We start from the raw sequence: 576,716 nt of genomic DNA on the forward strand, positions 1-576,716 counted from the left end.
TTCAAAAGAACTATAAATAATGAAGAAGTGGATCAAACTGACACTGCATTACAGCAATATGTTGACTTTAATTTGGGACTCTTTTTCTTTGTTGGTGTGGCTTTGAACAGTAGGACCCGTGTAGTAGAAGCTGTGACTAATCAAACAGCAATGGCTCTTGGAAATATTACAGAAGAACTCCAAATTACGAGAATTGTGACTTTGCAAAATAGAATGGCTCTAGATGTAATCTTAGCTGATCGTGGTGGAGCATGTCGCATTATCGGGAGTAGCTGTTGCATGTTCAACCCCGACCACGCCCCTTCTGTTTATGATGCCATTACCAAAATGCATAAAATAGCCACCGAGATACATCAAGACTCGGGAACATGGACTTGGACTAGATGGTTCTGGAGCATATTTTCTGTATGGGGTCTGAAAGCATTGTCGGCTTTATTCATAATTATTGCAATTCTCTTCTCTTGTTGTTTATGTATTCAATGTGGGCCAATGCTCTGTTCCCTCTGTATTTCCACTTGTACTACTTGTGTACCGTCTAAAACGAAAGTCCAAAATGCAAATGCCCGTTTAGCAATGGAACAAGAAATTTGTGAAATTATGTTAATTGACATTCATGATGTGTATCGTACCCATTTGAAGAAATAAGAAAATGTCTTAGCTTATGCTAAAAGGGTCGTCTGTGGAAACGTGTAATATTTTCATTAGCATAAGCAACAGCCATTTTGTCTGTGGTGTCCATTTTCTTTCCTTCGTAATTCTTTCGTCCTCTGCTGTTTGCCTTTTCACTCTGCTTGTATCATCTATTTTAGTTGACCTCCTGACATGGCTAAGCAATGTACGTGCTGTGGGTTTGTAGCTGCCGGTGCACCTGGTCTTAGATGTTATCTATTGACTGTTTACTGCTGCCATAAGCATTCCTGCTCCCCTCCCTATTCGCTGACCACGTAGTCATCCATCTGCCCTTGTTTGCTGATAGTTATTTCTAAACTTGTTTTTTCCATTTCTGTCCACATGCTTACATTGCAACAAAACTGTATAAAAGGACGATTGTTTGTGAATCCAGTGTATCTCCTACAACACTCGAGAGTGTTGTGTGGACATGGTCCAGCTCATGAGGGATTAATAAACTTGTTATTTTATTTCAACTCCAGTGCCGATCTCTCTTTTTGTTAGTCTTTGGATCCGTGGACGAGAGGGTGACCCTGCACCAGTGTGCTTACTTTTGGATACATTTCCACACCACCACCGTTTATACTTACCGCATCTTTTGTCCTTTGTTGCTTACTCCCTCTGCAAGCCTCCGGGGACCCCTCCAGCATACCAGAACACCTGAAAGAAACCAGAAAGAAGGGATTAAGTGAAGAAGCAAGAAAGAAGGGATTAAACAAAGCAACAATTTTTTTTTTCACCTCAATGGGACAGAACTGAAACTTCTCAGACGTACAAAAGATTTTGTCTCATTGTTCTATCTTTTTGAAAAGAATTCAACCATTTGGACAATAAAAACGCCTCACTATTATGCATATCCGGCCTCCTCGCTTCTGTTTCCACCCATCCCTCCCACACAATTATAACTTTAAATGGTCCATCCAAGGAATCCCACCTAAAAATAATAAAGTACCCCCAAACACTTGTCAAAAATATTTTTTCATTAATGAAGAATTCAAATATGCAATAATACAAAGGTGCTCACAAGGTTACACAAACATATCACTAACAAAGTACAAACTTAGGTGTAAACAAAAATAATGGCAAGAGACAATAATATGTACAACAAGGAAGGCATCGACTGCGTTTCGACCTTATTGATTTGACAGGTCATCATCAGGACATAACATATAGATAGCAACCATCAATTGTTCAAGCTAGAAATAGAATAAATTACTTTATGTAAAAAGGGTGCTAAAAAACTGTTTCTTGGTTGTAATCAATACATTGAGTATTAATCATGCTTATCATGCTCTAAAAGCAAAACCCCAAAAGTGGTAAAGACGAATCCTACACCAATGCTAAATTAAAAAACTTTTTACCCAAAAGTGGGCGTTGGTGGGGTATTAAAGGATATATTTAAAATAAGCAACATAAATAAATATGCCCTAAGGAAATAATAATAAATAAAATAAAAACGCCCACCACATGAGAGTAAATCTGCATGCATGATTCATAGAGCAAGTATTTAGCAGAGCTAATTCAATCCCAAGTGTCAAGTAGGTGCAAGTCCTGCACTACAATCAATCCCGAGTATCTACAACAGGATACCATAATTAAATAATTTTGTCTAATGCTTTGTATTTAGAATCTACTAAGACACAAAAACTCCTTAGCCTCTTACAATTCTCACAAAACCAAGAGAGGTTTAGCGTGGCATGAGGACTACCGAAGTCTAAATTGCATAATGCCGCCCGAATCCAATCCGTATATGTAATTTAAATTACTGTCAAGAAAAAGAAGAAAATTCAAAGTATCAGCCAAAAAACAAAGTGATAGTATATCCGAACAACACAGCTTAACAAAAAATGGTTAAAAACGAAACAAGAAATTGAAAATACCTTTAATCACAGTCCACTCCTCTCATCAATGCATTCCGAAATATGTGAATGCCGGCACTGAATACTGCGCATTCAAATCAGCACTACTCCTAAAAAGGGGTTTAAACCTTCAATTCAAGGAAAATGTTTAAATTTACGCATCCAATTTCCGTGCTCACATAGAAAAGGAAGAATTATATCTCAACTCCAAATAGATAAACATTAAACCCAATCCAAAAGCAAAAGAAACTAATTCCAAAATGTAGTGATTATGGTAATGTCTCTAATGCGCATGCGCACAAATAGAAACAGTAATCCGCGCTATCACCAAAGTTTTCACCCGTGTGCATCAATCATAATTGTATCGCATCCACAGCCCCTAATATACTTTGCTGCTGCCAAGAAACATTAAATGGCACCGGGGAACTAAAATCTCTGAATTGTCCCATAACTTTACATCCATTGAGGACCAAGTTCAACCTCACGACAAGCCTCCATGAATTGCAAGGGCACCTTCTTTTTAGAGTCTTGCTAATGTGGTTAAAAAAGGCTTACTACTGGGCGTGATCAGATAAAACTTCAAGATACATAAATAACAAGAGCATTATTTACCAAAGAGAAATTGTGCAGGAAAAATAAAAAGAATTATTTGTAGTGAATTTGATTTGAGTATAATCAAAAAAGGTGTTATCTCCCAATCATTGGAAAGGCTAAAAATGTAAACCTATCAAATAAATCAAGTCGATCTTAAATTAAGGGACTCTATTTTTGTATTTAGATCAAAGCAATCCGCTCACACAATAGCTAGAGCAATTCCGGATATCCGAGGCAGTACACATCTCTCACAAATTGTATAGGCTTCTTATACAGTAACAGTTTTCAAAAAGTCCAAATAAAATCCCAATAGGGGAACAATGATGTAATATAGTGACACAGTGAATCAGAAAATACACAGTTAGTTAAAGATAATAGAGTTATATTCTTCCAATGTATTCAAGCCTCTACTGATACTGTCACATTTTAGGATACAACGACATTCTGCTCGATTTAGTAGCATTTGCATGTTGCCTCCTCTTACAGGTTTTTTTTACATGTTCAATGACCTACAATTTAATCTCATCCTCGTTGTTGCAGGGATTCTGCTCATGCACAGAACTATGCGCAGGAAACCAGGACCTCAGTGTATTTTGGTGTACCAAAAACCCACCTCAGTGCCCAGAACCCCAATCCAACTAGATGCAGTGTCTCATTTGTTCTCCGTGCTACAGCGAAGCTACCAATGATTAGACAACCCAGAACAAGCGACTTAGTGAACTCTCAGGAATAGTGGGAATCAAGAACACTCTTTCGGTTTAATACTTATAACAGTCCACAACATGAGTAATCAGAGACACGATATAGTTTAAAATATTTATTTTAAGTACGTGCTCTAAGATGCAGTATTTTCGCCAATACGAGTAAAAAGATGCATAAAAGTAATACAATCAGTATTGTTACAATTCCATAAAACACAAAAGGAGAACTCATATTTTAATGATAGTAGAACCAGGACTATAGCGCTGAGTACCACCCTCCCCAGGCTAGGAGCTAGTTTACATAATAATAGAAGATCTCTGGGTTTAAACGGGGAACCCCATACCTCCAAGATCAGATGAAGGGAATCACATCCCAGGACAAGCACAGCTCTCTGTAGATGGAAAGGTTTTCTCCAAGTGCTCCCTACATGCATGCAATGCAATATTTAAAGCACCCGAGTTTCAGTTATTTGCAGCTGTGTTCGTGTTACGTTAAGTCAGTGGAACTGATCAACATGAATTAACAGCATACATTGTTATTCGACTTTGAACACTCTGTGAAGACCGAGGTTGCAGTGTAACCCTGTACTTGTGAAAAACAGGAAGAAAAGCAAGCAGTTTTATTTATGAGAACAGAAGCATGAAGTGTCGTGTGCAAAAGCGGCAATATGGTGTTTAAGCATATAGTTCACTCATGCTAACATAGCAATGTCTGCAGGCAGTATCCTCACTACACCCTCCCCTGATCGGGCCAACGAACAAAGGTCTTAATAGGAATGCAGAGTTCAAGTTCGAATGAGCAAGAAATAAGTTCATCCATGTCAAAAGGGTCAATTTGAAAGTGGGGAGAAAAAAAATCAAAAAAGAAAAAAACAGAAGGACAAAATATGAAACTGGGGAGTCAACCAGCCAAAGATAAAGAAAATCATAACAAATACGCAACTGAGGATAGAAGGCTGCCAATTTAATCCATCAGTGTATACGCCCAATATGTTGCAACAGCCTCCAAGAGGAAGTCATTGTTATTGTCAGAAAAGAGATTCGCCATCCAATCGAGTAAAGTAAATGAACATACACGTTCTTCGATAACTGGAGCCGCTAGCGCCATCAGAGGACACTTTGCGTGTTCTTCAAGATAACTTTGTTCCAAGAAGTCATGTGCAGCCGCACAGACATCCCACGGAGCCAAAAGTCTGTACGCAGCCGTGCAAGCCATAATCGCAACACCAGAACAGTCCAGCTCATGTGCCACTAAGGGACTCATTAGCCGATCATAATCCGGGGCAGGAGATACCGTATTGGAGAGGCAGAGATCTAGTGCCCAATCAAAGGAGCAATCCAGGCAATGGAACACAGGTTGCACGCCAGTGAAATATGCAAATTGGAAAGACAATCCATAAGCCATGCTTAGAGTGGCCAGCGGTAGCGTTCCATAGTATTCAAGCATACGTCCACGAAGCTCTATCAGCTGCGGTCGGCTGTCTTGTGACACAGACAGTGCAGCCATTCCAGAGCAAGCAAATCAACAGCAGCACACTGGCAGCCAAGGCGAGAATTAGTGGGAAATCACAGAAGATGTTGGAAAAAATCAAATGAAAAAATGCCGGTATCACACCAAATATAGTTTGGAGTGAGGTTACAAGGCTGGAGCCCACAAGTTTAAAAAAATGGGCCAAGCCTGTTGTAGTAGAGGCATTGAAAATAGTGTGAATCAAGGCGCCGAAATGAAGTGGGAGATCAGCATTTAAAAGCGCCGTACCTCTGTACGGGTGTTGGCCACGTGAAGGACAAATGTTTCTCGGGAAGAAGTAAGAGCTACTTCTTTTTGGGACAATAGTGCTCTTATTCTGCTCAACGTATTGAACTCTGCCTTCAAGGTCAGAATGGAAGGCCAAATCGAGATGTCGAGCCTCCCATGCGGGGTCGGAAAAAGCACATTTTTACAGCAAACTACACGTTGTGAGACAGTTACAATGTAAGAGATCCCAGCCAGCATACCACAGCAAACTTCATTATTTAAAAGTAAATAACTACTGTTAGCAAGCAATGTGAAAGTTGGTGTGATAGCTGGCACTGGAATACCCTTTAAAATGGAAGCCAAATTTGGTGCCTGTAGATCACAGGCGCTGTGCAATTGTATATTCTTACACACAAGCGAGTGATGAGGCGTGGAATTACAATCTTCCCCAGTCAAGTAAACCTCGTTGTCATCTCTCAGACATCTGTATGTGAATGGCAAAGACCACACTTCATGGAGAAAAGCACTACCTAGGGGTTCATATCTTCCTAGTGCATAATGTTTCATACACAAACTAAATTTAAACAAGGAAAATGGGGAGTTATAACCCCATGGATGAGCCATACAGCAGAATTAGATTCGACTACCGAAAATGGTAATGGTTCTAATTTCTCAATATGTAAAAGAGAGTATGTTGCATCCTTTATGGACATGAACTGTTGTCTTTCTGTTAAATTAAAAGGTATAAACAAAGACGAAGTGTTCCTGTAGTCCCATGGGACTTTACCAGCCTTCAATGTTTGTAAAGTCCAAGCAAACTGCATGATAGAACGCAATGGAGTTTGACCATGGTACAAAAGAGATACCTCATCATGTACAAGGTCCACAACAGATGAAACAATATAATCTAATGTGCAAATTCGAGAGGATAGAGTGTTAATGCTATTATCAACGACAGCAAGAACTTTCTCTAAATTTGCTTGGTCTATTGCCCTTAAACGTGAAGCTGCTTTGACCTGTGACAGTTTCCAAAATTCATTGTATATAGCATAGATATATCTTTTGGACCTGCCACCTAGGGTGGAGTGTTTCAGCCAATTTTGACATAATTGTCCTACTGAATAGGTAGTAACTGAATGGGAGTTTTCAAAATGGGGGTCCGGTCTATCTTGTGTGTAGCCAGTGGCCTTGCCCAGAAAACGATGTTGGCATGAATCAGTACTGGTTTGCCAAACTAACCAACCCATAGGGTCCAGACTAGAAACATTAAATGACGAATTAGCAATTAATGACTGCAATTCATCAAGGGACATATCTGTGTGATTATTCCATTTATGATAAGCATACAGATTTGGACTTTTCGGGGCATTCAACTGTTTCGAAGTAGCCAATCCAAAACAGGTCATTTGATAAATAGAGTTATTCAGAAACAACATGTGGCTTGGGGAAAGGCACGCACGATGTAAAGCTTCTGTGCCTTGTACCTGCCAGGGTTTAGAACCCCAAACAGATTTAAGATCAACAGTATCCTTCTATAGCTCATTGCCACCTATAGCTAACTGGTCAATAAAGGATTTTGAATACAGCAACGTAGTGTGGGTGAGTCTAACTTTAGAAGTAGACTTAGATGTCAATTTAAAATAAAAGGAGTCAGGATTTGATTGATTAAAATAAGTGAAGTAGAGGATCCTAGCGCGCAACCAAGATGGCCGCGTAGGTGCGAGGCTACCGAGGACCTCCGCAACCTCCTACGTTTATCCTGACTTCATCCTGCATCGGTTGAGGGAACTGTGTCGGTGAGCCTGAGCCGAGGTGGTACCCGTTTCCCTTTTTCGAATCGGACCTCGGGTGCCGGAGTGAGCACCGATTGAAGTTTGCGGCCTACTTCTCTCCTGACCCCGGATTCGCGTTTGGGGGCGACCCGGTGGCAAAGTGAACAACAACGGCGGGCTGGGCCTGGCGAGTCGCGTACCCCGCACTTTCACTTTCACTTTCGCGCCCCCTTGCTGTCTTTGCAAGTGGGATCGCGGCGCTCTTGGTGTTGGGGTGGCCTCGCTGGGGGACCCTGCCTGCCTGCCTGCTGTGGCCCGCTACGCCGTCCTGGGGTGGCCCCCCGGAGCTCGTGGCCTTGATTGCTCGCTTTTTACTGCGTGGCTGGTGAGGGTGTGAGACCCGCGACGATGGCCACTAAACAAGATGGAGATCGGTTGAAGGCCAAGTCGACCCGGCGTGGCCAACATCATGGACCGCTACACCCTCCCGAAGGGATCTCCCGGTGGACCGCACAAGTCCTCTGAGTGCCCCCCGGATGCCCCGGATTTGCCCACAGATCTGACTCTGCAAGACGTCATGGGCGCCATTGCTGAGATGAAGTCCTCGGTGGGCCAGCGGTTTGACACGTTAGCGCATAAAATCGACGCGGTCCTCGTTGATGTCAGCCTGGTGAGAGCTGATCTCTCGAAGACCAACGACCGGGTCGATTCTTTGGCCCACACCGCGTCGGGCCTCACGACTGAGGTGGCGGCCCTTCAGACGGAGGTACACCGGCTTCGTCAGGCGAGTGCGCTCATGGATCGGCGCCTGGAGGATTCCGAGAGCCGGGCCCAGAGGAATAATATCCGCATCATCGGAATACCTGAGGGATGGGAGGAGTCGGCGGCGGATCTTTTTGTGGAGGACCTGATCACTACCCATCTCCAGCCTCGGGGACTGAGTAAATTTTTTGCTGTGGAGAGGGCTCATAGAGGTCCCGGGGGAAGGCCGAAGGTCGGAGCCCCTCCGCGGCCTCTTATTGCCCGTATCTTTAATTTTCGGGACAGGGATGCGATTCTGCAAGCCTCCAGACTGCAAGGGCCGATTAAGTTGGAGAACATGGAGGTGAACTTTTATCCTGACTTCACCCAAGCGGTCCAGAAGCAGAGACTGAGCTTCTTGGGCGTCAAGCGGTGGCTTCGGGACATGAACTTAAAATACGCCATGCTCTTCCCGGCCAGGCTGCGGGTGGAGGTGGATGGTCGCACTCACTTTTTTGACCGCCCTGAAACGGTCGGGGACTGGCTGGACACTTTGTCTGCGGGTAGGGTACGGGATGGCGGGGGGGGGCTGCGGGAGGAGAAGGCCCACTGGACCGGGACTGAGGTGCTGATACTGGGACTCACTCTGGACGAAGATGCTGCCGCTTTCGGCCAAGCTTAGGGTCTCTCGTTTTTTGTACTCGTTCTCCCTCCTTTGTAGGTGGTGCGGGGTCTCGAAGGGGTACTCTTTCCTCCTCTAGGGGGTTTACCTAGTTTCAACTATATAGGGGCGACAGGCACACTGCAAGTTGGGGGGGCTGTTTGGGCTCATGCAGGGGTGCAGGGAGGGGGGAGTTTTGTTGGGGCGGTTGGGTTGGGGTGGGGTGTTGTTCATTTGTACCACAATGCAAAAGTATCGTCGTGCTATTCCCAAAGTGCTCTCGGGGGGACGAGTGATTGCTTTCGTTTATGATGGGGGGTAGGGGACTGAGTCTTCTGTCCTGGAACGTTAATGGACTGGGGGACAGGATAAAACGAGGTGTGGTCCTGCAGTTCCTGAAACGAATTTCACCTGACATAGTTTTTCTGCAGGAGACGCACCTCATTGGCAACTCCTTTCGTGCTATGAACCGACGGGGCTACCGCCTTCTGGCCCATTCGGGCTTCACGTCGGGTTCAAGGGGTGTGGGCATCATGGCCAAGACCTCGCTCCTGTTGGAAGTTGATGAGGTACTCCATGATGACAGGGGACGTTACACGGTTCTGGTGGGTAGAATGGAGGGCAGAGTGATTATTTTTGTTTCTGTCTATGTCCCGCCAGGGTTGCAGATGACCACCTTTGCGGATCTGGGGCGCCTCCTCCTTGGCCTTCCGGAGGGGATTCTGGTGGTTGGGGGGGATTTTAACGCTGTGGTTTCCGGAACTGAGGACCGTCACCCCCCTAGGGATCTCCCCCGTGCCCAAGCGTGGTTGTCTGGCCTATTGGATGCCTTGGGGCTGGTGGATTGTTGGCGTTTGAAACATCCTACGCAGAAACAGTACACTTTTCATTCCGGGGCCCATGGCAGTCTATCAAGACTAGACTATGTCCTGGTGCCGGCGGCGCATGCGGGGAGGATCGGGGAGGTGCGCCATTTGGCGCGGGGTATTTCAGACCACTCCCCGCTCTTATTGCACTTCGATATTCTCCCGAGGGGAGAGGGTAGGGTGGCCCCGATTAATCCCTGGTACCTGCGTGACCCCACCATTCGCGCAGAGTTGGTTAAGTCCCTTAAGCGATATTTTGAGGATAATGTGGGGTCGGTGTCATCTGCGGTCTCGCTATGGGAGGCATTTAAGACGGTGATTCGGGGGGATGCCCTGTCCCTTATTTCCCATTCCCGGAGGCGCGAGCGGGAGGAGGTGACCCGTGTTGAAACTGAAATAACTGAGCTGGAGGGCGACCTCGAATGTGGGGTGACGGATGACAAATTACATGTTCTCCGACTCAAGCAGGCGGCCTATAAGGCCCTCGTCACGGAGGCGGCCAGGGGCCTCAGTAGAGAGCAACAGGGGAGACTGTATGATGTGGGTGATAAGGCTGGGAAATTGATTGCGTGGCTGGATAAAAAGGAGAGAGCAAGTCGAGTTGTCCCGTCGATTGAGAAACTGGATGGTGTGTGTGTCACGGAACCGGAAGAAATAGTCGATTGCTTTGCAGAATATTTCCGTGGGGTGTATTCCCCGGTGTCCTCCCGCTCGGAAGAGGATTCCCATGCCCTGCTTAGGGATATCGCGCTGCCTTCCCTTTCGGAGGAGGACAGAGTGTCGTTGGACGCCGCCCCAACCTCTGAAGAAATTGCCCTCGCCATACGCTGGGTCGCTTCCGGCAAGGCCATGGGTCCTAATGGTCTTCCCATCGAATTGTACAAGCTGCGACCGGATACGCTGGCGCCGCATCTCCGTGCGATGTTCCTCGCGGCCCGTTCGGCGGGTTCCCTCCCGCTAGACCAGCGTCTGGCTACTATCGTGGTCATTCACAAGGAGGGGAGGCCGCGGGACCGGGTCACGTCCTACCGGCCTATTTCGCTGCTGAATGCGGAGCCCAAAATTCTCGCCAAGGTGTTGGCCAATTGGCTGGTTGGCGTGGTGTGTGATTTGATTCACCAGGATCAGTCCGGCTTTATCCCCCATTGCAACACTGCGCTTAACCTGCGGCGTTTGCATGGGGTGCTCGCGCGTGTCCCGTTTATACGGGAACCGGCCATTTTGGCATCCCTGGACGCCACTATGGCGTTTGACACACTTGAGTGGCCATATATCTGGCCGACACTGGCGAAGTTTGGGTTTGGCCCGGGATTCATCGGTTGGGTGAAATTGTTGTACTCGGGACCGCTGGCGCAGGTGGTTGTGAACGGTAGAGTGTCGGCTCCGTTTGAGCTGGGCAGGGGCACGCGGCAGGGCTGCCCATTATCACCGCTCCTCTTCGCGCTTGCCCTGGAGCCCCTGGCGGAGTGGCTGCGGTGGGAACCTTCTATTCGTGGTCTCCGATGGACCCCCTAGTATGAGGACCGCGTATCTCTTTACGCTGATGATATTCTTCTGTACCTGGCTTCCCCACGTAAATCACTGATAGTACTGGTTGATGTATTGCACTCATTTGGCCTCAACTCCGGCCTGGTCATCAACTGGACTAAATCGTGTGTGTATGTCCTCTCTGGGGAGGATCCTATCCTTCCGCGGGGTTGTCCTATCCGGATCGCCCCGCGGGGATTTAGGTACCTGGGTGTCTTCATTACCCTGGACGCGGAGGCCCGATATAACCAGAACTTGCTTCCCCCCCTCCAGCGCCTGAAGGAGGACGTCGCGCGTTGGAGGCGCTTGCCGCTCTCGCCGCTCGGCCGGGCGGCATTGTTTAAGATGATGTCGCTGCCACGTTTCCTGTATGCTTTGCAGAATACAATGGACGTTGTCCCGGCGCGCTACTTTCGCGAGGTGGAGAGTTTGCAGCTCCGACTGTTCTGGGAGGGTAGGCCGCGTATCGCCCTGGCGAAGCTGACGCTCCCGTGGTACGACGGGGGGGTTGCCCTCCCAGATATCAAGCGATATTACTGGGCCTCCCAGCTGGCTGCGATCAATCACGGCCTTTACGGGCCCGCCCTAAACCCAGCCTTTGAGATGAATAAAATGTTACTGCCGGGTGGTGACTATAATCGGGCGCTTTATTCTAGCTCACATGACGCGCGGCTGACGGGCCCCACGAGGGTCATGGTACGGGTGTGGCACACGGCTAACGTGGCGATGGGGTGGAAGGATCGCTTGACCCGGGCGACGCCACTATACGCATCTGAGCGGCTGGGCTCCCTGTGGACCTCGAAGGGCTTTGAGAAGTGGGACATGATAGGCATCAGCAGGGTGGGCGATCTCTGGACGAGGGGGGGATTCAAAACGTTCGATGTGCTGCAGACAGAATTCCAGCTGCAGGACAGGGAGTACTTTCGTTATATGCAAATCCGTCATGCGTTGTGCTCCGTATTTCCGGACGTTGCCTCCATCCCGGAGTACTCCCCTCTGGAGGATAGAGTGCTAGATGGGCATGTCCCGGACGGCACGATTTCATTAATTTACAAAAAGCTCATCAATGACCGTTCGGGACTGCTGACCGGCCTTCGTGAGGCGTGGGGGACTGATGGATTGGAGCTGGATGATGAGGACTGGGTGTCTGCGGTGGCCTCCCCGAAAGAGGTGGCCATACCGGCCCGCCTTCGCTTCGTCCAGCTCAAGATACTCCATAGGGTCTATGTTACGGGGCCGAGGCTGATGCGTATGGGCTATGCTGTGGACGGGTTGTGTAAGCGTGGGTGTGGTTCTTTGGGGACCTTTCTCCATATTCTGTGGGAATGCCCGGAGGTGGTGCGATTCTGGCGTGGTGTGCATGAGGTTTTGCAGGTAGTTACGCGTGTGCCGCTGTTGCCTGAGGCGAGGAGATGTCTTTTGAATGTATGGGAGCCAACCGACTACTCAGTGCCGCAGACGTGGTGGGCGACTCTGGGATATATGGTGGCCAAACGTGACATTGCGCAACTGTGGGGTTCCCAGAGGTCGCCGACTGTCTCGGCGTGGAAGGACAACATGGATTGGTGTATGTTTCGGGAAAAGGTGGTGTATGTTGCGAGAGGTAAGCCTGGGACATGGGTGAAAGTATGGGGCCCCTGGAACGCTTACCGTGGGGGAATCTGTACCCCGCCGCTACTGCCTGATCCGTCACCGGCCCCGTCTCCTTAGCCTGTTTGTCTTCCCGGTTCTGGGCAATGAGTTTACTTAGTCCCCGTCCTGACCTATTCCCCCCCTCGATATTCCTATGAATCGGTGGGGTCCCCCCCCTAGGGGAGCACATGCTGTTGTTTCCGACTGTGGGTTGCCTTGTGGACTTGTTTTTTGTTGTTATTTATATAAAAATGAAACCGTCGTGTGGGGTCCGGATGGGGTGGCTGCCAACGCCTCTTTCAACTCCTGTGAATTCCCTTTTGCCGCAGCGTGCGTTTTATTGTCTGTATTACATGCTCCTTCTGTTTGCTAGCGGCCGGCCTGAAGGTTGTAGGCCCATCTTTGTATATTTTTTGGATTCTGTAATAAACGGTTTTAAACAAAAAAAAAATAAAAAAATAAAAAAATAAGTGAAGTATGTAAATTTGTTCAAAATGGTTTTTGAGCTGCCTTCAATGGGAGCTGGGCAATGTTCCCATTGTGTATAATTAACCACATTTTTAAATGTATTAGCTTTATGCAGGAAATGATGACCATAATGCTGATAACAAAATAATTCTGCATAATTGGCAGAATTTAAATACAAGTCTTCAGCATCAAATGCAGCATAATATTTCAAATCAGAAAACAGAGTTTCGACGGCTTGGACGTCCCAATCATCGGAGCGTATGTTTTGTTTCACAACATCCCCCATTGAAACACAAAGTATATTTGGGACATTAACCACCTCGGTGGGACCATGAATTTGAAACTTAACAGCATCCCACACAATTCAATCCAACACTGGCCAGGCAGTGATGTTGACAAAAGTCTGGTCTCGCTTCATGATGTGTGAAGAAGAGTGTGGTGCCAAAGTTCCATCAATTACCTTCACAGCAGAGCGTTCAGTAAGATAATTAGTCGGAAAAAACTGTGTCAAATCCAATCGACATGAATAGAAATATGGCGATGAGGACCAACCAGATGTAAGTCCAAGGTGGAATCAAAAAATTTTTTTATACCATGTAACAAAACTAGACAATTTCGATGGGATACTCAATGTCGTGGAGTTAGTGTCAAATGAAAGACGAGACTGGTTGTTCGCATTTGTTTGGACACTAGGTAATGACATGTCTGAGGGGTACGGATACTCTGTATCTTCATTAGGACTGCAAGCTGGAGGGTTCAGTAATGGATTAGTAACAGTGTGCATCTCCATGGCCACCTCAGGCCTGATGGTGTTTGACAAGGCCATGACAGAATTCCTTATCTTTGCTGGGTAGGAAACTGCTGGAGTCATACTATGAAGAATCGGCCATTCGTTTGACATTGTCAATGGAGATGTACCTGTTATCTTTGCGACCAGGAAATGGTGGTAAAATGACTGTTCGAGTACCCCTGCATGCCATGCACTGGAACCGGTGCACAATAAGAGGGGTCAAACTCCTTCTTGTTCTCCACCTTCTCACGGACCAGGTCACCGACTCGAGGTAGCCAGCCCACTACCGGAATATGTAGTGCAGCATCAGTTGTGGAGGGCAAATGTTCCTTTGCAGGACTATCACGAGTCTCTTGTAGGTTCTGTAATACAGCAGAATGATTATCTACGTCAAAGGGTGCGGCTGTCGCCGCCATGTCTAGACCATATAGGTCCGGGACAAACATTTTGAGGCCAAAGAGCATTCCCTATGGGGTCCGCCCACCCAGAGATCTTCTCAGGAGATTATCAAGTGCACGTTGTACGCCAAATAAATGGGCAAAACTCTAGCTGTCAAGAATTGCTTTAAGTCACAGTTCATTCGCTCCGCAACAGAATTGCCATTGGGCCGGTATGGAGACGAAAATTTGGCTTGCACCCCCAAAGATCTCATGGCTTCCTTGTACGCCATAGAGGCGAACGCTGGACCCTGGTCAGAATGGAAGGTGCCACATGCAAAAAATTCCCACAAAGACACGCATATCTCTGATGACAGTTCGTGCGTCAGCACTGCATTGTGGCCAAACCCATAGAAACTGTGTGCACGAATCCACTGCAACTAAGATAAACTTATACCCAGTATCGGATGAAAAAGGACCGCAGTGATCTAAATAAACACAACCTAATGGTTTATTAGATATGCACAGCGGTGTTTGAGGCGGTCGTGCAGCAGTAGAAGGTTTAATCTGCTGACAAATGTCACAAGAAAGGACATAATCACGAGTTTGTTTATACAACCCACGCCACTAGTAATGTTGCTGTAAGATAGAAACAGTCGCAGAAAACGCCTGCATGTGACGAGGCCATGCCTTCGTATGCAGCTGTAATCAAGGAAAGTCTGCCGTCCGCGTTGGGAATCAACCTGTGACCAACATCATTAATTCTCACATAGGGAACTTTATCGGGACTTAACTGATAAGAGTATTTAGAAGGGAAACCTTTAGGGTAATTACCACCCTTCTCTGTAGCAGCGATAGCTGCCAAGATGTCATCATCAATCTTACTCTTGGACATTGTAACTGCTGCTACTAAGTATGTGGCTAATGCTGTTTTTGCTGCTTCGTCAGCTAAACTGTTGTCAACAGCGTGTACTCCTACGTGCTGATGACCAAGAGTGTGAATTACATTTACGAGAGGCAGACATTCTTTAAGTTCTGTGACCCGAACCCAAAGCATTTTATGCTTAATTGTGTTACCTTTGGAATCACGGTAGTCATTCTGAGTACAAAAGAATAAATTGTCGTTGAAGGATTGAACACAGTAGTAAGAGTTACTTACGATCAAATCACATGTGGATCAGCAAACTCCAGTGCAAGCACTAGAGCACGTAGCTCTGCCAACTGGGCGGTACATTCCCCTAATGCCTGCGTGTGCACGACATAAGACTTGAATTCTACATTCACCATGCAACCAGCCACTATTGCGCAGGCAGCTGAATACGAATGTTTAGATTCCGTTGCCGGCTGCACCGAACCGTCTGTGTAAATGATACAATGGTAATCCTCAAGCGGGCGCATGGACAGAGGAGCAGGATGAACAAATTCATACTGTAAAACTCCTGTGTTTGCAGTGAGGAGTCAAAGATAAATGTGACATCAGGAGATGTCAGCGAAGTAGCAGATTGTATCCAACGAGGATGTAAAGCTTTAGAATTTGGTACACTGGCTTTCGTCACTGCCTCAAAGGCAGGATACGGTGCAACAACCAGCATGCGTTTTCCCTGTGATAGCGCCCGTTCTTTTAGAATCGCCATCTGCACTGCCATCAAAACTTTTTCAACAGTCGAAAAGCGCATTTCAGCTGATGTGTACAAGTGTGACTTGTAAGCAATGGGTACTGTGTCCCCTTCATTAAACGTCAAGTAAGTGAAACCCACCGCTCCTGGCACAATTCTTATTACCAGGTTTGTGTGGTTGTCCCTTGTCAATAGGTATTTAGATTCAAGAAGATCAGTCTGCAAAGATTGCAGTATAGCAGAATGTTCCGGAAGGCAGCAGGCTTTGGTAAAAGTAGGTTGTATCAAGGCATAAAGCGTCTTGATACGCTGGGCATAATCGGGAATGTAAGTTCGACCGAAATTTAAAAAACCCAGCTAAGATTGTAATTTTTTCTGAGTCATAGGAGAAAGCAGAGTTGAGCATTTCTCCAGGAAGTGAGGTGCTAGACCTTGACCTTCATTGTTGAGCTCATAGCCCAGAAACAACACTGTGTAATGTGTGACTTTGCAAAGTTAAATTTGTAACCGTAGTCTGCAAACAAAACAATGATGCGGTCCACGCGACAGAGATGCGGCCATAATTCGGCCTCTGTGAGAAAAATATCATCAACGTGCGAGTACACATCAGGGCCTATGCTGTTCAACAAAGAGAAAACACGTGCGTCAAAAATGCCCTGGCTGTTTTTGTAGCACATGGCCAATCTTTTGAACGGTTTTTGTTTGCCACCAGAAGTAAAGGCTGTCCACGGACTACTAATAGAGGACAGATTATGATTAACAAAAACATTAGAAATGTTGAGCGTGGTTTTAAATCTTTTTCTCACTAGACTGTATACGAGGGCAGAACTATGGGTATTCTGTACCGCACATGTCCGACAATGAGAGTTCAAATGCCGATAATCCAAAACTAGGCGGTACGACCCATCCGGTTTAGTGACAGTAAAAAGAGGGTTATTCATGGGTGACATAAATGTCTCAATCACACCTTGATATTCTAATTTGTCAAGAATTTCAGCAACATGAGCTTTCGCCTCCCGCCGGCAAGGATATTGGGGTTGTGGCTGTGGCATAGACCGCAATGGTATCTCATGTGGGGGCAAAAATGTATCCCATCCTACCTGAGTACGGTACAAATCCGGTGCAAGCACCAGAGCCCAATTTTCTGCAAAATTCTGCACCTGCTCCTTGGGCACGGTGTGTGAAAACTAGGGAGGATTACATCCTCCCCCCTCGGAGCGGCCAAAACGAAGGGCGAGGGCCAATCTACCTCAGCTAACAAAATGTCATAAGAAGAAGTCAGATTTTCCCCAAAATCCCTTTAATTACGTATTTTATGTCACCTTCAATTAAAAATACTATATCATATAGTCTGTCAGGGGGAACCATACAGGTGTCAGCAGTTTCAACTGTGATGAAAGCGTCAGTTGCTGTCGCCTTCAGAAATGGACGCAGTGCTTGTTGCACTATTGTATCCTCCGCTGCGCTGTCTAGCAGCGTTACTGCCCATGTTAGTTTCCGAAGTTGGGTTCTCACCGTCTGTGGCATACCTTGCTGTTAATGCAGCAACTTTCTTTTTCTGAAACAGAGGGCGTTGATGTGGAAAATCGTCCTGTTTGCCTTTACCGTCAGTCGGACGAGGCTGCCAACGTCCTTGCAGGCCACCTCGACCTCTGCCGCATTCTCCGCCACCGGCTTATGAGCCCGATGTTTCCTGTGAAGAATGAGGAGAACGTTGATCAGGAACCTGAAATCAATCAGGAGACCTAATTCTGGTGCGGTCGCGCAAATCATAAGTGCACTCAGTTGTCTCAGGTATCGGTGACGCAGGACGTGACTCCTGTTTCTGTTGTTGCTTTCCCTGTTTTTTATTTTTCCAATTCTTTTTAGAAGAAACTGGACAGTCATCCTTATTAGATTGCGCGGTCTGTGTTTGCGGTTGTGCTGCTGATTTAGCAAAAGGCTTAACACCCAAACTATTGCGGCCAATGGTCTTATAAGCCTCCGCAATAATTTTCGGTAACTCATGGGGTTTCTCGGCATTTGGGACAAGGCACAAAGCATTAGACACCTGAAAGTTAACCGCATCTCCCTTTACATTCGCAAGGATGAGATCAGCAACGACGTGAAACACTCCGACAAGCCCACACCTGGAGATTGCGAGAAACTTATTGGACTAGAGCCCGATGTACCCCAATTAAGGAGGTATGTAGTAAACGTAGATCGTAGAACTGTAGATAACATGCATGTGGTATAAACCCAGCCAAGTGGCCCCAGGTATAGGCAAAGGGCCTAACCGGACCAGAGTCATGGTGTGGGGGAGGGTGCTATTAAACCAAATACGGTGTTGCCATGCTGAAATCGGAACTTCTTGTGTCGCATATGGCCTATAATTCAGAGGTGTTGCAGTGGGAGTATATGAGTGGAACAAGTCGTCATCCCCATCTACTGCCCCAAAAGTAACCCAAGAGTAGAAAATCTCAAAGGGAAACTCTGCGTTCGTGTCAAGAATTCCTGTCATACAAGGGAAACACGCCCTTATGTAAACAGGAGAGCTGTTACATAACTCAAGGGAAACACGCCCTTATGTAAACAGGAGAGCTGTTACATAACTCAAGGGAAACACGCCCTTATGTAAACAGGAGAGCTGTTACATAACTCAAGGGAAACACGCCCTTATGTAAACAGGAGAGCTGTTACATAACTCAAGGAAAACACGCCCTATAAAGGGAGGAACCGGGAGGTACAAGGCTGTCGGATATTGTGTTTACACCGACGTACCTGCTTCGTGAAGAGCAGTGTTCCGGAGTGGTGCTCCAGTAAGGCAAGAACGGAGGTAGGTCGAGTCGTTACTCCCTGGGCCGTGTCTTGCCCCATCGTCACCTGTGAAGGACCCGGAAGCTCTACCGGTCAACCATTGAGCTTCGCTTTTTGACTCGGCTGAGTCCAAGCGCAGTGGCGCTTTTGCTGGTTGGAGTCGTAACTCCCAGCCCGACCAGAGACACAGGGACTGCCAGCTGTAACGCACACCAGGAGGTTTTTGCCGCGTTACAGACTCGGAAGTCCACAGGATCGATCGAGCGGCTGCTCTCGGTTCAGTCTTCTTGCTTGTGATTGGGGTATCGGTGACGCATCACCAGGAGGTGACTCCGCGTCCCGGTGCAGTCTGAGGAAGAGGTTGAGCGGCTGCTCCCTTCAGGTAGAGACCCCGGCTGGGTGTTTCCCTGACTCCTCGATTCTCCCCAACACTCTTCGTGCCCCTCACAGCCTACCGATTGGCATTGTCGGCCATTTCATTTCTGCCCTCTGTTGGCATACGCCGGGATCGGCGTATATGCAGAGGACGGTTAGGACCATCCGTGCTGTGGGCTGGTAACGTACTTAGCCTGGAGGATTCCAGTGACTATAACTTTTGTTTGTTCTTTGTATTTTATTTGCCTTCATTAAAAGAACTAACCCTTCACAAGTGGTTGCGTCCTCATTGTCGTGTCTGTTAAACGATCCTGAGACGTTCAGGGCGTTACAAAATATCCGACCCTAATAACACTAACTGTCTCCCGGTCGATAACAGACATGGCAACACTTGATGATGTGCTGGCTGCTTTAGCGGCCATGCAAGTTGAAGTGGCTGCCTCTAGGCAAGAAACAGCCGATGTAAAAGCCAGACTGGATGCTATCCAATTGGACCCGCTCACGCCCAGCACCTCCCTCACGAACCAGACCCCTGCGGTAGTAGTGGAAATGCCGGTAGCCATCCCCTTGGCAACACCAGAGAGGTACAGTGGGGATCCTAACACAGTGCAGGTATTCCTCACACAAGTGGCGCTACATTTATCGTGCAAACCAAAGGCGTTCCCCACGAGTCAGGCTCGTGTGGCTTTCCTTATATCCTATTTGGCTGGAAACGCGGCACAATGGGCCGTACCTCTGGTGAGCAGGGACGACCCCCTCTCATGTGATTGGGGTGCTTTTCGCGAGGAATTCCTGAAGGTATTCGACAGAAGGGCTGACTCGTACACGGCGGACCGTGAAATGCTTGAGTTGAGACAGGGATCCAACGACCTGGTGCAGTATCTCAACGCGTTCCGAAGGCTGGTTGCGGAAACCAAGTGGCCTGTTGCTAAACAGACGGCGCTCTTCCATCAAGGGCTGTGCGATGAGCTCAAGGACGCCGTGGCTCATATTGACCCTCAACCCAAGACATGTGAGGGCCTTATCAACCTGGTATTACGGCTGGAACATAGGCTAAGTGAAAGAAAGGGGGATCATGGGAGAAAAGGAAAATCCCTTCCATCCTATGTGACGGTGGGAAGTCCTGAAACTTCCACCGCATCCAAGGGAGAACCCATGGACATCAGCGCAATGCGAGCGAGCCTCACAGCCACGGAGAAAGAGTCACGCTGGAAACAAGGATTGTGCCTATATTGTGGCAAAAAAGGCCACTACGTACGTGAATGCCCTGCCAAACCGAAGACGTCACGTTATCGGGCCAACCGGTCGGTAACAGCCGTGGTGGACATACCGGCGGAAAACTGGAGGACTCCAAGACCAGAGAAGGGGCATCTCGGAGTCACTCATCCATCCCTTCACTTTCCAACTCGGTCACTAAGGGACAACGACACCTGTTTATCACGGTGCACGTGGGAGTGCATGACCAGTGGATACCCGTTGTGGCCATGGTGGATTCAGGGGCCACTGGCATGTTTATGGACCACAACGAGGCATGCAGGCTAGGGCTAGTGCTTCTTCCCAAAGCAGTACCCGAAGACGTCTATGCGGTAGACGGAAGGCGATTGGTGACGGGGCCCATCGGACAGCACACGGGGGTCCTTCCGATGAGATATGGGAGGAACCATTTGGAACAAATCGATTTTAACATCATCCGAGCGCCCCAATATGGCGTCATATTGGGATTGCCGTGGCTACAGAAACACAACCCCTTTGTGGATTGACCAACACATCGCATCGAAATGACGTCACCGTATTGCATCCTGCATTGTGGAATAAGAACGGAATCCCTTGACGCAGATGAGAGCGGGAGTCAGACGGTGGCTACAGCGGCAGAAAAAGATGTGGCTCTCCCCCAGGCTTATCACAGTTTTGAGGATGTATTTGATGAGGTGAAGGCGGAAGTGCTACCACCACATAGACAGTTTGACTGCCAGATCGACCTGGTGCCAGGGGCCAGCGTTCCCAGCGGCAGGCTGTATGCCCTGACGGAGCCTGAAAACGTGCATCTCCGGGGGTACCTGGATAAACTCCTCAAGCTAGGATTCATCCGCCCGTCCAAGTCTCCGGCCGCCTCGCCACTCTTCTTCATCCCGAAGGCTAATGGGGAGCTGAGAGCCTGTGTGGACTTTAGGGCATTGAATGCGATAACCATAAAAAATCGGTACCCCTTGCCTCTCATCAGTGTACTTCTGGAACAGGTCAAGAAAGCTCGTATCTACACCAAGTTGGATTTGAAAGGGGCATACCATCTGGTGCGCATGAGGGACGGAGACGAGTGGAAGACCGCCTTTAAGACCAGGTTCGGCCTTTTTGAGTACCTCGTCATGCCGTTCGGTCTGTGCAACGCCCCGGCAGCCTTTCAGTACTTTTTGAATGAGGTATTCAGAGAGGAGTTGGATATCTACGTGGTCGTATATATCGACGACATCCTCATCTATTCGTCCAGTGTGGAGGAGCACGTACACCACGTCAAAGCTGTGCTCCAAAAGCTGAGGGAAAACATGCTGTTTTGTAAACTCAGCAAGTGTGACTTCCACGTCACATCCGTGGAATTCCTCGGAGTGATGCTGAGTCCAGAGGGACAGGAGATGGCAGAACGAAAGATCAAGGCGGTGAAAGAATGGCCGGTGCCCCAAAGCGTGAAGGACGTCCAAAGTTTCATTGGCTTCGCCAACTTTTACAGGCGGTTTATAGATGGATTTTCAGGAGTGGTGGCCCCAATCACACAGCTACTGAGGAAGTCCAAGGAGTTTGTCTGGTCCCCTGAAGCGAACAAAGCCTTTGAGGCCCTGAAAAGCGCCTTTGGTAAGGCGCCGGTGTTGGCTCACCCCGATCCGGATCTCCCCTACGTGGTGGAAGCGGACGCGTCGGATGTGGCGCTGGGGGCTATCTTGTCCCAACGCAACCACGACACAGGGGTGCTTCATCCCGTTGCGTACATGTCCCGCAAACTCAACGACGCCGAACGCAACTACCATATTGCGGAGAAGGAGCTTCTCGCAATCAAGGACGCCTTCACCGAATGGAGGCATTGGTTGATGGGGGCAAGACATGTGGTATCGGTGTACACGGACCATCGGAACCTACAGTTCATGACGGCCACTAGACACCTTTCTCCCAGGCAGCTGCGGTGGATGATCTTCTTTGCGGGGTTCAACTTCCGCATCACATATCGGCCGGGGACGGAAAACCGGAAGGCGGACGCCCTGTCCCGTCAATCTGCAGTTAAGGAACCATTGCCTGCAACCGAGCGTTCCATCATTTCCCCGAGGATGGTATTGGGGGTTATCCAACCGGATACTTTCCTGAGGGGAATAAAGAGAGGGATCAGGTCATTCGCATGGCGGAGGTGGCTCCTCAGTCACAGAGAATGGCAGCTGAAGGACGGGATACCCCTGAAGGGCAGGTGCCTATTGATACCCACGCCTAGGCTAAGGAAACAAGCATTCATCTGGTGCCATGACTCTCCATGCGCAGGTCATTTGGGCTTTGAAAAAACGGTGGCTAGCATGGGACGGCATTTCTGGTGGCCAACCATGAGAGTGGATGTCAGGAGGTGGGGACAGGAGTGTCCTACGTGTGCTACCATGAAGGCCGACCATGGCCGAACCCAAGGGCTCTTACATCCACTTCCGACCCCGGATAGACCATGGGATAGCATATCACTGGACTTCGTGGTGGGCCTACCGGTAGACCAGGGGATGACGGCAATACTGGTGGTGGTGGATTACTTGACGAAAATGGGGCACTTCATCCCCTGCAAGAGAGTCCCTACGGCCGGGGAATTGGCGTCACTACTCCTAAAGAATGTGGTACGACTGCATGGATTACCTGGGGTGATCGTGTCGGACCGGGGGTCGCAGTTTACTGCGCAATTCTGGAAGACTTGGTGCACTGCGCTGCATGTTAAGACCGCCCTGTCCACCAGCTACCACCCTCAAACGGACGGCCAAACCGAGCGCCTGAACCAAACGCTCAAACAGTATCTGCGATGTTTTGTGGACCAGGGCAGGGAAGAATGGGTCGACTTGCTATGGGTTGCAGAGATAGCCTATAACAACGCCACTCACAGCTCCACACAGGCATCTCCGTTCTATAGCAACTATGGCCAACATCCCAGGTTCTTGCCATTTCTACATCCTTTCAGAGAGGACAGGATTCCCGCCACAGCGGACAGGGTGGCACACATAAAAGACACGTTGATGCGCTCAAGGGCTGTCCTAATAGAGGCCAAGAGAAGATACAAGGCTGCGGCAGACAGGAAGAGAAGGCCCGGGCCACTGTACCGCACTGGAGACTACGTCTGGATATCCACAAGAAACATGAGGTTTCGAAAGAACAGTGTGTTCCATCCCAAGTACATGGGCCCCTATCGAATTACGAAGTGTATGGGTCCCGTGAACGTGAAGGTGTGCTTGCCCCAGTCATTGCGGATACACCCTGTCTTTCATGTATCATTGCTCAAACCAGCACCCTCCAAGCCGTCTGGGACACCTAGGCCGGTATGCGTGGAGTCGGAGGTGGAGTATGAAGTGTCGGGCATACGGGCGTCCAAATGGCGCAGGGGGAAGCTGTGGTACCTGGTTGCGTGGAAAGGCTATGGCCCGGAGGAGCATTCATGGGAACCGGCTGAAGGGGTTCATGCTCCGCGCTTGGTCTCCTTGTTCCATCGGCGTTTTCCTGCCAGCGCTGGATCCGTGGGGAGCCGCTGAGAGGGAGGATGTACTGTCAAGAATTCCTGTCATACAAGGGAAACACGCCCTTATGTAAACAGGAGAGCTGTTACATAACTCAAGGGAAACACGCCCTTATGTAAACAGGAGAGCTGTTACATAACTCAAGGGAAACACGCCCTTATGTAAACAGGAGAGCTGTTACATAACTCAAGGAAAACACGCCCTATAAAGGGAGGAACCGGGAGGTACAAGGCTGTCGGATATTGTGTTTACACCGACGTACCTGCTTCGTGAAGAGCAGTGTTCCGGAGTGGTGCTCCAGTAAGGCAAGAACGGAGGTAGGTCGAGTCGTTACTCCCTGGGCCGTGTCTTGCCCCATCGTCACCTGTGAAGGACCCGGAAGCTCTACCGGTCAACCATTGAGCTTCGCTTTTTGACTCGGCTGAGTCCAAGCGCAGTGGCGCTTTTGCTGGTTGGAGTCGTAACTCCCAGCCCGACTAGAGACACAGGGACTGCCAGCTGTAACGCACACCAGGAGGTTTTTGCCGCGTTACAGACTCGGAAGTCCACAGGATCGATCGAGCGGCTGCTCTCGGTTCAGTCTTCTTGCTTGTGATTGGGGTATCGGTGACGCATCACCAGGAGGTGACTCCGCGTCCCGGTGCAGTCTGAGGAAGAGGTTGAGCGGCTGCTCCCTTCAGGTAGAGACCCCGGCTGGGTGTTTCCCTGACTCCTCGATTCTCCCCAACACTCTTCGTGCCCCTCACAGCCTACCGATTGGCATTGTCGGCCATTTCATTTCTGCCCTCTGTTGGCATACGCCGGGATCGGCGTATATGCAGAGGACGGTTAGGACCATCCGTGCTGTGGGCTGGTAACGTACTTAGCCTGGAGGATTCCAGTGACTATAACTTTTGTTTGTTCTTTGTATTTTATTTGCCTTCATTAAAAGAACTAACCCTTCACAAGTGGTTGCGTCCTCATTGTCGTGTCTGTTAAACGATCCTGAGACGTTCAGGGCGTTACAGTTCCCACCAACCACAAAGATAAGCCCCATACCTAACCTGCGTTAGGCACTCCGTATTGCGTTAAATGACACCGGAGCGCTGGATGACTATGCGGAGCAATGTCGATCGCAGCCATAAGGACACAGAAGAGGAAAACAATTTATATAAATTGTAGCACAAAAAGGGTTAGTAATTCAACATATAGACCTTTCTACAATATCAAGCTTGAATGAACCTATAATATAACTATATAGGTAGGTTATGCCGTCACAACTGGTGTCTGGAAACAGGAGTGAGGGTATTGTGGACAAGTATAAGCACTACTAAAGTGTCTAGAAAATAGGGGTGGGTGGAATTTGCAAAATTGCCTTTTGCAAAATTTTGCGAAACGGCAAAAAATTTCTGCGAACACGCAAAATTTCGCATGCTCGCAAAGATTTTGCGCTGATTAATGCCTTACTGAATTTGACCTTCAACTCAGGCACCTGCTTTATTTATATCTGTAAGTGCTTTCTGTTGAGGTTTAATTGTTGTGACAGGAGCATTGTGCCAGAATGAATACTGCCCTGCATATTTACCCAAGGGGATGCCACCGTTTTGTGCAATACCTCTACTCAACTGGAGTACTTTTTTACTGGCTAATCAGTAAGTGCTACCTCGTTGGGTAAATGTATAGTGCTTTTCCTACACTACAGCTGCGTAAAGGGCCAGAAGAGTTGTCTCCCGTGACCATGTGTGTCTGTAACTTTGCCACCACACCGACGGGCGCCGGGGTCCCTCGAGTGAGCTGTCCATCATAGTGGGGAAAGGGCGGGAAGACGTTGCACATCACTGGTTTGTGGGCTGGGGCCAAACAGGCGGAGCTTCCATGCAGTTCACATGCCTCTTGTTTATAAAGGGCCAGAGACCGATCAGAGCAGCAGATGAGGAGACAGAACCTCCTGGTGTCAGGAACTACACTGGGATTGCGTTTGAGAAACTCATGGGTGCACGCACAGAGCTCCATCAAGGATTACAGCAAATTGTTCACGGTACATATGGGGAGAAAGCACACCTGCATAGCCTCCACCGTGCTCACGAATCTTTTGTGCTGATTAACGCGTTACTGAATTTGACCTTCAACTCGGGCACCTGCTTTATTTATATCTGTAAGTGCTTCCTGTTCAGGTTTAATTTTTGTGACAGGAGCATCGTGCCAGAAGGAATCCTGCCCTGCACATTTATCCAAGAAGATGCCACCGTTTTGTGCAATACCTCTACTCAACTGGAGTACTTTCTACTGGCTAATCAGTAAGTGCTACCTCGGTGGGTAAATGTATAATGCTTTTCCTACACTACAGCTGCGTAAAGGGCCAGAAGAGTTGTCTCCAGCGGCCATGTGTGTCTGTAACTTTTGCCACCGCGCCGATGGGCGCCGGGGTCCCTCGAGTGAGCTGTCCATCATAGTGGGGAAAGGGCGGGAAGACGCTGCACACCGCTAGTGTGTGGGCTGGGGCCAAACGGGCGGGGCTTCTATGCAGTTCACATGCCTCTTGTTTATAAAGGGTCAGAGTCCGACTAGAGGAGCAGATGAGGAGACAGAACCTCCTGGTGTGAGGAACTACACGGGGATTGCGCTCGAGAAACTCATGGATGCACAGACCTCCATCAAGGGTTACAGCAAATTGTTGACGGTAGATATGGGGAGAAAGCACACCTGTCTAGCCTCCACTGTGCTCACGAATCTTGTGTGCTGATTAATGCCTTACTAACTTTGACCTTCAACTCGGGCACCTGCTTTATTTATATCTGTAAGTGCTTCCTGTTGAGGTTTAATGACAGGAGCATCGTGCCAGAATGAATCCTGCCCTGCATATTTCCGTTCCGCCGCGGATCGCGGAAGTTTCGACATTTTCACGAAAATGTCGAAATTTCGCAAATTTCTGCAAGCGGAACGGAAATTGTCACCCACCCTTACTAAAAAATAAGACCAAATGTTAGGTGCGCCATGTTGCAGGGATTCTACTCATGCACAGAACTATGCGCAGGAAAACAGGACCTCGGTGTATTGTGGTGTACCAAAAACCCACCTCAGTGCCCAGAACCCCAATCCGACTAGCATCAGTGTCTCATTCGTTCTCCGTGCTACAGCAAAGCTACTAATAATTAGACAACCCAGAACAAGCGACTTAGTGAACTCTCAGGAATAGTGGGAATCAAGAACACTCTTTCGGTTTAGTACTTATAACAGTCAGAGGTCACAGTGTAAGCCTGTACTTGTGAAAAACAGACCGTTCCCATGTGAAGAAAAGCAAGCAGTTTTATTTATGAGAACAGAAACAAGAAGTGTCGTGTGCAAAAGCGGCAAGATGGTGTTTAAGCATATTGTTCACTCATGCTAACATAGCAATGTCTGCAGGCAATATCGTATCCTCACTACATCGTGATGATTAAATTTAAGGATATGAGACGCTAATGGGGCATTCAGAGTGTGACATTGAATGCAGCTCTTGTGTTGTGATACTCTAGTTTTAACCTTTTGAGATGTCTGGCCCACATAAATTAGGTCACAAGGACACCAGATGGCATAAATCATGTTTTATGAAATGCAATTTGTGTGATCCCTCAAATTATGAACGGTGCTAGCATGTGAAAAATGTTTGGTATTTGTTGTAGACTCAGAAACAATACAGTTCCCACATTTGAAGTGTCCAACAATCTTGTTTAGCCCCATGCAGATGCTAAATCAGGGGAACGTGTTCTTGGTGTGGCCGCACGTAGCAAATGGTCCTGTATATTGCGACCTCTCTTAAAGGAAAATAATGGCAACTCATTCGAAATACCACTTGACTTAACCAAAGGGCTATGCTTCTTAACAATTCCGCTAGGAGCATTACTCTGAGTACAGAACGTAGTAACACAAACAACACTTTCAACAGTTTTTTTAGGGCGCAGAGTGAGTAAAACCCGATGGTTGTACCATGCTCCCTTTGGCGACTACTTAATTTAGCGTAAGGAATAACCACAGACCTTCAATTTTTTGCCAAAAATGTTGGCTTCCTGAAAGTAGTCATTTCTGAATTTTACAATTTCTTTGGATTCGAAGAAACTGTCCAAAAGGCAAACCATCCTTCAAACCTTTGGGATGGTTGCTTTGATATTGGAGCAGACTGTTCTGAGCAGTTGGTTTGGTATACAGTTTGGTTGCCAATTTTCCATCATAAGACATATTGGTGAGGCCCAAAAAATCAATGGATTCATTGTCATTGGCAGTAAACTTTAGATCAATTGAACATGGGTTCAACCATTCAATAAAATCCAATAAAGATGTCTCATTACCTTTCCAAATGAAAACAATATCGTTGATATAACATCGCCAATGGCGTATGTTATAGAAAAAAGGGTTAACAGAAATATCGTAGATATACTTCCTTTCGCAGTCATGTACAAACATAAGAAGCCCCCATTAAAGTCCCCTTTATTTGTAGATAATATAGACAGTCTAACTCAAAATAGTTTTTGGTCAAAAAGATTCGAACAAGTTATTTCTTTTGGTAATTAGTAATTTTCTGTCTTTTATATTTTGCTACATGAGAAGTGATGGAGCGTGATGGTGCTCAGTTATTTGTAGGGGTGCATTATAATCGTGGATAGTCCGTACCCGCATGGATTCCTTTGTTTTGTTAACATTTGATCATTAGAAAGTGTTCGGTAATAACACGTGAAAGTGTAAATGGTAGGAAAAGTGTCGTGCCATGGACAGAGACAACGTAGTATTCATATTTTAATGTCGTAATCCATAGTATTTGATGTCATTCGCCTAACGAAATTGCTTATATGTGATGTGATGCTTATGATTTAAACATGCACCATATTAAAGTTGCACCCAGGAGAGACTAATTGCATTAAATGTGTAGGATTTCATAAATTAATTGCAATAGAAACGCAGTGATGAGCTTTTGTAATGTGATGATGTAAAAAGGCCTAAATGAGATGTTCACTCATGTGTGTATTTGAGAGGCCTATGTATTTCACTCTTATGTTGGCCGAATTCTGTAGGCCTGAAAGCTATTTTCCCTGGGGGCTCGGGAACAGGGCTGCTAGAAATTTCATGTGCATGTTGAATTTGTTCTGTTCTCACATTTCTGTTGCAGGTGTAGAAAGTCGTCTTTGTTAGTTAGAATAACGTCTTTTGTTTAGGAGAGTTAGGCTCAAGAGGACGTGATACAAATGAGTGAGGAGAACTGATAAATGGGAGCTGGTGTTCTTTCTCATTGAGGGTGGCTTGGGAATCAAGGTCAATGAGACAGGAGCTGGGAGCACCGAGACTACGTGGAAAATCACCTATGAGAAGTGTCCAGCAGAATGAGGTGATCAGTGGGCGTGTTTTACGTTCCTGTGTTTTGTATTAGGGATAGTGTCCCGGGGTGGAGTCAGGAGAAAAGTTGAGAAGATCGAAGGAAAAAGAAGGAGCATCTTAGAAAGAGCTCTGTAGCTTTGGCTACTTGACCCGTACAACATGAGTGCACTTCTTAGGAAGTCTTCACGCGCCAACACTTTTTCCTGATCTTGCCTGGGAAATGCTAAGTAGGGATGTCACAGTAGTGATGGTGTAGGAACAGGCTAATGCTTTACATTCATTCACCACAGATGAAAGCCGAACTTGATGTAGGGACAATCGTTGCCTGCATTCTGCTTCTGGTAATCGTCATTCTCTTTTTGATTCATTGCATAAAACTAGCCCGTAGGTTTGGATTTGTATTAGTTCCCATGTACTTTTATAACCTTGTGATGAGGTGCTTGTACATACAGTTGTTCTTGGCTTTGTAATAAATTCACTAACTTGGAATCTGGGAGTCTGTAAATCTTCAGAGTCATGTTCTCATAAATTGGAGTTGTTTTGATGATTTATTTCTCCCCTCTACACTTCTCAGCATGTAACAAAAGGTCCATTGACCTGGAGTTACAAAGTAAACTTGTAGGGAGGAACTCGACGATATCAATTGGTAGCAAGAGGAAGGTTACCTCTGCAGTGAGGGGAGAAGTTAGGAAGATTAGGTAAAGTCAGTTGTAGAGCCCAAAAGCCCAGAAGATGAAAGCTCAGAGGATTGAAGGTGGAGGACGATGGACTTTGGCAGAGACTGACGGAGAGTGCAGTGCGGAAGGAACAGCAGTTCACGTGGAGTGAGTATGAATAGGGATGTGTGTGCTAGATTACGGTGATGATTTGATTGTGTGATGTCTTGCGGAGTTGGGTGGAGAGACGAGTGATTGTGGTTTCGGCCCGAACGTGCGTGGTCCATGTGATACGATTTGTTTTGTTTTGATGTCAGGCTTGACGAGTAGCCTAAGATACCAGGAGAGATTTGTGGTGTAGAAGACACCAGAGCTGTAATTGTCTGACCAGTGATTGTGGGAGTCATGAGGTGTCATCGACAAACCCACTGGGAGATAGGGAACATGTGTGAGAGAGCTTGAGAGAGTCGTGTGGGAAGCTAGTGCACAAGGGCGGACCACAACGATTCGAGTGGCCAACACAGGTCATGGGTCACTGTGTGTGAATGATTTTGAGCGAGTGGATCCTATTGATTAGTTATATGACTGTCCGGCGGTTCGTGGGCAGATGGTCTGAGGTGACTGTCCGGTCATTTCACAGATAGACGTTTGCCAGAGGTGAGGCAGACAATTACTTGTGAGACTGTCTGGTTGTTTCGTGGAAAGACAGTCGGTTATGTGACTGTTCGGTTGTATGGTGGACAGACAGTTACTTGTTTCGATGAATGAGGTGCATGAATGTGTAAGTAAAAGATTGGGAAGGAGGGTGAACTTCTGAGCTGAGTGAGGAGCGGAGGGACGTTGGAGTGCCACGCTGCGATAGGTCGGTCTGTGTAAAGCCATGCTGGGATTGGTGGATTGGCATCAGGAAGTAAGGACGAAAACATCTTGTAGGGCAAAGGAGTTGGTTTAAACATGCAATGCTTTAGGGTGGTACGTGATCTTTGTAGAGATAGAGGAGTAGTAACTCGAGTGGGTACACCAGCACATTATATGGCCACAAATGTAGGACTCCATACCATAGTTTGGCTTCAAAATTGGCATAAAGTTACTGAGAAAGAGGGAGATCTGGTTTTTCCACATTATGGGTCATTTAGGTTGAATATATTGTATCAGTTGAGGGCAGTGATGGCTTCATTGCGACCTCCACCCAGATTTACACAGTTTGAGGCTTTGGATGCATGGATAAGAGCAGCACGTGCGAGGAAGATGGACCGAAGTCAGGAAAGAGTGAAAAAGTCGATAAGGGCATTTCAGTATGCACGATGGGATGCATTGGCGAAAAGATGGAGAGGGGGAAAGACTATTCCCGATGTTGGTGAAAGTAGGAGATGCCCAAAAGAGGAAGGAAGAAGAAGATGATAGTGGCACAGATGACAGCTTGTTAGAATGGTTGCTAGCAAAGCGTCCACCTCCGTATAACCCAACATCAGAGGAGGGAAGACAAACGCTTATAGAAGGAACAAGAGAAGCACAGATGAGTCCTAATCGAGAGTAGTGGGGAAGATTTCAACAGGAGTGGAGGGAAAAGGAATACAGCAATTGTGAGGTACAGAGACGAGTGGAGCTAATGCTGTGACACAATTACCGGATGTCCTTATGGTGCCGGTCACCATTGGTCCCATAGTGTCAGTGTACGATCCAGGTCAAGTAGAAAACGGTAGTCAAACACAATTACCAGCAGCAGGAGAAAATGTCAGTGCTGGAGGAAATGGTACAGTGAGTGGAATTGGTCCTCTTCTGCGACCTTTAGAGGCAAGTACTCCATTGCCAACCACTGCAGACTCTTCCAGAGGTCATACTGTGTCTAGAGCAATAAAATCGGTGTCGATGGCAGACTCATGTTCTGACTTGAGGATGTGGGAACCCCCAGTTAGAGGTCCCATGGGGAGAAGAGCAGGAGGAGGAACGGATCAAGGAATCACTGGGAGTCAAAGTATATCATGGTCCATTGTTGAAAAAACCAAAGCAGTGAAAGTGGAGAGCAAAGCAGCAAATCATGTCATGGTACAATCAGAGTTGCCATGAGGGCCAAAGTGCTAGATGTGGTGAGGTTGAAGGCAGAAGCGGATGAAATTATAAGCGGAAATTTGCCTTTGGAAAGGTTGGAGCTTTATTACCAAGATGAGCAGCTGTTTGTGGCGAAGGATGTGACCCGTAGGGCAAGAAAACCCCATAAGAAGCTGACTGACTAGTACGAAGATACAATGTTGATTTGTCCAAAACAAAGATGTTGCAGGGAAGTCACAGGCTAAATTATAGTGATCAGGAATTGGAAGAGAAAAGAGTCATAGGGTGTAAAACACACATCCAAGAATTGGTTATAGGTATACGTGCATGGAGCATGCTTGACAAGTGGGAAGAGAGGTGGTCCAAAAAGAAGAGTGTTAAGATGGGTATAGGCGACACACCGCCTCCGGGAGGAGGAACAGTAGGTGTAGAGGCTTACTCATTGTGAGAGGTACCGAGTGGAGAGTATGTGCATGTGCCTTGGAGCAGAGGTGATTTGGCAGCATTCACAAATGATTTTCGTCGGCTGAGGGAAAAGCCTGTTGAGTGGTACAAGCAAGTCAATCCCTTTGTTAAAATCTCAAAGGTTTTGTGGATTGATTTGAATACATTGTTTGACATTGTAGTACCATGTGATTTGAGGTCCGCTTGTAAAATCGCTGTTAAATGGCCAGCGTCAGAACCAGAACGAGATCCTATTACCCATGGTCCTTCACCCGTGGTTATGAAAAAGTTTGAGCAGGTAATCACATGGTTGCAGTCAAACATTTCGCCACAAGATATTGATTGGGTTAAGATAGATTGAAAAACACAAGAACCCAAAGATTCAGCTCATGCTTATTATGAGAGGCTCTTGCAGGCTTTTAAGCACTACAGTGGACTAGACACCTTAGATTCTAAAGATATGGGACAGTTCGTCTCCAAGTTCATATCAGGACTAAGACCAGAGATTAGCATCATGATTCAGCAACATTTGATCTGCTGCAGATGAGATGAGATTCTGCGGTATGCAAAGATACTGTAGTGATGAAGTAGATTCAAAGCATAAGAAGCTTAAGAATAAGTTGATGCTGGTCCAAATGAGAAATGCAGAAAGGATAGATCAGGCAGAACCATATGGAGGGACACTGGAACAAAGACAGGGGAATGGCCAAAAGGTAGCCCAAAACATGTCAGGGCAAGGGAGAGGGAAACCTGTAGACCCAAAGATAGGAGTAGATGTTGGTACTCTGAAGAAGACTACTGCATGTCATTATTGTCACAAAATCGGGCATTGGAAGCGCGAGTGCAGGTTAAATCCTGCTAACCAGGTCCAAGATGAGGGGACAGTACAGGTGCCTGAGACGGTAAATACTGTAATAAGACCCAGGTCTGTGCAAGGGGGAAGCTTGGGACCACAAGTGCAAGTTCCCCAACCGCTGATAATTCCATAAGCAAGCAGAGTGTACCAGCAGATGCCACTGAAGGAAATGATACGATTAGGGCCAACCGGGTCACTCACGACCACCTATCAGCCTTCCCAATAAATGAAGGGTCGGTCAGACAGTAGAGAATACAAACCAAAGGTATTTTATTAGAGGTACACTCGAGCTGAGTCTGGTCTGACCAGTCTCCTTAGATTGCTGCAGAGAAACTGACCTCTGCCAACGTGGTATCACATAATGTACATCTTCGGAATCACTAAGATACGCCCAGACTGGAAATTTCCAGTTAGTAGCTGGTGAACAAAGGAGATACAGAGGGATGAGTTGTAATCCCAGGACCGGGTACATGCTATCTCAACATCAAGGTTACTCTGCCTGTGCCCGCCACTCTAGGAGTGGGAGCTGGCCGATCTATAGAGAAAGGTATGTGATGACAAAACAGTCTATTCATTAGTACAGCAAAGCTCAACCTTGGAGAAATACAAAGAAAATATCGCAGCTGCTTTTTGCTGAGGCGAACAGAGTGAGACAGAAGTTAGTTTCGATCATGGCTCAAAATGGCGGCTGAATACAAAATGGTGCAGTGAATGCTAAATTAAGACATGCAATGCATAAAGAATCCGGCTAAAACATTTCTATTTCAACACCACTCATTGAGACTTTCGATGAGTTCGACCCAGACCGGTTACAATGACGGTGCCTGAGGGGGGGAGGAAGACTGTACCCTTGGAGCAGTCTTGGAGGTAGACCAGGGAGGACAGTATGTAAAGGCGGATGATGATGGTCACCCCATTACCTTTCTGATTGATACTGGTGCTACCCGTTCTACTGTAAAATCTGCAGTAGGCCCAAACCTACCCCTCTCGGGACAATCGATCCAAGTTGTAGGAGTTGTGAACAAGAGAATGACCAACTCCTTGACAGATGAGGTGCCTGTGAGAATAGGAATATTTCACGATCTACACCAATTTGTGGTGTGCGATTCAAGTCCAGTCTGTTTGTTGGGTCATGATCTTTTGTGTAAATTGAACTGCATCATCTATTGCACGCCCAAAGGAGTGGAGTTGTAGACTAATAAAGAGGACATTGCATTCAAACTGGCGAACCAGAATCTCTGCATAGAGATGTTCCCTGTGTTAACCTTCGAGGACTTGCCATTTGATTTGAGGGATTCTGTCTCTTTGGAGGTATGGGATTTCACAGGGAAAGAGATAGGATTGATCAAGGGAGTTGAGCCAGTTAAGATCCAGGTCAAGCCAAACGCTGAGTTCCCAAGAATGCCTCAATACAATTTGACGCTGGAAACGGTGGTAGGAGTTAATCCTGTAATTGAGTCCATGATTGAGCAGGGATTCTTAGAGATAATGGGGAGCCCATGTAATTCCCCTATAATTGGACTGCAGAAGCTGAGTGGGAAGTTTAGAATCATGCAGGACCTGCAAAAGATCAACACGATTCTAGTTCCGTGCTGTCCTGTGGTACCAAATCCATTAGTGATCCTATTTCAGATACCCTGTGAAGCTGAGTGGTTCACAGTGAATGATTTATGCCAAGCATTTTTCTCGATACCTTTGCACGAGGAAAGCAAATTTGTATTCGCTTTCCGTCTGGAAGATCGTGTGTTAACATGGTGTCGTATCCCACAAGGATACACAGAGAGTCCATCGATTTTCAATCAGATTTTGAAGAAATATCTTGAGTCTTGTACTGCAACAGAATTCAGTTCTCATGCATTATATTGATGACCTCTTGATTGCGTCTGAAACAGAAGATGCTTGCAGGATTGATACTGTCGCTTTGTTAAATAATCTAGCAGAGAATGGACACAAGGTGTCTCCGAGTAAGCTGCAGTGCTGTCTGATTGAGGATCTGAAGGCAAGAGGAAGGTTTCACCAGATCGTGTTGAGGCAATCATGAACATGATTGCACCTACAACACAAAATGAAGTCAGGATGTTCCTGGAAATGGTCGGGTACTGTCGTCAATGGAGCAGCGTTTGCTGTATGTACTATTTCTGGAGTTGTGAAAGCTGCTTGTTTACAGTGAATATACTCCTCACAAGTGGTTGAGATCATTGCCCTGACACATTCCTGCTTGGTTGCCGAGCACATCCAAGTGACCATCTACACTGATCGCCAGTATGGTTTTGGTGTGGTTCATGACTTCTGACAGCTATGGTGACAGAGAGGATTTTTGACGTCATCAGGATCTCCGATTAGAAATAGGGAATATGTGAGGCAGTTATTTGTTGGCCTTGCAACATCCAAGAGAGATTGCTGTGGTTAAATGTGCTGCCTATGGGATGGGGCAGGACTTTGTCACCCTTGGGAATATGTATGCAGATGAAGTTGGATGTTTTAGCATTGAACAGGGATGCATATTCACAGGAGAACATACTGGAGACAGCTCAGAAAGAACCGAGTTCAGCATGATGTTAGCCATAGCAGACACTTGAGACGAGCTGACAAGCCACCGCAACTCCGGAGAGTTGCGGCCAACGCGGTACGTGACACGGGAAGGGGGAGGGATAAGCGGGTTTAGCTAAGAGATCACCGGGGTATACAAATGTATGGAATCCTGTGGTGAGAACGGTTGTCCGAGCACGCACCTCCCTTTGTATACCTTCACAACCCAGCCGCGTTAGGAGGAGTACTGACCCGCTTGTTTTGACCCCTTTGCCCTTATCCTCGGTAGAGCGTATATTCCAACCTTATTTTTTTTTTTTGTCTCTTTTATGGCATATATACCCTTGGATTTTCACATACCTCCCTTCTTTCAGCATCCCGGCTCTTTTATTTTGATAGACACCCGACTCCCTTCTCCCCGTCCTATGCCTAACAGCACACCCGTATTTCTTTTGTCGTGCCTCACAACGGGTGCTTCTTTCATCACTGGTGAAGGGTTCGTATCAGAAAAGCCTGAACCACAAAACTGATCGCCTTCTCTCCTTTCACTTTCCGAGGCAACCTGGGAAGGAGTCCGACCACGACAGGAACCCATCACCAGCCGGAAGACAACGCGGAAGGATCACAACTAGAGAAGACCATCCTACCATCCTAAACCTGTTTTGTGGAACGATTATTTTTATTTGATTAAAATCCAATCACAATTGCTCAACTAATTCGGCCTCCTCGCTTTTGCTTTCGACCCTCCCTCTCACACGTGGTGTCAGAAGTGGGATCAGAAAGGATGGAGGCCGCAATACAGAAAATGGCGGAAGGTCAGGAAAAGCTAGGTTGTATCATGGAACGCTTCCTAGCCTTAACCGAAGAGGACAGAGAGAAACACCATAAAACCATGTTGGAGCAGAGCCAATCCCAGGAAGCCATTTTCAACCGACTTGCAGACACAATGGGTCAGCAAAGAAACCAAACCACCCTACCATCAGTGGTCCTCCAGAAGTATGAACATGGGGAGGACCCGGATTTCTTTTTTTCTAATTTCGTAAAGAATGGCTCGAACAGCAGGGTGGACTGCAGACAAATGGGGTCAGTATTTAGGACCGCTATTGACCGGGGATCTGCAGGCCGCCTATCAGGCTGCTAACCCCTTAGGCCTTACACCGTATGACGACGTAAAGAAAGCAATGCTGGAAAGGTTGGGGATCGACGATGAGACCTATAGACTACGTCTTAGACAAGTAAAAGAAGGTCTCCAGGAAATCCCCAGAGCCCTCTCCTTTCGGATCCGGGATCTAGCCGACCGGTGGTTGAAACCCTTAACTGCCACTAAGGAAGACATCATGGAAAAGATATATCTCGAAGAGTTTTTATCCTCCTTACATCCCCCCGTACAGAAATGGGTGCTGCAACACACAGGACTGACTTTTGACAGGGCTGTAGAAATCGCTGGGGCATATAACCGCGCCCAGGACTTTCAAAGAGGGAAGGACGAACATACCTGGAAACGGCCTAGTGGAGGAACCGCCAAGACAGTGAGACCAACGGTTCCAAGGAGATCGGACACAGTCACCCTACCACCCGGTCCCCTGCCTATCCCCCTTCGGTCCTCTCCCTCCCCAGGACCCCAGTGTTTTTCGTGTGGAGGTTTCGGTCATATAGCCCGAGTATGCCCCCAAAAAGAAGAGCCCATGGAAATCGGGCTCACGCGTTCCTATTATTGTAATCCCGGGGGACAGAAACCTCCCTATCACCACACCGTAAGGGTCAATGGACAAGAACGACAAGCCTTGATGGACACCGGATGTTTACAGAGTGTCATACAGCCTTCTGCAATCCCGGGAGGGGTTACCCAAACCACGGGGACAGTAAACATACAGTGTGTACATGGAGACAACAGGAGGTATCCTGCCACCACTGTCCAAATTCAACACAGTCCTGCTTATGCTCCAGTGCCAGTGAGAGTAGGGTTGATACCTCAGCTACCCGAACCTCTAGTTCTGGGTTCTGACTACCCCTATCTCTCCAAGGTTGCTCCAGAAAACCCCACAGACCGGGATGAGTGGTATTCAACTGCCCCTTTTTCCACGGAGCCTCATCTCACTCCACTCCAGGAGAAACCCCAGAAAAGTAGAAACCAAAAGAAAAGAGAAAAAAGGGACTGGAACCGCGTAGCCCTAACCCAGACCAAGGAGGAAGCCATGTGGCAGTACGACCAAGGTTTCTTTGCCGCACAACGAGAGGACGATACGTTGAGGGAAGCCTGGAACAAGGCCACAGAGGAGGAAGACCCTAATCAAGTAGGTCCCCAGTTCCTAGTAAGGAAGGGGTTGCTATATAGAAAGGGGGGGCGTAACCAACCCCTACAACTATTAGTCCCAGTCACCTATAGAGAGAAGGTGATGTTCCTTGCTCACAGCCATCTCCTAGGGGGACACTTTGGGGAAGAAAAAACAGAAAAGGAGATTCTAAAACAGTTCTTTTGTCCAGGTATATACCATCAAATCCGCAGATACTGTAAGGAGTGCGCCATTTGCCAAAAAACCAACAGGCGGGTTTTCCCTAGAGTCCCCTTGCGACCTCTACCCGTCATTAGCGAACCCTTTGCTCATGTAGGGATGGACATAATAGGCCCCTTGCTTCCCTCTCGAAGTGGCTGTAGATTTGTGTTGGTCCTCGTTGACTATGCCACTCGATATCCTGAGACAGTGGCGTTGCGACATCCAAACGCCCAGCATATAACTAAAGCCATGGTTAACATTTTCTCCCGAGTAGGCTTTCCACGAGAGATAATAACGGACCAGGGGACACCGTTTGTCTCCAAACTCATAAAACAGGTCTGTACACAGTTACACATCAAGCAGATCCGAACATCAGCATACCATCCCCAAACCGACGGGTTGGTGGAAAGATATAACGCTACCCTTAAAACCACACTAAAACAACTGCTTGAGTTGGAAACCCGTCGTTGGGAGGACATGTTGCCTCTTGCTCTTTTTGCTATCCGATGTAAACCCCAGAGAAGTACCGGATACTCACCGTTCGAACTATTGTACGGCAGACCCCCACGCACCCTACTAGACATGGCAAGGGAGGAATGGGAAGAAATACCCGAGGGAACTAAACCCCTACATGAATATGTGTTGAAGCTAAAGACTCACCTCCACGAAATACGTAGTATCTGTAAGACCCACTTGGAACAGGCCCAAGAAGCCCAGAAACAGTACTACGATAAGGGAACCAAAAATAGATCCCTGACTGTGGGTGATTTTGCTTTACTTATGATGCCCTCTTCCGACCACAAACTCCTGGGGCAATGGCAAGGTCCATTCCGAGTCATAGAGGCCGTCACTCCCGTGACTTATCGCCTGGAAATGGACCCCACAAAACCAACTAACACCCAAATCTTCCACATAAATTTACTAAAGAAATGGGAAGGACAGGTACCCCAGTTGGTAGCCGCAACCAAGGACCCCCCCCCCTTTTTCCGTGAGCCTAGACCCTGACTTGACAGAGAGACAGAAAGAGAGCCTGCATGACAGGCTACAGCCTTTTCAGGACATTTTCACTACCCTCCCAGGACACACCGTATTAACCGAGCACGCCATTAACACTCTGCCCGGGAGGAGAGTGAAATGACGTCCTTATCGTATACCGGAAGCCCGCAGAGTGGCGGTAGAGAGCGAGGTACAACAGATGCTCCATATGGGAGTGATCGAACCTTCAACTAGTGAGTGGAATTCTCCAATAGTTTTAGTGCGGAAACCCGACGGATCCATTCGATTCTGTATCGATTTCCGCGAGGTTAACAAAATATCTCAGTTCGATTCATACCCATTACCCCGGGTTGATGAAATGATTGAGAAGCTTGGTAACGCCCAGTATATTAGTACCCTAGACTTAAGTAAAGGATACTGGCAGGTTCCCCTACGAAAACAGGACAGGGAAAAAAACGCCTTTTCAACCCCGGAAGGTCTGTATCACTTTACTGTTTTACCCTTTGGGTTACACGGGGCCCCAGCTACTTTTCAAAGGTTAATGAACACAGTACTGAAACCCTGTGCTGCCTACGCCGCCGCCTACATTGACGATATTGTCATATTTAGTGACACCTGGGAACAACATCTGGATCATCTGGTAGCGGTAGTGCAGGCCCTGAAAACCAGCGGTTTAACCATCTATCCTGCTAAAAGTAAGTTAACAGCTAGGTCGGTTAAATATCTAGGGTATCTCTTGGGGGAGGGACTCATAAAAGCCCAAAACGAAAAAGTGACCGCAATCGCCAATATACCTTTTCCCCAAACGAAAAAGGAGTTACGAGCATTTCTTGGTATCCTAGGATGTTATAGAAGGTTCATTCCAGATTTTTCACAAACAGCCGCCCCATTGACCGACCTCCTGCAAAAGAACATCAACACCGAGAAAGTGCTACAATCCCCCTCAACCAAACAGCTAGCGGCCTTTCAGACCTTAAAAACAGCCATAACCTCGAAGCCAGTGCTGATCAAGGACTGGGTGCTGTCCTATCCCAAACCGACGCTCAGAACCAGGAAAGACCTGTATTATACCTCAGCAGGAAATTGTTTCCTAGGGAAACCAAATATGCTGTCATTGAGAAGGAAGCATTGGCCATAAAATGGGCCATAGAGACCCTCCGTTACTATCTGGAAGGAAGAGAATTCACTCTGTATACAGACCATGCTCCCTTACAATGGCCTTCTCGCAACAAAGGGCATAATGACAGAATCATGAGATGGTTTTTAGCCCTACAGCCTTTTAGGTTTACTACTCTGCACCGAAAAGGGAAAGAACATTCCAATGCCGATTTTATATCTCGCTATCCCCTTGATTCTTTCCTTGCCAGCAAGAAAGTTAGGGAAGGGGGATGTGAGGAGGTGGCCTCCATAGCCGTATACCCTTCCCAACATCACTTGTACAACAGAATGACAATGGTACGAGACGGCTGGGAGGGAATGAGTTAATCCTTTCCACTGACTCTTGTGTGCAGGGAGGAGCTCCATCACCCGGGTTGAGCAGGAACCAATGGAATGCGAGAGAGGCGGGACCCGCCGAGTATGAAGGGAACCCGGAAGAACGTCAACGGTGTGTGGAAACGGCGGAGCAAGGAATACAGCCACACCGAGAGGAAGAGAAGAGCGAAGAAGAACACTCGACCAACAGCCTAGGAGACGAGGAACCGAGGCCGACCGTTGACTCGGAAGAAGCACCCGACTCCGGAGAGAGCGAGACCTGGTCAGAGGAGTGGTGGACACCCCCAGGAGGACGCTGATAAGCCGCCGCAACTCCGGAGAGTTGCGGCCAACGCGGTACGTGACACGGGAAGGGGGAGGGATAAGCGGGGTTTAGCTAAGAGATCACCGGGGTATACAAATGTATGGAATCCTGTGGTGAGAACGGTTGTCCGAGCACGCACCTCCCTTTGTATACCTTCACAACCCAGCCGCGTTAGGAGGAGTACTGACCCGCTTGTTTTGACCCCTTTGCCCTTATCATCGGTAGAGCGTATATTCCAACCTTATTTTTTTTGGTCTCTTTTATGGCATATATACCCTTGGATTCTCACATACCTCCCTTCTTTCAGCATCCCGGTTCTTTTATTTTGATAGACACCCGACTCCCTTCTCCCCGTCCTATGCCTAACAGCACACCCGTATTTCTTTTGTCGTGCCTCACAACGGGTGCTTCTTTCATCACTGGTGAAGGGTTCGTATCAGAAAAGCCTGAACCACAAAACTGATCGCCTTCTCTCCTTTCACTTTCCGAGGCAACCTGGGGAGGAGTCCGACCACGACAGGAACCCATCACCAGCCGGAAGACAACGCGGAAGGACCACAACTAGAGAAGACCATCCTACCATCCTAAACCTGTTTTGTGGAACGATTATTTTTATTTGATTAAAATCCAATCACAATTGCTCAACTAATTCGGCCTCCTCGCTTTTCCTTTCGACCCTCCCTCTCACAGTCATCAAATGAATGCTGGGAAAAAGACTGTGGTTGCATTGAGTCACATTGGGGGGTCAGGTGGACCCTTTAATAGGGTACAGATTGACTTCATTGAGATGCCTCAGTGCAATGGACTGAGGTACATCTTGGTTGTGGTGTGTGTCCTCTCACGTTGGGTGGAAGCTTATCCAACAAGGAGGTGTGATACTCTCCAAGTAGCAAAGTTGTTGCTTAGGGAGCTTATACCACGTTTCAGATTTCCAACCTTATTGGTGTCAAATGGAAGGACGTACTTCCATAGTGAGATCATGAGGATGCTTTCCGCTGCCTTAAAAGCTGATCAGAGACTGCAGTGTAGCTACAGGCGAGCATCTGGAATTGTGGAACAAATCAATGGAACTCTCAAGATGCGAATGGCGAAGGTTTGTTCATCCACATCTTTGAAATGGCCTGATGCATTGCCTTTGGTGTTGATGAGTATCCGTAGCATTCCCAACAGAAGGACAGGTCTCTCGCCTCTGGAGATCCTGATGGGGAGGGCGATGCGCTTGCCAGCAGTGCTAGCTACAGCTTTGATAAACATAACAGATGATTTGATACTTGATTATTGCAAAGGACTGGCTGATGTAGTCCGTTCTGTGTCTTGCCAGGTCGATCCTGCGACAGCCCAGACCTCGAAGGACCTGTGCCATGATTTGTGTCCGGGTGACTGGGCGCTCGTTCGCAAGCATGTGAGGAAGAGTTGCCTTGACGGCCACTGGAAGGGTCCATATCAAGTGATTCTAGTGACAAATACAGCTGTGAAGTGCGAGGGCTTGCCGAACTGGATACATGCCTCCCGCACCCGCAGAGTTTCAGGACCCTTAGAAGAACCAGCTCCTCTCTAAGAAGAAAATCCAGCTGTGGTTGTGAGGTCATAGGAGAGGGCAAGCCATGCTGTGGGGGTTACAGATGAAGCTGGTTGCCCACCAGAGCAAGCTGAGGAGGGTCATGCTACACAAGGCCCAGGTATTGACTCTGAGGGAGATGGTAATGTTACGAGTGATATAGAGTCAGACTCAGCCGAAGGAACTGGTGCACAAGGTGGTCGTGCAGAGAGGAAGGGCGGAGCTTGCAGAGGAAACGTGTCCTGGGAAACAAAGGAGGTTAAACCTGAGGTTGGCACCTGAACGAGAGCTTGCTCCTGTGTCTGAAACATCTGAATTCGAGTTGAGTGATGCAGAACAAGCACAGGGGAATCGGAGAAGGTCAAGAACAGTGAGGGTGCCTTGTCAGAGATACGCCACCCCAGAGTGGACTTATCTGGCTTCTGATGCTGGGAGCAGTGGGGACCGGAAGGCTGAGGTCTTCAAGAGTAGTCAGCAGGGCCCCCAACCTGAAAATTGATCTCAAACTTATAGTTCCTGGTTTGGAAATAGAGGGGGTGTTGACAGTGACAGTACCAAGATCTCCGATTTTGAGCAATGTGCAAGTGACTTGTCGTTCCCAACTTTTGGATATCAGCCACCAGCTCAGGAAATTACAGCTGTTCGCCTTCAAATTTTGCAACGTGTCATAATTGAAATTGGTTCTGAGCTCATTAGAGACTGCTGATTGAACTGCGAACTGTAAATAAGCTTGCTTTAGGGAAGATAGCTTAGGCCTGAGTGGAAGAAGAATACATTTAGGGATCTTTCCGTAGAAGAAGAAAGAGGGCTAAGGAAGTCTTTTGAACTGTGTGAATAAAAAAAAAAGAACAACCTGTGAATTTATTTCCAGAACTTCAGAATATTGTGTTGAACTGGATTGCAGCAATAAGAGCCGGAGAAAAGACTTTGTACTAATACTCTTGCTGTGTCAAACCGACAGCTGAAGATGGAGTCTGGAAATTCGAATCGTAGGTCTAAGTGAGTGATAGGAACACTCGTAGTAGGAGTGATAATATTAATAGCGATAGTTATTATTGTTTCTGTAAAGATTTCACATGATACAGAAGTTAAAGGGGTTGAAGTGAAGGGGATAACCACACCAGTTACTTCCAGCACAAAAGAGAGTATTGTAGGAGCTGAAAAGTCTATGCTAGATCAGACTAGTCATATGTTACACGTAGATTCATCTGAAGGTGATAACACGCTTAACGCTTATGCCAAGTTGTTATATAAATATTTTAATATGATGGATGTGAGAGATTGCTATGTGTGTATGCAATTGCTTGCGTCTGTGGAGGAAGGTATTCATTACCGTCATCTTCCGTTGACTTATGGTATTACGTGTAGCTTGTTGCTTAGTATGTTTTATGGTAAGGGCCATTATGAATATTACTTTTCCAACTATGATGCAGTGCGTTCAGAGGTTCCAGCTTATAAGCACCTAAACAAGTATGACTATTACAAGCAGGAAGATAGAGTGGGAAAGTTTTCATTCCTACTGTCACTTTAGATACAGCTTATGCACATCGTCATAATTTGACATGTTGTTAACTGACATAGAAAAGAAATGTGTAGATCAAGTAGTAGATAGACATAGACAATTGTCCGTGAAGGCTAATAGTAGAGAGGGAAAACTGCATGGACCAAGGAGGAATTAGCTCACAAGTAGAGGGGGAGTTCTGATCCAATAGCTTTGGATTTTGAACAGAGGGGAAAGCTGTGTATTAGACAGGTACAGACATACTATAATAGCATCTATGTGGTATCGTGTATGTGATCATATCTTCACAATCGAAGCAACTGCTAAGACGTTTTTGCAGGAGAAGGTGCAAGTGGTACCAAATGTGTATTTGGTGTGTAGGAAAAATGCCTATGTGTGATTGCCATTGAATTGGTATGGTACATGTTATGTGGCTGTGGTGTTCCCCAAGATATACCACGCTGAAGATATAGGACCCTTGGAGGGTGGAATACACCGAAGGGAGAAACGAGGAACAAGTGCAGGAAAGATAGTTGGAGATGTATTTGGGGCGATGATACCAAGTGTAGGAGTGGTTCTCAATGACGTTAAGATTAGAAGGTTGTCAACCATTGTGGATAAGTTGTCAGTGAATACAGCTCAGTCTTTGTTGCTCGTATATGGAGAGATGGTGTCGATAAGAGGTATGGTAATGCAGAACAGCCTTGCTTTAGATGTTTATTAGCAAAAGAGGGCGGAGTCTGTAAAATGCTGAGGGTTCAACAGTGTTGTACGTATATACCTGATAACAGCAAGGATCTGAAGAAGTATATAAGTAACATCACTGAGATACATCATGAGGTGCATGATTTGTCCAAAGAGGATGTTTGGGACAAGGTTGGAAAGGGCTTTACAAAGGTAGGATGTTGGTTTGCCAACCTTGGAAAGGGAATACTTGGTGACATCTTGAGGCCCATCATTGTAGTTGTGGTTTGTGTGATAATTTTGTGGGGATTGGTGAAAGCCTATAAATGGCATAAGGCAAGCCAGGCTGAGAGATCTCTTAGGGAACGAGAAAGGAGGACAGAGAGACTGCAGGACAGTCATTATGAAAATCTCGAGAGCCTAGAGAAGTTCCCAAAGGAAAGACAGGCTACAACTTCTGTTTAGGTCGGTCCTTTCTCCAGGGAATTATGGTTGTTGTGATGACACTTATCATCAGGGGGGGGGGCTGCCGGAGCGCGATGGTGCTCTGTTATTTGTAGGGGTGCATTATAATCATGGATAGTCCGCACCAGCATATATTCCTTTGTTGTGTTAACATTTGACCATTAGAAAGTGTTCGGTAATAACACGTGAAAGTGTAAATGGTAGGAAAAGTGTTGTACCATGTACAGAGACAACATAGCATTCATATTTTAAAGTTGTAATCCATAGTATTCGATGTCATTCGCCTAACAAAATTGCTTATATGTGATGTGATGCTTATGATTTAAACGTGCACCATGTTAAAGTTGCACCTAGGAGAGACTAATTACATTCAATGTGTAGGATTTCATACGTTAATTGCAATAGAAATGCATTGATGTGCTTTGTAATATGATTATGTAAAAAGGCCTAAATGAGATGTTCATGTGTGTGTATTTGAGAGGCCTTTGTATTTCACTCTTATGTTGGCCGATTTCTGTAGGCCTGAAATGTATTTTCCCTGGGGGCTCGGGAACAGGGCTGCTAGAAATTTCATGTGCATGTTGAATTTGTTCTGTTCTGACATTTCTGCTGCAGGTGGAGAAAGTCGTCTTTGTTATTTAGAATAACGTCTTTTGTTTAGGATAGTTAGGCTCGAGAGGATGTGATACAAATGAGAGAGGAGGACTGATAATTGTGGAGAAGTGTGGCTCAATGGTTAGAGCGGCAGACCCTGATGCAGAGGTCTGGCCTGGGACCAGGGTTCAATTCCCGCCTCGGCGGGTCTTGGTGGGTCTTGGGCTCATAATTCCTCGGACCTGATTTCTCGCCTCGGTGCCTATTCTAATCATGGGTCCCACGCTGCAACTCTGGGCAATAGCTTGCTTAATCTCCACAACAGCCCCAACAGCGCTGGGATGCCTGGCTTCACCCTGGAGATGCCCAGGAGTGGACATTTCACAGGGAAAAACCAGGAAAGGTTCCCTAGTGGTATGAGTACAGCGCTGGGAAACCCCAAAATGGGGTAGCTGTGCGCTATACAAGTACAAACACACACACATAATTGGGAGTCTGTGTTCTTTCTCATTGAGGGAGGCTTGGGAATCAAGGTCATCGAGACAGGAGCTGGGAGCACCGAGACCACATGAAAATCACCTATGAGAGGTGTCCTGCAGGATGAGGTGATCAGTGGGCGTCATTTACGTTCCTGTATTTTGTATTAGGAATAGTGTCCCAGGGTGGAGTCCGGAGAAGAGCTGAGGAGACAGAAGGAGCATTTTAGAACGAGCTCTGTACCTTTGGCTACTTGACCAGTACAACATGAGTGCACTTCTTAGGAAGTCTTCACTCGCTGACACCTTTTTCCTGATCTTGCCTGGGAAAGTAGGGATGTCACAGTAGTGATAATTTAGGGACAGGCTAATGTTTTACATTCATTCACCACAGATGAAAGCCGAACTTGACGTGGGGGCAATCGTCGCCTGCGTTCTTCTTCTGGAAATTGCCATTCTCTTTATTATTCATTGCATAAAACTAGCCCGTAGGTTTGGTACATTAAGACGCAAAGTTAATTTGTTTTAAGGTGTGTGTGTTTGCAGCTCTGAATATTATTTCAAGGTCATTACATACCTTTTGCTTTTATGATGCACTGTTATGCAGTTTCTGAACTGGAACTCGGTTGGTCGTGTGTGCAAAAGATTGCGGTGCTCTGACTCTTAAGAGCCAGGAATAAATCCCTCTGACACGTAACGCAGTAAAATAAACATAGCTTTTAACTGTGTTGATGATTATAGCATGGTTTAAATATGTCATTTGTATGTTAGTAAGCTATTTTGTTTGATTTTTCAGTTATCACCTGGAAGCAAACTCCATTTACATCTATACTCTGATGATACAGCAATATCTTAAAATGTCACGATGCAAAGATATTATACGCAATAAATCATGAACGTAAGAGATGAATGTCAAACATCTATTTTCAACTTAATCCCACAAACAATGTTGTCATCCTGAGGGCAACCCATTCCTAAAATAGAGTCACAACTCAAGTCCATGAATGTAGAATGTTTCTTCCCCATCTCCCTGCGCCAAATTCCATGCTTCTATGGCAACCTCCAACTTCAAAACCCATCTTATAATAATAACAAGGGCCAAACTGCATTGTATTAGCACTGTCTCCTTTATAAAATGAGGTTCTCCTAAAACAACTTTGTCATGTCCCAAGCTTTTGTCTTGAGTGTGCTGTTGTGCTGGACGTAGCATGCAGTAGTGAGGAACAATTCACAAAAGGCAGGTTAACGTCTACTATTACTTCTTTATATCTGCCACTACTATTTCCTCTCTAGTACTTACTCTTATACAAATGGGAGAGCTAGTCTTTACCCATGCACCCTTGATGAAATCCTGCCTCAAGGTGATGTGCCTCTGTCCTTTGTCTATGGCCACTTCTTGCCCTTTCACCTTCCAAAAATTGTCATGATGGACTTGCCTCTTTCTGCAGAGTCATCCCCAAACCTTTTGCATTCACCCTCCTGTTTTCTGAAACCATTTTTGTTGGCTTTTAGATCTTGGTGCAACTTTCCAGTGGTAAAGTGCTTGTGCTCTCTCCTTTAAACATGATAACGTTGTCTTAACCCTAATTTATATATAAATCCCTAGTAAAGTGGTCCTACAGATACACATGGCCTGTAAATTAAATGCTAGTAGTAGGCCTATAACACTGATTATGCCACCCACTTAAATAGACTTTTAAACATGTCTTCGGTCCGCCACTGCATCCTGAATGCAGTTTTAAACTGGCAATTCGACTTGACAATATAACTTCCTTGCCCAGCCTTAAACTCCCCTTTTTTGCATATAAGTCACCCTTAAGGTAGGCCCTAGGTAGCGCGAAGGGCGGGGTGCATTGTAATTAAAAGGTTGGACATGTACTTTTAAGTTTTCCATGTCCTGCTAGTGAAACTGATGTGAGGGCTACTTCTCCCATAGGATAACATTGGGTTACCTTATTACATTTAATAAGTGCTAACTTTTGATTGGGATTATATTGGCATCTGATAAATTGTAATTGAAAATCATGTTTAATTGTAAAGTTGGATTTTATGTTACAATTGGCATTTTCCTGCCCTAAATTATTTGGTGCCTGTATCCTGTCCTACGTCACATGATTTGGTGTAGTTGGCAGTTAGGCTTAGTTTATTCCTCCCAGACAGCCACTCAAAATCGGGATTAGGTGTGCCTGGTTGGGCCATCAACTGGCAAGATAGGGTACACAATGTATAAAAAAGGGACTCTCAGACCTACTCTACTGTACACCTCTGGACCTGTTGGAACTACAAAAGGACTGCTAGGCTGCTTTGCTGCAAGAAAGGCTGCCACTCTGCTGCCCTGTTAATCTACTGCCCTGTTTGACTGGACTTGCAGCCTATATCCCAGGCTAAAGTATCTCCAAGGGTGAGTTGAGTGACTTCCTGTTTTCAGCTACAGGGAAATAACAAGCTCCAGAGGTTCCCTACAACTGCCCAGCTGCCTGGACCCACAACTGCATCTGCCTGCGGCCTCTGCTTGAATGAGTTGCTGACTTCCAAGAGGTGCCCCTGGGCCCTTGATGTGTCATCAGTTGAGCTCCTCCACAAAGAAAAGGAGAAATCCTGAAGTTTTGGACTCTTCACAACTGCAAACGGGTTTGTTCACACAAAGATCTTGACATCCGCCAATATGAAACTCCTGTGAACCAGAATCTTCATGCCAGAGCGACCGCCAGCAATGCCTGGCCACGCAAGATCTGCATTTCGCACTCCTACATCGACAGCTCACGGTGACCAACAATGTGAAGCTCTAGCAATGACTGTTCACAATGGCAGACAGGATCTTCACACTACAGTGATGACCGTTCGCGACACCCAGGTTATTCTTTGCGCTACATCGACGACCATCTGCGATGCTCTCTCTGCTCCTCATGGTCCCCTCCACTGAGAACGGAACCCTTTGCGCCGGACTTGTGAAGGTAATTCATTCAGCAGGACTAATCTGCACCTGTATCTGGCCCATGATCCATCACAATTGGCCTGAACTTGAAGCTTTCACTCGATCTTGCACGACCAGACACCCACAAGTGGCACTTTGTGCTTTTAGGTGCTTTACTTGAAATTGCATGTCTCCAGTCTTACTGTTTGGATTTTTGTCATTTTAGTCTCAAATTATATATTACGTTTGACTCTATTTTTTAAAATTGTATGGGATTTTTCTTATTTTGTGTTGTATAAATACTTTACACACTGCTTGTAAGTTAAGCCTGAGTGCTTTTGTACCAAGCTATCAGAGGGTTAAGCACAGAATGATTTGGGGTTTGCTTGAGTCTTCACCCTGACAGGAATTGTGGTGCCTGCTTGAGTAGGGTTTCACCTCCCCTCAATCAGTAACCCAATTTTCAACAGGTCACTTGCAGTGATGTCGGATGACTTCCATCCACTGGACTCCTTTTCAAGGAGCACCACACAGGACTCTCCTTCCCCCCCTAACAACCAAGGCAATAGTCCGCTTAACTGCCGGTCTCATACAAGAGCATCTGATATGCAACTAACTGTGCAACTTTACCCTAGTTTTCGTTCTCAAATTACAACGTGAAGCCTCTACAAATATGCTGAGATGTGGTATGTAATCCACAAAGCCTTGACACTCAAACAGTCTCGCTACCTTTCCTGCAAGCTTAAATTTAGGAGCTTCCTACTTGACCTGAGAAAGTAATGCTAACAAACTGTATCCAGCTATACCTCGGACACGGGATCATCCCTTTACTGCTCTTCGGGCAGCGCCTACTGGGCAAAAAATATGAGCACCTACAAGCCTTAGTCTTCTTAAAGAGAGTTTTAAAATCTCAAGAGAAGGAGCCCCTGGGGTTAACCTACATAGTTTTTTGCTATTAGGACGCTGTAATTTTTGCATTCTTCTTCAATGTAAAGGTACTGGAAAGCATTCAGTAAGGTGTAAACTATTTTATTAAGTCACTGATACCCAACAAACTGTCCACCCTCATCGCTGCATTTTCTTACCAAGCTTTGTCAGAATATTCATCAATTGTTTACTGAAGTTAGGATTGTGTATCATGTAAGCTCTAAATCAAACTAACACCATTGGTTTTACAGGAGACAGGCCTTTCTATTTCATTGTATGTAAAAGGTCAAGCTTAGATTGCCACATAGGTAGATGTTTTACATTTTTGGAAAATGCAAAGGTATTTTGAGTGGTGTGATGATGCAATGATGCAGGATATGCTTTCCAGGACTCAGCCAAAGGGAAAGTAGGAAGACTGCCAAAAATGAGGGACTCTTGTCAGGCCGGTTCTTCAGAGTGTGTGAGACTCAAATAACAGTTAGCCAATCCTTGCTTCTGTCTTTGGAATCACAAAGACCATGCACTATTGGGAGCTCAATAAATTCCTCAGTACTCCCTCTTTAGACTCTCACTTTCAGGTGGTAGCAAAGTAGGCCTGGGCGGAATTTAAATTATGCTGCCCTACAGGGCCGGCGTTAGCGCTGGTGGCGCCGGTTGCGACAATCTTTTGTGGCTCCCCCGGTGACCTCCTTCTCCACAGATTATCTCACTACCATGCTTCACCTGTGCCCCTCATCTCTCCTTGGCCCCTCACTCACATGCATTTCATTTGATTTATAGTGCTACTCGCGCCAGTGTAGGGTATCAGAGCACTTTACATCACACACGCATTATACCGATACAATGAATCATTTGTGGATAAATAAGGCCATAGGAAATGGTACATAAAACAGTGGGGATTACAAGGTGTAGCAATCACATCAATGATACTGGTAGGCAGCATATTTTAAGAGTGTTTGGTTTGAAGAAGTACAAACTCATGATTTAAAACGTATCACAGTGGTTGGGGTTTAATTTACAAATAAGAATGTATTCTATCCAAATGAACCCTTTTAAGTAACTTTAGGATAATGAAAGACTGGAGATAAAACAATGTTCTAACCTATACCATGCAGTTTCCATGCAGCTCTTTAACAGTTCGTAGGTAACTGTGCTATATTAGGAATGTAACTTATGAACTGCAAGTCACAAAAGGATCTCTGTGACAAAAGCAGTAACCCACTGAGCTATCCACATAAAATATGGTTTTGTGATCTTCATGGCACACATTCTTGGCAGCACGTATATTGACCCTCTGCGCTACTTTACGATGCGTCAAAGCTGCCACTAGACAAAACTCTGATCTCCCTCCAGTCGGAACATTAATCACCAGTATTATCTTGACATATGTTTATTGTTGCCTGAAAACTAGGGGGACACAGCATGTGCTTTTAAACTCATAAGTTATTTCAAAACTCAGCCTCCCCACCTCACCCCCAGGTGCGTCTGCACCGGTCGCACTGCCATAAAAATGGCCTTTCTGGCAAAATTTGTGTAATTTTTTGTAAACTTCATGTTACGAAATTGCCAAAATTACGCTTTTACATTGAATTACGCACCATTGCCATTCGTGGTGAAATTATAGCGGGGAAAACACAAAAAACATCAAGAACGTTGTTAACAGAAACTACAATTTTCCAAGTAAATTTTCTGCGCAAAATGTGCCCTTGAGTAAAAAAAATCCACCCAAGGACTCATTTCATGTTAAAATATAGGGTTAAATGATAGATATCCATTTCATGCAATTAGCCAAAAGTTAGGCTTGCCCTTAATGGGCACGTAGGTCTACAGCGGAATCAGTCCTATGACAGCTGTCTCTGAATGGCTTGTAGAAAATGTTTTCATTATGCATACCTAGTCAGTCATTCGTTTGCCCATAACTCGCAGAGCGTCCAGCCTTCCCCATCGCTAAGCACTCATATGATTCTCTCTCGAGTGTTGGTACTAGTATATAAACGTTTTAGATGCAAGTGCATTCCTTGGTTACATTTTTTGTGAGTATTCTGCAAACATTTTACATCAGTAACTCAAGATCATTTTGCATGCAAGTGTACACTTTGCCTAGTCTTCCTCACAAGTGACCCAATATAAATAAAACTTGCATAAAACGCTTGGGAAAGTTCAAATTTTCACGCAGAAGCACCCCTAGTACCGAACTATTGATATGTGATGACTCCTTGGGGCACCGCCAAACATTTGGGAGAAAGCGCTTTATGACAGAGGTTTACATGGGGAGCAATCATTCTGGCAGGGATATGGTATCCTACCCTGGGATCCAGAGTCCTTATAGTTGAAGACTTTCTACTAGGGATGTTCCCTTTTCTACGCTCTTAGTCTTGTCTCATTCAAGGCCTCACTGTTCCCAGACGGAAGCAGTCCACACATCTTGTGGCTTATCAAGCTTGGCCCCCCTAGCCTGCTGGTCTAGCTCTACACAGTGAACCAAAGGGTGTTTTTCCTATGGTAGATTATCCCCTTCCTCTGATTCGCAACTTCTATCTGATGGTTGTTCGACAGGGGTGGAGGAACCTTCGTATTGGTGAAAAAGACTGCTAGCCACACCTGTGTATGGATCTTTATTTCCTTCTGGACTGCCTCCGTTTTCCTGGCAAAGACCTGTTATGGCATAAAAAACAAGGGAACTTGGATGTCCATGATCCTTATGGTGCAAGAAAGAACCACAAAACTGAGTATGTTGTGAGGGTGCTTCAGGTGGAGAGAGAGATCAGTCCCAAACCACCTATTACACACTGCCACTGCACCTGCATGAGCCAACAGGGCCCTCTGGTGTTCTACAGTGAGTGGAAATGTCAGAAGTCCAAGCATGCTCCTGCAGTGGCCCATTCTCAAAAGGCCTAGGATGCTGCCAGGAGTCCACGGAAATTGAATGCTACAGAAATATTGTCTCGAAAATACTGACAACCAAAACTTTGGAGGTTACTATCTATATACTATGTGTATCTCTTCATCTATGTACCTTGAAGAGATATATCACCAAGGTGCACACATGTGGCTGTAAATATAGCAAGACTTTACCTACATATACACATATAGCCTTCTCGATATTTTTGCAGCAAGATATTTAAAACTCAATAATCTGGTAAAATACTTCTTTAGTTGACAGAAGGCTGGTCATTAGCGGAATATGGGGTGCAAGCCATTATTGGGGGCTATGCTGACTTCAAAATCACAGGCCTGACCTCAGTAGCACACAGTGACAATTTCACAGACACATCGCTTTGGGCAAATTATTTCTGGGAGAATTTGGGGCTCTCTGGCTCACTTGCTGTAAAGTAATTGTTTGTAGAGTGTGTGATACGAAAATCGTAAACACAAATAAATGTACTCAAAAATACAAGATCGGAATGTTCTTCCTCAAGGACAGCCTGCACCTATGATCCGATCTGAGAAGCGTCTTTATGGAGAGAAACAGGCTCGGCTGAAGACACGGAGGCGGTAATGCTGAAAAATTCAGAATTTGTATCATCTGCCTCATTCAGGAGTACACTGGGAGGTGAAAGCCCCCGTGCTAAATGTTGCCCTACCAGGGCCATACCGTACTAGCAAGTATGTATGTAGGGCTGCCAACTGAAGCCATAGGAAGGAGGTTTGGGGTGATTGCACCCTAAGAATTTCACTTCTAACATGACGCTAGGCAAAGTTATTTACAGCATACTTTTCTAAATGTATAGGCAATAAACCTATCGGTTTTACAGGCAGCCCTGACGAAAAAAGTGTATTACTCCAATACTACAGTGGCAAGCACAGAAGGCAGCATCATTTCTCTGCAGCAGCCAAACACCATCAATGTGTGTGTCCTATATACAGACCTCGGTGTGCTGCTCCCTCTATATGGCAAGATAGACTGAGTCCTGAGAAAGGTAGGCAGCCTCAAGCGCCCTCGGGGCAAATCCCCGGTCTCACAAGGCCAGGCTGGCCCTGGACACTTTCAATTTCGCAAACCCAGACCCTGAAGGAGTCGCAGTTGCATGCAAATTCGTCCAATTGAAATCTCCAGATCACGCAGATTTATTTTTATTGCCATTAGCAATGCGGGAGTGTGGTGAGGGTTCGAAAATGAAAAGTCGAAACGTAAAATCTGAATTTTATATCCCAAAAAATTTGGAAACATTTTGACATTCAAACTTGTACATTTCTGGGTTTCTCGCCCCTGCTAGAGGTGTCTCAAAATGTGCGCCTTCCCTCCGAACAGGGTGAACACTCGCACCTCCAATACAGCTAGTCTTGGACAGTTCATGTCTGTTCACTACAAAGCCAAGGACTAGGGGCACGAAGACCACCCCCTTCCCGCTTGGGGCTGCAGAGCATCTGCACTCAGATGATGCGCTCTTTTGTGGGAACTGACTTCAATATACTGATGGGTGGTGCCTCCTTCCACCACCAGGACTGACCGGACTGTGTGAGTGAGGCTGCTCCAACCAACCGAGGGGGCATTTCAAGGTAGTCGCAGACTCGGGGTGATCCTCAGCCATTATGCAGGGTTTCCAAGGCTGGCTAAAGCCTCTACATATGCTGTGGCTCCCTAGCTGCCATCAAGCCCCAAACTACTGTCAGGGGCAATCAGCTGAAGCCACCGTGCCTTAGGTGTGGAGACGCAGCGGTGAGCCTGGCGTATTTTGGCCAGCCTCTTAAAGAGGCCAATGGGCCAAAGAGACAAAAGTCCTCTTTGCTCAGTCCTTCATCCCTAACAATCACAAACAATAAGCATTCTGGAATGCTGCTTTGTTTGATGATGTCCACTGAGCTTTTTAGAGATACTGTGACATCATTAAGTGGATGCCCCCTTGCACCAAAGCTGACTGTGGATGGTGTTTTATGGAAACGCCCTGTACCTTGGGAACCAAAATACTTGCCCCACAGACTTCAACTTGCTCAAAATGCTGCAGCTATCTCTTGTTGGGATTCCCCCGAACCCTTTTATATCTTGTCACATATATACCCTATATTGCACCCCGATATGAAGGATCACATTAAAAAGCATCAGCATTTGGTACTTGGATTACATCAACAAGGCCGGCGCTTTAGAAGTAATTAAAGTTTGCTGCGGACAGTGTTCCACTTCTTCAGAACCCCAGCAGCAAACCATCTTCCGCCACTTGTTCACTTAGTAAACAAATAAAAATGTCGGGGCGGGTTCCAACGGAAGTCTGGCATTGCCCATGCTTGAAAAGCAAAGGGGCAGTTTTGGCCGGAGCTGCCCACTGCAGTGTCCAGGCGTGTGTGGAGTCTAAGCCTGACCAGGTGACTCGCCTCCCTGGACCACACTGAATCACAAGGGGAACCACCAGGCACTGCTCCCCCAAAGGTAGGCTAGGGAATAGCTATCTAATTACACCCCTCTGAGGAAGCGGGCAGGTTGGTCCTGCACCCCAAGACACCCATGTGAACACTTAGACCCTTATTCCTCTTGCTGTGCAATCCCGATTATGACTGGAGCAATAACAGGCCATGTGGTGGCTGTTTAGTTTCCCTGTACAAACTTTGCCGGGCAATACGGAGGAAGGCGGGGCCAGCATCGGCCCCGCCGCCATTATGGTGGTCGGCCGTGCCCCCCGAATCGTGCCCACTCATTGGCCCCGCCTACGCTAGGGGCCGTGCCCCGGAAGCGATTGAATCGCTTCTGGGTCATTGGAGGCTCCCCCGCGCCCCGGAAGTGATCGGATCGTTTCCGGGGCGTGGGAGACCCTCGGGGAGCGCAAAGGACGATCTCTTGCTCCCCTCGGCAGCACACCCGTTGCGTGTGTCTCCTCCCTCGGGAGGACCTCTAATCCTTTTTTCTTTCTTACAGTGTCCTTTGGCGGAGGTCTTGTGGAGGATTATCGTGAAGCGGGCGAGATTTTCACGAACAGCGCGCTGAACACGGAGGTCGCGTCTGGTGCATCCTCCCTCGGGGGGGGGTTTCACGGGCAATTGTTTGCTTTGTTTCCTGTAGCTCGACGGAGAGGAACACCGCCATCATCGCGAGTGCGGCTGGATTTCCCTGGTGTTGCAGTCGATCGCCGGAGCATCGCGGAGGCCGCCATCGGAGCCCGGGCGTTACGAGGGGAAAGCGCGGCAACATTTGTCACTGCCAGCAGAGAGCGTTGCTTTATCGCCTTGTTGTTAGGACGACGCGTGTCTCCCAGCTTACTCGTGAGGGGGGATTCCAGCGGTTGGGAAGTACTTTCCCATCTGGGGCAGCAGCAGTGCACGAGGTCTTGCGGGGGTAGTCTTTGCAGCAGCGCTGGTGCTGCCATTGGGCAGACATTGTTCTTCACTTTGTTTGGGGGGGTTTTTCCTGGGTACTGTGATTGCCAGAGTATCGCGACAGAGCGCGGCCGTTAGCACGAGCGCTGCGTGTTAGGGGGGGGAGATCCCTGCAGTGTTCGTATTTACACGAGGCGGAGTATTAATTTTCACTTTTCTTTTAGCAGCACCGATAGCGGGGGCCAGTCCAGCATTGCAAGGGCGCCTACTGATCTGGAGTGTCGGCTGAGACCAGGAGCAGTGCACGGGGACGTGGGGAGTCTGCGCAGAGGGTGCCTGAGGACACAGACAGGGGCCTGCATCCCGGCGCTGCTGGGAGCCAAGCGGGTTAGAGCCTGTTGCTCACCTGCCTTGCTGGGTTAGCCAGTAGTGAGGCTCCGGTAGCGTGGGTGCTGTGGCCGGTCGTGTTTCCTCCATCAATACAACGGTAACAGTGGGAACAGGTGGCAGGGTAGTCATGCCCCCTAAGGCTAAGTGTGGCGAGCGGCGCCCGGATATGGCAACTGTTTTGGACGCGCTGATGAAAAAGATTGGGGAAATGGATAGCACCATGGCGCAGCTGGCAGAGAGGCTGGATGCGCAGGAGGGGCCATCTGGGAGGTCACGCAGTGACGCTTTACCCCCAAGAGAGGCTTTTCCCCCCTTGCCAAAAAAGAGTAGGGCAAAGAAAGGGCCGCAGGTTGTCCCTGAGAATGGTGGGGCCCCAATTTTGCCTGTCGTACCCGCGTCTCCTAACGCACCGGGGGGGCGAGCCTTCTCCTGTAAACCCGGTAGGTGGGCCTGTGCCCTTGGTCCCTGCGACGCCCGTTATCCCGCCACCAGCACCTGCAAATCCTATCCCCACACCAGCGGTGCCAGTGTCAGGGGTGCCTAATCTTTCGTTACCTGTTCCCCCCGCACCCGGGGGGGTACCAACACTTCCTCCCAATTTTGTCTCCAGCTTAGCAGCCGTGCTTCCCTGGCTTGGGGGCATGGGGTTGAATGTGAGTGCAGCGGGTATTGTCGGGGCAGACGCATTGGAAAAGGCGAAACAGCTTATCGATCTAGCCAAGCCTAAGGACGTGCCGGCCGTCAGGGCCCCCAAGGAAACCGCAGGACCTTCGCATGGTAAGCCACAGACGTTGCCATTGTTTGGCATTGGCGAGGCACGTACCTCTTATGAATCTCTCTCACGCCACTTGTCGCAGGAGGTTAAGGAGAGAATTTGGAAAGGGACATACATTGACATTTTTTCACTCTTGATAGATGAGGTTGAGAGGGAAGAGATGAAGAGGAAGAAGGATTATATGCCCGCGCGTGAGTGGGCGAACGAAATGTTAAAGTACAGGGTTGAGGAGAACATCAGGCATTGGATGCTTGCCTACAATATTTACATGGCGGTGATGACGGAGCGTTTCCCTGAGGAAGCGCCCGCGATGGCTTGTTATATGTCTAGGATCAGCACGGCGCAGGCAACGAAAGGGGGCTCAGGGTGGTTGGAGTATGACAAAAAATTCAGGCGCATCAGGGCATCTGATCCTACGTTAAAGTGGAATCAGGTGGAGGGGATATCCTGGTTGGATCATGTGGGCGGCCTTTCAGCTGAGGCTGCCAGTGACCCGCCTAAATCACAGCCCTTTCGGGCGTTCCCCCCCGCTGCACAAGGCAGGGGGCGGGGAAGAAGGGATGCTGCTGTGATTACAACAGGCGCTCCTGCGTTAGGGCCCCAGGAACATGCAGATTTAGGCACGCGTGCAGTTTCTGTGGCAACTCAGGGCATGGTGAGGCAAAGTGCCTTAAAAAACAGAAGGATAGGGGGGCCAAAAAATCAGAAGGAAGGGGTTTCCAGCAGAGCTAGGTCACCCATCCTCCTCCACGCCATGATTCCCTGGTTAAACAGATATAAGTGCGCGACCTCAGCAAGGACCCTAATAGGGGGTTTCAGAGACGGGTTTAGAATTCCCGTGGCGGATTTTGTGGGTCCCTCGTTTTGCAGGAATCAAGTATCGGTCACCCAGAACGCTGGGGTGGCAGCAGCCAAGATTGAAAAATAATGTAGGTTGGGTAGAGTGGCGGGGCCCTTTGACAAGATTCCTGTGCATAATTTTGTTTGTTCCCCCCTGGGGGTAGTCCCAAAAAAGGAACCAGGAGAGTTTAGGCTAATTCACAATTTATCAGCGCCAAGGAGGCAGTCGGTGAATGACTCCATTGATGAGGATTTCTGCTCTGTGCGTTATGCTTCTATTGATCAGGCAATTGAAATGTTGAGGGGACTGGGGCCGGGGGCTATGATGGCAAAATCTGACATAGAATCTGCCTTCAGGCTTCTACCCGTGCACCTGAGCGATTTTCACCTCCTGGGCTTTCAGTTTGAGGGCAAGTTTTTCATGGACATGTGCATGCCAATGGGGTGTTCGGTGTCGTGCGCCTACTTTGAAATGTTTAGTACGTTCTTAGAGTGGGCTTTCAGACAAGTGACAGGGCATAGGCATGTGCTGCATTACCTAGATGACTTTCTCTTTCTGGGACCACCAGGGGGCGCGGGGTGCAGGCAGGCGCTGGAGCATTTCTGTGCATTAATGAAGAGTTTTGGGGTACCCTTAGCGCAAGGAAAAACCGTGGGCCCTTCCCCGGTTATAGAGTTCTTAGGGATCGAACTGGACTCAGTCGCGGGGTGCTCACGGCTTCTCGCTGACAAAGTGACTAGGTTTGGGGAGACACTGAGGCAATGTCTGGAAGCTAAAAGGGTAACGTTGCACCAGCTACAGCAGTTGGTAGGGAAATTAAATTTTGCATTACGCATTATACCAATGGCTCGTCCCTTTTCAAGGTCCATTGCACAGGCAGGGCCTCATGTAGGTAGCTAAATACCGGTCGGTAACGGACGAAATTCGGTAAAAAACTCGTTACCGACCGGTATTTAGATAGTTGAGATGTAGGAGGCCAAAAACCCATATTCGGTAAATATGAATCGGTAAATACCGATTCATATTTACCGAATTCTAAAATACCGCTTCAAATTTACAGAATACATATTTTCCGATTCGGTAAATATGAAGTGGTAAATATGAAGTGGTAATACGGAAAAAGATATGTAGGTAAATTCGGTAATTAAGAAATCCTTGAAAATCGGTAAATAAGAGTCGGTAATTAACACTGATAGAAAGCAGGTGGTAATCATCAACAGTGCATATAAGCAATCCCAAAATGCAACAGCATGGACAACATGGCCGCTCTGTATGTCATTGCAAGGCGGCTACGTCTACAGGCAGCAGGACTGAGGATATGGAGACGGGAGGAACGCATCTACAGACAGCGCATCACACTCTTCCAACTGACTGACGCAGAGATACATGAAAGGTACAGGCTACACCCCCAAACCATCATGGACCTGATAAGGGACCTGCACCCACTCCTGGACCAGCCAACAAGAAGGGCGCATGCCATACCACCACATGTGCAGGTTCTCTGCAGCCTACACCTACTTGCATCTGGCAGTTACCAGGGGGTGATAGCTGCGGTGGGCGGTGTATCCCAGAGTTGCCTGTCCCGTTTCTTCAGGAAGTTCCTGGATGCCATGATGCAGAGAATGCACCACTACATCAGCTTCCCAAACACACAGGCTGAACTGCAGAAAACTAAAACTGACTTTTATCACATGGCACAGTTCCCCCATGTCATTGGCTGTATAGATGGCACACACATCCCAATCTGCCCACCAGCTGCCACTGAGCACATCTACAGGAACAGAAAGTCCACCCACTCCATCAATGTGCAGGTAATCTGCGATGCAGGGAACATCATCCCTGGGAGCACCCATGACTCCTACATCTTCCAGAACAGTGGGATCTACACACGACTGCTTGCGGGAGAATTTGGAGAAGGATACCTGCTAGGTAAGTAACAGTGACGCTCCATAGTACTCAGTGCAAATCATAGTGTATTGAGGCATGTGACTGATGTCTCCCTTCTACTCACCTAGGGGACAGTGCATATGCCGTGCGGTCATTCATCCTCACTCCCTACCTACACCCATCAACCCAGAGTGAGAGACGATATAATGTGGCACACAAATCTACACGCAATGTGGTGGAGCGCACGTTTGGACTACTGAAGAGCAGGTTTCGCTGCCTCCATAAGAGTGGAGGTGCACGCCAGTACACACCCATCCTCTGCTGCAAGATTATTGCCACTTGTGCAATGCTGCACAACCTTGCCACAAAGAGAGGCACAGAGGTCGAAATGACATATATTGAGGACAATGATGATGAGTCTGCACAGGCAGAGGCCAACGCAGCAGGAGTGCCAACAGCAACAGATGGAAGAGTGAGACGGGCAGAGATCACATGCAACTATTTCTGAATGAGTAAGGGGACACAGCCAGTAGTTGGATGCCATAACGTAGTTTAATCATGCAGCACTACGCCACGACACAAAGGAAAACGTATTCCAACAACAATAAGAAATAAAATTTTGTTAGTTAAGGGTTACTTCACCCAATTGTGTCATTGTTTTGCCTGACGCTTTAATGTTTGCGCCCACGCGCACCAGTGCGTGATGGAATTGAGGGGGCGTCCTCACTGGCTGGGGTACCAGTGGCACCACGTTGACGCCTGTTGCTCCGACGAGTGTCTGGGACAGGGGGGGTTATGCTGCTCCTGCTGGTCGTGTCTTCTGTGTCACCAGCATCCAAAGCGCCAGTTGTTGCAGACTGGCTGGTGAGCAGCACTTCTAGTGCACTCGTGACCCTAACCATCCCCCTGGACACATCTGTGCTGCAGTGTGCAAGGCCCTCCTGCATCGCCACAGAGCGCCTGCAGAGCAGCGATGTGGCAGTCGCCAGCCGGTTCACCGCCCTCGAGGTCAGATCCTTTCTCTGATGTCCCCTGCGCCGTGCTGCCCTGTCCTCATCGTACTTTGAGCACAGCAGCATGATGGATTGGGACATGTCCCGCATGCCCACTGCCATATCAGCCATGCCCCCTGCCATGGTGCTGATGCCCTTTTCAATGTTTCCAAAGGTATGGTTGAGGCCACGCATTTGTCGCTGTACGGACACCATTGCCCTTGCCTGGATGCGTTGTATTTTTACCATGGTGCCCTCAAGACCTGAAAACACTCCATGGCCCTGCCCAAGGGGAGGTGGACTCTGCGGCCGAGCCCTGTGGCGCCGTCGGCCAACTGTGTGTTCTCCCTCAGAGTCGGAAGGCACACTGGCATGGGTTACATCCTGGGGTACAGTGGACGTTTCCGGCCCCCTCGAGTCTTCGGACGATGAGTCGGTCACATCCAACCTGGCTGCAGGACGCCTACTCAACCTGTGCAATGCAGGTGGTGAAGATGGTGGTGACACCTGCAGGACTGGGGATGCTGGCAGGAGCGGCGATGCTGGCTGGGGTGGTGTAACTGCCTGTGGTGCCGTTCCCTGGGCAGTACTGGTGGTGGCCTTCTCTGTGCTGGGTTTGTGGTGTGCCCTCTCTTCCTTGTCATGGCCAGTTCTGTGCGCAGTAGTGCCTATGGACAGAAAAGCAACATCAGCTAAGTGTACCTGAAGCATTGTCTTGATGACATGACAATACATTTTCTGTACAGTATCTCAATGTCCTCTGCCTGCTTCTCGCTACTGTGTGTCTCATGCCCTGTTATTCTGTGCTAATCGTATCCTGTTTGGGCTTTCAGGGACTACATCTCCCATGATGCATTGCAGGCATGCACTAATACCTGTACTGGATTGGGATTCTCATAGCACATTTGGGGAGTTGGGATAGGGTAAGGGGGGGGCACATTGCTGTGCAAGCGTCTTACCTTGTTTGGAGGTGCCTCTGGCGGAGCTGTCAGCGTCCCCAATCCCCACGATGCTTTCTGGCTCAATCGTTGTCTCCACTAGCTCCTCCAGTTCTGTCAGGGCTGGTGCCCTGTTGCGTCCACCTCCTGTCTGGCTGGCCTCTTTTTTTAATTCTGCCACCTTCCTCTTCGTGATGATACGGATGTCGTACCTACGCTTCTTCAGAACATCGATGTCCCGGTGGGTCACTCCCATGGCATTCACCTGTGCCTGGATTCCAAGCCAGATCTTTCGTTTCTCTGACTCAGGCACTTGCTGTGACAGTTTGCCCAAAAAGTTTCTGGTGCTGCTTCACGACCTCCTCCACCAGTACTTGGAGCTCCTTTTGGCTGAATTTCAGCTTTCGCTTCCTCTCCCCTCCTTCCCTCTCTGTGTCCTGGCTGGCCATTCTTGCAGTCTCCAGGGCTGAAACAGGCAGTTGCTCTCTTCCTCTCCTCAGCACTCCCAGCCTCTCCAGAGTCTGCTGATTGTGTGCACCTGCCTGGGTGTGGCCACTCCCTGGTTGGGTGGGGTTTAGGTAACACAGGATTGGCTGATTCAAGTCATGTGTTTTTGAACTACCGATTCGGTATTTACCGATTCGGTATTTACCGAATCGGAAAATACCACTTCGGTATTTACCGATTCGGTAAATTCCGATTCATGTTTACCGAATTTTACCGAATCGGTAATGTTTACCGATTGTTGACCTACATATAACTTACCGATTCTTAAATACCGATTCGGTAAAATTCGGTATTTAAGAATCGGTAAAAATTATTTACCTACATATGGCCCGCAATGTCAGGCCTTAAACAGAAACACCACCACACCAGATTGAGCAGTGAGGTCAAGCAGGACATGCGGATTTGGTTGGCATTCCTGCTGGACTTCAATGGCTCTGTCCTGTGGCCCGGCCCAGTCACTTCTTGCGCAGAGTTGGGTTTAATGACAGACTCCGCGGGCAGTGAGGGGTTTGGCGCCATTCTGGGCATTCAGTGGGTGGCACAGCGTTGGCCAGCATGGTGGGTGGACAATGGACTCACCGCTAACATTGGCTTCTTGGAACTATTCCCCATTTTGGTGGCATTGTGGGTCTGGCCGGAGCAACTGCGCAACAAAGCAGTGGTGTTCTGGTCTGATAACATGGCAGTGGTGGAATGCATAAATAACCAGTCAGCAAAATGTAAAATGATCTTGCGTTTGATTAAGGAGATAGTATTGAGATGCCTACAGTTGAATCTTCAGTTTAGGGCGAAGCATGTCCCGGGGGTATTGAACCACGCTGCTGACGCTCTATCTCGTTTCAAGATGCAGGTTTTCAGAGCTCATCTCCCGGGAGCAGCACCATGCCCAACGCCTTTCCCCGAACAGCTCTGGCAGATTGGTACCCTCACTTACCGGACTTGGTGGCAGCGAGCCTAGCGCCAGGAACAAGAAAGGCATATGAAGGGGCGTTTGGGGCATATTGTAATTTCTTGACAGATCAGGGTGGGACACATTGGGCTGATTCGGCCGGGGTGTGCCGTTACTTGCAAGCCCTGCGGGACGAGGGGAAGTCAGTGGGGTCGGCTAGGAGACACATGGCAGCCATTTCATTTTTTGCACAGATGGGCGGCAGGCGGGATCCTACTCAGGCATTCGTAGTGCGCAAGGCATTGAAGGGTTGGCAGCGGCTACAGGGGTCGGCGCACGATACTAGACGCCCGATAGGTTTGACTACCTTGGCATCAGTCATGGCGGCACTAGACCAGACTTGCGACAATGTCACAGAATGCTTATTATTCAGGGCAGCCTTTACTCTGGCTTTCTATGGGGCCTTTCGAATAGGGGAATTGGAGGCTAAGAACAAAAGGGACCTGGGGGGTGGCTTACAGCTGGGTGACATTCACTTCCACAACGGGGCATTGCAGGTTACAATCCGGCGTTCAAAGACGGATCAGCAGGGAAAGGGCCAAGTGGTGTTTCTCAGACGGGCACCGGGTAATCCCTGCTGCCCGGTTTTTCATGTGGAGGCTTTCCTGCCATACAGACCGAGTGATAGGGGGGGACATTACTAATGCACGCTGGGGGGGGATCCACTGACAAAGTTTCAATTTAAACGGGTTTTAGATAGGGCAATAGGCAGGGCGGGGCTGGACCCCAGTAGTTTCGGCACTCATTCCTTCAGAATAGGAGCCGCCACCGAGGCGGTCGCGCGGGGGCTTGGGGAAGAGGATGTGCGGAGGATTGGGCGGTGGGCCTCCAACTGTTTTAGGCGCTATGTGCGAGTTGATATGCTATGGCTTGTTGCGGCAATAGTACTGATGGCACAATTTTTTCTCATTCTACCGCCAGTTCCCTCGGCCTCTCACGCAGGAAGAGAGACAGCGACGCCCCTCCAAGAGCAGGACACAGTCAAGACAACAGTGCTTTCTCCGGATGCAAGGACGGAACGTCATGTGTGTGTGTTTGGTCATTCATATGTTTCTCGGTTAGGGAGTTTCTTCAGGGCAGGTAATGGGGCAGCACGCGCAGAACAATTGGGTGCCAGGGTTTCCTTTTTTGGCCATGGGAAACCCTGGCACGCATAGGTCGCATGCTGGCGTCCTTGGACACTCCTCCCGATGCTATAATCCTACATCTGGGGGGTAACGACTTGGTGCACTTGAATAGGAGGGTCCTACTGGAAACGGTGCTGTCAGAGTCAGCATGGCTGGCCAGGCGCTGCCCTGGGACGGTTATTGTGTGGTCACACATGATTCCAAGGCTTCAGTGGCGGGGAGGGGTATCGGTGAAGGCTCTCAATCACTCGGCCCAGAGGATCAATAATAAGATAGACAAGCTGTTTAGGACCCCCAGATTGCAGGTAATTGCCCATGGGTGCATTAAAGGAGACGTATGCTATGTGCAAGATGGGGTGCACCTGTCACGTTTGGGCAATGAGATATTCTTGGGCAACATTTTGGCGTGGCTCGAGCGAGCTCACTGGTAAGTATGACCTTGGGTTTTGGGGGGGTCTGATAGTCGGTCTATTATACAGGCCTGTGCGGTAAGGTCATAGGTTGGACAGACTAAATTGACTCATCTTTTGGGGCGCCTTATTAAGTGGGGCGCCCAGAGGGGAGGGACATGTGGCTCTCACCAGACTCCAGGGGCAGTTACAACCGGTTGGTTGGAACGGTGCGGGGACAAAGGGGGGGTTACGCTTTCCATTGGCTGGTTGGCCACCCCGCACGCGGGCTTAAGTAAGCTGCGCTGTCTGCATGGCCCCTTTATGGAGTAAGTCTTGAACGTATGGGGGTTGCCTGGGGTAAGTACTTCCGGTTGGGGTGCGCGGGACAATTCGGTAAAAGGGGGAGGGACCAGCGTTTTGACCTTGCCGTAGGACTAGAGGAATACGCAGAAATGTGATCAGCAATGTGTTTAGACTAGGAAAGGAACATTTATGTATTAGAGCTTTGTTAAAGCTAGGAATGAAGCAAATGTACCGAATCCTGTCTTGGCATTTCTGCGTTATTGTATATATGAATATAACTTGTGTTTTGTTTGTTAATAAATACGATCGGGGGTCAACGACCCCCTATTCCAAACAAAAGGTTATATTGGTTTTTTGTCGCAGTCAGGGGAGGAGGGGGCGGTAGGCCGTACCGGACCATATCACTAATCCAGCAGGCAAGCACCACACCTTCTACTAATGAACACCACAAATGGATGAAAATCAGAGGGCATTGTCCTGTTATTCCCCATTACGAGGGCCCCTGCCCAGGGTGGGGTGGAGAATTCTCTCTTAACTGATGGCATAAAGAAACTGACCTTTCAGGACAGGGGGAGATTTAAGACAAAGACCGAAATCAACCTTCTGCGCACTACAACTGGCAGATGTATAAGGTGGTTATTATAACTAAAGCAAACAATTTTAGCAGAAAGTAGGGATCATAGCTCTCAAATTGCCTGACAGTCGTAGTTCTTGGCAGGGGCACATGGTGGGCGCGGTGGACCACTCACTTCAAAGGCCCGGAGCAGGGTCTGGCCTCAATTTAACACCTCCCGCCAGCCACCTCCCCAAGCACAGGCCTTGCTTGCTGGGGCCCCGCGTGCTGCCCGCCACAAAGTTATCATGGAAGGAGCCGTTCTGCCACAGACCTCCAGGAGCCCCGCCCTGAAAGAGCCCCCACCCGCCCCTTGAATCGAAATAACAGGCCTGAGCTGTGGTGAGGCGGGGAGAAGGGCCACCAGCGCGCAGCCAGGAGGCTCTATTTACGGATCTGAGGGACGGAATCCCTTCATCTCTAGCAAGGAGGACTTTGAAGTGGGACTTCGGCACATACATGACGTCCATTTACGGGCAGTGTGCATGATGGACTGTATAAATAAATAATCTTATACGAAAGGAGAGAGGCGCAGTGCGCACAAAAGAGGGGGGTTGTACAGGGAGAAACGGGGATATTGAGAGAAATAAACAAGGTGACTGCAACGGATGTTCATGTGCATACATCCAGGATGCAGAAGGAAGAATCGGTGATGAAGAGGAGGATGAACAGCAGACAAGGAGCTGGGACCAGATAGACACATTAGCAGAGACGGAGAGTAAAAGCGTGACCGCAGGCGGGAGAAGACGACATCCGAATACTGTGCACCGTGAGCTCACTGCAGACTGCATTGTTTATAGTGCCAATATCGGCAACCGTTATCATAGCATACATCAGTACATAATCATAATAAAACACATGACACTGAATGTAAGTGGAGAAATATTGCTGCAGGTTTATTAGCATAATAAATATGCAAACACGGTGGGTTATCTTACGGGCGATCCCAGGGCAGGCCAGCCCCATGCCGCCTGCCCGTCTGATAAGCCTAGAGTCACCATGGCAACGCCAATTGGTGACCACCAAATGTTGGGAGGGTCCACCCCTCCCATCCGTGGACCTCCAGTCCACATGCTTCACCACGCCCCCCCGTGATGGGTGGGCGGAGCATACATGGCAGCCCCCGGTTGCTCAGACCCACAACCGCCTGTCGGTTAGCGGGGCGCCGTAGGTCTTCCAGTGGACACGCTAAAAGATCCCTGGGTATCCTGGCTTAGCACCACACGGTGCTGCTGCATGCTATACCCCTTGGTATGTGCAGACCCTGGATCGCCCTGTAACTCCTCCTGCAACACAAAAGTGAAAGTTGTTAGAAAAACCTTCCCCCCCCTTCTTGTCCCTCCTGATGCCGGGTAAGCGGATGGGCGGGCAAGGCAAACGAGCGGACAAGAGGGCGAGGAGGGGGCGGGGACCGAATATGTACCCCCCCCCTTGGCTCCTCCCCGCCGGAAGCAGCTACCTGACTGGGGTCTCCCTAGGTCAAGCCCAGGGACACGACCTCCCACCCCTGTGCCTTCCTGTGGCACTAAGGCGGCCGCCCTCAAGGGGGCGGGCCGCTGCGCAACCCCCACCCCCGGGCAGCCTTACATAGTGCCAATATCGGCAACCGTTATCATAGCATACATCAGTACATAATCATAATAAAACACATGACACTGAATGTAAGTGGAGAAATATTGCTGCAGGTTTATTAGCATAATAAATATGCAAACACGGTGGGTTATCTTACGGGCGATCCCAGGGCAGGCCAGCCCCATGCCGCCTGCCCGTCTGATAAGCCTAGAGTCACCATGGCAACGCCAATTGGTGACCACCAAATGTTGGGAGGGTCCACCCCTCCCATCCGTGGACCTCCAGTCCACATGCTTCACCACGCCCCCCCGTGATGGGTGGGCGGAGCATACATGGCAGCCCCCGGTTGCTCAGACCCACAACCGCCTGTCGGTTAGCGGGGCGCCGTAGGTCTTCCAGTGGACACGCTAAAAGATCCCTGGGTATCCTGGCTTAGCACCACACGGTGCTGCTGCATGCTATACCCCTTGGTATGTGCAGACCCTGGATCGCCCTGTAACTCCTCCACAGCCTTGGGAGTGGCCACCGTCACTACCAGGGCCCCCCACCAAGGTAGACCTATTTCCTTACAACCTGCTGCAGCCAAAGCTTCCCCTAGGCCCAGTAGGACCAGTCTATTCGCAACCCGCAGCTGCCAAGGCTTCACCACGGTCAAGTAAAATTAAATTCATGCCTAGCGTGGAGAGGTGCACCCCATCACCCTCCAGACACCCTTGTGATTTGGCGTGTAAAAGGCCATGCCTGATGAAGCCAAAGCCTCTTAGCTCAGTGAACTTGCACATGGCGCTATTAACTTTTCTCCTTGACACCTCAATGGCTTCTCCTGAGCGGGCTCCTAGCCAAGGTAGCCTATTACTAACAGCCTGCTGCAGCCAAAGGTTCCCCTAGGTCCAGTAGGAAAAGAACCGTGCCTAAACTAGGGAGGTGCACCCCATCTCCCTCCCGGCACCCTGTGGACTTGGCGTGTATAAGACCATGCCTGATGAAGCCAAGACCTCTTTGCTCTGCGCAACTGCGCATGGCTCCTGGTAGGCCATCATACCTACAGCATACTGATACCGGGCATCTCCCAGGTCCAGTCAAAACAAGTCTACGCCCAACCGGGCCGGCGGCCAGCGTGCACCATCAGGACAGGTTCCCCCAACCTTTCTAAACTCCTCCGTGGATTTGACTGAAATGACCTTAAACCTAAATAGGCTATGGTCCAAAGTTGCCTGTGCATGGCTAAATAACAATCCCTTTGCCAAGACACTCCTGCCTGGCAGTGCCCAGACTGCCTTCCTTCCTCTTTCACTCCGTTGGAGTATGCCCATCGTATTCCATCAGTCACCACCAAATGTAAAGCCTTGCCCTCCCAAAGTTCTGCTAGTATACCAGGGAGAGACAGGTCAGAGTGACCACAGAGGAGAACAACGTGTAAAATGCTTCTCTATTTGAATACTGGACAAGCCAATTGGTCTCCAACAGATTTATAGCTTAAAGAGTTCCCCCGGTGCTTCCCTTAATCATATGGACCATAGGCCCCTGTTGGAAGGCCACTTCCACAACCTGCATAGCTGCCAGCCAGTGCTGTAGGGCGGGCGAAGTTACCCGGTACTGATGCTCGCAAAGGTACCTGTTTCGCCAAACTCAAGGGCGTGCTACCGAATGAGCAACCAGACTCTGCCCTAGTACCCAGAGGTCAAACCCAAGCCACTCCAAGTTCTGCTGCTTCACCTGCCTGTTAACACGAATCCCAGGGCAGACCACCGGCCTATAACCCATGCTTGGCCATGCCTGAGCTAAAATACCTCTGAACAGCCTGACAACAGGCTAACCACCAGCATTGCGTTCTGAATGTTTCTGACACTGCCAAGAAACATGCGCATAACTAAAGCAACTGGCACCATGCCATAAAAGTAACAGTTCAGCCTTCTATGAAACAAACGTGCCCTTGTGGCGATCAGAGTAGTGCTCCCTCCAAGCCAGCAGCCCTAACAGGCAACCCGCACCCTCTTGGCACTGGCACACCCCCGCCACAGCTGCCCTCGAGTGCCTGGTCGTGTGAGGCCATAACCTATGTTTCATCACTGCGTCATACCGGGGTATGATGACCCATCTAACTCTACTGCTGAGTGCCCATTGCCCCATCGCAAGTATGCCTTTGCCTGCTCAGAGTCTGGCTGTAAAGTTGGAAGACCACCGGTCTATAACCCATGCTTGGCCATGCCTGAGCTAAAACACCTTGAACAGCATGACAACAGGCTAACCACCAGCATTGCGTTCTGAATGTTTCTGGCACTGCCAAGAAACATGCGCATAACTAAAGCAACTGACACCATGCCATAAAAGTATCCATTCAGCCTCCTATGAGTGGCAAATGTGCTCTTGTGGCGATCCGTATTAGTGTTCCCTCCAAACCAGCCGCCCTAACCAGGCAACTCGCACCCTCTTGGCACTGGCACACTCCCGCCCCAGCTGCCCTAGAGTGCCTGGTCGTTTCCTAGCAGAATGTTGACAAATCTATGTTCTGCAATGGCACTACGTTGCAGCCTGGACCATTCTGCCAGCTTCCGAAAGACCTTTGTCCTGCTGCCTGGCCTAAGCAATCTTGCCCTGTTCTAGAAGCGCCCGCTTCAGCCCTACAGCTAACAATTCACCAGTAACCCCAAACTGGCCCTGATGCGAAACAAAACATGCCAAGGCACACAGGTGTGTGTAATAACTAATCGCAGGTCTAACAGCGTCAACAGGCATCCTCATCTAACAATAAGCATGAAGGAGTAAGGGTTTCCAGTGGGAATGAGATGACAGTAAATACAGCGGGAGGAGCGGCCAATGACCTGCCCAAAGACTCTTTGAAATCCTCCTACCGAATGATGTGGGAGCCCGCCACCAACCTCTGTCCAAGCCTGCCAACCCCACAAGTATTTGGACCCCTATTGCACCAAGGATTGGAGGGGCGGGGGAGGGGCAGTCCAGTCTGAGGAAGTGTGTGATGGAGGACCTGCGCCCTAGAGTACCTATAGTTGGGTTCCACGAGTACCTGATGTGTTAATACTAATAGCGTGGTAGCAACTCAATCAGCACAGGGCAGATGCCCAACTGTCTTACAACCGTGTGAGACACACAGGGAGATAACGGAAGGCTAACCCCAGTCCGACACAGAACAAACCCCCCATGTGACTGTGCTCAAAGAAAACTCCATCCCACATCAAACTGAACCAGTGCTGTGCCTGAAAATTACAACCGATATTAGAACCGATGCTACCTCCCTGCTTGCGGAAGCATAACAGAGGGGCCTAAGAACCAAATCACCAGCCGTTCGCTACACGCCTGGTATTACCCCTAGCAGCACTTCTCAAGCAGTAACCATTCTGTATTATACAGCGGCGCGCCGACCCCCCACAGCCATCGCCCAGAGGGGTTAGGGAACAACGCTTGCCACTGCATGATTATGTTACCCCAAGTGCGTAGAGCCTCGTTTAAACATGAGCAGCTGCAAAAGTATTCCTAGCTGAAACTAAGTGACAACAGAGGGACTCGGACCAATGTATTCAGAAGCTGAAGATGTAACGCCTATCGAACATACCTCCTCACCTTTGCACAAGAGGAGAGCGGCGCAACCTCGCTGCCCGCCCCACATCTCTGCATGTTCGACCCCCAGTCCTAGTCGCCCGGTGATGGCATGTGCTGACATAATATCTGTTTGCTCCAGGCCCTCTGCTACGCCCTGGAGGATGTGGCTGTGAGGGACAATAATGCAGCTGGGTCGAGTAAAACCGCACCAAGCAAAGGCAAACTATGTGGCACAATACAGCCATCTTGTAATGGTATACTTCATTCTTTTCACATTTTATTAAACTTGGTACACTTTCTGGGTACAGGTTGCACTTCATTAGTACCAGCCTAATACCTAATTACCGCAATAAGCTGAAGAAAGGTGACCAGTGCAGCTTTGCAGGGCTTTCCACTGCTTGGCAGCACGCAAACAAGGTGGGTGGATGAAAGAATCTATTACAAGTGTGCGGGGACATCTTTCTCTGAGAAGACTACGGAAAAAACTCTGATAACCGAAACAAGGACATAAGCTGAATCGTTTTGTGCCATAACTGGCGAACCACTGAGGTAGCACTAAATACCACTGCCGGTGAGATACCGTTTGTGTACCGTGGCAGTATAACGGGGGACTCTCCTGAAAATTTCAAAACAACCCATAACTTCTAGATGCCCCGCATACTGCACGCTCCCTCCGGGCACAACCCAGCTCCTCCGCTTAGCGGCCGAGGGGCCCCTAAATTTGTGTCGAAAACACACTAAATAACAGATTGTTCCTGATGCCCAACTCAATTGTACTCATTTAACGACCTCAAGTGGCTGACACGCTGAGCCATTGGTTAGCCTGGTACTAAATATCAGATGCCACTAGTTACCCAGCTCAAAGGTACTCATCTTATCGAGCTCATGTGGATGAAAGGCCGAGCAGAAGGTGACTGGGCACTTAATAGCAGATGGTTCTAGCGACCCAACTCAATGGAACGCAGTTAATCAACCTCAGCTGGAAGAAAGGCTGAGCAATCGAAACAGTGACCCAGAGTTCAGACACCGGTCCCTGTAGGGGGGGGGGGGGGGGGGGGGGATTAGCTCACTGCGCCACCCGACCCGGTCCTATTACCACCCAAAAGACCACTTTCTAGAAGAAACCGATAATACTTCATACCGTGCTGCGTTGCAAATCCTATAAGAATAATGGAATTATTAAATGCTGGAACATTAATTTTCCCTCTGTCACTCAAGCATGTTACAAGTGGATTAGTAAAAACTTCCGCCTCTGAGTTTGACTCCTGCGCATGTGCAGGGGGCTTCCCCACCCTTGCTGAAGCCTGTCTCGAGACTAGGGAATCTATTAAAACATTTCCTTGAAATGCAAATCATAACTGCGTAAAAATGCCGTTTTTTGACAACAAATTGCCCTTTTGTGCCTTCTGCCACGAACTTCCTTGTTCAAGAGTGACAGCCTTATCAAAACCAGCGAGAAGATAAGAGATCTGCCTAGGATGTCGGTAAGTGTAAACTCGACCTAAGGCTCGGTCCCTGGTCTCCTGCGCCAAGGTCAGCAGCCTGATCCTCGGCGGACGTGCAACCCGACGCTCCACCCCCCAACTACCGAGCAATGCCCCACCCTCCGGGAGACAAGGCAACCAAGGGACGCCGAGGGAGCGCCCGCGCAATCCACAGCCATGCTGACCTGTCCTGGCCCGGCAACCTAGTTTAAAGATTACTTTAAAATGACTCCGCAGTGGAGGGAGCGGGAAGCGTTGCGATAAGAACGCGAACTCGGCCCGAAGGATAGGAGCGCTGGCGTGCGCACCGAGTAACTACATATTCCAGTCACAGCGATAGTGAATGTTATGCCCCAGGAATACAGGATGCGGACGCGACTCCGAGGCTCGATCCCTGGTTTCCTACCCAAGCCAGCAGCTTGTGCCTCGGACCACTGCGCAAACCGGCGCTCCAACCCCCCACTGCCATGCATGGCACCTCCACCCCGCGATGCCTGGCGACCACGAGAAGCCGGAGTAGGCGCCGCCCCGCAATGCACCGTGAGGTCTGGAGGCGCAGGGAGAAGTGAGTGGTGCTACCTGCAGAAGGGGTCCTCAGAGATTGGGCCCGTGTACTTTATATTTTATACACTAAGAGCTAGTGTAAAGTAAATTAAAACCTATGTCTGCCCAAAAGTGACCGTCTGTCCCCTGAACAGAGCCGTTCCATGCTAGGTGAACCCAGTTTAAACTGAAGCTGTTCTCGTACTGTTGAAGGCGCGGTATGTACGTTTGTAATCACGCAACACATACAGCACCACCTCGTAGCACGCGTGCTTGTGTAATTTATGACTTGTCCAGGGTGTAAGTCTGACTTCCACCTGTAAACACTCTTTTTACATCGCCCTACAGTACACGGCGCTGCTCACAGGCCACTCCCTGGATCAGCTGCTGGACAGGTTGCGGCCACATTCCAACACACGGAGTGAAAACACACAAACACGGAATTGACAGGAGGCCACTTTTCCGTTTCTTTCTCCTTGTCTGCAGAAAATTGCTCGTGATCCCGTGCAGCATTTTCTTCGATTGGTATCTCTGGGGTTTACATCTCTGCCTTCAAATTATCTCATGCTCGCTGCCAGCCTGCCATCATTCTTTTGGTGGGTTTTGTAACGCACTCCGCGCCCCCATACCCCCTTGACGCTGAAGGTTCCTTTCGAGATTTGAACTCTTTCCTGTCTCCCCTTCTGTTCGACCCGGTAGTGTATTCACAGACCGGCAGTGCTGGTTGTTTTGCTTTGCGCGGTGCCCAGCAGGATTCCTGCCAGGCCAGCTTGCCTGGAATTTGCAGCTTTTGCCCCTGATGCCCTTACGCCACATCCTTTTCTAATCGCGGGCCCGACCAAGCAGCTTTCTTGCGCACTGCAGAAAGCCTGCTAGAAGGGTCCCTTCTTTTGGTGCGGTGCAGTAGAAAGGGGGGGGGGGGGGCCGCGGCCCTCGTAGCCCCCCCAGCACACAACCTCCGGCCCATGCTGGCCGAAACCCTGCTACCGGCTCTGCCGTATTGATCAGAAACGAAAGGGGAGCAGCGGGGCAACAAGGGGAGGGGCCTTAACCCCAGAGGAGGGGGAGGGTTGCTGAACCAAGAAACTCCGGCCCGATGCGAGCTACCTCTCGCCCCCAGATTGCCGACCGCTGCCCTGACCAGGGGAGAGGTGCCGCTCCCTCTGCACCCCAGGAGCTGCCCCCCACCCAAGGGAGCCCGCAGCCAAGGCAATGGCCGGGCTTTGCCGCCTTACATAGGGGTAAGGGGGGGCGGTCAAATCAGTCACCGGAGGACAGCTCCTGGCGTGGTACTGCAAGGTATAAATTGCAAGTAACAAAGGATGCCTCTTTTGCAAAAAAGTAAGCAGCTAACCTATTTACATCATACGCACTCTGAAATCTGTTTGGCACTCGTTCTGTGCAGCAGGCATATTAACCCTCTGCACGGACATCACGCAAGTCGAAACCACAACTATACAGAGACGCAGCATCCGGTGCTTCAACTAGCATGATAAGCTTCCAAACCCGGTCTCATCGCCCTAAATCCGGCCCAGCCGGGGCCTCCCACAAGCAATCCAATAGCTCTACGCTCCACCAAGGCTCTCGGAGGAGTCCGAAGGACCCAGGCTCACCGTCAGAAAATTACTAAACACCGACAGTGTTTCCGACCCGGCAAATGGCGCGACGCTGAACCATGGGTCAGCCTGTGTACGGCCAACCCACTCCACCATGTTTGTGGCAAACACATGGCAGCTCGAGGCCTCCTACGCCCCTGAACTAGCTGCCTCGGCCTCAGGGACGCCGTGAAAGAAATCGGACATTTGGAGCCAGAAGCAACCTCACAGTTGTCGGGCACTGAGACCTGGTCCGGGCTTTCCCAGTAACGCTACAACCCCGGTAATGCATAATTATATAGCGCGACTCGACCCGAAGGTATTGCAACGCTATACACGAGCACCTTATCTACATTCGGCAGGAGATTAAGTGATTTGCCCAAATCACAGGCTGTGGACGCGACCACGAGGCTCGAACCCAAGGTCTGCAGTCTCGCACCCGGACCACATCCCGTCCCCAGGGACCCCAGGCCCAATGAGAGCCCCTCCCAGGGCAAATAACCAAGGCTAAGGGAAGCCGCCGACTGGGGCACGTCTAACCGCCGGCTTTCAACGTACACATTTTTATATCGCCCACCTCAAGCAGACTCACCGCGACAGGCGGACGTTCTGGGCCGCTGACGATCGTACCAGGCGAGCGATCGATCGAAGTGTGACTCTATCTCTCCAAGAGAACACCACCGACGCGGAACCAGTAGCCAAGGCAAACGAGCGGACAAGAGGGCGAGGAGGGGGCGGGGACCGAATATGTACCCCCCCCCCTTGGCTCCTCCCCGCCGGAAGCAGCTACCTGACTGGGGTCTCCCTAGGTCAAGCCCAGGGACACGACCTCCCACCCCTGTGCCTTCCTGTGGCACTAAGGCGGCCGCCCTCAAGGGGGCGGGCCGCTGCGCAACCCCCACCCCCGGGCAGCCTTACAATGACCTGTTACTGAAAAGCTCGCAGAGCCGTGCCGGCTGCCATGATTTCAATAAGTTAGATGACAGCAAGCGACAGAACAGGGGTTCGGGAAGAAGCTGCCCCAGCCGCCGCAGAAGAACAAGATCTCATTCTAGGCGCATCATATGGTATCCACCCAACACCCAGGGCTTTAAGTGGGATGAAAAAACTGGGGGTCTCTCAAAGGAGCGCGGCCAATGTAATTAAGGGCGTGGCTTCAAAACACGTAAGCTAAAAATCTGTGCTTAGCATAGTGTTCCCCCCCGACTTGTATTTTGTTGTTTCTGTCATTGCATCCAGATATATGATACAATACTAATATCATACCTACAATAAATGTAAATTTAAATGTAAATTTGATACTTGTATAGCACACTACTCACCCGCAAGGGTCTCAAGGCGCTTGTACGAATACCGCTGTGGAACCCATCCTGGCTTTCTCTGTGAGGCGTCCACTCCTGGGCACCCCCAAGGTGGAGGCCAGGCATCCTTAGCGTTGTGGGGGCCGTTGTGTCGATTAAGCAAGCTATTGCCCAGAGTTGCAGAGTGGGACTCCATGATTGAAATAGGCTCCGAGGCGAGAATTATCAGGTCCGTGGAATTTCCGCCGAGGCGGGGAATTGAACCCTGGTCCCGGGCTAGACCTCTGCATCAGGGTCTGCCGCTCTAATCATTGAGCCACACTTCTCCAATACGTCAGGACTATTGCCTTTGTCAATGGTTGTTAGTTGCTAGGATAAATAAGCAGCAACTATGGCTTGTATATAATATTGAAAAAGCTTCCACTTAAAGTCCTGGTGACACCACGACAACGTTGCTGCTCCTGGGTTTCAAAAAGAGAAGGGAAATCTAGAGAGAAAATGACTCTCTCTAAAGGATTTCCCTTCCCCTACAACGCTCACCTGGCATGACGTCATGCGGTAACTTCTCCACTAGTGAGAAGTGAGCAGCGTGAGCACGCGCACAGGATGTGCCTGCTGTCACTGTAGTCCGGAAAAAAGCGGACCGCCTGTGCCAGGGCACAAAACAGAGCCCGATAGAGACCCGTTTTGAGGCCCCCTTTAAAAAACTGCCGGGGCTCAGCATCGGTGAGACCCGGCCCCCTTAAAGCCCTGGCAAAATCCAACATGTTTCTCCACCACCTTAAATCAATGGCACACGTGATCGGCACTAATGGGCTGAACTAAGCCTGCCAGGAGCCCAACTTGTGACCAGGCATTAGACACAAATATTTGTGCAAAGCCCCAACCCACCAAGCTATTCTAACACCTTTATAGTCTATGCTTGAAAACATACGTAGCTGGAAAGACACCAGGAATGGATATAACATGATTTACAATGAGACAAGTACTTTTGACTCTATTCACAGAATCATCACAAAATAAAATTATGGATGCGGTGTTGTAACTTTTCAAACACTCACTCCCAGTCACAGATCTGGGTTTATCCATCGTTATTTTTCTCACCACGACACCCCAGTTAGGACCCAACCATATGCAAATCAGCCTTGACCCTGCCCCCATGGGAACAGTCCAGCCCGAACTGCCAGGTCAGGTTCTTCCTAGACTGGAAATAAGCCTCCTGGGACCAGTTTCGTGGTATCACCCCTCGTCAGCCAGGCTTGCTTGAATCCAGTGGTGTAGTGAGCAAAGGACCCACGTCTGGTCATACCCGTAGCCACTTAGGGTGCACATTGCAAAATCACAAGATCTCTGTACTGGGGTGAATATTTGACATTGTTTCATTATTCCGTCCATCAAGTGTTCTTTTTGCAATTGTTGCCCTAAGTGGGAAGGGTAAGTAAGCCCAGACGTGGGTACCTGTGCTCACCATGCCACTGGAGGGAAGCTGGCCTGAGTGATGAGGGGTGATACCCTGACCCCGGGCCCAGGATGCTTGTTTCTGATCCAGGGAGGACCTGGCCTGGCCGTTCCAGCTAGACTGTTCTGTAGGGTCAAGACTGATTTGCATATCAATCAATCAGGAGTTTGTATAGTGTGTCTACTCACCAGTGAGGGTCTCAAGGAACGGGGGGTGCAGATCCGTCTGGGCATGGAGGTTCAGCTGAAGAGCCAGGTCTTGAGATCCTTCCAGAATTGGGTCAGCGACGGGGATTGCCTGAAGTTGAGGGGCAGGGTATTCCAGGTCTTGGCAGGAGGTAGGATAAGGCTCTTCTTCCGCTTCTGGTCTTGTGAATCTGTGGGGCGGTGGCCAGGGCAAGTTGGCTGGAGCGAAGTTGTCTGGCAGGTACGTGGAATAAGAGGCGGTGGTTTAGATTCGCTGGTCATGCATGGTGGAGAGCTTTGTAGGCATGTGTGTATGACTGGGTCTAAAGTCATTGAAAGAGAGCAACAGATAGACATTGCATTAGTCGCAGGTTGGTGTCATGTCTTGTGGTTACAGATGCTACGACACAGGCTATTCTTTCATGGACAGCTTTTTTGCTTGCTTCATGCCCGGTTCCCGTCCCTACTCTAACTGCCCTTTCCTCGTGTCTCTCCTCCTCTTCCTGTCCCCCCTGACTCCGCCCACAGAACAACTACACCGCTCATATTCTACATCTTCCCCTTTTTTAACAAAATGAAATGACTGACTTGTTTATAGTTCTTCAATTAGTCTTTTCGGTCTGTGCAGATCCTGTCGAGGTCGGAGAGACATGGTCCCTGCTCCAGACTCCAATTCTCCCAGAGTATCAGGATGTTGACCCTCGCTCGCCGCTGCCTGTTGTTCTCTCCCTTCACTTCCAGGTTGCCCCAACATCTTCTGGAGCGACTCTCTCATGACTGGAGTGCACTTTTGAAAATGTGATACGTTCCTGGTGACCCTCCGGCTGTCGGATTCAGCAGTCACCATGGTACCCTTTTTCTGAGTGATTGTCAGAGGCTCCGCTCTAAAGTTGCAGTCCGTTTTCGTATGCTGTTCCTGCTTGACTATTACGCAGTCCCCTTCATGAATGGATGGTGATCTTGCTCTCCTTCGGGCGTCTGCATATGACTTAATTTTGTCCTTCCCACTACGGTCGGCTGATATGACTTCTTTATGAATACGAGCAGGTGAGACCGCTCTCAGAGCTCCTTCCCAGGTGGGTATCCGGGTCCTGATTGGCCGACCTAGCATCAACGTGGCAGGGCACCTTCCTGTGGTGGCATGTGGTGTTGCTCTATAGGCCCTCAGGACTTCGTTAAGAGCCACTTGAAGATCCTTTCTTTCAACTGTCGCCTGTTGAAAAGTCTTTTTAAGAGTGGCCATGAATCTTTCAATTGTCCCATTAGCCTGCGGCCATAAGGGCGTGACTTTCCGATGCTTGAAATTCAGATGCCTCGCGAATTCACCAAACTCATGTCCATTAAACGGAGGGCCATTGTCTGTCTTAAGTTCTTTGGGGATGCCCCATGCCGCAAACACTTCATCTAACACTGCGATGGTGCTCGAGGCACTGGTGGATGATACAAATTGGGCGAGTGGAAACCTTGAATATTCAGCCATAATTGCCAGGACATACTTTCCTGATGAGAGAGGTCCATAAAAGTCCATGGCCAGTTCTCGCCACACGCCACTGGGCAATCTTGTCATTTGCAGAGGAGCTGGGGAGGCTCCTTGACTAACCAGTTGACATTGGGGACAGTCTTTGAGAGTGAGTTCCACCATCTGATCCAACAGCGGGAACCACACCCGCTCCCTAAGAGCTCTCTTAGTTGCAACCACTCCTTGATGACCTTCATGAGCGAGGTTGATGATGCCCTGTCGTAGTTGTGTCGGAATGACAATCCTCTGGTCCCTCAGCAACAGACCTTCCGAGGTGGCAGAGAGCTCTTCACTTACATGCCTGAAGGCTTGCATTTCTTGTCTTACTGCAGGATCATTCCCTTCTTCCTCACTGTTGTGCCTCCACCTATTGGTCTGCAGTCGGCGGAGTACTTTTTGCAGAATGGCATCTTGCGCAGTAGCCTCCTGAATGGCTTCCAGGGGAACCGCTGGTTGTTGAGCATGACCCACCACAAAGTGGATGTATTCTTCGGCCATCGACGATCCTGCTGCCATCGATGATTGAGGGTGTCGGGACATATAGTCAGCCGGATTTGCTGATTTTCCCGGCTTGTGCAATATTGTGTATGTATACTCCTGTAGATGCAAACCCCATCGCTCAATCCGAGGCGGCATCTTCGATCTGGGATTACCGAAAATGGTAACAAGCGCTTGATGATCAGTCACCATCATAAAATGTTTGCCATAGATGAACACATGGAAGTGCTCGCAGGCCTACACAACCGCCAGACTCTCTTTCTCTGGTTGAGAATAGGCCTTCTCCGTGTCCGACAGGCTGCGACTCGCGTAAGCTACAATATGGCGCTGATCCCTGTCATTGTCATACTGAGCCAAAATCGCACCCAGGCCCACCGGGCTAGCATCCACAGTTATTTCCGTCTTCCTCTTGGGGTTGAAATATGCTAAGTTGTCGGCCGACTCAATGGCACGTTTGATGTCTTGAAACGCCCACTCACACTGAGGGGTCCAGTTAAACGGTTGTCCTTGCTTCGTAAGTGTTTTGAGGGGATGACTAAGTGTGGCATAGTCTTTGATGTATCTGGCGCAATAACTGGCCATACCCAGAAATGATCGAATGTCACTAACATCTTGGGGACTCTTGGTGTCATTTAGGGCCACCACTTTTTCAGGGTCGGGTTTCATTCCCGCTCCAGAGAACACATGGCCGAAGAATTTGAGAGCGGATTGATGGAATTCACACTTGTCCTTGTTTAGGGTCAAATTAGCTTCCAGGAGGGCGTGGCACACCCGATCTAGGGCCTTATCATGTTCCTGCACACTCGACCCATACACAAGAATATCGTCGCTATAATTCAGGGTGTTGGGTATGTGATGTATGGTCTGACGGATGGCCTCTTGAAAAATCTCCGCCGCCGAGGAAATACCAAAACGTAGTCGTTTGTATCGAAACAAACCTAGGTGAGTTGCAAACGTTGTTATATACCTTGATTTTTCATGCAACTCCAGCTGATGGTATCCCTTGTTTAGGTCAAGTTTCGAAAATACCATGGCACCATTTAACGCAGAGATCATATCGCTCAAGTGAGGCCCAGGATGACGTTCTCTTTCAATCGCCGTGTTGGGAAGTCGCATGTCAACACATAAACGCACCTTCCCAGAAGTGCCTCTTTTGGGTACAATGACCACTGGCGACACCCATGGAGTGGGGCCGTCGGTCCACTCAATAATGTCAGCTGCTAAGAGTTCTTAGAGTTCATCCTCCACCGCTTGTTGAAGGTGGAAAGGCACTCGCCTGGGATGTTGTGCTATAGGCCTTATTTGGTCATTGATTTGGAGCCGAACTTGCCGTTTGTTCATCTTTCCCAGCCCGGTGAACAGCTTGGGGAATTTATGAAGAATGTCCTGGTCATCACTAACCCTGTATAGAATCTCGACCAAACGAAGGCGCTCCGCTGTTGGTAAGCTGAGAAGGCAGTCAGCTTCCGGGCCATCAATCACATGTATAACTGCCGCCACAGGCATTTTCCGGTGTCGAAGAGTTGTTGAGAATTTTCCTAGACAGGGAAGTGGCTTCCTGGACATCCACGTAAATACCTTGACGTACGCTGGACTCAAAGACGGCTGGGGCTTCATTTTTTTGTACTCGGTTACCGGGATGTAATTCAGTGACGCTCCACTGTCCAGAACAAACTTCGTGGCGTGATTTCCTACACTTATGTTCAGTCTCGGGTACTTTTTGAGTTGGTCCGGATCTGCGACCATACTTGCATATTCAATAGAGTATGCCGATCCACTTGACTCTGATCGAGAGTCCCGGGATGGATGACTTCCTCGACCATTGAGACCTCCTTGACTCTCTGCTAGAGTGTGAGGAACTAGATGATGAGTGTGGTCGATCTTGTACAGCTTTCACGTGATGTCGTCTAGTGTCAGAGCGAGTTGCCCTTGTTCCTTCATTCTTTCTCTCCTTGCGATAGTCTCCACACATTGCTTCAAAATGATTTGTTCGTCCACATTTGCGACATTGTTGGCCCATGGCCGGACATGCCTCTCTGTGTGGGAAATCATACCCGCACCGATAACATTTCCGTCCGCTGTCATGTCTCTTGTCTCTCCTGCCCGACTCATGTCTTCTATGCTCTGTGCGTTGCTGGCGAGAGGACGGTCGGGATGGGTGCCGTTGGTCCTTCGAATATCTGCGACTGTGACTGGTTTGCACTCGGCATACCTGCTCCCGTCGCTCAGAGCGCCCAGTCTCCATGCTCTTAGCTTGCTCCTCTGCCTGATCATAAACTCGGGTCATTTCCTCAATCTCCTCCAAGTTGTGACTCTTCCTTAATAGTCTCCTTCTCAGTGTCTCGGACTGGCAGCCATCGATTATTTGTGACCTGATGGCATCATCCGTTGAGAACGCGTTGAATTCACAATACCGGGACAGTCGACGTAGTCTCGTGATGAATGTGCCCATTACTTCGTCTTTCCCTTGACGGGCTTGATGAAAAGCATATCGTTCATAATCCACATTGCTTTTAGGTAGAAACTTCTTGTTTAGAGCTTCTATTACTTTATCATATGTCCCTGTGTCTGCCAGTGGCAATTCTTTAATCAATTTGCTAATTTCTTTGCCCACCAGATTACGCAGTGCGATTACTTTGTCTTCATCCTCTGTCACCTTTGATCCCTTGATGTAATCCTCAAAGTCCTCGAGCCATTCCTGCCATCTGGGGCCCATGCTCCCTCCAGTCGTCAGCGTTAACGGTTCTGGTGGGCGCAGATGCGATACCCCTGTCATAATTGGTTTGACTTCATTTCTCTGCGGAGAATTATGGTTCGACATTTTGGCAGCACACTCCTATTTCTTCTTGTCTTTCCACGTGCTTGTTCATTTTTTTATTTATTTGCATTAACTGGTGTTTGTTTATTGTTTTAAGTCTTTTCACCCTGTCTTTCTTTCCCACTTTTTTTTTCCAATGCTTATTTGCTGGGCCTTGCCTGACCTTAAGATGGCCGCCCCAGTACCTTCACGTGGATGTCCTCCAAAACCAGCCTGACTTTAAAATGGCCGTTCCACAGGCACTCTCACTCCCATGAGGTCGTGGCTGCAGTCCTTACCAGCCTCTCCACACGTCACACGGCACTCCCGCAGTCACTTCCACAGGTATCAGCACGTTAGCAGTGCTTCACGCCCACTTCTGGGTACTTCTTCTGGGTATTTCCTCTGACCAGACCAGCTCCGAGCAAGCTACCGGCTTCTCCTTCGCGTGCGTGCCGTTTCCCACTCATCGGGGGTGAGCTTTCCGTTTGAGCTTTCGTTTTGAGTGCGCACCAGCGCTCCTTCTTTCAGGCACTTCAGCGAGGCTTCACACCAACCTCAGATGCCTTCCAAACACCAGCACAGCCAGTAGAGAGTCGGGGTGGGCTCCCGATCTCCTCTCATCACTCGCGAGTCGATGCTCACACATCCGGGGTGACTCATGATTCGGCGCGAACCAGCGCTCTCATTCAACACGCATGGTTTCCTTGACGCCGGAGCGGGACAGGGACACTACTCCGGACGTTTCAAGTTGCTGGGCTGCAGCATCCCAATCCTTCGTCGCCAGTTGTCATGTCTTGTGGTTACAGATGCTACGACACAGGCTATTCTTTCATGGACAGCTTTATTGCTTGCTTCATGCCCGGTCCCCGTCCCTACTCTAACTGACCTTTCCTCGTGTCTCTCCTCCTCTTCCTGTCCCCCCTGACTCCGCCCACAGAACAACTACACCGCTCATATTCTACAGTTGGTACTCAAGCACAGTGGTGGATGGGAGGCTACATACTGCAGAGACATGGTGATATGTGAGCAAGGCAATGAAAATAGACAGAGGGATACCCATGGAATACACAGAAAAAATGTTTACATAGGCTTCTTGTGTATTGACACAAATTGCTGAGTTAAAGAATATAGCCTCCATGCACAGAATCAAACAATTGCCAAGAGCGTACTTCTAGAAGACACAACCGAGGGAGCAATAGAAATGGCTGCCAAAACAAGGTGATGGATGGAATGCCTGAATTAATCTCAGCGACTGGCAGTCGCTCAGGCCTCACTCCAGTCCATCGTATTTCACCCGCCATTCCTCCTCAGTATTGACTCAGCCATACACAAGTCAGTCTTGACCCTGCTCCAATTGGAACAGTTTCAGCCCGAACTGCCAGGCTAAGTCCTCCCTGAACCGGAACACAAGCAACACAAGACTGGTTTCGCCCCCCCCACAAGAGGTAGCAACATTTTTCCTTCATTCTCAAAATTAATACATCTCAAACTGCACCACAGGGGCAAGGAGAGAAGAAACAGGAGGCCCACCTGTTGTATCTGCGCACACTATGCCCTTGCTGTTGGCTATAAAATCTTTCAACATACAGTAAACAAACTGCTAGTCACCGATTATTTTCACAAGTATGTCAAGAACAGATTCAAAATATGTTAGCTCTAAGATAGAATCAAATGTGAGGGCTCCTTGTCACAAGTATGTGGCATACCAGGTCTCGATTCTGTGGATTGTATTAGAATATTGGAACGTTGGGGGCTCCACTGAAGACAATGAAGTCGCCTAAGGCGTATTGTGATTGGTTATGGCTTCAGCTCCAGCATTCCAATGTTTATCTTTCTGTTCTGATCTTTTTAAGTTAGAACCTTCTACCCTATGTGAGTGGAATGTTCCAATAGCCTTAAAGCCCTGTTGCCTCAGGCTATACCATTTGCTAAAGGCCCTCTCCTTCGCTGTTAAGCTGGTTCAAGGCCTTTAAAAACCGGTATAGCCCCCGGCAGCAGGTTATGTGTCCCTTTTCCGTGGTGAGGTGCTTGTGATCTGATCTGGCTATGGCTCCAATTACTTCAAGTCTGTGATAATGCCAGGGGTCTTCTTATTTTACATCTAGGACAGGGGGTGGCTGCTGTCACTCACAGCGAAATGCTGGGGGCTAGAAGATGTGTGATGTTGTTACAGTAAATATTAGGCTTTCCACATAATGTTCTGCTTGAAAAGGTTACGCTCTAGAGGTGCTACAAGGGAAGATGGAGAGTTCTTCTGGAAGTTTCCACCAAATCTCTTGGATCCACACAAATAATAATGATCTGATAAATATATATTGAAGTGCTGTTTTATACAAACAATGTGTCAAAAGAAAGATTTACAACTCTCTGGCACTTAAAGTGTTATGTCAAAGTGTGACTGCTTTGATACATGTTCATTTTTGATACAAGTTCATTTTTACAAAGCAAACAGTATCAGTGTAGAGATATTGTAGACATTTCGTACAGATAGTATTTGCAAGTCTTGGAGATCAATTTCCCAAATGATTTTAAAACCACAGAAGTAATTACAGTGCATCTGATTGCACAGACTCAGTTTGTCACTTACATAAGGTTTTAAGTGGGGTGGGCCCCTCCGGGTGTCAGCCTTGGCGGTAATTAAAAATGACCTTGAAAAGGGTCCCTATCAAGCCCTGTGGTGATGCCCTAGCCCTGCAGCGGGGGCACTGGCCGATTGCTGGAATCCATGTCAGCAACCTAGTTCCTGTTCACATGTCACATTTTCCTTAATCTTGCACTCTCCGAATGTTTGCTTTTTCCAGGATATTGTGCTCGCTTTCATGCAGGATATTACTCTTGCATTGTGCATACTGTGGGCGGAGTCTCCTCTAGGTGTCTGTGTCAGTTGAGGTGGTGGGTGTTTTTAATAAGCCATGATTGAGAGAGTGAAGTCGAGGCTGAAGGCAGTGAGAGTTTCTCACAGTGCCAGTCAGTGGGTCATGATATTTTCAGAATGCACCCATCCATTCTTTGGCCTCTCTTTATATCGCACACAGAGCAAAACCGTGTGTGCCAACTGTAACTGTGATTTTTATGCTTAAGTGTGTGAAGAAGGTGGACAGCTGTTGCAGTATAGACAAGGCGCAAGCAGAAGAAAATTCAGTGGTTAAGGGCAAAGGGGTGCGTTGAGGTGTAGCAGAGATAGTGAAGGAGACAAAGAATTACATGAAGGAGACAATGAAAAGAGTGCTGAAGACGAAAGAAGTGTGAAATATGCAGCTGGAGAATTTCAGAAAAATGCGGGGAGACAAGGTCATAGGCATCCTGCAGAGAAGCTGCTGAAGAAAGCAAGAAAGGAAAAGAGGGACTGAGGCTCCGAAGACTGCTACCCTTTCCACTCGCCTCAGTAACGCTTCAATCACAGTCTCGTATTTTCAAAAGTTGAAACTTTCCAGTTCTAATTATTCACATCTAAATCGTTGTTGTTGGTTAATCTATTGATATTGCTAACAAGGTTTGGTTTGAGTTAGTTGCATGGCTGTTACTGCACATGTCTGATAGCAGAGAGTTCACATACAGAAAGGCACCAAGACACTAGTCGGATGGTACGATCTGCAGACAGGACGGAAGCAGAGGACTTACGTTTAGATGTTTAAAGCCACACCCTTCAATGCATAGGCCACGGCTCTTGGAAAGGTTCCTGCTTATGTATGTTTCTAAGACCACACCACTTTAAAAGCCCCCCCCCCTCCCTCACACATTTTTAGGTCTCGCCTGACCCAGCGCATGCGCTGGTCTGGCGAGACTTATTGAGAGGGCTCCAAAAAGTGCTACCAGGCCAGGCTAGAGCTACAGTGCATGTGCGGGGGCGCGCGCTGCGTTTTACCGCGATTACTTTCACTTTCGCGGCCACACGGCCGCTTTGCATAGCCAATAGGTCTCGCTTTTGGGACCTTATAAGTATTTAGTTATGCAACTGTTGCATGGCTAAACACTTATAAGGTCCCAAAGGCGAGACCTATTGGCTATGCCAATGCTTGTTTCATTTACTTCAAGCCCTGCTCTGACAGGTTTGCTTGACCAACCACTGCAGCCACTCATGCAGACGGAGAAGGCGCTAGCTTCGCTGCACTATGCCACTGGGGCGTGTGGGCCAGCATAGGAGGCTGGCAAACATGCACTGACCGAATCTAGCGCGTCACCCTCTTTGTCTTGTTGTATACACACTCCTGGGGCGCCCGTTGTTTTTTAAGCTAACACAAGGTCGTGCACAAGCTGACAAGGTACGCCACCTTTTTGATGGGGACCACTTTCTATCCTTTGAAATCATAAAACGTGAGCTGGGAGTTCTAGTCGCAGGTCCTCCGGCATAGCCCTACCACATCTGAGGTCTTAGAGCTGGCAGGATGCGAAGGTCGTCCCGGCAGAATGAGAGGGTCGTCCAAACTTATTTTGATGTTTCTAAAAATAGGGCGACCACCTCTGCCCGTCCGGGTTAATACGGCCATTAGCTCCGCTCCTGAGCTATCGTTTAATTACACAATGCATGGGTGTTAGTCTAACACACCCGAATACAATGAAAAATTGTCTAGCAAGCGCGACAAAGAATTTTCAATTCTATTAAGGACACGGAGGCGAGGATTATGCTTCTCTTTGCTTTACTGCAAACAAACAGCAGCCAATAAAACAACTTTAAACATCAGCATACCCCGGAAGTACAACCCCCTCCAGTAGTATGCCCCAATCACTGTCCACACTATCACATATAAGGTCCAAATTACGCCATCACTTCCTCTTTCTTTGCATGACAAAAAAAAAAAAAAAACTTTTCAACACAGTCCACCAATTTGACCGTCGAACACTGGACCACCGATTGCTCCATCGACGTGCGTCCAACCTTGAACTTTGAATATCCTCTCCGGAAAAGACGACAACTGTCCTCTGTCCAGATGAATTGACCCCCGATGAATCGAATCATCCTTGCCGATGCCAGACGTCCTGACCCTCAAGATTGTTTGGTCTGTTCTCCTGAAATGGAAACTGACATCGTGACACCCGTACAAAACAACTATGAAGTCACTGTACAGGATTATCGGGTGGGTACAACATCATAATAATTACATCAGTATGCCAACATGCCAACTGCTTGGGTGGGATAATCCTCGCCTCCGTGTCCTTAATAGAATTGAAAATTCTTTGTCGCGCTTGCTAGACAATTTTTCATTCTATGTCAGTCCACGGAGGCTCAGATTATGCTAGTTTAAAGTTGATTTACCACCTCCGAAGCGACATCCACAATAGGTTTATGATAAAACGTTTTAAATGTGGAATCAGTCGACCAGTCCGCCACAGTCATGATGTCTTGCAACCGGGAACCCGCCCCCAAAGACTTAGAGGCCATAGCTCCCCTAACAGAGTGAGCTCCAAATATGGAAACATCCACCCCCGCAAGGCCCAGTAACCAAGTGACCCACCTGGCCAGGGTTGCAGATGAGACCGGGCGAAAAGGTCGCTGAAGGGCAATTAACAATTGTCCCGAAACATCAGATCGAAATTCCCTAGTGCAATCTTCATAAACCTTTAAACACTTTACAACACACAGCTTGCTATGATGAGGGAAGGCAGGGTACGTAATACACTGAGAGTGCGTCTTAGTACGTCTGGAAATCGTAAAGGAAACTCCCGAAGGAGTAAATACTCTACCTGCCAAATCCAGTGCTCGCACATCCGATACCCGTCTACATGAAATTAAGCACAGTAGGACTGTTAATTTTGCCGATAATTGTTTCCTAGAAAGTGCCTCATTATTTGGCCAATTCCTCAAAAAACGCAAAACCACCGACACATCCCAAAGTGCGGTGTACCGGGGTTGAGGAGGGTTCACCAAACGAATCCCTCGCACTACCTTGCAGACCAAGGGGTGTTCCCCCACTGGCCTGCCCTCCACATGCGGATGACTCGCTGAAATAGCCGATCGAAAATTATTTACCGTCCGGTACGCCAAACCGGACTTGGCCAATTCCGACAAGAAATTCACTATTAAATGAATATCGGATCCCACGGGATCACACTGTCGCTCACCACACCAACTAACCCACCGTCTCCAAGCTGATTCGTATCGCTTGTGTGTGGATGGAGCCCCAAGCCTGGGACAAGAAAAAGAGAGTGTCTTGCGAAACTCCCGGCACCTGCCAACGACGCCTGAAAGTCTCCAGGCCATGAGGCCCAGTTGGTTCTGCAACACCAACGGGTGGCGCAGTCCCTGAGGATCCGTGAGGATGTCCGGAAACGACCGAAGCCGCACCGGAGGCGCACAAGCCAAGTTCAAGGCGGTTGGAAACCATGCCTGCGCCTTCCAACAAGGAGTAACCAGGACTACCTCTGCTCTCTGTCTGCGCACATGCGCCAACACTCTCGGAATCATGACAAATGGTGGAAAGGCATATAGAGTGCCCGTCGTCCACGAGTGAAGAAAGGCGTCCGATCCGACCGCTAGAGGGTCCGGCCGCCAACTGTAGAACCGCGGAAGTTGAGTGTTGAGTCTGGACGCAAACAGGTCCAGCAGACAGGGTCCCCACTTGAGATTCAGCGCTTTGAAACAGTTGGGATGCAGTTTCCAGTCGCTGCTGTCCCGCAAATGCCGTGAATTCCAATCGGCAATCACGTTGGACGACCCGGGAATATATTCCGCCGTCACCACTAGACGATGGTCCAGGCAATAATGCCAAAAGTCCTTGGTTATCTCCGCCAAGAGGCGAGAGCGGGTCCCTCCGAGGCGATTGATGTACCTCACCGCGGACACATTGTCCATACGTAGAAGAATGCAACAAGACACCTTCTGCGGGGCCAGAGTTCGAATCGCGAACGCTCCCGCTAGGAGTTCCAAGCAGTTGATATGCAACTTCAGTTCCTCCTGAGACCAACGACCCCCTGTCTCCATGGTCCCGCACCGCGCTCCCCAGCCCCAGCGACTCGCATCTGACTCTATCACGACATCCGGGCTGGAGGAGAAAATGGCCCTGCCGTTCCAGGCCTCCATATGGTCTAACCACCAATGGATCTCCGTACGAGCCTCCGGTGAGAGGGCTATCTGTTGCGCATAGGAGAGACCCTTGCGTAGATGCAAAATTTTCAGTCTCTGCAGGGCCCTGTAATGCAAGGGCCCCGGAAAAATCGCCTGAATGGACGCCGCCAGCAACCCTACTAGGCGAGCCAACGTCCGTAACGAGATTGTCGGAGAGGCAAGCGCTTTCCTCAATTCCTTCCTGATCACTACCCTCTTCTTCAAAGGAAGGAGCAACTGGCACGTGAGGGAGTTGATCTGAAAACCCAAGAATTCCATCGATTGCGATGGAAGCAGGACTGATTTCTCCAGATTCACAAGGAAACCCAACTCCTGTAGCAGTTGGAGAGTCCACGTAAGATGTCTCAACAAGAGTTCCTGTGATTGTGCCATAATTAGAATGTCGTCGAGGTAAATGATCAGGCGGACCCCTCGTTCTCTCAACCATTGGACCACCGGTCTCATTAATTTGGTGAAACACCAAGGGGCGGAAGACAGACCAAAGGGCATCGCGGAAAACTCGAACCATTGGTCGCGCCAGAGAAACTGGAGGAACCTCCTGTGTGGTGGGAAAATCGGGACCGCCAAGTAGGCGTCCTTTAGATCTAAACGAACGAGCCAGTCCTCCTCTAAGAGGATGTCCCTCAACAAATGGATGCCCTCCATCTTGAAATGTCGGTACACCACCCAAGCGTTGAATTCTCTTAAATTCAGCACCAAACGGAACCCTTTGTCCTTCTTCGGGACTAGGAAAATCGTGCTTACAAAACCCCGAGGATGGGGAATAGACCTCACTATTGCACCCTTCTGGAGTAGTGCCTCCACCTCCCTGTCGATGAAACTCTGTTCTTGTAGGGAAAAATGTAGGGCGCCCGGTACCCGACTCTGAGTCGGAGTGCTGTAGAATTCTATGTGGAAACCCTGGACAGTTTGTAACACCCAGGGATCGGTCGTAATCTCCTGCCACCTGTGAAGGAACAACGCAATACGACCTCCCACCATGCATTCTGAGGCATTCAACATCGTTACCTGAATAGGAGCTATCTCCGGAGTTCTGCTGTCCTCGATAGGATCCTCTGTGGCCTCGACCTCGGCCACCTCTATTGCGGGAGGGGTAAAACTGCGACCTCTGACCTCCTCTGCCTCTTTGTTCCGCCCCTCGGGAGGTCTGGTTGTAACCACGGCCGGACCCTCGACCTCTAGCGCGTCCGGCCCTATCAAAAACACCAGTGTGGAACACTTTCTTGATGTTAGCCTGCGCCTTGTCTAAAGCTGAAAAGGTGGCCACGTACTTGCCCATCTCCTTGACGAATTTGTCGCCAAACAACATGCCATTGGCCAAAGAACCCGGTTCGGTCGTGGCCATCTCCGCCAATTGAGAATCTATTCTCATCAAGAACGAGCGCCTCCTTTCGGTAGATAGCGCCACATTTGCATTTCCTAGAAAGCACAGGGCCCGCTGGGCCCACTCCATAATCTCAGAGGTGTCCAAAGACACATTCTGATTTTTGGCGTTGACCGCCGCGTCTAGAATTTTAGTGAGGGGACCTGAAACATCCAACAGCTTATCCTGGCATCCCCGCCAGGCTCTATCTAAGCCCTTTTTCGGGTCTTTAGCGAATTTCCGCATGAATGTGGCCATATTAGGATCTAATTCCGGCGTGTCCGCCACCTTGCCAGTCAGGGATGGTCTCGGGCATTCTGAGCGCAATGTGGCCCGCACTTCCTTCTCGAAACCCTGTCGCAAGTTCACCCCTACATAATGTGCCACCTCAGGACAGGGAACCCATTCCGAAGACCGTGGATGAATAAGGCTCTGCGGGTCAAACAGCAGATTTTTAGGAGCCTGGCTGTCATCAGGCATGTAAGCAGTATGCTTCACCTTATGAGATTTCTTTTTGGGTCTCACCGACTCGTCATCTGAGTCCGACGTGGTAGTAGTAGCTGGCAACGAATCATCCGTGTCATACGCAGCCATGGAACCATGGTCCCTCATTACATTCTTTGCCATTCGTGCCAAAACTTTGGCCGAGGAACGAGAAGTGCCTGCATCACTGTGTTTAGCCTTCATTTTCCTCTTGCCATATTTAAGGAGGGGCTTAGTAAAAGGCTTGAGGGCTTTGATTAAGGCCACATTAACTGAACCCTGGACGTGGGTATCCAGGGCTTCCACCAAATTCTCTTCCAAGTGTTCCGGTTCCTCATAGTCCTCATAATTGCCACATTCAACCCACTGGTCCTCCTCTTCGGCGTAGTACGCCATTGCTACAAGCTCAGAGGAGTTGGAAGAGATTCACGGGGGGGAGCAGCCCAGGGGTCTGACAGAACCTGCTCTCAACAAGGAGCACCAAAGAAAAAAACTAAACTAAAGGTTCCGCCTAGGATCAAGGTGGAAGGAGCAACCCCAATACACTCCCCTAGAGCAGTGCTCTAATCCGGTCACACGCTCCGGTAAGCGTTCAGAACTTGAGGCCAGAGATGTATGCAGTCATGTGGAACTGAGCGCGAGGAGCCGTTCGTTCAAAATGAGTGAAGAACGAGTTCGCGCGCTCAGCCAGAGCGTCCTGCTAACGACGCGACCGCTCTCTGTGCACGAGCGAGTCGCGTCTGCCTCCTCCTTCTCCACCGCCCCCTAACGCCCGCAGCAGGCTATCGACGCGCGCGCGCGCGCTGCGAGGCGCCACAACCTCAGCGAAAACGGAGCCGGGAACAGGCGTTCCGGAGCCGCGTCGCAGTCAATAACCAAGTTCTAACAACCATGAATACAGGTAAAAATCGATAATATTAACCAACACACAATATCCCCACACTCTACCAAATATTGATAAAAGTAAGGGAAAAGCACTTATCTGCTGCTGCAGCAGCAAAGAAAGAGGAAGTGATGGCGTAATTTGGACCTTATATGTGATAGTGTGGACAGTGATTGGGGCATACTACTGGAGGGGGTTGTACTTCCGGGGTATGCTGATGTTTAAAGTTGTTTTATTGGCTGCTGTTTGTTTGCAGTAAAGCAAAGAGAAGCATAATCTGAGCCTCCGTGGACTGACATAGAATGATTTGTAGGTGAAAATGTCCAGACAGTGTCCATAATGACCTGATGTTAGGTGGTTATGTAACAGGCATTGGCAAAGTCAATAGGGGTTGCCTCTGTAAAATCTATTAGTTTTGTCATGTTTCTTTAAGACATGTTGAACAGCGGTACTGACTACTGGCGAACATGCCCGATTACTTTCTAATATCCGTAGTCCCGCACACTGAAGTGGTAAAAAAGACAAACTACAATTGTGAAAAAAAACTCACAAGCGTGCTACTCGCGCCAGACATGGGACTGGTCTCAAAAGTCCTTGAGCCCTCGTGGGCGAGTAAAAAATGTCTGCCTACCACAATTCCAGTGAACTTGCTTGCCACCAATGAAAGCAGAGGGCGTGGGCGGCTAGATTTTTACTTGGGTGTGTGGGGAGAAATGTGACTTGTTAGTCTAAACGCAACTTGGAGTGCAGGTTCGGTTGAAAAGTGAGCTCGCCGGCGCCGGAGCGCGCCCTGGGCAGCACACACAAGGCGCACGGGGCCCCTCCCACTCCAGCCCTGTCATTTTTGTAAAGCTTCAGTAATTGAAGCGAAAAAAAGCAGAGACAGCCAGAGCGAGAGGAGGGAGGAGAGTGGAGGGGGAGCGAGAGGGCTGGTTCCTGCTCCTGTGGTTTGCTCTGCGAGTCACAGGGCTCTCACATCCTGTAGCTGTTATTTCGAGCTGCCTGCCGGGCGGAGGGCTGCTTTCCTGCCGGGGTCTGGGTGTTCGGTCGCCCGTCCGCCAAGATGCTGCAGACGGTCCAGGACTGGTTCTGGTGGGACCGGCTCTGGCTGCCAGCTAACTACACCTGGGCCGACTTGGAAGACGATGAGGAACTGGTGCTGCCCAAGGCCTCGCACTTTTATATCACCATGCCCGGCGCGCTGCTCTTCATGATCGTCCGATACTTCTTCGAGAGGTGAGAAAAAGCGCCAAGCGAGCGTTTTTGAGGGAAATGGGCGAGGCTCGGGGATGCCTGCGTGGCCATCGCGGATATCTCGAGCTGTCTGTCCCACGTGGGGCGTGGAGACTCGGTTTTAACTCTGCCTTCTGGTGCTTGTCGTTCTCTGTTGAGAAACTCTTGTAAGTGTGCTGACATGACACCTATACAGTGCCAGGGACCTCCGAGTCACAGATCTAGCGTGAGTACGAAATGCTAACTGCGTCGTTCTTTGCTTTCTGATGCTCGTATTTACCTGGATGTTTGAAACAAGCGTGGAAAGTGCATTCTGGGACACGTAGTCCCTGAGATCTCGCGCGTGTAATAAAGTATTTAGTGTCTGTAGATTCTGTTAATAAGCAGTGTTTTTTTTTCTGTGACGTGTAATATCAGAGACCATAAGCAGAGTGGTGCCCCGTGACTTTTAGAACCACTCACTCCCTGCTAACTTTACAAAGCTGAGATGGACTCTGGGACCGCAGTGTCAGTGGGTGTGTTTTTAAAGTAATGAGCCGGCAGCCGTAAGGGCGGAGATCGGAATGGAAGGAGCAGAGGGGTGGCGCGGGGTGCGCGCTCCTCTTTCAGGGTGCATGCTCGCGCTCCTCTTTCAGGGTGCATGCTTGCGTTAGTGCTGGGTAAGCGAGCCTACGGCAGAGCCAGGCCTGCGAGCAAAGAGCAGTCCGGAAATGACAACCTCCACTCACTCGCCCGCCTCCCGCCTCCCGCTACCCCATGGCTCCGTCTAACTTCGGGTGCAGCGTTTTCTTGAGTGTTTATTACATTCCTCTGAATGTGGCGTGCTCACCCGTCTGGCCGTCAGTCCCAAAACAGCACTTATTTCTTGAACTTGTATGTACAGTGGTGTGCGCAGGCGCAGCTTCGTCGTGGCAGATCTGAATTCGTTGCAGTTTAATCCTTTTGGAGTCTGACTCTGCCCTCCACCCCCGCCCTGACAGTTATAACAGAAACAGGTCCTAACCTTTGCTAAACACCCCACCTTCTCACTGTACCCACTAGGCGAGAGTAGTGCGGTTTATGGCAGGTACACAGGCTTCCCCCCCCCAGCCGACTGTGAAAGTGTGTAGTGAGTGAACTCGAAGTGTGCAACATATGAGAGGGAAGCAGCCAGGAGGGGGCAGGGGTGTGCCGATAGATGTCTGTATCCCGGATATTGTATTGCTCCTGTCTAGGTGCTTTAGAAACTGATGATGGAGTGACCTCCAGGAGCTGACAGTCTGGGATGTGTTGACAGATGCTGGGTGATTGGTTGTGGTGTGCGAGGGCTCAGTCTATCCTCCCTTGTGGGGACGTTGTGCTCCCAGCTATGCATCTGGAGCTCAGAAAAGTGAGTCATAGGGTTTCTATGGAGTGTTGTTGAACTTCCGGTGTGGTGATTTCTGAGGATTGGTTCTGATGAGTGATTCAGTTGTATGGCATGTTGTTTTGTTTATAACATATGAACGTATATGGTTATGTACGTCGATGTACCAACATGGCAGGGTTAGTGGAAGGGACACTGTACACCAATTGAACTCTGACATCACATCACGTCACTTCAAGGAAGGGATATCATAAGAAGTTGACCTAGACGAGAGCACATAATTGAATATAGGAACCCAATAAAACGTGCATGATTACGATAACACCACAACAGTTATGTCTGCTTTAGATACCACCTATAGTTTAAGTAGGGTGGCGGCGTGATATGCCAGGAGAGGCAAAATTACTAATTATGCTGTTTGTTAAATGAGCAATTGTGTTTCTTTCAAGAGGAGGATACATACAGTGCTACAAAATACCACGAACTATCGTGATTTGATGATTCACCAGTGTCTACCTGAAAGAGAAAGGCATTCATTAATTAGTGAGATGCCACAAAAGAGAGATTTAAAAAAGCAATGGAAGTCGTGTATTAATTCATATGAATCCTACATTGAATATGAACTGTTTTTGGATTAAATAATTCATCATTGCGAATACATTTTAGCCACGTGAAAGGCACCATCGCTTGGACAGAGGACAATTTAGTTCAAAAATCCTTTTTCATGTATATTGAAACACAGCAAGTTTGTACTTTATTTATTTCATTGTTTTTATTTTCTCAGATGGGAGTTTATTGGATAACTAAACGTAAGCATTTTACATTGAACGTAGCTATGGTATGTGTAAAGTGCACCATCACCCGCGAGGATATTCTGGCGCTGACACTGTTTACATTCTGTTTCTGGTAGTCTGAGGCTTTGGGTCACAAAGGTAATGCCAGGGTTACAACGCTAAGTCAGGGGTTTCAGCTGCTACCTCATTCAACCCCCCCCGCCCCCATATATGACGCCCTTAATTGTAGTGATTATGAACTTAAGGTTTAAACTAAACCAACCAGCCGATAAATTGAATCATTAACCAGAGAAATCCATCAGAGTAATCCGTTTCATAATCTGGAACTCCCCACAGTACATGCTCACTGCACCACTGGATTCAAGCTAGCCTGGCTGATGATGGGTGATGCTCCAAAACCGGTCCTAGGATGCTTGTTTCTGGTCCAGGGATGATCTGGCTTGGCAGTTCGGGCTGGACTGTCCCCATGAGGAGCAGGGTCGAGACTGATTAGCATATGGCTGGTTCCAACCTGGGGTGGTGTTATGGGCCAAAAAACGATGGATTAAATCCCGATCTGTTGACTGGGGGTGAATGTTTGCATTGTTCAGCATCCCATCGATTATTTGTTCTTCTTGCTTTTGATTCCCCACAGCACTCCCACCCTAGAGACCAAGACCTTTAGTTTATGCTGCAGCAGCATCAGCAGGGCTGGCAGACACTTCTAATTGAATGCATCCTAGCTGTCCTCTGCCTCACATATGCCTGGTTCAACACTCTCCCAAGGGCCATCATGGTCTCCCACCTTGTCTCAGGGTCTTGTTATCATCCTCCAACAGGAAAGGGCAAGGCACTGGGCTGTTACATGTGATGCATATAAACAAGGTATATTGCAAACTAATACTCCATTGATCCCTGGGAATGCCTTGTGGCTGCAGTAAAAATCTAACCATCAAACTATCCAAGGGCAACTCCCATATACAGCCTTCAGAAGGTGGAGAGGTGGGGGAGGAAGCAGAGTGCTGGAGAGAATAATCTGATATCTCTCTTGGTCACCTTCAGCGACTCGCACAAGAAATTGAAATAACCTTGCCGACCGAGAGGGACGACAATCTGTGTTGGATACATTAAAAAAGATGGACCTGACAAGTCTTGTTGCATTGCACAATCGTAACTTGTCCTAATAGAGGACGCAGAGTGCACAAATGTACTACTGCCTCTTATCACACAGATTAAGAGTCCCACCACACAACAGACATCCACAGCATGGTGGTCTGGGGCTGTGAACACTGAGGAGCAGGTGCTCACTTCAGCAGACGTTTGTTGACAGAACCTCTTCCAAAGCAACCTGACGCAACTGAAAAAAGCCAAAAAGAAGAGCACCAAAAACATATTAAGCATTAAAGAAGTGTTTTCAACCTGTGAGTGAGAGAACTGGAAAATCAAACCAGACTTCTGTGACTCCCTTACTCCTAATGTGGTCCGAATTTTAATCTATAACATGCCTACTGGAATTCTTCACCGACCTGTCTCGCCCTCCCCCCCCCCACCCCCTCCCCCCATCCCCCACCCTACCAGTAATTTGAAGCACTCAAATAATCAAATGCCACTCTTGAACCATCTAGATGCATAGGCAACTTCTTAACCCATAACTTATGTAAAATTTCCAAAACTTAGGCCAGTGTTAATTCCAAATCATAAATGCTCCTTTATCGCTAGAGCACACTCCCAGTTTAAAGATAGGGCAGTTTAGCCCACTCTAAAAAAAATTTTTTAAAAATGCTAAAAAGTAGACTGGCAACCACACTAGCCCCAACTGCTACCAACCCACCTTTTGGGTGCTCATTCTCACCAAAAACCATTGAGGTGCATGAGCTCACAACTGAAGCCATTCCTTTCTAGAACAACTTACAAGAGCTGGGCCAGTCATGCTTCATGTTGGGTTGTATCACTAAAATTCAGATGTTTCCTGGTAATTGAGGATGGTCTCCTCATCCACAGCAAAGACGCGGCATACCAGCTCATCCTCTCTGCCTTCTTAGCAACATTTGGTACTGATGGCCGCTGGACTCCTATATGCATCATAAACTCCCAATTTGGCATCGATGATGCCTTTTTAGGTCTCGTGCCTAGCGTTGCAGTGCGTAGCACTGCTCGCGCAGCAAGAGACCTCTTGTAGGGGGTTTGAAGACTAACCTAGAAATCGCACACGCTCATGCGTGTGCTTTTCCTTTTGGACCACGCTATTGGCCTTTGCATGCGTCTTTTTAACAAAGGTTGCATTTCCCTTCACGGGATATGTCCCTCCATGCGCACTGCCATTAATGCCAAGTTCATAAGTTCAAAAGGTAATCCATAAAAGTTTGAATGGTTCAAATCAAAGGTTTATTATTCGTTGTATGACGACATATACTCATTGTATTCATGAGATAATGATGTATTTTCTTCAATCCATTAAAGGGTTATACTTGATGCTGAAAGAACATCTAGATGAAAGCCCCTGTGCATTTCGGGCAGATATCCTGCCCTTTGTCAGGGAGTAAATTCCTGGAGAAAGCAGAGATAGGCGAAAATCAGGCGACCTGAGTGTCTCTGGTATGAATATCATTTTATGGTGAGGGTGAATAAATCGCCACGTGCCTGAGGAAGTTAATTAACCGGTAAATACGGTGACCCAGTGATCACACTATGTGATGTTAACGGGGTGCTAGCTGTATTTCAAGAGTTCCAGTGGAAAAAATGTGACAAAAAGGGTACGGGAGTGAGATCACGGTTAAAAAAAAAATGGCTAAAGAGAGAGTCTCGTGTGAGTAAGTGTAGTTAACATGGAAGTTTGACGTGAAATAAGGAAATCGGTGTACCCATGGCGAGTTTGTAAACTACCATGGGTATTCGTAATTATACGATAAAGAAAAGAAAAAGCTGCAAAGAAACCCTCATGCAAGTGGATGAGAATGTTGTGAGTTGTTATGAAGTGACACTCATAGAAATGCTCCCGGTGTTCGCGTGACGAAATTACTTTAAAAACATCGGTGCTCAAAGTGAAAGGTCCGAATCTAACCAGGACATGAACGCGAGTGCTGTGAGCACATGTGGTGTTACCTTATTCCGATAGTATAATTCGTAGCATAACGGCCGCGGTTGGTTTGCACGGCGTGTGTTTGTCTGCCAAATGTAACCCAAGAGTTAGAAAGTGAAAAAGTACTACCGAAAAGGGTCTGTGTGGTTAACCTAGAAAGCGGTACAACAAAAACTGTGGCGGCTATGTTGGAAAAGTGAAGTCTGGTTTGTCTGCAGAAAAAATGAAATGGCTTGAAATGTGAGTGTGTTATCCAAGTTATGGAGAGAGGTATTAAAACCACAGTAAAGACAAGGGGGGAATAGCAGAAAATAAAAGGAGTGAAATAAAAGGATTGTATGAAGGAGTGTAGAAAAGAGACGGAATGTTGAAAAATTAGAGAAATTGAAAAGAGTTCTGGAAACAGTGCAAAGGTCAATCCAATCATTCATAGAAAACAACTGTATTCAATACGATCATTAAGGCTATGCGGCACCAATGAATGCATTTTTTTGATCCAGAAAGTTTCTCGTTGTAATAAGAACCTTTTGTTGTCTCTTCCTTCTTTCATGTCCACTACTTCACATACTGATGTGGTTGTGATTGATAATGTGCAGCCACAACCGATTTCAGGTTTTTATTTCGTACATTGCTCTTATGCTCATTGAGTCTGGTTTTTATTTTCCTCTCGGTTTTGCCAATATATATCAGCCCACAAGGGCATTTCAGTAGATATACGAAATTTTTAGAATCCCATGTTGCCGTGGTATATAATCTGATGTTGTGACCCAGGGTAGGGTGGCGGGTAGTATTTCCACTGATGATGTTATTGCAGTTGCCACAATTATGGCAAGGTATGGTACCTTTTGTATGATGTGTTTGCTTCAACGATTTTGCGTGGTCTAAGGAGTTCAATTAAGTTCTTGCTTCTCTCATACACAAACAAAGGTTTTATAGAAAAAATGTTTCTAAAGTTTGGTTCGACTTGAAGCATATGCCAATGTTTCAGTATAGTTATTTTTTTTTTATTTATTTTTTTTTTAAAGCTTCTGCTTTCAGTTGAGAACTTGGTCACAATTACCACTCAACAAAGACAGCACGCAATTGGCCAAAGGCTGGTGCATTACTCCGCCCATGGCCTATTGGTGTCGGTTACCCGCAGGCCCGACATCTGTTTGCGATTATCGTGCACAGAGGTGTGCGCGATAATAGGAAACAGATGTCTCGGTGTGCGCGCGCACCATTCGCGGGCTTGTTGCTTTGTTTTTTACTGCCGCAGGTTCTTTCACAATCTTAGTCAGGCTCCTAATGGAAGCAAGATTATTGACTTTGTCAACGCTTGTTTTTGGTAGACTGAAATGTGCTCTGTTATTTGGTGTCAGGTGCCACACACTTCAGCGAAAACAGCCCCTGGTGGAAGGCAGACTTAACCCGGCGGCTAGCACTGTGCACTGGACCCAAAGAGAAGTCAACATACTGTATCTGGTAGTTAGTACTATGGTAACTGTCACCGCGTGCTGCACTTGTTAGATGGTAACGTGACTGCACTGAGCAGACACAGGCCGACAGACAACAAAGCATCTGCCTCTGACCTTTGTACCGTGGAGCAGGTACCGCTCACTGCATTCAGCCGTACAGAGTGTGTCTAGCTCCAGGTCTCATGCCAGGTATCCGCTACAAGGCACGGTGCCGGGCGGCTGGTACCGTACACTTCACAGAGCAGCGGGTATGATTATGCCCTGTGGATGACAGTGCGCAGCGAACACGTGGCTGGCATTGCTTTGTGAAGGTGGTAGGGCACACTGTGACCACTGGCTGGCACTGCCTAGTGAAATCCAAGGCTGGCACTGTACACAGGACGTAGCAGAAAGGATTAGATTTGTTGCTGGTAGAAGGCACTGCACCCGGATCTGAGCCACTTCTTCGCACTGCAGCTAGCTGCTGGTGCCGGGCACTGTACCAAAAACCAATGTGCTGTGCCACTGCCTGCTGGCTGTGTGTACTGTCCCAGGGGCTGCTAATGTGCACCACGTTTCCTGCTGGTACTGTGTGCACTGGGGCCGTTGGTGTGCACTGTGGTAGGCTCCTGGTACTAGGCAAGGCCCCTTGGCTGCTGCTGTGCACTGCAGCCATCTGCTGGTTCTCCTCTCCACTGTACCTGGGGCTCCTCTGCACCGTCGCTGCATGCGGGAACTGTGCACTACAGCTCCTGTTGGGACGGTGCGCACTGCACCCAGGACATTTTGTGTGCACCACAGTTGGTGGCCAGCACTGCGCTCGCGGCTGTCTGCTCTCGTGCCCTGCGTCCATTGCATATGTGCAGACCACTGTTTGCCAGTCGAAGGGCTGGCATTGTGTACTCTCGGAGCGGACACCACGCAGCGACGGGTAGTGCAACGCTCTAGGATTCATATCCGACAGTACTTGGTACCTAGCATTCACACTGTACCCAGGGCCTGTGCCCGAGCACTGTGCCACCTGCCTGTAAGGTGGAAGGCGCAGCAAGCGCCGCTAGGGGTATGATCGCCGGCCTCGGCCTGTAGGTGGTGAATGTCGTGGGTTGCAATCTACGCATTTTCTACTTCCGTCGTTTTTTGGTGAGCGGGGCCTCTCCTCTCGATGCACCGGTGCTGCATTGCATCCAATATAGAAAGGCACAATTCGTGGCGCTAAGGATCACTCCACACCAGGCCCGGTTCTAGAGGGTTGGCCGGGTGGGCCAGGCCCACCCAAATATGAGCCTTGGCCCTGGCAGTGACATTAGCAAGGCCAACAGAAAATGGTCACTGCAATTTAAAACGTTCTCTGAACGTTATTTTTCTTCTTTCCTTAGGAGTTGCGTGATTGGGCCTCGGCTTGCATCTCCTATTAGAAAGTTGGGCATTCGTGCAGGTACAATAGGGGCATGGCGAAGGTGACAAATCCTTTCGTTGGCATTGGATTTGTGTACCGTCCTGCTGCGTGGATATTTCATTATTTTCAGCTAGTGAAGAGGAGTTTGTTTTTTGCCGATTCATTTTCCTGACCTTCCTGACCCCTTGAGCTGTTTTTTAGATCGGGCTGTGATAAAGTTGGTAAGGAGTGGGTAAGAGAATGTATGGCTATTGTTGCGTTTTTTTAAATCTGTGAGCAAGACGCATACTTTGTGTGCTGTGTATATTTTATTTAAATCGTTTGTTTAAATCGATTGTATCATCATCATGAATGGTTCTGCCAAGGATGCACGACAACTATTAAAATGTCTAGATAAATTTAGGGATTAATAATCCTGCTGGAGAGCAATCTTTTATCTGTTTGTAGTTTTTAAATGTAGATAAACTGTAGTTAACGTGGATAGCTCAGTGGGTTACTGCCTTTGTCACAGAGATCCTTTGATTACTTGCAGTTCAGAAGTTACAATCCTAACATAGGACAGTGACCTATGGACTGTATGGACATGCTCTGTGTACACACAGAAGCAATCCATTGTATCATGCTGCCTGTTTGCAAGTACATATGATGTAATCCGGGTTTGTAGGCTACCTCCAGAAGGGACAAATTGGGCCCGCAGTGGCCCACCAGAATGAGCCCTTGGCCCACCCAAATAAAAATTCCTAGAGCCGGGCCTGCTCCACACACACACACACACTCTCTCTGCGGGGGGAGCTCGACACTGGGAAGGGGTTGGGCTGATTTCAGCACTCTTATGCTCTATAATACATGCAGTGCATAAAACAGATTATGCTCACGAGGTAGCATCACAGCCCCATCCACCTCACACACAGACACACCCCCTGGGAATACAGCGCAGATTATTCGCTGCCTTCATGTACACGGCGTGGCTGTAACAGACCCTCTGCTCTTACTGTAGGGTGGGGGTGCTGACCATTCACTTCCATGAGGGTGGCGAGGGGGTGTAATCTCGGCTCGATGTTTACACCGTCGCATTAGCAGTCATCAGGGGATCAGCTGTCACGTGGCGGGAGAGCTCCTCTACCCTCACGGGCGGGGGCACATCCTTTGCTTTCAGGGACGGGTGGGGGTACGCATCCTTTGCTCTAGGGGAGGGTGGGGGCTGCACTGCCCCCTCTTCCATCACCATCGTAGACTCGCCGTGGTGTTTGCAGGGCACCCTCCCGGGCTCCGAGGCTGCCTCTCAGAAAGGGTACTGTCCGATGGATAAGCCCTGCACTCCGACAAATCCTTGCGCCGGGCACGGGAAGGGTTCCTCGGGGTCTTCGTGGCACTGCGCAGTGTAGAGAAATGGGATAACAGAATGACTGGACAGCAGTAAAACATTAAAACAAGCTTTTGCAATGCAATAGGTCTCGCATTTTTAGAAACTTTGACATTGGTATTGTAAGTGATAATGCCTTTTATTATTGCAGGTTTTCTTAAACACATACATAAAAGGCATTGTCATTTACAATGCCGGTAGCTCAAAATCTCGCAATTGCGAGACCTATTGCATTGCAAATGCTTGTTCAAATTGTTAACCTCCTTTTCCCATGACCGTAAGCAAACCGTGATCTTAAACTTGCGCTTTTACACCCTGGTCCATTTGGCTCTATCCGCTCACCACCACCATATACATGGTATCCATAGGTGAACGCATCGTAGACGTGAGTCGAATCGTCCAGCAATATGCTGATTCTCAGTTTTCCCTCCAGGTGAAAGTGTATCAAGATGGGCCAACTTGCTGACTTTCTAGGTAACATCCAACACAAGCTGGTTAATCATTATGAAAACCTGAAAAATCAAGAGCCGGAATTTTGTACTCCTTTCCACATCACCACCTAATTACATACATTGGATTTTGGCTCTTTCAGACATTGCCGCGCTCAGCTCTAGTCACTTTTCTTTTTAATTGGCATGCATTTAGCAATTTGGAAGCCCATTTTACAAGAAGTGCTTCACAGTTAAGATACATAGAGCAAGGTTGCAACTGAGGCTACGTGTTCTGAGTACGTGGAAAAACCAGGACCGGTTTATTCAGAAGAAATAAATTCGATTTCGAAAGTCATTAAAAGAACTGGTCTTATTGCAATAACCATCTGTATCTAGGCGCAAAGACTGAAAGAACTCCGTAAGCCTCCAATGGGGATGTACTTGGGTACTGACAAGTGAAGCCAGGCGGTCAAGTCGGATCCAGGGAAGAAAAAATGTGAATTGCATAAGCTAATTTTATAGATGATTTTTTAAAAATAGTTTTAAGCTAATGTATTTTGTGGTTACCTTCTTTTGTAATGATTGTAATTAATCATATTCAAATTACATTGAATTCTTGCAATTTATGTTGCGAGTTAGACAAGGATGCAGATAAGACGACAAATAACACTTTATATAAAAAGAGAAATTTACATAAATACACATGTATATATTCAACATGGTGGAGGGAGGTGATTCACTAGGTTTTGTTCCGGAGAGGAGGTTACAACTTGACTCCCACCCTAAAAAAACGTGGTAAGTGACACCTAGTTCTAGCTTTATCTGTTGAGAAACAGTAGCTATATAATCCCGGATACAGACTGGGATACAGAGTTTCGGAAATAGTTCAGTTGCAGATAGATTAAATCAAGGAAATGCACTGTGTGAAATTACCGAAAATGCTCCTCCTAACCGAAGTCTGTACACCTCGCACAGCTTGCTTTAACTCCATCACCCACCACCTAGAAACACTGGTCTCCTCCTCTTCTTCCCGCATCCATTTCCTATTGTAGCTCGGTGTGCTTTTGGGAAGATCAGTCAGACCCTGTCTACATTTTCTGAAACACCATTGCCAGTTTTGAAATGAGGAAGAGCTCTCTGCACCAGTGAGTTCTGGCGCCTGAATATCCCCAAACCCAAGAAGCTTCAGACATCAGTCACTTCGTTTTCAGGTGGCACCGCCAGGATCTGGAATTCTCTCTCTTCCTGAACTGCATTGTCCATTCCCTGCTCTAGTTTGGAAAAGGTCAATATGTTGCTCTTCCAGAAATGCCTCCAGCCAGAGATTTAACCCCGTCTGCTTCACAGCCATTTCATTGGGCCTACATATATATTTTTTAAAACTTTGAAATCATCTTCATAAGTAATCTGAACAGTCTACCCAAATCACCACACACTCCATGGCTCAGAAATGCGACGGAGAGAGAAAAGTAAACAAGCATTGAAAATGCAATAGGTCTCGCCTTTGATTAAGTTGAAGCCATTTGCTTTGCTAATGGTATTGTATAGGCAAGCAAATGGCTTTAACTTAATGAAAGGCAGAGACCTATCACATTTTTACTCGACCCGAAGGTATTGGAGCGATTTACACGAGCACCGTATTTGCATTGCACATTCAGGGACGGGGAGATTAAGTGATTTGCCCAGAATCCCAGGATGTGGACGTGACCCTGAGGCTCGAACTCTGGTTTCCAGCACCAAAGTCGGCAGTCTAGCCGACGGACCACATCCCCTCCTCTGTCCTGCGCGCGTCCTACACCTACACTGCTAGGGAGAGATCGGGTGTCTACAAGCATCTATAGGCGGTACACGGGCAGACACAAAGGCAATGCAATCCCCGGTATAATACAAACTGTGCAACTGATATTATTTCCATCACTGGTGGTAAAGGGCACGAGGCAGTGCTGTGTACTAGAGACTGGCATGACGGCTATACAGTGCATGGAAATGAGCTCACAGTATACATGCGGTGCACACCTCACACGCTTAGATGGGTGCCAGAGATCTGGAATGGGACGGAAGCCCCGGCTACCGTCAGATAGGAGGTGCACCGTGTACGCGGACAGGTAGGGGAAAACACACACACACACATACCCCCCCCACACCGTGGGGAGAATGTACCTGGGCAAGTGGTGTGCTCAGCGCAGGAATCTGTACAGAAGAGGGCAGTGCGGCACTGGCACGCATAAGTACTGGTTGGCCAGAGACTTGACAGGTAGAGACATCAGATGCAGAGATACAGAAGGACGGCACGGGCACCGTGCTGGTCACTCACATGACACTGATGGCAGGCAGTGCTGGACAAACTTGCATACTACATTCCAACACGGGCAGCTCCCACGGATAAAGCGGCAATGCAGACGTGTCGGAGGACTGCAAGTCTATCTCCGCTATGTGCAACTAGGATGCAAAGCCACTCCTAACTGGTCTGGGCACCCCCACCGCCATGTGCACCATGATGAACTTTTAGGTGGCAGCAGAGCGCGTCATAGCAGAAGGGATACTCCTAACAGATCTAAACCACATACACAGGAGTTCCCTGTTACTGCCACGAAGGGGCCCCAAAACACTGCTGAAGTATGTGAACAAGAGCGCCTCTTGTTTGCAGGTGGTGGGCGTTCGCACTCACTGTGGAGCCTGTGACTTGTTCATCACCACACTTTGACCCACAGCAAGAGAGAAAGAGAGAGGCAGAAAAGGGAAAGACGGGAAAGCAGTGACACAAGGATAGAAGGGGTGAAAAAGAACCCACAAAAGTGAAATAGGAAGGCAGAGCGTGAGGTCGTGCAAGGTGGAATCAAACGCTAGGCTGCGGCCTGTTATTCGGCAAACCCATCATTGGGCACGGCCGGCGGGGGCTCCACGAAACTCTTCTGGACCCGACTTTCCTTCATTTATACACATGAAGAACTGTCTTTTGGCACTTTCGAACTTAGAATAGTCCGTTTTTAGACACAGTAAATGAAGCCGGGTTTCAGCTTCTCCCTGGGAGCTCCCAACTTTACTAAACAAGCAATGGCATAGCCAATAGGTCTTGCATTTGGGACCTGATCAGTATTTAGTTATGCAGCACAATATCCTTGGTGCAACAACATCAACTGTTGCATGGCTAAACACTTCTAAGGTCCCAAAGGCGAGACCTATTGGCTATGCCAATGCTTATTACTTATTTCTTTTTATGCACCGATCCGGTCAAAAGGGCACCTCAACTCTATTCAGAAAAAAAATAGGAAATGCATTTTTATATATACCACGGTTTGCTGCAGCAAAAACAAACATTTACATACATGGGGAAAGAATGTTCAGTGCCTGGAGTGAAGAAATGTGCAACATTACAATTATGGCCATAGTAAAAAGTAATTATTTATTTAAAAAAAATAAGAGGGGGGGGTTGGGTGAGGGGTTGTGATATTTCTTTACAGTAACTTTTGGACGTGTGTAACTTAATTAAAGGATCAACTATGGAATGGAGTGTTGAAAAGGTCATGAAATTGCTTTGGACAGGCTTGTTATAGTCTAAACATTCACCCTTGGTAACTATATATGATCCATCATATAGAGCAACCTTCATTGGTGTGAGGTGCGTTTTCGGGAGTCCTTGAGAATCTGGTTTGTTCTCTAGAACAGAGAAAGCAAGTTCCCAAGATTGGATGGTAAACTGACCTGTGATGAGGGGATCCTTGCCCCTGAAGTCCTTGAGCACATTGAAAAGGCACTGACTGACCCGCCAATTGGAGTGCTTTCACGAGCAGTTGCACAAGAACACACTGTGCAGGGTTTGGTCTGTGCTGTTAGTGGTGGGACGCTCCTCCAATGGTTAGCGGAAGAACAATGAGCATATGGAGATGGATTCATTTATTATCTTCTCAATCCCTTAGTCACGTGCGAGCAGAGTGCCTGCCACGTGGACGACATCGGTGTCAACTGGCGAATGTGTAAACCGGTTATCTATTGCACTCCTTTCTCTGTACACAATGCACGTGGACTGCACAGTGGTCTTCATAAGAGCTGTTTCTATTGTTCCAGTACAAGACCACCTCATGGAAAGCACGCTGCGCATCAAAACCCTCCGCTTTCCTCCTGTCCAAATTAATTTCCACTTTTCCAGAGCCAACAGCACGCCTCGTACAGTGATTCCTAATTTCGGGGGATGCAAGGAATAAGGTCTCTCTCAAAAAAATGTATGTGGCTCTACACTGGCATGCTGCACAGCTGTTTCTTTGGGCAAAGGTGTTATAGGCAGGTTACCCCCCCCCCCCCGGAAGTGGGAGGAGCAAAGGAAGTCTACAAACTGCGCGTGGAGAACTGAGGAGCCTCATCTCAGGTGCACGCGCGTCTCACCATGAATTAAGTTGATAAAGTCTCCATATACAAGGACGAGCCGGTAATTGGGCCTCGTTTCCCCACCCAAATGCGTTGCCGGACTACAATAAAAAATAAACCAGTCCCAGGAAACATGCCTAATATAAATTAAAAGTACGAGTCGTGTGTGCGCACGCTGTACGGGGAATAAAACGGCTGAAGGCGATGCCGCTACGCTCTCTTCCTTCTTAAAGACTGGCGCGCCCAGCACATTTATTGATCTTTAATTTGTGTGGACGGGCCGTGGGGAGTGTGCGGGGCGAATGCTGCACCTAAAGCCCCTGCAGGGCGTGAGGTTTGCACCGCACGTCGCGGAAAAGCTCACAGGTTGCAGAATTGCCGCTCTTTCGTCTGGCTGGGCATGTTTGTGGAGAAGGTTATGGAAGGTCCGCTGTTAACACCAGCGGAATTAGGATACACGACACTAGAGACATAGGGTGACCAGCTTCTCAAAACAACAAGTGGGAGGGGTGGGGGCTAAGAGTGCAGAGGACGAAAGTGACGCCCTAGGAATGCTTCCTAACGGCTAATATTCCCTAAAGTGGTAGATGAAAGCCCGGAGTGGGGGGGTGCACACTCCTCCATTCTGACCCTTGCTCCGAGGAGCCAACGAAGAAGCAAGGGAGGGTCTCCCCCCGAGAAAGGGACAAGAGGGCAAAAACCCATCATGGAAAAGTGAGAAAACCGGAGGCCAGAAAGAGGACAACAGCAAGCGATAGGGACGCGGGTGGATGAGGTGGGTAGTGAGATAGAGAAAGCTGGGCAGGGAAGGAGGCACGGGGATCAAAAAAGGCTGTGGAGGTGGAGAGCGAAGGTAGAGGCACAATGAAGCGAAGCAGTGTTGGAATACAGACCTGCGGCCGCGGGACACGCTCTGTGGTGGGGGTGGACTAAAACAAGACGCGCGGCCGTGAGACGCGCTCTGTGGCGGGGAGGGGCTGTTAACTGAGAGGGGGAGCAGGAGGTGAGCCTGCGAGTGGTGCGCGCGGCAAAGGAAAGCCATAAAGGAAAGCCAGATGGCGCCTGATCGGGCGTTGAAAGCTGGCGGCTGCACGCATAACCAGTAGGCCAGCAGAAGCGTGTGGCAGCACTTTTAAAAGCCACTTACTAAATGTCTCGCAGAGCAGCGCATGCGCTGGCTCGGGTGAGACCTAAAAATGGTGCAACTTAGCTCATGTTGCCTCTCCTGTAGCAGATAGCAAAAATATACCTATAATGTGTTCATGCTTACTCAGTTTAGAACTGGTAGTTACAGCCACTTGCTTATTACCCTAAGGGGGAAATCAGTGGGGCACTGGGAAGGGGAATAAATGGGTGGAAAGAAGTCACATGGGTGTAAGGAAAGTTGGGAGCGGGAGGAGGGGAAATGCTTGAAGCTAAGGAGTTAGGAGTTGGCCGCAACACAATTTCCCTGGATCACCCTTGTAGACTTCCATTAAAATATTCAAAGCGCTCCCCTGCTTGCCTATGCCTAACATTTCTCTCTCTGACATTTTCATGATGATAATATCAGGGTAGGGTATCCCGAGTGCGATGATGATGTTGGTTGATGTTGGGGTCCATGGTGTGAGGTCTTGGTCCGGGCTGTAATGGGGTCATAAGGGGAAGTGATTACAGGCAAAGGGGGATGATGAGTGGTTATGGAGTTGGATGAAGTGGTCACAAAGTGCAGTGAATGATATCAGCTGATGTTGTCGGGACATGTGTGATTATGATTTTGGTAGAAAGATGATAATCTCCAGGGTCGGTGATGATTATGTATGTGGTGTTTGTATGGCATGAATCTAGTGGAGACACAGCTGAGCACTGTATAATGTCAAAGGCAAAGTAGCTGTGTGATTGTGTGCGTAACTGGTTTCTAAGAGTGTAAGTGCCCGTCACTGTACTGAGATATACAGTGTTTTTAAAGAGGTGTGTCTGCAGCTCTTATCTAAATTGGAGTAGGGTAGGGACGGCTCTGATGGATATGTGGATGCCATTATGAAGATGGCGGTTAGGGTAACATAAGAATAATGCAGGTTGTGGATTTATCTGGTTGTCCTGACAAGGTCTGAAGTATGGTGTCAAAGATAGTTGGGGGTGCGGGGAGGTGGAGACATGCGGAATCTGGTGATAGTTAAGATGTTACGCTAATATCCGAGGTGTGGTGCTAATATTCAAGGTGTGATTACTGTCTTTGGGATTTGATCATGTTTATGGTGGTGCAATGATTTGCGTATTCTAATGTTGCAGTGGGTATGATTGTGATGCCCAGTGTGTTTTAAAGCGTCAAAGAGCTTATTTTAATTTTTTTTAACTCCACTCTTTTGCATTTCGGTGGATATTACACGATGAGCAAAAGCCCAGCTTTGAACAATGATTTGGATTTATGCAAACTAATAGTGAACGGCATTTCTCTGCGACTATCCAGCACACCTGTGGGCCCACCAGTTGAAACCATTTCTTGAGTGTCCTCTTCAGGCACTTACTCGCTTTTTTTTAGCTTTGAGCGTGTTCGATTATGATGCACTTAGTACAATACTTGGAATACCTTTGGTGAAATGAGAGTACCAGCAGGGAGAGTGCTGGTCTGTTAAGAGTAGGCAGGCTGTAGGGGTCCTACCTGTAGGGTGGCCAGCTGACCGCTATGGCATCGTTTTCTCATTCACTAAGAATAGGTTCTCAAAAGAAGGTAGCATCAGCAACACAGATCTTCCTTCATCATCGCACAGTATGGTCTTCATCGCTTTTAGCAATCGTTGGAGACTGCCTTCTGCAGTGGATTCTGACATTGCTATTGTGTTGCGTCTGTGAGGAACAGACGGACACATTTGGTGCAGACACTGTACCCTATAATCTCCCTAATGACTCAACATCTGGCCTACTACTAGTTAGTATGCACCTTGGCCATCTGTCCTTAGTCGTTAGGAGAGTTAAGGGCCTCAGATATCCAAGTACTCGCCTACCTTCTGCTTGTGGGTGTGTACTATGAGCCACAAGCTGGGTGCCCTGTCGTTCGCTTATGAATCACTTCTCCCTACTCGATGAAATGGCAAAGTCCCATTTTATTTATAAGATGTTATGATCAACTAATTTTTCTTGACATCATTTGACATCTGTTGTAATAGGGATTTTTATACTTCGTACTGTGCATTTCCGTGACTGTTATTGTGTGTGCTTTTCAAGTGAAAACCGCTAACGGTTTGCATTTGAGCCATGAAATGAGCTGTGCTCTGCATGACGTCTTATATGGGAGTGACCAATTTTCCCATGACTAGGGTAAATAGCACAGGTGTGTCACCAATGTTTGTGCCATTTTCCTCCACAGCCAAACCACATCTGCAGATGTATTTTGGAGGCAGTGGTATGTCTTTTCTCATCCGCATATTCTTCCATTTTGCTCTTGGTCTGTCACTCTCCTAGTATGGTGGTGTTGCACACTTTCACTTTTTCCAAGGGAAAGTTGCATCTGTTGTCCTAAAATTGACTCCATGGGATGTAAGCCAATGAGTCTCTGTGGGGTGTTTTTGTAGTTTCTCATAAGTTAGCATATTCCCTGATTTATGAAGATTCTGATGGCTGCATTTCTGTGATCCATTCCATTTGGTTGAGGCTACAGCAGCATTATGTGTTCGTGCATCAGTGACAGATATCTGTTGGCTTCAGTATATCGATAATCCCATTCACTGATGATGCTTCATTCGGTGCAAAACTCTGCCTCGGACATGAGTGCTGGCGCCTGGGTCACTAATGGATATATAGAAGTCCTCGTTGTTGACTAGAAAGGAGTCCCTAAGAAGGTTTCTTTCTCGGTCTGCCCTCCTGCATATGGTAATTTAGATCTTTAGTGGCTCCTGGACTACATGGTTCCTAAACGTTGGCATTTATGGCATACTTTTCTGATGCACTCTACCAAGTTTTATATCGGAAATTGGTCTTTCTCTGAAAGATTTCTTGAGTCAACTGCTGGCATGTTTTCATCTCTTGTTATATCATCACTTGAGGCTTTTAAAAGAGTAGGGTATCTGTCATCCGTCTTGCAATCTGCTTCAACATAAAACGTATCGGAGTTGACTGCGGTGCCACAAAGTTAATGTAGTCTCCTGAACGGGAAGAAAGCAGCCTTTTCCTAGGTAGGGGATAGCTCGATTTTGCAGCGAGCATGAATTTACCCCCTGCTAGGTTTGTTAATAAGTTTGAAATCGTACTCCTACTAACCATATCCCCTACCTTTCGTTGCAGGGTGGCATCTTGGCTGTCGGGTATTCACAGCTCATGAGCAAAGCAATGCAACCCTCACAGTGGTGACCGGCTTGTAGTAAAAGCACATGTGATGTTCACTGGCCCACACCACCACCAGGCTTTCTCTTCCAAGCTGAGAATGTGCGTGTTCCACCTCATTAGGGCCCTATTAGCAAATGTTATCACCTAACCTACTAACTCTCGGTCTAGTTTGTGTTGTGGAAGTCTGGTGCCAGCCTCACTGGCTTGGCATCTACCATGCTCTTGATATGTAATTAGGGTTGAGGTATAACGTGCGACTTTTCTTTTGCCGCATCTCATGTAATCTTCTAAAACGCTGACCGGTCAGAATCAACTCGAGCGTCTTCCATTCTTTCATTAGTTCTCTAAGACATGCTTCTTGCAACAAAGTCCATAATGCAACACGTTTCTTTGGGGTCCTGGATACCATATTCTTTTCATGGCCTTGTTTGTCAGCACAGCCTATGTGTGTGACAACCATTGTGAGCCCCCTCAGCAAAGATGTCCTGGTCAAGAAGACTCTTGTAATCTGCTCTCATTTGAGGCAACCGATGAAAGGGCATTTTGAGATGGTTTTTCAATATGGGACATAGCATCCCTAACAATTGAAAAAGAGTGTTGGAAACTACATGGCTAGCAAGCAAGTGTGGTCACTTTCTGAGTAGATTGTAGGTTGATTCCTCACACCTCAATACATGAACCTTTTCTCAAAGGAGTGTAGATTTGAGTGTATAGTTTACTTCTATTTTCTCAGATTGGCTACTGGAGTCATGACGCTGAAATGAGGCTTCACTAAATGGAGTTAGTTGAGTCTTTACTGTTCTTTTTATACTCTGGCATGCTCATGATGCTGCGCGTTGTGCTACAGTGTAGTGCAAATGTCATGTCCCCATATACTGTCTTGTGGCCAAATTCCCCCCACCCCAATAGTATATTCTTTTTTGCCTCTTTATAGCCAGGCCCCTTCGAAATACAACTGAATCACAAGAGGAAAACCTCCTGGCCTTGTAACATCGCTATTTAAATCCCTTTGTCCATTCCACGTTTTGAAGATGAGCCATCTGACAACCTTTTTTCCTCGTTTGCGGCACCTTTCATGGGTGCGATTGTGATTTTTGGACTTATTGTCTCGTATGCTTGACCGCTGAAAATTTCATGCGACTGGCTGTGTTTGCTTTATAGAGTTTCACAGAGTGGTTTTCTCAATCAGTCTGAGCACTTGTGGGCCAACGCTGGTCAAGAACCATTGTGAGAGAGGGACCGTCCACAGCGATGGCACATCTTTCTACTCCAGCCTATTCCTTGCCTTTTCTGCTCCATCTTGCGCCTCCGTCAGCATTACATGTTTGCACTTCTTGCATCATCCATCCTCCGTTTTTATGGCATGAGCATCTTCCCTGGTATCCTTTCTGGCCAGGGCCAAAAGTTCCTATAGTCGTTTAGCTTTGGCGTGGTTGAATGCATGGAAATCGCAACATGTCACTCATTCACGAAGTCCTGTGGTGCAGGCATTCATTGGCACACTGAGGATCGGATGAGCTGCATTAAATATTTAGCATTCATAATGTTCTGCTGCAGCTCAAATGTTTCATTGGTACATTCACTGATTGTGTTTTCTTGTATTCCAATTTTTTTAATTTTATTTTGTTTGAGGTAATAGAATTAATACGTCCTAGCCATCATCTCCCACTGGGCTGACACATAAGTTCACAAAAACGTCACTCAAGTATTTTTTTTCTGGGGGGGGTAATAAACTTTTAAAGTAATTTCTCTGAGCACTACTCAAGTGTCTGTGTGTTAAGCATAGCAACATGTGTAGGCCTTCGGAACATGATAGAACTTCTTGATGTCTGACATAGTTGTATCCTGCGACAAACTTGTCTGTGTGTGCCCAAGGTAAGCGTGAAAATAATTGCGGTCAGTCGTGGATGCTGGACTTTGGTGCAGTATGTGTCGCACAGCCTGTTTTTCTCAGTGCCATGCTTCTGTTTGCAGAGAGTGGTCACTGGAAGCGGGCCCTTGTGGGGTGATGCAGGGCGGTTAATGATTACATTTCAGTTTCATGCAGTGGTGCTGTGGTAGCTTTTGTGCACCCAGCTTTCCATACATTTGCCCGTAGAGTTAAATCGCATGCCTTGTTAGTGTCCGTATTTCTGGAATTCAGGCTTACAGGAGCTGTGTTTGCATCCTTGCTGACTGGCAGAATAAGCGTGCAGCTCATGCAAAAACAACAGGGCCCAGACCGTGAGCTTTTACATAGCTGACCTGGCCCTGATCCAAAGATGGCTGCATGAATTCATACACCAAGCTCCTGCCTTTCAAAGGGTCACAGGTGGTGGATACTGAGAAGCACTGGCAGATATCACCGGCTGCCTGTGTACAAGTTATTCTATAAGTGGCCTCCAGATCGGTGCCACGAGAAATCCAGCAAAACTTCTACATGTGGCATAACTGCAAAGTCAGGAGCTGCCCATAATGCCCCTAGGAACCCCAGAGCAAGGATTGAATACATCCACCCTGGATCATAGATGGTAGGAGGTATTACCAGGTTGATCTCGTCCTCCTCCTTCTGGTCTACTAAGCATGCACCCTCAGCAGACAGCAACCCTTGCTGTGCAGGCACCACTTTGCTTAAGATAGCGGATGAACGCACTGTCCCTGAATAAGTGAGTGTGCTTTTGAGATTCTCTGCACCCAGTGAGCGCTACACCACAGCACGCTTGCTGGCTCCTGTTCCTGCAGGACTCATTTCAGGATGCTGAGTATGTGTTCGTTCTCAAATATAAGTGGTAGAAGAACACCTGGAATTGTAAATGCCCCGGTTTCCAGAGAGCCCTATCATCTAGTCTCTGCATAGGCATCGGGAGTGCATGTGTGTCTCAGAAAACTCACTTCCGGGACCTACACATGTCCATAGAAAGAGAGCGTGCGGGCCAGAGTGTCATATTTCCTTCATGCTGACCCAAACACTGCTGTTTGGTTTCTAAAGCTCTAAAAACCTCTGGAGGCCTCAGGCCAGGTGCTTGTCCTAACCGAAGGTTTTTGTAGAATTCATGCAACCAAGGCTCCCATAGGTCAGGTGTTCCTCCTGACGCTGCACAGTCATCCCAAACCAAACCTTTAAGGTTATGGCAAAGAAAGGTGGCGTGAGGCAACCCAAGTTTTGGGATCTCGTTTGAGGTGAGAGCCCTCAAGTGATGCATTCGTCAGTGTGCTGCGGGTTCTACCAGTCCCAGCCTCCGCGTGCTGGCTGGACCCAAAGGTCTCGAGTGCAAGGCCCCGAAAGTGCCCAGAGGCGCAGCTGGGAGTGACCATCTTACAGCCAGCCGGTTGTATTCACAGACCCGCGGAGGGCCACGGAGCCAGACTCTGATTTCACGTCTAAACCCGCATTTGAGACCTTCGCATTGAATACTAAAAGATGTTGGAAACCTCGTGTACTTTAAAGAATTTGTAATAACTAATACAAATAAGCCTTGTCCCGTAATCAATAAATACACTCCCTCAAGTTTGTGGTAGTGAGCGGCAGCTTTCCAGTGCTGGAGAGCCCAACAAAATACAAAAATATGGCAGTCCTCCATCTGTTTAGTGTGCCTTTGGGGGGGGGCTTTGAATGTGGCTTCCCTTGGCAGGCTCGGTTCGAAGCCTCGACTCTCGGGACAAACGGAGAATCGGCAGCAAGGAACGGGCTGCAACTTGCAAAACTCCGCGACTCCACGCGCCACCGCCTCAGCCTGCACAACTCCTTTTTTTCCAGTAAAACGGATTTATTGTTTTTGTTTGGGTGTTTTTTTTACGTCGTCCATTGCAGAACCCCGCAGCTTGTGCGCTGGTGCATACAGGCCTCTTTCTCTATGGCCGAGAAAAACGTCAGCGGCGGGAGCAGCAAACAAAACGGGTCTAGTACAGCCCACCCGCCCCTGCACCACCCGGGCCACAGCCCAGCTACACAGAACGACCTCCCACCTGGCAGCCGCGAGACACGCGAGGCGAAGTCCAACACCGCCCAAAACTTGACTCATGCAGTGGCCTGCGCAGGGCCGAAGCCACGGGGTGGGGCATTGAGGGCCGGCCCAGCTCATATTAATCTTTGCACCCCGCCCCCCACCACCGTGTCAGCTGGAAAAAACTCAGTTTAGTGGAGACTGACTGCAAAGTGAGGATTTAGTAAAGTGAGCTTTGTGACAATCTCGCTGGGGTACATGCAGGGCCAGTGAAATAATTCAGAAATTATGCGAGAGGCCCAAATTATTCGTCAAGGTTGACAAAATTATGCAGCAAGCAAACCCAAATTAGGTGCTTTAATGCAACACATTTTTGATAGCGTTACTTGAAATATTTCGTCATTTTTGCACGTTGAGGGTTAAAGATAAACTTCATTAGTATCAAATCTACATCCAAATGCAGATATAAGTAACTGAAAGGTAACTAGTTAACCTACCACTGTGTGGCGGCACGTGATGCAGTGTTTTTAGTAACTTTCCATCTGTTTGAGGTACAATTTTCTTTACTTTTTTATTTTTTAATCTGCAGATGAATTATGGGCAGCAAATTCATAATTCTGCCGAAAACGTGGCAGCAGAATCGCATAATTCCAGTGCCTCTTGGAAGTGTGAAAAGAATGACTGTAGGATGGCAATTTATTTCGAAAACATTAAAATATGTAAATACCTGTAAATAAACTGTACAATTCAACATAAATCAGCAGTTATGAGAGCTCAAATGAAGCATGTTTCGTAATTCTGAAGTTTAATAGAAACAAATTTTGATAGGATCTAAACAAACTTGGTGATGCACAAATGATAAATACTATATTGTGTTACAGCCTTTGGGTAGAGTTTACTACCCCATGTGTGGAACTGAAATGCTTACATACATGGGCAGCAAAGTACGCCATGTAGGGTTGCATGTGTGGAAGGGTGTTGTCTTGGGATCATAAAACAATGTGGGAAGTGTTTTCATATTCTGTGTGATTACATCCAAGGTGCGGTTCTCATGTTAGCGGATGCATCGCGTAGCAGTGATGTGTTTGAGACACAGACGCAGTTTGTTTTTTCAGTACACTAGCAGCTTTGAACTGCTCTGCAGGTCCCTTTATGGTATTTTTTATGATATTATAGTCTGCTAAATTGGCCTGAGTTGGCATGGTTGAAGGGAGAGAGAGAAGTGGAGGAATTGGTTGGGATGTGCACTGTTACTATCATTCCATATCGAAGTGTCACTGTGAGATGTAAACAAGAGTCCATAATGTATAGATATTGGGGACCTGCTGTATCAGACTAGATTTAAGTCCTCTGATTGACCCGCAGTGTGTGACAGGTCTCTTGAGTTATTTTGTGCCTGTTCATTTAGTGATAGCTGGTTTATTGTCTACACTGTACTGGTGATGAACAGCACTTGTAGGAGGTATGTCTTCTGTGGATGTAAGAAGTGTAAGTTACAGTTGGCTGCCGGCATCTGAGCATTATGGTATTAGTAGTTGTGTTGGCCAGAAATGTTCTATCTGAAATTATCTAAGTATATATTACCCTGGCGAACCATAGGTCAGCCCTCCTTAACTTACCTGCCTATTGAAAGTAGTTTGTTGGTTGGGTTATTTCCTATCTGTGGATTGTAATCTAAAGATTGAGTTTGAAGGTCTTTCTGGGTTCTGCTTTCGGAATGTGTGGTGGTGTAGTTGTCTTGCAAATAGGCATGTTTTCATCTGTCTTCTGAAGTGGATATGCGAAAGGATCCTTTGAATGCTGCCTGGTAGTGAGTTCCAGAACTTGGAGGCTTGTACTGATAAAACCGCACCCCCTATGGATTTTTTAATGGTACGGTGGTATGATAAGCGATGCAAGCCTGGAGTGTGGTGTCCTATTTTCTTTGTAGTTCTCGACTTCAGCTTGTAAATGTAGTGGCCATTTTCCTTGTTGGGCCTGTGAACAATGCAGAATGTCTTGAACATTAACACTCTTGTAATAGGTAGCCAGTGGAGTGATTGCAAGACTGGAGCCATCGGTTCTCTTGGATGAAGGAACAGCATTTTGGGTGAGTTGTATTTTGCCTATGATAAATGCGGGTGCATTAAGGATAGCCTTTTTGGCGTAGTCCAGTTTGGAGATTGAGTGCGAGGATAGCTTGCAGTTTCTATTGTATCCAAGGTATGGGAAGATGCAATATAGTGGCTTTTATTGTGTGCAACCTATTTGACATTATTAACATGTATAAATAAAGATCTGATTCTGTGCTGACCCTTCTGTTTCTCACTCCTCTTGATATTGTTGGAGGGGCCTCGTGTGCGTTAGACCCAGTAGGCTGGTATTTTTGACATTGTCCAAAGGTCATAATCTCTATTTGTGTTTGTGGTATTTAGCTTTAGATGGTTATTAATCATCCATGTGTTTATGGCAAGAAGGCAGTGCTCACATGTTAAATTGTTGGGGTCTTCCAGACCATCCATTTAAAAAATGATTTGGGTGTCATCTGCATAGTTGTAACAGGTGAAGTTGAATGATTTAATCAGATTTGGTAAGGAGGTTAGGTAGATGTTGAATAATAGAAGGGGGTATAATAGACCCTTTAGGGGCACCACAGTGTTGTGTGTGAGAAGCTGATGTGAAAGGTGGTACCAATACTAGTTTACAGTCACAGCTGAAAGGTCAAGAATTTTATGGGCAGTAGCTGAACTCACTTTCCACCTTTTGACATATGTCAAGCAGGAATTTGCTTTATGAAAAGATTGCACGACTGTACAGGACCTTGAGTCATGTTCTTAAACCAGCAACTTTCATGGCCTTTCCTAATCCTGATGCATAAGTGGGTGTCACTACCTAGACTTACCAGTCATTCAGATGCAATATCCAATCAGAAAACTTGAGATTGCAATATGGCATAGTGCTTTGATTAGCCTATTGTGCTGAGGCAGAGTCATCACAAATCAGGTGCGACTTATATTTCACGGACATTGCTCCTGCAGAAAGCCTTTCTAGGGGCACTGGCCTGTTGTGAAATATTGCCTTGCGAAATAATATATCTGCTCTAGAGATCTTTATTTTGTTTACAAGAGCCAGATAGTTTGTTTAGGTAGTGAGCCTACTGGCTGAGAAGTCCAGCAATTAAGGAGGTGATTTGGCTTTCTAGTGTACATTTAACTATGGCAGTCTCTTAACTGTTTAGAAACATGAAGCTTGACTTTTATCTGCACCAGTAGTAATGCTGAACAGTCCTTCTGCAAGTAAGTTTTTCCTTTTGTATTGCACATGACATGCATTTATTCTTTCTATATTCACCTTTTAGTAAAGTGCATGCTAGTCCAAGCAGTGTTAGCCACATAGAGAGTGGCACCTTCAGGATTCTTTGCAAGGAATCTGCTGCATGGGAAAGAGTGGAGAAAGACAATAATTCTGAAAATAGAGGATTCAGTTTCGTCTAAATGGGGGGGGGGGAGGGGTACCATGCAAGTAGGATCGGAGAGAGATGTTATCACAGCGCAGGATCCTAGAGGTAGTGCTGCTGCATGCCCATAACTGGAGATGGAACAAGTGCCCTAAGCCAGGCCACAGGCCCTAAATCCCGGGCTCGCAAAGTCGCCTATCTTTTACCATGCCTACCTGTCATGTTGGTCATTGTCTAACGAAGGTCTACTTTTCTACAATACCATTTGCAAAATTGGCCTCTAACTATGAGCTGTGTATGCCAATGTCGGAGCCTACTTCAAGTACATGCAGCTTTGACTTGTGCTTTTGATCAAATATAATTAAACTAGCCTTTATTTATTTTTTTTTTTTTTTTTCTCCTCATAGTGAAATTAATTGTGGGACCATCTCCACTTCCCCTCTAAAATGACATCTACATTCTTTCTAGTTTTCACCATTGTTGCAGTCATAAATGTTTAAAACCCACTGTTCACCACTAATTTCCCAACATGTATTTCATTCATATGCCCCAGGCTCTCTGTAAAGTTATCTTAAATTTGTAATGAGTTAAATTAAAACTTCACTTTATGAAGTTGGGCGAAATTAGGCAACTCCACACTTTTATGAAGCTGAGGAAGTTTTCTAACTTTACGTGAGGTAAGCTTTACCTATTGGGCCTTCCAGGTGTAAAAATCCCTGTTGCAGAATGTCCCCGGTAGGTCATCCTCCAGCAAAGTAATGTTGAGAGTGGAGCTAGACATCCACAACCTGAGGTAAGAGGGGACGGGGAGATGATGCCAGCCTTTTTTTTTTTTTTTTTTAAAGAACTACATAAACTTTACATTTTACAAAGCTTGAACAGTTTAGAGAATACACAAAACTGCAAGTCAGCCTACTTTATAACTGTACACTCCTCTACTTTAAATCTGATCTAATTGATAGGACGTAAAGCTGAATTGCGGAAAGTTGAATGAGTGTGCATTTAATATGTAACTTAAACAAAACAAAAAAAAAATCCCTGTATTGCTTCACATAGAATGCACCCTGAATTAAAATAAAAAAAAAAAGAATATTGAGGACAGAATATCGAATCCAAGATATTGACAGGAAAGTTAATATTGATTATCTATACCTTACTGTACCTATTCAATATATACATATTCAACATGTGTAGCTGTGGAGTTAGGGATAGTAAATCCATACTTCCCTGCATGCACTTACATTTTGATATTCTTCTGTCCTCGATGTTCTTGTACCATTATATTCTGGGTGTTGATATTTAGTAGTGCAACCATCTTTTGGGAAAGAATGCACCTATAGAGCACAGCTTTAATGTTTGGTCACAGCTGCAGGCCATGTCGCCTCAAAATAAACTTCTGGCTACGGGTCTGGACCTGCAACCAGCCCCGTGTCATGTCCTGCAGGGCTACATCAGCAACTTTTTTTTTACCCCTACTGGCAACACTTGAAGTATGGTTTTTAGGCGCTTGATTATGAGACATACAGTTCCACTTTTCATGAAACAATCATTCAATCAATAAACTTTATTTCGGCCAATTTGACCATAAAAGTATATATACAATAACCTACATTTCAATGAAAAATAAAACAATGAAGGGAAATCCATTCATGTGTAGCAGTGCATGTATAACACGTAGATATAACATACAGACAATCTATATTACGGTCAGTTCAATCCCGCTGACTTCATTAAAGTGCATGTGCAATATACAATGCCGGGCATAGTAAGCCCAAGCCCAAGCTCTAGCCCACTTGCCATCCATTACAATAGCTTTTTGTAAAGTGCTTGTGTCTGTGAATTAAAAACTGTAAACATGAGCATACGCCCGAGCGCCACCATTCAGCTTGTTGGCGGTCTTGCGGACATGTACAATATTCATAAAACCAAATGTACATCAATAGTATGATGAAAATAACTCAGTCATTGTTTCATGAAAAGTGGAACTGCATGTCTCATTATGCTACGACTGTCTGTTGTTTCAAATAGTGTGGAGCCACCCAGTGGCGCTGGAACAGTTTTCAGTGGGGGTAACTGGCCATCGACATCACCTGACCTCACTTGCTCTGTTGTGCTTCCAATCAAGGAGTGTAGTTATCAGTAGTGCACATCTGCAGTGTCAGCAAGGCCTAGAGCTACGAGGGGTCCTCTACAACCAATGTTCGCCACCAAACCATGGTATGGGGGCCCTTTTTCCTGCTTCCATCAGGGCCTCTGGCACTCTTGCTACAACACTATTCTAAGTAGCTGACTATATATTTTGAGATGTTTATTCTCCAGCACAAATATTTATGTATTCGAAAACCTCAGGCATACTTTCATCTTCCCCTCAGCAAGAGAGCCATTGGTTAGAATTATAAAATGCCTTAAAACCACAATCTGAGAGAGGATCAGTAAACCGCTCTCCACGAGAGTCAGCAGCACGTTGTCAAACAGTTGTTTGTCATGTGACAGTCTTTGCTTAAACGCACATTAATTTCTCGCAGACAATTAAATAAGTCCTTCTTCATTGTTAATGCTCCACATGAACTCCATCAAGGACATCTGGCGGTGCTTATTCTTCTAGTTTCGAGGGACCCAGCTGTCCATTGTGATACCAGGACCTGAACTAGCACTGTTGAGGGCCTACTAGCAGGACCATCATTTAGCGAGGAATGCCCATCGTTCTTGTCTAGGGTCCATCACACCGCAGCAGGGCCAACACGTCCTAGCAGGGCCAAGAGTCCCACAAACCAAAGCAAGGTGGTCATACTACACACCTAAACTCACTGCTTCCCAAGCTGTGCTCTGCACCAAGTGCTCTGAGGTCGCACAGAGAAACGTAAGTTTCCTGTGTGTGTTATGTAATTATGTATCCGAAGGTAATGTGAGATTACGTAGTTTATTTAAAAATTCAGTAGTGTCTTTTAAGTAATTTGGGAGTCCGTTGTATTAATGGTTGCAAAACGTTTTCAGTATGCCTCCCAATAGGTTCATGGATTGACCCACACCCAGAGACGATTGGGCTGAATGGAGGGTCTTGAACATTCTTGTGAACCTTGGGAAGCATGTATATCCGAGGCCGGCATGGGAAAGTGGTTGTCAAGAAATCTTAGTGTTAGACATTTTCTACCAGGATGTAAAATAAATGAGTCTATTGAAATTCCTTCGTAGAATCCTGATCAAGTTCCAAATATGTGGAGCGATCATTTACATGTTCATCCACTTAACATATATAATATGTTGTGTCTACAACTACCAATGCACCTCATTTTTACCCAGTTAGGATGGTTAGCTCCTGCTTTTTTGCTAGGGCTGTAATGGTATTTGTCGTTTTTTTTTTTTTGTTTTTTTTTTTTTGGGGTCGAAATTGCCAAGTATTTTGCGGGATGCTGTTGCTAGTTGTGTCCTTTTTGAATTCCTTGTATTCGCGTTGAACACAGGACCCACATCTGGCCATACACGTCTCTATTTTATTATATTACAAAGCCCCTTCTGACCCAATAGTTTATAGTGTGTGTTACAGGAAGTGTGCACAGGCAGTCTTGCTTTCTGTGGAACCCTTTATTGCTCTTGCACTCAGCAGAAAACAGGCCTGCATGTGAACTTCTCATGTATAAGAGGTAAGCCTCTTTCATTCTGCTTATCCTATTTATGTTTTGGAGATTGCTTTCAGTTTTGGATTTGCTTCTTGTCTACCCTTGAGCCCTTAGAAGTGTCTTGCCTTTATGTCAAGCAGGAATTTGCTTTATGAAAAGATTGCACGACTGTACAGGACCTTGAGTCATGTTCTTAAACCAGCAACTTTCATGGCCTTTCCTAATCCTGATACATAAGTGGGTGTCACTACCTAGACTTACCAGTCATTCAGATGCAATATCCAATCAGAAAACTTGAGATTGCAATATGGCATAGTGCTTTGATTAGCCTATTGTGCTGAGGCAGAGTCATCACAAATCAGGTGCGACTTATATTTCACGGACATTGCTCCTGCAGAAAGCCTTTCTAGGGGCACTGGCCTGTTGTGAAATATTGCCTTGCGAAATAATATATCTGCTCTAGAGATCTTTATTTTGTTTACAAGAGCCAGATAGTTTGTTTAGGTAGTGAGCCTACTGGCTGAGAAGTCCAGCAATTAAGGAGGTGATTTGGCTTTCTAGTGTACATTTAACTATGGCAGTCTCTTAACTGTTTAGAAACATGAAGCTTGACTTTTATCTGCACCAGTAGTAATGCTGAACAGTCCTTCTGCAAGTAAGTTTTTCCTTTTGTATTGCACATGACATGCATTTATTCTTTCTATATTCACCTTTTAGTAAAGTGCATGCTAGTCCAAGCAGTGTTAGCCACATAGAGAGTGGCACCTTCAGGATTCTTTGCAAGGAATCTGCTGCATGGGAAAGAGTGGAGAAAGACAATAATTCTGAAAATAGAGGATTCAGTTTCGTCTAAATGGGGGGGGGGGGAGGGGTACCATGCAAGTAGGATCGGAGAGAGATGTTATCACAGCGCAGGATCCTAGAGGTAGTGCTGCTGCATGCCCATAACTGGAGATGGAACAAGTGCCCTAAGCCAGGCCACAGGCCCTAAATCCCGGGCTCGCAAAGTCGCCTATCTTTTACCATGCCTACCTGTCATGTTGGTCATTGTCTAACGAAGGTCTACTTTTCTACAATACCATTTGCAAAATTGGCCTCTAACTATGAGCTGTGTATGCCAATGTCGGAGCCTACTTCAAGTACATGCAGCTTTGACTTGTACTTTTGATCAAATATAATTAAACTAGCCTTTATTTATTTATTTTTTTTTTTTCCTCCTCATAGTGAAATTAATTGTGGGACCATCTCCACTTCCCCTCTAAAATGACATCTACATTCTTTCTAGTTTTCACCATTGTTGCAGTCATAAATGTTTAAAACCCACTGTTCACCACTAATTTCCCAACATGTATTTCATTCATATGCCCCAGGCTCTCTGTAAAGTTATCTTAAATTTGTAATGAGTTAAATTAAAACTTCACTTTATGAAGTTGGGCGAAATTAGGCAACTCCACACTTTTATGAAGCTGAGGAAGTTTTCTAACTTTACGTGAGGTAAGCTTTACCTATTGGGCCTTCCAGGTGTAAAAATCCCTGTTGCAGAATGTCCCCGGTAGGTCATCCTCCAGCAAAGTAATGTTGAGAGTGGAGCTAGACATCCACAACCTGAGGTAAGAGGGGACGGGGAGATGATGCCAGCCTTTTTTTTTTTTTTTTTTTTTAAAGAACTACATAAACTTTACATTTTACAAAGCTTGAACAGTTTAGAGAATACACAAAACTGCAAGTCAGCCTACTTTATAACTGTACACTCCTCTACTTTAAATCTGATCTAATTGATAGGACGTAAAGCTGAATTGCGGAAAGTTGAATGAGTGTGCATTTAATATGTAACTTAAACAAAACAAAAAAAAAATCCCTGTATTGCTTCACATAGAATGCACCCTGAATTAAAATAAAAAAAAAAGAATATTGAGGACAGAATATCGAATCCAAGATATTGACAGGAAAGTTAATATTGATTATCTATACCTTACTGTACCTATTCAATATATACATATTCAACATGTGTAGCTGTGGAGTTAGGGATAGTAAATCCATACTTCCCTGCATGCACTTACATTTTGATATTCTTCTGTCCTCGATGTTCTTGTACCATTATATTCTGGGTGTTGATATTTAGTAGTGCAACCATCTTTTGGGAAAGAATGCACCTATAGAGCACAGCTTTAATGTTTGGTCACAGCTGCAGGCCATGTCGCCTCAAAATAAACTTCTGGCTACGGGTCTGGACCTGCAACCAGCCCCGTGTCATGTCCTGCAGGGCTACATCAGCAACTTTTTTTTTACCCCTACTGGCAACACTTGAAGTATGGTTTTTAGGCGCTTGATTATGAGACATACAGTTCCACTTTTCATGAAACAATCATTCAATCAATAAACTTTATTTCGGCCAATTTGACCATAAAAGTATATATACAATAACCTACATTTCAATGAAAAATAAAACAATGAAGGGAAATCCATTCATGTGTAGCAGTGCATGTATAACACGTAGATATAACATACAGACAATCTATATTACGGTCAGTTCAATCCCGCTGACTTCATTAAAGTGCATGTGCAATATACAATGCCGGGCATAGTAAGCCCAAGCCCAAGCTCTAGCCCACTTGCCATCCATTACAATAGCTTTTTGTAAAGTGCTTGTGTCTGTGAATTAAAAACTGTAAACATGAGCATACGCCCGAGCGCCACCATTCAGCTTGTTGGCGGTCTTGCGGACATGTACAATATTCATAAAACCAAATGTACATCAATAGTATGATGAAAATAACTCAGTCATTGTTTCATGAAAAGTGGAACTGCATGTCTCATTATGCTACGACTGTCTGTTGTTTCAAATAGTGTGGAGCCACCCAGTGGCGCTGGAACAGTTTTCAGTGGGGGTAACTGGCCATCGACATCACCTGACCTCACTTGCTCTGTTGTGCTTCCAATCAAGGAGTGTAGTTATCAGTAGTGCACATCTGCAGTGTCAGCAAGGCCTAGAGCTACGAGGGGTCCTCTACAACCAATGTTCGCCACCAAACCATGGTATGGGGGCCCTTTTTCCTGCTTCCATCAGGGCCTCTGGCACTCTTGCTACAACACTATTCTAAGTAGCTGACTATATATTTTGAGATGTTTATTCTCCAGCACAAATATTTATGTATTCGAAAACCTCAGGCATACTTTCATCTTCCCCTCAGCAAGAGAGCCATTGGTTAGAATTATAAAATGCCTTAAAACCACAATCTGAGAGAGGATCAGTAAACCGCTCTCCACGAGAGTCAGCAGCACGTTGTCAAACAGTTGTTTGTCATGTGACAGTCTTTGCTTAAACGCACATTAATTTCTCGCAGACAATTAAATAAGTCCTTCTTCATTGTTAATGCTCCACATGAACTCCATCAAGGACATCTGGCGGTGCTTATTCTTCTAGTTTCGAGGGACCCAGCTGTCCATTGTGATACCAGGACCTGAACTAGCACTGTTGAGGGCCTACTAGCAGGACCATCATTTAGCGAGGAATGCCCATCGTTCTTGTCTAGGGTCCATCACACCGCAGCAGGGCCAACACGTCCTAGCAGGGCCAAGAGTCCCACAAACCAAAGCAAGGTGGTCATACTACACACCTAAACTCACTGCTTCCCAAGCTGTGCTCTGCACCAAGTGCTCTGAGGTCGCACAGAGAAACGTAAGTTTCCTGTGTGTGTTATGTAATTATGTATCCGAAGGTAATGTGAGATTACGTAGTTTATTTAAAAATTCAGTAGTGTCTTTTAAGTAATTTGGGAGTCCGTTGTATTAATGGTTGCAAAACGTTTTCAGTATGCCTCCCAATAGGTTCATGGATTGACCCACACCCAGAGACGATTGGGCTGAATGGAGGGTCTTGAACATTCTTGTGAACCTTGGGAAGCATGTATATCCGAGGCCGGCATGGGAAAGTGGTTGTCAAGAAATCTTAGTGTTAGACATTTTCTACCAGGATGTAAAATAAATGAGTCTATTGAAATTCCTTCGTAGAATCCTGATCAAGTTCCAAATATGTGGAGCGATCATTTACATGTTCATCCACTTAACATATATAATATGTTGTGTCTACAACTACCAATGCACCTCATTTTTACCCAGTTAGGATGGTTAGCTCCTGCTTTTTTGCTAGGGCTGTAATGGTATTTGTCGTTTATTTTTTTTTGTTTTTTTTTTGTTGGGGTCGAAATTGCCAAGTATTTTGCGGGATGCTGTTGCTAGTTGTGTCCTTTTTGAATTCCTTGTATTCGCGTTGAACACAGGACCCACATCTGGCCATACACGTCTCTATTTTATTATATTACAAAGCCCCTTCTGACCCAATAGTTTATAGTGTGTGTTACAGGAAGTGTGCACAGGCAGTCTTGCTTTCTGTGGAACCCTTTATTGCTCTTGCACTCAGCAGAAAACAGGCCTGCATGTGAACTTCTCATGTATAAGAGGTAAGCCTCTTTCATTCTGCTTATCCTATTTATGTTTTGGAGATTGCTTTCAGTTTTGGATTTGCTTCTTGTCTACCCTTGAGCCCTTAGAAGTGTCTTGCCTTTAAGAGGGAGATCTGTAGAATAGTATTGCACTTACTTGTTTTTACTAAGTGTAATGATTATGTGTCACAAGGAGACACCGTATGATTCAAGAACATGAGACCTTAACATGTGAAGTAAAATATTTGGGATTTTTCTGCAGTCTGGCTACTCTTAAAATAACTGATGCTCTGATGACATGGTTTCCAAAGAAATATGTCTTTGTAAGTATAAATAAATGCATTTAAATATGCAAGATGTTTCCATGATGCAGAAAATAACTCTTCATCAGGCCATCTACTGACCACATCAAGACCGTCTGGTAACAATTTCCGTGATTAACAACTGAAAGGTTACCAGTTAACTATTACGGGGTGCTTGTCAGTGCATGTTTCTGTTTTTGTCGTTTGATCTGCTAGAGGGAGAAATATTATTTTTCCTGAAATACAAATTATGGAAGGTAGAGTAACATCAAAAATTAAGCTGGAATATACTGCAGCCCCATAATTGTCGGGACTTGGATTATGTGCATATAGCCTCGTGCAGTTTTGAAGGTCACAGGTTCAGATATGAACTGTGGAAAACTTAATGTTTTCATTATTTGTTTTTACATTATATTTTAGTTTTCAATGTCAGCTCGTTTTTCATAACCGAACCAAAATAGGTCGTACACCATAATCCTAGTTAGCGGACAATGGTGGTTTGCTTTTTGGGAGTATAAAAGACTGCAGCAAATTTCCCAAGTAAAAAGGTATCGGAGAGAGTTTAGAGATTGCAACAAATGAGTAATAACATCGAGAGAGAAGACGAAGAAGAAACGGAGTAGCAGCTGAGATACAGTAAATTTGTTTTTTGCCTAGCACAGCTTAGAACAACAGATAATTCCTCTACACTTAAGGGTCTTCCAAGCAAACCATCATGCAACAAGTCTTCAAGGACTTTGAAAAGTATTCTGTATTTGAGTTTGTGCTAGCTCTTCAGTTTGGTAAATCTTCAGTTGTGTTCTTCATCGCAGCTTCACTGGTACCCTTTTCATAGACACCTTATAACCTGTTGAGTGTGCCTCAAACAAAGCTGGATAGCTCTGTCGAGATGCTGGCACGGTGCCCATCATCTGCCTTTGCCTGATCTTAGCCTTAGCTCTTGCAGCATGTATGCATATTGTTATGTAGTAGTGCCCACTTTTCACCTGTGGTTATTGGCCCAAATTGCTGAGTGCTTTTTATTTCATATAGCATGATATGTGTGTTGGATATGCATGCCCATAAGGTGCTTCACCAGGTACTTAGGTGGTCCAATGGAAAAAACGCGAGTCGCGCACAGATTATTTAAAGCTAATGTGCCTGTATTTATGTAGGCATACGGGCAATTCATGCCAGGGAAGACAAATCGGGTAAGTATATGAACAGGGACCAGAAGAAGTATGAATGAAACACATTTATTGAAACAATATATAAGTAATAGTTCAGGTGCTCACACAAAGTGACAGCAAGCGTGTAGTGACAGGTGAAGGTGATTATTAAAATATGTACATTGCATTGACAACAAAAAGAAGAAACTCCTAAGTACCAATTTTATACAATAATGGGGTTTTTATGTTGTGGGAAGTAGACGGCGTTTCGATCTCATCTATTAGAGATCATCATCAGGACAGTGGGAGTGTGAGCAAGCGGAATTAAGGCAACTAGCTGGGGTAATCAAACCGTGATTAGTCCGCAGCGTTTGGTGCTGTATTATATCTTTGAGACGTGGGAGCTTTGGAGGGGAGCAGAGTTATGAAGAGAACGTGAAGCCTGAAGTTGGGGTCGGTGAGGAATTAGACAGGCCAACGGCGTGGGAGCAGGTTTAATAGCCTTAACCACAAGCGACAATGTAAGTATGATGGCGTGAAATGAATGTGAACGGTCCGGTCCGACCTGTGGACAAGTAATATCTGTAAATTAGGCAACGTTTGCCTGGCTTGGAGAAAAAGCCCCCTTAGTTGGCTATGAACGCGAACCGCATTAGTCAGATTAATGGACAAACAACGACGGAGACAAACTCGTGTTTGTCTGGATAGAATGAGTGTGTGTGACTCATGATGCATATTGATTTTCGCGGTATTGTTTTTTGTCTTTTGTATTAATCAAATATAATATAAATATAAATAACTATATATATATTGGTGAACAAGCCTGCAGGACAGGCTAAACGCGTCCAGCAGCTGATTATTAAAATCGTTTGTTGCGGCAAGACACGGCGTCGTCATCCTTTACCTTGGTAACGGCAGTTTAGAGAATTCATACGGATCGAGCTTGGATGATCCGGGCGGACGACGCGCCCTTTGATTTGGAGTTGCGGTGGTTGTGACCAAGCGTCAGTGGTTGTTATATATATTTCCTATTTACTGGTTTGTATTCCATATGGGAGGACAATTGGTTTGTAGGACCGAGTTTTTCTTACCGGTGACTTACCAGCACCAGATCAAGGTAACTTTGGGCAGAGTGGTGTTTCTCTGTATTGCTAGTAGTTTCATTCCCCTGCTCCCTCTGCCAGCCATCTGTTTCAGGGGCCCCCTTTTGTGTGGGGGATCTACAGGATATTCAATTGTTGCTGCTTATATAAAAGAAATTGATTTCCCTCTCTCATCTGGCCTCTGCACTGTCGACCATAACATTCAAAGATGAAAGTTGCACACTCTGATAGTATTATTGAGCACAGCTTTAGCCCTTCACCTTTTAGACAGCTAACTAAAGCACAGAATACATCTTTCAGCATTATCATGGTACAGAATAACAGAAGAATCCAAATTGAAGGCAACCTAGGGAAATATGAACCAGTTCAGGAATTTATCTGATTTGTGGCTTGGGATCTATTGCAGTTCCTCTAACATTTGCTGACCGATGGGATAGTTTCTGCCTAGAAATTGTGACTTCTTCACCTTTCTAAAACTAAAAGTAGCTATTTCTAAATTCAGCAATCTTTATGCTCTCTCACTTCCCATACTTCTAGAGAAAATCAGTCCGGTTGGCCTCACTACTTCTAAGGTATACCGTCTTCTCACATCAGCCACCTGCAGTTTTTTTTTTGATTTCAAAAGAATTTATTTTTTAAAAGATTAGCTACAAACATAATATACAGGCAAGAATGATACAATTGATACCAGCTAAAATATATAAAATGTTAGGTTGATAATAACCAATAAAAATATATCTAAACATTCATTATTCTGAAAGTATCAGAGACATACGTCAATTGAGGAGGAAGCAATGAAAAACCGGGAGAAGTAATTATCAAAAGTATCATCATTAGATATTAAACTGGGGATAAGAGGAAAGAAAGGAAAAAAGCAAAGATAGAAAAGAGACAGGATAGAGAAGAGGAGATACAAGACAGAGGGAGAGAAAAGAGAGGGATTTCCAAAGGATTCACCGAACACTCAAGACAACATTAAATAGACAAATCAAAGGGATATTGATCCACCAACCCCTCTGAGGCCAATTGCATGTACGTATCTAGCGCCAACCACACACCAGAAGATATAGACGGAGAAAGATGAGCATGCTCAACTGAAGTATGAGCACTACGTAGGAAAGAAACCCATGCCCACCAAGTATGATAAGAGACTGAAGAAAAAGATTTCCACTCCATGAGAATTACTTTGACTGCAACGGTTAGTAAAAGATCCAACAGTTGTACCTCCATGGAGTCTAGAGGCAATGGGACCGAGGCTGCCAACGGGCCTAAAAGGACTAACGGAAATGAAAGTTGAAACTTAATATTAAAGATAAGCATGAGGTGTTTATGAATTAAACCCCAAAAGGGTTGGAGAAGAGAACAATCAAAGAACATATGCTGAAAATCGCCTGGTGCAAGACCACAACTCCAACATAAATTATCTTCCTTAAGATTTAACGAATACAAACGAGTGGGAGTCCAGTGAAGGAGATTAATAGAGAAAAACTTAGACTGCATTAAAGAAGGGGCAATTTTATTACGAAGAGAAAGCCTACCAATATCCTGCCAAGTGTCTGAAGAGATATGATCGGTAACATCATGTTCAAAATGATGAAGCCATTTTTGCTGTGTAACAGTTTGAGAGGGAAGTGTCGAGGACGATAAAAATTTATAAATCCTAGATGCTACATGACCAGATCTAACCCATAACTGAAAAAGCGTAATCGTAGGGGAAGAAGGATGCAGATGTACTTTAGCAAGTGCTACTTTTATCTTAAGGAAGGTATAGAAATCTATATTAGATAAAGAGAAAAGTTGAGCCAGGGAAGAGAAAGGGAGAGGATCATTGTTGGAATCATATAAATGTTTAACAAGTGAGATACCTTTCCCCGACCAATAAGACACCAAGTCTGGATCGATAGTAATTTTAATTTTGGAATTCCGCCAAATAGATGACCATCTAGTTTTATGTAATGGAATCACCACTCTCTTATCAACCTTGCGAACCGCAGCAATAGTGTCTAGAATAATAGATCTAGAAAATGGAATAGAAAGGGTATTTGTGGTTAAGAAAGAGGCAGTCGGAAGAGGAGAGGCCAATTCCTGTTCTATTAGCAACCAAGCCGGAACATGCATAGAGGGAGAGGAAAACCAGAGCGCCCCCTGGGAGGCCAAAAAAGCAGACTGATATTTCCCCCAATCAGGAAGATTACAACCTCCCATATCATAGGATTTTCTCAAGAATTTATAGGCAATTCTAGCCCTTTTGTCATTCCATAAGAATTTGGAAGTGATTAAATCAAGTTCATGAAAGAAGGCATCAGAGAGCTGAACTGGAAGCATAGAGGAAACAAAATTAATAATAGGTGTTATCATCATTTTAAGAGTTTGGAGTCGGCCCCACCAAGAAATATGTTTCGGAGACCAATTTTCTAGAAGATGTCGTACCTTAAGAATAGTTTGAGATTCATTATATGTAGCAGTGGCATAAAGAGTGGAACAAAAATAAATACCCAAATATTTTAATTGCTTAGATTGCCACTTAAAACCAGCCGAACCCATATGAGAGGAGAAACAATAAGCATTTAATGGGAACATCTCTGTCTTATCCTTGTTAAGGGTATACCCTGAAACCGTTGAGAAAATAGAAATTGTATCAGAAATAGCCGGGATGGCGCGTGCAATATCTTCTGAAAAAATGAGAACGTCATCAGCATAAGCAGCTGTTTTAATCTGATGAGATCCAAAAGAAAAACCCCTAATGTCTGGATGAACATCAATCATTCTGAGAAGAGGATCAATGGACAGCAAAAATAAAAGAGGGGACAAAGGGCAACCTTGTCTCGTACCCTGACGGAGGTTAAAAAAGGATGACGTAGCTCCATTCACTCTTATGTTAGCTCGAGGCCTGGAATACAGAGACATAACCATACGGATAAAGGAATCACCAAGGTTGTGCGCACATAAAACGGCACGTAAAAAAGGCCACGAAACCTTATCAAAGGCCTTTTCAGCATCAAGAGCCAAGGCCGCTGCTGGAAGATTAGATCGCTTGGCGGCCCCGAGAATGTGACAGAAAGTACGAATATTATCACGTGCAAGACGGCCCTTCACAAAACCTGTCTGAGAAGGATGAACCAATTGAGGGATAAAGGATTCTAAGCGTTTAGCCAAAATTTTAGCAAAAATCTTAGCTTCCATGTTAAGAAGGGAAATAGGGCGAAAATTTTTGGGGTCTGAATGATCTTTCCCTTCTTTGGGGATTACTACAATAGTAGCATCAGCAGCAGAACTAGACACCGAGCCATCCTTAATAAAAGCATCAAAGACCAGTTGAAGTTTCGGAACAAGCACGGAGAGAAAAGTCTTATAAAACAAAATAGGATAGCCATCAGGGCCCGGAGCCTTACCAGAACGAGTAGCTTTAATCGCGGAAATGATCTCATCAGAGGTAATCGGGCAATTCAAAGAATTATTATCTTCCTCCGAAACAGCTTTCAAAGGAACCGTCTTCAAGAATTCCTGACAACGTTCAAAAGAAGCCTGAGTAGAGGGCGTATATAAATTATTATAGAAGTCGCGAAAGACCTCAAGAATTTCTGCAGTCTGGAATTTTTTCGTACCAAGATGGTCAGTAATAGAAGAGATTTGGGAGGATTTATAAGAAGATTCCTGGAACTTCAATGTAGCTGCAAGAATCTTACCCGCACGATTTTTTAACAACAACTTCTTAGATTTTTGAGCCTGAAGGCCAATATGAGCTCTCTTAGTAACTATGGTATTGTACGTGTATTTTAAGTTTTTAATAGATTGTAAATATGACTTATCTTTAGAATTGCGAAAAAGAGATTCCTGACGTTTAATCTCATCTGCTAAATCCGTGAGTTCCTTCTTAATGGCAGCATTCCTCCTTGACATACATTGAATAACCTGACCACGGAAAGTGCATTTGAAAGAATCCCAGAGAACCACAGGAGAACTAACTGATCCAACATTCTCAAGGAAAAACGTCTCAATCTCATTAGAAAATTCTCGAATCAGGGAGTCATCATGTAAAATTTCTGTATTTAGTCTCCAAGATCGAGACCTTGCTCTGGGGGCAAAAGACATAAGCGTGAACGTCACCGCAGCATGGTCTGAAACTAAAATGGGATGGATAAGCGGGGAAGAGGCAGATTGAACAAGCGAGGAGTGAACCAAAAGGTAATCAATGCGTGAAAAGGACGAATGAGGAGACGAAAAAAAGGAGAAATCACTGCCAGTGGGATTATGAAGACGCCACACGTCCTGGAGATGTGTCAGAGAGCACATATTAATCAGTTGTTTATGTGCTTGAGGGGGACGAAAGGTAAAGGCAGAATTCCTATCCAAAATAGGATCCATTGGTAAATTAAAGTCTCCCCCTACAACAAGATTGCCAGAGTGAGGAGTATTATTTAGCTTTTTGGAGATTACTTTCCAAAAAGACGGATCATCTTTGTTAGGGGCATAAATGTTCATAACAAAAAGAACAGCATTACCATCGGATATCTTAGAAAGTAGCCAACGACCCTCTGTATCCTGTTCAGAGGAAACAATAGATAATCCAGATCGTTTAGAAACTAAAGTAATTACCCCATTACGTTTACCACACGCATCTGAACACGCAACATCAGAAACCCATTCTTTCTTTAGAAACGACGCCTCCTTGACAGAGACCTTTTGTCTCTTGAAAAAGGACAATATCCGAAGACAGGGATTTGCAGTAGTCTAAAATTTTTGACCTCTTGACTGGGTGATTTAATCCTTTAACATTAAGGGAGAGTATATTCAAACCAGACATAGAGCTAGCCTCAGGAAACAAGGATATGGCATATATAATATATGAAGTACAACTTCCAAAAAGACACGCCTCCAGACACTAGACAACAACACGAAACAAGGAGAATCCAAGAAGGAAATCCGAAAAGAAAAGGAAAAAGAAGAGGAAAAAGAAAGCAAGAAAATAGATAAAGCAGGAGAGATAAGAGCCCAAAAGGAAGGTCTGAAAAAGACCAAATTCATATCAGGGGGAACATGGGAAAAAGAGCAAGGGAACCAACAGGAGGAATAAAACTCATCAGCATATATAACCCCAGACCAATACATAGCTGATTATGTGTAATTAAAAAGAGGAACCATCTAAAGGAGATAAACAGCACTTCATAATAATAAACTAAAAATACAATTCAATAAGAGCTAGTGAAAAATGAATCAAAACAACACTATAATTATAACCAAGCCAGAGTAGACATCATCAAGAGCAGAAAAGAAAAAAGAAAAAGAAATACAATACAAAGAATATTATATGGTACTTTATGAAAGGAAGATAAAAAAGAGAAAAGTGAAACATAGTAGAGAACGGAATGTAGTAAAGATAAGTATAACAGTCAATGAAGCTCTATGGCAAATAATTAAGATAAACGAGATTATATATCAGTATGTAAACTCTATAAATAAGCTTGTAAATAACTGACCACTGAAACATAGAATCCGTTACAACTAATGTAACTAAGAAAGGCGATAATGTTGTAGATATATGAGCATGAAAATAAAGAAGCATGAGCCCAGCCAACACAGTGCAACGCTATACCTCCAATCTAGTGGAAGAAGACAATTAATAATAATTCTTAAACAGTCAATGATATAACAATAAGAAATATATAGACACTAATTATACAGAAAGAAAGATTATCTCTAATAACAGCAATTAATACTTATCTAAAAAGAATACTATGACTCAAATACATAACCAAACAATATACCAAAACACTAATAAACAATGGCGTACTCCAGATAAACGAGACAACCGAAGACGAAGATCAGACAGAAAGACCATAAACGAAAAAAAAGAAGACCAAATCATACACACAAATTTGAAGAAAATTAAGAAGCCCTACAATGGGCGCAGAAACGGACCCGGACCAATATAGAAATGCACATTGGGGATGAGAAGAGTAATAAGGACGACAAGTGAACATAAGTGAAATAGAACCATCAAGAAATACTACCACGAAAAATTGGACGAATCATACCGTAGGACTGACGACAATAAAAGGCCACTACATTATAACGATAGGAATGAAAAACATAAGACAACAACAGCACGTCCAGAACATTGGACATTAGGACCACCACGCAGATCTAAGAGAGGGTAAACCTAATAGACCTGGCAAAGACAAAAACTCATTGCATTATGTATAGTCATATCAGGTGCCAGAGGAGCCAGGATCCAGCGAGGCCTCCATTTGAAGTTCCATCTGCGATTCCAACTGATTATCCAGAAACGAGGCCAAATCAGCAGGTTCATCAAAAATTCTGGAGCGCCCTTTGAAAGTAATACAGAATTTTGAAGGGCCAGCAAAAGAGAAGGGAATATTCATCTCGGCTAAACGCTTCCGGAGATTAAGAAAGCCCTTTCTCCTAATGACCGTGTCTCTGGCAAAGTCTTGAGAAATTGAAATGCGATGGCCATTCCAAGAGACAACTCTAACCTTCCGCATATGAGCCAGAATTTGCTCAGTGTGTTGATGGCGCAGTGGCTTGAAAATGATCGCTCTAGGTTGCGTAGCAGACTTAGGACGAAATGTGGGAACACGGTGTGCACGTTCCAGTTCAAAATCCCTTTGGAAAGAAATTTGCAGTGTGGAAGGAATCCATTGATAAAGGAAATCAATCATAGAAGATGCATCTTTCTCAACATCCTCCGGAAGACCAAAAATGCGCAGATTAGACCTGCGGTTACGATCTTCTTGCTCAGTAAGGTCTTTCCGCAAAGCTGCCATTGAACGCTCGAACTGTGAGAGAGATCTAGATTGCTTTTGCATGGAGTCCTCTGCGCCACTAATACGTGCTTCTGTGTCCGAAACACGAAGAGAAAGGGCCTTGAAGTCATTCCTGATGGCTAGCACCTCTACTTGCAGTAAATCTGTGTTAGTCTTGGTAGATTGCGCAATTTCATAGACCTCATTAAGGCGCGTCAGGATAGACTCAAGAGTGGCGCTAGGGTCCTTTTGCGCAGATTCAGGTGTAGGGGATAACTGTTTGGACCTTTTAAGAGACGCTTTAGAGTCTTTTGCGTCCTTAGCATTTGGTGACGGGCCCATATTCGCAGCCAAAGAGCACACCACCTCAGCAGGAGCAAAAAAAAGGAAACAAGCAAAAATAGAGAGCGCGCTCACATCAAGAGAACGATAATAATGGCTTCTTCCAGGGCAGAGAAAGGAACCACCTCACAAAAATATCATGCCCTACAGATATCAAAAACGGCACCTTCCAACAACCAGAAACAGCCACGAAGTATGGAAATATCAGTCAACGAGACCTCCTAAGAGGGCGATGGCAGTGCGCTGACTAGAAATATGACAGTAGGAAACCAAACAATATGGTCATAACAGGCAGCAAAGCAGCAGGAGGAAATAATAAAAAAACAGTATAAATGTAGGAAATGTGAGCAACTTCACCAGTTCTTGTCAGTCCTTATTCATGGCAAATCCGTAGAAGTGACGGCGTCGTGCTGAGGAGAGAAAACATCCCACTCTTGAGAGAGACAAAATGGCGGCCGCTCGCAAAAACACCGAGCGCCACCTAAAAACGCCCGAAATATGGTCACCGGCCGCCTCAAAGATCAGGAAACGTCTCATTACATGCTTGGCAGCTTCATATCCATGAGGTCACCTTCACAAATGACCGGGGTAATCCGAGGCGACAGCAAACCTCCGTCGGCGCTTGCTCCAGCGCAGAGCTCAAGCACAAACCGCCATCTCGCAGCGGCGTGCAAGCCACGCCCCCCCAGCCACCTGCAGTTTTAACCTAAAATACTAAACAAATTGAACACACTACGCTTCTTCTCAGACATATCCACTATTGAGATGGAAACATGGGGTGGCATCTGGAAATCCCTTTACCTGTCCAAATCATCCCTGATCTTGGTGCAATGTAGATTCTGGACCCTAGTCAAAATGCACACCATGGGCATAATCGATTCAGAACTGTGGTAAGCTGCAAGGCGACCTATTGCACATGATAGTCTCTTGTAAACTAGTCCGCCCACTTTGGGAGACTATTCCAATGTACATTGAAAAGATCCTTCATGCACACATACCCTCACACTCATTAACAATCGCTGCTGAAACTTTAGTTACGATCTCTCTCCATCTTTGCTGAAGTGACATGCTTCTTATGGATCTTTTGTTAAGAATGAGTCTTAAAACTATATTTTGTGACTGGAAGAACACCAGAGTTCTACCAGACTGCACATGGTCGGTTTGGGTCTGTTTTATGAGAGGAGCAAACAATCCATCAATAAAGAACACAATTAAGACTGTTCCCCCAACAAACTTTGGTTGAAACCAACAGTTTTTGCAACAGAACGACATTAGACAGGTACACAATTATACTGTATGACCTTAAACAACTTGGGTTACATCTAGATTTATGACCTCTCATTGTGTACATAGTGGACATATTAGGTTGGGCTGCAACCTGATGCTTTCCAATTGGACCCTGTTGGACATGGCCCTTCTTAAGGGATTTCCCTATATTTATTTTTTATTTTTTCCCTCTTGGTATTTTCTGATTCTCTTTTCGTGGCCTTTAGGACTCTGGGCACTTTCCCACCATAATGCAGTGTGAAAGCTTGCACGCCCTTCAAATGTATATGCTAGTAAGTGGTGCTTACTTGATTTAGGTGTTGTACCTGTGAGTGCTCCGTAAAAAGGTACAACACATACCTAGGGCAGGTACTATCCTGGCTAATATTGGGATGAAGCACTGATTGTGCCACGCACCAGAATAGGCTGTCAAACATGTATTGGGCCTCCCATTGGTAGGCTAGTGGGTGCGCAGTTGTGCTTATGCTCTGGTTGGTATTTCATACTAATTAGCCAACCCTGAGTGGGCCTTCCTCTACCACTAGAGCCCCTTCTAGGGTAAGCCCCGAGGGGCGAAGCAAGTGATAGGTGAAAGGCAGGACAGGTACACATAGGTGTTCCATGCCCAGGTAGTTAGGAACCCCCATGTGGGTTTTTCCCTATCTAGGAAGTAGTCTTTTTCCCACGGGACCCCACTGGTGTTTTGCTGATTCCCTACTTGTGTCCTTGGGGCTCTGGGCTCTTTACTGCTGTAAAAGCAGTGTAAAAGTGTGTGCACCCTTCCTTCACATGTTAGGAAGTGGTATTTACCTGATGTTTTAAACATCCCTCAAATCCTTCCTTTGCAGGCCCGTGTGTACGCATTTGCACCTATGATGGCGTTGCAGCTCAAAGCGCTACTCGCTGGGCGAGAGATATTGTAAGAGAGTAGATTTAAGAAGGGGACTTGAAGCCCCGCCCCTCATTTCCATTGGCTTGCGTCACCGTTTATGCTAAACGGTGGCCTGCATTGGAAATGGGGTTTTGTAGCCGCTGCCCTTTCTCCTTTTCGTCCGGCCGATCCGGACAGGTTTGTCTGCTTTGCTGCTGTCGCAAAGCATTTTCTTATCTTTTGGGTGGGCCATCTGTTACTTGTCTTGCCATCTGTTTTCACTCAGCCACGTGTTTATTTTTGCATTGCGCTTTCACTTTTCACAATACAAATATAAACAAGTGGCTGACTGAAAACAGAAGGGGTGCGCTTGTTCTTGTTTCTCTTTATTTTCTCCCGTTGCGCCGTTTTCCCTCCTTCGCTTTCCCCGTTAATCGCTCGTTTTTCTTCCTCTTTCCAGCTCAGTGGCTCCTTGCGTTTCTCCCTCTTCCTCATTGTGCCCCTCCCTCCCTCCTCTTTTTAGAGCTCTCCTTCACCCTCACCCTGAGGGCAGCCTTATCTTTCTCTCTGGCTGGCATGAGAAAGTCAAGTTCAGAGTCGCCTGCGGCAGGCGAGTACCAGGAGTTGAGTTCCTGGAGGTGGATAGGACCGGGCCGACACCTGCCACTGCCCCCCCCCCCCCCCCCCCCAAACCTCCCAGGCAGTGTGTACTGTCAGGATCTCTCCACGCCCCTCTTCAACTGCCCCTCCTTCTGGACACAGTCCTTACCCGACAAAAGCGCACGCACCCGGAGGACTGCTGATTTAGTGAGGGCGGGGACCGCTGTCCTGGGACTGTCAGTGCTTGGAGGAAGAGGCAGTGAGGACTCGCTATCTGAGGCAGTGCAGGGGCAGTGAGGTCTCGCTATCTGAGACCGCGCAGGGGCATTGAGGACTCATTTATTGGGAAGTGCCGCGCTGAATAAGGTACTGTCAAGGCAGTGCAGCGCACGGGGTATCGTTCGCAAGGCTTTGCACAAGGGTCACCACCGGCTCCCCTCATCCCTGCAGCATCTGTACTCTTCCACTCTCACGGGGCCGAAGCCTACCGGGTCTCTGCCCGCCAGAGGGGTCTGCACTTTCTCTTCAGGATCTGAGCACTTTCTGGAACTGGGTGCTCCTGGGATGCTTGCGCTCGCCAGGTCTCAGCCTTCCCTTGGATCCTTGCTCTGTCGTTTCTCCACCCCCCAGGAATACACCTCTCCTCATGTGATCTGCTCCCCCACCCACCAGGAAGACTCCTCACTTCCAATAGCCATCTGGTCTTTCAAACCTAGGAAGACCCCTTATATCGCTGGATCTAGTCTTTCATGGATGGGAAAACTTGCCATATTCCTGGGATCTGCTTTTCCACCTCAGGAAAAAAAACATAGTTTCCCTGGGGATCTGATCTCCTGCTAGAGGAAGACACCTCGACTCTGGGGTCTGATCACGCACTACCAGAAGATCGCTCTTAGTGGGATCTGGTCTCCAACCTGAGAAACACTCCTCACTTATCTGGGATCTGGTTTCCTATGTCAGTTAGACACCTCATATCTTTGGGATCTGGTCTCTGGCTGCAGGCAGACACCTACATTTTCTCGGGTTCGCGCTCCCACTCTACAGGACTTCCAGGCATTGGCTGTCCAACACCGCAGGACGTCTTAGTGTCTGCTCTGCCACCTCCCCAGAGAGACTGATGGTTTCCAGCTCTGGTTTACTACTGGCCAGGGAGCCCCCCTCATCTCTGGATCTGTGGTGCCCCTCTTAGAGGAAGAGGTGGGGGGGGCTTCCACCAACCGGCCGCGGCATGGATTATAGGGGTGTCTCCTTGCCTGTTACCCCCACTTACGACTTTCATGGGGCTGGTCAGTGAAAAGCGGTGAGTGCGACACATACTCTGCTATGTAATATGACTTATTCAACATGTAATATGTGCATACAGCTCCCAGTGCAATCATATGTAAAGAAACAACCCAGACTCATACATCTAATGTTGTACGAGATAGAAATCAATAAGCAAATCGATATTCAGATGTCTCCGGGGGCAATGGCACGTGCTGAACATGGAAGAATAGGTACAGGTGATATGGGTCAGCACTCAAGGACAGACCCACTGCAACAAGCAGACTGGGGACTCCCTATGCAGTCACTAGGGCCAAGTGGGAGTAGACAGACCGACGAGTAAAGTGGCAGAATCCCAGCTGATGACAGGGCCGGAGCAGAGTCCGTCACTTATAGGGCAGACTGCCACAGAGTCTCCATATCCTGTACCCTACTTCCATGTACCATGATGGTGTGGTAACTCATTCATTTATTAGTCGAATAAAGTCGCTTTGGAGTTGGAACATGTTGTCAGTCTCTTGAGGTTCGTGTAAAGCTCTAACAATCCTGAATAATGCATGTTTAAAAACAATTTAAATGATTGTGCTGTCCCCCATGCGCTCACGGTTCGCATTTAGAGTAAAATGTTACCTGTTGCAAAGTTTCCCAGTGGCTTGATATGTGGAATAATACAAATACTCCCACGTGCAGGCAAGAGCTTCAATAAGCGCTGTATTCACGGACACCGCGCTATGCAATGCAATAGGTGTTGCTTTTGGTATTGTAAATAGCAATGCCTTTTAATTTTTTTAAAGGCATTGCCATTTATAATGTCAATAGCTCAAAATAATGTAATTACGCGAGACCTATTGCTTTGCAAATGCTTGTTTAAAATGTCTCAAGCTTGCCATTGCAGGCCTGTGTGTGCACATTTGCACTTATGCTCAGGTTGGCCTTGCTAAACCACTAGCCAATCATAAAGGATCTCTGACTACCACAAGGGCACCCCTGGGGTAAATCTTAAGGGGTGAACCAATTGGTAGGTGAAAGTCAGGGCAAGTACACATGTTTGCTCTTCCCATTGGTTAACATCGGGGAATGGTTGAAATTACTTCAGGCTGCAATAGTGGTTTGTAGTGGAGCAGCCTCATAATGTTTCTTGTGGAGGTCTCGGGACTTCAAAGACCTCCCCCGAGGGACCCACACTGTCTACTTGTGACACCCTCTTAAGTGCGCATATCGTCTGCTGGATCCCAACTGGTAGTACCACATGAGCTTGGAACTAAACATTGTGCCTGGAAACCGGATTGCCTTGCTCGGAGCCCCAAAAGTATTGCCAGCATCCAAGGAGTGTGGCTCCTGCATTGTGGGGGCTTCAACACGGAAATGTTTCTTGTTGGTGGTGAGCGGATTAACTAGTTGCAGGATCCAGCATGGTCTGCTTCGTTGATTGTGCCCGATCGCTCTCTCATGCGACATGCATTCTCATTGCGTGCAGTGTCCAATTCACAGGTTGCAACCTGTAGTAGTGCCTCATGCTACCTCGTGCAGAACTGCTTAACTTGCACCTGTGTGTGTATGTGTGTGACCGGAATTGTCTGGTGTGACTCGTATCACCGTACACCAGGTCTTGTGCCATATTTCTAGAGAGGTACGGAATTTGCAACTCTTCATTGTGTGTGACTGGAATTGTTTGTTGTGACCAGTATCAACGCGCATCATGCGTTGGGCCTCATTTCGAGGTAGGTACGGAATTTGCAAATCTTCGTTTAGTGTGACTAGAACTGTCTGGTGCGATTCAGACCAACATGCACCAGGCATTGTGCCTCATTTCTAGGGAGGTACTGAGTTTGCGACTCTTGTGTGTGACCTGAACTGTCTGGTGTGTCTTGTATCAACGCACACCAAACGTTGTGCCTCATTTCCAGAGAGGTGCGTAGGAGCAGATTTGTATTCCGTTCTGCCCAGATTGCCTGGGTACTTCTTTGATCAATGTGTATCTTACAGGGTGCCTCCTTCTTTTGAGAGGCAACCCTGCTTCATCCCCCATACATGAATTGTTCCTTTTGTGCCCTCAGCGTGGCTGTTCAACTGCCCTCTCCTCACCTGGCTCTAATGACTCAGTACTGCTAGGTAGTAGTGCTCTGATCAGGTCCGATTGGTGAGAGGAATTGACTGTGCTGAGGAACGCTTAAGAGAGCGATACGAAGCAAGCCAAGAGATTGCGTGACCCCCTCTGTGTTTCGCAGAACTGGGCTGCGGACAGAAGGCCAATTGTGGAACCCTTTGATTGAACAACTATCGCCCTCAGCTCGCTTCTGATCCGCATACTGTGGGGGAACTTTCCGAGTGGTGGCCAAATCCTTATTTGTTGACTTCTGCCTAAATAGCTCTGCTACCTAACCCCACCTTCTTCCCTGGGACCCTAACTTATTGTGACTGTGGCTGCAATCGGCCTAGTATTAGGGGGAGTTTTTTTTATCTCCAACCTGTGGGTGTAGGGTTGTGCGGGGTTAGCTAAAAGGTGGAGGAGGGCTTGGGCCATGGGGTCCACATTTGTATTATCAACTGACCTGCCAGATATCAATTACACCGCATTACGGTGCTGTGTGTGAGAGTGCGCTTCATATGGACCTGCCTGATAGCTGTTGCACTGCTTCGTGGGGCTGAGTTTGTGTGTGGGAGTGCCTGCATGAGGACCACCTGTTGTTAATTACACCTCACGGTGGTGTTGCTTTCCACTTTGATTCCTTGCCAAAAGAATACTGCTCTTGACATTGGTTTTCACCCGTGCAGCCTTTGCCCATGGAGATGTTTAAAAGTGTTATAATTATCTATGTGTACACATTTCTGATATTATTGTGATCTGGGGTGCACCCTATAACTGTGTGGTATTGAATTGTAGTAATTGCCTGGGTGGGCCTAGTTTTGACAGTGTTTCACACTGCATAAGGGTGCTAGGGGCTAAAGTAGCATCTTTCCCAAGTGTGCATACTACTGATGTTATTTTAACCTGGTTGGGCCTAGTACTGCCAGTAATATTTTCAAATGTTGTTTATGCCTAGAAATACATGATGTTCATGTTGTGTTTAATTAATGTGTGTCTTGAATATAATCTTTATTTACATACACCTCGTGTGAAGTCTCTTTTGTGATGCTCAGTGTATTTATTGTGTGGGAATGCTGTGCCAATGCTTTACACATCGCCTCGGTGATAACCCTGACTGCTAAGTGCCAGGCTACTGAAGGGTGAGTTTAGGCTATGCAGTGAGTGTAATCACCCACCCCTTACGGGTGTGGTTTGTTCTGCCTGGCACGACCTCACCCAACCAGTGCCAGTTCTGACATATTTGCCCCACCCAAGCCTCATTAGGCCCTGGGGCCCCCAGGGCCTTCAGTATTGTAAGTATTGTAAAGGGAGGGACCCACATATCCCTCTCCCGAGCCTCTTGGGGCCCTGGGGACTCATCCCCCAGGGCTTTTTTTTCAATAAAGCAGAGGGGGGTACATGCCCCCCACTCCCCAAGCCTCATTACGCCCTGAGGCTCCCAGGGCTTTAGGTATTGTAAAGGGGAGGAGGGAGTAACGTGCCACCCCTCTTCCCGTGTCGCTTTAGGCCCTGGGGACCTCTGTCTCCCCCCCCCCCCCCCCCCCCCCGCCCCTCCTACCCGAGCCATAATTATTTAAAAGGGGAATGGACCACGTGGCACGCCTCCCCCAGCCTCATTACCCCTTGGGGCCCTCTTCCCCAAGCCTTTTTAGACCCTGGGGACTCCATCCCCAAAGGCCATTTTTTATGTAAAGGGGAGGGGGCCACTTACATCTCCTTCCCAAACCTCATTAGGCCTGGGGACCCCATGCCCCAGGGCCCTGTGTTTTTTAAAGGGAACTAGGGCAAAGTGGCCTCCCTCCCCGAGCCTTATTGGGCCGTGTGAACCCCACCCCTCAGGGATGTATTTTTTTTTGTTTTTTTAAGGGGGGGTCATACAGCCCTACTCCTTGAGCTATTGGGCTGCGGGAGAGAGGGGGGAAGCAAAGGCCCCCTGTCTCCAGCTATCTCCCCTGCATGCTGCAGCAGCCGGCATTGCTTCTTCTTACAGGTAGCAACCTGTATTTATACTTTGTCACGTTTTGGCCTGCAGGTGAGTTCATCGGGGTGTAAAATAGCTCTGTGCTGGGTGGGTGGGGCACACTCCTCCTCCCCATAAATAAGAATGCAGCCCGTGGGTGGGTTCCCCAGGGCCCTTAATTGAAGAATGTGGCACTGGGTGCCATTTTATTTTGCCTGATCACATGGGGGGGGGGTGTATAACCTGCCTCCTTTATAATACTGTAAAAAAATATATATTTTAAATTCAGGACAGGGGACTAGGTCCCTGAGTCCTGCAATGTCTGCCCGCATCATTTTTCTGATGCCAATCAGAGGGCACGCTCCTGCAGGAGTCTGACTCCAATGGGAGCGAATGGGCCTACGCTAAACAAAGCTCCCTAGGCCAATCTGAACGCTCTATTTTAAAACTGATTTTAAGTTTAGATTTTTTTTTTTTAATTAGTGCTCCCACGAGAATCTCTCGAACCTCCCACAGACCCACCCGCCCAGATAAAAAAACTTTTGTTTCTCAAACTACTGAACGGATTTACACCAAATCGTAAAAAGGACAATCTGTGGACCAAAATCTAGCTTCCTGACAAAGTTTGTGTAATTCCGCTCATCAGTTTTTGTGGTAGTACTTCTTAAAAACGTCTATTGAAAATGCATAGGGATTTTGCGTTTTCATCACTTCAAATTTCTGCTCTTCTATTCTATTCTTAAAAACGTTGATAGAAAAGCAGACATTTGAGGAGAGCAAATTTAGAGTGTTTCTGGTGTTTTTCGGTACTCCACACAGGAGCTGCTCTCCACCTAAACTTGGGAACTATCCAGAGTTCTCCTTCTTTTTTGCATCATTTGTGTGACACTCTACCTGAAAGGGTATTGTTTTGATATATGTATATATAGTATATATAATGTATATGTGTGTGTTTTAGGGGGCAACTACCTGTTTTCCTGCTTTATGTAGCAAGCTGGCATACGGGGGAGCAAAGGAAATCTACTGGGTGTTGCCAAGATTGGCTTGGCTATGCAACACTCAAGCCTATAGAGCAAGATGGCTCATTGTATTAGAAGTGAGTGAGGTGCCCCCCCACACTATTTACTTGGTTGTCTTTTGTCCTGCTATCCGCTCATTGTTTGTGTTATCAGCATGAAGACTGCAAGCAGTGGGTGATTTAATTTAGAATGGGATGAGAGGACCATATTTTGAGTAAAAATGACAGACATGCTGGAGTATCATGTCAGCATTTCACGTTTGCTTTTAAAGTGCACTCAGTTAAGAACTCTTGCCGCTCTTTTAAGGGGACACCTAGTGAATGATTTCATTACGGATTTCACATCCCAACCAGACCTTATGAAGCAAAGGTTCATTAGGGAATCCTTATTGCTGGTGATAATTGATTAGGTACGAGCATAGGTTTTTAAATTTTTATTGGAGAGCCCCTTTAAGTCTTTGAAATGTACAGGAGCGAAGGATTAATTTGCAGTTCTGGATCTAGCTAGTATTTTACATTAATTTTTAATTTAAAAAGTACATTTTTCCTGCTATGATCGCTCACATCATTCCCTCAGTCCAAAGTAAATGAATTATTGTGTTACTGGGCCCTCATTTTGTTTCCTGGTGAGATCCATACGTTGGGATAGGAGACAGATGAAAAGGCATGGCAAGGGTGTGAGATGGATAGCTGTATTTTACCAAGAGCAGTGCTGGTGGAGTGCTTGATCAGAGGCTTGGTTGCAGTGCTTGGTCAGAGGCTTGGTTGCAGTGCCTTTTTGCTGAGAAATTTTTAGGTTGAGCCTGGGCAGTGCATGCGCTGTTCTGTGGCATGCTGTATTGGAGTATGGAATAGAAGCTTCGCCTACTCTCCCCCCCATATTTGTCATTGGCTTCTGTCATTGTCCTTCGTGAAAACTGGCTTCTGATTCATTAATAGGCTTGTTAGTGTCTCCTTAGTACCGCCTTGTCTTAATTTGTAACCTCCAAAGAGGACTGTCCCTTTTTACTTTGGTTGTTACACGGTACATCTTTTTTTAGTCTGTAAGCACTATTTTCTTTAATGAGTTTCTCCTACTGCAGCCACGACATGCTTTCCTGTAACATTCTGCGCACCATGCTTGCTTTCACTTTCTGAGCAGCCCGGGACAATGGCAGCGACTTCTTTGAATAGGTTTCGCAATTACAAGAGTTTGATCTATTTACATTGTAAAAACGAAGTACTGGATAAATGAAGCTCTTCATGCTGCCCGAATGACTGCTGAATAAATTTCAGTAATATTCGAAGGAAGACACGTACGCCCTGTGCTGGGATTTATCCGGTACTTTGTTTTTGGGAACTTTAAGCCACCCGACTTATCAATACATTAAGAATAAGTAACATCTCAATAAGAACATGTACGCCTTGAGGGCCGATTGATATACGACTCTGCTCCTTTGAATAAAAAGATACGTGACTTTCTGATCCGCTAAAGTAAGGGGTCAACTTTTAGTCCACTTGTCCTGAAGATGGTCTTATGAAGTGAAACTTAAAGACCGAAACGTCGACTATTCACACTGTTTTCTATATAATTGAGTATTATCATGAAAAAGTGTTTGATCCATGTTTGAGTGAAGGAACCATTGAATGTATTATTTCCTTCCAATTTATGTATAGCTGTCTACATTTTAGGTACCCTGAATACCATTTTTTGATATAAATTTGTCTCTCTTCACACACCCGTTTGCTTCTTTTGATTATTTGATGATTTGTGTATCTTGCTTTTTCAACTATGCTGAAGTGATGCACATACATATGACTAATGCATAGTGTAAAGCTTACAATATATGAATATTGAAAGAATTTTGATCTATAGGTATATCTCTATCCTATACCGATTAATAAAAAAATCATACAACTGAGTACTTTAATAAATCCCTTGAAGGCATCCTTCTACCAGTACATTTGAATCTATCCAAGTCCTCAAGGGTATATTGGGTTGTCCACTTTATATATCTGTAGTAATGGCGGCGCACGGGTGCCACCATTACTACATAGAAGTAATAAACAGGAAAAAAAAAACTGGCTCACGGAGAACATCAAAGCGGCCGTGAAAGTGAGGCGCCCGCGCACATGCACAAAAAGTCTCGCCAGACCAGCGCATGCGCTGGGTCAGGCGAGACCTAAAAGGATTAAAACATCCTTTTATTTTGCAGGTTCCACTGCATTTTTTAGAACATGCCGACCCTATGTCTTCATTTTTCTCCTGGCTTCCGCTCAACTATTTGAGCATTTAAGTCAGTTTGGCAGTTTTTTTGTTGCTGTGCTGCAAGAACTGGTTTATATATGCTAATGTAAGCATGTCAAATCAACACAAGACCACAGAGAGTACCAGAGTGGTGCTCAAACCTAGGGAAACCATAACCAACCGTCTACAGTGGAATCTGTCAATCTCCCACAGTAATCCTGGTTGACATGTTCAATTTCATGAATGTGTGGTAATGATTCGTGGGGATTTTTTTCGTAAAGAAACACCCAATTGGTGTAAATAACGGGCCTTGGCGAAGAGTTACAGAGCCTTTAACCTTTAAGGAACTCTGTGAAATTAGACCTAAATCAAAAGTGAAGAAAGTTAAAGCTACCCAAAATTACTGCACATTTTCAAGAGTACGTTCATTTGTTAAATTAAATGCACGACAAAAAAACTACTTTCCTAGTGAATTGTATTTGTATGAAGATGGAAGTAGACGTCAACCGGCTATACAGGGAGGAGCCCCATATCGTTTGGAATGGGTTCCGCTTGACATTGTTCACTCTGGGGTGCGATTAGAGATGATGGATGCATTATTTCTACCACTGAATAAATGGGAGTGAAGTCTTCTTTGTGACCAGCAAAATCCACAAATGCCACAAGGTGGATCCCGTCCACTACTTGGGGGCTGCGTAGTATAAGGACAAAAGACCAGAGCGATTTGTTGTGGTTGTTTCACATTTCTTTTATCACTAAAATGTAACCTCTCAACCCATGTTCATTTTCACCTGGTGGGCTTTGATTCCAAAGACTGAGTAGTTCCCATCTCTAGAAGTGCTGCCAGGCAGAAGCCTAGCCTTTTAAAACTGAGATACACCATAGCTGCTCAGCCTTTGATGCCCACGGAGTAACACTATCCTCACTGTCCTGGTTTGGCTATGGGTAGACTGAAGAAGTACGTCTGAATGGAACCTGACCCTTTTTCTGTTTTTACGTCTTCTATCTGAGCCTGTCTTCATCCAGTATCTTCTCAGTTTGGACTCGTCCTTCAGTTACCACTGGTGAGTCAAAGAAACTACAGAAGTTGTAGCTAACCATTGCAAGTGGTAGGATTTGGAGTTGCAGAGTCCGTAGCGAGGACATGTAGTCTCACCTTTGGTCTTGGTATGTTATCCCTAAAACCAGCTGGATGTGAATAAATAGACTGCCTGACAGTGGGAGGCAAATGATTACCTCTTCCTTCTTAAAAACAGGGTCATTTTCTGCAGTGTAAACCATTGGTGAAGCGCCTACTTTGAATTATCGAATACTGGGACCACAGCCTGTGTTTTTGTGTTCAGTTATGAAATTTACGTTTGGAATTTTTTTCTTGCATGAGGCCATTAACTTGCTTTTTGTTCCTTCTGGTTTAACACATTTATCGTAAGAATATAATTCGAATTTAACGTCGAGGAGAACTTTCGAACTCGTAGAAAATTTCCATCAAAGTCCTATTGATGCGGATTTCCAGGCTTAGTCCTGCCTGGAAGAGAGGCGTGAAAGAGAAAATAAGAACGATAATTAGATGCATCCGTGGCTATCAATGCATTGGATAAGTTGGGTCATATACGTAGCTCTGGTTCCGGGCTTCTTATAGCAGGCAGGGAAATTGTCGGCCCCTGGGGGAAGTAGGGTCATAGACTAGTCTTCCCCCGGGGTGCTTCGCGCAGGTGGAAGGACAAGCTGGGAGGGGGTCAAGGGGTGGGATAAGGGGAGGGTGTAGGCTGTAAGGGTGCAGGGGATAAGGGTGCAGGAATGCAGGGGAGGAGGGTTCTTCCTGCACCTGGCATCATTAGGGTAAGTTAGGTTTTTATTAGTCCACTCACCCACCCGACAAATTTGAGGGCAAAGGTGATGGGTCGGTTGAGCGTGCCAGTTTGGGACAGGTTGTAGGATCAGGGTGGCAGTACTTTGGAGGGGTGGGGTGTCACAGACTGGCACATCCACCCCTCGAGGGGGGAGGGAAGGAACAGAGAAGGATGGGGGTGCAGGATGCAAGAGCGCGACGGCAAGAGACCCAAGAGAGGAGAATGGAGAGAGAGGGAGGAGGTTGCAGAGTGAAACAGGATGAGAGCAACAGGTGTTAGGATTGAGGATGAATGGAGTGGTTGAAGGGATTGCTGATGGAAAGTGTTAAAGTTATGGTGATATTTTGATTAAAGTAGGTAACCACCATATCCTAATACAGTGTTTTTCAACCTTTTTCAGCCAAGGCACACTTGTTTCATGAAAAAAATCACGAGGCACACCACCATTAGAAAATGTTAGAAAATGTTAGAAAATTTAACTCTGTACCTCTTACGCAGCCCCTCTGTAATATTATTAGACTGTTGCAGTGTTTAATATGTGTTTAAATTAAATATACGTTTAACATCCGTAGCGACTGATTGCACCTATGTACAGCAGGGGCTCGGGGATGGTAAGAAGGATTGCTAAGAGAGCGGATGAAAGAAGTTTACAAGAGTCCTACGTCAGAGACTGAGTACGCCTTTCTCACATACTAATAAAATTGCATTCCTCTTGACATTAATAGAGACAACTGGCACTGTTGGAAACAACGGGCTGTTTGTGCAGCGAGCACATCCGGGCAGGCTTTTGTTGCACAGTTATGCGATTCACATCAATGCCTATCAGCTGACGGTATCATGCCCTCATTTTCATAGAAGGGCTCGCAACTCCCTCCTCGATATAAAGTGATTTATCACCAAGAATCAGTCGTCAGCAATTAAATACACAGATGCAGATAGCCAAGGGTGATAAATGGGAACTTGGGGAGCACTTGATACTCGTGTTGTCTACTCTACTGGCAAAAATCTTTCATTCTGTTGAAATTAGAAACAAAAAATAAGACTTCCAGATCATCGGAGCGCTGCGTGCGGCCACCTCCCAGGCGCGCGTACATTCAATGAGGGTGCAAATGAGTGAGACTCACCTCGCGCTGCACCTGCGGCCTGGTCTGGATCCGGATGCGGTCTCTCTGAGTCTGCAGTGCTGAGTCCTGGTCTCCGTCCGTCTCCTCCTGCTCCTGCTCCGGTCCTCCTGGGAGTCCTGGTGACTCGAGTCGCGACGTCTTCTTCTCTCCGCTGCTGCGCACACTGCGCTCGGGCGGGAGATACTGCTCTGTGATAGGTCCAGGCTGGAGTCTGGACCAATCACAGCCCGGACATCAGAAAGGTGGAGGAGCGCCAATCAAAAACCCCACCCCCCCCCATACCCAGGATACAGTCCGGCGCCGCCCGGCCTAGTGGGGGAAAATTTGACATTTTAAAAAAAAAATCTTTCGATTGCTTCCATTTTCCCACGTTTTCCCACGGCACACCAGGCAACATCTCGCGGCTCACTAGTGTGCCGCGGAACAGTGGTTGAAAAACGCTGTCCTAATAAATGGCCTTTTATGCTTCAAGTCAGCGTGGAGTATATTTATTGTGCGATTACCAGGTTCGATGGACTCTGCTGTCCTTAATTGCCATCTGTTTGTATAGTTCAATGTATACTTTCTCATGACATCTATCATGCTTGTTATGGTGCATGGACCAATATGACGGGCAATTGGTAATTTTAGGAATTGGTGTCTAGTAGTCTAGCAAGTAGGTGACCGTGTTGCACTGTTGTTTCAAGAAAATGGAGCAAGAGGTACAAGTGATGAACCAAATCGCTGAATCAACCCTCCCTGGCTCCCTCGAAGAGGTTCAATTGTGCTTTGTCCCGTGCAGCAATGCCCCATGGTAGAAGCAAGGTGTGCTGTTTTGCTTTATGCTATTGATTCATGCCTTGTTTAAAATAAAAAATAAACTAGCATTGACATAGCCAATAGGTCTCGCCTTTGGGACCTTATAAGTGTTTAGCCATGCAACAGTTGCATTACTAAATACTTATAAGGTCCCAAAAGCGAGACCTATTGGTTATGCCAAGCGTGATCGCGATCAAACATCAAAGCGGCTGTGCGGCCGCTAATGTGAAAGTAATCGCGGTAAAGCGCGCGCCCGTGCACATGCACTGTAGCTCTAGGCTGGCCTGGTAGCACTTTTTGGAGCCCTCTCAAGAAGTCTCGCCAGACCAGCGCATGCGCAGGGTCAGGCGAGACCTAAAAAAGTGGCACTATACCAAACGGATGCACCTATGCAATTTTTCTCAGCCTGAAATATATTAAGTATACACCATAGCAGTTGAACAAACTGAAAGGAAGCAAACCCCCACTCTTCAGAAATTCGAATGTACATTTTAGTGAGTAATTTTAGTAGGTGGAGTGCCTATTTTAGAGATGTTTGGTACTTGCAAACCAGAGATAGCAATCCTAGTAATCCTTTTGTTGTTCCCAAGTCCCAAATAGGGCAGTTGATTTGGGTAAACTTACTACCAGCATTATCAAGTCACCCTTACCTCCGCTTTCATTGGTATAACGGGGGGGGAGGGGCTTGTTTATTTGAAATGCAGTCATGTTTTGCCAGCTCACCAGACCATTTCACCCGAAGGTAAAAAGAAATACTGGTCACATCTGAGATGAATCCTGGCTAACAGTTATTTTGTGAACTTGTCAACTAAAGCATGGCATAGTATGGAAGAATTAAACTGTGGGAAAACAGACCACCACCTGCCTTTTTAGTAGGCCCGTCGATATCCTACTGTTCAGCCTGCTTCCGTTTTATTCAGGTTTTTTTCCCCTGCCTTTTATTCGTGGCTTGGGTGTCCATTTGGATATGAAGTACTTTAAAAGTCAATTGGATTTGAACATAGCTAACCAATGATCTGTAGCATCTCATCTACTTGCGTCATACTCGGAATGCTCGTCTCACTGGCTCAGCGGCAAAAGGTCTGGAAGGCTGTGCGAGAAGAGCATCTGTTTCACTCAGGCTGGAGTGTTTTTCTAAACCTGTTGGAATGATGAGCGGAATCTTTCTAGTTTCTGAATATTTTGAAGTAGTATTTGCATTGGCCTATTTGGTCATTCTGGAGTATGGCTAGCTGTGTTTGACTTTGTTGTCATCTGGGGTGATGGGCACTCATTCTCTCACGGAGACGCGCATTGCCTACAGTGATGACGGCCACCAAGGCAGTGACTGCATTTTGTTCAAGGCTTGTCAGAGGAACAGGTTTGCAATCCACTTGAGTCCGTGGCTCAACCAGTTGGGGTTGTTTTCTTTGAAGCAAGGAGTCTGAAAGAGAGCAGAGTCGCTTACTCGCTGTATCTAGTGTGCCATGTCCGGAGAGGGCACAGAGCAAGTTCCGACTTAGAAGAAAAAAAGACACTGAGGCTTAAAGGCAAGATATTTACACACCGTCATATGAAACTGGTGTTAACAAGTACATTGTGTCAGAGCCGCCTTTACTGTGCTTACACCCCGTGTTAATGTTTAGAAGCCCAAGGAGAGTTCTTGGAGAGGCACGACCTGAATCCGAACCATGTTATTGCTGTAAACGATTGGTTTCTGACTTAGAAAGCACAGCAACACTCCCATGTCTCTTGAGTGATCTGGGCTGCTTCATTGTAGAGTTTTAGGGGCTGGAGTTTATGTACGTATTGTCAGCAAACAAGTTTGCCAAAGGTTGTGTTGCTCAATAGTCCCTCTTCTCAAAAGTCTGCCTTTCATTTTGTTCAGCCGGGGACTAATGAACTTTTGGTATCCGTGAGCAGCATGCCGAAGTACATGGACTGGTATCACTGCGGTGCAATGGTGCAATGTGTGCCGGCTTGAGAATTCCAGAGAGTAATCTCGCTCTATGTAACAGGAATTCTAAATGTTGCATAGCTGTTAAGACACTTAGACAGACGACTAAGTGATGAACTGCAATCTTTATTCAATAAATTCCCAGATGCAGAGGGTCTAAATTAACCAACTCTGCAGCTAAAACGTTAAAAAAATGTACAATACCAACCCCACAGCCATTCGTGTTAGTGGGTTAGGGATCATAGAATCGCTCACCCCACATCAAGCCTGGCAGTGAGATTGGGTACTTCTACTCTCCTCATCATAAATTAAGATTCTCTCACTTACCCTAGCAGTGGCAAGAGACATGTAAGAAACATGTAGAGACTCAAATCTCTGAGCAAGTGAGAGGGCGCTCTACTAACCTCGCTACTCCGCGAGTCCCACCAATCTCTGAAACTTCTAGTGATCTCTGGTGGAGCACCAGGAAACATTGTAACTAGTTACGGTGACCGCCCCGTCACAGGACCACGGCACAGCACCAGGTTACTACAAATGTGATTAGTAAGCATACGGTGGTAACTTGGATAGATGAGTCTGGGGCTGTTCTGTTCCCTGCCACCTCTAACTTAACCTAAAGGCATTGAAGACAACCAAGAGACCAGGAGTAACTTGAGGGTTTTGCTGCCCGTTGCTGAAGTCCACCCTATGCTGCTCTCTCTGCTCCTGGGTTCCAAGGATTGTTTCCCACCACTGAAGGCGCCCTATCCACCTTCCAAGACTTCAAAGAATAAAACATTACCCACTATACCATGACTGTGACTGCACGGCTAGAGTCCTGTTTTGTTCCCTCTCAAATTATGTATGTAGAATATTCAGTCATCTAAACAAGCAGCATACAGTGTGTGCAAAAAGAACAATTGAATGACCGAATGCAGAACTATATCATACATTCACCCCAGTACAGAGATCTGGGCCCAAATCCATCGTTTGTTTGCTCCCCATGCCATTCCAGTTTGGACCCAGCCATATGCAAATCAGTCTAGACCCTGCACCCAATGGAAACAGTCCAGCCCGAACTGCCAGGCCAGGTCCTCCCTGGACTGGAAACGAGCATCCTAGGACCTTACAGTCTCTGTCATCAATCATTGCCAACTCTGCTGCTCATGCTACAGGCTTGCTCCATTTCTGTTTGGGCACCACACTGCAACCCATGAAAGAGGTTCAGGCACACCACACACAGTGTTTCCAGAACAACATGGCATGATTCACCCTCCCAAGGTTACTAGCAGGAAAGGGGGCGACTGCGTTTACCTGAGCATAATCTTTGCCATCAGGCCAGTTTTCAGGCTCAGCAGACACACAGGCAGGGTCCTGCCCACATACCAGGTGTACTTCTGTCATTACGCAAGTGTCGGCTGTACCCCTCTCCCTGTATTAACTTTGTACACGTAAATGCCTCACTTGTACTCACTCAACATCCATAAATCGTAAACTAATATAAAAGCTGAGTATTTACTTCTCCTATGTCTGTAGGTCCTTGTTTGGAGTTCATCGCCATGCTCTCCTCCCATGATGGATATCACTGCTTGCAATCTCTGGAATACCTGGACCAGCATGCAGTCTTGGGAGTTCTTCCTGGCACCTTACACACCAGCCATAGCGCCCGAGCTCCACGTTATGTGGGACAGACTACGTGGACAGGAATTTGCCCTGCGGCCCTGCAAAAGGAACTCCAGTGACACTACCTAATTATGATCCGGCCTTTACCAGCAATCACCAACTTATAACCCCTTTGGAGACCCCCTCAAACATGCACTACCCCCATACCACAAGCTACAAGAGGCGCTGCTTGACCCTCTGCAGCCATTCTACAACTTCTCAGGAATTGCTCTCTTCTAATAAACAAGAAAACAGAAAATTCTGGTTGCACAATATCCATTTTGTGCTTTATCCTTTGTGTGCGAGTCCTCACAAGGGCAGACAGCAATCCCGTTGTCTCTCCAACTATAACTGGGATGCCAAGAGAAATGTACAGTCTTTGTAGCGCAGGTATCTGCAAGTTCTCACTTGTGGTGTTCAAAGGCACCTCTTAAAAGTAAACTAATGCTCGAGAATTCTTCTTGGCAATATTTTTTGAAACCGCAGATAGGGAGTAAGAGTCTATCTGCAAAATGTAGCCCGCATGGTACCTTGGAGGCCTATGGGGATGCTCGTCTTGGCAAAAGGCCCCTGGGAGCAGCAGGTGGACTGGTTTTTCCTCCGGACTCTGTTCTCTGCCTGGTACCTCCTGCTCCACGCCCCTTCTCGACCACTGGAATCACTCTTCCAGTCTCTTCTACTCCGTGACCATTTCCACTGGCACAAAGCTTACCTCTGCCACAAGCAGGGATTGCCACAGAGATGGTTCATGCGAGGTCAGGGCTGAAGCCTTTTCCCTTTCTCTGGCCTGTGTGCCGGCGGGCAAGGAGACGACGACTCAGTGATTGCTTCAACGCTGATGCAATAAAACCTTCGAAGCTCCTCATTTCTCCACTCCACCAACACAGCAGAAGAGCAGGAACTACATTCGGAGCACTTCAGTGGGTGAGACGACGCACACTAGCAGAACAATGTTACAGGAGGGCGCTGCCTAATAAAAAATTTACCTGGGGTTTTCCTGTAGATCGAAACTTGTTTAGGGTCCATTTTGCGTCTTCGTGATGAGCCTTGCTTCAATATGTTTGGCAACACGAACCTATCTCTGGTAGCTGACTTGGGCTTGTTGTTCAACTCCTGTATCTGTTCACATGCCAACCTCATTGTGTCTTGATGGAGGAGCAGACTGGACACACTTCAAAGCACCAGGCTGACCTAGAGGGCTCACCACACTCTGCATCTTCACCCCAGTGTCCGTGAAGGGTATGGGATGTGTGGCCAGGCTTGGACACGTCGTCTTCGGATTCACCTTCTTAGTGCAGCAAGATTTAGTATGAAAAAGTAATTATTGCCAACTAAGGCTACTGGAATTTTGAGCATTGAAGGACCAAATTATGCTGAAATTGAAGACCAATTATGCTACGTATTAAACAGTGAAAGAAAAATAAGTCCACCTGTGACATTAGATGAGTATTTTGATATCGTAACGAGCATTTAACACACATCGATGCGAAAGGTATCTCAGTGTAATAAATTATACCTGGCTTTTTCGAGGAAAAAAATTCTTCAGTAAGCAGATCCTCTCCAAAATTGTAATACCAAAAATGAAAGTTGATGGCCTGCATGGAAGGTCGTGAACACTGATATATTAAAACTGCCAAATCTATTTCCCAGAGTAAGTTTGCTCGCTCCATATGCAATGTATCACTCGACAGAAATCAAACATGCATGTCTACGTGTCGTAATAAAAGGCATGACTCTCTTCCTTCTCAGATCCCTGTTTGGTTTTAAATCTTGCCTTCAACTTTGAACTGAACATTTGTTCGTAGTAAGGAGCCGCTGGAAGCACAAATAAGAAACTCACGTGCAAAACAATACTGCATGGTGCATGTTATGTTCTTATTTCACAGTGAGCCTCCTGTGGAATGAAGACATTGCTTGTTAAAACATTGCAGTTTGTTTGGTATCTCTCTTAAAGTACCTGCTGCTTTCAGAAAGGTGCTTGTGATGTAAAACATAAAGGTGCTTGATTATCAAACCAAAACTCTTTTATGGCAACAGAAGAATGATTCTTTCCAGACGGGCAAATTATGTTAAAATGTGTCGGCGTTCCTTCCTGCTCCACACAGACCCTTCCCTGGTTTAACAATAGGGGATGTTAATACCAACTAGACAAATAGTGTAAGCATTTATGTGCCTGAATGCAGCAGTAAACAACGGAATCGCGACCATTTACCTTTTGACCTTCCACATGTAGCATTTTAATAACTTCCAATATGTTTAAGCTAGTAACACAATTTATTTTTGTTAAGATTTGCAAATTATGCGGAATATGGTGGATTGTGTGGCAAGTGCGGCAGCTCATTTATTATACAGCACAATCCACAATATCTAGGCATACTGCCAAAGCACGTCAGCAGTCTAAAATAGTTCAGGAGCCCAACTAGGGTTCTACTTAATCCCTGTCAACTCGCCACACAATCCCATCAGTTCACGGAACATAGCTTTCATGCTCTCTGTCTGATGACTGATACCAGGGGTGCCTTCAAGCACGTGGCCTCTGATTTTTCCTTCTGCACATCACTCGCCCACTTGGGTGGTGCCAGTGAGGACTAATCATTGTTTAGTGCCACCCTGTGTAGGGGAGGGTCCGCATATCACAGCCCAGTGACGGGAATCATTGGAATGGATTGGCAAAAGGTGTGCATGATTGTCATTTCGGTCCACTAAAATATACACAAGTGCCTCTCCCTGGTCGTTCGAGCCAGGAGCGCAAAGCCTGTTGTAAGTGCTAACCATTAGTGCTTATGCCGTGAAAGTGTTATGCTCCTATTTTTGTTCAGCGTATTCAGTGATACAGAGAGGGCACATGGGTGTTCTCTGTGGCTACAACCAGGTTAGAAATATTGACATCCCAGCCATCCAGATGACTGGGTTAGGGTACAGAGGATCGTTGACGTGGAGTGCATCATTCATTCCTCATCCAGGCAACCTCTCTTTACCTTTCGACTCTTGAGACTAAGGAAATAGACCCCAATTCACTAAATTCCAGTGAGTAGATACTTCTACCCTCCCTCTGAGTCTTGTTTCCCCCCCCCCCCTTCCCACAGTAGTGGCAATGAAAGTTGAAATTAACGAGGTGGGCTTCATCTGTAAGCTGTAGAGGGCACAAAATGTCCTTCCTGCATAAGGCATCTTGCCAATATGCTGACGTCTAAGTCATTCCATTTGGTAAATCTCCAGACAAGTCCCAGATGGTTACAGGGACCAAGGTTACCCAACCCTCAACTCTGAAATAGAGTCCAACCGAACCGGCACCAGTCGGTAAGGTGTTAAGACTGCGCTGGCTCTCCGTGTGTGCCCATTAGGGCTTCAATACCAGGGCCCCTGTAGTTCTTCCAGTGGGGCCAGCAGCTCAAGTTATCTGCCTCATCTGAATTATGAGGTCGGCGGATTTACTGCAACCTTAAACAGCCAAAATATCCGGTGAAACTCCGTGAGAAAATACGGAATAAATAAAATGTGTAGTTGCGGATACCCCCTGTGTTGGCATCACTATTGAGTGATGGGAGACAGAGGGAGAAAACTGGGTATTTGTAAGGAGGCCTTACTATTTTGCCTGGAGCCAAAAGCATCTGGAAGTCTTAAACTCTAAGCTATGCAGACCCTGAATAAACAGCTGCAGAGATGACCAGAGTAATCAATCAATCCGTACATTTGTAGAGCGCACAACTCACCCGTGAGGGTCTCAAGGCGCGGGGTGTGGCGGGTGGCGGGCGTCCTGCTACTGCTCGACTAGCCAGGTCTTGAGTCTCCTGAAGGCCAGCAGGTCCTGGGTCTGTTGTAGGTGGATGGGGAGTCTGCCTTATACTGACCGATCTAGCCCTACTGTCATTAAGGGTCCAATTGTATCTCCAAAGGTATCCTTTTGTCTGTTCTCCTTCACGTGGAGAGTATGACCGTCCATCCTTAACCATGGTTGCAAGGCCACATCCCCTGAATGAGACACGCGCACTCGGCAGCTCATCTGAAAATCAACTAGAGGCAACTTAATTATCTCAGAGTACGCTGCCAGAGAATGGTAAAGTCTCAGCCTAATCTGGCTGAGGCCACCACCAACAACCCAGTTTGGCTGTCACTCTCACTCCTACAAGCACACCTCCCATCTTCTTGTGCACAACACTGTGGGTCCAACAACTAAAGGGCTTACAGGCACAACACACACAAAATAACTGCATGGGAGCAAACTTGCATTGGTAACCACCAGAAGCCTACCAGTAAAGGAAGGACCCCTTCAGGAGAGATTTGTTCTCTGAAAGGGCCCTCCGCAGGGTATTTGTCCAAAATATGTCTTGTGGGAAATTAAGGTACTGGTGGAGCTTGTCTGTTCTTCCAAATACAGAAACTAAGTAAATAGATTAACAATGCTAACTATGCAGCTGCATACTTAGAAATGCAGCTCGGCTGGATGAGTAGGAAGGTTGGTCGCTGTACAGAATAAGCAAATCTCGGCACGGCAAGGATGTTTCAGAACTTTATTTGCATACTATGTAAAATCAAAACTGTTGTTGATGACTGAATCCCCAACCAGTTTTGGAGCCTGAGCTTTCTTTCCGGGTAATAATTGATGTTCTTGGACTAGTTGCTGATTAACAAGTACAGAGTAACAGGTTTCTTAATTTGTCCCTACTGTTCAGCATTGTTAATGCGATTCCTGGGCAAAGGGCGCTTCCTCCTGCATGAATGATTCCGTTCTTTGAAGAATCTGTGAATTTGCTGATTCTTGATCTATTGGGGTATATGAGCAGATCCCTCCATTTTCCACACACTTACAGACCTACAATCTCCTAGAGCAGTACTATTGCCATTTCAAACTACTTTCTGAAGCTGAAAGAGGGGTTGCATGACCTCATCTACCACCACTGCTCTTCCATGCAATGTTCCAGATCTGATCTGGGAGAACTCTCACTCCAAAAGAGTTCTGTATTTGATCCATCGATGCTGCATTCAGCCATAAAGCCATTAACTAAGACCACAAGTCTTTCAGAGGGTATCTCGTGGATGAAGTACTCTTCAAAGCTGCTTCACTTTTCATATATAAATCTCTTGAGTGCTTTTAGAGACCAGCTCTGCCCATATATAAATGACCCCACCCCTCAAAACTCTTATTGCTTTCTTCGTAGAGGAAGACCCTACGTGAACCCTTTTTATTTCTCCTGCTGCCTTTGGTCTCAAAAATAGAATGGAAACCCCAACTGCTTTCCACCCACTCCCCTATGAGAATGCTGACTCCCGCTTCTCTTCCATTCAGTCCAGTGCCTAGTCGTACGCTGTATATTGATTGTATTTAAATTATTGTTTTAAAAATCTCCATTCTCTATAGTTCCCACCCATTCCTCACACCCCATCACCGAGACTCCACCGACCACTGCTCATTTCAGATCGCCTCTTCTGCTCTGCTGATTTCCTCTCTATTTTTCTCCTTCCTCTGAGGCTTCCTTTCTTATCAGGTTGTGGTACAAATGGAAGAATACCATGCCCAAGTGTGGCATTGGCATTTACACATAACCCTCTTTCCAGCTGTTTTATTAAAATGAATAATTATGATTAATATTTGTAAGGTCTTAAGAATTTTTAGAACGTACTACTTCTGGGCCTGGAATTTGATACCACGTCAGTGCGAGATCATTCGTAAATATGGTATTATTAAATATTCTGAAGGAATATGTGGCAACTGCTGCAGGGACTGTGGACTCTAGTTTTGTTTCGTTCAAAATCATGGATGTTGTCAGGAAGGTTATAGGTCTTCGGGTTGGTTTGCAGACGCACTAATGATTCCTTTAGTGCACTTTCTAATCAAAACTTTACAAGGCAGGGCCAGATATTTAGCGGTCCAAGGGAAAAAGTACAAGAAAACTATTGCAGGAATCCATTGCAATCACAAAATAAAACATTCACTGGGGGAGAGGGGCAAGTCGAGCCCTGAGTCCTTTTGTCATCAAAACAAAGCCTGAACTTGGTTGATTCTGTCAATAAACTTGTTTCCTTCTATCATGTTGTACAAAATGGCAATCACTTATCGAGAGCACTGCAACTGTTTTTGCTGCGTTTGTGTGACAAAAATACAAACTATGTGTGAATAATTCAGGAAGCTGACAAACGTAACATAGGCCATATTTACATAGGCTCTAGGAAGGCATCACAGGCTCAAACATCCTTTTGAAGGATGGACATTAACAATAGACCTGAGTGCTGGGCCTATGGAGCTACAATCTTAAATGTTAACAGAAAAAGGAGGCATTATCACCCACCCATTTTAAATAAAAAGTGAGAGCCATCCGCTGGGCCAGTCCACGTGCTTTATCAATGGTTGGAGTAATCCACCAAATTTTTAATCCTCAGTAGAAGAGGAGATTTACCCCATAATGAAAAAGAGATGGCATCTCTCTGTTTTTAATGTGATATGTAGACCCAGTGGAATCTTCTGGATTTTGAAATATTTTAGTGATCCCTATGAAAGGGAAAATTCTGTCAAAATGCGTTTGTGGCTATTTCTCAGAATAGTATCGGAAAAATCCTCTGACATTAATATTGTGCTCTAAATATTGATTACAAATATATTGTTCCATTGGGTACACATTTTCTATTAGTGCAACATCACAATATGTTTGAAAACAATGTTTAGGACTTAATGAAATGGAGAAAGTGGTGTTACAGCTCTTGGGTAATTGGATCAGGATGTAGATAAAGTCCAGGAAACCGGTGATGTTACTAGACCTTTCAGCTGCCTTTGACTTGGTTGACTATTAGCTGTTCTTATTTAAATTGTCCTTCACAGGAAAAAATGGTTTACAAAGAACTGGTCTTTACCAGATCTTTTCACACTGACTGTAAACAAGTGGCATGCAATAAGAGATTTGTCGATCAGCGCCTTTGATTTCACATTGTGCAGACCCTCAGGGGCATTTTCTATCTCCTATCCTTTTCAACACCTGTGTGGCCCTTTTAGTCCATCTAATAAAAATCCATGTCAATCTGAAGTGGATAGGACAGTTATTTTCCTCAGTGATGAGTACTAATACCACGGTCTATGTCCAAGCAGTAATAAAGAAAGTCAGTGTTTCCTCACAAATGTCCTAGGTAAGACACGGCTACCTCCCGCTGAACAAATACAAATCTATCTTATTCTCTTAGATGAAGATTTCGGGAAGCAGTTTGGAAAAAACACTATATGGTTTAATATACTGCATACCTGTACAAGGGGAGCACTCAAGCACTTTAAATGTGCAGCATCCAAGGGATATTGGTGAACTGGTTAACACAGGGTAGAACGCATCATAGAAATTGACTTGATAATTGACAGTATAACACTTGTGATCTTGGTAAAATCCATTACCAGTCAAGAGAACGTATAAGCATTTGTTATACTCTGGGGAAGCGCTTCCTCATCTTCGCCCATATTTAACATGGCAGTGAGTGATAGCTCTCTCATCATTCATAAATTGCAGCCTATTATTTATTTCGTCCCATTATATTATGTGTATTTGTAAAGCACACTACCTCCTGTGAAGCTAAGGCTTTCCGAACCTGCAGGGCTGCCGTAGCCGAGGCCCTGGTGAACTCTGACCTTGACTGCCGTTATTATGGAAATTTACGGTAAAGCAATAAAAAGATCCGCATCATGCACTTGGGCTTCATAATGTCCTGAGGAAGCGCGAGCACATCTTGGAGGCAGGAATTATCTTAAGTATCTAAAGACTAAGACCCTGACAGAGGTGCCCCAGGAAAAGGAAGATGAAAGACTGTGAAGGAGGAACGTGTTGCCAACCTTGCCTTCAGGTCTTTCTTCCTTTCCTTCTGAAAATCCTGTGCGTGTAGTGTGGAAGAAGCTTCAACTAAGACTAATTCCGTCATAGATATGAGACAAGTTCATGAGTAAGCAAGCCATGACTGCCTTTTTGGCATTTGACCTTGTCAGAACGGGAACCTCTGCCCATTTCGAGAAAGGTGTCCTACCCAAATAGGACAAGCTGGAACTCCCTGTTGTGTTGTACAGTGCACGTCCTTGGTTTGCTGTGTAGAGCTTTCTGCTATTCTCGGCTCCCATCAAAGTGCTGAACGAGACATGTTAGAGACGGAAGAGAGGGACCAGGAGTGGAAAAATAGTGTAAAGAATGAGAATAGAATGATCTTCAACCAAACACTTATCTCACCCGATGGAGAGATAGTATTTTGTGGGTTGCTGACCGTAGTCATTTGGAGTGAGGGAAAGGCAACAAAGGAATCCCAGAGGCAGCAGCATTGGGAAGTGAGATGTTGAGGGAAGATGATGTATCAGAAGGAGGAAGGTAAGAATCTGGTTTGGTGGGTGACAAAAAAGCACACTGGCCAGACAGTTAAGTTATGGCTCACAGTTAGAGATTCCCGGTCAAGCTATAGATCCTTCTCTCATGAATACTGGAGACCAACTACTCCCTCCACCCCCCACGATTTCTAGGGTGCGACCTTTCACTCAGTTTCTCCCTAGTGAATACAATTAACTTGTGTGATCACAGGTGGAAGATTGGAAAGCCGGGTAGCTACAAGGTTCACCGCTCCCATCTTTTTACTAGGTTGGTGAACCAAGGCACCATAGGTCAAAGGGAACCTCTTGAAGGGTGCTGAAAGCCCGCACTTTACACAGTAACCAAGTGGGATCCTCTAGTGATGCGCGTGTGCTCTTTACTTAATGAAGTTATGAACCTGAATACTTGAGCTAGTATTTGGAATGAACCTGGGACACTCTAAGAACACGGGGTAAAGAAAAACCTCCCTTTTTTACTTCAAAGTCTTTGGGACTACAACAACAAAGAAACCGTTGTGTAAAACCTGGCCTTGTGACTAGAGTGCTAATGGCACAGTAGTGGTAGACACTGCAGTAGAGGCTCCTTCCGCTCAGGCTGAGGAGCGTCACCCCCACTGTTTTATGTTTTTTCCAGCAGTATAAGAAGAAAAAAATGATGATCACTCTATCATTTTATTTTTTCCTTTTTGCGAGGCAGCTTTGCGAGGCGCGGCGGGGCTGACAGAGCAGCCGAGGAGTGGTTTCCCTCCACTCCAAAGTGCGCAAAAGACAGTTTGGCTGACCATAACTGTCATGCACACATTCCCTCTTCTCCACCCAGGCTACATTACAGCCTGGGTGGAGAACATGGCAAGGCCCCCATGCCCCGTCTGAGCGTTGAGCCACAGCAGTTTCCAGTTCCTGTTGGTGGGAGGAGGAGAGACTCGACCAGGAGGAGCGGCAAGGAGATAAGTTAAATTATTTCTTATTTAACTATCCCAACCCCCCTCTCCGTTGGCCTTCACCCTACTCCCCTACTCCCCCCCCCCCCCCCCCCCCATCGGTGCTGGCCACTACTGAGGCACTGGCTATGGAATACCGTTCAATTCAATAGAATACTACTTTATTGCTTTGGCAAACTATACACGAATTGCCAAAATAAGTCCACTAGAAGCTAAGATGATGCAGAAAAACAAATGTATATGTTGCCTCCTCTGGCTGCTTCCTGAAAACTGCTGCTTCCTCCGGTCTATCCTATCCCTTTTGGTGACCGGAGCATTAAAATGAACAACTCTATCCCAGGAGAATGGTGACACCAGAGAGAGGGGATTTGATGCAGTGTTTATTTCATGCGTTTGTGTCTTGGAAGCTGCCAAGCCAGTACTTCCCTCATTCCATGCAGCTAAATCTGATCTTGTCCAGTTCGACTGGATGCGCTTTTCTTGTCTTTGGTTATACATCACCCAATGACCTAGTGGACAAATGGTTGGAGGTGTCGGCAGAAGTCCATTCAGATCTGACCTGAACGCGATGCTTAGCTGGACTTTAAGCCACATAGCGCTCTGTCATTGTTGAGGGATTTCCAGGAGCAGTTAGGGTGCCTTCAGCAAGCATTAACTGTCCAGGTGCAGGATCATAGTAGGCTCCCTTTCAATTTGGCCTTTGATGGTCGCTGTTTGGCAGCGATGGTGGCAGGGTAATCGTGGTGACCCGATGTCAAATCTGGATGCGTGGCTGGAAGGTGGATGCTATTGAGAAGGGTGATCCTTAACTCCCAGGCCTTGGCTAGAGGTTCTTGGGATGCAACATAGCGACAAGCTTCAGAGTACATTTGAAGGCTGAAAGGATTTCCTAATGTTCCTCAGAGCAGTCCGAGCTGTTTTGCAAAGTTACCATCACAGATCATGTACCCAGAAGGCTGTGCTGTATCCCCCCCCCCCCCCCACCCTGTAAACCCATGGGGAGGATCGAATAACTCATTAGAACTGAAAGTCTTCAGAAAAGCCCCACTTTTAATGTCGCCACACACATCCTATCAGTTCAGTTTTCACACACCTGAGCATGCTTGGGTCACAGAGACAGACTCTATGATCAAATGTGAACAGATAGTGTGCGGACCCTGGCTTCAAGGGCAGTCTGCGCCATACCCGGGAACATGGGAAGAGGTGTGACGGGTTCGTTTGTGCCAAGTGCATCAAGGGTGTGGTTGTCTCGGGTACAGGTACTTGAAACTTCCCTCTGGCAGTATGCATGTCCAACGCCTAGATGGACAAAGGGCGCGTGGTGGCAGAGCACAGGACAGCGCAGGGAATGTAGAGTTGGGCTGAGAATGCATAATATACTGCACCCTTTTCCTCCAGCAGTGTAGGCCAATTGCATTCCCTTCAGAGTTGTCACTTCTTGTTATGCCCATGCCTGAGCCTCCTGGATAGAGACTGTAATGATCATGAGGACACGTAGAGAGGCCGCGTGACGAGCTCGGGCACATGATCAGGCTGTGGTAAGTTTGGGAACACATGGACAGATCGTGTGAGGACTTTAGGGTCACATGGACATACAACGCGAGGAGCTCAGGGCACATCGGCATACAGTACTAGGAGCCTAGGGACACATGGACATACAATGCCAGAGCCTAGGGACACATGGACATACAGTGCAAGGAGCTTTGGGACAGCAGACCGTTTACATGACCTTGGAGCGACCAGTGTGAGGAACTTGCTGTAAATACACAGACCGTGCACCCACAATCCTACTTTAAATAGGAATACACTGCAAGAAATTTATGGGCAGATGGACGGACTGAAAGTATGAGAAGCCAACACTCCATAAAAGACGTTGCGGCTTATTAGAGTTTGCTGGATGCGGGACATCCGCCTATTTAAAGAGTATAGCACATTTACACACGCTAAGTAGGACGTACATGCCATCCACCAGTTTTTGGCTGGTGTGCATAGAGGATACTACATCTGAACCCGCTCGGGCTTAGGACAGTTACCACTCATGCATTATAGTGATATAAACGTTACTATGTATTCATTCAGCTAATTGCAGTCTTGTCGACTCTTTATTTTACGGTTCATTAGTACTTGCTCACGATTTCTGGATTTAGGTGCCAGCAGGTTCTTCTTCCTTTTTTTTTTTTTTTTTTTTTTTTTTTTTTTTTTTTTTTTTTTTTTTTTTTGTTTTTCCTTGAAGAATCTACGCCGGGTTTTGCTAATGCTCCAGTAATGCACAGCTTGAAAGTCGGGTTGTGCTTTCTGCATTACCTACGTCTTTTGCTTGAAAGCAAAGCATGAAATTATTGTTTTACCTTTTGAACATTGCAGTGTTATTTCTGCCTGTTTTTTTCAAGCTGTTTTAAAGCTACTTCAGTTTTTACCTTTTTGCTCATGGAAGGCATTTTGATGCAGTTCGTACACAAAAACCAATGGGAGGATGGGACCAGTTATGTGGCTCGCATGAAGTCATCCATGTACTTGTTGCAAAGTCTGTAGATTGTAGCATTAGGGTGTAGCATGTTGCACATTCTAAATGTTTGACACATTTCGCCAAATCACTTGGTGTCCGGCAGACGGAGTACAGTGCATCAGGGTGGCAGAGGACAGTACCTCTACCACCCAAATGAACCACCGTCTGCCAGATTTAAAGATGGCGGCAGTTCCTTTCAAGGTACAAGGAGTTTGGTGGTCGGTTGATGTTTGTTTTGACTGGCTTGCACCAAACTTCTCCAAAGTTTTTGTGTTTCAGAAACAACCTCCCAAGGTGGGAGATTGTTTCTGAAAAACAAAAAAACAAATTGCCCCCATCCTGGGAGCTTTCTGCTAGGGTGTGGGCGGTCATAATTTTTTTTTCCCAGTAAAACCTGACATTGATGGACAGGAAAAAAAGACCCTAAAGAGGTTAGACCGTATTAAGTCCTTCCTCCAGTGACCCCTACCAGTGGCCCCTACTCTGTCATCGACGGAGCCAACAGGGGCCCCACCGATGAAGTTTAGGGGCTGTCTGTCCATCTCTAGATGAGGTGGTGGGGGCGAGGCTTTGGCAAACCGGGTACTCCATCGTGTTTGCCATGGAGAACACTTCTGCAGAACTCAAAATCAGACCGTGTCAAAGTGCTGCTGATCAATGTTGTCAACTTTTAAATTTACTATCTCTTTATTTTATTAACATGCCCTTCTGGATTTTAATGCATATCTATAGATTGCACACAACCGTTTACAATAGAGTGGGGATCATTAACCGACTGAACTGTCATTTTAGCTGCACTTGAATAAAAGTATCCAACGAGAAGCCTGAACCTATAACACTCAAATGCACATTGTGAGGGCTGTGCTTTGAAATAGTTACGTTGTATGGCACTGCCACTGGTATTTACCTCTAGTGCGGTGGGTTGGTTTCTTGATGTATTCCTATGTGAAATAGGGTTGTGGAACACCAGTACCTGTTTCATCTGCTGTTGGGTGTCCGGTTTTAATTTTTTTCCCGTTGGGGTTCAGAGTAGATATCGTGTTCCTTGTAGCCCTAATACAAATAAAATATAAAAGTAATGTAGGTGTATACAAGTGTTCTGCTAGTTGCTGCAAGGTGTACTGACTCATCCCACAGTTGCATGTGCTTGGCTTGTTTACTTCTTTTATAGTGTGTTTGGCAAAGGTACACACCTCTTTATAGAACATTGGCGCCATTGTTGCAACATAAGAGATTCATCAGTGAAACTTAAGTTGGAAGGCTTGTCTACTGTTGCATGTGGGGTTTTTAGTGTTTGGTTGATGCTGGCTTTAGCGCGGATTTTATTTGGACTGGTGCAGTATTGGATGTCTTTTGGTTTGTTACATTGTATAGGATTTGACCGAGTTTTCTTTAGTGGGGCATTCCTGTGTTTTTATTCTCTTTTTCAATTGTCTCTCTTGGTGCCTAATGTGCTCAGAATGAGTTTACAACTGATTGGTGCTCGAATAGTAGTAGGATACAAATCCTTCGTCCCTCTTATAGATCTCATGTACTGGGGGAAGCAATTGTGTCTGAGACGTGGCCCACAATGTGCATGCCGGCATTGAAATGGATCTCTTCGCATCCCACGCTGTGTAGTGTGGCCCTTCGGATTCCGGGCATTGATGGCCATGGTGTGGGCTTGGTTGGCGCACAGGATCCAGTAAAGGTTTCTGAGGAATGAGTTCAACTTTGTTTGCCTGTACTGAGGTTTCTTTTTGTGTCTTATCAAGTCCACACTTGGGGCTGCTGTTTACTGGAACGATTTGAGAGTAAGGGCAATTTAAAACTACATTTAAGATACTACACGCTCAGTACATTGTCACTAGGCAGAGGTCCCATCGGGTTATAGAATTCCAACAATCCCCAAACCATCCAATCAACTTTATGAAGGGGCATGTGAGCTTTAACAACAAAAATAGTGGAGTGGAAATTTCGCTAAACCAGTCACTTGTTACTGAGCTGCCCCGAAGGAAAACTATTTGGTATGCAGTAAAATGACTACAGAATATATGCACCACAAACCCCTCATTGGAAGCAGTCCTGAGTTGTAGCTGCTAATCTGTTAATAAAAAGCCAAGTCTTTCATTTGACCATGGCAAGGTGCTATAGGGGCAGTTGGTCTTCCAAAGTGCAATGCAACAAATCAGAAATTTCCAGCAGAGTCTCTCGGAAGCCATCCACACTTCAAATGGGCTTTCTGTCGGCGATTGTTGGCAAATGTGCATGTTAAATTATGAGCGATACCGGAAGAAGCTGTGTCCTGCCTCAACTGAAGGAGATCCTCTTAGATGAATTGGAGTCAAGGACATCCTGAAGCTGGCTAGTTCTCGATAGGGAAAAGACTGAAGTGAGAACACTGTAGACGTAGAGGAAAACCTTGTCTGCAGAATCCCACACGTGTCTAGATTGGGTGTAAGACCCATTACTGGGGAGAAGCCTTTTTTAAGATGTGTGTTAGAGGTGGTACTTGCTACAGTGAAGGCTGAGTGGCTTCAGATCACCTGGCATGAAATACGTTCTCCGCAGGGGATATGGAAAACCTAATCAATTAATTCCTCTGTTAGATTGGACAGTTTCTGGGGAATAATCATCATGCCCATAATACAATTAAAAAAAGCTCAGAAATTCCACAAACTGCTCTCTTTTGAGAGCCCAATGTAGAGCAGAATGGAAATTGCTCCTTCTAGGCAAGTGTCTAGAAGGAGCTCTTCCATCACTCAGAGTGCAGTCATTACAGAGGCATTCTTTGTAACTATTGCTTAAAGTGACTGTGAAACAATGGACTCAAACCTCAACTAAAACACATACCTAAAGATTGACATCCCGTGTCATACAAATGCATTGAGGAAGCTCAGAGGCTCGAGCAAGCGAAACGGGTCTACTGAACTCATGTGGATTTTGAGCAAATAGTCTACTACACACTTAAAGCCTATTGAAATTGTCACAGAAAATGGTTCCTTTTTTAGGTCTCGCTAGTGTAAGGCTGCGCGCATGCGCAGTCTCGCTGGCGAGATTTAATGATAGGTATTTTCTGTAAGGGGCTTTAAGCCCCGCCCCGCCCCTCTTTTCCATTGGCTGGCATCACCGTTTATGCTAAACGGTGGCCAGCCATTGGAAAAGAGCTTGTTGTGACGTTTTCGCTTGGCTTTTCGAGCTGTCCCATTTGGACGGACTCGCTTGCTTTGCGTTGGTCGCAAAAGGTTTCTTATCTTTATGGGGCCAAACACATGGCCCCATAAAGACAAGAAACCTTGTAGCAGGCGAGGCCACGGCAGGAAAAGCCAAACGAAAACATCATGACGAGCGCTTCGCGGCCCCACCTCGCATGCGGCCATTGCACGGCACCGATCTTGCTGTGTCCCAGCGCTACTTTGCGCTGCCACAGGGGCACTTGTCTGCCTGCACTGTGTATTCTGGGCACCTCCCCTACCTGCTTCAAACCACTGCCGTTGCCGGTTCTCTGCCTTCCTGCCTCGGCCGACGAGACTTCTGGCTTGACACGGAGTGCTAAGCCCATCCTGCCAAGTGACGCTTGAGTTGCATCGTTCTCGCCAGGAGACTAAGCAAACCCCAGAAATCTGTGGCCGCCAAATCGTAATGGTATTTCTGCTAGTGTCTGAGCAGAAAGGTCTGGCTTTATTTGTTTAATAAAGCAGAAAGCGAAGTCTCTCTTGACCACTTACATGTGAACAGCGAAGACTGAAAATGCCATCATCTGACAGCGCTCTGACACCTTCAGTTAATGTCCGCGATTGATAAAAATGCGCTAAATAAAAATCTATTTAATGAGACGGGCCAAGCAGCACCATCACAACATGGCCGCAATATCTGCCGTACGACTGTTGTCACAAGCTGCAGTTGCTGAGATACATAATGTTCTCGCCTTATGGCGGTATTACAGTGTTGAAAGTAGTGTTATAGGAGTTCAGACTGGACTTGCGCCTAGGCACAACCTGCTTCTACGTCATAAACTCGCCTAACTATATAAGGTCGCCCCCAGCCATGTAACGCTATTAGTACTCAATTCGCTTGGCCTAAATTGATGTGTATTCTTCTTTCAGCAAGGCAAGCCCGCTTCTTGTTAATAATCATTTATGGATAATGTGATTCTTTCTCACATTTGGTGCCTTAGAATACTATTTCCATTGGGAAACTACTTTGTGTTTTACATTGGGAAACTATTGTTGTTCTGTTTCTTGTTTTTTTTAAAATGGTTTTATTTTTATTTTTTTAGTTTACCTTACCTTACCATCAAAATACCGGTCTTGTTGGTCATATAGCGGCCAGGTAATAACCATTTTATCATGGCCGTGATGTTTGAGAAGGTTAGTCCTTCATCGCTGTCTTCTGTCCGTGGCGGCAGTGCGGCGGGGGTTGGGCCTTGGATGCTACTTTGAGCAGTTGGACGTGGAAGCGCCACTGCAGCTGCACCGGGAGGAGCAGAAGAGCAGTGCAGCCGCCATCCACTGCAGCCACCAAGAACAGGTAAAGCCAAGACAACCACATCACCAGCAGCCCCCTGAATCAGCAGGCCAGACTATTTATTTGACAAACCGAAAAGAGTTGCTCTGCAACATCTGCAGTAAAGTGGATCCAGGAAATGAAAACCGGACGCTGCGTACTTGCCACCTCTTAACCCTCCCCTGCACTGCACCTGTACACACAGCAACCTCTCTGTATATATGTGCTGCAGGTTGTCCACACCCTTCCTTGCCATGCTACCTCACACTTTGCTTTTTCGTCCTTGGGTTGTCCAACAGGTTAGCACTTTATCTGTTTATTTTCTGCTTGAACTCACTGGGAGTGATCTTTGCTGGCCGGAGTTTTCGTGCCATATTTATAAACCAGGTGCTCTGCTGCCAGCCAGGCTGTCTCACGCTTACCCTACCCTGATGATGAGGTAGTAGTTGTCTGGCGTACAGGTTCCGTAAAATGCAATCTCCTCAGCCACATTACTTGCCTTTTTATTGGGCAGCTATTACCCAGTCGCATCACGAGGGAAAAGGAAGACCTAGGTGCCCTTTGACCGGCTACCTTAACCTGATCCTCCCTGTTTGTTTCTAATGATCAGTGAATCTCTTAAATGCCATACCCACAATAACAATCCAGCACAAACTATTTTTTACAATTTTGTTTACACTGGTGGGCTGGAAGCCCTTTGAGCGGAATGGGCGTGGTGCGCCTGTCTACAGCTGTTGCCTTAAAAGCCAAGACCTTCAATAACACAGTCCTATAAGATGGAGCCAGTTTAGGGCCATACATGTATAGTGTGAAGGAAGCAGTTTGGGGAGTGCTTGTTGGTTTTGGGGAAGTAGTGCCAAAGGTGGCTCTGTTGGGTATCGGCATACAAAAGCTTCAGTGTGTCTGTATGCCAATGCCTTTTATTTATGTTTTAAAAACCAACACGTAAATAAAAAGCATTGCCATTTACAATGCCAATAGCTCAAACTCTCACAACTGCGAGACCTATTGCATTGCAAATGCTTGTTACACATTGCACTTACGAGTGTTAAAGCAACTTCTACTAACCTGTGTAACCAGCCTGGATAAGAGGGTCAACCCTGTGGATCCAAGCACCGTCAAGAGTAACCCCTTAATAAAATACTGAGTTGTTCACTTACAAGTCAAGCCATAAACCCCTTCCTTTTGTACAGGATGGGAAGGGCCCTGCTGTGAACACCACCCAATATAAAAGGAAGCTTGCTAGAATTTATTAGATCCAGTCTCCAGGCGTACAGTATTGTTAGTTACCTTCGTAGATACTGCTGTGGCTCACAGATTGTGAGTACCGGATATTGAGGACTGACTTGTGTATTCAAGGCACCCCTGCTTGATATGTAATGGGCCGGTTTGTTAACTCCTGTTATGCCGTAAAGGATCAGTTGCTTGCAACAATGAGCTGTGCAGGTTCACATGTAGAGATCGGGATCAAGCGCTCCAATTATAAGGCGAACGCTGATCGATGGCAGGATATATGGTCAAGCTCTGAAGGACTTGCTGCAGCCACTGGGTGACAAGATTCTGGGAAATAGTTGTCACAGCCGAGACCTGTGGTCAAGGTGGACAATAAAGGATAATATCTTCCATGGAGTCAGGGTTGCCCGTTTTGAAGCCTGTGCAATCCCATTATATTTGCCGCCTCTGTTGGTTGCATTGGGACTGGGCATTCAATCTATGTGGGGAGGCCCCAATGTGATACCTTCCCACCTGGGTATTACTGGCAGCGTAGTCGTAGGATGTATGTGTTGATGTCCTTACTTTCTCAGATGACCCCTCATTGATGTTGCAGTAGTGCTATCTGATAAATTCAAAGCTTCCCGTAGACGACTATTCTGCAATCTGTTATCGAGCAGTGCGATATTATGTTTAATATACAACCTGAACCATTTTTTGTAATTGCATTAGGCAAGGTTCTGAACCCCTCTAAGAGGTGGTTAGAGTAGGAGTATTTGTTATAGCACTATTGCAGGAGCAAGGAAACGTCATGTTGGTTTAACCAGTTAAGACCGCTAGCTCGATCACACAGACTTTTTGAGTTACTTCTGCAGCAGCATTCATGATTACAATACAGCAGAAAACTTCTTCTTGAGGGTAAAGTGTGAGGTTATGCCCTTTTTTCAGGTTTGTGATGTTTTGCACTGATTACTCATGAAAATACTGCTGCTGCATTTTATGTTGTGGTTCCCAAGATTTCCATTTGGGCTCTTAGAACATTACTGTACATGATGACAAAAGGTGATGAGAAGATCTGTGTCTGTCTTCAAATGCACTGGAACAGAGGATCATTCATACGCTTGATTTTTAACTTGTTTGGAGTAATGCTGCATGAAAAAGGCAAACCTAACTCTGACCATAGGAGTGATGAAGAGTATATGGTCCCGAAAGGCTGGACAGTTGCGGAAGGATGTGGACCAACTGGGAGGATTGTACAAACCCTGCGGTCCATTATGCCAACCAGGTTGTTGAGACCCTGTAGAGTGGCTATTTGGTGATGCATCTCAGATCAAACCCCAACCAGACTTCTCCTAGTTGTGTGCTGAAAGAAGCCTACCCGGCAGTGCGTTACTTTGCAGAAGTCCCTGTTTTCAGTTGTTCTTCTTTGGAATAAAAGAATTGCAGCAGGGCCGTAGTTCTTGGTTATTGGGCTTGAGAGTGATTTTTGGTGTAAAAGCATTACTTTGCCATCCTTGAGACTATGTTGGATGCCTCCTTGGATATTTGAGTCGTTAATGATATTGAACCTATACCAATTTGATTAACGAGGAACATAAAGCGGAAATTCAAAGATTGTAATAACTGCCCTATGAAAATGTCAAAATATATATATATATATATATATATATATATATATATATATATATATATATATATATATATATATATATATATATATATATATATATATTTTTTGTAAATTCGTTTTTATTAATATTTTGTTGTATACAGATTACAAACGCTGTAAAGGATCATTGAAACTACACAGTTTCTGCATGCAATGCAGTGTGTCGTCGTGTCAACATCAAGCATAATCATTAGTTGTTACATTACTGGTACATCTGATGCTTAAGAAACCGTGTGGAAAAGGTGCGTTAGGGTAATAGCCTTTGTATAGTGTTCTCTAATTACTGTACTTATCAGTGGTAATGATGTAAGAAGATACGAATCAGTGTATCTCAATGGGGTAACTGCAACGGGGATACACTGTATAGGAGGACCTGCTGTGTATTAGGGGCAGGTGGGCTACTTGATAGGTTTCAGTATCTGGGCATTATGGACCTGGATTCGGGGAGAGAGTGGCTGAGATGGGCTCGAGGGTTAATATTTAGGTTTGGCCTGTGTCTGCGCTCTATGGATTAGTCTTCGTCAAGGGGGATGTGGTCAAAAACTGTTTATAGTAGGAAAAAAGTAAGGCACAGATAAAAGTTTTAAAACCAGGGGTAATGTATAGACACCACAGCAGGACATGGATGCAGTAAATAGCAATTTATACAGAGGTGTTTACCTATCTTTGATGCATTTGTCTAGCTCATTCATTAAAATTGGATTAGCCCATGCCATACCTACAACCCAGAAAATCCATCTCACTCGAGCTGCTAGATATGTTATATCCTACAAATATAAATGTATAATATGAACAAAGTCATTTTAGTACTCGCAGTTAAGTTTCAGCTGTGTTTACCTTTTTCAACTTTGAGTGCAGTTAGAAATGCAGTATAGTCCCGATGACTTTCATGGTTGTCCAATGAAACCAGGATGAATCCGAGGACACGTTTGGATGCCTGTATTGCTGAAAGTCCTATTTGAGGGACTGGTTTTAAAATACATGCTTACTTTCAGATGCAACTGATCCCTGTTCCTTATTAAGTAAGTTTGTGCAGTGATCTGGCCTCAGAGACTAACCTGCCCTTATGCAGTCCGTCGGCAGTAGATTTAGATGCTGGACTCCTAGATGTGAATCGGCCCCTTCTGGAGAAGTTTGGTACAGATGTGTGTTTCTGGTGAGACTTAGTGTGTGTGGTCAATAAAAGTCCACAAGATGGCTTTGGAAAGGGTATATGGTGCAGTATGTAAAATACTTTTTATTATGACTATTCGGTAAATTGGTCTAGGGCATTGATTCATGTGGATGGTGTAGGAGAGTAGGGTCTGCAATCCTATGATCACCCAGATTTTTGCTTTTTTGCTTCATTGGTTTACGACTTTCCCTGGCTGTGGGCCTGCCAATCAGACCCACAGCCTAGCTGTTCTCCCTCGAAATTAACATACATGTACATTAGGTGCATCCACTAATTGGAACTGGGCCGCCTTATCAGTCCCTGTATCAGCATACCACAGGTATCCAGGGCATTGGTGTACTCGGGGCCTACCAGGGGCTGCAGCATGTATTATGCCACCCCTGGATGGCCACCCAAATCTGACACAACTGGCTGCACGACAGCTGGGGCAAGGTGGTGTAATCACCCGTTGCTGTAGGTGTAGTATTCCTATACCTAACCTTAAAATGGACACATGGATTCCTGTCAGTCACTCCTATGGCAGGCCTTATCAATCCTGAAGGCAGAGTGCTGGGAATCATGTGGGATGGTGCTCTGGCACGAGCTGAGCCCGTCGACGGCTTGCGGAACCAAGTCCTAATAGCCGTTCCATGGTGACGCGGGCCAACTACCTTTAAATGCATTCTAATCCTCGCGGTTATTTGCTAACTTTGGCATCGCATCACCCACACATGTCGAGTAAGGTGTCATACGAATTGGAATACGAACCCCTCGCCACTTCTGGCGACGGGGTTAGCATTCCCCCCTTTTAGAGGGGCACGACATGGAAGTAACCTTGAACCCCGGTTAAAGTTGACTCAAGCCTCAGTATCACAAAATGGATGCTGCCACCAGACACAAGTCTGACCTCCTGCTGCTGGGAGACCTTCCAGCGAGGGGAGCTTGGACAAAGGGTTTCCTGTCGAGGGCGGTGGTAGCACCATCCCAGACAGGGTTTGTGTATCCCAGGTAGGCAGGGCTGAAAGGAAGGTGATTGTCAGTGGCACCCCGGTGCTCACTGTGCATAGCCCGGCTCAAACCAGTTTCGGGGGCACACCAGCCCCTGAGCGGGGGCGAAGCCGGACAAAGGATAGGGGTGTAACCACCCCCCTCCTGGTCCCACCCATAGGTAGGACCTAGTCACGGGCCAGCCCCTTTCCCTAGAATAAAGGTGGGAGCGGGTCCCCTTCCCAAATTGGATAATTCTGAATCTTGAACTACTTTCCACGAAAGGAACTCTTGACTGTTTCCGAAGACTCTCCCTTGTGGCTAAGGAGTAGCCACCCTGCACCAGCAGGCACCACCTAAGCGCTTGCGGGTTGGCTGTACGTCTCTCCTACGGAACAAGACTGCCCAGCTCGACGAGACCCGGGTTCCCTGCCATCTCTGACCTCTACCTACATCGTCAGCCCAGCTGAGATTCGTAGGTGCGACGACACCTGCGGGACCGGCCATCTTCAGAACCTGCACGACGCTTACCTAGCACGCCCACCGAGGGACCCTCGAGTGAGTGCACCTAGGGTTTGAGAAGCCCTAACCCTGAGCGGATCCAGCACCGAAGTCTGCCTCCCCAGCCTCCACAAGATCTTCGTGGGGGGCCCTTCTGCTCCTTGCTGCTCACCGCGTTGTCCGACCACTCGCCGACCGGCTTGTGGCCCTCTTCACGACGCATCACGACAGTTTCATCACTGGTCTGGTTGCCCCAGACTGGCCCTTGCTCCCCTTCAACAGAGGAGTACCTCGGACCCTCCTGGTCCACTCCAGACGCCATCTTGACTCCACCGCGTGGGTTTGCCACTGCCAAGATCCTCTGCCCCATTCCTGGGCCCAGCATCATCGACAGCAGACACCTTCGTGGGACAGCTCGCCCTCCATCCTGGTCGCCGCCGTGCCTCCTGGTCCGAGGAACAGCCGAGTCCGACGTCACCCATTCACCTGGTCGAGGTGACTTCAGCCGGTACCTTCCTGGTACCCACACGATCGCTGGCTAGCGGTTGAGAACTGAGTCCCCTCTGCTTTCAGGTTTTCTTCACCACCGATCCAGGCTTGGATCTCGCTGAACATCGTCACTGGTCGCCTGCCAGCAACTTCTTCTTTCAGGCTCCTGAGACTACAACAAGGACTCCCGACATCTTGCTGAACCCCACGCAGCCGCAGCCTCTGGGCTAGGTAACACGAGCATCTCGGTGCTCCATCGTAGGTTCACTCCACAAGTGTCCAGCTCCTTTCCCGTTTAGTCGCACTGATCGGATTCCTCCGGAATCAGTGACTTTAGACTCTTTAACCTCTCCCATTCCACTTGCAGTGTAAATGGTTTCATGCCCTTCGGGCATTTGTGTAAATTGTGCGACTAGAAGTATTTTCCTAAGAGTTTTGTATTGTGCTTAGCTCCCTGACTCATAAAGAGCCAGGGTAGTCTTGTTATAAATAAATATCCTTTATTTTCATAACTTGTGTGGTGTCCTTTCACTTGGTGTTCAAGGGGTATATGTGATGGTAAACAGCTGGCTTAACACGCCCTCTAGAGTTTAGCCTGAAGACTGCTCTTGTCCACGCTACTAGGATAGCTGGTCTATAAGATTGACTTACAACCAATCATCAATAAGGGTCGTTTGGAATGATACACAGTGATCACTAGAATAGTGAGCACTACATATCAGGCCAACTTCTCACAGATGGTATCTGGTGGCACCTTAATAACCATCAAGAACTCTTCTCTGTACTCTTGATGAGCTGACTGTGATATGGACGCCGATTTGATCCACAAGGATGTTCTGGAAACTGAGGTTGCAGATGCTCATGACTAAACGGTATGATAGGGTCTTGCAGCTGCAGTGTCACCAAAGTCTCTAAGCGTTTAGACGTCCCCTAAAGGGGTTTGGGAAAACATCTTCTGGGCCTCATTCAGGCAGTTCCTGCTTGATTCCGATGCACAGTGTGCTCTTTGTCCTACATAGAACCTAATAGTGCACAACAGGTAACTTCTGATTGGCTCAGTTTAAAATACCGTAAACTAAAAAGCCAGCTAAGGAAAGTTGGAAAATGGACTAGAGGAAAATAAAAAAATAGTCTGCCTCAGTTACGGTTGCTTCAACCTCAGGCGCTGAGTCCCACTTTCGCATTACCCCAACCCTTGCCCCTCCAATCCAGATTCTGGCAGCATTTTGTTGTCCGTCTTTGATCACATTTTGCCAACAGTTTCTGATGGACCTTACCCTGTTTTGTTGTTTCTTCCCTGATTTTCTCTTCTGTTTGTGATGTGTACCACTCTCATGAAATAGTATACTGTGCCTTTCACTAGGAGAATTAAATGTGTGATAAAATAGCATTTAGAAGGAGGCTGGTGCTGACGGGAGGAAAGGAGGTCAGCACAATGTGCTAGCATTTCATAAACATACCCTAACGGGAGGAAGAGTTGTGAGGCCGGCTGGGGACCAAAATAGCCATATCTCCTTGGTTCTCCTGAAGGCAGCTCTACTCTACTTTTTCTGGGGCTTTGCTTAAGTAAATAACCCAGTGGTGTCCCTCTTCCTCCCCTACAGCTAAATGCCAGTGGTGCGCAAGCTGCACAAGACCTAATTCCGCAGCGCTGGTAGTCCCGAGTTATGTTCGCGGAGGTTCTCGGTTGAAGTTTGGAGACGCTAAAGACAAGAGACATTGTGGGACTAGGTGAGCGGGAAAGCACGTTACTTGGGGAATTATGGCTGAACCTCAGCTGAAGCCTCTCAAAGATGACACCCGGCGGCCTTGATTGACTGGCACTTCGCTGTAGGAAGCGGTGTGCTTACTTCCTGACAGATTCGATCCGACTGTACCCAATCCTATCCTTTCCCGACATCTACTCTGATACACTGAAAAGGAAAAGAGCATTGGCTGGCATCAAGGAGAAACTAGTGTTGCTGAAGCAAGTAGCTTCAGGAGTCATTCTGCATGTTTGAGAGTGCATCATGAGGGAAGAGTTTTACCTTCTACCAAGTGGACTCTGCTGTGGCTTTCCTTGGTAGCTGGCTTGGGGGCTTTGGACAGGTCTGGGATGTTTGAATATAAAAAGTGTATGAGGGTCTCTCAGGGAGCTTTGGTGAGATTTCTGGTAACAGACTGGGATGCCCTCCCAACGGGAGAAGGGATGGAAGTGTTACGATACGGTTTAATAGTTGATATTTTTATCTTCTTGCTTTAGCTTTCCTTTTGCCCTCCTTTTCAGGCCCATCTGGATCCTCTGTTTCTTTAGGGTGGTAATTATGCTGGATGTCTTATGTGATCTTATTTGATATTCTGATGGCATTTAATGGTGATGTGCCTTGTCTTTGATGGTAACAAACGTAAATATGCCTTACTTGCAGTGAGAACATTTTGACGAGTAGAGTGTTGGCAGTTTTCTCTAATATACGTTTTTCATAATCTAGTCTGGTTATGTTATGTTACGTGGCTATTTATAAAGCGCACAGCTACTCAATTGAGTGTCCCGGCGCTGAAGCAGGATGAAGGTCCACGCTAGATGTTTAAGGCTGGAACAACCAAGTTTACAGTGATTTCCTAAAAGCAGGGAGATCCTGTGTCAACCTTAAGTCCACCGGTAGACTATTCCACAATTTTGCTGCTTGCACCTGGAAGGAGCGGCCCCCGATGCGAGCCCGTAGGTGTCTGGGGGTCCTGGCCAGCTGGAGTGCCGCCGACCTAAGTGCACGGTGGGGGCGGTAAAATTGGACTCTTCGCAATGTACCCAGCCCCCAAGCCGTGTAGGGCCTTTAGAGCCAGAACCATTGCTTTGAAATGGATCCTTTTGAGAACAGGGAGCCAATGCATGGTTTTCAGCTGTGTGGACATGCGAGCTCTGGGGCCGAGCAAGAGTATCGCTCTTGCTGCAGCGTTCTGGGTCACCTGCAGTCTTGCCAGTAGAAATTCAGGCAGCCCCAGGTAGATTACATTCACGTAATCCAACCTGGAGATTATTAATGCCTGGACCACCGTTTTCCTGTGGGTGATGGACAGGGGGGGCAGGAACTGTTTCAGCATTTTGAGAAGGCCAAAGCAAGAGCCCGCCACTGATTGGATCTGTGCTTGCATGGAAAGATTTTCGTCCACCTTCACCCCTAGATTTTTCACTATCTTTACGGGGGATGTGGGAGGGGCCACCTGCTGCACCAGAGGTTACTGGGGCGGTGGGCGAAGAAAATAATCTATGATTTGCCAGCATTACATTTTAGTTGGTTATGCTGGAGCAAGGAGAATACTTCTGATAGGCAGCTGTTAATCATGTCTCCCTTGAAATACGTGTCTTTGTTACAGGTGAAGAGCAGCTGCGTATCATGGGCATATAGAATGTAATGCGGGTCAGCTCACTCCATTAGTTTATAAACTAGTTAAAATAGTTATATAAACTTGATACATTTAATAACCGAACATAACCATAAATTACGCCCCTTTCCCCAAAATGTCAAGTAGAGGATTTGGAAATATAAGACTGATCCCAAGCACAGTTGCTTCTTTCTTGAATGATGTGTTGTGCTTGTTCAAAGAGAATTGATCACCAATACTGATATGTTATGGAAACGCTCTTCTTCACAAAACCATAAAACGAAGGCCTATTTACACAGTAGATTTAAGAAGATGAATACCTTATGCAGAAAGCTGTGTCATATGTAGTCTTCATTCCAAGAACTGCATTGGTGGCATTCCTTGCTCAGAAGAGAAAAGTGGGCAACCTGTTGATCAGGAGAGAAGGTTCATACTGTGCTCAGATTGTTTTGACTCCAAATGGCATCAGGAAGGAGAGGTTGGCAGATGGTAAGCTTCAGGGCAAAACCTAATTAGCATCACACCGGCATTTGGAAGATTGGGCGACACATGGCACTGTCTACTAATTTTGTAACCATCTTAATGGATAGTGACAAGCATTTTTGACATGGTATAATGTAATTTAAATTCTACGGCCTACATTGTTTAGAAATATTAGGCTCTCTGCTACAAAGAGCCCATTGTGGGCTTGAGTTGAGAGAAGGTGTGTAGGTGAGCTGGGCATTCTAATTCCCTTCCCATTTTGTGGTGTGTAGATTTCTCAGTGGTGAGTAGTCTTATGGCTCAGATTGACCTCTCCCCATCAAGTGGGTTGATCCCATCCTTCTTTTTCGAAGCCAATGTAACAGCTGTTGCAGTAATTATCATTGGAAGTTATTCTCTATAGGAGTACCTATCCCAAAAAGAGTTATCTACAGGGGCGTAGCTGCGAGTGGGGTGGGGCACCTAAATGCTTACAATCGTTCACTCTTTTGGTAGTTTGTATGGAAAGAGTTGTCTCAAATGGAGAAAACACAGAGGTTATTTTAATTGAGTGGCATCAAAAATGTGTACTCGTTCGCTGTCCAGTGCTTCTGCAGATTACCGCCCAACAGTTTAACCACAATTTACAGGAGAAGGGCATATTGGAGTGGAAAGCATACCCACCTTTATCCTTTGTGAGAGAAATCCGCTTCTGTATATACAAGATTGTTTCTTTCCCCCAGATAAGCCCATTAATTGATTTGTGATGTTTTGTAAAAAATAAAAAATTAATCTGCAACCTTAATTGGAAGTATAGTAAATAGAATATGAACGGTTTATCTAATGCTCATGTTTACAGTGGTTTTTAAAATCAACCATAAAATCATGTGACGCGCATCTGTAAAATCTTCCTTCATCTTAATAAGCAAATGAGGGTAATTGTGAGTGGAAAGATCCCAAGCCTGAATTTACTCTTTTATACTCTCTTTTACCTGAATCTATCTCAAGCACTGTTTTTAAACACCAGTTTTGGCTTATTACATACCCGATTTTCATTATATTTTTTGCAGATTTTAGCTTTATTGAAACTATTACTTTCTGTTGAAGGTAGAGCCTGGCCTGTGGTTTGTTTCTTTGCTGTATTCATTTATCATCCTTATTACATTTTGCTTTTAACTTGTTTACCTAATAAGGTAACTTCCTGTTGCTTACTCTTTAAAGAAGTATATGTGTACTTTTTCAACTACAGCCTTTTCTGCTTTAGGCAGAAATTGCGTTGGCCAGATTTGTCTGCAGATCTGTCCTTCATCTTCATAAGCTAATGCCATCCCTTTTATTTACTGTAAGCTGCCCATATTGGCCATCCTGTAAAACATATGACGCATGTCACTGACTGATTAGGAGATGTCTTATTGCTGAAGGTTTTTGGGCAAATGGTCTTCTGTCCTTTCGAGATGAAGGTGTCTTTTGGTGTTTAGTGGTTGAAAGAGTCTTTTCAGCTCTTGGGTTTGAAGAGCCATGTGCTGTCTTAGGGTAGCAGTGTCTTGTGTTGTCCAGAGGTGCTTGTATGCTGAAAGACTTTGTGTTCTAGGGTTCATAAGCCTTGTATTGTCTTGGGATTAAGGGTCGTGTGTTACCTTGAATCGAAGGCAATTGTGTTGTCTTGAGTTTAAGGGTTGTGTGGCCTTGATTTGAAGGATTTAGTGTTCCCTGTATTCTTTTTGATTGCGAGCCCCGGTGCGTTCGTGCATTTGAATGATCTTGCTGTTCTGCTGAATCTTTCACCAGTGCCGTCTTGTAGTGAATAAGTTCTCTGGTCACTTGGTCACTATGGAGACAATGCTTCATGCTGCTGTCTGGATGATGTATAGAATTTAGGTGACCAAACATGTTACCCTGTCATTCAGAATCGCATTTCATTGCCTTTAGATGTATTTAGATTGTTTACAAGTGTAAGGGTTTTGCATAGTTTTATTCATGCAGGCTTGAGATCACGTGATGTCAAACTTTTGGAGCAATAATACTATTTACGACTTCTTGCGTAACGTCTAAAACAACGCTACATCTAACTTGTCCATCCAAATCTGGAAATAATGCTCGCTCTGACTATAAAGGATAGGAGTGGAAGAACTGCAAGGAGTAAATCAATTCTGAGGCGGAAATTCCTTGCTGTAGAACAGCAAAAATGTTCAAGTAGCATAACTTGGGTATTATTCCTACAATCCCAAATAACTTTTGACCGGAATTGAGCAGGCAAACGTCTTTCTCATTTTAGAAGCTGCTAAGTATTTAATCTGTAGACTAGTTGATATTCTAAGGCATTGGTTAGCTTATATTATGGGATTTTATTCTCCGTTTTTGTTTGTGTTTTTTAAATAACACAAACTCGACTCTAAAGTATCAGAGCATTTTGCACATCTTATTACTATGTGATTATATTATTCCACACATAAATGCTGTACAGGGATCTATAAACACTTGAAAAGAGAATAGAATTAAAATAATAGGAGTTGTCCTGGGTAGGCGGCTTGGTGCCATCCGACTACAGAAAAGTTAGTCTACTAGTAAAACTTGGTGTGCTAGAATCTGCTTTTGGCACACTTAGAAGCAGATGCAAACTTTTCAACCTAGAGTATATTAGTAGATGGTTGTCCATTTTTAACACCTGTACATTGTTTTTGGAATAATAGTCTCTATAATTTTCACTTGCAAGTCTTCTACTGCTCTTCATTTAGACTTCTTGCAGCCAGAAAGACTGCTATATTTGCCCTTTGTTCCCAAACCTACATTGGTTTTGTGTAATGATTGGGACTGCTCGTCTTTGGCTGTGGGCCCACCTCCAGTGAAGATTAAGTGGTCTGTCTTCAGTATGAGTTTCTTATTCATTGCACTAAGTGCAACTGCATTTCGGCCTCCATCCATTATCACCCCTGGCCCTCTGAGTGAGTGTACTGGTGTTTATGCTTCGTCTTCTGAAATGCTCTAGCCTCAGCCAAGAGCAGACTTGTCAAGATGCTGGTGTGCTGCAGAAGGCTAATGCATGGCACCATCTATACATTGTTTGTGTTCAGTTTGGGAAGCCGTGTTGAACGCAGAGTAATTTAAAATGACTAGAACAATGAAGGCCGTTGACTGAACTGTCAAATACTTGCCGGAAGAGAGGGCTATTGATGTTGTCACCTTCTTCTTCCAACTCCTCTTTCTTAGACTTGTAGTTTCTGTGAGAAATCTGATGGGTAACTGAAATAGGTCCACCAAATAGGTCTTCCTTCTTTACTCTTGAAGGTGCCCATGGCTTGCGGTCGGTCTTTCGTCCAGACATGGGCTCCTCCCTGGAAGCCTTATCTTTCCAATGCTTCTTCCTACACTTTGCCAGAAAACAAGGCAGCAATCCGATCCAGGCTGGATTAAGGGGATGTCCATTCCCAAGCACCTTTTGCAACTGGTGTCGGTCATACAAAACGCAAGAGAATTTCTTCTTTCAAATCTTCTGCACTGCTCCGTGAGTAAGGTTTATCTGGATAATCTGCTCTCGAGAGTCACGGTTTTGGGCTATGTTGATGACGGAGTTGTCCTTACGAGCTCGTGGATTGGTCAGACGGAGACCTTTCCTGAATGAAGAACCGATTTTTAACGCAGAAGACCGATATTTTACCCATTGTGGGTTGGAGTTATCACCACATAAGAAAGGACTATACCAAAGATTGTAGAGCCTTGAGAAAGTCGCGGGATGATTTCCCAGCGTATGCGTCGAAACATGTTTGCTGAAGAAAAACTATAAGAATCAAGAAAGAAAAACAAACTCCAAATAGTGTGTTAATATTTATGCATACAATGTGCAGATAATTGTTTAGATACACTACAGACGTGTGCTGAGGATTTCCTTTGTATCCTACAGTCTTCCACCAAATACATGCTCGTGGTCCCTAAAGTCTGCTGTAAAGCCTTCTACTCCCGCACTACTGGCCTTGCATGCTCTTTGGAAGCTGCCACTCTACCGAACAGCTTGCCATTCTTCATTTGCTCCACTGATGTCCTTTTCTAGGGTGGTGTAGTCCAGCTGGCCAGCCTTTTAGAAGTAGAGGCTGCAGTTAGGGTGGCTTCTGGGGCTTTTACCCCTTTAAGACTTCATGCATTGGGCTCCGATATTTCTGGCGTGAAGGCGTCCCTCTGTATTGTGCACTGACTGGTAGGAAACTGGGGATGGGACTGCTCAGGAAGGCAAGGAATTCCTTTCACCCCAACACTGCTCGCTGTTGCCAGTCGGCTTCTTTGGAATAACTTGGTGTGGTGTTGGGTACGTTAGCTTGTCTCTGCGCTGCAAGGGAGACAAACTGAAACCTAACTAAGGCATGATCTCTTTCACTTTAAGCGAATACAATGAAAACCTGCATTTTATTTGTCTACCTGCTTTAAACCTACATACGTTGTTTGGAATAATGCACCAGACCGACCCGGGACTTTGAAGTTGAGAATGAGGTTGACTTTCCGGCATGGAGTAACATATTTATTGTGCTGAAAAGCCTTAGACTCTCTCTACAAGGAATGCTTACAGTGGATCAAACCACTATGTAAATCCCCCCCCAGTGAGAGTCCGAATGAACGGAGCCTTTTCTCCAAACTTTGCTTAACACAGACGCGCTGGCTAAGCCTGTCCTTTATTGCCTAGGTTATCTGTAACGCCAATACAGCCCCTGGCTTGTGTTCTACAGAACACTATCCTGAAAAAAAGGCATATATATGGGGGAGCATCGAATTTTAGTTTCCTCATATCCTGACAAGATTCTCCTTTTTGTTCACCACATGTGGAAGAATCGTGCACCACTCGTTAGAGAATGTATCCGCAAAGGTGGCCGGTCTAGCTTACACATAAAGGGGGACAGGTCGGACATGTTTCCACTCACAGCAACTACTGCATGCTCGCACCAAGGATTCCCGTTGATATGGAGAGAGGACTCTGGTCAAAAGCGAAGCCTCAACATATATGAGGAGCATAGAGCAGGGGTGAGGGACAACTATGGAGTAGCAATCGTAAAGAAATAGGAGCAATTTGAAGGCTGGATCAAACTCCTGCTCTCAAGGGCAGGCAGATTTACATTCACAAAAATTGTTCTACTCCACAAGCTGCTGCAGCTATTCAGCAACAACCTGATCCCTCTCTCTGCAGCGTTCTCCAGGAACTTTAGACCAATCCTGTTGAGACTAATTTAGACTGGAAAGCAACAACGCATGTTCTAGAGTACCCTGGTGTTGCCGTACGAGAAAGGGAAAATTATACTTGCCAATATTTATTTCTGCTTCTATGTTGCGCAATAAAATAGCCGACCAATATCCCCTGGGCACAATCCTGATGAAGCCCACGCACAGACCCACTGACCAAATTAACACAGTGGCGTGCACGGTTTTGGCCTGGCACATTATAGCAATAATATACTCCCCTGAAATTTCCTTGATAGCCCTAGATTAACATTGTCTTCGGAGCCAAAGGGCTGCTCACAGGTGGGCTGGCTATATTTTGGTAAAATGGGACAGTTGTATAATCGAGGTAAATTCCTGACAAATTCTGAGTTCTTGGAGTATCCTCTGGACTGCATGTCACATTGCGTATGGAGGAATCTGGGCACTCACTGAACCTCCAAATTTAGATGCCCTCAACAAAATATACTGTTACAGGGCTATGAGTGCCGGGCCACCTACCAACCAGGAGAGATTCTGCTCCATGGGAATCCATCGCTGGCCTAAGCCCACAAGAAAAGGGAAAGGGACCTGGGCACGGAGATTTTGGATCAGCAGTGTCGCTTCTGCTGCCACCAAACAGGAAAGATGTTAAACAGTAAGTACCAACTTCTGCACTTCCAATCCGTACACCAAGTGTAATTTACACCGCTGTCAATATGGTCTTAGGCACAACCACGCATGCACCCAATGCAACCACAGAAGTGCAGGCTTCCTGCACGTAGCCTGGTAATGCGATGCCATCCAGAGATTCTGGAGTATTGTATATGCCCTTTAAACCAACATGACTTTATTCACATTAGCAACACTCCAACTGATGGTTTTGCTTGGGTGGATGTATGGAATACTAGTCCAGGGTACGCGTTTGTGGCCCAGTTACAGGCCAAAAGGATGGCTATGTAGTTGGGGAACCAGGCTGAGGTCTGCATTGAGACAGTGGAGCACAGAGGAAAAGGCACATATGCCATACTGCCGCCTCCCTCCTCCCTTTCCAAAGCTATATGTGACCAACTAAGACGACACCTAGTCAGTGCTAAAGTGTTGCACTTTTTACGTGCATTTCATGGAACGCATCATCAATTATATGCGAGTCCCATAGATAAAGGATGGTGCATAAGAGACCATAGCCTGTTAAGTCCATCTTTGCATGCCTTACTTTGATTGCGTGGGAGATAATCACTGCAGAGTTGTAGTGACAGATAGAAGGGTGTTCAGCATGAATGTGTGGTTTATATATGAACAGGAGTATTCTATACTCTACATATATTTGCTTGCATACCTGGATATGAGCACTTTGTTAAGCCACAAATGCTCGCTGGCCAGCCGGAGGACCCTTCCAGTGTCCGCCGGGCCGGCTGCCTCGAGGATGGTTCTTCCACTCCGCTCTGGGGGGGTGACAATTTGACTTTTGAAACTCCTACGCACCTTTTTGCATTCTGCCCCGCTAATGGCGATTTAGAGAGAACCTGTCCGGCGCCCATATTTAACACTGAAGTAAAAGAGGCCTTCACCATAATCTGTCTTTTGCTAAAGATGGTCAATAAATGCCGAATGGCAGAATATGCTGCATAGACGGCACTCTACATCTCTTACGCTTCACTGATCAAAGCACTACGAATTTTTCAAACTTTTACGTTTGTGCATTGCGCCCGGTTCCTCTTTTGTAGCCTGGAAGGGTGAACTTAATGATGTACGGGAAAAGGGGTGTCTGCAGTTATGAGTCACCCATCAGAATGTGCTGGAACGCTTTGTACGTGTTACATTTTATCTTTGTGTTCCTCCATGTCTTGGAGAAAATGGCGCTTGAGCGCAGTAGCAGTTCCGAGCGTGTGCTCTTTGTAAATGTTGTGTTGTAGTGTTTATTTTGTTACATAAACATCGGCGGACTACATCCCTTTGATTGGATTTACGTACTTCAGCTTTCACCACTCAAGTGAAGGGTGTGTAGGTTTCTGGCATCTCCTCCTGCCACTAACCGATTTCATTAGGGATTGTCTGGCCCAACTAGTCCCTCACCTGTGTGTGTGTGTGTGTGTTTGTGTGTGTGTGTGTGTGTGTGGTTTTTGTTTGGTCTCACTACACGCTTTCAGGGTGCAAAGTGTCCAGCGCAGATTTATGAGTGCTCTTAAAAAAAATGGTTTATGCAATCCCAAAATGCATTACTGCAGTATTGGAGCTGTACAAAAACCTTCTCCCGTGTTTAATTTAATAAACTATAAAGTTGTTACTGTATAATTGGAACACAGGTCACCCAGCGGATGCACATAACAGTTGACTTTCCTCTTAGTTCACTGTTGCCATTGTTTTCAGGGTTCAAGGAAGAATTAATATTTCTGTATTCATGTTTGAAAACAATCACTTGCAAAAAAAAAAAAACTTTCAAAACACAGATATAATCCGATGTACTAAGGTGAAACGCTTCTGTGTGTAAATGAAATGCACTTTTTGAAGAGAATTTAATTTGCTCTATTGCTGCCATTTACCTTTAAAAATGAAGGGGCTTCTAAAGTTAAGCGGTGCAGCATAAGCATAACCTCCTTACCTCCCTTTAACTTCAACTAACCTTTAAATACCTGCCTGTTTAACATGGTATTCACGTTAGTGCTGAGTGGAGTAAACGGCAGCGCAGTCCTGCTGCTGCCCAGGGGGCGCAGGTAAAACCCAGTATAGCCGCATGTGACCCCCAGACCCTACTTTGGGGGATAGTGAGGCGGTGGGTGCTCATTCAGGGTTCCAGCGTCTCGCTGCGACGCCTGGGGCTGAAGTAATGTCTGAGAGGGCCGCAGCGGCAGAATGTGCTCTTTGTTGCTGTCGAGGTGACCGCTATGGTTCGCATTGGGATGTGTGGGCACGGAAGAGGCCCGCTACCTCTGGTCTGGCAGTGTTTGCGCCTGCCCGCACCTCTTGGGGGTGTTTGCTTGTATTCTCTCTAGGCGACTCCGCCTTTGTTTTTCAGCCCAGAAAGGATCATGTGAGCCTTCTTGCAGTTCTGTAATTTAAAATACTTTTCTTTCTTTTTATGTTTTCTTACAGATTAATTGCGACGCCGATAGCAGTTGCCATGGGAATAAAGAACAAGGCTCGACGGAAAGCTCGCGGTAATCCGCTGCTGGAGAATTGCTTCGTTTCCTGCAAGCACCCGACCCCGGTAAGCATTCTGTGTGGCACAAAGAGGCGTTCAGTAAGTGAAGGGCCCTCGGCTGCAGGTCGTTTGTTTACCTATTGCAAAATATTCTGTTGCGCAACAAACGTGAGGCTCGCCGTGCCATCGCGTGCACTTTTTTTTTATGGTCACTTACTTTTAGTTTTACCTTAACCACTTTGCATGTTAGGACTTTAAAATTCACATTGACAGAGGAACGGCCAAACTACAAGTCCCGGCATGCAAAGGCCCGTATAAACAAACATGTGCCTGTAATAGGCGTTCCTGCTGACAATGGGGTAGATGACTAATCCTTAAACTGTCACTCGGAGCAACAGCACGCTCCAAAAAGAAAAAAAATCATCAATGACATGTTATAATTATTATGGATCAAATATTTACCGTTATGACGTTCGCTTTCGCCTTAAACAAGATATTTTACACCTACAATGAAGGCCTGACTGAGCTGTTGATAGGATGTTGTAAAAAGTGGTGTTTTAGAATACTTGAGTCTGTAACGCCTAGAGAGGTTCAGGCATACTAATAGATGAGGGTGGGGTGTGGGGGGGGGTATAGATATCTATCAAACTTATCTCCCAGGAAGGAAAAAAAGAGACGACTCCGCTCCGGGGATTGGAAGGCTTGATTCAGCTTTTATTTTGCACAGGTAAGCGAGGACCATGAAACGCTAGAGCAGACGCGTTTCGCATAATAGCTTCTTCAGTGCCGGTTTCGATGGCCGCTTCTTCTGTCTAGGGGGCCAAACCTGCAGGTCTAAATACCGTAAGTCACTCCCCATCAGGTGATCTCTCGCACCTCCTCTCACGACGATGTTTGTGTGTCCTGCGCCAAACCAGGCAGATGCATTCTGGGGCTGGGAGTTCTCAGAGGTAGCCCATACAGTGACTGGGCACATCCTGACCATAAGTAGAGTCCCAACTAGTTGGCAAAGGGTCCCAGCTTCGCCACAGGTACCCGGAATGGTGGAACCTTCCTATGTCCCCTTTTCAGGCAAACCGCGTTACCTCCTCTCTCCCTGGGGGGGGCGTTGCGGTTGCCGTTTATGCAGTTACCAGAGTTCACGGGCTCTTGCGCAAAGCACCAAACCGAGGGCGGTCGTCACAACCAGCGCCTGTATGCTGGCAAAAATATGCACACCAAACTATATATATATATATATATATATATATATATATATATATATTCACTGAAAAAACCATAGGTTTCACACACGTTATAGTTACCTGGACATTTCACTCGTAAGAAAACAATGAAATTCCCCCGTTATAGTTAGTGCAGGCAACTATAACTCACGCGACCGCAATCCTCTGCTGATGACGTCAGATATTACATCACTGTATTTAGACACTTATTTACCCATGTCTTCTTCCATTAATCTTTAGCTATACATATATTACAAATATTTATTTTTCAGAAAGACACATATGTCATCAGTGATGTAATATCTGACGTCATCAGCAGAGGATTGCGGTCGCGTGAGTTATAGTTGCCTGCACTAACTATAACGGGGGAATTTCATTGGTTTTTTACGAGTGAAATGTCCAGGTAACTATAACGTGTGTGAAACCTACGTTTTTTTTCAGTGAATTTCAAAGGTTTTTAAATGCTAATTTATGTATGTATTTTTTTTGTAAAGAAATTTTCAGCTTGTGTGCACCGTGCGCGCACCGTGCGCGCATTCGCGAACTTCGCGGAATTTTTTCAGTTTTTTCACCGTGCGCGCAGGGTGCGCGCACTCTGCGATTTTTTCGAAAAAAAAAATCTTTTTCTTGCCCTTGGGGGTCCTTCTGGGACCCCTTGACAAAGGCTAGGGGGTCAGGAACTGTTCACCCTACCCCCTTTTCACGGTCTCCACCTTTGTTTTTCACGCCCTCCGACTGCGAGAAACAAAATGGCGGCCGACACTTCCTGGTTTCGACCGATTCGAATGTTTACCGACATCTAACAACCAATCAGAATTGCGCTCGCGCACGTAAGGGTGCGCGCACGGTGCGCGCGTATAGATATTGATATGGTTTCAAATGCTATTTTCTCTGGAAATACTGAACAGATTTACACGAGACCTTCAAAAGGCACTTCCTTGACCTTATGGCTACCTCTCTGCCAAATTTCACGTAATTCTGTTCAGCCGTTCGGGCTGTAGCTGCGACTAAAGGTCCTATGGAAAAATGCATGGGGAAAATGTGTTTTGGGACCCCCCCCTTTTTCTCAGCCCCCGCTTGACGAATCACCCCGAGACTTTCAGGGTAGGAGCTGAACGGAGCGCCCCATTTGTTTTGAAAATTTCGCGAGGATTCGTCAACCGGCGCCAAAGTTATTCAAAATAGAATTTTGAGATTTCCTATGGAAAATAGGTTGTAACTATAACTATCTACTGGCGACCGCCAGTAGATATATATATATATATATATATATATATATATATATATATATATATATATATATAATCATTTAACTGGTTGGTAAAGTCGTTGTGTGAGATTACAGCGTCACTGCACATTAGAATGCCTTACTGCTAGAAAATGGGAAGCAGGCGGTATGTGTCCGTGAATGTAGTGAAGTTGCTTTTTATTGGAAAAGTGGATTTATGAAACGTCCAGTTAGGCTCTCGGTTTTTGTGTTAATAAAGAAACACACATAAACTAGAAACGGAGTAGAGAGTGACTTTGTTAACTTTTAATATAATTTTAATAGTTTGACCGGGTACATTTCTAAGCGATGTTCCCACCCCCTCTTTAATCCTTGTCATCCTGAGACAGATCTCCCAAAGGTGTTAAGTGGACATATTGATGCTGCTCGTCCTGATGGTAGCTCACCAGTGTGATGTGATTGACATGCTGTGTGGGCAGTGACGCTCCACAGTCACCGTTATTATTGTTGTTATATTATCTAGGTTTGCAAAAGCGTGTTTGCTGAATAGGATGTCTTTTGCTCTTTGGGGCAGCTTTGACATTAGATTGAGTGAAATATTTTTTTTCTCACCAGTGCATCGCGACACCAGTCCCGCACACCAACTTTTACCTCTGCGGCACTCAAAAAAAAAAAAAAAACCTTTGAACACAATTCCACAGTCCCAGGTATCGAAAGCTGTGCACATGCGTGGGTACAAGCCTGGGCTACCACCAGTGTGCCCTGGCATTCACATGGCCACATTGAATGATAGTGTGTGCTTTTTTAGGTCGAGCCTTAGCACAGCGCGCATGCGCTGCTCTAAGGATACGGCCTCTTGCAGCTGAACTCCACTTTTCACAAGCTCGTGCTTGTGTGGATTTTTCAGCATTATTTTAATTGGCGTTTGCATGCGTCTTTAAAGCTGTCTTTAAAAAAAAGACAGCACACAATTGGGTAAAGGCGGGCGCATGTTCCGCCTTTCCCAGCCAATGTAACTGCCCACGGCCTAAGGCTTGCGGTTACGCGCTCGGGTACCATCTGTTTTAAATTATCATGCCCAGACGTGGGTGCAATAATTGTAAACAGATTGCCTGGTGCTCGCTCTTGCACGCACCACTCGCTGGTTTATTCTTGCCTGCCTGCCATCACGACATGTGTTAGTGAATACCCCATTTACTGCAGCTGCCTCCGGTGTCTTTTCTTCCCCCTTGAACCAATGCATAGCTTTGCCACGCAGATGGCCGCTCTGACATCATCAAAGCACTTCCTTCCTCTCCGTGTGTGAAATCTGAGCGTCATAGACTGCCCAGGGTGGTGACCGATCCCCTTGCTGTGTGTGTGGCACACTCTCACCCCCTTACGCTTCGGAGTCTGCGTCGGACTCTGCACGTGCTCCCAGTTGTGTAAAACAAACACACACACTTGTCTCTGCAACTCCGGGCCTGGTGCCTTTGAAGCAGTGAGAGGATTACACCCTAGCGTGCGTCATCGTGGTGCTTTAAGTGGGGCGGGTCTCTCCGGGTCTCAGTCCCGGTAGTATTTAAAAACAGACATTGATACGGGTCCCTTTCGGACCCTGGATTCATGTCCTCAACTTTACAGGCAAAAACACTGATTTATTTAAAGTGCATGTAAAAAAGGTTAAGGTAATCTATGTCGTTCCTATTTATATTTCACATGCTTTCCTTAATATTGCATTTCCTAACAGTGTTAGCTATTTACAGGCTGTTGTGCCACGATATGTTTTTAAAACAACATATCATTCTGGTAAGTGCATGCTTTGAATTGTAACACATCCGGGTGATTCTAGGACAACAGCTGAGTTCAGGCTGAACTCCATGCCTATAGGTGGGTCAAAAAGGTGTTCAAGAACACGTGCACATCCAATCCAACAATGATCCGGTACGCCAGTTGCATTTGTGATGCTCTGCAAATGTGTGGTTAAGGTGGCACTCTATGGGAATTTTGGATTAAATGTTTAAGCCGCGCCCTGAAATGGGCAGGCCACACCCCTTTTGGGAAACTCTCACTTTCCTCCCACTTAAAGCCCCGTCTGAAAGTTACGTGTTGCTAACAGCGCCACAGAATTATAGATGAGCAGAGCGCTGGCTTTGACCTCACCTTCTCTGCGCAATAAAGCATCCCCACACGAGGGTGAAATATGACCTTTTATGACTTGTCATTCTATATAAACGGAGCTCTGTAAAGCGCTGCGCAGCTCTTTGGAGTTAACTATAGCAATGATGGGGTCTGTCTTTGTGAACTCCCCTGTCCAGCGCTGGTAATGTGTGAATGTCAATTGTGCAACATTCATCCGTGGAAATAAAAATAGTCGTTACTTTTGAAAGTCTCTTTATTGAGCTCTGTCTTTGAAAAGGTCACGTTCTCAGTCACTGAGATACAAATCCATGGCGGGGTGTTTGAACATCTTTATAAAAGAGACCGCAACATTGTTCAGCTTACAAATAGTGCCATGACTGCTTCTTAAATTAAGATTCGGCGCTAGTGATGACTGTTTACCTTTTAATTACAAGCATTGGCATAGCCAACAGGTCTCGCCTTTGGTGGCCTTATAAGCATTTAGTTATGCAGCACAATATTCTTCCTGCAACATCAACTGTTGCATGGCTAACCACTTATAAGGTTCCAAAGGCGAGACCTATTAACTATGCCAATGCTTGGCATGTCTTGCTGGCACCCATTCAGAATATGTGGATAGCAGCCTGTTTGTTTATATAATCCTGGGGAGAAGGCAGCGTTTCTTTAAAGGAAAGGTGTACTTGGAAATTGGAATATTCTGTTGGGTTGTATATTGGGCTTGCTGTATGAGACTTGTCGCCTAGTAGTATGGTCAATAACCGGTGTTGCTAGAATCCAGCTCAGTGATGCTGATTTTATGGACTTCGTAAGAATGAAAGTCTGAGTTGGCCCTGCTGGTATTCCAGGTTAGAGCTGCTGGCTGTAGTGCGTACAAATCTGTAAAGGCTTTATCCCCTGAACTACCGCCCTGAACTTGTGTTCCCTGAACTACCTCACTGGAAGCGAGTTGCAGTGTTGGGTCACACAACATTGTAATAGCCGACATGTTCCCTGCATTGTCTGTCGTTGGCCGGGTTATGTGCGTCTGGTTATGAAAAGCTAAAGGTAACCCCACCTCGTGATTCACTTTCGCAACTGTAAACCTACGAGTCTCCACAGAACCAATGCGCTAATCTTTCGGATTTTCACGTTACATGACCGCATCCAGTTGCAGTTTGTGACTTTCATTAATATTCGTTTGCTTTTCCTCATTAGCTAGCTTTTGTAGCCATTTCATTTGGCTGTCCATTATCTATCCTGTAGGATTGCCTTCTTCTTTAGTCTGCCTTTATCCTCTCCTGGAAGTGTTTGAGCGGGTGGAAGTCGAGGCGAGCTGCGTCGGATGGATACATTATCCGTCGTGAGCTCCGTCATGTAATGGCGCGAGGATGACGCTGCACGTCTGGCTGCACGCCGAGCTCGATGCCCGAACGTCTTTATTTAGAAGCACATGTGATGAAAGACCTGTTACAAATGCAGCCTCATGCAGCTGAGGAAATGGGCGGGTCCCATCGAGCCTACATTTTCGAACCTCTGCCCCTCACAGCGGTTGGGGCCTCGGTCAAGGCTTTCTACACAGCTACGCGATGCTTGGGGCTTAACCCCTTCGGTGCTCATGACGGAACGGTTCCGTCATGAGCCACGGTTGAGCTGTGCTCATGACGGAACCGTTCCGTCATGACCACGCCCGCGCAAGATTCCGTCAGCACAGCGGCGGAATCTGCGCAGCATGGAAGGGGTTAAGATAACTCGCAATAGCAGGGCGCCCCTTAAAAGAGCCTGTGCAATGCTCGTGGCCTACATCATGCAACACGGACGGGGCCAGCTGACGCAGCATCCTCGGCTCCTCTGACACAAACGGCTCCTTGTTACTCAAACCTCCCAGCTGCTGAGCAGCAGTAAACCGCAGCTTTTATATTTAATGAAATGATGCATGTTTAATAAAGCGCTGCAGACAAGGTAGTGTTATGGGAGACACACCAAAAAACATAAGAGTAGCACTGACGCCGAGTAGCGAATTCTATTGGTTTCCAAGCACTTACCACTCTGCTTTTGTTGCAAAAGGCGACCCCCCACACTGAGCAAGACTCGAGCTCGCAAGAGGTGCAGCTCTGGGGCAGGGGTCAACCGGGTCCTTCCTGCCTGGTGTAAAAATGTGCCACCCAGTGAGGACGTGCTTTATAAACCCGATGTGTTCGGGACCCGATGACCTGAGCTCATCCAACTGTAAGGCTGGGGGGGGGGGGGGGGGGTGCGCAGCGGCCCGCCCCTTGGAGGGCGGCCGCCTTAGTGCCACAGGAAGGCACAGGGGTGGGAGGTCGAGTCCCTGGCTGTGTGTGTGAGACATATCGTCCAATTTCCGTGACGGTACAAGTTAATTCGATGAAGAGTAGAATTATAGAGCAGGGATGAGCGTCCAGATGGAATTTCGGAATGTTATTGGGTTACCTGCAGGCTAGCGTCATTCAAATTACATCGGGGCCCGTAGGTATCCCATGTGCATTTTGATTCAAATAATTTTTACACTGAAAGGGCTTGGGAGTATAAACCTTTTTTAAGTTTGGCTAGTAGTGTTGGTGACCCGGCGTTATCAGGCTTGAACGGAGGCATTTTCAAAAGGATATGCCTGTTGGCCACAATGATGACTCATTTATCTTATGCAACAAAGAGGCCTAGTCAAGCCAGTAATGATGAGGAGAGATGGGAGGTTGATTGATAGTATTCCTACCGCAGCGGGGGACTGGGCCTGGATTTGGGGGGGCTTGGTTGCAATGCCTTGTTTAATTGGTAAATGAGACCGAGTGGATTTGGAACACCTAGTAAATGTGCGGTGTGTTTGTGGCCGGTCTGTAGGCCACAGCTAGTGCCTGAGCATGCTGGGTAGCCCTGCAGACCAGTTACTCGGGAGAACACTTGTAGCTGCGCAGGGCTTCCTCGTTTCTGTCGGGGTCTTTTATATTAGCCGGGCACCCCTTGGACGCTTCACCACTATGGTCGGGAGCAGGGGGCGGTGTCACTTTGCATCCAGCACCTAGGCTAAGCAAAGAGTTACGCCTAGATTGCGTGAGTGTGAATGTAACCTGGTCGTTCATTTGGAGCTCCTTAGGGTAGGATGACCTTGCGGCAAGGAACTGCCAGGGTGCTTTACGTGTGCTTCAGCGATCATGAAGAAAGTATGCATCGCGGTCCCTGGCTCACACGGAAGTGGGAAAAGATCACTCGCACTACAGGTGCCGAGGCCTGCCCCGATGCCTGGCATTGGGGTCCCAGGTTACTTCTGAAATGGCTAGGCCTTCAGATGTTGAAAGGATGTCCGTTGTTATTTACTCGATTGTTAAACGCTTGGTTATTTCCTGGGTCATCCGCGGGTGTGGATCTTTAAGCTCTTGTCTTTCCATCGGGTCGGTTGATGCGGGATGGTGGTCCTTGGGCACAGCCACGTGGTGGGTCTTTCTGTGTCTGACTGGGGTTAGCCTTCCTTTAATCTCCCGGTCTGTCACACACGGTTGCAAGACATTTCTGGGAGCAATAGGGGTCCAAATACTGGTGGGGTTGGCAGGCTTGGACAGAGGTTGGTGGCGAGCTCCCACATCATTCGGTAGGAGGATTTCGTAGTCTTGGGGCAGGTCACAGGCCGCTTCCTCTCGCTGTGTTGTTCTTCTAGGTGTGATCGGGTCAAGCGACGGAGGAGAGCAATTATCGCATGGTATATCTGGGCATGAAGGAACGAACGCCAGGCAAGATTGTAGCGTAGGCAGATAATGGTACTTATCGGGGACTGGACGTTGGTCTCAATGGCATGCCGCCATGCAAGAGGACCATGTACCTAGGTCACGTACATCAGGCAGTGACAAGTGATCTGGGACCATGTGTACTAGGATATATACAGGAGTGGTTCCCACCACGGTTGGTCAGATGGGAAGCTGTCATCTTATTCTCACTGTATACCCTTACTCCATCACTCCTATTGTAAGCTGAGGATGCCTGTTGACGCTGTTAGACCTGCTATTAGTTATTACATTACTTGTGTGCCTTGGCATTGTTTGGCTCGCATCAGGGCCAATTTGGGGTTACTGGCGAATTGTTTGCTCTAGGGCTGAAGCGGGCGCTTCTAGAACAGGGCAAGATTGATTAGGCCAGGCAGCATGACAAAGGTCTTTTCGGCACTGGCAGAATGGTGCAGGCTGCGAAGTAGTGCCATTGCAGAACATAGATTTGTCAACATTCTGCTAGGAAATGTTTAGCAGCAGGAAGGTATTGAACCATGGCGAGCAATTGGTTGTGGGTTCGTGCTCAACAGGAGCAAGGGAATTGCATTCTGTTCCATCAGGCTACGGGTACCGTCTATAGCACCAGAATCTGTGAAGCTGCCATTTTCGCCCTGGGCTGGGGTGTCCATGTCATCCAACTTTGCAGCCAGACTCTAGGCAGGCAAAGGCATACTTGCGATGGTGCAACAGGCACTCAGCAGTAGAGTAAGATGTGTCATCACACACCGATATAACGTCAGTGATGAAACGTAGGTTGTGGCCACACACGACCAGGCACTCTAGGGCAGCGGGGGTGTGCCAGTGCCAGGAGGGTGCGGGTTGCCTGGGTAGGGCTGCTGGCTTGGAGGGAGCACTACTCGGATCGCCACAAGGGCACATTTTGCATTCATAGAAGGCTGAATTGATGCTTTTATGGCATGGTGCCAGTTGCTTTAGTTATGCGGATGTTTCTTGGCAGTGTCAGAAACATTCAGAACGCAATGCTGGTGGTTAGCCTGTTGTCATGCTGTTCAGAGGTATTTTAGCTCAGGCATGGCCAAGCATGGGTTATAGGCCGGTGGTCTGCCCTGGGATTCGTGTTAACAGGCAGGTGAAGCAGCAGAACTTGGAGGGGCTTGGGTTTGACCTCTGGATACTAGGGCGGAGCCTGGTTGCTCACTTAGTAGCCCGCCCTTGAGTTTGACGAAACGGGTACCTTTGATGCGAGTATCTGTACCGGGTAACTTCTCCCGCCCTCCAGCACTGGCTGGCAGCTAGGCAGGTTGTGGAAGTGGCTTATGGTCCATACGATTAAGGGAAACAACGGGGCAACACTTTGAGCTACAAATCTGCAGGAGAACAATTGGCGGCGTTCTCCTCTGTGGTCACTCTGTCCTGTCCCTCCCTGGTATACTAGCAGTATTTTGGGAGGGCAAGGCTTTACATTTGGTGGTGACTGATGGAATACGATGGGCGTACTCCAACGGAGTGAAGGAGGAAGTAAGGCGGGCTTGTCAACTCTTACCTCCTCCCGCATGGGCACTGCCAGGCAGGAGTGACTTGGCAAAGAGATTGTTATTTAGCCATGCAAAGGCAACCTTGGACCATCGCCTATTTTAGGTTTAAGGTCATTCCAGTTAAATCCACGGGGGAGTTAGAAAGGATGGGGGAAACTGTCCTGATTGTGCCCGCTGGCCGCCGGCTCGGTTGGGCGTAGACTTGTTTTGGCTGGACCTGGGAGAAGCCCGGTATCAGTATGCTGTAGGTATGAAGGCCTATAGGGAGCCATGCGCAGTTGCGCAGAGCAAAGAGGTCTTGGCTTCATCAGGCATGGTCTTGTACACGCCAATTCCACAGGGTGCCTGGAGGGAGATGGGGTGCACCTCTCTAGTTTAGGCATGGACCTTTTCCTACTGGACCTAGGGGAAGCTTGGGCTGCAACAGGTTGTAAGTAAACAGGTCTACCTTGGTGGGGGGCCCTGGTAGTGACGGTGGCCACTCCCAAGGCTGTGGAGGAGTTACAGGGCGATCCAGGGTCTGCACATACCAAGGGGTACAGCATGCAGCAGCACCGCGGGGTGCTAAGCCAGGATACCCAGGGATGTTTAGCGGGTCCCCTGGAAGAACGACGGCGCCCCGTTAACCGAAAGGCGGTTGTGGGTCTGAGCAACCGGGGGCTGCCATGTATGCTCCGCCCACCCATCACGGGGGGGCGTGTGAAGCATGTGGACTGGTGGTCCACGGATGGGAGGGGTGGACCCTCCCAATATTTGGTATACACCAGTTGGCGTTGCCATGGTGACTCTAGGCTTATCAGACGGGCAGGCGGCATAGGGCTGGCCTGCCCTGGGATCGCCCGTAAGATAACCCACCTTGTTTGCATATTGGTTATGCTAATAAACCTGCAGCAATATTTCTCCACTTACATTACAGTGTCGTGTGTTTTATTTATGTACTTATGTACTTATGTGCTTTGTGATAACTGTTGCCGATATTGGCACTATGCCCGGGCACGAGTCCTGCCCAATAAAGTTGTTGAGGTACAAATGCGTTCAGGGCATCCCATTGTTGTGGTTTGTTTGTGATAATGGGTCACATTATGGCTTTGTGCTCGGCATCTTTCACTGTTGCAATTAACTTCTTCCAAACATCCGATATGGACTGCTGCATATATCCACTGTAAATGCTTGTGGGACCATGAACAGCTGCGGCTTTACGAGGACACGCGTACAGCTGCTCCTTTCTGAAGGGCTACACACAGCTGGCATTCTTTGAGTTTACATGGGTGTCTGAACGTGTGAGACTAGGGCACAAGTCCCCCAAAAAAGTGTGGGGACTATCCTGGTTACGCAGTATGCAAGTGAAATTATGATGCGTGCCATCACAGCGCATGATGTCACGACGCGTGACATTGCACGCGACATAGCAGGAAGTGACCTCACTGGATGTGACCACAAGAAGTGACATCAGATATTGAAGACCTTCTACATGTTTATCAGATATATGAGTACATTTCAGCACGTTATGAGATTTAACAAATGAGATTTGGCATGGGGGTTGTGCCAAAAAAGTGTCCCAACCCCTATGCAAAATCTGGGCCTCAACTAATATATTTCTTTTTTTAAACCCCATCACAAAGAAATTGGCAATCAGGAGAAGCATGGCATTGGATCTGTTTTGCTTAATTGGTTGCAAAGTCTGCATTTTAAAATATTTTATGGGTTAAGGCATCTGCTATAAAGGTGCCCAGTAAATCTCAGGGAATAGTAATAATGTGAGAACCCTGGAGGTGAACGCGTTTGTTGGAGAAATCTGTGTTTTGCGAAGTCCCAGATTTGAATCAAAGTAGCAAAGCGGGTTAATGTGTCTTCTGCAAAGCACATCACATGCAGATGACAGATTTTTATTTTATGTAAATAGTAAAGTGGGTTTCTGCTTTTAACTCTGAGATCCTTTTGTTACCTGCAGTTCATAAATTGTAATCCTTGTAATATAGCACAGGGAGCTTTGAAGGACATGTAACTCCTACACCTTGTAACCCTGTCTCATGTAACTCATCTTGTACATTGATTTACACATGTACACAATTTATTGTCTATGTATAATATGTATGTTGAGTAAACCCATCTGACACCCTGCAATGGGTTGCATAGCGCTATAAAAGAAATAAAATAGTGCTATTGAAATTATTTCTGTAAATATTGGGACAGACCAACACACCTGACATTCTTACAGTGCAGGCAGCTCTTATAAACCAGGACTGAACAAAAGCATGCCTCCTGTACCTGTGAAGAGATAACAAGTTGTGTGCCTTTGTCTCCCTTCCGTGACATTTACATTTAAGTGTGAGGTTCCAGGCCGCCTCCAGTCAGGACATTCAAGCAAAAGGAGGCCTGATGGCCCTTTAACTTCGGCCCAGCTGGAGGTGAGAAAAAAGCCCCCTCCACGCCTGCAAGTTGCTGCTGTGAATTGAAAGCAGACCAGGTACAGGTGCTGCTGAACCAGTCCTGGTGTCTGAAAATTACACCGGGACAAGTTCAGCATACTGCTGTGGGGCCCAAGTTCTTGGCAGTGGGGACTACGTCCACCCTGTAAAAATAGTGGGAGGACGCTGTGTACCAGCGTGTAGCCCCCCGACTTGTGCCCTATTTGAGACCAATGGAGAACAATATCTCACTTTAAACAGCCACAGGCAGTGGCACACCTCAGCGGATTATAGATTGTTGAATCTCAGACAGCTGCACCTCTTTGAGCGACCACATATATTTGCACATCTTTGAGGGATCACAGACTGCTGTACCTCTTTGGGGGACCAGAGATGGCTGCCCCTCTTTGGGGGACCAGAGATGGCTGCCCCTCTTTGGGGGACCAGAGATGGCTGCCCCTCTTTGGGGGACCAGAGATGGCTGCCCCTCTTTGGGGGACCAGAGATGGCTGCCCCTCTTTGGGGGACCAGAGATGGCTGCCCCTCTTTGGGGGACCAGAGATGGCTGCCCCTCTTTGGGGGACCAGAGATGGCTGCCCCTCTTTGGGGGACCAGAGATGGCTGCCCCTCTTTGGGGGACCAGAGAGGGCTGCCCCTCTTTGGGGGACCAGAGAGGGCTGCCCCTCTTTGGGGGTCCTCGTGCGGCTGCCCCTCTTTGGGGGTCCTCGTACGGCTGCCCCTCTTTGGGGGTCCTCGTACGGCTGCCCCTCTTTGGGGGTCCTCGTACGGCTGCCCCTCTTTGGGGGACCACGGACGGCTGCGCCTCTTTGGGGGACCACGGACAGCTGCGCCTCTTTGGGGGCATCTCGGACAGCTGCGCCTCTTTGGGGGCATCTCGGACAGCTGACAGCTGCACCACTTTGGGGGCATCTCGGACAGCTGCGCCACTTTGGGGGCATCTCGGACAGCTGCACCACTTTGGGGGCATCTCGGACAGCTGCACCACTTTGGGGGCATCTCGGACAGCTGCACCACTTTGGGGGCATCTCGGACAGCTGCACCACTTTGGGGGCATCTCGGACAGCTGCACCACTTTGGGGGCATCTCGGACAGCTGCACCACTTTGGGGGCATCTCGGACAGCTGCACCACTTTGGGGGCATCTCGGACAGCTGCACCACTTTGGGGGCATCTCGGACAGCTGCACCACTTTGGGGGCATCTCGGACAGCTGCACCACTTTGGGGGCATCTCGGACAGCTGCACCACTTTGGGGGCATCTCGGACAGCTGCACCACTTTGGGGGCATCTCGGACAGCTGCACCACTTTGGGGGCATCTCGGACAGCTGCACCTCTTTGGGGGCATCTCGGACAGCTGCACCTCTTTGGGGGCATCTCGGACAGCTGCACCTCTTTGAGCGACCACCTATATTTGCACGTCTTTGGGGGACCACAGACTGCTCCGCCTATTTGGGGGTGTAGTATGGGGAATATCCACAAAATCCAGATGACGCTGATGTAAAGTCCAAATATGTTTTATTGGTAATAAAACCTAGAAAGTAAATGCAGAAGAGGGAGCCCACGGCAGGAGCAACTGAAGAAGTCGGAAGACAGCAGCAACTGTCGTGGGCAGTTTAGAATCCTAAATGACATAACAATGTTCTGGACATAACATTCCACAAATGAAAGAAACCGAAAAACCACAAGAGATAAAATTAACAACCTGGGAATACCAAATACCCTACTCCTCCGCCCCCCTCCCCCCCCCATATAATGCAAAACAAAACTGATCAATACAATACATAGTCATTAAATTTGACTGGCATCCTACAAATTCGTTGATCATGTGCAGGCACAACATCAGAAGAAATACAAAACTGAGTAGTTGAGATAACATCAGAGCTTGTTGGAGAACTTTCAGTAGGATTGGATATGACATTAGATGCATTGGAAAAGTCTACCATGTCTAAACCAGGTCCAAAAGTGAAATCCGCATCCTCTTCATCAGACCTATTGGCATAAACTTCGTTAAAGATTTCAACTTGGTTTTCAGTGACCTTTATAACATTGTTCTTGTTTCACCAACCTCTGTTTTCTAAAAGAACAGAAGGTTTGGTGACTCTGACAACCCGAAAAGGTAGAGTGAACTTGGACTGCACTTTCCGGACTTTGCAAGTTTTTTTTTATAAGAACCTAATCATTGACTTTGAGAAGAGGGCCGTGAGATACAGAAAAACCATCATAAGAGCTTTTCTGCCATGATTGCGTTGCAGCTACTGTATTTTTAATCACTTGATAATCTGTTGAAGTGTTTCTCCTATCATGTAAAGCAGAACCCATTCATTCATTCATTCAATCTATTATGTAAAGCAGAACCACGGCTAAGTCTTTGAACCATTGTGGAATGTGTTTAGACCTAGCTTCTTTGCCCCTTAGAGCTTTGAAAGGTTTAATCCCAGTGGTGGAATGAGGTGTTAAGTAGGCCCAAACCTTCTTTTGCAGGATTCACCTACATCAACATTGGCTGCAATAGCAGTTTGAACTCCTTCCTTGAGAAAGCGATTGGCCCTCTCAACGAGTCCATTAGAAGGAGGACTATACAACGCAACTCGGCAGTGTTTTGATTCTTAACTCTCAAACGGTGAATTGATGAGAAAGGAAAGGTTGACCATTGTTGGTGACCACACAACTAGGAGTACCCTCAACTCTAAAAATGCTTTGGAGAAAAGAAACAGCAGATGAGTTGGCTGCCTGTACAAATGAATAATATAACCACTTAGAATGGTAGTCAATAGCAACTAGGCAGTATCTTTTATCCATGGGCAGTAAGGTGAAAGGTCCCGAAAAGTCCAAGGCAATCTTATCCCAGGGGAATTCAGGGAATGGAACAGGAATCAAAGGTTTCTTGTTGACCTTCCAATGTTTGTGAGAAACAACGCTACTAGGACAGTTGTCTACGTAAAGGGCCGCTTGTCTGTCCATACCTGGCCACCAATAAATATCTTTCAGTCTCTTGCAAGTGGCAGAAATACCTAGATGACCTTCGTGGGCAATATTTATAATCTTCTCCCTGATAGAATGAGGAAGGACAAACAATCCATTCCTCACACAAACTCCATTTTCAAAGAATAGTTGCTCACTAATTTGTGCAAAGCACTTAACGTCATTGCTCAAATTCTTACTAGCAGGCCATTTGCCTTTGATGAAGAGTTAATCTTTTTTAAGAGTCTCATCAAGTGCCTTGGCAGAAGCCCATTCATCTTGTGAGATGCTTCCTCTGCACATGGAGACAGCATCTACAAGACCAACCACACAATCTTTATGGAAATCGTCTTCACCCTCACAACAATCCGGGAGGGGAATACAAGAGAGACAGTCAGCACGGATGTTTTTTTTCCCCCTTGAATATATTTTATATTGAGATTGTACTCTTGTAGTTTTGAAAGTAGTCTGACCAGCCTTGCAGAAGACTTTCCCAAACCATTACCACATTACAAAGAAACAAGAGGCTTGTGATCAGTGAAAACCTCACATCGAGTACCCCAAATGTATGTCTTAAATCTCTGAACTGACCAGACAGTGGCTAGTGCCTCCCATTCAATTGTGCTGTAGTTGCACTCAGTAGGCGTCCGAGCACAGGAGGCAAAAGCAATAGTGTGTACTTTACCATCAACCCATTGCCCAAAAACTGCTCCAAGGCCTTTCTGAATCGCATCCACAGACACAAAAGAACTAGCATTGGATACAAACTGATGCAAAGCAGGGGCATTAATGACTAAAGTTTTTACCTTTCCAAAAAGTATCACGTAGAGTCATTCCATTCAAATTTAATACCTTTCTTGAGGAGACACCTCAGCGGCTGAATCAATTGTGCATAACCAGGTACGAACCTGGCATAGTATTCACAGAGGCCAAGGAACGAGCGTAAGGCATCTTTATCAGAAGGAGGAGGAGCATTACGTATTGCTTCCACATTGCAAAACTTTGGTTTGATACCTTGGCTCGAGATGTTGTGACCTAGATATTCAACATCAACCAGTAATTTACATTTACTGGCTTTTACAGTCATGCCTCTCATGCAAAATGGTTAGTACTTTGTGGAGAATTTGAAGGTGTTCTTCTTTGGTTTCTATATGGATTAAGACCTCATCCTGATATGCTTGCACTTGGGAAAGGCCACCAAACAGACTGTACATCAGTTTTTGAAAAACACTCTCAGCTAAAGTGAGGCCAAAAGGCAATCTTAAGTATTTAAAGGCCCCAAAAGGAGTCACACAAAAGCACTGAGTGCTTGACAATCAGGTGAGAGTTTAATCTGATGATAGGCGGAGTGTAAATCAATGGTGGAAAAAAAACGTTGACTTTCCGGCCTTAGCCAGCATTTCATGTATAAGGGTTAGAGGGTGACAGTCTACTAGAATGTTTTGATTGAGGGATCTTAAGTCCACACATAGCCTCAGGTCTCCAGTCGTTTTTTTTCCGTAAAACAACCGGAGAAATCCATTCTGAGGAATCAATTGGGGATATAATTCCTTCAGTTTGTAGATTATGGAGTAGAGACTTTAAATCCTCTCTGACACTAAGAGGTACAGGTCTAACTTTATGTATTATGGGAACAGCATTTTTCTTTAACATAATAGTGTGCTCGTAGCCTCTAACCGCACCAACAGAATTTTTGAACACAGTTGGAAAAGGTTTTAAAAGGTTTTCAACAACTGAATCCGGTTAGTTGACAGACAAAATATTAGAAGGAAGATCACAAAGTACAATGGGAGGGTCTTGTCCAGGACGCAATATGATACCCAGGAGGGCAAGGTCCTTCCAGCCTATGTCTCTTCCTTTAATGGCCACATACATTTTTGTCCTAACAGATCTGCCTAGACATTCCACTCTGTCCCAAAAATAACCTAAGAGATCGATATCTTGTTCTCCAAAGGCTGTGAAGTGACCTATCATTAGGCCAAAATTTGTAAAAATGTGCAATCTGCAAGAATAGTAACAGGAGCACCTGAATCAGCCATTGCTAGAATTTCCCATCGATAGGTTTGTCAGAAGATTCGGGGACTTCAACAGTGACCAAAATGTTAGCGAATTGTGAACAATATTGGACGTCAGTCTCCAAAGAAATATTAGAAATCCTAATCTTGCTCGAAGCTGTGTTCATACCACTTCTACACGCTCCTTGAAAATGTCCACGTTTCTGGCATTTAGTCATTTTTTTCCCCAAAGCAGGACAATTAGGATTGTTCCCTATATGGTTTCTAGAACCACATCGAAAACAAACTAGCTGCCCTCTGAAAGATTGATTCTTATAAGGTTTATTCTTGTTAAAAGTTTGTTTAGCATTTAACAGCACACAGAACATTGTCATCAGAAATTAGGTTTACATTCAAAGAAACCGTAGGTTGTGAAGTTGAATGGGTAGGAGAAGTCATAGTTTGGTTAGTCTGACCAGACAAAACTTTGGATGTAACGATTGACCTTTCAATGCTTTTGGCAATATCAATCGTTTCAGCCAAAGTGGGATTACGTGAAGTGAGAAGATGCTCTTGGATTTTCTTGGAAAAACAATAGAAGACAAATTGGTCCCTAATGTAGGTGTCAATATTGGGGCCAAACTCGCATTTCTCAGCCAAAACTCTTACTCGCTATATAATCCTCAACTGACTCTTCACAGGATTGTTTGCCCATGGCGAAATTAAACCTTTCTAACATAACACTTGTGGAATCAGAATATTGCTTAGCCATGTGTAATTTTGCTTAGATGAAAACGTTCCATACGGTATCTTCGGATGTAGGGGCAGAATGGCGTGGTAGATTATCAAAAACCCTACGACCTGCTGTGCCTAAATGATTCACTAACAAAGCTAATTTCCTTGTAGGGGAGTAACCATCTGCGTCAATGGCAGTGAGGTAATTTTCAAAGTCTCTAAGCCATTGTGACTATTTTAATTCAGGTTTGCCTGGTTTCAATAGGAACGGCGCCTACTGAATGACACCCTGACTGGAAGCCATGAAGAGCGAAAATGAGTCAAAAGAACTAACAAAAGTGCTGTACTACTGGGGCGAAAATAAGCTGCTTGATCCACTTGAAAATAGCATGAAAAATTGAAACTCACTCTCACTTAAAAGTAGGAACAAGCAGGTGTGTGAATCGCCATGTGTCACACTGTAGGAGAATCCTAAATAGACTTAAAGCTTGAAAACGAAGTTTAAATTGAGTGAGGTGTGCGAATCACCGAACGCGGTGCCGCTCTTGGCATGAACTTGTAATGAAAATTAAAGCAACGTGCAAAACACCGATCTTAATTGCACTCGGAGACTCGAAGAAATCAACTTCCTGACTTATCCAATATTGCCGCCGACGTGTGCGTGACGTCAACGCGCCTCCCCGTATGCAAAGCGGCAGTAGATGTCGTCAGGGAAGAGGAAGAGAAGATGGAACTCCGGAGTTGCAGGGGTCTGGAACGCCAAGGTAAGAGCGAGCCGGGCAGATATGTGAATCTTTTGAAATGGTGGCGTGAGGTCTAACGGAACAAGACCCACACGTAGTTAAAACCAGGGAATACAGGCAAAATTAGACTAACCTCGAGATAAAGTCTGAAGAGGTTGTCCGGTGCTGCGTATGAAGTAGAGGCAGTCCGGTGGGCTCCAGAAGCGTTGTAGATCAGCGTGGAGGCAGAAAATCCCCAACCCCACTCCTGGTACCAAATTGTAGTATGGGGAATATCCACAAAATCCAGATGACGCTGATGTAAAGTCCAAATAGGTTTTATTGGTAATAAAACCTAGAAAGTAAATACAGAAGAGGGAACCCACGGCAGGAGCAACTGAAGAAGTCGGAAGACAGCAGCAACTGTAGTGGGCAGCATAGAATCATAAATTACATAACAAGGTTCTGGACATAGTATTCCACAAATTAAAGAAACCGTAAAACCACAAGAGATATAAAATTAACAACATGTGAATACCACAGGGGGGCCCACAGACTACTGCGCCGCTTTGGGGGCCCCGCAGACAGCCGCGCCTCTTTGCGGGTGGCCCGCTGACAGCCGCGCCTCTTTGGGGGGCCCACAGACTGCCGCGCCTCTTTGGGGGGCCCACAGACTGCCACGCCTCTTTGGGGGGCCCACAGACTGCCACGCCTCTTTGGGGGGCCCACAGACTGCCACGCCTCTTTGGGTGTACCTCAGACAGCTGCCCCTCTTTGGGTGTACCTCAGACAGCTGCCCCTCTTTGGGTGTACCTCAGACAGCCGCCCCTCTTTGGGTGTACCTCAGACAGCCGCCCCTCTTTGGGTGTACCTCAGACAGCCGCCCCTCTTTGGGTGTACCTCAGACAGCCGCCCCTCTTTGGGTGTACTTCAGACAGCCACACCTCTTTGAGAGGCCATCAACTGATGTACCTCTATGATGAACATCCATTAGGAAGCGCAATAGTCAGATCTGCTGTAAGTCAGTGACTAAATGTAAAAGACTCGCTGAAAAAAGTAACTTTCAACTTTATGTGAATTAGTCTTGGGTCCCACCCGAACTTCAAAGCAAAATCCACCTTGAAAGGTAACAGATGCACCCCAGGTAGGTTTCTCCCTTGTTCGGCTTCCTGGCCGAGAGGCTGCTTGAGTCCATGTGGCATCACAGGACCCATGTATGGTTATTCTCCTGCCGCGTAGAGCGATTGTGGAATTCATCTTAACCATTGCTTACTGCTCTCAGCAGCAAGCTGCGGCATCAGTGTTTTGCTTAGTGTGCCTCCTCTAAGTTCTGGCTATGCCCTGCCCCTCAAGGTACAATACAGCTTTAGGTGATGCGTTCTGTCCCATTAAAAAGGGCACACTAGCTACAATACGTTTCGGTCCTGTTGAGCCGCCTCTTTTATGCGTAGCCTAGTGCCTTCTGGTACAACTAGCTTTGTAACCCTCTGCTTTCATACCCATGACATTGCATGTGACTCATTAGGAAATGTAACCTGCATTGGCGAAGTCTGGAGGTCTGGAGTTGCTTTACATGCAGTCAGTTTTTTCTTTCAGTTTCAAAGATAAGTCAATTGGCAACGGAGCCTTAATTATAGTCCTTTTTAGGTTGAGCCTGGGCAGAGCATGCGCTGCGAGGCATACTGTATTTGGTATATGGGCTATCACAGACTTTGGGCACTCCCACCACTTGTGGTTGTTTAGTTGGGCTGCTTTTTAAAAATCCTTTTCTCTGGTTGGTTAATCTGGTGCATCTGTCCTGCCTTTCGGTGCTTAGCTCCTTCCCAGCGGACATCACCAATAGATTATTTTGGTTTTCTTTACATGAGATGGAAAGAAAGGCAGAAGTATAAAGACACTCCCTTGCCACCTGACCCTCTTTTGACATAGGCATAAAAAAAAGGCAAGAGTGCCTTCAACACAATGCCCACCTTTTGTTTCTATGAAATAAAAACCCAATGGCACTTAAAATTCGCATGGACAGAAGGACCGGAAGATCAAACAGCATGCAAGGGAAGTAAAACAATAGGGTGGCATGTAGGGGGAGCAAGGAGAGCACAAAGGAAGGCCAGGGATGGATGTACTCGAAACTGGTGGTAATCAGCGCATGGGAGAAAGAGGGGGTTGAGGGACAGGAGGGAGATTATAGAGGGTGGTGGGCCGGGGAGTATGAGGAGCACAGAGGGAGAGAGACGAGGGTGCAGATGGAGAGAACAGAGTGAGACACACAGGAGGGTTCCCGCAGGAACAGATGGAGAGGACTATAGTTGTAAAGTAGACACTCATGTAGACCAATGCAATCACTCGTGTCATGATGGAAGAATACACCAAACCAGTCAGTATTGTAATGTGAGTGACGAATATACCACTAGGCTGACCTTGAAGGTGTGATTGACAAAGTCGCAAGCCAATGGCTGAAAGAGGCTGGTCAAAGCAAGATTAGGGCTGAAAGCAAAAGGTCTATTAGACGGATTTGCTGTAAAATTTCACACACAGAAGGGTATGGCTGTAAAGGATTGAATTGTTCTATATCCTCAGTTTTTGTCTTTCTAAGTTAGTCACAGTTAATGGGATATGAATAGTCGTATGTGGATTGAGTGCTTGCTTTTCCTTGGGGATTCTTAATTTTTCTGAACTGATTGCCAAATTGTATGATCTATTCCATATTTTTGCCAAACATCCACAGTTTTTTTTTAATGAACTTGCTGTTATGAATAGGCACATTTTTACCCTTTCTATTTTTTGGGGGGAAATTAGGAGTGGCTCACATTGTTATCTAGCAAGTGCTATATGAAAGACCCATGTTCTATTCTGGCAGTAGCTGGTGTTGGTGACTCTGAGGCACCTTGAGTAAGTTACTCTTGCTCATACACCCCCTTACAGCAGCATGTCAGTAGCTCAACCTCTTCAAGTCCTCCATTATAGTGCACAGGCTCTCATATATTAACAGTGTTTGGAACGGTGGACACTGTGGTGGGACCAAAGGTTGCTTGGTAAATCTCTCAAGCAAAAGTACACAGTCCACCTGGAACCTGGCCCGTATGCTGTTCACACAGCTGTCCTGGTAACCTTGGCATAACCTGCACAGTCCTCTCTGCTTCCACATGTCGAGGCAGGCGTTAACTGGACTGGCAATTGGTCCTCATGTGGAATGGAAGTGGACGTTAATCAGATCAATTTTTTTAAATCTTTGATTCCAAAGACCTGGGCCTTAATCGCGGCTTCAGCACTTGACCCTACACACACATCATGTCAAACCGGAAAATCATTTTGCCCCCTTGTGTGCAAAAAGTGCGAGTCTGTGTCAATGTGTGATGCAGTAAGAGATCTACTGACTGAATTTCGTGTTCCCATCCTACTTCCCCATTACATCCTGGTTTCTGTAATTTGTTGTCGGTGAATACCCCTTACACCTCAACCGTGTCGTGTTTGAGATGCTCCTGCTGAAATAAATATTTCCTTGGTCCATCCTATTACATGATCCCATGGACCTTGGTAAGTGCTATATGAAATACCTTCAATACTTACAGAGATGCAAAATTGAATGAATCCTAGAGTCTTTTACCACCGATTGACACTAAGAGAGGAGTGGGAGGTGGTGATAGCTTTGATGCAGGCCAAAGTTGAAGAAACACCTTTACAATAATAATGGTTGTTATGCTTTGTTATGTTAAGCCTGGCTTTCAGACTGAGATTTTCCTGCCCTCCCAGAAGCCCAATGACCAGCTCTCCCTAGAGTCTCCATCCTCGCAACTCTAGAACTCTCTTCAGGTCTGGGCTGTGAAAGTGAATCCATCGAACTTTGAGAGGGAGCAGCGAGACCTGCCTTGGCAGAGATTTCTTGAGCATCCTGCAAGTGATGGAGACTAACCTTTCAGGGACCACTGCAGAAGCTAACTGTCCCGCTTGTCACTGACAGCAGAGCTATCTCTTGCTCAGCTTTTATGTAGCTTGCTCTTTGCATACAACTAAACTGTCCCCTACTTGACACAGACAGCAGAGTTCTTCTTCTTTTGTGACAGACACCAGAGCTATCCCTTGCTCAGCTGGCAGATCTCTCTCTCAGTTAAACCACTGAACTATTCTTTGGTTTCCAAAAACCGCAAGATACCCTCAGTTCCTGCCACTCCTAGAGCAAAGCCTGCCCTAGTGCACTTGTATCTTTCTCTCGGAATCACATCAGGACAGGAAAGACCAGGCACAAGCAACATAGATTTGAGAATTACAGAAACGGGGTAAGGTGCTGAGAGAAAGAATGAATGAATATCAAGGAACCAGGGCTGCTTTGGTTCCACTAGAACCTAGACCAGTGACAAAACACCGCAGTCAATTCAATGAAGACTCACAAATCCCTCGCTACGATGAGCCACCACCTAACCAGTTTGATCATTTGCAAGGGCAGAAGATCCGTCGCCTGCACAAGACAGCAGTGCCGCCCGGACACTAGTAAAGCAGAGAGTTAAAACCTCCGAATCCTCGTGCACAGAGATCCTTTACGACCTAATTCTAACTTTTGTGAGTTAAGCTGTAGGGTCAGTAGATCCACTTCACCCCGTGAAACACAACCATATGGAAAGTCACTCCCATACGAAGTACCTCATCCACCCTTAGTCTGTTCAGATGATAGTCCACATGCTAATTCTATTCCTGCGGACATTGACCTACCCATGAGCACCTTGCGCATCTAGGGACCAATAAACTGGTAAATGCTAACAAAACCATTATACCTCGGCACTCTTAAGTTTTTTTGTAAACACAATTTTACAAACTATAGTCAGTTTATGGTTCACCAATATCGCTCCTTCCAGGAAAAATAGTCCCAAAAGAATATTTACAAAAGAGTCAATTTAATACCAGCTCACACTGTTACAATCCAAATGTAGAGACCTAATTATCAAAGTGCAAGACAAAAACACATGACTTATCACAAAGGTGTTCAATTGTAGTAAAAGTCCCACGGAGGTCCTATTCGTGTGTTGTCAACGATGGAAACAACTGACATGTTTCGTTACGATTGTAACTTCTTCTTCAAGGCTTATACCTCCAAAGACTGGTATTTCAATTTAATCCTGGGTTGTTCCAAGTGCACAAAAATCCAGTAAATAGCATAGTAGAAATGTTGGACCATCTGTTTGACATCGATCACCAGCCAGTCGAATAATAGGTGCAAAGTAGAGAGCAGAAGGGTAGTTTCAGCATTTGTCCTTCCCAAAGTATGTGCCACCTATCGCTAATAGTATACGTGTCCTATTCCATATAGTTTGTATCGCACAAGTCAGTACTCAAGTGATGGTCTTTTCAATCACGTATGCACACCAGGGCTGTGATATGCCCATCTAATCCCGGCGCATACGTCTTATCCAGCGGTAGTGTCCCCAGTTGTGTGTGCTGAAAAGTGGGAATTTAACAGTAATATCTGGTTTACTGCCCATAATATTTGTCAAATTGCTGTAGGTTTAACTTTTAACCTGGTCCCTTTAGTGGCATAACAAAAGCTATAGGTGGTGGCAATCGAGTTGAGGGTGCACTAAAATTGTAATTAGGCTGACCTGATAAACACGTCCACAAATGCCTTGGGCTGAGGGCGAGTGCCCTAGGCTGTAGGGGCTTCATGCACTATTACACTTTTGACTCCCTTTGCCCCTGTTTAGTGTCCTTGGGTGTTGAGTACTCAGCTGGGAGTCAGTAATGGGCGTCTCCAACCTGGATTGTTGGGTCCTGCAGTTGAGAGTTTCTTAGCCAGATGAGGACATCAGAATTTCAGGGATCAGACCACAACTCTAGTTTCAATTCCTGCACACTATGGCGCACCTAAAGTTGTAATCCATGCACCGCAGCAGTGTGATAGATGAATACAGAAGGCAATTGAGAAGTGAGAAATGAGAATAGTGGGGCTGCCTGTACTAGCATTATGGGTGCTAAGCAGCCGAGACTTGATATCTGAAGGATGGTGCAGATGCCAAGGAACAGAAACTGAGGCTCGTTTAATTCAGCCGTTAGATCTTCTAACTATCTAAACGGATAGAGAGTAGTGAATGTGCAAAGAAGTATCTTTCTTACGTGTGCACAAAGCAACAGTGTCCGTCACTTACTTATTCAGAAGTTACTCGCATATAAATAAGGAACGCTGTGCTGAATACTGTATATTGACAAATGAACAACGCCTGACATCTGGATTTCTCAGGATATTTGAAGGTGGCAAACAGAAAAGGGGTGATAATAATAATAATAATACTGAATTTTATAAAGCGCGAACAGCTACCTCTCGAGGAGGTGTCCCGGCGCTAGAGGAACCACAGAAGTCCTGGGGCGGAAATAGAAGACCTAGCGTGGCTGGGAGAAGAGCCAGGTCTTTAGCATCTTCTTAAAGCAGGGTTCAGATGGAGCCTGCTGGATTGCTTGAGGTAGAGAGTTCCACAGAACGGAGACGTTTGCTGAAAAGGTACGACCGCCTTTTTTGCTCGAGGGACGACCAGTAGGACACGGTCATTTGACCGTAATGCGCGGCTTTGGGAATATCTTGGAAGGCGTTTTTTTAGGTAAAGTGGGCAGGAGCCATGCAAAGATCTGAACGCAAGCGTCAGAGCTTTGAATTTTATCCGGTTGACCACAGGAAGCCAGTGCAGGGTTCGAAGATGCGGAGAGACTGACTGCTTGAAAGGAATTCGCAGTAGCAACCTCGCAGCCGCGTTTTGAACTACCTGCAGTTTATGGGTTAGGAATTTTGGGAGGCCCAGGTAAAGACCATTAGCATAGTCAAGCCGTGAGGTGACCGTTGCATGGACTACCATTTTCGTACAGCTCTCTGGTAGAAGTTTAAGAAATTTTCGGAGGTTTCTTAGTTTAGTTAAACAGCAACCAGCCACTTGTTGGATATGGGAAGTGAAAGACATTTTATTATCCCATCTCACTCCAAGATTTTTTGCCGAGTGACTGGGCAAAGGGGGGGGGGCCCATCTCCACCGGCCACCATAGCTCTGGGGCGGGGGTGGGACCCTTACGGAAAAAGATAACTTCGGTTTTATTGGCATTTAGTTTTAGTTTGTTAGTATTCATCCAGTGAGCAATGTCCTGGAGACAGCCTTTAATGTTTGCGAAGGATTCCTGTGTCATCTCAGAGTATGGAAATACCAACTGGGTGTCGTCGGCATAAGAAATTGCCTTAACACCCCAGTTGGCAATTAGCGTAAAAAGGGGGGCCAGATAGATATTGAACAAGAGAGGGCTGAGGGCCGAGCCCTGCGGGACTCCACAGTTGAGGGTTTTAGGAGTGGAAGAAATCGTCCCAAGTGCCACCTTCTGCGTTCTCTGAGATAGGTAGGAGTTTATCCACCTCAACGCGTTGTCTTGAATGCCTATCTCTGCCAGCCGGCTGAGTAGTCTAGCGTGGTCCACCGTATCGAAGGCGGCCGACAGATCCAGGAGTACCAGCATAGCTGAACTTCCTGCATCCATTGACCACCTCACTGACTCGGCTACCTCTAGGAGCGCTGTTTCTGCGCTGAAACCGGGTCGAAAGCCAGATTGAGTTTCATGGAGAATGTTGTGGGTTTCCACAAATTTACTCAATTGGCGTTGTATCACTTTTTCCAGCATTTTTCCCGGGGCGGCTAGAAGGGATATTGGGCGGAGATTCGTGAGGTCATCTGGGTCCCCGTTTGGTTTTTTCTTTAGGGGAAGGAGAGTGGCATGCTTCCAAACGTCAGGAAAGATTCCTGACGTGATGGAAGAGTTCCAGATACTTTGAAGTGTGGGCGCTACAGAGTCCGCTATGGCACTCCATAGTTTAGCAGGACAGGGGTCATCAGGGGAGCCGGATTTACAGCGGCAGAGTTCTTGCCTCACCTTGTTCAGAGGGATATGCGCGAACTGGGTGAGGGTTACTCCTGTCTCGCCATTGTTCGCTGTGTCCTGTTTCACAGTACTTATTACTGGGCCAAAGGAGTCATATACTTTCTTAATTTTAAGATCGAAGTATTCTGAAATTTGCTCGCAAAGTAAAGGTGTGGGAACAACCTCTCTTTCAATGCATTGAGGTTTGAGGAAGGACTGTACTACTTTAAAAACTTGATGGCCTTCAGGTACAATGAGAGCGAAGAGGTTGTGTAGGGAGAAACCCTGCTAATGACAGGATCTTCTGTCCAATTAGAACATTCTTGCCTGGATAGTAAATGTCAGATTAACATGTGAATTGTAAAAAAAACTCACTGGACATTAATTGGTCACATTAAGAGACCAAGTTCATTGACTAATAAATCAAGTGCATTTGTACAAACAGGAGTTTCACCTCTGACTGCAAATCAGTAGCTAACATGTTTAACATTTTTCTGATTTAAGTTACTATGAAAGTAGTATGTTTTGGTCTAAGATCCATGTCGGTTTCTCCATTTCCAATTCCTAAAGGGAATGGCCACAACCCTGCCGTCATTCCAGAAGTTGCGCATGGCAGAACTGCCGTCTGAGTGGATAGTAACCAGCCTGACTTGGAGGGCTCTCTGAACCAGATATACAGCCTTCACATCTAGCAGGGTGGTGTGCAGCATCTGGAACCAAAGTCTTGCAGACAGAGGAGTCGGTGATGAGGAAGTCAGAGGGTTGAGACTTTGAAAGGTAATTTATCTATTGTGGAGGTTTGACAAAAGTCCAGCAAGGGCTAGATAGCTGCTAGAAGAACTGGACGAACCACAAACACAAGTGGATCAGAAGAATGATCCCTCTGGAAGTGAACAGACTCTTTAGTTATATCCTTAACCTGAGTATGAAGGTTAAACAAAGACATGGGGCAATAGGTATGGGGGATTGGCTAGGACCACACTGCAGTTGAAGATGGGCTACAGTGTATTTGACTCTGTGTACTTCCTTGAAAGAAGGAACTCTGAGGTCAGTGGGCATTCTGAGGTTGTGTTATGTGCCCGGGTTAGGCTCATGTAGCGAAGCAGCTTATTTCTTACATTGTCCTATCTTTCACAGTAACGTCTCTGCTGTGACCTTTTGCACATGTTTGCGTGCAAAACAGTGTTGGATTAGTTTCTCTGAAACTACTTTGTTTACACATATAGCTTCGCACAACATTATCACGATGCCTCGAACATCACGTAGAAGGCCCTTCTACACACTATGTACAAATGTCAGTTGTATCTTTATCCACGGGGCGATAGGGCTAGCTACATAGCCATACAGCACTAATCTATAAGCACATCGCAAGGCTGCTTTCCATTATAAATAAAGAGCATCCCAATAGATTAGCAGAGGAGGCACTTCAGCTGACACCGAGGGTCCTTGCATGCTGAGACTTCACCATGCAGAGGTCTGACATCTCCATGAGGGGGTGTCCAGTTCTAGAGTGACCAAGACAGGTCCCTACATTCTCTCTCGCCAGATCATGAGGTAGGGGGAGATTCTTGGCATCACACCTACACACTCGAAGTACTCAGAGTAGGGTTTGCATAGCAGGAGTACACCGGATTGCTGCCTTGTTTATATGCCTGCATATATGCACTGTTTTAGCACCATGGTAGAACTGTAGCTATTATTTACTCTTTTGCTGCTTGTAATAACTTTCATCTGCTTCTGTCTGATTATCGCCTCACATGTTTTCTAAATCATAATAATGTAGTTTCAATAAACATTTTGAAAACGTCCACCTGTGTATTCTGTATATTTCACTGAGCACTAGTGACTGAGCGAAAGGTTCTGATCTGTTTCCACGATCCCTTAAGGGTCAGGGTTGTCGTGTTCAGTGGTTGCCAGAACTCATTCGCTCCCTGCTAAAGTTAGGGGGCTTATTGTTGCACTATGAGCTAGCGCTCTAGGCCAGCATATCCTGCGGGGGTGCCTGAAATCAGTCTAGGCATCTCTCCCAAAATTTGTTGTCCTACGGATTAGTGGGAACTACACATCAGTTGCACTGAAACTCTAGAGACTGTGTGGAGCACAAGGTCAAAATGAGTTGTCTGGTGGGACAATCGGAGTTAAAACATGCCGTTGATCAATCACTGCATGCTGACTGTGATCAGCTAACTTTCCACTTGTCGCTATAACGGAATGCCGTGGCAACAAGGAGTAGTTCTCATTATTTTCTGGGGTTTTGTGCGCACACTTTAGAGAAAACGTTCGTTGATAGTCAGGGATTTGCATTAGTAGCACTGTCCCAGACAATGAATCAGTCACTTCCTGCGTTTTGGGTATGTGGAATTTCCCTTCACTAGGGTATCCTTAACTCCGATAATAATAGTGATGTACCAACAGTGTGTGTGTGCGCAAGAGGTGGCCTCTCAACCTTAATGAATGGACAGTTGGTTGAGCTTGTAGAGGTCTACATTGGATCTTGAGCCTCCTGTTGTTTTATCTGGTGAGAATGCAAGACGGAAAACTCCAGATTGTGGAGTAACTCTGATGCTGACGGCGCTATCTAGCTGCAGGAGATTTAACACCTTTCCCCCACACATTCTCTTTGAATTTCTGTGGGATTGTTGCATAGTTACCGGTGTGCAAGGAAGGCATATTCCTTGACCGGTGATAAAGGTTTAATTTACACTCCTCTTACAATTCAAGCTGGCTTAGCTCGTGGCCAGAGAAAGGAATAACTTTCAGACCTTCTCAGCGGAATTTGCATTTTGGCTTGCTAATCATTGTGCATCAAACCCATCCTATCTTGCTGTTCAGCCGTCACCCTGTGTTTTCCACACATGACAAAGTATGCCACTTCTCTGTGATCAGGTTGAAGCCGCACATCTGTATACCTCATTCCACATAGGTAAATGTATCTTTCCTCGGCTGTGTGGTATAGGCTACATATTGGTAAACATCTTTCACTGGGCATATTCTTGGTGGCTGATGCCAGTACATGATCATGGTTTATTGGCTTTATTTTGAGATCAATACATATTCTTCCATGGTCCAGGACTAGGCCTTTTGCTGTGCCATTCGAGATGGGAGGCCTTATTTCAGATTCCATCTCCTTTCAGTTCTTCTTTGAGATTGTTTTTGTGTTCTTAGGGGTATCAATGCAACCAACGGCCATCTTCTATTCTATTCTTTACACTCCACTCACCGGAGATTTTAAGAGATACCCTTCAAGATTTCACCCCTTTGAGTCCACTCTTCTACTTTAATTGGACCCATTCCTCTCCTAAATGCTTCATAGCGGTTTTCGAACCCCTTGAGACCCAACTGATCTTCAGGGTCTTCCCATTGGGGGAACTCGTGTTCTCCTTTTATGGAAAACCTCTCCTTTGCTGTGCACGATGGGGCGATGATGTGTGCTACAACAGCGGGAGATGGAATACTGAATCCTAATTAGTCACTCCTCGCAGTGGGCGACCAAGACCACTGTCGGGGGGGGGTGGGGGGGATAAAGTGGAAGAAGCCCAGGGTCTGTTGGCTCAAATAACCCTATGAGGCCAGTAATCCGCAACTTCAGGCGCCCTGGATTGTCTGTTTCGGAGGGTAAGAAAATTCACCACGGAGCCACTGCAAGGGGTAAAATAGTGGGGCGCACAGTAGGAAACCCCATGGAAGTGCCTTCAGAGGAATTGGAAGCTGAAGACAAACATCTGGGGAGCTGAGGAACGGGAGATCGAGAGAGAAACCATTGAAATTGCCAGTCACGTCCTCATAAGGCTTGGCCTCGTTATCCCGACAACTAGAGGCACAAAGGGAGGTGCTCCTGATTTGCACAGGTAAGCTAAATTTCCTGAAGCAAGTGCTGAAGGATTTCCAAGAAAGTAAGGGGTCAGTTGTACGTATGTGACATTTTGTACAGAATCCTTCTGCATTTTAAAATTTTCAGACTCCTGCCAACCAGAGAGTCAGGTGCAACAGCCCTACTGTGTACACTGCACAGATGGATGAGAGTGCCCAAGAAACGACGACAAAGTAGGTGTCCACCGACCGTCTCGAATTCTACTCCATCTTGAAAATAGGGAAGCTAGACTGAGAGCTGGTGAACCAGAGACTGGGGAAGGTAATCTTTTACACAGGGTACAAGAGGCGGCAAATAACCAGGCTGCTTCTCCGAATCTTTAATTTTCATAAATGCTGGCTTCTGATTCGTAGATAGACTTGTTAGACCCTTCTTGGTACCGCCTTGTCTGCAATTGTTACCTCTCATAAAGACTGGACCTTTTATTTGGCTTGTTACATGGTCTGCGTTATGTGTGTGGGAGCACTATTTTGTTTATTACCTAATGGGGAAAAACAATGGCGGCTGCTTTTTTGTATTTGCAGCTCGTCCACCGCTTTCGTATAGAGCGCTATGTCGCTCTAACTTTAAAAGCGACTGTCCCCTACCCCACAGTGCTTGCAGCAAAATGGCGCAGCTTTTGTTATTAATACTTTTTAGAAGAATGCGGCGTCCGCTTCAGGGACACCGTGCGTTCTGTCACCTTTTATTTTATTTTAATAAATGCGCATGCGGAGCGTGGCACCCACTTTTGGGACACCAACCAGAGCTCGGTTTCATTTTTTTTTTTTTACTTTATTGGTGAGCGAGGGGCCCACTTCAGGGACACCTCGCTCTGCAATACAATAGGTCTTGCTTTTGTTAAAGTTTAACCTATTGGTATTGTAAATGACAATTCCTTTTAATATTATAAAATGCATTGCCGTTTACAATGCTAATAGCTCAAAATCTCGCTGTTACGAGACGTATTGCATTGTAAATGCTTGTTCTCACTTGATGTTGGGCTGAAACCGATCTTGCGTTACTTCGAATCTTGTATGTATTAAGATTCTGAAAACTAACTACATTTGCCTTGACATCCGCAGAACATCAAGCTAGACATAAATTAAGTATTGGTACTTCTGTTTCTTTATTTTTTATTACATTGTTGGAGCATTACATAAAGGACTGTTCCCCATGTAGTGGAGTGAAGATATCATGAATTTTCTGGAGGTCCTTATGCGATACTCCAAAGACTTTCTGAACCCATGTGTTAGGATTTTAATGTTTATTTCAGAATACGAGTTCCTGTAACACATGCTGTGAAGAGTTCAGCAAATCATATTCTTTGATTTGTTATTTTGTTTCTAAGGAAGGGCAGTTAAGTAACCAGGTTCAAAGGGCGCTGGCTGCAATACTGAAATAAAGCAGCGTGTATCTTATGTGGCCCGCTTTTGTTGTGGCCTACCTCTTCTTCTTTTTCTTGTTCGTTTTTTTTTTTTTAAAACAAGGGGTGCCCCCTCATGAACCTACTTTAATGCATCTCTTATCTGTTGTCTTTATTTTTCACCACATCTGAGACTCACCTGTGGTGAAAAGCAGATGGGGAAGGATCTGGCAGAGAAAGTGGAGGAAAGGAGTCTGCTTACTGGACGTCGGATGGATATTGATTTGCATATGGCTGGGTCTAAACTGGAATAAGGTGGCATGCAAAAAACCGATGGATTTAACCCAGATCTGTGACTGAGGGGGCATGTTTGATTAATTCAGCATTTGGGCCATCATCTGTTCTTTTTGCATTGGTCGCCCTAAATGGGGAGGGTATGCCCAGACGTGGGTCCCATGCTCGCTACGCCACCAGATTCAAGCTAGCCTGGATGCCCAGGGGTGTTGATACGAAACTGGGATGCTTGATTCTGGGCCAGGTAAGACCTGACCTGGCAGTTCGGGCTGGACTATTCCCATGGGGAACAGGATCATATGGCTGGGTCTAAACTGGAAAGGTGTTGCGTGCAAAAAAAAAAATTTAACCCAGATCTGTGACTGGGGGTGAATGTTTGTTTAATTGAGCATTCCGTCCATCATCTGTTTTTTTGGCAATTCTCTAGAAGCCTCTTTCAGTAGAGTGGTCCCAGGAGGCTGAAGGAGCCGATGAGCACTGTGATTTTTGAAACAGCTGTTTGCTATTGGTAAAGAACAGATTTTGTGAGATGGGGAGGGCTTGAGTGAAGCAAAGAGGCGAGTTGCTGTGGATTGCATTTAAGAACAACGCAACACATTGCAGGATCACCGTCACCATTGAGGAGCTACCCTGGCTGCTTAATGGTGCCTTCAGTGGACGGTTGCAATTCCGTTGCTTGGGCCTGGATGCTATATGGATGGAGTGGGTGTATAGTGCCTCCCGGGTGCGATGCCTCTGTTACTGCTGTGTGCACCGCACCCCGTATGTACCGTAGTGAACGCCTTCAGTCCACGGTACACTAGTAGTCTGACTAGTCCTAAAAACGCTAAGTATTCTCACCTGCTTCATATTTATGGTCTGTGAAGTTCGTCGCAGCATGTTTCGAGTCCATCTTTGAACCTCACATCCTTTACACGTCATCTCCCATATCCGCAACAATAAATCCAATTCCCTCTCTATCATGCTGTCCAAGTGGGTGACCAGGAGCCTCAGGCAAATTGTAGTGCCTCATGGCCTCATCATGCACTACTTACATTCTACAAGATTGTGAATGCATGAATTATGAATGTGTGGCAGGAAGTGGGCAGCTCTAAATCCATCAGCTATGGAGGATCACAGCTCTCCAGGCTTTAGGGTCCATGTTTTTCACCTGCGTATGGACTGTTATGCAAGACACGTTTTGCTGCAGGCGAGTCTCGCATGTTTTCTGATTGTGGAAAGTAAATAATGCATGGGCTTTCTGAGGTATCTCTCTCTACGCATTGTAATGGTGCAGCTCAACTGAGGCCTGTTCGATGTTTGCAGATGATTGACTGGTTCCCAAATACTTTGTGCTTAAGCCCCTATTTTCATTTCTTGCAACTTTCATATAAATTAGGATTAAAATATCCATCCTGCCACTTTTTCTGTTCTATTATTTTAGTTTTGAAGGCCCATTCTAACCATGGCACGCGCTGTTGGCGTGTAATCCATCTCACAACATTTCCCTGGCCCGTTTGGGACTCGTCCTGATGGCATTGAGTCATGCTGGTTTCTAGAAGTCCTGGGCTCTGGCACAGTTTCAAGTAAGGCACTGGATTTTACCTCCAGGTATGGTGTTTCCCCAGTCAAAGGATGTGCGCTGTTGGCATGCAGCGAGGAACCAGATGACCTCATTTCTGTGTGAATCGCATCATCCTTTCCAGCTCGGAATAATTTCCAGATCAGAGTTGACAATCCTCTTAGGTGGAGGACCAAGTTAACTGTGAGTCACTTTGTTGTCCTCGAGCTTGACTGCAAACACGCTACATGCTTCTGATGCACAACCTGCTCCTTTTCCTCTTTCCAAAACACCATCAAGGGCATTTCCGCTAATTGAGTTTTGTATCCACATAAGAGTAAAATATGTCCTCATTTTTGCATGATTGATTTCGTTGCCAAAATAAGCCGTCTAGCCGCTTTTTTTTTTTGTTTTTTTTTTTGTTCACTTTTCGTTTTTTAAATCATCAAAACATAACCTATGGCCCAAAAGTCTAAGCATTTTATCCTTTTTTTTTTTGTTTTGTTTTTTTGTTTACACTGTTATCGTTTTAAATCATCAAAACTTGCCAAGCTTATAAATCAAGTAAATAAATCATGCTATCGGTTGGTGGTCAGCCTCCCCACTGTCCTAGCATCTTTAAATAATATCAGGAAGCTGGTGTTTACCGTGTCAGACACGCATTCAAAATAGCTTTGCCAGGAGAGAGTTAGAGCCACGCATGTGATTGATAGCATTTGACCGACAGCCATTATAAGTGCCTCAGCTGTATGGTCCCCATCTGGATTTAACAAGAGAGCTTCAGAGCCATTTCATCGATTCACCAAAATGCCAGGGTTAGTAGAAGTGACATTGCACACCTTTGACCCCAAGGACATCACAGGAAGTGATATAAGATCCTTGACCCTGAATCTTCTCAGGAAGTGATGTCACTTGACCTTAACCCCGATGACTCCACAGTATTTGACACTGCTAAAGTTCGATAATAACTGCATCATTACTATAACAATGCAATACACACGTCTGTTTTAGAAGCCACTTATGTTAGGGTGCTAATATTTTTGAAAGTGGGGGGATAAAATGGTTTCTCTAAATTGTAGTGAACAATTTGAGTGAGCCATACGTTTTCTAAGAGTATTCGTAGGTGTTGCCCCACCGTGAGAAAACTTTGATAAAAAGCAGTCAAACGGTGCACCTTCGAAGACAATTTTCATATAAATTTACTAAAATGTATTAAATATTCAAGCCCTTTCCTGATACTGCCAGGCCAATGCAGCCTGATGCTTCCTAGGCATTGCGCCTTATTTTTCAGAATGTGCTATGCTTTCCACATATTAAAAAAACAAACCCTGCCATGTGCAAGGGCCAGCAATTTGTTATGGGTGCCCCCTTAATGCAAAAACATTAAATACATTTGGCAGTGGCAAAATTATGCCATTAAAGCCATCCGTGTATATGGTGACCCTTATGTCAAATATTACTCAGTGCGTCAGAGCCAGCATTTTGTTAAGGTTACCCACCTTCCATATGCAATGGTTATTGTTCCTTATAACAAAAATTACCGCCAACTTGCCAGCGCCAGCATTTTCCTATGGGTAGCCCATATGCCAATACTTACTTCTAGTATTTCAGTAGCAGTATTTTTACATGGGTGCCCATTATGCCAAGATTTTCCCCCAATTTGCCAGGGCCAATATTACACTCGGCCATGGTCACTCACAATCATTCTCACACTCTTTAACAGCCCATCTTACTGCTCCTTGTTCATTCTCATTCAGGCGCTGTCACTTGCAGGCAGGCGCTCCTGCTGCCTGATTCTCACTCGCTGTGGTCCCTCATGCAATCTCATTAATTTTCACAAACTACCCGACACACACACACACGCACACGCACGATACACACACACACACGCACGATACACACACACACACACGCACTCGCACTCACACTCTCTTCCAGGCCATTTGCTTATTACACTAATAATGAATAACCGACTACTATTGGCTATTATTATAATAATAAAAAAAGAGAGGGAAAAAATGTGACTGGAGCCTGGCCGCCCTTAAGGGCAACCCCCCGCCCCTCCTGTGTTTTTGGTAATTATTTTGCCGCCTCTTAGGCCCTGGTGTAGTAAAGGCAGTGCCAGGGGCCTGAGATGCAACCCCTAGCGACCGTTAAATGACTCCAGGGGTGACTAAGTAGTCCTTCATAAATGTGTCATCCGAAAATGGGGTCACCCACGAGCTCGAGTGCCAATTGTTTCGTTCCTCACTTTCTTCTTCTCCGAGTTTTTCACTATCCCTAGAAATCCCGTCCTGTCGGCTGAGCCTGGCAAGAGTTGCACAGCCTTCTTCCCATACCGCACACTCACTTGTGTACCACAGTATAGTGAGCCTTAAGTGCACCCTGGCTTGGCGCCTCTGGATCGCTAAAAATAGTCTTCCAATAAATGCCTTGCAAGTCAACTGGTCTGCCCTTTTCTTGAAAGAACTGCCACAATTTGTAGTTCAACTAGATAAAATCGACCCAATTTAGTGAAAAAGCCATCTATCTGGAAATTTGTGTAAAGTTGTCTCAAAAGTATGCTTCTAAAACACCTAAGAGAATCGCTGCTCGTCCTCGGCATGTGTACTTTTATACCTCGGTAAAACGCTGCAACGGGGCTAGTCCTTGCGTTCCATCATAGAGGGAGTAGGAAGTTCTAGAGCGCGGCTCTTCTCTTGGGAAGGGTGGAGGTGGATGATAGAATTAGACTGTTTTCGAGAGAAAGTGTATTTCTAATCACCTTAGAGTACCTGTTTCTCTCCCAGTAAATGTATTGTAGCACTGCTGAGAAATGCAGGTGCTCTCCCTATCAGATGACAGAAGTGCAGGTACTCCGTACCGGCCAGTGCCAGCCCATTTAAAACATGGTGTCTGTTTCAAAGCTTCGACTAAATTCGGGGTTATGGTGGTCTTTTTATAGTGCAGGCATTGGGTTGATAACGTTATTTTCTCAAATGTGTAGCCGTGCAAATCTAGTTGCAACGCCAGTATCCCCATTTGCTGCCCCCTTCTACTACTGACGCGCTACCTGCTGAGGGCGGAAGAAAGTTCTGTTGCTCGGGCCAACACACTCCACCATCCCTGCTCAGATGGCATTGCGATGCCCGTGGATGGTGGTTATAGAGGTCAATATCTACTGTTGTACAACAGCACTGAAACCACTTGCACTGCACAGACGCACGTCTTTCAGCTATTAATGGGTGAAACAAAATTTGATCTTAAAAGTTAAGAATCCAGTTTAAAGCAGTGGTGCCCATCGTTGCTCCAAAAGGGTGGGGCTTTTTGCATATTTTCAGGACGCCCGTGTAGGCGGAATATGCATACAATGATTCAAATTGACAAGAATATTCGTAGGAGAATTTCTGACTATCTGGCTTGATTGTAGCAAGCAAGCATCAACTTTGAGCAAGCCATGTAAAGCGTGGGCTATAAATTGCACCAGAAATAAATTGTTACACTGGAAAATATTCAGACCATGCGATCCTTGATACCAACCTGGAGCGAGTACTGATACTATGTGTACCTGAAATGATATGCCCTAATAACTCCCCATTTTGTCCTCTAAGAAACTTGTGGGCAGGAGATCACGTCACCTAGAGGTAACAAGAGAGTCAATGCCATTCTGTCACTGAAAAGTAGTCTCAGTTTGACTATACCAGGCTAGTTGGGAATATATAGTTCTGTTAACATATCCACGTTTATTCCAGATCCTCAGATCTCACATCTGCAGTGCGGGTCCCTAGACCTTGACACACTTGGGTTTTTGCAAGTTCATCAAAACAACTTTTTTTTCTCACCCCAATTTCTGTGGTACGATGAGAAGCCGTGAACGGGTGAAGCACGGCAGAAGTTGATTGACTGGCTTTCCTTGGACTCAAGTTGGGATTTGTATCAGAGTGAGAGGCTAAGCAAACCTTCTCTCGAGGAAACCACCATTGTGTGTAGGCTACCAAGAGTAACTGCACTGTATTATCTTTTGGAAGGAGTATCGGAGGGTGGTTTGACTGAATACATTTATAGTAGCACTTCTAGTGTTTTCATCAGTACTGGTTTATCAGTTCTGTCTTGGTTTCCATTGTGGTACAATTTCTTTTATTTTTCCAGTTTCTCCTCTTTGGTGTCTGCCCGTGACCTGCTCACTGCCACCTCTGAACATACCCCTAAGCTCGAGGTCCTAAAGGATTTTACCAGTGAACAGCCTGGTGAGTGGCTCAGGTGTGAACTGTGGGTGGGCGGGTTCTTATGTCATCTGATGACCACCTTTTATTACTGGAAGCACCAACATTTCCTGATTAGTAAAACACATTCTCCGTCCGGCCGCACTAAGTGTGACGGAGATTGTAGAAAGATCGGTTATCCTGAAGAAGGTTTGAAATAAAGTCTCTCGTCCTGATATCACTAAATTGGCCCTGCTTTAATGCTCAGTCACCTTCAGTTCCCTTTTGCCATCGAATGCACCAGTCATTACTACTGATCTACATGTGTGTTGGGATTTATACAGGTTCGAGGCATGTGGGCTGCTGAATTCATATCTGTGCATAGATCGCCGCCTAGTGTTGGGTCCGGATGTTTGCACGTTGTTGTCCTGGAAGAGTCTTCGAAGTATCCTGGGATAGGTGACTCCTCCCCTGGACTACAGTGCGCATGGGCATCCTCTCCATCCTCAGATTGTTTTTTTCCGCCATTGGGTTCGGATGTGTTATCTTGACTCAAGTTAGGAAAACCTGTTTTCAGGCCAAAAGGCCTTTAGCTCGCGTCGGTACTGTTATCGATCGGTATCGATAGTATCTTTGTTAGTTTACTAACTTCTAGCACAAACTTTCGCATCTTACCCGACCGTCGATTCGACATCAGCGATGGAATCGAGGACACCATTCAAGAGGTGTCCGGTATGCAATGCGAAATACCCCCACGTCGACGTCCATCCGGTGTGCAACAAATGCCTCTCACCGGATCACGACGAATCTACATGCATGGCCTGTGCCAGATTTCGATCCAAGAAGACTCTACGGAATCGACGAGCGGCGAGACTCGAGGCGCAGCAAGCGGCACCGGCCCCGGCGGACATCTTCAACGCCGAGACCGAAGATGTCGAAGAAGTGGAGAACCTACCCTCCAGTCCCGTTTCCGAACATGACTCCGGATCGGGGGATGTCGACGAAACACTCTTTCGCAGAGATGAAGACGACACCGAGGTAGGAGACTACGATGAGGCCTTAGGGGCCGAAGAGAGTAGCTCCGGTGACGAGCAAGGCCTACCCGTTCAGACTGAAGAAAGCCCAGTGCAACAGTCTATGGCTCCGGTCGAGGGATCGCCTTCGGGCCTTACCCAAGACTTATCCCGCAGTTCCTCGGGCCCTGCCTCGGACATTCAGCGGCAGCCATTAATGCCAAAAATGGCTGGTTTCCCTTCTTTAAAACCGAAACCGAAAGCACTATTGGTTCACTTGAAACCGAAACCGAAAGTGGCGCTGGTCGGATCGAGGCCCTCCACACCTTCGACGCCAGCAAAACACATCGGCACCGAGCGCACCAAACGAGACTTCGGTGCCGAACTCGAAGCGGCCGACGTCGGAGTCGACATAAGGAAGAAGGCCTTCGGTACCACCAAACCTGCTCGGCTCCCGGCACCGACGCAATCGACTCCGACCCCAAAGGTCAAACAGCCTGCTGCGTCTCATGCCGCTTCCACGGCGACATCTAAGCCACAATCATCGAAGAAGTCGACGGCCACTCCCGCCCCTCGACTCGATGACCCACCGGCGCCGAAAAAATCCACGACCGCCTCAACTGAACCGGTCGGTGCGAAAGACTCGAGGGCGCTCCAGACTCGACCCATTGCTGCGCAAAGCACCAAAAAGAAAATGGTCCTCCAGGACACGTCGGGCTCCGAGCCAATTAAAGCTCCAGCAGCCTCTTCGACACCAGCCAACATTACTTTTGGCCTGCCACCATCCACGGCCCCGAAAATGTTCCAAATCAGGACACGGGTGACCCATACCACAATCTCGCCTGCCGAGCACTCTGCGGAGACGTCTCCATCGCATATAATCGACGCCGACACCGGCAGGATGATTATCCACAACCGGAAAATAACTTCGGAGCCGGCTTTGGACTCCTTCAGGATTCCACTAAAAAGAAAGCTGCCTGTGGCTTCAGAACCAGTTCTTTACGAACCTTTCCACTCACCCTACCAGGATCCACAATCCTTCTCTCCCACACACTCCGATACGGATGCGTTGGGGGACTACATGGGTGACCAGGTCCCCTACCCCGGAGACATGGACCCTGACGGCCAGCAAGACCCTGATCAAACTTGGGACGACCCTGTGGACCCGGGTGCACCTATGGATGCACAAGACCCGCAACTCTATGGAGCAAAAACATCTCCCACAGAGGACACGGCAGCGTTCAACGCTCTAATTGAACGTGCTGCGGCCAATCATGGGGTGCAACTTCACTCGGACACCGTCGAGGACGACTTTCTTATGGATACTTTTGCTTCCTCAGAAAGAAATATAAAAACTCTACCCATGTTGAAGGGTGTCCTCAAACCAGCAAAGGACATCTTCAAGGAACCCACCAGGGCAAGAGTGATAAACCCCAGGATCGACAAAAAATACAGATCAGCGCCTGGGGACCCTACTTACATCAGAGGCCAATTACCTCTGGATTCCATTGTCGTTGCGAATGCTCGCAAGAGGGCATACTCACAAACAGGTGACGCTCCTCCCCCGGACAAAGAGTCCAAGGTGTTAGAGACCTCTGGCAAACGGATTGCCGCCCAGGCAGCCAACATATGGCGCATTGCCAATACTCAAGCACTCCTCGCTCGCTACGATAGAGCGCACTATGACACATTAGAGCAACTAATCCAACATCTCCCTGACCAATTCAGAGAAGGTGCAGAGATCCTCATCAGGGAGGGACAGCTCCTCACAAACGCATCCATCAAGTGCGCGCTGGATGCCGCAGACACAGCTGCCAGGGCCATAAACACTAGCGTCATGCTGCGACGACATGCCTGGTTACGAATCTCCGGATTCAAACCTGAGGTGCAAAACAACATACTCAACCAGCCTGTCAACCCCGACTATTTATTCGGCCCGGAGGTTGACACCACCCTAGAGAAAATAAAGAAGGACACGGACACTGCAAAGTCCATGGGGGCTCTCCAAACTCAGTCCTTTCGGAGCGGCTCCTTTCGTCGCCCCGGAAATAGAGGAGCAGGTAGAGGACAGGGGTCACAGCAAACATACAAGAGCAATACACAAACCACCTACGATAAAAACACCCGGGGTGGATATCGTGGCTCCAGTACAAAGGGCAGAGGACGCGGCTACGGCAACACCAGGTCCTCCCCCAAGAACAAGCAGTGACGCCCTCTCCCTTCCTCCCGACCACATAACACCTGTCGGGGGAAGGCTACAAAGGTTCCTGTCCACGTGGAACTCCATCACCACGGACAGGTGGGTCAAAGATATTGTCAAATACGGTTACTGTCTAGAACTAACCTCCACTCCACCCACAATACCTCCAAAAAACCGTCCTATGTCCTCAGAGCACTTAACGCTCTTACAGCAGGAGGTGCAAAGTATGCTTCTAAAAGGCGCAATAGAGGTCGTACCCGTCCACGAGCAAGGTACGGGGGTGTACTCCCTGTACTTTTTAATACCAAAGAAGGACGGGTCACTCAGACCTATATTAGACCTGAGACCCCTAAACAGATACATTCTTTCCGAGCATTTTCACATGCTCACTCTCCAGCAAGTCCTCCCGCTGCTCAAGCAGGGAGACTTTCTAGCCACACTGGACCTCAAGGATGCGTATTTCCACATACCCATTCACCCATCACACAAAAAATACCTCAGGTTCACTGTTCAAGGACAGCACTACCAATTCAGAGTCCTTCCCTTCGGCGTGACAACGGCACCAAGGGTGTTTACAAAGTGCCTAGCTACTGTGGCGGCACATCTACGGAGGCAGCACATACACGTCTACCCTTACCTGGACGACTGGCTCGTTCAAGCGAAGTCAGCCCAGCAATGTGCCAGCCACATGTCCCGCACCATTCACCTCCTTCACAGTCTAGGGTTCTCACTGAATTACCCAAAATCCCATCTCCAGCCCGCACACGTACAACAGTACCTTGGTGCAACTATAGACACTCTGGCAGCCACAGCTCAGCCAAATTTAGTGAGAATCAACAGCATGCAAATGCTGATTTCCAAGTTCAAACCACAACACTCCCTGCCCGCGCGAGTGTTCATGCAGTTGATAGGCATGATGGCCTCCTGCATCTTCATAGTCCCACACGCGAGACTACATATGCGCCCGCTTCAGGAGTGCTTAGCACGTCAGTGGAATCAGGCTCAAGGACAGTTGAAAGACCTAGTGTTGGTGAGCGGTCGGGCATACAACTCTCTGCATTGGTGGAATCCACAAAACCTTTGCAAGGGCCGACCGTTCCAAGAGCCTGTCCCACAGATAATACTGACGGCGGACGCGTCTCTCCAGGGATGGGGAGCTCATGTACTCCATTACACAGTGCAGGGACTATGGACACAACAACAAAAGAAGATGCACATCAACCTCCTAGAGCTGATGGCAATCTTCCTCGCTATGAAAGCATTCAAAGTACACTTGTGCAACAAAGTCGTGTTGATCCGGACGGACAACATGACTGCCATGTACTACATACAGAAGCAGGGAGGAACACACTCTCCACAGTTGTCTCATCTGGCTCAGAGCATGTGGAAGTGGGCCATTCAGAGGAACATGTTCCTCATGGCAGAACACCTCCCCGGCAAAGACAACCAGATGGCGGATCTGCTCAGCAGACACAGCCACCAGATGCACGAGTGGGAGTTACACCCATCAGTACTCCAACCGTACTTCCAGCAGTGGGGTCATCCAGAGATGGACCTATTCGCGACAAGCGAAAACGCAAAATGCCAAAGCTTTGCCGCCAGGTTCCCACATCCGCAGTCGCAGGGCAATGCGATATGGATGAACTGGTCCGGCAGATTTGCGTACGCTTTTCCCCCAGCACCACTGATACCGCTGGTGGCACGCAAACTGCGTCAACACTCACTGATGCTCGTCCTGGTTGCTCCAACGTGGGCACGCCAGCCGTGGTACACCACCTTTCTCGAACTTTCCGTGGTGCCGCATCAAAGGCTACGGATCAAACCCGAGCATTTGACGCAGAACCATGGAGAGATTCAGCACCCAGATCCGCAACAGCTGAACCTGGCTATCTGGCTTCTGAAGTCCTAGAGTTTGGCTACCTCAACCTGCCACCTGACTGTATGGACCTCATTAAGGAGGCCAGGCGACCCACTACCAGAGCTTGCTATGCAGCCAAATGGAAGAGGTTCGTCATTTATTGCAATAATAATGACATTAACCCGCTAGACGCATCCATCCAAAACATTATTTGTTACCTATTACACCTATACCGATGCAATCTGGCGTACACCTCTATACGTGTCCATTTGACCGCAATATCAGCCTATCTGCAGACCAGGCAGCACCTCTCTCTATTCAGAGTGCCTGCCATCAAAGCATTCTTGGAAGGACTCAAACGAGTCATTCCTCCAAGCCACCCACCGGCTCCGATGTGGAACCTCAATTTGGTCCTCACACGCCTAATGGGTCCACCCTTTGAACCTCTACACTCATGCGAGATTAAATTCCTTACCTGGAAAGTAGCTTTCCTAGTAGCGATCACTTCTTTGAGGAGAGTTAGTGAACTCCAGGCACTAACCGTTCAAGAGCCATTTATACAGGTCCACGCCAACAGGGTCGTACTACGTACCAACCCCAAATTCATGCCAAAGGTGGTATCGCAGTTCCACATGAATCAAACCATTGAACTGCCCGTTTTCTTCCAAAACCCACAAACTGTCGCAGAAAGGGCACTCCACACACTAGATGTCAAAAGAGCCCTCATGTATTATATCGACAGGACCAAACCCTTTAGGAAAACACAACAACTTTTCGTTGCCTTTGCCCCTCACCACAAAGGTAACGCTATCTCCAAAGCAGGAATAGCCAGATGGATCGTTAAATGTATCCAAATTTGCTATGAAAAGGCTAAACTTACTTTAACGATTCCCCCACGAGCCCACTCAACACGTAAGTTAGGGGCCTCAATGGCTTTCCTAGGAAACATTCCTTTGCATGACATATGTAGAGCAGCCACCTGGTCCACTACACATACATTTACCAAACACTATTGTGTAGATGTGCAATCAAAACAGCAGGCAGCTGTAGGACAGGCTGTTCTCAAAACTCTTTTTCAGACCGCTGCAGCTGGCACTGGTAGCCGCCGCTAATAAGAGGGCACTGCTATATATTCTATGCACAGATATGAATTCAGCAGCCCACATGCCTCGAACTGAATATGCTACTTACCAGTATGCATCTGTTCTTGGCATGTAGGGCTGCTGACATTCATATCGCCCTCCCTCCTCCCCGGCGCCTGTAGCAGCTGCAGCTCTCAGAATTACTGTAAGCATGGTCATCACTTTCTATATCTACTCCATCACTGCCACAATGGCGAAAAACAATCTGAGGATGGAGAGGATGCCCATGCGCACTGTAGTCCAGGGGAGGAGTCACCTATCCCAGGATACTTCGAAGACTCTTCCAGGACAACAACGTGCAAACATCCGGACCCAACACTAGGCGGCGATCTATGCACAGATATGAATGTCAGCAGCCCTACATGCCAAGAACAGATGCACACTGGTAAGTAGCATATTCATTAAAACCTATCTAGCACTTTCATGGTAGTCAAGAAGGGACAATAAAGCATGTGTAGGAGTGGGGTTTATAGTTTTCTTGGAACAAGACGTTGGGAGAGTCTCAAGGGTCTCGATGGTGAATAAGGTGTTGCTACTTGAATAGAGGGGAACAAGCTGCATCTGTAGTGGGATGTTGATCTATAGCTTGGGTGTGTTACTTTAGATGGCTTGATTAGCAACAGCTATTTTCCCGTCCTAATATTTTTCGTTTTTTCATTTCTGGATTTGCAAAATGTCGTCATATGTTTGTATGTTCTGGTTTCACAAGATGAGTTTTTAGCCCGGTGAGGTGCAGTTCTGGTTGTTAATGCCTTGCAGGTGGGTTTTGTGGGTGGTTGACCATGCAGGCTTGTAGAGGTTTGGGGGTGGGAGGTAGTCAATTAAATTTGTGTTGTATTTAATTTATGCGTTTGAGTGTAGCAGTTCATTTGCATTTCGTCAAGGCAGTCTGATGGCTGTAGCCCATTTTTAGGTCTCGCGACCTGCGTTGCACTGCGCAGCAGTGCTTGCGCAGGCGAGAGTACTTTTGTTCCGGGGTTCAGAAATGGACCCTGGAATCGCACACGCTCGTGCGTGTGTTTTTTGTCTGCTCTTCTGTCATTGGGCATTGAGTGCATGTATTTTGTTAACAGAGCACGCAATAGGCCAAAGGCGGGCGCATTGCTCCGCCCACGGCCTATTGGTGTCTGTTACCCGCACCAAAGCCCATGTGGTTTCAATTATCGTGCCCAGACAAGGGCGTGTTAATTGAAAACATATGTCTCGCAGTGGCGCGCGCACCACTCTCGGCGCGTGTTTTTTTTTTTTTTCTTCTTTTTTTTTTTTACTATAGCGATCGCTTTCGCGATCACTTCCGCTTGTCTGAAGTGTGGACTCTTAATGCAGAAGGTACGTTAGGCAGGTTCTAGACTTCAGCAACAGTGACCTGCGTCTGAAATCCTGGCTCTCTTACAGGACCAAATAGTGTGATATTGGGCAGATTACGTTTTCTCCCCGTGCCTTGGCTGCCTTTCCTTACTGAGACCGCCTAGTTAAACATATTTTGGACTCACTTGAAATATAGGCGCAGGTCTGTAAATGTGAGTTTCATTCCCTGCCTCCTCTGCTCCGCCTTCTGAGAAACCGAAATCGAAACTCAAAACCTGGATGACCTCACGGGTTCTCTTCGCGGATCTCTGCCCGGCTCGCTGTCCAGCTATCTGCCCCGCAATCCTGCCCTGCTCTCGTCACGTTAAGGGCTTCTCTCCAACCTGCTCTGTCCAACTCTCTGCTGCTGCTCAGTTCCATACTTCTGCCTAGGGTGCCCTCTGTCCAGCTCCCTGCCCGGCTCTCTACTGCTTTCTGCCCCACTCCCTGCCCGGCTCTCTGATCTCCCTGTACGGCTCTCTGCCCCAGTCTTAGTTTCTTTCTCCCTGTCTCCCTCTGTCCGACTTTCTGCCCTACTCCCTGCCCCTCTGTGAGCTCTGCTCTGCATTGGCCCCACTTTCTGCCCCCCTCTCTCGGCCGGGCCATAGCTGAAGCAAACCCCGTGGAGCACCTGATGGAAGAGATCTGTCTGGACTACTGCACAGACCGGGTGACCACGCAGTGCAGGCACAACTTCTGCCGGCCCTGCCTCACTCGATGCTGGGCAGGAGTTGCCTCAAACTTCCCCTGCCCGAGTGCCGGAATGCGTCACCCAAGGGTGCCCTGAGCTCCAACCGGTAGCTGGCCAACAATGTGCAGATCGCAAAGGACTCCTGCCAGCATGCGGCGCAGCTGCGGGTGGAGGAGGAGTGCGGCCGGCACCGCGAGAAGCTGCGGCTCTTCTGTAGGAAGGAGGGGACGACCATCTGTGTGGTGTGCAGAGAGGCCAAGGAGCACCGGTCCCACGAGGTGGTGCTCCTGGAGGAGGCGGCCCTGGAGTACAATTTAAGAGAACATTCACCCAGCTCACGGTGTGCGACAGACACTTGCTCCATTCATCCATCCATCTATCCACCCATCCATCTGCCCACCTGTCCATCCATCTATCCACACACCCACCCATCCGCCCACCCATCCGCCCACCCATCCGCCCACCCATCCGCCCACCCAGCCATACACCCAGCCATACACCCAGCCATACACCCACCCACGCACCCACCCACGCACCTGCCCACCTGTCCAACCATCTATCACCCACCATTCATTCATCCACCCACCCTTCCACCCATCCACGCATCCTCCCATCCATCCATCCTCCCTCCCATCCACGCATCCTCCCATCCATCCATCCTCCCTCCCACCCATCCACCCATCCATCCTCCCTCCCACCCATCCATCCTCCCTCCCTCCCACCCATCCATCCTCCCTCCCACCCATCCATCCATCCATCCATCCATCCATCCATCCATCCATCCATCCATCCATCCATCCATCCATCCATCCATCCATCCATCTACCTGTCCACCCATCCATCCCCACCCACCATCCATCCATCTACCTGTCCACCCGTCTATACATCCCCATCCATCCACCCACCCTTCCTTCCTCCAACCCAAACACCCACCCACACATCCATCTTATTCCATTCGTCCACACATCACATCTATCCATCAGACACCCATTTATTCATAGCCAGCTCCATTCATCTATCCATCACCATATCGTATCAATTCATATATCACTTTATTCCTTCCATCCATCTCCACTCATCCATCCATCTTATTCCATTCGTCCACTTGTTTCATCTATCCGCCAGGCACCCATTCATCCATCGCCTTCTTACATTCATCCACCCATCACCCTACTGCATCCATTCATATATCACTTTATTCCGTCCATCCATCTCTCGGCCATTCATTCATCACCTTGGTTATCTTTGTATCTAGTTTATATTATGTTGGCTGCCATTGTCCGATGATTCGTGCTTGCATGGTTCTTTAAATATTAGTTGCTGCTACTATCCCGGTGACTAGTACATAATTTAAAGATCCTGGGAGGATGAAAAACGAAGTCGGTCTCTGGGTAACTAGCCGGTGACCTGCAGGTAGGATATAGATTTCTGCAGCTGCCACGTTACCCAATGGTACCTTATTTGTGTCTTCATGCTGCAAAGAGTTCGCAGCTGATACTTCTATCTCTGTTTTTAGGCCTCGCATACAGCTATTCGCTGTCTGAAGGCCAAAGCCTCTTGTGGACCATACCAACAAGCATTTGCAATGCAATAGGTCTTGCATTATTAAAGTTTGAGCTATTGGTGTTGCATTATTATTAGCACTGCCAATAGCTCAAACTTTAATAATGGGAGACCTATTGCATTGTAAATGCTTGTTCTTATTGCTTAAGCTTTTGCTACGTGGAAGGGAGTTCGGGTGAGATTTTGCAGACCTTGAGTGTCTTGTAGCTTCTGCACTGGCAGTAAGTAGTAGGGATCAACGTTTTGTAGTTATTTGCTGCTTTGTTTAGAACACTTTTCTCATAAGTTAGTGTGAATTCCACTTCCTGCTGTGTCTGATTTTGTGCATTGTTCATGATTGTTAGTGTTTGACGAAGTAAAGGCCAAGAGTAAGATTGATGGATCTTTACTGGGAGATGGATTATTTGATGTTTAAGGTTATTTTGCGATATACAGTTAATTGATATATGAAATGCTTTACCCAGTTCGCGGTGTGGTTGGTAATTGTAACAATGTTCTGAAGAGAAAGTGTGTGCTCTTTTATAAATGCACACATCATAATCACTAATAGATGGATGCAAGCCACATAGGGCTGATTGCTCTCAATTTTTTCTCAGCAAACCAACTCTGTACGGCTTTCCTGTGTAGGAAACAGATGCTATAAGTTTTCCCCTCTTAGAAAACCAGATTTCCAATAATGACATAATTTGTATAACTGTCCACATTATGAGCATATGTTTTGGGCTATTTTACACTGCATGGTGTTTTATTGAAGTGTGAGACTGTGTCTGCTGTAGCAGTGTTTTGTGTTTAACGTGGGGTTGCCCAGCGTTGTTCGTGTAGAGCCAGATCCATTCCAGCTTTTCTAAATTTACGTGTTAATTTTTCCACATATGTCCCTCCCTGCCTCCAGTGATGCGTATCCATTATTGTAAAATGGAGCAGAGGCTCCAGGTGTGGTGGCTCAACCTCCTGGGGGGGTTAAAGGAAGGCCCAACACTTGGTGTCACTCAAGAACAATGCGGCAGAAGGGATACTTCAACTAGATGCCAAATTGGAGAGACTGGTTAATCTCTGTGTGGGTGTTGGGGGCATCTGTGTGTATTCAAGGTGAGGTACTGCCTGAGACTGACCGAGTGGCATGTTTAGTTGCTGGATTTAGATAAGGACTCAGCTCTTTTTACTGGCTTCCCTCTGGGGAAAGACGCATTGACACATTTGTGTGCAGCACAGTCCTTGTAAAATTGGCGTGAGTAGGCAGGAGGCACAGACTTCTGAGGGTGCATGTTCAGGAAATGTTTGTGAGATGAGGTGTATGTGTGTCATGTTTTTCTCCGATTTCAGGCCAGACGCATTGAAGAGGAAAAGATATTGGAAAGAGCTTGTTGACAATGGAATGGATGGTCTGAGTGAGTCGTCCGCTGGTAGGAGAGTGGATTGTCTGTTTATTTTAATTTTTAGGTCGAGCCTGGGCAGCGCATGCGCTGCTCTGCGAGGCATGCTGTATTGGAGTAGGACCTTGAAGCATTGCCCACTCTCCGCCCATATTTGTTATTGGCTTGTGTCATTGTCCTTCATAAATGCTGGATTCTGATTTGTTAATAGGCTTGTTAGTCCCTCCTTAATACCGTCTGGTCTTCATTTGTAACCTCCCATGGGGACTGGCCCTTTTACTTGTTGCAAGGGGTGTCTTATTTAGTCTGTAAGCACTATTTTCTTTAATGTGTTTCTCCTACTGCCCTATCAGGGGCGCTTTTACAAAAAAAGAATTTGTTGACAAACAAATGTTTTTTTGAAAAAAGTGCCCTATACCGCACTTTCACTTTAATAGCGGCCTGGGTCCGTTCTTTAGAAACTGCTCGTCTAAAGAAAGGGGCATGGCCTCTATTAACATGAAAGCTCAGCATGGGGCCCTTGTAAACAACAAGCATTTGCAATGCAATAGGTCTTGCATTTTATAAACTTTGATCTCCTGGTATTGTAAATGACAATGCCTTTTATTATTGCAGATTTTTTAAAACGCATAAAAGGTATTGCCATTTACAATGCCAATAGCTCAAAATCTCGCAATTGCAAGACCTTTTAGCATTGCAAATGCTTGTTATTTTCGATTGCAGCGACTTGCCCGGTGGTCTGTTGAGGCACACTTGGAAGGGCCTCTTGATGCCGTGGGCTGGTGGATCTCGCCTGGAGAGAGCAGCAAGGGAAGGGGGCATATTCCAGTTGTCATTACCCATTTTCTCTTCTTCTTTCCTCTGCTCTTTGCTCTTATCCCACTGTGGGGTCCACCTTGCCCCCAAAAATGTTCTTCTGAGTTGTATTGTTTGAAGCACAGGCCACGTAGATTTACTTAATCTCTTGTAGAGCATGCAGTGACTTGGGGCTGACACAAGCGGTGCCCTTGTTTGAAAATTACTGATGTGTTGGTTTTTTGAAGATTATTGATGATGTAACCTCTTTGTTGCGGTGTGCGAAAGATATTTAAACCTAGGTTGTATAACATTTTAATCTTCGGTGGTTTGACTGATAACACTGAAAGGGAGTCTTTTTTTTTTTTTTTTTTAAGGGACTCATTTACTATTCCATTTTAGAGCCCCTTTCGGAAACCTGTTTCCTCTTCTGCTCCACAGCCAATTTACCTAAAGAGTCCTACGCAGAGAATGTTCAAACTGTTCAGAAGTCTTCTGTGCTGAACTATACTGAGTGATTAACCAAAGTCTAATTAGAGCACTTCTGCCATTGATTTGTTTCCTTGGACTGCATGCTCTACCAGTTTTTTATAGGATAAATCCATGCTTCCGTATATCCCGTGTTTAAAAGACCTCCCTGAGAACTTCTCAGCGATTGTAGGTAGATGCTATGAGATTGTCATATCAAGATCGATTTCAGTATGGAGGGTAGCAGCCTTGAGAGTGCCATCACAAGAAGTAGTTTATTTGTAGTTGAGCGTAGGTGTCTTTACTGATGTGGGAGATAACCGAGCTTATGTGGCCTTTTATGGTATTACGATTTCTTGGGTGTTTGAGTGCATATGTTCCAGTGATCTTGGCGGTACAACAGTATTTGTAGTTCTGTGCTGATGACATTTGCAGCCACATCAGAGTTCAGGGATATTGATATCCAGGCACATAGTAAAGATTGTTGGTTGGAGAAAAGCATGACTGAGTGGTAGCATGGGACTCTAATTGAAGGTGCAGGTGAGGCATGTGGTTCGATGATACATGGTGCTGCTTTTGTCTGGGACGTGTGAACCCTGGTGAATTCCTTGCCAAAGAAGTGGCCTCGCCTGGTTTGTAGAATGTGTGGATCTTGATCTAGCCTCTTTAAGTGGAATGGCAGAACATTTCAGCAAGGCAATGAATCCTGGTCACATGCAAATACAGCCAGGCAGCTCACTACACATGAGCGTACAGCGGACTGATCGACTCAAAACACTAGCCGCGTGTATGCTCCTCAGGGAAGTTTGCCGGTATTGGTTATCTTCAAGTAGGTCCTCATGGCCTTTTTGTGGACCCTCCTTTGAGGATTTATAACCTCTGACTACTTTACTAGTAGGATCCTTGATGGCAATTGTAGGTTCTTCGTTTCAGTTAGCATCTGTTTCTGTCATTTTGATTTCTGAATGCACATGCAACCCAGTGGCCCTGTAGTGGAGTACCGCCTGAGTGGAAGCGATGAATACAGCATGGATCCACCTGATGGTATAGGGAGGCTGAAGGTGGGCAGGTTGGCATGGTCTGTGACACAGAACTTGATGTACCACTGTATTTGGTGGGCAAGCCCCTCACCAGGTTGTTGATACTGGCAGAATGAACACTGCTCGCTTATGTCGGGGCCCAAGATTTTTGAAAAATACTAAGAACAAAGTTTTGGTACCTTAGCCTGAATTTAGAAACAAGTACACACAAACAATGCATCCCAGCCCCAAAAGTACCCTTTGCATTGCAGTAAGACGTCTTGAGCCTAAAATGCCTTTGTCGACCTAGTTGATTAACAACTTTTAGTCACCTAAGTTTGTGAGTTTTGTGTACAAGAAATCAGATAGAATAGTAGGTGTTTTTCAATATATGGCTCAGTTTAAAAAAAAAAAAAAATAATTGTATACCTCGCCTAGAGCCGGCGTCAGTTGTCTCTCTAGCCTCATGTTTTCTGGAAAATAAATCGTAACAAAATATCTATGGATATTTACATATAGTTATAAGGGGCTTTTCGTCGGGTTTTCATTTATGGGTCTGTTCAACTATCATTGACATTTCGCCAGCATGCAGTATGGGACAGTGTCCAGCCTACTGGAGCCACTGGCCGTCTTCACTATGACTGCCTGGATTTTTTATGCGCTTATCCACCTAGAGTTATTAGGTCACTTCGTCACGGCATGGTTGTTTACGTGCACGGGCTTTCATTTGGCAATGTCATGCATTCTGGGAGTTGTAGTCTTCATATGCTTTAACTGAACAATGTGGCTAACACACTTGATCACTTGATGGCCATGATTTCTATTAGAATCAACAGGAAACGTCCTGTCTCCTGTCGAAATTCAGATATATAGAAGGCATAGACAGACAGACATGCGCATCGGCACTCTTTCCATTCTTTTAATTAAAGTGGTTGAATTGTTATTTAATGCTGCAAAGTATAATGCATTAATGCAACAGGAGGCCGTGGCCCGGTGTCCCCCCGTGGAGGCTGGAGGGGTCTTTAGAAATGTGGGCAAGCTTTGTGTAGGTCAGTTTCAACCATGACCTTGGAATGAGTCCAAGGTACAACTGATGATGTGGCGACACTAATGTGAACTCTTTCCCTCTTGGGCCTGCACTGAACCTCTCTTGTGATAGTAAAGGGTGGCGTGTTTGCAGTGAATGATTTATTTATCTCTGAGCATTTAAGGACACCGCGTGCGGCCACGAGGCCACCCAAGCATTTTTTGCGGACTTTGCATATCGGGTGACTTGCAGCTCCCGTTGGACATATTATCCCTTCCAGGAAAACGACTAAAGAAATGATTGGGCAGCACACACACTACCGAGGATGCCATGAACAGCGTGTGGACCCATCCTTTAGAAGGTAATTGGTGCGTTCAAAATACATGTGTCAATTGTTGCAGCACGCGGGCCTCACTACCTTCACCAGCTGCGGCTTCCCCTGGCGTCGCGTGGCTGGTAATCCCCAGGTGGGGCCTTCCACATTTTAGTGTATTCTTTTTTTTATAAAGAAAGAAAAGAAAAGTTTTGTTCATCCAACTAACTGCCACTCCTTTTACAGCAATTGACGGAGCGAAGAAGTGAGTGAGGCCTGCAGTTACACACAGACTTCTGATGTGGACAGTGGTGGGAGTCGACCCCGGGTACCAATGGATGTGTTGCGGGGTCAAGGGGCAGCGGGAGAGATTCCATGGTTTTTCATTGCCCACATGCATGTCACGGTATCTCTCCCCCAAGCCTTCACGTGCCTTGTGGAGCTCCATGGAGGAGATCTTGGGAACCAGTGGCGCGCCAGAGTATGCCAGCCTTGGCGTGTCGGCGGGTGACATGTGAAGGGATCATTGGCTTCTTTACAGGAATACCCCGCAGTGGCTCTTTCTAAAAATGGCGTGGCTCAGTAGGCCAATGGAAGACATTTTAAAACGACTCTATATTTCCATTTTACGCCGCCCCAGGGCATATCCTATATCCTAGGTCCTATCCTATGGTCCTGCTCTTCTTTCCTCTCGGGTTCAAGTCAACTGCGATAGTCCCCGAGATGATTCAGTACCATCGATCGGTTTCGGGCCCCTAAGAAGTAATTGTTTACCCTGGGCGAAACTTTCATATGGTTGGACTTTCATTATTATATCCGTATATTTTTTAGGATGGCACTAGATGAATAGCACAATACAGCAGTATTTCCTGTGAATGATAACAAACATACAGATTGTGCCTGTGCAATGTGACTGCAACAGGACACACGTCGTGGCACCCACATGGATTCCTTGTGTCCTTTGCAGGGCAGCAGCTCGTGTCCTGCAGGCGGATCGTGGGGACATAAAAGTATTCACCCCCGTTACCCATCTAGTAGGTGCATCTGTGGACGCCTCGCTCAGTAATTCCTTTTGTTAAACTTGTGTCCTGGTGCAGAGAACGGTTTTTTAGTTACTAGCAGCACAGCTGGATACCCTGCCATACCAACCCTTCAGACTCCGCTGGCCACCCTGCCATACCGACCCTTCAGACTCCGCTGGCCACCCTGCCATACCGACCCTTCAGACTCCGCTGGCCACAAGGAGGCACAAAGATATACCATGCCGTCACTTCACAAGCTGGCCAAAAGACAGGCCAAGATAGCATTTTACATTCCTACTCTTCGCATTTATGTAACATATGTCGGTCTAAGTTTGCAAAAATACTACTGACGTCCATTTGCGCAGCACAAACTGCATTGTTTATCGGCTCTTCGTAGGTGGTGTTCTATACTGCCTAGCTGAGTGACACTCATTTTATCAAAATTCGAAGAATGAAAGATTGATATAAGGCCAGCAAGCATTTAAACATATGACTGCAGGTCACATGTAGATGTTTGCAGTACCTACAAGTACCCCACTTAGCCTTTTTGACAGGATTGGGCGTTTTAAAGCTCCTACTCTGCAGCAAGCACACTGATTCGTTAAGATACTTTGATTAATCGTACCCGTGGCCCCAGATTGCACACAAATTTCTCCAGGAAGTGCATTACCAGCTGAGATATAGCAATATGTGCTGGATACACGTACATACCTTTTGCAAATCTCTTACCCCCACTTTTAATATGCAGTCTGTTTGTGATTAGTTAAGTATTCCAAAACAACTTTACTACTTAAATGGTTGGCAATTTCTTTGGAGACCATGTTTGTAAAAAGAAATGCATATGTACTGTGCTAGTAGACCATAGGCTTCGGTCACTAACTTGGAATGAATTCACCTCTTGTGACTCAGACATTTTACACCCTCCTTTCAACATTTAGTGGGCTCCCCAAGAAAATTGTTTCATTTCCAGCACTGACTGTCAAAGCATTTTAAAGGTGGAATCGAAGTTTAACTGTATGTGAATCCCTCCCCTAGGTTGGGGTGTATGCCAGATTATTGTGAGACATAAATATCGTCTCTTAAATATGGTTTACAGAAGTATTGCCCCCTTGGAATTAGCAGTAGAAAGTCTACACCCCCAATGAATGCTATTATTGTAAATGGTTTAGGACACACCAATTATTTCATACGATAATTTTGAATATGGTGTCTAGTTTACAATCCTTGGCGGGTCTTTGAGAATTATTTCCTTGTTTGGCCTTATTTCGTTTACCTGTATTTTTGGCCTACATTTTTTGGTGGTGTCTAATGCATGGGTGCACCATTAGGCCTAGGATCATATCAAGATGCCACATCGTTCTCCTGCTATATTCTCTGATCTGGAATCCTGTCACTTTGATGATGGACACTATTTTTGCTTTGGACAGGACATCAAATGAGCACTGATTTGTCTGCAGTGCACCTCCTTTCTGGTTAGCAGATTTCTTCTGGGCTTATGAGGGTCTCAGTGGTCGTATGAATGTACCCGCTTCCCCACTCCTTCTCCTGAAGATTGAGATAGCGCAATCTATTGAAGCCAGTTACCCCAAAACTTAGTATCTTTAGGTTCCAAGTAGTCAAAAATGACACACTGCATCCCGTCTCCCGAAATCCCCTCGATGGTTTCCTTTCACCGATTGTCTCACCTTGAAATCCTCCACCTGATCTACATATTCATCCCTGGGAAAAGTTAACAATAAAAATGCTGCCTCCCTTCACACGCCCTGTCTACATTCAGACAAACTGCATTTCATATCCCATGAACACACTCCTGTCCATAGGAGGGTTTGTGCTCTACGGTTGACTAACCAAGGGCGCAGAACCTTTTCCAAGTAAAAACTGTGTTGTGGCTAATGAACTCTCTTCGAAAAAAATGTGGAACATGGCTAAGCGGAATCCTGAGTCCACCTGTTCGTGCCATTTTATAGCGGTGCTATAGAAACACCCAGCTCATCCTTAAAGGTCGTCCAAGTCCACCGTGTGTTTCTATTTTAAGTCTTGCGTGACCGCTTCTGTGTCTATTGTCCTATTGGTACCAATTCTTAAACTCTACATAATGAAGGCTTTGGCAGAATGGTATTCTCCTGCAATTCATGCTGTTGCTTTGTTTGGTCTAATAATTCACTTCCTGTGCGGTACTTGCTTTGCATGTGGGATTATTTTACTTCTCGAAAGTGCCCTGGATCACCCCACATTAAATTCTTTAACTCATTAATGCCTTGTATGCAGCATGCAATCGTTTTTTGATTTATCTTTTTCACTGCAATAGCTTAAAAAATATATTTTAGTCAAGACTCAAGATTCAAGTTAATTCTTGTTACATTTTAGTGTTAATTTGTCTGATCATCCGATAGGTCTTGCAGCGATGAATTATGAAGAGGGCAGAGTAAATATGGACATGTAAAAATGGTTTACTGCATTCTTCCTTACCGATTCTAGCCCTGCTCCACAACATAGCTGCCATTGCCTTTCAATACAAACCATCAAATTGCACCATGGCAGAGTGATTTACTTTATGCACTTGCACCACCACTGTGTTAGAATGAGATGCTCTACTGTGGGCACCACTAGCACCTGCCCCATTCCCCAGCCAACAGGGCACCCCTTCCAGATTTGTGTGCCTGTATTCTCGTGAGTCGTGCGTGCTGCTTTTGTAGAAGTAAGTGGTAAAGCTTTAGAAACTTGTAGTAGAAGGTTGCAGGAGGGTACAACTCTGCTGCAGCTCTTGGAGTGAGGCTGATGCAGCCCGCAGCCATGGGATCCGGGATGTGCTGTAAGGTTTCTGCAACAGCGGCACTAAGACGAGGAGTGACCCTAAGGACAGTGCCACATGAGGAGACCTTCATTATTCATTCCTCTATCACACACCTTGACCTAGTCAAGAGTGACAGAATGGGCCTCCTTGACAAATCACTCATGACCACATTCACTCTTTAACCAGATTCCTCCTCACCCAGTTCTTTGATCCCATTAAAAAAAAAATTGTGGCACTCTACCACCCACCATGAGTGAAAGGCCTTAAAGCCACCCTAGAATCCTTATCTACTGCACCTCGCAACCCGAGTCATTCATTTGGAAAATTTCCTGCAGTTCTCTCTCCTTTTAGTATCCCTCCACCCTCTCTCTCTCTCTCATGCTAGCTTTGAGACATATATCAGACCGCTCTAACCTTAAGGAAGTGTGCCCACTAAGTGATCCTTATGAGCCTGTGCAGTTCCTCAGCATGGCGTGTAATATTGCCAGTCTTCATATTGAGACATAGAACGCCTGAAGTGTGAAAATGACTATGTCAGAATGCAATAAGCTGTTCCTCTAGACCAACTGGAGTCATGTGCTCTTCGGTCTCTCTCCACCCCCACCAAGAACCACATACTCCGGATATGAGCGCGAGCGCCAGTGGTAGAAACGGGGACAGGGTGTAAGAGACAAAACTGAGTCCCTAAACCCCACCACTCTAACTAGTCTGTTCTGCTGGGCACTGATGTCTGCATGACTGTCAAGAATTCCTGTCATGCGAGGGGAGGAAAACGGTAACCAGCGAAAACGGACTACATCTCCCAGGATGCTTAGCGGTTGAGAGGTTATGTAAACAGGAGAGCTGTTACATAACTCAAGGAAAACACGCCCTTATGTAAACAGGAGAGCTGTTACATAACTCAAGGAAAACACGCCCTATAAAGGGAGGAACCGGGAGGTACAACGCTGTCGGATATTGTGTTTACACCGACGTACCTGCTTAGTGAAGAGCAGTGTTCCGGAGTGGTGCTCCAGTAAGGCAAGAACGGAGGTAGGTCGAGTCGTTACTCCCTGGGCCGTGTCTTGCCCCATCGTCACCTGTGAAGGACCCGGAAGCTCTACCGGATAACCATTGAGCTTCGCTTTTTGACTCTGCTGAGTCAAAGCGCAGTGGCGCTTTTGCTGGTTGGAGTCGTAACTCCCAGCCCGACCAGAGATACAGTGACTGCCAGCTGTAACGCACACCAGGAGGTGTTTGCCGCGTTACAGACTCGGAAGTCCACGGGATCGATCGAGCGGCTGCTCTCGGTTCAGTCTTCTTTGCTTGTGATTGGGGTATCGGTGACGCATCACCAGGAGGTGACTCCGCGTCCCGGTGCAGTCTGAGGAAGAGGTTGAGCGGCTGCTCCCTTCAGGTAGAGACCCCGGCTGGGTGTTTCCCTGACTCCTCGATTCTCCCCAACACCCTTCGTGCCCCTCACAGCCTACCGATTGGCATTGTCGGCCATTTCATTTCTGCCCTCTGTTGGCATACGCCGGGATCGGCGTATATGCAGAGGACGGTTAGGACCATCCGTGCTGTGGGCTGGTAACGTACTTAGCCTGGAGGATTCCAGTGACTATAACCTTTGTTTATTCCTTGTATTATTTTTGCCTTCATTAAAATAACTAAACCTTCACAAGTGGTTGCGTTCTCATTATCGTGTCTGTTAAACGATCCTGAGACGTTCAGGGCGTTACAATGACATAGTGGGTGTCTGAAGGCAAAGAGATATCTTTAGTTCCATGTCATGTAATAGTGAATGGGCATACCGTAGCAATATTTCTGTGTAGCCAACTGTCTATACATTGATATGGAATTTGTAAGTCCTGAAACTAAACATACATGTGATGAGTATCTTAAATATGTGTCCACCAACACTTCCCTCTATGAGTAGAATAACTACCTCAAGCTTCGTCCGTATTCACTCTCTGTGGAAAGTTAGTCACTCTGAGGTAATTGGCGAAAATTTATAGTCTGCAATTCCAATCGTAGCAACTCTTATGAGCATTACTGCAACTCTAATACCTGGCACATAGACATAATGTAGTCCTGACTTAAGCATCCGCCCTGTTCTCTAAAAGGACAAATCTGAAGCGTGATGTGCCAATCTAAACATGCTCAGAAAACCTCTTTTTAATGTTCAAGATAGTTAGAAGTTTGTTTTCACCACACAGCTCGACTGTAAGAATTCTGGATACACCTAACTGCCGTAACCTTGTATCAAGATTGCCTAGCAAAGATAGCGCGGCCCACACGGGAAGTGATACCCAGAAATTCAACATGGCCACTGTGACCCCAAACCATGTGAGAGCTCATGGCTTGCTAGGAAATGAGGGTTGTCTTCTGGGCATTCTGATTCCACGATCTAAACAGTGACCAAAATGTGAACGATCAGTGTGCCGGAAAGAGTTTTTATGGTGCAGTAGTCGGCTACATTAATATACCTGAGGAAATTTGCTGGGACGAGGAGAAAGGTGTGATGGAAGTTGGATGTCTGCTGCTCAAGTGCGCCTTTTCCAAGCCACGTCCTCAGTAAAGTTATTGGAACAAATGCTCTTTGACAGTCTAGTCCACATTGGACTTCAGATCTTTGCTGATCTTTGTACGATCACTGTTCAGCTGGATAGACACTATCGAGAAAGTTCTCTACTTATTTTTGATTTGCCACTAATTCTCGTTCGTGCTGATGTTTTTAGGCATTTAAAAAAAGTTTATCTTTATACGTCAGGTGCACTCGAACTAGCCAATCATCGATCACAGCTATTTATTTCCTTGGAGCTACTTTATTGCTTCAGCTACAGGTCGTCTTGCTTTTTCCTAGATTACCCGCACTATTGTTAGTTGCAGCAGAAAGGGCATTGCAGCTTTTCGATATGGATGCACTAAGCTGATAATTGATTTTGATTTGACATCTGAACATTCTCCTGTTTTTTTTTTTTTGTGCAACCATATCTTTTTTCCTGTATTGTAAATCATTTTTAGAGCTTTTATTTTGTTTCCTCGTTGTCTATTGTGCCCTTTGCTTTGTTGCAAATACAGTTGCTTACCTTTAATAAAAGCTTTTAAGCATGGTGTTCTGTTTTAGGTCTGGCTGTGATTGCGAAGGTGCAGGAAGCACATGAAACAAGTAATTCAGTGTTTGCAGTATGTGTGCCTGCCAACTCTATGCACATGGTGCACTGTGCAGTGGTTAGTCTGTTTGTGTCACGGTGCGCCAAGCACATGCTATAAATCGTGCACTGTTTGTGATCTGGATGTGTGCCTGCCTAAGAAGCGCACAATTCAAATAGTGCATTATTTGCAGTCTTTACAATCTACACTGCACGTTGCACATTGGGGTTATAAAAAGAGACGAAAATACAAAGGCGTCATATCTGTTTTGTTGGTGCTAGTTTTTACTTTAGAAAAACCATGAGGAAAAAAACGTGAAAGGCCATGCTCGGTAATTGCACTTTAATGGAAGCGTCAACATGCATAATGGATATAGGGATATATACCTCCGCTTAACAGATGTCCAACATGACAACCAAAAATACCTGATGATGTATTTTGTGTGTTAGTTTTAATAATTGTTTCAATGAGTTAGTACCATGTTGTACAGAGGAAAATGCAGTCCCCCTTTTACGTTGAGCCTGTAACTCTTGCTTGTGTAAGACGTATTGTTTATAAGAAAGGGCTTGGAGTCTCCATTGCTTACCATTCCATTTGTAGGCATCAATGTCACTTTTTGTTGACTCCTAATTGGCCAGTGCATGCCAAGCGTCACTTCCTTTCTGTGGAGTATGGACAAAGCACAGATTAATTGAGCTTAATTAGTGCCAGTCTGCTGCTCGCACTGCGATAAGGTACTGAAAAAACATAGGTTAAAGTAATGTTATAGTTAGGTGAGATGTTCACTAACCATGGAATGTTTTAAAGTCTAAAAACCACAGAAATTCACCAGTTATAGTTATCTCGCGTAACTATAACCAGTGCCCTCGGGTAACTATAACTCGCGCCCCTGCCATGAACAGTTGCCTCATCAATTATTTCACAAAAAATGTTGCAGTGAGATTATCAATGATGTGATAGAAGATGTCATGAGTGATGGAAATGTAAGGTAATTAGCAATGCAGGCGAGGGCAAGAATTATAGCGACTTGAGATAACAAAATGTTTTAAACCCTAAAAACCACAGAAATTCACGTTATAGTTAGTACTGAACATTTCACCTATTACGTTAACTTTTGTGTTTTTTCCCCAGTGATTTCTAGTTTTTTTTATTTTCATAAAGAAATATTTAATTACAATACATATATTTAATCCTCCATCGTATGGCCTCTGGCCGTGCCCAGCAGGGAGTTGGTTGCAGCCAGCCCTATTCTTTGCACTGCCAAATGCCGTGTGCAGTGGGGGTTTGACCACAAAGCCTGGTCTGCAGCCAACCCCCCCCCTCATGCAGCCAACCCCATACTGCCACGTCCTTCAGTCATGTGCAGTGGGGGTTGACCACCAGGCTAGCCTGTGGCCAAACCCCATAAAGACATTCGACCCCACACTGTGTTGGCTCAACAGTCCTGTTTGGTGGGCGGTTGACCAAGGGCCCTGCAGCCAAACCCCACCATGCAGCCAACCTGGCTTCAGCCGTGTGCAGTGAGGGAGGGGTTAGCCACAAGGCCTGCCTGTGGCTAGGGCCTGTGGCCAACCCCGCCAAAGGCAGCCAAATTAACACTGAACATAGCCTTTGGTCGTGCCCTCTGGGCGGTTGGCCTCAGGGCCTAGCCTTGGGTACCCGATTACCCCCCCCCCCCCCCAGGGCCCGGTGTGATATTTATGGGGACGGGGGCACACTGCCTCCTTCTCGGGTCGATTTCAGCCCTGGGGACCCTATCCCCCAGGGCCCAGCATTATTGTTGGGGAAGGGGGCATGTGACCCCCAGGCCATTATTGGTCCTGTGGACCCCATCCCCCGGAGCCTAGCATGATTATGTTGGCGAGTTGGCAAATGTCTCCCACCCACCCCCCCCTTCCTTGGCCAGTTCCCACTCCGGGCACCCCCTGAGGCCCAGCATTAATTTCTGGGGGAGGGGGATAAGCGGGCCCCCCCCTCCACAGGCTGATATTGCCCCCAGGGCCCAGCATTGAAATTCAGGGTAGCTCTGCCTTCCTCCCTGGGCCGATTTCTGCCCCATAGACCCCATCCCCAGGGTCGGCATGAATATTTGCTGGAGAGGGGGCATGCTGGCCCTCTCCCAGGCCACTTTTGGCCCCAGGTACTCTATCACCCAGGGCCTGGCTTTGACATTGGGGGGAGGGGCATGCAGCCCTACTCCCTGGGCCAGATTTCAGCCCCATGGACTCGGGGCCAGGCACAGTAAAAGGTGGGTGCCCTGGTGCCCACACGGAGCACCCACCATAGTTTCGTTGGAGGCTGCAGGTGGAGCACCAAGGCCCCATCCACCTGCCGGCATCCAGCAGGAGACGCCATTGCTCCCTGTGGGCGGGAGCAGCTCATAATGGTGCTCCCTGCGGGCGGGAGCAATATGTAGATCTATTTTCCAAACAGATGTGAAGTCTGCTGCCAGCGGACAGGAGCATTTTCAAGGTCTTGCCAGCTGGGAGTCAACTTGGTGTTTGTTCCAGCTTTGCAGGAGATTTGTAAATGCTCCTGCCAAGTGAGAGCTAACACAGGTTTCCCTGATTGGCAGGGAAAGAGCTATGCCCCTGGGTTGGGCATCCCAGGACATAGCCTGTACCTGGCCCTTTGGGATGGGGTCCCCAGGGCCATTAATGGCTCAGAATGGGGGCTGCGTGGCCCTTCTTCCCTTAAAACATTTGGTCAGACCCAGGGGAATGGGGTACCAAGGGGCGAACCTAGCCCAGGATGGGGGCTGTGCAGCCCACTCACGCCCTTAGCATATGCGGCCATGGGATGGGGACCCTAGGGCTGAATCAGCCCGGGGAGGGGCTGCATGCCCCATCCCCTGAAACGTATGGCTGAGCCCTGGGGGGTGGGGTCTTCGGGCCAAAATCAGCGAGGGGAGTGTGGGCTGCATGCCCCCTCCCCCTGTGCAAATACAGACCTAGGGGTTGGGGTCCCTGGGGCAACAACACGCACGGAGGGGCACATGCATCCCTCACCCTTTCAACGCAGCCAGTCTGCAGAAGATCGGTTCCCTAGGGCTGAAAACTGCCCAGGGAGGGGCGGGGCACGCATGCCCCCTCCCTAAAAATATAAACGTTTCCCCCCCGGGACCTGGCCCTCCCTGGCTGCCTAAAAAAATAGAAGCATCGGAGGCTACGCTTGTTTTTCTTTTTATTACATTTTGCTGAGAATTTAGGGATCTTCCTAGAATTTGCTGCAACATTTTTTTTTTTTTTTTTTACTTTTTAAAAAAATTTTTTAAGGGTTTTGGCATCTGGCGGGGTCCCTATGGGACCCCACCACTAGGCCTAGGTGGTCAGGGTGTTCCTACCCTGTCCCCTTGTGTCTTTTTTTCGAGTCCCGATTCCTAAGATGGCTACTACTACTTCCTGGTTCAGGTGGTTGCAGCTAATCCGATCTCAGTTTGAGATCTGTTGGGGTACGTAGAGCCTCCATGTTCCCTGATATATAATTTTTGTGAGCATTAAGTGTGCAAAAGCTACTGAACCAATTTACACCAAAACACAAAAAAGCACTCTTTCTGGAACTAAATCTAGCTTTCTGCCAAATTTGGTGTTTATCCATTCAATAGTTTAGGCTGTAACTGTGTCTGGACTTCCTGTGGAAAAATGAATGGCGAAAATGCGTTTTGGGACTCCTCTTTACAGATCACCCCGAAACTTTCCAAGTGCAAACTAGCAGAAAAAGAGCACTGTTTGGGAAAATTTAGTGGATATTCGTTTAACGAGCCAGAGTTATTAGCAACACAAATAATGCATTTCCTATGGAAAGCCGATCCTAATCATAATTACCGAGTGGCAACCTCTTCTGGGATATGGATATATATCGTGTAACCCATGACCCTAGTATCTTGGGTGGCAAGGGCAGGAGACCAATCAGTGCCACCCCTAGATCTAGGTCATCTTCTCCGAGGTAAGCAGCTGGCTGCACCTCTTTGCAGTCGCTCCACTGCAACAGGATGCTCTTTCTCAGAACTCTTTGAGGTAGTTTTCTTTGAGGGAAATCACCATGCTCTTCTGCGCAGCTTTCCTTGTTGGGCTCAAAAGTATAATTTCAGCTGTAATACAAAAGAAAAGCAAGACTTGACCTACTGTATTATTGTTCTGTAATTGTATTGTTCTGAACACAATGTGGCCAGTGGGGGATGATATGGAAGACTTTTCTTTGATGTGGTGTGGGCGGGTTTGTTTTTAAATCCTATACCTCTACTTTACCGAAGACTCCTTTGGATTGCTAAATAAATCACTGCATCTTTGTAATATTTATGCCCTAAACCCAGCTGCAAATGTCAATACCACCCTTCACAACCATGCTTAATATCGTGTTCACATCTTTCACAGAGAATCTTTGTAACATCTGATGTTCATACTCTTGGCAAGCTGGGTTCCAGAGATTCTATTCCGCTTTGGGCTGTTTTTAGATCTCGCCTGAGCCAGCATGCATGCGCTGCTCTGCAGGGCTTCTCTTCTAGTAAGGACTTTCAACTCTCACCACACGCTCGTGCGTGTGCTTTTTCATCACATGCTATTGGCCTTTGCGTGTGTCTTTCTACGAAAGACAGCATGCAATTGGCCAAAGGCGGGTGCATGTCCCGCCTTCTCTTTCCCCTGGCCTAGGGAGCCCCGGAGCGAGCAGCAGCGCGGCTGAGTGCCAGCTGCATACCTCAAATTCCTTGAGCAGGGGCGCACAGGCTGCCCGCTGGCTGCTGCTCGCTCCCGAGCTGCCTAGGACTGCACTCCACCCCCCCCCCCCCCATTACCCCCCACTCCATCAGGCCATGCCGTGTCACATGACACTTCTGCCGCGGCTGCTGCTCGCTCCCGGTCTTGTTCTAACTAAAGTGGAGAGTTGGCATTTCAAACCAGGTATCCTGTTTTCATTCCCGGACACCAAGCCACCAGACCACGTCTCCTGTGCCATGGATAATTAACCAGCGAGAGAGTGAGATTGGTAGAGGTAATATTTTCACCCCCCTTTCAAAAACACAGGATTCCATTGGGCACGCGCTCCGACGCTAACCGGGGGACAGAGCTCAGCTGCTTGCTAAGTTTCCTCCAGTGGTACTCCGCCTCTTTGCCCGCACATAGACTGCCTGGTCAGGGTGAAAATACAAGGTGATCTTGACAGGGATGCTTCGTTTAAACATAATTATTGTTTCACATAGCGCCAATATGCACTCTTTCACCCTCTGCAGTTGGCCACATCTATTACTCTGCACTGACCTCCAACCCACATGCGTAGTGCTACTAATAACGGGCAATCATATCGCTTGCAATCTGGCATTGGCACGCAAGAATCCAGTTTATCAGGGGTTAAAAACCTTTGGGTACCTGCTTGTGAACAGGGCAGAGTTGGGGCCAGGGTGTGACGTGGGTGTAGAGAGGAGTGGGTCCCTTCCCATCAGCAGGCCGCAGGACTGGTATCCCGGAAAGAGGGGCAGACGTAGGTCTGTCAAGATGGCGCGGTTCACACTGGGCCATAGAGAGTACTTTAAACTTCCCATCCTCCCCTAGAATATGCCTCCCCTTTAGCTCCCCTGCTGTGCTCATCCACACCTCTTTCACAGCATTTCATTCCCATCCCACTCCTCTATTTTTGTGCTTTTCCGATAACAGTGCCAGCCTTTTTCTGTCTGCCCCTGGGACGGGCCCTCACTGTTCTCCAGAACAAGCCTCTTTCCATCCCCCTGTCGCGCCTTCCATCGCCACGGGCCACCCTCCATTTCCTCACTCTCGCCGCTCCCTCCAGGGGGGCTGTATAGTCTGTGACGACTCCAGGCCCTGATGAGACTCCTTGATCTGACAGAGAGAGAGAGACAGAAATACAGGCAGCAGGGGCCATCCCTTTTCAGCTGAACTCCTCTGATGAAGCCGCGAAGTGCAGCACGTGGCCGCGCAAGATACGGCTGAGAGCAGCAGGGGGCGCATGATATCTGGGCAGGGAGGTGGGATCAGAGGTGGTGGCACAAGGAGTGAAAACGACCCCACGCTACGGGCAAGCTCTACTGGCAAAACCCACAGCCCAAATGCTGCACGATTGTCTATCTCGGCGCCATGCAGCACCGAAGTAACATTAAGAGCTGAGTATTTTTGTACTTCGAGTGTTGGTTTACGTCCTGTTAATGTTCCGCTCCTCAACAGTTATATCTCACCCTCCTGTCTAAACACACTTTATATTATTGTACAGCTACCATGAAAAGCATACTGTGAGAAAGGAGGTACACAACAAATTGTTAGTTCGATGAGAAGCCAATAATTAGGAACAAGCATTTGCAATGCAATAGGTCTCGCATTTACACGAGTTTAAGCTATTGGTATTGTAAATGACAATGCCTTTTATTTATGTTTTAAAAACGAAAAACATTAAAAGGCATTGTTATTTGCAATGTCAATAGCTCAAACTCGCATAAATGCGAGACCTATTGCATTGCAAATGCTTGTTTGTATTTTTGAGTGTTAAACTTTCAGAGGGCTTTCTTCTCTGTATAGTAGTCATGCTAAAAAAGGCAGAGCCAAGGCAGGGTACTTGACTTTTTAGCAACATATTCATCTGGATGTTATTCTTAAAGCAGCCAAATGGGTGTCACCGCACATATTACAAACCCATATATTTTGGTTTTGTCTCTAGATCACCACATTGGTAAAGCTGTGTAAGAAAATCTTTGTCCGGGTCAGTGGAATGTTATGAATTAAACTGCAGACTTTAAAAATGTGGGTTTCTGTATGCGTTAACATTGTCAGCTGAGTCTGGAGGAAGGGGACTGGAAAATAGGAATTAGTTCAATTTACATACTGCCATGAATCCTTTACAACTAGTCTCACATGCCACTTTCCTCCGGACGTCACTTCTGCTTTTGACTTGTCTCTGGTCCTCTCTTTGCACCGAAGATGGCATTCCATTACAACCAGAGTAACGTGAAGCTGTACAGCAAAGAGTACAGGTTTCACTGAGAGAAGGAGTTACCCTACAGGTTCATACTCATTTTTGCAACCTTGTGGAATCAAAGGCCTCTGCACTCATATTAAGGGGTCTTCTGCTAGACTGCACCAGCCTGTCTGTTGTCAGCTTACAGGGTGCTTAGAACCCGCTCATTGCTTATCATTGGTTGGCTTTACTGTCACTCATTTGCTTTTTAGGTCTCGCCTGAGCCAGTGTATGCGCTACTCTGGCGACACATTTAGTGAGTGGGCTTTGCAATGCCCAACCACAGCTTTTTGGCTGGTATAGAGTGTGCGGTTACATGCACAATCACGAGCAGAGGTGCCATCTGGCTTTCCTCTCTAGTCATGGTGCACGCACATCGCACACCACTTGCCAGCCTGCTTTCACTTTTGCCGTCGCGCGCACGACTCGCGTCCTTTTTTCCATCTCGCCTCTTTACCTTGCTCGGTCTTCCTCGATTTCGCTTTTCCCTTCGCTCCCTGTACCCCTCCAGAGACCATCTCCTTCCTCTCTCTCCAGTTCCTTCCCGGTTTCAATCCGTCTCCGGTACGTTTTCTGTCTGCGTTGTGACGCCCTCATCTGACACCTCAGGTACTCTCTCCCACTGCTCCTGTCTGTGATATTAAGGCGCCTGCATGCTGAAGACTCCTGGGAGGAGCGGTCACCTGTCAGGATTCCTGTCAGATACCAGAAAAAACACTGCGAGGAAGTAAAACTCGTACGATAGACCTTCCGATCAGTAAGATCTGTATATTCAGCAGCAGTGCAGTGCTCACAGCTGAGCAATCTGTCTACTAGCAGTAGAAACTGTGACGCAGAGGTTCCGCTGCCTCATTTACATAATGTATTAACCACAGAATGTAGTTCGATGGTTCAAAGTGTTGCATTTTATAACAACGTCTTCTGTGGCCTTACAACGCTCCAGGCATACCAAAGTACTGCGATATCAGAGGGGACTACTAATCTCCAGGGTACTCCTTTTATCTTCCTCTGAAAGATAACATTCTGAGTTAAACCGGTCAGTTTACAACCTGTCTTCAACCAGTCGCACAGACTGCTGTTTGCAGCATGTCCCTTAACCCACCGAACTATCCTATCCAGTTTGCTGTCTCACCACATCTGCAAATAAAAAATCGTTTTTGTTTTTAAAAATGTCAGCTCTAGATTTGTATGCAAAATGCATTGAATTGTTTATAAAAGCGTTACGTAATTTCCTAGGGGTACAGTTTCTGTTCACGAAGATTAGTTTAATAAAACTGTATTTATTGTTGCCAGTAACTTCGCCACTGCATGGCAGTTGGCAAAGTCAATAGCTCTACCTAAACACTTATTAGGCCCCCACAATGCATAGCCAAGAGGTCTCGCCTTTGGGACATAAGTGTTTAGTTATCATGCACAATATCCTTCATTAAACAACATCAAGTGTTGCATGTCTAATCACTTATAAGGTCCCAAAAGCGAGACCTATTGGCTATGCCAATGCTTGTTATTTGTTAGATTGAGTGAGCTTTCCTCCTTCTTGCATTTGTCCCTTACTTGGAGCATGGATGCAGCACTGTGTCCTTCCACAGCTTACTTTTCAAGCACTACTTTTCTTATTTTGCAATAAGCACTCCAAGCTAGTGCGTAGGTTTTCCTGCTTACTCCCTTGTGAACTTGTCTCCCCCTGCCCTCCATCATTCTTGTACTTTTGCCCCGCCCCCCCATGTTGATCTCACATTGGTGTGCTCATCTTATTGCGTTCTCACCTGTTTGCTTCTCCCCCACCGGCTCCACATTGCTCCTTAGCCCAGTGCTTCTCTTCCTACCCCTGCCTTCCGTGCTGCTTCTCCCGTATCCCCCTCCCCCCCCCCCCCCACCTGGCCTTCTGTGTTTTTTGCTCGTAACCGCGTCTTCTGTGTTGCTATTCCCACCAAAGCTTGAAAATAGGCTCTTTTATGCCACTTATTTATTTGTTATTTATCTGATCCAAATCGGTGAATAAATAAATCCCTGCATCCTATTGTAGGCGCATTTATTTATGGTACCCACACCTGCAAAACGGTGCAACTGCCACATCGTATCGCCTGCATTTTTAGACACTGTTTTTTGTAGCTATTTTGCACATCGAGATACTGTATACAGCCTGGCGAAAACCCATTAGCAAAAGCCACCGTCGCCATCTAGACGTGTCCTTCACACAGCCTGAAAATAGGACTTTCCAATGGAAAATGCGCATATGCGGCAGTTCCACGATATTAATGATATTTCCATGTTTTCAGCCTTTTATTTCCTGGGCGCCGCTTCTCGTGCCAATATAGACTGCCACGGGTTCATTTCAGCTAAAAATAAAGACCGCAGAAGCAGGCGCATGCTGCAACTACCGGCAGTGGCGTAGCTAGGGGGGGGCGGTGGGGGCGGTCCGCCCCAGGCGGCACTATTTTGGGGGCGGCCGCGGGCACTGTCGGCCCATTGCGGCCACGGCCGCCTTTATAATTTATTTGGGGACACAGTGTCCCCAAATAAATTCTAAAGGCCGTCGCGGCCGCAACGGGCCACCAGTGCAGCACGCGCGGCCCAGTTATTGACAGTGCTGCCAAAATTGCCGAGGCGGCCGCGACGACGTCCCGCGTTTGTAAAGTTGCCTGCCTTGACTGTTGGTGGCAGAATGGTCAGTCCCAACCTCCAGAGCCGTCAATCTTGTAGCGCGCGAGCGCTACCAATGACGGCCCTGGACGACATGATTTTAGCCCGCCCTCGCGACGCGAGAACGTAGCAGTGATGCGTCACGCGCTTCACCGCTACGCGCTCAAGCTGGATCCGGCCATGTCTTTCCCTTCCAGCTATCCTCAACCACCGCGCAGGACAGGTCTGCCCCGTGAGGTGCTGCGCTGGCTGCAGAGCCTGGACCTGACTTTCCCGGTCAAGAACGTTCGCAGGTAACCGGTGCAAGTAACACCAAGTGCTCCCTAAACCAGAATAAGTTCAATAGTATTCACGCAGCGCCAACATAGGCTTCAGGCAACAACCTTTTTAGATATACTATCCGCATAGTAAAAGCAATGCATTTACATTGGGCTTTTATTGTTTTGTTATGTGTCACTTTGTCCAAATGCGGTCAGAACTACGGATTGATTGTATGCTCCGTGGCATCCTAAGGTGAAACCATGTTGTACTACTATTGCCACGAATTCAGATGAAGCTGTCATTCAGTCCTTCGCTTAATTTTTGCTTTGACGTACTCCGCTTCTATATTATGTTTTATAAGAGAACGGGCGCTGTATTCCCGAGGCACGCTAGATTCACTTTATACTGTTCAGTTGCTTGAATTACGCAGCTATAAAAGGTGCAAACTGTGCAGCATACTGTTCCATTAACGACAATCTGTTGGCATTATAGGGCAACAAATCATTTTGACGTTTAAATTCAAACTGTTAAATATGGATGCTACTGCTATATACAATACAAAGATTGCCTCGGAAAGAACACAATATATGTTCTGCAAGTTCAGTTCATAGCTGTGCGCACGTGATCTTATATGTGGAGGAATGCTAACTGTAAATAATTTTTGTCGTGTGTGGAAGCGCCAGAACTCCATTCATCTAATACTACCCTTTCTACCACCAAGAGTAAAATAGATTGTGCAAAATATATACAATGACCCTCTAAACAGAAAACAACCTTAAAAATAAACATTAATTGTAATAAACGGTGCACCAGTTTTATTTTACTCAGTCCAGTGATGTTTACCATCAGTTTTGGGTTTACTTTGTGTTCATGCAGGCTGTGAGAAATTTGATTATTTAGAGTGGGTGAACCCTTAGAGTCACTAATGTTAAGAAATGATCGCTGCTGGAGTAATCTTCAGGAAGAAAAGGCAGGAAACAGTAATTGAAGAATCCGTCTTTATTATTAAGACGTCCATGCAGTCCGAGGTCAAGCTAGTAATGCCCACTCAAACCTCGTTAACGGAGCTCCCTCCAACCCCCACATTCAAGCATAAACATCCACGATCGTGAGGAAGCCACGAGCATTGACACGAGCGCAATGCTCGTGACTACCTCGCGGCATACAATAATAACAAGGAAACCGGCGTGCACCCAACACACCTCCCCCTTTAACCCCTTCCCCGCTCATGAAGGAACCACTCCGTCATGAGCCACGGGTGCCGTGTGCTCATGACGGAGTGGTTCCGTCATGCTGCGGCCGTTGGCCGCCGCTCCGCCCACGCTGCGCTGATTCCCCGCCTGTGCGGGCGATTAGCGCAGTGGGCGGAGTCATGACGGAACCACTCGTCATGAGCACAGCTCAACCGTGGCTCATGACGGAGTGGCTCCGTCATGAGCACAGCGCCACCGCGCTGCCCCCAACTTCCCCCCCCAGCGCTGCGGCGGAATTCCCGCCGCAGCCAAGGGGTTAAAAAAACCACCGGTGACCGCGCGGCGTGACTCACCACCGACCTCCGACCAGGACCAGGTAAGATTGGATTTTATTATGGGAGAAAATGCGGATGGGGTATGGTGGGGGAGGGCACATGGATTACTTTATTCATTCTGTGGACTTTTATTAGTGTTATTTTCGAAGTATAGTTTTACACTGTAAGCTCATCTTGCCTATAGTAACTTTAGTCACTGTGTATAGTAATTTTATCTGTAGTGTATTTACAACAGTAGTGTTTGTGTATTTTCCACAATTATTTTTTTCTCAATTAGCAACAAATAATAACCTTATTTAAAAAGAGGAGAGTGTCGCGTCGCTGGCCTAGTAAACGAGTATTGTGTTGCTGCACTAGCGGCATGGTCTTGTGAACCAGGGTCTCATTGCAGAACTGGGGCAGCACAGTGAGAGCAGTGGAATTCATTGCATTTTACATAAATCTCAGAAAATTATGGAAGTGTGCGAAAAACAGTTTAACAAAAGATTGACCCCTTTGACCGTAAAGCATCTAATTATGCATTTGGGCAGCATACCTTGTTTCAAGTCATTATCCCCAGCAATCGAACAACGTAAGTGGCTAATGATGATAGCATTAATGTACTTTTTCGGTATTTTATATAGGAATAGTTTTTCCAGTGAGTCTCTGGAGGAGCATTGTCTGTTTAAATGTTGAACTCAAGGGCTAGGCATTATCCTCTATATCGATGTTCCGGCTGAAATGCTTCAGTCGCTTGTAAAAAGGTTACACACTAGGTTTATGAACTTCTTCAGGACAGTGGGCCCCAATTCTTTTCACTACCCATTCCTTATCAATGTAGGTTCATGTATAGTGTATTGTGTGTAAGTTGTAACTGCAGTTGCAGTAGTCAGGAAAGGTGAATGAGAATTAACAAACTTCTTTTCTCAAATGCTGAACAGAAATGGAAATATCCACGCAGCACAGGAGCAACATCAACTGTTGCATGACTAAACACTTATAAGGTCCCAAAAGCGAGACCTATTGGCTACGCCAATGCTTGTTCAAAATAGGGTGCATAATCTTTAAACCCCCACCGCGAGAACATGTGTAATGTAATGAATAATGAAGACACTGAGTTTTACAGACTTTATTACAAATCCAATTTAGAGGGAGCAGTAAATTACACAGACCACTATTTCTGCCTTGCTTATTCTTTGTTTTCTACTATTGTATTCTGAGCAGTGCCTGTTTCACATGTCAAAGTCACAGGGAGAACTGGTCTTAAAAATGAGTAGCATTAAGGCAGGTGCCCAGTTAACACCCTCCCACCATCTGTATATTGAATAGAATGTATATTTGTCGTTAAAATTGTTTCTGATGTCGATTTGCGCTTAATTGGAGACTTGCTAATTTGGGCTGGTTTTTGGGCTGGAACTGGTCTGATTGGGCTTATTTTGGGCTTATATTTGAGCGGCTTCGGGCTTGGGACGGGTCTAAAAATCTGGCAACACTGCGCTCAAGTCGTGAGGAGTCAATTGTGGTCTGGGGCAGTCAGTGGCAGTGCTGCTATGGGTGATTTGCAGGCTGGCTCTGGAGTCTGGCCGCTGCAGTCAGAGCACCTGAACTTGAAGTTATTAACCCCTGCCTGCCATAGAGTAGAGACCATGGAGCGAGTGAGGTAAGAGAGCAGCAGGAGCCCAGCTAGATAAACGTTTTTAGAGGGGTGGGTTGCTGAGTGGCTCATCATGCATAGCTGCCAAGGTTTCAGATACTAATGAGTGACATTTTCATAATTTTTTCCAGTGTAATTATGAGTGACAGTTCTATGGCAATGAGTGACGCTTTCTGGCGAGCAAAATCAAGGAACGAGGCTGAGGCAAACATATAAATATCAGACATTGCACCCATTTGTGCAACAAGACTGAATCATACTGTGTGTGCGCTACCCAAGGACCATTCATTAAAGGGCATCTAGTGAATGAAGTCACAATAGCTATCAATATCCAAGCAGACGTCACTGTCATCAAACCGCATTCTGGAATGGTTACTGGTGGTGCCCATTAGTGGTGCAGGAGAGGCCTGTTGCCTTTTCTTCAGATGCCCCTTTAAGAGAGAATAATCTCAGCCAGGCAGCAGCTTGAAGAAAGCGATTTATGATATGATAAAATTATTAAAAGATAATTTCACTGTGGGGGGTAGGCGGTTCCATTCTCAGCTCATCCATCACTGGTAGTTGGGACAGAGCTGGCATCATAGGTTGAAAACTTGAATGAAACACTGGTTTCCATCAAGCCTCTCTCCATTCTCTCTTTCGCTTATCTTGTTCGTCTTCTTCCCCTCTTGTCTCTAATAATTTTGACATCTGGTCTTTTTAGGGTCACACATCTACTTTCTTTTTCTTGCCTCAGCCTGTTTCCTTTCACCTCTTCCTTCTCTTTCCTTTCTCCCTCTTCTCTTCTCTTCCCCCTCCTTCCTCTTGCCTTTCCCTCCTCTTTCCATACCTTTCTTTCTGCCCACTCTCTTTACTATGCCAGTGTCTCCCTTCCTCCATCTCTCTGCAACTTGTATAGCAGATTTATAAATTCAGCTGACAAAATGCTTTAATGTGCCCGTGAAAAAAAAAAATGCTTTGCGTTTGCAGAAATGCACATCAGCAGGCACATTCCAAACCACTTGCCAGGCAGCTGACTCTATTCTAGTGGTTTTAAGGAGCATGAGACCGTACAGTTACTTGGGGGCCTTAATGGTGATCAATCAGGTCATGATATTGCAGAGTAAGCCGTGGCTCTTCGAAAACAAAGTCCCTAGTTTCTCAGCGAGCTGCCAGTTCCTCTCAGCAATTAATTTTGTGGCGATGGCCGGGTTTCACATTTACAGCAGTTGTTCACCTCCTCACACAGACAGCTGAGCCGCACGGTGACAAAGGCAGTCCTGCCAAGTATCACACTGGCATCAGGGGGTGGGGGCGATGGAGCATTCGCTGCCTGCTGGGGTAGCATTTGGAGTTCTCCCTGAGATTACGAATTCAAGGAGAGACTCACTCACCGATCGCTCTGGCTGGAGTTTCTAGGCCTTTATTCAGGTCGTAATTCAACCCCACGAGGGCCCCCTGCATAGCTGCCAAAATTTCAAATTGCTGTGTGTGACATTTTCATAATTAAATTGTAATTATGAGTGACATTTCAACGACTGTGAGTGACACTTTTGTGCAAGCAAAACTCAAGCAATGAAGACGAGGGAAACATATATATCAGTAATTACACCCATTTGAGCAATGAGGAACTCTAAGAAGACTAAAACTGGTGCAAATGTCTGCAGCGGCGGACTCACAATTACAATAAAATTATTAAAATATCACACCTAGCAATCTGAAAGCTTGGCAGCTATGCACTTTGAGGCTGCTCTTTACCAACTGACGTTGGAACTACTCAAAACAGCAATGTACAGTAGAACGCTTCTTACTGTGTATCATCTGTTGTTCATGCACATCAAGGGTTGAATCTCTTTGGCAGCAGTAGTCCCATATCAGTCATGTAGATTGCACAATTTTCTTCTTCAATGTATAATTCAGATGTAGCTTACTCAAATTATTTTAACTTATGTTGGTAATATATTTTAATGGGCACATCTAACAGGGGGTCACAGTAGTGTAGCACAAAACAGCCCATCCCATAATCTCCATGATTATCTCATGTACATCCAGGGTTCAATTCCCTGGCTTTACATCCCTTCATTTTCAGTTTTATTGTTATTGTCTTCTTTAATTTAGTCATAATGTGCTGTATTATTTTGGAAATATATTTAAATAGACACACCTAACAGCACCTCATGTAAGTTTAGCATAATGCAGCCTACCTGGTTTGCTCAAGACTCACCTATGTACATCTGCTTCCTTTAATCTAGATGTATTTCACTTGTATTTTAGCAGCTGACAATCACACTTAACGTGCTTCATGTCGTCTTTGTCTTGTATCTATGTATTTGCTTTGCACATTTCTTTTTCGAAACATTGACCATTCATGGCCCACATCACCCGGCAGTGTGCGAGCCTTGCCGTTCCGTACTTGACACATTATTATGATTTTACTGTTCTTGTAGACTTTTAACACTGTTGGTTACCATGAAAGTAATGTGAGAACAAAATCACAGAAAAATGTAATGTTTCTTGTTTCTTCTGAATATTCAAGGAGTGCCGCAGCGCCGGAACAGTTTGTCCCGGGCCTTGGTTAAAGTTGAACATGTTCCCATGGCTCCTACAGCTGTGTTTAAGGATTGTGATGATAATGTGTCGCCCCTACCTGTATTTTAGCTGTGGGCCCCTGGGCAGGCTGTGCACCATGTGTGTGCTGAGGCTGCTGTGAAAGAGAGATGCACTATTTCAAGCTGGTTTTGGGTCCCAAGAGCACACGTCTTTTCATTCCCAGGGAGATGGTTGCTGCTGCTTAGAAGTAATGACAGGGCGCAACCCCTGGTTGTTGCCTTTTGGCCACCAGAGCGGGCTTTGTATTCGCTCTGTGTTGGCAAGGTGGAGCTGACAGACCCCTCTGTGCTGCGTTTGGTTCTAAGGGCTCCAGTGAGTCATTCCCTGTGAATAATTAATTTGCTGTTTTTGAAAGATAAAGAATCACAGGCTTCAACACTGTTAAGTTGGTTTGGGGTCCCCAGAGCACATCACGTTTGTGCAGGTCCCCACTACTTTGATGGCGGGACCATGATGTATGGTCATTGAATGTCAGCTGTAGATGATGGATCCCTGAACAGTGTCATGTATGTGCATGTTTGGAATGTGCTGAGGAGATTACCAGGTAATCGTTCATGCAGCTCTCTGATGGATGTCACATGCAGTTTTTCTGAGTCCCCAGATAGATCATACAGTCTGTGTGTTCTCTTTTGTACTGCCAGTCACCGGTATATTCCACTGTGAAGCCTTGGACCGTGTCATGTATGTGCATGTAACTTGCATGATCGAGGTAACTATTAGCGGCGATACTACGTGTCTCTCGGACCTCTTTCAAGTGCTCGCTGGCCTTTTTACCCAGCACCCCTCCCCCAGGGGCGGCAATCTGAGGGATAGCCCCGGGCGCCACAAGCTCTAGCTACGCCTCTGACTACCGGGCCAACATGTCTGACCGCTTCCAGATCAAAAGAATTCTGTTGCTTGATTACGCAAAGAAACCTGCGTCATAGCACTCGACTCCTGCATTAGTTTGGAATATATTACAATATATTTACTAATCACTAGATCAGCAGAATGCATTAGATGCTAGAGCGTGATTAAAAATGTTATTAAAGAAATGTCGCTGCTCCCAGGTTAAAATAGGCCTTATTAAAAACATTGATAAGGCTAGAGAGGTCTGTATTCCTAACGAACACATTTTTTTTTTTTTAAACAGTGGCAGTGAAAAAAAAATGTTTGTTTTTTCAGTGCATCTATGGGATAAAAAAAAAATGTGGTGATTCAGTGTACATTTGAGATGTAAAATAGTTCCTCACGTTTTGCTGTGCAAACACTATACGGGAGTATACACAACACTGCCAATACCTTGAGGTGAGAGAGAGGTAGTTCTCTGGGAGAATCCAAAACCCACTCTAGTTATTTAAAGAATTTATAACATCCAACTTTGTCAGCTTGTCATCAAGGAATGCTGTGGCGCTTTAGCCAAAGGCGGCATGGTCCTATTACACTTCAGCGTTTCAGTTCTGGCACTTTTCCAAGAACTGCAGTCAACAACAGCTTCAATGAATGAATCACCATTTGAATGTATGTACCACACCCTAAGCAACCAAACTAACTTTGAAATGCATGAACAACCATGTAAGGCATCCCTCACAACCAACTGCTTTTGGAATGCGCGAGAAGCCAAGTTAATATAGCATCTAAGTTTTCATCTAGTCCAGTACAAAGCAGTATCTACCCTGTCCTAGACCTGAAGATCCAGATGCTTAGAGGCAAACCAGAACAAGCACTGGCAAAGCCGATAAGTCTCTGGCGTTGGCTGACCGCGTTTAGGTGCTTTGGCAATGCTTATTTCTTATGTTTTTAAGTGTGTGGTTTTTCTGTAGTGCAAATCTAGCCCGAGGGCAGCGAAGTGCTGCACAGGGTCAACAAGTTATAAGAGGTAGAGATTTGTGGACTGTTAATGCGTTGTAATGTAATTTTCTTTAAAGAAATGAGTCTTCAATTCTTTCCTAAATTAGAGCGTCGTTGGGGTGGTCCTGATGGATGTGGGGATTTTTTCCCAGATCCTGGGTACATATATGGAAAATGCTTTGCTGCCTTTTGCCTTTGTTAAATGTCATTGTTGGGGGGCCAATAAATAATGCTACCCGTGAAAGAACTCTACCTTTCTGTTTTTTGCCCTGATCACTATGAAAAAAATATGGCTAAAAGCAAAAATATTTTTGGGGGTCTAAAAAAGCACACATGGCCCCGGTAGTACTTGGCACAGGAGGGAACTACTTTGTGTGCAGATGTGTTCCTTGTGAAAGAGTATAGAGCCATCACTCACAGTGAAGGCAGCCAATGGCTGAAGTGGGCTGGCGCGTTGACCTATCCTGTATTCCCTGGGGGGAGAAGAAAAGTGGGAACGACACCACAGCATCCCAATGGATGAAGAGGCCGGGCTGAAAGCCCCTACAAGTCCATATATTAAATATATAATTTTATTAAAATCAAAAAGTCTTGGATTAGGCCTAAAACAGTGAAGAAATTAGAAATGCCAAGTCCTCACCCACTTTATAAATACAGAGTGGTCTTGTAAATTCCTAAGGATCACAGTGGCATGTTTTGAAATAATGCTTCCTGTGAAAGAGCTCTTCCTTCCTTCCTTCCTATTTTTCACACCGGGCCCGAAGGCATTACTTGACTAACACAACTCACATAGGTCTGTAGATGGAGATATTGTTCTTTATGTAAGCTGGGACGTTACCACTTATGACTTGGTGAACCACTGAAGATGATGTGCGATGGAACAGGCTGGCTATGAAACTCCCACAGCACTGACCTCTGTGTATCCTACATGGGGTCTTCTTATCCACTGCCCTTGGGTCCTAATTTTATCTAACCCTCCACCGATGTGTTGGCTATTTAGCGAATACCAGTGTGTAGTGCATTACAATAATCCTGATTTGCGCCCATGATGGCTCGAGTTACAAATAGCCGGGTCCTTGGAGAGCGATTATACTGATTCTTACAAACAATTTAAGATAGTAGTATGACAAGCTGACCATCACGCTCACCTGTGCCGATGTGGAATAGCTGGTTGTATTATACACCGGGAACAGGATACTAAGTGAATTTACTAAATATAATGCAATGTGTTGAGATGCAAGTATTATTTGAACCTACAAAAGGCCAGAAGGCCACGAACAACCCGCAAACCGCTCTAATGCATCGTGATCAACACCCATTCCCTCTGCTAACACGCCATGGATATCTGGGACACCATCACCGACCTCTCCCCCGCCGTGGCCTTCATCACTGAAATGTGGTTCAACCCCATCTCGAACCCCAACATCTCTACTGCCAATTCAGACGGCTAAAAGGTGATACACCGCGACCGCACCAACAAACACGGCAGGGGCATCGCCATCATCTTCAAGGAAACCATCTGCTGCACCGCCACCAATGACGACCCAATGGCTCTCATGAAACACCTAAATAACAACTACAGACCGACGCGAAGACCACTATAAGAGTCCCCTTCGTTTACTGACCCCCAGGCCCTGACCAGCCTTCTCAACACCATTTCCAATCTCACCATCCCCCTAGCCATCAATTCCCACCACTACGTCCTTCTTGGCGACCTCTATTTCCATGTCGACCACACAAACTCCATCACCCTCCTAGAAAACACGAACATTGGCTTCCCCCAAGTGGTCACCAAACCCACGCACAAAGCCAGACACACACTCAACCCTATCTTCACCTCCAGCAACATAATTAAATTCACCCACATCACATAACTCACCTGGACTGACCACACCATCATTCACTTCACCTTCTCCGACATCCAGCACACCATCACCAAGCACCACAGAGCCACGCACCGCACCTGGGGCAAGATAACGGAGACTCTATGGACACATGCCCTGAGCGCCACACAACCTTGACTAAAGAAGCAATGGTGTGTCACCAAGGACCCATCCGACAGAGCCGCCCACAATGCAGCCCTCAAACTACCACCTGCGCATTAAGGAAGCCAAGAGATCAGCCATCACTGCTCGCACTGACTATGCATCCAGATACTCACAGGAACTCTTTAAAAATAGTAAAGGAATTCTGCCAGCCGACGGCCACAGAGAACACCATCCACTGCTCACAAGATCTCTGCGAAACCCTCTCAGACCACTTCCACAGCAAGGTTGCCACCATCTAAAACAACTCTGACCCCCAACCCACCACTTTCATCCTCGACAACCTCAACCAACCAGCAAACACCAGCCATATGATCACCATCTGGTCTCCGCTAACCACGCAGACCACCACAGCCATTATGTCGGTCAGCAATCAGCACAGAACTCACCAGCCTCCTCAATACCTACATCTCCACAGCAACTTTCCCAGACAGATGGAAACATGCAGAGGTCAGACCCCTCCTAAAGAAACATTCTGCTGACCTCATGGCCTCAAATTGCCAACCGATCTTACTGCTCCCCATCTCAGCCAAAGTACTCGAAGGTTGTCAACCAACAGCTCACCGAATACCTGGAACAAAACTACCTACTCTACACCAAACAATCCGGATTTGGGGCCAACCACAGCACTGAGACCGTGCTAATCACAACCACAGATTACATCCAAACTCTCCTCAACTACGGAGAAACTGTGGCCCTGATCCTCCTCGACTTCTCAGCGGCATTCAACAGTCTCCCACCACTCCCTCATTGACGGACTCTACAGCATTGGCATACAGCAAAGCATTCTCGAGTGGATCACTTCTTTTCGCACAGAACGCACACGGAGCATCCTACTGCCCCTCAGAAACCTCTGCACACAAGGACCTCATATGCGGCATACCCCAGGGATCATCCCACAGCCCCATCTTGTTCACCATCTACATGGCCCCCCCTCGCAGACATCATCCGATTCCACAGACCTAACATAACCTCCTACACAGACAACACTTAACTTATCCTCTTCACAGATTATCCCGCCAAAGCCAAAAACAACTTTTGCAGCGCCATGACCAATGTAGCCAATTGGTTGAGAGACAACTGCCTCAAACTCAAGTCCGACAAAACCGAAGTACTAGTCTTCGGGAAGAGCTCCTCCATATAGGACCATAGCTGCTGGCCAGCAGAACTTGGACCAACACCCACATTAATACACCATGAACGCAACCGTAGCATCATCCTCAACAGCCAACTGATCATGAAACGAATAGTCAACGCAGTCGCCGCCTCCTGCTTCCATACCCTTGGCATACCCTGCAGAATTTTCAGATGGATATCAATCCATACCAGAAAGACTGTCGTGCAGGCCCCCATCACTTGCCGCTCAAATACAGTAGCGCCCTCTATGTGGGAATTTCCACTTAGCACCTCAGAAAATTCCAAACCATACAGAATACCGCAGCCAGACTCGTCCTGGACCTCCCCAAACTGACCCACATCACTCCCCATCCACAAGAAATGGCAGTACAAATTCCTCACCCATGCATACAAAGCCCTACACGATCAAGGACCATCCTACATCAACCGAACTTCCACCTGCCCGCAAGACGCCTGCGCTCCTCCTCATTCACCCTTGCGCACACTCCCCACATCTGCCACAGCTGGACCTGTTCCTTCTTTTACATTGCCGCCAACTCCTGGATCGACTTGCCCCTCCACCTCCGAACGGCACCCTCCATGACGGACTTCAGAAAGAAACTCAGGACATTGGTTTTCGATGGAGTCATGTCACCCTCAGCACCCCGAAACCCCTAGGAGCGATAGAGCTGCGCTTTACAAATGTTGATTGATTGATATCTGATAACTGACCTAGTTTTCCTTAAAGAAATATCTACATGCAATTTGTCCATAGTCCTAATATTACTAATGTATGATTCACTAACATCTTTTGCACTACATTTCTGTGTAATTTCTCATTGATTGTTTGTCATGCCGCTGAGCCGAGTAAAGTTTCACTAAGCGACTAAATCCCTTAAAGGGTTTAGCTAATACTCTCAGCCAACTACGTGTTCCTCTGGACTGGTACCCAGCAAAGGGTTGTCATCCCATCCTTGCCAGGCAACAACCAAATCCGTTTACAAGGAGTATATCATCCTATCTTTACCATAGGAAGGCACATCAAATCTACATACCTCGAAGCAATGCCCATCCGTCAGCCGCCCAGTAATGTTGGTTGTACAGAAGGATGAAGGAAAAATTGTACATACCTCCGCAGATCTGAGAAAAGCATAAGATAAAATTCTCACTAATGGAGTCTAAATGCTTCATTCTTTTTACTTTTCTGTTTGCATTTGGTAGTGTTGTATCATAATCATGATGATTCTAATCCATATTGTCTGTAGCAGGCCAGGGTAGAATCAGACTCCATTGATGCAATGTTCCATTGTATGTACACTATTTTGGATGGTCTAAAATAGGGTAGTCTCCTCTTCCCTGGTGGTATCCTGGCCGGTCTGTTGTCCTTCAGATGCCCTTCTTCCAAATGTATATTATATGCCTCAAAGAGAGGGGTATGAAATACCAGTTTGTTTTAACTTTCTCCGCAAATATCGGTCTATCTAAAAACCTGTGGGCTTGGGAATTCGAACTAGCTGTGTCAACAAATTAGGGAGAGAACAGGACATCCTATTGAATATTGAATGCCAGATGATGAGTTTGGGAGCGTAATGAAAAGGACTATGCCAATATCCACGAATACAATTTTAGGGACCTAATCTGCAATAAATAGATCATTGTAATCTCCAATGTTTCCTTATCCTTGAGTACAGAACCGAGTCGACCCTTGAATACGGTTCTAGAAGGATACAGAGACAAAGTCGGGCATTTGGTAGACTGGTGTCAGGACTTCAAGGGCCTGTGGTGAGCTTTCTTTCTAGAAAGTTCCAAAAAACGATGGCATCATTATTGGCTGTGGAGAAAAGACTGTTCCTGAATGTTTGCGAATGGGCAGGAACCCGGAAAGAAAGCCTTGTATGCGGAAAACCCATTGTAGGATCTATGCCTACTCTTTCTTCAGCCCTTCCACAGCCAGAGTCGGGGTCAGACTGGGACAGAAAGTAGGCCCAGGCACCAAAATAACAGTGGCCCTAGTTAAGAAACTTCAAAGCTTAAAAAAAAAAAAAAAGTGACCAACGTATACAAATTTGTGCAGGGTTGAACTTGTAAGGATACACTGTATAATAAGTGTTCAGCAATGTATAAAAGACTGCATGGCAGTGAACTTGCTGCAGGCCACTGTTTGCTTCAATGTCTGCTTCAATGTCTGGGAAATCAATAGAAAAACCGACCCGCAGACAATAAAACCGACCCACACACTAACCTGTCAGACGAGACCATCGGGCTAGCAGGAAGAGGGGAATGCTTTCTGGTTCTCATTTGTGTGCCAGGTTACCCGAGTTGTACTCCTTGCCCTTACATTTCTATTTAGGTCTCGTTCAGGTGAATGTCTTATTTCTCCCTCCTCTGCCAGTTTTGCATCTAAAAAGGTCTTCTTTATTATGGCTGTTTCCTCTCTCACATATAGGCGAGATTCCTTGCCAAATGAAGAGTAGACTTCATTATAAAATGCATTTGCAATTGCTCCATTGGTGTACTGTTTTCTTTTTGTATCTTTTATCCTGTCCTGATTTTCCTTATTCTAAAAATGTTACATATTTCTGCTTTTAAGGATTTGTATTGCTTTGTTGCACGAAAGACGTGTAGTCAAAGGTTAAACCTACACTAGTAATCCCCTCGACTGTTATAAACTCCGTGCTCAAGTAGCCATGCCTAAATCATGAATGTAGGTAATGTGTGAAAGGATTTCATCTTTGAGGTATCACAAATTGGATGCAATCGGTTTGTAAGTACTGTTCAGGACTTCACAATGATTGAATTGTCCATTAAAAGAGGTCCGTGCTAACCTTTGGTTTTGAAAAAATCTTTGTGTTATCCATGGTTAACCAGGTTAACAGTATCAAGATATTATGCAGCTACTGACAAAACGGATAAAAATCCTTAATTGCCTTAGTTACATTGGTAGCTAATGGGGGGAGGGGGGGGGACTTACTGGTTCTGTCAGATGTTTTTGAAAACTTATTAGAGGTATATCAGCCAGCCCTTGTTCTTCCTGTCACACAGATTGATTGCAAGACCGCTTACCATGAGCATTGCCCAGGACTAGTCTGCATAACCGGTTAGTCCTGTACTGGCGCACTTTATGCTATCAATCTATATTGAGGCTTTGCTCCTCGGTGTTTGCAGTCGGCCAATCCTTTAAGCCTCAGAACTGACAACACCTTATTCTAAGTAAACTTAACCAGAGAAGAAAAGATCTGAACCAATATGACCATGTGGAACCCCCATCACCTTCAGCGCTTTAAAAGAAACCTAATAAAGGAAAGAAAACAATTAATGAAGGTGTGGCTGAGAGCACACTATAGAACTTGATGCAAACGGTTCTGCATGTATTGTAAAGACTGCCAAACATGCAGCGCAATATATACACTCTCCAAGAAGGCCACTTTGGGTAGGATCATTTTCATATTTTTCTCCTCCTTTGAGGGGATACTGGGAGGGGACTTGCTTTCATTTAATTTTCCCATATGCCATTTGTATTTGGCTTAGCTACAGATTTCTGCCTCCACCTTTTTGTCCCTCTCGGGATTAAGGCAATGGCTCTGGAAGAGAGGACCGTCATTAGATTAAAGCTTTTGCAATGTATCTCAAAGGCGCTCCCATGCCAGGGGTCGTCGGGCATGGCCACCGCAGTGGGAGGCAGCATGGAGTCTGAGCTGAGGAGTTTGGATTAAGTGAATCTCCAAGGAAGTCTTCATAATCAACAAATGTAATGTAATGAGGCGCTTATATAGCGCTCTATCACCCGACGGGTATCCTGGCGCTTAAAAGGAGAGTCCCCACCAGAAGTTAATAGGGGCAGCCGAGGTGTGACACAGGAAGGGAGGAAAAAGAGAGATAATATCAGAAGGAAAAATTACTCCAGCCTAGGGAATAAAAACGTTTTCAACTTTTTCCTGAAATCCATAAGACTTTGGACCTGACGTAGATCCAAAGGGAGAGTGTTCCATAGCCGAGAAGCAACGGCAGAGAAAGATCTGCCACCTGTTCTGGACCGCCTGAACCGGACTACATTCATCAGAAATGCAGAAGCAGAACGAAGGTTTCTAGTTGGAGAATACCAGCTGAATTTTCTTTGCAGATTCTTGGGGCCCATTCCATGAGCTGCCCTAAAGACAGTGCATAGAGCTTTGAATTGAATTCGCTGGTGGATCGGCAGCCAATGCAAATCTCGCAAGGCTAATGTGGTTGAGGTCCCTCGCTGCCTATTTAAAACTAGTTTCGCTGCAATGGCCTGTATTCTGTTCAGCTTCCCCGATAAGGGTGTTAGGCGCACCCAGATATAGAGAGTTGCAGTAATCAAATCTGCTGAGAATTACGCATCTCACAACCTGCATTCTAGCAGAGTTAGGCAAAAAAGGGAGGATCTTTCTCAGCACTCGGATTAGCGAGAAGCAAGTGCCAACTGTTTTGTTAACCTGAGAATTCAGTTGGGGGCCCTGATCCACCATCACCCCCAGATTGCGTACTGTGCTAGAAGGGAAACAGGTGCGCCAGTAGGGGACAGCTGAAAGATGGGTAAAACAGGCTGATCAGATCTGGAAGAACACCGGACCACTTCCGTTTTAGAGCTGTTAAATTGTAACCAGTTCTTCTTAAGCCACTTCGTGGTGCTAGTCATACACTCGTTAAATCTTTCCAAGGAAATGGAGTCATTCCCTTCCAAGGAAAACCCAAGCTGGGTATAGTCTGTGTAATTCACCACCTCCACTCCAAAAGATCTAATAAGCGGAATGAGAGGCTGCAAATAGATGTTAAAGAGCACAGGACTAATCCCTGAGCCCTGCGGGACCCCCTGTCGTAAGGAAGACTTGTTAGAGGAGAACGGCTGAAGGCACACGGTCTGTGTCCTGTCTGTTAGATAAGAACAAAGCCAGTAAAGGGCGCGACCGGTCACACCCTGGTCTTTAAGTCTCTCCAACAGTATACCGTGGTTTACAGTGTCAAAAGCTGCGGACATGTCCAGCAGCACCAAGATCACTGACTGGTCACTGTCCTCCCGCATCCTCATATCATCAAGCACGGTAACAAGTGCTGTTTCAGTACCGTGCTTGGGCCGAAAGCCAAATTGCATCTCGTCAAGGAGCAAATACTCCTCAAGATACTGGGATAGAGACTTGCTGACGATGCGTTCCAGAATTTTAACAGGATATGGCAATAAAGAAATAGGCAGATAGTTGGCCACACACCCGGGGTCAAGCGTGTTTTTTTTTTTTTTTTTTAAATAAAGGATTTACTATGGTGTACGGTTTATTAGAACCCTAAGTAGAAAACTGGGAGCCCAACATCATGTTAGCAGGTTTTATGCTCGACCGGGACATGTTCTTTGACTAACAGATTCATGTCCCCATTGCATAAGGTATTGTTACCTCCTAAACCTATACCAGTGTATGACTATCTCCCCTGTGTTTTCTTAGTGTCATTTTTCGTGTCGCGTTGGTCTTCCCTTTTTGGTATCGGAGCCAAGCTGGATTACTTGATATATCGCCTTTCTACCCTGTTACCTTTTGTGTCTACTCCTTTCCCTTGTCCATCTTTCGTACTTTTCGCCCCCTTCTTTCCTCTCTCCTGCAAGTCTCTTCTGTGTTTCCTTCTATAGTTATTTAAGAGTGTTCCCCCCCCCCCCCACATTCACTGTATGGAACTCTGACTGGCCAATGTTCCAAGTGACCGTTGGAGAGCCGTTGCGGATCAAGTAAGATCCTGTCGTGATTATCTGCAAGTAAAGATTCAAACCTTAAATCAGTTTGGTGACAGCACTGTAGCTGCGAAGAGTGGTGGAGGTAGTGAGGGGCTTTCTTTCTAGATGAGGCAGAGCAGATGTTTGTGCATGATGGTGGAAGCAGGCCTGGCAAGGGGGGCGAAGCAGCAGCCGGGGCAGTCACCAGCATACCGGCTGTTTCTATTGTGCAGATGAGCACAGTGCGACACTTGGGGGTCGGGAGTATTATGGCCAGTTACTAACCACCCTACCGCCTTAATCTATGAGGTAATATTGGCCACCAATTTCCACTTTTGGGCCCCCATTGGATCTTGGGCCCGAGAGCTATATTCCCTGATGTGCTGGCAATAACTTTTAATTAAATCTGTAAACGCAAAAGGGCAGTTTTCTCCTTTTAAAGTATTTACACCACTCTGCAAGCAGTAAGTAAAGGGAGTATCGATCATACGTTTTATACGCAGGTAAGAAAGGTATTGAAGGATTAATTTGCACTCTAGATTGGGTTAAAATAACCAGTTGAACATCGTAATTGCATGATGTGCTTGACTATACAGTGGTTAATACCAGCCACAGATACTTTTTTTTAGCTTTGCATACTTCATGATGACCCCTTCTGCTCATGCCTCTTTGTGGGTGCCGCAGCAGGGAAAGCGTTGCATGATGTGTTGGATACATCGGCTACTGGGTGATGCAATTCAGTGGCCTGACTTGCACTTGCATCCACATCCTGAGGATACGCTACACTTTCTCTTGCCAAAGCAGTTCAGAGGCCATATCTAAGCTGCTGACAGAGCACCGGGAGGAAGCGACTACCACATGGTAACAAGTCCGATGAAGGTCAATCGAGGTACGGTGGAAAGGGGAAGAGAATCAGTGGGCTGCATTCACCGCCGCCCCGTTTCTTCATCGACTATTGTCTAAACCTGCCTATTCAAGCAGCTACAATTGGAGGTTATTAAATCTGAGGACATAGGTAGGGTCAGGGAAGTCCATGCTCTTTCACTCCATATATGTTGAGAGTGGTGACGTCACCTTGTGTCTGACATCAAGGCTCCAAATTATGCATAACACTACTGCTCAATAAGCTAGGAAGCGCCATTTCCTTCAAACTCCCGGCATCCACAGTGTGTACATGTAACCTGTAGCCTTCTACATCCTATTCGAGTTGGCCAAAATATATACCTGCATTTCCATTTTTCATTTGTGTGCCATAGAGCCGTTAGCATCGTCCTTGGGTCCTCGGAGGGAGTGAACTTGTTTAGATCAATTCTATTTCTTCAGCGTATGTGATGACGCCAAATAGATGACTTTGACCTTACATGAACACCACGGCGAACATTGGCTTGGAGTGATTTTCCATTCGTCCTTTCTTTTCAGAAGAATGGTCTTGGATTTTTTTTAAACTCCCGCCTTTTTTTGTAAAATGCATTTATACAGAATGAAAACAAAGCACATTGTTTTAATGCTCACTTTTCCACATCAGGCACGCCAGGGTCAGACTGTCCTTTGAGGTTGGTCATGTGTTGGAGTAACTCAATAAAGAAGCTATTGTGCCACTCTCTTTTACCAGCTGTAACCTGGTTCTTCATTTCCTTTACAGCAAGAGATATACGGCTTGGCCAAGAAGAGCAACCTTACCGAGCTGCAGGTGGAAAGGTGGTTCAGGAGGCGGCGGAACCAGGACCGGCCCAGTGTACTCAAGAAATTCCAGGAGTCCTGGTGAGTGAGGCGTCTCTCATGGTGATTGTCTGAAGTACAAAGAAGTTATAGACAGTGGAGAAAGCCAACCTGTGACACACAAGCTCCAATAATTAGGGTTCTGTGGAATCGCCGTGTGGTGTATTTGGTGTTTAAACTGCACACTCTGCTTTAGAACTTATAATGCAGTCACCCGAGGGCGCAGGGAGTCGGTAGCTTGTAGAGCCTACATTGTCTGCTGTTAATAAGCCCCGAAAAAGCCAAATGTTTTTTTTTCTCCATATAAGAGGTGATGAATACGACGTATATGTTTTGCTTTATATAATCAGTCCCCCAGACAGACGGTTAGCTCTGCCCTGTCTGCACAATGCGCGTGCCCCATTCAGGCAGGCATAGACCGCCCGTGCACTGTACTGTCCTGTACTTGGAGTGAGCAGACACAATGAAAACGCTGTACTATATCTTTCTTAAAGTAAAAAGTTGAAGGCGCGTCCAAGATAGGGGATGAGTAGGAAGCCGTTTCCTGTGCTCTGCTTCGGCTTGCGCCGATCGGATTGATCTCCGACCAATCCACTAAACCCCGTGGCCGAATTTCTGGTTGGTGAGTGCCCCACCCTCTCCGTTACTGGTGGAATTGCCCCAGTAGAGCCAGTTTCATATGTGCCCTGGAGCTGGGAGGGGGAAAAGCTGCTCCCTAAGATGAAAGCCCTCGGAGCAGAGTCCTAAGAGTCGGGCGCCGCAGTGGCAGAACTTGCAACAGGCACACGGTATACCCAGCAGATCTACGAGAACTGGTGCTCCCGCTGCCCAGCTTCTGAGATACTGGCGTCGCGGCTGGGCAGTGGCGAGTGGGGCAGAGTGTAGAGAATGGACAACCTGAGGTTGGGGCAGGGAGATCCAAGACGAGGCCCCATGGATCAGCCCAGTCTCCAAGCACAAGAGGAGGGTGAAATACACTGCGAGTGTAAAGCAGTCAACAGAAAAACTATAAGAGGCCCCCTAGTTGGCGGAGCAGTGCAGTGTTGGCTGGAGACATAGTGGTGCGATGAGGCCCTGGTTCCTGTGGATAGAGGCAGGACAGGTTCTAGGTCCAGGCCCTATCCAGAGTAGCCCCTGATACCTCCCAGTTGGACCTGGTAAGAAGTTAACGGATTTGGGCATCTGGTCCCGCTGAGTGCAGGAGCAAAATCAGAGAGGGAGCAATCAGTCAAGGACTTGCGATTAAAACCCCACAACTAAAATTGGACACTGCAAAAGCTGCCACCTACATCCTGGCCACTAGAGGGGAGGAAGAGGTAGCGGAGCAGGAGGGGACCCTCACAAAGATCAGACCTAGAGTCCTTCGTTCATATGGTGTTCAAGATCATATTGAACGAGCCAGACAAAGAATATTCTGTTGGATACAAACCACAGAACCACCAGGCCGTCCTCAGGAGCAACCCAGCTGCCGTACATTCCAACGTGAGTGCATTTCTGCATAAAAGGGAGGAGATCATGATAGCCACCAGGCATAAGGCAGAGTCCTCCTGAGAGGGGCAAGCCATTCTCTTCTTTCAAAGAGTGTACCCCATAACGCCACAAAAAAGGCAGATCCTCCCTGTCTTAGACTTCCTTCGAATTCAGCAGATCGAGTACAAATGGGGCCACCCATTCCGTCTCGTTTTTGAATGGCAGAAAAATACAGATTGCATCCCTAAAACAAACCAAATGATTCCCCAGACAGGTTTTTGCAGCAGGCCCCAATAAAACAGAAGTGATGGCTATTCACCTTAGCAAGGACTTGCAGGGTGAAGTGATCAGGTACTGGGGTAGAGAAATGGCAGGATGTTCGCCATTCTAGTCCGGCAGGGTTATCAACTTGACACTATGGTTTGACTATATTCTCCTAAAATACCCACAGAATCCTATATGTAAAAAGCTCTGGCGGAGCCCCTTCATGAGTCTCAAGGAAACTTTATAATTGGAGTAGACCTAAATATAGTGAAGGATACGACATGACACAGGTCAATCCAAACATTAGTAGTCCAAATGAGTGCTTTTCCACCGGACACACTCTCCTGGCTAAAGCACTTCGGCATCTCTGATACACGGGAAGACATTCCACAACCACTGACTACACCCATTCCTGTGCTGAACATAAAACCTGGTCTTGTATCGATCACTTTCCTGGTCACACTGGTTCCAGAACAAGGCCACAGCTACTGGGCACATGGCACGTTCCGATCACGCCCCAATATGGTGACTCTGCAGTCCCCGAGAGACCTTTATCCATATCCAGGACAGAGACTGAGGAATGCTGGTTTATATTGCAAATCGATGGTGAATGACATTGATAAATATTTTGCCAACTTCCTCAATGAGAACAAAGTAAAGGTATTAGTTAGAAAACAGTTTCGCGTACAGCGAGATACAATGGAGAATAGATTAGTGGGGTAACTTGGGGGGGCGGTGGGGGGGTCAACTGATAGAGCTCGAGAATGAGCGTAAGAAAGCACATTCCCAGAAGATATGGTGAAAAGTGGTGGCTGCGAGGGCCCAGCTGAAAGCATCGGACACGGGTGAAGCAAAATGCATACCCCTGAAGGCAAAACAGTATTTGGTTGGTGGCAGTAGAGCGGGCACATCGTATTTGGTTGGTGGCAGTAGAGCGGGCAAATCGTTGGCGAGCTAAACCAGTTCCTCATAGGATCACTTGATTGCAAGAGCAGGATTCTCTTAATGCGACTTGTACTGCTTTGCTGTCATGAGAAACCGTGCCTAGCTGGCAAGGAGGACTGTTGTGAATCAAAATGTATGACGAAACTCTTGCCATACCAGATCTCCAATTTCAAGCTCCGCTCTGATCTTGGTCATCTTGAACCTTTTTTACAGTAAAAGGAAGTACTAAGACGAGCTCCCCTTCTGTTTGGCGTGTACCACACTGCGCCCATTCCGCCACGAGTGGAAGAGTTCAAGTCCCTGCGGTGACAATTGGGCACCTTGCATAAGCAACAAACTCAGACGCCAACATCTGGAATCTCTTTAATTTACAATGTTTGATGTTACATGAAAACTGTCCTACTTCTTTACTGATCTTACCGAGGATGAAACTAATGATCTTTCTTCGGATTACCTCAGCGTTGTGGATCCACCACTAGCCATGTGCACCCCACGACTCCGCGCACCCCTGCAGGCCTTAACTGCATTGCCTGTCGCTGGCACTGCTAATTCCTGCCGAGTACTTCAGTCCTCAGGAACACCCATTCTGAAAGTCTCTAGATCTGCGCCATGGTGTGCTATGGCTCTGTTGTAGAACCGCGTATGGTGATGGCCTTCGGCCCACCTTTTAAGTGAATACAGTCCTGTTACAGTTAGTTACTGTAACAACTTCAAGTTCTACCAAATCTCGTTCTTCGGGAGCCCTACTTTCTTCCCACCTCGGTCTTCGTATCTCATCTTTCTCATTATGTCTGAGGTACCTTAAATTTGTCTTGACGCCAAGATGACGCAATGTAAATGCCATTAACAAATGGCGTTCAGTACCTCCTTCCATATGCTTTATGGAGATCAAATAATGTATGTTTCTACTTTGAGGAATGAGGTCGAACGCCACGTTCCTTCCAAACGTCATGGAACAATAAGATGGCGGTTTCTTTATTCCGAGTGGCGTGTGATCTGTAGGTCACAGCTTCAGTTCATGGCGGACACTATTTAGCCTTTCTTTCTTTATATACTTTGAACAAAAATCACACTATGGGGCCGATTCACAAAGGATCGCTGCACTCATGGCAAGGGGGCGGGGGGACTGCACTTCTGGCAGGGGGTGCACTCGTGACTGGGGGAACAGCACTCATGGTGAGGGGGCCGCGCTCATGGTAGGGTGCGCACCCATGACTAGGGGAACCGCAGGCATGGTGGGGGGGGCACACTCATGGCAGGACCTCTGCAATAAGTAACTGCAGAGCAGAGTTACCGCCACGAGTGTGGGCTCCCCGCTACGACTGCGTAGCCTCCACCACGAGTGCGGAGCAGCCGCGGCCTGTGAAGGTAAGAGCGGTGGGGCCGGGTTGGGGGTGGGGGGGATTCGACAAGACGACCACTATGGAAAATAAAATAAATAACTACTATTCCTACTTCGTCATCCGTCGAAATCCCCCCACCCGGCCAACCCTGCCTCACCACCCGGCCACACCTCCCGCCCCACCGCTCTTACCTGCACGAGACGCGACTGGTGCGGGGGCCCTTTGTGAATCGGGCCCTTAATATGTTTGTGCTGATACCATATAATCCCATAGGATAATCTGTTATTTAGTACAGTGAACGGAGATAGGCCTAAAAATTACAGGTGAGCGAAGAGTAAAGGAAATGGGGAATATCCTACATTCTGAGAGCAAATGTACTGTGGTCTGTACTCGACCCCAGGGGCAGCCTGTCTCGCTATAGTGCCTGTAATGCTCTGCGCTCCATTGCCGCTAGTCTCTCCGCATCCATCAGTCGCGGTTGGAAAGTGATAATATAAAGTGACTAAGTGCATCTTTTTTGAATAATGTATGCTGTAATTGGAACCTTTAAAGTGATGTTCAATCGTTGCAATAAAGTGGCCAGTCGCTTAGCAGAGATTGATGATGGTGAGTGTGGTCCGCCCTGCAGTTTGGCAGTCTTCTCATTTTGCTTCCCATAGCAGCTGTTCATGGCACCCCAGACGTGCCGTTGGAGGCAAGGCACATTTGCTTATGTCTACAGCCACTCAACCGCTTCTATGTATGTAGGTAGGTATTTATATATTGTGAAGCTAGCCAAAAATGTAGCAGAGCACTGTACAGGGTCTAAGGCAAACAACAGTTAACGTGTGATTGGAGGAGAAGCTGGTATCTAAAGGTGAAGTGGACTCCTACTGCATCATGGTGTAGTGCTCTCTAGAGAGGCGTGTCTTCCATTCTTTAAAGAAACGTGTCTTTTGCTCTTTGCTGAGCTGGAGCAGGGTGGGTGGCAGTCCTGATTTAATGGAGAGATGATTTTATTAGTCCTGAGTGCCTACATGACGAAGGCCTGGGGTGCCTTGTGTTTTTAGGTCTCGCCTGAGCCAGCGCATGCGCTGCTCGACAAGCAGAGGCGCCATCTGACTTTCCTCTCTCGTCATGGTGCGCGCACATCGCACACCACTTGCCAGCCTGCTTTCACTTTTCCCGTCGCGTGCGCACACCACTCGCATCCCTACCTGATGTGTCTTCTATTTTCGGTGCTTTGTATTTTGTGTGTTTTCTCCCTGCTATGTTCAGCTTTTACTGATGAGTTATATTCTTTTTGCTCTGTTCTGTTATCTGTCCTGTCTGCTTCTCTGTTTTCCCTCTGTATAGTGTCCTGTTTTGTTCTTCATGTAGAGAGCCGAATGCATTTCACAACCCGGCTTTGTGTGCATTTCACACCCTCTCAACGAACTGCCGCGCGGACCGTGCTCTGGGCTCGCTGACCTACATTCCCCAGCCTCAAGACGAACATTTAATATGTTCCACTTATCCATCAATAACAAATTGTTTCTCTTTCCCCGGTTTTCCCAATAAGGGCTTTATTCCACACTGTGCGTGACAATGTAAGATTTACCTCCGCCAATGTTTGACAAAACAAGGTTCATCTCCCCCCCAATATGTAACTGCACCAGGTTTATTTACATGAGTGATTGACAACTATGGGAGGCTTTGTCATTTTCATTAATTGGACATGTTTATACTATATTCATTTTGGCCCATCGCAAACTGAATTGTTTGAGCACTTTAAAAACAAGCGTCCCTGTTACTGATCTCTACAGGAAAAGGGGCTTACCCATTCTGCCCTGGTTTAAATTGATATTCTGACTTATAGATTACACGCTGATCTTCATAAATAATAAATGATCTCCCTGCTGATTTCCTATCTTCCAAAAAACTCTGTATGAAGCGTTCATTAGCGTGGGACTAACTGCCCCCCCCCCCCACCCCCCCTCCTTCCCCACAGTTGAGTAAGACCCCAAGTTGTTCTGATGATGTCCCACCCAAGATGGCGGACATTCAGCGTGGGGGTGTCACAGCCTGGTCTTATTCCCAGCTGTGCTTCCTTCAGCTCTCGCAGACAGGTTACATTGACCGCTATCACCGCTTCTACTTCCAACAGTGGGTTCGCAAATGTTTTGCATCCTATCGTTTTCTTATGTGAAGTTTTATTGTCCCGATCAGTGCTAGGATTTTTGTTGCCCTATCCAAATTAACATTGTGACTACGAACACTCAATTTGATTTCACAAATCCCATAAATCCAAGTCATGCAATTATTGATTATCTTAAAATATAAACACAATCATTCCTTCACTTGCATTAAAATTCACCTTAGGAAAACCCAATTTTTAATCAACAGTGAAAAACATTGTGATCCACTCTCGAAACTTAACCCACAACTGAAAACTTTATCTAAGAATATTATTGATAGCATTTTGTTTTATGTAGGGCTTCACACCTGCTCTGTCATTTCGAAATGTCATAAATGTGACATGTCACAAATAAATGGTTACTATTAGCTAACCTAATGGTACTCGGTTACAAAACTGTAATGCTGGGTGACTGAGTGGAACTTGCAAAGATTCGAAATTGTGACCACATTAATGTCACAACAAACGTTTTAACACAGAGGCAAGATTCCCAGATATTTATTTTAATGTTTTTTGTAAGGTGATGCACACCACATAAAGGGGGCTTCAGATAGCCAATAGGGAGGGGATAGCAAGATAGAAGCATTGCAAGCAGATCTAATGCTCTCTTTGCCTGAAAGTGAACTATAAAAATAGCCCGTAATTCTGCTGCCTTAGGAATAATTTGATGATGATCCCAAGCCACACATTGCTTTCTTGCCATTTTAAGTTCATTGGAAAAGCCGTAAAATTCGTCCAGGAGAGGTTGAGTCATGCTTAGGCATATGTTCGAAAAAGGGCAGAAGGTGGAAGTGACCATGAAGTTAGGTGGTGTGTCTAGTTCATCTTTGACTGGCCAAAGGTCCTCCTCTATTTTATCACACTGCATACTTCAATGCGTTATCCATTAAACACATGATTTGTCCCAAACGGATATAGTCTCCATTGTTCTTGGTGCCATGAAAGAAAGGTAAGACTACCTCCCCATTTCTTAGTCTTACTCTAGCTGGTGGTCAGTTTGTTCGTCGGGTGGGGCACTCTGTTGGTGATTTTGTCATGGAGCCCTCTCCTGTGTGTCACTTGTGGCCGGGGTTGCACTGGGGCTTGAAATGCTGATGGAGCTGAGACCATCTTTGTAGAGAGGCTGCTCTTGAGTTGGGTATCCTCTGTTACTGTAGAGTTGTGCATTTTTTAAGGGTTGCTCTTGTTTGATTTTGGCACACTTACAACACTGGAAAAAACAGTAGCATCTAATGTCAACTGTTCAGAGGGACCTAGCTTAGCAGTTTACTGTGCAGAATAGCAACCCCCCTCACCCTCTTAAGGTGACATAAGCACACATTGCGAAAGGATGTAATCAAATGTATGTGTACAAAAGAGGAGAGAACATAGTCGTGCACATCGTAAATGGGGAGGGCTTCATTGATTCACTCAGAAGCTGGAAAAGAAGATGCAGATTCATTTAATTTAATTCATGATTTAATGAGGTGTTAATTGAACAGTGAGCACTCAGAAATGGGCATCCTTGTACCTTTTAAGTGTTTAGCCATGCAACACTTGATATTGTTGCACCAAGGATATTGTGCTGCATAACTAAATACTTAGAAGGTCCCAAAAGCGAGACCTATTGGCTATGCCAATGCTTGTTCTATTATTCAATCTGTCTCCAGCCCAACAGTGTTCATGGTCCAGGTGTACCGGGTGTCACCAGAGATGCTAAACTTGTCAGCCTGGCGATACGGGTGCTTTTTCAGATGGCTTGCTTATTAAAACAAACACTCCTTTAATTGATAGCTAATTAAAATAAATACACATTTAAATACACTTGCATAATTTTCATTACCACGTTCTGTAACTGTGTGTATTATTATTATGATTATTAAAGGCAATCTCCAAATGTTTAATGTTTATTTGCAAATAACTTGCGTCTCTGCCTCTGAGACCTTAAAAGGGTGTTTCTATCAAAGCCTCAAATTGTAGCCCCAGGGAGGTTCAGGATGCTGGGTGCTTTTGGACGATTTGTTCCAAATATTTTAATTTGTTCCAAATTAAATGTTCTTTAATGCTGTGTGACCTTATCCCATCCCAGGCTATTAGGTGGATCCCGGGAAAACAAGGCAGTCTCTAAACTGGAGAACTTTGGGTGAATGGTGTGATTGATCATTTGATATTGGCCACCTCTGGTCAGTGTCATGTTGGAGTCTGGGTTTTGTGCAGGGAGAGCCTTGAGACGGGTCAGTTGTATTATGGCCATGAGATAGAATTGTGGACTTCTTAGCTGCTAGCTTGTGAAGCAGGGTAGAAGATAAGAGGTGATGACCGGTGACGTTTAGGGCAAGTAGGTCTTCAGTTCTAGCAAGGTTGGGGTCCATGGTCCAGCTTCAAGAATGCGGCTGAAAGAGATTTACTGTCTGGTCTGGAAGGTGAGACTGGAAGACAGGAAGCCGCTGTTGGCATAGAGGAGATGCAGGATGGAAGGCTGCAGAAATTGTGTGCGGGGTGTGTGCGGTAGATCAGGAAATTGTGCATGGCAAGTGATGGGATGCTAGGGCTGTATTGGACAGTGGATGATATGGAGATCAGGGTAAAAGAGAAGTAGTAGTAGGGTGGAATCCTGTGGGGAACAACGTCCCCAAGGATGGTCCAGTATTTAGGAAAAACACAGGTCTGGGGGAGGCCACTAAGGTCCTCGTGTAGCCTAGGCTACTGAAGTGCTTTAGATAGAGTTACTCATGTAAAACAATGCAAGGAAGTCCAGGCTGGACTGGTTATGCAATATATGCTGGGACACAAGGTTTGGTATGACATCACATTTATTAACAGCATAAATGGAGTATTGTAGAATATTTCTAGTAATAGTTCTGGTGCTCACACAAAGTGAAAGTGTGTGAAGTGAGGGGTGTTCGTGACATTAAAATTTACATCGCATTAACAACAATATGCAAAACTCCAAATTAATTGCATTAATGGAGTTTTGGTTGTAAAGGTCGCCGGTGTTTCGATCTCATGAATGTGATATCATCAGGATGAGACAAGTGTGAGCAGGTAGAATCGGAGTGAGCTTGGGAGCCGGATTAATGCTGGCCAGAGGAATTCTATTCAGTCGGGAACATGAGTTCCAATCACTTTAGGGACTCTGCGAATGTTTGGTAGATGAATAGGTCCGTAATGCCGGGGAAACTAGAGGTACGAGTGGTGCAATTACTTGCGTGTTGAAGAGGATTCTTAGGACGCCACAGGAGATGGAAGCGGAGGACCTGTGAATGGTCGGGCGGGTAGTTGGACTGCGTCAAGTGTAGATGCAGGAGAATTAGTCCTTGTTAGTAGCTGCACAGGAAGCGAGATGAATCTATGTAGTTCAGGAGAAAATCGCCAAGTCCAGGGCAGAGGAGATTCAGACACAATAAGGAGCTATAGGGGCAGAGAACAGGTCGTCCCTCACTCTAAAGACTTGTATACAATAGATGACCTGTTCACACGGTGAAAACACAGCTCATACACCTATTAAAGTTGTCATATATTTTTTAGACAATCTATTAAGCAAGTGGTTACACCATCTATACTGCTATAGGTATGAATCACCAATAAAGGAAGGAGAAAGAAAGATTTCATACGAATTAAAAACTATCTCTGTAACCAATAGCCTGTGTCTCTACAGAGATAGTTTTTAATTCGTATGAAATCTTTTTCTCCTTCCTTTATTGGTGATTCATACCTATAGCAGTATAGATGGTGTAACCACTTGCTTAATAGATTGTCTAAAAAATATATGACAACTTTAATAGGTGTATGAGCTGTGTTTTCACCGTGTGAACAGGTCATCTATTGTATACAAGTCAGAGGAGATTCATGCCTGCGGGGTAGAGGTTGGGGATAATAATTGTAAAACTGTTCATGGGTCGAACGAAAGGTAGTATGGTCTGCATCAGAGCTAGAGAGGGAGGGTTTCTCTGCAACTACATCCTCCTTCAGCAGCGCATGAATGGAATGATAATAACTAAAACTGCTCAGGACAATAAACACACAAATTTGGAGTGGCTATCTTGTCTAGAAAACTATATATTTGATTAGCTGGTGAGCAAGAGTCCCCCTAACGTAAGGAGAACTCCGATATCTATACACTTTAAAGGTAAAATGTCCATTACCGATGTGTGTTTTTTAAATTTTTTTTATTGTTTACAACAAGCAGTACAGATTTCACAGGTAGTGTAGACTTAGAGTCACAATAATCATTGACGTGGAACACATTGGTTGAGTTCAGTAAATAACACCTCTCTTGGTTAGAATACTCCTGCATGTTAAGGTTCTGGTTTGTCTGGGGAGAACTGCAACGGTAATCTGGGCGGTACACATATATCCCCCTGTATACTTCCCATTTACCTCATATTTGCGTCCACTTTCTTGGGCAGCCCTTGGATATATTTACTGTTTTCTCCCTGAACATGCACCAGTCCATGTCATTTTTCCAGTCCATCACTGTCGGAACATCTTGTGCCCCCTATTTCCTTGCTATGTTTCTCTTAGCGAATACCTGACCTAGCGTCACCCATGTTCTCTCTTTGCTACCCACATCTATTGGTTCCCATATGTTTAACAAACATCGTTTGGCCTCTGGTATTATTCTCTCTCCCAGTACCTCCCCCATGCACAGGACGACATCACTCCAGTACCTACTAATGTATGGGCATTCCCATATAATATAGAAGAACGTGCCCTCCCGGCCACACTGTCTTCTGCAACTAGGGTCTTCTCTATATATCTGACCAGAGCTGGCCCCGTGATGTATATTCTGTGCAATATTTTCAACTGCACCAATTTTAATTTAGAGGATATTGGTATCTCCTTTGGCGATGCCAGAGCTTCCTGCCAATCCTCCAGCTCAAAGTCCCTCTCCCATTTTTCATATAGTTGCGGAAGAGGATCAGGCGAATGGTTGATCAGTTTTGAGTAAAAGAAATTGATTTTAGTGGCATATACCCGTCCCGTCCAGAAGCCTCTCCCCTCGAGATCGCTGTTTGCAAGGCATGTCGTACCTGTAGATACCGGGATCTCTGTTTCTTCCAGTTCGTGATCCTGTTGAAGAGTCGCGAAGGGTATTACCTCTCCCTTTTCCCAAAGGTCGTCCACCCGAGATATCCTGATGGTATCCCATTTATCAAAACCCTTCGTTCTCCAGAGGGAGCCCAATTGTTCCGTATCCCACAGCGGGGTGGCCAGTGTTATGGTCTTTGCCCATCCCATACTCCTGTGTACCATATGCCACACCTGGACCGAGTGCTTTGTGGGGCATATCAGGTGGAATTTCGCGGGCCTGGAAAATAACGATTGTGTGCGATTGCCACCTATCCATAGCACAACCAGGATCATTCTGAGGTCTGTATACGCAATGGTTAATGGCAGCTAGTTGAGCTGCCCAATAGTACTTTTAAATATTCGGTAGCCCGATACCCCATCATACCAGCCTTTTGCTAGTTTTGGGAATGAAATTCTTGGACTATTTCCGCAGAGCAACGTTCTCTGTGCACTTTCAACCGTTCTAAAGTATGATGCGGGGATGGAGTCAGGTGAATTCTAAAGGACGTACAAGAAGCGAGGCAATGACATCTTGAAGAGCGCCGCTCTGCCTAGTAGCGAGAGTGGAAGAGACTTCCATGAAATTTGTGGTTTTGAAATGATGATGGTAATGGTAAAAGGAGTTTGGAAGAGTAAGTCAACTGGAGAATTTACTAGCCTGAACATTTTAAGGAAAGTCTTAGTTACTTCCCGTCATGGAGTCATCATTGAACATTTTAGCTGGGAGAGAGGATGATGGGTCTGGATAGACACTCTTAGGTCACTATTTCAGATCCAGCTCGGATTACACTTTAAAATATGGATACTATGCTCAAAGTGTTTTTTCTCCCAGATATAATGAGTGTGGACAGTTAATGAGGGATACAAGCCTAGAAGTTAGTTTGTAAGGGCAGAGTCGAAGCAACGTTTATAGTATAGTGAAGGGCAGAGCCTTTGTGCTGCATTTGCTCACTGGAAAGAACTCCGCTTTCAGCTATAACATCGGACACTGTATGGACTTAGGAGATTTCAGAATGTAACTTCTTTTGGGAGGTAAATGTGTAAACTACATATTTCCATTGTTCGATCAAGGTAAGTAGTGGATATCAAATGACAGATTTAGCCATTAAAAAGGTACATGGAAGAAGTTTATTACTCAGATTAGGTGCCTACTTCAAATGGTGAATTTAAAAAAAGGAGGAGGGGTTTTAGGTGGGTATTTTTAAAGTTAAGAAAAGACTGAGGATAAGGAGGTGGGTATGACTTTAAAAATAGGTGTTCAAACTTATCTTTGAACACAGACTCGTCTCCAGGTGGACATGTAAGCAACCAAAATATTCAGGAAAGGTGCCCGCTGATGTCATGAGGACTTAGGGTGAACATCCCAAAATAAGGGAGGTATTCGAAGAATGTAGCATACATTCACACAAGTACACTTGGGAGCCTTTGGGAGACCTTCACTACTGAAATGATCAGTTTGGTTTATTCAGTTGCTAATTGCTCCTTTTGATTGTATAAAGCTGACTTATTAGCAGCATACCCAGTCCTGATGGAGAGTGGTAGAAGTCCTTGAATTGAGTGTTGGCCTTGCTAGCTGCTGCATGTACAGTCCTGGGCAGAGGATTGGAAATGATCCACCAGGCATTGAGATAAGAACTGCAACGACTTCGTGATGGGGCAAAATTGTGTCCACTAAGGCATCTGAGTGGTTAAGTCCAAGCGTTCTGGCAACAAAACTCTGTGCCTAAGTGAAAATATGCTTTGTTGGAAGGGGTTTAAGGAACTCCATTCTCCTTACACATGGAAGAAAAAACACTTTGAGCACAGTATCATATTTTAAATTGTCATCCGAGCATGATCTGAAATAGAGACCTAAGAATCTGAGTTAATTGCTACCCAATATCAGAGATGTCGTCCACAACAGGCAGGCATAAATGTCCTCCACTTTAGATCTGTCTAACATTTACCCCATGGTATGCACTGTTCAGGAATGTAACCTCATTTATGACAATAGACTGAGCCTGTAGGTTCTTATGAATGCCATTTCGAATGACATATCTCTCAGCGTCTTTTCAACCTGTAATGGAAAAGTTGTTTGGGGATGAATCTGTTTGTAAACTTCCAAGATGACATCTTGGTATCGGGAATAGATTTGCAGGATTATAGTTATTATAATGTGTATTGAAGAAATGTAGGTGTTCAGGGATAACAGTTGGTCCAGAGAAGTGCAGATTTGCGTTCAAGGAGCATGAGCACATGGTACGCACAATTCAGGAAATTGTGTGAAGCTATGGTCTGTAAAGGCTACTGAGAATGCACCAAGCCTGAATAATAAAGTACAACTGCATTCAATTTTGGATATGGTGGGGTACAGTGCCAAGTTGATAGATCACTTTTGAGACCGAGCCAAGGAATGAAGGACATTCATCAAAAAATGCCAAATTGAACTTCTCAGAGGAGTGTGAAAAGGCTTTTCGGGATGTAAAATGGTCTGTCGTCAATGCAGTGGTTTTAAGCCATTAAAATCCAATATAATTGTAATGTTAAAATCCAATATAATTGTAACGGGTGAGTTTGGGTCAAGTGCTGTCTTAATGCTGGGAGGGAAGGTTGTTGACTGAGTGGGCATGCTTGCATCATATACATTTAGGAGTGTTGAAAGTTCTTGTATGATAATAGAGAAGCAAGTATGTTGGCGAAGAACTGCTCATTTAGAAGGCATTTATTTGGGGAACCTGTTTTGAGGTCTGAACAGATTACAAGTGACTTGTGGATAAACAAAAGGGGCAGGGAGGCTACTCCACAAAGTCAAATGGCTATATTATTTGCAGGAGTGCACCTTTCTACAGAAATGTGTCAGACAGTTGCACTCTCAATGTAGACTAATTATTAAAGGTGCCAATGGATGACGAGAGAGGCTCTCAAGAGGCAGAGGATGTGGTCAGAGATGTGCCAGGAAAATGGTCCTCTACAAAGATTTGGTAAACGCGTGGGAGCTAAATGGCTGAGACAGGTGAATGGAGTTGATGACTGAGTGGCATGGAGGAATGAAAGCCATGAATAGGAAATCAAGATTCGACATTTAGGGGCTGGGTGTGGACTGAGGAATTGATACCATGTACCCTGAGTGACAAGAAGCGTGTCATACGTAGAATACCAGCTGTCCCATTCGTCAACTGTTTTTAGATTGTAATTTGTCTGAAAAGTATTGACTCGTTGTGAAGGATGGTTATTTTAAGTGGCCAGAGGTCATCACAATGGCCGACAATTTATTTCAGAAGTTATGAAGGAATTTATTATAACTGAATGAGCAAAACTTAACAAAGCAGCGTTATACAGTCCTTAGGAGAATAGTTTTGTTGTATGCTTCAACCTTCTGCTGGGTGATTGTTGCAGCTGGTGGTTAAAATGTTCTGAAGTGGGAAGATGAAAGTGTGGAACTATGAATCACCCCATGCTCTACAATAGTTGTCTTCATTCTTTTTTGCACGCAAGGGTATCCTACTCAAAGGTTTGTAAAGCTTAGATGGGGAAAGCTGTATAAGCTCTAGGGAAGGGTTGAAGACGCACCTCCTTAAAGAACACCACATCGCAATGCACCAGCAGTCCGCAAACTAGCTACCTCTCCTATCACGTGTTGACTTTATGCTTTTCTTTGACCCTCTAGAGCGCGCCCCTGTATTTTGATTAGGTTAGCTCTATGGAAATACCACATGCATAGATACATATATAGAAACATACATAGGTAAGAATGCAAAAGGAATTGAATGCTAAATAAATATATTCTAGGCATGAACCACGAAAATGTTGTCTGAACAGATCAAAACTAGTGATTTGAGCTTTAACCATGAAGGGAGTGAGATCCATGGAAGGTGAAACAGAACTATATACTCCAAAGATGTCAGTTACGGCTTATTATAACATAGTGGTAGTTTTGGTGGGGAGAGATGTGGAATGTCCATTAGGATACCTCCCTGCAATCCAATATCAAATGAAGCAGATATGTGACCGAGTGAGAAATGAGGAAAGTGGGATTGAAAGTTGTCTGCTTAAAAGGTAAAGAGGCCGCCTCTAAAATTTGAAGATTGTGTTAAAATTATTGTTGGTTGCATTGTGTTTTCACTAGCACATGTACGATGTTTTAATGTATTTTCTCATACAGCAGTATGTAGTGTATCATTTTGGGGAAGGGAGTTGTGTTCTCTTCTATTAATGATGCTACATAGAAAACCTGGAATGTGAACTGATTCCCATCGGGAATAGTATCATATGCACTCCTTGGTGGAGAGAAGTCTACTACTATCTGTTGCTGCCTAGTTGGGGGGATGCTAGGGTTTGCTGTAATTTGTCTTTCTGAATGTTGACCTGTTGTGCAGCATGTGTGGTCATGAAGAGGGTCTGACCAGGATTTAAGAAAGGGTTCAGGGGTGCTTTGTCCAGGAGATCGGTACTTTGGAGATAAAAAGGGACTTAGGAAATGTATTGCCCTACTGTGCTTGAGGCGAGCCCGGTATAGCAATGACTGTGAGCTCAGAGCTGCCACATTCAAATGATCTTTTTCACTCAAGTTGGAATTTTATAGAGCATTGGTCTATGTCACCCAGCACCATTATTTGACACAATGTGACCGCGAACAGAAATACTTTCAAAGTGTTTTTGAACTTAGCAAGACGTGTGTCCAGGATTAAATAAGAAAGACAAAAGACATCGCGCTGGTCATAGCAGGTAGTGTGATCGGGATTAGCGTTCCATACAGCAGATCTGTAATGTTGTTGCATCCCATTGAGGTGGTCTCTAATCGGAAGGCAGGTTCAGACTAACCCCTGGTTAACCAGTCATTTAGAGCAAGTGGCTGTGAGGCACAGTAGTCCCTATGTAGGTCAGACATGCCCAGCCCTGTCATAAGTGAATTGCATACATTTGAAAAATGTGATGCGGGAGGGGATGTTGGTTCACCCATAGACATGCTCTGATTTTAGTTTTCCGTGTATGGAACCAGTTTTGTGGAATCTTTAGAGGGAACTTCTGGAGCACGTATGGGAATCACAGTAGTATCAACATCTTAAATAGAGCTGCTCTCCCCATGATATTCATAGGGAGTTTCACCAATCTTGAGGTCACGGATCATCTGGGAGAACAACGGTTTGGGGTTGAGGCTCCATGTTACACCCGAGAGGAGAGAAATATGGATGCCAAGGAATTGGAAGCTAAGTTTATGTGTTGGAAGTCTATCCTGCCAGTCTGAAAGTAATGTTTTTTTAACCAATGTGTCGACCCAGAAGGAGCAAAAAAACAAACAAAAAAAGTGCCCAGTTCTGTGCATCCCAAACTCATGTTGTATGGCCCAGTAGAGGGAGCTAGGGAGGGAGATCTCATAGTCTGGAGATGAGAGCCCCAAGCAAGTAATGTGGTAACAGCTGGAATGGTTTTCTCTGGGTCACGTTGGGGTATTTGTTGGGAGTGTTTGCCTCCTAGCCACACGCACTGTCGCACCACTCTCTCCGTGCAAGAGTAAGCCCTGTGGTGAATTGAGTTCCAAGCGGGTTAGAAATGGCGCCCGATGCCCTGCCTAGGCAGTAAGCAGTGCTGTGCAGCCACTGGCTCAATTTCTTACATGCTCAATGAGTGCTACACTGACCAATGAAACAGTGGAATTGTAAATAATACAGACAGCTGGAGAGGCACAGAGCGTCTGGGCTTTCAGTCCATTAAAGTCACCTTCATGTGTATGTAGTGTTGGAAATCTCTCAGTCGGCCTCCTCCTCCTCCTCACCCACTTTACCTTAATTCCTCTCCTACTCTGGCAGTCCAGCATTTCAGATCCCTTGCCATTCCTGTGATGTCAGGGGCTTGACTGGGCACATGCTGACTGCTGATTTTGTTTTCATGGTGCCAGCTGGCATCTGTCCTCTTCCACATGGAGCTCATCTAAGACATTCTTCTCGCTGCGCCAACTCCTGTTGCTAATACACAGTGGTGCAGCCCCAGCAGTGTAGGAATGTAAACATACATGACAAACATCCTTTTATGTCCTCGTGGCATGACTCACAGGGTGGATATGCGCTCTAGGCTGTGTTGCTGTCTGTAAAAGTTATTTGCTTTATTATTTCTTAAAACTCACTTCATTGGTTTAGCCTTTCACTGGAAAGAAAGTCGAGTTCTCTTAACGCAATCCTGCATTACCAATAATTCCAGCCAATTCTAAGTTTATGTTGCTTAGCAAATATAGATCTTAGAATGTTTCAGCTTAATTCAATAACTATTATACCAAGACACATATAGTGATTCATAGACATCCGTTTTAGTTACCCAACCTTCTTATGTGTTAAGGCGAAAGAATGGGGTCAAAATGGAGTGAGGGACATAAGGGTGGCACCTTCTCATCAATTTATATCAATTCAGAATAACAGTTCGTGCACATACTGTAGTATTGTAAAAATGATGAGTTGCATATGTATGGCCCTCATAGTGCATGCATCATTTAATGCACACAAATGTTTCCTTAGTGGAGTGTATGTGCCTACTATCCAAGCATCAATCATGTGATGGCATTGACCACTGCTTGTTTTCAAATCAATCTTCTCTTCCCTGGTCAAAGTTGCTTATTCGATGTAAGTTGGCCAGCTGTAATATATTCCCCAGCCAGAGCATTCTTGGGTGTCAGCCTGCACACCTTTTTCGATAATTACCTTTTAATTTTATGTCTGACCTAAAGACTGATTTAGCCGTCTAGACAGACTTGTATTTTCGAAAACATTCATAAGAAAAGTGCATACACATACATTCTGTAGTAGGGGATCTCTGTGTATAGTCCTAATCTAGTGAATAGTCCCGCCCATGTGCGTGGACCCCGGAGCAATAAAAAAAATCTCTTAAGTTGTCAAGCCATGCAGACCTGCATCTACACTTAAGAGAGAATTTCAAAGACCGATAATGCAGCCTATATTCACAGGGTACACTGGCCAGTACTTCAACTAGAAAATTCCACCAACAGCACTGCCTGCCCAGCTTTTTCCACAGAGAAAAACCTGCCTCTTCCAGCAAAAGCCTCTGGAAAGATAGAGAGGAAGGAATGGACAGACAAGCCCCATAGGCTGCCATTATGTGGCTCAGAACAGGATACTGTGCCTTTTAAGAAAACTTTCCAGAACTTTTCCAGTATCCCAGAATGCACAGCAGGTCCCTTTTACTTTCAGTTCTTTTTTCTGGCTCCTGCTAGCAGGACCCTGGAGCATTGAGCTCTCCCTTTTCAAGGGTTTATTGGTGATTTTTGTCAAATTTTCAAGTTTGTGTTGGGAACTTCCTTCTGGTGTTGTCAACATGCCTGGCTTGTTTGACAAGTGCCCAGAGTGCGATAGGAAGAAGGCGAAGTCAGACCCACACACGGTGTGTATCGGCTGCCTTCCCCAGTCCCATGTGCCGGAAGAGTGTGAGATCTGCCACTCGTTCTCAGCCAGGACCTTGAGAGAAAGAATGAAGATCAGGCTCCAAGTCCTGGAGGACAGAAGGCTGAAGGCACAATGTGGGTCAGGAGGGGCTGATTCTGCCCATGCTGAGGCCTCTGGGGGGCTCCCCAGGGGCAGGAAGACCGGCAAATGCCCCCATTCTCCACCGACGTCGACTAAGGCGTCGAGAGGGATGACTTCGGTCTGTTCACCTTCTCCCCAGGGCTCTGGGGAGAAGCGACGTCGACGTTCAACGTCGAGGGAGCTGACCAGGCCGCCGTCGACTACTTCGGCATCGTCTGCGTCGACGCCGTCAACTTCGCCGTCGAGTCATCGACGTCGAGATCAGGCCCGGCGTCGGCGCTCACCGTCGAGGGGAGGTCGCCTGTCGCAGTCGACGAAGAGGAGACGGTCGCCGTCGAGGAGACGGTCGCCGTCGAGGAGGCGGCGATCGACGTCGAAGAGGGATTCATCGACGTCGAGGAGGCGCAGGGGGCGTCCGGACACCAGGAGTCCCTCGACGGAGTCCCCGGGCTCGGGGTACTCAGTGGTGTATACGCCGCCTCCTCCGCCGCCACTGCCGCCACCACCACCACCGCCGCCTCCTCCTCCTCCTCCTCCTCCTCCTGCTATTCCACCTCGCAGGCCTTCGGGCCCACCAGCGGTTCCGACACAATCGGTCTCGTTGCCCAGGTATCCGCCGCCGCCGCAGGGAACGCCTAGGCCGCGGCGTCAGGGTAAGCCGACGAGGCCGGCGGACAGACCGAAGCCAAGGAGATCGCGCTCCTGCTCCGGACGGAGAGGGAGATCGCGGAGCCGTGGGCGTTCGTCGTCCACATCGAGGCAACGCCACAGGAGGCGCAGATCCAGATCACGCACTCTATCATCTGCCAGGGACTTCTCACCGACGCTGTCGGACTCGCCTGGGACGAGGGTGTCGCCGGTTGACGATCTAGTCTCCTTCCAGGAGGTACTACTGAGGGGTGCAGCTAAGTTGGGAATCACGGTGACGGTACCGACACCTACGACGTCCGTGATATTCGAGACGCTGCAGAAGAAGCACCTGTCTCGCCCCCTGCTGCCTCTAGTGCCGGGACTGGTGGAGCCCGCTATGGAGTTGTTCTTCACTCCGGTGGTGACGAAATCCGCCCCCTCCCGGCTCATGAAGTATTGGGCCCGGGACTCGGACCCGACCTTTTTGAGGATGGACCCTAAACCAGATTCAGTCATTGTGACAGCGGCGAGGAAGCAGCATGCTACCACCCCTTCGACAGTTCCGCTCGACAAGGAGGCAGGTCTGTGGGACGGCTGCTACCACCATGAAGGCGGCAAGTGCCGGGGCTCTGTTGGGGCGTTGCGACCGTACCCTGTGGGAGTCTCTCCGGCAGTACGCGGAGCTGCTGCCTCGCGACAAGTGGGAAGACTTCTTGGAGACTTTGCGCGAGGGGATGCTGGTCTCAAACCAGGTTCAGTGCGGCAGCGAATGTGTCTGCTGGCGGCTCATGGGTACTGTCATGGCGTCCACCAACGACATCACGCGTGGCTTCGCCTTACCTCGCTCATGCCGGAGGCTCAACAGAGTGGCCAATCTGCCTTTCTCGGGGGAAACCCTGTTCGGCCAGCATGCGGACGACGAAATGGCCCGCATGAAGACGGAGGCAGAGAGCCTAACGGCTATCTGCTTGGAGAAGCCAGAAAAGAAGAAGCGCCCGTTCCAGAGACGGTTCGGGTCTGCGGGTAGAGGGCGTGGGCAGGCCTCGGGACAGCAGCAACCCCAGCAGCAGCAGTTCCGTAAACCCTTCCAGAAACGCCAGAAGGGTAGAGGGGGCCAGCAGTCCGCTACTGCTACCAAGGGCCCGGCCGGGTCTCGGCCCTGAGCGTCTACTTCCCCTGTAACCGTTACCCACTCCAGTGGGGGGGAAGCATTCCATTTTTTCCGGCAGAGTGGAGAAAAATTACTCGGGACAAGTGGGTGCTGAATATTGTTTGCAATGGATACAGTCTTCGGTTCATCAGGCCGCCTCCAGCGATTCCGCCGGTAAGCTCGCGGTATCAACTGCGAGAGCTCCAGGCGGAGGCAGACGTCCTGTTACGGAAAAAGGCGGTGGAAGACGTACCTCTGTCTCAAAGGGGAAGAGGTCTGTACTCTCGTTTCTTCCTGGTTCGCAAGAAGGACAAGAACGAGTTCAGGCCCTTTCTGGATTTGCGGCAAGCAAACAAATGGATTCGCAGAGAGAAGTTTCGCATGCTGTCGTTGCATCAGATTTACCCTCAGCTGCAACGGGGAGACTGGCTCTGTGCCATAGACCTACAGGACGCGTACTTCCATGTGCCCATTGCACGGAAACACAGGAAGTTCCTGCGATTCCAAGTCGGCGCCAATCATTATCAATACACAGTACTGCCATTCGGGCTAAAGACTGCGCACAGCACCTTCTCGAAGTGCGTGGTAGCGGCGCACCTGCGGAGGAACAAGGTGTTTGTCTACCCGTACCTGGACGACTGGTTGATCAAGGCCTCCTCTTTCTCAGAAGCGCAGGCGCACTTCCGGAGGACGTGCATTCTCTTGAACAAGCTGGGGTTACACGTCAACATGTCCAAATCTGTCCCGACTCCGGTCCAGTGCATACAGTACTTGGGGGCCTCCATCGATACACGGTCAGCAAGCGTGTCTCCTTCGGAGGAGAGACTGTTATCGCTCCTTCGGAAGGCTCAGGACCTCATGGCCGCTCCATCGGCGACAGTGAGGAAGGTGTCTTCGCTGCTGGGGTCGATGGATATCTCCCTCACTCCGCACGCACGGCTGCACATGAGACCAGTGCAGGAGTGCTTGGAGGATCAGTGGGATCAGAGGACAGGTTCTTGGGATGACCAGATACGGCTGTCTCTACATGCTCTTCAGTCTCTGAGATGGTGGTGTTCGGCGGAGAATCTCCTCAGGGGGGATCCCTTCCACAAGGACATTCCCGAGACGAGTATCGTGACGGATGCGTCTCTTCAAGGCTGGGGAGCACACTCCGGAGACTTACAGATACAAGGGAAGTGGTCCCTGTTGGAGTCTACGTACCACATCAATTTCCTGGAACTCAGAGCCATTTACTTGGCATTGAAGGCCTTCCATCCGTCCTTCCAGACCAACTCGTTGCTGATACAGACGGACAATACAACCACAATGTATTACCTCAACAAGCAAGGGGGGTCGAGATCGCGCACCCTGTCGCAGGAGGCGCAGGCGATCTGGCGCTGGCTTCTGGCCCGGGGACTGATGATCACGGCCACGCATCTGCCGGGGGTGCAGAATGTTCAGGCGGACGCACTGAGCAGGCTGCTTCAGGAGAACCACGAATGGGTCATAAACGACTAGGTACTAGGAGAAGTCTTCGCAAGGTGGGGAACTCCAGACGTAGATCTGTTCGCCACCGCCGAAAACAGCAAATGCCGAGACTTCGCATCCAGGTACTATCAGAAGGGGACGCTGGGGAATGCGCTATGGATCAACTGGTCGAACAGCTTTCTGTATGCTTTTCCACCCATTCCCCTGATTCCGGCTTTGCTCATCAAACTGTCCAGGTCCGGGGCTCGGATGATCCTGATTGCTCCGGAATGGCCCAGACAGTGGTGGTTCACGGACCTACTTCATCGGTCTCTCCTTCCTCACATACGGCTGCCGTGCAGGCCGGACCTTCTCACGAAGTTCGGGGGCAGATGGTGCACCCCAACCTCTCGTCTTTGAGTTTGGCGGCATGGCTCCTGAGAGTGCAATATGGCCATTTGAATCTACCAGAAGATTGTATGGACATACTGAAGGAGTCTAAATGGCCTTCCACTAGGACGTCCTATGCCTACAAGTTGAAGAGGTTCTGTATCTGGTGCAAGTCCAAGAGCTTTGACCCTACGACATGTAAGGAAGAGGTCATCCTTCCATATCTTTTACATTTGGCGCAGTCTGGCCTTAATTTCCACTCCATTAAGGTTCACCTCGCTGCTTTGACTGTTTACAGGAAATGCCCTTCACAAACTTCCTTCTTTCAGATCCCTGTGGTCAAGGATTTTTTGGAAGGTTTGAAGAAGGTGTTCCCTCCTGTCAGATTTCCCTCGCCTTCCTGGGAATTGAATGTGGTGCTGTCCAGATTGATGGAGCCTTTTGAGCCTATTCACAAGGCTTCGTTGCAGCACCTGTCCTGGAAGGCGGCGTTCCTAGTGGCCATTACATCGGCCCGCAGGGTGAATGAACTTCAGGCGTTGTGTTGCCGAGAACCTTATACTGTATTTCATGCTGCTAAGGTTGTTATGCGTACTCACCCTAAATTTCTTCCTAAGGTTATATCTGATTTTCATGTCAACCAGACCATAACTTTACCTACGTTTTTTCAGAATCCTTCTTCTCCAGCGGAAAGGTCTCTACATTCCCTGAACGTTAGGAGGGTGTTGAAGTTTTATTTTGATAAGACCAAAGATATTCGTAGGTCAGACCAATTGTTTATCAATTATGGATCAGTCAGGACCGGTCTTGCTACCTCCAAACAGTCCATCTCTCGTGGATTGTGTCCTGTATACAGTTGTGTTACCAAAAGGCTAATAAGACCTTAGGAGGTAAACCTAAGGCTCATTCCACCTGGGCAAAGCTGCCACGAATGCTTTGCTGCGCAATGTTCCGATTGCAGAAATCTGCAAGGCGGCCACTTGGGAGACGGTCCATACCTTTGCTGCGCATTACTGTCTGGACACGGATGCCAGGGCAGATGCTCAGGTTGGGCAGGCTTCGCTGCGAAATTTGTTTGCACAGTAGTGGTATTATTTTGTAATCTTCTCCACCGCTGTTTTTGTGTGGGGATGGGCTTGCCATTCTATTCACTAGATTATGACTATACACAGAGATCCCCTACTACAGAAGGAGTAGTTTCTTTTCTGTAACTCCAGTTCTGTAGAAGGGGTATCTCTGTGATAGTCATAAGCGCCCGCCCTCCTCCCCGGTGGAGAGATGATTATTCATGTACGGAATGCTACAGGTCTGGCGTGCTACGCCTTCAAAAAGAACTGAAAGTAAAAGGGACCTGCTGTGCATTCTGGGATACTGGAAAAGTTCTGGAAAGTTTTCTTAAAGGCACAGTATCCTGTTCTGAGCCATATAATGGCAGCCTATGGGGCTTGTCTGTCCATTCCTTCCTCTCTATCTTTCCAGAGGCTTTTGCTGGAAGAGGCAGGTTTTTCTCTGTGGAAAAAGCTGGGCAGGCAGTGCTGTTGGTGGAATTTTCTAGTTGAAGTACTGGACAGTGTACCCTGTGGATATAGGCTGCATTATCTGTCTTTGAAATTCTCTCTTAAGTGTAGATGCAGATCTGCATGGCTTGACAATTTAAGAGATTATTTTTATTGCTCCGGGGTCCACGCACATGGGCGGGACTATTCACTAGATTATGACTATAACAGAGATACCCCTACTACAGAACTGGAGTTACAGGAAAGAAACTACTCCTTTCTAAACATACCGAGGCTTATGGTCATCAATTGTCATGCATTGAACGGTTTGTGTCGTTCACGGTTTGCTTCTGCCCAGCACAGCTTGGGGTTGTAGGCAGCCCACTTCAGCCTTTAGCTCTTCACACTGGGGGTGATTTCATTGTGTTAGTGCACATGTGCCTAAAAAGTAGTACTGCGGTTCCACGGCTAGTGAGCCAATCTGTCTTTAGTTCTGCTTTCATTTTGTTTTATTTTGTGGTGGGTCCTTTGGTACATCACGTTTAGGCTGAGGTCTTTACTTTTTTTTACGTTTAAGCTTTTAATGCCTTTTGCATATGTTTGCAAAAAAAATGTAAGCTTGCCAAGACCAGACCTGTTGGCTTTGCGTAATCTTTCTGCAACTGACTGAACATTCGTGGTAAGATCACGAAGTAACCGCTCCCTGCAAACAAACAAAATGGAGATGCGGGGTACTCGGGAAAACCCTGCAGTGCCATGACCGATCTTCTCAATCCATAAACATCTACGTTCAGTGCAGTATGCTCAGGCACCCGAGAACAAATCCATCCAACTCTGAAGTCCAAGTGCGAACAAGGAAGCTGTCCAGGTGGCCAGGGCTCAATACTCTCTTCTCCCTCCTGACCAAATTGAGACCCTTTGGGCGAGTCACTTAGCTGTGCCACAGTTGCCTTACCTACCAAATTTCGGGGCACCTAAAATCGGATGAGTTTCAGTACTTAATACTAGAAAAAAATAAGTGAACTTTCATATGCAGCAAACAACTGGACTTAGAGACCCGACTATATTTCCATCTTTTCTTTTACAAGAGAGATCTGTGGCAACCCTGCTGCCCTCCAGGGTCGGTCAGTGGGCACATGGGACAGGAGACTGGCTAATGCTGTCGGCATTATGCCATCCTTGCTCGGCCTAATGAGCTCTCGAGGGCTGTACCTTCCCCAGGGCTCGGTGCTCAGTGATAATCTGTTGTTCTCCCAAGCACGGCCGTCTCAGTATTTATCGGTGACCCCTACTGCAAATTCTTTCCCTGCCACCCCTGTACGTATTGAACTCTGCTCACGCCATGCACTCCGCGTGGGAAGCCTTGAGCACATGTCCCCCGGCCTGTGCCATGGATTAGTCGTGTTTGACTCTCAGGTCTGCAGTGCTGTGTGGATCCGGGATTGATATCCTGGAGGCCAGGATGGGTGTTAGTGTGGAAAGGGGAAGAGGGTGGAGTCAAGCGGGGCGGAGCTTCAAAAGCAAAGTCTGACTCGGTGTGTGTGTCTGTGTGTGTGTGTGTATTTAAAAAAATCATAATTCTACAGGGAAATTAGCAATAAGGACATATGTGACAGAAAATCTGTTCTAGTTTTCTTAATTGGACACAAAGCATCTGCATTTTAAAATATGTTACAGGATTAAGACACTTGGGGCAGTTATTTGTGTGCCTAACAATTTTTATGGGAATATAATAGTGGTAAGATGACTCTAGTTGTTAACAGCAATCCTGGGAGAGTTCTGTGGTTTGTCCAGTCACAATTTTGACTCCTAGAGTAGCATAGAGGATTAATGTGCCTGCTGCGAAGCACATTATGCAACATTCCGATCACAGATTTGTATTTTATGTAGATAGGGAAGCGAGCTACTGCTTGCGACACATGGATAATTTTGTTTCTCCCAGTTCATAAGTTGGAATTCTTCTGAGATAGCACAGTGATCTACTTACTGGCATCAAGGAGCTGCATGCAACTAACTTGGATTTAGATCCTTATTTTGTTTCTGTTCTTATATTTCGAAGAAGGGTTCCTTTGGGCAGTAATAAAGCCTTGTTAGTACAGACCACTGCAGTCACTGCATTGCATTTTATATCTCGACTTTGTGTCTCCCAACCATTCACACTTAGCATCTAACGTCTAAAAGTATGGAAGATATGTGATTCCTACCCCCTATAGACCTCACTGTCTTTTGTAACATTTCCTATACATTTTTGTACACACTTGTATTTATTGTGCCTCTGTGAGGTAATGAACTTCGACACTGCACAGGGATGAGTAGTGCTGTAAAAGAGTTACTTAAAAGAAAATAGGTGCTTTTAAATCATTATTTGTGCTATTACTCATACACTGCTTAATCTTGCATTCTTACACTGTATGCACATCTCTTACATAGGGGGTTGAAAAAAGTCAAAAACCTGATTCCATTCATAGTTTTTTAGATCGAGCCTGGGCAGCGCATGCGCTGTGAGCCATGCTGCATTGGAGTATGTACTTGAACCCCCACCCACTCTCCGCCATATTTGTCATTGGCTTGTATCATAGTCCTTCTTAAATGCTGACTTCTGATTTATTAGGCTTGTTAGTCCCTCCTTAGTACTGCCTTGTCTTCATTTGTAACCTCCCATGAGGACTGGCCCTTTTACTTAGGTTGTTACACGGTAGTCTTCTTTAGTCTGTAAGCACTATTTTATTTAATGAGTTTCTCTTACTGCAGGAGGGGGCTCTCGTGCGCAGTTTTGACCATAGGCTTGTTTATTTAACTTGTAGCAAACTGGACCTCTTCAGGAGCCATGGGAGACCGAAGGGGGCAGTTCAGCAATGCCTTCAAACATTTGGAATGTAATAGGTCTCGCATTTGCGAGAGTTCAATCTAATGACATTTGTAAATGAAAATGCCTTTTATTTATGTTTTAAAAACCAAAACATAAATAAAAGGCATTGTCATTTACAAAGCCAATACCTCCAACTTGCGTAAATGCAAGTCCTATTGCATTGCAGATGCTTGTCAAAAGTAGTTGTGAAGTGATAAGCCCTGTGCCTTTTTTTCCCTCCGTTGCATCAGCATCTAGGTAAAAGGCTCTAGACAACTCAAAGCTAGGGTGCTATATGAACAAAAGAAGGGCGGATGGACCTTGAAATCGGGCCTTTTTTTGGACCTGGCTGGAAGTAAAACTAAGAAACCTGGAGGTTGCTGCTCTGAACGGCATGCAGACCGCGTTCGGGCACTGTTGAATAATGCTACGCAAAATAAAGGGACCCCCTCTAGGAAAAATATTTTGAGGTCAGGGAGAAGAGGGGACAACAATACAATCTGAGAATGCTCCCTCGTAACCTATATTACTTTTATCTAACTGAACAGGAGTTCAACATGGACAAAAGTAGAACTAAACAAATACAAAATCCCAAAACGTAATCATATTTATAAATATTTACATTATTTAATAATTTCCTTTGTTTTATCAAAAATATTTTTGTACTTTCTTTTGTCTAATTTTTTTTTACATATAAAATCAATATTGTAAACATCTACACACAGTGTTGCATATTAATGATATAACATTTTCATGTGTAAACATATTTACATCATAAACACCCAGGTAAAGAGACAAGAATAAACCATCCATACACACTACCTCACATGCACTCCTCCTCAAGTACACTCATACCACATTCATAAATGCATATATCTGGAGGATAGGAGACAGACAGTTGTTTTAATCTCCATGACCAATTAAAGTAACTGCATATAGCCGGATCAGAACAGCATTGGTCGACGTGCGTTTCGGTGGCTCAAAGAATGGATGACACCACCTTCCTCAGGACCATAACCAGATGACACCGAGGAGTGTACTCCATATACCACCAAGTATTTCCTTTTGTATTTCCACACACTTCTCATATGATCAACAATAGAGATTAGTCATCGTATTTTGTAATACACGATCATGTGTTGTGTTTTTTATACTCACCGCTGCGACCCCTTATTAGGGCAATTTATAGAACATTCGCTATATTAAGTTACCGTACCTAGCCATTGTGGGTAGCTCTTATTACTACTGCAGCAAGTAGAGGCATATGTAGGAAGTCCTTTTTATGGTGATGTAGATACTTCTCTCTCAAATACCTAGTTTTTTAAGTTACCCAACTCTTGTCTCGCGTTGCTCTTTCATTGACGAGGAGATATCATTATCGTAGTCACTGGCTAGCATCTGCTAGACGTGACTAGTCCCCATTCATTCAAAATAGATGCAGACACCTACAAGGGTATAGTGTTACACCTTAGAATGCTTATAACTACTGTGGGATATCCAGGATTGGGTCAGGTTTTCGTCCCCAATATGCTTAGGTAGTAACTTTTGGGCAAAATGAGCATAAGGATCTCACACAGAAGCACGCCACTGTGCTGAATAAATTCTTGACAAAACTATTATTTGTAGATACTGATAGGATTTTAATATTGAGCCCCCGAGTGGAATTACCACTTCAAGACGGCGTCATTTGCAATTTCTTCGTTTATAAAATTATAGGGTCCGCTTCTATGAGAAATTACGAGCTGAAACATAGTGGCACGCTAATTGTGTTGGTTATTACTGGGCTCTATTCTCACACATCAGCATCCCTCTTCGCAGGACTGGTCTATTGTAAGGTGCGAATAAATGCGCAGCACCTGTGTGGTGCGTGTTTGGGCCTGTTAGGGCTTTGTGTGGTTGGATGCTGGGGGGATTTTGCTGCCAAAGGTCATCCCAGGTAGCAGTAATCTGCACAAATAAGGATGCGACTGAAAGGCAAAATACCAGATTGAGTATGGCTATTTTACTGTCTATTCTGCGTAAAACATCATTTGACTATATAAGGCTACAATAACGTCAGAGCAAGATGCAAACAAAAATAACTTGCTTTGCATGGGGCTTGCTAACAGTTTCATTATTAAATTCTGCATGGAGCAGGTTTACTAGTACCCCCATGGAATGGTACTCCGTGTATTGCTGTCCCAAGAATGAAAGGCTGACTTGGTACTGCTGGGATTCGGGCCCTGGCTTGCAAGGCACAGACTGTTCCCAGCAGGAAGTACTTAACTGCCCCATCTTGCCTAGCGGCCATTATTCTCTAAACAAAAGTTTTAAAGTCCGAAGGATCGATAAAGCTAACAAGCATTGGCATAGCCAATAGGTCTCGCCTTTGGGACCTTATAAGTGTTTAGCTATGGAGGATATTATCCTGGGTGGTGTGCCACCAGGAATTTTTGATCTATACAACAAATAAACACAATGATGGACACTTGCATACAAGTGCACTCAATTTCACTACTCACAATTACCTATTTTATCTCCATATTATTAATCCTCATCCTCGTTTAATGTTTCCATCTACTGCCAGGGTGTTTAGAACACAATCGCAGTTGACAAATTCAAATATCGAAAGCTTTCACCACCAACAAATGGACATACAACCAGCAGAAATCTTTTGGCATGACCAGATAAAAGCACAGCCTTAAAAATTAAGGCCTTGAGTACAGTGTGTGCATGTATGCCATGCACTCTGGAATCCTCAGAGGCTGAGGTCCGTCTGAGTCAGCTGACTGATGGGCCCCACTTGATAATACCTTTTATATGACCTGTCGGAGAAACAAGATAGCGCCAACAGCTCGGCGCTTCGGAATCACGCCAGGACTGTGGGCGTGCACCCACGACTGCAACCAGACATGCTGAAATGGTTTTAAAGCGCGTGCTCGCGCGTTCCCAGGGTAGCCTCTGGAGATTAAGAAGCGGGTCGGGGAAGAACAGCGGTCTACTTTATGGCACTCTCTTCACAAGATTCTTGGTTACTGAAATTCACGGGTCACCGCCAGTCAAAATTAAAAGACGGAAGATTGTTTTCTTCAAATGTCAAAATATAATTAAAAAACCATTAGGACTTATTGCTATCTAAAATTAAACAGGTTGACGGGGTAAGAAATAGGGCTTTATTTTATTGTCTTCCACGGAAAGAAACCTGTCCTTTATCATAAACTCCAAAAAGATGAGCGATGAATAATACACATTGTTTACCATTGCACATGTGCTCCTGAAGCTTCTCAGTGATACGGGTGCCATGCTGAATAAGACTTGCATATCGGTGCCATACAGAACACAGTTTGTGCGTGGGTGCAATGATAAATGGGATCTGGACAGTCATACAACCCAAGTTTAACACACTTTCTAACGTTTTGTGGAGCGGTCAAGGTACACTGCAGGGTGCGAATCGAGCCTGTGTCTGGCAACAACAGAATAACCACATGAGACTTAGAGGACGGTCACCCGCATTTTTCCCGGCTCCGGTCATGCCGCATATGACTGTCAGTCCCAACTGGAGCAGAAGCTCAGAGGGCCTGCCTGTCAATTGCTAACAGGCATGATAGAGTCAAGAAAAAACCCCTTCTCCCATAACATTCCTTACGTCAGAAAGGGCAGATGATAATGAAACAAGCTGCCACTGCCCGGTAAGTAACCAACCAATCACAAGAAGACCTCTGGTAGCCAAGCCAAAACACCGACAGGCAGCACCAATCGAGGACAGAGTCACGTGCGGAATGCACAGCCAATAGCACTTGGGAATTGTGAGTAGCGCCCTATGATTAGATGAGGTGGACCCCGATTCTCCAATCCGAGGTAATTTTACAGATTTGCCAAACCTCCCGTTCCAAGACAACTCGTAGAATATGTTCCACCTCAAGATAGGTTATTAATGACTCGTTAGTTCTAAAGTAATGGCCAAATGAGTCCGTTAAAACATCAACAGCAGCTATAAGGCTGAACATCGGGTAAGTACCGCACATGTGTTCACTTGAAGAGAGGGCATTGGGGCTGGAAGAGGATTTAGTGGGTTAAAGTGAAAGCATTCAGGCAGTTCAAAAGCATGTTTCATCGTTTGCGAGATGCTACAGTCCCCGCCAATCCTCTTTTAGGACTGTTCACAGTTAACTCGTGCACCCCGGTGCCCCCCGCCCGAGATATGTACACACATCTGAAGACAGAGCACAAAAGTGGGGCGGGTGTGAGGCTATTTATTTAAATTGATTTCTGAGTCAAGATGATGAACAAGCGGCCGTGCGGCCGTGAAAGTGATCGTGATCGCGATCAAACATCAAAGCGAAAGGGAAAGCAAATGTTGTGCAGGCTGCTAAATGGTGCGCAGGCTGCCAAATGGTGCGCGCGCCCGGCGCCCATGCACTGTATTTGGAGGCCTGAAAGCACTCGTTTGCACTTCCAGATCCCCCATTTACAAAAGCTCTCGCGAGAGCAGCGCTAAAGCACTGTCTCAGGCGAGACCTAAAAAGCAGTTTCCCTGCAGCATTCACTGTCCTAGAGGGATCAGAGCATTGGGCATTGCAGCAGTATCTGTGATCTGTGGCATGTTTTACCACTATGGCCCCAGAGCCTCAGGTCCTATTGCACTCCGCTTGGATAATCAAGCTACTGCAGCCCTTTCTACTTTCCCAAGTCCATGTGTGATGTGCTGCCGCACTACAGGTTTTTTTTCATTGACTTCTGGGACTTGTAGTCTTGTTTATTCCATTATATAACGACTACATGTCCTATATTCCAAAGACAAAAAAATGGACTGGAGCAACACATTACGCATGGACCTGGGAAACTCCGCAGCAGTGCCACTCCTTTTGTACTCCTCACTTTCCATGGGTAGACGGGATGAAATTCAGGTGGACTCTGAGGAGCCTGTGTTTGAAGCAGTCATAAACTGGTTGAATCACTCAACTGCATACCACTTCTCACTCCCAGATATATCACTGATGCCGTTCATGTGGAGGTACTTTCTTTAAAAAGTTCTGCATGGGTGCTTTGTGCATGCTTCGGAAGAATTGTGATGGCTTTCAAAGGTGCAATAATAGCATTGATGCTGACTTTCTAAAAGTCATTAAGAGGCTCAATAACCCTTTAGCAAAACTGAGTGTATTCTAAAATCCTAGACACCTCTGCTCAGCTGGGCTCCTACTATCGCACATCCCACGCAGAATCTGATCCTGAGGGTCAACCTTCGTCTACATCGCTCTTGAAGCGCCCAACAACCTGCCGCTAGACATCAGGCCCCCTCCTCTCGGGTTTTACAAGAAGTTGAAGACCTGGCTCTTTAAATAGGCCTCGTCCCCCCCCCCCCCCCACCCTAAGCAGTGTTAGAATCGCACTTCTCAGCATCAGAATACAATCCCAAGTGATAATGCGCTCTTGCAAATTCACGTTCCATCAGAGGTTACCTACAGTAGGTCATCTCCTGTATGTCATTTGTGATCCGTCATGCGTCCTCTGTGCGTTATCATTCAGGTGATCTTGTCGCAACACTGGCAATTGTTTTTGCTGCTGATATTTGGGATCCGCCAAGAAGTATGGACACCCATAACCTTCTTCCCTTTGACTGAGTCGAGGATGGGCCAGAGCTGAGCTTCCAATAGAAACTGCATCTTGTTTATGTTACAAAGGGTAACATTCCTCAGTGTTTGGCAGGTAAGTAGGATATAGAAATAAATAAGTGATTGAAGTCCTGTTGAAGGAGCCAGTCCAAATGCTCTTGATATCGATGATCGTCTCGTAGATCACAGCTCTCGGGGCAGGGTTCTGATATGAAGTTACAAACTATTTTATCTGTTTCACACTTGGTTCTCAGTATATAAATAACTAACCAAATAGAAAACGGCTGCTTAGTAACATTACATTTTCAAACATTGGCTCTTTGTCAACGGTCCTTTGCTGCCACAAACAAACCAGTTGAGGAAGTGACCTACCACACCGTTTGATCCTCTCAATGACATTATGGTATCACAGGAAGCTACCCAACACCACCTTTTCCTATGTGCCTAGGTTTCTTTGTAAACAACCTGCTGAAAACTCCAAGCTGCAGTTAACGAAGCAATCCGCAGTTTTTTCATGCAGGAGTCTTGCATGCATCCATTTACTGACCATGGAACAAACTCAATTTCGAACACTTAGAAACACAACTAAAATCCAATACAGATCTAGGCACAATATATTCCGTTAAACTATAGGAGTAGCTTTCGATATCCTAATACCACTAAGAACAACAAAAAAAGACAAAAGAAAACCAGCAGCTTGGAGAAATACAGAGCTAAAAGAGATAAAACAGCAAATTGGAAAGCTGCAGTGCACCTGGCTCAAAACAAACACAAATCAAGACAAACATCACCTACAGAAACTAAAAGATTATACAAACCAGCAATCAAAAAAAAAAATATTCGGACAGAATTCAAAATTGCTAAATGTGCAAATAAAGAATTTTATATAATGGTCACTGAATTTCGTAAACCACATTGCCTAGAAGGAACTCATCTCATTGCTCAAGAATTCAGACAAACTGGCAAATCATTGCATCCCTTCAGCAGACAAGTTGGACTCCTATTTAAAACAAAAGAAAAGCACCAGCACTGACCCTTTTACAAAACAAACCAGTCTCTGCATTCCTTCCAACATACATCACACAATGAATGTATGGATCTGCTCAAAACAAGTAGGCCTGCCGGCAGCCCTTCTGACCCATGTCCACCACAAAAAAGACATGAGGAACTCGTCACAGAAGGAAGTACTAAGGATGGAAAAACTGGACCTTTAACAGCCAATAGGCTTAAATGACCGAATGGAACCTTCTCTTTTTTTTTAATATGGAGACTCTTTAGAGCTTTATAAATATCTTGGGTTAACCATATCATTTGATGGCATAGATGTGAATTATATCAATGTATTTTCAGTTCCTTGTACGTAAAAGACTTTCGAAAATAGTAGAATCATAAATACACCAAAACTGGGTGTTCTATTTGTATCTAGTTACAATTTGGATATTCTATTTCATCCGGTATCAGATAAACACTGACATTTAAAGCAGTGGTGTTTCAAGTTACTTTTGCTATAGAGAATGTTTAAGCCACTTTTTGGACATTCATGTTATTGGGAGCTACTCCACCAATTTCTCTGGGAAATGTATATGGCGAGATCAGGCTCAGTGATCATGCATATTCTTACATCATTTATACTTAGACTTGTCTAAAGAACGAGGATTTAGTGCCACATATACGAATGCATAGTTATACACTTTACCAGCACACACAGTACACATAGCACCAATAGATAATATGGTTATCATATGTTAATGATCTGAACATCTGCTTACAAGCTCACACTCGGAGAACATTTGTCTAGTCATTTAGTAGACTCTCACTACAGCGTACTTGATGGAGCCTACAGAAATTACTCCTCCATCCACTGTATTTATCAAAACAAACTCTTTTACTCGCTAATGTGAGAGTTGATTTTCTGTTAATTAAAAGAGCACTATAATTTTAGGTTGCGCTAACACTAGCCTGCCTTTACACCATCCTCCATCTTGCCTCAACGTCACAATAGATCACATGGTAACTGTCGTTGATTCTGGTTTTAAATACAACTCGTCTAGTTTCGCTTGAGTAGGCAGAAAGTGTTCTTAGAGAAAGTCCTTGTTGTACTTAATCAAGGACGGCTCTTACTGTTCCAGGTTTATGTTAAACAATGTATCCGCTTAACTGTACAGCTAAGACTGTTAGAATGGTTGAACTTCAATGTACCACTATGCTAAAGAAATCCTCAAATGTGTTCTGTAGTCAAATGTTTCTTCTAGGATAGTTCCTATTGGTCCAACACCGAGAATTATGTATTCCCAGAGACTATATGAACATCATCTTTTTCTAAAGCCATATATGTGTGGATTTCGCTAGCAAGAAAGACCCCCTATGCCCAATCTTGGAAGGCAAATCTATGCTGGATTTCATTTAGAGCTGTACTGAGTTCTTTGTACTTCTCACTTATATGGTTTGCTGCTAAATTGCTCGTGGCACATTTTCTGTATTCTGCCAATTAATTCTTATATAAAGTATTGGAATAAGCATCTTTGTGCATCATTCTTATGAGAATGTTTCAGTTTCATTGTATGAGTCCTCCTAATTAAAAGAGATAGTTCTAGTCTGGGAGCACCAAAGTCCGTATCGGGGCTTTCCCGCTCCTAGATGTTGGCATGCCCCATGAGTTAGAATTTGATCTAGATATCTGTGCCAACACTAACCAGTCAGTCGTTTCAACACAGCCAGTTACTTTTAGCATAAGGCTTGATGACAACAGCACCCTTCATCCACCCACAGCTCCAATACAGAGCAGGTGTGTATGTGTGTGTATATATGTATGTGTATATGTATGTATATATATATATATATATATATATATATATGTATGTATGTTATATCCACAATCGCTCCTTCTGAACTGCTTGACCAGAGAGAGGTGGCGCAAATGTCGGCGGAGCATGCCGACTCGTAATGTTCCCACAACAAACCAATGGTGCGCTCTCAGTAACCAAAGAAGGCAAAGTCCGGGATAGTGCAAAGAAGAGGTGTTTATTCCTCACAACGCGTTTCAACTCATTGCAGAGTCTTGTTCACGTGAACAAGACTCTGCAATGAGTTGAAACGCGTTGTGAGGAATAAACACCTCTTCTTTGCACTATCCCGGACTTTGCCTTCTTTGGTTACTGAGAGCGCACCATTGGTTTGTTGTGGGAACATATATATATATGTATATATGTGTGTGTGTATATATATATATATATATATATATATATATATAATGGTTCTCACTTGGCAATATGAAATTGAGCATCTGTTTAGAAGGCCGCGCAGGAACAATATACTTGGAGTCATTCAATTGCCTTACACCTCCGCATGCTCACATAAATAGCAAAAAAATGCCTTGAGGAATAGATTTAGCAAGAATGAAACTCTCACCCTCCTGAGGGAGCCCATTGTCATAGCACACACGGTTTGAAACAATTACAGGTCCTTGTTACTAGATGCCTTTAATCACTGGTTGCTTCTAGAATGGAACTTTCCTGCACACCTACGAGTGCATCACCATGGTGACCGTACTGTAACAATTTCCTACACGTGACCCAGGGTACAAGCCTTAAAGTGTGGGGGGGGGGGGGGACTAACCAAGTTAGGCAGAATGCAAGTGACATCATGGTGTGTGACATTGCACGAGGCATCACAGGAAGTGACATCACAACCCATGACCTCATAAGAAGTGACATTACAAGAAGTCACATCAAATCTTAAAACCTTAGACATATGTTAAGCAGCTTTATCACAACTATATTTGAGTGTGTTATGAGATTTGCCAAGTGAGATTTTGCATTGGGGTCGTTCCCAAAAAAAATGTAACCCCCGACACAAAATCTGGGCCTCGACTTATACATTACTTTTTTTAAAACTCTGTCACTAAGAAATTGGCAGCAAGAAAAAATGTGGCAGTAAATTTCTTCTTAATTGGTTACAAAGTTTGCATTTTACAATATCTTCTGGGTGCCCGGTAGATCTCAGGGGATAATGGTAAGATAACTCTGGAGCTTTACGCATTTGCTGGAGAGATCTGTGTTTTGTCTAGCCCCAGTTTTGAATCGAAGTAGGATAGGGGGTTAATGAGTCTCATGCAAACTAAATGATGTAACGTGCAGAAGACAGATTTTTATTTTACATAGCTGGGTAAGTGGGTTACTGCTTTTAACACAAAGATCCTTTTGCAGTTTATAAGTTGTAATCTTTCCAGTATATCACAGTGAGCTATGAAGTACATGTGACTCCTACACTTTGTAACCCTCGCTGTCTTACGTAACTCATTGTGCACATTGATTTACACACACAATTTTTTGTCAATGTATATTGTTTACGTATGATGTACAGCGCTCTGACACCCTGCATCGGGATGGGTACCACTATGAGATAAATAAAACAAAACAGTGGTATTTAAATCGTTATCTGTGTAAATACTGGATCAGACCAACACATTTGACATTGGGGTGAGGGGGCATAAGCTTCCCCCCCGGAAAGGGTCGGAACAACACTAGCTCAGCCACGCGTGTCTGACCAACTCAAGCTTAACCAGGCATATGCTTGAACAACGCATATGTGTGGTGAAAGCAATGCGCGGTCTGGTTACCAAGCGAATAGGCTGAAGAGGAAGGACAATCGGGAGAGGATGTGGTGAGGTAAGTGGGTGGGGGTAGGTTTTAGGACTCTGGAGGGGGTCGGGTTGTTTGTAGGGCAAGGAGCAGTTTTAGGGCTCAGGGTGGGGTCGTGCTGTGGTCGGAGTAGTTTTTAGGGTGGGGGTTCGTTTATAGGGCAAAGGATGGGGTAAAAGGTACAGTTTACAGGGCAGGGGGGCAGTTTTAGGCCTCAGGCCGGGACGGGCTGGGTCTGGGTAGTTCATGGATGTAGGGGAAGTTTTTAGGGCTCAGGGCGGGCCTGGGGTTGGGGTATTTTTTGATGGGTGGATTTAATTTTAGGGCTTAGGGAAAAGCGACAGTTTACAGGGCAAGGGTCTGATCTGCAGCATGTATTTCCCTTTACCCGTCATTTCTTCACCACAAAATTGCGTGGTAAAGACGTGGTCGTGGTACAGGCATGCATTGTTCAAGCATGAGTTGTTCCATCCTTACTATGTGTGAGGTGCGCTTTGGGCGCGCCCACAATCCCCCAGAGGCTTGTGCTGGTGAAGCAGCACAATCGAACATGGAGCATCGCCAGTGGTCTCACAGCTGTCCGGTTTGAAGGTGGAAACACAGGACTAGCCTGAAAGTAGGATGAAAGGGCAGAATGGACCCTCTGATCGCGTGGCCTGAGGACTTTCCTTCCCACAGTGTTCTGAATAATTGTATCCACATCACGGTCCTTCGCTTCTGTTAGAGCAACATTGTAAAGGAATCAAAAACCTGCCTCGGAGGACCTCAACGCTCTGGAGGTGGACACTTTTCCGAGTGAGCGGGCCAGCCGGAGTGATATGCATTTTACTGCGTTACCAAAACAACGGAACACAATACTAGCCGCCTTCTGGATTCCTTCAGGGCACCTATCTTTTAGCTTACAACTAAACCTTTCTTCCTTCCGAAGGTAGCAAACTGACTACCATGACATTTTGATGATCGTAACCCTGCTTGGAGGCGGCAGAAGTAGGGTATAAAACAATGTACAAAATATTATGAATAATCAGTTAGTTTCCGGGTTTAGCGAGAGGAGGTCTTGTATTGCACAACATTTCACATCAGGAAAAGTGGGAGTAGTATGGTCGCCGGAACTACCTGACTGACCTGAAATCTAGCTGGGAGAGGGATCAGTAAAAGGGACGTGGAGACTCACAGCCAAGATGGATTGTGAGGTGGCTACACGAAGATGTGTGTCAGATGATCGAAGGGAGGAGAGTGTAAAACCGTTCTTCATGGTGGTTTGATCATCTCTACTTCAGAGCAGTCTTTTGGAGACTGGGCACTGTTGAGAGCTGAAAATGTGTTAATGGCGACCGTAGGCATGTCTAGCCGGGCTCAGAGGAGTGTGAGATTGCGTCTTCTGTTAGGCCGAAACAATAAACACCATTCCACCACAGAGACGGAGGCAAATGGTCCTGAGATTTCCACTTATTTGTTATTCTTGTAGGCAGTGCTTTAAATGGGCCGGTACTCACCGGTACTGAGTACTGGCACTTTTTTTTTTCTTTCTTTCTTTTTTTTCCCCCCTCTGAGTACTGGTACTCACTGCACAATGTTGGGATTTCCCATTAATCCCAAAGAAAAGGTCATCATGAGAGCATGCACCGCATTTCTACTCTGCAGTGTATGCTCACATGATTAGCATTTCGCACTGGCAGTGGCAATCCTCTTGCCATCAGCAACAGTGTGAAGTCACCACCCCGTAGCTGTGTGGCGGGAAGGAATGGAAGCCCTTTAAATATGCAGTTTGCAATGGCTTTCCCTTCCTTCTTTGCCAAACAGCAGTGAGGATCACAGACAAGGAGCCAGTCGGGTGCAGCAAATGAGTATCAGATTTCCCTCAAGGGCCAGGCCGGGGTGTCAGGACAGCGCCATCCGGGACCCAGGAAGCAACAATCTGATTTCTGCAGTTTGGCCCCCCCCCCCCCCATCCATACAGCGTCACGGATGACACAGGACACCAGGTGGGCCATTTTCACTCCTTAGCCAGCCTGCCACTAGGGTCTGACAGGGTCTTTCACCTAATTCATTTGCCCCCTGCTGAGCTGCGACATTGAGCCCATAGTGGGCGAGGAAGAGGTGGGGAGATGGCCTGAGCGCCCTCCCTGGAGTCCAGGTGCGATTGGAGGAAGCCTCTACCCTGGTGGAGACTGCATATGCTCGGGACCCAGCAGTGCCCAGTCTCTTCTACTGAGAGTTCTCCTGCCGTGGGGCATTCTGGTCCCGATTGACTCTGCCTGCTACAGAGGGGGAAAGAACAAGCATTTACAATGCAATGGTCTCGGCAATATTATAGGTAGAGCTATTGGTATTGCTCATTTTTTTAAATCATTTTTGTATCCCTAAATAAATGGCATTGTCATTTCTATTGGCATTAGCTTTTTTTTTGCATATGTGATACCTATTGCATTAGCAGAGAGAGAGTGAGGTATTGAAATAGAGAGTGAGGTAGTGAGAGAGAGTGAGGTAGTGAGAGAGAGTGAGGTAGTGAGAGAGAGAGTGAGGTATTGAAATAGAGAGTGAGGTAGTGAGAGAGAGTGAGGTAGTGAGACAGAGAGAGTGAGGTAGTGAAAGAGTGAGGTAGTGAGGGAGAGGGATGTTGTGAGGTAGTGATATATAAGCATAGAGTGATGTAGTGAGATAGAGAGAGAGAGGTAGTGAAAGAGAGTGAAAGTGAGTTAGTGAGATAGAAAGAGTGAGGTAGTGATTGTAGCGTGCCGCCGTATTTTAACTGAGGCGGGGTGGGGGGTGTTTTTGTGCCCCAGCGGCTGTTTGTTGCGTTGGAGCTGGGACACCAGAGGCGAGGCAGGAGGGAGGATGTGCAAGGAGAGATAGAGGCGGGGGAAGCGGGGCAGCGTGGAGTGGGCTGTGTCTCCGACCCTGGGGGGGTTGTTGGCACAGGGATGCAGAGCTGCTGGTCACCGTCCTATGGGGGGGGACAATATGCGTGGATGGGCGTGCAGGTGGACAGGGAGTGTGTGAGCAAACTATGCAGGCCCCTCCCCAAGTTAATACCCCACGCTCGACCGGAGATTTATGACTATGAATTATGGAGGCTATTAAGGATGTTACAAGATATTTAGAGGAGTTTCTGCACGAATATGGGAGAGGAAGGCGGTTACAGAGGCTGACAGTGCCAGGGCGCATTCAGGACGATTGAGGCTGTGTGGTGCGGTCGCCCCAGGGAAGTATCTGCGGGATGATGTCAATGAGGACACCTCAACCGCGGCCCGAACGTGTCGGAAAGAGGAGGACCCCCCGCCACCAGCCTCGAAAGCGACCAGGGAGCCACACAGACCATCACTCACTCGAGGGGCTTTGGTGCGAGCATAGGGAACGGAAGAGCATCTCCCTCCCTTCCCCCATGTCTGGACCCAATCGGTCCGTTTAGAACTCTCGGCATTGTTCCACCGCCACCCTGTGTCAGCACCCTCATTTACCTGTCCACTTTGGACGTGCGTCGGTTCACCTCCCACGCGTGGAGCCGCAAAAAGCCGGATGCCTGCGCGTCCATCTGGGCGCTGCTTTTAAAGGCAATCCACGCTTCCCGCAGCCTGTCGCGTCAGGGATCAGCACCATGCCACAACGTGTCACGTGGTATAGGGGGGTGTGTCCAGGTCATTATGGGATACATCGGCCCTGGTCGTGCAGCGGCCATCTTGTAGTGTTGTAAAGCGTATTTCAGCACTAGTGCTCACACCAGTAGTAACCTGTGTAACTGCGTTTATATTCAGCCAAAACTTGAAAACATTAAAGCATTAAGGGAATCATGTGCTGGGTCAGTCGGGGTGTAATAACGGCACCCTACATGCTTGTTGTGTGTAGTGTTGATAAAGCGTGTGTCAGCGCTGGTGATCACACCCGTGGTGAGCTGTGTCACGAAGCATATATTTAAGCCAGAAAGTTTTTTAAAGCATAAAGGGAATCACATGTCTGGTCAATCGTGGGGTAGTGATAGCACCGTAAATGCGTAAACTCGTCAATAGGTTTGTTCAGAACTACATCCATAAGGGGACTCTATGGGTAGTCTGAGACTGTAGACATGGTGAAAATTCATAGAAGTCTTACCTAGCTTGATGCAAGTGCTGCCAAAGTCGCGTGTTATGTGCGCGGGCCATGCAGGTATCACGGGATAGAATCACAGGCTTAAAAAGAGTACACTCCCCAGCCGTGGCCTGGTGAATAACCCCACCGCTGTCCAGAGTTCGGGTGTAATGTCGTGGTGTGTCTAACTCCCTACCAGGCCGATGGTTATGGCAAGAACATACGGAGACACCACCGCCTTTCTCCGAGGCGAAGCAAAAATGCCTCGGAGAAAGGCAGCGGCGTTTCCGGATTCGGGGGCGTGTTTCTTTTTCTCTCCTCTTGCCATTGGCTGGAGGAGAGAAAAACACGCCCAGCGAAATGCAACGAAAAAACACGCCCCCGAATCCGAAAAGGACGGGGCTTGTTTTGCTTGACAAGCCTCTTCTCCAATGGCTGGCCAGCATTTAAGAGGCCAGCCAATGGAGAAGAGGGAAGAAGAGGGGCGGATTCAAGCCCCTCTTCTCCAAGTCATTAAATCTCGCGAGCGAGACAGCGCAAGCGCAGCCTACGCTAGCCGAGACCTAAAAAGGGAAGTAAGACTCACCACTTTCAGCGATGCCAATGCTGATACTCCGTGAGCACAATCTGTTACTGTCAGGCAGACTTGTCTTTTTTTACATTTGTCTGTAGCTGTTAAAATAACCGCACTCGAGTTAAGATGAAAGAGCAATTAGATGCCTTTAAATTGTGTGTTTTCTCTTGCCACGGAGCTTGAATGTGAGGTGATACCATCGAACAAATTGCTTCTTATTCTTTTAAACTGATGTTTACTTTTCTTTCACTGACTGGAGGGTGAGAGCATTTTTGAAAGTTTGCAAACATAAATACCTGTGAATGAGCTGTACAAATATTTCAATTTTGGAAATAGAAAGGACAAACGAAGCAGCTGTTGTGTTATTCTAAAGTGTCAAGGAAGAATTTAATGGGATACTTTACTGGGTGATGCCCGAAAGCTCAATTTTCTCTGGAGCCAGGGGTCTAGCTTCCATAGGTGCAGCAGGTACAGAGGCCTGGGGTCCATTGAAACCAGATTATTGCTGTATTTCACAGGTCAAACAGGGGTTAGTGATTCATTTCCTTCCTTGCACTTAGGCCCATGGACATTTGAATATGTCACTGGCTGGTACCCAATTCCACACATTATCCTTGGTGCGCTGCATAGTTTTTGTCAGTAAAACTGTGTAAATTTAGCGGTAACGACAATGGAAAATGTGTTGTCTCTGAATGACATTACACTACCACACCATGCACCAACAGTTACAAACCACACCGATTGCTGTCAATTTTGGCCTGTAACCCCACCCCTGGCCCCACCCCTAAGCCCGCCTACTTGTCCGCCCCTTCGGTCACAGCTCAATTTAGTGAGTACCTGCACTTCCCCCTATCCCCCACCCCCTCCATTTAAAGCACTGCTTGTAGGATGGGTGCCAGAAGGGTATCAAGCAGATTGATCCTGGGCCTACAGTTCAGAGGGACATTATCGAAGGAGTGCAGAATGCGAGTCACTGGTTTATTGCATCCCGGGGAGAATATTGCTGGCATTTCCTCAGTAACATTTCACCAGAAATTCTGGATGCCATGACATTGGACTATCAAAAGTTCTATGCTGGCACCCGGGGCGTGGCATCTCCAGCACTCATTATCCTGCCCTCCAGCTCAGTTTGTCTGGACTGGAGACCATAGTGCTTAAGAAGAAAGAACACCGTCTCGGATACTGAGGTGACCTGTCCGCATCTAGCTGCTCGTTTCCGTATTTACTGGTGTAGGTGGTCCGGCGTCTGAGGTTTACCGCCCATGCTTTGATTGCATTGCAGCCTACAGTCTCTTTGGGACTGGAGTTTTTATCATTCCCTGGATCCATCCCCTCTCCGCCGCTACCTGCCATCCCCGCAAAGGGCAGGCTGAGCAGGCCTGTGATCTGCTGTGTTCCGCACCCACCCACCAGAGCCTGCTGAGCAGGGGGTTATGGACATGCTCACCTCCAGCCCAAATTTTATACTTTGCATTTGCCTCCAGACTAGTTTTTGAACGTGTCTATATCGAGGGCTAGGAACGAGCCAGGCCTGGTTCCTAATCTTCAGGTCTCTATCTTGTCATTTTAGTGGGAAAAGTGTCATTCGACCCCTCACTTGTGTGCCCTGCACCCCATAGTGATGGCTCTTGCTATTTGTTTTCAAAATGAGTTTTGAGATCCCCGAGCCATACTTTAGCCTTGTAATGGTTGCCATAGAAAAAGTGATTTACTCCTTTCTGCCAGTTTCTGTGGGCACTGTTTGAATCGCGGGCAATTGGATTGGACTTTTCATTCAGATTACATTTCTCAAACCGGTCCCCGAACAAAACTGTCAATTTAATGCTATTAATATTTTCGAAAACTATTCACCAGATTTACATCAAACTACAGAAGATTCCAGTTTGGCTTGAGCTCTGCTGTTCTGCTAGGTTTACTGGAAATCCGTCCAGTAGCTTTTCATGAGGCAAACATGATTAACCTCTTCAGTGCCCCGCCCTTTCCCCGCCCTGTGCCGGCCGTTGCATTAGCGGGCGGGGTTCATGACGAGATAGTCTCGTCATGGGCACAGCGCAACCACGCTCCATGACGAGACTATCTCGTCATGGGCACTGAAGGGGTTAAAGGATTGTGATATGTAAATACACCTTTTGGGATTGTTACTTAACCAGTCTGCAAGAAACTTGGCAAAACAACTCAAGTGACCAAAGCAATGTTTGTTACTATTTATGAATTTTTTTGCGGGGGAGGGAGGGGGAGTGCCATCAAAAAGACGTATCCTATTCAAATGCAATTTAATTAAACTGCACAGTAGCTGGGGCCGACTGCAGGTCCTCGTGCCAGCCCCCCTTGCAGCAGATCTCCTGTCCAGCTTCCACGCAGTCTGCTACCCTCTGCTGCCTGTCTACCTGCTGCCCTCGGGTTGTGCCTCCTCTGCTCGTTTCTTGCCCTGTTTTGGCTTCTCAAACTCTGTTTTGCCTTTCTGCTCGTTTTTCTACCCTCTGTTTTGCCTTTTCTGCTCGTTTCTTCCTCCTTCTGCCGTTTCCTCAATACCTGGCTTTCCGATGGAGACCTCGCACCCCAACGCCCAGGTGGCAGTGCCGAGCTCTGTAAATGCTGATTGATTGATTGCAGTATGTGTCTGTGTTTTTGTGTGTGTGGTCCATGTGCTGCTGTTTCACTACAAGAACGAAGGAAATACATTTATGCAAAGGACAAGTGCGAGTAAAGAATAGAAGAGGTGTTCAGATACAGGGTGAAAGAGGGAATGGAGATAAAAAATGACAAAAAGACATTTTAATAAAAAGGGAATGGATAAAAGACAAAAAGAAAGTGAATGGAAAGCTAAACAGAAATGGAAAATACAGAAATAAATACACCAAAGCCAAAAATAGAAGAGAATAAGGAAGCTAAGAGACTTGAGACCATCGAAAGACTAGAAGAGATTAAAAAAAAGAAAATAAAGGAAAGACAAAGGTTTAAGAAAACAAGGGAAGTAGAATGGTATTGAAGTAAAAAGAAGACATACAAAGTAACAGAAGAAAGCAGTAAAGGACGAGACAGGAAAGAAGGAAAACTGGTAAATAATGGATGGATGGGCAACTAAAGAAATAAAATAATGAAAGACCGAATTGAAGATAGAGAGCAAGACAAAATAAGGAAAGTAGAGAGACCGAATGAAAAAACAAAAGTTGACAAAAGAACAAGGAGACAAAAAAGCAAGCAAAGTATCTAGAATAAAAGGTAAATGGTGAAAATATGGAATAGGAGTAAATAAAATAGACCGGGGAAAAACGAACGCGGGAACAAAAGAAAAGGAGAAAAACGTGAACAGGGAAGAAAGGTAGGAAATCAGACAAAACCGGTGACAAAGGGTGGGGAATGCATGTGAAAGGTACGAGAACATTTCAGGAAGAAGTGATAGAAGAATGGACGGTAGGAGAGTACAAAAAGGAATAGGAAAAGAGTGATAGGAAGGAGAATAGAGAAAGAAACGCATCTTGTTGTAAACGTACCTCGTCTAGACATCCCCGGATCTTCCCATGCACGCGCTCCGAGCCGGATATGTTGCACCAGCGCAAATATTTAAGTTCTGTCTTGTCCCTAATAAAAAAAAAAACAGAATAATAACAATGTGCCTGTTTCCTTTGCAGTTGGCGGTTCGTGTTTTATCTCTGTGCCCTTGTGGGCGGGGTCGCAGTCCTCTACGATGTAAGTTGCTTATCTTTGTTTTTATAACTCGGCGTTATGGTGCTGGTCCGGGTGAATGCGCAGCCCGTCTGTCTCCATCGGGAGGTGTTCTGGGGGAGGGGGGACGCACCGTTGCAGGTTGAGTGGGTCACTCGTGTGCGCTCTCCTGTGCTGCCAGGGACAATAACGCGGCCAGATAAGGGGCTGCGTCAGATTCTAGGATGGGACGGGGTTCATGTTACTACCACAGGCCGCTTTTAAATGTGCAAAAATAATTTTATTGTCCAAATGTTTTACTAGTGCGGGACCAGCATGTAGAGAGCCACTCGGCCTCTACGACGACAATGTATACATTCACACACGCATCCCCCACCCCTCGAGGCGGGCTCGCCTCGAGGGTATAAATAAAGTAGCGGAAGACCGCTCGGGGTCTTTCCGGATAACCGATACTTAACTCACCGTCTCTGTTGTCTGTAACGCTGTAGTTACACACGTGGCCTGCACCAGGTCACCACATTGGCGACGAGGCCGGAGGTCCCGCTGCATGCTGCCAGCAGATGCTGCTGCCCCGCGGCGTCATCGGAGCCCACCCGTGACGCTCCACGACTGCCGGCGCTCTCTGCCTGTCGCGCCGCTGATCAAGGGATTCCCTACTGTCCCGCCTCCTCGCGCCGCCCGCGCGTGTCTCCCGGAGGGGATACGCTTCGGGGGCATGCAGCGTCATCGTCGGGGCCAGCGCGGCCCGGAGAGGTGCGGTTCCACGCACGCTGCAAGCGCTTCCTCCCCGGAGGCTTGGCCTGCTCCCACGAGGTCCCAGAGTGCCCTGCCCCCACTGACATCGGAGTGGAGGCTCCGCAACGCTTCAGACGGTGCTTCCCCCAGTATCCAGGCAACGGAGGGCAAGCCACGTGGTGGGTGATCCCAGTCGCCCAACAAGCATTGACACACACACGAATCTGCCTGCAACAAGCACTGGTTCCAGCAAATCGTGTGCAAACAAGCATTGGCAGCAACAAGGCCCATTTTGGCTGCCGGAAGGCCCCGCGGATGCTGACTGTCACTGGATGGTTGCAGAGAGCCACAAGGAGGGACTGCGCAACGCCAAGGGCCTGAGTGAGTACGTCTGCCCCGCGCCGCCTCAGCCGCTCACCTGCCAGTCAGCTGTCTCACGTGTACGACGCCCGGAGTGGCGTGATTGCTAGTCGCCATGAGCTCCCCGCCAGTTGCAGGGGGTAGCGCCACGCCGGCCCAGCCCGCGGCACTGGTTGGAGGGGGAGGACAGGCGCCTGACCTGCGCTGCCATCCCGCAACGACCAACCCGCTCCCGCCGTTCAGCGAGATGGCGGACCCGGCCACTGCTGCACCCCGATGGAGGGCATGGGTCGGTCAGCTCAACAACTACTTCACGGGGACCCGTGAGACGGATGGTACCGTGAAGCGCTCCCTGCTGATTTTCTATGGCGGATCTGAAATCTATGATCTCTTCGAAACCCTGCCGAACACTGGCAATGCGGACAACTACGACGCCGCAGTGGCGGCCCTCAACCGACACTTCGATCCGCAACTAAATCTAGACTTTGAAAAATTCAAATTCCGACGGTCACTCCAATTGGATGATGAGTCAATCGACATGTTCCACGCACGCCTGAGGAAACTGGCGGCCACCTGCGAATTTGCCGATCAGAGAGAAGAAATAAGGAGCCAGATCATTCTGGGATGTAAGTCAAAACTGCTCCGGAAACTGATACTGCGCCAGCCGGGCATCACACTGGACCAGATCCTGGTGCTAGCCCGGTCACACGAACTCTCGGATGTCAGGGCAGAGGAGATGGCAGCAGCCCTCCACAAACCTGCCCCAGTGCAGAACGCTGCCAAGGCTCCGCAGATCAAGGAAGAGCGAGTGGATGTAATCCGGAGGCGGCCAACGCCCGCGCCTGCGAGAGCACGACCGCCGCCTGGAGGGCCGTGTGGAAATTGCGGGGAAGAACACCCCCCAACAGCCACGTGCGGAGCAAAAGGGCGCGAATGATCCCGCTACGGGAGATTAAGCCACTACGCAAAGGTCTGCCGCAGTGCCCAGCCACGACCTGCCCCGAGGAGACAGAGGTTTCACGCAAAGGGTCAGACAACTGTCGATTGCGGAGTCTGAGGGAACAGAGAAGGAAGTGTCGCCCCACCACAACCTCGACTTGGAAGAAGAGGACGACGAGATCTACTATGTGTCGTTTGTGGGCCAGTCGGGGAGCCGACGGAGGCCGCCACCCATGTGCTCGGTCAGAATACTGAACACCAATCTTCAGGCGCTCATTGACACGGGGGCGACAGTGAATGTCATGGACTCCCAGCAATTCGATGCCCTGGAACATAGACCTCCTCTACTACCGACCAAAGCAAGAATATATGCGTATGGAGGAGTCAACCCTCTTCCCCTGAGAGGCACTTTTGAGACAACAGTCGCCAGCGGCTCCCTCACCACCGTGGCCCGGTTTCACGTGACAGAAGGGAAAAAGGGCACCCTCCTAAGCTGCCACACGGCCGAAGACTTGGGGCTCGTGTTCTTCACGAACAAAGTGCACAAGGCACACGCGGAGGACATGCTGAGAGAGTTCCCGGAACTGTTCAAGGGGTTGGGGAAGCTAAAAGGAAAGCAATTCAGACTTCACATAGACCCCACAGTCAAACCGGTAGCCCTGCGACACCGAAGAGTACCCTACAACCTGAGGCCACAGGTTGAAGCAGAGCTGGCGAAGCTGGAAGCATTAGATGTCATCGAGAAGGTTACGGGTCCCACACCCTGGGTATCCCCGTTGGTGGTCGCCCCAAAACCGAAACAGCCCGGGGCAATCAGGCTATGTGTTGACATGAGATTGCCCAACGTAGCAGTTAAAAGAGAGCGCCATGTGACACCTACCATGGATGATATCGTTGCGGACCTTAATGGCGCCAAATGGTTTTCGAAATTAGACCTCAACGCGGGATACCAGCAGTTGGAGCTGGAACCGAGTAGCTGGTACATCACGACCTTTGCGATGCATGTGGGCCTCAGAAGGTATAAACGCCTTAGCTTCGGGGTATCGTCGGCCGCAGAGGTTTTTCAGAATGCCATCAGGGAGACCCTGTCTGGTCCGACGGGAGTGATTAATCTGAGCGACGATATCCACGTATTCTCATGTACCCTGGAGGACCACCATGCCCAGTTGAGAGCCACACTCCAACGGCTCAGAGACCATGGCCTCACATTGCACAAAGAAAAGTGTGTGTTTTACCAGGAATCCATTGATTTCTTCGGCTACACTTTCACACGGGACGGCCTGAAGGTGGACCCAAAGAAGGCAATCGCCCTGCGGTCGGCGAGCATACCCTAATCACCAACCGAGGTGAGGAGCTTCCTCGGGATGGCGACATATTGCGGGAGATTCATCCCGAACTTAGCTGCGTTGTCAGAACCCCTCCGTGTCCTCACGAGAAGCGACCAGCCCTGGCGATGGACAGTAGAGGCTAACGCAACGTTTGTGAAGATCAAGGTGGCCCTGCAGGACAAGACTGTCATGGCATATTTCCGCCCGGGGAAGCCGACTGAACTTGTCGTAGACGCCAGTCCGGTGGGTCTCGGGGAGGTGTTGCTCCAGGAGCACGAGAAGGGCACGTGGAAACCAGTCGCATACGCCAGCCGGGCGTTGTCTGATACAGAAACGCGGTATGCGCAGATCGAAAGAGAGGCTCTGGCAATCAAGTGGGCCTGCCAACACTTCCACTTGTACTTGTTCGGACAGGACTTTAACGTGGTCACGGACCACAAACCGCTAGTCCCACTGTTTGGGGGCACCACACGGCTAGCCCCACCCCGGATTGAACGATAGGCGGTGCAACTGCAACAATACCGGCTCACAGTGATCTTCCGTCCAGGAGCACACAATCCTGCCGACTACCTGTCTCGGCACCCCGAAGACCTTCCTCCAGCATGCGTCCCGGCTGACGTTCAGTACTCTGAAGCATACGTGAAGATGGTCGGCAGAGATGCTTGCCCTGACGCTATGACCCTGGAGGAAGTTGGCCAGGCAACGGACCAGGACGAAACCCTGACCAAAGTCATAGAAGCCATGGCATCCCACAACTGGAAGAAGTTCCTGGAAGGTAATCAGGTGCTCAAAAGAGTCGTGGGGGAACTGGCCGCAGAGCAATCGAGTGAAGAAGCAGGGGGGGAACTGGATAGTTTCCCAGAGCGAGCGGACACACCGGAGAGAACGTCCCCAAGGCAGAGTGGAGACATTTCGCCAGGAGTCTCCTGACAAACCACGACTACTCGCCAAGATAGTCAAGTTCGAGGAGAAGAGCCCGGTTCCCGGGGCTGAGGTGAGAGAGGCATGCCCAGCAGGGGAGTGGGCTCCAGGTAGCGAAGTAACCCGGCCCCCAGCCAGAGACTCCGAGACTATGTATGCCCCTCACCCTGAGGGAGACTCTAAAATGAGGGGCACTGTCTAAAATGTTGGAGGGATGTAGAGAGCCACTCGGCCTCTACGACGACAATGTATACATTCACACATGCATCCCCCACCCCTCGAGGCGGGCTCGCCTCGAGGGTATAAATAAAGTAGCGGAAGACTGCTCGGGGTCTTTCCGGATAACCGATACTTAACTCAATGTCTCTGTTGTCTGTAACGCTGTAGTTACACACGTGGCCTGCACCAGGTCACCACACAGCACATCGTCCCTTTTGGTAGAAATGGGCTGTATATAATCCGTTTTGGGAAATAGAAAACAAAAGAGCCCTAGAACCCTTGGGTTGAGTCACAAGGGGCGGAGCTTGAAAGGCAGGCTCGGACGGTCAACTTTTATATTTATTTTGAAAAAATATGCTGCAAAGAAATTGGCAACAAGGACGCACTTGTGTCAGTAATCTGTTCCCGTTCACTTATTCTGCCGCAAAGAGGCTGCATTTTAAAATATCCCATAGGGTCGGGAGGCTTGCTCCCGCAGTTTGAGGGGATTGTAATAGCTGTAAGAGAACTCTGTTGGCCAACTCTGCTCCCGGAGGGTTCGGAGTTAACTGTGATCACAGTTTTGACTCCTAAAGTGAGTGCTTAGAGGGTGAATGTGCTTGCTGCAAAGTACATCCTGCGCGATGCAAATCACAGAGTTCTATTCTATGTAGATGGGTAACCGGTCTACTGCTTTTGCACCTAAAAGAACCTCTGCTTCCAGCTCATAAGTTGCAATCCTTCTAATAGAGCACAGTGACCTATTTACTAGCATCGGGGAGCTCCATGCGAATGTAAGTCATGGGTTTAGAACTTTAGATCCTAATTATTTTTTTAATTTGTTGTTGTAAGACTGCAAAGAAGGGTTGCTTTGGGAAGTAATACATTATTGTTAGAACAGCCAACCATTATCACTGTTGCATTGTATATCTTTGTGTTTCTCCTGACCATTCATTCACTCTTAACATATATTGTCCAAGTACAGTCAATGTTATTCCTACACTTCAACACCCTCATTATCTTGTATAACATTTCTTGTACATTAATTTACATACTTGTATGATTTGTTTCTGTGTGTGATGTAAAGCATTCTGACACCATACACTGGATTGAATAGTACTGTAAAATAATTAAATAAAAAATGAGTATGTACCATTTAAATGATCATTTCTGTAATTAATTATCCATAAGATAAATCTTTCATTCTTAAAGTGTATACACATTAGGCCTGGGCTAAAATTCCGTTCCGCTCGCGGAAATTGTGATAATTTGACATTTTTGCGTTCCGCGGAGGGCGCGAAAATGTCAATTTCCGCAATCCGCATTTTACCAGAAATATTTTGCTTGCTCGCGCTGTAAAATAATACATTCTCGCGATCGCCTTACCTGAATCCCCGCGTTCGCCGACAAGTTTTCCCGATCCGGTTGCGTTCTCCACGATATGTTGGATTGTTGGTAGCCATTTGCGCTGTCTCGCGACAGTTCGCGCCCGCAGTAACGTAATTCGTGGCGCGATCACGTCTGTCTTCTCGTGATCATGCACCACGATACAAGTGAAAACAAGATGGCCGGGCCCGCGAGCAACCGCATGGGTAAGTAGGCGAGCCGCGACCACGCAGAAAATACCGCGAACGGGCGGGAAATAAACTTCCGCATCTTCGCGATATTTCCGTGTGTTTGTGGAGATTTTTAACATTTTCGCGATAATTTGCGAAAGTGAATTTCGCAAATTCCGCCCACCCCTAAAACAAATCTATTACGTAGGGAGGCTGAACAAAGTTTAAAGCCTGCCTCCAGTAGTTTCTTTTAAGTATTTGTGAAGTAGTAACCTGCTTTGTGCGTTTGGTTCCTTCCATTGCACCGGGATCTAGGCAATAGGCTCCAGATACCTCACAGCCAGGATGATACTTAGACAAAAGAAGTGCTGATGGGCTTTTAAATCAGGCCTTTCTTTTGGGCCCGACTGGAAATGAAAACAAGAATGCTCTCTCCCAGTCTGCAGGTTGCTGTTTGGAAGGGAATGAAGAAAGCTTGTGGGTGCTGCTGAATTATGTCCTGGTGTAGGAAAATAACACCGGGACAAATTCAGTATGTTCCCTGGTTGGCCGGATCCCAGATCCGGTACAGAAATAGCTGCCCGAACCGGCATCCAGGAGGATTCCTCTACTTTCCAGCCATGGCTATAATAACTCAGCAATAAACTGATACTTCTCCTTGGCACACATCATGGCATGTCACTCGTGGGTGTCCCAGGGCATTTGCACGTGGTAAAGCCCTCTGCTGGAGTCTTCCACAAAGCTATTGTTGTGTTTGGCCCCTTAGAGTCAGTCCTTAAAGAGAGGGCAGCTAGTGAATGAGCCTGATTTAGGCCTGCCAGGGCAGAGTGCCCGTGTGTGAGCGGGAAGGGGTGGAGGTGGAAGCCTGTGGATTGCTTGAAGTGCAGCCCTGCAGTGGCTGGCTGTATTGCATCAGCCGTTCCCCAGGAACACCGGCTGAAAACGTACAGTAGCCCAGTGTGTGATCCACAAAGCGCTCTAACCATATGTAGTTCTAATTATAATGCTCTCCTTGTAGCTGTAAACTGAGGAAAATGTTACTTTTATCCATCCGGTAGCAGCATGAGGTTCTGTGTGTGGAAGAAATGTGCACAGGAACTCTATCAGTGAATACAGTAGGCTTTCACCAGATGTTTCTAAGGGAGTGAGTTAGTTTGTCTTGATAGGAGAACCGCTGTGGAAGGGCAGTTCTTCTCTCCTGTATAACTCGTGTTCCCTTTGCTTCATTTGATGCAGAGAATGTGCTGATTTACCACCAGTGGAACCACTGCCGGAAGCCAGTCCAAGGTAGCCACCTATCCACCACTAGGGCACTGCCTTTCATGTATCCGGAGATGCACCCTACATGGCAGGTCTGGTTTAGGAAAAGAAACAATGCTGCCAAGCCCCAGGTCCACTCCCATCCTCACCACGAGTAGGGAGGAAACTCGCAGTCTATAAGGTCACTGACTTTGTGGGAGTTAGTCTGTGAAAAACGAAAAAAAAATGCGAGGTGGGCAGAAGAAGGTGGTGCACACTTCGATTCAGCCACCAGTGCATAGAAATACCCTCAAGACAGGCAGGGCCCTGTTATTATGACAGGTGGTCTGTCCCCACAGGGGTGGTTCAGGACCGAATCAAAGGCCTCTTCTGGTCTATGACGCGTCCGCCAAGCACAAGATCTGCCTGTGGTACTTGAAAATGGGTTACTGGAATTTAAGAACACATCAGTGTTATTGCTGCAACTCACCTTGTGTATCTTTGAAAGCACTGCTGGGTAACTTCTTCAAACCTCTGATTATGAAATTTGTCTGTACGGTTAGTAGGTCAGAGTATTTTATAAAGCACAACGTGCGGCAATGCAGTTTTCGTTAAACTGCACCAGAAGGCTTGTTGATAGGGTAGGTTCTTTCATTGAAGCGAGTTTTTATAGCCTGAATCTGGTGAGGGAGGATGCACGTAAAGCATTCCAGGACCCTTGCTGCAGTTAGAGAAAGTTCTCTCTACATAAGTAGTGGTACTGGTCTTTGGAATTTAAAGTAGGGATAGGCAATCTGCTCTCAGGTTCCTGAATTAACTGTGCCAGCAGAATTGTTGGCCATGACATCCGGTGATTGAAAGTTTAATTGCTTTGTGCACTATGGTAATGGCCTTAAAATAACTCCGGCATGCACTGGAAGCCAATAAAGTGGTGTCTTGCTCCTATTAGAGCCCACATTCTTTAATACACACAGAAGACAAATAGCCACATTCTGGACTAGTTGAGAATGAGCTAGGTGTTTCTTTGGGGCATCAAACAGTATTGCATTGTCATAGTCGAGCCTCAAGTAAATAAAAGTATTACCTTTGGGTACTTTGCAACTTTGTCTTAAAAGTGAGAGCATCTTATGCAGAGTTTTAAAGTGGAAAAAACAGGATGTGGAAGTGTTGGTGGCTTGAGTCGCCACGTCAAGATAAGAATTAATCTAGATCACCAGTGTGCAAATAGATTATGTAGGCACAGATGGAGGTCCCAAGCTGGCAGGCCAATGGAGATCAACCAGTCTGATTTTAGGGGAGGTCAGCAGAAGCACCAGATTTAATTTGAGATGGTTTGTAGACCTCCACCAGTTGTTATCTTCCAGACTGTCTGACATGAGGGAAGTGGTTTCCGGGTTAGGTCCCTGACTTGGAGACACAACAAAAGCACCAAAGAGAGCAAGTAAATGTTGAAAAGGAGAGGGGAAAGACTAGAATCCTGCAGACTACTGTAGTATCCTTAGGTCATGTTAATATGTTCCCTTTCAGTCTGTACCTAGCTGCTCAGCCAGTGTGAGTGTTCCGCATACAATGTTAGTGTGAGTGGAATGCTTGGGTTCCTCTGTGTGTGAGAGACAGTTGGGAAGATGGGCTGAGCAGCTAGGAGGCTGCTCCTGGTGGGGCTGTTCTGGGGCCTATTCTGGGGCCTGTTCTGGGCTTGTCCTAGCTTGCTGTAACTTCTATCTACGGACTTAATAAACTACCTAAAACCATCTCGGCTACGTCTACTTCATCATCTGAACATGTGGGTCCAGCTCACTACATTTATGGCGACGATCTGGAGCTCATCTCACGCTAAAGGTAGTCTGAGGTCAACTAAGGATGTGGAGTGCAGCAAGACTACATGTAGGAAAGAACCTTCGTCGAGTAAAAGAATAAAAAAGAAACTAGTATCAAGAAATTTCAAGAAACCTGTCAAGTGACGCAAATGAACTTTATAAACCTGTCAAGCATGCCTGACTGCCCCACCAGTGTCCACCACATCGGACAGCCCAGCCCAGGCATGCTGTGTTAACATCTCTGTGTCTACAACACCGGTAATTACGTGTTTAAACCTGCTTATGCCTTGCAGAAGAACTTGCGCCGTATGAAACGAGAATAACAAACATGAAAAGCTGCATCTCAATACTACGAAGGTAACCAATGGCTTTCTCAGTGCATAATGCGGTGTTTACGTTGAAAGTAAGGCGTATTTGTGACTTGGATTTATGAGATTTATGGCGTTTGTCCTGCCAGCATTGGAAATACTGTCTCATTGGTGTTCGTCGGTTCTCTTTGCCTGCTGCAAGTATGGGGATTTACACGGTGATGAAATGGTATTTTCTGCCTTGTTTTTGCCGGTGTTTGTTGTTCCTACTACGTGGAAAGTAAGGATGACAGTTGCGCTTCATATAAAGATTCAAAATTGGCACGCGCAATATACCTCGAGCACAATGCCGCGCGGATCCGTTTCAAAGCCATTCATGACGTCTTGTTCCCTGCTGAACAGAGTGCTTCGTGATGTCCGACTTCAAAGCTGTCTTGGGACGTTTTAAAGCACGAGCGTGCCGGGAACCACCCGGCATATGTCTCCTGTGCGTGCCGCCATCTTAACGTTTATTATGTTTCCTGCTTCAGACGGCGATGTATTCACTGGCTTCTTCTGTGTCTTGCCAACCACGATTATTTGTTCTGCCAACCATGATCCTCTCTGAACAATAAAGTTTATAACGTTGTAGTTTTCCGGCAACCCCGAAGGGCGAGGAACGTTTTCTCTTCAGTCTCAACGTTTGGGCAAGTTTGTTTTATGTACATGTCACCAGACATCCTACTCTAGACTGTGCCTCTAATTCTTGCGGTGAGTTGTTTCTTTCGTACCACATTTTCATCTACAACATGATGACTGCTGCAAAGTACTTTGTTCTGCTGCCAAGTACTCTGTTACTTTTAAGCACTGATGTTCATCTACAACATGATGCCTGCTGCAAAGTACTTTGTTCTGCTGCCAAGTACTCTGTTACTTTTAAGCACAGATGTTCTTCGATCTTCTGTTGGCACTGGTTCTGTTACAGAGTGTGTGTTTTCAAGAATTATTTCACGTCTCGCCTCTACATCATCATAGCGGTGACAAGCACACCATTGCCGTTCTTTGTTTTACATACGAGTTTGTGGTACATGTTTTAAAGATTTAACGCAAATATGTCTTATTTCACAGAAGAGTGAGTTTGATTTCATACAGTGTTTTGTAATTGCTGGATGCCAACGTTGTTGTTTGTTTTTCACACGTACATGTTTTGTTGGTATGGAGTGGGTTTTTGGTCCCATGTCCCCATGTTTAAAATTGAGTTATCCCTGTTTAAGGGATAGGAGTGGGTTATAGTCCCATTTCCTTTTCAGATATTTTATCCCCGCCTAGGGATGGGAGTGGGTTTTTAGTCCCATGACCCTTATTTCACATGTGTTATCCCTGCCTAAGGGATAGGAGTGGGTTTTAGTCCCATTTCCTTTAATGATAGTTTTATCCCTGCTTAGGGATGGGAGTGGGTTTTTTAGTCCCATCACCCCACGTTCACAGTAATTAATATGGGAATGGGTTTTAGTCCCATTTTTCTAGTTAAAAAGGGTTTGGGTGTCAGTCCCATTTACTCTGTTATAGGGGGTTGGACTCCCACCTATGTTATTAGTAATGGGTGTCAGTCCCATTTACTAAGTTTAAAGGGGGTGTTAGTCCCACCTTTGTTATGTTTGTGTGGGGTATGAGTCCCTTCATTTACGTATTCGCTGTCGTGTGTGTGGGTGGGTAGCCATCCTTTGATGCCACATTGTGCTGCATTTCGGTTTTTACATGCTGCACAAGTCAGTGGGTTATAGTCCCATGTGACGGTTTCTGTACATTTGGGTGTCGGTCCCAAACAATGTTTATTTCACTTGGGTTTAAGTCCCATAGTGGCCCTCACATGAGGGGTGGCGTATTGGGTTGTCGCCACAGTCTTCTCACGTGGGAAGTACTTCCTTGGGTGTCGTTCTACCCAAAGGATTCCAGTCTGGGTATCATATTCACTTGTTTTATTTGAGCTTTTATTTCACTTATTAAATTTTTCTGTGTTCAGTATTAAAGGAGGAGGATGGTGTTAGTGTGTTGATCTATGCTTTCATCTTTCCTTTCTCCTTAGTGTGTCTGTTTTCCCTCTCGTGATGTATTTCTTCATGCATCCCTGGGTTTATGGACTCTTTACATTTTTTGTACATTTCTGTATTTATTTGTTTTCATTTCAGTTTGGGTTTAGTTTAGGTCTTATTAATTTTCAGTGTAAAGGGAGAGGATGTGTAGTATCCTTAGGTCATGTTAATATGTTCCCTTTCATTCTGTACCTAGCTGCTCAGCCAGTGTGAGTGTTCCGCGTAAAATGTTAGTGTGAGTGGAATGCTTGGGTTCCTCTGTGTGTGAGAGACAGTTGGGAAGATGGGCTGAGCAGGTAGGAGGCTGCTCCTGGTGGGGCTGTTCTGGGGCCTATTCTGGGGCCTGTTCTGGGCTTGTCCTAGCTTGCTGTAACTTCTATCTACGGACTTAATAAACTACCTAAAACCATCTCGGCTACGTCTACTTACTCATCTGAACATGTGGGTCCAGCTCACTACAACTACACATACTTTGAAGTAAAGTAAAAAGTTGGTATTGACATTATCTGCTGTCTGCTAGTAAAGATTCCAACTATGAAAAACTACCTATGCCTTTAATGCCTATGTCGGACAATCTTGTCAGCAGTATGGCATGATCTAGGGTGTCAAATGCCGCAGAGAGGTCCAAGAGCAATAAGGCTCTTGGCGTCAAGCATCCATCATCCTCTGCAGGTCGACAAAAAATGAGACAACTAGTTCTGTACTTCCTCCTGGGCCAAACCCTGATAGTTTGCAATCAAATAGCGTGTTAGATTTCCACGTGGTCATGCAGTTGAAGAACACGGTTCTATCTAAAATCTTCAACAGAAAAGGAAAGAGGGAAAAGGGCATATGTTGTTAGGATCCACAGGGTCCATATAGTTCAAACAAATTCTTCTTTCTAGCAGAAAGGTATTTGACCCACAGAAGGAGAAATGGGAAATAGTCCCAATTTCAGAGCTTAAGGTCAGTGCAAATTGTAGGAAATATTTACCAGGCAAATGTCTATTGGTGAACCTCATGGACGGCTCTGCTGGATCAAAGCAGTAAGGTCTCATTTAGAAATAGATGCATACGTTTGCACCATGGACCTAATTTCCTCTTGTACTTTTGATGGTGGTTTACTCTTCAAAATCATACAATGCAAAGTCTCACCCTCGATGTCTTTTATGACTTTAGAAATTTTAACATTAAAAACTGATGTTTACATTGAGGGGAAGATGAAGGAACCTCATGGTTACACACAATGGGTATGTACAAGAAAAATACAGTTTTCTGCATTTATTTTCCTACTGGCTTCTTTCACTAATGTCTTTCATAATTGAATTTTAGCTGAGGTTCATAGGATTTAGCCAGTGTATTTCGGATGCTTGAAGTTATAATCTTCTCTTGGAGAATTTATCTGTAATCCATGGATTGATTTTCCTGCAAATAGATTTGTCAAATATTCTTAAATGCAGGGGTTCGGCTAATGCTCCTGTCAGTATGATGTAGATTAACAAGTCGGTCACAAGGACTGAAATCTTCTTGTTGTATAATGTTGAGGAGATATTTGGTTTACTATGTATTTTTTGGCAATTCATGAAGAAAACAAGAAGTGGCAGTAGAAAAACAAAACAGAATGACAAAAAATGATCAAGCCAACTCATGGAGATCAGATTTTTAAATTTGATTGCTTTCCAATGTGAAATGAGGGGACGTGGCTTAGTGCTGCACCAAGAAGGCAGTGTTGTAATCTATCTCCGCTGGTCATAGCAAATATCCTCCGGATAATCCCGCTGTGCCACTTGCGTTTCGTTCGCATCAGGATATGAGATCCTGTACCCGGCGGTTGTGGCCAGAGCCCGCCTCCATGGCTAACTGCAGTGGTCGGAGCTAAGGGGGTGGCGGGAGTCGTGTCTGTCGACTACCGCCCTCCTCCTGCCCCGATAAAAAGTAGGCTGTCGGGGCTACCGCCCCCCTCCTGATACAATGAGCCCGTCGCCACCCCCCACCTCCCCCCTCCACCCCTGCTTTTCCCTACATCCGGGCGGGAAGCATAGGGACTGTCCCGGATGAAGCCCACCCATGCCGGGCATGCGCCACTGCCCGTGACTCCAGGCTCCAGAGGGGCGGCGCGCTGCACGGTGTCTAACTGGGCCGGTGGCACTGTAAGGCCTGGTACGGACAGTGGTGCCGGTTAGCAGCTGGGCGGACCTGCCGCCTAGTTGCGGCCGATCTACGCATTTCCTAGGCCCGATGAGGATGACCTGCACGCATATAAAAGCACTGCACTCCTGTCAGAAATAACATTGGCATGTCGAAGTGCCCTGCCTACTCTCCTGCTGACCAGTAAGTGCGGTTCATTCTGCATATACCTTTTTTGCTGACTACTCCGCTTCTCGAAAGCCCTATCCACAGCACCGGTTTCTGGGCTTACACTTGAGGAGCTAGTGGTGAGACATGCTGCATGCCTGCTGCCTTGCCTCTCCTTCTGGCAGCGCTATGCATTGCCCAGTCTGATGAGGAGTGCAGTCACTGTCAATTACGTGTGCATACTTATTACTCTTTTTTTATGCCCATCCTGCTAGAACATTGCTGTCGCCCCCTTCTGCTGTGTGTGTAGTGGCTTGTTCACTTTTTACTCTACATAATGGGCAAAACGGATGCTAAGCAGCAGCGCCTGACCTTTGAGGCTCAGGGACCGACACGGCAGCCCACGCCATCTGACGAATAGTAGCAGGGCGATGGGGAAAACATGAGGAGTGATTCCTCCCCAACCAAGGACTTTAAAGCTCTTTTGCTGTATATAAGAATGAGACTCAGTGCCATTGATCATTAGCTAGACTCACTCCCTAGGTGTATGGATGATGTGAAAGATCGTATGAATAAGCAGCACACTAGACAGTCTGAGGCTGAGCAGCGCATATCTAATACCAAGGACGTGCACACGCAGCAGGCTATAACTTTAGAGGCGCTTAAGTTGGAGCTATGCAAAGTGCAATTAAAGAATGAGGACTTGGAAGCTAGGTCCAGGCGAAATAACATTTGCATCCTTGGTATTCCTGAATCTACTCCTATGGGGCACACAGAAGATTACATAGAGAATCTACTTTTTACCCTTTTCGGTGCTGACCACTTCTCTCAGTCTTTTGTGATTGAGCAGGCACATCGATCGTTGACCTCTTGACCTGTCCCAGGTGCCTCTCCTAGACCAGTCATTGTTAAATTTCTTCCAATGTGAAATTATTAAATTGAGTAGATTCTCTACAGTGTAGGTGGGCAATATGGAGGTGAGCCTTAGGTCGAACATTTCCAGGGAGTCTTTGGGATGTGCTGTCACATGTCACCTCCCACACCACAGGAGTGGCCTTACCGTGAAAGGCATTTGATTTCTGATAAAAAGTACACGTTCTATAAAAGCTCAGTGTCTAAGCTACTGATCTTCAGCACAAACAGGATTTTGAATTTAGACCATGATCTGTTTTACTCCTCTCCCGTGAGCGAGCTGTCTCGGAGCCTTCATGCCTGTCCTTACTCTTTCTCTATTTAAATCCAGTATCTGCAGGCAGTGTTTCATCTCTGCATGCACCATTGTCTTTTAGGGGGGCGTCCATGCCTTTCTGGTCTCAATGAGCAATTCTTAATGCCCTGGTGTGCCTTTTCTTTTAATATACTTTACTTTTCTCTAATTTGTATTAAAGAACTGTAAACCTTCATTGTCCTTGTGGGCCTGGGCCATGATACCTTTGAGTAGATGAAATTAAATGGTTATATAATCTTTACCCCACTGTCATAATACTCAGTACGTTTTTACCATCTTTCAACAAACCCTAAATCAACTAGCAACCCAATGGTACATGTGGACGATCATCTTTGCACAAGGCTGTTTGTTCTCCAACAGTAATTGCAGCCATATTATTGAGCCATAGATTCTATATACTGCCATAAAGTGACTCTTTGTTTACTACGGCCAGAGTGTATTCTTAACTAGTTCCTTCGACGTACCCTTTTTATGTTATTTTTAACCTACACATAGGGGCTTTCAGCTAGCCCTCTCCATTCATTGATTTGTTGTTGTCATTCATACTTTTCTTCCAGCTACTACAGCATGTGGCATTGGGTCAGCCCACTTCAGAACATGGATAACTTCAGTGTGAGTGAGGGCATTGTATTCTGTCACAAGGAGTACACCTGCACTCAAAGTTGTTTCCTTCTGTGCTACGGACTAGGGCGGCATGCACTTTTGAGATCAAAAAAACATTTTTGCTTTCTGCCATTTCTTTTATATTTGCAAAGGCCCAGTAGATGCCCCCCAGCAGTAAAGTTTTACAAAAGCAATAACAAAACATGCACTGGCAAAGACAAAAGACAGGCAATCAACACCAGGCCTATTGGGTTTGCTAACACTTCTTCAATAAACCACTCAAAACTATAAAGTTAAATGCCTGGTCTAGACCTGTGTGATTTGAGTTCAAGGGGCGGACAAGGTGCCATACTATTACCATACTAGGATATACTTTGAAGAAGCGTAACCTTTATGGTGAACCACAGTGCTCTAATGGCCTCAAGTATTAGCATGTGATCACTGCAGGGTGCCCCATGTGTTTACAATGCATAACCCTAACATGGAGCATTCACCTGGCCTGGTGCTGTAAGTATTTCTGGAATTGATGAATATCCTAGAATATCCCTCACCCCACAAAGAATCACAGACTTGCAGACCATGTTTACACTTATTTTTTGCAGTGATTTAGTGAATGGAGCACAATCATCACTTTGCATGGTACTAAACAAGAAGACTTTGTTCTTTGGCATAATTGGGTCCAACCAGACACTCTGGACATCGTCATGGATTACACAAACACTTTCTTATAAGCACATGACACTCACTTGCAACTCTAGTAGTGGCATCACTTGTGGGGTGCAGGACAGTAGGGTCAGGATGTTCCCTGAACTCTCCAACTTATGTCACTCACCAGGCTTCGTAAGCCACCTTGTCATCTAGTCCCTGTGGCATCCCTTTTTCTAGGTGCACTATTCAGCAGGGGGAATGGGTAAAAATCTCCCAGGCAGACTAGCACAAATATGGGTACCATACGGAGGGACAACCCTCACGGAGTTCCTCTCTGTGGTTCCAGTCCTAGTAACAGGGTCTCTATAAGGACTGTCGCTGGAGAATTTAGGGCGGTGCTTGGTCTGTCACCAGGAGATGGACAATTACTCACCATTGACCAAAGGTGGTAAGCGACCTGATGACTGACTCACAGCACTCGTGGACCTAAAGGTGCTATGCATCTCTCTGTCACGATTCCCCCCTGGGGTCCTCAGCACAGTCTCTCTGGGCTTTTTCTGGACAACTACAATCTTCAAAACAATGAAAGAAAACCGGCTGCTCCAAAGGATCACCCACCGGCTTAGCATAGTACCCACCAGCCGGGTGCTAGAACTGCAGCTGGGGCTAGTCCTGAGGATGCACCCTGCTCTTCTGTTCATATTTTCACTATGGTTCATATCATAACACACCTTTGGCTTTCATGCACATTAATGCCAGGGCTCCCTTACATGTGTTACTTTCTGTTCCCTAGCTTGACGTGTCCAAACTATTGAGTGAAGTGCATTGAAGCGGATAATGATAACATTTAGTGCTATGATACAGCATTGAGATTTTAATTCTATACTGTACAAACTAGTGTCTGTTATCATGATGGGGTAATTGGTCAGAATATGCCCCCATCACAGGTTTGGCCACTAGAAGGAGGAATAATGAACAGCATATGAATCTAGAAGATCTTCAAACCTCAAAACTATTGGTACAGGTAAGTAAATAGTTCCTTCCGTGCCCTCTGCCCTTTCCTTCAGCACCATCAGTCTTTTAGTATGAGTAGATCATTCAGATCTGATTTGTGTTGAAACAATTGCTCACCGCATTAAAGGCTAATGACACATCGGATATGATGTTTCAGTGGCACGCTTCAAGTGTTGCCTAGTGCTGTATTGACCTGGTCATATAGTAGTTTCAGACACACTTGATTTGAAACTGGAGTATGTCAGGCAAAAGCAGAGATTGAATTCATCGTATTTCAATATCACTGATAAGATGTTGTCTTTTTTAGAAACCCTGGCTCTATGAAATATGGCTGGTGTGGGAGAACTACCCGAAGCAGGTGAGCATCTACTCCATGGATCAGACCTCTGCTTGTCTTGTGACTTAAACCAAACCATGCGCAGAGATGGTTTTTATCAGGCTTGTATCTTTGTTGCCAACGTGCGATTGTCCTTTGTGTGTGATGTTCCCCTATGGCTGGTTTCCGGAGTCCAGACTAGTGTGCTTAATTTGTACGTACGAAAAATATCACAGTGCGTGTAGGTGCAGTACTCCGACAATTGATGAATGTAAGGCGGCAATGAAAGCCAAAAACTTTGCAAAGGTGATGTTTGCTACAACACAAAAGGGCTATGCTGTGGGATGTCTATTACCAAATAGAGATGAAAGACAGATAGGCAGGTTGGGGCTTTGCAGGGTCTGCCGATGGCTTCTAGGCAGTGGCGAACATAGGCACGACACAAGGGTTGTCTGAAAAGTTGTATCTCCACCCCTCTGCCATTAAAGTAATGCCCCCTTTGGTCCTAATGGGCCAGCCATTACACTGTGAATAACCCTGCTCCTGAATTACCAGTCGCGTCACAGGGCCTCTTGACTACGGGCAGCTTTCATTGGCTCTGCTCTGTTGCACGACCAAGAATCCCTTCACCGAGGACTCTCAGCCAGTGTGCATGTCCTGCGTAAGGAATCCTCAGGCAGTATCCCCAGGGGTTCAAAGTGTTGTGACATTAGTCATTTCCAGCCTCCCATACAAAGTGCACGGAGGGGGGGCGGGGCACCATGACTTACGGTTCTGCTGATATAAATTACCAGGTGGGAGCCCAAGTGGTTTGTGAATCTCATTAGAAGCACATACCCATTGTATACGCCAATTACACACCTCTTTATACTATATATTTTATGTTTGCAATAAACACTATGGCTTTCTTTTGGCTAAACAATCCACAATTCACGTAAATGATGTCATACCTTTGATCAGAGGCACGGTGTAATTCCCTGGGCTTAAAGGTTTTGTAATCCTACCGGTTTATGCATCAAAAATAACCAAACAAGATCTGTGTGTCTGTAGATGCTTCTTGAGCTATGTGCATAGAATACTGTTACATTTGTTAATGATTGCAGCATCTTGAATTGATGCGACTTTGTGTGCGTTTAAGAGGACTACCCGACAGATCAGGATAAATACCGATTCATGGTCATTAATTGATAACATTAGTAGATATTACGTGACCGAGAAAACAGAATCTGAATGTGTGTAAATGGAGGAACTGGGACAGGTAGAACATGAAGTGGACATCTACGTGGGTTACTTTATAATTCTAACACTATAGAGTGCTATATTAAGTCCTGCTTCTGGCGATGATGTACTTGAACCTTGATTGACACCACCCCTTCTCCTTCGCCTAGTCTTACCTGCCGTCCCAGTACTGGTACTACGTGCTGGAGCTCAGCTTCTACTGGTCCCTGCTCTTCAGCGTGGCTTCGGATGTCCGGAGAAAGGCAAGTATCCGTCCTCGCCTGACCTGAGCGAAGTCCGTAGACATTCCTCCAAAGCATAAGTAGACCGCCTGCTCCACCGCCTTTACAGCTATTTATTTCACATTGTCAGCAGGGTCTATAAGCAGCATTTTCAGCAAAGTGTATAAGCGCCGCAATTGAAATGCAAGAAATGTGATGCTTGTAACCCTATGCAACTGCAATGCAGGTTCAAAGGTCTCAAGTTTGTCCCTGGTCGGGCAGGAGTAGCTCATCCAACCCTGTTATTTTTTCTTTATATTTAATAGAAATAATGAAATCAGGACTGGATCAGTAACTCAGGCCTGACATGGAAGGGCACGCGATCACTTCACATGTTCAGGATGAGCAGTGTACCATGGAGACCTCGGTGGTCTTGCCAGGGTGCCAGGCATGAGAATGCCAGGACGGCACCTAGAAGCTGTCTTGAGTTAAGGAATTGAGGGCCTGGGTTTGGGGCAATGCATAGACTACATCCGATGACCCAGTAGCTGGATAGTGGCCTCAATATATCACACAGTTGTTCACCTGAAAGACAAACTTCTTGGCGCTGAAATGGAATGGCGTTACACATCCTTGGCATTGGTTATGGATTGAGATACTGGGATTTTGGCAGATCACACACTCGTTGCCCACGTCCCATTTATCTGCAGGTTGAGGCTAGTGACCACCTCTCCCCATGTTTCTTTGACCAACCTTGCCACCGTTTACCCCCCTTCCATTCTGCTTTCATCGCATGAGATGCTGGGTAAAGTTGTAGACCCCAAATAGTCTCAGTAATTACTCTGGGATGGACGGTGGCAGAATAAATTGATGGGCCCTTCCCTGCTTCCCCTTCCCTGCTCCCTTCTTCCCTCATACGTCAGCATCCGTCTCCCTCAATCCCGTAAGGTCTGGGGTAAAAGTGGAAACTTGAAAAGCGTATACTGCATTATAGAAGCATGTCATCCTCGCATGCCCGGTTCCAAAGGCAATGGCACTTTGAATGTGATTTTGTTAACCAAGACCGTTTCAGAGACCTGTAATACAGAGATGCTCGTTTTACCATGTTTGGGGATCGCGATTACTAACTTTTGAAGATGTCAATTTCATGGTGAATAAGTGAAATGGAACAAATCTGCATAAGTTGCAGCAAACTCCTGCTAAAGGTCTGCGCCCCTTTGCGAGTGAGATCATGCACTTTCACGTTTTCTATCATATCTACAGGGTTACAGTCTCCCCGTGCAAAGTGCTGGAGTCTCAAGAGGATGGGCTGGCTAAAGCCCACCATAATGGCAAAAGACAAAATGAACAGGCACTATACAGCTGCTATGATTCCAAGCAAAAGGCACAAACTGAAAGCGGTGCCACTTTCTGTGTGATTTTTGTCCGCTAGAACCGGGCATCTCTCCAAGTTTAGCCTGGGTGTGTAATTCCACCCATAGGAAGATTTCCATAGGCACTATGAACACGCAACCTGCACTTTCCCTGAAGAGGACTGCATTGGGATGTTGGCTTGGTGTGTTACAGACACCACCTTTCAGTTAGCCAAATTCTGCTGGCAAACTACCCTGTAACGTCCTATATTAGAATGAAAACCCTGGGACAGGTGCACCTTATTTGCCTACTCTGATCTCTCGTCTGGACTGCTTCTGCTTTAATCTTTCTTTTGTAGAGGTCTGAATGTATTTACTTTTGAGTGCAATTTTGTAGAGCATCATCTGCCAAAAAACATCATACAACTACGAAATATCCAAGCAAAATTTGGGTGTGGCCTACAGAGAATTTAGGGGATTTCTAAAATTATCATTAAGTTCCTATTTTCGGGTCTAGCCTACCAGACAGTGCAAGCAGTCTGCTTGTGAAATACCTTTTGTAGACTTATCATAAAACACATAGCGGGCTTACAGCCCACTAACTGCTTACCATTGGCTGGCTTTGTCATTTTCATTTTCCTGCTTCACATTAGAGGGCTTCCGTCCTCTTCTTATGTTTGTCTCTCCCTTGTAACACAGTCTCTCTAACATCCTTTAAATTTGCTAACTTGTATCCGTCAACTGCTTGTAAGGAACTACTTTTTTTCCTTGTGGATAAGCTCTCCATGAGAGTGTATGTGTTTTCCATCAGTCTCCCTCTCGTATGCTTCTCCCCTGCTTTATACCCACCTCCAAGCTTCTTGTTGCTCTCTGCCTTGGGTGCTGCTCACTCTCATGTACATCTTCCTCAATAACCCACCAACCCTGCTTTGTTGCTCTCTCCCGTTTCCTTCTCCCTCAACCAACCTTAATGCTTTCTCCCTGGTGTGCTGCTTTTCCTTCTTCTCCCACCCACATAGCATATTTGAAAATGCATGTTTTATATTTACAGATCCAAGTCGCATTCACCATCTTGGATCAGCCAGGTCTAAAAAAAAGTGGCGACTCTATCTTTCAGTAGGCACACGCATGTGTGTTAATCTATGAATGCACATACGTCTTCATACATGTGTTTACCTCGGGAATGACTCAACTGAGCCAGTGTGCTGTTTTCCTTTCTTGATTTTTTTTTTTTTTTTTTTTTTTTTTTGGGCCGATGCTATACAACGTTGACAAAAGCATTTTGATTCCTGTGGAAGGTGCTCAGCATTTGCAAAAAACATTGCCAAATCAAGTAGGGTAAAAAAAAGTGAGACACATTGGCTTTGACAATCCATGTTATTCTTATCACTGAAACTGTTTTCTCATTAAATGTATTCTCTTTCTACACACTCTATATGAAAATAGGAGCTATTAAAACAATATCTCACACTTAGTGCACCTGTAATGATGTGTAAGGCTGAAAAATTCAAGACGTTCCAAAAACATATTTTTGTACCTTATTTCTTTTCACAGTAAACGCATTTTCCTGACAAATGTTACTTCCCGTACATCTTTTGTGAAATTCGAAATATTCGTTTCAGCTTGCCACACTAGACCTCATATATATTACTTTGAGATTCGGGGCCTGTGGTTGATTGCATGAATCGCCGTGGACGACCTATAGGGTCCTCGATTCTCCCCTCGACAAAAATGGGTCCTACAGATACAAAATAAAGGTTCTGTCGCAGCCTAATCACGGGGAACGTTGCATCAGTAGCTTGGTGCTATAACGTCAAAACTTATCACATGGTCTGTAAAGACTCCAAAACATAAGTTGACTAGTCGCAAGGTTGAGTTGACTTTAACACAGTAAAACTTTCCTTCCTGAATACACCTAGCCAACCCAGAACTCCCTCCTAACTCAGTAAGACAACTGATTATGCCCCAATCCTAGTGTTCTTTAAAAATCTATAAATTAAATGGAAGTGTCGTAATTGGGGACAAGGTTAATCTATTATATTGATTTTTACCCGAAGCTTGAAGTAGATCAAACTTCCCACATGAAAGCAAATGACGTGAAAAAGTCTAAACATGACATCTATGTTCTCTGTTCTGACAGGAAGCGCGAGGGAAGGGGAACATTTTCATGGAAAAGAATTTCAGCGGAAGCGTGGTGTTCACCGCTCAGTGGTATTTACTTTTGTAAAAGAAATATTTCTGTTCGCTCTTCACATAAATCGTCGACACAGACTCCGCTCTGTTGAAGGACTGAGCTGAACCCTCCTATGTCCTGAAGGGAAACCTGTGTCTTCATTTACAATTCAGACCTGGTATTCTGAACCTCTCAGAAGTTGAATAAACAACCCTGAGAAATTCTAAATCCTCACGCTTTGAAGGTTACACTGCCTTATTCTTCTCAGAATGATCCTGTGAAAATACATCAAAATATCTTTCTTCTCAGCATTTCTCTCCATCTCATAGATTTAAGTCACTGAGCAGTTTCAGAAGGGTTTGATGTTAAAATTGCCCTTCTTCAGGCTATATACTGTGCATTGTCACACTAATGATAAGTGTGCTGCATTTCTCTGTAACTAACATGTGCTACCTTTACCAGCAGACCTATGCCTGATGTATGCACCCTGAGTAGTTGAAAGGCTGAGATGGACTCAACAAGATAACACACTGACCTGTCTCTCTAGAGAGCTCTCAACGTACTCCGTCATTAGAAGTACCCTTTGTGGCATTTGCGTACTATGCAATAGTGCTCTGCTTGATGGGGCATTTAAGCCCATACCTATGATGGGAAAAGTGAAGCTATTTCCAGAATGCAAAGGGCTGTTGGCTAATAAGCCAGAACTAGATAATGGTGCTTTCCATGGAATTGAGAGGAGGTGACCAGAGTTTACTCTGCAGCAGGTTTCATTACATCAGTCAAGTAGAAACTCATATAGAGACCATATATGTAATCCCAGTGTTTGTCACTCACATCTCAGTATTTGGGAATAATTCAACAACCTGCCACACACTTTTGTGTACTTTTGTGGACACTCTCTTGATTATGAACATACTTGTCTGCCTTGTCGCACCAATCCATACCATGTTGCCATTCCCACATTGGGGGGCTTTATCGGATCTCCAATGGCTGACCTTAACACATTTTGCAATTAACACATTGCCACCAGAAGTCTGGTAGTTTGTAGTCCTCCCCAGTCATTCAAGCCAAGAAGGGCCATATTCTCCACAATCTTGGAAAGAATCAAGTGCATGGCCTCCCAATATCGCTGTATGACTGGGCATGGGTATAGTAGAAGGTACCCGGCTCAGCCCTACATTTAAGGAAACCTGGATAGAGGGCCCTTCTTGTTATTGCATGGTCTGATTGGGCTTTAATACACCCTATGCAGGTATTTCAACTGAATGAATCTCTGCTGCATTGATATTGCCAGAACCTCAGAAGTGATTTTTGCTTCAACTCAATCTGCGTCATCCAAAGTACCTTCGTATTGCACCTGTCCATACAGTGCTAGTAAGAGATCAGGCATGTTGGCTACTAGTGTACGATAGATCCTCGATATACCCCAAATTCGAGAGCTGATTGTGATCTGAGCCTCCAAGGGATTATAATGTGGAAGGCCAGCTAGCTCCCACCGATGCACTCCAGGGAATGATGGTGCTGAAGGTACAGATAAAATTGTGAATTGTGCATACCATGTGTTTCTACCAGGCAAGAGCTTGTACTTTCAATGGTTGTTTTTATTGTTTACCTTTTGCTCCAAATGCTGTCATAATATGCGCTCGTGGCAGAACAGATTCTTCTGTTGGTTTCCTGATGGATTCTTGCTATTGAGATGTTTAGTACGTAGTAAGCCATTTTGCTTTAAGATTTTTAGTAGAAAACCCTTTTTGATTTGACAACTAAGTGAGTATTGACAGCATCAACATTTGTAGCCAAACAATTACTTTTACTCGTCTTGCTTCTAGAAGGCCATCAACTACAGTTACTGTTACACCGAGCATCATCAATTCCCAAATTGGCTAAGAATGTGTTAAATACTAAAATAGCAATGCCAAAGAAACGGTGAGATTGCTGATGGCCAAATTTCCAAGTTAAATTAGGAGGAAAAGGAGTAATGATGGTGAAAACTGATTGTAATTGTAAATTGAATATTCATATCGTGTGTTTGCTGCAGACACGCATGCTATGCATACTCCTGGCATCTAGTGTTGGGCCTGTACTCTGCAAGTTGTTTTTCCTTGTGCAAGTCTTATAATCGACGTGCGTCATCTCCTACCCGTCAAAGTATTGCGCATGTTCAACCGCTCATTTGTTAGAAAGTTTTTTTCCACCATCGGACTTGTAAGGGCTGCTTCGTAGCTCTTGTAGATTTGATGCCTTTGTGGCCTGCTGTAAAGACAAATAAACCAGAGATTCAGTGAACTACACCCAATTGATCCGAGATGTCGGGAAGAGAGCCTGCTGCGAGCGACACACACACACCAGTCTAGAATGCCATCTCCGGGTAATGGAGACGAAGCTAGACCTTTTCCGACGGTGCCCTTGATGTGTGGCCAAGATACACACTCCAACACTCAAGAGGTGTGTAATCTGTCCTTATCCCCAGCTGAGGTGGAGTTCTCACATTATAGCAAGGAAGAAATCGAGGCCAGTGCACCAACCGGAGGTGGGGGTGGTCCTCGCCAGCCCCCACTATGTTGCCTCCAAATCGTCCTTCAGTTATGAACAAGCTCCGGTACATGTCAGGGCGCCACATCGCCATCACTGATTCCTGTGTCCCAACTGAGGACCAGGGCGATGCCACTTACTGTGAGTACTGTTGATCCACCACTTGCTAAGACTATATTGCACACACCTCCCCCACTGCACCACAGCCCTCAGGCTCTGGTCGACTCCGCGAGCATGCCTCTGAGCTGAGAGTTGACGACCACACTCTTGATCCCAATCGGACAACAAGGCCACATCACAGGGATGGCTACAGCAACACATCGGCTCCGAAGCACAAGTCGGCACCAACAAGCACATCGGCACCAAAAGCTACTAAACAGACTTTAACCCCACATAAAGTATCGGTTCCAAAGAAACACTCTGGAGCATCTCGAAATTGAAACAGCCCTTGGCTCTGAGGACAAACTGGGGTGGCGTAGTGGGCAAAAGAACGATGGATTTAACCCAGATCTTCTGACTGGGGGAGAATGTTTGCATTGTCAGCATTCCATCCATCATTTGTTTGCTGTAAGACAAATACCATGGCCACATTTCAGGAGAGAAGAGCCAAACATCTGGGGTTACAAGCCACACACAGTTTCTGAGGACACGCCACCGGCTCCAGAGAGACACAATCTCATATGCCAACTGAGGAACAGGGCATAGTTTTTTAGGGTCTGCAACAATTCATGCAGAAAAAATGTAAAGAGACTGCCAAAACACAGGCACAAGAGCAAGATCTGCTACTACCTTTACCAAAGAAGGTCGCCCTAGAGCACACGTCCACCTAGATCCCCACAAACACAACCATCCTCTCTACATGAAGAGGAAGACTGGAAGATCCCAGACACCAATTCATAAAGTGTCCGAAGACACCCACCACACCCCAGACCCTTTGGATGACTAGGGCATGACTCTTCCTGACCCAGAAAAGAGCCACCAGTACCATCAAAAGCATCACCACCGGATAACACCTCCTCATATCATAGTTTCAGTCAGAGTACCACAAGCTCCTAATGCACACCCCTGAGGCTCAAACCAATTTTTTTATTAAAATCCTTTCACGCACTGGGTGCACTGTACAATACCTGCCCATGATAGGAGCCATACTGAATTTATCCAAAGACATCTTCAAAGGCCCAGTCAAGTCCAGAGGCTTACACCTTGCATTGAGAGGAAATAGCCTGTCACCAACTGACCTTATAAACATCAGGGGTCACCGCCCCCTTACCCCCACACCCCCAGACTCCTTAGTCATCACAACTGGCAGGAAAAAGGCTGCAGCACAGGGCACTGGCGAATAACCTCCTGCAGATAGAAAGCAAGAGGATAGATGCTGCAGGCAAAAGGGTGGTGACTGGACATGCCAACCATTGGAAAATTGTCAACTCAGTTGGGCTACTCTCCCGCTATATCCGAGCAAACTGGGATTAGATGCAGGAACTGATGCAACATCTCCAAAACGAATATAAAAAGCTTGAAGAAGACTTGGTAAAGTAAATGAGGGCAGGCAAATATCTAATGCTACAATCAAATATGCACTAGACTGGGCAGACACAGCTGTGAGGGGCCTTATTACCTCCATCATGCTTTGTAGACATGCATTGTTACACATTTTGGGCTTCAATCCAGAAGTGCAGCAACTCATTCTAGACGTCCCCTTCGATGGGAAAACCTCTATGGGCCTGCTGTGGACACACCGTTTGCTAAAATCACAACAGACACAGATACAGCTAAATCAATGGGTGCCTTACAAACACCTTAAAAGCAGCAGCCATTTCGACATCACGAAAGTAGAGGAGCCACAAAGCCTTCTACCTTTGACAGCACATCATATCAACGACAGCAAGAAGAGGACCACTAGCAAAACCGTGGCTACTGTAGAGGCGGACACAAAAACAGAGGCAGGGGTACACCCAATAAGGGGGCCTCTACACCTAAACAGTGACTTTCCCACATTTGCACCAATCACAAAACAAAAGTCGGGGAAAGGCTGCAACAATTCCACCAGTTGTGGCCAAACATAACATCAGACCAATGGGTGCGATGAATAATCGGGCAGGGATATTGCCTAGAGCTAACTCGGCAGTCACCAAGTATCCCACCAAAAAGAAGCATACTAAACCCACAGCATCTACATCTTCTAAAGGAAGAAGTAAAGGCATTATAACTAAAAGGGGCTACAGAACCTGTCTCAAGGAAACATCTCAACAAGGGAGTCTGCTCCCTTTATTTCCTCGTACCAAATAAAGAACGGCTCGCTATGACCCATCTTAGACCTACGTTCCCTCAACAATATATACTGCCAGAACACATCCATATGGTGACATTGCAGGACATGATACAACTACTACAAGAGGGCGATTTCATGACTGAGTTAGATCTGAAAGACGCATACTTCCACATCCCAATCCACCCAGCACATCGCAAGTACCTATGGTTTGTGGTAAGGGGACGTCACTATCAAGTCAATGTGCTATCATTTGGGGTGACAACAGCCCCAAGGGTGTTCCCAAAATGCTAGCTGTGGCAGCAGCAAATTACAAAGAGAAAACATACTTGTTCTTCCATATCTCGACGATTGGCTCATCTAGAGACCAACCAAAGCCAAATGTCTCAAAGACACTCAAAGTACAATAAACCTTTTACACAATTTTGGCTTCACAATCAATGCTACAAAATCCCATCTCCAATCCCAAACCCAACCCTATGTTGAAGCGATACTAAACTAGGTATCTGGGACAGAATACCCCAATCCACAAAGGGTTCGCAATCTCCAAAACCAACTGGAGCTTTTTCAACTACATCACCTACCAGTCAACATAGTGATGCGCCTTCTAGAGATGTCTTCATGGATAGCAATAGTACCTCATGCAAGACTACACATGAGACCCCTCCAAGTGTGCTTAGCATCCCAATGGTCACAAGGGTTGGGGGGAGAGGGACCGGGTTGGGGGGAGAGGGACAATATGGACCATCTAGTGTTGGTTTCAGCCAAGGTCCATCAGGCACTACAATGGTAGAACACCTCCAACACACTGAAAGGAAGAGCCTTCAAGGACCCATTCCTGCAAGTCACAAAAATAACTGATGCATCACTCATGTTTGGGTGCTCATATGAAATACATCGTGGTTCAGGGAGACTGGACCACACAACAGCAGACATCAAACATGAACATGTTGAACTATTAGCCTATTTACATGGCTCTCAAAAGCATTCCTGCCAAACATAATGGGACAAAATGTCCCTCTATTAACAGACAGCAATGTATTACATTCAGAAACAGGGTAGAATCCATTGCATTCAACTGGCACACACCATATGGAAATGGGCAAACAGTCACGAAGTCAACTTCCCAGCAAAATTCATACCATCATAGAACAATTCCATCATAGACCTGCTAAGCAGGACACAGCAACAAGTTCACAAGTGGTAAATAGACTCTCAATTGCTACAACAATACTTCCAATGTTGGGGAACCCCATCAATAGATCTGTTGCCACCGACTAAAACTCACAATGCCAAAGCTTCGCATCCATAAACCCACACCCTGAAACTAAGGGGAATGCACTATGGATCAACTGGTTAGGGATATGTGCTTGTTTTTCCGCCTCTCCCACCCATTCCATACTTGGTCCGGAAACGTTGACAGACTTCATTAACCTTGATTGTACCTCAGGAGAAGCTACCCAATTATCCAAATCTCCTCAGTCACAGCGGGGGCAGGGTGAGACATCCAAACACCCAACAGCTCAATCTTGCAATCTGGTTCCTGAAGTCCTAGAGTTTGGATACTTAAACCGATCTCCAGAACGCATGTCAAATTTAAAAGAGGCCAGAAGACCAACCACAAGAGCATGCTGCGCTGCTAAATGGAAACGGTTTGTTCACTATTGTGCATCACAAAATATTAATCCATCCTCCAACAGAACTAGTTTATTACTTATTACATTTACAAACAGCACAGTTAGCATATACCTCCATACGCCTACATTTGATCAGCCATTGTAGCGTATCTACAGAACAGAAAGCGTCAGTCCATTTTCCGTATTCCTGTCATCAAAACCTTCATGGAAGGATTGAAAAGTCATTCCACCTGGTACACCACCTGTACGACGATGAACTTAAACACTGTGTTAACAAGACTCATGGGACCACCATTTGAACCACTACATGGCTGTCAAAAACAATTCTTAACGTGGAAAGCGGCTTTCCTGGTAGCAATAACCTCCATACGAAGGGTCAGCGAAATACATTCGCTCACAATTGAAGAACCATATTTTCAAGAGCTCCCAGATAATGTGCGTTTACGCACAAACCCTAACTTTTTACCAAAAGTTATATCGCCTTCCCACTTAAATCACACTAATCTATTCAGAAAAACACAACTGTTTATATCTTTCTCAAATCCACGTAAAGCTGATGCTATTCCAAAATCAAGAATAGCACGATGGCTAATCAAGTGCATTAACAACCATGCCAAGGGCTTATTCAACAAAAAAAAAGAGCGGCAATGGCTTTTTTAGGAAATATCCCCCATATACATTTGCAAAGCAGCAACATGGATAAACCCACACAGTTTCACAAAACGCTATTGTGTGGATGTACAAGCCAGACAACAAGCTCTAGTTGGACAAACGGTCCTTCAAAAATTATATCAAACAAACGCACCATCTCATGCCTAAAGCGCCCGCGAGAGGGGCACGGCATTAGTCTATGCAGAGCACGTGTATCTGCAGCCAGCACATCCTACGAATGGAGTATGTTACTTACCCTGCACGCATCTATTCATAGAGTGTAGTGGTGCTGGTTCACATGCACCCTCCTGCCTCTCTGGCAGGTAATAGATGGTGACAAATATGCACACCACCACCAGCATGTTCAACAGCAAAGCTAACTTAGCAGACTATAGCCTCCCTTCCAATATGGCAAGGGAAAAAAAATGATTTAACAAAGGAGTAATTGACCATGCGCAATACATTGAGGGGGAGGAGAGAACACACCACGCCAACCATAAAACTTCCTCAGGGGAAAAACAACTTTCAGAGTCCGGGCCAAACACTTCATGGCAGGAGTATTCATAGCATGTAAATCTACAGCAAGTCTCGCTATGAATAGATGCTTAGAAGGTAAGTTACCAACACCTTATGTAGCGCTTACTACCCTTGATGAGGTGTTGAAACTCTTTTTGGCAAAATATAAATTGTTATTGAGAGTAGTGGACCTGTGCAGCTGTTAGTTGGAGGAATGGGGTAAACGAGGGAAAAGTTTGGAAAGGGTTATTTGGGAGTCCATAGTTGTATGAGAGGTATGGGATGAGTCAAGAGTAGATGTAGGGGGATATTCTGAAAGAGTTTTAGGATCAGTCACAGAGTAGTGGTTTGGGGAGAGTCGTAAAGTAGAGGAAAAATATAAATTGTTATTGGGAGTGGTGGACATGTGTACCTGTAGTTGAATGATTAGGGTAAAGGAGTGATGAAAGAGGGAGGGTTTGGAAAGGGATATTTGGAAGCCTAGAATACTATGAGAGGCTTGGGATGAGTCAGAGTGGAGGTAGATGGTTTGTCACTGTAAATGTTGTACTGGCAACAAGGAAAATTAACACTTTTAAAAACAGAGGTTGGATTTTCTTTTACTTCCTGCTGTTTAAAAGTTGTCTTCCGTTGCAAAAAATAGTTGCAATAAGAAAAAGCATTTGATGGTTGGAGGAATATACCTTTCTCTCTGCGCTTGAGAAGTGAGAATGTAAATTTAAACCACAGCTTGTTCAGTATGTTACAAAGCAACGTATTCACACATTTAATTTTCAACTTGTGTGAATTACACAAAGGTCCATTGTATTTTGAAATATAACTCCAAGTCAAAGTGTTCGACAAACGTGCATTTCAAACAAATGTTTTCAACTTATTACTAGCCATCCTTTTAAAAACATTTCGCTTGTTTTTGTTTCCATTCTTGTTTCAGGATTTTAAAGTGCAAGTAATCCATCACTGTGCCACCATTTTCCTACTCAACTTCTCGTGGTGCGTCAACTACGTACGCATAGGCACAATGACGCTGCTGGTTCATGACATTTCCGATTTCCTGATGGAGGTACTGTGATGGCAGCCACTTGTCGTCCTTGTCTCCTAAACTGTTTTAAAATCTTTACTTTGTTAACAATGAGTCTTGTTAGGTCGAAGTCTTCCATACAGCACAGCTGTCTGGTTTGCTAAAGATCTCTTTGTGACATTCACAAAGCTTCCCTAGGAATGCATTACGTCCGTTTTCCATTGGCTTTGTGGTTTGTAACTCACATTTTCTGGCTTCCTATTTGCTGGCTTTATATGTTTTAGGCTGTCAGGGATCAGTTTGTCCCCCTCAATGAGCAAATGCCTTTTCCCACTATCTTTCCTTGTATTCTCCCATGAGTGCTTCTTTTTGTAAATAGGACTGCAAATCTTGTTTTTATCTTGTCACATTTTCTGTTCATTCAAAGGTCAAATGTCAGGCTCTGTCTTCTGAGGGAGCTTGGTGTTTACTTTACTTTCTCCAACTTCAAAGTGAGAGGATTTGTGTGACAATCTTCTGGATACTGAGGGTAGAGGAAGGTTTTTTTTTTTTCCTAGCACACAACCACATTTAAATGAACTATGAAAGTATTTCAGAATATATGTATGTATGTATGGCATACTTGTATAGCGCGGACTGTCACCCGAAGGGTATCCTGGCGCTTCAGACAATTATACCAACACCACACAGAGTAGTTGACGAGATTTAATCAGACCTAGGAAAGAGAAAAGTTTTGAGTTCCCTCTTAAAAGAAAGAAAGTCTCCGGAGCTCCTTAGCGACAAGGGAAGAGTGTTCCATTGTTTGGCGGCCACAAATCCAAAAGCTCGCCCACCCATCCGAGTTCTCATTACCTTAGGGATTACCACAAAATGTGCTGAGAGCGATCGAAGGGAGCGAGTGGGTACATACCACTGGAACAATTCTTGCAACGGAACCGGTCCTTGTCCATGTAGTCCTCTGAACACTAAACAAAGTGCTTTAAAGATAACTCGTTGCGGGACAGGTAGCCAATGGAGATCGGCTAGTGCCCTGGAGGAGGAGTCGGAACGGCGCCGGGACAAGGCCAACTTGGCCGCCATATTCTGCACACGTTGCAGTTTAGCCACCAAATTGGCTGGGGCTCCCAGAAGCAGTGCGTTGCAGTAGTCCAACCTACTCAGTATGGTGCAGCGCACTACTTCTGGCCGAACACGGGTCGGCAGCAACGGCAAGATCTTCCACAGCATACGGAGCAGCATCATACAAGTGGCTACAGTTTTATTTACAAAAAGGTCCAGTTGAAGATTGGGCCCAAGCACTACACCCAGATTCCTGGCAGAGGCTGCTGCCAAAGGAGCATCCAAAAAAGAGGCGGGCCAAAAGTCAGGAGGCAGCGGCCGGGGGACCCGATCCAACGAGCAGTGTAATACCTCTGTTTTTGAGCCGTTAAACTGCAGAGAGTTCTGCCTCAACCATTCCGCAGTTGACGCCATACACTGATGGAAGGTCTCCAAAGGCACCGCATCTTTGCCCTCGATGGAAAAAATGAGCTGTGTATCATCGGCATAGTTAACAACCGAGATGCCGAATGATTTAATCAGACTCACTAGAGGGCGGAGGTAAAGGTTGAAAAAAATAGGGCTGATGGCAGACCCTTGCGGAACACCCTGCTTAACTGCTTTGATCTCCGACTGGAAAGGTGGCAGGGCCACTACCTGCTGCCTATCACCCAGATAGGAAACCAGCCAGTCACGGGCCAAGCCCTTCACACCTACATCCTCAAGTCTTCTGACCAAGATGTCGTGGTTGACCGTATCGAATGCGGCCGACATGTCGAGCAGCACTAAAAAGGCTGCTCGACCAGTGTCGGCCCGCGAACGAAGATCGTCTAAGGCGGTCACCAGGGCAGACTCCGTGCCGTGTGCAGGTCTGAAGCCAAATTGAGACATGTCCAGGCAGAGATTGGTCTCCAAAAAACTGGATAAGTGCCTAGTAACCAGTTTCTCCAGAATCTTAATGGGAAAAGGGAGCAGCGATATAGGTCTATAATTCGCTGGGCAGGTGGGGTCCAAGGTCTCCTTCAGTAGAGGTGAGACAACTGCCAATTTCCAACACTCCGGGACACGTGCCAAGGAAAGGGACTGACAGCAAATAGCATGCAACGGAGGAAAGAGCTCCGCCTGAAATACTTTCCAGTATTTATGTGGCAGTGGGTCAAACGGGGAGCCGGAGGATACACTATTAGCCACCGAGCAGAATTCCTCGAAAGATGGGAGGGGAAAACTATCCAGCAATACCTGTTTGCCAGCTACCCTTTCCCTCACTGTGGCAGTCACTGATAAGGGGCCCTGTGCAGGTTGAGTAACAGGTGTAGTCGTTAAAGCAAGCTTATTTAGGATCAGGGCGATCTTATCCTCAAAAGCCTGCGCCAAAGAAGTACACAGAGCTTGGGAGGCAGGGATGTCATTGGCAGCAGAGGCAGGTCGGGCAAGGTCCCCAACAATCTTAAACAAGGCCTGCGTTTTGTTCGGTGCATTTACGAGTGAATCCTCCAGGAATCGTGCTTTTGCGGCTTTGATGTGTATTTTATAGGTCGATAAGGCCTGTTTGAAGAGAACTTTCTCAGGGTCTAAATTTTTTCTCCAAGCTCGCTCCGCACGTCTACAACCGAGCTTCAGTTGTAATAGCTCAGCGGTAAACCAGGGCATGGCAATCCTAGATCTATCTCTAATTTTGCGTAGAGGGGCCAGCCCATCTAGGGAATTAATGATTTTTCGGCTGAGGCACTCATAGCTTGCATCCACACTGTCTCCTAAGGAAATATCACCACTCAACAAGGATGGTAGGCAAGGTTGTTTAAGCAGCTTTGACCACTGTCTACCCATCCTAGTCCTAGTGCCGCTACCTCCGCTCCCAGTTGGTACCGTAGGGAGTACAACGGAGAAGAGGACCAAAGCATGATCCGTCCAGCATTGAGGGAGGATGTCACGAACTGCCACCTGGCCAGAATCTGCGAAGATCAGGTCGAGAGTATTGCCCTTGGAGTGAGTCTGTGAGTGTACCAGCTGCTGCAGGTGAATATCACTGCAGGCCTGAACCAGCTCCGAGAGAGCAGACTTTGTAGGGCCATCAGGACAAAGATTGAAGTCTCCCAAAATCAGAGTCCTGGCATGGGTGTTAGAGAGCTCGAAGATAGTATCAATTAGCTCAGGTACTGCTGACAGGGTACTGGCAGGGGGCCGATAGCACAGCAGCCCAGAATAAAGGGTACCTCCGTGCCCTTTAATGGAGAAGGCCAGAGTCTCACAGCCCACGATGTACTTGGTATCGAGCAATGAGACATCGAGCGATTCCCTAAATATAAGACCCACACCCCCTCCTCTAGCTCCCTCCCGCGGGTTGTGTCTGATCTTGTAGCCCGGAGGGCATGCTAACCCTAACTCCACCATGCAGTCTGCTCTGGTCCATGTTTCTGTCATAAACAGAATGTCGACCTTACAGGACTCTATGAGAAATACTATTTCCATATGATGTTTGTTCAATGATCTAACGTTCAGCAGACCGCACAACAGAGGCTGTACATATTGCTCAGTAGCAGGTGGCTGATGGTGCAAATCAAGGTTGCATTGTAACAGCATATCTCTGGTGTATATTTTCCGGGCATTTGACGGTGAAACAGGGACCCCGGCACGACCTGTGCGCGAACGGGCGCAAACGGGCTTACCTCTGGCGCCCCTCCGGCGCGCCGCCGTCGCGCTCGCTGCGCGCCAACGCTGCGCGCTGGTACACACATCGCTTATATACTGTGGCTAGCAATCCGCGCGGGAGTCCTGCGAGGACACACCTCTATCCCCACCAAAGATGGCACCCGAAGGCAGTCTGATCCAGTAGACCTCACCTAAGATGGCGGCCGGAACGCCGCGACCGCGTCCCAGATAGTCCCCCCGATTCTGGCTAAATCCCGCAAAGTGCAGGTGAGTTGTCCAATTTAGGATGCAAGTATGACCTAACTATTCCCTGTAATGATAGGCCCCAGAAAGTAAAAAGCGCAAGAATGACAGCGCGAGTTGCAAAATTTAAAACGGCGAGTTGCGATATTTAAAACAGCATAAGAAATGAGCCTGCAGCGTCAGCTACGCGTTAGCGCTGTGATATATGTCTACCTGAAGGCACAGGAAGGCACCTTAAGTATCCTGACCAATGCGCGGGAGTCCTGCGAGGACACACCTCTATCCCCACCAAAGATGGCACCCGAAGGCAGTCTGATCCAGTAGACCTCACCTAAGATGGCGGCCGGAACGCCGCGACCGCGTCCCAGATAGTCCCCCCGATTCTGGCTAAATCCCGCAAAGTGCAGGTGAGTTGTCCAATTTAGGATGCAAGTATGACCTAACTATTCCCTGTAATGATAGGCCCCAGAAAGTAAAAAGCGCAAGAATGACAGCGCGAGTTGCAAAATTTAAAACGGCGAGTTGCGATATTTAAAACAGCATAAGAAATGAGCCTGCAGCGTCAGCTACGCGTTAGCGCTGTGATATATGTCTACCTGAAGGCACAGGAAGGCACCTTAAGTATCCTGACCAATGCGCGGGAGTCCTGCGAGGACACACCTCTATCCCCACCAAAGATGGCACCCGAAGGCAGTCTGATCCAGTAGACCCGCCATCTTAGGTGAGGTCTACTGGATCAGACTGCCTTCGGGTGCCATCTTTGGTGGGGATAGAGGTGTGTCCTCGCAGGACTCCCGCGCATTGGTCAGGATACTTAAGGTGCCTTCCTGTGCCTTCAGGTAGACATATATCACAGCGCTAACGCGTAGCTGACGCTGCAGGCTCATTTCTTATGCTGTTTTAAATATCGCAACTCGCCATTTTAAATTTTGCAACTCGCGCTGTCATTCTTGCGCTTTTTACTTTCTGGGGCCTATCATTACAGGGAATAGTCCCCCCGATTCTGGCTAAGTCCCGCAAAGTGCAGGTGAGTTGTCCAATTTAGGATGCAAGTATGACCTAACTATTCCCTGTAATGATAGGCCCCAGAAAGTAAAAAGCGCAAGAATGACAGCGCGAGTTGCAAAATTTAAAACGGCGAGTTGCGATATTTAAAACAGCATAAGAAATGAGCCTGCAGCGTCAGCTACGCGTTAGCGCTGTGATATATGTCCGAATTAGCAAAGCACAAATACAGCACTTGTTCTGTTAATTTTGACGAGTGTTGGAAACAAAAACTTTAATGTGATCAAAACAAATCAATAAACTAGTTGATTCCATTTCCACACATCATTTGTGCGCTGTGTAGCTTTATTAGTAAAACTGTATGCATGCGAAAATGTATTTGTCATTCCATTGAAAAATTGTTGTCTATAATGGCGGTGTGTTACCACACCATGCATACTCCACTCTACTCTTCACCACTCCATGCCACTACACTGCTCTGCACCACTCCACTTTAAACCACGCCACTGTAACTGCATTCTACTCCATTCTGCACCACTCCACTCTATGCCTCTCTACTCTGTGCCAATGCACTCACTCTTCTCTACACCACTCCGATCTAGGCCACTCCACTACACAACTCTACTCAACACCACTCCACGCTGCAACTCTGCACTGTACACCATTGCACTCTATGCCAATACACTATGCCAATGCACTCTACTCTGTACAACTCCACTCTATGCCCCTGCACTCAATGCCCATCCACTGTACGCCATACTAATTTGCTCTGCACCACTGAACTCTATGCCATGGCACTCTACACCCCTTTATACCGTTACTCTATGCCAATGCACTCTACCCTGCACCACAGCAGTTTACGCCACTTCACCCTGTACCACTCCACTTAAGTCTACTCTGAAACAATCTACTCTGCACCACTGTAGTCTGTGCCACTGCTTTCTACATTACTATAGGCCACGGCACTCCATGCAAATTAACTCTACACCATTGCACTCTGAAACAATCTACTCTTCAACACTGCACCCTCTGCCACTGAACTCTACACTACTGCACTCTATGCCACCCCACTCTACGCCACTGCAATGTATGCCACTCCACTCTTTGCTACTATACTCTCCTCTGCACCAGTGCACTCTATGCCACTCTGCTCTGCATTACTGCACTCTACACCACTGTATTCTACACCACTGCATTCTATGCCACTCTACTCTGCACCGCTGCATCTCTCTAATCCACGCCTTTATATTCTACCACCCTGCATTGTATGCCGCTGCCCTCGACGTCGCTGCACTCTACGCCACTATTCTCTGCAAGAATCTACGCAAATGCACTCCACACCAGTCCACTCTACGGCACTCCACTGTACACCGCTGCACTCTACTCTGCACCACTCTACTCTAAGCTGCTGCACTCTACTCTGCACCACTCTACTCCACGCCACTACACTGACACTTTTCTGTACGCCAATGCACTTTATTCCACTCTACACCACTGCAGTCTGACACTCTACTCTACCACACTCAGTCTAAGCCACTGAACTCTACCACACTCTACTCTGCACTACTGCATTCTATGCCATTGCACTCTACGCCACTGCACTCTCATCACTCCACTCTACTCCACTGCACTGTACGGCACTATACTCTACTCTGCCCCACTCTGACACTCACTCTGCCCCACTCTACCCTGCACTAGTCGACACTAATGCACTCTATGCCACTCTACACCACTGTGATCTATGCCACTCTACTCTTTACTACTCCGCTTTGCACCACTGCACTCTACGCCACTGCTGTCTACTATGCAATGCTTAATCTACGCATCTGCATTTTACAACGCTGCATTGCACGCTGCTGAACCCTATGCTACTGCACTCTACGCCAATGCCCTCTACACCAATTCACTCTGCGCCCCTCCAATCTATGCCACCCTACGTGATTCCACTCTATGCCACTCTGTTACACGATGCTCTATTCCAATCCACAACACTCTACTCCGCCATTCCACTCAGACAACTCCACCCTACAGTTCTCTAAGCTGAACAGCAGCCAAGCTGGTGTGCAACAGTGCGGAATGACCTTGGCAAAGCCAATGGCTGTTGCATAGGCGAGACCTATGGCTCTTTCAATGCTTGTTTATCCTGATCCACAAAAGAGAATTTAAGTGTAGGGTAGTGAGTTTTTTAGTATAGACCCTGCAAACATAATAGCCTAGATTGTTTCTGAGAGTTTAAGGCTAGTTGTACGAAGAATAGTAATAGCGATAACCAAATAGCGTTTTTTGCAAATCCTTATTTGGTCATCGCTGTTACCAATGTACAAAGGGGTTATTTTGTCCGTATTCCTAAACCAGCGTTTCGTAGTGAGTCGCAAATGGACCGACCTCATGAAGATTAATGAGGTAGGTCGCAATTTGTGAACCACTATGATTCGCTGCCACCACAAGGATGGTGGCCTGCTGGGGTCAGCAGACCAGCATGCCTGTGATAGCTCTTTTAAACAAAGGATTTTGTTTTAAATGACAGCCCATTTTCCCTATTTGAAAACTGGCTGTTTTTAAAATGGAAAAAAAAGAAACTTTTACGTTTCATTATTTCTGTTCTCTTGGGGACCCCATCCCATTTGTGGAAAGGTTACAACCAACTTTGAGTTGGAGGTAAAGTGCAAAGGTTTTGCTTCTGCATTTCGGTCACAAAACATTAATACATACCAATGTGAATTGGTAATTGGAGGGGACACCGTACACACACACCCCTTCCTAACACCAATTCGCGACCCAAATTGCGAATCGGTAACCAGTTAGCGAATTGCAATTAGAGCTTAGTACATCAGAAAACTAATTTTTGCGTTTGTAAATGACCCGAGTCTGCAAATCTGGTTGTTTGCCAATGCAAACATGTTTCCTACATCTATCCCTTAGTGTGGATTTGTTGCTGGTGAAAGGCGCCAGACCGTGAACACATGGCGAAGGTGTTGTGTGACCACAAGTTGCACTTTCAGCCAGCCCTGAATTTTTAGACCGCACCACTTTGTATTCCTTGACTTGGAGTTGCATGCTAGTCCTATAAATATGGGCCTGTAAATGTCAGATTCGAAGTTCTGTTGGTTAAAACCTGTGGGGGAAAGTGTCGGGCGTGACATGAGAAATGCTATGTAGTGTGAAGTTCTGTAAGCAGTAAACCCGGGCCCCGTGTCCTCCAGAGTCAGTGAACCCTGGTTATTCATACAGCACAAAATAAGAACTCAGCATGGCATGACATCACCTTCCCCCCCCTGCCCCCCCCCCCCCCCTCACCCCCTAGTGGACCCAGAGTGTGTGGCATGACGGGGCGTAGGCAGGCCTTGGTGTGCTTGCTGTACCCTTCTCAGGAGGACAGGGAGGTGCCTCACCCCTCCTGCCAGGTTCTTCTGGGCGCCCAGCCAAGGCAGCTGGCACACATCAAGTGCAGGGCAGGAAACTCAGCGATGGAAGGGAAGGGTGGCAGATAAAGCCCCGTGTGATGTGCAAATGCGCTCGGCCCTGGAGTGACTCACTTCCCCGCTGGGCACCTGCCAGGCATTCAGGGCATGGCTAGTCAGTGGCTCTCTTGTGAGCCTTTTTCGTTTGCTGAAAGCAGCCCTGCTGGCAGCCCTTATTTCTTACGAAGTTTGCACAAGGATTGATTATTATCAAGAGATAAATGACCAAATACAATTAATCAGTGCTTCATTAGCTACACAGTATAAGACTCCTTACATGGAAAGTGCTACATGTTTTACATACGATAAACAATTTATTTATTCATTTGTAGAGCGCATGGTTACACCACCCGGTGTGTCCCCGCGCTGAGACATAGCTAGTGAGTCTGCTGCTGCCCCCAGTAAGACCAGTCGAACTGTATTTTATTCAGCTTTTGTGAACAGCCATGTCTTCAGCTGTCTGCGGAAGATACTTTCGCTTGGTTCAGTTCGAATGGTGAATGGCAAGGTATTCCAGATTTTTGCTGCTATGTACCTGAAAGAGCGAGCCGCCATTCGTGATCTGAATATTCTTGGAACTGTCACCAATGCCATCCCCATGCGTCTCAGACTGCGTCCTGGGGTGTATTTAGTCAGTAGTGGTTGAAGGTATCTAGGGCCTTTATTTGACAGGATGCGGTGACAGTGGCACATTGCCTGTAACACAACTCTTTCCCACTGGCAACCAGTGTAAGGTTGTCAGGGATTTCTTCGTGTTGGCTCTCCTTGGAAGGCTGAGAACCAAACGTGCCGCCGCATTTTGTACCCTCTGCAATTTGGATAGGCCTTTTTTGAAGCGCCGTGTTATAATACGTTTCCATAGTCCAATTGGGAAGTAATTACTGCGTGTACTATGGTTTTTCTGGCATTAGATGGTAACAAATCTGACTTTCCTCAGGGTTTTCATGGCCCCATAGCACTTCCCAGCTACCTTCCGAATCTGATTGTCAAATGACAGTTTGGAGTCGAACCAGATTCCGAGGTTTTTCACCTCTGTTTTTGGGGTGGGGACTTGGCCCAGTGATTCTGGTCACCATGCGGATGACCATATAGTTGGCGTCTTGCCTACCACTATTACCTCCGTCCTGTTCCCATTTAGCTTGAGGCAATGGTTTGACATCCAGTTACCCACCTCTTCTAGACATTTAGAGAAGCGGATAATTACCTGATCTTTGTCTTGGGACAGCATTACAATTAGCTGCGTGTCATCTGCATATGACACTGTCGACACCTTATGTTTCTCCACACATTCTGCCAGTGGTCCCACATACAGATTGAAAAGGGTGGGACTCGGAATTGATCCCAGTGGGACCCCTTTGGGCAGAGGGAAGCTTTCGGACAGATGCGTCTGTTGTGCAACTTGGAAGCTCCGTTCGGATAGAAACGATGTCATCCACTTCAGGGCGTGCTGCCTGATGCCACAGGCCTCTAGTCTTTGGAGAAGCAATTGGTGCGAGACTGTGTCAAATGCCGCACTGAGATCCAGCAGGATCAGTGCAGTCGTTTGCCCTTCGTCAACATATTTTCTCAGCGTCTCTGTGGCTATCAGTAGTGCTAACTCCGTGGAGTGCGCCATTCTAAAACCTGACTGGGATGAATGTAGTAAGTCATTAGTATTGATATGGTCAACCAACTGTTTGTTTGTCATTTATTCTGAGATCTTAGCCACGAACTGTAGTAATGAGATCGGGCGTAGGTTTTCTAATACTGTAAATTCTAACAATGATTTTTTCCTGAGTGGTCTGACGATGGCCTGTTTCCATTTGGTTGGGACCACTCCCGTCTGGAAGGAGCAGAGGATGAGTTCTGCGGTGTACGGCAGGATCGTGTCCGCCCCCTCCATTACTCTCTGGTCATGCAGGATCTAAAGGGGAACCAGATTTTATTTCTTTTGCTTTGGCTTTGAGTTCCTCTTTTTCCTGTATTTTAAATTCATCCAGAGTTTCTCTTGTAAAGTTCCTATGACTTAACACCGACTAAGTCGGTGCCCTGCCGTACTTCTCTTGGGAAGGTCTCGTAAATTTTTGTTTATTAGCAAAAAATTCTACCACCTTCTTACAGCTCTCTTTGGAGGTTATGTCCTTATTCTCCATGATTTTTGAGAGACTTCAGAATTGTGAACATTTCTTTATGGGAGTTGCTGGCTCTTTCTATTTTATCTGTGTAAAATTCGCATCTGATTTTCTTGATTAATGAATGATAGTCTTTTAGTTCCTTTTTATATTCTTCTTTGGACCTATTACAATAGTCTTTCCTCCAGACTCGTTCTAATTTTTTACACCTTTTTTTGGCCTTCATTAATTCATCATTGAACCATTGGGGCGACACATTAAAATGAATCTTGCATTTAGTACCAAACAATTCAGCAAACGTTGACTAATCCATTAGACTTGCCTTGTGTAATGTTGAAAGAGGCACGAATATGGGTGCATATAAAGCCATCATATATGCACCCAATACATTAGAGCCAACCATTCATATAAGCCGGCACTCACAAGACCGGCACTCACAAGGCCAGCACTCACAAGGCCAGCACTTACCACGACCTACAAAGGGGTATAAATGCACAGAGACTACTACATATAGGGACACCAATGCCACGCATGCACGCACAACACTAAAGGGTGTATTTCAAGGGGAGCCCTGGGTGATTTGTCTCAAGCCGGACTTGGCTCTCTTGTGCAGCAGTACTCCGGTCTCCCCAGCAGCGCGCTTTAACTTTGCTGGTGACCTGCAGTACTGGTCCCTTACTGCCTTACTTGTCACATCTGCCCCCGCACACTCCTAGGCATTGGTATTGCTTCACTGCGGATGACGGTCGTGATAGTAAAGTCCTGGGCACTAACTGACGTTTGCGGCACGGATAGGGCATATCCAGCCATAGGCCATGCACCAGTGCAGTGCAGGGCTGGGCATTGGGACATATGTGCACCAGGCCAATCTAGTTCGTACCTTCATTATGGTGCTACCATCTTGACCATGTGTGCCTGCTCCGTGCACCAGTGAAACCACGCTTCTCGTGTCATTGCCTGCACTAACTGTGGCATGAGCTCCCTTTGGCTCGGACAGCCATTGTGTGATCTTCCAATAGTGGAGAGCTGTGAGCGGCCGAGCCTGTGAGGAGCTGAGCTTGGTTGCACCTCCGAGCCGGCGAGACCCAGACCATGGGAAGATGGTGGCTGCCAGCTGCTGAGGCCAACATCTTGCAGGGGCAAGCATTCAATTTGATCTCCAGCATTCCAGCCTGACCTACATTCACGAAGGGACCTACAGCGTGGCGAGTGTCACCTGAGGGATCGATCCTCGTAGGGGAGTGGAGGTGCCACTGGAAATTGAAGGACACTGCATAGCAGAGATGGAGTGGCGAGGGATGATTGCATGACCAGAAGGAGGGGACACACGCTCCCAAGGTGGTTAGGGTACATAGATTTGAAAAGGGGTAAAACTTGACAGCTGGGACCACACTCATGCAATTTCTATATATTCTTATGCGAATGATGGAGTGTCCTATGTTCCGTGCTTTTTTGTTCCACAGCAACAAAAACTTAACTGCATTATTCTGGTCCTCACACATGAAACTCTACATATATAGGCCATATGAAAAACACAGCAGCCTCTCCCATCAAAGCATTCTAATGGGGACTACCGTTCTGCCCTTCCACAGATCAGTAGTTCTGTAGTAGGGGAATCTCTGTTATAGTCATAATCTAGTGAATAGTCCCGCCCATGTGCGTGGACCCCGGAGCAATAAAAAATAATCTCTAAAGGTGACAAATCATGCATGTGAGAAGTTGGCCTGATGTATGATGTCACTAGTTCTAGTGTACACCTTATATCAGTCCAAATACCCTTATGGTGATTGGTTGTAAAGTCAACCTTATAGACCAGCTATCCTAGTGGTAGCATGGACAAGAGCAGTCTTAGGCTAAACTCTGAATGGCATGTGAAGCCAGCTGTGATACCATATATAATCCCTTGAATACCAAATGAAAGGACACCACAACAGATATATATATATATATATATATATATATATATATATATATATAAAATAAAGTGTATTTATTCTAGTCAAACCCTCAGCACTCTTTATGAGATTAGAGGTAAGTACAACACAGTCTTATTTATGCATACATTAATTCACACAGGTAAGTAATACAGTTAGGCCCTAGGGGCCACGCAAACCATATACTAAGTAAGTGGTATAAGGACCACTGTCACGGAAATAGGATAGGCCTAGGCCTAGGGAATCGCTGGGGCTACACTATGCTACCAAAGGTTAGGAAGTGGGAGGCCCACGGGATTCAGGTGCAGAGTGGAAACACTCGCGCGTAATGCGTAAAAGTCACTAGCAATAGTACAGTTTAGAAATAGTACAGTTTAGAAATAGGTAGATTTAGGACACTTCCGGAGTAGCTAGGAAGTCTAGACTGGAATACTAGACACTAGGATAGTCACTATCCTGATGAGCACCGGAGTACCCAAGTTACCTAGCCCACAGGCTGCGGGTGCATAGGGGTGAAGTTGCGTCGGGTTTCGTCGTCGACTCCTATGGATGCCTGAAGAAAGATGCTGACAGGCAGTCAGTGAAGAGTGTCCGGTGGATCCCAAGGCTGGGATCAAGAAGAGAGGAGACCTGCAAGCAGAAGGGACAGAGTCAAGGTCACTAGCCAGTGACCACGTGGAACCAGGAAGGAACCAGGCGATGTCGTGAAGATTGCAGGTGAAGGTGAAGCTTGTCGCTGCAGCCACGAGGACCAGGAAGCGTCGAGGACGACCAGGACCAGGAGGCGAGCTGTCCCACGAAGGCTCTTGCTGTCGGCGGCGTCGAAGTTGGACTAGGACTCACCAAGCCTTGGCAAGCGGAACCCACGCAGAACGGAGGACTTGCTTCTGGTGCAGACCAGGAAGGTCTGGGATGCTTCTCTTTTTCAAAGGAGCAGGAGCCAGTCTGGAGGAGCCAAACCAGCGCTGAAGATTACGGGATGCGTCGTCACAAAGGCCACTAGCCAGCGGGCAAGCAACCGGACAGACTCGGCAAGCAGGAAAATGCAGAAGGGCCCCACGCAGGACTCGTGGAGTGTGGGGGGCTGGTCTTCGGTGCAGATGGTGCTTGGGGTTGGGGCTTCTCAATCCCCGGTGCACAACTTCGAGGGTGCCTCAAAAGCTGCGCTTGAAGATACTAGCCACTTTTCCCAGGTAGCCGGTCCCACGTCTCTCGTCGCCTCCACGGATCTCAGCTCTGCTGTGGATGTGGATCAGGGTCGGAGAAGTCTGGAAGTCAAGGCTCTGGTCGGGCTCTGCAGTCGGTCCCTCATAGAACTTGGGCAAAGCAAAGGGTAGTCTCTTGATGGTGCCTGTTTGCACAGGGTAGCCACTCCTTGGCCACAAGGGAGATTCTTCAGTCTTCTTCTTTCGTCGAATGTCGAAGGTCCAGAGTTTCTGTTCAAGTTTGCAGGTTCAGGATAATCTAAAGTCTTGAGGCCCAACTCCCACTCTTATACTAATCTGGGGGGCTGGGATACCTGCTAGGTCACGCCTTATGGGTGGGACCTGGGAGGGGGTGGTTACACCCACTTCCCTTTGTCCAGTTTCGCGCTGGGGCTGGAGTGCCCCAGCACTGGTTTGAACTGGACTATGCAAGGAACACCTTGTGTGCCCCAGGCATGTCTCATTCCTTTCAGCCCACCCTGCCCCAATACACTAAAGGCTGTCTGGGGAGGTGCTAGCACCTCCCCAAGCAGGAAACCTATTGTCCAGGCCTTCCTGGCTGGGATCACTCCCAGCAGCAGGAGGTCAGACTTGTGTCGTGGCAGCAGCATCCATTTTGTGATGCTGAGGCTTTGGTCAGAGGCTAACAGTGAAGTATGATTTTAACATGCCTTTTCCTCTAGAAGGGGGGGAATAATATCCTCATGTCCAGAAATGGTATGGGGGTATTATTCCACAGTGTTAGACACCTTACACAACATGTTTCGATAAAGCCAAACCATAGTTACCATAACCGTTTAAGATTATAAGGCACTTTAAGAGTATATGGTAGGCTATATCATAGAACAGCTATAAGGACATGGTTCCGAAAGCTGCAGACAGGCTCAGCTCATGCTAGAGCACCATCTCACATGTTACCAAGCACTCTGCCTCCAGGATTGTTAAGGCCTGCCATAGGAGTGACTGATAGGTACACATGTGTCTATATGTAAGTTAGGTATAGGAATACTACACCTAAGCAAGGGGTGATTACACGACCTTGCCCCAGCTGAGTGATCAGCCAGTTGTGTCAAAATGGAAGGCCAGGCCAGGGGTGGCATAATACATGCTGCAGCCCCTGGTAGGCCTAGGGTACACCTATGCCCTGGGTACCTAGGGTACACTGTACAGGGGCCAATAAGGTGATCCTATCCAAATGGGTTATGCACCTAAAGTACATAGTATTAATTTAGAGAGAGAACAGCAGGGCTGTGGGTCTGATTAGCAGGCCCACAGCCATATCTAAGTCGAAAACCAGTAAAGCAAAAGCAAAAAGTGGGGGTGAACATAGAAAGCAGACCCTACTCTCCTACAATGCAGACCTGCATACACCTTTAAGAGAGAATTTAATTTAAAGACAGATAATGCAGCCTATACCCACAGGCTACACTGTCCAGTACTTCAACTAGAATTCCACCAACATCCACAAACAGCACTGCCTGTCCAGCTTTTCTCCACATAGGAAAAAACCCTGCCTCTACCAGCAAAAGCCTCTGGAATGATAGAGAGGAAGGAGTGGACAGACAAGCCCCATAGGCTGCCATTATGTGGCTTAAAACAGGATACTGTGCCTTTAAGAAAACTTTCCAGATTTCCAGAACTTTCCCCAGTATCCCAGAATGCCCAGCAGGTCCCATTTACTTTCAGTTCTTTTTTCCGGCTCCTGCTAGCAGGACCCTGGAGCATTAAGCTCTCCCCTTTTCAAGGGTTTATTGTAGTTTTTTGTCAATTTTTGTCACTTTTTCAAGTGCTTAGTGGCTGGTACTGTCAACATGCCTGGCTTGTTCGACAAGTGCCCGGAATGTGGTAGAAAGAAGGCTAAAACTGATCCACACGAGGTGTGTATAGGTTGCCTTCCCCAGTCCCACGTGCCTGAAGGCTGTGATATCTGCCACTCGTTCTCTGCCAGGACCCTGAGGGACAGAATGAAAATCAGGCTTCAAATCCTGGAGGAGAGAAGGCTGAAGGCACCAGGTGGGTCTGGAGGGGCTGATTTGGCCCATACTGAGGCCTCTGGGGCAGGAAGACCAGTAAGCGTTCCCACTCCCCGTCGAGGGCGGCGGCGGCGGCGTCGAGGAGGATGACCACCATCTGTTCGCCGTCTCCCCAGGGCTCTGGGGAGAAGCGGCATTGGCGGTCGACGTCGAGGGACCTGAATAGGCCGCCGACGACTACATCGGCGTCTTCGGCGACGACGCCGTCTACGGCGCCTTCCAGCGGTCGGCGTCGATCGGACCCGGCGTCGGCGCTCGCCGTCTGGGGGAGATCGCCGTTCGCCGTCGGTGAAGAGGAGACGGTCGACGTCGAAGAGAAGATCGACGTCGAGACGCTCGAGGTCAAGAAGACCGCCGTCGAGGCGCGGATCGCCGTCGAGGCACGGATCGCCGTCTAGGAGAAGGTCGCCGTCGAGGAGAAGGTCGCCGTCGAGGAGAAGGTCGCCGTCGAGGAGAAGGTCGCCGTCGAGGAGAAGGTCGCCGTCGAGGAGAAGGTCGCCGTCGAGGAGAAGGTCGCCGTCGAGGAGAAGGTCGACGTCGAGGAAGAGAGTCATCGGGATCGGTGTACTCTGTGGTGTATACGCCTCCTCGGATGCCTACGCCACCGCCTCCTCCACCTCCGACTCGGCCTCCGCCAACACCACTGCCACCTCCACCACCGCCTCCACATCCGCGGCCACCGCCTCCGCCGCCCCCACCTCGGTCGTTGCCACGCACTCCATTGGGACTGCCGGCGGTTCCCCCGCGGTCGGTTTCCCTTCCGAGGTACCCGACTCCGCCGCAGGGGACTCCGAAGCCACGACGCCCGCGGTCGCCGGGACCGGCTAGACCGGCGGGCAGACCGAAGCCGAAGAGGTCGCGCTCCCGCTCTCTCAGGAGGAGAAGAACACGGAGCCATGGACGGTCATCGTCGGACTCAGGACGACGCCGTAGGAGGCACAGGTCCAGGTCGCACACGCGATCCTCGACCAGAGATTTTTCCCCGACGCTGTCGGACTCGCCGGGGACAAGGGTGTCTCCGGTGGACGATTTGGTCTCTTTCCAAGAGGTGCTGTTGAGAGGGGCAGCGAAGTTGGGTATCACTGTGACGGTTCCAACACCCACGACGTTCGTGATATTCGAGACACTTCATAAGAAACATCTGTCTCGCCCTCTACTGCCTCTTGTACCAGGACTGGTGGAACCCGCGTTGGAGCTGTTCCTCACTCCCGCGGTGACGAAGGCCGCCCCCTCCAGGCTCATGAAAAAGTATAGGGCCCCGTAGTTGGACCCTACCTTTTTGAGGGTGGACCCGGATTCGGTCATCGTGACGGCGGCGAGGAAGCAACATGCGACCGCCCCTTCATCGACGGTTCCGCCTGACGAAGAGAGCCGCTGGCTGGATTCTGCGGGCAGGAAGGTGTGTGGGACCGCCGCCACCACCATGAAGGCGGCGAGTGCAGGGGCTTTGTTGGGCCGTTACGACCGGGCAATGTGGGAGTCCCTGCAGCAATATGCGGACCTGCTGCCCCGGGACAGGAAGGAGGACTTCTTGGAAACAGTGCGCGAAGGCATGCTGGTTTCTAATCAGGTGATCGGCGCGGCGGCGGATGTATCCTTGTTGGTCGCCCACGCCTACTGTCATGGCGTCCACCAGAGGCGGCATTCGTGGCTGCGCCTGATGTCCCTCAAACCAGAGGCGCAGCACAGAGTGGCCAACCTGCCCTTTTCGGGGGAAACCCTGTTCGGGAAACATGCGGATGATGAGATGGCCCGCATGAAGGCGGAGGCGGAAACCCTGATGGCCGTCGGGTTGGAGAAGGCCGAGAAGAAGAAGCGCCCGTTCCAGCGGCGGTTCGGGTCTTCGGGCAGAGGGCGTGGGCAGGGTTCGGGACAGCAGCAGCAGTTCCGGAAGCCCTTCCAGAAGCGCCAGAGGGGTAGAGGAGGCCAGCAGGCGACTACCACTACCAAGGGCCCGGCCGGGTCTCGGCCCTGAGCGGCTACTTCCCCCTCAACCGTTACCCACTCCAGTGGGGGGGAAGCATTCAACTTTTTCCGGCAGAGTGGAGAAAAATTACTCAGGACAAGTGGGTGCTGAATATTATTTGCAATGGATACAGTCTTCGGTTTCTCAGCCCGCCTCCAGCGATTCCGCCGGTCAGCTCTCGTTTACAGCTAAGAGAGCTCCAGGCGGAGGCAGACATCTTGTTGAGAAAGAAGGCGGTAGAAGAGGTACCTCTGTCTCAAAGGGGAAGAGGTCTGTACTCTCGGTTCTTCCTCGTTCGCAAGAAGGACAAGAACGAGTTCAGGCCAATTCTGGATTTGCGACAGGCAAACAAATGGATTCGCAGAGAGAAGTTTCGCATGCTATCGTTGCATCAGATTTACCCTCAGCTGCAACGGGGAGACTGGCTCTGTGCCATAGATCTACAGGATGCGTACTTCCATGTGCCCATAGCACGGAAGCACAGGAAGTTCCTGCGATTCCAAGTCGGCGCCAATCACTATCAATACACAGTACTGCCATTCGGGCTAAAGTCTGCGCCCAGGACCTTCTCGAAGTGCATGGCGGTGGTGGCGGCACATCTGCGAAGGAACAAGGTGTTTGTCTACCCGTATCTGGACCATTGGCTGATCAAGGCTTCATCCTTCTCGGAAGCGCAAGCTCACTTCCGATGGACGTGCGCTCTCTTGCACAAGCTGGGGTTACACGTCAACATGTCCAAATCGGTCCCGACTCCGGTCCAGTGCATACAGTACCTGGGAGCCTCCATCGATACGCGGTCAGCAAGCGTGTCTCCTTCGGAGGAGAGACGGTTATCACTCCTTCGGAAGGCTCAGGACCTCAGGACTGCTCCATCGACGACAGTGAGGAAGGTGTCTTCTCTACTGGGATCGATGGCCTCCTGTATCTTCCTCACGCATCACGCACGGCTACACATGAGACCACTGCAGGAGTGCTTGGAGGATCAGTGGGATCAGAGGACAGGCTCTTGGGACGACAAGATACGACTGTCGCTGCATGCTCTTCAGTCTCTGAAGTGGTGGTGTTCGGCGGAAAACCTCCTCAAGGGGGTTGCCTTCCACAAGGACATTCCCACGACGAGTGTCGTGACGGATGCGTCTCTCCAGGGCTGGGGAGCGCATTCCGGGGACTTGCAGATTCAAGGAAAGTGGTCTGCTTTGGAATCGACGTACCACATCAATTTCCTGGAACTCAGATCTGTCTTCCTGGCACTGAAGGCTTTCCTTCCGTCCTTCCAGACCAACTCGCTGCTGATACAGACGGACAATACAACCTCGATGTATTACCTCAACAAGCAGGGGGGGGTCGAGATCGCGCACTCTGTCGCAGGAGGCGCAGGCGATCTGGCGCTGGCTGCTGGCCCGAGGACTGACGATTACGGCCACGCATCTGCCAGGGGTGCAGAATGCTCAGGCGGACGCCTTGAGCAGGCTGATTCAGGAAAACCACGAATGGGTCATAAACGACGAAGTACTAGGAGAAGTCTTCGCAAGGTGGGGGACTCCAGACGTAGATCTGTTCGCCACCGCCGAAAACAGCAAATGCCGAGACTTCGCATCCAGGTACTACCAGCGAGGGACGCTGGGGAATGCGCTATGGATCGATTGGTCGAACAGCTTTCTGTACGCTTTTCCACCCATTCCCCTGATTCCGGCAGTGCTCATCAAGCTGTCCCAGTCCAGGGCGCGGATGATCCTGATCGCCCCGGAGTGGCCCAGGCAGTGGTGGTTCGCGGACCTACTTCACCGGTCTCTCCTTCCTCACATGCGGTTGCCGTGCAGGCCGGACCTTCTCACGAAGTTCGGGGGGCGGATGGTGCACCCCAACCTCTCGTCTTTGAGTTTGGCGGCATGGCTCCTGAAATAGTGCAATATGGCCATCTGAATCTACCAGACGATTGTATGGACATACTGAAGGAGTCTAAACGACCTTCCACTAGGACATCCTATGCTTACAAGTGGAAGAGGTTCTGTATCTGGTGTAAGTCCAAGAACTTTGATCCGACGACATGTAAGGAAGATGTCATCCTTCCGTACCTGTTACATCTGGCGCAGTCTGGCCTTAATTTCCATTCCATTAAGGTTCATCTGGCTGCTTTGACTGCTTACAGGAAATGCCCTTCACAGACTTCCTTCTTTCAGATCCCTGTGGTCAAGGATTTTTTGGAAGGCTTGAAGAAAGTGTTTCCTCCCGTCAGACTTCCTTCGCCTTCCTGGGACTTGAATGTGGTGCTGTCCAGACTGATGAAGGAGCCTTTTGAACCCATTCACAAGGCTTCATTGCAGCACCTATCCTGGAAGGCGGCGTTCCTAGTGGCCATTACATCGGCCCGCAGGGTGAGTGAACTTCAGGCATTATGTTGTCAAGAACCTTATACTGTATTTCATGCTGCTAAGGTTGTGATGCGTACTCACCCTAAATTTCTTCCTAAGGTTATCTCTGATTTTCATGTCAACCAGACTATAACTTTACCTACGTTCTTTCAGAATCCCTCTTCGCCAGCGGAAAGGTCTCTCCATTCCCTGGATGTTCGGAGGGTGTTGAAATTTTATCTGGATAAGACCAAGGATATTTGTAGGTCTGACTAATTGTTTGTTAATTATGGCTCAGTCAGGACTGGTCTTGCGACCTCTCAGCAGTCCATTTCTCGGTGGATTGTGTCCTGCATACAATTGTGTTATCAAAAGGCTAATAAGACCTTGGGGGGTAAACCTAAGGCTCATTCCACCAGGGGCAAAGCTGCCACGACGGCTTTGCTGCGTAATGTTCCGATTGCTGACATCTGCAAGGCGGCCACTTGGAAGTTGGTCCATACCTTTGCTGCGCATTACTGTCTGGACACGGATGCCAGGGCAGATGCTCAGGTTGGGCAGGCTTCGCTGCGAAATTTGTTCGCACAGTAGTGGTAGTGTCTTGTGTGTTCTCCACCGCTTTTGTTGTGTGGGGATGGGCTTGCCATTCTATTCACTAGATTATGACTATACACAGAGATCCCCTACTACAGAAGGAGTAGTTTCTTTTCTGTAACTCCAGTTCTGTAGTAGGGGTATCTCTGTTATAGTCCTAAGCGCCCGCCCTCCTCCCCGGTGGAGAGATACTTATTCATATGTAGAATGCTACAGGTCTGGCGTGCTGAACTGAAAGTAAATGGGACCTGCTGGACATTCTGGGATACTGGGGAAAGTTCTGGAAATCTGGAAAGTTTTCTTAAAGGCACAGTATCCTGTTTTAAGCCACATAATGGCAGCCTATGGGGCTTGTCTGTCCACTCCTTCCTCTCTATCATTCCAGAGGCTTTTGCTGGTAGAGGCAGGGTTTTTTCCTATGTGGAGAAAAGCTGGACAGGCAGTGCTGTTTGTGGATGTTGGTGGAATTCTAGTTGAAGTACTGGACAGTGTAGCCTGTGGGTATAGGCTGCATTATCTGTCTTTAAATTAAATTCTCTCTTAAAGGTGTATGCAGGTCTGTATGATTTGTCACCTTTAGAGATTATTTTTTATTGCTCCGGGGTCCACGCACATGGGCGGGACTATTCACTAGATTATGACTATAACAGAGATACCCCTACTACAGAACTGGAGTTATAGAAAAGAAACTACTCCTTCCAAGTCGAGCTTGCACAATGGATAGTTAAATACATTCAGTGTGTCATGCCAAAGCGAAGTGTGCACTAAATGCTGCACCCAGTGCACACTCCACTCTAAAAAAGGAACCACTGAGGCTTTCATAGGAAATATCTTGCTTGCAGACGTCAGTAAAGCTGCAACATGGTCTGCACCACACACGTTCACAAAGCACTATTGTGTAGACTTTCATGCCCGCCAGGAGGTACAGGTTGGGCAAAGGTTCTAAACATTATCCTTGTCTTCTTGCAAGCCCATCTTTAGGGAGAAGGGCACAGCATTTCAGTCTGTACAAAGCATGTGACCTACAACAACGCGTGCTCCAAAAAGAAAATGCTACTTTCCTGCAAGTGTCGAATTTCACCTTGAGTACTTTAGGTTCACATGCCCCCTGCCGCCTCCCTGGATACGCGCTTACAGTAAGATGTTTCAACTAGTAAACACATAACGTCACTATTACAATGCGCCAGAGCACATATACTGTCCTGCTCTGCAATTACCCACATGCCTCCTCTTGCCTACTGGAGGTAAAAAAAAAAAAAAAAACAGCTAAGGTGGAGTCTTTGTCCTGGTGGATTGTGGGTTTTGGGGAGGGATCACAAGTCACCTCGAACTGTAAATCTCCACTTCGAACTAAAACAACTTGCAAAATTCGCACCCAAAACTGGATGGCAGGAGTGAGCACAGCTTGTGAATCAATTGCACTTCAAGCTGAACCCGATTGTTGCAGGTAAGTAACATTTTCCTTCTTCACAAGTCCTCTGGTTACCCTTTTCTGAAATAAGCCATGGGAGCCATTCCTAAATACACTGGGGCAAGCTGGTTAGAGAGTAAGCAATGGATTCCTGAGAGGGCTACGTGCACAGGGAAAAGTTTGTTTCAAGTTGTCCCTTATACACAGTTCATGCAGATAGCTCGCTACCTGTCTAATGGACAAATATTTTGATATAGTTTAGTTTTCATATTTACCACTAATTACCCTAAAGTGTGCTATTACAAATCTTTTTGCCCCCTGAAAGCCTTACTGGCCCCAGGCTGGGAGCACGGCATGATTAGTGGATAAATAATATTTTGGGAAAGAGTTGGATGGAATAGGAAGAGCATGGCCTTATCTTCCAAAAAAGCATTGAAGTGTATCAAAAGATAAAAGGTGGTGGGGGTGGGGTGATGTTTCCTATTGCTTTCAAACTTCATGAGTCCGAGCCAACGCCTTGCTGTCTCCACTGAGTTTGTAAATAAACCTATGATGCACCGTCTAATATGGACAATTGTTATCTTACGGGATAGCTGCTTTTTTTTCTCGAATATTGAGTGCATCATAAGGCAGGCATGTGTAAAGTGTTTGATTTTTGTGTTTTGCGCAGGCTGCTAAGATGTGCAGTTATGCTGGCTGGAAGACCTCCTGCAATGTCTTATTCGTCATCTTCGCTGTTATGTTCATCATCACGCGACTTATCATTTTCCCTGGCTGGTGAGTGGAAGCGAGGAATTTATACGACACTGTAAGCCATTAAAGTAACAGTCCTTGATCTTCAGAGATTGAATGTATTTACGATAATGGAGAACCTCTGATTGTGATTTTAATTACTAATCCAGTCCAAACTGGGACACATAACCTAGTTAGCACTTGAGTCTTCCTCAAAGGTTCTACCCTCGCTCACATAGGCCCTCATTGGGAGTGCCTGGGAATGGGCCATTATTTCTCCACCAGTGGAATTGCTGATAAAGGGGGTACTGGTACTTCCATGGCCATGCGAAATCTGACCAATTACAAGTTTGACCACGAGGGTCCATTTAAAAAATGAGGAATTACTGATTCCCCATTCAATCCTCATATTGGCCAGAACTTTCACCTGGATTTTCAGCAGTCAACAACTTGGGTCTCCATACAGATGGGGTTGCTAACTTACGTTACCGGCCTAATCAGAATTAAGTGGCCACTTATAATAGGGCTGTAGCATTCCATGAGTTTATTTCTCTGTGTAAAGCAGACCCCTCCCCCCAGGTTAGTGGCTACATTGGGAATCTGCCTACATATATTTGTTTTGTAACTACTTTGATTGACAGTTTGTTTAGTAGTTATATGAGAATTTCAACATTTTTTCCACTCAATTTTCTTTGTCTTATAGGATTATCTACGCCACGGTGGTATACCCGCTGTACATCTGCCCTACGTTCTTCCTGTATTACTTCTTCAATATGATCATGTTCACCCTGCAGGCGCTGCACATCTACTGGAGTTACCTCATCTTCAGAATGGTTAAGAAAGTGCTTACTGGAAACGTAAGTACATTCTGCATGCCCTCCAGCCTGGGCCCTGAGCAGATAAAGCATTCAGTAGCAGGTGCAGGGTGTGGCCTCCACTGCCATCCTGTGGTACTGATACTGTCCAGAAAGGGGCCAGCTCTAGCGCTGACATTCTCATACCAAAGGAGGGATGATGTTAAAATCTGAAGGAGAAAATGCACGATTTATGTGCGTGTGCACCTGTCATGTTTTTAGGTCTGGTGTTAGCCAAGATCTTTTGATTTTACAAAACTTGCATACATGCATCTGTAGGGGATTTTAGTCATTCCACATCTTCCATTGGCCTGTTGTTGTGCCATTTACATTTTCTTCCTCCTATTACAGCATGGGACAGTGCATCAACCCAGCAGTGGCGGCTGCTGCAAACAAAAAGTGGTGAGGCCGGGGGAGGGGGCACCGGGGGGAGCGTGGGAGGGGGAGTGCTGATGGGAAGCGCAGGGAGGGAGTTAAATAAATAATTAAAAAGAAAGGAAAACATACCTGGAGCTGCCTGTCGCCTCCAGCGTCGCGCTTGTGTTTTTCCTTGTCTCAACAGACACTAGGACTACATCACAGACTCCCTGGGCCAATCCCGGCGCTACTCTCATGCTATACTCCTACTATGAGAGCAGTACAAGGGTTAACCTGCACGGGCTGAAAAGAGGCTCCCCTCAGGACAGGAAGTCTGTGCTATTTCTTTAGCCCGGCTGTTCAGTTCAGCTGGGTTAGAGAAATATAAGTGCGCCTGTGTCTGAGATGGCCGGCCAAAACACATGCGCACTTAGTGCACAAGCACTCCTCCTCCCGCCTCCCCTGCCCCCGCTCCTCCCTACTGCATGCTGGCTCAGCTAGCAACAGAAAAAATAAAATGATGAAAGTGTATTGTTATATTTTTCAGGTGCTGGCTCTGAGCCAGTAGAGCGACACTCCTCCACCATTGCGGAGGAGCAGCCCTGTACAGCCATTGGCTAACTTCTGTCTGAGTGGCAGCATTCTGCTCATTCACTAGGAGCACATAAGCACACAAGGGAATACTGTGGTTGTCTTTTATTATTTTAAGAACCATGAGAACAAAAAATATTTTTGCTACCAGCCCGTTTATATATACATTTATGTTCATTCACGAAGGACTTGCAGCTTCCACAAAAGAAGTGTTACAAAAACCATGATGAAACAAAACGATTTTTGACACAGCGAAAAGGCTAACAGCCAATGTAAATCTTTTGGCTTTGCCAATGCTTGCTTGTTCTGGTTTTAAAGTGAGGCGGTCTTCAACAAATGGTAGGTGCAGTGAATTTTGTGTCTTTTCGAAAGAGCCCTTAGTGTGTAGTTTTGCTTTGCACCTGGAGATGTAGCAGGAGAAATAGCTTAGCAGTTCCTGGCACAGTTTCTAAAAAATACTGCACTGCTAGGAACCATACCATACCAAGGGCCTTGTTTGGACTTTGTCACGTTTGTGATGCAGTATCCTATCTGCCAGATGTCCCTCTGTCATGCTACAAGTTTCCTAAAGCCAAGGTAGAGCCACTAGCATGATACGGTTTTGCGACTGCTGCCTTTTCTGCATAATTGTGGGTTTAATACATGTGCCACATAATCTATCATCTGCATAATCCGCAGATTTTAACAAATTTGTTTCTAGCTCAAATGGATCAGAAGTTACTAAAAGCACAGCAAGACGTGCAAGGTCTTTAGCAAATGTTGACTGGTCCCCATTCTGTTGTGTATTTGGGTGTAATAATGAGGTTAAACTTTTGTTCTGTCTCTGTTAAACTTTGTAAAAAGGACAAAATAAGGGAGTAATGCTATCACAATATGGGCCACATTACACTGCATAATCTGCCTTTTTGAGGCATGTGCTTAGCATAATCCTTCCTTCTAGGGTTGAGCTCAGATGTGTGCAAGTTGCTATTCTTGATGTAAAGTCTTTCGAGTGACAAGGTACTGTGACTCCTCCTTTTGCTGTAACGCACATTGTAACAGTCTCCATTGTTAGATTGTTTTCTTCCGCGATCAGGTTCGGGCACGTGCTCTTCCACTCTTTTTTGGTATATACCTACTTCCCGTCAGTATTGCTTTCAATCTGGTTCCATTCAAAGACGTCAACTTTGTAGGGGCGACTTGCATCAACCACACCCCTCGTAGGCCTTTGCCCTTCAGGGTGCTACTTTCGTTCTTAGGCGTTTCAACCACATCATGACCACTCAGTGATGGAACGGTCACCTTTACGATTTTGTCCTCAGTATCATGCAAAATTTCCTCGCACCGACCTTCACCAGATGTGTAATCTGCATCGCCCCCAAGCATGACCAGGCCAGCTGCGAGGCCAGCTGCTCCTTCAGTTCCAAGAAGACTCATCGTGACCATATGGCTCAATGTCTCAAGATGACTCGAAGGACCGTGTGTAGGAGAGTAGTATCTGCTTCTTATGGTTACCCCCCCTTTTTGCTGATGTAACACTGTTTTTCGACTTTAGTCTGGCTGGAGCCCTGCTATTCAGGACCCCAGCCTAGCTGCTGCCTCTCTAAATTGATTCCTAGTACCTTAGGCACACAACAGATTGGATTCTAAGGTGCCCTTATAAGTCCCCAGTATATGGTATACTATGTACCCAGGGCATAGGTACCGCAGAAGCAAACCAGGGGCTGCAGCATGTATTATGCCACCCCTGAGAAGCCCTCCAAAATGACACCACAGGTCTGCTACTGCAGCCTGAGTAAGGTGGTGCATGCACCCCTTACAGAGATATAGGTTCACTATATCTCACCTATCACTGCACATATAAACCTATCAGTCACTCCTATGGCAGGCCTGATCAATCCTGAAGGCAGGGTGCTTCGTTTTGTGTGAGAGGGTACCCATGCATGAGCAGAGCCCCTCTACAGCCTTCGGAATCTCTTTTCCTGGGTGGTCTGTGATGCAGCCTGACCATATACTCCTAATTGCATTATATATAGCCAAACGGTAAATGCTAATTTTGGACTGGCTGCACGGAAACATGTCGTGTTTGGTGTCAAATACCTTGGAATCTTACCCCCACACCAGTTACTGGTGTGGGAATATGATCCCACCCTTCTACAGGGAGAGACATGACAGCACCGGTATACCTGGTACCATCAAAAGAGTCCTGGCATCACAAATTGGATGCTGCAGCCACAGACATAGGTCTGGCCTCCTGCTGCTGACCGAAACTCCGGCTGGGTAGGCCTGGACAATAGGCTTCCTGTCACAGGGAGGTATTACCACCTCCCAGACAGGCCTTGGTGGATTAGAGCTGGGTGGGAGCTCTCCAGGAGTACTTTGAAGTCCTGCACTGGGGGCACATTTGGTGTCCCTGTGCATAGTCCAGCTCAAACCAGTTGTGGGGGCTACCAGCCCCTGCTCTGGCGTGAAACTGGACAAAGGAAATGGGTGTAGCCACCCCTCTTTCCAAACCCTCCCATAGGTGGATCCCCTGAGTTAGTCCAGCCCCTTCCTTGGATATAAAGAAGGAACCTCTGTAACAAGAACTTTAGATATCCCTGGACGAAACTCTGAAACTGAATCCTGGAACTTCGACGATCTGTTCAACTCCAGATGACTGAAGAATCTCCCTTGAGGTAAAGGAGTTACTCCACTGCTTGGCAGGCACCAAAGACTCATCTGTCCGGTCTGCATCTCCGAAGCTCCCGCCGGACGCTGAAGACTTTGCAACACCAGAGGGGGATTTCTAGACTTCCCAGAGGCCGAACAGAGTCCCCAGCAAAGCTGAGACCCGTAGCCCTCGTGGGTACCATGGAACCGGAACCCCTGGACACCGTGCACATTTGCAAGCGCATCAGCTTCCCGACGACTCTCGAGGCTGTGCATTGGGTTACATGTAGCCCAGACCCCGAGCACCTTTTGCACCAAAGATTGTGGACCTACACTCCACGAGTGTTCCGTGAGCCCGCTCTTTGCACTCCCCGCTCGAGGTACCTTCGCGATCCCTGGTCCGTTGACTGGTGGGTCTCTGTGAAGGTAACTCTTACTTTAATTGGGCTTTCCTGGTTGCTCCAGATGTGCCCTGACTCCATCGCTTGGGGAGTCCCCAGGACCTTGCTGGTCCGCACCGACTCATCTTTCTCCTTTCTGCGTGGGTTGTTGGCTTGTTGTGTCCAATCCAGGCACCGACGCTGCAGCACTCCACATCCTTCGTGGGACTGCTCGAATCCAGCTCCTGGTGGTCCTCGATGCCTCCTGGCCTCGTGGCTGAAGAGTTAAGATTCACCTCTTTGCACCTGAAACACCCGACATCAGTGGGCATTCGTATATCGTGCCCCTGGTCACTGGCAAGTGACCCAGACTCTGTCCCCTCTGCTTTCAGGTTCTTCACATCTCCGATCCAAGCTTGGATCTCTTCGGACACTTCGCATCTTTCCGGCAGCAGCACTTCTTCTCAAGCTGCTATTGAAACCGACAACATGACCCAACACCATTTGACACCTATGCACCCGGCTTCCCTGGGTGAGGTAACTCAAGTACTCCGGTGCTACCGTGGGTGTCGACCCTACAACTGTCTAAGTCCAAGAGGGTTTCGTCCTAGTCCATTTCGAAGTGTCCTTTAATTTTAAAAATCTAACCGTGACTTTCCCCATAGAAGCTAACGGGAGCTCGCGGCTGTGTTCTCACACTGCACACGGCCCTGTGGGTCCCCTGTGTCACTACCTTGGGTGGTTCCGTGGGGTCCCAGTGATTCTACAGGCTCTAGGCCTTGGGTCTAGTCAAGTCGTGGTTCTTATACCACTTTCTTAGTATATGGTTTGGTCCGCACCTAGGACCTAACATGTATTGTGCTATTTTACTGTAATATTTAAAGTGTAACTTATGTGCTTTTACCTCTAGCCTCATAAAGAGACTAGTAGGGTGTGTTTAGGAATAAATACATATATTTTATATATTTTGTACCTAAATCCTCCTGAGGCGGAAGCCGGGAGTTCTGTTTCACTCAAACCGAAATCACTGCTTTTAAAAACTGTATCTTTGTACTTTTAAGAAGCACTTAGCACCCACTCCCCAGCGCTCACCTGCTAACCCCAATCAGCCGATCCAAGCGCTGTCAGGGACAGGAAACGCCTGCTCGCCGCCATCACTCACCTCGAGGAGCCACGGGACACGCCCACTCCTGTTGGCCACGCCCACCCCTCGCCAGTACAAAAGCGCACCCTGATTGTTGGGACCGCATTGTACCTAAATCCTCCTGAGGCGGAAGCCGGGAGTTCTGTTTCACTCAAACCGAAATCACTGCTTTTAAAAACTGTATCTTTGTACTTTTAAGAAGCACTTAGCACCCACTCCCCAGCGCTCACCTGCTAACCCCAATCAGCCGATCCAAGCGCTGTCAGGGACAGGAAACGCCTGCTCGCCGCCATCACTCACCTCGAGGAGCCACGGGACACGCCCACTCCTGTTGGCCACGCCCACCACTCCAACGCCCATAAACCTCCCCCATAAAACATGTGCCAGCATAGGGAGCGCAGCGGACGGGCGCGCCGTCAGTGCGCCGAAGGCGCGCCAAAGGCAAGCCCGTCTGGGCCCAGCCGGCCCTAGGCCCAGCCACTCTGCCCTTTGCAGTCCGTAACGTCAGGACTTGCACTCGCGCGGACTTATTAGCCTTAAACCCCAACAAACAACCCTCCTGCTCGCGCATCCTGATTGGAGACACCCAATTCTCCGGCTGTGACCTCTGCGACCCCGCCAATCAGAACACGGCACCCAAGGGCTTGCACCTAGGCCTACTCAACTGCAGGTCGCTCGTGAAACACTCACACGAAGTGAACCTCTTAATCACAAACAATGCCTTAGACATTCTGTTTCTAACAGAAACCTGGCTCACCCCCAGTAGCGGCCCAGACATCGTTCTAGCACTCCCCCCACCCCCACCCCCCCCCCCCGGGTACGTTATGTGCTCACTGAACAGGCCAGAGGGGAGGGGAGGTGGACTAGCGATAATTCACAAAGACACCCTCACCTGTAGAACATCTGATGGCAACATCAAGGGATACGAAAGCTGCCACTATACAATACAAATCTCCCCAGTTACCTCGCTGTCAGGAACGCTGGTTTATCGCCCGCCAGGCAATCTAGGAGACTTCCCAAACAAAATTATTGACCAGACATCCACTAAATGCACTTCCACCACCAACTACCTATTACTAGGAGACTTGAATGTACATTTCTTGGACCCAGATGACAAGCAGGCCAGTGAACTACTTCAGGATTTCACTTCAATGGGCCTTGACCTCAAAAACCCACAGGCCACTCATGAAAGAGGGCAACTGCTTGATCCTATTCTCTCCAATATCCCCAATCTGAGAACTCTTGACCATATCCCCCTTCCCTGGACGGACCACTTTCTGGTCTCCCTAGTATGGAACTTCATCACTCCGCCCCCCTCACCTCCCAAAACCAGAACGTATACCAGACGATGGCAGAAATTGGAGCCAGACGTTTGGGCAGCCAAACTTAGGGAAAACGCTCCCCACCCCCCCCACGACACTGTAGCAGGGGATAAAGAATTCAGTACCTGGATTACCCAATCGCTCGACGCTCTTCTGCCTAAAACCCACTCCCTGAAACACACTAAGAAAGTTAATCCCTCACCCTGGTATACCCCCGAACTCAACCTTCTGCGTAAGGCCTGCAAAAGGAATGAACGCATCTGGAGGAAGGAAAAAACCAAGGAACAAAAAGAATCATTCCGTACCTCTGTAAAAACCTACAAAAAAGAGCTCCGTAACACCAAAACCAGCTTCTACGAGAACAGAATTAAAAACGCTGCCTGTTCGGCCCATGAAACCTATTCAGTTCTTAAAGAACTCCTCCACGCCCCTGACCCCCCACTTAAACCCCTCGATCCCAAAGAAGCTGAAATTAAATGTAACAACTTAGCCACCTTCTTTGACGAGAAGATTCAAAAAATTCTTCTTACCATACCCCCCCCCCCCGATCAGGCCCACACAGAGCAGGACCGCACTACCTCCACCACCTTTCCTCCTCCGTTGTTAACCCACCCCCAACCTTCCCTGGACGCCTTCGGCCCCGTAACAACAGAAGAAGTAGGAGCAACGCTGGCCTCAATCAAAAGTGGCTCACCCCGCGACCCTGCACCCCTCCATGTTCTAAAAAAAAGTGTCGAGCACTATCATCCCTCCCCTCACGGCCCTGATCAACTCCTCTCTCTCGGAGGGCATAGTCCCCCCCAGCTGGAAAACGGCCACAGTCAAAGGTCTATTGAAAAAACCCTCTTTAGATCCGCAGGACTTCACCAATTATAGGCCCATATCCCTTCTCCCTGGAAATAGCAAGATCGCAGAGAAGCTGGTAAACAAGCAATTATCGCTTTTCCTAGAAAGTAACAACCTCTTAGCGGTCTCTCAAACAGGGTTCCGTCCAGGTCATGGCACGGACATCGCCCTCCTGGCAGCGGTGGAGAAGGCCAGAAGCATTCTGGACACAGGAGGATCAGTGGCAGTGATCCTCCTGGATCTCAGTGCGGCCTTCGACACTGTAGACCATCCCACCCTAATCCACCGTCTGGGAGAGATCGGACTAAAGGGCACGGCCTTGAAATGGCTAGAATCCTTCTTATCAGGACGCTCCTTCCAGGTGCGGGAAAACGACAGCTGCTCATCCACCTTCCCCCTCCGGTGCAGAGTACCACAGGGCTCATCCCTTAGCCCCACGTTATTCAACGTGTACATGGCCCCACTGGGGAAGAGGGTCAGCTCGTACGGCGTGTCAGTTATCAACTACGCCGACGACACTCAGCTGGTCGTAACCCTTTCACACCCCCACCATGCCCCATCCGATCTCCACAGCTGCCTCTCCGAAGTACACCGATGGATGAATCTTTCCTCACTGAAACTGAATGGGTCCAAGACTGAGATCCTCTTGATGGGCCACAAGGGGCCCTCTCTACCTTCTCACCTCTGGCCCAGTTGCCTAGGTGACCCTCCCGCACCCAAGGAAGAGGTCAAGAGCCTTGGCGTATGGATTGAAAAGGACATGAGCTACAATACTCAGGCTAAAAGAACGGCAGGGACATGCTTTGGGCTACTCAGAGCATGCAGGAAGATCTTCCCCCTGCTCCCCGACACCGCTAGGAGGCTCCTCATTCAGGGTCTAATCCTGGCAAGATTAGACTACTGTAACGCCATCTACCTGGGAGCCCCCGAAGCCACCCTGAACTCGCTGCAAAAAGTCCAAAACGCCGCCGCCCGCCTACTCGCGGGTACACCTGGAAGATCCTCCGCCAGGCCGGCTCTTAAATCCCTCCACTGGCTCCCAGTCAGAGAAAGGGTCGTCTTCAAGGCCCTCTGTCTGGCCCATAAAACCCTCAACAATAACGGCCCCCCTCTTCTCAAAGAACTCCTTACCCCATACAAAGCGGAGAGAGACCTGCGGTCTAGCGCAGAAAATCTTATAGTAGTTCCTAGAGTCAGAAAAGCCAAGACCGGTGGCCGTCGCTTCTCGGTTCACACGGCCAAACATTGGAACCACCTACCACAAAGACTCAGGACAGAACCGAACTACCTCCAGTTCAGAAACTCTAAAGACCCTCCTTTTCCCGCAGACATAATTCCATCAGACGGCTGAAACCCATGGAGAAACAGGTCAGCGCTGGGATGCTCCTTGAGTTACTACGCGCTTTATAAAACCATTAAATAAATAATAATAAATATACCTGGTGTGGTCTCCTTTAATTTAGCCACTCAAGAGATTATAGACTGGTAAAACAAGCTGCTTTACATTCCTTCAAGACTTAACCTGAAGGCTGCTCTCCATAGCTACCACTAGGATAGCTTTCAATAAAGGTTGTCTTTAACCTATCATCAATAAGGGGTTGTTTGGACTGGGGCAAGGTGCCCACTATAACTAGTGGACAGCATATACCAGGCCAACTTCTCACAGCGTGGATGAAACACCAGACCTTGAGGAAGAACTACAGACACAAGCATTGGGTGCAAATGAAGAGACCTTCTCCCACCACAATAGCTCCGGCTCCAATACGTCCTAGGCGATCATTTCAAACTGGCATATCAAATTGCCTCTGAGGGAATAATAATATCTAATACCATGATTCGCAGTGCCCTCAATGCTTCCGATACTGCAGCTAGAGGGATAAATCCTAGCATAGTATTAAAGTTCAACAAAATCTCCCGACCCTCTCAATTGATGGGCAACATCTTTTTGGTCTTCAAGTAGATACTCTCCTAGAGAAAATCAAAAAAGATAATGAAACAGTTAAGGCAATGGGAGCACTGCAGATGCCATCTCACGGTGGCCCCTTTCACCACTCCTTTTGCTGTGAAGGCTCAAAGACCACCTCCCTTGAGACCTCCACCAGCGGTCTCTGCCCCCAAACCTTGTCGCCTAGGGGAAGCTACTGAGGCTTATATATGGGTAACCGCTCCAAAGGTAGAGGCAAGGGCGATTTGCCCAACCATCCATCACAACCACAAAACCCCTTCCCCCCCCGTCCCCCAATTACTATTTTTCACAAACTTTTCGCATGGGCTTCTCTTTCTACTATGGTTTGCGATACTATCCATCCTCACCCACCTTGTTGGAAAGCAAACTGACAACGAAGTCGATTGACATGTGCTTTACCAGTAAGAGGAGGAGTCACACTATCTTGTGACTCGAAAGCCTTCTTTTGAAGAAAAAAACTTGCATACATCTGAGCCCACCACTAGATGGCAGGATTATGCTAAGCATGTGAATCTACAGCACTACAGTCCACGAACAGATGCTTACTGGGTAAGTAACATTTTTAGGTCTCGGCTGAGACAGCGCTTTAGCGCTGCTCTGGCGAGACTTATAGTAAGCGAGTTTTGGAAGTGCAAACAGTGGCTTTTCAGGCCTCCAAATACAGTGCATGTGCGTCGGCCCGGCGCGCGCACCATTTGGAGGCCTGAAAGCACTCGTTTCCTTTCACTTTCGCATCCCGCACGGCCGCTTTGATGTGATCGCGATTAGTTTCACCCACGCACATCTTATCTGCCCCATCCCTTTTGCTTCTTCTGTCTCACCCTTGTACCCCTATCTGTTTTTTCTCCTGTCTCCCCCACCCCACTTCTTTATGTTTAAGCACTTCAATAGTGCTTCCTACTTTGGTTATGTTCCTATTACAATACCACCAAATGCAACTGACTGTATTCTATGTTGCTTTCCTCAACCCCCCATACCCTCCTTCTCAATTGCGGCGGTTGGTTTCGCTTCGCACTTGTTTTATTTAGTTAGGACACATATCGTTGATTCATGTCGGGTGTTTGAATTATCTAGAGACATTATATAGAGTGCACTAATGCGTTTTTACCTATTAGCTTTATTTTAGCATTTCCCCCATTCAATTTAAATTTTGTGGTTTTGTGTGTTGTGATGAGTTACTTTTCTCATTTTTTTGCATGCTTAAATGGGTTTACTCGGCTTTATTTGCAAACCATAAAACGATCTCATGCCAAACACAAAATGAGAACAGTATGCATTCACTATTTCATACTGGTCTTTATATTTTAAAAGACATTCCTTCATTTTGGATCAAAGGCAATTACGGTTCTTTCATAATACATTCTACCCCGGCACGGGACACGGCCTTCCCTCCACGAGCGCCCCACTGTTAATGGCTGGCAGGACTGAGTTTAATATGCATCCCGCCATTGTATTTGTTTTTGTTTACTCCTCACGTTAGCAAACCAAGCTTAGATGCCTGCAGTGAGATCAGCGGGGGAGCACTTCAAAGGGTCCGCTCCCCCGCCCCTTCCAAGCGCGCGCCACGCTCCGCCGGACTTGTCTTGTTTTACCAGGCATCCATGTTTTTTGACCACACATGGCTGGCTGCCACGGCCCTGAGAGACAGCAGATAAACACTGAACTGTTCACCGGCTAACAGGCCACTGACTCTACCGACGTCATTCGGGACTTTCTTTCACCGTGAAGCCTGCACACGTGACTGACCTCTCTCCTCACGGCTTTCAGAACTGAACGTGCCTAATTGCCACAGCCATATGGGACATTCGGTGACTGCTCTACAGGTACTTTACTACTACTACTGTGCCTCGTGCCTGCAGACCCCAGGGAGAGCGACATGTCTCAGAATCTGCCCTGCTATTCCTACTAATAGTTCCCATGCCCTGCCAGTCACTGGCGACTTGGACACGTCACTGCGTCTGACCGAGGTTCATCGGCCTCTTGAGAAGTCTCCAGATTTCTGCAGCAACCAGCCCACCCCTCGCAGGTAGAAATCCCTATTCACATCAGCCACGCACGCTGCCCTCTACCACCCTTGGGCTGAGGCGGACATAACAAAACAAGTGCGTCAGGAACAGGCAGACAGAGCAGACCTGAACTGACTAGATAAACTCGACAGGGTTGATAAGGCACCGTGCCCCAGCTCGTGGACAATACTTTCACTTTTGCAAAAGGCCAGTTCACCTCTGCTCACTACCCCGACCTCAGCTGCGCTCACACATCTGCTCCTCGTCTTTTTTTTTTTTTTATGGATATGTTGCCACAACTCTTTGTGCACGGACTAGTTCAGTGATGAACCACACCTGATTGCAAGTGGGGCCACTTCTGCTGAGGCCCACTGTTCAATCTGCATACGTTAATGGGCGAGCTCCCCTTTCCCTCCCCCCCCCCTTCCCCCCCCCCCCCCCCAATAGAAACCCATCTGCCTAGGAAAGGCCGCCCAGCCCCCCACTGGGCCATTGGCAGCATCTGAGACAGCACAAATCGGCCACCACTCTCGCCAAAAGGCAACTTAGGGCTGCATCTCCGATACACGCCCATTGCCCGAGTGCCCGCCTTAACAATCGCTCCTGTTTTGCAAGTGAACTGTGGGCCAATTTTTTTTTTTTTTTCTTACAACCGGTGGTGCTTTTTGACCAAAATGGCAATAAAGAAATGTTAACAAAGTATGTGCTTTACAAGGCATGGGAGAAGGCATCGTGCAGGCAATGTTTGTTGTAAGATTCGGGGAATCTACAGTAAAACCCGGCCCAATCGCCCACAAACAGTCAGACAAGCATTTGCAATGCAATAGGTTTCGCATTAATACGAGTTTGAGCTATTGGCATTGTAAATGACAATGCTTTTTATTTAAGTTTGGTTTTTTTAAAACATAAATAAAAGGCACTGTCATTTACAATGCCAATAACTCAAACTCGTATAAATGCGAGACCTATTGCATTGCAAATGCTTGTTCTTTCTTGCCTCGAAAGTTAGTCCACTTTGCTGCACAGCTTGGTCTTCCCCACCAGATAATTCCAGTGGCCCTAATTATAGCTTATGGTACTTGTAATACTCTGGACGGAATATCCGCAATGTTTTGAACAAGTACCCTGTCTATCAAACTTTAAACAAGGCCTCAAGTCTTACCAGTGTTGGAAAGGTAACACAGTATTGGTAGCTTTCAAATAGCATGTAGTGTAATGCTGAAGCCAAGTCTATTTCCTCCTAGAATGCAACACAAGCATGCTACATGTTGGTAACATTGCAGTTGGCAAGCTGTCTAAAAGAGGGTAGTATTTATCCCTTTTATTGCACTGACCCAAATGATATTTAAGAGGGGGTCAATCTGTAAAATGCATTAAGATAGCCTAAGATTTTTGATTCGCTTTCCTTTTCTTGGCTTGGCAATGGGCCCCCTATGATGAAATACACCACAGAATGTAATAGTAGCAAAGCACACAAGACTGTCAGTAGCGGAGGTTTGCCGAATGATCAACTTCTTCGCAGATCTGCTCCCTTTATTCCAAAATTCTGCCTTTACCAAGTTCTGAAAGGCACATAGCTTCCTCCATTCCCATCTCACAGGTAGATTACTATTCGTACAATGTGCCGCCAGCCAGTGATCTCTCCACGGACCCTAGCTTCCGCCTTCAATTCCAGTTTCTTTGCATGTCTTCATAAACATCCATCGTCCGTTCTCCCTCCTTTTCTGTTTGCAAGGCAACTTTCTCCCTCTTTCTCCGTGTTTCTAAGAAAATGCTCTTTTACGCCCCATCTACCGCCTGCTCTTTATTCCACCCTCGATAATTTGCCTCTGTTGATCCTACTCTCTCGAGCACTCCTCTGACACCGCTGCTTGAGGCTGCCATTCTCAGTAAAGTTTCCTTCAGCTTTGCTATACATTTACTACTTTTTTAATTTGAATATGAATCGGTATTCACTATTAACATACCGTGTTTTTGTATTTTTCTTTCTACGAAGGCAGCGGTAGAAATACTTTTTACCTAAACAAGAAAGGGATATTGGATTCTGTGTAAAAATGGGAGAGAAGCGTGTTGAACAAAATGACACTTTTGAGGTTCTGAGCTTACTATTAAATAATTGCAATTGATTCGGAGATGTAAAGAATTGCAGTTATTATTTTTCTATGTATCTACAAGGTGCATTTGTCCTTAGTGGCAGAATACTGGAAGCCGGAGAGGATTTTGAACTGTGTTGGTTTTAGTGTACAGTTTCATTAGAGACTTGGGGCCTGATTACGAGTTTGGCAGTGCAGCGGCAGGACTGCCCTGCCGCCAAACCTGAGTGTGCACCGAAATAGGCACCGCATTGGGAACGTCAAAGACCGTACCAGCATGGCATGGACTGGTGCAGTCCATGCTGTGCAGGTACTGGGGTGCATGCACACAGGGGGGGCACAACATGTGCTCCCCTGCACGCACCCTAAGGCCCAGAGGCAACTGGGGGCCCAGAAGGGCCCCCTTGGTTACCTGTCCTCCATGAATTTCATAGAGAAGGATCCGTCATGCAAACAGTGTCAGGGAGAAAAACTGTAATAACCTTAGCAGGACCACGGCTGTCCCACCAAGCATATTGCGGCCTCAAGACCGCTGCACTACTGCCAGGGATCTGTGATCCTTGGCGGTTGCGGTGCTGCAATGGCGGTTTGGCTGCCCTACTTGTAATAGGGTGGTTGGAAGACAGCCATCGATGCGCCCTCCGCAAGTCTGGCAATCTGTGGACCGCCAAACTCTTAATTAGCCCCTTAGAGTTGCTTAGTTTCTTTCAGTGTTTAGCGTTTGCATTAGAATTCTGCCAGGTAGTGCCCATTTCATAAGGAGAGATGTGAACTCTTTGAGTAAGACACTATCTGTAGTACCTCTTACAAGTAAGGTTTACCTGAACATCATACCACATCAACAACCTGTATAAACTAAATGGAATACGGTCTTTCCTGTACTCTGCCAACATATTAACATGTGCAAAGAAATACTGAACACGGTTAGTCCAGACTCAAAATCCAAACACCAGTTTTTCTTTTTTTTTTTTTTACCTTGAATTGGACGGAAAAATAAAACACTAAGGGCCTCATTACGATGTCTTTAGAATTTCCTAGACTGCATCTGAACCCTTCAGACCGACTAGAATGGCTTACAATCTGCCTAACTGATTACGATGTTCACGGTCGGATTGTAAATCGCGTGGTCTTTCCAAATCTGTTCCGACTGGCTCTCGGAGAAGTCCTGTCTTTTAGAACCTCATCTTGCAGCTCTACGAACAGCGTTTTAGATCGACCGATTTACGATGTGGATTGGATTACCAACAGCCTTTTCGAGTCGGCCAGTCCAACACAAAAAGGCTGTCGGAAAGTGACTTTGGGAGCCCCTACCAGGGCCTCCTTCATCCTGCAGCCTCCGGTTGGGGGCTGAGGGGTTACCTAAGGGACCCCCTGTAAAACCCTGCACTGTGTGGCAGGCACAATGGGGTGCCCGCAACAGGGTGCAGGGTTTTCTGCACACCCCATTTCCTCTATATGAGCCTGTGTTGTCGGGCAGAACACAAGCTCTCTTAGGGAACAATGGGACTCCGACCGAACAGTGTTCGTCGCATTGTAATCTGTTGGGCGGAACCACCAACCACGAGCCAGTCAGTTCCCGAATCCGAGACAGTGTTGGGCGGAAACTTTCCGCCCGACATTGTAATGAGGCGCAAAGATGCTAGAAAGAAAACATAGCTACCGAGATCGGACAGAGTTCTTCAAATCCAATTAAAAAGTAGATTTAAATGATTAAAGTAGCTGAAGTACTGAAGGATTTTCGTGCACAGTAAAAACATGAAGATAGAAAGCTGAACATAACTGTGCTGGGCGTGCATTTGTCTGAGGTCCAAAGTGCATAGGAACTATAAATTAAATTGACTGCAGTATTAAGCAGAATTTTTGTCTTACCTCATTACGACCCCTTCAAATCTTGGTGTAGTCTGTCGGTCTGAAAGGTGTAGAAAGCTTTGTAATTCTCTTGAAGACCTGTGGATTCCCATGGCCTTGGAAACCGAGATAAATCTGGACACATCCTCCTTTACTTAAAGGCCCCTTGGTAAGATATATCAGGTTACAGCCACAAGAGATGGATTCATTCAATCTGTCATACAATTCCTTTCTACACTAACTGCCCTGCCTGAATTGGTCACCCATCAAGTTCTCTCCCACATGTTCTGTTCCCTGAGCAAAGTGGAATCCTGGAGCCCACATATGATACTGCTCTCTCGGGGTCAGCCTTTCATCTACTGAGTCCTTAGCTGGGTGGTCCTATGCTTCCAAAATAAGGCATATAGCCGAAGACTTCTCTGCTGAAGTCCCAATGGTGGGACCTCCGGTCACTCTAGTGAGTATGCGTTCCACCATCGCGAACCGTGTATCTGTGCCACTCTGGCAGCGTGACCATGCTTATATTGCCTATGGTGTCAACTCCAGCCACTGCAACTGGGGGGAACTTGATTTAATTCAACTGCAGTAGCCAAATAACAAATTGTGAAGACTTGACAGCCTGTGTCTTTTCAGATAAAAGTATTAGCTTCCATACAAAATAGCCAATATTAGTTGACCATATAATGAATTCGAATAGCTTACGTTAAAATGCTTGCTACAAATACTTGACTGGTCAAACAGACAAATTATATAAAACAGATATAAACCGATATAAACACAAATCCTATTAATGATAACTTCGTTTAAACAGCCTACGACAACCCTTAATTTCAGACATCAAATTGTCTAAAGCATTAGTTTTAAACGATGACTACAAAGGCAGAGCGTTCCAAAGGCTCTAACCCACACAAAGCTGCGGCAAATATGCGTCTTTCCTGCCGCAGCGAGGTGTGCTTTTTGGTGAATCGGGTCGGATGTCATTGGAATGGAGAGCTATCCTGTGCTGCATAAGAGGGGCTAGGTGGTTGTGTTCCTGGTATTGGAGCTTGTGAAAAGAGGAACCCATAGAGCCGTGAACTACAAAATGGACAGGGCACAACCGCTGGTATTACTGGAACAAGACCCACCAATACCCACATGTGCAAAGCCTAGGTTCTCGCATCCAGCTGCAGAGAAGTGTTTTCATTCAACATACGCATGCTACTTCTCTCCATATTTGGGCCCCCTGGTTTCTCCACGAGCCTGGACTCCCCAGGCAGACACATCTATTTACCGCTGCCTTTTGTCATCTCCTGCCAATAGGCCAAGCATGCACATTCAAGAGATCTCAAAGAGCAGTTGTGGTCAGTAGTCTGCATTTCAAACACATCCATTCCTGGTTTCTATCTGGTTACTAGAGAATGGGATCTGAACACTTTTCTATATTCATTTCTGTAACCGAAATAGAAGTTATAATAGAAAAACTTTTCAGATGCCATTGGGTTGGAGTCCTTCAGTAGTGAGAATGAATGCTTATTAATGTTAACACCGCACTTCGCCTCTTCCACACATCTTCTCCGCACTGCCCCTTGTTCTTCACCTTTGTAGTGTGTGCGCGCGTGTGTGTGTGTGTGAATGTGTGCGTGTGTGGGTGTGCGCGTGTAAGTGTGTGTGTGTGTCATGCTCCCAAAAATAAAATAACGCAATACCTTCACCAGGATAAACCACAATTAACGTGAGGATAAAAGCATCACACGTCTACTCTTCTGAATCCTACTTAAAGTAAAAGAAAGGGTTTGAAAGAAATTGTTTTCTTTACAAAAAGGTGTAAAATGTTTGTTAGTTATATGTAGAATTCTTCAAGTACCAGGACTTCACCACATTTTTAAACCGTGAAAGGGGTTGAGAGCAGATTTCTTAGGGATTTCTTGGGACAATTGCTTGAAGAAAATTCTTTTGTGATTTACTTGTGAAAGTAAATATTGTGTAGCATGTCATGCGAAAGTGCATATGTTTCTTTAATAACTTCAAAGTAGAGTTTAGAGCTAGGTTTTGAAACAAGTACAGGATTAGGCTCCGCCGTAGGCAGAAGGTACCTCTAGTAAGGCATGGGGAACCATCCGCGCAAGTGCCCAGCGTAACATCTGTCTCCCCAAATTCCTGAGCTACAGATCCTCCAGGAATCCTGTTTAACAAAGCTCCATGAACCCAGGCTCCGTGTATAACACGTGACAGGTTGGTGTGACGGCTTCATCCCAGCTACCTCCCCACCCAGCCCCTGTTTGATGCAAACACCCTAGTCATAGACGATGTTGACTTTAGAATTGGGAAATGATGAGTGCAGACACCCCAGGACAAAGGGGAGCAAGCTGTGCCTGGGAATCATTGCAAACCCCTTCCACCTAATGGTGGAAGAGTCCTGGGCCACAGAAGAAACGCGACTCAGACCCGATCTCCACCAGAAACCTACTTGGCAGCCTTTCCTGTCTGCAACCCTACTCAAAGACCAGCCTCCAATAAGCCTGCAAGTCCCTGACCCACTTGCAGCAGCACGCTTTACCGCTGCTATCACATCCACGAACTCTGGATCCGCATTCAGAAGAAGCAGTCATTCTGCTGGTTTCGTATCCCAGAGCTTCTCATCGAAACCTTAAGACACTGCGCTCCAGACTATTGCCAGTGAACTCATTACCTGCTGTCCAGCATCTGAACCTGTCGCATTGCCCTATGGTCTCCACACATCACGCTGTACAACGGGCTTCCCGTCATGAGACTCAATAGCTGCATCAGCTCCCAAACAGCGCGCCGTGTCCAGGTCTATGTAACCAAGCACGAGCTGCAATGCAGCACCCACTGCCCTGGCATCTGACGCAAGTGGCAAAGACTCTGTAATGACTGTCCACCTGCGGTCCAGCAGCACCTGTTCTTCCAGGAATGAGGCAGCGGCACACACCGGACACTTGTCAAAAGCACTCAAAGCCCAGCACTCCTCATGAGTTCGCTGCACCCCATGTGCAACAGTAGACCCCAACCTCTACCCCCTAGGAACCTTGTACTGCTTCAGTCTGACCTTTTTGTAACGCACAACGCCCCCCTCTTATGTGGAAAACCTTCAGCAAGTCTTGGCTGCGTGAAGGTTTTGCTGAACTGCATTTTGCATGCAGGGATTTGAGCCCATACTTGTACTATAACCTTTAAATATTTTAAGGGCCTGACTTCGAAGTGCTGGTATCTATAAAGCATAAATTGGCTGAAGCCATCACATATTATGAGGCCATCTGAAACCTATGCCTGTTCTGTGCAAGGGAATTGTTGAGGGCGGTTGACCATGCTGTGCCTGCAGTATTGGCGGAAACCTCCCCATATGCTTCCTATGAAGTACTGGTTCTGTGTGAAGGGCGAGTGTATAGTAACCCTGACTACTCTTCTCCCCTCGCGGCACTCAACTGGAAGCCATCGCCAATCCTTGGCTATAGGTGGAAGGTACGACCAGGGAACTGATAAATGAATTCCCGCCCTCAGACTCTGTTCCTCGTGCACACAGAGCACTTGTGTTGTATAGTAATCCTCATGGCAGTAGCTAATTTCTTCTAACCAGGAGAATCACTTTGCCAATGATGTGCACAAAACTCTTGAGATTAATGAAGCAATCCCAAGGGGTAGGGTAGTTACCGAAATCCTTTTTGTCAGCATGCACTTGTGGAATGGAGTGATAATCCTTAGAGTGGCTAATGTTCTGTGCCTTTTAAGATCACTGCAAAGAGGAGGTGCACATAGCTGCCAAGAGACCCCCATGTCATGTGTGACCCTTCCAGCCAGTCCTAGCTTTGATTCAATTGCACTTTTCATGCTGCGATGGCTTGAGATTATACTAACAATGTAAAAAAAAAATAAACATTCCTCCTCCAGAATGCAGTATGCGGTCAAAAAGACCGGTTGAAGGGGCCCCATGTCACATCGAGCTCTAACTCGATTTGTGAGCATAGAAAGAAAATAAAGAAAGCACCTCAATTGTGGATGTGGCCGACTGGAAAGTGATTATAAAATGCATTTTCCTTTGAGAAAAATTAAGATAAAAACAATGACGGCAAGCAGCTCTTAGCCATGATCCTCTGTGATTTAAAGGAGTGATGCGTGTCCTCCCTTCTGCTTCAACCAGAGCTCCAACTTTATCTCAATTTCTTTCATTTCCCCTTCAGCCTCTTCCTTCATTTGCTTGCACAAAGGCAGAGAAAGTAGTTTAGAAATGAATTTGCACAAAGAGAAAAAGAAATAAAGGCAACATTTCATGGTCAAATTTAAAGCAATTGCAAAATAAATGTAGGAATGCTTCTTGTAAACATGAAGATGGAAAGCTTCAAAAGCTTGTTTACACCAATATTGTGTCTTTGCACTGGCTAAGGCTCCACCACCAAACCCTGGTCTGTGCATAGAAAGGGAAACAACTGCCTTCAATCAAACTGGCTCGAAACAATAGCTTCTGAGAAGTACTAATGCCGAAGGGTCTCAAAAACTAGCTTGTCAGGCTGTGTGTGGCACCCGGGCCATACAATGAACATTAGTGGTCTGTCTGAACGAGTGTTTCCTAACTTTTCGACTTGTGTACATCTCACCCCCCCCCCACCCCCCCCCCCCACCACGTTAATTAATATTGGCACCCAGGGACCCACCTGAATCATTATTGGACCCAGGGACCCCACTGAATCACTATTAGAATCCAGGGACCCCCCCCCCCACTGAATCCATATTGAAGCCAGGGAACCAGGCCTAAGCATTTTCGATGATTTGGAAAACACCACAAAAAATGCAGAAACAAGCATTCATTATACAAATACTCAAATGATGAAATGATTTATTTAATTCATAAATATAAAAAAAGCGTAATTTTACTGGGAAGGTTGGAACTTTTTTGATTCAATTGAGGCCACTCCTCATCCATACTATCTATATTCTGTTGAATGCACTTGCACTGCTCCCACAAAACATTCTGAAGATAAAAGGTTACTTTTTAGCTTCCAATTTCAAATTGCTTCACATTTACAGAACGTTTTTAAAATGTTCAGTTTTATATTTTGCTTATTTACTTTTGCACACTTTATTGATCTGTTAATATTAATCTAAGCAGTCACGGATCCCCTGAGTGGTCTTCGCAGGCCCTGGTCGACCCTGGACCATAGGTTAAGAACGATTGGTCTACACCATAGTTACAGGTGCCCTAATGCAATTTGAAAAATAGTGCAGCTGCCTCACCAGCATTGAAAACCGGTGGGCAAAAACCGCCTCAAGGTGAAATGCTCAAAAAACAGAAATTCCACCTCAATCTTGGCATCTGTGTCCACCACCTACTTTCTTTGCAGATCATGTACCTCTCTAGCCTGAAGTGTTAAACAATAGGGGGCATTAACTTCCACATGAATTTGCAAGTAAGCGCACTTGCAAAAACATCTTTAATCAAATTCTCAAGAAAGACTCTTGTTTATCACCAGCTAATACAACTTTTTTTTGTTCAAAATGTTTTATCTGAGAGAAAGCATACAATCAGACGATATTGCGATACAAACAAAGGGAATGAAGTACAGGTTGCATATGACATGTCAATATTACTTTTAGTAGCTAAGGCCTGTTCTGCACAAGACTTGACTCCTTGTAACACCTTGTGCCACGGACTAACATCATGCCAAATCAAAAGACTTCAAAAAGTACAAAATGCGACACGCAAGTCTTTATAAAAAATCAAAAATCCGTAGAAGCACTCCTGCATCTATTAAACTTTGCCTCCTTTGTTGTTCAGCTGAATGCCTGTGCCCTCTGTGTTCTCACTTTGTTCCGGTCACAATGTACAATTCTTCAGTACATTGCACTGCAACTTATTGTCTGGGGCAGTGTATGTTGCGCGCACATCAAAAAAGAGCTTTAACCTTGAGTTTAGGTGATGTTTACAGCACAATGTGGTCCTGACGCCGCCACACAAGGTTTAGTTTTTAGAGTGGGTGTACAAGACAGATGCACCTTGTATAGTTAAAAATACATTTTATGACTATTACTTTTGTAAATGTTCGCTCAATGTTTTCTGACATAAGTTCTCATCTAATTTACTGGACACCCAAGATTCCATCGTCCTCCACTTCACAGCTCGTTAAAAAATGAAATAACTCTGACAAAAAAATGACTTGGTTGAACGACAATTCGAAACCAAAAATCTAAAAGCAAAATAAATGAGCAAAAAATTATTCAAGTTCTGAAAATGTTCCCATGCTTGAGTGACTAAGCGCCTATTTTCGCATATTAGCTGTGTCAGTGAAATGCAAAAACCGTACAACGCTGTCCACGTTCTATCGAGTACCTGCTGACTTGGCGACCTCATAGTGTGAAGTCTAGCGTTTCCCATGATCTCTAGTGTGCTGTGTGTGGGCAGCAGGCTTATTGCACTCTGTGGCCTGGCTTATTGCCCAGGCCGCGTGCAGTGTTAAGCTCGGCGGAGTGCTGTAGTGGACACAGTCGTGTTTCACTGGCCACCTTGGATCCTAAATGCACAATGTGAGGAACAGCCCTTCATTTACTTCCCTTCTTTGGATAGTCCCATGTTCTGGCTGGGAAGAGGCTTGAGAAGTTAGGGAGGCCGTAGCTCAGCATGAAACCCTAGTCCACAAGTCACCTAAGAGAACTGAGACGCCAGACTCTATCTCATGTACAATGTAAATGTAAATCCGTATTTGTGAAGCATGAACTACTCACCCTTGCGGGTCTCAAGGCACTGGGGGCCGTTGTGGAAATTAAGGGCCCGATTCACAGAACTAACTTAAGACAAAATCCTAAACTTACTACCATTTTGGTATTCACAGAAGGCACTTTTTTATTTTGGTATTCACAGAAGGCACTTACTCATTTCGGTATTCACAGAAGTTAGGAGTCCTAACTTTAGGACTCCTAAATGCCTTCTGTGAATACCGAAAGTCTTAAAATTAGGATTTTTCTCAGTTTAGTAGTAGTATAGTTAGGACTCCTAACTTTAGGACTCCTAAATGCCTTCTGTGAATACCGAAAGTCTTAAAATTAGGATTTTTCTCAATTTAGTAGTCCTAAATTTAGATTTAGGACTACTAAATTGAGAAAAATCCTAATTTTAAGACTTTCAGTATTCACAGAAGGCATTTAGGAGTCCTAAAGTTAGGACTCCTAACTTCTGTGAATACCGAAATGAGTAAGTGCCTTCTGTGAATACCGAAATGGTAGTAAGTTTAGGATTTTGTCTTAAGTTAGTTCTGTGAATCGGGCCCTAAGTGAGCTATTGCCCAGAGTCACATGATGCTGAGCTGAGCTGCCGCCGGAGCTGGGGATCGAACCATGAGCCCTTTGCTCCGAAGTCAGCAGCCCTGGCCGCTGCACCACACCTCTCCACCAATGGAAAGCACAATCGCTTTCCACAGAATAATGGTCAAAGCATGTGAGGGACGAGAGACCGCAAACTTGCTGAAGGTGTGCTGCATCTTGTCTTCATGGCACAGAAGGAAAATAACAAGTCTCCTGGAAGCACGGGTGAATAATTCTAGTGACAGTCCTTGCCTATAGCCCACAAGACAAACTTGATGATTCCTTGCCGCTTAGTAGCAGACATTAATTACCACCCAACTCAGTAGTGCTCATATTGTCCTCCTCAGGAGATTGAAAGATTGAATTATCAGTTCTAGATCCTTCTTTTATGCAAGTTTGTGCACTGTGTACCTGACCAGCTGAGCTATCTTACCAGCAGTGGAGCTGCTGATCTGCTCAGGATTCAAAGTTGTGGCCTGCAAATGCCCCACCGTGACTGGGACAGCCACCGTATCCGCGTGCTAGTATTCCAACCTGAAACCTGCTGAACGCCCACATCTCTGCAGCCAGTCCTTCAATGCACTGAAGATTGTGTTTCTTGTTAATTAGACAGCCATTAGGAACGGTCAGCAACTAACCCTCCTATTGTGGAAAGCTGCCGGCAACTAAAAAGTCACAAATTCAGATCTGTTTAAGGCTAACGCAGCTTTTCAACCTTTTAACGCGGATTGCTGATAAAATCACCACCACTCATTAGGCTAATGACACTGGTGTTACTTAAAAGGAAGACTATAGAAAACATGGCATGTAAAAAAATTAATGTATACAGTTGCACCTCTAATATATACATATTTAGTGTTTAAAATGGATGCTGGAAAGAAGCTTTCACTATTTTCCATGGGTAAGGCTTGTGTACTAAATTTAAAAAGGTGGTAATTACAACAACAAAAAATCGTAATCAAAATGCATTTGGGCTGATTAGATTTGGCATGTGGTATGTCCAATACATTATTGAGAGTGGCCCAGGACACGGGTGCCACATCATTTGCTAAATGTCTTGCTATTTAGTGGTTTCACTCAGTCGCCGGATTTCGCTCCACATGTTGATGGTCGCCACTTGCAAGAGGTTACCAGTTCAGTTTCTTCGGCTTGAGCCCCCCTCGGAGCCCCACCACTCTTTTAGGTCTCGCCTGACGCAGCGCATGCGTTGGTCTGGCGAGACTTATTGAGAGGGCTCCAAAAAGTGCTACCAGGCCAGCCTAGAGCTACAGTGCATGTGCGCGGGCGCGCGCACCGCGCTTTACCGCGATTACTTTCACTTTCGCGGCCGCAGGGCCGCTTTGCATAGCCAATAGGTCTCGCTTTTGGGACCTTATAAGTATTTAGTTATGCAACTGTTGCATGGCTAAACACTTATAAGGTCCCAAAGGCGAGACCTATTGGCTATGCCAATGCTTGTTTTCTTTCCTCTTGAAGCAGTGGACAGAAGACGCCGAACTCCATAAACCAGGGCTCCGAGGTGGTTGCCCAAGTAGGACGCACACAGAGCCCACTTGACTAAGAAGGGGACTTCTTTCCCGCAGGATGCAGCGTGGTCAGCACGGCTAATCTAGGAAAACAAACGATGCAAAACAAGTTCAGAGGAAACAATCCAGCTTTAAAATGCAAGTGACCAGGAGAATAAACCTCTGACCTAAATTAGACATTTCCTGCTGTGAAGCCAGAGCTAGTATTATCCGATTACTTGCACGAAATGGAAAGGTATTCAAATATGTTTTGCATCTGTTTGTTCAGAGCAGGTTTAGCTGTCTTTTCCACTCTGTCTTGGTGAGTTGTGTTTGTTCAGATCAGACAGATTTGCTTCTGCTTTCTTAGTTTGTCTCTGTCCTGTTGTGTAAACGTCTTCTAGCACCCCAGAAATCGTTCCTATCCCGTCTTATTCCAAAATAATCCTTAAGGTTATTTTAGTTCTCTGTTTTTGTATGTGAAAATTAAAGGATGGAACTCTAGCAAGTATGTTGGTGCTTCATCTAATGAAGGCTCTCTGTCCTCAATGCTCTCGATGGATGACATTTCCTAAAAAGCTGCTTTTGAAACTGAAACCCCTGCGAGTTGAAAGTGACCTCTTTGCTATTCTGCTGGAAGCAGATGTCAAATGTGTACATGACATTGGACCCGGTGCTGGGGGTCCGCATGTTCTGCACCTCTGCGTAGGAAGTAACTCGCAATCCCTGGATGGAGCTGTGGCGAGACGGTCAGAAATACCCGATTCCTCCAGTGTCCCCACACCTGTATCCTGGGGACTCAAGAGGTCCTAAGGTCGTCAGACTAACTTCCATGAGACCTTATCAACAGCGTTACTAAAGCAGTGGGCGAGTTTAGCAGCATTTACTACATGCCGTAGGAGTCTTGTATTATTGCTTGGTAGTCTGAATCTGAGAAATCAGTTTCTTAATGCTGAATCAGAGTGTTTATTACTCTTTAAGTAGTCTGTTAGCTATGCCTTTGGCATACAACTTCCAGTCCATGTTTAGCCAAACTGGGTGATAATTTGCTGCCTCGAATACATGCTCAGCCTCTTTCATAATCGATACAATGTTGACCTCCACCTTGGTTCCTGACACAGCCCGCCCCAAACGAGCAGAGTAGTAAAATAATCTACCCAAAGGATTTAGCATGCAGTGGCTACTTTTTCAAAAACATGTTGGAGAGAAAATCTGATCCTGGTGCTTTCCTCTACGGTTATCCAAGGGTCCTTTTTAGTATAATCTGGTTATACATAGTAAGAAAGTGTTTATAAGCTGGGTGGATCTACAAAATTCCTTTTATCTATTCAGAATTCTTGGTAGCCCCTATTAGAAGGTTGTGATCTCGCAATACCATCACTGAGACCAGGAAAAAAACACCTCCTTTCTGAATTACTTCCTGAATCCTACAAATTCTAATTTGCCGGCTTAGCAATACAGCTTGCTATCCCATTTCTTTAAGTCACAGTTTGTGAATAAACCGCTCCTCCATCTGAATCTCTTTTCAGTTGCATAATTTCCATGCGCATAATCCTCATCTCTGGCAACATCACATCTCCTCTCAGCTTCCAACCATACTCTGATAATGTCCTGCTTTTCACTGGATGGCTTACACCGTTGATATTTAGTGAGACGATATGAAGTCTCCCTATCATGCAAACCTAAAATAATGCTGTCACTTCCACTTGACCCAGTACAGAATGCAGCAACGACTTCCTTAAACTACCAGCCGCAAACGGCTGTTCTGGTAAATAACACTAGTTGCTCTCTACCCCTCCACCGAGTACCACCTAGCCTCACAAACTGAATTGAGGTAATGAAAGGAAAGAGATAGAAAAGGGAGAAGTGCAAGAGCAGGTGCACAGCAGAAAGATTTTGTAAATCACAACAGATAGATATAATCACAAACACCACCCTTTGCAGATTCCTCGGACTCGCCACCAACTATTTACGTGGCATTAGAACAAAACTACAGCCTCCCAAAGAGCCTGACCCTTTGAAATGATGAACAGTGATGACACTGTTCATCAGAAGTCCTCTGCAGACCAGTACACGTCTTTGTATCCATGTGAAAATGGGGAGAGTAGTTTTTTGGGACAATCTATATCGTCCAAATCCATTGGTCTCAGTAGAGCTACTAGGCATGATACCAGGAGACTGCTTTATAGTCAAACCTGGAATCGGGAAACCCAGAAAAGTGACAAGACCGCAAAATGCACTCGCAGGTCTCTGCGGGTGAAGATTTCACCCTACAGAAATGCATTCAAGAGCTCGATACAGTTACTAGCTTTCATTGGTTGCACAGTGCCTCAGATAGGTCCTGTGTGTCCCTGGCCTAAAGTGTTTCCCTTACTGATTGGCTATCAGGACTTGACCCCTGTCACAAGGATCCCCTCTTCTTTTGACCTGCTCTCCTTAGGTGTCGCATGTCATAAAGCTTCCCTTTCCTGGAAATGCCGCTAATCTGAATCTTCCCCATCTTAAAATGGCCTCAGTCACTGTGCAACCAATTCTGTAAGGGGTCATGTCTCCCAGCAGCATGATTGTGAAGGACTCTCCTAAGAGGTGGTCTCAGTAGAAGTGCTCTTTTCCCTCATGTTTTCTGAGTGATGTAGGATTTAGGTGACAAGGTAGTTAAACGATCTATACTGTTGATTCAAGCATCTTTGTTGTCGTATGTGAGGCAGAATTTGTTAGGTTTGATTCATGTTGCCTGTTGAAAGTGGGTTGGTGCTGATGGCCATTATTTCCATCATCATCAGAAATGTATTACTTTGACAACTGTTGTCTGAGATGAAAGGTTTGTCTTGTGGAGGCCCCAGCTCAGTGATGCCGGTTGTTGTCATGGATACCTTAGCATGGTGATGCAGCCTTCAACTCTTTGACTGCTTTTCTCTCTTGACTTAACATTTCTGGACTTAGATGCATGTTTTTGGTAAATTACAGCTCTGTGGTGTCTTTTTTCAATGATGTATGTTAACATGTCGCTCACCCACTGCGTTTTCTTCTCTGCTCAGATGTCGGGTGACGATCGAAGCGACAAGGAAGAAGACGATGTCTCTGATGATGGGGAGGACCAGTGCCTGAAGAATGGCGCCGGAGCCGGCAAACACCGGGTCCTCAATGGCCAACCTGATCACTAGTGCCGCGGGGGAAGAGCCCCCTTCTGCAGAGTTTCTTGCACCGCGTGCTCTGAACCAGCATGTCCAGGCTGCAGTCAACACCCTGGCTAGCCTGGAGCGCTGGTCACGTGCTCTTACTGGACCTGGAGAGAAGCCAAGTTTTAAAATGTTCACTTGACTCGACCAAATGCGTTTACTGCCCCTCCCCAAGTCCTCCCACAAAGCCTGTAAACCGCTGCATACCAGTGTGTAAAATACATATCTATCTATGTAAATATCCATATATCCAAAGGAACAGATAGAAATGGCCCCGTTGGCAGTGTAAGGTGTTCTGGAGTTAAGACACACTATTTAGGAGTTTAGACTGGGAGGCGCAAACCCGAAGTTCACATGCCTCCGTCATTGCTCACGGGCGGGCCTGGTAAATTTCGCTTTCGCCGCTGACGACATGAAGCACTCCCTGAATATTCACTACAAACAGTGGTGATTTTCTTTGTGTGGTTGCACCGAAGGAAGATGGCTGCTGTACACATTGTGAGAAAGGGGGGTGTCCAAGATGCTCATAGTGAAGAGTATTTGCTAATCCTACGGCAATTTTTACTGCGCCCCTCGAGATGACGATTTTTTGTCGTTCCCGCCTGTGGCCTTAGATTTTTTTGAACCAGAAATCATAGTTGTCCTCTTTAAATCACTCTGGCTGCTTCTAGAAGAGACCTTTTTTTTCTCCCCATTTTGTTTTAAATCGGTTACTTATTTGCTGTTTATAATTGGTGCAGCAGCTCGTGAGTGAAAGTCGAGCGGAGCTATGTGGAATGTCTGCTGTGGCATCGCGTCTGCCACTCCTGAATTGTAAAAGAAAATGCAGGAGAGGACGGGCTTAAAGGGGTGGTACCAATGTACCACACACCTTGTTGTAATAATGTGTTCTCTTATTTGACTGAGAGGTGAGGGATATGAAAGTGAGCATCAGGGTCTGAAAGATACACAATACTGGATGGAACATGAGGTATACGTTTTTTTTATACCTTTTAGTTCTGATATCAGAAGGAAGGTAATTGTTGTCAAATGTAAACACAATTCCAGAGGTTTGCATCCATGGGTGTACTGTTTAAGTGTTATTGCCATATCACTGGGAGTAATGTACGCTTCCTCGACCGCTCTCGCAAAAATAAGATAATTGGCCAGCTGTCCGTTACGCACTGTATGAAAGTTGGACAGGTCCTATCTACGCCCATTGCTTCAAAACGTGTACATAAGACAGCGTAATACAATAGTGTAGCTCACAAACCTCGGGGAGGTGGGGGGTGGGGGGGGGGGTTTATATATATATACATATATATATACAAAGCAATTCATGAGGACTCACTGCCCTCCCCCTTTCTGACCTGTGTGGATACGGCATTACACTGTATGTCGTGTGAAAGTGTGTAGGTGTACATGAAGTATTTGATTGGAATTTCGAACCAAATTCAACTCCCTGCTTGGATGAACGCCTTTCTTACTCTACGCTTGTGCAACAAAGTGGCGGGTTGTGTGGCGTTCATCGTCTTTTTAGATTGGTCTGTTAATTTCATTGGATGAGATTGTCTGTAGACCATTTTCCTTAAATCATTGGCAAGTCAGATGTAAATTTGTATTTTTTTTCTCTCGCAAGAATTCTTTTATTTTCAAAGTAAATTATCATGACCACAACCTCACTGTTTGCAGAAGAACCGAACTGTACCAACGGGAGTCACCATAACGGGCCCGTGGTATGTTTAATTGTATGAACCTGTGCAGAGACCTCGCTTCGTTACTTCCGCTTTGTCCCTGTAGAGTGCACTGCATTTCAAGAGTCGATAGGTGGCAGCAGCACACAGCGTTTGCCCAGAAGGGCCGCTAGTGACCGCAGCACAAAACCTTACTGGTACCCGTACTGTGGCAGTTGCATTCTGATGGCACTTGAATGTTAAGTCTAGGCCCGGGTGAAATTTCCTGTTGGTATAATCTTGCATACTTTTGGTACTTTAGTTTTACGTTTGTTATATGAAATTCCAGTTATTACAGTGTTTGTGGCAAAAAGTAAGCTCGAACACACAGGAACAGCACATGCCACCAGAACCTGAGTCACTGCTGTTTGTGGCACTTGTAGTTTTTGTGCTAATATTTTAGCGCAACACGCATCCTTGCATCCAAAATCGCCACAAGGACGCATTTCGCACTAAAATATACCGGCAGATGCTCGTTTAGAAATTTGCTTAATTTTTCCCCAAAATTTCGTAGTTACACAGAAGCAAATTGCATGAATTTTGCACACACCGAGTAAAATACCCTACAAAAAAACCTAATGTACTGGTAGAGCTCGGCTCAAAGATCGTCCACAACTCACTGGGTAGGGCCCACAAAAGCTTCCTGATAAGAATTTCATATTAAAGTGTATTTTACATGTAAAAACGGCAATTCAGGTTCCCTCTTCAGTGGATCGAGATTTCTTTCCTAATTCTAGCTTTGTGTACAGGAGGGAGGATTGTGTCAAACCCAAGCGAAAATAATCCTTTCTGGAATGTATGTATTTATACTACGCAGACGTCCATGCACGCAGACGCGCACAGAACTAGTGATCCAAATGAGTATGTGATAAAGTGCCTTAAGTGTGAAACTATGCAATGAACTGCCACCCATGTAATAAATCAGTTTTATTCCTTTTATGGGCGTTAGTATTTCAGTTTTTCAACAGCATGCCATTTTCCATGACAATTGACTATACATTAAATTAACAGTATGAATCTTGGAGTTCGAAAGTGCTGCATCTGTAACGGAGTTCTTTCTGTGTGCTGTCCGGTGGCATTGGCAGTGCCTTACCTAAGTAGCATTATAGTGTATGTCTTTAACTTACTAATGCATTGCACAGTGAGCAGAGGCAGGTAGCCCCTGGAGATGCCCCTTCAGCCTCTGCCATTGCCAGACACGAGACCGGCCTAAAAGTACCTCAGTAGTTTCCTTAAGGTGGCTTCCAAAAGCTTTAAAGTAGCTTAAACGTTTTTTGTTGTTGTAGATCAAAACAAAAACTCTTGTAATAATGGTGCCGTTTTCTAACTAATATTGTTTCAGTATTTAGCTTACTGGACATCATAGTTTTTAGGTCGAGCCTATTGGCGCATGTGCTGTCTGTTGCGAGGTAAATTGTGGCTTACCAAGAACACAGAGGGGCTTGGAGCCCTTACATTGCTTACCATTAATTCACTTTCCTTGTCACTCATTTGCCCGCTTCTTATTTGTCCCTGCCTTTCGATCTTGTGTTTGTCCCTTCCATGGAGCATTGCCTCTTTACAGTCTGTAATTGATTCGCATTGCTGCTTCCACTGCTTGATTTTCAAGCACTACCTGCTTCTTTTGTGTAATGGTCTCTTGCAGAGTGTGCGTGTTTTAAAGTTGTCTCTCTTGTGTACGTCTCTCCCCCCCCTTCATTCTATGTTACTCTCTTCTGCACGACTGATTCGACCTGCCTCCCTCTCTTGCCCTGGCCCGTTTCTGAATCCCCGTTGATTCCCTCCACCTGTAACCCACCTTGTTGCTTTCCCCCAACCCTGTGTTGCTTTCCTACACTTTACTAATCCTACTTCCTCGCCTGGCCACAGAAACACTAGATATTCCACATTAATGTAATCGCACATGGAAGTGCTCTACTGCTTTTCATTACACTTAGGGGCAAGTTTACTAAAATCTCACACAATTCAGCAGGCAAAACTGCTGCGCTGCATTCTGCGCGACAAAAAGAGCAGGAGAGCGCCATATTTACAGAAATATGGCACTCTCCTCCCCTCTCCCTAGCGCCAGCTGCCCTGTGCCACGCGCACACCTTTGGACCATAGTGCAAGGGTGTCTGCGTGAGTCTAGCATAGGTTTGTGCTGGAAGGTTAGCCTTCCAGTTCAAAATACTACGCTCAGACTAACTTTAAACCGTTTCCCACTTTGTATGTGTGCTGCACAGTGGAGCACACATACAAATTCGGAAATGGAGGAAGAAATGTAAGCATTTCTCCTTCATAGCGCCTAGTTGAAATGGGCCCTATTTTCTGATGCTAATCCCTGTCTACTATTTTATGTAAATAGGGCTTCGCGTCGGAAAGCTTGGGTGGTTGCATGGGAACGCCCATGCCCACCATGGTAAGCCCCCTTGGTGCCAAGTAATGCTAAGCAGCGCTATTCGTTGCTTTGCCTTACTTTCATGTGATTTTCCAGCTTAGCGCTGGAAAATAAATTGTAGGCATCACGTGCGTGACGCAAACACAGGGTAAAATCGTAATAAATCGACCCCCGTGGTAGCCGCCTCCCTTTCATTAGCTGCCCGTGTATCCAATTTAGTTTCATTGCACAGTATTGTTCCCACTTCTTGCTGATTGCACGGGCTTTTGTTCCAAATTCCCTGTTTGTGACATTGGTAACGACTTCATTTCGAGCCCACCGAGTGCCGAATTACCTCTGATCAGACCTCTTAGCAACCCCTTCTGTTAAACATACGTGGATGCTCCCACTTACTTTTGATCATGACTAGTTTTACCCACTGAAGTTAACAAACTCATTGATCACTCTGCATAATAGCTACTTCCCATTCATGGTGCTTTTTTAACCCAGTTACCTTTCTTTAACCATCTTGTTGCAGCGACGGCTTTCTTATTCCCCTCCTCTTTTATCACACCCATCACATCTCCCTTCACTTTTGTCGCCTTTGGTGTGGCCATATTAATTTCACCTACTAATAACAATGCTGTTTACAGAGCCATTTTTTTAAATTAAAATTGTGCGAACAATTGTGCCTGCACAGGGTGCTGGATTGTTGCTGGATTTAGAGAGGAAACTGCACCTTCACAGAAAAAGAGGTGCTGAGCCCCAAAATTAGTTGCGGAACAAGAGTAACCCAAGACCGTGCAAGCACCTAAGTTGTATCCCAGTTATAATTCGGCTTGTTGCCAAAAAAGCCTCACTTGTGCTATGAACTGCTGTACCGCTCATTCGGCGAGAGTCAGAACAGCTCATTTCACACACGATATTAAACAAGGTGGCAAATATTATTTAATTTTCAGCCTTGTAAAAAAACTACTGATTAGAAGGAATCTGCCTTGTTCCATTTCTAACTCAAATATCCCTACTGCCATAATGTACCCCCTGCCTTGCAGTATAAAGAAGCTACTATGTTCACATCTCTTGCTCATTGTGCTGTTTATGCGCATTGTCTTGTCAATTTATTTGGTAAGAGCCATACAAATAAAGAAAGCTTGAAATCAAGTTGGGTTGTGCCTGAAATATTCTAGTGGTATCTACATTCACTACTGCCTGGTCTGCAGTGAACCTGAAACCCAGTTGCCTGGATGGGGCAATGCTCAAATTCCCTGCAAACTGATTGGTACCTACTGGGAAGTGCAATGCATCACTCGTATGCAACAGACCCTTGTTATGTGATACTGGAATAATGTCTGCGTGGTTGAGTATGGCCGGAATCGCAGCTACCTAGCAGACAATGCCTTGAATTTCCTCCAGCTAGATGAATGAGCTGAGAATACCTGTTTCTTGGATGTGGATAGCAAGAATCCTTTCTGCATAGTCCAAACATTTCTCCTACCTGCTTGTGTATCTCGAAAGTCAAAGCTGTCTGACTAGTCATCAAGGGACATGTTTACGAGCCACTTGCACCGCCGGAGCTTCACTTTTAGTGGCACTTCGGCGGCATAAATGACAAAATCATATCTCTGATGTCCGGCAAAGCCACTATGCGTTGCTGTCAATAGCCTCCATAGATATGGAGTAAAGCGAGGCTGTGAAAATCACTGCGTTGCCTTACTTTGCATGCGGGAGGTATTCCATGGGCATTGAGGTGGATGTTCCCACACAACACCCGTGGATATTGACACTTCCCCAGATTTATGAGAACATGTAAACCCAGGGAAGCACCAAAACCCTAGTCTCCCGAGGTGATGTGTAACGAAGAGAAATAACTTTTTCTCTTTCTTTTTTCCTCTTTCTAGGTGTGCTGCATTCTGCAGACAACACAGGCACCCTTGCACCATGGTGCAAGGGTGCCTGCATTGGTGCTGGACTGCCAAACCGTGCCAGTGCAGGGGGAAAGGACAAGAATGCACGGTATTGAATAAATACTGTGATTTATGCCATTTCACTTTGGTGTAGGGCAGCGCAGCAAGCTGACTTGCTGCGCTGCCCTACGCTAACTCCCCATAAATGAGGGCCCAAGAATCCCCACTGCCTGGTTGTCTATTGCAAGATTTCCTTGTACTTTTTGCATACCAAAGAAGCCAAATGCAGGAGGCTAAGTATGTGTGTGTGTGTATATATGTGTATATATATATATATCTACTGGCGGTCGCCAGTAGATAGTTATAGTTAGGACCAAGTTTCCATAGGAAATCTCAAAATTCTATTTTGAATAACTTTGGCACAGGTTGACGAATCCTCGCGAAATTTTCAAAACTAATGGGGCGCTCCGCTCAGCTCCTACCCTGAAAGTCGCGGGGTGATTAGTCAAGCGGGGGCTGAGAAAAAAGGGGGGTCCCAAAACGCATTTTCCCCATGCATTTTCCCATAGGACCTTTAGTCGAAGGTACAGCCCGAACGGCTGAACAGAATTACTTGAAATTTGGCAAAGAGGTAGTCCTCAGGTCAGGGATGTGCCTTTTGCATATATGGTGTCAATCTGTTCAGTAGTTCCTGTGAAAATTGCAGTTAAAAGTACTTAAATATCTATATGCGCGCACCTTAACGTGCGCGAGCGCAATTGTGATTGGTGGTTACATGTCAGTCAACATTCGAATCGGTCGAAATCAGGAAGTGTCGTCCGTCATTTTGTGTGTGACAGTGAAAAAGAAAGGTGGAGAACGTGAAAAGGGGGCAGGGTACAGAGTTCCTGACCCCCTAGCTTTTGTCAGGGGGTCCCTGAAGGGTGAAAAAAAAAAAAATAATTAAAAAAAAATTGCGGGGTGCGCGCACGACGGAAAAAAAATCATTAAAAAAAAAATAGAATTAAAAATCAAATTTAAGTGTTTAGATGTTAGGTGGCTCTAAAAAGAGCCGTTGTGTTTATTGAGGAACAGAGGAACAAAAAAATTATAGGGTGCCGCATATATGCTGCTGTATCTTGCTCTCTATTAGGGGAATGCTGGTGTCCCCATAAGAGAGAAGAGCATTGCACGCATTGCACCGTATATGCACACTCTTGAAAAGAGGGTGTATAGCCAGAGGAACAGAAGCAGGTGAAGCTGCCGCCGCAGATGAAGTACTCGGCTGAGCTGCCGATGATGTGCTCGGCTGAGCTGCTATGGATGCGCTCGGCTGAGCTGCTGGAGGGTTGTCTCTAGAAGCTCGAGCAAAAGCCACAGGATGTACTCCTTTAACGTGCCTGATCATAGTGAAAATACTAAGAGTATTTCTTTTTAGGATCTCCTCTTGATAAGACAACACCACAAATAGTGCAGGTGACTTTTGGAGCATTCACCTTCTTCTGCCCCTCTGGAAATCTAAAAAATTGCCAGATAAGAGTCTTTCGGTTTCCTCTGTCTCACAAGGGTCTCCTGCTCACTCCCAGAAGATGACTGCTGCTCTGCCATTCTCAAGTACTGGAGTACTGGAAAAGCTGCTCAGCTCCTTCTCCCAGGGAATCAGAAGAAATAATGAGGGGAGTGGGTGTGGTGTTGGAAGTTTCTGGAACTGAAACTACTATAAAGCAATGAAAAGTGTTGTTTCTAAATCACATGACTTGCCGTGCGCGCACGGAGCACGCACGCATGCGCGTACGGAGCACGCGTGACGTACGCATGCGCACGTGGAGCACATACACATGCGCGCACGGTGCGCGCACGCTCAAAAACAAAAATAATTTTTAAAGTGTTTATAAGTTTATAGAAGATATTAACTATGCTGTTCAACTTTATCCAAATAAAAAAAAAAAGAGCTGAGCCATTCCATATTACAGGATAGTCAATCTATAACTATATACATAGGTAGCTTATTGTAAAATAAATATTTAAAAAATATAATACATTCATAAATTAGCATTTAAAAAACCTTGCAAATTCACTTAAAAAACCATAGGTTTCACACACGTTATAGTTAGGAATTAGCATTTAAAAAACATTGCAAATTCACTGAAAAAAACCATAGGTTTCACACACGTTATAGTTAGGAATTAGCATTTAAAAAACCTTGCAAATTCACTGGAAAAAACATAGGTTTCACACATGTTATAGTTAGCTGGACATTTCACTCGTAAAAAACCAATGAAATTCCCCCGTTATAGTTAGTTCAGCTAACTATAACTCGCGCGCCCGCAATCCACTGCTGATGACGTCACATATTACATCACTCATGACATGGTCAGTGACATCACTCATGACCTCTCAAATGACATCACTGATGACGTCATCCATGTGATAAATTACCACATCTTCTCACACCCTAATATAACCTTTGATACACCGACTCAAAATTTCAGAGTTCCATTCTCAAAACCATACATACTCCCAATACCAATAACTACATACCCACTTATTAACTCTTAGGTCTACATACACCTCCACTCATTCACCTGTACAGTCACTCATACTTGCAGTCACTCCATACAAGGCTATCATATGCATTTATACACCTATATAGACACTCACACACCACCAATCATCCATAGAGGTACTCTCACACCTAGTCAGTCATGCAAATAATCACACTCCAATTTACTCACCTATGCGGTTATACACACAAGTTCTCTTACTCATAAAAATAGTACCACATTCTTACACTCTTATAGAATCATTGATACAAGCACACACTCATCCATACAGTCACTCTCACAATCACACTCTCTCACATCTACCCACTTATATACTCTTACATGCATATATACTTCCTTTCACATATGTAGTTAGTCACAAATGTACCACTGAGATACACATTCAATCCCTAACACACCCATACATACACTCATTCAACCATACAGTCCATCACAGATGCACTCTTAAAACCATGCACCCATAGAATCACCCACTCACACATCTATGCATAGTCATATACACCCTACCCACACAAACACTCAGGAACCCATACAGATACTCAGACAAGCAATCAATAACTCATATAGACACTCCTATAGCTATTCACAAAACCATGCAGCCACTTATACACCAACATACAGACACATACATACATTTACACAGTTTAGTCAGTAGTCTGCAGTAAGATACATTTAATGACTCACTTATAGAGTCAGTTACGCACCACAGAAAATCATCCATTTACACACTTGTACACCCACTCTTTCTTCAACAGGCCTTTCCCTATATATATTAACCATATTAAAATTGTTCAGAAACACATACTCAATGGATGATGTCATCAGTGATGTCATTTGAGATGTCATGAGTGATGTCACTGACCATGTCATGAGTGATGTAATATGTGACGTCATCAGCAGTGGATTGCGGGCACGCGAGTTAGTTAGCTGAACTAACTATAACGGGGGAATTTCATTGTTTTTTTACGAGTGAAATGTCCAGCTAACTATAACATGTGTGAAACCTATGGTTTTTCAGTGAATTTGCAAGGTTTTTTTTTTTTTATGAAACCTTTATTATACAATAAAATACATACAAGGGCCTACAACCTCCAAGGCCGGCCGCTACAGAGCCCGAAGGCCCGCAATGCAACGCCACACATTCAAATGAACCAGAGGCGAAGCTCCCGGCAGTCCGTGAGCACATGCAACAGGCCGTGGCTATAGGCCGAGAGCAATAAAAAAAAACAGTTTCATTTTTTGTTAAATACAAAACACACTCAAGGCAATGAGAGTCCGAAATAGCAACGTGCGCTACCCAGGACGGGGGACAACTGACAGTGTCTAAAGCAGTTCTTGACAGGAAGTGGTAGCGGGGGGGCAACGGGGAGACAAAGCATGGAACACACCTCACACAATCCCGCAGAAAGTGTGGCTAGGGGGACAAAGCAATATCGACCTCTAACGGCAGAGGCGGGGTGCAGATATGTCCACGATATAAATTCCATGGACCCCATACCTTAGTCCATTTCCCAGGCTTGCCTCTCGCCACATACACCGTCTTTTCCCTAAACATACACCAGTCCATATTCTCCTTCCATACCGCGACCGTGGGCGGCCTCGGGGAACCCCACAGCTGTGCAATGTTACGCTTAGCCACCATGTACCCCAAAGTCACCCACTGCGTCTGTGCCACATTATAGTCATTCGGTTCCCAGACATTCAACAAACACCTCCTAGCCTCTGGCAACAGAGCAACGTGCGTGACCTCCTCCATTACAGCGTGGATACCGTTCCAAAATCGCACAACCTCCAAACATTCCCATAGGATATGAAGAAAGGTACCCGACAGGCCACATCCACGCTTACACATTCCATCCATCGAGTAACCCATACGTAGCAAACCGGGCCCCGTGACATACACTCTGTGGAGGATCTCCAGCTGTACGAATCGTAAGCGGGCCGGGATAGCCACCTCTTTCGGGGAGGCCACCGCCGTTACCCAGTCCTCATCGTCCAGTTCCAAGCCGTCGCCCGTCCATGCCTCCCGCAGACGGATTAGCAAGTCCGCGCGATCATTAATACGTTTTTTGTAGATCAGAGAAATAGTGCTGTCGGGCACATAGCCATCTAACACTCTATCCTCCAGCGGGGAATATTCGGGGATAGCAGCAACGTCCGAAAAGACCGAACACAGCGCATGGTAGACTTGTGCATACCGGAAGTACTCTCTATCATTTAATTTGTATTCAGTTTTAAGCATTAAAAACGTTTTAAAAGACCCCTTCGCCCAAAGGTCACCCACCTTACATATACCAATCATATCCCATATCTCAAAGCCTTTCGTTTTCCACAAACAACCAAGCCGCTCGGAGGCATACAACGGCGTCGCCCGAGTCAAGCGACCCCTCCACCCCATCGCGGCACTTGCCGCATGCCACACACGCACCGCAACCTGCGTGGGTCCTGTCAACCGTGCATCCGGGGTCACCGAATACAGCGCCCTATTATAATCCCCACCCGGGAGTAGTAATTTATCCATCTCGAAGTCCGGATTCAAGGCGGGACCGTATATCCCGTGGTTCACCGCCGCCAATTGAGACGCCCAATAGTATCTTTTAATATCGGGAAGGGCGACCCCCCCCCCCCCCATCATACCAAGGGAGCGTCAACTTGGCGAGAGCGATCCGCGGCCGCCCGTCCCAAAACAGTTGGCGCTGAAGACCCTCCACCTCACGGAAATAACGGGCTGGCACGACGTCTAGAGTATTTTGCAAAGCGTACAAGAAGCGAGGTAGCGACATCATTTTAAACAATGCCGCCCGTCCGAGCGGCGAGAGCGGAAGTCGTCGCCACCTTGCGACGTCGGCCTTCAATCGCTGGAGGGGAGGGAGAAGGTTCCGCTCATAGCGGACCGCGGGATCCAGAGAGCTAAAGATTCCCAAATATTTGAACCCCAGTGTAGCAATCTGGATAGGGCAATCCCGCGGCAGAAGGGGGGCCTCACCCGCGAGGACGTAAACACATGACTTGGCCCAATTGATGACCAGGCCAGCGTTGCGACCAAAGGCATTCAATACGTCCACCAATACAATTAGCGACTGTCGGGGAGAGGTAAGATACAGAAGGATATCATCCGCGTAAAGGGAGACACGGTCGTCAAACTCCGGCGTCCATCTAATGCCCCGCAGCGACGGCTCCCAACGCAACCAGGCGGCGAGAGGCTCCAAAGAAAGTGCAAAGAGAAGGGGTGATAACGGACAACCCTGCCGCGTACCTCTCCCCAGTGCGAGGGGAGCCGACACCCTACCATTCACCACAACCTGAGCCAGTGGGTCAGCATATAGTAATTTTACCCAACCAATAAACTCGGGGCCGAACCCGAACCCGAATTTCGCCAACACGGCCCAAATATACGGCCACTCCAAAGTGTCGAACGCCATAGTAGCATCTAAAGATGCCAATATGGCCGGCTCACGTATAAATTCCGCTCTAGCAAGCACGCCGTGCAACCGCCTCAAATTCAGGGCGGTATTCCGATGGGGTATAAAACCGGACTGATCCTGATGTATCAAGTCGCCCACGACCCGGGCCAGCCGATTAGCCAATACCTTGGCAAGAATTTTGGGTTCTGCATTCAACAGCGACATGGGCCTATAGGAGGCGCAGCGATCTCGCGGCTTCCCCTCTTTATGTATCACAACTATGGTGGCGAGATGTTGGTCAGGGGGGAGGAAGCCCGCCGCACGTCCCGCGAAAAACATGTCCCGAAGATACGGCGCCATCTTATCGGGACGCAACTTATATAGTTCAATGGGAAGACCATTAGGACCCACAGCCTTACCAGAAGCGATCGAGCGAGTGGCCAAAGCGATCTCATCTGACGACAACTTCGCCTCCATCAATATTGCATCAGCCTCCGATAGGGTTGGCAATGCAATGTCTCTAAGCAACAGATGAGAATCCTCCTCCGAACGCACAGAAACCGGAGAGTATACCCCGCGGAAATAATCCGCGAAGCAGTCAACAATCTCCACAGGGTCAGTCACACGCACTCCATCCATTCTCTCCACAACGGGCACCACCCTGCTCGCTCTCTCCTTCTTATCCAACCAAGCAATCAACTTTCCGGCCTTATCCCCCACATCATACAATCGTCCTTGCTGCTCTCTACTCATCTCTTTAGCGGCATCCGTGACTAGCGCTCTATAATCTGATTGTTTGAGGCCGAGAACGTGCAATTTCTCATCAGTAACACCCCGCTCCAAGTCCTCCTCCAGTTCAGCTATTTCAGTTTCCAGGCGAACCACCTCTGCTCTCCCGCACCTCTTAGCATGGGAGATAAGTGACAAGGCCTGCCCCCTGATCACCACTTTGTAACCCTCCCATAGGGAGACAGCCGACGACACCGACCCCACATTATCATTGAAGTAGTGATCGGTAGACTTGACCAGTTCCACGCGGATCTTAGGGTTACGTAAATACCAGGGGTTAATGGGCGCTACTCTCCCCTCTGCCCCGGGGACAACCTTCAGTTGCAACCATATAGGGGAATGGTCAGAAATACCTCGGGCCAAATGACGCACCTCCCCAATCATCCCAGCCTGGACCGCCGGCATAAGCATATAATCAAGTCTCGAGAGACTCCCATGGGCCCCCGAGTGAAAGGTGTATTGCGCCTGTCCCGGGTGCATCAACCTCCAGCAATCTACAAGTCCCAAAGTGTCCAGAAAGCCACCCAACCAGGCCTGGGCCCTAGGGAGATCCCTGGGGGGGCGACTGTCCTCCAACCCGGATACAACAGCGTTAAAGTCACCCCCCAGGGAGTCCCAGGACCAGACGCCCCAAATCAGCAAATGTAGCCGTCTGTAACCCCGGAGGCACATAAACAGCAACGAGCGAGACAGTCCTACCCTCCCATCTCCCCACCAGTGCCACATAGCGCCCCCTATCATCGTGAAGCACCTCGTCCACCTCCAATGGGAGAGAGGTCCGAACCAAAATACCCACTCCCCTTGAGCCAGAAGTGAAACCAGAGTGAGCGGCAAGGCGATAGCCCCTCCTATTTAGGGCATGGAAGGAGTTCCCAATCAGATGTGTCTCCTGCAGGAAAACAATGTCGGGCGAAATCCGTTTCAAAAACTGCAACACCACCCCGCGCTTGATCCTGTCCCCCAATCCATTCACATTCCACGAAAGGATTCCCAATCCCCTACCCCCCATCCCACTCCCGTGCATGATACCCACATCCCGGAGAGCACAACCCGGACAAGTCAGCAGAGAACTTCACATTGCCTTGTGAAACAAACTAACAGTCCCCAACACTCCCCCACAATCCCCCAACCACAACTCCCCCCTCCCTGCACCCCTGCATGAGCCCAAACAGCCCCCCCAACTCGCTGTGTGCCTGTCGCCCTAACATATACCACAAAAAGAACCCCAGAAGGAGGAAAAGGCCCCAATAAGCTCCCCACCACCTCCAGCATTTGAAGGGCATAGTGTCCCAAACTAGAGTCCAGTTGAGCCAAGGTACAAGACGTCACCAGTCCAGTCCATCTCCAGGAACCAAGTTCTAGTCCTGCTGCACCAAACCCTCTACGCTCTCCGCCATCTGACCGTCCCGATCCTGTCCTCGAGGCAGGGCATCCAACCAGTCTCCAACCGCCTCCGGCCGGTCGAAGAAGTGTGAGCGACCCCGGAACTCAACCCGCAGCCTGGCCGGGAATAACATCGCATATTTCAGCTCCATGTCCCTCAAGCGCCGTTTGACGCCCAAAAATCCCAGCCGTTGTTTTTGGACCGCTTGCGTGAAGTCCGGGTAAAAAATGACATTAGAGTTCTCAAACTTCAGCGGCCCGGCCACCCTCGACGCCTGAAGGATAGCATCCCTATCACGAAAGTTAAAGAGTCGGGCGATTATAGGCCGCGGGGGAGCACCCACTTTGGGTGCACCACCCGGAATCCTGTGGGCCCGCTCCACCGCGAAGAACTTGCTCAGTCCCTTGGGCGCGAGACGATTGATCACCAGATCCTCCACAAAAAGGTCGGTAGCAGAGTCCTCCGATCTTTCCGACACTCCGATGATACGAACATTGTTCCGTCTAGCCCTGCTTTCGGAGTCCTCAAGTCGACGGTCCGTCTGGTCACTGGCAACCCGCAACCTACGGACCTCCGTCTGCAGGGCAGCCACGTCCACAGTTAGGCTCGACGCAGCTTGAGCCAAAGAGTCGACCCGCTTGTTAGTTTTGGACAGGTCTGCCCTGACCAAATTCACATCGATCAGGACCGCGTCCAATTTATGAGCCAGGGTATCAAACTCCTGACCCACAGCAGCCTTCATCTCCTCAATGGCGCCCATAACATCCAGCAAGGTCAATTCCGACGAAGGGCCCGAGACCTCTTTGGACCTCTCAGGCGATTTATGCGTGCCACTAGGGGATCCCTTTGTCTGCGCATAACGATCCATGTTATTGACCTGAGTATAGGCTCCCCTCCGGGTTGACTTGGGTTTCGACTTGTCTCCGTCTAGTCTCGCCGCCATCGTCCGGAGGCCACCAAGTTGGCACCCGCCAGCACCAGGAACAAGGACCAGGTAGCTACTTCAGTTGAACACAGCCGTCACAGACAGGAAGCCCGAGTATAGTCCGAGAGGCAGGCCAGACATTCCGCCATCCGCGCCCCTCTGAAGCACCAAAGTCCCTCAGCCGATATCAGAATACAAGCTTGAAAACGAAAGTGAAAGTGCGGGGTACGTGGCAGGTCGAGCCCAGCATGCCGCTGTTGTTCACTTCGTACCCGGGCACCTCACCAACTCGAGATCGGGACCAATGCAAGAGCAGGCCGCAAACTTCGGAGCGCAACCATTCCGGTTCCCGGTGTCTGATCCGAATTTGGAAAACGGGTGGCACCTCAGCGCAAGTTCATCAGCAAAAGCCCGTCAAATAAATCAGGATTAAGTCAGGATAGACGTGGGAGGTTGCGGAGGCCCTCGAGAGCCGTAAGCCTACGCGGCCATCTTGGATGCGCGCTAGGCTCCTCCCTCTGCAAGGTTTATTAAATGCTAATTCCTAACTATAACGTGTGTGAAACCTATGTTTTTTTCAGTGAATATATATATATATATATATATATATATATATATATATATATATATATATATATATATATATATATCCAACACCCTCCATCTCCTCCTACGGACACAGCACTCCCAGCAACTTTAACGAATCCACAATTTTATTCACCAACAAAGAAAATCAATGCGCTTCGGTTTTGAAGAAACTGTGGTAAGGATAATGTACCTAATTGGATCTTGTGCTTTTATACATTTCATTCTACCTAGGTGCAAAAAAAAAATCCAGAACAAACCAAAACCAATTGTAAAATATTGTAGAACGGGTGGCCATTTTGAAATGGTTAAAACTGCATTATCACCATAACAAAAATCATTTACATTAAAGACACTCGTTCAACCTCTCCTATTTAATATTCTAATATTTCAACATTTCAATTTTCAAAATATTAGTGTGGCATTCCACGCTAAATTCATGATCATTATATTGTTTTATCAAACAATTAAAAGGTAGTTAATTTTATCTACACAATCACGTGTTTCTCAACTCTAGCAATATATATGTATACACGTTCTCATGTTATTTTAAAACTGCTCATCCTAAACATTTATAAAACATATTTACTGCTGTAATTTAAGAAAATTGCTAAGCAAAATAGGTGCTTCCTATTTTCATAGTAAGATTCATATCATCTTGGTATATAGCCCCGGTGGGCATTCCTTAAAACTATACAGCAATCAGTTCTAGAATGCAAAATGGACAATATATCACCTGTTTTAATAGTCTAAATCTTAATTCCCTGGTAGAATGCATTGTGTGTTCATTCTATGTTGCTCATAAAGTGACAAAAAGACATCCCTATGTCTAATCTCTTATAGAACGACCCAAACCTATTAACAAGGAACGACCTATAGAGGTAAGGGAAAAACATAATAACCCTAAAATGACTCACTGAAAAATATCCAATCGATTCAATGTTCTACTCTTCGCCCACTACACACAGAGTGTGTTAAAATCTACTTCCTAAATTTAAAAAACAAAAACCTTTATCATACAGAATGAGTCATTAGAAGGCAGACCGAGATCCTGTTTCAGATATATATGTAGCTCTTCATCTACATTCAATCCCTGCGGTTCTTGCTATCCAAATCTAATGTGAATCTAATCTCTAGTTGTCTGAGTTTGGTTTCTCTGTCCCGTCCCCCCCTCCCTCTCTTGTCATTGGGGACTTGTACTATACAACTGTACATCACTAGCAAAACATCACTGTTATTTGTTTTCTCGAAGTGTTGTGCAACTGGGTAACTCCTATCCCTTGTATCTGTGAGCAGGTAACCTATTACTTCCTTCATAAATCTTTGGGCAGGGACACTTCAAAATGTATACTACAAATTCACTTTTGCATGTTATTTTCCCTTTTACCTCTGACTCTATTGAATGGGGTGCCGCTCGTAGGCTTGCCACTGATTCCCTAACACCTGGGCTCGTGCTGTTGGGCACCGGAGGCTCTCCTGAGGACATTGACGTGGACGCTGTGGCCGCTGTGCCGAGAGGGGGTGATTTTATCTTTGTATATCTCAGTCCGGGACTGCGAGGACCAGGCTGCTTGGCGGTGTTAGCAGCTGCCTCCTCTTCCCGGCCCCTCCCCCTCAACACCTTTCAGCCTTAAAGTAGTATTCCCTATCCACGCGCAAGCGGGACGCGCGCGGGGCGTAGCCCGGGGCTAAGCCTGGGCAAAGGGTGGGCCCTCTTAGGCCCTCAGAGGCCGAGTGAGGCCGGGCTGGGCTCGGTTATTGACCCGTTGGTAACTGTAGCGCCTGTACACGCGTGCGCTTAATGCTTAATAACCATTATGTCTAACACCCCTATTAACGCCGTAGTGGAGAAGATGGGAGCTATGACAGCTGGCCCACTGGACACTTACTTTAAAAAGGTGCATCATGAGGAGGAAAAGGACAATAACATGGACAAACGGAGGACTGAGCGTCGCCGCTCAATAGAAAGCTTGAAGCTTAGGACTCCTGATAACTCTAATTTACAGGTCGCCTCCCGGATAGTCGATAGCGGTGGTGCCATAGTAGTCCCTCTTGTACCGCCGTGTGATTCTCGCCTGTTAAGGGACCCTGCTCCTACCCCATTTGCTTCTAAAGAGCAGGTTATCCAAGAGAACCATGCTATTGGACATCCTGGTCCTCCTTTAGTCATAAATAAATGTACGCCATTACTTGGTAAACAGGACAAGAAGTTTACTAAGTCGTATAAAGCAGCTAAGATTCATGGCCCCCCCCCCCCCGACTAAGAGAAGATGCAAGAAAGGGGGAGTCTCAGTCAAATCTAAGTATAATCATTCTGAATTTGGGAAACATGCACTGAAAGCCTTAAATCTAACTAAAGGGATAGCAGTTGAAGCAACTATTACTCCTAAACTACCTCTTCCAGTGTCATCAGTTGCCCCTGAACCTGTATTGCCCCCTATAACATCAGGCTTCCTTCCTGTCGACCCTTCGTCATCACCTTCCCCTTCGGTTGCCTGCCAGGATGTTTTGGGCCAGGTGATTAAGGCCCTCATTTCACCACTTATTGAAGGCTTACTAAGAGTCGAGAAAAGACTTGCGGACTTAGAAGTCACAATAAGTGAGAAAATCGAACTGATAACAGGACAGGGGAAGGCGGGTGTTGCTAGTGGCATAGATTTCACAGCAGTGGTACCTAACTGCCATCCTCATTTTTCCCAGGCTACAGTTGAGCCGTCTAATCAGCTAGCTGTGACTCAGTTTGTGTCTGTGCCATCGACGACTGGGGGCACCCAGAGAGCGCCCCTTGAGGATGACATAGAGGGAGGGGGGATTAACCTTGACACAACCACTTTGCTGGACATTAGGGAAAGTTCCAGCACTGATAAGCCTGTAACAAATTACACGCCACAAGTTGATCTGCCCCCCGAAGCTGTGCCCTTGGTGGTTGTTTTGACGGGGGTCCCACCTTTAACGGATAACAAAAGAGAAGGGTATACCGAGCTAAAAAATAAAACCATGTTCTGGCTTAGTAGTTATAGACCTATTGAGGAGAACATTAACGGTGAGATTTTACATGTGAGACGTCTCCCATGGCTGGGTGGTAAGATGAAAAACATCGTGGGAGACATCGTGGTAGTAAATTTTAGAGACCCACGTGTAGTTAAGTATATTCTGGACTGGCCCCCTGAAATAGGTAGCAATGGCATTATTCCACGTACGTTAACCTACTTTTACCCCAGATCAACGGTGTTCCCCCCCTCTGGTATAACTAAGCAAGCCTCACTGTTTTCCATTCCACCAGGTACATTTATACCCAACCATTTGTCACGCACCTCACACACCACCTATGCTGCTGACCCTATAAGGTGGAACTATATTCCTCCTAGACTTACTAGGAACTACAACAGAGGATGTGGCAATGTGAAGCCTTCCACTCCTTTAGTGACAATGAATCGGTTCGAAGCCCTCTCTAGCCTGGCTGACTGTGATTGAAGGTTTAAGTCTCCCCAGGGCCGAGGGGGGCGATTAGGTTCACTTAGTCCCAAGGATGCTACTCGTGAGAGGTGTTTGGAAGACCCCGGAGCTGCTCCTGTAATTACAGGACTACCTACTATAATCGGATCTGCTAGTGGCGGGATTGTATCCACCCTCCTTTCCGTTCCTCTGGACCATAGTGCTGTAGACCTCAGGATGACAGACCCCCCAGTCCAATTAGAACCTATAGGTGCCCAAATCATGTTGAATTTGGATATGTACGCGGGGACCCCCTCCGATCTGCATTTAATATATAATAAAATCTTACACCTAGTTTCATGGAATGTGGCGGGTCTGCAAAGAAAGTTGGACTTACCTGAATGGAATCTCTTCATCGATCAATTCGATGTATGTTTATTCCAAGAAACATGGAGCGTTTCCTCACTATATAAATCAGGATACACCACTTTTTCCATATCAGCTCAGAGTAATGGCAGGGGTAGACCAGCCGGGGGTCTGCATGTATGGATCAAGACTGCCCTGAACTGGAAAGTAACTACTTATGACTACGGGTGTTGTGACATCCAACATATTTCATTTGAGGGGGTAAACAGCAGGATAGATCTATTTAATGTTTACGCAAGAGGGATTACAGGGGATTTAAATTCAAGTACTATATCTATTTTAGATCAGGCACTGGCTATCTGCCCCCCCTCCTCTAAAATTATAGTGGGAGGGGATTTTAACTGTACTTTCGAACCACTAGAAGGTGACGATCCCCTGGGTATAGAGGAGGTGGACTCTAGATGGTCAATTCCGACCTTGTCTTTGGCCCCAATCAAAAAATGGTCATCTAAGGTTATACAGATTAATTCCCTTACTGTGGAATATAACCTTAGAGCTCTTAATGGTAGGACTCTTTCTGACCCAGACGGTGCGATGACCTTTAATAGGTTAAGCAGCCCGTCAAGAATCGATTACATCTTATTAGATGTGACACTGTGGTGTGATTTAGTAGATATGGAGGTGACTCCTTCACAGGACAGTGATCACAACCCTTTATGCATGTCGATAAGATGGGGGCAGCGGAATAACATCCGGAGGTTATCACACCTGAGGTCCACTAAGGAGGTGACACCTTTTCAGGGAAACCGTAGACTGAAATGGGAGAAGGTTCAATCACAGGCTCACAACTTGACAAAGATCAGGGCGCATGTTGAAGACCTGAGTACAGAATTGGTGGTGCTTGATCAGGATCTAGCGTCTGTACAGGGTACGCTTTTCGCTCAGGCGTATAATAACTTAACAGAGAAAGTGGGGGAATTTTTTCTTTTAAAAGGAAACAATAAGGGCAAGAGAGGTGGTAGGGATAATAACACAGCTATAGCAAGTAACCCTTGGTACACGGCCCACTGAAAGGATATAAGAAATGAGATCAGAATTGCCTTGCGTCAAAAGAACCAATCCCGGGTTAGTGTAGCCAGGAAAGAATACGCAAGGGCTTTGGAGCAAGCAAAACGTGAGTGGGAAGAACAACGCTGGCAAGACCTCAAGACAGCTTCCAAAGGAAAGAATTCTTCGCTGTTTTGGGATCTGATTAACAAAGCCAGGTTGACTAGTTCTCGACCTTTAGATAGTCACATAACAGGCCAGCAATGGCAATCCCATTTTTCCTCCATTTATGGTGGGTCAGAAACGCCCCTCTCTCCTTCTGTTCATGCCCTCCGCGTCCCTCCCATGCTCCCGGTCAGGGAACCCTTTTTGCCCTCTGAGGTGGTGCTAGCCATCAGTCATCTCACCCCAAAGAAAGCAGCAGGCCCAGACGGGATCCCTGGAGACCTCCTTATGGAGGCCCCAGAGCTATGGGCCAAACTTATTGCAAAAATAATGAACCTCATTTCTCACGGATACCCCGTTCCAGACTCGTGGAAGGGAGCGGAGGTAATCACGGTCTTTAAGAAGGGTGCCAGAGACGACCCTGCCAACTATAGACCAATCAGTTTGATTGATGTGTTACAGAAGGTGGTTGGCAGGGTAATCATATCAAGGGTTGGCACCTGGATGGAAGAGATGCATGTGTTGTCCCATTTGCAAGCGGGGTTCCGCCAAAAGGTGGGTACGATGGACCAGGTCTTTCGCTTCTTTGCGATCTATTGGAAGTCGGTCACCATCAACAAAGGTAGCTTATACCTGGCTTTCATAGATCTCAGGATGGCCTTCGACCTGGTCCCACGTGAGAGGCTGTGGGAAGTTTTGGAGAACATGGGGTTCCCTGGTCCCCTCTTGAGTTTAATTGTGCATCTCCATGAGGGGAACTATGCCAGGATCAGGTGGGGTACTCAAGGTGAATTAACTGAGAAGATTCCCGTGAAGAGGGGGGTACGCCAGGGATGTGTTATGGCTCCAACGCTGTTCTCTCTTTTTGTGAACGGAGTGGTGGATTACTTGAGAGGAGAACCAGCTGATGCTCCATCCCTGGCAGGTGAAAAAATCCCCACACTCCTCTTCGCGGACGACACTATTTTGATCTCTAAGTCCTCGTCTGGCCTACAAAAGCTCTTGAATCGCTTTAGCGCATTTTGCACTGATAGAGGTCTTACCATCAACACTCTAAAAACTAAGCTCATGGCTTTAGCTCCATCACCCAGATTTAGAAATAATTTTTTACTTAATGGAGAGCCCTTGGAGTTGGTAGACTCCTATGACTATTTGGGCATTAGGGTTAATAATCGCATGAGCTGGAAGGATCACTTGGCTAAAATGATGTTAAATTATAAAAGAACTTCTGGGGCGGTTATGAGAGAACACCGGAAATCTAAGAGCAAGCCCCTTTTACCGCTCCTAACTATCTATGATGGCCAAGTTCTCCCATCTGCCCTATATGGCTCAGAATTATGGGGGTTTGAAAACACTGTAGAGCTGGACAGAGCTGAAAATAAGTTTTTGAGAGATGCGGTAGCCCTTCCAGTCTCTACCCCCTTAATTCCTCTTCGGGCTGACATGGGTAGGCGCCCTCTCAAGGACCTAGTGCGCTTACGCCCGTTACTTTTTTGGGTTCGCATGCGTAGGACAAGGGAGCTTCAGGATTATGCCGCCGCCCTAGATGAATTAATCCAGCTTAATTCCAATAATAAGATTAAGTGGCTGAGCAACCTGAAGCGGTTGGTAGTTCTCTTGGGTTTGAGTGACTCCTGGGAAAGCCAATCACCCCCACCCAAGATGGTGATTAAACAGCTATATTGGGATCTAGTCCAGCAGGAGACACTCTCTAGTAGTTCTGTGGGCTCCCTTACTGAGCGATTCTTGTCCTTCAAATGGATTAGGAGCTTTGAACCATTCTTGGACTACATCGAGCTGCCTTTGGATAGAGCTCTTTACTTGAAGGTTAGGTTCGGGATCCTCCCAGTAAATGATTTCACCTCGGGGTGGAAAAAGCATTTCGGTAAAGTGAATCCATGTCCGGGCTGTGCAGCCCCTACAGAGTCCGTGGCACATTTCTTCTTTGCTTGCCCAGCTTATAGGGTTGCCAGGAGGATCTGGTTAAAGCCGTTATGCAGGAGTTTGGGCCTTAGATGTCATAAAATGGCCCTGCGGATACTCAGCACTGATACTTCCTCGATTGCTATGGTTTGTGGAGTTGCAAAATTTTTGGCAGTGCTTGGCGATCCCATATGAGGCGTTGTAAAACCTACCCTGGTCCACCTACTAGTTAAAAGTACTTGGTTAGGATTTCCACTATGTTGATATGTGACTTGTGTTTATCTTTTAGTGGTGTATTGGTCAATTGTTGCTTTTATTTAAATTTATGCTTGGTATTTTATATTGTATTGTGCTGCTATATTGCTCTTTTATGATGCAATTTCATCGAATAAAGAATATTTGATTGGTATTCTGATTTGTAGAAGGTTTTCACCTTGTTCTCTCTGGGTAAGCTTTGTTTCTGTAGGTGCTGTCGAGCTAAGGTCCTTTCTGACCAATTTGTCTCTTAGAGACATGGGTCTCCTAAAACAAATCTGTGGACGATTTGGTATATCCGGAGCAATTACCAAATCGTCCTTAATCAAGTGCCAGTGCTTCCTCAAAGCACCCTGCAATCTATTGTGGTCCACATTATATAATGTGACAAACCTCTGTATTTTATTCTTATTTTTAACTCTTAGGTGAAAATAGGGTGTTCTCCCTCTTAATTGGCCTTGCCTGCTTGGAAGCTGCTCTTAAAATGTTGTCTGAATACCCCCTAGCTTTCAAGTGGGTTTTCATCCCTGCCACTGTTCCTCAGTGTTACACAGACATCTTGCTCTATAAAATTCCCCAAAAGGGATGCTCTTGATAAGGGTGGCCGGATGGAATCTGTGAGCGTGTAGATTGTATTGCCTCCTGTTTCTTTTCTATATGCTGTAGTCACTAATTTTTCACCATTCACTTTTACTAGTACATCTAAAATTAATTTTCAGTTTTACTTGTATTACTGGTGAAATTTAAGTTTAAATTGTTATGATATAAGTTCTCTACAAAATCATTTGGCTGTGTTAATGTACTGTACCTCTCCAGAGCAAAAACAGATCATCAATGTATCTCACTTGAAGTACAACATGGTTGTTCGATTGTTCCATACCCCCGAGCTCCTCTCACCAGCCCATCAGTGGGTGCTTGCAATTCACATGCTCTACGGTCTGCCTCAAGTTGCTGTAAGTCCCTGAGGAGCAAAAGCTTATTACCATAGATAGTTTTACTAGCTACACCTCTGAGGACTATCTTTAAGCCTCCCCACTCCACTAAGGCATCAGACATTTCCATAATTGTGTTGAAAGTATAATTCCAGCTAGTCAGCAAGGGTGGTGCATAACGCTGCATTACCCAGCGCCTCCACAGGAAGGCACTTCATCGGGATGCACGGGTGACCTCCACCCCATGTTAGACAGAGTTGAAGTGAATTGTGATCAGAAGAGGTACGCCTCAAGTATTTAGCTTGTGGCACTTGGGATATTGCCTCAGCACTGCAGTAGAAGAGTTTATTTCCAGTGTGCAGGTCATGTATATTCGAATAATAGGAGTATTCCCTGGAGTCCGGGTGGAGAAGGTGACAAACGTCAGCCACTTGTGCATAAGTTGCCCACCGTTGTAAGTGTTTCATTAATGTTATGGACTGTGCACCGGTCATTGTGAGCAATCCAGGGCAATGGCGGGGACACAGTTTTAATTGCCTCCTCAAATACAAGGAGCGAGAGCTTTACTCAACCATGCAGGCATAAGCAAGCCGAAGAAGCTGCTTGGTGTGAATTAGGTGCATATAATGCTACAAAAGATATTCGTATTCCATCTAACAAACCCTCCATCACCACATACCTAGCCTCTGGGTCAACCTTTGCATGCCATACTGAAAGGGGCACCCCCAGGGGCCACCCAAATCAAGGTGTAGAAAGATGTATATCCTGGAGACCTGCTATGTGTATACTAAAACGCCTCAAATACTGGTAGAATCTGTACTTCTTAACATAGTTGGCTATGCCCCTAACATTGCAGGTCGGGCAGATATAAGGAAGTGCAGTATGTCAATTAGCGTTAGTCATAGTGGGTGCACAGTATCATGGCTCCCGTAAACCCAGTCTTCAACCCACGGGTAAGTGCCCACTTCCCCCCAGGCGAGGTCCACCCATGGCTGCCACTATCATGCCAATGCATTATAATAAAGAACAATAATGATACAATAACAACTCTAGTTCCCAGGCCAACACACCAACGGGTGTTCAGCATTATGGTCTCTTAGCGAGTATGCCCCTGCATGATGGAAGAGATCCGATGGGAAGAGGAGAGCGCAGCCAGCCCACCATATAATATGGAGTCCCTCCTTATGGCAATAGGGAGGGACGCCTATAGAAGTGTTTCTTGTTGAGCTAGAGTTCAAATGAGGAGGGCCACATGGAGGGCTCTAAACGTAAGCAGGTCCTATCACTCCTGCTGACATGGGTATGAGGTCTGTCACCCCCCTTTGCAACAGAGCATCGGCCAGTGCAAGGTCAGTTTCCGAAGGTCCCTTTTTTCTTTCTTCCCTCCTAATCACAATCCGTTCCTCCAGGTACAGCTCTGTGCTGGGACCCTCAGCGCGCTCCAGTACACACACAATCCTCATGTTATTGCCATGTTAGTGCCTCTCATAATTGTCAGCCTTTATCTAAAGGTATCGTAACTCCACCTGAAGCACCCTGATGCGTTCATCCACTTCGGCAACTGTGGGCCGCCAATGTAGATTCTGTATTTTTCATGCGGTCCCTCAGTTTCCTGTGATCATCGCATGAGAGGTCCATGTCGATACCCAGGGCATCTAGCTTAGGTTCCAGTGTCCATTTGAAGTCCAATATAACCTTTAGGATTTCATAAAATGTCCTGGAATGTTCTGTGTATGTTCCAGTCCAGTGTCGAGGTGCCTAGTGGACCCCCAGCCGCTGATTCAGCCATCTCGGCCGCAGATTTGTCGTGCTGGGGGGGGGGGGGGGCACCATGAGGAGGGACTGGTGTCCAACAGTACAGTCATTTAAGAGTCAATGGACAATCACCACACAGCGCAAGACTGGTGTCTCAGCACCCTTCAGCCACGCACGTGGGGTGTGTTCCACTTCTATCCTCTTCACTAAAGAAATAAAATGGGGGTAGTCCTCTGTTAAAAAAAATATTGGGTGCAGCTTGGAGTCTATCACTTGTAGTGGCAGCCAGCTGGGGAGGATGCGTGGGCAGGCTAGGGAGCTCCACACCACTGATAAACCGTATCAGGTCCTTAAGGAGTGCCACCACTCCACCCCTTAGCATGTTCCTCCCAGTGAGATGGGGGCGGCGGGTCCACATGCACAATTCCATGTGGGTATCCTGTCTCAAGGCCACCCCTGACCACCCTGCCTCGCACTTCTTTGCACAGCAGGCAGCACAATCCAGACCATCCCCTTGTCATCAGCACCTCACCTCTAACTTCTGATGTCGTCCAGGTGAAGGCAGGCCACCCTTGAGACAGGCTACAGACCAGTTTGTGGCTCTGGCATCTGCACCAAGCAGTGCTATGTCATACATACAGCAAGCAGCAGGCCCTGGTCACCCTCATGCTGGGGTGAGCACTCCTGTCTCTTGGTTCTGTCGCCTCGGCCCCCCAAAAGAGAGGAGGGCTGTTTCACCAATAGGTTCACCTTACTCCGAGCAGAGGAGGCTCACTTAGGGCCACGTCCCCGAAGGCACCCAAGGCCATGGCTCAGCTGATCCAACCAGGCCGCTCCAAATCAGTGCAGTGCATGGGGGGCAGAGGATCCAAATGGCCTGCACCGCAGCACAACAGCTGGTAGGCTAGGATGCTGCATCTGCGATATGATAGCAGGGCACCAGGATCAGTGCAAGAAGCAGGAGAGTGAACTGGGCCATCGGAGCTCAAATCATCACAACCGTCTTGGCCGCCATCTTGGCCATGCCCCCATTCAAGCAGGGCTTAACACTTTAATGTCAAAAAGGATCCTCTTTGCTTCCTTCTATGTTCTCGATTAGATTCAGAGGGGTTAACCCTGCCCATTCAGGTCAGCCAACACCCTCCGGTGATAGACACCCTCCTTTCACTTTTACTTATGACACCTCAGGAGTGGGATCTGGAGTCTGGCCTCTCAGTTCACAGTCTGTACCCTGAGACTGGACACGTGCGGGGAACCACAGCCATTCTCAAGGATGCAATCAATTGGCATCTGGAAGCTGAAAATGGCCCTCATCTGGGCCACTAACCCGCCTCCCATTGCAGGGATACTAGGGCCAGAGGGTGCAAAAAGGCCTGCTTATGGGTCTGGGTCACTCCACATACTTGTCCTGCCCTAGATACTGATCTGGGAAAAACCGCTTTTTCACCACAATGGTCTGCCTGGCACAGGTATCCCTCAGTGCAGTGACAGAGACCCAATTCACTCTGATCACATGAAAGTGATGACTCCCACCCTCAGGGACCACCAGTGTATCTTCAAGGTCCATTTCCCAACTATTCTACCCTCTCCTCTTGGTATCAACCTACCTCCAAGGCCACACACTTTGCCACTCCTATGGAGTGCCCACCTGTGAATGGTTTCCTGCGACGGCTAGAGTTACCCTTTTTGTGTCCTGACTGGTGATGGTCATAACACCTGGGTGGGCAAAAAGGAAGCACAGGTCTCCCGCCTATCAGAACCTCTCCCCTTTTGCTCAGAAGGGTTATTGGATTTTTTTCCCTACAAATATTTTGGGGGCCCTTTGGGGAACTTCTCAGTTTCATCCTGGACTTCCCCCTCCTTCTGCTCAGGGGAATCACTACCACCTTTCTCGGGGTCACTTCCATTTTAGACACTGGTGCTGATCTAGAAGTCTGATTAATTCCCAAGCTCCCTGGGTACATTGGGATTAGAGTTAACTAGGCACAATTCTTTAAAACAATTACGCAGTATGTGCTCCTTCAAGATTCAATTATGAAGCCCATTGTAATCATACACTTTTCTGCAGTGCCTTACTTGATGAGTCAACAAAGTCTACCCATGACTGGCATGACCGCTTCTAGCTATCCCTGAAATTCTTTAGGTCAAACAGGCTGTAACACTATAATGGCAAAAGTGGCCCTCTGTGATTTGGGCCTTAAAGACTGGGAAGACAACAGAAGGGCACTGCCCAGGTGGCAATCAACATTTACCGTTGTCAGGTGAGGCCTCTTTTTTTTTTTATGTACACCCCAAGTGTCCTATGAAAAGTCCCAGCAGACCAGTCAAGCAGGATGTGACATTCAAGCAAGACTTGACACCAGTGTCAAAAACGTATCATCCAAGCCCCAGATCCCCCTTGATTATCCTGTAAGATTCAGTGTAGTCCTCGCTGCACACTCAAGTCAGGGCAAAGATAACTTTTTTAAAGTGACCTTTTCTTAATATCTAATATTTAGTACAAATCCGGCTCCACAATTGAATTGGATTATTAAAAATAGTTCTTTAATATGCATTGTGGCTATTCCCATGTGGATTTCTATTAAATATTGGATACCAGTGTTTTCCTATGGAACAGCCAACCCCGCTACAGTGTATTTAAAAGAAAGGATTAGGCCTGTAAAAAAAGGCAGGTCGAATGAGGTTAAAACCTTCACAACCAGGCGACTGGTGGCAGGTCAGCAGTTATGTTTGCATAGTCACTGTAGTAGATAGCACAATGGGTACTGTGGTCCACTTGGTACAATTAGCTCACAGGCCCATGGTACCACATACTAGGAACTTGTAGGTAAGCTAAATATGCTAATCAGGATTGTACCAATTTTACCATATTGAATAGAGCACAAGCTCTTTACCTCTACTTAGTTGGAGTAAAGTACACAGAATTCTATAGCCAGCAAACGTAGGGTTTAGCAAAAGATAAAAAGTCGGGGTGACCCTACTCAGAGGGAAAATTTCCAACACAAAGGTTTCTTCAAACACAAACAAGGTAATGGTAGGAATGCTTTCACTGACAATCGCTTAGGGTAGCCTTCCAACCCATTCTTCTTTCCATCATTGCAACTCTGATCAGAGCCAGCCATACTAGTCTTGGTTCTGCTCCAATAATAATAGTCCAGCCCAAACTGCTAAGCTAGGTCCACTCTGAATCGAACCACAAGCATCCCAAGACCAGTTTCGACCTGATTGGTCCTCCTAAGTCATGTGGTGCTCGGTTCTAGGGTTACCCCGAGCAACAACGGTTGGTGCTTAGACCAGTGGTTAGACTATTTTTTTAATTTTTTTTATAAAACTTTATTTTTGGAATTTTCAACAATACACATCATAACACAACACAGTCGCATATGACACCATCTCGAAACTACTTAGTGTAGCGCTTCTCGCCATTTGGCTACGAGCAGGTGAAGAACCCACTTCAACACCCACCAACCGAACTGCACTCACCTTGCCACCTCCTATTTTTCGCGTTCCTGCCTTGCTGGTTTACTCCTGTTTCGCCGAGTCTTGACTCTCTACGTTGCTTGGGGTTGACTCCTTTCCTCTCTCTTCTGTGATCATCCTGTTTTGGCTCTTCCTGGACGCCGCGTGACGTCAGCTGTTCCTCGCTGCTGGTGCAGATCCGCTACATGGATTGGAGCGTTAATTTCACCGCGCATGCGTCAAGCAGCCATCTCATGAATTCACAGTTGCCTAGCAACGCGTGTTATACTTCTTTCGAAGTAGGAAGACACGGATTGTATGCCACTTCGTTTCTTCGCGCACATGAAGGTAGGATCTAGCCTGCACTCTTCTGCGGTGACTGGCACACCTTAAACATATTTTAAAAGAATTATTGCCAGGACAATTCACTCAGGCTCTGAGATTTAACGGTGACAGGCACACCTTGTTGCATCATTTTTATTGTTAAGCCTGCACACTTTACGTTCATACTATAATACTCTTTAACTATTTAACTCCTTAATCTCAATTTGTTTTTCTTCTGTTGACATTTAAAAAAAAAAAAAGTCTAAAGAACTGTTTGCATCAAAATTTAAACTTTTTCTGGGATAATTTTTACGACACCCTTTTCTTCCATGGCGTCTTCACAACAATTTGCACAACCTCCTCCGTTTTTGCAGAATCCTGGAAAACCAGGCATCCCCTGGCGTCAGTGGGTAAAGGCATTTGAAAACCATATCGTTGCCATAGATGCTGTTAAGTTTTCTCCTGCACGGAAAGTTGCAATTTTGTATGGGTGTCTAGGTGTTACAGCACAACACGTATTTGAAAATTTACCCAAATTTCCAACTCCGGCTGGTGATGCAGATCACTGGAATTCTTACAACGAGGCATTATCTCGTCTTGCACGCCATTATGACGAAGAACCGAACATAATGCTTGAAAGACACAATTTTTTCAGGCGAAGGCAGCATGAAGACGAGACAGTTGAGGAGTACATTGCACAATTGAGAGTATTCGCTTCAACTTGCGAATTTGAGGCAAACCCAGACATTTATATACGTAATCAATTTGTATTTGCTTGCCATTCAAAGAAAATTCAAGAACGTTTGTTAAGTTGTAGAAAACCTACACTTCAAGAGACTATAGACATTGCCAAGAGCATTGAGAGGTCTATCACTACTTTCAAAGTGCTCCAGAGTGATCAATCGTCCTTCTCTTTTAAAACGCCATTTCAAGATGTTTCCAATTCTGTTAATGCTGTTAGTGCTAGCAGACCTTTTAAGCAAGGGTTTAGGAGAACTAATGTTGCTTGTTATAGATGCGGGTCTAAATCACACTTGGGTAATAATCCGATGTGTCCTGCCATTGGGAAGAGATGTGTTTTGTGTAAGAAAATAGGTCACTTTCAGACCTCATGTAGATCTGTTAAGAAACCGACCAGTATCAATAGCATTGAATACTCGGGTACTGTCGACGATTGTATAGACAGTTTCCAAGATATGGTTGTCTCAATTGAGTGTTATTTTATTTCCACTACACATTTGGTTAAAGGGCCTTTAGGTACAGCATTCTTTGGTGATATAGAGATTTCTGTTATGGCTGATTCCGGATCTCCAATTACTATATTGTCAGATGTCATATTTGCAGAAAAATGGCAAGGATCAGTATCCTTAGTTCAAACAGATGTCAACCCAAAAGCATTTGGTGAGTTTGACATTGATATGCTGGTCTACTTTAATTCTAGGCTAGAATGTTTAGGAAGGTCCATTTTCACAAAAGTATATGTTGCAGTCAAAGGACGCAACATCATTGGCTGGCAAGACCTTGCAAAAATGGGTCTTTATTTAATTCCAGGTTCAGAAAACCCAATCGTCATTGGTGAACCTCCACAAGGTTATTCGCCGGCTGGCTTTAGAAATGTTTCACATCCGTTGACTGACTGTTTAAGTCTCTCCATCCATACTTCTGACATTAGTAAGATTTTGGCAAATTTCCTAATCTATTTTCAAGTAGATTGGGAACTGTTAAGGGTTTTCAACACCAAATCAGACTTAAGCCACAAGCTCAACCTGTCGTTCATAAGGTATGTCCTGTTCCCCTTGGTGCGAAGAATGAACTCAAGTCAGTTCTCAATTCCCTTTGCGTTTGTATGCATTCCTCGCTTCACCTTTTGCGACTGATATTCTTGTATAGGGAGGGCGCGTTTATGCTCAACCCCACTATTGACTCTTTAAAATATTAGGCAACATTCACAACGCACCCCACCGTCTTTATTAAAAGGTAAAGAGGATTCGAATTTGATTTGACACGGAGAAGCCAACACCCACCCGTAAGAGACTAAATTCTGCTTGAATGGGCACTGATCATATACTAGAAGATATTTCCTCTTGACCACTCATTCATTGGCGTATTTTGTTCTAAAGTTAACAATAAACACTATCCTATCAGACAATTTTCTTGTCTCCCCAATATTAAACTGTAACTCAATAGATTCCTGCGAAAACAAATGTAATCATTGTGAATAATAGCTAAAGCCATATTTCCACACAATCTTGTTTGTCCCTGTTAAACCTAGGCCGCTTTGCAAATTTCATATTTTGTCTGACTGTTATGTTCGGCATTCACTCAGTGAGGATTCATGATTACACAATCTCAGCACATAGACATTACTGCACTTTTCTCATGAGGAAACTGCATGTGCAATATTATCAGAGTTTTGTGTTTTTTCATGTGTATTTGGTTTGATGTGCGAATACAGAAAACCTATAAAAAGGTCCACGGAAGGGAAGGAGGGGCGAGCGTTAGATGCTCTTTGGAAATTATGAGAAACCTTTGCGACCCATGATTGCAATATCTAATTTTTGATTCTTTTTGCCAACGATGTTGGGAACCTTGTTGCTGGATACACTGTATATTCCTTGTATAAAGTTGCAGAAAGCAGTCAGCCTGCTCAGGTAGCTGAACATTTTGCTTTTTTCATATGCTTGTATATTAGCCACACAAAGAATTATTACAGTATTTGCAGATTCAAAGTATTCATTTGGTGTCACTCTTGACTTTGGGTTTGGTTCTTGTGGATGCATAGGGGGGTAGTGGCGGCTCCTCAGCTAAGGCAGAGGAGAGTCGCCCCACTGCTTTTCAGCAGTGTACAAAAATAAAAAGGAAAAATAAAATATAATTTTATTTGTTCCTGCTGCAGCATCTTTGTGGTGCGGGGCTACTAGGCTCACAGAGCAGGGGGAGGAGTGGTGGCACTCCAAGTGCGCATGAATGTTTGGCTGGCAGTCTTCGTCTGGCCAAACAGTCATGAGCACTTTGCATGTTCTCCACCCAGGGCGCATTACAGCCTGGGTGGAGAACATGCACAGGCTCCCAGTACCCGTCTGAGTGCCGAACCATGGTGCTCAGACCAGTCACAACACTGTAATGCAGTGTTGTGATTGGCTTAGGGGATCCTGGGTGCTTTCTGTTTCTGGCCCGATGGGAGAAACAGCGGAGGAGAGACGCAGCGATAAGGTAAGTTTGTTTTTATGTTTTTTACAGTCCTGGCAAATCTTCCTCAGCCCTTGAGGAACCAATGGTATAGGAGGAAACATAATGAAGTGGTGAAAAGCAATTAAAAACGTGTCTCCTTAGGCTCCCTTTATCGGTTACTGGAGTGCACAGAATTGTGAGTAGTGAGCATTGTCACAAGTAGCAAAGAGTTCTACCTGAGGGATGCCGCACATGGTAATGATAGCCTGAACCACCTTTTAGTAGAGCTGCCACCCTTGGCCGGCAAGGTGACATGGACAGACTGTCGGCCTGGTGTTCAGCATGCTGGCATGATATTTAGCAAGTAGCCAGACCTCACACTGGGGTGCCCAGAGCCTCAACACTTCTAGACACTTCCCATTTGTTGACATACCATATTACTTGTCAAGATCTGGACAGACCGGCCTCAGAGGGATAAGAAAAAGGCTTTCCGAGCTTACCAGTAGCTTGATCATTCTGATGTGAGACATCTGCTGTTTTCGAAACTAGAGGCCTCTGACCTCCAGATGAGCACCCCACCCAAGGGTGGATGCCTCTATTATCACCATAGTCACTGCCGAGGAGGATAAAAGGACATCCGTTGTGATAGGTGTTCCTCCGGTGACCACCAGTCCAGATCTGACACAGTGTCCCTAGAGATTGTAATGGTATTGTGTATGTGACCATGAAGGCAGCAGACCTAAGAGGCAAAGAACCATCAGGACTTGTATTTGAGGACCCTACCTTGTGGTCTCAAGAATGCTATGTCCAGCCCCTATGAACAGTAGGCACTGAAAGTTTTGTAGATGAGACTAGGACACATTGATGGAAAAGCCCAAGTTGAACATCAGGGACTCAGGTGACTGGACATCATATGTGACAAGGTGGCCTTGAGCAGCTAGCCGTCTTGGTAATAGGTAAATACTGAGGTCTCAGACTTTCTCTTGTGTTCCGCATCCACAGCCATCACTTTGGTGAAGTCTCAAGGTGCCAATGCTAGTCCAATAGGAGGACTGCAAATTGGTAGTGAGTGGACGTGTAGGAGGCTGGCTTAGTATATGGTGCACACCTACTTAGGTGAAGCACCCTGCACTAATCCAGACAACCCTTAGTGATTTTAGTGGTCTTAGAGAGCTTTCTAAGATTGTCTAAGTGGTAGCTGTGGCTTAGTCCAGAAGGGGTGTTAAGCAGCTTGTTTTACCAGTACTAACCATATAGTGTGGGTTAAATGAAAAAGAACCACACAGTGTAGTTATAAAAATAGTAATATTAATTATACACACTCACTAACACATTGGTATATCTCCTACCCAGAGATGTAAACACAATACACACAATATTTCACAAGGAGAACAGGTAAGTAGCACAAATACACAGTGGTCTCCAGGGGAAGACCAAACCATATACTAATAAAGTGGAATGCAAACTGCGACTGAAGTCAAGACTTGACCCAGAAGACTTAGAAGATCTAGGGACCCAAGGAACCACTCCAGGTAAGTAGCCAAGAACCCCATGGAGGCTGTGTAGAGTGGAAACACAGCTGCGTACTAAATACAAGTCAATGGGGAAGTCGCAATTGCAGTTTTCAAGATGGACCCTTCCCAAAGGACCCTGAAGAAGCCCTGTGGAAGATGGAAGGTTGGTGAGTTACCCCACCTGTGGATACCTGCACCAGGGAAGCTGGGTGCAGAAGTGCAAAGTGACATCGGTAACCGCCGTAAACCACAATGGAGGACTTAAGTGAAGATGCTGCTGGCGAAGAAGGTGAAAGTCAGTTGAAATCCAAGGGTGTATTCTTGAAGAGGAGTACCTGCTGTTGTGTAGTTCCTATATTACCTATACAGGATCTGTGCATTTGGATAACATAAACTGAGGGATTGGTGGTGGACTGATTCCATACACCCTCACCGGATACCTTAGCCTGTCTGTATCAGCTAGCTCACAGTGCCACTAGAATCTCCTCTTATCGGGGAGAGAATAGTTCTTGGCACCTCAGGACATGACAACCCTGATCCCCCAATCGTGGAAACAATATACTACTTTTCGCTCAGTCACTCTTGCTCACTTAGTTTTGTCTCAGAGATACACAGAATAAACATACTGGGCATTTTGTCAATAAGAATTTATTGAAAAGTTGTTCTTCTGGTGTAGAATAGATGAGCTGTGATAACCATTAGACAGTAGCAGAGATATGATTAGCAGTACTGTGGTAAATTAATTCAATATTACCTCATCTCAGAATTTCTATACTTAATAATCATAATTTCAGTCAAAGCAAAGAGAGGAGTCCGTGGTGTTCGAGTAAAAAAAAAAAAAAGGGTCCAGTAACTCGAGTTAAGGGGAGAGCTCCAGCACCAAGCGGGTACAGGAGTGGTCTGCAGTTTTATTCACACATCAGAATATTTATACAGTTTTCAGTCAATAGGAAAAAGAAGAAAGGAGAAGTGACAAGAAAAAGGGAAGTGACAAGCAGTAATTTCCAACAGATGTGTCAAGGTAGGGGCATGTCGTGTTTCGTGAGAGGGCATGTGATGTGTGGAAATGTGTTCTCTTTCAGTTGAAGGCCCTTACTCATTCGGGGGTTTATCTCTGGCTTAGAGTCAAGAACAGGAACCATCTTGTGTAAAACAGGAACTATCTTGCTGGTTCTGGGAATTGGCAGAACCACAGAAATGTGTGTTCACAGTGTACAGCCTTGTGCTTCCTCTATTAGTTGGTGTGGTTTCAGGGCCTAACCTCGTGCTTCCTCTTTCAGTTGGGGGTGGTCACAGGGCAGCTGGTGTGACAGGCTGAGTCACCAACAATGGACAGGATGTGGCTGAGTCTCTGGCACAACTGGGGGAAGGCACACAGGCAGGCTTCTTGGAATTGGCTCGACCACAAGGAGCAGGGGGTTGTGCAAGATTCAATGGGGATGTGAAGGACAGTTTTCAGACAAGTTGCTGAGAGCATGTCACACACAAAATGGGTGTTTGTCTGAGGCAAATGGCTACCAGGCAGAAACAGGGAAATGATGGGGCACAATTGTCAATTTTATTTCCACATTCCCTCCTTGCCCCAGAGTGTACCTATATTATATCTCAATTTGCATGAGATCATCTATACATTCTTGTAGCATAATTCTTTCCCTTTCTCTCTGCTGGACAAGTGGTTTAGGAATGCAGTTTGCAGTGCATAGACCGCACAGGGCAGGACCACATTGGATGCAAAGGCAGCATCCAGTTATTATCAGGAATATTATACCTGCTGCTGACAGCAGTTGCCATCCCCAGGACGATATTATCTTCCAGAACCAATCAGACCACGTCCAGGTGCCAGGTTCTTGATGTAAACTTACGGCTATCTTGTGTAATTTTGTTATGGCCGTGTATACAGATGGGGAATTATCAGGAATAAATATACAGCAGCTAGAGCCTATAATTTTACAGGCTCCGCCTCTGTCAGCCAGGATGATGTCAAGGACAAGGCGATTTTGGAGAGTAACCAATCGTATGGCGGACTGCTCCTGGGTTAAGCTCCCCAGGGCAGACGCCGTCTGGTTTACAATAGCCTCTAAGGTCCTTGTCAACCTGCGTATAAGCTTGCTGTTCTGTACAGGGCCAACAAAGAAGAAGAACCCTTTGTTAAAATCTGTATACTGTTCCCATGAGGTTTCTGTTTGGTCAACCAAGGAGGTATCGATCGTTCTTTTATGTCTGACATGGGGCACTAGGAGGTCTTGGTGGTAAGTGGATGGGGCCACAAAGACAGGGGGTAACAGGAATGCTATATAACAAGTTCCCCCCCAGTTCAAGGGCAGCTGCACATAGGCCGTTTGGCCACAGACGAAATAAGTATGGCGAGATGCTTGAAATGAGGACTTTCCTCTGTCTTCAAAACTTATAGTGGTATGACAGTCACTGTGTCCTAATGGAACAGAGCCATTTTTCTGGATGCACAGGTGTCCTTTTACTGGTGAGACCGAGATGGAAGGGGGACCAGCATTCTTTTTAGGTTTGGTATTTAACATCTTGTAGGACATGGTCATGTTCCCTTGCTTGTATTCTTCACTTTCTAGGACTGTTCCTGTCGCCTGAGGACTTCCATCCTTATTTGGGTAACAGGCAGCATTAAGTACCTTGTTTAAGTTCCCCCAAGGCCACCCATTCTTGCATGAATTATTTCCGTCCGGGCAGGAGGTGGGGGTGGTATCGTCAGCTGTTATTAGGGCGAACCAGGCTTCACAAGTCCCATTATAGGAAAATGGAAAGGGGAAAAGAGGCATCCCTCCCTTTTTCTGATGAGGTGGGAGGCGGCCACATATCCAGCAATTTGTGCTATTGCTGGCCTGATGAGTGTATTGTAACATCTGTATAAAGGTATTGTTTTGCAAGGCTAGTCTATGGGCTTGTTCATTGGGGGTAGGTCATGATGTGTGTTCCTGAGTGCTGTTGGGTGCATGAGAGGTGTGTGGTGTTGGAGGAAAAACGGTGTGGAGGATCCAACCAAGACACGTCATAATGGTTATGAAGAAAAACAATATCATTAAACATATGATCGAACCACTACGCAATTTCTTAAAGTTCTTGTTTCTGCGTTTCATTCTATCTTTTTCCCACATAGTCAAGGTGTTTAAATCCATCCCCATGCTCCAACCGCTTCACCACTGGACCTGCACCCAGTGGACTTAATTAGCCAGAGTCCGGATGGCAGACCTCAACTTTGATTTATATTCTTGTTGTGGGGTCAGTTCCAAAGGCACAAAAGATTGTTCTGTTACAATGTCACTAGGGTTGGCAGCGTCGCCGGCAACAGTGTCTCTTTGTCCAAAATATTTCCGGCGGTGGCTTCCTGCCTTCGACCTTCACCGCCGTCCGCATGGTTAGGAGCGCGAGCTTCGGCGTCTTCCACCTGGGCTGAAGAGGACTGGTCCTGTCGAAGTTTCTTATCACCCAGTCGCCGGTTCGGATGGTGTGTTCTCCAGGGGCGGTTTTGTCAGGGAAGGCTGCAGCGACCTGTGAACGACAAGATTGGAGTGCAGACATCAAGGAAGCCAGGTAATCAGTCAATATTCTGCTGTCTACATCAGTAATTCTTTTAGGCATTGGCGTACCCCACATATTTGGTGGTCTGCCAAAGACCACCTCATACGGAGATAGACCAGTTCTGGAATGTGCTACCATACGCATGTAGAAGAGGGCAACCGGTAAGGCTACCATCCAGTCCACGCCTTTGTCTGTACAGATCTTGGCCAATTTTGTCTTCAAAGTCTGGTTGTGTCTCTCTACTAGACCTGCTGCTTGAGGATATCTTGCGCAGTGAAATTTCCAAGTGTACCCTAACAGAAGAGACACTTGCTTCATGAGTTCAGAGGAGAAGGGCTGGCCGTTGTCTGAGTAGATGACGCGGGGCAACCCATATCTCGGGAAATATTCTCTTACTAGTTGCTTAGCAGTTGTCGTTGCAGTGTAATCTGGGACGGGATAGGCTTCTGTCCATCTGGTCAGAGCACATACTACAACTAGCACATACTTGTGACCTCTACATCTCTCCATATGGATATAGTCTATTTGGAGAACCTCAAATGGATGGTCAGGGGGTTGGAATCCACCCTGCTCCACCTTTGTGCCTTTACCTGGGTTGAACTGATTACAAATCATGCACGTTTTAACTTTTTGTTTGGCTGCAGCTCTCAAATGTTTGTTGTGTCATATGTTCTGTATGCTGTCTAACATTGCTTTTTCTCCCAGATGCGCTGGTCCATGTATGGTGTTTATTATAACCTGTACCATAGCATCCGGCAGAAACCATACTGCTTTTTCAGGTGTCATCCAACCCTGATCTGTAAGGACCCCTCCTTTTTCCTTCCATTCTAGCAGTTCCTGTGGTGTGGTGTGACTTTGGACATCCTGGATGTCAGAAAAGGGGTCTCGTATCGCGTATTGGCGGTGTAGTATATTCAATTCTGTGTTTGCTGCTAATTTGGCTGCACTGTCTGCGGAATCATTTCCTTTTGATATTTCATCGGTTCCTTTTGTGTGCGCTTTACACTTTAATACTGCAACTTTTGCTGGTAACTGATTGGCCTCTAAGAGGGCAGTGATGAGTGTAGCATGCTGTATTTTAGACCCGTGTGATGTGAGGAATCCTCTCTCTTTCCACAATGTGCCGAAGTTGTGTACAACCCCAAAAGCGTACTGTGAATCAGTGTAAATGTTAACTGATTTTCCTTTTGCTAAGTGACATGCTCGTGTTAGTGCTATGAGTTCGGCTGCTTGTGCCGACAGTATCTCTATCTTGTGTGCTTCCAAGGTGTTTGTACCATTTGTGACGGCATAGGCTGCTGCTAGTTCTCCAGTGGGGAGTCTCATGCAAGAACCATCAACAAAAAGTGTAATTTCTGCCTTAGAAAGGGGAGTATCTTGTAAATCTGGTCTGGGTTTGGTCACTAAATCAATTATGTCAATACAATCGTGAAGTTGTTCAGTAGGAGAGGTCAGTGGCAACAGTGTTGCTGGGTTTAAAATGTTGCATCGTCTAATCTCAATATGTGGCTGAAAAAGCGTCCTCTCCTATCCGGTGAGTCTGGCTAATGTCAGATGCTGTGTTTGCGTTCTGTTTAGCAGAAGTTCTACAGCGTGTGGGACCTGGACTATCAGATGATGTCCCAATACAATAGCATCGCTTTGTCTAATAGCTTGTGCAGTAGCTGCTACTGATTTTAGACATGCAGGTAATGCTTGTGCTACTGGATCTAATGTACTTGAAAAATAACCACATGGTCTATGTCTGTCTGCTTGAAGTTGGGTCAGGACTGATAGTGCTGTACCTGAGTTTTCTGTTACAAACAAGGTAAAATCTTTGGTGTAATCAGGTGTTGCTAACACTGGGGCTTGACACATAGCCTTTTTAAGAGACTGAAAAGCTTGCGTGTGTTCATCTGTCCAGGGTAATTGTGGAGTAGCGCCAGCTTCGAGTTTTGTCAGCTGCACTAATGGTTTAGAAATTAGTGCAAATTGCGGGGTCCACTGACTACAATATGAGGTGAGACCAACAAAAGCTCGAACTTGTACTTGTTTGTGTTGTTGGTTGTGGTATTTGTTGTATGAGCTGGATGCGTTCCTGTGTAAGATGCCTACCCTCCTGTGTAAGCTGCCTACCCTCCTTTGACAGCAAGTGCCCTAAGTATGCCACTTGCTGTAAACAAAATTGGAGCTTACCAGGGGAAACTTTATGGCCATTTGCAGCTAGGAATTCTAGTACTAGTAGTGATGCTTCAGCACATGCTGCGTCAGATCTGGCCGTAATGAGGATATCATCAACATATTGTAGTATGGCTGTATCCGTGGGCATTTGAATAGTGTCCAATTGTCTTTTCAGCGCTTGGCTATATACACTTGGACTTTCGGTGAAACCTTGAGGAGCTCTTGTGAATTGGAAACTTCGTCCTTGTAAGGAGAAGCCGAAAAGGTATTGACTGTCTGGGTGAATGGGTATACTGAAGAATGCGTTTTTTAAGTCAATGACAGAAAAATGTGTTGCTTCTGCATCTATGGCTGTGAGTAAAGTGGAGATGTCTGGGACCACAGGGTGTTGTGGAATGACACATTTATTGAGCTCTCTCAAATCCACCACTAGTCTGTAGACAGGTGGTGTTCCTGGTTCCACATTTTTATGAACTGGTAAAACCGGGGAATTGCAAATGTTCGAAGTTGTTTCTTTAATCACACCTGACTGTATTAGGTCCTGAATAATTAACATTAATGCTTGTTCAGCTTGAGGTGGAATTTTGTATTGTCTTATACGTGGTAGTTGGGCTCCCTCTTTCAGTGTAACCTTGTGAGGTGTTATATCCATACATCCTACTGTGGTGGAATCAGTGGCCCAAAGGGTGTGTGGCAAATCTTTCAAACGCTCGTCTAATTCTCTACTTGGGTAGTGGCCCTTAAAATCTCGTAGAAATAATCTGACATCTTTAGGTGAGCAAACAATAACAGCTCCTAATTCTTTAAATGTTTTTATACCAAGCAAATTTTCTGGACATCATTTTGTCAATATAAGATCTGTAGTTGTCGTGAGGGGACCAACCTGCAAGGGCAGTGGTTTTGACGTGGCGTTTGTCACAGGTTGTCCGGAGAAACCCAGAGAAATACTTTTTGAACCCGAGAGAGGAGCCTCTGGGACCTCTTGATGGCTTATTGTTGTTTTACTGGCCCCAGTGTCTAGTAGAAACTTTCTATCCTCCCCAAGAAGTCGGACCTCTATAGATGGGCCTTTCTGATCTACTGGGATGGGGATTAGGGGCAGTTTGTCATCTTCTCTCCCTGGGCAACATCATGAAAAATCTGGGTAGTATTCAGTGTAGTCGCTGTCTATAATGTTCATTTGGGCCATTTGTGTTGTCGGTGGAACTGAAGGTGTAACTGTCTTGGGAAACATTCTGTTTTGGCTGATATGGACGAGGCTGTGTCTTACCAGTAGCCAAATTGTGCTTTAAGACAGGGCAGTCTTTAACGAAGTGTCCCGTCTTTTTGCAATAATTACAAGTGCTCTTCACGTTTGTCTGGCTACCTGGTGTCTGTTGGCGCTGGGGTGCAGTTTGGGCTACTAACGCTTTCATCTTGGTGTCTTTTATGCGTTTCTTATCATTTTCTTCTTCATCCCTAATGCGATTTTGGTGGTATTGTAGCATTTGTAACACCTGTGGTGGTGTATGTGCTTGCCAGATACTTTCAACTTTTAGTACTCTTTCCTTAATAGCTGGCAAGGCGTTGTCTACTAATTTGGAACCAAACAGATGCGGGTAAGCTTCGCTTGTCGGCGTAAGGCCGCTATTTACCGCAAAACATTTTTCAAGTCTGGTGTAATAATCTCCTATGTCTTCACCATGTTTCTGTTTGCAGGAGGAAATGGTATCCCAGTCCTCCTTTTTCACTGTCAGTAACTGGTAGCACCTTTAAAATAGTGCCAGGAAGTGCTTTTAGTCTGTCTCCTATACCTTGACCTGCTACTCTAGTATTTTCGTCATTCTGAAGTTCGGTCCATCTAATGTGTTCACCTGCTATTTCCCAATCTTTCTCTCTTAGTTTGTCATATATACCCGATGGCAACAATAATTTCAGAATTGCTGTGATATCAGAAAGAGTATATGTTCCCATCATTAATACATCTCCTAATTCTATAAAGAATCCAGCAGGATCCTTTGAGTGGGAGGGAACCATCTCTTTTATCCTTAGTAACTCAAGTTTTGTCAAGGGTACATAAATAAAAACGCGTTGTAGCGCGCCATTCGTGTCAGTTCTGGGGTGGACCTCTCTCATGGGGAACTGGCGTGTTTGAGGAAGTCTATTAATTGGTCCACAAGTATTATTGAAAGATTTATATTAAGTCGTTTTCTGGTATTTCTGTCTAAAATCTATAAGTGTGTTGAGAAAAACTGAACTATTGTGGAGGAACATGTTATCAGCGCAGTCAGACAGAAAATCTTCGAGTCTTGGATCATGTTTAAAATGAGTGTCATTGAGTGTGATGAGATGTTGTACCATGTAGAGACTTGCTAATCTTTGATGTGAGCGTGGTAATGCTAGAAAAAGTTGGGCTATGAGATCATTGTCATATATCTTATATTGAGAGACCCATAGGGTCGCAGTTCTGGCTATTTCCTCCTCCTCCGGTGTAAGCGGAGGTTCCTGGTCTAACCAGTAGTCTAATGCATTGGATGTTTTTTCAAATAACTCATCTGGAGATGACCGTCCAGAGTGACCTTGGAGGAATGTAGGCGGGGGTGTTCGTGAATTAGGGGCGGAAGAACGAACGGGTAGGACTTTTTCAGTAGGTTCAGTAATTTCCTCCTCAAGTTTCTTATTCTCCATTTGTTTGCAAGTTTTGCAGAATACGGGTCACATTACGGGTGAACCTGTCTAGTGCATCATTTATAAGTTCTAGACTAGTGTGGTCGGATGCGGAATCTAATAAGTCAAAAAGTGAAACTGGTACATTTCTTTCCTCTGCTTGTATGTGTTTTATGAAACAGCAAAGGAGGAACCTATACATGTGCATTTTTACAGGGTGTGATCTTCTTGTAGTCATAGCGTTAATGGCTTTTGAGTTCTCTCCAGTACGAAGAAACTCAGAGGCCGCTTGAAGAAACGTGTCAATTGCTGGTAGATGTCTTATTTCTTCCCAGGAGTCATGAAGTATTTTACTTATTCGGCCCGCCTCCCCTGTGTTGCTCGGAGTCTGGTCATAGGGGCAGTCGGGAATTGTTTTACCTGGGTCTGGACCTACGGCACCCCCTTCTGGAGTGAGAGGTAGTGTGTTATGTTGTAAAAAGGGTGGCGGAGGCAGAGGGTGTTGAATTACTGGAACCTCATATGGAGGTGGAGTATGTAAGAGGAAATTGGTGAAAATATCCTCTGGTGATGGGGCGGTAGGTTGTGTCTTAGGTGGTGCAATGTTAAGGTTTTCAGGTGCAGATGGCAATACAGGATACAAACCAGTAGAAATGGCTGTTCCCTTTTATTCCTTTCACTAACTACTTCTTTCCCTATTTCTTGTAACTGTTCTTTCTTGGCCTGCTCTGACATTCTCTTACCCTTTTCAACTTTATGCAATTCCTTCTGTTGCCTCCTATGGGCTCCTTTTCTCCATAATTCCAGCGAGTCACTTTGTGACTGGCAGACTCCCTCTTTCTTCCACAACTGTTACTCTAATTTTATAATACATTCCATGTCAAAAGTACCATTTTCAGGCCATCTATATCTGTGTTCTAGGTCTTTAGTATAATCCACCCATAAATCACAATAAATAATTGCACCGACACCATGTTTTGCATACATGAAGTGTCCTGGAGTATCCCGAGGAGGAAGGGGAATTTCCTTCTCAAGAATACTCCTTTTGGTTGCTATCTTACGTATTTTCGAGAAAATAGGCATGATGGCAAGATTTTTCAAAGATTTAGAATTGAGAGAAAAAGAAAAACAAACAGAACATATATCTTTACCGTACCCACGAAAGTGGTGAGTCAGTCTTTTATACTAGTTTAGCAGTCCTCACAAAATAAGTGAGAAACCAACAAAAACCTGTACCTTTACCGCACCCACAAAGTGGTGAGTCCGTCTTTATACTTTTCAGCAGTACTCACCGAAAAAAAATAACTGGAAGGCCTCTTGAAGATCTTAAAAATGCGCGTAGCATCTAAGGTGGGACTCGCAGAACCTCGGATTCGTCTCTTCACAGGTTGGGCTCTGGTTCAGGGCGTTCCGCAATTTTCCTCACCGCCTCGTGTGGATGCCGGGCCGCAGTTGGTCCCCCTCTTTGCCTCGAGGGAGTTAGCGGGAATTCCCCGCGTTGTGAACTTTGAAGTCCGTCAAAGGTCAGGAGGGGACAGTACCGGGTCCAATATCGCCGGCGCGTGGGGAAATGGGAATGTCCCTGTTCGGGCGCCAATTAATGTGGTAAATTAATTCAATATTTCCTCATCTCAGAATTTCTATACTTAATAATCATAATTTCAGTCAAAGCAAAGAGAGGAGTCCGTGGTGTTCGAGTAAAAAAAAACAAAAGGGTCCAGTAACTTGAGTTAAGGGGAGAGCTCCAGCACCAAGCGGGTACAGGAGTGGTCTGCAGTTTTATTCACACATCAGAATATTTATACAGTTTTCAGTCAATGGGAAGAAGAAGAAAGGAGAAGTGACAAGAAAAAGGGAAGTGACAAGCAGTAATTTCCAACAGATGTGTCAAGGTAGGGGCGTGTCTTGTGTCTCGTGAGAGGGCATGTGATGTGTGGTAATGTGTTCTTTCAGTTGAAGGCCCTTACTCATTCGGGGGTTTATCTCTGGCTTAGAGTCAAGAACAGGAACCATCTTGTGTAAAACAGGAACTATCTTGCTGGTTCTGGGAATTGGCAGAACCACAGAAATGTGTGTTCACAGTGTACAGCCTTGTACTTCCTCTATTAGTTGGTGTGGTTTCAGGGCCTAACCTCGTGCTTCCTCTTTCAGTTGGGGGTGGTCACAGGGCAGCTGGTGTGACAGGTTGAGTCACCAACAATGGACAGGATGTGGCTGAGTCTCTGGCACAACTGGGGGAAGGCACACAGGCAGGCTTCTTGGAATTGGCTCGACCACAAGGAGCAGGGGGTTGTGCAAGATTCAATGGGGATGTGAAGGACCGTTTTCAGACAAGTTGCTGAGAGCATGTCACACACAAAATGGGTGTTTGTCTGAGGCAAATGGCTACCAGGCAGAAACAGGGAAATGATGGGGCACAATTGTCAATTTTATTTCCACAGTACTATGAAAGTAAAGGCATGGTACAGTTCTACCATTTTGTAGTAATCATGAATATATACAAGTACATAAAATACATGATAATAAGTGCGTACTCCTACGATGCCTCCCTAACTAATGTATCTAAATGTACCTAGCATCGGTGTAGGTGCTATACCAAGAATCCCTCTAGGCTCTAGTCAACCCCACTACCTGAGAATGAGAGAATATGGGACCCCGTCCTGGTCTCGAGTTGGACACCCCGTGAGCGATGTTGGACCACTGCGAGCTGCAGTGTCTGCATGCAGGAACCTCAGTGTCTCTGGTCAGTGTGTCAGCCGGGAAGTCAGTCTCCTCTGTCTTTCTGAGCAAGACATGATGTATATATAGCCACAGGTCTCCTCAGGGGTCCTACCTTGCTGTGTTACTGTGTCGGCCTAAAGGATGACGTCGGGCCTGAACTTTATACAGAGATATTATACAGGAGATGTTCTTCCTGCTGTGCTTCCAAGAAGCCTCATGCATAATGTATGAGTTTCGAACTAGGGAAAAACCCACGTTCTGAAAGCAGTGTCGTATCTAGGTAAAAGGTCCGTGCCTAAGAACCGTTATGTATGTAATGTAGGGAAGAATATAGGTGAAAGGCGGCAGTGTTATTTACACCTATATAGGGTACCTATATGGAATATATCACTAAAAGCAGAGGGGACAGAGTCTATGCCACTCGGGAGTAACCAGGCGGCATGGAAGACCAATGATCACCGATGACAGATAATGCAGGAGAGTTGACGGTGACCTTGTCGCTGCAGCTGTGAGAACCAGGCGACGCTGTGGAAAACCAGGAGCCGTTCATGAGCTGTCCCACGTCGGAAGTTGAGATCCAGGGGGGGTCGGAGTCCAGCGGGAGCACCAGCAAGCCTTGACAGCAGTAACAGACGTGGAAGACGAAGAAGGTTCAGTGTCAGGACTAGCAAGGTCCAAAGGACTCTCAAAGTGCAGGAGTGTCAGTGCAGGAGTGTCCGAGCAGGCCTGAGCAAGCAGGGGAGCCCACTGGAACCCAAGAAGACCCTCATGAGGACCCAGAGGCCGAAGGCACAGGAGTCATAAGTGGACCTCGAGCAGCTCACCAATGCTGCAGACACACGGTGCAGAGGATGTGGTGAGGTCAAAGATCTTGGTAGCAAGAGAGGCTGGATCTTCTTGGAGCCTGAAGATCACTGGAGAAGAGTCAACAAGCCTTTTCAACTGCAAGTCGATGCTGTGCACAGGGGTGCTGTTCCAGTGGTTCTGACTAGGGATACCGGCCACAAACTCAGTAATAAGACAGTGCAGGCCTCGAGGGAGTTGCAGAACCACCACCTGTGTTGCTGAGCTGTACGAAGTCCGGAGGACATCGGGAGCATCAGACCGGTCAGCATAGTTGCGGTGCCTGCAGATGCAGGGGAGTGACTCCTTCACTCCAAGGGAGATTCCTTTGTATATCTTTGGTGACCACAGGCCTGGAGAAGAACCTGGATGGAACACAGGCACAGACGATGCAGAAGACTGGTAGGACGATGAGACCAGAAGCAGCAAGAGACTTCCAGATATAGTCTTGGTTCCCAAAGCAAAGTCAAGTCCAAAATCCCCATACGGTTGAAGTAGAAGTAGTTTCTGATCTGAATCTTGTCCCACAACGAATCTGAAGAGCCACGCACAGGTAGGCTCTTAGGTACCCTAAGGAAAGGGTTGGGACAATTCAGAGGAGAGGCTGGACAGAGGGGAGGATACTCTCATGTCCTTTGTCCAGTTTTGTGCCAGAGCGGGAGCCAATGGCTCCTTGAACTGGTTCTAACTGGAGTATGCAAGAAGGGCACCAAATGTGTCCTTCAAAGCAGTCTGGCGCTGGCAAGCGCCCCCAGCCCAATACACTAAGTCCTGTCTGGGAAGTGGTCACACCTCCCTGTGACAGAAAACCTATTGTTCTACCATCCCCTGCTCGAGTCTCGCTCAGCAGCAATAGGGCAGAATCGTGTCTGGTCGGCAGCAGCACTTGCTTGCTGTTAGACCCTGAAAGGCTGGTACCGGGAATACAGGGTGGGCTCCCTAGGGGAGCCTCCCACTACATGGGATCCTACATTCAACACTGGAATTGATGTTGGGGTAGGATTCCAACATGTTTGATACTAAACTTGACTGGTTTTGGTGTAGCCAGTATATAGTTAGACATCTTGTAATTGACTTGACATCCACTATATGTATAATATGGCTGACCGCACTTACAAAGCTTGGAGAATAGACTCCTGGGTGTGTAAGGGGTGTCCCTCCAATGCAGGGCACCCTCGCACTTCTAACCAAGCACCCTGCCTTCAGGATTGAAAAGCCTGCCTTAGAGGTGACTTATAGGTTTTAAGTGCAGTGACCGCAGATATAATGAAACTTATATCTGTTGTGAGCTCGCTCAGGCTGCAATGGCAGGCACGTAGTCACAGTTTGAGTGGTCTCTCATGGGTGGCATCCTGCAGCCCATGGGAGACCCCTGGTGTACCCATGCCCTGGGTACCTTAGTACCATATACAAGAGACTTAGCAGGGCACACCAGTAACCAATTAGAAAGGTACCAAAGTACTTACTATTGTCAACTTTAGGGAGAAAGTACAGTGACTGGGGTCCTGATTAGCAGGATCCCAGTCAGACTAGTCCAAAACACACTGATACCAGGCAAAAAGTGGGGTAACCATGCTAGAAGCTTCCTACCTTCAGGGCCCTACCATGAAACACAAGCACCTCCTGTGAGACTGCACAATCGGTATGTAGAAATATGCATCTAAGAATGCCATTCAGTCTTCCACCTCAAGTGCCAGAAGAAGGAGAAAGGCACAGCATCTTGAATTTTTCCTTGCTTCTCCTCATTTTGGGAACTGTTTGGGGCTGTTTGAAGCACACCTAGATTCTCCATTGTGCAGGAAGATGTCTGCATCAACATACTTTCTGGCAGGGGGTGGTGGGAAAGGAAGGCTGTGTCCCCTGGAGCAGGTCTGTATCTCATTGCAATAAGCCAGTTAAAAGGCTATGGTAGAAGTTTGCTTGTCCCATGCAGTTTAAATGGGCTATTGGTGGGCATCATTAAAATGCAATAGAGTGGTGTCGGTTGGAGGTGGGAGAACCCACAATTGGTAGGAAGGCTCCTGTCAACTCATGGTATCTTAAAATCCCCCAGATACGAGAGACAATTATACGTGACACGGAACTATATTTCCAGGAGAACGAAAGTTCGGTAGATTCAGCTCTGACACTGTGGGAGGCCTACAAGGTCGTTATTCATGGTGCAGCTATAGTTCAAATCGCGGGGACTAAAAAAGAGAAACGGGCATCAGTACGGATATATTACTGCTGGAAGAAAACCTCAGAGACGAGAATTCTGAGGTGCGGCATGCTCTACAGCTGAAAACAAAAGAGTACACCGACTTAGCCACAGACGCGGCCAAGACACACTATAGGGCAACACTCAGCAGAATCTATGATGTCTTGTATTAGGCCGGGAAACTACTGGCCTGGCTAGACCGTAGAGAACATGCAAATAGAGTTGTTGTGGAACTAGAGGTAGAGTCTGGTAGGAGACTCACTGAACCACAGGCGATCGCAGATGCATTTGGTCACTATTATCAAGATATTTATGCATCCCAGATGCCCCACACAGAAGAGGAGGCACACTCCTTTTTGAGGGATATTTAGCTGCCGATGCCTACAGACGAAGAGCGGTCGAATCTGGAACTAGACCTGACCAGCACGGAGGTAGAAAAGGCCATACAAGACTTGCGCGTGGGTAAAGCAATGGGCCCAAATAGCTTGCCCATTGAAAGATATAAACTAGCCCAAGTAAAATTGCAGCTCACCTAACCTAAAAAGTTCCAGGAGAGTAAGCAAGTGGGCTTGCTCCCCATCGATCAGAGGTTGGCAATGATAGTGGTCATCCATAAGGATGGGAAACCGAGGAACATGTGCTCCTCGTATAGGAAGCCAAGATATTGGCGAAAGTATTAGCTACTCGCTTAATACGTGTAATCACAAAATTAGTTCACCCGGATCAATCGGGCTTTATGCCATCCAGAAATGCCTCCCTTAATTTGCAGAGGTTAGATGGAGTGCTAGACCGAGCCAAGACGATCATCGAGGATGCGGTGGTAGTGTCCCTTGACTCAGCCATGGCGTTCGATACGATCGAATGGTCCTACATGTTCTCAGTGTTAAAGAAACTGGGATTTGGCCAGGAATTTATGGGGTGGGTCCGCCTCCTGTATATGGATCCGCTTGCCCAAATAGTAGTCAACAATAGGAAATCGCACACTTTTAAACTCGGAGGTACTAGACAGGGTTGTCCCCTTTCCCCCATTGCTCTTTGCCCTGACACTCGAACCACTAGCGATGTGGATACGGGAAGACCCGTTTTCAGGGGACTCAGGTGGGCTGAGGACTGGTAAGACCGTATTTCACTATATGCCGATAATATTCTATTGTACGTAGCATCTCTGGTGGCCTCCCTAAATAGGATATTGCACATCTTCATCGTGTTTGGTGGATTTGCCGTATACAGGATTAATTGGTCTAAGTCAGTCATCTATGTCCTTAGTGGGGGGGGGATGCCTTCATTGCCTAGGGGTTTTACTATCACAGAAGCGAATGTGGATTTCAAATACTTGGGAATCCGGGTCTCTAAAGACCCGGCTAATTTTTATGAGCACCATCTCCTGCCCCTATTACTGCGACTTAAGAGCGATGACCTACATTGGAAGTCGCTCCCTCTGTCCCTATTGGGGCGTGCAGCCCTATTCGAAATGATGTCCATCCCTCGGTTCTTGTATGTCTTACAGAACACACTGCATCAGGTTGTATCAGAATACTTCAAAGCAATAACCAGTACCTTGAGAGAACTTTTGTGGAACGGGAAACCGCCCAGGATTACCACTCCGAAGCTAACATTAGGGTGGTACGATGGTGGAATCGGTCTCCCAGACATTAAGAAATATTACTGGGCAACACAACTTGCCGCGATAAATCAGTGTACATATAGGACACAGGAAGACCCTGGATTTCACATGGATAGATGACTCCTCCCGGGGGTAGGTTTTGCAGGGGCACTATATACTGATCCAGCTAAGCTGAAACTGTGAGGACTGACAAGACACGCAGTCCAAGTGTGGCGGGCAGCTACGAGGAGCTTGGGCTGGGAGGGTAAGATCACACTGGTCACCCAACTTTGGGACACCAACTTAATTGGCAATTTAAGACATACCCGTGGATTTGACCGTTGGGACTTGATAGGTATCTCTAGGGTGGGAGATTTATGGAAGAGGGGTGGAGTGATTCCCTTCTCCCAACAATACTGAATATTTCAGGTACCTGCAGATCCGACAATCTTTACTGGCGGTGATAAAAAAGGGAGCGACGCCTCCAGAATCCTCCCCGCTAGAAAATAGGGTCTTAGGCGGGAATCTCCCAGAAAGCCATATCACTAGTATATAAAAAAACTAATTAATAATATGACGGACCCTCTACTTCGACTTCGAACAAAATGGGACTACGATGTCGCTGGGTTGGAGTATGAGGAGTGTCGTAAGTCTCTGGCCTGTCCTAGAGAGATTTCCATCTCCTCAAGGCTCAGACCCATGCAATTGAAGATACTCCATAGAATGTACCTAGCAGGAGCAATGATGGTAAGGATGGAGTATGACACTGAGGCCAGATGCTTTAGGAAATGTGGACAAGAGGGCACTGCAATACATATACTCAGGGAGTGTACGATTATTCAGAGATACTGGTCCGTGGTAACGGGGGGTACATGGAAAGAGTGATGGGCCATAAATTTGACTGTAACATTAAATTAAGTCTCTTGAATATCTGGGGCCCAACAGATTTGATTACTAAAGAGAGAATATGGGTGACTCATGGGCTGATCATTGCTAAAAGAAATGTAGCAAGAAAATGGAGGGCGCAGGAACCACCAACATTGGATGAGTGGGGGAAAGAAATGGACTGGTGTATGGTGACGGAGAGGGCAATATATGAATCCAGGGGGTGTCCCACTAAGTGGACGCTTCTCATGGAAAAATGAAATAACTATAGGGGAGGACTTTGTAATCCCCCACAACCCAAAATAGGCACTGATCCAGATGGCCTGCCATAAGTGGGTCCAATGTAAACTGTATGTAACTCGCATGTGTTCTCGGGTCTGTTGTTCACCCTTTGCCAGTATAATACTCTAAAAGTACATGATCGTATGATGTCTAGCTTGTCTAATCTTGTCCTCAATAAAAAGTTGTATAAAAAAAAAAAAGGCAATGGAGACTGCAATGCTCCTGATGCAGGTTGCATGACCACTCCCAAAATACTGGACCTGGCTTCAACAGAACTGCGTGGAAGGATGCCATTTACGGGGGAACAAGGCATTTAAAGCATTCCAGCTCGACCTCTGCAAATGTATCTATCCCACTGGCACTCTGAAGAAGCAGGTAGACGGCTATGTCCAAAGACCGCAGGGGAAGTACATTTGCAGCATCACTACTGTTGTCTGTATCATGCATGACTGAGTCTGGCATTTAGATAGGGTCTGAGTCCCATCCAAATATGTTCTCCATGGTCTGCCAATATTTTTGGTGTGGTATTGGCTCAGGTTGTGGGTGTTTTTATTGCCTGGCCTCCTCTTCCAATCTCTGTCCTCCCTTCTGGACAATTTGAGGATTGTATTGGTCTTACAGTGTTCTCGTGGAGGAGCGGAGGGTGAAGGCTGCATCCTTGCTGGGGTAGGTGTTTGGAACGGCCTGGGGGCAGGCCTTGGCAATGGTGGAACTGTCACCAGTGAAAGTCCTCGTGTTGCAGGGGGTCTGTCACTGGAAGTGTCCCCTGTGTGAATGGTGCTGAGGGTGAAACAGCTGGTGAACCCATATGGAGTCCCAAATGGACCCATGGTGCAGTGTTAGAAACTCCAGATATGCTAGCAGGGGAGATGGCCCCACGAATGGTAGAGACTGCGGAGGACCTTGGATAAGGACCTGTGGAGGGCACCAGAGTGGCAGCTCCACTGTAAAGGCTCCTTAAAAGAAGTAATGTCATGTAGCTCCTATAAAACTATACAGGATCTGCGCGTTTGGACAGCATACACTGCAGGATTGGTGTCAGACTGACTCTGAACACCCCCACTGGGTATGTTGGCCTTTTGTACCAACTAGCTCACAGTGCCACTAAATCTCCTCTTACCAAGCAGAGAATAGTTCTTGCCAAACATGAAAACCCTGATCACTCAAGACCGTGGAAACAATATACTACTTTTCGCTCAGTCACTTGTGCTTACTTAGTCTGTCTCAGAGAGGTACACAGAATAAACAGGCTGCGCATTTTCAATAAGTATTTATTGAACAGTTGTCATTCTGGTGTAGAATAGATGAGCTGCAACAACCGTTAGCCAGTATAAGATATAAATGATTAGCAGTACTATAAAGGTAAATGGATGGTATAGCTCTACCATCTTACAATAATTATGAATACATATGAATATATAAAACACATGAGAAAAAGATGCATACTCCTACAATGCCTCCCTAACTATAAGTACCTAAATGTACCTAGCATGTGTGTAGGTGTTAAGCCAAGAATCCCTCTAGGATAAAGTCAACCCCATTACCTGAAGTGAGAGACTGTGGGACCCAGTCCTGGTCTCGAGTTGGTCACCCTCGAGGGATGTTAGACCACTGCGAGCTGGAGCATCTGCATGCAGGAGCCTCAGCATCTCTGGTCAGTGTATCGGCTGGGAAGTGTCGGTCTCCTCTGCTCTATCTTACCAAGATGTGATGTATATATACCCATAGGTCTCCCCAGGGGTCCTAACTCGCTGTATTACTGTGTCAGCCTAAGGATGACGTCGGGCATGAACTTTATACATAGATATTATACAGGAGATGGTCATCCTGCTGTGCTTCCAAGAATCCTCATGCATAAAGTATGAGATTTCGAACTAGGGAAAACCTGCGTTCTGAATGCAGTGTTGTATCTAGGTAAAAGGTCAGTCCCTGTAAAACTGTTACAAGTGTAATGTAGGGAAGAATATAGGTGAAGGGTATTGAAGTTACCAGGGCCTATAATATGGTACCTATATGGAATATAACACCCACTCCTCTTCCGAATGGACAACATAGTTACATTCTAAACGTACTACTAGGCTGACTAGATACTTTTACGCAAATATTTAAAAAACATTAGTTTCTTGTAGTGCTAAAAATAATTAAAGTTCTAAAAATAAAAAATAAACATTTTTTTTTTATTTAAAAAGGAAATTGTCACTCAAGCCATAGCCCGAATGAGTCTGTAGGTATATTTCGAACTACTTTAAGCGTTAGGAAAGCCATGCATGCTCAAAAGAATGTCAATTTTGTTATGGAGTTCCAATTTTTCAGTTTGTTTCTCAAAATAAAAGGTCGAATTTCTCCCAGCACACAACTGGCCAAATGAGTCAAATGTTTGTGTCCTGGCTGGTAGACGCAACATTCTCGTTGCCTGCCTCCGCAGAAGACGGTCCCTGTAACACCTTGCAGATTATGTCTATTGAGCACAGATGATCTTTCGTATTGTCCAAAACCGATGCTGGGGCAGCCTGTGTGCCATCCAAGGCCTGGGTGTCGGAGGAGGAGCCGATGTTCATACCAACAGGAGCCGATGCAACCTGTGGTGGCTCTAGGAATGCCGCCATCAACATCGGAATACGCTGGGGACACTGCAGAACATGGGCCGTTATTGGGTCCCGTAAACCATCAACGTCTAGTTGCACATGATGGGAGTGTCAGTCAGAGATCTAACGTGCATTCTTCTCCGCAAAACAGGCATCTGTGGACAGGTAAGATGCAGTCCATCCAGACTGGTTTAAATGACAAGAACCAAGATGCACTTCGTTCTCTTAGGCAAGGTGTGCCTAGATGTTGTACCATGTGATCATGGTATTTTCGCTCCAGGAGTACTGTGTCCATCTCCTTGGTGACTTGGATGTCCATTGCATAGCAGAAAAATAACAATCAGAATACCTCCCATTTAGAAACCGGATCAGCGGCAGCCCTCCAAATATGCTTCCAAATACGGAGTATATAAAGGTTGATCTAACTCGGAGGACCGTGTGAAAGGTGCTTAATAGTCCAGAACCTATGGTCTTAAATAGGTGGACGATGCCTGTCGTATCAGACATGTTAAAGATACCATTTACCATTTCTGCGAAATGGAAGGGGCAGTTTGTTTGTATGAGTGCCTGTATCTCTGCCGAAGACCTTGCGATCTGAAGATGAAAAGTCTCTCGAGCAGAGGTTAAGGGCACAGATTTCTGTAAAATCATGTGTTTCATCCTGCTCAAAGCATCAAACCGTATTAATGAAATATTTAGTGAAGGCCATAATGGTGCCTCCCTGACTGTATGTATTGGTGGCAACAATACTTGCATACAGCAAGTAACCCTGGAGCTCATGGTTACCAGATATGCGATGCCCGGAAGCACCCCACAGCATCCTTGATCATTCAGCATTAAGTAACTCCCATTCGAAAGCAGCCTGAACACTTCAGTGATCACGGCAGCTGGGGCCCCCTCAACTAACAGGATAAGTTTGCTAATGAACTGTTAAAGGCCCCATGAAGCAATATAGCCTGACATACAAGTGATCCACTTAAAGTATTCTCGCAGTTTGTACTGCTTAGAAACACTTCCTTTTCTCCGGCATCGAAATCTGTACAGTAATTCCCAAGATTCCTTGATGAATTCCATACTCATTTCTTCATATCTGCCTGCCTGCATTTGTTCAAGGCAATATTGCAATTGAAAAGTAGTGACCGGAAGAGTTATGTGGCCATGGATTAACCATTCTGTTGATGGTGACACTTCCACTGTAATTGCTAATCTGTCCAGTTTTTCAATACGCAGCATTGTATACTTTGCTCCCCTCTGTGCCACGCCTATCTGTTTTTCTGTTAGATTGTATGAAGAAAACAGACGTGCTGTTTATGAAACGCCAAGGCACATAGCCTGCGCGCAAAGATTGCAGCGTCCAGCTTAATAACATAATAGAATGCAATTGTGATTGCCCATGTTGTAATATGGACAAATCCTACTCTAGTACATCAATAGCCGAAGATACAATGTTGCCAAGTGAATATATCCTTGAGGTTAGTGTAGTTAACCCACTGTCGACCACTGCTAGAGCTTTCTCTAGGTTTATACGATCTATTTCACTCAATCTTTCAGGGCCTCTTGTGATATTTGCCAAATCTCATTATAGACCGCATAATAGAAACGTTTATGACGTGGCTTCCTAGGACCTAATAAAAAAATCCGTAGGTCCACATCCTCTGTAAGTAAGGATAAGTGTTGTTTCACATGTGTAAGTGTTGAGGTTTTTATCCAATCGAGGCATAACTTCCAAACACTGTATGATGTCACTACCCCTGGGTGTTCTCTCTGTACATAGTGTGGATCTGGCCTGTTGATATTAAACCATTTGGTTGTACCCATGAATCTTTCCTGACATCTATTGGTGTCTGTCGGTCAAATCAACCACCCCTTCCAATTGGGGTCTGATCTATTGTATTGCATGATCTCATCTAGCGTAACCCCTTCTTGTGATGTTATGTTAACCTCAGTGTGTGATGGGGTGGGAATCCAAGGTGTATTCAAATCTTTGTTCTTGGCTAATCCAAGACCGGTCGTTTGTTGCACCGTTTCATTCAAAAACATGATTTGCTAAGGAATAAGGCATGCTCTAAATAGTGCCTCTGTTCCCTGGACCTGTCAGTTTCTAGTACTCCAGACAGATTTTAAGTCTATGGTGTCTTTCCATAAGTCGAAACCTTGTTCAGACAATTGGGCAATAAATGAAGCGGAATAAATCTGTTTCTCGGCTGGTTTTGGTGCAACCTTATTTTAATCAGGGAAGGTGGGAGCTAGAAGGAGCTATGTTCCATTCAGCTTCCTATCAGTAATTCAAAATCAAAGGGGAATGGATCACTTGTACCTGCAACCAGGGTCCGCTGTGTCCTATCAGTCAGTACTCAAGTTGGTACTTAGAAAACCCTCATTCACGTAAGCAGGCCGTGCGGCGGTTTATCTTGATACTCACCCTCTGTTAGTTACGTGACCGCATCATCATTGGGTCTCTTTTGTATGCTTCCTCCACCTGGAGGGAACCACGGGTTTTCACAGTAGTGATCAGAGATCGATGGTAAGTGAAAGGTGCTCATGTGAGGTGCGAGGTTTAAAAAGTGATTCTCATACTGCATAAAAATAACATCTTTATTCCATCTGGTGTATGGGAAGACTGTTTAAAAAGAAGTTTGTGCAGGGAAGGACTAGTTATGAGTCCACTGCACTGTTACTGTCCTTGGAAGTATATTCTTGAGCGTGCTGCTTGTCTCTGGACTTTGTGCGCTCTTTTTGTCTGTCTGACCGTCCTTCGCTCTCGGAGTTTTTCGCTGAACCCTGAAAGGAACAAGCGGAACGTGTATCAGTATCCTGATACCTGTCCGGTTTCCTAATATTGTCCCTATTCCTAAGGTTATACCTCCTTTCGGAGGGCTCCTGTGTAGGCGATCTACCTCTGGATTGAGATCTGTTTTCTTTAACTTTTTGTTTTTTGTTATTGTCCTTTTCAGACTACCCATCAGTTGTGGTTTTAATACTTTTCCACCCAAACTCTCCCTGCCTAATTATGCATACGCAGTTTCAATCATTTTAGGTAGTTCGTGCACCTGTTGTAAAGAACTGAACTCCCGTAGACGCTGGCGGATAGCCACTGATGCTACTTCCCTTTTAATATTTGCTAATATTATGGCTGATACCTGGGCATAATTACCTAGTAATTTCATCCCTAAGTAAAGAGCAGGTTCTGCTCTGTACTCAGAGGCGTAGCTAGAGCTTGTGGTGCCCGGGGCTATCACTCAGATTGCCACCCCGGGGGGGGGGGGGGATTGCTGGGGAAAAAGGACGGCAAGCACTTGAAAGAAGACCGAGAGACGTGTAGTATCACCGCTAATAGTTACCTCGGCCATGCAAGTTACATGCACATACATGACACGGTCGAAGGCTACACAGTTGATTACACTGGTGACTGGCAGTACAAAAGGGAACACACAGACTGCATGATCTATCTGGGGACTCAGAAAAACCGCATGTGATATCCATCAGAGAGCTGCGTGAACAATTACATGGTAATCCCCTCAGCACAATACAAACATGCACATACATGACACTGTTCAGGGATCCATCATCTACAGCAGACATTAAATGACCATTCATCATGGTCCCCCCATTAAAGCAGTGCACTTTGTGATCTGCATGGTACATGTTCTTTGCAGCAGGCACATTAACCCTCTGTGCTACCTTTCCAGGAGTCAATCCTTCCACTAGACAAAACTCGGATCTCTCTCTCTAGGAAGAACATTAATCACCCAAGTTATGACATTTTTATTGTTTCTAAAAATTGCTGGAGGCCAGGAAGGATTTATAAGGTAAACAGTGGTTCTGTTGGGTGAAAAACTTACTTTACGCATTTGGCATAGTCAAGCGTTATTCAGGTAATATACAATATTCTACTGTAAGAAACACACAAAACAGTTCATATGCAGATCAGATTCTTTATATATAAATTACGTCATTCATATATATATGCATCAGTATTTTATGGAAGGCCGTCAAGCAATAGTGTAATAATAAAAAGTGACACAGTGAATAGTAAGTGCTCAGTGACAATGTGCGTGATATGTGCAATAGTTTAAAATCGAGAATGTTTGAAAATGGCCAGCAGGTTCAATAGTAAAGCTGCGTGATGGAAGAGTTCCTTTTGGCGCAGGTTCTATGCAATCGTCCACATAGTAGTCGACGTTTCAACCCTTGTGCTGCGCTAATAAAAGGTCAGTACGGGTCTTCATCAGGACAAAAGGCAAACAGTGACGGCCTGTGGGTAGGGAGAAGATTCTATTTTAGTTCCAAAGCAGCGAATACATTTCGCATCCCTTCTTATATACTGTAATTTCTACAGATATCCCTGACAAGCACCGACTGATACCAGCCTTGGTTCATCTGATATACCTCTGAGGTGAGCACTTTTGCCGCTTCTTCACTTAACTTTAATTGTAAGCACCACAGGTAGATGGTAATCTGCCTCTTGATTTACTTGTAGGACCCCTTGAGGAAATCATTCGTTTGAAGTCCTTCCTGATATTACCGGATCGGCATCACCACAAAGGGCCCCTTGTTGAATTTTAATCGCTACTAGGTGAGTTGCCCGCCACCTATAGCCCATAGGTCCTTTTGGTTTTTAAGCAACACACCTGATTTAGTCTTCTCCCTACCCACAGGCTGTCACTGTTTGCCTTTTGTCCTGATGAAGACCTGTACTGACCTTTTATTAGCGCAGCACAAGGGTTGAAACGTCGACTACTATGTGGACCATTGCATAGAACCTGCGCCAAAAGGAACTCTTCCATCACGCAGCTTTACTATTGAACCTGCTGGCCATTTTCAAACATTCTCGATTTTAAACTATTGTACATATCACGCACATTGTCACTGAGCACTTACTATTCACTGTGTCACTTTTTATTATTACACTATTGCTTGACGGCCTTCCATAAAATACTGATGCATATATATATATGAATGACGTAATTTATATATAAAGAATCTGATCTGCATATGAACTGTTTTGTGTGTTGCTTACAGTAGAATATTGTATATTACCTGAATAACGCTTGACTATGCCAAATGCGTAAAGTAAGTTTTTCACCCAACGGAACCACTGTTTACCTTATAACTTATTGCCCAGGTTCTGAGGGATACTGGGTCACCCCATTGTTTGTTTAACTGGAGGCCAGGAAGGAGGCAGCAAGTTTTTTTTAAACCATAATATACTTGCAAACACTACACACCCACCCAAAATAGGTACCCAGTGCGGTCGCACCGTTCGCACCGCCCTAACCTGCTCAAGGTTCATGTGACCTCAGTGACAGAGTCACAGTGACTGGATCACTGTTGCTCTAGGGTGTGCTGCTTCATAGGCCTGTCCGCAAGACTGGAGATGAAGTTCAGTATGGATTGTGGTGGACAGGCCTTCAAGGTTAACTCACAATTGACACCACTAGGGTACACCTGCTTGTGCTAAGACATCAAGCCTTCTAAGGTCTAGTGGGGCCTTGTAAGGTCTAGCATGGGAATGAATATGCTCCCTCAGTAGAGTGGTCTGGTGGACTGGTCATGAAGGCTGAACCCAGTTCCGAATTCGACAACTCTGGCCATAGTGCCACATCCTCTCACCCACTGAACACCATACTGCCCCACTAAGAGAAACTCTCACTGCCTTTAAACTACAACCTAATTGTGCCCGCTATAAACACTTGGATGTGGCTCAATTCAAATTATGCACTTGATAAGAGTAATATGCTGCCTAAAAAAAAAAGTAGAAGCAAACACTCATAGGGAATACAAAATTAACTAAAGCATGTGAAATGTAAGCAGAAACAACATGGTTAACTTAACGATCTCTCACTCGCTATTCAGAAATCAGCGAGTGGTTTTACCTGAAAAGTTAAGGACATGACTACAGGGCCCTGAAGGGAACCGTTTCAATGTCCATTGCTTATATCCTTACAAAACGTAAGCAGTATGGTTTAAAAAGACCACATCCATAAACAGAGCCATTGTACTCATTTTGTTTTCCAATCCACCCATCAACAAGGTATTACAGTACCTCCAGGAATGGTGCACTTCCCCACCTGGGGACAACAATGCTTATCAAAGAAAGACGAGAAAACAAAAGTAGCGCTTCACTGCAAAGTCTGTAAAGTGAGGCTGATGTGTTTGGATGTGAATAATACCAATCTGGCAATTTTGCAACCACTCTGTCTTGCTTTATTTAGTTATGTATTTATTTTTCATATTTAAAACCTTCTATTTCTATCCATACTGCTGCACTTTGGAATAGAAAAATGTCAGAAAAGGGCATTTCCCGCAAGAGTGTTTTTCTTTTTTGGATCCATTTCACAGGGAAGCAACCAAATGAAAGAAGGAAAGAGGTTGTGTACTGTTTCTTCAAGTTACCGTTTTCAGTAAGTGAGGAGCAAGACAGAAAGAGAGGGAATAATAGTAAGAGAGGGGGGGGGGCAGCTGCCAGCACAAAAAAGAAGAGGACATCGCCTGAGTCCTATTCTTTCTCTGCCCGTTCCCGAACGTCCACGAAAGCAAGCCGAGCCTTATCTGAATGCCTTTGGCTGCCCCCAAAATAGTGCCGCCTGGGGCGGACCACCCCCACCGCCCCCCCCTAGCTACGCCACTGTCTGTACTCATTTTGTGTTTGTCTTAATACATCTGGTATGACTGGTAATGACGGGGTACCATGAGTTCTGGTATATATGGCAGCGAAAACTGTACCCCACTGTATCTTTGGTGTTATCCCCATGGGCAAGCAGATTGTCAGCATTCTGTGTTTTTCATAAGGGCTAGTATTCGGAAATACTGCTTCTGGCTGTGTTGTGTTCTGAGCTACCCAGAATGACATTTGTTCATGTTTTGCGGGCATTTTACCCATTACTGGGTGTAACGTTTGTGGTGTTATTTTAGTTGTATTTTTAACTGAAGTTGTATTTGTTGTAACCTTTGCCGGCTGAAGTGTAAGTGTCCTCATGACAAACTGTGTCTTGTTTCTGTAAATTTTTATTAATTTTTTGTGAAGTATTAGTAAGTCTCCTCCTTGCATTGTTTCAATGTCAGGATATGGTGTGTAGGCTGCTAATAGTTGCCATGTTGCTCCTTCTCTACCGAGCGGCAGTGGCATAACGAAACTTGAGGGGGCCCCCCCTGCTAAGTACATGGAGGGGGCCCCCCATTCTCCGCGCCAGTCAAAAGTCTCAGGCCAGCGACCTGCCATACAGCAGGGGCTCACCCCAGCCATAAAAAAGGATTCTGGTTCTTCCATTGGTCACATCCGCCCTTTCATCGGGCGATTTACATACATCAGTAAATACTGCTGCTGCGCCCTCCAGCAAAGTTACATAACATTGCCTCCAGCCGGCCCACCAAACACATCCTCCTACTTGATGACCCACCTTCAATCGAAGCCCCCTCAGTTAACCACCTCCAAACACAGACCACTGCCGTCGTGCCTGCTACTAACGAATCCATTACACTCTACTCTCACCCCTACGAAACCCGCAGTTTTGCTGTTTAGCCCACGTTTAAAACCACCCCTCGTATATCACTGTGATCCCGTGACCGCCGTCCACTGCTCCCCTGTCCACTACCGACAGATGACAGGTCCCCATTTAACCACTGCCTACCAGTACAGACAGAGCCTTTCAGCTGCTGCCCTCCCCAATGCTTCTGTGGACGTTTAAAACATGTTAAACCATCTCTTCAACTGACCACCCCAAAAAAGTTCTTCCTGCTAGCCTCTACGGAACCAAAGCTGTTCCTGCTACTTTTCATCCTCTGCATGGTGCACACAATAATATTAAATGTACAAAGGGTCCGATTTTTGTTTCCTCACGGCAACATTAATTTACACTATGTACCCCACTAAACCATACCTCCTGTCAAAGGCAAACCTGATCCCATATGTAGCACCAGTCAGCAAGTACCCCATGGACAAACACCAGAGAGAACGCCAGAGAGACGCACCAGTCAGCCCAGCGAAGTCTGAAACCGCACAGTAGCCATCAATACCGGCATTTCCACTTCCTTTCAATGGCAGCTCCTGATACATATACCTATGACTTCTGGGCAGCATCTACCACAGACCACAGCATTCTTTGTCTCCGTAAGACTAACCAAATGCGGTCGGTGAACGCTTCTCTTCCCCATTCCTTACTAATAACTAATGGAGGATAACAATAAAAAAATATATAGTATTTTCTTATGCAAATAGCGTATCAAGCACTTGCTGCCCACAGTCCTCACCGGATCCACACATATCAATATTCTGCTATCGCACCCTACTGTCAACCGTATTATTATATGGAGATGTTTTTTATCCCTTCTGTGAACTGGGAAAAGTAATACCTTGCACAAAAAGAAGTCCCTTTAAAATCTTTGCTACTTATACAGGCTAGCAAAGCACTTACTTGTTTTAGTAACTGTTGTTGTAAAGCAAACAGGTAACTCATTCTAGGATTGGAATTACTGCTTAGATGTGTGGAAGTTAATACTGAGACCTAGGATGATATTTTGCATGCCTTCCCTGCATGCGCACACAATGCAACAATACACTTTAGCTTAACAAATTGTTCAGAAATGTACCCAAAGGTAAAGAATATTATTTTTCCAAAGAAAAATAGACAATTGTCAACTTTATATCCCATGGTATAAAAGCCTTAGCATGGACAGCTTGTCCAAATCTATGCCACTTAATTCTACCACACACAGCACATTTGAACATCTCATAATTCCATGCCACACAATTAAACTATAATTCCATGCCACACAATTCAACTATAAATAACTTAACTCTACAACATTCCATACCACATAATTACAATCCTAAAAATTAAAAAACACATATTTCCAATCACTCCATACTACATAATTCCACATCACATAATAACATTCCACACAACTTAATACCACTCCAAACCACATAATTACACTCCACACAACATATTTACACTCGACTCCAAAACACATAATTACCCTCCACAAATACAACTCTGCAACATGCTGCATAATGTCACTCCGCACAATTGTACACCTCACCATGCCACATAATTCCACACATCACACAATTCCACAATTCATCCCCACACAATTCATCACACAACATAATCACACCCCACATAATACCACTGAGCACCACATAACTAACCTGCACATAATTAAGCTCTACTCCATATTGCATAAATACACTCCACATAAATCCAGTCTATGCCACGTAGCAACATCCCACATAACTACACTTCACACCATGCCTCATAATACCACTCAACATCATTTTCACTCAACACCGCACACTTCCATGTCACAATTCAACTCTACACATTTCCATTCCACACCACATAATTCAACATCAAACTACATAATTCAAACCAACAACACAATTACACAACACACCACATACATCCAATCTACACCACAGAATTCCACATCATGCTACAATATTTAACAGCACACCACATAAGTCAACTCCACCACATACCACTCCACAACACAAAATACCATTCCAGATAATCCCACTCCAAGACACACAATCCCACTCCATGAGATACAATCCCACTCCATGACACACAATCCCACTCCACATAATTCCAGTACACTAAATACCACATAATTACACTGTACACCATGCCACATTATTTCACTACACAGATCCAATCCACACAACACAATTCCACAACTAACAATTCCAATCCAAACAACATATGTCCACTCGACACCACACACATTCACTCCACTCCAAACAGAAAATGCATAGGTAAAATACATTGTCCTTTACAACGTCAATAGCTCGAACTCTCACAAATGTGAGACCAATTGCATTGCAAATGCTTGTTTACCTTCCAATGCGTCCCAGCAAATCCTGTTCCTGGAGGTGCCAACATTCTCCTGGCCCTGTCAGCATTGTGCTGCCACGTCGGAGGCGCAGCATCCCATAACACAATACAAGGCAATACTCTACAAAAACATGCAAATAGGGATGGTTCCTTCTACTGTTTTATACCCTCAGGTCGCAAACTATCTGGAAAAGACTCCTCCCACTATATTCCTAAAAGCCTGCATCAACACCCGACCTTGAGTTAAAGTTATTGTTACCTCTCCTTACTGTCCACCCTCATCTTCCCTTAAGGTTCATGTCTGCCTGACAGATTTTCTACTACTCTATTTATGCCAATTGTCACACCTCATTTCACAGCTCACACTCTCGTTCTTTGAAATCATATCCCTGCAACCTAAAAATACTTAATCTCCTCTAGACTATCTATACCCGTCACAAAGCGTTTCTATGCCTTGTTCAGGGGTGGTAAGTGCAATTTAAATGTAAATACAAAAATAAAGTACCATCATACATATTGCTTCAGGATGCACACATCCAACAAACCTTCCATATCTGATGGAATTTGTGCATGGGGAACAGATGTTTTACAACTTTCAGTTGGAACACAATGGAGGCTTGACTTTCTTTTTACAGAGCTGGCGACAAAGATCATCGCCCAGATAAGAGACAACTTTTGATATTATGTATGTTCCATCTCTGAGAGAACTTTCTCAGTGGCATGTTTCTTTTTCCAGAGATAAGGAAGTTAACTCACTCTCTCCAAACTGAAATGCTTCAGTTCTCAGCGCTGTGTTTTCAAATCATTGATAGTGGAAATTTAAAACAAATGGGGTTGTAACACTGCTCCTACTTCTGGCGACCACTACAAGTACCTTATTATGCAAGTCAAGATAAAACAGAGAAAACAATGTAATGCGTGAGCTTTGTACAATGTGCAATTACAATGACCCCTCACACACCACCGCCCCCTACAGATCCCCCGCCGCTGCTGGGGCAAAGTCACCGAAGAACAACTACAGACAAGCCTCGCACTCAACCCACCGACCAACCCCGACGATGGTGCACTCACCCTCGGACGCTGGATGAATGACTGCGCCAACACCTTAGCCCCGCTGAAAATGCCCACCAACAGAGACACCAGCAAAAGAGCCACCTGGGTCACCCCGGAACTCCTCGCTTCGAAGCGCACCTGCCGAAAATTGGAGATCATATGGCACAGCAACAAGACGCCGGACAGCCGCGCTGCCCACAAAGACGCCATCCCCAACCACCACCACCTCATCAGGAACTCCAAAAGGACCTCCTTCTCAGACCGCCTTGACAACAACGCACACAACAGCAAGGAGCTATTCAACATTGTGAAGGAACTCTCCAACCCCAGCTCCAGCGCCAATGACATCCCGCCATCGTAAGCCCTATGCGAGTCCCTCGCCACCTTTTTCCACCGCAAGATTACTGACATCCATGACAGCTTCAACCCCCGGACAACCCCTACAGGCCTCGTCACGCCGGACCCACCGCACCCCACCAACCACGACTCCCTGGGCCAACGTGAGCGTCGAGGACACAATCAAGACCATGGGCACAATCCACTCCAGATCCCCGTCCGACTCTCTCCCACACCACATCTTCAACAAACCCGGCAGGTCCATCGCACCCCACCTGCGCAACATCATCAACCTCTCCTTCGAGACCTCTACCTTCCCTGAGAACTGGAAGCACGCAGAGATCAACGCCGTACTGAAGAAACCCAAGGCGGATCCGAGCGACCTCAAGAACTTACGGCCCATCTCCCTGCTTCCGTTCCCAGCAAAGGTAATCGAGAAGATAGTTAACACCCAGCTCACCCGTCACCTCGAAGACAACAACATCCTGCACCCCTCCCAATCAGGATTCCGCAGCAACCACAGCACCGAGACCGCCCTCATCGCCGCCACAGACGACATCAGGATCGTACTAGACAATGGCGAGACGGCGGCCCTCATCCTCCTGGATCTCTCCGCCGCCTTCGACACCGTCTGCCACGGCACACTGCGCACACGCCTCCACGACGCAGGGATCCGTGACAAGGCCTTGGACTGGACCACCTCCTTCCTCACCGGCAGAACTCAGAAAGTCCGCCTTCCCCCGTTCCAATCCAAAGCCTCCGAGATCATCTGCGGCGTCCCACAAGGATCCTCCCTCAGCCCGACGCTGTTCAACATCTACATGGCACCACTAGCACGCATCGCCCGACAGCACGACCTCAACATAATCTCCTACGCGATTGACACCCAGCTGATCCTCTCCCTCATCAAGGACCCCCTCACAGCCAAATCCAACCTCCACCAGGGAATGAAGGCCGTCGCCGACTGGATGAAGGAAAGCCGTCTTAAGCTGAACTCAGACAAGACATAGATCCTAATCCTCGGGCCCAACCCCTCAGCATGAGACGACTCCTGGTGGCTCGCATCACTGGGGACACCCCCCACCAACCACGCACGCAACCTGGGAGTCATCCTCGACTCAAAACTCACCATGACCAAACAAGTCAATGCAGTCTCCTTCACCTGCTTCAACACCCTCCACATGCTCCGCACAATCTACAGATGGATCCCGAGAAACACGAGGAAAACAGTCACCCAGGCCCCAGCCTGCAGCAGACTCGACTACGGAAACGCCCTCTACGCTGGAGCCTCGTCCAAGCTCATCAACAGACTGCAAAGAATCCAGAACGCATCTGCACACCTAATCCTCAACATCCAGCGCCGCGACCACATCACCCCCCACCTGAGGAACCTGCACTGGCTCCCCGTCGACAGAAGAATCTCCTTCAAGCTCCTGGTCCATGCACACAAGGCACTCCACAAAACCGGCCCAGCCTACCTCAACAGTCGACTCTCCTTCTACGTACCCAACAGGAAACTCCGCTCCGCTGACAACGCCCTGGCAACGCTCCCGCGCATCTGCAGAGCCACATCCGGAGGCAGGTCCTTCTCCCACCGCACCGCCAAGACCTGGAACACCCTCCCCCTCAACCTACGACAAACCGAAGACCTGCTGACCTTCAGAAGACGACTCGAGACCTGGCTCTTCGACCAGTAGTAGCAGCTCCCCTCCTTCCCCCCCACCCCCAGCGCCTTGAAACCCTCACGGGTATGTAGTGCGCTTTACAAATGATTTGATTGATTGATTGATTGACCAAGCTTTTATGAGAAAGAGATGGAAAAGTTTGGGTCTCATAACTGATTGCATAACAAACAAACCTGGTTTACTTCCAGATTTGAATGAACGCCCTCAGGAAATGAGTCGCGCCTTTTATGTCACGTAAGGGTAGACCTTCACATGGCAGGCAAGTTTCAAAATGTTAAACTGGGGGAATATGGTGTAGACAGCAACTTTAACTGGGTAGACAGATTGTCTGAAAACGGGACATACATGCATGTGGTCGGTCATTCATTAGCCATCCGAATTACACCTGAGGCAATATGATACCTCAACACCACTGTTATCTACACAAAGCTGAGCAGGTATAAGTGAGAGGTAAAAAAGAATGTATGCAATACAATTATTCATTTCGCTATGCAAGATGCCGCGCTGACCGCTACTGTGCGCTTTAACACTACAGCAGAGTAATTAATACCAGAGCTCTTTCCAAATCAACTGGTAAAATACTCGAGAGGCTGCTAGCCGAGGAGCTCTTTTCACAGTTGTTACTTAGGCACCTGGTACTCCTCACCGTGTTGGAGCGTCGCACACTGAAGCACTTAGACCTAGAGGAGGGTGGGCAACTTATAGCTGGAGCCGGGCTCTGGGTCAGCTGCAGGTTCTCGTGGAACCTGAGCCCAAACAAGCCAAGTTTTCACATGGTTCTGTCTGCCACCTTCGTTCTACCGTAGCTCACAATGTTTAAAACAAAGCATTAACAGTTGTGGTAAAAAGAAAACCGATACCCCTTTAGTGGTTGACTTGTACAAAGTGAAACCAGAAAGCCTGGGATGAATCTCAGGTTCCTCACTTAACCACGCTGTATTCTCAGGCAAATATTTTGTATCACCCCCCTGTCTTCATTACCTCTCAATATAAACCTATAATGTAACTTATTAATGTCAAACCTGTCTCATGTCAAAGAAATGCACTATTTTAATTTTGAAGAGAATGTACTATATTTCAGTGCTTTAAATGGGAAAAAATAAGTGCAGGTACTCATTAAAATGAGCTAGAGATGTAGTGAGGGGGCGGGGCTAAGGGCAAGACATGATGATACTTAACAACTTCTACATTAGTTGCAGCACATACCAAAACACATTATGTGTTTATATAAACAAAGCAGGTTAACTCATTACATAAAATGAAAGGAAAATGCGATAATATGTTAACATTTCCTTTTTTTGCAATAGTTGCACCTTCTTAATGTCATACTGTTAATTGCTGTTTGGCACAATACTATATATTTTTGAGCATGCGAGTAGGAAGAAACTGAAAATACCCCCACATCGCAATAAAGCTTTTATGGCTCTAAGCAAATGAAGCAACTCATCATGACCCTCCCCAGAAGATATCTCTTGTCTCTTCCATCAATCTATCCATTCATCCTTTCATCCAACCATTCACCTGCTGATGTCCACCATTTAACCTTTACATTCTATCATCTATTCAGTCTTTCATCAATCATTCGGTTTTTCACCATTCCGTCTATCCACCCTTCATATCCAAAAATATTCATCCATCCATCCATCTCCAAACCTATCCATTCATCCATCTCTTTATCCACCCTTTCCCTCATCCATCAATCCTTTCACTCATCCATCCATCAATCCTTTCACTCCTTTATTCTATCCACCCTTTCACTCAATCCCTCCTTTCACTCATCCATCATCCACCCTTTCATCCATCCTCCCTACCTTTCATTCATCCAAACTTTCACTTATCCACCCATCATCCGCCCTTTTATCCAATCATCCACCCTCTTTAACCCATGCATGCTTTCAATCATCCATCCATCCATACATCCACCCTTGCTCATTCATCCATCCACTCACTCATCCACTTACCCTCCCTTTTACGTTATCTATGAATCTTTGTCACCGATCAGACATGTCCAAACAAAGTGCCACACTTTTTCTTTAAAATACCTCCTGAGAGTGTCTTGATTCTCTCTCTCTTTCTCTCACTTCTTTCTTACAAATGCAGGCATACACACAAACATAGCAGACACACAAAAGACTCAGGTATGATAAAAGCCATCTTTTCTCTTCACCTACCATGGCTTTTTTAATTGCCACCAGGGCCAGACAGGCCATAGCCTGATAGTCACTGCCAGGGGACTGACATGATTCCTGTGCTTGCACGAACGCACAGGATAGAGTGAATGTGATTGACAGCACAGGGTCTGAATGGACCCTGCTCTGTCAAGCACAGCGTGATGGTGAGCACCGGACATTATTCAAATGAGCCCTGCTGAACAGCTCAACTGGGTTCAGATCGGGGGCTGCAGAAGCGGCACCTTGGCTGCCACAGACACTTAATACTTCTGCTCACCAGCACTGCCAATGAGCCTACCTTTTCATGAGTACTGGTACTCACCAGAACAGTAGAGAAGTGCCGGTACTCACATCGCTAAATCTAAAAAGTGCCGGTACTCAGTACCGGTGAGTCCCGGCCCATTTAAAGCACTGCTATATTTTGAATGACGGTAACATTTCCAGGACTCGGCTCGTGCAAGGGCTCTAAGCCAACCCAGACCCTTGGCTCGACTCTCCCCTATTAATTTGTTTGCGTGCCACTGCCCACCTCTACTTAGACCCAAGGCTGGAACGCTGAAGATGGACCCACTGATAACACACATCCTCCACAGGCAAAGAACGGAAAACATCAGTGGTGACTGAAATCATCATTCATTTTAAGGTCTGGAAACCCCCTCCCATCCCGTGAGCCCGTCAACTGTACTGCACATGAAACCATCTGGTGGGGCCTTAGTCAGGATACCCCGGCCTCACAAGAGCTCGACAGTTCTGACAGAAGCTAAACACCTCGTGGCAGCAGCATGTGTCAGTTCACCACTGCTGACTGACCGAGAGGTTTCTATCACTCACCAAAAGAACAGCTTGGAGCAGAAGTTGGCGTCTGTAGGGGGTTGGGTTTCTCGTCCCTGGCTGTGGCTTCCATGCTCCATGCTCCTTTAGCAAGAGCAGGCAGCCCAGTCAGCTGTAGTGTACCAACCAGCGAGGGAAACTAGCCCGGGAGAGGCAGCCAGGCGAACCACCAGTTCCTGTCTCAATGCTCGGAGATTAACGTCCCTTCTCAGAGGTTGTTTTCCTTTGGGGAATGCTCTCTCAGGGGCCCCCACCTTTGTTCCGGACTCTGACTGAAGAGAAACAATGCAAGTTGTTTCATTATTTCTCTTCAGTCCCGGGACAGCGGAAAGAGCTCCGAGCAGGCTGCTTTAGAGGCTGCTTTAGTGCAAGAGACATACAGCTCGCTTCAGATGAGCTGAGGGGCCCCCTTCACGTACTGAAGTCTGGGGGCCCCCCCGCACCGCGGGGGCTGCGGGGGTGTTTGTTACGCCCCTGCCGAGCGGCCCGAGTCTGACTCTACTTCTTGTATGGGGCAGGGTGCCTTTAAACCAGTATAAGTGTTCCTGGTATGTGAGCGGAACTTCAATGTCCTCATACTGACAATATTCCGCTGGTGTTCATCTTCAGTGTAGAAATGAAATGTTTTTGTTCTTGCATTTTCTGCTGGGAATGTAACCCACAAATATAATACCTCTCTTCTGTATGATTCATGTGCCTCAATCACGAAAGCTACTATGCCACCCCTAGATGTTAGACCATGCGCAAGCAGTTTCAGGGTGACCACATTTCTAACATTTGCCGCAATATGTATTGCGTTCACATCTTCCTCGTCTTCCGAGAGCGCAGTGGTTGCTCTAGTGGGTCTATGTCTTGGTTAGTCATTGTGTTTAGAACACTTAATAATTTTTCAAGGTAACTAAGATAAGGTGTTTTTCACACTTTAGGAACTAAGTGTCCTTTAAGCTTGATTAACCAACAGCTAATAAATAGGATTTTTCGCCTACTCAGCTGTGGCGGAGGTTGTGCCCACCCACTCCAGACGTCTCTGGTGTTTTGCGAGTAGGGATTTCTGAGAATAGCACGACTGACCTACTCAGATTTTACTGTTAAATAAGTACCCAACAAACGTTGGCGGCGCCATGTCGTGTAGCTCATATAAAACTATACAGGATCTGCGTGTTTGAACAGCATACACTGTAGGATTGGTGGCAGCCTGACTCTGAACACCCTCACTGGTGTGCAATTATTTCATACACACTGGCACAGTCTCAAACACAATGCTGGGGGTCTACACTGATGCTGCTGAAACCAGACAGTGCCCTTCTCAAGATGTAATAATTTATAACAAAAATGTGGTGTCCTGTTTTATTCCCCGTCTAGAGTGAGATATTAGTCTCCCAATCTGGTTTTGTTAAAAACTGGCCTGCATGGAACAATGTCAGCCTCGCAGTGGAAATGACTGACATGGCAGTGCACATTAATGCACTTGACTCACTTGTCATTGGATGCTGAGGAAACCATTTGACAGAGTTGAATAGACATTACAGACTAAACTGGATAAAAACAGCTTGGCCCAATACTGAAGAACACTTTACTTACCCATGATAATGCTCTTTTTGGTAGCTGCTGTATCTAATTGCAGATTCCTCACCTTTGAGTACTCCTCAGGCACAGACTGGATTCGGAAAAGCTTTCCCTAGTAACACTCCATCGGGCTGCGTGGCTCTATGTTGACTTCATACCACCCTAGAAGTTACAGAGCTGCAAATAAATGCTACCCTTCACACTAACGCAGTTTCTTGCTTATTTTCGCATCCTGAGACAAGGAGAATGAGTAATTGGTAGTACCAGTGTACAGATTCCTAACTTGGGACCTTTTTCAGATGGTAAAACAAGGCAACTCTATAGAACGGGGAGGTGAGAGGGCAGTGAGGAACTGTGGTTAGATTGAGTATCCACCAGAAAGAGTGTAACCAAAGGTAAGTTACTTGTTATTTTGATGGATACTTCTAACTGAGGATGCCTCACCTTAGAATAGATACTAAAGCAGCACCTCCCCAAGTAGAGGAACTGTGGAGTGGACTCGGATCAAACAGTCTGGCAAGACTGGGCAGGTGAGATTTTCTTCCTGTCAGACCTGGCTGTCAAAGAAGTAGTACTTTCTAAATGTATGCACTGATACCCAAGTTGCAGCCTGGCAGATGTCAAGGAACAGGCACTCCATGAGCCAATGCAGTGTTTGTAGCCTTCACCCTGGAGGAATGGGCTCCAAGACTTTCAGGTGGGTGCTTCTCGATCATTTTATAGCAGGTTGTAATGAAGAGGATTATCGACAGGGTCCTCTTATGCCCAGCCTCCCTTTCTTCGCCCAGGAGAACCCCATAAACAGTTGATCATCCACATGATCTTCCATGGTATGATCAATATAAAAGCCTAAATCCCTTTTAGGGTCCAGCCAATGAAGCCTTTCCTCCCTTTTCAAGGGGTGAAGAGGGGGAAAAGAACGTAGGTGAGGTGATGCATTGCCCAACATGGAAAGGAGTCATACCTTTAGGCAAGAAGGCCACCTGAGTTCTCAACAGCAGTTTGTCTGCAAAAAAGGTGGTGTAGGGGGAAAGCATTAACAGTGTCTAAAACTCACTTGCACATTACAATATAGAAGATAGTCTTCAAGGTCAAGAAATGCAGCTGTGTATAGGCTCAAAGGGAATGATGAAAGAGTTATAGACCAAATTAAGGTCCCACTGTGGCATCTCAGTTTAAGAGGAAATATGTATCAAGCCTTTTATAAACCTCATCCCTGCAGGCAATTTAAACAAGGACGGTTTGTCTGGTAAATGTAAAAAGGACAGAAGGGCTGACAAATAACCTTTACTAGTGCCTACTATAAGGAGTTGGGCCAAAGACACAAAATCAAAGAATATCTGACAGCTTGGGTTGTAATGGATCAGTCTTGCTGTTACCACACCAAGCAATAATCTAGTCCCAATGCCTGACATAAATGGGCTTTGATGAGTGGTGTCTGGGGGCGAGCCAACTGCTGCCACTTGGTCTGCCCCATGGAGGTCTAAACTATGTATATTCGAGTGAAAGACCTTCCGTGTTGCGCAGACAGAAGGTCCTCCGAAAATGGCAGCGACATAGGAGATCAGGTGCTTATTCCTAAAATCTCTGGGTATCACACTCTCCTGGCCTAATCCATAGCCATTAGAATGACTTGAGCCTGGTTGCTCCCGATCTTTTTCAGAACTCTGGGCAGGAGAGGGAGGTAGAGGCAGAAAGGCATGCAAGAGTACCGGGTTTCACTCAAGTCAGAACGCTTCTCCTAGCGAATGTTCGTGCATAAACTCTAATGCACTATTCACTTAACACTTACACTTCTCAACAGTGGTGAAAGAAAATCTAAGCAGGATTCCTCCAACTGCCGGAAGATGGCCTGCTCCACATCGTGATGCAATCGCCTTTTGTGGTCTGCCAGATGCTGTCTACTGACCTCCGCTCTGGCACTCAAGGACCCTGCAAGGTGGTTCGTGATCAGGGAGATGCTCTCCTGCTCCAGCTAACTCCAGAGACGCAGGGCCTCCCAGCTCAGGACCCAGGGCTCCACTCCACCTTGTTTTTTTCAGTATCACATGGTGGAGGTGTCTGTAAATACCAATCATCACATAGGTAGAGACAGAGGTACACCATCACACACCCTCCAGAAAATCATCAAAAACATGCAATTGTAGCCACTGTAATGCCTGATTAAGGCTCACAGTAAACCGTTGAGAAACGTCAGGTAGACAGAACTGTTTTATCACTTGGGGCCTAACCAACCTAGAATTGCCAGTTAGATTGGCTACTGGTTAGATTGGATGTCCCGCTTATTGTGGCATGCTTCATCCTTGGCAACCTTATCCTATGTAAGATGGCACTACCAGGGTGGACTTAACCTCTGTAGGAGGGAGTTTTTAAATTACATTTATGCTGTATACAGAAGAAATCCAGATCAGCTAAAAATACTTTACAGTATATCCAGGATTGTGCCTTTATTAATGGGTAGCTTAGGTATATCTAAAACAGGAAGATGAATGATGATTAGGTTCAAGTACCCATCCATCCACATTAGACAAAGGTGTTTCTGCCCTTACTAGGGCTGATTTCAACCAGGGGCATTCATCAGAGAAATTGGGATGCCTGTCTCTAATATTAATGCTTTTTTTTTCTCCAAGAGTGTGAAGTGCACAGTTGTCGTGAACAAAGTTCTTATCTTGAAAACAGATGCAAGTTAAATTTCCGAAGTTAAAACAAACTAAAGAAACATTTCGCTTTGTTCATGGAATATCCATGGATTTAACGATACGGGGCAAGACCAAGAATCAATCTCACTTCTGATCCAACATGATATCATTCTGCTTCAGGAAACCTGGAATTTGGCTACAAGCTCAATTCCAGGTTATTCAGATCACCATTGTATGGCTGAAAGATATTCACACCTCGGACACCCGAGAGGGGGCCTATCAACATTCATCTCACACAAATGGAACTGGGTAATGGAAAAAATAGACACTGGGGTCAATTGGATCCAAATGACCAAATTAAGTAGTAACCTGAGGTCTAACAAAACAAACTGGCATCTTCTATTAATCAACGTTTACATCCACCCTGAGAGGAAAAAACAGAAGGGAAAATACACAATTTTAATCAAATTAATTTCTATGCAAAGAAGCCTCGAGAACTGTCAATTATTGATCTCAGGAGACTTTAACAGTAACCTTTTAGTCAATCAGTAGGGAAGCAAAAGAAAAGTCAACAAGGGAACAAGAGCATTTGTAAATAACCTAGAATCACTTGATTTAACAATTTTGAACGGAAAAGCTTTTGGGGACATCCCAGCAGCCGCAACATTTCTAAGCGGCAAAATCTCTTCTACGATAGATTTCATAATTATCAGTAATAATCTGCTCCCACAAATTAACAACCTCAACATCATCCCAAGACCTGAAAGCGACCATTTGCCTCTGGTTTTAAACATGTTTAAAAAAGTCAATCATGCACCAAAAATAAATTCTATAGTGAATCACCCAGAAAAATATAATCTTCAAAAACTAAAATGGCGGGGAGGGATACCCCAGGCCATTCGAGAGACAGCCAAGGTTTTTGTGGCTAACCAGGGCAGCAAAGCCAAGTTGGATCGCGTTAAATCCTGGGAGTGTCTGGTTCATCTTTTAGTCCACAAATTCTCAGCCTCCTCGGGATGTACCCCCAGTGTGGTGAACAGAAAAGACATCTGGTTTAATCACGGCCTTAGAATTAAAAAAAGAGCAATTGTAAGAGAACAGAAACTGCTATTACAAGCAAAAAAAATGGGATTCAAAACAGACCAAACGAAGTTGTACACATTGAGGCGAACATTCAGGACGAACCTGTGGATAAAAACAGCGCACAGAGGATCCATTTGGCTTAAACTATTATCCGCCAGCAAAAAGCCTAATAGTAGCGACTTTTGGGGTATAATTAACAAGCTGTCATCCGGCCCGAAACTGCTGCAAGAAGCAGGAATTGGAGCAGACATTTGGACCAAACATGTACTCTCACTATATAATAAGGCAGGAACTGGTTCCAACGGAAGGTCTCCTGGAGAAGCCAAAGATCCAAAAGTAACTCAAGTCCCTTTTATTCCAGCAAAGATGGAAGAAAGCTTATTACAATCAGTTCCTTCCACTAATGGGACAAACATCTTGACAACTAAGAAAGAATTAAGAGGGATAATACAGAAACTTAAAACCGAGGGAGCGGCTGGCCCCAACGGAATTCCCAATGCCTTTTTCAAGAACGATCCAGAGTTTTGGTCCTCCTATCTTGCTCCACTCTTCAATGGGATTTACAATCAGTCTAACATCCCGGCTTCTTGGAGGGGGAACATCATCCACCCCACTTTTATAAAGGGAGATCATAGTAACCCCGGAAATTACAGACTAATTTCACTGATGGATGTGGAAGCAAAATTGTACGCCTCGTGCCTGCTAACTCAGCTGAAAGGTTGGATGGAGGAAAAAAACATAATACCCAAGTTTCAGACAGGATTTAGGCAAGGCATGGGCACTATAACCAACCTTGTAACCCTTGCTCTCTTAATAGAAAAAGGCCAAAAAAGTGATTCCCGATTGTTCGCCTGCTTTGTAGACATTAAATCTGCATTCGATAGGGTAAGCAGGAGCCAGCTATGGAAAAAACTTAGTGACTGGGGCTTGCCATCTACAATGCTCAACGCCATAATTACCTTATACACGGACACCTGGGCAAGAGTCAAGTTTGGCAATGGGTCAAGTACAACTGCAAGCATCCAGACGCAAAACGGCTTAAAACAAGGCTGCGTTTTAGCCCCCAGCCTATTCAATCTGTTTTTATCTGACTTAGCTCCGCACATTGAAAAACCAGAGTTTCATCCCCCGAAACTGGTCAACGAGCCAATCACCATATTACAATATGCAGACGATATAGTTCTGCTGAGCCAAACTCCCATTGGCCTTCAGAGATCAATAAACAACCTCGTGACATACCTGGATAAGGAACAACTGGAGTTAAGTAAAGAAAAACCAAAAATAGTTCGCCTATTTGATCGTAAGAAACTCAAGTTCAAATGGTCGGCTAAGGGGGCAACTGTCGAAGAAGTCAGCTCATATAAATACCTGGGTGTAGTAATTGGGCAGGGTGCAACCCACAAAGATCACAAACTGGCTCTAACAGCAAAGGCACCTTCTTTAATTTTTGCATATAAATTACTTCGCAAAAAGATGGACAGTCCAAATTTCTCATTTGCTCAAAGTAATGGCAGCCCAAATACTACCCAAATTGTCCTACGGCCTGGCTCCATGGCGTGGCAAAGAAGTGCACATACTGAATACATTGCAGACAAAGATCTATAAAGCAGTTTTTGACCTGCCTAAATCTGTCTCGCCCTCGCAGGTCAGATTGGACTTTGGCCTCCAGCACCAGAAATTTCGAGTAATGAGCTGTTTTATTAAACTGTGCCACATGCTCCGCTCTTCTGATACGAACTCTTTAAATAGCCTATGTTGGGAAGAAATTAAGCTCCAGGGGGATCATGTAACATCCAACTCCTGGGGAAGTTTTTTGAGAGAGTCCCTGGCTGAGTTGGCCCTACAAACAGCATGGGCCAAAAGACTGGATCGAGGAAGCTTTGGCAAAATAGTAAATAGCGCAGCCAAAAAGAAATCCCTATGGGCAGACAAACGAGTTCTCCAAGCGGCGGCATGGGTGGACAGTAATTAATACATATAGATTCTTGAGGCCACAACCGTACCTATCCGCCCATTTCAGCTCACAACTAAAAACCAGTTTTTTAAAATTCCGAATGGGTGTGCATGAGGCTAAGGATTTATACCCCCAGTGGAAAAAGCCATTCAAAACGGAATCCTGCAGACTATGTGGCTTTAAAAAAGAAACATTAATCCATCTAATATGCACATGTACAGCCACTTTAGACCAAAGGAGAAAGTTCTTGAAACCAATTTTCATTGAGCTGAACATTCGGTCTAGCAGGCAAGCGGTGATTTGCTGGCTAGAGGGCACCTCGTCGATACTAGCTTGCCGTGGAACTAAATATATGAACCTAGTCTACAGACTTTTACGTCAATTTGAGGGAGAGCTTAATTAACTTGAGTCTAATGAGTTCACCAGCACCCCTTTGGGTTCTTATTCCTCTGTCGTCCCATCCAAAAGCCATTAATGTAATTGTTTTTAACTTGAATCTTACTGATAAGTGATGTGGATTTTACTCTGGATATTAAGGTTTTAGTTCAATGTGGTATTTATCTAGGGGGGGGGTTGTTTTGTGTTGTTTTTGTAATGATTTTAAGTAATCAAACAAATTTATTATTATTATTATAAAGAAACATTTTATGTATATTCCTTGATGAAGCAATAAGTTCTGTTACAGAAGGTGATAGCATGAGAATAACAAATTCACACAAATGTGCAATGAGGCTTGTGTCTCAATACACTAGACCTAATTTAATTTATTTAACAATAGTTCCCATGGAGTGGTATTTTAATCCCCTGTCTCTACTGCTTTGCAACAGAAGCCGTGGTTGGCCGCAGCTGACTCGAAGGCTGGGCTGCAATACATTTACATCTGTTTTGACACCTTTAGAGCTGTGGTAAGTTTTCTTTTACAACCAATCCTTGTCCCTCCCACATTTACTACAAAAACATGTACCTGTAAATGCGCAGATTCCTGCACACATGCCTTAGACTTCTTCACAGAAAAGGTAGGAGAGGCCGAAGTCTCTGGCTGTAGGTTTATGAATTCTATTTTGTTAGTACATGAATAGTAATACTATACATACTATAAAATTCAGTTTGTGAATAGGGCTGGTGCACCTTCCTGGAGGCTCTCAGATTATTTAATGCCTAGTGTTCTTGTAAGAATTGGCAAGATGTTTGAGCGCTCATGGCAGGTCTATTTAAGAATAAAAGGGAATAAAAAGGTAGAAGTTGCCATGACTGTAAAAGTGATTTTAAGGCCAACTGCTTTGCATCCTTCAACAATATGTCGCCTATTACTTTTCCCATCATTCTTCATGTAGTTGACTTAAGTAGAGGGTTTGGAGTGAAAAATGCGGGCATGAGTAAGTATAATACAAAATAGTTAGGGAATAAGTCCAAAGCACACATCTGATTTAAATGCAGAATCCACTTTCATGTGGCACCTCCCCTTAAACCTAGTCACAGTACCTTACAAATATCCTTTACCAAAATCCCATGGCAGAGGTTCCTATTTTAAGAATTGCCAGTCGTAAGGAAAACATGAGGCATACATCAACACTACAAACAACTAATCAGACAAGCAATGCTTTGTTAGACAGCAATGAACCACCTGCTAAGGAGTCACAAACAATGCCCATTTCTGGCTATGAGAATCTAGTCATGCACCTACTGCAGTGCCTAACATCGGATTGCCAAGTTCAAAGACAAAGCGCAGGAGGGGACAGGATGACCCTTGGAGGAACTCAAGAGAAACTACAAGTAAACAAAGATTCATAACAAAGGCAGCTCATGCGGCGGAGCTTGCTGGGCTCGAAGATGGCCACTGTAATGTGGCCCCACTTCACTGCCTTGCGCCAACCACACGATCACAGAATGAACAATTCTTACACTTAGTGGTGGGGGCCGGAAGTCACAAGTGACCTCCACCCGTTTATTTAAGCTCTCTGGCCATGTCTGGCCAGAGAGTGCTACAATGTGTGCGTGCCCTTCCGGGCTAAGGGTTCTGGATTTCGGGGACAACTAGACCGTTACATTCCATCCCAAGTTAGTGTTCAAAATTATTAACAACTGACTAACATGCAAAATCTGCCAGTCTCTGATTCGGTCTGGGATTTGGTCTCAAATTGTATCTGTGCTGTGCGTATCGTTGATTTGTTATCGGGCTGACCGCCCCTGGAGTCTCTGTGTTACATTGGTCAGAATCCACGGCCGGAGCGAGAGTTCTGTGATCTCTGGCCGGAGTGTCAGCTGAGCACGGCGATGGACCTCCACTTGGGATTTCGTCGGTCAGCACACTGATGCAACGGCTCTGTATCATCCGGTTGTACTTTTTTGAACCAAGATATGTTTCGGGTCATGTTCTTTCCTCCTTTCTTGGCTGTGAGGGCAGTCCCTTTGAGCTTTAGAACTATCCACAGTCCTGGTTCATACATTGTGTGGAACTTCCCTCCACTGCGACGGTGCTGTACTAGGACAGTGCAACCTAGGGCTATGACTCTGGGCCTTGCTCTTCTTCGGATGCTAGCTTTGTCAATAGTCACTGTTCGTTGAGCTTGCGTGGCTACCAGATTGTATGGTTCAGGCACCCAGTTATCTGTCACTGGGATAGTGTCCCTCCGGGGGCCAGCGAGCATTCGCGCCCACGGCGACCGCTGGCTAGTGCAGTGTGGTGTACTGCGATACTCTTTGAAAACGTTGGAGTGCCACTTCTGGATCAGACTGTTCTGCTACGGCTATCCTCAGGATCTTATTTAATGTCCGCATGAAGCGTTCTGCTTCGCCATTAGCCTGTGACCATTGTGGGGTGATGCGGTGATGTTTGACTCCCAGCTGTGTGAGTAGCTCCTTGAATTCTCCTCCTTGGAACTGTGGACCGTTGTCGGTTTTGACAACTTGTGGCAGTCCGAAAAGGGCGAATGTCTTCTCTAATTCTGGCTGCAGATGATTGAATGATGTGGATGGTATGATTTCGACGATAGGGTACTTAGTGCAACTGTCGACCAGGACGGCGGTCGCCCTTCCGTCTGGGAAACTCCCAAAGTCTAAGCTCACCCACGACCACGGAGAGGGTGCAGGGTCTTCAGTTATCACCGGTACCAGTGCTTCGGGGCTGCTGGTGAGTTGGCAGGCGTGACAGTTCCTGACAACGGTGTCTACAGCCGCCTCTAGGCCCAGGAACCACACCTTCTCTCTCATCCGTGACTTTATCCTCACTGTCCCTTAATGGCCTTCATGCGCTAGAACTGTCGTCCGTTCTTGGAGACCTACTGGGATAACAATCCGTGACCCTCTTAGCACCAATCCGGTCTCGGTCGTGCTTCGTTCATCATGGACTCTCCAGATTTTCCCCAGCCAAGCCCGGTCTGGTTCATTCCATCCGTTGATGTTTTGGAGGAAGCCTTCCCACGACCCTCTACTTAGGGCTTCTAGCACTTTCTGAAGTACTGCGTCGTTATCTATCTCCGCTTTTATTTCTTCCACTGTGAGGGCTCACGGACAGGCCCATTGCGATAGCATGTGTTACATACTCTTCGGTACGTTGTTTCTGTTCAGTGTCTCCTAGTAGTAGGTCTGGTGGATGCCGTGACAGGAAATCGGCTGGGTTCTTAGCTCCGGGTCTGTATTCTAGCTCCATCTAGTAATGCTGCAGTTGTATTGCCAACCTTTCGATTCTGGGAGGCGGGTGCGGAGCGGTGCCTCTAAATAACGGGAGCAGTGGCTGGTGGTCGGTCATGACCTTGAAGGGATGCCCGCTGACATAGAGGTGAAAATGGGTTACAGGCCCATTTAATAGCCAGCACTTCTCGTTTGATTTGTGAGTAACGGGCTTCAGTTGGTGGGAGTGCCTTACTTGCGAATGCTAGTGGTGCCCTCTTCCCTGGCTGTCTCTTGGCCGAGGAGTGCTCCCAACACTATGGGGCTGGCGTCCACTATTACCTCCTTACGCCAGGTGGTGTCGAAGTATGCCATGGTGGTTTTACTCAATAGGGTTAACTTTACCCTTTGGAATGCTTCCTCTTCTTCTCTTTCCCATTTCCAGACAGCATCTTTCTTGATTAGGGCTCTTAGAGGTTCGGCAACTGTGGCGTGATTTGGTAAAAACCGCCCACTATAGGTGGCCATTCCCATAAAGCTCCGAACTTCCGATGCTGTGGTGGGCGCTGGGGCTTGTTGAATAGCTTGCGATTTTCTGGGATCTGCCTGCACTCCATCTTGACTGAATACGTAGCCAAAGAAGCCAATGAACTTTTGAAAAAACTGACATTTGTCCCGGTGAAGGGTTACCCCATGATCGGCTAGGCGTTGGAGAGTGGCCCGGAGGTGACGATGATGGTCCTCTAGAGTTGCCAAATGTATGAGTATATCATCACTGACATTGAGGACTCCCTGAAGTCCCGACAGCACCTCTCTGACTGCATTTTGGAATATCTCCGCTGCTGAGGAGATCCCGAAGTTCAACCTTTTGTAGCGGCATAGCCCCAGATGGGTTGAGAATGTCGTAATATATCTGCTTTCTTCCGTCAACTTCAGCTGGTGGTAACCAGCTATGAGATCCAGCTTGGAAAACTACCGTGAGCCGTTGAGATCAGCCAGGATGTCATCGACCGTTGGTGTACGGTGTCTTTCCCTTTTTATTGCTTGATTGGGCATGCGCATGTCGATACAGAGTCTTATCTTTCCTGGCTGCTTCGGTTTTTCAGGTATGGCCATAGACACCCACGGTGTTGGTCCGGTGACCTTTTCTATTACTCCTTGCTGCTCAAGGCTATGCAGCTCTTGCTCCACGAGCGGCCGGAGATGAAATGGTATGCGAGGGTGTCGCAAGGCAATAGGTTTCACCGCCTTATCAATGTGTAGCTTCACCTGTGGTCTCTTCATGCTCCCAAGACCTTTGAAGAGTTGTGGGAAAAACTCGAGGATGTAGTCGGTCCCTAGTGTCTTTACCGCGTTGGCGAACGTCACCAGCCCAAGATCTTCGGCCATGTGGCTTCCTACTAGGATGTCTGCTTCTTGGTCTATTACGTGGAATGTTGTGGTGACTTCGTGATTGTCCGACTTGACTTGTACTGTCATGTTCCCTTTTAGAGATAACGGCTTCTGGCTACCATACATTAGGATTTTCATGTATGAAGGGGTTAGAGCTGGCTTTGGCTTCAACTGTTTATATTGCTGGCACCCCATTACGTTCACAGACGCCCCTGTGTCGATCAGGGTTGTGACTGGTGTTACCGCAATCTCGATGGCGCACGTAGGTTGTGGTCTCTGTCTTCATTTGAGGTCACTGGCAAATGATGTGAGATAAACCTCTGCGTCGTCTTCTGTAGAGCAGTCTTCCAAATACTTCCTCCAATGTATTGGCGTCTTCGTTGTTTTTGGGCCGTCTGCCTCTTCGAGCGCTAAGTGTCGTACCACTTTAGATGGTGGTCATCTTCCGCGAGCCCCTCTGCTACGGGCCCCTCCTCTGCAGACGCTCGCGTAGTGATTGGGGATGCCGCACTTGGAGGATGGCCGACCCTGTGCGGGGCATGCTTCTGGTGGGTGTGACCTCGCGGGTTTTTGGTTGGCCATCGCCCCCGGGTACCTCTGGACGGGGTCCGTACTGCATCCACTCTTTCAGTTTTGATCGTTGCTGGCTTCTCTGTGTGTTGGGCGAGTGCGGCATCCATCACTGTCTCCCTGGCATCGGATAGTTCATGCAACCATTCTAAGATAAGAATATCTTCCAGTGTGATCCCTGGCTGACGCGGTATGAGGGTCCGAAGATGTTTGTTGTGACAACCTTGGATAGCTTGGGGGCGTACTTCTTTGTTCTGATCGTCGTCCGTGCAGGTACTGGCCAGCTCTTGGAGTAGAGCGTGGAAAGTGTCCATTGATTCACCCTCTCTCTGATGAGCTTGACGTAACTTGAAGCGCTCGTAGTCAGCGGTTGAGTTGCGGATCAAAGTGGGCATTTATTGCCCTGATTACTGCATCGTAATCAGTGGGGGCGCCGGTGTTCGGGAGGTGAGCAAACAGCTTATATATCTCTTCCCCCTCCAAAATGGAGTAGTAGCGACCGCTTGACCTCATCATCTGTCTCTCGAGTAGCAGTGAAGTAGTTGTTGAGCCTGCCAATCCAGACTGTCCACCTGGGAGATGCTGTGGCGGGATCGATTAGAGCGCTGAACGGGGGCGGCGCAGTTATTTGCGAATGCTGGTACGTGGGCTGTGCCATGTGTTGTGCAGTCGGCGCATTTTGCTGGGTCGCTGGCGCAGCTGCCGCTGGGACTGACATGGGTGTATCTTGGTGGCGGCAGTGACTTGATCTCCTGAGCAGGGACCGTCTTTTCCCTCACCAGAATGTGACCTGCTGTGTACTGTTCCTGCTTGGCCAATTGGGTAACTGTACTGTTCATTTCTTCTTGGGGTGCAGTGTGGTCTGCCCCTGCTAGGAATGCTGGGTAGGTTGTCTTGTCCGCACTCACACCGGGGCAGGCGTTGTCCGGCACAGCAGCCACACAGAGGTGTAGTTGCAGGGCTTGGCTGGAGCAAGACTATGAGCACACATGGCACTTATTTGGTGCGCAGTTACCCTCCTAGGCCAGCAGGGGACTCGGCGTATCTGGAAAGTGGTGTCGCATGGGGGCCAGACTGCCGTGGCAGGCACCAAAAGCGGCTGAAGGGAATGTGCATGCGCGCGATGAGAGGGCCGCATGGGGTCTATGACTCACCCCGGGCACAGTAGCAGGATACGGGCGGCAGTCAGCAGGGCTTGCAGTGTCCTCGTCGGCTCGCAGGACGCGCGTTCTCTGATCTTTGCTTCCTCCTTGTGTCTGGAGGGTTTGGGACACAGCAAGGGCACGCAGGCTATCAGCACGAGGCGCTGCAACGACGCTCTGCAACAGGCACCAGACTTCGTGCTGAGGTAGGATCCTCGGGTCATGGGCACAGACACCCACCCTTGTCGCCAGTGTAATGTGGCCCCACTTCACGGCCTTGCGCCAACCACACAACCACAGAATGAACAATACTTACACTTAGTGGTGGGGCCCGGAAGTCACGAGAGACCTCCGCCCGTTTAAGCTCTCTTGCCACGCCTGGCCAGAGCGTGCTACAATGTGTGCGTGCCCTTCCAGGCTAAGGGTTCTGGATTTCGGGGACAACTAGACCGTTACAGCCACCACCTAGATGAGCTCCTTCAGCCGTAAATCAATCCGTCATGATCCTGATGCCTAAACAACACAAATTGCAGCTACAACAGGCCACTTGAACCCACCTAAGCCCGGTGCATCGACATACAGTGCGAGGTGCCGAAAATAGATGCCCTGAGGCAACTGAGATCCTGATTGAGTCCTAAGGTGAGGAGGGGCCTTCGCAGCTGCTGTGCTTTGGGCTAATCACTACGGACATACCTGCTGCTGCCTGTGGATACTGCTGGGATCCTTGTCTTCCCTGACCCTCCTTGAGATCGCTGGTGGGACGCGGACCCTGCTGGTTGGTGGCTATCCTGTGTGCTACATGAATGCTGTGACACAGCGTGTGCTGTGCGGAGACTGGCCCTACGGAGAGACGCTGAGACAGGGAAGGCTGACTGATCGTGGGGCTCGGCTGGCTGCAATGAATGCGGTATGTCGTGCCGCTGACTATAGGGAGTGAAGACCTCTACGCGACAGACGTGTGGGGTGGATCAAAGGGGGAGACTGCATACTGCTCGTGGTGGCTGCAGCTGAGGCCAGGACACCGATGGGTGTGGAACGCCCTCCTTAACATTGAAGTGGAGGAGCGCCATGCTACGGAAGACGACCGTCCGTGGAAGCAGAGTGACTAGTGTTTCACTACCTGATAAATAGACACTGCGCTTCTACCCTGCCTTGCTGCCGCTCAGAGGTATAGGCCACCATGGCTGAGTTACAGCACCTCAGGCCCATGCATAATTGTTTAGCCTCGCAACCATGAGACACTTAGCACCCGGGGACACACTAGAGCAGCAAACAACCTGGCATAGAGGAGTGGTGCATATCACTGTGCCCCCCCCATGCCGGACGTGACTGTAGGGCTTGGCGTGGCGGTGTTGTGCGAAGGGGCTGAGAGGTTGGAACAGACTAATAGCCAGACAAGTTGCAGCCTAAGGTGCAGTTTGACCTACGAAAGACCCCAAAGACGCAAAACGGTAGAGCGTCCTCATGGGAGACTGTAACTGGGGGTCTAGACGAAGAAGAAAATACAGATCTAAAGCAACTTCTTATGACCAAGCAACACAGCCTCACGAAGATCGATGGCAAAATAGACTTTCAGAATGGATCGGATGTCAGAGAGGCTAGATAAGCATGGTAGAGTGGAATGCCTCGGAGGTTGAGGATGAAAAAGTGATGGCATTGGCCGCCCAAAAGAAAATTGACAAACTGCGGACTACACTACAGGCGAAGACTGAAGACCTGGAGGCCTGCTCACTTAGGAACAACTATAGAATAGTGGGTATTGCGGAGTCCACTGACATCACAAACCTGGAACGTTATAGTAACCATCTTCTCACAGTCCTGCTGGGCTGGAGACTTTTTCTGAGCACTTTGTTGTTGAACGTACTCACCACTCAAATGCCTACGGGGGCGCAACCGTGCCCTATGATAGCGCTACTTTTGAACTACAGAGAGAGAGATGACGTGCTCAGAAAGGCTTGTGAACTGAAAGCTCTCTGCCATGAGGGCTCTGAGATATCCCTATACCCAGTTTTCACACAACAAGTGCAGGAGGAAGCGAGGCATAAGTTTGGCCCGGCCAAAAAATGCCTGCAGAAGTTACAATTGGATTACGGCATGCTAAACCCCGCAAGACTCCAGGTAATGGTAGACGGCAAGGCAATGATGTTTAGTGATCCAAAGCAGCTGCTACACTTCCTCAAGTGCAAGGAGGCAACTGGGGCATTTTGTTGCTCCCCAGAGACCAATCACGAAGAAGCAGATGGAGCTCAGTAAAAGTACTAGGATTACACCTGCTTGTACAGACCTAGTTGGCTAATATTTCTGAGGGACCCAACAGTGGGAGGGGGAAAACGGTGTTTCAGACGGGGGCGATCTGGACAGCTTTCTGTGATGCCCGCACGTCATTAAGGAGACTGATGGGCCAACACACCAGAAGACAGTGTACACAAAGTACTATGGTAAGACTGTTTCAGTGGATCTGATATGCCTGCTTGTGAAACAGACATCGCTGGCATAACTGAGTAGCGCATGAAACATGGCACTGTCCCACAGGGTACAGCTGGGAATAATCTGTCCACATTGTATAAAGACCTATTGTCTTATGTACATACTATGTTAAGATTACTGCCCTCACACTGCGTTGAGCTGTAGGGGAAGATTGGCTGGGCACCATCTGTCCCCATGTGAGCCCCACATGGTTTTTTTTGTGAAGTTCAGAGGGAGGGGATGGGTGGGCTTAGGAGGGATGATGTACTGCTGCGTTTGTTGCGAGTGTACGCAGCGTGGGTGGTTGGTGGGAATGGTATTTATTTGGTTGTCAGATATATGCTGGTTATGGCTGTGGATGTGAAATGCTCCATGGGTTGCTGCAGAGCAATGTGTGGGATAAATGGTAAATGATGGATGATGCACAAAGCGCTTCGTCTGGGGGGTCTTCAGGCCTCACACTGCAACGGTTTATGATGTGGAATGTCAGGGTACTGAACAAATGCTGAAAAATACACAAAGTGGTGGCTTATTTGCAAATGCACAGGGTGGATGTAGCGATACTGCAAGAAACTCATCTGGTGCTAGGAACTGGGGTCCTACAACAAACAAATGATGGACGGAATGCTGACAATGCAGACATTCTCCCCCAGTCAAGAGATCTGGGTTAAATCCATCGTTCTTTTGCCCACTACGCCACCCCAGTTTAGACATGGCCATATGCAAATCAGTCTTGACCCTGTGCCTCATGGGAACAGTCCAGCCCGAACTGCCATTTAACCCAGATCTCTTGACTGGGGGAGAATGTCTGCATTGTCAGCATTCCGTCCATCATTTGTTTGTTGTAACGCTTTTCGCCCTAAGTGGGATGGGTATTCCCAGACGTGGGACCCGTGCTCACTACGCCACTGGAGTCAAGCTATCCTGGCTGGTGACGGCTGATAGCCAGAAACCGGTCCTAGGATGCTTGATTCCGGTCCAGGGAAGACATGGCTTGGCAGTTCGGGCTGGACTGTTCCCTTGAGGCACAGGGTCAAGACTGATTTGCATATGGCCATGTCTAAACTGGGGTGGTGTAGTGGGCAAAAGAACGATGGATTTAACCCAGATCTCTTGACTGGGGGAGAATGTCTGCATTGTCAGCATTCCGTCCATCATTTGTTTGTTGTAACGCTTTTCGCCCCAAGTGGGATGGGTATTCCCAGACGTGGGACCCGTGCTCACTACGCCACTGGAGTCAAGCTATCCTGGCTGATGACGGCTGATAGCCAGAAACCGGTCCTAGGATGCTTGATTCCGGTCCAGGGAAGACATGGCTTGGCAGTTCGGGCTGGACTGTTCCCTTGAGGCACAGGGTCAAGACTGATTTGCATATGGCCATGTCTAAACTGGGGTGGTGTAGTGGGCAAAAGAACGATGGATTTAACCCAGATCTCTTGACTGGGGGAGAATGTCTGCATTGTCAGCATTCCGTCCATCATTTGTTTGTTGTAAAGGAACTGGGGTCCTGGCACAGTGCAGGATGCAGGGGGACTGCGTGGTGGCAGGTTTCACTTCACATGCCAGAGGCATTTTGATCTGGGTGCACAAGGGATCAGACTACAGGAGGTGTGTTTGGATCCGGTGGGTAGATATGTTGTGGCATGCTGTTATAGAGCTGTTTTAGCGGCCTTGCTGGTTGGGCTATGTGGCCCAAATTTTGATGATCTCCAGTTTTATCATGCACTGAATGACCGATTCAGGCCATGGGGGCCTTACCGCGCATATGGAGTGGCGACTTCAATTGCATCCTTTGCCTGGATCTTGACCGATTCAGGGGTCCTGCTTGGCGGCCTTCCGGTCCACATGTGCCCTTGTGGAAATAGCTGTACAGGAGGGTATGCTGGACATCTGGTGATACCGATCGGCCCCACTGAAGCAGGAGACGCACATTATTTATCAGTACACAATATTCAAACTCTCATTGACTATTGGCTGCTGTTGCATGCCCAGGCTACGTGCATGATATGCCGCAAGCTGCTTCCGCTTAAATACTCTGATCACTCGCCGGTCCTGTTGGAGCTGGAGCTGCATGTGCAGCGACCTCCTGCGTTCTCGTGGTGGTTTCCTCTATATTCATTGTTAGACACTGCATTTCGAGAGGAGTTGGCAGAGGAGATTTCGGAGTTCTTTCGCACGAATATCGGCCAGTGGAAAACTTTGTGACGGTATGGGAAGCATTCAAAGTTTATATACGTGGTGTCACGCTGTCTAAACCCATGGCGGTCCTATGGTTGCTGTGGGGCCGTCTAGCCAGATTGGATAAAGAGATTGCGGAATTAGAATGTAGGCACAGAGACACAGCTGAGAAGTCTCTATCAGATTGAAAATAGAGGAGTTTCATGAAAAACCGCGAACTGAGATGAACGAACTGGGAAGAGTCATTAGCAACCAGCAATGGCAATATTGCTGTTCTGTTACAAAGACTATCTCGCTGAACAGTACACACCGGTTGCTGCGCTTTAAATATATTAACAGACTGTACTATACTCCGGCCCGGTTGCCCCGCTATGGTTTGCAGACAATGTGGACTGCCCACTTAGTGGTGCCGAGGGCAGGATTTGCGCACCTTGCTTCGTCTGGGTGTGCAGGAATTCTGCCGGGCTGTGTTAGGGGCGCAGGAGGCTATTACAGGGGTGGTGTTGAATCCCACTCCCCTTTTGGCACTACTGGGTTATGATAGGGAGGTCAAAGTGAGATTAAGTAGCTGGTATCTATTAGCTTAGGGGCAGAGGCCTGCTGCCAGTGCTAAGAGAGCGACACACGGACATGGTTTCTTGCAACACACAGCCTGACACTTATTGAGAGCTACTCCCATCTCACAGCTGTCCCAGGGATATTTGGGGTCCTTATCAGCCCTACCTGGTGAGGGTAGAGGTGACAGAGGAAGATACTACTGAGGAGATGCTTACTGGAAGAGACAGAGAGGGTCAATTTGCCATTATTAGATGCGAGTTGCAACTCAGGCTCCCTTATATACCTGTGTCCGAACTCATAGTGCCATTGCACCCGATGGAAATAACCTGATACTGCATGATTGAGCCACTGGGAGTCCTGCCGGGGGATTTGGACACAATGTATATAATGCTGGAGTTATATTGCTGAAAAATGTAATGGTATTAGGGAATATGATCGGATTACCCTAACTATACATGTAACTGTCTTAACTTGAGTCACACAAAGTGTATCACTATATTGATATCCAATGATATGTCCATGAATCATATATCACAGGTTTGTTGTGAAAATTATAAAGTAAAAAAATGGTAGCTCATGGAAATCATTACATAACTCCCATCCTGATCCCTCCATGCCCAAGATTGCTCTAGCCCGTGTTGACATAAGGCCAGACATGTAGGAAGCCGCACTGCATAATGTACGAGTCTGGTGCGAGCACATGCATACAGCAGCTGCCTCCACTGCTTTCAGTCTTGGCGGGTGTTGCGGGGGGGGGGGGGGGGGGTAATGCATGTGCAGCTTGGTTTGCAGCAACCACTCCTAGGGAACGATCATAGATGCTTCTTAAATGACCATGTTCACAGGTTTCATTTTTCAAGAAGTGGTCTATCGTCTGGGTGCTGGTGCTTACCTTTTTAGGAGGAAGGAAGGCCTTTTCTAGGCTGGAGTCCAGGATTGTCTCGATGAAATAAATTCAAAGGTAACCCAAAACCAAATTGTCCGGATGGTCAAGGCCAGACAAGATTCCATTTCCTCCTTTGAGGCTGATCTGATGACACTGTCCTTCAGGCAGGGAGATCAGTGGACTTTCTGCAGATGCAGGAAGGCATCCATTGTGATTAGGATATTGGCAAAGAATCTGAATGACATGGAGAGCAAAGGTCCGTGTACAGGCAGTCTTGATTTCTCAGTGTGAGCTGGAGGTACGAAACACAAAGAGTATGTGGTCCTCAGATCAGATGGTGCAGGGTGGTTGCTAATAATGGAGCCAAGCGTCTGCTTTGAGAGGAAATGGATCAGGCTCTAGATATACAGAAAGAGGCAATGCTCTCTGATCTTTCTCCCTACTAAGCATAATGGGAGCACTATTCATACCCCTTTTAATAGTGTGGAACAAGCCGTATTGCATTTAAAAGGAGGAGACTTCTGAAAAAGGTATTCTGGACAGGGCAGCTGGTGCAGTTGTAGAGTATATCAATTCTGTATCACTGAAAGGTAGAAATCTGGGTCCAGTTATGGAAGTAACATAAACATAACGTGTATTTGTAAAGCGCACGTTCACCCTGAGGTATCTTGGAGCTGAATAACAGATGTTGATTGTTACCCAACTCAATGGTACTCCTTTTATCGACCTCAGATGGATGAAAGGCTGAGAGGACCCGCCGGGATTTGAACGTGTGACCATGAGGTTGAACACAGGCCCCTGCAATGGACGCTTAGTCCACTGAGCCACCAGACCTGGCTAGTGGAGCGAAAGGCACCCTCCTCTGCAGAAGAGTGGACCTGCTGAGATGGTATGGGGAGGGCGTTTTATATCCAGGGAAGATACTAGGAATCTATTGAGGCTTTGGGCAGCAGATATGTTCTCTCCACTGAAGTGTCTCCTCTTCGACTGCTTGTGGGAACCTGATAAGGATGAGGTTTCACCCAGGACTCTGAAGCAAAAAGACATTCTGGACTAGAAAGCATTTGCTGACTGGAAGAGAGGTGGTGCTTCCGTTAGCATGCACTGGATGGCCCTCCGATTTAGCCAGGAGTATGCCCTTTTTGTAGTGCTGCAAGATACGAGGCATCCAACTATTTCTTTGCATCAATAGAGAAGTCAAAGACCTTCTCCTAGGGCTCTAGTATTTGGGTTGAAGACCTAAGGCAGGGCGGAGTTCCTGTTCCTACCAATAGTGTCGATGACAACCAGGGAAATTAGTTGTTTTGTTCAGCAACCTCCTTGCCTAGACTAACCATATACTTATAATCCTCCTGGAGTTAGTTTTGGCTCAACATAGTGTCACGTGCTGAAAAGTAGGATATTGGCTTGTGTCTAAGAGAGACGGTCTATTCCCATGTGTTTTGAAACATTTGGCTTTCTTGTCCCTGTAGGGAAGCAATGTCTCGCCTTTCTGTGCCCCTCACTACCACTGACTGAGCTGGACGTTCCTGGAGACCAAGATTAGGCTGTTTAAAACACCTGGTATTTATTGTGTGGGAATTTTTGGCTCGGTGAAGTGCTTCCTTCAGAAGGCATGAGACCGCTTGAAGATCTTGGTCTCACAAGTTCAGGTGGGTTTGTGTGGGGGAGGCAGGACAGATGCCGTTGTTCTCCAGTTATGGCACCAGGGCATCAATGGACAGTGCCTCCAAGGCCTTGGTCATGACTGAATTGTAGTGCCTGGTTCTCGTAGTCTCCAGTAGAGGGGCTGGGGCCAGGGCCAGGGTCTAGTTCAAGTACAACCTTTTGCAAGAAGAAAGCTTTCAGTATGGATGCATGGGAGCATTGTTGTCCATAAAGAGTCCAGTTGGAGTAGCCAGGAGCATGTACATGGACACCTCTGTCAGTAGAGACAGGTGGCTGTGGAGTAGAGCTTGTGCTCTGCACCAGAGGCTGGATCAGGATTTGCTAGAACTGCTCTCTTTGCACCAACCCCTCAAGAGAAAAGCCTAGAACAGCCTTCCTGCCCTCTGCCTTGGCACTCGGAGCATCCAAGGAGTCAGAGCTGCTTGTGGAGGACAGCATGGAGGCAAACCTTGCACAGGGGTCCGAGCAGAGTCCCGAATGCCCTGCGTCCGTCAAATTCTAAACACGACCCTAAAGACGTCTGGGGGTTTAGTTTATTACAAATGTTTTAGCTTATAGCTGTAACATACAAGCACAGTATGTAAAACAGACATAAAAAGGTACAACTAATGGAAAAAGGTACAACTATTGGAAGCATGCAAGTAAAATCTAGAGATAAGAGCCAAATCAATCTATAAAAAATCCGTTTTAAATTCCATGTAATCATAGTTCATAATACATATATAATTGAATTATGGACTGTTTTTTAAGTAAAATCAGCTTACCAGATAAGTACTGAGTTGCAGCCTTCTCTTTGTTCTTTTCTCAAAATAAATCAGGCAGACCATTTATGAGGCGAGAGTGCAAACTATATCAATGTCCTTAGACCTATAGCACAGTGATGCAACATCATAAAAAGATCTTATTCGGAACCTACTGAAACGGAGGGCGAAGCCAATTTTGTCTTCGGCCAGCTGTTTTTGTGCAAAAGAGCAAAACGTGTAATATTGTGTCCTTGCCATCTTACGTGCATGTGCAATCTTTGGACAGGTGTGCTGTTTTATGGTATTTGTTTTTGACATTTCCCTCTGTATTTATCCATATTTACTTTTTGCTAATTTTATCTGTATTTATACATATTTATTTGGGGTTTTGTGGAGGAATGAAGCTGTAATATATTTCCACATTTATTCAACCAATAAATATGCACTCATTCATCAATGTCTGCCAGGTTTCAATGCTGTGAACGTCTGCAGAAGATAAATCGGTGCACTTACAGGAAAATATGCAAATGTCAGTATCAACCTTGTTTATAAGCACCCAATTTCCATTTTTATCTACATTTTAAAATAAATATAGACAAGAAACAAATGTTTTCTGTCTGATTTATCTGTAAAAATCAGTAAAAACCGATAACCGGGAGCCTTAAGTATAATCTAGTTAGAAATGTTACTTTGTTGAACTTTGCATATAATGTGCTTTTCATTTCCTAGGTGTAGCAGATCTAAATATGCAATTTGACTAGGAGTGTAGTTAGAGGATTTGTGTTGCTATTAGCAGCAGTAAATTTCGAATGCTAGTATGCCTCCTTGACAGGTGCAGTGGTCTCAGTTTACTTGACTAGGGACCAACCAGAGATAGCCCAAGCCCATATCATTTAGTACTTTACTTACATGTCCCCCCCCCGCCCTCCAGCTGTGTCCTTTTGTACATTCTATACCTAGTACATTCATATCCGATTGCACATACACACTTACTAGGTGATTTCTGTCTAAACGAATCCAATATAGGACCGGTCTGGAGCCAGCTATATCAGGTCGTACAACCAGCTCAGGGTACATGGGGGGGGGGGGGGGGAGTAGCGGGGTCCCAGTGCCCAATTTTAACAAAGTGTGCAGGGAATTATTTTCCACTACTTGCAGGTCCCTGGCTTTATTATAACTCTAAATCTCTGCCCCATAAAGAGCTGCAGCAACAGCTTTCTGCCTGTAGACCTTTAGGGCGACCGGTAAAAGCTGACGGCCTATCCTCTTGGTGAATCTAAGAACAGAGGTACAGCATGCTCTAAAATTCACAGTGGCTTTCTCTAGGTGAGGCTGCCAGCTAAGTGAGCGATGGAAATGCAAACCCAGATAGTTGAACTGATCAACCTTTCCTAGTAGTTCTCAATCTATTTTAACAGACCTCATTACGTGCAGACCTGTTTTCATCACCATGGTAGGGTGACCAACTGGCATGGGTGCAAATTCAGGACGGTGAGTGTAAAAATTCAGGACAAAGGGTCAAAATTCAGGACAAAAATTCAGGACAGGAGGTCAAAATTCAGGACAAAACGTCAGGACAAAGGATAAGTTTTACAGACACATCAGAGGAGGTCGCGCAATAGTATATAAGTAAGCCCATCCATATCCAACCATTTGCAAACCTATACATCATGTATCCTTCCATCCACCCTTTCACTCATCCTTCCATTATCCATCCATCCACCCACCCTTTCACCCTATCCATCCGTACAGTCATCCATTCACTCTTCCACCCATCCATTCACTCATTCATCCAGCCATTTACCCATCCAGCCATCCTTTCACTTACTCATCCATTCACCCAGTCACTCATCCTTCCACCTATCCTCCCTTTCTCTCGCCATCAACCCTTTCACTTAGCCATTCTTCCTTCCATCCATCCACCAATCCATCTACTCATCCACTCATGAATCCATCCATTGACCCTATCACTCATCCATCCTTTCTCTCATCCGTCCACCCTTTCACTCCTTCACTCATCTATCCATCCTTGTGTCCATCTACCCTCCTTTTCACTCACTCATCCATCCTTACATCCACCCTTTCACTCATCCATTCATCAACCTTGGCCGATGTCCGGTGAAGATGTCCTATGCAGCTATAGAGGTGTTTGGCTCGGGCCACCCCTAGGCCGTCACCTACCCAGCCGGACATCGGACATTGTTTTCCTCGTCTCCCCGTTGTGTTTCTTTTCCCTCCCCCACCTCTTCCCTCCGTGATTCTTTGTCTGCCTCCCCTTTTCCAGCCTGACTTTTCTGTGTCCCCTGAAGTATTTTCCCCCTTGCCGGTTTTATTTTCTAATGTTATGCTATGCTTTTGTACGTATCGCGGTGCCCGAGAAACCTTGGCCATTGCCCCGTGGAGCTGTCACATGCAGCTATAGAGGAGTTTGGATCTGGTTCACCCCTTGGCCGTCACCTACCCAGCCGGACATCGGACATTGTTTTCCTCGTCTCCCCATTGTGTTTCTCTTCCCTCCCCCGCCTCCTCCCTCCATGATTCTTTGTCTGCCTCCCCTTTCCAGCCTGACTTTTCTGTTTTCCCCTGAAGTATTTTCTCCCTTGCCGTTTTTTTCTAATGTTATGCTATGCTTTTGTTACTTATGTAACTACGTTATACTGTTTCCCTTTCTATGTTATGCGACGCTCCAGCAACTGATGTAACTGTGTAACAATGTTCTGAAACCAATATCTTACTTCATGTAAAGCACTCTGATACCTCTGGGTCTAGCCAGCACTATATAAAACTTTTCAAATATAAATAAAATAAAAATCCACCCTTTCACCTAATAATTCATCAATCATTTCACTCATCCATCCACCCTTTCACTCATCCATCCATCCACCCTTTTACCCACCCATCTACTCTTCCACCCATACATCCATCTATTTCCCTTTTCTCTCATCCATCCTTTCTATCACTCATCCATCCTGTCTCTCATCATCCTTTCATTCATCCATTCACCCTTTCATTCAGCCATCCAGCCATCCACCCATCCCTACACTTACTCACTTGCCCACCTTGTCATATTAATTATGAGCTGAGCCTTTGTCTGCAGAGTTGCAGACAGGAGAGGCCAATCAAGAATTTCACCCTGGCTGTAGTTCCTAAGGCAAGGGGTGGGTTGGGGGAGGGTTCACTATGCCCCTGCACATAGGCAATCTGAAAAAGTGGAAGTCATGCATGATGCACAGTGCCAGGCCATGAGGTGACTGTGACATGGTGTTGTTTCCAGGGCTTTAAGTGGGATGAAAAAACTGGGGGTGGGGTCTCTCCAAAGGGGGTGTTCGATGTAATTAAGGGCGTGGCTTAAAACACCTAAGCCCAAAATATGTGCGCCCCACTGGTATTTTGCCTCTTCTGTCATTGTATCCAGATATATAAAACAACAAGAAACGTTACACCTACAACAAGCCTGAACTATTGGCTTTGTCAATAGTTGTTAGTTGCATAAAATAAAAAAGCAGCAATCATGGCTTCCTTGAATATAATATTGCAGCCCAAATTGGCACATTGTCATTCTGTATGTGACAAACCGCTGCATACAGAATGACAAAGGGCAGGGTGGGGCTGCTCTTGTGCTCAAAGGAGTGCGTTGAGGCCGTCCCATCACAAAGTTGAGGCTTCATGCAGGGGAACAGTGTTGTTCCCTGCAATGCCCAAAATTACGGACAAACGGTGTCCGTAAAAGGGATCATCACGGACAATGGACGTGAGATCCAAATTACAGATGGTCTGTGAAATTTACAGACGGTTGGTCACCCTAAGAGGAGTACTAAACATCCAGCGTTTGTTTCACACATGCCAACAGCCACATCTTAGGCAGGAGACTCCCGATTTTCTCAGAAAAAAATGGCTTTCTTTTAGCAGTCTCCTGTCTAAATTGCCTTTTCTTCAAGTCAATGGGGGGAAAATGAAAACTCCCGATTTTTTTATTCAAAATCTCCCTCTTTCTAGTGTCAAAATGCAGACGTGTGTTTGTTATTTGGTGAAAGGGAGGCCATGTGGCAGAGTGAACAAAGCTGCCCTTTGTAACTGGGGACCATGATCCTAGGCAAATTAATTCATTTCCATGACCCTAAAAAAAAAAATTCTGTCCTTGCATAATTTAATCTGGTGGTCATGTAAAGTGCTGCCATGCTCTTGGGTCGTGTTTGCACTATATAAAACTGCAAAAGGAAAAAAAGAAATCATTTCTGTCAAAAGTAACCGTGTTTTTGTGGTATTTTGCATAATGAGGGCTTCAACAGAATATCACTGCCTAATTCTTAAACCTTCCTTTAGAGTGTTTTTAAAGGCTCACATATGAGTTTTTTGAATTGCTGCATATTAGCGTGTTCCAATTAGAGTACATTTGCTGTTAATAATTTACTGAAATGTGACAAAACTACATTATATTATTTAAAAAAACATGAAGCTTCTGATGTACGTGCAAAAGGTTCCTGTAATTTCTTTGCGCCTTAATCTGTAAATCTATTGTCAAGGCATCCCTCCTATTTAGTCATTTATGGGCTATTCAGCCTACTTTGAAAAATACCCCATATTATGAGGTGCACTGTATATATATTGAGAGATATATTTCCCAACTACAGTAATGTAACTGTTTTTTTATGGTATTACTCTTGATTTAGTACTACTTTCTGATGAGAACCTTAGCGTAAGAACGCCTCTCAAATAGAAACTTAATGCATGTGGAGCAATAAATGTGTGTGTGTGTGTGTATGTGCGAGAACCACATGTGAAACATTTCTAAGCCATTCTTTGGCTTTGACATTATTACCAAAACGAGCGGTGTCAAAATAGATTTGGCTTTTATGGGCTGCAATGTCTCAGGTACACCACTCATCCTCCTCTCATAAAGAAACATCACCCAATGTTGTTCACCCTACACTAACAGAGACACACTACCTACCAAGAACTCACAAGGGTGCACCATCCAGGCGCGCAACACCCATTGGACTCAAAGGGCTTCAGCCCTCCCCCTCCCCCGGTCGTGTGTGGCAGCCCGGGATGAGACACCTTCCCGGGCAAAAAAGCAGCCGCACCCGAGCATTTCACAGGTCTTTAAAAGACCATTTGCATGTTAATGAGGCCTCGCTGCCGTTTCACCCCTTCTAAGAGCCCCTGCAGCTCCACTCTGCCTATTGCTTAAAGTTCAGCCCCCCCCCCGAAATTTTTGCTCAGACACCCCCCCCCCCTGCCGAAATTTGACTCTAGTTGCGCCTCTGGCACCATCCCACTGGACTGAAATAACACGCAGTCGCAGTGCACCCTGAACTCACAAGCACTCCTCTCATCCTGTACTAACAGAGACACCACCTTACTCTGAACCCACACCAGTACAAGCCTCACTCTACACACCGGTCTCTCTGCATACGTACAAGAAAGGCATGCACCTCAAGCACTTTGCTCACGATGCACTCACACTCGTCCACAAGTACAGTTACTGGGTATCCTAAAGATGTGCGCAACAGGGCAAATGAGAACACCAGCGAGCTCTAGGATTGGCTGACGGCTTTCAAGCCAATCCTAGATCGCTTTGTTTGTTCTTTCACAGCAAAGATTGGAGCAACGGTTGGTGATAGAAAGGCACGATTGGCTGTCACCCAACAGCAGGTAAAATTACGGACAAATGGCGTCCGTTAAAGAATCCTTCACGGACAACGGACAGACGGCCGAAATTACGGACTGTCCGTGAAATTTACGGACGGTTGGTCACCCTACACCATGGCCTTCCTTTCATTTCATCATAGGAGAGACCTGATCCTGTGGTTGCCTGAGGAAGATCAATCACAGGCTTCTCCAAGGTCTGGATTGGTAGAGAGGATGGTGGAGTTGACGGTTGACCTGCCCCAAGGGGCACTCTACAGTCTTGGGTACTTTGGGGAGATGCCTTTGGCTCTACCTATTTACTGGAGCACCTAAAGGAGACTCTGATGGTGTAGACCTGCATCTTTGGCGGGTTTAGAAGAGAAATGGTCTCTCTCCTAGCGAGACATATGCCTACAGAGACACAAGGCACTGCGGCTGTTCCTCTTCCCTGGCTGGAGCTAGTGGTCCTGACCCTTGTTGAGACCTCGGCCATATCATCTTTATGAGGAAGCCAAGGATCAAGGCGACGGGTGCCCAGCCTGGACCAGCGGAGTCCCCTCCTCCCCAGCTACGGAGACTGAGGGAACAGATGTCCCACCAAACTTCATTTATCTCCAACTTAAAAAGATTCTTGCCACCATAGCAGATACTGAAGACACCCTGCAACAGGATATTAGTGCATATCAGTAGGTCTCGGCCTCCTGCAGGCTGAAGACCATACGTTGGCTGACTGAGTTAAGAAGTGGAGACCTCTGTGGCAGTGCTGCAGCCGGAATACCAAACCCGGTCTCATCGGGTGGATAATCTGACTGACAGGGTACGCTTATTAGAACATCGGGCAGAATATGCAGAAAGCCACAACTGCCGAAACAATATCTCGGTGGTCGAACTACCTGAGAGTACAGAGGGAGACGATATGGGGATGTATCTCAAACAATGGTTTCAAACAGAGGTTACCCTGAATCATCTCACCCCCTTTTTTGCCCTGGAATGTGCCCACAGGTTGACAGCCAGCCCGTTGGTGTCTGGTTGCCCACCCTGCCCTGGGTTGGCATGGCTACTACACTATAAGGACAGAGACTTCATACTCCAAAAGCAATGGATGCCGGGCACCCTCACAGTGGGCAGCAGTAAAGCATCAGTGTTTCCCAAGTTCATGGCGGCAGTGCAAGCTAAGCATGCTTCCTTCCTGGAAGTAAAGGCCCTCTGAGCGAAGGCTTGCAATACTCTTTGATGTTCCCTGCCAAACTCAGAATCATACTTGATGGAATCAGCGGCGTCACTATGGGGATGCGGGGGGTGCGGACCGCACCGGGTGACACCCTCACATGGGGTGACACCAACAGGGCCTGTGTGCGCAGAGCAACCTAACCTTTTAGGAGGAGGAGGTGCCTGTGCGCAGTGCGCTCTGTCTCCTCTCCTTTCTTTTATTTGCTTCCCTGTGAAATGGATCCAAAAAAGAAAATCACTTTTGCTGGTAATCGATGTCTATTTTTCTGACATTTAATTCCAAAGTACAGCATCGGGAATAAAAGTTTGAAAATATGAAAAATAAATAACTAAAAGTAAGACAGAGTGGTAGCAAACTGGCCAGATTGATTTTATTCACACCCAAACACATTAGCGCCACTTTTACAGAGTTTGCCAGTGAAGCGCTATTTTTTGTTGTCTTGGCTTTGTTTTCCCTGGGCTTGGAACTAGTGCACCAATCCTGGAGGTACTGTAATGTGATGATTGAAAAACAAAATTTGTACTGCTGCTCTGTATCTAGGGATGTTGTCTTTTTTTACCATACTGCTTACGTTTTGTAAGGATATAAGCAATGGCCATTGAAATGGGTCCATTCAGGGCCCTGTTGTCATGTCCTTAACTTTTCAGGCAAAAGCACTCACTGATTTCTCAACAGTGAGTGTAAAAGCGTTAAGGTAACCATGTTGTTCCTGCTTACATTTCACATGGTTTGCAAAACTTTGCATTCCCTATGATTGTTTGCTTTTTCCAGGAGGCTGTCACTTTTTTTTTGTAGGCCACATATTGCTCTTGCCCAGTGCGTAATTTAAATTGAGCCGCATCCAGGTGTTTATAGCTGGCAACAATTGGGTTGTAGTTGAAGGCAGTCTGAGTTTTTCTCAGTGGGGCAGTATGGTGTTCAGTGGGGGAGAGGATGTGGCACTATGGCCAGAGCTGCTGAATTTGGAACTGGGGAAACAGGTTCACCCTTAATAACCAGTCCGCCAGACTATCTCATGCTAGACCTTAGAAGGCTTCGCAAGACATTAGAAGCCCCGGTGTCGTAGCACCAGCAGGTGGACCCTAGCATGACAAGTGTAGGTTAACCTTCAAGGCTTGTCCACCACTATTCATACTGAAGTTCACCTCCAGTCTTGCGGGCAGGCCTATGAAGCAGTACACCCTAGAACAATGACCCTGTCACTGAGATCACAGGACCCTTGAGAAGGACCAGCTCTAGGTCGGTGCAACTGGTGTGACCGCACCAGGTGCTCACTTTAGGTGGAGGCATCATTTTTGTAAATATATTATGGTTTTAAAAGCGCTTGCTGCCTCCTTCCTGGCCTCCAGTAATTTTCAGTAACAATAAAAATGTCATGATGACTCTGGTGATTAATGTTCTTCCTAGAGAGAGATCGGAATTTTGCCTAATGGAAGATTTGACTCATGGAAAGGTAGCTCAGAGGGTTAATGTACCTGCTGCAAAGAACATGTACCATGCAGATCACAAAGTGCACATAATGTAAATAGGCCAGTGGGCTACTGCTTTTGTCAGAGAGATCCTTTTGTTACTTGCAGTTTATAAATTAAAATCCTAACATAGAACAGTGAGCTATTAACTGTCACATTTTTCATCAACTTTTGATACGTTTGAGCTACAAACAATTTATTAGTTTAAATGGTCAGATCATGCTACAGATCTTGCATTATGAGGCAAATATGGCAGAGCCATTATTATTTAGAAAACATTTGCAAACTAGGATTTTTAGCCATTCACGTTTGAACTGCTGTTTTGGAAAAGGGAGAAGTGCTGATGACAGAAACTCCATGGCTCGGAGACAAATGGCTTGTGCTTCCACATTTTATCGTATTTGGGGACATTCTGTGATTAGAAGCATATCCCACTTTGTGAACACATTTTACTGTCAATAACTCATTATAACGTTAAATAATCATGTGTATCCATTGGTTGATAAAACTGGGCAGTGAAACCAAACAAATACAAAAAATTGGGATGTTTGCGCATTCTGGCCACGCCTCTGGCTCTGCCCACTGATCCAATCCTTGGGTTATTCCCGCCCTCTCATTCTCCGCCCACAGTTCCCCTACTTTTTCCCCCCACTTCGACCACTGATATATCATGTTGCTGGATAGTGGGAACACCACACCAGTAAAAAGTACCATACCTATGATATTATAAATTACAATAAACTGTTGACTAGCAGGTAGTCCACTGTACAACCTGATGGAGTCGTTATCACACTGTTGTTAATAGGCACATTTTGTAAATATAGGACCTACATTTACAAACGTTACTAAGGATTCTGTATGGTCCCGTTATTTGCCAACAGTGTCCACTGGTGGACTCTGGGCAGAGGAGGTCCATGCAGTAAGTCGTGAGGGGGTGACAACATGAGTTACCCGGACCGGGTGACACCAACCCTAGTGACGCCACTGGATGGAATTACACACTTCTGTGAAGATGAGGGCGTGGCATGAGGCTGGTTAGAGGCCTACAGGGCAGGGCCTACTTTGCTGGTGGCCCATCCCAAGAAAGGAGCACCTAGATACAGGCCTCAGAAGCGTGCACCGGGGCCCCAGGTGGCAGGTTGCTGAAGAAGCTGTCCCCTTCACAGACTGAATAAGAGAGAGCGGCCGCACTCCAGGCTGAGATTACGGCAATTTAGGAGTATGATTCGGATACAGGCACTGCTTCGGACCGATGTTCAGTGGTCTCAGAGTCTGGAACTTTTCTGGGGATGGTGCTGCCTTGCCTTTGGTGACTGCAAATCTGTGGACAGACTGATTTGAAGAGCTGGATTACTGATTAAAAGATGTGGAACAAGGGTGGTGTAGTTTGTACTGCTGAGCGGTGGTTTGTGGAAGTTCTAGGCTTGGGGAGACTGCCTATATACACTTCTGCTATTTATTATGATACACTGGATCGAGGGTGCCCTGGATGTCGGGTGTGCACATAGTTGAGTGCCCAGACAGTATTCAAATGTGAGGCCGGCGCAGAACTGGTTTAGCCTGCACTACACAGCCTACCCCTTCCGGATTGGTCCCTGCCAAGAGGATAGAAGTGGCGTTCTACTGACCATGTTTTCACTTTACAGGTTTGGGTGGCCAGTCGTTGCTGGGTTGCTCTTGGGCAGGAGAGTTTGTAATTGGGGTTTTTATGGTTTTTACTCAGGCGTTGCACTGTCTGTTGATGTTAGGGGGGATGGTCACTTGGAGATGCCTGGAGGGTATATGTAGGAGACACACACGTTGTTTGGTCAGATGCAGGTCCAACGTCATACACTAAAATTCTTGACCTGGAACATCCAGGGGATTGGTTCGGCATCTGAAATGCCACAATATTCAGATACCTGCAGTGTATTGGGGTGCAGGTGGCTATGTTACAGAAGACTCACCTTACCGGGGGGTAGAAGTTGAGTGCTTGCGACATAGATGCCAAGGCCAGTTGAATGATCCCTCCTTTTCTGTCTTTGCACAGGGGACACTTCTCTGGATTATAGCAGGAATGCCCTTTGAGCTTATACACTACACCATCGACACAGTAGGGCACTATGTCTTACTTAAGGGTAGATTACTTGGCAAGGAAATTACTCTAGGAAGCATCCAAACCAAGATCAAATGGAATTATTTAGTTCTCTCTCAGCCCCATGAGCGTCATTGGTTACATTCGACCTTTTGCTGGGTGGGGATTTTAATTGTGTCGCTGAAGTCCTGCTTCACCACGCTACCACCCCCTCCCACCCTAACCATATGCAACAGTTCACAACATAGCGAATGCCCTCAGAGACTAGTTAGACAGATGGGAACTGTAGGACCCCTGGAGGACCCAACATGGGGGGGTAACGCGAGATTACTCCTATTACTCCCACATTTATGAACTCCACACTACGTTAGAAAAATTTGTGTGCTCAAACAGGCCCAGCCAGTATGGTACTTACACTGAATACCTGGGACGTACCTTCTCGGACCACAGTCCTTTGATTTTAGACTTTTGGGTGATTGAGGAACGCCTGGTGATCCCCATGTGGCGACTTAACCCTATATCCCTAGAGGATGCTTGCTTTCGAGACTCCTTTGGGGGAGGATGTTGCTGGGGAACTTAATCTGGGTTTCGCATCCTTCGGCCTGATCGAGTGGAAAGCCTTTAAAGGTGGTGGTTCGCAATCCCTATTTTAGTCACTCGGTCAGAATTTGGAGAGAGCTGAATAGGGAACTTCAGACATTGGACAACGGACTGCACGTATTGGATAATGCTCTGGGGGTAGACAAGGCTGCAAAGACTAGACTGCAGGAATCTAGGGAACAGTATAATACCATCTAGGAGCGACTACGATGTCATGATTATAAAAACTACACTGCTAAGGCACACGAAAAAGAGGGTCAGCCATGCAGGCTATTAGCCTGGCTCATTAGGCTGGAGTCCCCTATCACACAACTTCTAACAGAGGATGGAACACCACTTTACTCTCCCAAGGCCATCATCATCTTGTTTCAAGAATATTATTAAACATTATGAAGGCATCCTGGGGCTCTCCCATTGGGGGTACAGGACACCTTTCTGCAACAACTGCCACTGAGAGTACTTCCTCAAGAGCCTCAGGAGAGCCCGGAGGGCCCGGTCACAACCCAGTATATTCAGCTCACAATCAGGAAATTGCTATGTGGAAAACCCTGAGCGCCTACCCACAGAGTTCTACTTCATTTTTGCAGGAACTCTGGTTCTGAGGTTGGAGTCGCTATATGCGGACTCTCTAAAACATGGAGCAGTGCCAGATTCCACATGAGACGATGTTGTGATTCCACTTCCCAACACTAATGTACAGGGTGCACCCACCACAGCGTTTCAGCCTAGGGAAATGAAATAGGATGGGGGCCACCATAGAGTGTCACTGGAGGTTCTTCGGTCACCCGATGAGGGGATCCTAGGCGCCGCAGACTTTAAGCTGTATTTTCTGGCAGCGCAGCTCCAGGGGTTCCTTCAGTGGCTCAACTGTCCCGACAGGGAGAATTCGGCCAGATGGGACGGGCCTAGCATCAGAGTGCACTGCTGGCAAAGTTGCTCTGCCCGGTAATGAAAATTCCCAAACCTGGCGTATCGTTAGCCGTGCCCTTGAACTGTTGGAGGCAATGCATGCTGAGGACTGTGGGGATGCCCATTTATGCCACTGCCCTACCATCAGTGGGTCTTCCACATGGCGACCCTCTCACCTGTTTCTCGGTAGTGCAGTTCTAGATCTGGACAGATGCTGGCCTGGAGACAGTTGGTAACTGTTACCAGTTGGGATCTCTGCTACCGCTAGGGGATTTGGTGACCAAATATGACCTACCTATGGGGTAGTTTCTAACTTATGAGGCCTGACGCAGATATTTAGAGACTTGTACGTCCGGAGGGCATGATGAACTGATGACCCATGCGGTATTACAAATGCTGGTGTCCATGGGCATGGAGAGTCATTTAGTGAAGTGGCTTTATATAAATCATTCTCCGAGATGGTCCAGAAATCCCTGCTGATACTTCGGCATAGGTGGGGAGAGATATTGGGATGAGATTTTCCAGAGTGGTGCAGGGTTTTGGAATATCCTAAAACTATTCAACTATGTGCACATGACTTTCCTAACACCCCACAGGCTCCAGATTACTTATAGTGGTTAACCGTGAGGTTTCCCTAAATGTACGCTCCTAGATGCAGATTTTTGCTGCATGACCTGGGGTAGTCCCCACCTACGGCCATACTGGAATATGGTAATCCGTACAATGAATGCCACTCTGAACTGAGACCTTAGAGATCTGCCTCTTGGGATTCTTTCATAGACATAAAACAAGGAAGGTGGGATCTAGATTCTTAGATTTGGCCTTAGTGCTGGCTAAGAGAAGAATAGTGATGGCTTGGAAGTACAAGATGGGACCGATAGTAGATGCATGGATGAGAGATGACACCATGTGGGCCAGGGCCGAGGAGCGGGCGCTGATTCGAGAAGATGTTCGATGGGGGAGAAGACGACCAATTGTGGGGTAGCGGACAGAGGTGTTGGAGCCCTGGGAGCACCCAGGGAGAGACCCAATGGGGAGCCCCAACAGACAGGCTGGACCAATCGTGGGGTATAGAGAGGACACCTCAGGAGATTGATGAAGAAGGGGGTAGGCATCAGGTTTAGAGGTCTGAGAGTGCACCGTTGCTCCCCTTTTACAGTAGCCATATTGGCCTTGCTCCCCATTTCCCTCCCCTCCTTGATTTCTTATGCACTGTTTCTGCTACCAGGGCTTACCCCATTGCTGTGGCCATCCTACCTTTCCCTATCTGAGGTACACCTGGGTGAGCTGCCATATTTGGAAGTCCAGATCACAGACTGGGTGGGACAATATTTGAGGAGAATGGAGGACAGGTCTCGATGTATTACTTCTGTACTGGACTATACCTCACTCCTACTACAAAGCTGATTTGGCTGATGGCGCTTACGTAGCTAATGTTTGTACATCTGCTGACTTCTTGAATATGCCTGGTAATTCGTGAAATCACCTAAGTATTGACATGTCATGACTGCACGGTATTGTTTACATTAAAATGCAAATAAATAAATGTTTAAATAAAAAGAGTAGAACATTGTTGTGGAATTTTAGGAAAGTGGATTTGTGTTGCAGTAAACCCCCCCCCCCACACATTTTGCCAGATTTCCGACACACTTTGACTTGATGTGCCCTGGGTCCCTGCCAATCAGGTTCCCAGGGCCTGTGTTCTTTCCCAAACCAGTAACTTTGTACCTTCAATTGGCACCTCCCAGGCCACATGTAAGTCCCTTGGGCACTGTGACCAGGGAAGGCCTCTAATTGCTCCAGCACATATTGTGCCATCCTTAGAGGTCCTGTACCTTCACACACACACACACACACACACACACACACACACACACTCACACTCACACTCACCCTCCCCGCCCCCCCCCCATTGCAGGTTGTGTGTTTTGGTGCAGAGAAAAGTGAAGAGTCGACATAGCACACATTCCTGGGTGCCTTGCCTGCAACCCACTGCCTATGGTATAGGTAAGACATCCCTTTAGCTCTATACCACTGATGAGGGTACGATCGCATGAGTACTGTACCCCTACAGTGTCTAGGTCCATTCTTTGAAATTCTAAGTGCAGTAAAGCCATAAAGAGAATATGGTCTGGGAGTTGGTCATTACGAACTCCACAGCACCATAACAACATTACTGAATTCTGGGAAGGTTGATATCAAACTTATAAGCATAATAAACACATACTGATGCCAGTGTGGAATTGATTATACCATGCACTCAGGGCACCTTGAAGATGCCCCCTGAAAAACGACCAGCCTCTGGTGGGTTCCCTGACTGTTAAACACCAGCCTGCCACCACAAGACATGTTTCTGGAATCCTGGGGTGGGAGCCTTCGATCCCTAAGCGCAGAAACAAAGCCTTTCCTGGGCAGAGGTGGTCACACATCTCCCAGGTAAGGAAGAGCCATCTGTGGCAGGGGAGCTTCAAAGGCCTTGCCGTCTTTGTAACGTGACCCCCAGCCTCTCCTGCTATCAGGAGCAGCCCCCCTTTCTGTCACCCCTCCTTTTTGGCAGGAAGACAGACGGGAAAAATTAAATAGTCCAGAAGGTGTGCCCACCTCTGCCAACTCCACCACGCAGGTGGGGGAGGAGAGGTGAAGCCCACTCTTCAGTGCCCGCCATCTTGCAGATGGCAGGCACTCCAATCAGGATTAGGGATTGTGCCCACTCCCCCACGTGGGGTGAGCACACTAAGGGTTTAATCACCCTAAGGCCAGTAGCCTTTTGACGACGGACCTTGAGACCCCTAAAACGCCCCCTAAATACAGTATTCAGGAGGCATCCCTGAACCAAGAAGACAGATTCCTGCCAGCTACGAAGAAGAACGATGAAAAAAGACGCCCAGCAGAGGAGACTGCAGAGAAGAACTAACTTGGCCCCAGCCCTACCGGCAAGGCTGCAGTTTCCAGAGATCCTGTGCCAAAAGTCGCCTTGTCCTGCATCCTAGAAGGACTGGCAGCCTTCAACAAAGACCGGCTCTCCTGTGAACAGCAGCTCTGTTCAAAAGAACCTCCCAAGACAGACTCTGGTCCTGCTGAGGACAAAGAAAACCGACACCTGGAACCACCACTACACCTGACACCTACGGCCCGAATCCGAGTGACCCACCAGTCCAAGCGATGTCCCCCAGCACTCCAGAGTCCAAGTCCACAATAGGTCAACCCCTCCAGTACTCTCCGACATCGCCTGCAGCCCCTGCACAGAGGCCCCCGTAACCACAAGATGCCCGGTAAGGTGAAATCTGACCTCAAAAGATACCCCTGCATTCAGCTGCCCTGGAGAAGAGGACCTGAGGTGCACCTACATCCCCGAGCCCTCCAACTTACCTGACCAGCTGTTGGTTCCTCGAGAAAGACTTCATGGACCCAGCCTGCAGCTAAAAAAACAAAAACGGCAATCCCCATTGAAAACGGGTCACCCAATACCAAAACAGCACCCTGCACGTGGCTGCCCCTGTGCCGCTGTGAGTGCTCCTTCAGTGCCAACTCGTATCTCCCCTAGCCCTGACCTTAAGTCAGGGCGCTTTGCTTCCACAACCTTGTGGCCTGCATGAGCAGACACTAACCGGAGGTCCCCTACCCCCCATTGGATAACATTGGGCCTAGCACTCTGCACCCGGTTGGGTAAATAGCCATTAGTATGCGACTTGTAGTTCGCATACCATTACAACGCAAGTGTGCTATACCCCAACATGGATGGCTAGCTTCTCATTACTATGTAGGCCATACTAGAATTTGGTATTGACCTGAATGATGTAACAGGACTCGAGTAGTCTAAGTTGTTTTATCAATCGACCTCTTTAATATTTTTGACAAATCTGTCAATGTCAAAGTATGTTAATAAAGTGTTATTCCCATTATGCTTAGGATGGAAATGCCTAGCCACAGGATAATTAGAGTCATTGTTTTTATGGCACGTAAGTGCTCCAAAGTTCTCTTTTTAACGGGCAGTTCCATGATGCGAACATAGTGGAGTTCACAACTGCATTCGAAATCATACACAACATAATCAGATGTACAGCTGATAAGTTATGAGATCTTTTTTAGTTTTCCCAGTGGATAACTTGTCTCATTCTCTGTTGGTACTAGGTTTGCACAAACTACATTTGTGTAATCCCACTAGTGAAGCAAGCCAGTTATTTGGGATATTGGTGGAATTAGAGTGGCTGTGACTATATTATCCCTATTTGCTCTGGGCTTCCAGTATGTAATGGCTGGATGTTGTCCTACAACATTTCCTATAACTGGCTCTTTAATGAGCAGATTCCAGTGTCGTTTCATAAACTCCTTTACCATATGAAATCTTGTTATAGGTCGTTATATATCTTGGAGACTCCACTGCCTGAGTTTTCTTATGTTTTTTCTGTTTGGTGTATTTATTTTTGCATGTGTTGCTTTACTAATCCCTTCACTAAAAAGCATTTAATCTTGTTTAATGTTACTGATCTTTGTAAGTGCTTGAATAGGTTTTTTGTGTGGTTACCCCCTTGATATAATTCTCTCTATGATGTTATGTTTTTCTTTGGGAAAAGTTATTATTACTGCAGTTACGACGAGCCCTAAGGAGCTCCTCATAGCGGATGCGCCATTTTAGGGATTCCAGATGGCCACTCCTGGCATGCAGCACACTGTTGCCGGCCATTTCCTTTTTGTGTTGGAATTTGATTATTTTGTGATTTTCCATCCTATTGCCAATGTTGAGATAGTCACTCTAAATATATTTTTCTCATTTGATATGTGAAAGTGAGATTGAGATCGTTCTGGCCTAGTAGATTAATACATTTGAAGGCAAGAGTGGTATCCCCATCCCATATTAGGAACAGATCGTCAATATACCTATTCTAAATCGGTATATGTTGGGTATACTTTTCATGATTCTCAACCCAGACAAACTACTCCTCACACCACCCAAGGAATACATTTGTGACGCTGGAGGTGATGCAGGTGCCCCTCACTGTCCCTGATCATTGCTGATAAAAGGTATCTTCTAGCAGAAAGATGTTATTCTCCGAACAATATGACATCATCTGTTTGAGCATAGCAGTGTGTTCCGAAAGGGTGATAGAACGGCTGCAAAAATAATACATGCATGCATGCACCCCAATTTTACAAGTTTATAATGAACAATGTGATCATTGTGTAGGTGTTTTCCCATGTGACATATTGTATCCTACACCAAAAATCTGTACTGTTGTGACAGATCACATCCCTAGGACATATGGAGAAAGGAAGTGATCCAGAAAAATGGCTATGTTTTTACAAAAAGCCCTGTTGGAGGAAACTATTGGTCTGCCAGGATGATTCATATAGTTTTTATGGATTTAGGGTAAAAGATACAAGCGCGGTAACCTGGGATGATGAACCTTAAGACATTTGTAGTCATCAAAATCCAGCAATACCTCCTGGTGCCATTTAGATAACATGTTGTGATAGGTAAGAATAGATTGTTTATAAGTTAACTACGATGTGGGTGAATAACAGTGTCTGTCATTAAGTTGGTGTTACGCTTCAGCTCTGTAATTAATGACATCCATCACCACTATATCCCCACCTTTATCTGACGGCTTTATAATAATTAATGAATCATCCATCAAGCCGTTTAATGCCTGTCTTAGTGATTTAGTGATGTTTTCATAAGTGTATGTGTTATTCCCATTCTGAAGCTTCGTCAGTTCATGGGTCATAATGCTGTAGAAGGCCTCAATATCACCATAACCTATGTTGGGGTTGAATTTTGACTTTGGTTGTGAGCCACTACTTTGAGCAGTATCAGATTCAAAATCCGATATCTCAAGGGTCTCCCCCCACATCCATACTTAATGAGCCATCATCATTACACTCAAGACTATGCAATGCAAGAATACAATTGACATCTTGTAATTCAAAGCTTGATGCAGTGGAACCTTGTACAATAATACGTGGTCTTTTGAAGATCGCATCAACATTCATTTTAAACAATTTCTGTAACTTAAGTTTTCTAACATCTAAGAATAGATGTATCCTAGTGAAAGTGTAATCAAATTTAGCCGTAGGGCAAAAGGATAAGCCCAATCTTAGTACAGCGTCTTTATCAGATGTCAGCAGTCTTTTAGAAAAAGTTACTACTGAGTTTCCCCCAATATTATCAGTACTAATAGAATGGTGAGTCTTATTTGCTCCTTCTGCCCCTACCAGGTGGCCTCTTCCTCTTCTTCCAGTGTGGCCTCTACCCCTTTCCCTCTGTTTCGTTGAGGGATGTCGTGTTTTTGTTTCAGTAGTTGGAGCTCTTGATAAAAGGTTAGGGGCCGGACTACTAAAGGGGAAATATGTAAGGAATGATCCAATTCAATAATGACATCTGAACTTGAACCAGTTGACAGCACTTCCTGTTGATGCTGTTGTTACTTTAAGATCTCTATGCAATGAATCAAAACGTTGTGCAAAATTGAGGATCGGGCTTTCAATCTAGACCTTTTTGTCCCTTAGGATTTTGCTCAAGTTTTTGGCTTTTATTTCATCCTCACTTATTTAATTTATCTTCCATGGATTTGAGGAATCCCTGTAGGAGTAAGGTATAGTGTGCACAGAGTCCAGTGGATTCCCAAAGGTAGGCATAGGTAAAAGTAGATAATACCTTACTCTTTATTTGTGGTAGTGTGGGCGAGCAGTAAGGCTTTATCAGAGGGTAGTGTTAACCAAATGATGGCACACACTCAAAGACTGAACTCAGACCAATTTGTTTGTATAAAAATATTATTTAGCTACATTTTATTTTCTAGACTCAAGCGAGGCCTGGTGCAGTAAGTGAAATAATACTTTGCAGGTATAATGCAGTTGAATACAGTAGAAATGCAGTTGGATGCAATTGGTTTGTTTACAGGTAAGTCAACAGTCAAAATTACTTTACAGTTACTTTTGAGATTATTTTGTATGTTACTTTTCAGATTACTATTTAAGTTACTTTTTCTACTCAGTCTGATATGCTTAAATATCACAATGGGACATTTTCTAGAGAAAAGGTAAGTAATTCAGTTTTTTGTACATTTGCAGTTTTTCACGGTTTCATACAAACCAACTCCACACACAGAAGATTTTTCACAGAAACGCAGTCAATGCAGTCCTACGGGAGAAAACAGTGTTATCGGTTTAACGGTAAATACTTAGGTTTTGAAATTGGTATTCAGGGGTTAGAACCAGGGTCCCCCCAGGGTTGAGTATGCACTCTCAAAGCACCCTCAGCGGCACTAGGGCAACTGGGAAATATGACTCGCTGTTTTGCATACCATTACTTCGCAGCTTTTTACTGCAATGTTTTTACTTTGCAAATACAGTTACTACGTAATTTTTTAGTTCGCATACCTTTACATTGCAAGTGTTAATGTATGCGAACTAAAAACTTGCCTAGTAATAAAAAGACATTTAATGGTATGCGAACTACAAGTTGCGTACTAATGGCTGTTTACCGGTATAACGCCTGGACAGTTACCCCAGTTTCCCTCTTCTGCCTGTTCAGTGTTTTGATATGAAATTCTATGTTGAATATATCATCACTGAAACTTTTGGTTTCCCCATACACTTATTTGTAAGACATGACTTGTCCTCTATGTGTATGGAGAAATTCCTTTTTAATCTTGGTATTCGTGATAGTGTTTCCTCCCATTTTTCCCCTTTGTCTCCTCAGGTTGCTCTACATCACTCTTTTAATGTATCACTTTACACCAGTTAATCATTACATACGTTACTGTTTAAGACACTGGGGTTAAATGACCACAATAGTTTGATCATGAGATTCTGTTCCTTCTTAGCCCCGATTATGGGGACATTAGTTTGACAGTGCACATATCATTGATATGCACTGCCTTTAATTAGGTTTATGCTGGTATCCGATTTTAGGGTTCATTCCTGGTTTTGGTTCATTTAGGCATTTGTCTACAATTTCCAGCCATTGGGTAGCGTCTCTTGTCACTCACCAGTCAAACAGAAGGACCTGGAGTCAGGTACTTTCCAGGTGTATTGACATATGATTAGGCCCTTGCCTTTAATCTTGAATTATTGATCAGCACTTTAGAAGTTGCAATAATATTAACTTTCTGCTATTTGAGTTGCCCATTTAGGATAAAGTAATGTAGAGCACTTGCTCTTTATATTGGTGATTGAAGCAATGTACAGATGAGAGGGTGTTAATATTAAAACCCTACCTGTGTATGTGGTAGATTTTTATGTATTTGCTAATACGTGGTGTTATTTATCACTTTTTTTTATTGGTGTTTCACTTGCACAATTCACAAGTTGTTATTACAGTCCCAGGCATTGGAGAATATTGCATACATTAATATACACAGCTTTCCGATCGTTGCATACTGCTGTAATATATTTAGAATGTATGTGGTTTAACATGACAGTGCAGTATTTCTTCTATGTTAATATACTACTGTGTATTATAGCACGGCGAGTCCTGCCGGAGTTGTATTGTACCTCTAATTTTATTACTATTAGTGCTTTATTTCTAGACTATGAATTCATCTTAGCAATGCTGCTATTATACGAATTATGGCTGTTGTCAATTGTTCCCAGCGATGTTAGATGTTTTTTATGTCTATGATCAGGTATACGGTTGAGTTTAACGTAATCAAAATTATTTTGTATGTTTTTGTGCACTATGTTCAATATAATAATTTTTCAACTGATGCAGATAATCATGATTTGTAATGATTTTGGTATGGCTAAATGTTAACATACAATTTTTTAGGTCGGCATTAGCAATATTAAGAAAACAGCTTTTAATTTTGGAGAACAGGATGGGCCTTTCTGGGCGGGTGTTGCAATGATTCTCGTCCTTCCTCCACCACAGTTCTCAAAGAGTCAAGGCGAACCACTCTCTCTGCCAGCCCTCCCCAGTATCCATGGGGGGTCCCCCAAGGGTCCACCCTATCTCCCATTCTCTTCAACTTGTTCTTGGAACCATTAGCTAATGCACTGAATTCCATGAACATTCTCTTCCATATGTATGTGAATGATGCGCAACTCTATTTGAAAATCTCTTTCCCGGATAATCTCATTTCACTCAACACTACTTGAACGAATACCCAAAACTGGTTAACCGAGCTCCACCTCCTGCTCAACACCTACAAAAATGAATTCCTTCTCATTTCTCCTCCGAATAACATCCCCAAGTTAGACCTCTGGATGAACCACCTCACTGCCTTCAACTGCTTCCCCCTCATTATTGACTTAGCCAAATTTCTCGGACTCACTGTGGACAAGCATCTGAACATGAAGAATCCTATTAGTAATGTGTGCAAGGTAGTTAATCACCTGCTGAAGACACTCAGGAATCTCAAACCAATCCTTCCTCAAGCTGACTTCAAGCAGGTGGTCCAAGCGCTTGATTTGCCAAGGCTAGACTGACAGTGCCACGCTCTGTGGCCTCCCCAAACATACCTTGGCCCCACTTAGGGCATCATTGAACGCTGCTGCCAGATTGGTTACGGGTACCAAAAGAAATGCGCACATATCCCCAGTCCTTAAATCCCTAAATTGGTTGCCCTACGAAGTAAGAATACAGCTAAAGATTGCCTGCCTGTCTCACAAAGCCCTCCATTACAAAACCCCCAGTTATCTAGCGCAAAAGCTAGAACTATCAGGAGGTGGCAGACCATCTAGAAGTGCTAACTCTTTCCTCCTGAAACCACAGATCTTTCACAAAAAGAGAACATGTCACCGAGCTTTCTCAGGCTCTTTCCCGAAGATTTGGAACTATCTCCCACCGGAAGTACGCAGAATCTCCTCCACGGTTTCTTTCAAATTGGAAGCCAAAAGATTCCTTATGAACAAGTTCTTACCTTAAATGGGTTTGGACTTACACCTTTAAGGCCGGCGTTGGTGCTTTTCTTCTTTAACTTATCAGCGGCTCCCTTCCTAGTTCGATATGTACCAGTTCTGTCTTAATCTCTGTTGACCCCCTTTTGTTTGTAACTGTTCTGTTTGTTATTTTTATATGATCCCGGTACTGCATTTTTTTACCTTTCCTTCCCTCCAATTAGCGCTCTGATATCCTGCGGGATCATGTTTGCGCTATATAAAACTTTATAAATGATTAAGTATATTTTCTATGTTCATGAGCTCAAGTACTTATCCATATTATTGTGGGGCTTGTAATTTTAACTTGACAAAGGCTACAGGAAAACCTAAAAGTGTTGTGTTCTATTGAACTAATAAACCTAAGTAAGAAACATTGGTGTGCTGCTTCTTTGCCCATTGAAAGGATTGGAGATATATATATTCACTAAAAAAACCATAGGTTTCAGGGGCGTTATAGTTAGCTGGACATTTCCCTCGTACAAAACCCTAGAAATTCTCCTGTTATAGTTAGTTCAGCTAACTATAACTCGCGCCCCCGCAATGCACTGCTGATGACGTCACATATTACATCACTCATGACATGGTCAGTGACATCACTGATGACATCACTGATGACGTCATCCAGTGACTGTGTATTTCTGTAAAGTTTAAATATGTTTTATATATTTATAGTGAAAGGCCTATGGAAGAATGAGTGGGTGTATAAGTGTGTGAATGGGTGATTTTCTAGGTGCGTAACTGACTCTAAGTGAGTCAATAAATGTATCTTACTGCAGACTAGTGACTAAACTGTGTGAATGTCTGTATGTGTCTGTGTGTTGGTGTATAAGTGGCTGCATGGTTTTGTGAATAGCTATGTGAGTGTCTATATGGGTTATTGATTGGTTGTCTGAGTATCTGTATGGGTGCCTGAGTGTTTGTGTGGGTAGGGTGTGTGTGACTCTGTACATAGATGTGTGATTGGGTGATTCAGTGGGTGCATGGTTTTAAGAGTGCATCTGTGATGGACTGTATGGTTGGGTGACTGTATGTAAGGGTGTGTTAGTGATTGAATGTATATCTCAGTTGTACATGTGTCAGTAACTACATATGTGAAACGCAGTGTATATGTGTGTAAGAGTATATAACTATCTATATGTGAGAGTGTGTGATTTTTGGAGTGGCTGTATGGATGAGTGTGTGCTTGTATCAGTAATTGTATAAGCGCGTCAGAATTTGTTAGTATTTTTATGAGTAAGTGAACTTGAGTGTGTTTAACTGTATAGGTGAGTAAATTGGACTGTGATGAATTATTTGCATGACTGACTAGATGTGTCCGTACCTCAATGGATGATTGGCGGTGTGTGAGTGTCTATATAGGTGATAAATGCTTATGATAGTCCTGTACAGAGTGACTGTAAGTATGAGTGACTGTACAGGTGAGTGAGTGGAGATGTATGTAGACCTAAGAGTCGATGAGTGGGTGTGTAGTTATTGGTATTGGAGTATCTATGGTTATCAAAATGGCCGTCTGAAATTTTGAGTCGGTGTATCAAAGGTTATATTAGGGTGTGAGAAGATGCACTAATTTAGTACATGGATGACATCATCAGTGATGTCATTTGAGATGCCATCAGTGATGTCATCAGTGATGTCAATGACCATGTCATGAGTGATGTAATATGTGACGTCATCAGCAGTGCATTGCGGGGGCGCGAGTTATAGTTAGCTGAACTAACTATAACAGGGGAGTTTATAGGGTTTTGTACGAGGGAAATGGCCAGCTAACTATAACGCCCCTGAAACCTATGTTTTTTTTAGTGAATTTCTAAGGTGTTTTAAATGCCAATTCCTAACTATAACGCCCCTGAAACCTTTGGTTTTTTCAGTGAATTTCAAAGGTTTTTTAAATGCCAATTCCTAACTATAACGTGCATGAAACCTATGGTTTTTCAGTGAATTTCAAAGGTTTTTTTAAATGCTAATTCCTATCTATAACTTATCTCTAAAGATATCATGTTTAATGATTTTCATTGGATTTCTATATTTGTCAAATTCAGTGTGTCAATTACACACATTTTTTTTTTAAATTCTTTTTTATCACCATTTTTTAAATTAATATTTTTAATTAATTCTTTTATTTGTTTTTATTGGGGTTTTCAAACATTTTTTTTATATTTTTAAAAATATTTCTTTATCTATATGTTCAAAACTTTTTTATATATTTTTTTTCCATGTTTTTGGATCCACACACCCTATGCGCACTGCTCTCGATCCCTATGCATTAGCATCCACGCATGGTATGCGTTGGGTACGTGTTTAGTGCGCGATCGCAATGCGACTGGTACGTGACTCCCAGCCTATACGCGACACGTTCGATGTACGTAACACGACGTTTACGCGCTTCCGCGATGCGTCATCTGCGTCTAGACAAGCACCACTATCCTTAGGAGTTTACCAAAACTCATTCACTACAGTGGAAGGACTGCACTTTTGTGTCAAAGCCTAACTCATTTAATCAAAGCATAAGCAAAAACTGTCTTCTAATGCTACTAAAACTTGACAACAAGACAGGTTTTAAAAGTTATCTGTCAGCAAATACACGATGTTACCAAATACTTCTCTCACAGTGGTTCCTAAATGCACACAGACTCGCAGTGTGATTCTAGACAAGCAACACTATCCCTAGCAGCTTACAAAAACTCATTCACTACTGTGCAAGGGGTAAGGAGACTACACACAATCTACATATTAAAGTACAGCACATTAGTGTCAAAGCATGACTTATGTTATCAATGCATAAGCAAAGACTGGCTTCTAATGCTACTAAAACTTGACAACATGACAGGTTTTAAAACAGTTATCTGTCAGCAAATACACAATGTTACCAAATGCTTCTTTCACAGTGGTTCCCAAATGCACACATACTCACTGTGTGATTCTAGACAAACCACACTATCCCTTGCACTATACCAAACACATTTCTTCATCTAGAAGGAGTACTACATTTTAGTATAGAAACATAACTCATTTCACAAATTCATAAACAATGACTGGTTTCTAACTCTACCAAAATATAAAAACAGCACAGTTATCTGTCTGCAAACACATGAAAAACGCAAATGCTTATCACAGAATGGTTTCTACATGCACACACACTGTCAATAAGATTGTAGAGAAAAAAAGTACTCCCTACACTTTAGCAGGAGAAATACATTAGTCTGATTAAAATCAAAATAGTCTACATACATCCCCTCACAATTAAATAACTCACCTTTCAAGTTGTTTTGTATATTAAGAAGTATATCAGTCACACACCAGATATCAGTCACACACCAGATTTTCTTATACAGAATCTCTGCACTGTGCACCTCTCAGCAAAAACAAAGAATGGCAAAGTGTCCCTTTCATTTTCCACACATATACATATAAACATCAAATCACAATCCTTCACACACAAATTCAAAAGCAAACACACATTTCTATTGGTTAAACATTTCAACCCTTTCCAAATGAAATACATTTCAACCCTTCCCCCAATCTGCCTTCTGCCTGTTACCATAGAAACAGGTCATGGAACACTGTACTGAGCACACAGGTCACAAGTTCAGCACACAATGTTGCTAAACAAGACAGCAAGTGTGCTTGACTTTTCAACATATCAGCTTATCATATATAATGTTCCTTACAATCAGTTTTTGTTAACCAATAAGAATCATGCGTTTAAAAAACCGAAATATACACCCTACCTTTCAGTGTAGAAAGTTGTCATACAACCAATTATTTCTTGTCTTTTTCAATTTTTTTTTCCTTGGATCTGCGCACCCAACGCAAGAGGATCCATGCACCAAACGTGATAGGATGCACGCACCCTGCGTGCATTTCGCCGTTTTTTAAAATTTATTAAAAAGGGGGGTCCTTCTGTGACCCCCTAAGCTCCTCTAGAGGGTCAGAGTATTTCCACTCTGCCCCCTTTATATGTTTTACACACTTATTCCCCTTGCTTCTTCAGCCTCGCTTCTAGCGAGGCAGAAAATGGCCGCCAACAGTTCCTGTTTTCGAATGTAGACAGACACTCGACAGCCAATTAGCATTCAGCGCGCGATCGGGAGGGTGCACATTCGATTCGGGGAGGGTGTGCTTACGGTGCGGGTAGGGTCCGCGGATCTTACCCGGCCATAGATATCACTAACTTTTTTACCCTAATTTTCTCAGGAACTAATGAACAGATTCACACCATTTATGCAAAAGGCACGAGTCTGAACTGAGGACTACCTCTTTGCCAAATTTGGTGTCATTCCATTCAGCGGTTCGGGCTGTAGCTGCGACAACAGATCCTATGGAAAATTGCATGGGGAAAACGCGTTTTGGGACCCCCCTTTTTTCTCGGCCCCCGCTTTACGAATCACCACAACTTTCAGTGTAGGAGCGGAGCAGAGCTGGCCAAAAGTTTGGAAAATTTCGCGAGGATTCATCAACCGGCGCCAGACTTATTGGGAATAGAATGTTGCGGATTTCCTATGGAAAATAGGTCCTAACTATAACTATCTACTGGCGACCGCCAGTAGATAATAAATATATATATATATATATATGGTAAGCTGTTCCATAGGAAAAGTGTTGTTTGTTTTGCCAATAACTTTGGGCTGTGTGACGAATCTCCACGAAACTTTTCAAAAAGGTGCTACTTTTTGACATGCTTGTAAATGGAAAGTTTTGGGGTGAATTGTCAAGTGAGGGCCAAGAAAAAGGGGGCCCGAAAGACCAAATTCATATGCATTTTCCATAAACTTCTTTAAGAAGGGCTACAGCAAAAACCGCTGGACAGAATTACACCAAATTTGGTGTAAATCTGTTCACTAGTTTTTAGGAAATTAGGGTTACAAATAATTGTATATCTGGGCAGTTGGTGTCCAGATATGCTTTGATTAGCCATTTTAAATGGGACTAGTCAACCCAGTTTGGTTGGTTTCAACCTGAACAATATGTTTTGGCAGCCATTACAAGACTCAGGGACTTGATACCTGTGTCCTGTGAATGAATAAAATAGAATATGTTAGGAGGCCGTGTGAGCTCACCCAGACCCCAAAAGGGCATGTTGGGGGGGTCCCAATGGGGCCCACGTTTTATTGGCTTGCCACAACATGGACACCATGTTATGGCAGCTGTTACAAGACTATGGGACATGCATAGCTGCCAAGTTTTCAGATTGCTTATGTGTAACATTTCCATGGTTTCAGTGTCTCCAGGAGTGACATTTCAATACCAAATGTGTGACATTTCGAATGACATTATATCACGAGTAAAAAAAAAAAAAGCAATGACGCCATTTAAAGGGATATATATTGGAAAATAGTCCCTTATAAGCATTAAGAAGGCCTCAAAATGGCTCAAAACTGCCCCTAAAATGGAAGGTCAATTTCATATACTGTGCCTGGGTAATACAATTTTAAAATACACAAGTCATTAAACACATGCGGACAGACGGGCACGTGCATCATTATGTAAAAAGATGAATTTCCTAAAGATTGCTTTAACTTGCATGTATCCATCATTTTAAGGTGTGTGTGCCGTGTTTTAAATTGTTAATTACCTAAAGATGAAGTACGACACAAATAGTGAGAGAAGAAAATAATGTTGCCATTTCTTGCCACACCAGTCACCCCTCCCCACCCACCCAGACACACTACCTCCAATGCACCGCTTCTGAGATGTTGAGTCTGGACTCACTTGGAGTGATTACCAGGCTGAGCCAGCAGACAGCGTCTTTGAATCTGTGGGTGTGCTGAGCACCACCGGGTTGCAGATGTCACACTGGTGTGCTGATTGCAGGCAGTCAAGCCTCTTGGCCCTGGAGGAGGGTGCAGAACGTGATGGTGTCACTGTCACGTTTGCCAACTGCTGTGAGGGCAGCTGCCCTGGCACTGTTGTGTTGCTGGCAGGCCCTCTTTATCTCGGGATAGTTGAGGCAGGAAAGTGCAGGTTGGCAGGCGCATTAGAGTGTGTGCCGCTACAGAAGGTGCATCATGACACCAGCAAACAAAGGCATACTCCCTGGTAGGGTAAGGGGCACAGGCATGAGAGAGCAGTTGGGAAGAAGAGTGCAGCGAGGATTTGCAATGTCTCGCCATCTAACCAGGCCTGAGCCAAATATGTGCAGGGGGCAGCAAGAGAGAGGGGACCCGGTGGCAGCACCTGAAGGTGGCAAAACAACCTGTGCTGTACCTGCCAGCATAACCATCACACATATCAATATATGAAGGTCATGCATCGCCACCTTCTCTGGCCAGGAGTAGCAACGTCAGAAATGAACAAAAGTGAGATCGCCTGGGCCAATCACTGCGGTTGCACTGACATAAAACAGAAGGCGCTATATTGGCCTGCGTGAGGTTGGCTTGAGATCCTGCCTAGCTGTGATATTTTCTGACACCGGATGATTAATTGGCCTAGTGAGGCTAGGCCTGGTGGGAATTAGTTTACTCAGTGAAACGCTGTGAATAAAATATTACAGCATTAACAGCTTTGACACAGCCCGTGGCTCAACACTGCCAATCCGACAGTGTGAGCTCACAATTGCTGTCATGGGCAGACAGCAGGGCAGTATTATGGCAGTGAGAGGGTGCTTTTGTTATTTTATGTGGCACTTTGAAGGTCCTCTGGGAGCTATATTATACATGACTAATGCAATTTGGTGCAGTGATGCAGACACAAGCACTAAAATGCGTACTTCAAACGCCTGATGTGTGGTACATGGCAAGGCGGGACATGGACCCCACTGAAATGCATTGTAGTGAATAGCAGGTTTGGAGGGTCACAAAAAGGAGCATGTATAAAGGGTGATAACAGATTTAGTTAAAATATAAATCCTTTGAGGGTGGTACTATACTAATTTTATGAATTGTGGTGTGCTCCAAGGTGATTTTACCCTGTGAAAAATTATAACCCTTGGCTAGAATGTCATGAATCATGTTTGAGAGAGAACTGTTTTCTCATGATTTTCTCATAGAGGCTATGGAAAGTGCTCCAGGAGCTAAAATGAGGGCATAATTTCTGTAAATTCACACTATCTTTCTCAGCCATGTGAGAATAAGTTCGGACATTCTCAATAAAACACGTACTTCCAACAGCAGCAGCCTGTCAGCTGATTCCCCTGTGTTCTACTGCTGTCTCCCAGAGTGTTCTAAAGACCTATGCGGAATACTCTAGAATCCAACTAGAGCACTAACAGTCTTACTTATGACAAAAGTGTGGCACACCTGAAGCCATCTTGATTGAATCAAACTGGTAAAACTTACAATATTTCATTTGGGAAGGAGCAAAAGGAGAGAGTTAATTTTGTCATAGAAATTATGCGGCGATAACATTATCGCCGCTTTAGCGGCAGGAAACTGCTGCTAAAGCGGCGATAATGGGCTTGATAATATGCCCTTGTGGATTCCCATAGAAGCCCAGGTTCTGGTGCAGGTTGATAATATGGCCCATGGTTAGTGCTGTAGAAAGCAAGACACATTTTAAATGATTTTTCAAACATCTTGCTCTTCTATTTCATTAAAACATTCTGACTGAAACATGCACTTTCAACACCAGCAGCAGACTGCCAGTGAACTTGCTGGTGATCAGCAGCTTTACCACAGTGTTTTAATAAGCATCTAGCGCTAACATTCTGAATTTATGCCAAAAGTGTGGCACATCTGAATGCCATCTAGCTATAATCGAAGTGAGAAACTGAAAGCGTTTTCTACTAAGGATACTGTAGTAAATGAGGAAATTAGGGATCTTTACAACAAAAAAGTTTACCATTCATGCCCCAGGACCAGTGACTCCTTAACTACATGCAGCCCATTACCTAACGAACCTGCGCTCAAAGCCCGTTTACTATCCAGTGAAGTCCACAATCATTCAGTTATCTTGCATGCCAGTGATTGTGAACCATCTACTAAGAGGGTGCAACAGCCTAAGTGTGTTGGTAACTCTAAATGTCGTGTTCAGAGGACCCCAGGCAAAAACTCTATGGTCGTTACCCGGCATCCTGGTCCGTCTCAACTTTTTGCAATTGGAGCTAAAACCATTGCATGGAAACAGATTTTGACTAAGTTTAGATCTATTATTGCTATTTCTGTGACCCTCTTGGTGGACAGATTGCGAAGTCTGGAAAACACCGTTCTGGAGTTAACTGAGGCACATGCAAGCGAAAAGGCCCTCGCCAGTGCTGGCTGTATAGATCCCCCTAGTTCAGCCAGGGTTGCTAATGTTTCTAGACTGGTTACACCTTTACCTCAAGTAGACACAGATTTTGTGGCAGCGCAGAATCCTGGCTCATTAGTTGGTGGCAACTCGGGCCCCTGAGAGGGAGTGGTATACATGAGGTGCCGATCGGCACGCCTGACCAGGATATTGGTGCTTATGCCCAGCCTGACCGTTTTAACCAGTCCCGTTTAAATCTCACTCTAGTTTGCTGTCCCTATATTGCCATCATGACAGGTGTACCGTCCTTGCCTCCCTCCGCAGTGGTATCTACACTCTAACTCAAGAACAGGGTGTGCCATTGGCTGACCCATAATTCGAATTTTAACATCAGGGAATACAGTGACATATTTGTGAGGAGGGTTGGTCCTTCCAACAAGCACCTGAGGAGGGACTGTATAGTGGTCAACTTTAGGCACCCGAGCTTAGCTGGTCATCTGATCTTAAGTACTGCTCGAAAGCATTCCTTGAATGCTGGCATCAATATCCTACCCTTAGGTTTTTTCTAAAAACACTTGCTACCTCGGATGGAGATAGGGCACCAGAGACCTTCATCAACTCTTTGTGAGTCTGTTGGCTCATCTGTTCCTACTTCAAACAGGACGCCCCCCCCCCCCCCTCTTGTAAAACCTAGAGTGTATAGACTGACGTTTAGAGGACCACACAGTGTCTAAAGATATGGATAAGATGCCCCTGGGGAGCCCTTCCACTAGAGAGCTGGTGTTTGAACAAGGCTCCGTCTTAAGGCATGTTTGCTGGAACATGGCTGGTATTCGAACCAAATAGCAGGACCCAATCTGGTTTGATTTTATTACTCAATTCGATATAGTTATGCTGCAAGAAGCCTGGGCTCTTGGGGACATCACATGGGATGGCTATGAGAGCTTTACTATTCCACCTCATTTGGGCAGAGAGCATGGGGTGGTCTCGCTGTTCTGATCTGTATCTCCAAGCTCTTTAAGAATGTTCCGATTGCCATCAATCATAATGGGATACAGATTTTGAAGATTATTTTACCCAAGAAGTTAAAAAAAAATCTTATTAATTTTTACAATTCTCTTCACGATTGAGGCTATCAGATAGAGACACTCTTCCAGTTGTCAGGAGTCTTGAAATCTAGGTCCTTTAGCCTTTTTAAATATTTTTATGTGATATTAGGTGGAGATTTTAATGATACATTGGGTTTCAATTCTATAGTGTCTGACCCTTTTTTTGCTGAGTGATCTGTCAAAATGCACAAAACCATTTGATTACAGAGGTTTATGGCTGTACAAGGCCTATGTCATTCGGGCCTGTCCAGTGTGGTGGTTATTGTGGCAGATTCTCATAACCAACTTCCTAATTTTGTTGGCTGGGGCCAAGGTTCAACCATTGATTATGTTTTTATCTCTAATAATATAGAACAATTTGTTTACACCTTGGGGTGGCGGAGGGGGGTAAACTGAAACATTGCCAGGTGACTATAACCACATCAAGTTCACCCTTCACTTACCGGACTGCGCCTGCTTCGCTGCTTCCCCTGGTATAACTGGTATGTCCCAAAAGGATAATGGCTTCATGCTAAAATGGTAGAGATATTCATGTTCTCATTCTGATGTGTTTATTTATTAGGTCGAATTTGAACCAGCTAGTTGATAGTCTCCTAATCACCGACCCTTTGCCTATTGATCTTTTAGATGCCTTCCAGGTCTGAAATCAATCCACTAGTGACATTATTTTAGACCTCTGAGTGTGTAAGGGGGTGGAGTCAATAAATCAGGATAGTTTGATAAAGGGTGCAGGATTACAAATCGTAGACTTCCTTAATGTTTGACCTAGAAATCAGTAAAGTATTGCAGTAGGAAGGCTAGTATACAAAGAGGCTATCAAGCATAGGAAACAAGTAATCAAGGAGGAAATATTGGAACATTTAGTTTGTACGAATATGCAAATCAGTCTTGACCCTGTACCTCATGGGAACAGTCCAGCCCGAACTGCCAAGCCAGGTCCTCCCTGGACCGGAAACAAGCATCCTAGAACCGGTTTCGGGGTTTCACACCTCTTCAGCCAGGATAGCTTGATTCCAGTGGCACAGTGAGCCCAGGACCCACGTGTGGGCATACCTGGCGCACTTAGGGCGAGAAAGCAAAAGACACACAATTGATGGACGGAATGCAGAACAAATCAAAACATTCACCCCCAGTCAAGGGATATGGGTTAAATCAATCATTCTTTCCGTCCATCAATTGTATCTCTTTTGGAATAGGGTTGGAGCAGTTGGTATCCCCTTCCATAGCCACGAAAGGAGGGAAAAGCAGACACGGCCCGGAATGTTGTAGTGAGGCCCAAGGACTTGACCATAGCCCACAAGTCTTTAAAATGCTCAAGTGCTGCATCTGCTTTCTCTCCGAAGAGACGGGAGCCATCAAACGGCATGCCCATGAGATTAGCCTGGACATTCCCTGAAAAACCAGATGTCCTCAGCCAGGTGTGGCGACGTACGGCTATCCTCGTGGAAATCGCTCAGCCCAGTGGGTCTGTTTTGTCCAAGCCACATTGGATGGCGAACTTCGCTGCATCTCTCCAATCTGAAATAGCCTGGTAGAGCAGAACACAGTGCTCCTCCGAGACTCTGGGCAGCACCTGCGCAACCGTGTCCCATATCAAATGAGACTAACAGCCCAAAAGGCATACATTGTTCACCAACCACAATGCTTGACTGTCGGAAGAGAACATTTTCTTTCCAAAGTTTTCCAGTCTCTTGGATATCCTGTCCGGGGGTGCAGAAGGGAACACGCCACGGGAAGTGGAAGCATGAACCACCAAGTTTTACGTGGTGTGGTGGGCGGTGAGGAAAGCTGGTTCATTTGGTGCAGGGCAATGGCGGCAGGCAATCGATGTGTTCCCAGGTGCCCCTGTGCTAGGCGTGGACTAGGTGCCCAGAAGACTGTCCGTCAAGGCATCATTAAAAGGGAGCAGGGGTTCTGAAATGGAGACACCAGGCTGCATGACCTCTGTCAAGACGTTAGTCTTGACTGCCGCTGTAGCGAGCTGCAGGTCCAGGACCTCTCAACCCTACGCACCACCATAGCAAGTGATGCACCCTCCTCCATAGCCAGGTTAGGGGGAGACAGCATGCCAGAATATGGGGCATTGTCCAGGCCACTGACATCACCCAGTTCCACATACCAGCCCATGTCTTAAGGTTGCGTGATTTCTAAGGGAAATCATGCAACCCCCCTCCCAATCCTAACTCTTCAGAATAGGGCAGGTTGAACGGCATAGAGCCGTATGGCTCAGTCGGCGCCCGTCTCCGCATCAGTGGATGCCCGACCGGCTCTGTGTCGTCTGGAATGAGGATTGTGGAGGCACCGATGACGCTGAGGACCTCGGCAGCGGACGCAGCGCCAGGGAAGGTCAATGTGGAGGTGCGACTGGAGCCAGTCCAGACCCATGGATGAGTCTAGTAGGAGGCCGTGGTGCTGGGGCTAGAGCCGAAGGTGCAGAACTCACATGGACTCCATCTGAGCCTGCGCGTCCGAGGGCACGCCGGCAGAGTCAAGCCATCCAAATATAGCTCACATGGTGTCATAAAACTCCTTAAGTTGGACAGGGGTGGCTCCCGGCCCCGGAAAGGGACGGAAACGCAGAGCCGACCAAGGCACCTGCTCCGCGGATGGGGGCCTCGAACGCCAAGGTTCCTCTGTCTCGTCACGTGACAGATGGGGCAAAGTCGAAGCACGATTTGACTTCTTCTGCTTTTTGTGATGCCTCTTACCTGACCGCGACGGCTTGGAGGAAGAGGACTTCGATCCTCCTGAGCAGTGCTCGGACCTTCTTCTCGACTGAGACCAGGACTGAAATTGACAGGTCGATTTGCGAGGTGCCGGGCCACGAATAGCATTAAGGACCACTCTCTCAAAGCTTTCGGCACCATGGACCAGCAATCTGAGCACGACTTTGTGTCGTGGTCGCGCTCGAGGCACCAAAGACATACCAAGCACAACTCCGACGACGTCACGTGGCGTCGACCAATGTCATCTACTGGCGCTCAGGGGTACTGCAACGAAAAATCTTCCGGATCCAGCCTGATGCCTGGAATTTCAAAGGTAAGGCATCTGCTGCTAGATGTCGCTATCAAATGTAGTTTTTAGAGCACTAACTAATTTATATGGGAAGAAGATCCCATTTTTATATTTTCTAAAGGAAATACTTTAGGTATTACAGGTTTGATAACATAAAGATGAATGTAGGCGTGCCACACTTTTGTAATATATATAGAATGTTAGAGATTAGTTGTTCATTAAAGTACTGTGGGGAAGCAGAGGTCAGGGGCATGGACTTTGCAAATTGAGGGCAGGGAGGAGGGGGCAGAGGAAGCAAGTTGACCACCCTGGGCAGGTGGGAGGGGCAGTGTGTTGTAATTTACTTAAGAATGTTGCTCAATGGAATCTCACGATGTCATAAGAATGTTAAGGCGAGTGACATTCATTAGTTGAAGAGACAAGCGAGAGATGAGACCGTTGATGCTGGTTTGGATAAACTACTAATAAATCTCTTCACAACACTTCGGACTTGACAAGGACTTATTATTTATTACACAGTGGCAGCACAATAAACTATGGAGCGCAGGGGAAAGAGGAGCCAGTGCAACAAACCCACCATGCAGGGCAGGCAGGAGAGCCTGTGTCAATGCAACAGACCATTGAGTGCAGAAGGGAGAGGCAGTGGCAGTACAATCACACATGCCAACAGACCCAATTCAGGCAGGAGATTCCTGATGGTTCTTTTAGGGTATGTCAATGGGGGAAATCAACTCCCTGGATTTTATTTTTCATAATCTTCTTACCAAGTTCAAAATGTTGGCATTTATGGTACTTTGGACCATAGAGGGCAAGTGGAATGAGGTAGGGATATGGATTTGGACAATGGAGGGAGGTGGGCAGTTGCACCACACTGACTTTACAGAGCAGGCACCACAGGTTGCTGCAGCACAATACACCACACAGAGCAAGAGGAATGGAAGTGGACAGGCCCATGGAAACGGACCATGGAAAGCAATAGGGAGGGGACAGGGCCATGCACATTGACAAGAGAAGAGAGGGGGAAAAAGCCAAGGGTAGCAAGCTGACCATACCTGACATAAGAGGGTCAGTTGCAGCACAACAGACGATGAAGGGCGGGAGGGAGCAGGGGCACGCCAACGGACCATGGAAGGCAGGAGGGAGGGGATAGGGCCCTGCACATGGGAAACAGGGGGCAGGGCAGGAGGAGCAACCTGACCATGCAGGGCACGGGTCGCATGCACACTGTGTCACTGGAATCAAGCTGTACCTGGCTGATGAACCCATATCTAATCAGTTCTGCGTTGCTTGTTTTCCGGTTCAGGGAGGATCTGGCTTAGTAGTTAAGGCTGGACTGTTCCTACTGCAGCAGGGTCAGCATTGATGTGCATACATCTGGGTCCAAACTGAGGTGGCACAGTGTGCAAAATAGCAATGGTTTGGTATGAGGCCCACAGTGATTAAAAGTAGCTCAGATTATTTCAAGCATTCCATCCATCACTGTTTTGTATACTTATTGGGCAGGCGGGATGGGCACTGGAAGCACAACACACCATGTAGGACAAAAGGGAGCGGATCCGCCGCTTGTTCTAAATATTTCTAGTGGTTTTAAGTTGATTTTTATGCCGGCTGGGCTTACCTTTAATTTTTGTCCGCTACGCTCCTCCCCGTTCCACCGCACCTCTTGCTGGTTCTTTGTGCAGAGGGAGGACCAGTTAGGAATTAGCGCACTTCCGCTTGGCCATTTCACGGCAGCCATTACTGAAGTTGACACTCTAGTCGTTCTTCTCGGCTCTCCTCCCATCCCGCATTTAAGCAGGGGATGGCGCCAAAGTGCAGCGGACGCGCGCAGCAGGCGTGCTGCTGGCACTGCCTAAGGCAAGCCTGTCTGCGCCCGTCCGCGCCAAGACGTCACCAGGAGCCCTGCCCATTTATCCCCACATTTTGTTCCTCGTACTCAGCCTCTCTGCTTCTGCAAGAAAGACAGTCTGGCATTGTGCCCACAAGCTTTTACTTTTGCTAATCTCGAAGGTCTTATTGCCTGCTCACGTTGCCACTTCCACTCTGGGGATATAATGTGTACTTCCTTGGATACACGAAACAATATTACTAGCAGTGAGAGACCAAATGGGGGGAGTAGGGTGTCTCATAGTCAAATTCGACCTCACAGATCTAACCAGCTGTGTTCATGGAGAGGGTTCTTAGCTAATGTACGTTCATTACCCAAACATACCTTGGAACTCTGGGATCTGGTGAGCCTAGACTCCCCAGACCTTGGTTTCCTGACAGAGACTTGGCTGAAACCCACTCCTATGCTCGATATTGCCCTTGCCCTCCCTGAGAACTACCGGATCCTTAGACTAGACAGAGAAGGGAAAGTGGGTGGTGGCGTGGCCATATTATACAAAGAGGGGTTGAGGGTCACAGTTATAGACTCGGCTGTGGACAACACGTTGCAAATTTGTATATTTAAAATTGAGTTGACACCCCAGGAAAACTTAAACAGCACTCTTATCTATCGCCCACCTGGGCCATTGAAAGATTTTAATTTAAAACTGATGGAGAAAATTGCTCCCCATACCATCTCCTCCAAACATTTTTTGCTCTTAGGGGATTTAAATATTTATAGTGAAGATAATGAGAACGCAGATGCTGTCATTTTTTTTTCTGATATGGCCTCCCTGGGTAAGATTAATTCTGGCCCTACTCATTTGGCTGGCCATACCTTGGATATTATTTTAACTAATTCCTCCCTCATATTTGCTGAACCTACCTGCCCACTGATGTGGTCAGATCACTCTATGATTCCATTTAGGATCAATGGGTGCTCTACAAACCAAAATAATATAAGTACCATGAAAGGCCTCCATAGGCAATGGCACAAAGTCACGTATAACTCTTTTATGAAAATATATGTGCCCCCTATGTATGATGGATACATGGATGGAACTGAGAAATTGAGGTTTTTTAATGAAGCCATCAGGGCAGTAATAGACCTGTTGGCCCCAGTGAAACGTCGTCATAATAATGCCCGGAAAAAAGTGAAGATTGGTATATGGCAGAGTCACGCAGTGAAAAAACCAGTTGCAAACATCTGGAAAAAGAAGCTGGCACCAATCCCACTCAGAAATAGAGAAGCTTAATTTTAAATTGGCACTCACTGCGTATCATAAGAACCTAAGAAAGGCACGTAAAGCCCATATCATATTAAAACTAAACCAGGCCGGGAATTCTATGGAGGTTCTTTATAAAATCCTTAATTCCTTTACTAATCCCACAAATTGGTGCCCAGCAGATGCTGTCCTCACAAGGATTATGCGACAGTATAGCAGTATAGTTTGATGGTAAAATTAATTTAATTTATAACCCATTTCCTCAAACTCCATGCCACATGGAGCATTCTAACGATAGTCCATCCAATTCAAGAGGGTCTGAGGAAGGCCTAAAATATTTTAGTGCCATCCAGGTCTCTCAGGTGGAAGCCATGCTTAAAAGTGCGAAATCTGGGTCACCTCTTGTTGTGATGCCGGCATATTTATTTGCTCTTCTCGCACCTCTCCTGGCCCCCGCTATCTCTGACATTTTGAGCACTTCTTTGCATGAAGGAGTCATGCCTCTGGTCTGGAAGGCTGCTCAAGTGTTACCAATCAAAAAGAAAGCTCAGTTGCCTGCTGAAGTGCTCTCTAATTATCGTCCCATTTCACTTTGGCCTCTGCTGAGTAAAATGGCTGAGGGGTATGTCAACACTCAACTAATGGCTTATCTGGACTCTCAAGGCATTTTAGACCCGTCCCAGTCTGGGTTTAGACCCAATCACTCTACAGAGACAACTCTTATTGGGGTCCTGGATCACATAAAAATGGCCTTGGATGATAATAAAGCTGTGCTGCTGATTTTGTTGGATCTAACAGAAGCCTTTGATACGGTCTCTCATGAGAAATTGATTTTTCAACTAAGGTCAGACCATCAATCTGGGTCCCTTTCGATCCCAAACCTTGAAGCTGAACAAGGGGGTGCCACAAGGCTCTTGTTTGAGCCCCACTTTGTTCAATATTTATATGGCCCCCCCTAGCCAAGATCATCCATGAGTATGGTTTTACTCCATTCTCCTACGCGGATGATACGCAATTACTCTTGTCCTTTGATGAAGACACAGAGTTAATTTAGCAGCGTTTTGCAAAGGGCATGTTAGCCATATCAGCTTAGATGATGGAACATTGTCTCCAGCTGAATGTGGCCAAGATCGAGATCCTGCTGTTTGGCCCGGCCCTGGAGTCTTGCTCTCTGAAGTGGTGGCCTGAAGTGTTAGGCCATGCCCCGGCTCCTACTTCTGTGGCTAAAAATCTAGGGGTCCGTTTGGATGTAGCGCTATCAATGAAGGATCAGATCATGACCACTTCAGGGACCAGCTACCATACTTTGAGCCTTCTGTGTAGAGTGTTTCCATGGTTGCCTCTCTCTGTACGAAGAACTCTGATTCAGGCTCTGATCCTTGGCCACCTGGATTATTGCAATGCTCTACTGGCCTCGGAAAATGAATCGCTTATCAGTAGACTGCAGATTGTACAGAATGTTGCCATTCGCCTGGCTCTCAAAAATACTCCGCGTACCTCCCCTGGACCTTTGTTAAAACAACTCCACTGGCTCTCTATCCGCCAGAGAATTAAATTCAAGCTCTGTTGTCTCGCATATAAAGCTCTTTACAGCACAAGCCCGAGTTACCTGGCGGACAAGTTTAAAGTTTATTGTCCGAATCGTAGACTCAGATCGGAAGACAAAGGGCTGCTAGTTGTCCCCGCTTCAGAAAAACACGAACAGGAGGCAAAACGGTGGCCTACCTTCCCACGAATTACTAGAACTCTCTTACGTAAGATTTGCGCAAATGCTCCTGTTTTTTTCGCTTTAGGAAACTCCTGAAGACTGCATTATTCTGAGATTTATCTGTGTCTGTCTTATACCTTCTCTATGATAGCGCAAAGATACCCCTCCGGGGGTGATTCCTGCGCTTTACAAATCTCTTACATACATACATACATACTATAAAGGCATATACATAAACAATGGACCGACACTAGAAGGGAAGGGGGGGTTGGAGCAGCAAGCTGACCAAACTGGGCAGGTGGGAGTGGCAATGGCAGCACAAAAGAAATGCATGGCAAGCGGGAGGGTTAGTAGCAGCACAACAGCCATGGTGAGCAAGAGGGAGGGGGCAGGGGCATGCACAAAAGATCATGGAAGGCAGAAGGGAGGGGTAGGGGCTGGACACAGACAAGAGAGGACAGGGGACTCACAACAGACCACATAGGGTGGGCAGAAAGAGCAGTTGCACAACAGAGCATGGAGGGCAGAGGTCAGTTGCAGCAAAATGGACCATGGATTTCAGGAGGAAGGGGTTAGGAGCATGGAACTCGGACAATGGAGGGCAGGGTGGAGGAGACTGGGACAGACAGCAGCCATCTGACCATGCTGGGCAGGCAGGAGGAGCAGTTGCACCTCAACAGAACAATCGGAGTAGACAGGAAGGGCAGGTCCATGGAACATGGTGAGCAAAGGGAGGGAAGCAAGGGCATCCACACAGATGTCAGAGGGCAGGGGGAAAGTGGGTAGGGGCAGCAAGTTAAGCCTGGAGGCAAAGCAGGAGGGCAATGATAGGGTCACAGTCTCGTGCAACAGAGGGCAATTGCAGCACATTGGACAACGCATGGCAAGAGGGAGGAGGGCAGGGACATGGACTAGGACATCTTACTCTACATATTTTTTAAAACTTTAGAAATTCACTGGAAAAACACAAAGGTTAACGGATGTTATAGTTAGGTGAAAATGTCACGTCATAAGAAACTAACAGAACCACTGAAGTCCACCAGTTATAGTTATCTCAAGTAACTATGACTGGCATCCTAAAGTAACTATAACTTGCACCCTCACCTTACTCTGCATTTGCATTTTAATCACTCATGACAGATTAATGAACTACATTTATAACATACCAAATTACATCTGAAATGCTCTCATTGTTAATAATATAGCTGTCCCTTTGAATGCTGCTGCAAATGTGCCAAATCACCTACAAGCACCGCCCGTTTGGCCCCGGCCCTCCCACACTGGTAGCATGCAACAGTGCTGGCTCCAAGTGGGTTGGCAACAGGGCTGGTAGCACGCCTGACCCTGTGCCAACCCCCTATTGTGCACTGCCACAGGCCCCTGCAGAGTGTGGGGCTGGCTGCCTGTGGTGGGAGGTTAGCTGCAGGTCCGGATAACCCCCTGATGAGCATGGAAGAAAGGGGTTGGCTTTAAGTAAGGTAATTAAATATCACTTTATGCAAAAACAACTAGAAATTCACTGAAAAAAATAAATGGTAAAGTTATAGTTAGGTGTGCTAAAAAGAGGTTTGTTTAAAAAAAAAAGTTACTTAGAAATTCACTGAAAAAAACAAAGGTTAAAGTTACATTAAAGTTAGGTGAATTTGTCAGTGACAACATTAACGTTTGAACAACAAACACAAAAAAGACATTCACCAGTTAATGTTAGCGAAGCCAACTATAGCTTGCACCCCCCCACTATCCACTGATTATGACATCACTCACGACATGTTGTAGCTCTGCTAACTATAAATGGTGAATTTCTGTGTTTTCTTTGGTTCAAAACGTTAATGTGGTCATTGACAAATTCACCTAACGATAATGTTACTTTAACCTTTGCTTTTTTTAAGTGAATATATATATCTGTGTGTGTGTCATATATATATATATATATATATATAAATAAATAAATGTATATATATATATATATAGACACAAAAAAGTACTGATTTTCACTCACTTTTTTTGTAATTAGTTAATATAGCGGTCACTTTATGCCTCTTTCAGCTGTAGACCTTAAAGAGAATTCTCAAACTGTTTTTTTTCACACAAGGTGACAATTCTAAATGCCTAGCTAGGATTGACCATTGCAACACGGTCTATCTGGTTCTATCAGACTACTTCATTCAAAAGCTTCAGACAGTCCAAAATTGAAGCGCCAGGTTTGATTTCGGCCTGAGGGTCAGAGACCACATTTAATTAGCTAAAAAGAGTGTCCACAAAAGACTCCAAACCTTGGTATAATGGTTGCCTTAACACAGAAAGGCGCAGCTTGCGGTTAGCTGAACATCATTGAAGATCAGCTCCGTCCCTTGAAAGGCTAAAACACATCAGATCATCAAGAAACAGATATTACAAATGCATCTGAAATTTGAAAGCAAATTTCTTCAGAAACCAGCTAGATCAAGCCAGTAACCGCCCCACAAAACGTTTTGAGGTCACAAAAGGACAATCGAACGTTGCACCCATACCTGTTCCTCACTGGATCTAGCCCACTACCAAACTGTGAGGAATGTGCCCCCTTCTTTCTTCAGAAGACGGAAAGAATGAGAAAGGACCTGCAGACCTCCTTGGATAGAGCACCTCTCCCAACTCAACCCATCCTCTCTGCCTCCTGAACTACTAATCTCCCGTGTCCCCCTGAAACCCTGAAACCACTTAAACGACCCTCTACCTCTCAATTTCTTCAAGAAAATCATACCCTTGATACTACCTCTATGGACCAATCTTACTAATGCCTCCCTCCTACAAGGCACTATCCCAGACTGCCTTAAATCTGGCCAGGTTTCCCCTATACTAAAAAACCCCAAAGTCAGATCAAACTGATTTAAACAACTTTCAACCTATATCAAATATTCCAAACCTGGCAAAGCTCCTTGCAAAATGTGCTCACTTCCAACTCTGCAACCACATTGAACAATTCCGACTATTAGACCTATTTCAATCTGACTTTCGGCCAGGGCACAGCACTGAATCTGCTATGACACACACATTGGACGATGCACTAAAAATGCTGGATCAGAACCAATCATGTCTCTTAATCCTCCTGGACCGATCATCGGCATTCAATGTGGTCAAACATGACAACCTACTAGACCTCTTGGAACACTGTATGGGGCTATCGGGAACAGTCCCTAATTGGTTCATCTCCTACATAAATAACAGGACTCAAAGATTCAAGGTAAATCACTCACTATCGCAGACCACTTCGGTCACATTAGGGGTCCCTCAGGGCTCCTCAGTCTCACCCACTCTTTTCAACCTGTTCATGGAGCCACTAACTGGAATTCTGATCCAACATCCACTACCAAATATACGCTGAAGATAGTACCAACTCTTAAAAGTCTGCTCCAAGAAGACATCGGCACTCTCAACATAACTCTACAGATAACTCAGAACTGGCTGGCATCCAGTCGCCTCATACTAAACACTCAAACACGTATTCCTCCTAATCGCCCCACTCAACGAGTAACCTGTAATTGAAGAATGTTTGAAACACCCTACAGCCCTTAACTGCATTCCTCAGGTCTTTGACTCAGTGAGCTGACTGGGAATAATTCTCGACAGAACCTCAAAATGCAGAAGCACATCAGTGCCGCCACCAAAGGGAGCAAATCACCAAATGAGCATTCTAAGTAAACTAAAACCGTTCCCTCTCCCCCCCAACAATTTCAAACATGCAGTGCAAGCCTTAGTGATTACCAGGTTGGACTATGGAAGTGCTACCCTCTCTGGATTGCCCAGATCCAAACTGGCACCACAAAGGGGCTCATCATCGGCTCAGAAAGAAACAACCACATCACCCCTGAGCTGAAATCCCTCAATGGCTCCCATACGAAGCAAAAATTCAGCTAACAATTGCCTGCATGACACAAAACCCTCCACTTCAAAACCTCCAGGTACCTTGCGCAAAACCTCATACTTTCTGGCGGCTCCAGATCTTCTAGAAGCTCTAACACCTTTCTTTTGAAAGCACAGAAATTCATCAATAAGCAAACTTACAACCAATCCTTCTCTGGGATAGCCCTGAGAAATTGGAACACCTTGCCACCATAGTTAGAATGAAACCCTCAACTATTTCCTTCAAGAAAGAAGTCAAAATACTTCTTATGGGCACATTTCTTCCCTAGATTCCAAAATATACTTCTTCCCTCAACCACACTCATGACTACTTTCACTGGGGACCTCTTTGTTCTCAACTTATTCAGTCCAGACTTTACACTCACATTTATTGACATTGCCTATTCCTATAGCTTTAACTGAACGTTATTTCCAGCTTTTATTGATTTTTACCCTCTACTCCATGAACCTTGTAAAGCATGCCTTCCCTGATTACCAGCTACAGATTGATATTGATTGTTATCAACGTGCTGCTCTATGTAAATTTGTAAAGCGCTCTGATATCCGCAAGGGTCAAGTTCGCCCTATAAAAAAAGAAATATAAATAAAAATAAATAAAATAAAATAAATGAGCCTTGTTCTCACTACACTGGCTCCCAATTGTTTTAATTTCCTGAGCCTCGTCACAAGAACATGTATTTAATGAGTGGCTCCACTCTAAGTATTTTGCATGGTACCATCCACCCCTTACTTTAAGTTCTACCAAACAATCTTTCCCCCTGATTCTCTGATTCTGCTTGTCGTCTTTGGGTTGACGCACGCTTTCTCTGTCCCAGGTGACCAGCTTTGAAGCACCATTCCATCTCATATTTGGAAAGAACCAAGGGGCATATTAGCAAGAACCTCGTTAAAATTATCGCCGTTTTAGCGGCTGGAAACTGCAGCTAAAACGGCGATAATGGGCTTGCTGATATGTGTTATAGAATTCCAATAGAAGCCCAGGTTAGATGTCCTGCACAAGTGAGACGCTTCTTGTCCACATCGAGACGGAATTGCCAGAGTTAATTAGTGCTTGAACAGGGAAGTAGAAATCGTTCGAGCGAAGAGAAGGTTTGAGTTTCTTCTTAGAGTACAAAGTGGACTTGGACTTGCATGCTACATGCCCACTCCGTGTTGTCATGAACAGATGCAATTCCAACTATAGTTCTAGAAAAAGAGGGGATGACATCTGCGCTATGTAATTCCGCTAGTCAGCCTGCCTAGGTCGGTATGTCAGTGTGGCAACCCGCTATGAACGGTTGCCACATACTGCTTGTGTGTGTGTGTGTGTGTTCCCTTTTTTAGTTTTATTGAAAAGCTTAATGTTGGAGGCAAAACCCAGAGGCGATCCCCCTGCATTTATATATACCTATTTTTAAATGCATGTAATGCAATAATCAGAATATACAAATGCGGTCAGTAAGGGGCGGCAAAAAAGCTGTCTTCACTAGGTTATGTTCAACACTACACTGGCGAAGAACTCAACTTCATCAGTTTCACACTGGAGAATAGGATTTTACCCACTGTGGTGGGCACTGGCTTAAAAAACTCATGTTCTACCCTTTTTTATGTTCTGTGGTCAGACACAATCTGGGATATGTAGCATTTCCAAACACATTAATTGCAGTGATAGATTGATCTTGTGTATTGAAAGTATCCCCGCCATTGTGACAATCCAAGAAAAAGAACTGAGCAATTGTGATCACACGCAAAATACCTTTACAATGCTTTCTTGAATAAAACACTATCCGTGAGATAATATCGGAGACAGAAGCCAAACCTTTGTACCTCAAGGAAGAATTCTACATGGCTTAATTAATAAGGAAAACAATACATTTGTTACTTACGTGTAATTTCAGTTGTCAAGCATTGGTATCTTTCATATATTCAGATCGTTGAATCATTTCTCGTTGTTAGGCTTGGAATCCCTAAAAACTTTAAATAGCAGCAACCAGTGTGAATATGGCCAAAGGCCTCCACAGTGTTTATTTAGTAGCACATCTATCTCATTTGAACCAACCTAAACTTTGACCAATGTGATGAAAGGTTCAAAGCTCTCCTATTTCCCTAAGAGACCACCACAGATTTGCTTTTATAGCACAAAGTTTGAGTAAAGTACATAATAAACAAGCATCAGACCTGGCAGGCGGGAAAGTCACATGTGACTATATGAAAGACACCAATGCTCGAGAACTGGAGTTACAGGCAAGTTACCATTGAATGTTTAATATATTCACATGCTTGGATCAGAATAGAAAGCAGTACATAGCACTTGGAATGAAGCTGGAAGTAGGCTCACTCTTACTGAAACAGGTTGCGGAGCACTTCTAGTGTAGTTCCTATATCCCTGATAGGCTCTGCGCATTGGAATGTTATACACTATAGATTTGACATAGGACTGAGGTCAGTATGTCTCTAACGAGTACATTAAACGTAATTACTTGTGTGTGGCAGCTAACTCAGAGGTAACTAAAAACTTCTCGAATAAACAAGAAGAACAAGTTACTTACCTTCAGTAACAATGTATCTGTAAGAAACATTAGTTAGTTAGATTCCTCACCTTAGAATATCCCCAGGCGTCAGGCTGGATCCGGAAAGATTTTTGTAGCAATACCCCTTGCGCGTCGCTAGGCGTCGTCTGCGGCTCCGCATCCGTCGTTGGCGTCGTGCGCCGGAATGACGTAGTCGGAGTACTTAGACGCCGCCCTCGCGCGCTGACATCAGTTCTTCTACATAGCTTTCTGCGCCAGGAATGCAGAGCCAAGCAAGAGACCGACACTGGTGCCAAAAAGTCTAGGGCCCTGAACAGGATGACCTTAACCCTAGATGTCGGTTCGCAGAGCGGGGAGGATGGGTAGGTCGGTGAGGAATCTAACTAACTAATGTTTCTTACAGATACATCGTTACCGAAGGCAAGTAACTTGTTCATCTGAAAGAAACACGTTAGTTAGATTCCTCACCTTAGAATAGATACCCCAGCAATACCAACCCCGGTGGAGGGTCTGCGAACCAAGATCACACCAGAAAGTCCTGGAGAACAGAACGGCCAAAGAAGCCATCTCTCCGGACTTGGCTGTCCAGGCAATAGTGCTTGGCGAACGTGTGCAGTGAGGCCCACGTCGCCGCCTGACAGATGTCCTGCAAGGGAACTCCCCGTCCCAGGGCAGTAGTCGCCGCTGTGGCCCGGGTGGAATGGGCTCTCAGCCCAACAGGAGGGTCCTTTTTCGCCAAGGAGTAACAAACCTTTATACACAAGACGACCCACCGTGAGATGGTCCGCTTGTGTACAGCCCTCCCCTTCTTAGCACCTACGTATCCAACAAAAAGTTGGTCGTCCATCCGGAACTGTCTGGTGCGGTCCAACTAAAAGGACAGCGCACGTTTGGGGTCCAGACGGTGGAGCCTCTCTTCCTCTTTCGAAGGATGCGGAGGCGGAAAGAAGGTGGGCAATGTGACCGATTGCCCGATGTGAAAGGGGGTCACCACTTTCGGAAGAAAAGAAGGACGAGTCCGGAGGACAACCTTGTCCGGATGAACAGAAAGAAAGGGAGGCTTAGATGACAGAGCCTGGAGCTCACTCACCCGTCTAGCCGAGGTGATAGCTACCAGGAAAGCAGTCTTAAGAGTCAGAAGACGAAGGGGACAATTGTGAAGAGGCTCAAAGGGAGCGCACATCAGAAAGGTCAAGACAAGATTCAAATCCCACTGAGGCATTACGAAGGGGACAGGAGGAAACATGTGAGTAATGCCTTTAAGAAAACGCGAAACAACAGGGGACTTGAAAAGAGAAGGCTGATCAGGAAGCCGTAAGAAAGCAGAGATTGCAGAAAGATAACCTTTCAAGGTGCCCAGAGGAGAACCCTGCTGGGCCAAAGAAAGAAGAAAGAGTAGAACCTCAGAAAGAGGGGCGGAAAGGGGATCCACAGCCTTTGCTGTGCACCATGCCATAAATTTGTTCCACCTGCAGGCGTATACCGATTTTGTGGAGGCACGCCAGAATAACATCACAGACTTCAGGAGGCAAGTCAAATGGCATCAACTGTCGCCGCTCAATCTCCACGCATGGAGGTGGAGACTGGACAGGTTCGGGTGGAGGACCGTCCCCTGCTGCTGCGACAGAAGGTCCTTCTGAAGAGGCAGTCGTACCGGAGGATCGATTGACATACTGAGTAGCTCGGGATACCAGTACCTTCGTGCCCAATCCGGAGCCACTAAGATGACTTGGGCCCGGTCGCGCCTGATCTTCTTCAGCACTCTGGGCAGAAGTGGTATAGGCGGAAAGGCGTACAACAGACCGCTACTCCACTCGCGACGAAAAGCGTTTCCGAGCGAGTGCCGCCTTGGAAATTCCAACGCGCAGAACTGCTGACATTGCGTGTTCTCTTCGGTGGCGAATAGATCTAACCAAGGCTCTCCCCACTGCAGAAAGAGACCTTGCGCCACGGCCGAGTTCAGACGCCATTCGTGATCCATCATGCACCGGCGGCTGAGTTAGTCTGCTCTGGCGTTCAGAGAGCCGGCCAGATGTTGACCCACCAGGATGATGCCCTGGTGTTCCAGCCATGTCCAGAGGCACAGAGCCTCCTGACAAACGGTCCACGACCCCACCCCGCCCTGTTTGTTGCAATACCACATGGCGGTGGTGTTGTCTGTGAACACCTGCACGACACTTCCCCGGACAGAGGGAAGGAAGGCTTTCAGTGCAAGCCGGATCGCTCTCCGCTCCAACAAGTTGATATGGAGTTGAGACTCCGCCGGAGCCCAGAGGCCTCTGATCTCCGCCTCTCCCATATGGCCCCCCCCCTCCCAGGAGGGACGCGTCCGTCACTACTACGTGCTCCGGTTTGGGTAGGGAGAGGCATCTGCCCCTGACCCTATCGCGGTCCGTGAGCCACCACTGCAACTATTTTGCAGTGCCCTCCGAGATCAAGACATGGTCGGATAGGTTGCCTCGATGCTGGGCCCACTGAAACTGCAGGTCCCACTGCAGAGCCTGCATTCGCCACCTGGCGTAATGCACCAACAGGATGCAGGAGGCCATCAGCCCCAGAAGCCGCAGCACCAACCTGACCAAAACCCAGGATAGAGGCGAAAGATGGGAATCAGAGCGTGACTATCCCGGACCCGCTGTTCCGGAGGATAGGCCCGGAATCGAGAACCGTTCCGATGAAGAGGAGCTTCTGGGAGGGTCTCAGGTGTGACTTCGGCACGTTGATGGAGAACCCCAGCATATGCAGGAGGTCGGCCGTAGTCTGGAGGTGGGAGACTACTTGCTGGGGCGAGCCCGCCTTCAACAGCCAGTCGTCGAGATAGGGCAAAACTGGAACCCCCGATCTGCGCAGATGAGCTGCGACCACCGCCATCACTTTCGTGAACACCCGAGGGGCACTGGTGAGGCCGAAGGGGAGCACGGTTAACTGAAAGTGCTCCTGACCCACCGTGAACCGCAGGTAACGCCGGTGGGCCGGCAGGACGGGGATGTGAAAATAGGCGTCCTGCAAGTCCAACGCTTCCATCCAGTCTCCAGGGTTGAGGGCAGCCAGAACCTGAGCTAAAGTTAGCATCTTGAACCGTTCCTTCCGGAGGAAGGCGTTGACGCTCCTGAGGTCCAAGATAGGGCGTAGGCCCCCTTTGCCCTTCTTGGGAACCAGAAAGTAGTGGGAATAGCAACCACGGACTACTTCTGGACCAGGAACGCACTCAACGGCCTCTTTGGCCAAGAGGGCCGTAACTTCCTCCCGCAGAAGATTCAAGTGATCCTCTGATATACGGTGGCATTGTGGTGGCATGGCTCGAGGGGTCGTCTCGAAGGGGAGGGAGTAGCCCCTTCGGACGATTTGCAGCACCCACCTGTCCGATGTGATGGATCGCCAGTGGAGCAGGTGATGGCGAACTCTGCCGCCCACTGGCGTGGAATGGGCCTGAAAGCTCGGACTAGGAGGGCTTTGAGGCGGATGCTGCCGGGGAGGATGTGGACTGACCAGCACGTTGTCCTCCAGTACCGCCACGGCGGAATCCACGTCCGCGACCAGGTTGGTTCTGCGGCCGGTGGCTAGGCGGACGTGAGGAGGCGCACCTTCCTTGGCCACGTAAGGGGCGGAAGTTTGCGACTGCGGGGCCGAGAGACCCAAGGACTTGGCCGTAGCCCGGGAGTCTTTAAAACGAGCCAGCGCACTATCCGCCTTCTCACCAAAAAGGCGAGTGCCATCAAAGGGCATATCCATGAGGGTACTCTGGACATCCCCCGAGAAAGACGTGGACCGCAGCCAGGCGTGGCCCGGAGCGCCACCGTGGTGGAAATCGCCCTACCCAGCGAGTCCGTGGTGTCTAGTCCACACCGTATGGCATGTCGTGCTGCATCTCGCCCGTCAGCAAGCGCCTGGGAGAGACGTCTCCGGGCCTCCTCCGGACACAGGGGCAGCACGTCCTCCACCGTATCCCACAGAGAGTGGGAGAAACGGTCCAAGAGGCAAGCGGTGTTCAAAGACCGCAGGCCCAAACTCAGGGAAAAGAACAGCTTCTTTCCAAACTGTTCCAGCCTCTTGGATTCCCGATCCGGAGGAGCGGACGGGAAGGAGGATTGGGAAGTGGAGGCCTGGATAACCAGACTCTCGGGGGTGGGGTGTTGGGACAGGAAACTGGGGTCGCCCGGAGCGGGGCGGTGGCGCCGGGCACGTTCCGATCCACAGGACGAACTGTGGAGGGCTTGGACCAAGTGCCCTGCAGAACGTCTATGAGGGCCTCATTGAACTGCAGCAGAGGCTCTGTGGAGCTTGCTGACGGTTGAAGCACCTCTGTGAGGATGTTAGTCCTCACGGCCACAGCAGGCAACTCGAGCCCCAGGGCTTTGGCCACCTTGCGCAGCACCACTGAGAAAGCTGCACCTTCCTCCGAGGCCACAGTCGGAGGAGAGATGAAACCAGCGTCCGGGGCGGTGTCCAGACCACTGGCATCCCCCAGTTCGTCTGCCCAGTCCTGTGAAAGTTGGCCCTGTCTGGCCATAGGGTCTTCAGACCCCTCCCAGTCGCCCCCCGTCATCCGATTCCTGATAAACAGGAGGAAGGATGGGAGCCGGGCGGTAGATGAAACGCTCATCCATCGGAGTCGGAAGCGGCGTCTAGTGGCGGCGCGCCGGCCCCGGACAGGGGCTAAACCGGGGAACGGCGTCGTCTGGAGACGGCGCCGGAGGCAGAACCGTGTCGGTGCCGGCGGAGGAGGCGTCGTGAGGTCGACCGGCGCCGGCAGAGATCCAGGCCTGACCGAAGTAGTCGACGGCGCCGGGGCCGGAGCCGGAGCCGTCGGCATGCAAGGTCGCCCAGTCGAGCCCGCGGGGCCCGAAGGCGCGCCGGCAGGTGTCGACGGCGGAGCCAGGCCCCTCATGGCCAAGAGGAAGGCACTGACCTCCGCCGGAGTCGTGTGAGTCCCAGGGACCGGCGGGTATGGAGACGGACGCAGCTCCTGCGGCTCTGACGGAGCCGCGGGGGTGGGACTCCCCTGACCCTCGGCCGAGTCGTGCGACCGGCGAGGGGAGTCCGAAGAGTGGTGTCGCCTCTTGGACTTCTTTGATCGCTTCGACTTACCCGAAGACTTCGAGCCCGACGAGCGATGATGGTGGCTGCGGCTCCGCGACCGGTCCTTGGACCTCCTCTTGGACCAGGACCGTGAGCGGCACGGAGCTGAGTGCCGAAGCTCGAGAAGCTTACGGGACCGCTCCCGCCTAGCCTTCGAGGTCAAGGCCTGACAATCGGGGCACGACTCCGCGTCGTGGTCTGCCCCCAGGCAGTAAAGGCACCGGCGATGGTGGTCCGTCACCGACATCAGTCGATGACAGGAGTCACAGGCTTTAAACCCAGGCATCCTACCGGCACCAGAGTCGAGTTGACAGAAGACCAAAAAGAGTCAAGGTTTAGTCAAAAATTGACTAAGGGGTAAGCTCTTCCCGGATCGGCGCTGTCTGGCGCGGAAAAAAGAAGACCTGACATCAGCGCGCGAGGGCAGCGTATAAGTACTCCGACGTCATTCCGGCGCACGACGCCAACGACGGACGCGGAGCCGCAGACGACGCCTAGCGACGCGCAAGCGGTATTGCTACAAAAATCTTTCCGGATCCAGCCTGACGCCTGGGGATATTCTAAGGTGAGGAATCTAACTAACGTGTTTCTTTCAGATGGGATTATTTTCTGACAACCGCATAAACATGACAACTTTGTTTCCCTTAGAGTCGGAACAATCTCAGAACCGTGGAAACCATAGATAACAGTTTCACTCAGTCAATCGTGCATGCTTTGTTTCTACAGAGTTGCATAGAAATAGAGAGACTGGCGTTTCAATAAAAAGGGTTTATTGAACAGTCTTATTTCTCGTGCAATAGATATGAACTGCTACAATCGTAAGACAGGCTGCGAAGTACAATATGTACAGAGTTAGCAGTAAGATAAAACAATACTGCAATAGCATGGTTTGTAGGTATGGCATATATTCATTAAAATACATACATAAATAACACAAGCTAAAATGTGATACTCATCTGATGCTTCTAAATAGTTCTACCCCAGTGTACCTAACCTAAGTGTAGTACAAGGTAAGAAGTAGGTGCTGTTGTCTAAACTATAGCTAGCTATAGTTTTGCCAAGAGTTGCCAGAAGTTTCTCTAAGTTCTAGTCTTGCTCCATACCTTAGAATGTGTGAAGTTGGAATCTCTTTCCTGGACTCGATATCTAACACCCCGCAAGGGGAGTCAGAAACACTGGAGCTGGATTCTCTGCGAGGAGGATGACAGCGTCTGGTCAGTGCATCAGGCTGGAACTATCTCCTTCCGAATTTGCCGTAGCGAACCGCAAATAGTCAGTCGAGCTGAACCATACTGGAACTGTGGTTTGCCAGGGCAAGTGCAGTTATATTTATACCTTGAAGGTGTTTAATAATGCCTGTAATGACGTAGAAGTCGGGCATTGGAACGTCATGAATGAACCCTTAAGAAATAGATGTTCATGCATATAAAATGAATTCTTGGAGAAATCAATATCCAAGCAAGGGAAATTCCTAAAGCCTTAAGAGTCTGGTTTTTCGAAGAACTCGTTGTGACCTGGATGGACGGATGTAGGAGACCATGCCTGTATTTGGTTAGCATGGATAATGCCGAAATAAAGTCTGGATTTTCTATGCCTAAATAAGGGCAATATGAATTGTACCTATATAGGGCATAAATCGGGAAACCTATATACGGAATCTAAATCTACACACAACACCCACTCCAGTTTTGTATGAACGACATTACTAAATCCTTAACATGTCTAAAAGAGAGTATTGCATGATTATATAAAACACGCCAAAACATATCTAAGAACATATGTCCTAAAAATGCATTACAAAACCATTGCTATGCATAAGGTGCTGAACATATTAAAAGCAATGTTTCATTCTTAGCATGAGGTCACATTGGAATGCAAAATGAATGAACCATAAATATATACACATAATGAAATGACTCGTTGATACAGAAGAAAAAGGGCCGAAACCATTTCATATCAGGTTACATAAATCAATTGTTTATGACAAGGTGGCATAATGTCCCTGGAAGATTTTTTGAAAGAATTCTGTTCTCTATGAATAATTTACTATAAGCAGATTACTGTGCCAAAAGATACAAAAAAATACAAATTTGGAGAAAAAAAAATTAATCATAGGAAAAAAGTTCCAAAGTTAGTCCCTTGTCTGAAAAGAATGAAGGCCAAATTGAGAGTCTCTTTGAAACACTGTGTGCCTGAATCAAAAGTCAGTGTGTGTGCCTGGAGAAAACATGTAATCTTCTAATTCTGTAGACAAAAAGTCGTCTACCGTTGTAGGTGAAAGTTGGAATACCTCGTTTAGAAGATTATCTGCACATAGATGTGAACTATCGCCTTCAGTATTGGTTGCATCAGCAATGTTCGAATCGGATGTTACCTGTGTGCCTGATGTGTCTTCTCGTACCTCAGCAGTAGCATTTTGCGTCTGTGAGATCTCAATGAATGGAGTCATCAGGATTGGTAGCCGCTGGGGACAACACAGAGCATGGGCCGTAACCGGGTCCAGCAGAGTATCGCTATCCGTAGGGATGACTGATGGGAGTGTTAAACAGATGTCTAGAATGCATTCTTCCCCGCAGAGCAGGCAGCGTAGAACAGGCAAGATGCAATCTTGCCAGATTGGTCTGAATGGCAGAAACCATGTGGTGTTTAATTCTCGTAGACGAGGTAAACCCAAAATTTGGACAATGCGCTCACAACACTTCTTCTGCAATAGAGCTCTCTCTATGGTGCCTGGAGTGACGCTGGTGATGAGGTTTGCCATATCGTAGCAGTAGGAGCAAAAACAGGATCCCTGCAATGAGTGCTAAAAGGAGCGGCAGTCCGCCAAACACAGAGTGCATGAAGTTTGGAAAAATTCCGAGGACTGCTTGAAAAGGTGCTAACAGTCCTACACACACATTCTTAAATACATGTATAATACCGCTTGTATCAGACATGTTTAAGATACGACCTAACATTTCTGAGAAATGTACAGGGCAGTTTGTATACAAAAGGGTATGTATCTCTGCAGAAGTCCTTGCAACTTGGAGATCATAGGTTTCTTTGGCCGAGGTCAGTGGCACTGTTTTTTTGTAAAAGAATGGCTTTAATTCTGCTTAGAGTATCAATTCGTATAGAAGAGATGTTCAGTGAAGGCCACAAAGGCGACTCCCTGACTCTATTTGCGGAAACAAGACTTGCATACAGCAAGTGAACCTGGATGTAACCGTAACTAGATATAGAACACCTGGCAACATGCCACAGCAGCTGTGATCATTCAACATAATGTAACTCCCGTTAGAAAGTTGGCCAAAAATTGGATTAATCACTGTAGCTGGTGAACCTTGCAGGTGGCAGAATAAGTTTGTAGTGGAACCATCACAGGTCCTGACAAAGAAGAGAACCGCTTAGTGTGCGTTCACAGTTTTTACCGCTAAGAAACACTTCACGTTCCCCACTACAACATCTATGTGTATAAGGTAAATCCCAGGATGTCTTGATGTATCCTTTACCCAACCTTTCATATTAGCCTACTGGTATATGTCTTAGGCAACACTGAAAATGGAAAGTTATGACAGGCAGAGTAATTTTACCATGTATGATCCACTCAGTAGCTGGTTTTTCTGCCACTGTGAATGGAAATTTTTCCAATGCTCAGCATAGTGTAATCTGCTCCCCTTTGTGCCAGTTTGATCTGTTTATCAGTGAGATTGAATTCAGAAAACAGTGACATAGTGTTGATTAAACGCCAAGGCACATAGCCTACACACAAGTTTTGTAGCGTCCAGCCCAATAGCATGATAGAACGTAGCTGAGACTGACCATCTTGCAACATGACCAAGTCTTGTTCCATGATGTTTGACAGAAGACACAATGCTGTCCAATGAATATATTCTGGACGACAGTCGTTAACCCATTGTCTACTACAGAGAGAGTTTTCTCTAAATTAATCTGATCAATTTCTCGTATTCGTTCTGCAATCTCTGCTTCTGCTTCATTATAAGCAGCGTAGATACCGGCATATATGAAACATTTTTGACGCGGTTTTCTTGGTCCTTGCAAGAATTCCCTAAGGTCTGCGCCTTCTTGAAGTAAAGTCAAGTGTTGTTTTACATCCTTCAGTGTAGCTTTCTGTAGCCAATCAAGGCATAGTTTCCCTACACTGTATGTTGTTACTACCCCCGGATGCTGTCTTTGAACATAGCGTGGGTCTGGCCTATTGATGGTGAAACCCTGTGTTTTGTTCAAGAATCTATCTCGACAGTTATTCGTGTCTGTGGGCCAGAGCAACCATTTTTTCCATTCTGGATCTGATCTGTTGTGATGCACAATATTATGTACGTTAACCTCCCCCCGTGTAGTGCTATTACTCGCAGGTATTGGTATGGTCGGTGTGTTCATGTCTTTGATCCTGGCTAATCCAAGGCAAGACGTTTGTTGGACAGTGTCATTCAAAAACATAATTTGCTCAGAGATATACAGGCTCTAAACAAAGCTTCTACCCCCTGTACTTGCCAATCTTTTGTACCCCAGACAGATTTTGTTTCAATATTGTCTTTCTAAAAGTCGAAACCCTGTCTAGACAGTTGGGCAACAAAGGCTGTAGAATAAATCTGTTTTGTATTGCTTAACATATTTTTCGTTCCTGTTTTGTTCACATTTTTAAAGTAAAACGTTTCTGGATTAGACAAATTGTAGACCGAAAAATATGGAAATTTCATTGCAAAAGTTTTTGAGCTACCCTTTGGAGGTGTAAGACAATGTTCCCATTGGTTATACATAAATACATTACTAGGTGTTGCAGATTTATGCAAGAAATGATGACCATAGTGGTTATATCAATACATTTGTTCATAGCCTGATAAACCCTCTAAATATTCATGATCTGTGAATACTGTAGACATCTCTAGATCAGACATCATGTTTTTAACAGTCTCGAAGTCCCAATCATCAGAAAAGGTACTAGAGGTAATACTCACTTAGTGAAATTTTAAATAAATGTGGAATCTTCAAAAGCACAGACCGGCCAAAAATGTCATATTTGGTTTGGTCCCAAATTATACCATCATGTATAGGAATGGATGTGATGTTCACTGCTGACAAGTCTCTTGCTTTACAATTGGATGATTTGTGTGGCTGGAGAAGTAAGTTCACTCTTTTACTTGCTGTGTCCATTTGAATATATCTTCCATTTATCAGCATACCCAGAGTTAATACCAGAGCTAACCAAAGTAGAAAGACGAATATTCCCAAAACAATTGAGTTCATTCCATGGTGAAACCAGATAAGTCTTTTTCAGGAGATGACAAAAGTCTGTTGCTTGTTCTTTGAAAGTTCTTTGCGCTGGCGTCATTTCAGGTTCGCTGGGAACCTCAGAAAATGTATCAAAGTTCATGAAATAGCCAGAAGCAGTTCTGTCAATGGTTTGAATTGCATCAGGATTCGTTGAAATCGCTGGAACCAGTTGATCACTTGTTACTTCGTTGTCGACAGGTGTATCAGAACGAACTGTTATTTGGGTCTCAAGAGGTAGAATTTCCATGGCATTGTTGCTTAGTCTTTTATTTCTCACTGTAGAATCTTCAAAGGTGATGAGTCTCTCAGTTTGAACCTCTTGGATTGTAGCTAGAGGAGTGCTTCTGCTACATTGGCGGAGTCCACTTGGCCTACTGCTTAGTATCGGCCACATAGTGTGGTTTGATCAGGTCAACGGACACAAATCTTTTCTCCTTTTTACCAGCAAGGGGTTTCAAAAGTACTGTTCTTGAACCGTGGATTGCTAGGACAGGTACTGGTTGTCTGTAAGAAGGCCTAAATTCCTTCTTATCCGCAATCTTATCTCTGACGAGATCACCAAGCTTTGGGATCCAGACAGGCCTTATTGGGACGGGCGGTTTTTCCTCAGTGATGGTTGGCTTCAGGATCATGTTGCTTTGTTTTGTTCTCAGTTCATTTAAGTCCTGTAAAACAGCCAAACGATCTTTGATATCAAATTTCTTATTTTCCATCACTGTGCCTTGCACATCAAGGTCCGGTACCAACATTCTAGTTCCAAATAGAAGTTCGTATGGAGTGACACCCCCTAGAGAACTTCTTCGCAAGTTATTAAGTGCGCGTTGGACCCCATAAAGGTGTTTGAACCACCCATCACCCGAACCCAATACCCTAGCTGTTAAAGACTGCTTTAGGTCCCGTTTTTTTCTTTCCACAGCAGAATTTCCCTCAGGATGGAATGGAGAAGAATACCGCAATGCTACGCCCAAACTGGCCATGGCTCTTTGTAATCTCAAGAGCTAAACGCAGGACCCTGGTCAGAATGTAGCTTGCCAATTGCATATGTGCCAATAAAGACTCGCAAATCTTTTATAACAGTTTGAGCGTCAGCCGAGCGCTGAGGCCACAGCCATAGGAACCTTGACTTAGTGTTTGTGGGATTACATTTGTCCAAGAGGACGCCTGCACGTAGATAGTCTAATAATGGTGTCTCTGCTGGGCTGGCTATGTTGTAGTCAGGTATCTGGTGGTGTTCTGTACTGCGATCTCTATTACAGTCTATGCAGTTATTGATGAAGATATGAATCCGTGTATTCATTCCTGGCCACCTGTACATCTCTTTGAACTCTAAAATTGTTTTAAAGATTCCCCTGATGTGTCAGACCCTCTCCCAGATGTGCTTCGTAAATCAAAGCTGCTCGTCGTTCCATGTTTGGAATCACTCTGTCCCCCACTCCAGGGATTCGAGCAAATGGAATGCTGTTTGCACCAATTATATAGGAGTATTTAAGTGGAAACTTTTTAGGTAACGCTGCACCGCTGCCTTTGCTTGAAGCATTGACAGCCAGCATTATTTCAAGGTCTATTTTCGTTTTTGAACGAGTGATAGCAGCTACGGAAGCTGTTTGCACAGCCCCTTTCGCAGCTTCATCAGCCAATAAATTCCCTTCAACATGAACGCCATCAAGTCGATGACTCAGCGTGTGTATCACGTGAGTGTTTTGTAGTCTGTTTCGCAACTGAACTACTTGTTCCCAAAGCATCTTATGCTTAATTGTGCCACCTTTTGCATCTTTGAAACCATTTTGAAGCCAATTCTGTAAATATTCATTGTAAGATTGAACACAGTAAAAAGAATCGCACACTAGGAGTGTGGGGAATTCACGATCCGTGTTTTCAAGTGCCATCTTGAATGCTTGTAGTTCAGCTCGCTGAGCTGTACAATCTCCTAGAGATTGCGTTGTTGGGACCATTGGTCTGAATTTGCCATTGCGCATACGACCTTTAACGATCGCGCATGCAGCAATGTAAGCTTGTTTACTCACCCTAGCGGGTTGTGCATATCCGTCAGTATAAATTATAAATTCATACTGCTCAAGAGGGAGAATTTCAGTAGGCAGAGGATATTCGTGTTCGTATTGCAGGAATGCTTGTGTTTTAAAATAAGGATCAAAAATATATTCAACATCAGTTGCAGCAAGAGAATTAACCCATTGTATCCATCCCAAGGGGTCCGTGTGCAGGGACAGGGAGTGACCGCTGAGCCTTCCCCAAGGCGAGGTCGCCCCCACTCCTCTGCTCTTACCTGCTGCCTGCCAGCCTTGCTCCTGCCTGCCGCCTGGAAGCCCCGTTCCTGCCCGCTGCCTGCCTTGCCTTGCTCCGCTGCCTCGTTGCTGCCCTTGGGTGCCCTGCCGTCCACCGGACGACCCAGCCACCGCAGAGCCGCCCTCAGAGCCCCTTCCCGCCACCGAGCTGACCCGCCCTCCCGCCCCCTGAGCGACCGTGCAGCGGACGTGCGCAGCGGACGCGCGCAGCGGTAGCACCGAATGAGCGCCAAAGGTAAGCCAGTCTGCACCCAGCGCCAGGACCCCTGGCCCCCGCAGACCCCAGCCCACCCGCCGGACGTACGACGCCGCCACCCTCAACGCTCTCAACGCCGGCCGAATCCCAGGATGCTACCGAGCCACCCCGAGACGCACCCACGGACCCTTCTGCTGCAACGCCTGCAAGTTCACCTGCATCTGGACCAGCACAACTCCAGCACCGACCAAGACGTGCAACAGCAGTAGCCACCTGAAATGCATCCTGCTCAACACCCGCTCCGTCCACAGACACGCCGTCGAGCTCTGGAACCTGCTCGACACCACAGCCCCAGACATCGCCTTCCTCACGGAAACCTGGATGAACGCCTCCTCAACGCCCGACATTGCCATCGCCATCCCAGACGGCTACAAGATCATCCAAAGGGACCGCATCAACCACACCGGAGGAGGCATCGCCATCATCCACAGGAACACCATCCGCATCACGACCAACACCGACGACACCCTCGCACCCGCCGAACACCTGCACTTCCAGGTCCACATCAACCCCAAGACCACCCTCAGAGGCACCCTCATCTACAGACCCCCGGGACCCCGCACACAATTCAGCGAAGACATCGCCGACTTCATCAGCCCGCACGCCCTCCCCTCCGCTGACTACATCCTCCTCGGGGACCTCAACTTCCACCTGGAGAACAACAACGACCGCAACACCACCACCCTGCTTGACAACCTCACCAACCTCGGACTCAAGCAGCTGGTCACCACCCCCACCCACTACGCCGGACACACACTCGACCCCGTCTTCTCATCCAGCAAGGACATCGCCTTCAGCCACGCCACCGGACTCCACTGGACGGACCACAGCTGCGTCCACTTCAGCTTCAGAAGGACCACGATCCACCACCACCAGCAACAGGTTGCACGCAGAAGCTGGAACAAGATCACAGCCGACCAGCTCGCGACCGCCCTGAGCAAGAACCCACCCACCAGCGCAACGAACCCCAGCCAAGCGGCCACCAACCTCACGAAGTGGATCAGCGACTGCGCTGACGACCTCGTCCCTCTGAAGACCCCGCCCCTCTGAAGACCCAGACTAGCAGACCCGGTAGCAAGAAAGCCCCATGGTTCACCGACGAACTCAAGAGCTCCAAGAAGAACTGCCGAGGCCTCGAGAGAACCTGGCGCAGAGACCCAACACCGGACAACATGACTGCCCTCAAGCTCGCCACCCGAAAACACCACCAACTCATCCACGCCACCAAGAAAACCGCATTCAAGGAACGACTGGACAACAACGCACACAACAGCAAGGAACTCTTCAACATCGTCAAAGAGCTCTCCAACCCAAACGCCGGTAACAACGACATCACCCCTTCACAAGACCTCTGCAACTCCCTCGCCTCCTACTTCCACAACAAGATCGCGGACATACACAACAGCTTCAGCACTCAACCGACGCACGCCACGACCGAACCACCCTCCCCCACCACCACCCTCCGCACCTGGACCCCGATCAGCACCGAAGACACCGTCCGCACGATGAACTCCATCCACTCCGGATCTCCTACCGACCCCTGCCCTCACCACGTCTTCAACAAGGCCGACGCTGTCATCGCACCCCACCTGCGGTGAAATCATCAACAGCTCCTTCGACACCGCTACCTTCCCGGAGAGCTGGAAGCATGCCGAACTCAGTGCTCTACTAAAGAAGCCATCAGCCGACCCCACCGACCTCAAGAACTACCGCCCCATCTCGCTGCTCCAGTTTCCTGCAAAAGTCATCGAGAAGACCGTCAACAAGCAGCTGGCCGCCTTCCTCGAGACGAACGGATCCCTCGACCTCTCGCAGTCTGGCTTCCGGGCCAACCACAGCACCGAGACCGCCCTGATTGCAGCCACCGATGACATCCGAGCTCTGCTTGACAACGGAGAAACAGCGGCCATCATCCTCCTAGACCTCTCCGCGGCCTTCGACACTGTCTGCCATCGTACACTAGTGCAGCGACTCAGCAACGTCGGAATCCAGGAGAAGGCACTGGAGTGGATCATCTCCTTCCTCGCCGGAAGGACACAGAGAGTCCGCCTCCCCCCGTTCAGATCTGAAGCCACCGAAGTCATCTGCGGCGTTCCTCAAGGCTCCTCGCTCAGTCCAACCCTCTTCAACATGTACATGAGCCCCCTCGCAGACATCGCACGCCAGCACAACCTCAACATCATCGCCTACGCCGACGACACCCAGTTGATTCTCTCCCTCACCAACGACCCCGCCAGAGCCAACCTCCACGAAGGGATGAAAGAGGTAGCCGAATGGATGAAGAACAGCCGCCTGAAACTGAACTCGGACAAGACGGAAGTCCTCATCCTGGGTTCCTCACCCTCCGCCTGGGACGACTCCTGGTGGCCCCCCGCCCTAGGCAGCGCACCCAAACCAACAGACCACGCACGCAACCTGGGCTTCATCCTGGACTCCACCCTCTCCATGACCAGACAAGTCAACGCCGTCTCCTCGTCGTGCTTCAACATCCTGCGCATGCTACGAAAGATCTTCCGGTGGATCCCCACCGAGACCAGGAAGACGGTCACCCAGGCCCTCGTCACCAGCCGTCTGGACTACGGCAACTCCCTCTATGCCGGAACCACCGCCAAACTCCAGAAAAGACTTCAGCGGATCCAGAACGACTCAGCACGACTCATCCTGGACATCCCCCGTCGCAGCCACATCTCCGGACACCTGAGAGACCTGCACTGGCTCCCGGTCACCAAGAGAATCACCTTCCGCCTCCTCACCCCTCCACAACCAAGGCCCAGGATACCTCAACAGCCGCCTCAACTTCTACGCTCCCAAACGCCAGCTCCGATCGACCGGCCACGCCCTCGCCACCGTCCCCCGCATCCGAAGAGCCACCACATTGGGACGGTGTGAGAAGTTGGCCTGATATGTAGTGCTCACTATTCTAGTGATCACTGTGTATCATTCCAAACGACCCTTATTGATGATTGGTTGTAAGTCAACCTTTTAGACCAGCTATCCTAGTAGCGTGGATACGAGCAGTCTTTAGGCTAAACTCTAGAGGGCGTGTTAAGCCAGCTGTTTACCATCACATATACCCCTTGAACGTCGAGTGAAAGGACACCACACAAGTTGTTATGAAAATAAAGGATATTTATTTATAACAAGACTACCCTGGCTCTTTATGAGTCAGGGAGCTAAGCACACTACAAAACTCTTAGAAAATACTTCAGTTGCACAATTTACACAAATGCCCGAAGGGCACGAGAAACCATCTATGCTAACAGTGAAATGCGAGTGGTTAGAGTCTGGAGTTACTGATTCCGGAGTGATCCGATCAGTGGGACTAAACGAAAAAGGAACTGGACACTTGTAGAGCGAACCTGCGATGGAGCACCGAAATGCTCGAGTTACCTAGCCCAGAGGCTGCGGCTGCGTGAGGTTCGGCAAGATGTCGGGAGTCCTCGTTGTAGTCTCAGGAGCCTGAAAGAAGAAGTTGCTGGCAGGCGACCAGTGTCGATGTTTCAGTGAGATCCAAGCCTGGATCGGTGTTGAAGGAAACCTGAAAGCAGAGGGGACTCAGTTCTCAACCGCTAGCCAGCGATCGTGTAGGTACCAGGGAGGTACCGGCTGAAGTCACCTCGACCAGGTGAGTGGATGACGTCGGACTCGGCTGTTCCTCGGACCAGGAGGCGCGGCGGCGACCAGGATGGAGGGCGAGCTGTCCCACGAAGGTGTCTGCTGTCGATGATGCTGGGCCCAGGAGTGGGGCAGCAGGTCTTGGCAGTGGCAAACCCACGCGGGGGAGTCAAGATGGCGTCTGGAGTGGACCAGGAGGGTCCGAGGTACTCCTCTGTTGAAGGGGAGCAAGGGCCAGTCTGGAGCAACCAGACCAGTGATGAAAAACGAACTATCATGGTGCGTCGTGAAGAGGGCCACAAGCCGGTCAGCGAGTGGTCGGACAACGCGGTGAACAGCAAGGAGCAGAAGGGCCCCCACGCAGATCTCGTGGATGCTGGGGAGGCGGGCTTCGGTGCTGGAGCCGCTCAGGGTTAGGGCTTCTCAAACCCTAGGTACACTCACTCGAGGGTCCCTCGGTGGGCGTGTTAGATAAGCGTCGTGCAGGTTCTGAAGATGGCCGGTCCCGCAGGTCTCGTCACACCTACGAATCTCAGCTGGGCTGACGATGTAGGTAGAGGTCAGAGATGGCAGGGAACCCGGGTCTCGTCGAGCTGGGCAGTCTTGATCCGTGGGAGAGACGTACAGCAAACCGCAAGCGCTTAGTTGGTGCCTGCTGGTGCAGGGTGGCTACTCCTTAGCCACAAGGGAGAGTCTTCAGAAAAGTCAAGAGTTCCTTTCGTGGAAAGTAGTTCAAGATTCAGAATTATCCAATTTGGGAAGGGGACCCGCTCCCACCTTTATTCTAGATAAAAGGGGCTGGCCCGTGACTAGGTCCTACCTATGGGTGGGACCAGGAGGGGGGTGGTTACACCCCTATCCTTTGTCCGGCTTCGCCCCAGCTCAGGGGCTGGTGTGCCCCCGAAACTGGTTTGAGCCGGGCTATGCACAGTGAGCACCGGGGTGCCACTCGCAATCACCTTCCTTTCAGCCCTGCCTACCTGGGATACACAAACCCTGTCTGGGATGGTGCTAACACCGCCCTCGACAGGAAACCCTTTGTCCAAGCTCCCTTCGCTGGAAGGTCTCCCAGCAGCAGGAGGTCAGACTTGTGTCTGGTGGCAGCATCCATTTTGTGATGCTGAGGCTTGAGTCAACTTTAACCGGGGTTCAAGGTTACTTCCATGTCGTGCCCCTCTAAAAGGGGGGAATGCTAACCCCGTCGCCAGAATTGGCGAGGGGTTCGTATTCCAATTCGTATGACACCTTACTCGACATGTGTAGGTGATGCGATGCCAAAGTTAGCAAATAACCGCAAGGATTATAATGCATTTTAAGGTAGTTGGCCCGCGTCACCATGGAACGGCTATTTAGGACTTGGTTCCGCAAGCCGTCGACGGGCTCAGCTCGCGCCAGAGCACCGTCCCACATGATCCCCAGCACTCTGCCTTCAGGATTGATAAGGCCTGCCATAGGAGTGACTGATAGGAATCCATGTGTCCATTTTAGGGTTAGGTATAGGAATACTACACCTACAGCAACGGGTGATTACACCACCTTGCCCCAGCTGTCGTGCTGCCAGTTGTGTCAAATTTGGGTGGCCATCCAGGGGTGGCATAATACATGCTGCAGCCCCTGGTAGGCCCTGGGTACACCGATGCCCTGGATACCTGTGGTATGCTGAGACAGGGACTGACAAGGCGGCCCAGTTCCAATTAGTGGATGCACCTAATGTACATGTGTATTAATTTCGAGAGAGAACAGCTAGGCTGTGGGTCTGATTGGCAGGCCCACAGCCAGGGAAAGTCGTAAACCAAGGAAGCAAAAGCAAAAAATCTGGGTGATCATAGGATTGCAGACCCTACTCTCCTACAGACGGTCCTTCTCCTTCCTCGCCGCCAGGATGTGGAACTCCCTCCCGACCCACCTCCGCCTGACCCAGGACCACCTCGCCTTCAGGAAGCAACTCAAGACCTGCCTGTTCGAGCAGTAGCGGACCCCCCTCCCCTAGCACCTTGAGACCCTCTGGGTGAGTAGTGCGCTATATAAATGCTTGATTGATTGATTGATCTTGGATGTAAAGCTTTTGCATTCGGAATGCTAGCTTTTGTAACTGCCTCTAAGGCTGGTACAGGAGTCACGACCATAATGCGATTTCCCTGTACTAGGGCTCTTTCTTTTGCTACAGCGGTTTGAACTGCTGTCAGAATTTTTTCTGTAGAAGTGAATTTCATTTCTGCTTGTGTATACAAGTGTGATTTGTATGCAATTGGTACTTTTTCACCTTCGTTAAAAGTTAAGTAGGTGAATCCGCATTGACCCGGACTGATTCGGATCACTAAGTTGCGTATGTTTACACGTGTTTGCAAGTGTTTTGTTGCCAACATGTCTGTTTGAAGTGAACGCAGAATTTCTATGTGTCCTTGTGTCCATGTTGTGGTTTTGAAATCAGGTTTGATTAATTTGTAGAGAGGTTTAACTCTTTCTGCGTAGTTTAGAATGTAAGTTCTTCCAAAATTCAGGAAACCTAGAATCAACTACGTTTTTCAGAGTTTTTTGGCGGTTGGAGCAGCGCACACTTTTCTAAAAATTTGGCTGCTAGGCTTTTGCCTTAACTTGAAAGTTCATATCCTAGGAAAAGGACGTTGAGATGGGCAATTCTGGACTTTTTAAAGTTGAATTTGTAACCCTCAGAGGCGAAGCCCAATACAATGGTGTTCACCCTGTTCAAGTGTCTGTCCAGGTTATCGTCTGTCAGGTATATATCATCGACATATGACAATGCCCTGTCATCATGAATTTGTAGTAACTCTGTTACTCTTGCTGAGAATAATCCCGGGCTGTTCTTGAATCCCTGTGGGAGTTGACAACATTGACGCTGGGTCCTCATTATTGGGAAAGCGGTCAAATATCTGCTTTCAGGTGCAATATTTTGACAAAAGAAACCATTTGAAATGTCTAATGTGGTTTTGTACTTTTTACGCAAAATGTTATTCATTAACGCTGCACTATGTGCATTTTGCACTGCAAATGTTTTACAACATGAGTTCAGGTGTCTGTAATCCAAAACTAGACTATTGTCTGGTTTGGAGACAGGAAACAAAGGATTGTTCATTGATGAGGTAAATGTTTCAATCAACCCCTGGTATTCAAGTTGATCTAAGATCTCCCTGACCTGTTTTTAGGTCTCGCTCCCGAGACCTATTGTCGCCGAGATGCCTCTCAAGGGAGACAGACTGGGGCACGCGCAGATTGTTGTGATTGCTGTCTGTGAACGCGCTTCACATGAACAGCATTTTTGTTTCCTGAAGCTGGCTGCAGAGTGAGTCACTGACTGTGCTTGCAAGTGTTCACCGGGCTCCCTCGCAGACCGAAGCCTCCTCCCCTCCTGCAGCCTGTGCTCCGAGACTTACATTACTGATTTACCCCTGGGGTGAGCAAATGGAGCAGCCTTGTGTTAATTTCGGGATTTGAATTTAATTTTTATTTTTGGGCAGTAGATGGCACAATCCCCGTGAAGCTCCCCCCAGGCAAGCCCCAGAACACTTCACACTAAACGAGGCAGCACCGGCCTCACTTGAAATTACAGGAACAGGTCTGTAAGTGTGCACCAGGCTCCCTCGCAGACCGAAGCCTCCTCCCCCTCCTGCAGCCTGTGCTCTGAGACTTACATTACTAATTTACCCCTGGGGTGAGCAAATGGAGCGGGCTTGTGTTAATTACGGGATTTGAATTGAATTTTTATTTTTTGGCAGCAGATGGCACAATCCCTGTGAAGCTCCCCCCAGGCAAGCCCCAGAACACTTCACACTAAACGAGGCAGCACCGGCCTCACCTGAAATTACAGGAACAGGTCTGTTTATGGCCAGTCCCGGTCTCTCTGGCCGCTTGGAAACACCCTCTCCTCTCTGAGCAATGACGCATGTTCTTTTTGCTATGTTCTCACCGCACTCCCTCCTCAGCACGACTGGGGCACGCGCAGATTGTTGTGATTGCTGTCTGTGAACGCGCTTCACATGAACAGCATTTTTAGGTCTCGCTCTCGAGACCTATTGTCGCCGAGATGCCTCTCAAGGGAGACAGACCGGGGCACGCGCAGCGATTGGGGTCGGGGTCTGTGGACGCGTTTGCGCAGATGCACACGCACACACACACACACACACACACACACACACACACACACACACGCGCACATACCCCACCGCTGCCGACCCCCCCTACCGCATCCGCGGCTGCCTAACGCGCGCGCATACACCTCGCCACCGCCGCCCCCCCCGTACAACAAGCAAGCCAATAGGTCTCGCCATTGTTACATTGGAGGTTTTCGTTTTACCATAATTCATATATAGATCACTCAAGATCATCATAGAGCCGTGGTTCCCAAACTTTTTCGAACCACAACCCACTTTTTAGAACAACAAAGGTTCGCAACCCACGTACCTTTAATGGACATGCGGTGGGGCGATATTTTTAAAACCCAACAGAAGCATCACTCCATTGAAGACTCGAAACAACAACAAGGGGCCGGTATTTTTCTCTTGGAAAGGCGGCAACCCAAACAGCTACGCAGGTTCAAAGTTAGAGCGAAAGGCAAATACTATAGCTTGCAAACCTAATTAAATAAATTAAACAGCAGGTCACTTTTATGTCATAAAAATAACGACTGCTTAAACGGGTCTTTAGCTTAAAAATAGTTTTAGAGCACTCAGCTGCAATGGTGCATTCCTTTACAAAACGACAAACCCGCTTGAAATAAACTTATGTGGCTGACCAAAATGAATGACTGCGAACGGCCCCAACTCCTACCTGCGCTCAGAGTTAAGCTAAAGAGCAACAGCCGTAACGGACGGCCCAACTCAGGGCTCTGCAGCAACATCGCAGCCTTCAACTTGACGTCCTCCACTGTGAGCAACAGAAACAACGGGCTGTTCGCGTGCCATTGTGCGTCAACAGGACGCTAGGACGCGTACTGGTTATACCGCTGAGCGCATCAGCAAATCAGGCGGCCATACTGTAGGGAAAGGTGCATCACTGTAGGTACGTCATTAAGGTCTGTAGCATTGTGTGTGTTTTTTTTTTTTTTTAAAGATGTCCTGTAAACGGGAACACGATTATTTTTCACCTTGAAAAAGAATTCCAAGGTATGAAAGCGTTCGTGCCGTGTCGCTTAAATGAATTGACTCAATATACTTACGTCAATTCAGCCCGGGAACATGCACAAGAAGAGGCCACACTACGATCTTGTAACTTGTAATGAAACTTCTCAATATCCCGTAACCGTTAACAGGGCACACGTCTTAAACAAGCATTAGCATAGTTTTAAGTCTCGGCTTTGGTATCTTATAAGTGATTAGCCATATGCAGCACACTATCGAATCTGTGGGCAACATGAAAAGCCGTTATCCCTAGCACGTGAAGCACCTCTCTAGCCTATATTGATCAGGCTTGAAACAGAGGAGGCGTGTGCAGGCCATCAGTGTCCCAATGGTGGTTTTACTACTAAACGTCAGTAAAGAAAACAAGCATTGGCATAGCCAATAGGTCTCGCTTTTGGCACCTTATAAGTATTTAGTTATGCTGCACAATATCCTTGGTGCAACAACATAAACTGTTGCATGGCTAAACACTTATAAGGTCCCAAAGGCGAGACCTATTGGCTATGCCAGTGCTTGTATAGGTGAGTTTTCAAAGTGCTGCTGGCTGGCCTAGCGCTTGTGTTCACGCGAGCGTGCACGCGCGAATCGCCAGCTTTCAGCAGCACTTTGAAAACTCACCTACTAAAGTCATCAAAGCTGACCACAAACACTAAAACAAGCGTTTGCAATGCAATAGGTATCGCAGTTATACGAGTTAAATCTATTGGCATTGTAAATGACAATGCCAATAGGCATTGTTATTTGCAATGTCAATAGCTCAAACTCGTGTAAATGCGAGACCTAATGCATTGCAAATGCTTGTTTTAGCTTCTTGCTTAATTGGATACTGTCTTTGTGCAATTGGTTGATTTTTTTTTTTAACTGGATTTTGTGGTGAGGTGAGTCCTCATCCCATCCTACACGATTCTTGTACAATGCTGGGGCCTGGGCCACTGCCCATTTCCTGGCATAAGTATATTTTAAATGTACTGGAACATGGTTGGAGAAAGCTGGCATAATGATGTCCTCGCCATGTGGGCACTCCCTGACAAATTCTGATGGCCAGTCTCAAACTTCTAGAAGTATATCATAACCCCTTGAAAGATGCTCCCAAAAGAGTGCTTTCACTTTTCTTGGTATGTCTCCCTCCATCCGGAGTGTTATTTCATATAACCTATGCAGAGAACTAACCATGGTGTTTGCAGTTTCAACTTGAATGTCTTCATTCATGTCCACTGTCTCCAGAAGCCCCTTCAGGTTCTGGCGAGCTACTGTAACTTCTGCTGCACTGTCCAACATTTTCTGAGCCCATTCTCCGTTCTTGAGTTGCGTTCTCAGAATTCTCGGCATGTCTGATCTTCAGACCTGCTACTTTCTTCTTGGAGAATTGAGGTTTTTGTTTATTTTTCTGAACGTGTTGATCGTCTTTGGACTTCATGCGTTCTTCTTTGTTCTCTGACCGTCCTCTTCTTTCGGATGTCTGTGATGATATCTGAAAACTACGAGAGGAACGTGTATCAGTATGTTGATATCTGTCAGGTTTTCTCAAATTATCCCTATTCCTGAGGTTGTACCTCCTTTCAGAGGGCTTCCTTTGAGGAGACCTACCTCGGGATTGGGAACGCTTCTCTTTGGAATGCGGTTTGCTATTTTCCCACTTTTTTTTTTTTTTTAGAAGAGGTAGGAGTGTTTTTAGGAAAGATCTTATCAGGACTTTCAGACAGTTGTGGTTTAACTGTATATTTCTATTAACTTTTGTATGTTATTAAGTAATTCCTTGTCCGACATTGATTCAATGTCAGGGTCAGGTGTGTAGCCGGCAAAAATCGGCCATGTTGCTGCTGGTCTACCTAGTGGACTCAGCCTGGTAATGTGATTGTAATGTTTTAGGGTGCCTTTAAACCAGAGTTCATGCTCCTGATATGTGAGTGGAATTCCAATATCCTCGAAAGGAATATATTCCTCAGGTGGATCATCTTCTTTGTAGAAGTGAAACAAGTGTGTTACTGGATTTGATTCTGGGAATACTATCCATGAATAGAATACTTCTGTCTGGTGAGATTCATGTGCCTCTATCACAAAAACTGCTCCACCACCTCTTGGTGTTAGGCCATGTTTTATAAGTTTTAGAGTGATGGCTCTCCTTAAATTTGGAGGGATGATTATAGCATCCTCGTCGGTTTCTTGAAAACCTGTACGATTAAAAGCTGCTGTGACTTGGTCAGCCGCAGCTCCACCAGTATCAGTGTTTGTGCCGTTGTAGTTCATTATTTAATGAAAGTTTCAGAGCAAGTTTCAAGGGAACCAAGATAAGGTTAACAATATTTTTGGAACACTGTATCCTTCAACGTTGAACAAACCAAACCGCTAATACATAGGTTTTTGTCCTACTCAGTTATGGCGGATATTATCCCTACCCACTCTAGACGTCTTATGGAGTATTATGAGTAGGGGGTCTCTGAGAAAAGCACAACGGAGTTACTTCAGTATCTAGCGTTAAATTAGTGCCTTACCAAACCGTTGGGCGCCATGTAGTGTCATTCCTATATCCCAGATAGGCTCTGCGCATTGGAATAATATACACTATATATTTGACATAGGACTGAGGAAGTCTCTATCGAGTACATTAAACTTAATTACTTGTGTGTGCCAGCTAACTCAGAGGTCACTAGAAACTTCTCAAATAAACAAGAAGGGATTAGTTTCTGACAATCGCATAAACATGACTACTTTGTTTCCCTTGGAGTCGGAACAATCTCAGAACCGTGGAAACAATAGATAACAGTTTCACTCAGTCAGTCAATCAAGCATGCTTCGTTTCTACAGAGTTGCATAGAAATAGAGAGTCGGGCGTTTCAATAAAAAGGGTTTATTGAACAGTCTTATTTCTCCGTGCAAGAGATATGAACTGCTACAATCGTAAGGCAGGTTGCGAAGTACAATATGTACAGAGTTAGCAGTAAGATAAAATAATACTGCAAGAGCATGGTTTGTAGCTATGACATATATTCATTAAAATACACACATAAATAACAAGCTAAAATGTGATACTCATCTGATGCTTCTAAATAGTTCTACCCCAGTGTACCTAACCTAAGTGTAGTACGAGGTAAGAAGTAGGTGCTGTTGTCTAAAGTATAGCTAGCTATAGTTTTGCCAAGAGTTGCCAGAAGTTTCTCTAAGTTCTAGTCTTGCTCCATACCTTAGAATGTGCGAGGTTGGAATCTCTTTCCGGTACTCGATATCGAACACCCCGCAAGGGGAGTCAAACACTGGAGCTGGATTCTTCAAGTGCAGGTATATTTATACCTTGAAGGTGTTTAGGAATGCCTGTAATGCCGTAAAAGTTGGGCATCGGAACGTCATGAATGAACCCCTAAGGAATAGATGTTTAAGCATACTAAATGAGTTCTTGGAGAAATTAATATCCAAGCAAGGGAAATTCCAAAAAGCTTAAGAGTCTGGTTTTCAAAGAACTCGTTGTGACATGGATGGACGGATGTAGGAGACCATGCCTGTATTTGGTTAGCATGGACAATGCCTAAATAAGGGCTGGATTTTCTATGCCTAAATAAGGGCAATATGAATTGTACCTATATAAGGGCATAAATCGGGGAAACCTATATACGTAATCTAAATCTACACACAACAGACTACCTGTCTCACTACGGAGTCCGCTGCTACATTCTCGTCCAGGAAGCAGTGCTTCGTGAACATGGCCTGCTCCTCCAGGTAACCGCATGGCAGATGTCTTGTAAAGGTACACCAGTGTAGAGTGCTGCACTTGTTACTACGCTCTTGGTGGAATGCACCCTCATTCTTCCCTGGAGTAGACACTTTGCTTTGTGGCAAAAATGATGTAGTCTGACCATCAACGTTCTATTCCATGTTTAGACAGGGGTCGGCCAATTCCTGGATGGCAGAAGGACGCAACTAGTGTGTCTTTGGGAGGCAAATAAGTTGGGTTCACTCTATTTAGGGGCTATGTAGTCCCTTTGATTTTGGTGGAGCTGCCACTTGTGGCAATCAAATAGTGTTTGACTGAGTAAGTCTGCCAGATTGTTTTGGACTCCAGAGAGATGATCCATGGCATTGTCCACTTGATGGGAAATGGTCCAGTCCCATAGCACCTGTGCCTCTTCCGACGGAGGCCAGGAGCTGTGTTTGGCAATGTAAAACATCTATGTCAAACCTGATTAAGACTGCTTGACTTGCAAGTCTTGGGAGCAATTCCTGTAGACCCAGTCTTATTACACTGAGCTCCAGGATATTGATATCATGTTTCCTTTTATGACTGACCAGAGAACTATAGTTGCCATTTCCTGCATGTGTGCTCCCCAACCCTAGATGGATTCATCCGTTATGAGTACAACTGTCAGATGGAGGATCGAATGGGAGCCCACGCTGCGATTCCTAAGGAACCACCTTGCCTGTTTCTGATGTCTTATGACGGACTGTGTCGTTCCAATTGCTGTGAAATTGGCTGTGCAATTCTTGATAGACAATTCCTATCCAGAGGTTGCAAAGCAAGACATCCGGCCCAGCAGAGTTGTACTGCCATGACTGACTGCTTGACGGATCTTTGCAATGGATTGAAGCTTCATCAGTATGTCTGCCAAAGCAAATACCGTTCCCAACCGTATGTCCTGCATCACTCCCAAGAGCTGAAGCTCGGTCTGTGGTTCCGTAGAGGGCTTGTATGTGTTCAGCGTCAGTTCCAGAGTGGGAAATAAGAGAGAGGAATCCTGAGGAGACAAAAAGTTCTTTATTGTCATCTCAGCCACAGCCTTACAGTAACTGTCATGTTCTTTTCTCTTCAAACATCAACATTTCATAACCACCTGGAATGTAGTCTTGTGGAGCACACAAGTAAGACTGGCTCACACCATTGTATTACCACATATACCACACATATTCCCTTTATAAAAAAAAATACAAGCAAAAATAGTAAGTCATTGTGGTTACAAAAGAATGCAAATAACGAAAATGAGTATTTACAAAACATCTCTTGTTGGCAGACCCTTTTATGTTTTTGAGAAGACAGAAATCCCAGAGAAACAGAGCCTGCTCACTATACAAAATCAGAAAAGACAGCCTTTTTCATTTGTCTTGATCATGCAACTCTCTACCTAAACCTAATTTTCTCAAAATTGTTCCACCTGCACCAATATCAACCCATTTTAACACATTTGTGTCTGACGGTGTTAAACTCTTCCATCCATCACATTTGGCACTACAAGTTAGATTCCAAATTCCCCCATCCGAGACCTTTACTGCATTCTTGAAAAGTTTCACAACTGTGAGGGGTATAGTTAACTTTGCGTTCTTTTCAGATACCGCAGGAGCCTTTTCTGCAAACATTTTTACCTACCCAAAAATGCACTTCCTTTGTGGACTTTCTGTGGTCAAAATACTCCTTTTGTTTGGCTTGCAATCACTTTTCACACAAACACCTGAGTTGCAATCTTGACCCAACCTGTCTTTCTGCGCATACAACCTTGGATTAACTTAGAGTTACGGATTCTTTTCTTAAACAATTCAAGGGGTGTTTTCCGAGTGGTTTGATATGGTGTTAGTCTATAGGTTTCAATTATTTTAATCAGTTGTGTGTTACTATCAAGCCCAGATGTTCTGGACATCTAAATGCGTTCTTTTACAGTACGATTGATTCTCTCAACTATACCATTGCATTGGGGATAATATAACACTGCTTTTTTGTGCTTAGTCCCACAGGTAGCCAAAAACTCTTCAAATTCTTTAGAGCAAATGTAATACTAAGACATAAGAAGGATAACCTCTACAGAAAACCTCTTGAAGAAAGCAAATTACACTTTTTGAAGAATAATTGTTACCATTTTAACTTGTGGCCACACAGAGAATAAATCTACCATGGCAAACCCATAGGGGTGTCACTTATCCACTTAGAGGTGCTATTAGGTTCAGAGAAACCAATAAACAGATAATCCAGGAACACAAGGGCAGGGTAAAGGTTTTTAAAATCTTGTCACTTTTAATGCACTCAAACTCTCACAACTATTTCAACTTCCAAATCCACCCCAGGCAACCAAAAATCTGACTAAATTTCTCTTTGGTTTCCAACATACCTAGATGACCCTCATGAGCCAAACTGAAAACAAGATTACTTAGAGACTTCAGGGGAACCAAAAGGTAACCCTTTAAGAGCAATCAATCAGTCGATCTGTATAGTGCACCTAATGACCTGAGAGGGTATTAAGGTGCTTGCACTGACTGAGGGACTCAAATAGCTAGGTCTTAAGCCCTTTTCAGAATACCGGTACAGAATGGGAGGTGCAGAGTTGAAGGGGGGAGGCCATTACAAGTTTTTGCTGCGAGGTAGGAGAAGGAGCGCCCTCTGCTCGTGCTTCTGTTGATGCACGGGATGTGGGCGAGCAAGAGGTAGGAGCATAGTTGTCTGGCCGGTTGGTGGAATTTCAGACGGTGGTTAATGTAGGCCGGTCCTATATGGTGTAGGGCATTGTATGCCTGGGTCAGCAACTTGAACTGGCAGTTCTTCTGTTCTGGGAGCCAGTATTTTCCTGAGGTGAGGGGTGATGTGGGTCTGTCAGGGGAGGACGAGTGGGGGGGGGGAGGGGCAGACCACCAAAGTAATTTTTGAACTTGCTTATAACTGCTGATGCCTGATTACCAACCTTTCTGCTCCCTTTGATTCCCTGTTTGGCAGAGTTCTTCTGGGCTTCAATAATTCTTTTCAATAAGGATATGCTCTAGACTTAGGCCAGAGTGACCCAGGCCAGACCTTCCCCAGAGGAAGATACAAACCCTTAATATTGTTTCCAATATGCCGACGATCTTGAAAAAATACTCCAGCAACCCCTAAAAGGCAGCTTGGTCCCTCAGGGCATGCCAAGACAAACTATTAGATGTATCTAGGCCGTTGGCAAAGATCTTAGAAATGTCTCACAACACACAAGATACGGGCACCCCTATTGAGCCTGAAGTCTTGGAGGGGTGGACCCAGCCAGCAATCTGCTTGCTTGGCAATGCCAACTGTGCTCTGGCCTCTGAATGGAGCAAGTCTGTACACATAATGATGACCCTAAATTAGTGGAATGAGCCACATCTGAAGCCGGCACCAAGTTAAAGACATTGGCAAGTTTGTCGAGACCTTCGCCTCACTGGATAAAGCACAAACTTCCTTAAAGAAAGTGTTCAACCCCCTTTTTGGATGGGCCAGCCCTGGCTGAGGATGACCGGACGGCCATCATAATCCTCAAAGTCCTCAATGAGGTTTCGGGGTTTGCTGCGGAGGGAACTGGCACGATACCTCTCAAGCGGGTTTTTTCCCCTCCAGGTCCAAGGCCACTACAATTAAGGTGTGAACAGAGGCAGCCAAAACTTCAACGCCCAGTATACAGGTACATGTTCCTCCACCTCCCTTTTCTGGCATTCTGTTGGGGATCAGACTGCGTCACTTTGTTCAGAATTGGGAGAGATTTTCATAAGATTCTTGGGTTTTAGACACTGCTCAATCCTTTCAAATAGAACTTTCACAGGTACCTGTTCAACTCTCAACTCCTCCCCCTCTCCATTTTTCTCTACAACACATGAGTTTTATAGACTCAGAAATTCAAGAACTATTAGCGAAGCAGGCTAGTGCTCCAGCTCTACGCCATCCCAAGGGTTTTTGCAGCAATGCCTTTCTGGTACAGAAGAGTGGAGGAGGTCAGAGGCTTGTACTCCATCTCAGATATTTCAGTCAGTGGGTGGATTACTGCCATTTCAAAATGGAAGGCATTCACCTCCCACGAGATTTTCTCGAAGAGAAGGATTGGATGGTGCGGTTGGATCTCAAAGACGCCAGCACCATGGTCCCCATCTTCCCTCCTCACAGGCATTTTCTTCAATTTCAGTGGCAGGGTCAGTGGTTTGAGTATTTGTTCCTCCCCTTTGGGCTGTCTTCAGCCCAATCGATCAATCAGCATTTGTAAAGCACACTTTGTCACCACTAGGGGTATCTGGGCGCTGTGTCTGTCGAAGAGCCAGTTCTCGAGAGTCTCTTTCTGAAGTCTGCCAGCAAGGGGGCCATTCAGAGCTGGAGGGGGAGGGCGTTCCAGGTCTTGCCTGTGATGTAGAAGGAGCAGCCACAGCTGCGGTGCGGCAGATGCAGGGGGCGAGGGCAAGTGAAGAGGAGTGTAGGTGTCCAGTGGGTTGGTGGATGTTCAGTTGATGGCTGAGGGAAGCAGGTACTAGGTCATGGAGGGCTTTGTAGGCATGCGTGAGGATCTTGAATTAGCATCGTTCCTTGATGGGGAGCCAGTGGAGGTCTCCCAAGTGGGGGACGATGTAGGTTCATTTGGGGAGCTCCAGGATGATCAGCTGCAGGCCATCAGCTGTGGTCCCATGCGGGGGTTTCTTCGCGAAGATCAGTACTTCAGTTTTGTCAGTCGAGTTAAAGGCAGTTGTCTTCCATTCATTTGGCTACGTTGGTAATGACGTTGCAGAAATTGGCTTTGGTGTTGGTGGGGTCCTCGGTCAGCGAGAGGATCAGTTGAGTGTCTCCGCGTAAGAGTTGAGTCTGCGGGATCTAATGATGTATGTGGGGGGGGGTCATGTAGATGTTGAACATGGTGGGGCTGAGGGATGAACCTTATGGTGTGCTGCATATGTCTTTGGGTGCGGAGGTGAAGGGAGGCAGTCGGATACTCTGTGTGCGCCCCTTAAGGAAGGAGGTGATCCACTTGAGGGCCTCTTGCAGTATGCCTATGCTGTAGAGTCCGTTGATGAGGGTGTTGTGGGAGACTGCGTTGAACGCCGCAGAGAGGTCGAAGAGTGTTAAGAGTGTTTTGATGTCATCTTTGGCTGCAATCAGTGCGGTCTCAGTGCTGTGGTTGGCATGGAATCTCGATTGAGAGGCTTTCAGTACGTGGTTTTGTTTCAGGAATTTGGTGAGCTGCTGGTTGATGGCTTTCGTGAGAACTTTGGCTGGGTAGTGTAGCAGGAAGATCGGATGATAATTTTTTTTAGATCGTTGGGATCAGCGGAGGGCGTGCACGAAAATGTTTAAACCTGTGGTTGAATGTCTGAGGGAGATGGGTGTTTGAATGAGACTATATTTGGACAAAATGATTCTGATGGCGAAGGAAAGGGATCTGCTTCTGACACATCTGTCCTGGACAACAACCTAACTTCAACAGTTGCGGTTTATAATCAATACCAAAATGTCAATTATGGTGCCGACTCAACAAATGGAATTTCTAGGATTTTAGATTGATTCGATCAAGGCCCAGTTACTTCTGCCGCCCAAGAAGATAAAATCCTTCAAACGAGAATTGAACAAGGCTCTGTGTAAGGAAACGGTATCTTTGAGATCCTTAGCACGGATTGTTTGTCTGTTCGCTTCTTCTATTCAAGCAATTTTCTCGGGCCCACTACATTACAGAGTCCTGTAGAGGTTGAAAATCCACTATCTCCAAAATGTTTTGACTTACGACTGTCCAGTTCCTATTTTTCCCGATGCGCAGGACGATCTCAGCAGGTGGCTTCTTCACATTGAAGCATGGAATGGCAGAGCCATCTTTGGGGCCATTCTATATGTAGTCATTGAATCCGACACCAGCCAGTGAGGCTGGAGAGTACAGTGTGGGGACGTTTCTACCGTAGGTTGCAGGTCATGAGAAGACCTCGGCTTACACATAAATTACCTGGATGTTCTGGTGGGATTCTTTGCAATGAAATCAATCTCTTGCAAGAAAACCAACTGCTGCATCCTCCTTCAAATATACAATGTGTCCACAGCTCTTTACATTAACAGACTGGGGTGCACCATGACCCGTCTTCTAGCAAAGATCACCAATACATTTTGGCACTTCTGCCTTTGTCAAAAGATCACAGTTCTGACAGAATATCTTCCAGGCAAAGACAACATAGTGGCGGATTGGAACTCCAGGTTTCTGGTGGACTGCATTGACTGGATGCTCCATTCTTGAGTATTTCAGTTGATCCTTTGCTCCTTCGGCCCACGTCAGGTGAATCTTTAGCATGTCCAGAATTCATTTCCAGTTGAAGGACTATTACAGCTGGAGTCCGGATCTGGTGGCCCTCACCATAGATGCATTTCTTATGAACTGGGCCACTCAAGTGAACTACTTGTTTCCACCTTTTGCCATGATACCCAGTGTCACAGCCCAAGTCAGACAACAGCTTGCAACATTGGTCCTGGTGACTCCAGCCCGGAAGACTCAGCCTTGGTTCCCGGCCCTTCTAGAGATGTGTATATCGCTTCCTCTTTTTCCTATCTTCCCGAATCTTCTATCAGATCCTGTGGGCTTGCCGCCCCCTCTTCTCCTTCAAGGCCAGTTGGTTCTTATGGCCTGGAAATTATCAGAAGACACGGACGAGTCAAAGGCACTACTGCGGCAGCAGCCTATTTTATACAACAGGCTTGAGCTTCATCTACCCACAAGCGAGATTCTTCTGCATGAAAAAAGTGGGTGGGTAGGTTTCTTCAGCAGGAGCGGGATTCCGTGGGCTCAGAGCAGAAGGATGTCCTCAAATTCCTCTGGTCTTACTTCAACCATATTGATGGCAAACTGGTGATATGCACTTTTGCATTTGCACTTTTGTATTTAAATTGCTTACGAGCATTAGGGTTGGTAACCCAACAAAACAAAGATATGCTCAGTTATGGGATGCAAATCGTGTTCCGTCCCTCTTTGAATTTATTTTAATATAAATATTTTTATTTAGTTTTGATTAGCATAAGAAACATACAACCATCAAAATTATAACAAAGGTCGCACATAGGGAAAGTATAAGAAGTTCAGTTATTACAGTCTCAATATCACACAGCCTCAGAAAACATCAGATATTAGTGTTTTCCCTCCACCAACATGCTAATGGAGACACAGTCTCTATGTATAACCTTCAAGCCCTCCCCTGATGCGTTTCAGGTATGCGCTGCTAGCACGGTTCCCTGGAATCTGGGATTTGTTGAGCATCGTCCAGTAGGGCAAACCCATAGTGGTTCAGCCATCTGCTCAATATTTTACGGAATTTTCTTGGGCACCTCCTACTCTTCTATGTGACTCTCCCAGCAGCCATATAGATATGTATCTCCCTTTTCTATTCTTAGAATGTTAGAGTTTCCGGTGTGCCCCAGTGTTTGGCTACATTATGCTTTGCCACCACTAGACCCAGAGCTCTAAAACGTAATTGGGGTCTAGTAACATCAATATTGCATAGAATGCCCAGAAGTATGAACTTTACGTCTGCAGGTATGGATGTCTCCACCACCACATTCAATTCCCCAAGTATTGTGTTACAGTACTTCTGTATGGCAGGGCAGCCCCATAATGTATGGCAAACATCTCCCATAACGGTCGGGCAGCGCAGGCAATTGGAGGTTTCAGCTCGTCCCATCTTGTGTAACCTTGCTCCATCATAGTATACCCTGTGGAGAATCTTATATTGGATTAAGCACAATCGAGCTTTGATCGCCACTGTCCCTCTTTCATTCTTGGCCGAATAATGTAGATTTATCCATGAAACAAATATCTGCAAAATTGACCATGTTTCTTTGCTTGGTTTCCTGTTGAAGGGTGTCTGCTGTAAAGGTACTTGACTTCGCAGGTAGGTTGTTCTCTCCTTAAGGTGTCTTTTTTGTCATTTTGAGATGGACAAAGACCATGTCTAGGTCTATTCATTACCAGGCTTTTCCACATAATTAAAAATTGTATGTTGTCAAATGTTGGAAAACGTATGAAGAACACGTTCTCTTGTCGGGCAGATCTGCTTGGACCTGCTTTTGGCACTTCAAAAACATTTTAAACTGGTATCACCTGTGACTCTGGGTTGTTGAGTCATGGCTGAAGTCAAGGCTGAAGCTGACACTGATGTTTCTGTTTATGAGGCCCATTCTGCACAGGGGGGTGGGTGGCTAGGGCCGCTAAAGCTTTTGTGCCGAATTCTAGATTAGAAGATATCTAACATGCAGCTGGTTGGTCCTCTGATTCTGTATTTAAAGCATTTTACTATAAACCTATTGTACATTCTACTGTGGTAAATCAGTTTTGAATCTGCATAATTGGAACCTCTGGTATTGCCATAGATTAGAACGTTTTCTGGCATATGCAACAAGAATTTTAGATCCTATTAAGGAAACGGAGGCAAGGATTACCCTGCCGGTTGGGACAGGTAAGCTGTTGTGAGAACAAGTGATGCTGATCTTGTGCATCAAGATTTGGCTAGTTTTACCTAATCTCATGATTTTTTTTCATTGTTCGTGGATATGGGTCTCTATTTTGTTCTCAGCCTCTGATTCAAAACAAGGATGAAACGTTTTGGAACACAAGTTTCATGACGAAGCCTGTTGACCTCCAGAGTTCGGTGAAGTTTTGTTGGTCCGGACTCATGGTCCAGTTCAATTCTTGTTACGGCCATTTTCTTACGGGCTCAAGGTTTGGACTGTTGATAACGCAAAGAAAGAGGCAGTCAAGATGGGGTCTCTCTGTTTTGTATATGGGGACTATAGATGATTGGTGGACTGAGGATGAGGTGTGGTTCAAAGCCTCTTGGAAAATGTAGTTATTATGTGTGTTTTTTCTGTGTTACTATTGGCTACTGTTTGAACAAAGTTGGAGAAAGCATACTCCTGGCCTCTGTGTCCTTAATAGAATCTAAAATTCTTGTAATATATACTAGAACATTTTCTATAGTTTCGAACACCTTTTCAAAGGTGGCATTGACCTGGGTTCACGAAATGTCTCAAGAGCCATATACACTCTTTCATTATGTTCGGTCCATGTTCCACCAAAGATAATCACCACTAGATAAAACTTGACACTCCGAATTCCACCTAAAATACCAGCTCTGGCCCTCTGGACAACAGAGGCAGCTGAGACCAAAAACCGAATGGCATATGGACAAATTTGATAGAACCCATGGGTGTAATGAACAAGGTATACTCTTGACATGTTTCATGAAGTCTAATTTGATGGTAGGCTAAGACCAAATACAGAAATTGGCTCCATGTAATTTTGA

The 576,716-nt window shown here is 46.5% G+C and overlaps 1 protein-coding gene across 1 annotated transcript; it reads left to right on the forward strand.

Annotated features, from left to right (window-relative positions):
* The first annotated feature begins 93,168 nt into the window (after positions 1-93,168).
* Positions 93,169-407,626, forward strand: CERS3 (ceramide synthase 3). Its single transcript, XM_085644534.1, has 10 exons — positions 93,169-93,687; positions 190,245-190,359; positions 277,777-277,895; positions 323,056-323,113; positions 340,637-340,687; positions 342,034-342,126; positions 354,146-354,274; positions 376,904-377,010; positions 377,669-377,822; positions 404,837-407,626. The coding sequence occupies exons 1-10, from the start codon at positions 93,515-93,517 to the stop codon at positions 404,960-404,962; spliced, it is 1,125 nt and encodes a 374-aa protein (XP_085500660.1). The 5' UTR covers positions 93,169-93,514; the 3' UTR covers positions 404,963-407,626.
* Positions 407,627-576,716: the final 169,090 nt, after the last annotated feature.

The sequence above is a fragment of the Triturus cristatus genome, chromosome 3_1 (assembly GCF_964204655.1).
Source record: "Triturus cristatus chromosome 3_1, aTriCri1.1, whole genome shotgun sequence".
Lineage (NCBI taxonomy): Eukaryota > Metazoa > Chordata > Amphibia > Caudata > Salamandridae > Triturus > Triturus cristatus.

Bases quoted from the DNA above. Each gene is read 5' to 3' on its own strand.
- CERS3 (XM_085644534.1), top strand. From the start codon at position 93,515: ATGCTGCAGACGGTCCAGGACTGGTTCTGGTGGGACCGGCTCTGGCTG. The intron at 323,114-340,636 runs GTAAGTTGCTTA...TGTCTTTTTTAG, and splicing joins GGGTCGCAGTCCTCTACGAT to AAACCCTGGCTCTATGAAAT. The intron at 354,275-376,903 runs GTACTGTGATGG...TGTTTTGCGCAG, and splicing joins TTTCCGATTTCCTGATGGAG to GCTGCTAAGATGTGCAGTTA.